Genomic DNA, 558,455 nt, shown 5'->3' with positions numbered 1-558,455 from the left:
TGGCATTAGCCATTAAAGACCATGAGTCCCTCTTTTTTGCAAGTAAATAAAAGGAAGAATGAGAAAGAGGCAAAATGTCTTTTAACCTAGAAAAGAAAATGGAATTTTTCTTTTTAGTACTGAACATCAAAAATAACAACAAAAAAACCCCAAGCTTATCAGCTGTATTCTTATTTTAGACCCAAATTTCAAAAATAAGAAGAAAGAAGTAGCACTGATTAATAAATCCTGCACAGCAGTTACTAAGTCTTATAGTTTCTGTATCTACATCTTCCACATCAGTCCTATTTTTCCACTCATGTGGCTATTGTCATGGTCATTCAAGATCTCTCTCTCTCTTGCCTAACTCCTGAGACAGCTTAATTGGATTCCTACCTTCCTCTGCCAATTAATTGTCCACACACCTGCCAAAAGAACAAGCCTAACTCTGTTACTCCCATGCTCAAGTGCCCAGAATAAAACACTCCTCAGATTAGCCTTTGGCTCCCTATACCATCTGACTGCAGTTTAGTTCTTCAGATACATTTTTAAAATTAAATCTTAGTATTTCAATCAATGGACATCTGCTTCCTCTTTCTATCCCTATTCTTTTATCAGAAAAACAAAATCCATGTTATGAATGTGTAGAGTCAAATGAGAAAAACTTCTACATTGGTCAAGTTAAAAAAAAAAAAAAGCCTCAATCTCTACTGAATACCTCTCTGTCAGGAGCCTAGTATCATATTTCATTATGAGTCAATCTTCTCTAGATACTAGAATCATTGTAGATCATTACATAGATAAGAATTCCTAAGTCTTTTGTCTTTACAACATATTGTTACTCTATAACTTGTTCTACTGGTTCTGCTCATTTCACTATGTATCAATTCATACTAGTCTTCCCAAGATTCTCTGGTCTTCCCTTTCACAATTTCTTATGGCACAATTGTATTCAATTGTATACCATCAATTATTTGACTATTTCCCAGTTTCTAATTCTTTGTCATTGCAAAGTGTGTGTGTGTGTGTGTGTGTGTGTGTGTGTGTGTGTGTGTGCCCTTTTCCTGGATAGGCACAGGTCACTGAATCTGGAGACAGGAACACCTGAGTTCAAATTCCCCTCACATGCTTATCAAGACAGAACTTGGTCAAGTCACTTAACATCTGTCTGCCTCGGTTTTCTCATCTGTAAAATAGGGATAACAGCACCTACCTCTAAGGATTATTAAGAGGAAAATAAAATTGTATTTATACAATGCTTTGTAAACTTTAAAGCATTATGTAATGCTAGCTATTATTACTATTCTATTTCTTCTTTGATCTTTTTGGGGTATAGATATAGTATCACTGGGTAAATTTAACAACTTTTAGAGCACAGTTCCAACTTTGCCTTCCAGAATGACTTGGACTGGTTCTCAGTTCCACCATCTCAATGTCACTGACTCCTACATCCATCCTTTTGCTTTCTCTTGTGACCACCACTGCCATTATTAACCACCAGCCTAAACCCTACCCAGTCCTAGGTTTTCATCTCAGCTAAGAAAGCTCTATAGTAGGTTTGTTGTATCAGGATGGGGCAGAGGCAATGAAGAACTAGAGAGACAGGGGAAATGGAAAGTCCCTTTATTAAATTCTCATCTTGATTCTTCACCAGCTCTTCTAGATCTACCACAATAGGAGGCCAGAATCAAAGGGCAAATAGTAAGAAAATTCCAAGCTAAGACAAACCCCTCTCTTATTGGCAATAAAAATAATCTATTTTATTACAATTACATGGATTTGAAACAGAAAATGGTCATTGGGTGAAAATATAAGGAGACAATTTAATACAAATATCTATTTTTAAAATCTTTTAAGAAATCTCTGTGCTTCCAGAATAACGCCTCAAGAAAAACATTTCCATGTGGTTTATAATATCACAATATTTTGCTTTCTAAGGTTTTATATGGGAAAGACTTTATAAGGCATTTGGTGATGTCCATCCCTCTTGTTTACTGATGAGAAAAGTGATGCCCAGAGAGGCTAGAACTTCTAACATAGGACATACATAAATGGAAAAGTCAGGATTCTAAGGCAGGCCTTCAGATTCAAAATCCAAACCTATTTTCATAAGTTGGAAAGAGATGTAAAGAAACTCATTGTGTCAAGATAAAAAGAAATATGACATTGTTGAGTTCCATGTAGTTGCAGACATTTTTGAAAGTATTTTTTCCTTTTGATTCTTCAGCTTTTAAACCTGATCTCATCTGAGAATTAATAAAAGAAAAAAGATTGGTAAACCCTGGGCTCAGTGAATCTTGGGGAAATGATCAGGTTTCCTTGAGGAATTAAGGATTAGGTAGATGACTTTAAGAGAAAAAAAATAGAAGAATCTTTATGAATAGTATTTTAAAGATTTAAGGGAATTCTTGTCCAGATTTAATCACTGATAGTTATTGCCTTAGTCAAACTAAGACCTGTTAAAGATTTTAGCTTTAAAAAAAATTAAGTTCTCCAATCATATCCAGGGCCATCTCAGCAATCCTGATCAATATGTGGCCATTAGACCCAGATGGCTCTAGAGGAGAAAGTGAGGCAAGAGATAACAGTTCTACCTCACTTAAATCCAATTCACTTGTGCATCATGGAATCGCCTCCCTGATGTCCCAGTCCTCTTTGAAAACAAAGGACAAACAACAAGAAGGATTGACACTATTCTGTATCTCCTAGATATATTTCTTCTAACTATAGATGTCTTTATGGCCCAATGACAGTCAGCAATAGTTGCTTGGAGGTACAGAACTTCACATCTCCCATGTCAAAAATTCGGAGAGGGGAAAATATTTCTGGTGATTCAGAATGAACCTCTGGACAGTTTCTTATGGATATTTTGTGATAAATGGTGATGAGATTCTAGAGTATTATTACTATATATGATACTATGCTTCAAATATGTTATAATTATGAATTTTGTGATTTGCCTTAGGAATCTATTCGCCACTTAAAAGAACAGTTTTTTTTCAGGTAAATACATTGTTAAGCTCCAGGCAACTAATTTACAAGTTCTCATTGTGATTTATGAGGACTTCTTGCATTTGTAAATCTGTATAGCACTTTGTGAAATAAGTGAAATATACTCTATGTGACCTATGTCAAATCACTTCATTTCTCTGTTGGAAATAATGCAATCTTTACTTGCTAACTGGGGCAGCTTTGTATGCAGCAGCATCCTTTGTATGCAGCAGCATCCTCAGGCTTATATATATGTATGTTTATATGTTGATTTCTGAGTTGCTCAAAAAAAACTCACAAACCTTGATTTTTACAAACATTTTTCTTCACAAGAGGCTTTATTAATAAAAAACAAGAAAAAATATTGTCTGATCCCAAGCAAAAATCAGAAGAAATATGCCTATTTTAAACCATTTACCTTTTAGTCAGTGGAGGCTAAACTGAATCATTTTAAATGAAAAAAGGAATAAAAATGAATGGAAAAAAGCATTTATAAAGTGTGTTGTACCAAGCATTGTGCTAAGCACTGGGGATAAAGAGAGAAAATCAAGTTAGTCCTGTATTTAAGAACATTGATTTTAAACATCGTTTCTATCAGTTGCTTCAGTTCCACTTTCCTTAGTAGTAAATAATGAGTTGACCCCTTGAGCCTGACTGGTTCTGCAAACAGCAATCCTGGGGCTCCACCTACTGGTGGTATTCATGAAAGCCTTCATTAGACATAGGGACAGATTTGTTCTGTCTGACAGATACTGAAGTGTTCTCCGTTTCATTTGACAGATGAAGAATCGAGAGGCAAACAGGGCTAAATGTCTTGCCCAGGGTCACCTTGCTATTAAATATCTGAAGACAAATTTGAACTCAGGAAGATGATTCTTTCTGGTGCTCTATCCACTGCATCACCTAGCTGTTCACCCTTTGGATCATGGAGTTAGAGCTTGGAGGCATCTCAGGTGCAATTTATTACAGCGTCCTCCAAGCTCTCTAAGTATCCTTTTTTAATATCCCCCTCATGTTGGATGGCAGAGGAGGTGGATGGGACTTACAAACCTACCTTCCCACTCTAAGCTAAAATCATGTGAAAGACAGTGTGCACTCACTAGTCCCACAGGGCAGTAAAGAACCCAAGAGAAGAGCCTCCTGGATAAGCAGGAGAGCTGAAGACAGAGAATAGAAGCTATAGAAGGAGGAAACCACAGCTGGGAGATCCTTAGGTTCTAGGCTCATCGAGAGAAGATTGTACAAAAAGTATATGGGATAGATGCTGTGTTGTTAACACCTCCCACCCCCTCCACTCTTCTCCCCACTACCCACACATAGAGAACTGTGTTATTTTGCCAGAGTAATTTCTTTTCTGGGGCACTTGGATCTAAAGAAGAAAATCATTGATTTAAAAAAAAAATCATTTCCTAAGGGAGTTCTCTTGGAGCAATGTTAGTTACCCAACTGGAAGAAGTATTGGTAATTCACTGGTTTTGGAGCCCTTTCTCGCCCATTACTTGCAGGGTGGTTTGAAATGAAAACCACTTCTCCAAAGCATAAAATTTAAGAGAGATACTGGAGAGTCATGCCAGAAAGGGTAAAAGTTGGGTGACTGTTTAGAAAGAGGCTTGCAAGAGTGGAGGCAAGTAAGTGTGACTGAAAGGTCTGAGAACCCTGCCAACCAAGACAAGGCAACACTTCCACCATAGCTAGACTAGGGGAGCCAATATAAGACATGGAGTCTCTGTGCCAGGGCCTCAGTCTAGATGAGGAGACAGGACATATGCATAAAAGGATAAACACAGGGAAATTTAAGCTGAGTGCCAAATGAATCATTCAGGTGGTAAGGAGCTCAAAGAGAGATTGCTGGAGTCTGGGATGGTGGGAGGAGGACCTCACAGAGAGGAGATTTAGACAAATGGCAGGGATGGAAGGGCCATTGGGTAAATGAGTAAGGGAGGCTAAAGTGTTCTTGATGTAAGCAGGATGCAAGAAGGAAACCAGTTTGGCCAAAGGAGAGAGTTTTTATTGTTTTGAAAATAAAGCTGATGAGACTGAGAGTTGTTAGAGAGAATATTAGAAGAAAAAATATGACAAGAGTCCACTTATGTGGAAAAATGAAAAAGAGGAGTGAAGAATGACTTTAAACTTTTAAGTCATAATGATATGAGAGAGAGAGAGAGAAAGAGATATGGGGACAGAGAGAGGAAGACAGAGCAACAGAGACAGAAAGAGGCAGAGAAAGACAGAGACAGAGAAAGAGAAAGAGGCACACAAAGAGAGAGACAGAGACAGAGAGATAGAGAAAGAGAGAGACAGAGAGACACAGAGAGACACAGGAGGAGAGAAACAGAGACAGAGAGAGACAGACAGGGAGAGACAGAGACAAGAGACAGATACACACATACACAGAAAGAGGGACACAGAGAGAAAAACAGAGACAGAGAGAGAAAAGAGACAGAGATAGAAAGAGAGAGACAGGAGGAGAGAGACAGAGACAGGGAGACATAAAAAGAAAAACAGAGAGAGACAGAAAGAGGCAGACAGAAACAGAGACAAAGAGAGACAGAGGCACACAAAGAGAGAGACAGAGACAGAGAGAGAAGAGAGACAGAGACACAGAGAGATAGACAGAGAAAGAAAGACAGAGAGACACACAGATAGAAATAGGAGGAAAGAGACAGAGACAGAAAGACAGAGACAGGGAGAGACAGAGAGACAGATACACACACATACATAGAAAGAAGAACAGAGAGACAGAGACAGAGAGAGAAAAGAGAAACAGAGACAGAAAGAGACAGAGACAGAGAGATAGACAGAGACAGAGAGGCATAAAAAGAAAGATAGAAAGAGGCAGACAGAGACAGAGACAGGCACACAGAGAGAAAGAAAGACAGAGACAGAGAGAAGAGAGACAGAGAAAGACAGAGAGAAAGACAGAGAAAAGAGACAGAGAGATAGGAGGAGAGAGACAGAGACAGGGAGAGAAAGAGAGATAGGGAGAGACAGAGAGACAGATACACACACATACACAGAAAGAGGGACAGAGAGAGAGATAAAGAAAGAGAGACAAAGAGACACAGAGAGAGAGAAAGTCAGATGTACAGAGACAGAAAGAGACAAAGTATATGCACATGCATGTTTGTGCATGTGTGTGTGCGTGCGCATGTGTGCGTGTGTGTGTATGTGTGGAGTGGGGGGAATGTGGAGTTTTAATAGGAGATCAGCTTAGAAGAGAACCCATTGAAACAAGTCAATAGAAATGCTCAAATTAAATGAAAATTAGACATTCTAAATCAGTCACTTGGAAAAATTCAGTAACAAACATTTTTAAAGTAGAAAGTTTATTTTTGTCCCATAAAGTATACTCATAGAATAGCTATAAAAAAAAGATAACCTTAAAGTACATGTTATTTTCAAAGCTGAGTTTTAAAAAAATCACATTATGCACTTAATAAAAATGTTTTTAGGTATTTACAAAAACACAAGATAATTCAAGTATGTAATTTTCACATAGACATCATGGGAAGAGCTTTGGTTGCAAATATTTATACAAACCAGGTTATAATTAATCAATTTTCCTTAACTTTCTTTTCTCCTTTTTTGTCTTTTAAAAAAACCAACAAAATTTCCCTTTAAAATAAGAACAAATGGGGCAGCTAGATGGTACAGTGGATTGAGCACCCACCCTGAAGTCAGGAGGACGTGAGTTCAAATCTGGTCTCAGACACTTAACACTTCTTAGCTGTGTGACTCTGGGCAAGTCACTTAACCCCAATTGCCTCAGCAAAAACAAAAATAAGAACAAACCCTGTCTGAACATCTAGAGAACATCCCAATATGGCAGCCGCTGATGATTCATTTCACTTTAGTGATTCTACCAGCCTCCTTTTGGCAACATGCAGCTCGCATAAAGATTTGAGAGCGAAGTCAGGAAGACTTAGTTGATTTTCTAAGAATCCTTATTTTGAGTTTGAGGAAGGGGCTGGCCTGGACTGATGTGACTGCTGCCAGATGACCTCTTTTGGTAAGTTGGACATAGGTTTAGAGATTCCATCTTCAATATTTTGATACATCTAAATACAAGAAGGAGGAAGAACATTATGACTTGGACCAACGTGTGAACAGGAAGATGACTACAGCTTTTACTGATAAGACTCCACATTGCTTGTTTTTCATTCAAAGAAAACACATCAATCACTTCTGTTTTGTTTTTGTCCAAATCTATGACTTCATCTACAAGGAAGGGGAACTTCCAGGGTATGGAAACTCCCTCCTTCCTTTACAAAGGCAACTATGCATCTATGATTATAGTCTTGAGCAATGGCTGGGATATTAAAAGGTCAAGAGATTTGCTCCCAGGACACAAAGTTAGTATGCATTAGTCAGGATTAAATCCCAAATTTTCATGGTTCCAAGAAAAGTCTTCTATCTACTATGTCTCATGATCTCTTTTAAAATGCATAGCATGTTATATTACATGGAAAATAATTTTAGCATGAAATTGAGATAGGATTAAATTCTTTATTCTAAACTTGGCTCTACCAATAAGTTGATATAACAATAAACTTTTGCAGTACTACAGAGTGGGAATGACAACAAATGGAGGTAATTCCTCTCCTTTGGTGAAGTTTATTTTATAATTAACAGGAGTAAAGAGATGGAAGAGAGAGGACTTTTCTGAAAATTTTCTATGGGATCCAAAAATTATTCTGGTTCTACGTATAAGTTTCTGAGTAGACTTGGGAAAATTCCTGAATCTTCATTTTTCCTTCTTTAAGATGTTAATTAAAATTACCTAATGTTCAATTTAATTCAGTTCTACAAGTCAGGAATCATGCTAGGTGCTAGGAATAGAAAGATGAAAATGAAAGTCTTTTTATTTCATGGAACTTTCATTGTACTGAGGAGGGAACAGGTAGGGGAAGATGGGAAATATACACAGAGAGGAAAATGCAAAATACACACAAAGTAATTTAAGGTAAAAGGGAAAACATTAACAACTATGGGAAAGAAAATGGCACTAAAGGAGGGACCTAAATTTCAAAACATGAAAGTGAGGAAGGGAGAAGGAATAAGCATTTATAAAGTACCAGCTATGTGTCAGTACTGTCAAGCATTTTATAAAAGAGCATGGCACTAAAGCATGGAGGTGGTGATAAAATGTTCCCAGTCATTTTCAGATATATTACCACAGGCACAGTTAAACACATGATATAATTCATATTATAGTCTTTGCCTGGGGCAGATGCAGTGCTTCTCCTTTCAGATTCCTTATCTATTACCTTGGATTGATCTTTAACAAATTCACGTTAAAGCAAATGAAAGAAAGAGATTTTAAAATGCAAAATTTCTTCAAACTCTCTGATTCAATCACTGGCAAGGATCCTTTGTTTCAATATATGCCAAAGTGGGTCAACTCTGAGAAAAAAAATTATTCTTCAACTACAACTTGGTGAAAAGAAGATAGAAATCCAAATAGATTTAAGAAAATCCCAATAAATTTTAGATGGAAAATGCCATCTGCAATCAGAAAAGAACTATGGAGATTGAATGTAAATCAACACATGCTATATTTACTTCTTTTTTCTGTTTTTTTTTTCCTCTCATGATTTTTCCCTTTTTTTCTAATTTTTCTCTCCCAACATAATTCATAAAAAAAAGTGTATTTTAAAAAGTTAATATATTTGTATAATCAGAAAAAATAAATCAATTAATAAAGGGGAAAAAAAAAGAAGAAATCCAAACAAAAACTTGATCTCCAGGGTGCAGGGCTCATTAAGACATAGTTTTATTTGAACGGACAACAGAAACATTATTACAAGGAAAATTTTCTTCTATCACCAGGCAAGAGGGTAGAACCTAAATGGTTCCAAATTTTAAGAATTTAACTTTTGACATAATGACTTAGTCTAACCAGATTAGAATAAAGGGATAAGGATAGAGATTGGGATTTATCTCCATCTAGAACTGTGGTTTCATTATACAGGGAAATACTGGATAAAGAAACCCCTTCCTCAAATGTAAGTTGGTATCTTCTCTTCAATTTATAGTTATAGAGAGTTGCTTAATGCACTAAGTAACTTGTCAAGGGTCATACAACTAGAGAATCATAAATACGACACTTAGGTATTCCTGACTCCAAAATCAACTTTCTATGCACCATGATGTTTCTCTTTTGGAATAAAGGACTAAGAAAAAACAGCAAAAAAGTAGCTGATTTTTCAGTCAGTAAGAACTGAACTTTAATTCATATGACATGATTATGACTCCGTATTAGCTACTGATGATTAAATTATTAGCTAACTTTTTAGGAAAAATTGCTATTTTCATAAAAGTATCCATGACTAGATCTTGTGTACATTGGTGACAGTGAATTTCCTTCCCTTTTCACCTACATCAAAAAAAGGAGAAAACTCAAGTCAGACAGAATTCCCTTTGCATTACGTACCGCAACTTCTGCATTTGCCAGTTGACATCCCAGAGAAGAAGTCAGATGTGGGAAGGATGGCCTTTTCCTGGAGTCAAAAGACCAGCAGGACTGCATTATAAAGTAGCTGCAGGAACAATGGAACAAGGAGAAGGACCAAGATGAGTAAAACAATATGAAGTCAAATTTGTTAATTTCTATTTCGTGAACTGTCATTTGGCTATATGGAGAGCTAATTTCAAGCTAAATTCTTCTGTGAAAACTTATAACTGTAACAGGGAAGACAAAAAGACTTGGGGAAAGAATAGAGATGTATTTAAAGGAAAGATAAATGTTTGTCTGGTACAGAGATCTTGAATGTTGATTGATGCAGAGTTTGATCACCCCTAGGGAAGTAAGCCTATTATAATTGACGTTGTCCAGGACCATCAAGTCATGTGGGTCCTACAGGGTTAGAATAAAAGAGATAAAGAGATTTGGCCCTCTTGCAAGAGAGGCATCATAAACTTAGAAAAGGGAAGGACATCAGAAACCCTCTAGTCCAACCCCCTAATGTTATAGGTGAATAAACCGGTCCAGAGAAGTTTAATAATTTTCCCATGGTCACACAGATACTAAGCATCAACCATGAGATTTGAATAGAAATCTTCTAAATCTAGAGATCATTTTTCTTCTTCTATACTAGGACCTCACAGAAAAATTAAAATTAAAAATATGTTTTTGATATGCTGTATTTCAGTTATATCTGACTATGACAAAGATACTGGAGTGTTTGGCATTCCATTCTCCAACTCATTTTACTGATGGAGAAACTGAGGCAAATAAGGTTAAGTGATGTGCCTGGGGTTACAGTTAGTAAATGTTTGAGACTGGATTTGAACCCAAGTTTTCCTGACTCCAGGTCCTGGGTTCTAACCATCGTACCACCTAAAGTATGATTATATGTTATGCTGAAATCATTTTCTAAGGAACCCAAGTGTAAAGATAGGTTTTTCTTTTTCATGAGAAATCATTTTTTATCTGTTGCACTTTCTCAGCATTTTACTTTTCCTGGCCCTCTGAGGGGAAACGAATGCTTGTTTGAAATGAAATCTGATATCCTTTAAATCTCAACTTAAGCTTCCACTTACATTTCTTCTGTAGCATAAAATGGTTGGTCCATTTTAAATCCACTTTGAATGAGCTTATAGAAATTATTGTCAACTGGAATGCCAGGGTAAGGATTCACACCTGAGAAAAACATCATGGAAATAAAATCAGCATTCAAATGGAGCATAATTAAAATCAAACAAGATCCTCCTCTCCCCTTTCTAGCTCTTCTGTTGGAATGGGCTCCTTGAGTGGGAGGCATACAAGATATAAGAAACCTAAAACTGGAATGCAGGGAGATAAGCCTCCTATGAGAAAGATCATAGATCTAGAACTGTAGGGAAGCCATTTGCACCAACTCTTTAACATTACCGGCAGGTTAAGTGACTTAACCTAAGATCACATAGTAAGAGTCAGTTGTGGGATTCTGAACTAAGGTCCTCTGAAACCAGTGCTAAGAACCTCAGAGGTGTCAAATTCACCCTTTGGGATCTAAACAGATTTAAATGTAACTGGGAAATGTTTAACAAAATAAATAAAAATATAATATAACATTTTATTGTTGTTCAATTATTTAGGTTGCTTCTGACTTATTGTGATCCCATTTAGGATTTTCTTGGCAAAAATACAGGAGGAGTTTGCCATTTCCTTCTCTAGCTCATTTTACAGATGAGAACTCTGAGATAAAGAGGGCTAAATGACTTCTTCAGAGTCACAGTTTGTCAGTGTCTGAAGAAGATTTGAACACGGGAGGATACATCTTCTTGATTCTAGATTGGGTACTCTATCCACTGCACCATACAGCTGTTCCACAATATAACCTAGATAATGTTGATTTGTGATTCTCTAATGCAGTGATCTTTTCTATCTGAATGTGATACTATTGATACTTTCACCTATAGCCAACCTCCTTATTTAATAGGTGAGAAAACAGAGACCAATGGAGAATACTGCCCAAAGCCATAACCAAGGTAATAAGGGGCAAAGTCAGAATCTGAAATCTGACCTTTTGATTACAAGTGCATAATTTTTTCCAAAAATATCTCTCAAAAGCTGTTTTTATTTTAGTCTTTGGGTTGCCAGAGCTTTGAACATTTTTAGCATGGATTAAAACATACCAAGAGAAAATATTTCCCAAAGCAATATTCCAAAGGACCAGACATCACTCTTAATTGTATATATGCCTTCAAATAGGCTTTCAGGAGCCATCCATTTCACAGGTAAACGAGCCTGTAGAAAACCAAAGAGGAGATCAAAAAGTAACTTTGACATTAATTTTTTTTTCTATTTAACAATATTGTTTTAATAAATTCAAATTTGTTTTGATAATTCCACTCTTTAAAAATACATGCTTCAGAATAAGAAAGAATTAAATGACTAGAACCAAGAGAACATTGTATATAGTAACAGTAATATTGTTCAAAGAATAACCATGAATTTTTTTTTCTCAGTATTCTACGTACTCAAATTAACTATAAAGGACCTATGAACAAAGATGCTATCCACTTTCAAAGAAAGACTGATAAACAGAACTATATATAATATGGTTTTAACATACATGTATACATACACACAATATAAAAATATGTGTAAATCTATAAAATAAATAATTTTTAAATGTATATTTAAGCTCTTTTTGTGGTAGCAAAGAATAAGAAATTGAAGGGATGCCCATAAATTGGCAAGTGGCTGAAGGAGTTGTGGTATGTAGTTGTGATAGAATACTATTGTGCTGTAGGAAATGATGAGCAAGATGCTTTCAGAAAAATCTCAAAAGACTTAAATGAAGTGATGCAGAATGAACCAAGGGAACATTCTAGACAATAACAGTAATATTACTCAATGATAGCTGTGAATGATTTAGCTATTCTCAGCAATACAATGGTTCAAAACAATTTTAAAAGACTTAGGATAAAAAAAAATGCTATCTACTTCTAGAGAAAGAAGTGATGGAGTTTGGATGTAGATTGAAGTATACTTTATTTTACTTTATTTTTCTTGGTTTGATTTCTTGGTTTTCTAAATGACGTTTTTTGGTCTGTGTTTTCTTTTACAATATAGCTAATGTGGAAAATACATTTTTGCATGACTACACACACACATATATATGATATATATGTATATATATAGATATATGTATGTATCTATATATATACATATATATATCATAGTGCTTGCTTTCTCAAGGAATAGGGAGAGGGGAAGTGATAGAATTTGGAGCTCAAATTTTTAAAAGATGAATGTTAAAAATTATTTTTACATGTAAATGAAGAAAAAAAGAAAAAGTTTCCCTCAAAAATTGCATGCCTACTTTATAGTCTAGAATTTAGGGTTACAATCTAGAAAATTAACTTTCTCCCTTTTATATTAATAGTAGGATCAGTACTCTTGAAAAACACATTTATTTTCAAATAAATATAAAAGCACAAAGGTGCATAAAAGGTGCTAGCTTGTCAGTAGACAATTGCACGTCAGCCAATCAACCCATCAGGAGTAAGCGAATATTTCTGAAAGTAGTATTACTGAAATAGTTTGCCACTGAACTTCTGGAAACACTGATCATCCTGGAAATGCTGCCATACATAGAACTGTGGTAAGAGTGGCATGTGTCATAATTTCCAGAACTGACAACATGTGGGCTTCTGTGGCTTTATTGACATCAAATATGATGAAAAAGGACTTTTGAGCCACATTAAGAGAGTTAAGTCAGGTAACCAGATGAGGAAGATATCTGTTAAGGAGGAAGTCACAAGATCTTAGATCCTAAATAAAGACTTCTTTTTTTTAATCTCTCCTTTTAGGCAGAAGGGGCAGAAGAATACTCTTTCCACTGCAATATGTGCTCCCTTTATGGCTTGTATGACTTACTAAAAATATTCAAATCTTTCAAAATTAACTCAGTTTTGAAAGTTAGGTAAATGGATTTTCTGACTGGGTTATTCTAATTGCTTGATCAAAACCAGAAGAGTGATTTGTGTTTTGTGGGTAAGATATTTATTCACTTTAATGACAATTTATCAGTTAGTGAGATCAGAATGATTGAATTGTATTTGGCTTATAAATATAAATAGTACTGACTTTATTCATAGTGGGATCAGGGACCTATACAGGACTGGTGAAGATAACTGAGTCTAGTGGGAAGAAGAATTATCCCTATAGCTAGGAGATTTTTTTGAAGTTGTATGGAGTTCTCATATATTGGATCCTCTTTTCACTCAATAAAAAGAAAAATTCAGGAATAGCAGTCATACAATATACAATATTCTTTATAATTTCTAATTTGTCACAAAGCTCCTATTGGATTTAACAAGTATCTAATTCATTTTTTAAAATGCCTACTATGTGCAAAGTATTATAGTAGGCACTGGAGTTACAAAGACAAAAGTGAAACTATCCTGCTCTTAAAGCCCTTAAAGAGCTACAGTGGATAGGTACATAGACAAGCAATGCAAATTGATTTGGGAAGGGAAAATTCTAAGAACTGGGTACTTGGAGAAGACAGGACAAATCCTAGCTAAACTGATATTCAGAGAATGACAAAAAAAGGCAAATGCTGAGTTCAAGGAAGAGTTTTCTTGCTGTTCAGTTGTGTCTGACTTTTCATGATCTCATGCACCATAGCATACTAATATTGTCCATGGGATTTCCTTGGGGAAGCAATTGGAGTAGTTTGCCATTTCTTTCTTCATTGGATTAAGGTAACTGAAGATTAAGTGATAGGCTCAAGATCATAGAACTCATAAATGTCTGAGATAGGATGTAAACTCAGATCTTCCTGATTCTAGCTTAGCACTATTCACTGTGCCATCTAACTACCTCCCCCCCAAAATAGTAGATTAATGATTAAGAGTAGTAAAACATGAGACTGGAACAGTAGTTTGAAGAAATAGATAATTGAAGGCTACAAACTGAGGAGAGTTTATGTATTATCCTTTGGACAATAGGGAGCCACAGAAGATTTTTGAACAGTGGAGTGACATTGCCAGGCCTGCCTTTTCAAAGATTGTTTTGGCCTCTGTGTGGAGAAGAGATTTGAGAGAGGAGAGAGTATTAGCAGGGTGACAGAAGAAAATTGTCATAGTCCAGGTAAGGGGTGATGAAGATCTGAATTTGGTCATGGAAGCAGGGAAGAGATAGATATAAATGATATTAATAAGATAGAATCAACAACAGCAGTGTTTCTATTGGGCTTATATCCCAAAGAAATACTAAAGAAGGGAAAGGGACCTGTATGTGCCAAAATGTTTGTAGCAGCCCTATTTGTAGTGGCTAGAAACTGGAAAATGAATGGATGCCCATCAATTGGAGAATGGCTGGGCAAATTGTGGTATATGAATGTTATGGAATATTATTGTTCTGTAAGAAATGACCAGCAGGATGAATACAGAGAGGACTGGCGAAACTTACAATGAACTGATGCTAAGTGAAATGAGCAGAACCAGGAGATCATTATACACTTCGACAACGATATTGTATGAGGACATATTTTGATGGAAGTGGATTTCTTTGACAAAGAGACCTAACTAAGTTTCAATTGATAATTGACGGACAAAAGCAGCTACACCCAAAGAACTAACGCTGGGAAACGAATGTGAACTATCTGCATTTTTATTTTTCTTCCCGGGTTATTTATACCTTCTGAAACCAATTCTCCCTATGCAACAAGAGAACTGTTCGGTTCTGCAAACATATATTGTATCTAGGATATACTGTAACATATCCAATATATAAAGGACTGCTTGCCATCTAGGGGAGGGGGTGGAGGGAGGGAGGGAAAAAAAAATCGGAAAAGAAACGAGTGCAAGGGATAATGTTGTCAATATAAGGTAATCATTAAATAAAAATTAAAAAAAAAAGATAGAATCAACAAAATTTGGCAACTGTTTGTAGATGGAGTTGGAAGTTCAAGCCTCTGGAATATTCTAGTATCTTTCATATCTATCAGAAAAAATAGAATAATTTTATAATTGATTACATTTGGGGGAAAAATAGAAAAAGAGACTTGATGAAAAGCATTAACACAATGTCTGCCACAGAATAAGCACTTTAAGTATTTTTTCATTCATTCCTTTATCAGTAATGATATACATTATTTGTAAGATAATTGGATATTAATTATGTCTACTCATTTTATAATTAAAAGAACTGATGTGTATACCAGTAAATATGATTTTTCAAAGAAATGCCCCCGAAATGTTAGAAAAGGAACTTCAAAATGTGTTTTAGATTAGAATTCAGTTAGAATCAGCCTATTTCTGGCTATCCAATAAGATAGGAATTGTTTTGGTGCTTTTTTTGTTTGTGTAATTTCAAAGCCAAAAAGATTTCTTGGCACAGAAATCAAAGCTGTTATTAGACATATGTTTGCATGTTACTAGAGGGGAAGGGGAAAAGAGCTCATTTCTAAATAGTAAGGTTCATTGTCTTATCAATCAAAGGTAGTTGTAATAAAACACATTCATTTACTAAATGGTAAACATCCTGAGGACAGAAAGCATCATTTTTCTCCTTATCTCTTCAGTATCTTGTACTCAGCAAGTACCTAATATATTTTTGCTTAATTGAATGAAATTGAACAATGACATAAGAATAAAAATGAATAAAAACATCAGCCTCACATTGCCCCTGACAACATAGTTGGAGTCATTCATTATATCTCTGGCCAATCCAAAGTCACATATCTTCACCATTTTTCCATGAGTTACAAGTACATTCCTAGCTGCAAGGTCTCTATGAACACACTAGGAAAAAAAAAACAAAATAAACGTGATTTACTATTAGAACAAACTTTCTAGGACAAGCAAACTTCATACCCTTTGACCCAGTAACAGCACTACTAGGTCTGTATCCCAAAGAGATAATATAAGAGGGAAAAGGAAAAACATGTGCAAAAAAATTTTTATAGTAGTTATTTTCATGGTCGCAAAATATTGGTAATTGAGGGGATGCCTATCAATTGAGGAATGTCTGAAACTATGGTATATGGATGTTATGGGATACTATTGTGCAAGAAGAAATAAAAACAGACAGATTTCAGAAAAACCTGGAAAGACTTTTAGGACTGATGCAAAATGAAATGTGCAGAACCAGAAAAATATTGTATACAGTAAAGGCAACATTATGTGTGATCAACTATCACTGACTCAGCTCTTCTCAGCAATTCAATGATCTAAGAAAAATACAAGAACTCATGAAGGAAAATGCTATCCATAACCAGGTAAAGAACTGATAAACTTTGAATGCACATAGAAGCATTTTTTTTAATTAATGCCATTCTTTCTCCTGTTTTTTCCTTTCATAACTATGACTAATATGGAAATGTGTTTTACATGATAGCACATGTATAAACTATATCAAACTGCCTATCATCTTTAGATAAGGGAAGAGAAGAGGAAAGAGAGAAAAAGTTGGAACTCAAAATCTTGTAAAAATGATAGCTAAGATTTTTCTTGACATGTAACTGAAGGGGAAAAAATTCTATTTAAAAAAAGAACAAATTTCTTTTAGGTTCAAGACTAATATTAAATACGATGATATCATACAACTCATTAATTTTCCAATTCTGCACATGATTCAGCACCTTTTCACTCTAAGAAGGTACCTGAGAAGTGGCAACATTAGGGACAGCAAAGGAATGGAGTGGTGGAAGAAGCAGAAATATGAAGGTGCCAGGAAAGACAGATATATTTTGTGAGAAAAATGAACATAAATTTGGAGTTGAATTCTTAAGGGGAATGGGTATGGATATCAGCACACTAAAGAGAAAGTATAATTAAGTTATCTGGTAAAAATGGGGAGGGGAGATTAATTAGGAAAACAGATTCAGGCAAAAGTTAAGATAGAATACACAATATGAGAGCAGAGGAACAAAGGCGTTTAAGAAAGTAACAGTGATATATGACATTAATGTAATGCTTTAAAGCCTGCAAAACACCTTTACTCATTTGAACCTCATAACAACTTTAGGAAGCAGGTGCTATTATACACATTTTGCAGGTGAGGACACTGAGGTTCAGAGAGGTTAAGTGATTTATCTATGGTAACGCCATTCTTAAGAGTAAGATGCATGATTGTATTCAAACCCTAGCCAAGTTCAGGATTCAGCCCACTAGTATAATGTGATCATAGATCTAGCCCTGGAAAAAACCATAAAGCTATCTAGATCTAGCCCTGGAAAAAACCATAAAGCTATCTAGATCTAGCCCTGGAAAAAACCATAAAGCTATCTAATTCATTTTATATGAGGGGAAACTGAGGTCCAATAAGATAAAATGGCATGCCCATAGATAGGTCATGTCAGAGGCAGGATTTGAACCCAAGTTCTCATGAGGCCTTTCACTACAAAGGTCTAGGATCTACTTTAAACAAATATGTAGTGCTGTAATCAGAGAAATAAGTTCTGTTATCAAATGGGCTTATTTCAGATTTTAACAAATAAAGATGTGAACAAAGGACAGACAAACTAACAATCCTGAATGATTTTCATGTCCCCTAACTAAGGCATGGAGCGGGGTCAAGCAGTCTCTAGAGACATGTTCCTGATAGTATTGTAGATGTGCTGACAGACTGGAAGATGAAGAATGAGGTGACAGAATAGATTGAGATAAGGAGAGAGTCTGGACAGCAGGGGGCAGGCATCAGACCACTGAATCTGAATCCTGGCTTTGCCATTTATTTATTACTGTGTGACTTAGGTTAACTTGTTTAAGCTCCATAGGTCTCAATTTCCTTATCTGTAAACAAGAATTGGAATAGAAGGTCTCTAAAGACCCTTCCCACTCTAAATTTATGATGTGTTGTTTTGGAGACAGGGTAAAGCAAAAATGAAAAAAAGTCCATTGCCATGATGTGAAAGGAAAATAAATAAAGGTTAAATGACATCTACATTTTTCAATTTAGATAATTTAAACACTAGAAATGTTATCCAAACAATATAAGAAGAGAAGAAAGTGAGAAGGGAAGAAGGGAAGAAAGGGACGAAAAGGGAATGAAAAGGGGAGAAAAGAAAAAGGGAGGGGAAAAAGAAGGGAAAGGGTGAAATAAAAGAAAAAAGGAAGATAATGAAAGTAAAGTTGGTGAGAAGAGTGATTTAAGTCAAATTATGAGCATAACAAATATATTAATGAATAGCTTGTTTTTTTCAAAAAAGGAGGAAGGATAGGGAAGAACATTTTTTAGAAGAATATAAAAATTGTCTTTACATGTAACTGGGGAAAATAAAATATCAAATCATCAAAAAAAAAATACTAATGTGGAAGACATTACTAAAGGGAGATATAAAGACTGAGAAGATGCAAAATTGGTACAGCTAAGTGGTCCAGTGCATAGAACATTGGTCATGGAGTCAGAATGATCTGAGTTCTCTAATTAGAAAGAGGGGGAGAGAGAGAGAGAGAGAGAGAGAGAGAGAGAGAGAGAGAGAGAGAGCATAAAATGAAGGATCAAAGGAGGAAAATCAGTTTAAAGTTTGAAGATGCAGGAACTTTGACCTTTTGGATTCCACAAAGTTCCAATAAACACTTATTGAATGAAGGGACAGAATTCTCTACGACTCCTGAGGTGGTTTTGGATGTATCACTGAATTTTATGATTTGGGTCCCCTGATCCAATTCCTAAAGCTAGTGGTCTTCTAAAAGAATTTCATTTCTAATTCTAAGACAACGCATAGAATTAAGGCAGGTTTGGTTTTGTTTTTGTTGGGGGAGAGGGGGTTTGAGGTGCAGGTGAATAGAGAAAGAGACAGAAATAGAGATTTCCAAGTTAAATCTCAAGAAAGAAGCATTAAAGCAAATTTCTATATTATCACTTTTTCCTTTGCAAATTTTTCAGAAGGAACATACCGATTTTAATTCAAGAAATTCCATTCCTTTGGCAACTTGATAAGAGAAACAGAGAAGATCCTCAAATGTAAGCACATTGAAGTCCTCTTCTTCAACAAGTCTTTTTTGGTTTTCATATTCAATTTCTTCTATAAAATACAAATAGACCTCATTTTTACAGAAAACACCCAAAAAATTACCTGCCAGAGAACATTTGGCAGCTTATCAAAGGCACAATTAGATAGTTTTCACCTAGGCCTGGGAGAAAACTTTTAAGTAGGCCTGTTGCGTTTCCTACTGCTCTGCCTTTTTTTTTTTTTCCTTTTGGCAATTCAATATGATTTTACAAATTTATACTAATAGTCACATTGCATTAAAAGGTAACTAAAAGGATCTGGCAAGTCTATGTTAATTATAACAAACCACTTTAATGGCATAGTAAAGATAGTTCATATTTAGTGAGACTTTTATGATTTGCAAATTATTTCTCACACAATTTATGCTGGGAAGAAGATGAAGAAAAAACATGATTATTTCCATTTAATATATATGGAAATCAAGGTTCTGAAAAGCCACTTGATTTCAAGGATCACACAGATAGAATGAAATATCTTGGGCAGGATTTGCACCCAACTCTTCTGACATCACTCCTCACACCGATCTGCCTCCTGAAAACTGACCTAATTAAACTAATTAATTCATTTAAAAGATGAAGTTTCTTCTCTGAAATTTTCTCCTACTCGTCTCTTTTTTTAAATTTGAAGTTAGGAGTAGAAGTAAAATATACCTAAAGATGTGTAACAGTCTGTCATCATTTTCACTAAATATATTTAAGAAATAACCTATGTTTAGCTTGCAAGTAAATTAAAACACACATGTAGACATGACTGCTCACTAGATATCTAACATCCATAGGAAGCAAAATCAATGCAAATAGAAAAGGATGCTTCCTTACACAAGCAAAATATGACATGACATGGATGATGATAACTCTAACATATGCTAGAATGACACTTTCTTTCCTTGCTTCTTTAAGAAGTATGTTGGTTGATCTGTTACTCCAAAGTCTTAGACATAGTTTTAAAATGAAGCAAAGGACAACTTTGGAAATAATGTTGTTTCTGATTAGTCACTTTAATCAGCTGAAAATAAAATTTTAAGCATAATAATAATAATATCCGATGGATAAAACAATTTACAAAATTTACTGAGCAAGTTTGACACAATCTTTATATGTATATATACATATATAATAAACATATGTAATATATATATATGTACACATATACTTTTCCATTTTAACTATAAAATATATGGCTGTTAATAAAAGTTTTGTGTGAAGCTAGCTGTTATAATAGAAGAGGACAATAAATAAGGTATCTCAATTTGTAGCAGTTTTAAAAACTGCTCTATCCCATTGTCTCATTTGATCTTCAAAAGAATATTGTGTGGCATTATCCCTACTTTGTAGATGAAAGGCTCAGAGATATTAAGAAGCTTATCCAACACTACACTACTGGCAGGACTACATCTAGAATACAATTTTTCTGATTTCAGCTTCATTTTCTTCTATCATTTCATGCTACCTCTCCAGACATGTAATAGCATTTCCACATTGACGGTGGCCAGCTTTTAGCTCTTGGACCTATTTCCTTTTTCAGTTTCAATTTATTAGGAGAAAATATTTTCATTACTCAGCATTGGCTAGTCCTCATGGGGTTTTCCATAATGCTTTACCTTCAGAATAAAATGAATTCCCATTGAATCCAGAGGTCAGATCAAAGTCTTGGCTTATGTGAAGTCCTCCTAAACCAGGCATTCTATTAAACAAAGAACAAAACATATTCCATTATTTAAATTCTCTTTTTGAACCAATGTAAATTGTAATTAAATGCTATAGATGATGTTGTTTGTCCTTTGCTCTGGAAGAGGACCATGACATCAGGGAGGGGATGCCATGAATATTGTGAATTGGATTTAAGTGAGGGAGGGCTGGGCAAGGTCACCTGCCTCACTTTCCCTCCAGAGCCATCTGATCCAACATAACCCAAAGAATACCTGACCTTTGAAATGAAAAGCAAAATACTTGTTTATCCTCTTTTTATGATTTAAAGCATTTAGATGATTCCTGAGTTCAACATTTCTTGCTGAACCAGAAGAAATTTTGCTCATAGTTATAAGTTTTGAGCTCTTGAAAGGCTAGTCTTCTATATAGTGAAGAAGTAGAAGAGAACCAACAGGTTAATTTTTTTTCTCATTTTGAATTTGGTCTTAAGAGTTTATAACACTTTCCCAATAATATAAGAAGTAATTATAATTTCCCCATGCATATAGATATCATATTTTTACATTAGGGATTAACTTAATGCTCAATGCTCAAATGGATCCTTTTTTATAATTTTGATGTCTTTTTCCAAAAGAAAAGAGTAGAGGGAAAGCTGTAATCTAATAATTGTTAACACAGTAGTATTCAATAAGTGATTATGTATGTATTTTGTTGTTGTTGTTGTTTATTGTATTAACTTTTTGTGACCCCATCTGGAGTTTTCTCAGCAAAGACACTATAGTCGTTTGCCATTTTCTTCTCCAGCTCATTTTACAGATGAAGAATTGAGGCAAACAGGATTATATACCTTGCCCAGAATCACATAGCTAGTAACTGTCTAAGGCTAGATTTGCACTCAGGAAGATAAATATTCCTAACTTGAGGCCTAGCAGTCCAGCCATTTTAATACCTAGCTTCCCTGATATATAAATTACATGTGCAATATAATTGTGTATAATAAAGGATTATTAAGGGCTTGTAAAATTAAAAGGGACCTGAGAAATGCCATAGAGGGGTGGCACTCATTATCATCATATAAGAATAATAAGCTTTTTGTAGTGTATGAGGAAGAGGATAATTTCTGAAAAATCTGAGAAGACTTGTATGAATTGATGAAAAGTGAAGTGAACAGACTAGGAGAACAATCTATACAGTATCAGCAATTGTAAAGATAATCAACTCTGAAAGAATAAGTTAACTTTGATCAACATAACGAAGCACCACAATTCCAAATGATTCAGAAAAACTAATTTTTTCTTTTCTTTTTTTTTGAGAAGGGGAAGGTTGTGGCTACTGAAAAAATTTTTTTTGCATGACTATATATATTTGTAATAGGTTTATTGTTCTTGCCTTCACATTACATGGGAGTGAGGGAAGAAAAGGGAAGGAGAGGAAGAGAATTTGGAACTGAAAAAGAATTAAAAAGTCTCTACTCTTAAAAAAAAAAAAAAACTTTCCCACTGATATGCATATAATCATGACTATAGAATTCTAATAAAGAATTAATAAAGCATAACTGAAAGGGGACCTCAGAAAGGTGCTTTGGAGGAGGATCAGAACTGTGATTGATTTCATTCCTAGGGGAAATTTCCCAGCAAGGAAACTCCCTCTAAGAACACAGGCTAGAACTGCCTCTCAGAACTTATGTTAGAGAATTGACTGGGATTGGGATGGGGTACATGGGACTAAAAAATTAAGTGAATGGTTCAAAATCATACAGCTAGTATGTTCTAAAACCTACGGCTTCCTGGGAACAAGGTTGATTCTCCTTTCCAATACACTGCAATAACTTAAGCATCAGAAAATGCTTAAATAACAAGATTGTATTTTCTATATATTTTGGAAAATATCTACTAGAATCATTCAATAGCTTTTGTTCATGTCAGAACATGGGTTCTCTCTCTCCTACCCTCAGGTTGATAGAGAATATGGAAGGTTAGTCATCCTTACATCATCTTTATTTTATAAGATGATAAGATGTGTGTGATATGTTGTTTCTGTAAACTTCTAGAGATACAAGTAAGCTTCTTTTTCCTATCATTTTGCAATAAATATATCTTTTTATATAAAGTCCAATCTGTGTGTGAAAAACTAATTCTTATAACAACCTCAATACCTAAGAATATGTTACATACTTTGGAATTCAAATCAATACTTTCTGACTACAACCTAAGTAATAATTAGAAGACACTGCTGTAAGGATTAGAATGCTTTTAGGGACATACTTTAGGTACTAGAAGAATCTGTTACAGATATTACATTAAACAGCAGAAAAATATCATTATCCTAAATTTTTTTAATAAAAGAAAAAGGAGAAAAAAAGGCCAAAAAAAAAAGGCTTTTCAAAAATTGCTCAGCAAACTCATCATTGAGCACAATCTTGGACTTTTAATCCACCAAGTAGGTACAGAGATGGAAACATGGCTCTTTGACATTTATTTTACATTGCAATGTGTTAGTGATTTTCTATTGTGCTTTTTTAAAACTACCACTTATCTTTTACCTGGAACTTGAATGGAAAGTGGGATAAAAGCTAAAATTGTGCTGTTTGAAGACTTCTGTCCATGTCCTGTGAAATTTTTCTCTTTTACTTCTTAGATAATTTAGAAGATCCCCATAGCAACAGTATTCAAATATCAAATAAATTGGTCCTGAAATATCAATAACAACAACAGTAATAATAGTTAATGTTTATATATTATCTCAGTTAAAATGGTTACAATTTTAATCATAAATACATAAACATATAAGTGTGTATATAAGAAAACATACAACAATAGGTTAGAATAATAAAGATTTTTTTGGGGGGTCTAGGCCACTGATTTCATCAGTATAGGGACTTCCTGTTGTGGAAACTCCCTTTATCTATGCAAATCAATAAGAGCTTTATAACTTAAAGTCTTAAGAGAGTTTCCTGGAGGTACTAAGAGCTTAACCCAGGATTCTGGGTTAAGATTTGAACTCTGGCATTGCTGACTCCAAGGTCTTCCTCAGACTCTTCAAGAATAGTCCCATGTATTTGAATTCACATTATCCAAAGTAATAATCATGCAAAATGTGGTGATTGGTTCTGGGCCAGTGGAAATATGCAGCAAGAATGCAAATGATATGACCACATCAGGAGATTCATTATTCACACTGATTGCTACCTCTGAATTACGATGACAAAGGGTTTATATCCCTTCTGTCACAGGAAGATAAGTTGCTTAGCTCTTCTTCAACTTTACTGAGCCCCATAGTTCATAGTCCAATTCCTTCCGAGGTTCCATTTTAGCCCTTATTATCTTTGCAACAATAAATCTGAGTTTCATTTTTGTGTTAAGGAATGTGTTAGACACACCATAGGAACTTATTAAATATTGTTTATTGGTTGTTTAAAAAAAGACTTTTTTTCTCTTTGGGAATTCCCACTTTCTTTGTGGAGGAGGAATAGATGTCTTTCCATGCTTTGGGTATGCAGTACTGAGATTGGACAGGATATGGGCACATATGTCTTGGATATTCCCAAGGAAGAATGAACCAGACTGTAAATGCATATTGACTTAAAAATCCACAAATTAACATTATGTTTTATTGTATTTTTATTTGCTTTGTTAAATATTTTTCAATTGTGTTTGCATCTGGTTTAGGCCTCACTTAGGATCTTTGCTGATTGCAGGGACTAAGAGTTTGATACCTCAGCTCTAGACAATTTCAACTGAAAAAATTTTCAGCTTCTGCTCTGGCTACACTTTCTATGAATTATTTATTAGTAGTGTCTACTGTGTTCCAAGTACTATGCTAAGTGCTTTACAGATATTATCTCAATTGAAATTCTCTAGAGCTGAGGTGTCAAACTCTTAGTCCTGTGCTTGGTTTAAATGGCTTAGGGTTATGTGATGATGTCCATATAAAAGCATATCTGTTCAGTTATCTATTTCTATAACACACTGCCTCTTGTCTGAACCTTTAGCCTTTTGTTTCTTTTTGTTTTCCTAGTGCTTAGCACAGTGCCATACACATAATGAGCACTAAATCTAAAAAAGTGTTGGAAGGTCCTACATACCATCTTTTTCAATAGGACCTTCCTAAGTCAATCCCTTAATGCTCTTGATAGAATGGGAATAGATGATCATTACCTGACAGTGTGCAAGCGCCTAATAGGTTCACAATATTCTCGTGGCTTCCAATGTGAGTCATCATCTTGAGTTCTGACATGAGAGCATCTTTTTCTGAGCGGTCAGACTTTTCTGTTAATGGAAGAATATACATACATCTCTAAACTAAAACAACATTAATCTTTAAACTAAAATAACTTTAAAAATACTAAAAATTATATTTCCTTTCCTGATTTAAGAAAGGTTCATTTAAATTATCTAAGTACAAGATTATGAGAACAAAAGGTTGGAAGGTGAATTATTTGAAATCAAAAAATAAAAAGTAGATATTAATTTTTTTAAAGAACTAAAACCTACATGACCTTCTTGTCTGTTAGATCTATAGTTTGGGAGTTGGAAGCAATAGCTTCTGATACCCCTTCCAGGTCCAGATCTATGATACTATAATAGCTGTCCCTACCAGCTTCAAATGTCTCAAGTGAAGTTAGCAACTGGAATGAATTTTATAGGGATCTATGGATTTTAATGAAACATTCCTATAACAAATGAGTTCCCTATTTTACAATAAGGCTCAAAGGCCTCTAGTCACATAGCTGAACTGGTCCTTCTTGCCTCCCAGTAGAACTGCAATTCAATAAGGAGAGGAGCATATTATCCTGGTTTTAGGCCAGCTAAACACCAATTATAAAGAGTTTGCTACATTCCACCCTTCTCATTGAGAAGAGTATAAAAATGTTGTCCTTCTAAGGAAGAAGTGCCTCTAACTATCTTCCTTCTTGGGAACTCAGGAAGTTGAGTTTCCCAGATTCCTGACACTGTTCACTATACCACCTAGATGCCCCTCTAAATCTCATGTTAATTGTTTTTGTGCAGATCACATGTCTATAGCAAGAAGGGACTTCAGATGTCATCCAGTCCAGCCCCCTTATTTTATAGAAATGGAAACTGAGGCCCAGAGAGGTGATAATTTGCCCAGAGTCCCAGAGGTACAAACTGTCTCAGCCAGGATTTGTACTTTGGTCCCATGATACTCTATTCAGTGCTCTGTCTACCATCTCTTCTTTAAAGCAGATATTAGTATTAAGACTTCTTTCTAATCTCTTCACTAGACAGAATCATGTCTTTGTGTTCCCTTCCTATGTTTAACTTTGCAACACTAGTATAACAATGTTGTTATTACTATCGACAATTTTGTAACACTTAAAAATTTTCAAGGTTGTTTATGTATGTTATACATAATAACCCATATCAAGTCATTATTACAGGGATTAATATCCTTTTACAGATGAGGAGACTGAGACTCTGAGAAGTTGAATTTTTACGACTCCCCTCTCCAACTTATATTTAAAACTAAAAGGGACTTTTTGTTTTAGACTGACTCTCCTTCTCTCACCAGGCTAAAAGTACAGAGCTCCTCACAAGGCCGACCTCCACTCTTGATTGGTACAAGAGTTTTCACGTGTTCTGTTTCAAATCTAGGCCAGTTTGCTACTCCTTTCCAAAAGCTTATAATTTAGATGCCCAGCTATGTGCGGACAACTGACTGGCTTAGCCCACTGTAGCTTAGAACTCTCCAGATCAAGAATGCCACCAGTCTCAGCTTCTCTGGTAGTAGACACTATAGACATAAGCCATGTCTAGTTGTAAGAGTCATTCAGAGACTGTCTTGTCCAATCTCCTTGGCTATCAGAATTAAAACTTAAGCATATGCATTATTCTTGTTCTGGGGCTCCGTGATTGTGACTTTCTCAAGACTGACTTTTATGACAGTAACAGAAGAGGTAGCATCTACTTGCAGCAAGTATATTCCCACCTAGTTTCATGGCAAATATAGATTCTCATGAATACCAAAAAAATCACAATGGTAGCTTATATTTTCTAAGGACCACAAAGCATTTCACATTAATAACATTAATGTTTAAGGTTTGCAAAGTAGTTTGTAGTTTGGGAGTTGGAAGCAATGGCTTCCGCAAATATCACCTCATTTTATCATTATAACAACCCAGGCTTGTAAGTACTATTATTATCTTCATTTTATCACTGTGGACACTAAGGGAAACAACTTGACTAGGGTCACACATATAGTAAGTGTCTGAGACTGGACTGTGCCACCTAGAACCCATCACTTCTCTTTATCATGACCCAAGTACAATAAATAATTTAGGGACCTAACTTAAAATGCAAAAGTCTCTTTGGTGAGGACATTCAGCTTTACTGTACCTTTCAGCATTTTGACAGCAACTTGGATCGAGACTCCAGTTTCACTAATTCCGTAAGCTGTAGCATTCATCACTTTTCCAAAGGCGCCTGAGCCTAGGACCTGTCCTGAAGGGCAAACATGGGTACATATCTGTTTTAGTTTGGGGTCAGGAGAGCAATTCCATTGTGCTATTTAATTGCAGTCTACATATCTTACCAAATTCTAGGTTTTCTCTTGGAAATTCCCACTTAAGGTCATATTCAAATTCTCTGAAATCAACATAGAAGTATTCATTATCTGATGAGCCCATCACTTGTACCATCTGCAGTTGACTTTCATACCTATATTGCTTCAAATAAGGAAAATGGAACCCATTAAGAATAATGCAGAATGTTGCAAAAGTAGGGAACAAATTTTTTTTGTTTTTTACCTTCTTGGTTTTTACCTTTCTGTACTTGTGAAAAATGAGTGTGAGTAAAACAGCAATGAAGGGCAGACAAAATCCAATAGTGGTATAGAAGGAAATCTTGTCTTGGATATTAGGAAGAGATCCTGAAACAAAATAATGTTACTAAACAATGATTTTTGTTGTTGTTTTGTTTCTACACTTTAATCAGTGACTTAGATGAAGGCACAATTATTAAATTTTCAGCTGACAGAATGCTGGGAGGGATAGCTCCAATCATTGGATGGCAGAAATGAGATCCAAAGAGATTATGACAAGGCAGAATGAGAGGCTAAAACTAATCAAATGAAATTTAGGCATAGGACTGGATTTGTGATTTTCATTGGTTTATAGAAAACTTCTAGATGAAGAAATTCCCTCTATCAGTGCAGATCATCACCTGAATTGCTGTCTTCTGCCTGGAGCCCTGATGATTTTAAATGACTTGCTGTATGTCACATGTGTCAAAGGCTGGACTTGAACTCTGATGATGCTGGTTTTGAAGCTACTCTTAAGCCACTATACCAAGCTTCCTTTCAAGAGGAGATTGAATAGGAACAAATGTAAGATTAGGCATTTGGACCAAAACAAAGAATAACTGCCTAAGTATAGGATATGGGAAAACCAAGATTCAATAGCAGATTTCATGGAAAAAGTCCTGGGTGGGGAGGTAGAGTGGATGCTATATGTTCAATATGAATCCACCAGTACCAACCAAAAAAATCTAATGAAATCCAAGGCTATATTATTTAAAGAAATAATATGTTCAGAATGAGGGATGTGAGAAGCCATTCACCATAATCAGGTGAATTATTTTCAGTTCTTTGGGCTGCAATTTAGGAGAAATGTTGACAAGAAAATATACCACAGAATAATCAGAATATGAAGCTATGATATGAGTTTGAAGAAACAGGGAATATTCAGGCTAAAGCAAATAACATTTGGGGATTGGGTATCATTACTGTTCTCAAAATTCAGAAAGATTGTCCTGTGAAAGAAGGATTAGATATGTTTGGTTTAGTAGGTAGAATCAGGGCCAATGCATAAAAAGTATAGAGAAGTATATATATCACATCAACATAAAAAAGAATTTTCCAACAATTAGGGGATGGTGAGTATGGAATAGGTTCCTTTATGAGCTAGTGAGATCTCTTATGAGGCAGAATAGATTGGATAAATTGGAATACAATTCTAAAGGGAATTGGTACTTTAAGGATTGATCTTCCAGCCATAAGATTTTATGTTGCACAAATCTTCTGTTTATTATTATAACAACAGTGTATATTAAAATATCATCTACTATTTTAATAACTATGACCAATCTCTCACCTCCATAAACAAATATTTCAAAGCAACAAAATTCAACAAATATCACAAGCAGCTAGGTAATGCTGTAACTAGAGTATTGGGTCTGGAATTAGAAAGACCTAAATTCAAATCAGGCCCCAGATACTTACTAGTTATCTGATCCTAGGTAAGTCATTTAACCTCTTTCATCTCAATTTCCTCAATTGTAAAATGGGGATAATAATAGCACCTAGCTACTCTGTGGTGAGGATCAAATAAGATAATATTTGTAATGCACTTATTACAGTGCTTGGTAGTAGTAGGCATTATATAAATATTTATTTCTTCCTTACTGATTACTTAAGACTATGAGGCATTCTCTTGTAAATAGTCACAAACCACATAGATTACAAGCCTACATATTCAGAATAACAAATCAAGCACCCTTCAGATTTGAGGTGTTAGGTGTGAATGAGAGATTCATAATTTTCATTTCAGAAGGCAAAAACTGAGATTGATAGGTAAAAGATTTCGTGTGGCAGATTTCAACATAATATAAGGAAGAACTTTCTCGTAATCAAAGCAGTCTAAAAATGAAAAACAGATTCTTTCAAGGGATGAAAATATTCAATTAGGCTAGATGATCCCTTTTAAGAAACATTGTAGTGAACATTCCTGCATAGGTTAAGGGGTTGAATTAGGTGATCTCTGAAGTCCCTTTTAACCATACAGTTCTGTGAAAAAGACAGAAACCTATTTTCTCACTGACACCATAATCTTATGTATGGAAATAGAATTATGTATGTGTGTGTGTGTGTGTGTGTGTGTGTGTGTGTATACACACACACACACACACACACACATATATTCTCTATAAGAAAATAATTTATTTACATATATACTAAGCAATTTAGAGAAGTTTTAGTAAGATCTTTTATTATATGGATATCAAAAGTGTACAGAGTTAAATGAAGAAATTATGTTTTGGGCAATCAGCCACATTAAATATTATTGCAAGTTAATAAGCCCCAAGTTTGCTGAAGTTAAATGGGTGGGTGGGTGGGGGAAGGAGGCATCTAAAACACATCAGAAAACAGCAGGCAAGCAAGAATGTTAACAAGAATGAAAAATAGAACTGGGTTGCCAAAGTGCTGAGTTTAGATCTGGAAAATGTCATTTTTCAATTGCTGTTATTTTTTGTTAGCATTATGGCAATTTCTAGGAACTGTTTTGTTCCCTGAAGGCAGAGATGGCATGTTTATCAGATTTTCAGTGGCAATATATTGAATGGCAAAATAGAGATTCAAAAATGTTATGACATACTAAAATAAAATGCAATTTAGACATAAGAACTAGACCTGAGTTTTTATTGGTTTATAGAGAATTCCGGCAAGAAGATTCCTTTTGTTTATAGTATTTTAGATCTCTTCCAAGAAATTCCAAAGCACTTGATGTTACTGGGAATTTGTGTTTGACTCACAAAACCTCTTCATACATTGAATTTATTTCCCTTTGTAAAGTCCCTTTAATTCTGAACCAACATGGGTAGACAAGCTGAGCTGTAGGGAGTTCCTGTAGCTTTTGCATCATAATGGAAATGGCATAGTACCTGGGGAGTTGAAAAGCTTTGAGTCACAGGAGGAGCCCAGTGAATTGTTGGCACAGCATTCAACTAGGAGTCCTTTGAACTGCTCACTCAGATTCAGGGTGCTGCTCGATGTCCACTGTCCAAACACTTTTCTTTTGGCTCTCTTATTCCAAATCCCTTCCGTGATTTCTGTGCAACTGAAAAGAAATGGTACCCACAGGAAATTAGGCCATTGCCATGGGTGTCAGGTGCAATGCAGCATTAGATTTCAGTTCAAAATCTCTGCAAAACAATAATATCAAGTACTTTGAAATATGTTAGTGAATTTTATTAAATTTCCCCCCTATCTTGTCATGTAAACTCTTTTAAAATTTCATTCTTTGTGCAGGGTGGGGAATGAAGGAGGGAGACAGCTTGGTACTATGTAACAAAAAAAAATTGCTCCCTGGAATTTATCTATCTCAAGGAAAAAAAGCCATGGCGCCTGCTCTCTTATTCAGTGTTATGATCAATCATGATCCTAGGGAATAGATGACAAAACAAGTTTTCCTCTTCACAGTTAAAAAGTTGGGTGACTGTAGGTGTGGAATGTTGCCTATCTCATTAGGCAACAACTGAGTTTTGCTCAGTTTTTCTTGTTCTTTATAAGGAAGGATTCTACTGATTAGTAAGGGGAGGGATGCATAGGAGAAGGCCTATGGTGCAAATAAAAGACATTAATAAGATTTTGGGAAGAAAATACAAATTAATAGATGATAGCTTCTGCAGTATCAATTGATTCCTCCTTTAGTGTCTTAATCCTTTAAAAGCTTTATATTAAAAAAAAGAGAGAGAGAGAATAGCATAAGAAAGATTGTGTAGTAACTCTGATTCTAGCTGGGTAAGCTTTAACTTTGTTTCACAAACTTCCACTGAAATTAAAATCTATAAAGATTAAATGTCTCTCCCAAGGTCACATAATAAAGAGTGGTAAAAATCACATATCCACCTTTGATATAGTGTTCTTTTGACTATACTATACTGACCTTTTTCTCTTTTTTTTTTTGAATAATTAATTTTTTGTTACATTTTAAGTACCAAGCTGTCTCCCTCCTTCCTTCCCCACCCTGCACAAAGAATGAAATTTTAAAAGAGTTTACATGACAAGATAGGGGAGAAATTAAATAAAATTCACTAACATATTTCAAAGTACCTTAATATTGTGAAATAGTTTTTCAGCATTATCTTTTCACTATTAATTTATTTTCTATGTATATATATTATTTTTCACATATATACAAATATGTATGTACACACACACACACACACACACACATGTGTGTGTGTTGTAAAACCATACTATGCATGTTTCTATTTATTAGTTCTTTCTTTGGAAGTGGATAGCATCTTCCCTCATAGGTTCTTTATATTTGAGCATTTGTAATACTTAGAATAACTCAGTCATTCAGTTATTTTTCAAACAATATTGTTGTTGCCGTATACAATGTTCTCTTGATTCTGCTCATTTCACTCTTCATTATTTCATGCAAGTCTTTCCATGTTTTTCTAAAATCAACCAGCTCATCATTTCTTACAGGGCAATATTATTCCATCACAATCATATACCACAGCTTGCTTAGCCAATCCCCAATTAATGGTATCCCTAGACCACCTGCTTTCAAAGATAACAATAGAATGTTAAGTCCTTGAGGTTGGACCTGTTTAACTTTGGATTCCCAGACCCTAGTCCAGTGCCTAGTACATGTATGAAGATTCTTAATAAATGCTTTTGATCATTTGAGTATTGATCACATGAACAATGTAGATTGCAGGTGCAAACAATTCTGCCATCATAACAGGAGAAAATATCTTCATTTACTTGTCTTTGCACTTTTTCCAGGTCCAAGATGGTAAAGGGTAGCCATCAGAGTAACAAGAAGTCTGATTTATTGATATATCCATTTTTACTTGAGGTTTCCCTGTAAAAAACAATGAACATGAAAAAAAAAAGTCGGTATAATATTATACATCTAGATTGGGTTCTAAAAGACATAAGGGTACAGGTGATCTTGGGAGGCACAGCTGCCTTCTCCAGAAGGGAAGGGCACCTTGAATATTCTGCCATTACTCCTGGGAAAGCTTGGACTTCCTCTGCCTCTCTTCCACTCCTGAGTCATAGCAAGCCTTTTGCTTTACACTGCTTTGTTCTGCTGGGAGCTGCTGTGAAAATCTTTGTTTCAATTTCTCATAGCTTCAAATCAGTTTCAGGAGCTATATGAGCTTCAAAAGGTACACACTTTAGTATTCTTTTCTTTTCAAAAGCCAAAGGAATGGGAACAAATAGCAACATGAAGACTGTATTGAAACAGTTTCACCTTTAATCAACACTAGCACTGGAATATTAGGGACACTGTAATGAGTTGTCATATTCAGAAAGCACATGGAATGAATCTTTTAAAGATTTTACATGACAAGATAGGGGAGAAATTTAATAAAATTCACTAACATATTTTCAAAGCACCTTGGTATTTCAAAATAGCTTTTTAGCATTATCTTTTCACCGTTATTTTTGTTTTTTAAATTACAAAGTATTAATGTGTTTAAATTTTCTGCATTTTCAACTTACTTTTTACATAAAGTGTAAATGTTTTTGTGAACTGAGCATCCCCATTTTCTGCATGGAAGGTATATACTCCTGGCTGGTGCTTATGGTCACAAAACTCTGATGTGCTGCTAGAAAAAAAGAAGTGTAGACAAGGTTAGCGAGATAATTATGTGAAATGCTGAAGAAAAAATGATTGCCAATTATTATGTGTAGGCTATATCTAATTCAGGCCAGTCTTAAGCTATAGGAGCAACATTAGAATGAAATGAGATACTTATTGCCCATCCAAAAATTAACAACTTAGTCATATCCTTTAAAGGCTATATATTTTTTTTGGTGGGGGAGGGAGGACATAGCATAAAGAAATGAGAAGTAGCTGTGATAGTATCTATGTGGGTTTTAACTTTTTGTTTCACAGAAACTTCCATTGAAACCAAGGCTTCTCCCAAGGTCACATAGTAGAGTGGCTAGTTCTCTTAACACAGTAAGTATATGTCTGGGTCTTTAGTGGGAAACTTCATGCTTGACATTTTCCCCTCATAGTTACTGGGGCAGTGACAGGCATTCCTTGAATATGCCAAGGAAATCTTAAGAGCTAAAATGCCTCTGCTCATCTCTCATGGGAACTCAGAATTGTGGGAATGACTCCAAGAGATTTGAGGATTATATAAACTCCATGAGGAATCTGCTTCCAGTTCAGTCCTATTTGCAATGGAGAGTTTTCTTAGGGGAATAGAATGGCTCATGCTCTTTCTTTTCTGATTCTTGGCTGTTCCTCTGAGATTAAAATGCAGCCTTACCACAAAGAAATTCAGAATCTGTAGAGTGTTGAAATACCATAGAAGCATAAGGGTGGGGGTTAATTAAGTCAATCAAATAATCCCACTTTAAATTTTTTTTAAAAAAGTAATAAGGTACCCTAAGCAGGTACCTAGCCACATCATAATCACTCAAAAAATAGGTTTCAAGCTAAGCATGAAGAAAACTCTCAATCATCTGGAGAAATGATTGGGAAGGAAAAAAGTACTTCAAACTTAGTTGCTGATTCCCACCTCCCTTCCTTCAATTGAGAAGAACCTTATGAACTTCAGAGATCTGGAGCATTTCCCCTGGGTGTACTAGTGGCATCTCTAGATCGACTGATGGTAGTGTCTGCACTGGGAACCAGAGATAGAGACAAAATGAAGATTCATAGGTTTACAAAAAGCCCAGCAGTAAAGCTACACCACAAATACGGGAGAATTCATGAGTAATACTCCACCAATGGGAGAAAAAGATTTCTAGCAACCAAAAGTTGTTCTCCTTAACTACATGTGCTCCTTAAACCTAAGCCCACTTTTCTCTAGATTCCATATGTATTTGTGACACAAAGTATCTTAGACTTTAGGGAAGACAAAAAAAAATTTTTTTAATCAACTGTTTCTTCTATACCACCTTAGTAAATGCTTCTTTCTAAAATTGTCTGGCTGACCAATGGATATCAATCAGCAATGATAATGAAGCACACCAGTGGAGATTTTTGAGCCAATAGTATTAAAGAAGGATCTCACCATTCCTCAGTGGTACTCCTCGAACCCTGATGAGGTAGAGGCACCCATCCTTACTCTGGGAAACCTGATTCATCAGAGTGAGTGTAAACCAGGATAAAGACCCTCTGAGTCTAAATCTGTTACAAGCACAAGTAGAGCTTTGGTGAATAGCTCTTCAGCATTGCTACAAAGGTAAAAATAAAAATGTTTACTAAGAAAATAAAACAAGGCAAACTAGAAGGTGCAATGGATAGTGCTGGGCTTAGTTAGGAAGATTTGTTCTGAGTTCAAATATAACTAGCTGTGTGACCCTGAGCATATCATTTAACTCTGCCTTAGTTTCCTCATTTGTAAAATGAACTGGAGAAGGAAATGGCAATCCACTCTAGTATCTCTAAAGAAAATTCCAACTGGGGCAGCTAGATGGCACAGTGCATACAGCATTGCAGAAGGACCTGAGTTCAAATATAGCCTCAAAGACTTAACACTTATTAGCTGTGTGTCTTTAGGCCTTGCAAAAAGAAAGAAAGAAAACTCGAAGTGGGATTATGAAGAGTTGGACGTGATTGAAAATGATTGATTATCAAAAAAAATTTAAAAATAAAACAAGCAATAAAAAGAACAGATATAAAACATTTTCTAAGCTCAAAGAAATCAAACACAAAAATGGATTTCTATCACTACAATATTTATGAGATATGGCTTAGTAGATAAGGGACCAGCCTCAATATCAGGATACTAACTATAACCCTGAGGCTTATACTTAGGCCTAAGTATAAGCCCACACCTAATACCTCAATGGCTTAGCCAATTCTTTTTTTTTTTTTTTTTTTTATTTTGGAGGCAACTGACCCTTGCCCAGGGTCACACAGTTTGTAAGTGTCTGAGGTCGGAGCTCCCTACATTAGTAAATCACACACAAAGACAAAAATATCTATCTATCTATCATCTATTTATCCATTCATTTACCTATCTATCTGGCATTATTAGCCTTCATGCTTCGATATTAAACAAATTTATGATCCACACACCAGGTTTCCCTATGCTAGGCAGATTAAGGGCAGAATTATTTAAATATAAGTGGTGGTGATTATACCAAATTTAGAGACTTCTGGAAATCATTAGGTTGGCTAAATCGTAATCTTAAAAAAAACAATTTTTATAGCAGCTCAGGTCTTCCAAATGTTTGTAGATCAAATATTAGTCATTTGGGTGGGGGAGTTGGTAAAGAGAGATAGCAAAGTCTTGGTCTTTGATGGTCTTGATTGGGAAAAAAAATTACCCTATGTTTTACACAGATCCTTAGGAGGTAATGCTGCCTCATTGCTGCAGCACAGATTGGGACAAGACCTTCTTCCAAAGGTCTTTTCCTTTGGCTACAACTCCAAAAATCAACTTCTAGTTTGGATTTTCCTTTCAGGAATTTGGTCTATGTTGCTGGGGCCAAATTTACAACGATTCTCTTCCATGCCATTATAAGGTACCCTATTCTCTTGCCCCACCCTTTTCTTTGCAAGGGAGTTCTGTCTGGATAGTATTTACACCATATTAAAACTACTATCCCAGCCTTAGGGGTGTGCAATATGACATGTAATTCTGCATCAAGGAAACTTTTCTTCCTCTTTTCCCTGGTTAGAAAAACGATCTAACAAACCTCTGTACATAGTGAAATCACACAGGGCACTTTACTGTTTTGTTCCCTCTCAGTCCCCAAACAATCCTTCTACCTTTTATCATGACTGAGCATAACACAAAATGACTCTTGGCTTCCCAAACCTCCCTGGGATTTTCAAGGGGACTAACCAATTAGGTTTTTGGTATTTTCAAAGCCTCAGTTTTCCCCTGGGTTCTTTCCTAAAACTGGCCATCTGGCAGTAAGCATGAGATCAAGAAATTCGAGTTGAAGGTGAAAGAATATCTTTGTGACTAAGAAAATGTATTCTTGTTTTAGCTAAGAAAGGGTTTTATCCTTTCTATGATCAAAACACAGGTCATTTTCACTTTCCCTTTGGTGACTTAGAGAATTGCTAAGAGAGGTTGGGAGTGTTTTGGGTAGCTCACAAGGTAATTTTAGCATAAAACAATGAATAACTTATTCAAAGAGCAAGGAATTATCAAAGTCCCATCAGAATTGAGAGAATAATAGAGAAGGCAATGAGGAAGCTGAGACCTTCTGAAATAGGAGAACTAAGAGCTGACAAGTTTGTAGGCAGTTTTACACAGAACCAAAAGACATATGATCAGGAAGCCAGGGAGTGATTTTATCTCTATCAGCCTCCTGATCCAGAGAGGCTAATTGAATGTAGTTGGCTCAGGTCTATCCTGAGCTATTTAAGTTTCTCTTTTGAATTAGACAGAGCTAGTAAGGTGTGGATGATACTTTCCTCTGACCTCATGTTATATTTTGCTCAACAGATGCAAGCATTCTTTACTCCATTCCTAAGGAAGGAATTTGCAGAACTACAATTGAAAATTGGTTAGCCAAATATGTCATGCACTATGAAAAGATACCATACTTAATTCTTAATGGTCAAAGAGGTGGGGGTTTGTGTCTGTTGTTCTTTTCTCCCACCTCAGAAAAGCTCCTGGTTTGGAAATCCCAAACCTCTTGGTTTCATCATTTGATGAATCAATTATTTATGTTGAAAAGCCACTTTAGGAATTCTTTATCAATTGTGACATAATAAAATGAAGTGAGGAAATTACAAGGAAGGATAAAAGTGGTCTCTTAAATTTTGATGAATGGAAATTTTTCCACTTAAGTTTATATTCTGTACCAGCATATAATAGTACAAAAACATGCTATTCTGAAAATTAAGGTCATTTTCAAGATAAAGTTTTAGACTAGATTAATTCTGGCTTGTCTTTCAAGGTTTAATGCACATTTTTCCCCTTCACATACTCTTATGTTCTACCTGAACTGGCCTACTGACTATTCCCTAACTTGGCATTCTATCTCCTGCCTCCAAGCCTTTTTTAGAATTTAATTTTTTTTTGCATTAAAATTAAGTAGTGATATTGGACTATAGCTCTCTTTCTCTGCTCTCTGTTTTAAGCATTAAATATACTTATCTCATAAAAAGAGTTTGGTTGAGTGGCTTTATATCATCTACATTTCTCAATATATTCCACTTCTCTTCCCCTCACATGGATACCTTGTAATGAACTTATGGGTGAACATGCATAAAAAAAGGGCAGGTATGGATAGGTCATAATCTGTATCATTAGAAAAAACTTCCAAATCCTCACAACTTATATTAGAAAATTCCATATGGTTTTGTTACCAAAAAAAAAAAAAAAAAAAAAAAAACCGAAGAGGATATAAGTAATTACTAACCCATAAGCCTATTTTTTTTTTTTATTAAATCTTCCTGAAAATGAATTACATACATAGCAAGGGTAACCTTGATAATAATATGAAAAAGGAACCAGCAGATTTTCACAAGTAATTTTCTATAGTAGACTATATTTTCACAGTGACACAAATGAAAAGGGCAGAGAATATAAGATCTCAATGTATTTAATGATTTTAAATTAATTTTAATTAATTTTTTTTTTTTTACTCATTTGAACAAAATAAAGCTTTAAAGGCTCTCCTTCTTCTGGGCATATCTTAAGATCATATGAGATTCCTTAACAAATGAGATTCTTCTCTTATAAGAGAAAACTTTATCTAGTGGTTTTCTGATTATCAATGTTAAGTGACATAAAACAAGGAAACAAGTTCAACAAAGATGTTTGCCACTATCATGGAGGTTGAACAAGTCAAAGAGAAAGATTTTTTAATCATTAGGGAGATCCTCCAGATGTTCTTCTCTGCAGATGATATTAGGCTAATTACATCAAGCCCTTGACAATAGTCTATTTAGTGATATTCCAACAATTGTGCAAGTGTTGGTACTATCATTATCCCATTTTTAAAGATAAGGAAAATGAAGTAAAGAAAGATAGGTCACTTGCCTAGAGTCACACAACTACTAAGTGTCTCAGGCAGAATTTGAACTCCAGACTTCCTGACTTCAAATCTTTCTCCTATGCCAACTATTGGTTTATATATGTATCTGGACAGACATTGCAGCTGGACAATAGATTTGTGTCCAGAATTGAATAAGAAGAAGAGTTAAATAGATTAAGTTAGAAAACCAATCAGTTTCAAGGAGTCACCTGAAATGAAAACCAATCTTTTTTCGTATCAGTATTCTCCTGGTGACAGACCATCACAATCAATAAAGAATTAAAATTAAGAGTAACACACAAGAGGAAGAATAAAGAGACATGGAATGGCCATAGTACATTACTTGACAATCCAGACATGATTTAACACATAAGAAGTAGCATAAACAACCCTCAAATGAATCCCTGATCTTATCATGGTGGATGAGATTCCTGTAATGTTTCCAGCTGCAACAGCTACAAAAACAGCTACATTACCATCCTTGCCTATCCTATGTGACTTTTGTCCATATTATCCACTAAGTTTATCATGTTTGCCTACAATGTGCTCATTAACCTCTTTTGATTTACCCTGACATTTAGAAGACACTAGTGTAGAACATTCATTCCTATCCCTCATTCTCATCATGTGACTAGCCCATATTTTTTTTCTATCACATATTTCCTTTATGAAACCCTTCCTTCAGTTTGTTGTTCCTTATTTGTAACATGTTACAGCCTATTCAGACTTACTACTATGTTACCGTTGTTCCCTGAGTTTTAATACTCACTTTTAAGTTTTCAGAAACTATAATGCTCCATGACACATAGAAATGATAAAATATTAGAATTAAAAAGATGGACTTCTGTTTAGGGAAAAGTTTTAAGTCATTAAAAGAGACATGCAATTTTCTAAAGGCAATACAGCCTTGCTTAATACCCTTTTTCTGTTTAATACTGAGCTCAACTCATTGACTATTTACAATGACTATTGTAGCTACAGATTCTAAAGGATGAGTTCTATACAGTGTCCATCTAACTGTGTATGTCATAATATGGACATCAGGCATTTCCAAACATTTGATTTTTCTCTTATAAACTGTGAAAGTAAACTTTTTGGACAGTTATGGCTCTCATCTAGGAGGTTCTATAATGTACTGGAACTTGATGCAAACTCTATAAATCATCTATAGGTAGATGATTTATAGATCATCATTTCCATGAAGAATCCCTATGTGCTAGATCTCTTGCCTGATATTAGCAAATATCTTTGATACTTCTTTCTGTTGAGCTTCAATTGATGTGAAAGATCAAGAAAGGCATCAAGGAAAGTTATCTGTGGTGTTCCATCTTTTAAGGACTCCTGCAGTTCTAATATATGCATGAGGGATATCTTGTTGGAAGAAAGTCTTTAAGATGGCATTTTCCTCTATCAAATCAAAAAATTTTACTTGGACCCAGAAATATATAATAAGAAAACGTACAATATGTGGGCTGTAGTGAAAGTGAAGGATGGCTAGTCTAAGTGTGTCACTTGATGGATTATATGTCAGATAGATTTTGAAAAATAGATGTTTATGAAGCATTTAAAGGTAGAAATTGTTAAAGACCATGCCTAAGTGAAGAGGTAGGTCAATTCTCCAAAAGCCTTTACAGCTGTGAATCAACACTTGAAGGAGTTGCAAAGCAGTCTTTACTAATATAGATGTTCCTTGTGAATTGGGAATGAAATAAATTGGAGGCAAGGGGGAGGAGGAGAGAGGTCAGAGAATGCAACTGCCTCTCAGTCTCCTTGTATCATCTTGTATCATTATCATCATCGTCGTCATCATCCTCTCACAAAAAGAGATCCATTCTACAGGTCTGAGTTAGATCTCCAGCAGCCACTGGCAGGTGGCTCCTGTTTCACAACAAGAAATGATAAAAAAAATGCCTCAAATTAAAAAGGTGTGAATTACACTCTGAACTGCTGGAAGAAGTACCCATACTGACAAGGTCACAATATTGACATAATGTGGTATTAAGCATACTATTAGTAAAACTATGCCCATTTCTAGTATCCACAATTTAAGAAGGGCATGGTTCAACATTTTAAAATAAAAGCTGTTAGGAAAGTCTGAAGAAGCAAAAACAATGGAGAAACAATATAATTTAAACATAGTAGATGGTAACCAGAGAAAGGGGTTTAATTCATAATAATTTTACAAAGAAATTATGGTTCAACATTTTAAAATAAAAGCTGTTAGGAAAGTCTGAAGAAGCAAAGACAATGGGGAAACAATATATATTTTAACATAGTAGGTGGTGACCAGAGAAAAGGGTTTAATTCATAACAATTTTGCAAAGAAAATATGTAGACTTTTTGGTTCAAACACTTGGAATCAAAAATGAGAAATAATTAGCATTAAAAAAAAATTTAAATAAGCTTTCTTTTCTAACCTAACAAGACATTTGTGGTGTTCTCATGCCTTGCCCTCACGTTCCAGTTTCAAAGCCTTTACCTAAATTGTTCCTCATGTTTAAACCAACCTTCCTCTTCTGGCCTAGTGTTATGAGTATAGTGTTTTCCCCTGTCTTAGTGATTCTCAGCCTTACTCAATTTTTTGCAATATGCAGAAAATGTCTCATTTTTTATAAGCAATAATGTAAATGTATAACTGAGAATATTATAAAAATGGGTTGGGAAAACCTAAAGTTTTAATCAGAAAGAAAGGACAGAGAGAATGTCCACTCAGAGAGAATGAATGGAATTAAGTAGAGGAAATGAGCTGAAAAAAAGATCTATAGGGCTAAAGAGTGTGGTCTAGTGGCTCAGCACTTGGGAGAGGAAGGCTAAAAGATTATTCTACTTGAGCCTAGGCAAGGAGATTAGGAATCCAGACACAAAAAAAACTCAAATGCTTACTTGGTGTTCAGGAGAGCTAAAAAAGAACTAACTCTGATTTAAATATAGAAATAATATGAAGACAAGAAGGGAAAGTAGACTTCTCAAGATGCCAGAGAACAAAGACCTGAGCAGGTGCCAGGCAACAGAAAGCAAGCAAAAATAAGTTTAGAAACTGGACAAATGGTTCCAAAGTCAGGAGAATCCCTAACCTAAATGAGGCTATGGATCCTTCCTACTTTGTTTATAAGTACACAGTTTATAGCTTAAAATACCATACAGTATAAGTTATTTTCTATACTCTAAGTGAATGGCTGGGTAGGATATAGCTAATCATTCACCACTGAAGGGATACAGAAAAGAAAAGGCATGAGGACTGAGATCAGTTGCTGCTGTGGATGGCACCAGAGTTACAAGAGGTTATGATGAAGGAACCTCTTCTTGGGCTTCTCCTAGTATTTTATCACCCCTATCATAATACATCTCTTTCCTTCTTCAACTAGTAGTTCAATGCTTACTTCTTCCAGAAAACCCTTCTGTATTAACTCCAAAGTTTTCTCTGACCCACTTCTACTCCCTAATACATCTTTAACATATTTCTTTAATTACACATCATTCATTACATGCTTTTACCCTCATCAATTCTCTGAAGTTCTGTGATCACCAGAACTAGACTGGTGTCTATTTATGTCTGTTTCATGCCCTTAATATACAGGTTTTTACCCATCAGCATTCAATTGATATGTTTGTCAGCTTTAAGGTTTTGATATAATTTACTATCAATGAAAAGAAAGAGTATTGGCTCTAAATTCATAAGAATTGGGTTCAAATCCTACTTTTGATGTTTATTACCTATATGATAAAGTGTCATAGTGGATAGAGTACCAGGCCTGGCAACAGGAAGATTCATATTCCTGAGTTAAAATATGACCTCAAACACTTACTATGTGACTTGGCTATGCCACTTAACCCTGTTCTTTCCTCATCTATAAAATGAGCTGAAAAAAGAAATGGAAAAACATTCCACTATCTTTGCCAAGAAAACACCAAATGGGGTCATGAAAAATTGAAAATGATTAAAAAAAAATGACTGAACCTATATGACTTCTTAGGTAAGTGACTTTAGAATCTTGGACCTTAGTTTTCTCATCTGTAAAAGAAAATGATCAGACTAGATGGCCTCTGAATTCTCTTCCAGATCTAAATCTACAATGCCTTTGAAATGAATATCATTTAAGGAACAGTAAAATTTGAGGGCTAATCAAGACTCAAGTTATATTGGTTGAGAAATGATTAAATTGTAATATTATTCTAAATAGTTTTAAGTCACTAGTCAGAGACAAACTTAACTAATTTTGGGGTTCCTGATAAAATGTGCAGACTTAAATTTTATAAACTAGCAGAATCCAAATCTTTGAAACACCATGCATCCCACATTGATTCAACAAGCATTTATTTGACTAGAAAGAGAATATTAGGACTTCTGGAACGTTGCAATTTAGTCAAGTGTAAGCAGAGTGATTTTTCAAAGGAAGGTCAGGCTCAATTAACTTCAGTGTGGTATTTTGAGGAAATAACTAGTAAAACTAGAGAAGTGAATCTGTGAAGGTAAGGAAGCTGTAGGAAACTTGGGTATAGTTAAATAGTAATGGAATATTTAACTATCAAAATACTAATGGAAATTTTAAAGATGATTTATTACTGAGTTCAATCAGATTAGAAAGGCCTATACTGAGTAATGGAGAAACAAAGCCTCTAATAACAGAACTAATAACATACCAGAATTAAGATTTTTGCATATCACCAGAATCTTAGGAAGCTATAATGAAATTACATCTCTATGACTTACTCTCTAGTGACAATGAATATCATCTAGCTGAAGAGGCTTCCCTCTTTAGCCTATGTTGAGCTCCATACAAAGCTATGAGCTAATTCTTAAATTCTAGAAATTAGGAAATCTTCTACTGTTTAAAAATTTCCACTGACTAAAGTTTAAGTTTAAAAGAGCCTTAGAGATCATGTGATTCAACTCCTTACTAGAAAATTGGCCTAGAGAAATGACTTGTCCAAGATCACACCACTCTAGACTGCATTCCCTCCATGGGAAATCCTGATTTCCTTCAAAATTTAGTTCAAGCAATACCTTCTATGTGAAATCCTTTTTAAACCCAATTTCCCCAATATTAGTTCTCTCTGTCCTGAAATACCTTATATTTATCTAGCATACATTTATATATGTACACATTTTCTCTCCAGAATGTAATCTCCTTGAGGGAAGAGACTTTCTGTCTTTGTACTCTAGCACCTATCACAGAGCCTGACACTTAATAAATAAACACTTAATAAATGTCTGTTGATTGACTGATATAAGTAGAAACAAGCCTCAGATTCAAGTCTCTTGACTCACATTCCTCTAAGTCACATTGTCTTCCTTTTCTGGATTGCATGAGAAATAGAGCTTGAGAATAGTATTTTTAATATTATTTCTGGTGAAGATTCTTTGCACAGTTCTTGATTACATTTCAGGGAAGATGAAGAGGGAAGTATGAAGATCAGCTGCCTATTGCTCGTGGTTATAAATACCATACCTAAATAGAGATCCCTTCCTCAAGATACGATACATTTCTTCTGTTGCTCTGGACAACTATTATGGTAATTTTCAAAATTTACTTCATAATTTAATTGAAAACTGGAGAACTACAAAATATATGGAATGATGATATTGCTACACTAATTTCATGTGGTTTTCTTTTTTCCAAACAAAGAAAAAAGCAAGCTATCCAGAGCATGTTAAAAGAAAATCAAGGTTGGACACAATATAAGATATTTAAGAAGCAGGAGAAGACAGAGAAAACTTAGTGATAGCTTTGAAAAATGTCATGACATCCCCTACATTTTACATGTTTAGAAAACTAAATTTCTGAGAGATAAATAGGTTTCCCAGTGACAAGTAAAAAACATTAACATTATATGTCCTCTTGCAATGAATGAAAAATTAATTGATGAAAATGACATTTTATTATAGAATTATTTCAAGTAGTTCTTTACCACTGTCAGCCCATACAAAGGTAAGCATGAAGGATGTTGAGTTGTGTGAAGGATCATAGGTCCCAGACCTATCTAGAACATCTAGCCTAATCCTTTCATTTACAGAAAAGGTCAGGGGAGGTGTAGTGATACATCATGCTTGTAGCAAGAGTCAGCCCTTGGTCTTCTGCACAGGGATCAACTGATCTGACCCATGTTCAAAGAAAAGAAGAGATAGTGTTCTCATTGTGTTCTATATGCACACATACACACATAGAGGCCAATCAATTCAACTTGTCATAAAAAGGGTTGCCAACCTATGGTCCATGTGGCAAAGAGAGTCTTCCCACTAATTATTACAACTATACCTGCTGCTAAAAAGAGCTATGATTCCTACTCCATGGAATCAGCCCTCTAATACTTCTCCCTTGTAAGTGTTTCTTAGTCCCCTAGGCAATAGGAGGGAGACCTTTTAAAAAAATCTTTTTAAAATCCTCTTTTTAACTGATGCCTTTTGTATTCTCATTTCTGAAAACGTCCCTCCTTTCAACCCAGTGAGCTTTTTCTTGTAAGATTTAAAAACAGAGATGAAAAAACAAAACAGGCAAGCAAAAGCAAACCAACATAGCACAAGTCTAATGGCATATGTGATATTCTATACCCTTATTTCCTTAGATCTCTAATGCAGAGAAGGAGGTCATATAACTTTCAAAGGAAGAACTCCTTTCTTCTGCTTTAGAAAACAATGCTTATGGTCAGGGTGTAATTCCCATTTGAATTGTTAGCATCACAGGGCTCACTTAGCACATACTGCATGCCTTGCAGTCTTGCAAATGAATTTTTGTCCTAGAGAGCCTAGAGGAGAGACAATGGAAAGATTAACATAAATCTATCACCACTATGATCAAAAAGGTACACCAGAAACATACTTTATGAAAAGTGAGTCAGCATCACTTCTATAAATGAAGGAAAGCATGTCCAACATTTTAAACAGAACCAGTTTCAAAGGGCTCAAGTTCACCCTAGATCTGCACTGACATGTCATTTGCACAAAAGTAAAAGCATAAATACCATTCATTCAACATGTCATCTTATACCATAAAAACCATAGCTAGTACTTATGAAATGTTGGTAACATAGCTAGTAAGCGAAAGTGTAAGGGAGAAGGAGGAATCAAATATCCCTATGCTAAGTAAGAGTCAGAATAGAGCTGCAGACTCAACTTTAAAAAGAACCCAGCTTCTGCATTTCCTCTTATTTCTGAATAATTTGAAAACTTTTGTTTTATGGTTTGAAACTTATTTTAACACACCTAAATGTAATGTTCCTCACTTATATTTTCCTGTTTTAGGAGTTTTACTTCCTCAGTTCTCTGAAAATGTTCTAGAGGAGAAGTGCTACACAGAAATCTCAAAACCCTCATAATACTGAGTTGCATGCAACCTCCCAAGGAATATTATACTGCCTGTTGTCCCTTTATTCATATTAATACATAAAGAGAAATAAGGATGTTGGTAATGGGAGTTTAAAAAGATGCATGGTATAAAGAAAAAACAAACACAAGTTTGAGTCTGAGACCAGTACAAGTTTGAGAAGAATCATAAAATGTTTGAGTTTAAAAGAGAAATCATAGCAAACACCCCTCAAATAAGATATAGAAATGTTGTGATTAAGAATATGAAAAAGAAATGAACCCAAACTAAGGATCTTCATTTGCCTTAATAGAGTGTCTTATGCTATTTGAATTGCTTACAGGACTGTAATGGGCTTTTTATTATCCATTTTAGATGTTTTAACTTTCTGTCTTCAATTTCTAATAAATTAAAAAAAACAAAACTTGTAGCACTGAATTCACTTTGATATACAAGCTACAAGCCTTCCTAAAATCATCAAGAAAACAGAATAGCAAGTGAGTCATGGAGCCCATTCTAATAGCAATTGTCTCACCTGAAACCATCCTTGAGATTACTTTGTTTACAAGGAACTGACTCTTGGGAAAAGGTCCATGTGCACATGACTTGTGGATATGCTTTAAGCTGTATTGAGAAGCAAAATTCTTCATGTTCATCAATCTCATAATCTTCATTTAAGTTGGAAGCATTTATAAATCCCTTTTCTGTTAAAAAATAAAATAAAAGCACATGCATTTAATTTGTATGATTTTTTTCAATAGCAAGGTCAGTTCCAATGGTCTTGTGATGGAGAGAGCCATCTGCAGCCAGAGAAAGAGGATTGTTGGGGACTGAGTGTGGATTACAACATAGTAGTTTCACTTTTTTGTTGCTGTTTGCTTGCATTTTGTTTTGTTTTTTTTTCATTTTTTCTTTTTTATCTGATTTTTCTTGTGCAGAATGATAATTGTGGAAATATGTATAGAAGAATCGCATATGTTTCAACATATATTGAATTAGTTGCCATCTAGGGGAGGGAGTGGGGGAAGGGAAGGAGAAAAAAAATTTAGAACACAAGGTTTTGCAAGGATGAATGTTGAAAACTATCTATGAATATGTTTTGAAAATAAAAAAAAAACTTTATAGAGAAAAAATTGTATGGTTAAGAAAACTACACAAAAATATGTGGCGACCAGTAAATTCATGTTTTTTGTTCATAATTTGAGAGCAAAAAAATTCCTAGGAGGGCAGTTTGTGGGTCATATCAGCTAATCCAATGCAGTACATATTTTTCTAACATGTCTTATTCCTGATCCACAATTCTAAATCTATACTCTAAACATGCTGTCTCCCTCCATTTCCCTAGATTTAATTTACTGTTTATCTGTATCAGTTGAACAATAGAATATAAGCTCCTTGAGGGAAGGGGCTGTTTCTTTTTTGTTTTTGTACTCCCAGAGGCTGATAAACACACAAGGCACATATTAAGTGTGGGTTGAATTGAAGAGCCAAGGAGAGGGCAAATCTAATCAGCAGTTTTAAGAAATTCTTTTTTTTTTTTTTTTTTTTTTTAAGCTCTTACTTATTAGCAATTAAGAAACATATATTTGTTTACATTTTCATTATAGTTCAAGGTTGTACTCTAACCTGACATATTTCAAAGTGAAACAAAGACACTTCACAAACACCACAAAACCAATTTGGCAAGAAGTAGAAGAATCATTTCAATTTACTTGTGCTTTCCTTGCTCTGAATCACTTCTTACTGTTTTCTTTTTCCTATCTTTCTTGGTACTCTGGGTAATGCTCATCCTTCTCCTCAACAATTCTTTTCAATATTCTCACCCAGACTATCCTAATTTGGGATAACCAGGGGAGTGCCAAAGAAAAGTTCTAGTTTTAACAAATTAATGTCTAACTCTGGTCCTAACCTAGTTAAGTAGGGGTCTGTAGCCAGTTCAACTAATCCATCTGCTACTTCTGTTTCTGTGACCCTCATATTAAGTTTGTAGACCCACTCAAAAGACTACAGACTGGTGAATAAGAATATAATCTAATGCTGTAGTAGAAACTTGGCTTACCTAAGACAGTAACCAAAGTTGATTGACTGGGATGTTTTGATGAAGCACAAGTATAATACCCAGCATCGCTTCTTCCTACTGATTCCATAAAAACAAATAAAATCCGAATCATACTTCTGTTGGCTGAATAGGCACTCATCTGAAAATGGCTGCCCTAGATTTGAATCAAACAAGTTTGACATTTATTGTTTTACATTCAAGATGAAAAGGACATTGCACTTATTTTGTCATAATATGAGCTTGATTTATTACCTCTTTTAAAGTCCTGTTTTCTAATTTCCAAGCAAGCCTGAATTCATAATTTTTATAAACAGCTTTGCATCTTATCAACAAGGGTTCTCCCTCTTTGATGAATAATTGTGGTAGAGTTGTTTCAGGGTTTTGATTTAAATCTGGGAAATGAAAATATCAGATGTAAGCAAGGGAAGAAAAAAAGATATCTCCTTACACACCATATCTGGACTTTTTTGAAGGACAATCTGACATCGTCTCAACCATCTCTTATACTCCTTTTTTTAAAAAAATCTAGACATATGATTTCACTGGGAATTCCCAGTGTGGAAACTGCCTTAACCAATTCAGATGACACCTGGCCATCTGCCACCCATTGTTTTAGAGATGTCCCTAGTACACTGAGAGGTTAAGTTTCTTGCCTAGAATCACAGAGTGAGTATATGTCAGGAATAAGATTTGAATTCAGGTTTTCTTGACTCTGAAACCATGGCTCTTTATTCAGTGAGCCATGCTGCTACCTCTTAACAAGAAATAATTAGTTATCCCCTAGACTAACGTATAAGCATCCCCGTTATGATGGGAAATATTTACAATATTTCTACTATGTTCTTTATCATTTTCATGGGTTGCCTTAGACAAAAAATTCACATTCTGATCATCTTTCTGGTGAAAAGCTTTTCTTTGCTTAGCAAGGTTGATCCTTGGTCAACCCAATTCCATGAAACAATGTTTTAATCCCAGCATTTATTTTTCAGAAGGTAAAGATAACTATTGGAATTCTGAAGCTAAATGAGAGCATAAACAATTTCATGTTAATCTTAACCTATATTATTTTCTAAGCAATGGTCATGTCCAGTAATAATCAATTCAGCACACTGTACATGAAAATGTTACCTAGTGTAAAAAGCCTTGTGCATTTCTCGCCCAAGTCATTTCTTGCACAGCACCATATGTCTGTTCCAAATAATTCATGATTTCTAATGACAGCTTGACTTCCTCTTTTGCAGCTGCAATTAAAAAAACAAATAACATTTGACTGAATCTATACAAAACTATAAAAATGTTTAAAAAATCAACTGAGTATTTAAGCAAAGGAAAAGGATAAATATTTACTCCCTGATATGAAAGACTATAATTAAGAACATCAAAGGATTATAGATTTTCAGCTTTGGAAGAGATTTCAGAAGTCACCAGGTCCAGCCAATACCTAAACAGGAATTTTTTTCCACAATGTCTACGATCAGCAATCATCCAGTCTCTGCTTTAATGCTCACATACATAAGGGATATATTTTTTAAAACAGCAAGAAGGAACTGGAAATTGAGTGGATACCCATCACTTGGGATGGATAAGTTATGGTATATAAAATTGTTTTCCAAAAAAATGATGAGCAGACTGATTTTAGAAAAGCTTAGAAAGACTTTCATGAACTGATGCTGAGTGAAATGGGCAGAATTAAGAGAACACTATACACAGAAACAACAAGATTATGTGATGATCAACTGTGGTGGACTTGATTCTTCTCAAGAATGCAATGATTCAAGGCATTTCCAAGAGAGTTGGGTTGGAAAATGCCATTCACATTCAGAGAGAGAACTATGGAGCAGTCTCCATAGTTGAAGGATAGTAGTTGAATGTGAGTTGAAGGATAGTATTTTCACCTTTGTTTGTTTTTTTGCTTTTTCTTTCTTGTGGTTTTTTTTTCTTTTTGGTCTGATTTTTCTTGTATAATATGATTAATATGAAAATATGTTTAAAAGGATTGCTTATGTTTAACCTACATCAGATTGCTTGCTGTCTTGGGGAGGAAGGAGGTAAGCCAAAGAGAGAAAAAAATTTAGAACACAAAGTTTTACAAAAATGAATGCTGAAGTTAGGTGATTCAGGCTAATTACAATAGACTTGTGATGGAGAGAGCTAGCTGCATCCAGAAAGAGTACTCTCGGGACTGAATTTGGATCACAATATAGGTTTGTTAAAAATCTTTTTCGTTATTTGTTTGTTTTTTCCCCATTTTTTTTCTTTTTCATCTGATTTTTCTTGTGCAGCATGATAAGTGTGAAGATATGTAGAGAAATATGTACATTCTTTAACACATATTCTGTCTGGGGAAGGGTGGGGAAAAGGAGGGAGAAAAATTCAGAAAAAAAGGTTTTGCAAGGGTGAATGTTTAAAACTATCTTTGTATGTATTTGGAAAAATAAAATACTATTTGAAAAAATAGAATTCCCTTCTACATGAAGGCTTTTCTGATCTCCTTAAACTGCTATCACCCTTTTATTGTGTACTATTTCTCTAAACTACTATCACCTAACTACTTTAGACTTAATTACCTTGCAGTTCTTCTACATATTCTTATATATTTATGTGTGTATATATAAAACATATATGCTATCTCCCTTTATTAAAACATAAGCTTCTTGAGAGCAAGGATCATTATGCTTATTGTATTTGTAACCCCAACAATTAATATAATGTCTGGCATATTGTAGGCTTTTAATAATTGATGGTTTATCAGTATGGATGATTAGACTAGTAACTTTCAAATGATTGTAGGTTTCAATTTTGAGGTATTACTACACATCTCTCAGATTAGCTAAGATGACAGGAAAATATAATGATGAATGTTGGAGGAGATGTGGGAAAACTGGGACTCTAATACATTGTTGGTGGAGTTGTGAACCATTCCAACCATTCTGGAGAACAATTTGGAACTATGTCTTAAGGGCTATTAAACTGTACATATCCTTTGATCCAGCAGTGTTTCAATTCTGATGGATATGACTCTTTTCAACAGCAGTGTGAGTCAGGTCAGTTCTACTAATCTCATGAGGAAGAGAACCATCTGCACCCAGAGAGAGGACTGTGGGGACTGAGTGTGCATCACAACATAGTATTTTCACTTTTTAAATTGTTGTTTGAAAAAAAAATAAATAAAAAATAAAAAATAAAAAATAAAAAAAAATAAAAAAAATTGTTGTTTGCTTGTATTTTGTTTTCTTTCTAATTTTTTCCTTTTTTATCTGATTTTTCTTGTGTAGCATGATAATTGTGGAAATATGCATAGAAGAATTGCATGTTTAACATATATTGAATTACTTGCTGTCTAGGGAAGGGGTAGAGGGAAGGGAGGGAAAAATTTTGGAACATAAGGTTTTGCAAGGGTGAATGTTGGAAATTATCTATGCAAATGTTTTGAAAATAAAAAGCTTTAATAATTAAAAAAATGTAGGTTTCACTAAGGTGTCTTGGTGATGATCAGGACTTAAAGCAATTACATAGTCACAAATAAGAGCATTTGGAGATCTTTGTTGTTAAAGGAATCTTTCCCCTATTTGAACTCTAAGCAGGATATCCTCTATGACAATGGAAATATCTTTTTGTTTTATGCCTCATTGCATATTGATCTTTGACAAGTCTTTGGGGAAAAAGTGATCTCCATAATCACCTATGTTGTCGAATGTCGTTGGTTTTAAAATATGAAAAGAGATGTATCATTTCAGAGAAAATTATTTTAAATGGTGATAAAAATAAATTTTTGTGTCTTCATTGCAGATAGGACAGTCACCAGAAACTTTACAAGAGCAAAGCTGCCAGTGTTCTCACTTATATTCCATCTGTTCAAAATGGCACATGCCAATCTGTAACTATGACCTCACCATGAGTCACTGATGCTACTGAAAATACACAAAAGATATAGTATTCATCAAGTTGGATATCCTCTACTATAAGATGAGTCGGTGAGGAGAGGAAGACACTGATCCACAACTGATGTTCTTGAAAAAAAAGCAAGAATGATCAGGAGAGCCGGGAGTGAGGTGGGCAATAGACATAAATTGGATTGAGTAGAAATTTTTGATTTGTAAACTTCAAAGAAGTGGAAGTTGTTTACTGATTATAATAAAGGAAAAATCTGGAAATAGCAGTTCTTCACTTCCCCTGATCCCATTATTTTAATTAATGCTATTCATTGATTCATTGATAGCCTGCTGAAGATGATACTTTTTTTCCCATTCCAGCAGTAATAGTAGTAATAAGGGAAGCTATGTGTTTTCTTCTCCTAGCCCAGTGGAAACGAAGAAGGAAGAATGAACTGTAGTTCAAATGACAGCTGCCAGATGTTCATCACTGTCTTTAATAGACTGTCATTTCAGGGTTTCTCTAACCTTCCCCTGTGGCCCCTTCCCACTCCTTCCTTCATATTCTCTTTTCTTCTCCCACTCCATCAGCAGTTAGAGAGGAGAAGAAGAATAGGGGAGGTAATGGGTGTAACTGTGATAACTCTATGTAACTCTATGTTTGCTCCCTATTCTTAACCCTGAAGCAGTAATGGAGGCTCATCTCTTCCTCCAATCCTTCAACCCAGGCCTCCAGGGAAAACCTAGTGGTAGAAGTAGCAGTTGTGGTTTTTCCAGGCTCCTCCTTTATTTCTTTCCACCGCTGGTCCTGGGGGAGAATGGGGATGAATAGTGCCCATGATAGCTGCAGCAGGTGCAGAGGTAGGTCACATGCTTTCTCCGGAACTGTCCTTTATACTCAGGTCCAAGAGGAACAAATACCTCAAAGGAGGCCCTGCCCCTTTTCCTCCTCCTCCTTTCAGTTCTGAACATTGGAAGCCACTTCCTTCCTTCATGTTCCTCCATCTGAAAGCTGTCAGAGAATGTGGTGGTAGTAGTGGAGACAGTTACTGGGAAACTTACATTAGTATTTGAAAATTTTTTTCTCTACATAGTCTTTCTTTTACCTCTTGGATCCTTGACAGTTTTTGTCATCAGAGGTTAAAAGAACTGATTCTCTGTTTTGTGTCCATTCTGTCATCCCACATGGAGTTCATGTTTTGTTTTGTTTTTTTCCAAAGGCCTCATCCATAAGTCACTTGAATTTTCCACCAGCACAAACCACATTCCCTGATACTGATTTTCATTAGTTGGTATAGAACATCATTCTTAGTACCAAATATGCCTACCAATTTATTAGTATATTAAGGAATAAAAAAAATTGAGAAAAACTTCTGTTGATTACCTTCTACAATCCATCTTAGTCAAGCTCAGCTTCCCCCTATTTTTGAGTGATGACTCAGAAGTGTGAACAATAAAACCTCATCATTTCATACTTTACTGCTCCAAGAGAATATAAGTTCCTTAAGGGCAGGTGCTATGTGTCTTTTTAAAAAATTTTTTTAAAGCTTTTTATTTTCAAAACATATGCATAGATAATTTTCAACATTACAAAGATTTATGTTCAAATTTTTTTTCCCTCCCTTCTCCCCCATTCTTTCTCCTAGATGGCAAGTAATCCAATGTATGTTAAACATGTGCAATTCTTCTATACATATTTCCACAATTATCATGCTACACAAGAAAAATCAGATCAAAAAGGAAAAAAATGAAAAAAAAGCAAGTGAAAATACTGTGCTGTGACCCACATTCAGTCCCCCCCCCCATTCTATCCCTCTCTTTGGGTGCAGATGGCTCTCTCTCCATCATAAGATCATTGCCTGAATCACCTCTCAGTTGAAAAGAGCCACATCCATCAGAATTAATCATCACATAATCTTACTGTTGCTGTGTACAATGTTCTCCTGGTTCTACTCACTTCACTTACCATCAGTTCATGTAAGTCTCTCCACACCTCTCTGAAATCATCCTGCTGATCATTTCTTATAGAACAATAGTATTCCATAATATTCATATATGACAATTTATTCAGCCATTCTCCAACTGATGGGTATCCACTCAGTTTCCAGTTCCTGCTATGTGTTCTTATTTTTTGTCTCAATATCTAATATGATACTTTGCTCATCATAGGCTCTTAATAAATAGTCATTGAATTAAAATTAGCTCCCAATTTGCAATAATTAATATTGGCTAAATACAAATATCATTGACTAAATAGTAAGTTATTTCTCCATTTTTTTAAGTGTCATACTTAAGTAAGGATATTATAGCCTAAAATTCCCTCCTCTTATCAAATAAGGCATTCAAAGAATCAGCTTCTTTGTCTCAAAATTTTTTCATGTTAAATATTTCATTTGTATAATGAAAAATGTTGTAAAATAGTTCAGGGCTAATCTTGCATTTTGGATGCGGAGTATAATTTAAGTGACTCTAAGAGACCCCTATACAAGAATATTTCCCCCATCAGTTTTCCTGAAAACTATACATCAGTTACTGAAAGTGGAAATGACCATCAATTAACATATAATTATGAATTAGCTTATCATCATACCAAGCTATATGATAAGGCCTGAGAAAGTGATACAGTATATTTAAGTTTTGATGGGGCCTAGGATGATAAAAAAATATTTAGAGCATAGAACTTTGGTGAGGTGCTAGGAAGGCCTAGAATCATTATACCTTAAAGTTGAGATCATCTAGTCCAACTTTCTGTTCCATACCAGAATCTCCTTTATAATAATCCTGAAATTATAATATCCCTGAAAGATTGTCATCCACTCATCCATTCAATCCTTTAAGTAAAGGAAACCTTTCTGCCTCATAATTCAGCTCATTCCACTTATGAGTAATTTAGGAGACAATATGTTCTTCCCATATTGAGAAGTGTAGTGCAATAGAGAATTTGGAAAATCTAGGTTCAAGCCTTTGCATAAGTCAATTGGCCTCTGAGTGTACCCACTCAAACACATTATCACATGGGTGAATAGAATTCCTCACCAACAGCTTCCTGAATTGATGAAATCACATCTTCAGTTATAAAATTATACTGAATACACACATCTCTCTATATTTTCTATCTTTGAGGCCCAGTTTTAACCTTCAGAGCTGCATAGAGCTTTGGTGAGGTGCCAAGAAAGACCATAGAGAACAAAAAAGACAAAACTATAGAAGGGCAAGTGGATTCCAATATTAAAAAGGGAGGAATAGAATGAAATCTAAAAACTAAAAACCAAAGAGGTTGGCTTTGAAACCTAGAAAAATTCTAGACTATATTATTAAAGGATTAGTTAGTGAGTGAATATAAGAGGAAACAGTGATCACAAAAAGGCAGCCTGAATTCATTAAAAAGAGACCACACCAGATAACCTTATTTTACGTTTGGCCAAATGTGAGAGACCAAGACATCAGAGGATTACGATAAATAGAATTTTTCTAGATTTTAGTAAAGCATTTGTTTTTGTGGGAAAACATAAAAATGTATTCTATAGAACGCATGTTTCTTTATAGGATAGTTAGGGGAATTCAAATCTAATTAAATTACTAAATCCCTAGAATACTCATTAATGATGTGATGTTAGCTTAGAAGAAAGTTTGTCCTCATTCTATTTAACATATCAGAAACTTGAATGAAAACACAGATAATAAACATCAAATTTGCAAATGACACAAAGCCAGGAGGAATGAACAACATGATGGATAAGAGTCAGGCTCCATAAAGATCTTACCAGATTAGGATGTAAATCTGAATCAAGGAAGATTAAATTTAACAGAAGTAAATATAAAGTCTTACACTCGGATCAAAAAATGAGTTTCTTAAGTGCAATATAGGAAAGGCATGTCTAGACAACATGTTCCTATAAAAAAGATTTGTAAGTTTTAATGGATTGCAAATCAAATATGAGTCCACAATAATATGATAAAAACAGAAAATCAAAAAACCCTAAAATAGTCTTTTTTTTAATATAGCTTTTTATTTACAAGTTATATGCATGGGTAATTTTACAGCATTGACAATTGCCAACCCTTTTGTTCCAATTTTTCCCCTCCTTCCCTATCTTCTCCCCCCGATGGCAGGTTGACCAATACATCTAACAATCTTTAGATGTCTTTAAAAAATCATATTGCCAAAAACATAGGAAGTAATAGCTTGGTCAAGCTACATTTAAAATACTGAGATCAGTGAACAGCATCATATATTTTTAAGGAAGTCATTGACAAAATGAAATGAATCTCAAGTAGACTTAGAAGAGTGGGGGATTACAAACTGTACCATTAAAGACTCAGCCTAAGGAATTGGGAATGTTTATTCTATAGAAAAGGAGACTTAGGAGTATGGGAGCTGTGTGGAAGGGCTGTTATATGGGAAAGGAATTAATTTTTTTTTCCCCCTTGGTCACAGAAGACAGAACTCAGAGCAATAGGTAGAAGGTAGAGAGAACAGGATTATCTTTGAATTCAGGAGAAGTTTTCTAAATATTGGAGCTATCCATAAGTGGACTGAGCTACCTCAGGAGTTATGATACTGTTTCTTGCCACAACTCTTCAAAAAAAGGTTGGATAAACATTCACTAGGGATGTTGGTAAACAGGAAATGGGCTTCAGTACAGGTTTGGAGTAGGTGACTGTTGAAGACTTTTCAAACTCATATATATATATTTTTTTTTATATAGCTTTTTATTTACAAGATATATGCATGGGTAATTTTCAGCATTAACAACTGCAAAACCTTTTGTTCCAATTTTTCCTCTCCTTCCCCCCATCCCCTCCCCCAGATGGCAGGTTGACCAATACATATTAAATATGTTAAAGTATAAGTTAAATACAATATGTGTATATATGTTCATACAGTTATTTTTCTGTACAAAAAGAATTAGAATTTGAAATAGTGTACAACTAACCTGTGAAGGAAATCAAGAATGCAGGCAGACAAAAATATAGGGATGGGGAATTCTATGTAGTGGTTCATAGTCATCTCCCAGAGTTCTTTCACTGGATGTAGCTGGTTCAGTTCATTACAGCTCTATTGGAACTGATTTGGTTCATCTCATTGTTGAAGAGGGCCACGTCCATCAGAATTGATCATCATATAGTATTGTTGTTAAAGTATATAATGATCTCCTGGCTCTGCTTGTTTCACTCAGCATCAGTTCGTGTAAGTCTCTCCAGGCCTTTCTGAAATCATCCTGATGGTCATTTCTTACAGAACAGTAATATTCCATAATATTCATATATTACAATTTATTCAGCCATTCTCCAATTGATGGGCATTCACTCAGTTTCCAGTTTCTGGCCACTACAAAGAGGGCTGCCACAAACATTCTTGCACATATAGGTCCCTTTCCCTTCTTTAAAATCTCTTTGGGAAATAAGCCCAGTAGTAACATTGCTGGATCAAAGGGTATGCTCACAAACTCATGTTCTTAAATCTGTGATTTTAAATTTTTTATATTTAAAGACAATAATTATATACTTCTTTAAATAAAAACAATGACTGATGCATGTGGTATAGTAGTAGAATGCTGAATTTGAAGTCAAGAAGACCTGAGTTATAAATTGGGAAAACATTTTTACAATTATAGGTTCTAATAAAGGCCTCATTTCCAAAATATATAGAAAATTGATTCTAATTTATAAGAAATCCTGCCATTCTCCAATTGATAAATGGTCAAAAGATATGAACTGATACTAAGTGAAGTAAGCCAAGAAAATATTGTACATAGCAACAAGAAGATTATATGATGATCAACTCTGATGGATGTGGCTCTTTTCAACAATGAGGTTATTCAGACCAATTCCAATAGACTTGGGATGGAGAGAACCATCTGAATACAGAAAGAGGACTATGAGGATTGAATGTGATCACAACATAGTATTTTCACCTTTGTGTTGTTGTTTGCTTGCTTTTTTTTTCTTTCTCATTCCCTTTTTGATCTAATTTTTCTCGTGCAGCATAATGAATATGGAAATATGTATAGAAGAATTGCACACATTTTAACATATATTGGATTACTTGCTGTCTAGGGCAGGAGGTGGAGGGAAGGGAGGGAGAAAAATTTGGAACACAAGATTTTGTAAGGATAAATGCTGAAAAATGCAAAAAAATGAAAATAAAAAGGTAAAAAAAAAAGAATTGCACATGTTTAACCTATATTGGATTACTTGCTCTCTAGTGAGAGGGAGTGGGGGGAAGGGAGGGAGAAAAATTTGGAACACAAGGTTTTGTAAGAGTGGATGTTGAACATTATCTTTACATATATTTTAAAAATAAAAAGCTATTTTAAAAAAAAGAAGACCTGAGTTCAAACAATATCTCTAAGGCGTATTAGGTGTGTGATCCTGGGCAAGTCACATTCTTTGACTATTAGTTTCCTCATTGTAAAATTAGGAAATTAGATAAAAGGGCTTCAAAGGACCTTTCCAGTTCTTAGTCTATGATCATATGACTAAGTGTAATTTTTTTTCAAGCAAACAACTGTATTTTCTTTAATCATTTCTCACATGATAAATCTAGGTAACAAAGTAATTAAGTATCTAAAATACCACAAAAGAGTGAGTATCATTCAATTCCATCTACAAATATATTAAGCACGTAATATATGAAAAGCACTGTATTAGGCACTTGGAATATAAAGATAAAAAAAATGAAATAGGCACTGCCATCAAGGAAGCCACACTTTCCTAGCAAAATATAATATGGAGAGATAAGTATAAATATAAGATATGGAGTGATGGAGGGAGGCAAGACCTAAACAGTGCTTCTGAAAATGTGGTCCAAAAACTCTCGAATGTCTCTGAAACACTTTCAGGAAGCATCTGTGATGTCAAAACTTTTCATAATAAATACTAAGATGTTTTATTTAATAATATAGTAAAATCAGCAGATGTAATCCACATAAATAAAAGCTCATCTGGAATTCTTAATAATTTTTAAGAATGTAAACGGGACTTGAGATCAAAAAGTTTGAGAATTACTTCTTTAGACAATGAAATCTTGGGATATTTGAGGAAGAAGAAAACATTTTTATGTGGGTGATCAGAGAACACTTTACTCCCTGGTTGGCTTCACTTCCACACCAGTTGCCTTGTCCCTTTGTAAGACTCTCCCCACCTTTCCAGATCTCCTTTACATTTTATATTCTCCTATTAGAAAGCATGCTCCTTGAGAGTTAAGTACTATCCTGTTTTTGTTGTTTCTGTGTCTCCAGGACTTTGCGCAGTGACATGCACATAGGAAATGCTTATTAAATGTTCTATGTGGAAGAAGTTTGAAGAAGAGTAAGGATTCTAAAATGTGGATATGAGGAAGAGTACATTTTATAAATATATGGACATAAAAGATGGAATGCTAAATTCAGTGAATAGCTAGTAATCTAGTTTCCCTGGAACATAACACATAAAGGCTAATGTGAAATAAGACCAGAAAGGTAGTATTAAAAGTCTGATATTCTTTAAAATGTTTTATAAAGAACAGAGAGGTTGGAGCCATATTACAGTAAACTTTCTATTCAAGTTGAGGATAAGATAGAACAGAATGGGATAGACAGAATTGGATAGAATAATATAGCATTTTTGAGGCAATAGAAGGGCCACTGGATTTTTTTTTGAGTAAATAGATCCCATAATCAGTGTGCCAAAATAGATTTTACTTATTATTGTATAAGTATTTTACTTATACAATAATTATGTCTATGATTTTTTTTCATGAATTTACTTTTACTTTAGTAGTCATTTATATTTTCATTTATAATAAGAGCTATATACATGAAAATAACTTTTTAAAACTACATGTCTTTTCAGACTAATTCAATAGGTTTTTCTTTACCAGCTATTTGCCTACTCAGTTTCAGGAATGCTAGTGGCAGCTGGGAGCTGTCCACAGCTGAACCTCATTAAGAACAAAGAAAATTTCAAAGGACTCAGGAAGTGATTGGATGTGATTGAGCATGAATTCCTTATACAAATTTTGTTCCATCCTAGAAGTATTGCTTGACCGTGGATCATATTTTTCTGTTTGCTCCTTGAATCTTATCCCTAATGCTCTTCTGATACATTCTGGATCCAGAGAATTTTCTGTCTCTGGGCCACTTTCTTGGAACTTTGTGCTAGATGCTTTAATAAATAGTTTTCTCTTTTTAGTCTAGTTCCTATCTTTCTCAAACAAAAACATTAACACTGTGAATAGGTTGGTTCAGATGTTCTGGTTCATGCTTCAGATCATGGTTCATGATATGCTGGCATCATACTTTTGTGTTTGTATCTTCAGTGCTTAACATGGTTCCTGGCACATAGGATGCTTACTAATTGATTCATGGGGAGTTTCAATCTATCCTAAAATAGTATATGGTCTTCCCATCTCATCCCCATCATAACTGACATTTCTTGGGTGTATTTAACATTTTATCATCAAATAAAATAGCAACAATTCAATGTATTTCCATTTGTTTATTTCAAATAATATTTTAGTTTGCTGATTTTTATTACCCTTAGAAATGTCAGCCTTTGTAGAGATAAAAAGAAAGCATCATTGACTATTATATTAACTTCAATATTTTGGACACGTCATCTTTTCATTACAGTAGTATAAACTATTTGCTTAAAAATGAATATGGTATTAAATTATTAGATTGGCTAAAACTTGTAACATTTGACTTGAACATTTAAAAAATTATAATAGAGAATGTAATCTGCGAAGTCCATAAGCATAATTATCAACATGAGTTGTAAGCATCTTACCTTTTACTCTGTGGATTGCAAAAAGACCACTCTACCACTGGATCTGGGAAGCCTTCTGATATACAGACTATTGCATCTTGATTTTCCATTCTTCTAAAGTATGGTTTTCTGAGTTTTCCTGTTAAATTAATTCAAAGTACATTTTAAAATATATGACAAGATTTTTAAAAAAGCATTATTGCTTATTTATAATTGATCATTTAAAAAGGTTTTTTAGTCCTCAGAAGTAATAAAAAATATTTAAAACTCTACATCATGTACTTTATTCCATATAATTCTTTTATCATCTTAATTAACACAGGTTGAAACCCCGAGTTTTATAGTTGTTCTTTCATCAATATCACTTCTATGGAGCTAATTGGCACTCCAAGTGTTATAAGGGAAAATGAGTGTGGGGGGAATATGGGATGAGATTATAACAGGATGGGAATTTTAGGCTTACTAAGTAAGAAAGAGAGAGAAATACCAGTAATATAAAACTCAAAATGGACATTTCCAAATAGAAAAAAAAATGTCAAGGTTCCTCCCTCCTTTCTGTACTTTCAGACTATATTTAAAAAACCATGTTGAGATAGATACCTAAAATCATAGTGTTGGCAAAGAAAGATACTAGACATATCTGTAATGTAATGAAGAGTACAAACTTAGAATCTGAAAAGCCTTTGCTCCTCTGTTTTTTAGTTGGGTTTCCACTAGTAAATTGTTTGAGATTTTGAACATCAGTTTCCTCTTCTATTAAATGGTGTTTAAAATATCTGCGTTGGCAGATTTCAGAAAAATCTGGAAAAATTTTGCATGAACTGATGCTGAGTGAAATGAACAGAACCAGGAGAACATTATATACAATAACAGCAACACTGTGTAAAGATCAACTATAATAGGCTTAGCTCTCCTCAGCAACACTTTGATCAGACAATTCCAAAAGACTCATAATAGAAAATTCTATACACACACAGAGAAAGAACTATGGAATCTGAATGCAAATCAAAGCAAATTTTCAATTTTTTTGTGGCCTTCCCCCTTTGTTCTGGTTCTTTTTTCACAACATGATTAATGTAGAAATATATTTACATGATTGGAATACATAACCTATATTACATTGCTTGCTGCCGTGGGGAGAAGGGATAGGAAAGAGAGAGAGGGAGAAAAAAAGGTTAAACTCAAAATCATAATAAAAATGAATTTTAAAAACTATCTTTACATGTAATTGGAAAAAATAAAACACTATTTACCAAAAAAAAAAAAAAAAAAAGGAAATGAAAATGTTTGCCTTGACCCAGGGAAGTTGTTAGAGTGATCAATTGAACTCATTTATATAAAGAACCTTGAAATCATAAAGCCCTTACATAACATCATTTATTATTGTTGCTATTCTTATTATTCCCTTGTATTCAGTGGCTGAGTCCTCTGAGTCCCAATCATAATCAAGAGTCCAAAGCCAAAGCAATGACCAGTAAAAGCCAGACACCATACAGATCAAGGAACACAATCAAATAGCTGACTACTGTGCTTCTTAGAGTTTCATTTCCCTTGTTCATTTGGAAGAAATGAAATTATATAGAACTATCTCCTTAATTGTTACTGTTCAGTTATTTCAGCTATGACCAACTCTTCATTACCCCATTTGGTTTGGTTTGGTTTGATTTGGTTTTTAAATACTAGAGTAGTTCATCTTTTTCTTCTTCAGTTCATTTTACTGAGGCAAATAGGGTTAAGTGACTTACTCAGGGTCACCCAGCTAGTAAATGTCTAAAACCAAATTTGAATTCATCTTTTCCTGTTTTCAGGTTTGCTGCTCTATCCACTACATCACCTAGCTGCCCTTCATTAATTGTGTAGCAATTAACCTCCTGTTCCCTCCAGAATTGGAATCTATTGTGCCAGGACGCTAGTGAAGCTATCTTTTTTTATACATTCATTTAATTTTAATAGTTCCAATAATGGGAACATGGCAGCTTTCAAGAGAACATACTTTAATTAGTAGAAGGCTATTCCTTACAAACCATTTTCCAATTGATAAATGGCCAAAGGATATGAACAGACAATTTTCAGATGAAGAAATTAAAATTATTTCTAGTCATATGAAAAAATGATCCAAATCACTACTGATCAGAGAAATGCAAATTAAGACAACTCTGAGGTACCACTACACACCTCTCAGATTGGCTAAAATGATAGGAAAAGATAACAATAAATGTTGAAGGGGAAATAGAAAAACTGGGAAACTAATACATTGTTGATGGAGTTGTGAACTGATCCAATCATGATGGAGAGCAATTTATAGCTATATTCAAAAGGCTACCAACTGTGCTTACCCTTTGATCCAGCAGTGTCTCTATAGGAGCTAAATCCCAAAGAGATCATAAAAAAGGACAGGGTACCCACATGTGCAAAAGTGTTTGTAGCAGCTCTTTTTGTGGTGGTAAGGAACTGGAAACTGATGCTCCCTAAGTTTAATCACTTAGGGAATAGCTGAATAAGTTATGGTATATGAATGCAATGGAATATTATTGTTCTATAGGAAACAGTCAGCAGGATGATTTCAGAAAGACCTGGAGAGACTTACATGAACAGATGCTAAGTGAAGTGAATAGAATCAAGGGAACAATGTACATAGCAACAACAAGATTATGTAATGATCTACTCTGATGGATCTGGCTCTTTTTAACAATGAGATGATTCAGGCCAATTTTAATAGACATGTAATGGAGAGAGCCATCTATATCCAGAAAAAGGACTATGGGGACTGAATGTGGATCACAACATAGTATTTTCACTTTTTTGTTGTTGTTCTTGCTTTTTAAAATTTCTCATTTTTTTCCCTTTTTGATATGATATTTCTCATGCAGCATAATGAATGTATAAATATATATATATATGTGTATATATATATATATATATATATATATATATATATATATATATATATATATATATAACAATTGCACATATTTAACATATATTCGATTGCTTGCTACCTAGGGGAAGAGATGGAGTGAGGGAGGAAGAAACATTTGGAACACATGGTTTTGCAAGGTTAAATGTTGAAAACACTTTGCATATATTTTGGAAATAAAAGCTATTTTTTTAAAAAGGTTATCCTTTACATTAAACCAGTGTGTTCCTCTGTAATGTCCAGTATCAATCCTAGTTCTAATCCTTTAAGACTCAATATAATTTGAAATTCTCTTCCACATGACAGCTTTTAAAACATTTAGAATCATACACATTAATTTTAAAACTGGAAAGGATATTAGAGATCATCTAGTACAACACTTTTACTTCATTCCATTCAGTCTTATTCAATTCTTATAGGATATAAGCTTCCTGAAGTCAACTCATTTCATTTTTGTCTTTATATTGACAGCATTCTGTGCAATGCTTTGTACAGAGTGGGAATTTAACAAATGCTTGCTAAATTAAACTGAAGAAGTCTTGAAAGCTTTTTAAATCTATCATCAGTGAATAAAGCAGGATTTGACCCTAACCTTCCTGATTATAAATTCACAAAAATCTGCTCACTGTTTTATCATGGAGATTCCCCAAAGTTGTCTGGAGTGCTGCACTGGCAAAAAGTTGTGCTAAGACATAAGAAGCATCTCTCATCTTTTATTCTATATGAGCAGGTGGGAAGGTAATAGAAGGTTGATGTGCAATGTCATTTAGTCTCAGAGCAACATAAGTCCACGTCTCAGCCAGGATGGGAAAGAGTCAGAGACCATACCAAATAGAAGTCCTGCCATACCAGTAGCACTCTTTGGGGAAAGCATTTGTGTGCCTACAAATGGAACCATCAATTTGAAAGACTGCTAGGCTAATGGTTGATTCTGTTCCATCCAGTAAAGTTGGAGGTAGAAAGAAGGAAGGCAAAGGTTGAGAAAAGTTCTTTTTGTCTCTGAACAGTAAGATGCATTATTGATGTTCTAAAGAGGAAAAAGACAAGTAAATTTAACACATGCCTTCCTCCAAGGGGGCAAGTCACTTTTCCTCTGGTCCTCTGATTCTTCATCTGTAAAAATAATGGGGATGGCCTAGATCCTTATTATCTCTTCCAACTCAAGTTCTAGGGTCTCAGGCCTATGTTCATAAATTTTATCAAGCTCTGAAGCATATGAAGCATAAGTGTTGAATCCTCTCAGCTAACAACTCACATAATAGCAAAGTAAGTATTAGATTGACCATTCATATGACTAACATATTATAATTGTTGTATATTGTTGACTTTTAGTAAATGACTTGAATCCTACTCAGAACTTCACAAAGGTTATTCCAAGTGGGTTCAGAGAACACAAGCCATCCAACTTTGTCAATCTTAAAAATTTGCATCCAATTCTCTAGGCAAAAGATAAGTCTTTTAGAGAATAACAAAATAAATCAAGACATTGAAGCCATTCTTTCAAAGTCTTTTGGATTTCTATTATCAAACCCAACTTACTTCTTACATTCACTGTAAATATCACTGTGTAATTCATAGCTTCACTTTGAATTGAAAGTAGGTATTTTCCAGCTTGAGTTTCTGTCATTTTCAGAATGACTATGGAGACAACTCTGAAAAACAGGAAAGAAAATTTGTTATTATGGAAAGTTTGTGAACTACAAAAAAAAGTGATGCTAAATCAGAGCTTCAGTCTGTTAGGGTAAACGTTCAATCTCTTATAGTGACCACAAAATACTCTGTGAAAGAGGAAAGACCTTGCTCTTTTCAATTCATTTTTATTTATAGGATCATTATCTTTATTCCCATCATCAGAACTGGCTCTTAGGTGGAGTATTAAGGTGTGCAGATGCTCTAGGTATATAATTTCAAGGGATTAACGAAAGCCTGCTTTAAGAGCAATTAACCTTAAATTACTCATTTTACAGATGATGAAATTAAAGTCCATAAAGAGGTGGACTTTACACAGAAACACACAGATAGTAAATGACAGAGCCAGGATTCAAACACAGGTCCTCTGACTCCAAACTAATACTTCTTTCTACTATCCAATATTGCCTTCAAAATTCAATTTTGAACAATTCATTATGTTTTAAGAGCCAACTATGTACAAGGGATCATATTTTGTGCTGGAAATGCAAAGATGATACAATACAGATTCTACTCTCAGCAACTCACAATTGAAAAATGGTAAATGGGGGAGAGGCAAAAGACAGGTGCCCAAGTTATGACTTCGAATCAGTAGGAAATAAGTGCTATGGGGAAGGCAGGCAAAATTCAATGAGATTATGTGCCCCACTTTCTAACTTCACACTCATTTCTCACTCTACCCCATTGTAATGGCCCTGCTAATCCTACTGAAACTGCTCCTCATCTAGCTTTAAAATCTCAAATCTTTTCCCTTTCTTTCATTCTGCCTATATACAATTAATTTTCAAATACTCTAATTCTACCAAACAATAGTTCACATTGGTTCTCTACTTTCTAATCCCCTCATACTGCCACCTACCTGATTTAAACCTCTATCACTCCTCAATTGGACTATTGCAATAGCCCCCTTATTAATTTCTCTGCCTTTATGCTCCCTCCTGCTCCAATCCATTCTATACACAGCTTCCAAAAATAATCTTCCTGATATTAATAGATCTGACTATGTCCTTCTATTGTTCAAAAACCCTCCAAGGCTCCTATGGCCTCTAGAATCAAGTGCCAACTCCTTACCTTGGCATTTAAGGCCTTTCACTATCTTAAAGTTTTATTTCATACTATTATCTTTAATGCTATTATACATTCCAGCCAAATTGGACTAAGCTATTCTTTAATCTTTTCTTGCCATCTCCTAGTCCCATGCATTTGTGTACTTTATGTCTGGACTGCTGCTGGCTTCATTTCTACTTATTGAAATCCTTTTCTCCCAAAGCCCAATCAAGTATCAAAACCTCTGTGAATCCTTCTCTGATTCCACCCCAACCTACACTACTACTACTACTACTACTACTACGATTACTACAACTACACACACACACACACACACACACACACACACACACTTTATCCTAGCTAAAATTGATCTCTTCCTTTTCAAATTTTTCTTGTTTGGATCTTTCTTTAGCCTTTATTACATTTTACCTTATACAATATTTATTTGTAGAAATTCAAAATCCCTCATTTCAGAGGGCAGTAACTGTGTTGTTTGTCAACTGTGTTCATAATAACTAAAGAAATACTTTATTTATAGCTGAATGAGAAATTGGAGTAGGGAGAAATCAATCAAGAGTCAGGAAGCATATATTAAGGATTTGTTATGTATGAGGCACTTTGCTAGGGGTGAGTGAAAAAATACATAATAAAATGATCTGTATTATCAAGAAATTTACATTACAATGGAGAAGAGATTGTTTTCAAGGAAAGTTTTATAAAACAGGTGGCCTTAGGTTGAACCTTGAAAGAAGAAAAGTAATTCCCAGGATCCAGGAGATTGGGAAGAGTATCAATAGCCTAGTCCAGGAAAAGCAAAAGTCCAGAGAAAGGAGACAATATGAATGAAAGATGGAGTTAGTCTATTTTGGGTGGGATACAAAGTACAAGGAGAGAAGTAGATAAAAAAGACATAAAGATAAAAAAATAAAAACTTGGGTTTACTACATTCCCTATAGCTAAAAGATATACTCTTTCTCTGATAATATAATCAACTGAGCACTCACAAAAGAATTATTAATAAATATAATACTCTTAATTGTAGAGCTTCTCATTGTTGTACAGTGGAACTACTTTTGAGTATGAGCTACAGAAATCTATCTTCTTATATGACCATTCTAGCATCCTCATTAACAAGTAATTTCATCTCTTTTCAGATGAGCTTTTGGAAAGAGAGATAATTGTGGTAATTATGATTACCTATGTAGAAGTTAAGATTTTGGATGATTTGCAAAGAACTTACATTTGAAATCAGCTCTGACACTTGTAACTTATAAGATCTTGAACAAGTTCTTTAATTCTCCTGGTTTTGGTTTGGTACTTTGTAAAATAAGGGGTTTGGTTTATGATATTTAGTATCCCTAAATCTAGACATAGTTTTCTTCTAGGGTAAGAAAATTTAGAGACATTGAACAGAATAATTGCATTTTATTATTACAAGCTACCTTACTAGTCATAAAGTTCAGGAATTTCCAGCAATTCAACTCAGGTCAATTGGTCAATTGTGAAGCCCTAATCAAGTGATTAAGGGGAAGAAGTAATCACCATAACCCCATTCCCAAAAGTTACCACTATTGGAAACAGATAAAAGTGTTTTGGATCAATTGGGATCAAAAGATCCCATTGGTTTAAAGAGCAGCTGCCTCTTCCTTTCCTCCTCCCTCCACACATATACATACATGCATACATACATACATATACGGCTCTACTTTCAGCATAGCAGAGGTAATCTTCTTTCCCACAGAGAAATCTCAAGTTTTTGAAGAGCTACAAAATAATTCTTCTCCACAAAAAAAAAAAAAAAGACAAACTAAGCACTTAGTTAAACAAACCTTTTCATTTTACAGATGAGAAAACTAGAGATCGATTTGTCCAAATTGACCTAACTTGATCTAACAGTAATGATTTGGAACTAGATACACTCAAATTCAGTTCACTGCTACCTCATGTTCAGATCTTGCCCACAATCTTGTGTCCCCTATAAACACATCCAGGGAAATAAAGGTGGCTATCTAATCATAAGACTAGGAAGCATAGTGAAATTGAATCTCATTTTATTTTTCACCAGAATTATTCCTTAGGTGTTGTGTGAACATGAAATATTTTCCTACTAAGTCCTATTAAAATTTCAAAGAAATATTTCTCTAGAGAAAAACCAGATAAAGTCCAGAATAATTTTTAACAATCAAAAGTTTTTATACACTTCTTTTCAAGGAACACTTTCCTTTGTCACAGTATAACTGCATTTAGTTCTCCCTTCAAACCTTACCAGGTGTTATTTAAATAAACTATAAAATTTACATAATCTTTGTTTTTAAAATAGACCTACATAATTAATTTGCATCTTATTGGAAAAGCTCACAAATTCTATGAAACTTGAATGTTTAACACTAGTTTATACCTCCCATTCTAATTTATTTTTATTTTCAGTTCCAATTTTTTCCTTCTCTTTCCAGGTCCCCCTCCATCCACTGAGAAAGCAAGAAATGCAATACCCATTATACATAGGATCTACTTCCAATATTTAACACAACTGCCTGACTACAAGAGCCCTACATAAATGTTTTTTTTTTCAACCTGTTAGATAATGTAAATGTTCCTAAATCCCTAAATCTAAAAAGTCAGTTTTACCCATTCCTTCAGGTGACAACTTTGTTATTAATAAGTATTTATTGACCTAATACCTAACTGATTAATAACAAAGAAGTTCTAAAGACTATAGCTCATTTGAAGTGAGGACTGGACTAGTAGGGGTCTTTAAAGTAGTTTCACTCCCACTTCCTCTGGTGACCTGCAGGCAAATGGGACCTTTAGGAGACCTTTTCTGTATCTCACAAGATACCAGATTAACAAATCAGATGACTCCTTACCCTTGCTTAAATATGTAAATGTAAACCTTTAGTCAGGCTATATGGATAATGCCAGGTTGTCACACATTGTGGCTATTATGGGCAAATGGGTAGTGATAATAGTTTCAGGAATAAGTTCAGGAGCTATAACTACTAACAGCAATAAATCATAATAATAGTTAAGATTTTGTTGTTGTTGAGTCATGTCAGTTGTGTTTGGCTCTTCATAACCCCATTTGGGTTTTCTTGGCAAAAATACTGAAGTGGTTTGTCATTTCCTTCTCTAACTCTTTTTACAGATGAGAAAACTAAGGCAAACATGGCTAAGTGCCTTAGGGTTACACAGCTATTAAATATCTAAATTCAGATTTGCAGTAAGGTATTTTTGACTACAGTTCTAGTCTAGTGTTCTATTTAATGCACCACCTAGCTGCTCCTTGTCCAAAAGAGTCACTGTCACTAGCTCCTTAATCTTAACTACAACTCTTTAGGCACAGAATAGAATTGCTAGTAACAACCATACCTTTAAAATAAGTTTTTAAAGTTTCTTGATCCCTAGATACAAAACACTAGAAATAAGTAGGGAGATATTATAGATGATAGTCATTATGAAATAACAAAGTCCTCACTTTTGTTTTACTTTTCTGTCTCTTCTCACTACTCCTTTTGTTCCTTTTTCTTTATTCCTTTTCTGATATTTGTCTGACATTTCTTAAGAATTAGCCAAGTAGTCTCACCTTTTCAAAACTAGCAGTGGTGATTATTATCTTAAGTGAATTTTAAAAGAAGTGGTTCCTAGTCTTAAGTTATTTCTTAGTAGTAAATTAAGTAAATTTGGAATTGCACTCACTCTATTTGGTCTTTGGGACATCCACATCATGCACTACACATACATAAATATCCATGTGAAATTATTATAGACTGACATTTATATTTAAAAATGATGTCACTAGTAAGTCAGTAGGGCATGTGTTTTATCATATAGTGGTGATATTCTGGGTTAAGATGTACTTCCCCAGGATGCTTTGCAGTCCTACAAGGAAAATTCTTTGTGAACCCATGAACAGATTACGAATATCTCTAAGACTAGGTCATGAACTATGAAATAAAACCTAATTCTAAAATTCTTTGATTCCACTAGTTTGTTTTTTAACAAAGTAAAATTGTGTGTGTGTGTGTGTGTGTGTGTGTGTGTGTGTAAAGGAAAAGCACTCAATTCAATCCAACTGAAGTCAATGTCAAGAATTAATGCAAGTAGTTTCTCTCAGGTAAACATTTCACCCCCCAAACACACACACACACACACACACACACACACCAAGTGAAGGAACTCTCAGTTTTCTTCTTTGCTTTTCACCATAATCTGATGAAAAGATTGTGGACATGTCAGTAAGATTTTTCAGTAACATGCCTCTAAGCAATAAGCCTTCAGATGTTAATAAAGTTCTTCATTTTAACTCAAATTTAAAAAAGTAACTATGCCACATCAATCTGAAAAGTACGTCAAAAGAGGAAAAGAAAGTGAATGTGTCCAAAGATCTGGAACAAAACTTCAAAAGCATGTGCACTGGCCTGAAAAAGTTACTGATTTAATTTACCTTGAACACTGATTGACCTTTTCTCTACATGTAATTCACAACAAAAATATATATTTATACATATATATATATATATGCACATATTAATGTGTGTATGTATGTGTGTACACACACACATTCTGCTGTCTAGGTTGCTTCCTTGTGGATGATAATAAATTTCAGAGATGGAGGCTCTTTACTTTTCTGTAATGGGCTAAAGCTTGAGTTGATGCACTGAGGTCCCAAGCAGGTGAGGTTAAATAGTAATTGGACCATACTCTATTAATACATATGCTGGGAGAAAGAATGGCTCCTGCCACATTTTGTGCAAGTCCTGATGTGTTGTATAGGAAGGACGATTTTGATGGGTGGAGGCAGAGGGGCGGAGAAAGGAGCGGAAAGACTGCTGGCTGGCTTCTTGCAAATGCACACATTGCTATCGAGATCCCACTTCACTATCCCCATCCCACTTCACCTCTGCTGGCTGGGTCCTATTGCAACTGCCCATATTGCTATCACAATCCCCCTTCACCTCAAAAAGAATAAAGATTGAAGATTTTCCCTTAACCTGAATTCCTGACTCCAGGTGATTTTAAAATACACGGTCATCACACCTTTCTCAGGCCATTAGATCACTATTGAGTATTGCACGCCTACAAAGTATTTTCTTCTCTATAGAATGATTGCTGTAATACACCAAATAGTTCCTTGTGTGTTTGGAGAGGAAGATGGAGTAGTTAGTAATAATAAGATGGATACAGATGTATTGGATCCTATCTGTCCTTCACCTCAGTGATAACTGGTCTTTAAGGAGTGGCAGCAGTAGTGGGGAGAAAAGGGGAGCAAAACTCAAAGAATTTTAGAGATAGAAGGATCTTAGGGATCATCTTGTAATTCTCATTTTACAAATGAAGAATCAGAGGACCAGAAATATGAAGGGATTTGCCCAAATTCACACAGCTAGATGGAAGCAGTCTCTTAACTCTTTCTGAGGGCTATTTTCCACTACAGCAAGTTACATTTCAATTGGAAAATAATCTCTGAAACAAATTTTGGTTTAGAGGAAGAATAAAAATGAAAAGTTTGTCATAGAGAGTCCAAATCCTTCCTGACATATTGTAAAAAACATACCACATATTGCAAAAGATTGAAATAGCAAAAGCCTTCTCCTTTGGAGTTACCTATGAATGTAACTAAAATGAAAGGTTGCAAATATTTGTCACTTAGGAACAACAATCACTTAAAAAAAAATAAGATATTCCAGTACAATCTCTGAACAAACTAGAGAGTCTTCTTTTATCAACTTTTAGTTTGTCAGCCACTACACAAATATAGGTGTTTCCAATACAGAAAACCCGAGCAGTGGTGGGGAGCTGTCCTTATGTGCAATCTGCATGTGCTGAAATAGTCAAAACTGGAAATGTGTTGTTAGTTAGCTCTAGAATATAGGACTGAAAAGGACAAAATGGTCTTTGTCCTGAGTCTCTTCATTAGTAAAATGAGAACTAAATGGCCTTCAAAGTCTTGTAACCATTTGGAGATCCAGTTTCTTGAGTTCTCGACAGACCTTAGTCAAGGCTTGTCTATTCTGTCCTTTGGATTTTGATATTACTGCACTGCTGATATGTTCTGGATAAGCATCTTGCTTTTGTGGCCCTAAGTTTCTCCTTTAGTTTCATCCAACCATCCACTTGCTTCTGGCTCCTCACTACTTCACTTGACTCACTTTCTCACTTCAGTTAGCACTGAATATGAATAGGTTCACACCACTCACTACACATATAGACAAATCTAAAGTAATGAGCAATTATTAAGCCCTGCTGGCCTGAAGTCTACTCCATGGAAAGCTCTTATCTCCAGCTCTTGGCCAGTGTGGAAAGTTTTTTATAAAGTGTATACAAGTTTAAATTTGTCTAGATCATGCACTAGTTTTCTAGAATTTAAATTTATTTATATATTACTTTTTATTCAATGAGAGGCAACAGAATAATAGGTAGACTTCTGGACTCAGCTTCAAAGAAAATAAAGAAGACCTAGGTTCAGATCTTGCTTCTGACACTAACTTTATGAATGACCATAGACATATTGCTTAATCTTTCTGAATAACAGGAAATTCTATAATACTTTTTATTAATTTATAGAGAGATCACTGTTTGGTGTAGGGACTTTCTATTACATTTCTCCCTCCAGTGAAATAGTTTCATGCAGGTATTAAAAGAAACTTTTAAAAATTACAAGTGAACTAATTTGGGGGCAAGAAAGGCTGTTCTTGTGTGATTATCTCTCTGCTTACCTGTTTTGTAAATCAAAGTGAGGTTGGCAATCGATTGAGCTATTCTTAAAGAACCGAGTACATGAAATGTTCCCTGGGATACTCAAAATCACTTGCAATGTAATGGCTGCAAAAATATCTACTTCAACTGTCTCAGATGCTTCATATACAATTCCTGGGCTTTCAGGTCTCAAGGAACATCCAAGGTCTTTCATTAGATTTGATGCCTGCATTGCAAAATAAACAAATTCATACAAATGGTAGTAGTTAAGACTATGGCCATAGCTTAAAAAACAATTGTATTAAATACTTATATTTTTCATATCACAAAACACTTAGCCTCATTGTCTAGAATATATATGCATATAATATCATATACAATATATATTATATATGTTATAATAAATATATATTTATTATATATTATAATATATAATATGTACTATAATAAAAAGCTAAAAAGTTAAAAAAGACTAACTTTTAATTGCATCTTCAAATAATTTCATAAGCATTAATCAATTATTACAATATTCAAAAAGAGTAAACAAATGGTAGTTTACTGATAAGAAACACACACCACAATGCTTAAGAATAGCATGGAAAATGGGTCAGCAAGAATTAGAAATCTATAATAATTTCTTGGATCTAATATTTGGCTGTCTCAAATGTTAGTGAGGACAATGAAAGAAGGTAAAGCAGTAGTTTCTGTCATCCACTGTGAAGTCTCACAGAATCATGAGATTCAAGGCCTAAAGAGGCTTCATAAATTCATGGATTGCTATCTCTGAATGAATCATTTCAAGTGACTTTTATTAGAGATGAGAAAATAAAAACCAGAGAGGTTAAGTGATTTGCGAATCATCAAATTTGTAAAAAGGTCAGAAGTTGAATCCATGTCTCTGGCTTCAAGTATATTATATTACATTCATTATGGTATGGAGCAAAGAAACACTTCATTTAAAAAAAAAGGTTGGATCTCTTTTTCTTGGACACAGGCTGGATGTGTATTTTGGTATCGATCTTACTGTAACATATATCTTTAGTTCTATGTTCTCATCATGTCTGTAAAATATTTTGGGGCAGATAAGTCATACAATGGATAGAATGTCACATCTGAAATCAGGAAAATTTCTTCTTCTAAGTTCAAACCTGGCCTTAGACATTTACTAGCTGTCTTATCTTGGAGAACTTACTTAACTCCATTTACCTTGGCTTCTTATAAATTGTCTAAGTTTTTTGTTTAACATTTGTTACTTGATCAACATATGTTTCTCTTTCTGCTTCTCAACAGCAATTGCTCTTTTATAGGGCTTGTATAAGGGCTAAAGTCAGTGAGGACCACAATAAGCCTGATCAGGGCAAACAAAAACAGAGCAGGCTGGTTCACTGGTAAACAAATGGCCCTGTTCTAGAAGCAAAGGCAAGAATAGAGTTATGCATTTCTACATTTTTGCCTGGTTCAAGAACTAGACAATTGAATATTTAGTCTATCAGAAATAACTGCTCAGGACATCAGGTCTCACTATTATCTGTTACTATTTGTTTTTAATCCCTAATTTTATTAGTTTAAATAACATCTTTTTTTAAAAGAACCAAGAATTTCTGAGCCCTCTACCAATTTAGATGAGTGAATTCTGAAAATGATGGTCCTAAGAGAGTAATCTAGAGCATTTAAAAGTTAAGTGATCTGCCCAAGATTAAGGAATTTGCATAGAGTCAATATGTTGCAGAGGCTGAATTTGAGCCCAGATTTTCCTGTTCTGAGGCTTGTCCTTTATATGGTTCGATTTTTTAAAGGAAAAGTTATCTTTGTAACAATTTTTTTCACTCAGTTATTTAAATATGTATATATACATGAAGCAGCTAGGTATAGAAGAAGATAGTGAGCTGGTCTGAGTGAGAAAGACCTAGATTCAAGTCCCATTTCTGACACACTGTGTGACCCTAGACAAATAATTTAGCTTTTTGCTGATTCAGGCTACTGTCTAAGACTATATGTAGTTCCATCATTTGTCTCATTTATTCATTTTTGTTCTAAAAAAGTAGAGGACCTAGGTTCGTTCTGTGGCAGGGACGGTTATCCTCACCCCCAGCAACCTAGGCTTCTGGATTCATAGAACACATTCTCCCAGCTAGATGGAAATATTTGACTGGAGAAACAGACAAACAGATTCAGATACAGAGAGATAAAGAGGGAGAGAAGACTATCTAGTACCTCTAAAATTCTGAGTTTTTAATCTTTATCTTTTCTTAGCTACTCTTCTCAATGTAAGAGAAGAGACTCAATATCAATGTTTGAATTTCCAAGTGGTCTTATAGGTCTGAATTTGCAATGTCACCAATGTATTAGTGAATTTTTTTTAATATAGTGTTTTTAGGGGGACAACTACATGACTCAGTGAATTGATTCTGGTCCTAGAGTCAGCTAAATGTTCAAATCTGGCCTCAGACACTTACTAGCTATGTGACCCCCAGATAAATTATTTAATCCTGTTTATCTTGGTTTTCTCACCTATAAAATGAGTTGGCAAACCACTTTAGTATCTTTGCCAAGAAAATCCCAAATAGGATGTTAAAAAGTTGGACACAACTAAACAGGTGTTTTGTTTTTTTTTTAATTCTACAGATTAATTGAATGTTATACTTCATAAATGAAACCAAATGTATCTCTCTCATTCATTCAAGTATTGACTACAGCATTATAGGATTAATTTGAAGGTCAAGAAACATTTATTAACCTTATTAGGTGCCAGGCACTGCGCCCTAACTCCTATCAATATAAATAAAACCAAAATACTGTCCTTGTCCTCAAGGAGAAAAGATGCAAATAATCACATATATAAAAGATATATACAAGGTAGAAGGAAATCACCAAGTGAGCTCAGGGAAAGTCCTCTAGAAAATGTAATATTTGAGCTGAAACTGGAAAGAACCCAAGAAAGAGAAGAAGCTGAAATGAGGGAGGAGAACATTCTAGGGTTGGAGAAACTTTAGTCAGTAAAAAAAGATATGGAAAAGAGAGAAGCAACAAAAACTATTCCAGCTAGACTGCAATCTTAGAGCAGGTAGTAATAAGAAGACTGGGAATGTAGAAATGGGCAAAGTTGTGTAGGCCTTTAAATGTTCAACAGACTTTGTATTTGAGCCTGAGGGAATAAATGTCACTGTAGTTTACTAATTAGAGGACAGAGTCAGATCTAGGATTTAGGAAAATCAATTGACAACTAAATGGAGGATAGATTAGGGTGAGGTGAGACTTGAAGCAAAGAGCCTGATTAAAAACCTCTTTCAACAATCCAGCAAGAGGTCTTGAGGGCTTGTTCTAGTGTGAGTAAAGAGAACATAGATGAGAAACATGATAGTAAAAACAAAAAGAGTTGACCACAGATTGCATTATGTGAAGTAAGTGCAAACTGAGGAGTTGAGGATGACATCAAGTTCTTCAGTCTAGGCAACTGGAAGGATATTGATACCCTCTAGCTTAATAGGAAAGCTGAGCAGAAAAAGGATAATTAGCCCTGTTTTGGATCTGCTGAATTTCAAGTGCCTATAGAACTTCATATTCTAGAACTGATTTTGTTCATTTTACAGATGAGGATTAGATAGGTTAAATAATTGATACAAGGTATCACAGGTAATAATTGTCAGAGATGGGATTTGAACCCAAGTCCTCTATATCCAGAGGTAGTTCTCTTTCCACAGTGCCATGATGACATACTTAACAACTAATATGCAAAGGTATTAGGTCTAGGTACAGATCAAATCCATACAGCTTTTGGAGCTGAACAAAACCTAAGCAGAGTCTCTGGAATAATGTCTTCTATTGTCTGATTAAAAAAAAAAAACTATTAATATTATTTTACCATAAATGTTGTTGATGATATCCTTATTGAGGAATCATTAATCTTGTGATCAATTAACCCACATTTTATCACAGGTAGGTCTTGGTTTGCAGTAGATCCAAATGCCATTGCTGAAATAATAACTGCAAAACAAAATCAAAACAATTTAAAATTGTTAAAAACACTTAAAACTTCAAAGCATTAAAATTAATAACTATGGCATACAAAAACTGAAAACACTACCAAATTATTTTTGAGAAATATATAGTATTGATACTTAAACATAAAAGAGTAAAGCAAAAAGAACTATAGACCAATATTACTAATGATTATTGACATACACTAAAGGAACCTAGATAGAAATTTTTTTCATGAAAGGCATGTTAACTAACTTATAGAAACAGATTACTTGGTGATCATAACAGCAAAATAAAAGACATTTTTACTATTAAGTTGACTAGTTCCTCAATTTAGAATATTAAATAGTTCCACTAGTAACCAATGAACATCATTGTGGGTCCCTTTCCAAATTCTTGTATTTATTCTGTATGTTTTTATGCCCTATATAGGACACAAAATATAGAACTACATGGTTTTGCCTGTTAGAATGTAAGTTCCTTGAGAGCAGATTAATTTTTTTTTTGTCTTTACATATCATAAGTACCAAATAATACTTGTTGATTGATTGGTTATGAAGACCAGGATGAGTAACACATTTGGCTAAAGTATAAGAAAGAGATAAGAAGAGAGATTGATACAAGTTCCAAATTTCTGTTGTTAATGATATTTAATTTGTTCAGGATGAATGCTGGAAATATTTTTTCTCCCTAATTTATTCTGGACCCACTAAGTCTTATAAAACAGTTGAAAATTTTCCAAAAGCTATTGATATTTGCAGATACTTAAGATAGTGATCAGACTCCAACATTTATGAAAATTTCATGCATTCCATCACTGAGTACATGAAATCAAGAGAACTTTTTAGCCAGAGAGGGTTATTTAATTGATTATTTGCTAAAGATTTGATGGAAGCTGATGGGGGTGGAGGAGGGAAGAGGACCAGAGGGGGAGGGGAGTCTCTCCTAGGTCTATAGTTGAAAAGTTATGTCTTTTTTTCAGATGTATCTTTTGTGTTGGAATCTTATAGCCACTTGGTATTTTGGATTGAAGAGAAATCAAAGCATTATCTACCTAGCAATCAAACTAGATACTAAAAAAATATGCTTAGTAAGTAAAACTAGTCTTCAGTATCCTATAGCCTCTCCAAACTGCTAGGCTTTCCTGCACTCAGATAAAGGCATAAACGTCTAATAACAGACCTGCCTCTTCCCAGGGGAATTAATATTTAATTGGGAAGCCAAAGCTTTGATCTAAGAATTGAAGCGCTATAGGTGGAATTATAGCTATTATATATATATATATATATATATATATATAATTATAAAAGGTATTTTGAAGAAAAATAAAATGGTGCCCCTGATATCACATCAATCTACCAAAGACAAGTCTTGCTTGTACACACACACACACACACACACACACACACACAAAAATAGAAATGCAAACAATGTAAAATAATTGGTTAGACTGATCCTTCTAAAGCAAATAAAAATGATACTCTTGGACTAGATAACCTTTAGAAATACCTTCCAACTTGAACTTTTCAGGTGTCTCATTTTACAATTGAAGGAACTGAGGGTAATAGAGGTTAAATTACTTGCCAGAGTCATACAACTATGAAATATCTAAGGTTAGATTTCAACTCATTTTTACTCTGTAGAAGGAAAAGATAGCCAATTAATTTATTCAAAGAAAACCTCCTATAAAAGATTTATTCCCAAGAATTCTACATAGTCTCCAAATCTTTTAAATGCATTGGTAATTCTGAATTCAATTCTCCCTGTGCAACAAGAAAACTGTTCGGTTCTGCACACATATATTGTATCTAGGATATACTGTAACCTATTCAACATGTAAAGAACTGCTTGCCATCTGGGGGAGGGAGTGGAGGGAGGGAGGGGAAAAATCGGAACAGAAGTGAATGCAAGGGATAATGCTGTAAAAAATTACCCTGGCATGGGTTCTATCAATAAAAAGTTATTTTAAAAAATACATTGGTAAGATCACATAACTCCCTAGATCAAAGCCTTTCAGCAATTTACCAAGACCTACCCACTCAATTCTGCTACTGGGAAAAAGAACCAGAATAGCAATCAAAAGACCTATATGGGATGTTCTACCATGTATTGCCTGGATGACCTTAAGAAATCACTTTATTTTTCTTAGTTTATTCATTCATAAAATGAGGATGTAAATGATCTAAGACCCCTTCTACCTCTAATATTCTACAATTCTGTAGATAAAATATAAATTCTTTTGCTCTACATTTCAATTTGGTTACAATTTACCTTTTAGCTTTATGTACTTTCCCCCATCTCCTACTATTGAAAGTCTTCTTCAAGGTCCCAGTTCAAGATCAAACATAATATTCCTCCATGTTTACCATTTTGATTGCTCACATTCCATGCCTTGGCTCAATTAGAAATGATCCTTCCTTAAATCACAATCCATTCTGTAATGTATTTTATCATTTTTCTAAATTAAGATTTTATCAATATCTCCTTCTAGACTAGATTTTTTAAGGTCCTTGAGGACAAGGGCTACTATATTGAACCTCCACAAAAGGATCACAAAGGCTTGAATGTAATAATAGTAGTAGCAGCAGCAGCAGCAGCAGCAGCAACAACAACAGCAGTAGAAGTAGGAGGAAGAAGAGGATCAGTAGCAGTAGTAATAGTAGTAGTAGTAGCAGTAGCCGTAGCAATTACAGCAGCAGTAGCAGTAGCAGTAATAGCAGCAGCAGCAGCAGCAGTTACTTAGTCTGGACCTAATTCATTAATGTGGCTAAATCCCAGTGTGGAAGTTCTATCCATCTATTAAGATTGGTAATTCATCTCTTATTTAGTAAGGTTTTTTTTTTTTTTATAAGAAGATTTTCAGGAGTATTAAAGTATTAAGAAATTAAATTACTTTCCCATGGTTACACAATTAATATGAGTTAGAGGTAGGACTGAAATCAACACTTTCTGACAACAAACACTCCACTATATCAGGACTGAATAGAAAGATCTTCAGAACAAAACAGGCCCCTTATCCACACTACAACACAACCTCTTAATAATCACTTAACAATTGTTGAATTGAATCCAGATGTTCCAGAAGAATTAATTCATCTCATTCCCAAGAAGCAATTAATTCAGCAGATTTTTAATTGAATACAGGGTGCCCTCCCCCAACTTAACTTTGAGATCAGGGTTTATCATTATCTCTCTTCCCTAGGATCTCAATTTGAGTTAACTCCTGAGATTTGGAATAGATTAGAAAAAAGATTTTAGCAATTTACACTGTTTTCTGAGGAAAATGAGAGAAAGAAAGATTTTTTTTTTTTAAATGCAGTTCCTTAAAAGAACTCTCCATCTAAAATCTGCATTTTAAAACTGGAAAAGACTTTGGAGATAGTAGTCTAACCTCATTTTACAGATGAGGAAATTGAGGTCCAGGAAAATTAAGAGTCTTTCAGTCAGATAGTAGACAATTGAAAACCAAATTCTCAATTCCAAACCTATTCCATTACAGCTGCTTCATCTTGTTCGAGTGAAACTACTGAGATTTGGAGAAACAATAATTTAATATTTAAATTATAATTGTATACGTTTTATTTCTATGTATACAAAGCGTTTTCACTGTCTGATAATTCTTTTTAATCTTTTGGGAGGAGGAAAATTTTGGGGGGAGTCTGGGGTGAAAGAATTCTAGGAGCACGTTTTTCCCTACGGTTCGTTCCATTACCAAAATCATCAGGGAGGCATAAATGCCCCTGCGCAATTCCCGGTTGTACTCTCTCATGAAGTCCATAGCGAGACAGTTCGCTGCTATCTCACCCCGACCTCGGAGTCCGATTTCTCCCACCAGACTCCGGATGCCAAACTCCCGCGGCCACACAGTGCCCCCAGGCGGGTATGGACCCGGGAGAGATGGAAGTCTCTCAGGGGACTGACGAGGATGAGGAGGAGGGGGCGGTGTTAAACGGAATGGGACTTGAGAGGAGATGGCCGGGAATCAGAGTACTCTGCTTTGGGATGGAGGAAAGAGCAAGATGAGTGAGTTTCAGAGGAAGGAAAGGGAATGAACGAGAGGGAAAAGCAAGAAACGGAGGAAAAGTTCGAAGCGATTGGAGGGGAAAGGAGAAGGCCGGATGAGGAGGGTCAGATGAAAAGAGGAGGGGCAAGGAAGACGCCTGAAAATCGGGGAAGAAAGGAAGGCAAAGGAGAGGGGCAGAACGATTGAAAGAGAGCGCAAAATGGAGCTGGATAGAGAGTGCACATGAGAACTGGGGCGGCAGGCAAAAAGTAGGCAGGAGAAAAAGAAAGGAGACCTGGCGGCGGTGAAGCGAAGGAAGAAGAGAGAGCTAAGAAAGGAGGTTGGGAGCGTGGCTCTGGTAGGGGAGGTTCTTACCGAGAAGTCGGAGCTGGCCGCGGCCGCCTAGGAGCCAAAACATCAGCATGGCCTCCCGTGCCACAGGGGTCCCCCAGGCCAGCGGCTGCGGGCCTGGAGCCCGCAGATCCCTCCCCAGTCTGGCGCGCCAAGCGCTGCAGGTGGCTCTTAAGGCTGCGCGTCACCAACCACAAATTCCCTCGTAACTGCGGCAGAGTAAAAGAGCGGGGGAAATCCTTCTTCGGTGTGGCTCCTTGTAATGACCGCATGCAGAGGCCAGGGGCTGGGCCAGGAGGGATACTGCTGGAGTTGGAAGTTGAAAATACTTTGTTGGGGGAAGTGTCGGACCTGCCCGGCAGAGCCCCTTGTGCAAAGAAAGTGGCGCTGGCATGGGAAGCCTGTGGGCGCGGCTTTAAAGTTTGCATACATCTTACAGTATCCCAGAAGTGTCTTATAATAATTCCTTGACAGGTATTGATTATCTCCATTTTACAAATGAGGAAACGGAGGCATACAGGGAAAGGGGCTTACCAATGTCACATAGATAATGTCTAAGACAGGATTTGAAACTAAATCTTTTTGACTTCCAATCCATCACTATGCATCACACTACTCTTTCTGGTTTCTCTGTTTGGAAGCTGGTACTTAAGGTGGGCAAGGTAGAGTGAACATTTAGCCTATTACAATGGATCTAATGATGGATTTGGAGTCAGGAAAACCTAGGTCTAAAATCTTACTTTGGATACTTACTAACTGTAACTATGATCGCAACCGCCCTGAGACGCATTTTCTCCACCTTTAAAGTATCTATGTTATCCACCTCGAGGAGTTGTTGTGAGGCTAAAATGAAATAATGTATGTAAAACGCTTTTCAAAGAAAACTGAGGCTAAGGGAGTTGAAACAATTTGCACAAGATCACAGGGGCAGTAAACTTCCCATGCAAGATCTCTGACTTCAGAGCCTGTGTTCCTTCTACTGTTCTACTACCCTACCTCCGGGCTACTAGGAAGAGAAGTACTCAAGTGATACAACTAAGTATGATCAAAAAGGGAAATCTTTGCCCCTTCCCTAAAAAAAAAAAAAAAAAAAAAAAATCAAAGTCCTGATCTGCATATATTCCAAAATAAATTAGAAATCATAGTAATCTATGCTATGCTGTGGCATCAGAAAATTCATTTGAGTATTATTTTTCTAATTTGTATGAGAATTCAATACATGGTATAGCAGATAAACATATGGTATAATTCTGGTTCCTTCACTATGCAGTTGTATAAATGGGAGAAAAAAATGCATTAAGTGTTCAGTATCTACAGACCACTGATCTAAGTACTGGGTAAGACACAAAAACTTAGAAAAAATTCAATCTCTATCCACATGGAGTTTCAAGTCAAGTAGAATTAAACCTCTCTGGGTCTTAGTTTACTTAACTATAAAATTAGAGGTTCATGAAATCATAGAACCACAGACTAAGAAATGGAAGGTTATGTTAAAGACTATTAGTTCAAGCTCCTCATTTTAAATATGAGCAAACTAGTTCAAAGTAACATGTCCAAGATCACAGAAGTAATAAGTGGAAGAACTAGAATTTGAAATCAGAGCTTCTGAGTCCAAATCTAATATTCTTTCCATGAATTATAAAGTCCTTTCTGGCTCTAAAAATCCAATTTCCTACATTATTTTTTTTTCTCATACAACATTGGTGGTGTTCTAAATTGTATAACACTTTTGTTCAAATATTTAAGAAGTATAAAAATTAGACATGGGAAATCTATAAACATTATGTCAAAACATCACAAAAACATAAAATCTGAGATAGAAGAAATCTCAGAGGTCACTTAGTCCAATCTATACATAAGTAGAAATCCTTATACAACTGGTCACTTAAACTGCTGAAGACTTCCAATGATGGTAAGCTTACTACCTCACAGAAAGATCCAGACAAAGCTCAATCTACTTCTGGTTAGCTCTAAATTTTCCTTACATTGAGCTCAAATCTCCTATTCCTAGTTCTTCCATCACTCAATGTGACACCCCTTCAAATACTTGAAGACAGCTGTCATGTCCCCATAGCCTTTTCTCAGTTCCTTAAACTGATCCTTGTAGGGCATGGTTTCAAGTCCCCCTTACCCTTCTGGTTACCTTCCTCTGGACATGCTACAGATTGTCAACATCCTCTCTAAAATATAGCACACCAAACTGAACAAAACACTCCAGATTTGGTTTGATTAAGGCAGAAAACAAAAGAAATATAACTTTCCTTGTTCTAGACTTTACAATTTTGTAAATGTAACCTATGATTAAGTCACATTGTTGCCTCATTGAGCAAGTTCAACACGAAGTCAAACAGGTCTTTTGCACATGGATTGTTGAGAAGACAAATTCTCTCTTGTCTTTTTGAAGGTGGTGATAGCATTTGAGGCTCTTTTCTACTGTCTGTGTTCATATATATGTAAATTTGTAAGTATGCACATACACACATACACATTCATACTATATTCTTGTAGTAACAAAAAACTGGAAGCAAATTAAATGTTCAAGGACTGTGAAATAGATGAGGAAGTTGTTGTATATTAATGTATTATAAGAAATGATGGAAATCAGAGAAACATGGACAGAATTATGAGAGAAACAGACAGAATTAGGGGAAATGATGCAAGGGAAAAAACAAAATCAAGAGAACAATATGCATTTTTATGACAGTAACATAAATGAAAACAACACTAAAAGGAAGCTAACTTTAGATAATATGGTGATCAATATTAATTCCAAAGATTCCAATGAACTTCTCCTCCTTCCTGCTCAGTAATAGGAAGCAACACTATGGGTAGTAAATATGGCATATGATTATAGACTTGATCATTGTATCAAATAGTTTAGCTTAACTGTTTTATTATTTCTCTTTATTATAAAGGAGAACTTAATGGTTAGAGTGGATTATATCAGGAAATGATGATGATGTAAAAAACAACTAATAAAACCCTTTTAAAAATTATTATAGGTTAAATGAGAGGACATATACCTGTGATAAGCACACCTGAGGACAAAGTTCTTTCAGATACTATGGATAATAGATATGGAATATAATTACAGTCTTGATCATTACAGAGAGAAATAAAATAACTATTTTATCAAATAGTTTAGCTTACTATTTTATTGTTTTTCTTTATTATAAAGGAGAACTTAATGGAGAGAGTGAAATTAGATCAGAAAATAGTGGTGTAAAAACAAGCAATAAAACTTTTTTTTTTTTAAAGTTACTATATCTTGAATAGGATGGCACATGCCTATAACCTTTATACCTGGGGACAAAATTCATTTACTCTTCCAAGGTGTACACTGGCTCCTAAACTCAAGTGTCTTGGGAGTTCAAAATTTTGAGGAAAAAAAACTTCTTGGGAATAGAAAAGGCAAAAGCTTTTCCAAGAAAGAATAGCTTTCTAGCAGAACTTAAGGGACTAGATTCCTCCTCTACCTTGACTTTTCTCAAATGTCCTTGCTGATAGTGTGAATGACCAGCAAAAAGACCAACTCCTCCTAACTATTGGTGGAGTTGTGGACTGATCCAATCATTCTGGAGAGCAATTTGGAATTATGCCGAAAGGGATATCAAAGTGTCATTACTGGGTTTGTATCCTAAAAAGATCATAAAAAAGGGAAAAGGAGCCACATATGCAAAAATGTAGCAGTTCTTTTTGGGGAATTGGAAACTGAGTCGGATTGGAGAATGACTGAATAATCAATAAGTAATGGGATATTATTTTTCTATAAAAAATGATGAACAGGCAGGATTTAGAAAGATCTGGAAAAGTTTACATGAACTGATGCTGAGTGAAGCAGGCAGAATCAAGAAAAACATTGTACACAACAACAGTGGGATTGTACAAAGATCAACTGTGATAGACTTGACTCTTCTCAGAGGTTTATAATCCAAGGAAATCCCAATAAACTTTGGGTGGAAAACACAAAAAGCATTGAAAAAGCACTGACTTGTATATTCAGAGACAGAACTATAGACACTGAATATGGATCAATGCATACTATTTTCACTTTTGTTTTTCCTTCTGATTTTTCCCTCCCAATATGATTCATATGGAAATATGTAAAAAATAATAAATGTACATGTATAACAAAAAAAGTTTTATTAAAAAAACTGGGGAAAATAATAACATATTTGTGATGATGGAGAGATTCCTATGCCCTTCTTCTGGGCTAGGCATTGAGAGACAGAACTATAGACACTGAATATGGATCAATGCACACTATTTTCACTTTTGTTTTTTCCTTCTGATTTTTATCTTTTATTCTGATTTTTCTCTCCCAATATGATTCATATGGAAATATGTTTAAAAAATAAATGTACATGTTAACAAAAAAAAGTTTTATTTTAAAAAATGGGAAAATAATGATATTTGTGATGATGAAGAGAGCCATCTGCACTCAGGTGCATTCCTGTGCCCCTCCTTATGAGCCAGGCTTTAACAGGAGAGGGCCTTCCTTGAATTTAAATGGAATTTAAGTGAGCCTTTGGGCCCTAGTTGAATTTCCACCTTTAATCTCCAAGGTAAGTAGGTAGGGGATTGACAGGATTATTTTGTCTTTAAACGAATTTTTGTTGTCCTTAAATAGGCTTCCGCTGCAGTGGGCCCTTGTTGAATTACTTTCCTTGACAAAATTGTGATTCTATAATTACTATATTACTATATCCAATCAGAAGACTAAGCTATGATGGCAAACTCCCTCCCTCCTTCCCTTTCCTTCCCCCCCCCCCCCCCAGCCTCTCCCAGGTTATTTCTCTCTTCATTTCTTACTTATTCCTCATTTCTTTGCAGATTCATTAGGAACCACCTCTGTTATGGCAGCAAGAGCTCTAGGGACTTTGCCTGTCTTATGCTGTCTTTTTCTTTGTTATGGCTACTTTTATAAAGAACTCAGCTCTCTCAAGTTCATCAGAAACTGCCCATCTTATATCTAGTTCATTAGAAATCTAGCTATCTTATGGCATCAGGTCATTCTCTTCTTCCTCCTAGTTATAGCGGGGTTCATTGGGAATTGTTAAAGTGCATGTATAGAACTATTTGCTATCTGGGGGAAGGGGGAAAGAGAGGGAGGAGAAAAGTCTGAACAGAAGTGAGTGCAAGGGATAATGTTGTAAAAAATTACCCAGGCATGGGTTCTGTCAATAAAAAGTTATAATTATGAAAAAAAAAAAAAAAAGGAATTGTTAAAGTGCAGTAAATTCTCTAGGACTTTGGCCTGTCTTGTGGCATCCTTCCCCTTGTTAATGGTCAGTTCTGCTAGTCTTTCTCTTTGTTAATCACTAATTCTCTTTTGGAACTTAGCCCATCAGTCAATGGCATAATAATAAAATCTTTGCTGATTTGAAGATGGTCTAAGCCTACAAATCCTTTTGAGACACCTCATGACACCAACCTAGAACCCCACTATATCTGGGGGATTCAAACTCCTTATCCCCATCACTACCATCCAACTCTACTTAAATTAGAGAAGTCTGAGAGGATATGGAGAACTCTATGACCTGAGGAAGCATTTTTTTCTTCTCCAGACCAATCTGTTTTCATAGGGTTCCTAAAATAGTCTTTGTATTCTAGGGCAGGCCCTCATTATCACATGCCTTGATTACTGGTATAGCCTGCTGATGGGTCTCCCTGCCTCAATTCTCTTCTCATTCCAGTGCATCCTCCATTTAGTACCTACTGTAACTTTCCTAAAATGCAGGTCTAATCATATTTCCCTTTTCACCCACCAATAAAATCTAATGGCTTTCTATTGCATCTAAGAACAAATTTTAAAATCTTATATTTACTATTCAAAACCCTTCATAATCTAACCTCCTCCCACCTTTCCAGTCTCCTAATGTCTTACTCTCTCACACATACTCTTAGATCCAAAGACACTGGGCTTCTAACTGTTTCATAAACAAGACACTGTCTCAACTGCTGACATTCTATCTGGCTGTTCCTCATACCTGGAACATTCTCCCTCCTCCATTCCAACTATGACCTTTCTGGTTTTAAGTCCTAGCTAAAAATCCTACCTTCTATAGGAAACCTTTCCCAATCTCTCTTAATTCTAATAATTAACAAATTATTACCTATTTATCTCATACAAAGCTTGCTTTCAGTATATTTCTTTGCATGTTGTCTCCTCTATTCAATTGTAAATTCCTTAAGGACAGGGACTATCTTTTTCTTTTTCTTTCTTTCTTTTTTTTTTTTTTCTTTTTGGTATTTTCAGCAATTAAGACAGTGCCTGGAATATGGAAAATGCTTAATAAATGCTTATTAATTATTTCTTGATTTCCTTTCCTTCACAGGATGACTTGCCATACTTTCAACATAATTTTTCTGCCCAACTCTTAAACTCTGGGACTGAGGAGAGTTTGAAAAACCAGCTAACACTTTTAGGGAAAGACAGGGATAGGAGAAGCTAAAACATTACTAAATAGCATGGCCTTCTATCAGGGAGAGAAACTTTTTCTCTTTCTTCACCTTGTCCCTCCAGGCCCTCACTATGTTTAATCTGACAGTGAAGAGTGGAATGTACCATAGCTAATTAATATTCTTGGGGGGGGTGGGGGATATTAAGTTCCAAAGAAACTTGAATATTAGCCTCTAAGTTTATTCAACTTTACTTGTAATAAATCAAGCTACTGAATTTTGTTCTATTAATTCTTTGCAGCAGGTTATGATTTTTTCAGCTTGTAATTGCTTTCTTCAAATAGTAATAAATCACCTGTCTTAAACCCTATTCCTTTTTGTATACTGAGTATCTCTTTTACTTTCTCCCTTTGGGGCAAATCTTGGGCTAGAGCCAAGAGTAGAATTGTCCCTGGAGTAGAAAGAGAGACAGGGAGAAAGGTAATGAGAAAATGTTAAATCTACTTGCCTTATGGACAAGTCTGGATTCTTCAGACCTAACACCAGGTAAAACAAAATGCCTTGCTAAAGGACAGTGTGTGAAGCAAGCCCCAACCCCTAGGTCTCCCTACATCCAGGACCAACTCCAGTAATCCTGATCTATATCTGGCCACTGGGCCAAGATGGCTCTGGAGGAGAAAGTGAGGCGGGTGACCTTGCACAGCTCTCCCTCACTTAAATCCAATTCACTTGCATGTCATGATGTTATGTTCTTTGAGAACAGAGGACAAACAATAACCTCTGTGAGTAGAATCTGTCCCACTGATGACCCGGCAACCTTCTTTCTTTCATTTCTTCCTCTCTACTTTCCTCCCTCCCTTTTTTCTTTCTCTTTCCTTCTTCCTTCCTTCCCTCTTTCTTTCTTTTCTTTCTTCCCTCCTTTCTTCCTTCCCTCCTTTCCTCTCTCCTTTCTTCCTTTCTTCCTCTCTTTTCCCTTCTTCCTTCCCTTGTTCCTTCTTCTTTCTTTCCTTCTTCCCTCCCTTCTTTCATCCCTTCCCTTCCTCCTTCTCTTCCTTCCTCTCTTACTCCCTTCGTCCCTCTTTCTCTTTCTTCTTCCCTCCCTTCCTTACTTCCTCCTTCTTTTTCTTCCTTCTTTCCTCCCTCTAGCCCTCATTTTCTCCCTCCCTGCTTCCCTTCTTCCCTTCCTCCCTCTCGTCTGTCTCTGTCTTTTTCTTTCTGTCTTTGTCTCTTTCTCTCTCTCAATAATAGCTTTTTATTTTCAAGATATATACAAAGATAGTTTTCAACATTCACCCTTGCAAAAACCTTGTGTTCCAAATTTTTCTCCCTTACTTCTTCCTACCCTCTCTTCTAGACAGCAAGTAATCTAATATATGTTAAACATGTGCAGTTCTTTTATACATGTTTCTACATTTATCATGCTGCACAAGAAAAATCAGATTAAAAAGAGAAATAAAGAAAAAAAGCAAGCAAACAATAATTTAAAAGGTGAAAATACCATGTTGTGGTCCACATTCAGTTCCCATGGATCTTTCTCTGAATGCAGATGCCTCTCACCATCACAAGTCTGTTGGAATTGGCCTGAATCACCTCAATGTTAGAGTCAAGTTTATTTGAGTTGATCATCACATAATGTTGCTGTGTAAATGTTTTCTTGGTTCTACTCACTTCACTTAGCATCAGTTTATATAAGTTTCTCCAGATCTTTCTGAAATCATCTGCTGATCATTCCTTATAGTACAATAATATTCTATAGCATTCATATACTATAACTTATTCAATCATTCCCCAACTGATGAGCATCCACTCAGTTTCTAGTTCCTTGCTACTGTAAAAAGGGATATTATAAACATTTTTGCATATATTTTCTTTTCTCTTTTTTATGATCTCTTTGGGATACAGACCTTGAAGTCTCTCTCTTGCTTTCTTCATGTCAGCCCTGAATAAGTTTCAAAGAATCAGACAGATTTTGCATCTTCAAAGAAACTCAGATGGTGAAAACTCTATGGAACTATACTATTTGTACGAGTTATTAATTTATATTTTCCATGAGACTTAAGAATGGGCTTTATTTGTCATTGAACTTTCTTCAGAGGTTAAAAGAGTGTTCTTCATAGAGTAGATGTTTAAGTCACTGTGATGGTAAATGAAATATATCAGAAAAGGGAGATTCTATAAAAAGGCAATCACTTCTTACAAGAACAGGAATGGGATAATTCTTGGAATGGGAATGCAGCATGAAGAAATAAAGGAGGGAGTATCAGATGAGATGTAAAAAAAAAAAAAAGCAAGACAAGAAGAGTGAGATTGAAAAACATCCTTTTCCCTCTTTTTGCATACTGATTTCAATAAGAACCTTTTAATGGCCCTATGCAGATTCTGTTCTATTTGGATTCTTAGCAGCAAAGAATTTAGGCTGGCATACAACTGTAACTAGGTGATTATTACCTATGAAGAGCTTATTTGATAGTTATCCCTTTGCATGATCTCTTGTTTCTACTTTTTCCTAAGCCTGAAAGATATTCTTTGTGACAGAATAAAGAGCAAACAATAAAAGTGAAATCTCTTGCTAAATATAGCTTGAAAAAAAATAAATTTTGAAGGAGAAAAATTTTAAATGAAAGCTAAGAAAGGAAGGAGACAGTGAAGTCATATTGTCTTTGACTATTTTTCTCTATCTCCTTTCTGGTACAGTAAAGTCCAAGAATAACTCCAATGAATTAAGACAACTATAATTAGGGATAACTGATCATGTATTTAAGATGGATTTAGAAATGTTTATTGACTGTATTGAAGATAGAGGCTATTAGCTTATCATCTACACATGTCTCCCTCAATACTTTTCATGTAACAACAACAAATAACAAATTAAATGAATACAGATAAAAGAAGGAATAAAATTTCAAATAAAGTCAGAGATTACAAAAAGAAACCCATAGATGGTATTTATTTTGGACTGTATTTGTGATTTCATCAGTGCAAAGAACTTCCAATGTAAAAATTCTTCTCTCTCACCCTTCCTTCCCTGCCCTCCATGAAGCTTTCAAACTCTATCTGTAATTTTTGTCCCTATAATGTAGCTGTTATGGGAAGGAGGCAGATATGGAAGGAAATACAATAGAAAAGAGCACTCACTTTAGAGTAAGAAGTTCTGAGTTTCCATCTTAGTTCAATGTACCCATCCTAATTACTATTGCACCTGTGTGAGCTTTCATTTTCTGCTTGACAAATTAGTGGTCATTGAATTCCTCACACAAGCATTTGCCATTATGGGTGTGCCATAGACAATGGTCCTGCATATACTTCCAAACATTTTGCATATTTTTGTGCGCAGTATAAGATTTTACACACCACTGGCATACCCTTTAATCCTCAAGAACAGGCAATAGTAGAGAGGAGAAACAGAGACATTAAGATGCTGCTCCAAAAACAAAAGAAAGGGGGAGCCACAGGTAACCCTAGAGAACTTCTAAATCTACCCTTTATACTATTAACTTCTTGATTTTTGACAAAGATGCACTGTCTTCAGCAGACAGGTTTTATAACCCAACAGAAGGGCAGTGTCCAGTGCGAGCAGTTCCACTATCTTTAGATAATTGCCAGGTGATATGGAGAGACGCAAAAGTGATGAACAGAAGGGACCAGATAGGCTAACTACTTGAGGGAGAGGGTTTGCTTGTATTTCTACAGGTGGAGAAGGAATCAGATGGGTGCCAATGAGCCGTATTCTCCTTGTCCATTGCAGAGAGAAGGAGCAGACCCTTGACACAAAGGAGAAGATCCAAGAAATATCCAGTGGTTCTGTTGCTGATTGTGCTCACCATTGACAGAGCATGGCGGTTATGGTAGTTGACTCATAGACATCAAAAATTGTTGGACTTGAAAACCCCCAGGAATCATTGGATTCTCTGAGACATGGTAAGATTATGTAGGACTTGAAAACCCTCAGGAATCATTGGATTCTCTGAGACATGATAAGATTATGTAGGACTTGAAAACCCTCAGGAATCATTGGATTCTCTGAGACATGATAAGATTGTTGTAGGACTTGAAAACCCTCAGGAATCATTGGATTATCTGAGACATAAGATTGTTGTAGGACTTGAAAACCCTCAGGAATCATTGGATTTTCTGAGACATGATAAGATTGTTGTAGTACTTGAAAACCCTCAGGAATCATTGGATTCTCTGAGACATAAGACTTGAAAGCCCTCAGGAATCATTGGATTTTCTGAGAAATGATAAGACTGTTACAGGACTTCAAAATCTGCAGGAATCATTGGATTCCCTAACACATAAAAAGACTTTTGCAAGACTTCAAAAACTTGGGGGGATCATTGGATTCCCTGACATGTGAAGCAATGGACAAAAGATTGGTTTTGGACTATCTCTTGGCTGCTGAAGAAAGCGTATGTGTGACTGCTGTTTACATACCCTCCTTCTAGGACTTCTGGCAATCTTTTACAATATCATGTTGAATTATTTTGCTTGTTATACCGCTACTGGCATGTACAATTCATGTTTGTTACACCATATCGAGCCTGCACTGACTGAGGAGAGGGTCATCACTAATAGCCTCTGCGTTATTGCTATGTGCTTGTGTAATACCTCCCATGCTGATGGGTTTGTGCATAATAAGACCTTTCAGCCCAGAAACCCGCTAGCAACCCCACTTCCTTTTGGTGCTTTTCATCTCCCTTCCTGAGATGTCAGGGGGGTTGTGATCACCTTTTTGGTGCTTTCACCTCCTTTCCTGAGAAGTCAGGGAAGATGTGATCACCTCCCCTTGGGGGCTCTGACCTCTCTAAGGAGTCAGGGATGGCATGACCACCTGTGTTCTAAAACAAAAGAAAGCGGGAGATGTAATGGGTTGAAGCTCGAATTGATGCACTAAGGTCCCAAGCATGTGAGGCTAAATAGTAATTGGACCATACTCTATTAATATATATGCTTGGAGAAAAAATGGCTCCCGCCCACTCTTTGTGCAAGTCCTAATATGTTGTATAGAAAATGACGATTTTGACTCACATTTAACACCAAACACCAAGATAAGGTCAAAATGGGTTCATGACCTAGTTATAAAGAATGAGATTATAAATAAAGTGGAAGAGCATAGAATAGTTTACCTCTCAGACCTGTGGAAGAGGGAGGAATTTATGACCAAAGAAGAACTAGAGATCACTATTGACCACAAAATAGAAAATTTTGATTATATCAAATTGAAATTTTTTGTACAAACAAAACTAATGCAGACAAGATTAGAAGGGAAACAATAAACTGGAAAAACATTTTTACAGTTAAAGGTTCTGATAAAGGCCTCATTTGCAAAATATATAGAGAATTGACTCTAATTTCTAAGAAATCAAACCATTCTCCAATTGATAAATGGTCAAAGGATATGAACAGACAATTCTCAGATGAAGAAATTGAAACTATTTATAGACATATGAAAATATGCTCCAAATCATTATTAATCAGAGAAATGCACATTAAGACAACTCTGAGATACCACTACACACCTGTCAGATTGGCTAGAGTGACAGGGAAAGATAATGCGGAATGTTAGAGGGGATGTGGGAAAACAGGGACACTGATACATTGTTGGTGGAATTGTGAAGACATCCAGCCATTCTGGAAAGCAATTTGGAACTATGCTCAAAAAGTTATCAAACTGTGCATACCCTTTGATCCAGCAGTGTTTCTACTGACTTATACCCCAAAGAGATACTAAAGAAGGGAAAGGGACCTGTATGTGCCAAAATGTTTGTGGCAGCCCTGTTTGTAGTGGCTAGAAGCTGGAAAATGAATGGATGCCCATCAATTGGAGAATGGTTGAGTAAATTGTGATATATGAATGTTATGGAATATTATTGTTCTGTAAGGAATGGCCAGCAGTATGAATACAGAGAGGACGGCAGGACTTATATGAACTGATGCTAAGTGAAATGACCAGAACCAGGAGATCATTATATACCTCAACAACGATACTGTTTGAGGATGTATTCTGATGGAAGTGGATTTCTTCGATAAAGAGAGCTAATTCAGTTTCAATTGATCAAGGATGGACAGAAGCAGCTACACCCAAAGAAAGAACACTGGGAAATGAATATAAACTGCTTGCATTTTTGTTTTTCTTCCCAGGTTATTTATACCTTCTGAATCCAATTCTCCCTGTGCAACAAGAAAACTGTTCGGTTCTGCCCACATATATTGTATCTAGGATATACTGTAACCTATTCAACATGTAAAGGACTGCTTGCCATCTGGGGGAGGGGGTGGAGGGAGGAAGGGAGGGTAAAAATTGGAACAGAAGTGAGTGCAAGGGATAATGCTGTAAAAAATTACCCTGGCATGGGTTCTGTCAATAAAAAGTTATTTAAAAAAAAAAAAGAGAGAAGCAAATAAAAAAAAAAATGACGATTTTGGTGGGTGGAGGCAGAGGGGCGGAGAGAGAAGCTGAAGGAGACTACTGGCTGGCATCCTGTTGCAGCTGCTCACATTGCTAATCCCCCTTCACCTCAAAAAGAATAAAGATTGAAGATTTTCCCTTAACCTGAATTCCTGACTCCGTCTGATTTTAAAATACATGGTCATCACACAGATAAAAGAAGGAATAAAATTCCAAATAAAGTCAGAGATTACAAAAAGAAACCCATAGATGGTATTTATTTTGGACTGTATTTGTGATTTCATCAGTGCAAAAACTCCCAATATAAAAATTCTCCTCTCACCCTTCCTTCCCTGCCCTCCATGCAGTTTTCAAACTTCATCTGTAATTTTTGTCCCTATAATGTAGCTGTTATGGGAAGGAGGCAGATATGGAAGGAAATACAATAGAAAAGAGCACTCACTTTAGAGTAAGAAGTTCTGAGTTTCCATCTTAGTTCAAGGTACCCATCCTAATTACTATTGCACCTGTGTGAGCTTTCATTTTCTGCTTGACAAGCTATCTAAAAAGAATAAATCATTTGTTGTCAACTCATGGGAATAGAATATAAGTTTGTGGTTTATGTGATTTTGTTTTTATCTAAGTATCATATGTTGTACTAAACAGTCCTATTTTAAAAGATCAAATTATAGATAATAATTATTGTTGTAATAAGGTGATTCAAGCCAATTCCAATAGACTTGTGATGGAGAGAGACATCTGTATCCAGAAAGAGGACTGTGGGAATCACAACATAGTAGTTTCATCTTTTTCACCTTTTTTTGTTGTTGTTTGCTTGCCTTTTTTTCTTTCTCATTTTTTTCTTTTTGATCTAATTTTTCTTGTGCAGCATGATAAATATGGAAATATGTATAGAAAAATTACACGTTTAACATATATTGAATTACTTGCTATCTAGGAGAGGGAGAGGGGAAGTGAGGAGGAAAAACTTGGAAGGTGAATGTTGAAAACTATATTTGAATATATTTTGAAAATAAAAAGCTATTATTAAAAGAAATTATTGTTGTAGAGGCAGTCTTTATAGGGGTTCAAAGCCTGAGGCAGAAGTAATCTAATAACTCATGTTTCATTTCCCACTTTTGTACCCTCTTGAAAGGGGAGTCCTGATCTGGAAGACAGAAGACCCTTTTGTCCTCAGTGGAATGCCCTAGATTTAGGTATTCTTAATCCAAACTTTTTCTAGACTCAGAAGAATCTTAAGAGAAATTGGGTTCAATGTAATTATGTATGACTAAAGCAGGGATTTTTATCATGGGGTCTTCCTTTGAGGGGCTGTAGATAAATTTCAGGGGGGGTTGTGATTTATAAAACTATTTTGATAACTATGCTTCAATATTTTTCAAAAGTTTTCCTTTGCAAGTCTACATGTTATATTTTATGTATCTCAGACATCATTCAGAGAAGGGGTCTATAGGTTTGCCAAAGGTGTCCATGACACAAAAAACTATTAAGAATCTCCAATCTATGGGCTTATATCCCAAAGAAATACTAAAGAAGGGAAAGGGACCTGTATGTGCCAAAATGTTTGTAGCAGCCCTGTTTGTAGTGGCTAGAAACTGGAAAATGAATGGATGCCCATCAATTGGAGAATGGCTGGGTAAATTGTGGTATATGGATGTTATGGAATATTATTGTTCTGTAAGAAATGACCAGCAAGATGAATACAAAGAGGACTGGCGAGACTTACATGAACTGATGCTAAGTGAAATGAGCAGAACCAGGAGATTATTATACACTTCGACAACGATATTGTATGAGGACATATTTTGATGGAAGTGGATTTCTTTGACAAAGAGACCTAACTAAGTTTCAATTGATAAATGACGGACATAAGCAGCTACACCCAAAGAACGAACACTGGGAAACAAATGTGAACTATCTGCATTTTAGTTTTTCTTCCCGGGTTATTTATACCTTCTGAATCCAATTCTCCCTATGCAACAAGAGAACTTTTTGGTTCTGCAAACATATATTGTATCTAGGATATACTGTAACATATCCAACATATAAAGGACTGCTTGCCATCTAGGGGAGGGGGTGGAGGGAGGGAGGGGGAAAAAATCGGAAAAGAAACGAGTGCAAGGAATAATGTTGTCATTATAAAGTAATCATTAAATAAAAAATTAAAAAAAAAAAAAAAGAATCTCCAATCTAGATGGACACTCTAGCAGCACCTGAGCCTGTGGTAAACAATCCAATGGAAGTGAGACAAAAGTCCCAATAGTGAAATGATGTTGACCAACGAAGATTTTAGTGATGGGATGCTTTTCTCTGGAGACTATTTAAATGAATTCAAAGACCTCTTTTTGACTATATATCTTCACTACTGTGAACCTAAAAGATGTCATCTGGCCTAATTTTTTTCTTCTTCCATATTCCACAACTAATTAATCAGGGAGTATGCAATCTTGAATTCACTATTTCATGCTTGAATGATGATGATATTCTGAGGGGGAGACCTACTTCCTGCTCTCTGTTGTAATGTTTCACTTTACTGGGTTTTCATGAAAGGTTATGTATTCTCTTAACTTCATCATTTTGGCAAAAGTCATTTTGATAAAACACAGGAGCAGTGTGCCCAGGTGAGTCTATACATGGTTGTATTTAATTCTAAAGTTTACAGAAATAGTCTGTTAAGGAATGTACTGCTGTAGTTCAGAAAACTCTCTGGTCTTTTAAGACTAATCTTTCTAGCAATAAGTTGTCTCTTCTTTAAACATGCCCTCTTTTTCTGCTTAGTATTTATTCCCTTTTTTGAGTACCCCATCCCTCCTCTCCATAGGCATACACTTCCACCTCTCTTTTCAGAACTATCTATGTCTGAAAACTTCCAGATTATATATTTTCTAATTATTTAGTGTCTCCTTTCTATGACATCAATATTCAGAAACTTATCAGATGCATGTGACTGATGCCCCTCCCTCCCCTGTAAAACATCTGGTTCTTCAGTTTACTGAAGTTGCTCTGATCCCTGAGTTAGACTGAATCATGGAGTGATGGCAGCTCTAAAAGTCCCAGTCACTGAATTGGTGGAAGCTTAGTTTAACAATGCAACAAATTCTGGGAGCATCCTACTTCTGGGAGATGTTCTGCCTTCCTCTACCACATAGGAGTAGCCTTTTTCCATGGGCAACATAACCAGAATAGGCTTTGTTTAAAAAAAAAAAAAAAAAAAAAAGGAAGTACAACAGTCATTTTTCCTAAGGCCCCCTCAAAATTTCACTGCCTATCCAGAAAGAGTGAAAGCCCTGTTTACCCACAGCATGAACACTATTAATTGAACTAGTAAGGGGCAGGGGACGGGGGAAACTTCTTCCCCTTTTGCTCCATAGCCTGAGAAGTAAGCATAAAGTTTTGTTTTACTCTGTTTTATTTGTCTTTTTTAGTTTTAGACAAAGGAAGGAAAATCCTCACTGGACCTGGATTCCAGCCATGGGACCTTAAAGGCAAGAGTTGAGACTGGGTGCTGCTGTCAGGCCAGCAAGAAAGTCTTGAGAAGTCAAGGTTCTTAGGACTCAAACCCAAGGAGAACTTTGGACTAGGAACTAAGTGGAACTAAGCTAAATTGTGAAGCTAATCCTCTTCCTTTCACCAGAGATTGAGATGAAGGGATGAATTAGTTTTCTAGGTATTGAGGGAATGTTTCTCTCTTTATTCTTGCTATAATTTTGATGTAAATATACTTTCCCTAAATCCAATCTACCTGCTAAATGGTTGAATGGAATTGAGGTGCAAGGAACCCCCAAAACTGATAGAATACAATTAGTGAAGGTTTAAGCCAATGGCAGAGACTGAATATCTTCCTCAAACTCCTTAAAACATTTATCAATTATTGAATGACTTGTATTCTTATAAATTTGATTTCTGAAATATAGAGAACTGAGCTAAATTTATAAGAATACAAGCCATTCCCCAATTATTAAGTGGTCAAATAATATGAACAGGCAGTTTTAAAATGAAGAAATCAAAGCTATCTATGGTCACATAAAGTGCTCTAAATCGCTTTTGACTGGAAAAATGCACATTACAACAATTCTAAGGTATCACCTTATATTATCAGATTGGCTAATATGAAAAAAAAAGGAAAATGATAAACATGGGAGAGGATATTAGAAAATTGAGACACTAATGCACTGCTGGGGGAATTTTGAACTGATTCAACCATTCTGGAACTTGTGCAAATTGATGAAAAATGAAATAAGCAGAACCAGAAAAACATTGCCCATAGTTGTAACAAAGTTGTATGATGATTAGTTATGAATGATTTAGATCTTCTCAGCAACACAGTAATTCAAAACAAATGCAAAGGACCCATGATGAAAAATGTTATCCACATCCAGATTAAAAACTGATGGATTCTGAATGCAGATGAAAACATACTTTTAAAATTTATGTTATTTTTTTTCATGTTTTTTTTCCCATTTGATCTGTTCCTTCTTTTACAACTGTGACTTGGAAATGTTTAATATAATTGTGTGTGTGTGTGTGTGTGTGTGTGTGTATAAAACTTATATCAAATTGCCTAGTATTTTTTTTTCAAAAAGAATAACAAATTTTATTTATTTATTTTTAATAGCTTTTTATTTACAAGTTATATGTATGGGTAATTTTACAGCATTGACAATTGCCAAATCTTTTGTCCCAATTTTCCCCCTCCTTCCCCCTACCCCCTCCCCTAGATGGCAGGATGACCAGTAGATGTTAAATATATTAAAGTATAAATTAGATACACAATAAGTATACATGACCAAACTGTTATTTTGCTGTACAAAAAGAATCAGACTCTGAGATATTGTATAATTAGCCTGTGAAGGAAATCCAAAATACAGGCGGGCAAAAATATAGGGATTGGGAATTCAATGTAATGGTTCTTAGTCATTTTCCAGAGTTCTTTCGCTGGGCGTAGCTGGTTCAGTTCATTACTGCTCCATTGGGACTAATTTGGTTCATCTCGTTGCTGAGGGTGGCCAGGTCCATCAGAATTGATCATCATATAGTATTGTTGTTGAAGTATATAATCTCTCCTGGCACTGCTCGTTTCACTCAGCATCAGTTTGTGTAAGTCTCTCTAGGTCTTTCTGAAATCGTCCTGTTGGTCATTTCTTACTGAACAATAATATTCCATAATATTCATATACCACAATTTATTCAGCCATTCTCCAATTGATGGGCATCTACTCAGTTTCCAATTTTTGGCCACAAATTGTCTAGTATTTTAGGAAGAGGGGAGGAGGGGGGAATCTGGAACTCAAAAATTTGTAAAAATGAATGCTAAAAATTGTCTTGACATACAACTGAGAAAAAATAAAATACTATTAAAAAAAAATCATAGCTCCCTGGAGGAGAAATGAAATGTGATATACATCATCTTCAGACATCATTCCTGGAACACAGTCCCTCTTAATCACTATCTTTTAGAATCCATATTTGTCCTTTAATATTCTCTTTGGGTGTTACATTCTACATGAAGTCATTTCTGATCATCTAGCTTCTACTAACCTCCTATCTATTTTTATCTTCTATTATACTGTATGCATATTTATGTTATTTTTATCTGTGTGATAGAAGCTTTTTGAGGGTAGAAACTTTTTTTCTTTGTTATCTGTCCCTAGCACAGTGCTTGGAACATAGTAAGGGTTATGAAGAAATATTGATTTATTGGTAGATTTATTGCTTGATAACTGCAATCTATGGCAAAAAAATCAAAATTAGAGTGACTCAAAAGATAGTGGAGAACTGCATAATGAGCATAAAGAGACTGCAAATATATGTGAAAAGTTGTGCACAAGAAGTGTTATAAAGAATGTCAGTATATCCCTAATCTGTGATCTTTACTAGCATAAGAACTTCCTCCAACAGTATAAATTGCAACCTATATGTAACATAGTAGGTAAGTCTTAGAAAGTTGACTGAGGCTATGAGAGGTTAAAAGACTTGCCCTAGACCCCAGTTAGTAAGTCTGAATGAGAATTTAAACCTCAACTTCAGCATTCTAACCACTAATACATACTTCATCTTTAGCATAAAGGAAAACATTCAAGAAACATACAATCAGAAAAAGAGTAAAGCTAATCATGTAGAAAAGTAAGAACTAGGCAGCACAAGTATAGGTGTGTGTGTATATATAGTACCCATGAAAGTTTAAAAGACCTAGAGAAAGATGTTCAGAATATCAAGTATTGTCTTTGGAGGATTTATGACATGATATAGAAAAGGATATCTCATAATATGAGAAGGCTGTGGTCTTCAATGCTTGATCTGGAATGTTTACCATGTGATATCCATGAATGTATTAAAATATTTATATGAAATGATTCTTTAGTTATTCCCTAATCTTTGGACATCTTGGCTCTTTCCAGAGTTTTACTACTTTGAATGAATCTACTCTGAGTATTTCTATACAAATATTCTCTAATATTTTTAGGAAAACCAATGTGGTTAGACTATATTTGGAGTGTCCAGTTTTGTACATCATACTTTAGGAAGTACATGAATAATTAGAGCTGCAACTAGAAATTCTAATTCCTGGGATAATCAACAGCAATAATAACAAGTATTTGTTAAGTGCTTACAATGTGCGAGGTATTATTATAAATGCTTTATAAAGAAAGGAAAAATACTGTTCCTTCCCACAAGGAGCTAATAAGCTAATAGGGGACCCCATATTTAAGTTAATACATACATATAAGATATCTACAGAGTAGATGGAAAGTAATTTTCCATCTAGGCTCTAGCTTAGCAAGTAGCAATAAAGACCCTAGCAAGTAGCCATAAAGTTCTCAGGGGTGGCATTCCAGGGCCAGAAAACACAGCAGGAATAACCTGCAATAAAGTGAACTGTGACATGGGGCTAGGAAGGATGTTGGAGAGTGACCATTCCTTCCCAGTGCTTCATCACTAGGAAACAGCAGATACATCTCCATTTGATTTGGAGTTCTAGTTATCCAAATATGCTTGTGAAAAGAAGCATATCACCTCTTGAAGCAGTCTGTTCCTGTTTGGGGAAATTATTTCTATTTCTTGTGAAGTTCTTCCTTTTATGAGGTCTAAAACGGCTTCTCATCATCTTCCTCCAGTTTTGCCTTTTGGAGGCCAAATATAACAAGTATACTCAGAGAGGCAGCTAGTGGCTGGCATAGTGGATGGAGCAGGAGTTAGGAAGATCTGAGTTCAAATCCATCTTCAGACATTTACTAGTTGTGTGACCCTGAGCAAGTCACTTAACCCTGATTGCCCTCCAAACCAAATAAAAACATAATGCAACAACAACCACAAAAATAACAATATGCTCTCTCTTCTAAATGGTAGCCTGTCAAATACTCAAGGATAACTATTATGTCACTTCTAAGTTTTGTCTTCTCTAAAATAAACATCTTCAGTTCCCTCATCGGAATCTCAATATTGTGTGACTTCAACATCCTTATACTCTTGGTTGTCCTCCTATGGATATGCTCCAGTTTATTTAGTCAAGTAAATTTGAATGGAACTTTTTTTTTTAACAAGGTAACATAGAAATGGGGACTTTCTTCCAATGTCATCTCATTGATTCTAAGTCTGAATTGTTTTGTCTTGTTTTTTTAAAATAACTTTTTATTGATAGAACACATGCCAGGGTAATTTTTTACAGCATTATCCCTTGCATTCACTTCTGTTCCGATTTCTAAGTCTGAATTGTTAAGTACTTACTGTAATGGGCTGAGGCTTGAGTTGATGCACTGAGGTCCCAAGCACATGAGGCTAAATAGTAATTGGACCATACTCTACTAATATATAAACTTGGAGAAAGAATGGCCCCCACCCACTCTTTGTGCAAGTCCTGATGTGTTGTATAGGAAATGACGATTTTGGTGGGTGGAGGCAGGGGAGTGGAAAAGGAAGGGGAGGAGAGACTTTTGGGATTGCCATTGCCACGGTTGGCTCGGCTCGCGTCTCTCTCTCTTAGCTGGCTTCCTGTTGCAACTGCCTATATTTGCTATCGCAATCTTTCTTGCCTATATTTGCTATTGCAATCTTTATTCACCTCTTCACTTCAATAAATATTGAAGATTTTCCCCTTAACCTGAATTCCTGACTCCGGCTGATTTTAAATACGTGGTCATTACAACTTACTATGTTCTAGGCATTGTTATAAATGCTGTTATAAAAAAAGGAAAAATACTGTTCTCCTTTATTTACCTTCCCAAATGAACTTGTCCTGAGTGCCGGAATTTCCAATTATACCTGTAATATTCTAATTATTGCTTTCACATAAACTTAAAGTTAATATTGTGTAGTTCCAAAGAATTTGAGGTAGAGACATTTTTTTATTTATCAATGGAATCATAGGTGTTATTGATTTAGCATTCAGAAAGTTCTGTCAGAAAAAAAATTTAATTAGAACAATTTATAATGTTCTTAGAGTATTCTTTGGATGCTTATTATACACAGATACTGTATTAGTCTCCTGCTTACCAAAAGTTATTCTCTAAAATGTCATTGTTTAAGGTCTATTTGGAACTCTGAATGCATTTTCCCCTAGGAATAACATTAGAAATGATGACTGAATTGCTATGCTAACCTGCAAAAGTCTTTAAATATGTAATTTAATTTAAATAATACTAAAACTAACTCTAAACCCCATGTACCCTTAGGAAATTTGTGCATGATCCTAAGCTTTGTATTCTTCTGAATTCCAAGCTCTTTTGTGTCCTTTTGTGCAAAGAGGTAGGTTAAGGAGAGAAGTAGGTGATAAAGACATTAGTGAATGAGCAATAAGTACAGGTATGGGCTCTAGAAGCAAGAAAGAAGGAAGAGGCATAGGTCGACCTGAGGAAGGACTGAGGTGGTGCCCACAATCACATCGGAAAAAAAGACATTGATGAAAGGGAAGAGCTAGAGTAAATAGGGGCATTGGTTTTGGGAAAATGTTTCTAGAAATAATGTAAGGCAGCAATAGCTATCTCTATGTATGGCTCACTTGTAAGTCAGTTATTTGTAATTTGTAATTTGTAATTGGATTATTGCCTGTACTTGTTAGAAACAGGGCAAAATGCTAAAGTAGATAAAATTTACTTCCATTGTTCTTATTATCTAGAGTTTGGTTTACTATTTCATCCTTTTTCTCTTCTGGTTAGACATTTAGAATATTCATACTGCCCCTTGTATATGTGGGATCTTCTACCACTTCTCACTTCTCTATTCTTTTCTCTTCAGTAGTCTCCTTCCAATTAACTTATTAATATTGGGTCCCACTTCATACTGGGTTAGATGACATTTAACTGATCTGATCAATGGTATCCAGATTTTTCAATAGGTAATATTTTTACAATATTTAAAAAACAATAACAAAAAAATTGGGGCACTAAAGTATTGTTGATGGAGTTGTGAAATGATCTGTCCATTTGCAACTATGCCCAAACTATACCCTTTGATTCAGCACAATCACTACTGGGTTTGTACCTCAAAGAGAACATAAAAGATCTACAAATAATAAAAATGTTTATAACAGCCTTTTTTGTAGTGGCAAGGAATTGGAAATTAAGTGGATGCCCATCAGTTTGGGAATGGATGAATAAGTTATGGTATATGAGTATAATGGAATATTATTGTTCTATAAGAAATAGTGAGTAGGCTGATTTCAGAAAAGCTTGGAAAGACTTAGATGAACTGATGCTATGTTAAGTGAGCAGAACAAAGAAAACATTGTATATAACAGTTACAGCAAGATTATGTGATGATCAATTCTGATGGACTTGGCTTTTTTCTCTACTGTAGTGATTGAAGACAATTCCAACAAATTTGGGATGGAAAATGCTATCCATATATACAGAGAGAACTATGGAGACTGAATATGATTGAAGCATAATATTTTCACCTTTTTTTGTTTATTTGTTTGCTTTTTCTTTCTCTTTTTTTTCCCTTTTGGCCTACTTTTTCTTGCACAACATGATAAATATGGAAACATGTTTAATAGAATTGTATATATTTAACCTATATATTTAACCTATAGCAGACTGCTTGCTGTCTTGAGAAGGAGGGAGAAAAATTTGGAATACAACATCTTACAAAAATGAATGTCGGAAACTATCTTTCTGTGTATTTGGAAAAATAAAATGCTATTGAGGAGAAAAAACAATAGCAATCAAAAATAATATTTTAAATAGTGGGCATTTAAAAACACACCACAAAATTAGTGGACATTTTAATCACTGAGGTAGACTAATGGGAAGAATATTTTTGGGTAAAGTGGTCTTTTGATGTTCCTCTAAATCAGAGCCAGTCCCACTGTTAAAAACCACCTAAGACAAAACAAAGAAAAAAAAATTGTTATTTTGTTTTCACTCAAGGAATTTAAATTTATACTATAAAAGACAAGATAAACAAAAGATATATATGGAAATATAAATATATGTAAACAAGAAACAATTATTAAAATATGTACTCAGCTACATCTGTGATCCAATCACACTGATGTAATTATATAATGATTTAGATCATGAGTCATCTATACCTGGGCACCTTGTGCAACTCTTGTTCATCACTTCTTCATACATCCCCATACTTCATATATTCACGATAAGACATCTATCTATTATGCTGGGGAGCAGGGGAGTGGGCTTTCTCTTAACAGCTCAATACCAACGAATTACATGAACTGTCTATTGATTATGCCTTGCTCCTGACTGTAAGACCACATCTTCATCTTCTTTCACTTCTTCTTTTCACTTTTTACTTCTTTTTTTTTTTTTTTTTTGATGACCTCCTTTATATAGCCTGTACTTGTAATTCTTTCTAAAGAAGGGAGATTTGATTTCCATCCTCTCAAACCCAAATCAGCTCATATAATGAACTCATCAAGTATAGTCATAGATAGCAAGGTTTTTGACATTGTGACAGTGTATAAGCATAATTCAGAGACTCTAATTGATACAGAAGGGGCAGTAGGGTGGGCCATCAAGTGACCACAATCCCTGATGTTTTAAAATAGTTAAACCTTTAAATAGTTAAATAATTTTAGATAATAGTCAAAGGTTAGAAATTTTGCTAACTTGGGTGAACTCCAACTGTGAGCAGTCTGTGGAGGACACCATTAAGGAGAGGAGAGAATGGGAATTTTTCTTCCCATCCTCCTTAATGGTCATACATCTATCAATTGAGTTATTGCTTATAAAAAAACAAAACAAAACCAAAAAACACTTTATATAGCAGAAAGAGCAACTTTGAAGAGTATAAAGAACAATGGAGGGAACAAAGATACATTAATATTAAGAGAGATTATCATTTGAAGTCAGAAGTAACTTCCAAAAATGAGATCTCTGGCAAGAAGCAAAAGAATTGGCTATATACTCAATTAAAGGCAATTGAGAGTTGAGCAGTAAAAAGCATTGTATGAAGAGAGAAAAGACTTGGAAGACAATGAACTCAGTAGCTTTGGCTATATATGTTCCCAAAGCATGTACTTTACTACTGCTGCATTCTAAGCATATGTTCATTCTTCTCAAGGGTTCTCCGGTTTATTTGTAGGAAAGTGCATCCTAGGTTTCTGGAAGGAATGTTTTTATAGCTAATGTTGTTATTATGCCATTTAAGTAATTCGTTAAGTGTGATGACCCAGGCTAGCACCCAGGACACCCCAGAATCAGCCGGAATCAGGATAAGCAAAAGTCCTTAGTCTTTATTCTTGGTCTTTAGATGCAGGATTGAACAGGATGGAAGCAGAATCTCCGCAACCACCTCCTTCCTCATCTACCGCAAAGAGTGACTCTGACTAGTCTTACTCCACCTCCTAGTCCCTCCTACAATCCTCTCTATACACCAATCATTGAGTCAGCACAGGATAGTGGGAAGGACCATTTCCCAAGCATATGCCCAGAGAGTATTGTGCAATCAGTAATGAGCCCTAAGTGCTTGAACCAACCTCAGTGCAAGGACTCAAGGGTTTCAGCCCTCTACAATTAAGAGTTATTGACTATTGAAAAGCACATTGGTGAGTGCTCAAGAGCTATTGTGTAAGAAATAGACACCCTTAGGTATTCTAGAATCAGAGATATTATTCACCATTTCACATTCACTAGTGTGAATGTAAACTGGGAGAGTAGCCCATAGAGGGTGATACACTTTCAATATGCTGCAATCTAGTTACATACTTACCATATGCTCTTCCCTTGCCCTATGGCTAACAAGACTTTTAGAAAAATAGATATTTACAATAGTACTGATTGGAAAAGTTGAAAAGACTGATGGATTCATTGGTCACTGATTATTGGGGTGAATAGGATGACAAAATATGAGAAATTTTTCACGTGGGATAGTTTTAGCAGAGTTAAAGAAGAATAAACAAAATGTCTTAGCACAGGGAAATGAGAATGTAGGGATGGATAGGATAAATAGAGAAATAAGAAATATTTTTTTTTCATGGTATTTGGTTGAAATAAGGAATTCCCTGGAGTCTATAATAATAAATGAAGGCAGTTAAATTAGTGGTAGTGGGTTGGGGTGACAAGTTGACAGAAGGGTTTTAATTGTAAAAGATCACTGGATAACCTATTGGAACAATGCAAATTGGTATTTATCATTTATAAGTATTATATAACAGGTGATCCATCACATCTGTTAATTGTTCACAATCCCTATTTCTTATAATTCACCGAGCTGATTAATGGTACCAAGCCTTACCAATTATATGTCCCTAAAGGTAATACTTGCAGTACGCATGATCAGAGTTATTCTTGGATACTTTTTACTTCAGAGCTTGAAAGTGGGAAGTACTAAGAAATTTGATTATAAGTCTTCTCTATTTACAATCAACTTTAAATTATTCAAAGTTTATCTTGAATGTGGTTTATCTAGGTCCTTTGGTTCTTTTTGTTATTTTCTCTTTTAGCTATTTAACTATTTTTTACCCAACTTTTTAATAAAGTGCTTATGGATAGAAGAATAGGGGATAATTAAAGTGCTGAAATTGTCTTTTATTGGAATAGAAATGAAGCAGATTAGCAATTTATATAGAGTCAATAATCTTCGAGAGTTGACCACAGCCTTAAGAGATAAAATAACTTGTTCAGGATCATACCAGTTAATACTGTCAAAACATTTTAGAGATATCCTGTTTTCTAGAGCTAGAGCCAGCAAGCAGGCTGTGCCCTGAGCTTGACATAACAATAATTCTTTGTACTCTGGATGATCTCATCTTCTTCCAAAAGTATGTTGCTTTGACCAAAACCAGGTATTCACTAAGGGAGCTTACACTATTTCCCAGGGACTTGTGAGCCAGGAACAGGTGATCCATCACATCTGTTAATTGTTCACAATCCCTATTTCTTATAATTCACTGAGCTGTTACTCAGTGAACCAAATCAAATACTGTCACACTAAATCTGGTTCTGTATCTATGACACAATCAACTTGTAGATTGTTTCCACATGTACCAGAAATAACTGCATTGTTCATACATGAGATTGTTGGGAGAAGTGCTATTCAAAACTAAGAATGATTGTCATACATATTTAACATGTATAAGACTGCTTGCCATCTAAGAGAGGGAATGGAGGGAGGGAGGGGAAAAGTCGGAACAGAAGTGAGTGCAAGGGATAATGTAAAAAATTACCCTGGCATGGGTTCTGTCAATAAAAACTTATAATTATGAAAAAAATAAAATTAAAAAAAGAATGATTGTCATACTCTACCTCCCTTTTATGTATTTGAAGCATTGTTTTTGCCCCAGCAATTTAAGCCCTTCTTCTCGGGAAGAATTCCTTGGACAAGTGTTTTCCTCACTTTGAATTTGTTAAATTTCTGTTTGATCCCTGACTCTCCTTTCACTATTCTGCTCTGTAAGGCTTAGGTCATTCACAGGTTAGAGACTGGTTCTAGTCCAATCAACATTATGTATCAGTGACAGAACTTGAACTTGAGTCCAAGGCTAGCTCTGTATTCATTACTTCATGCTGTCTCTTGCTGAAATGTTTTACTTGTTAGTAATATCTTGTAAGATAGCCCTTTCTATAATATCCAACGAGCATTCATTCATTGATTGCACAAACATTTATTAGTCATTTATTGTGTGCAGATTATGGCATTAGTATTTCAAAAGAAAGAAACAAAGGGGAAAAAAAGAACTTTAGATAAGACATGACTTTCATGTTCATGGAGGTTACAGTTCAGCAGAGAATGGTACTTATAATCCAGAATGGGATAGATAGAAACAGAGATAATACAATATATAGTACTACATGAATACATTAGAACAATAGTTCCCATATAATAAAAATGACAATTCTACCTAAATTAATCTACTTATTCAGGACCATCCCAATCAAACTGCTAAGAAATTAATTCATAGAGCTAGAAAAAGTAACAAAATTCATCTGGAAGAACAAAAAGTCAAAAATTTCAAGGGAATTAATGAAAAAAATGCAAACAAAGGTGGTTTAGTTGTACCAGACCTAAATTATATTATAAAACAGTAGTCATCAAAATTATTTGGTACTGGCTAAGAAATAAGGATAGTTGATCAATGGAATAGGTTAGATTCACAAGACATAGTCGATTATTAAAGTAATTGTCAAATAGCAAATATAATCTAGTATTTGATAAACCCAAAGACTCCAGCTTCTGGGATTAAAAACTCACTATTTGACAAACATTGCTGGGGAAATTGAAAAATAATATGGCAGAAACTAGGCATTGACCAATACCTAACACTCTATACCAAGATAAGGTCAAAATAGATTCATGGTTTAGACATAAAAGGTAATACTATAAGCAAATTAGGAGAACAAGGAACAGTCTACCTCTCAGATCTGTGAAGAAGAAAAGAATTTATGGCCAAAAAAAAATGGAAAATATTATAAAATGCAAAGTGGATAATTTTGATCATATTATATTTTAAAATTTTTGTACAAACAAAACCATTGCATCCAAGATTAGAAGGGAAGCAAAAAACTGAGGAAAAAATTTACATCTAAGGGTTCTGCTAAAGATCTCATTTCTAAAATATATTGAGAAAATTATAAAAAAATTATAAGAACACAAGTCATTCTCCAATTGATAAATGCTCAAAGCATACAAACAGACAATTTTCAGATGAAGAAATTAAAGCCATTTCTAGTCATATGAAAAAAATGTTCTAAATCACTATTGATTAGAGAAATGCAATTAAGAAAAATCAGAGGTACCACTTCATGGCTCTCAGATTGGCTAAGAAGACAGGAAAAAATAATGATAAATGTTGGAGAAAATATGGGGAAATTGGGACACTAATACATTGTTAGTGGAATTGTGAAACAATCCAACCATTCTGGAAAACAATTTGGAACTATGCCCAAAGGGCTATAAAACTGTGCGTACATACCCTTTAATCCAGCAGTTTCTCTATTGGGTCTGTATCCCAAAAAGATCATAAAAAAGGGAAAAGGATCCACATGTGCAAAAATGTTTGAAGCAACCCTTTTTGTAGTAGCAAGGAACTAGAAACTGAGTGGATCCATCGATTACGGAAAAGTTGAATAAATTATTGTATGTGAATGTAATTGAATATTATTGTTCTATAAGAAACAATCAGCAGGGCGATTTCAGAAAGGCCTGGAAAGACTTAAATGAACTTATGCTAAGTGAAGTGGGTAGAACCAAGAAAACATTGTGCACAACAACAACAAGGTCATTTGGTGACCAACTGTGATGGACTTGGCTCTTTTCAACAATGAAGTGATTCAGACCAATTCCAATATACTTGTGATGGAGAGAGCCATTTGTATCCAAAGAGAGGACTATAAGGACTGAATGTGGATCACAACTTAGTATTTTCACCTTTTGTTGTTGTTGTTTGTTTGGTTGTTGTTGTTTTTTTTTTTTTTCTTTCTCATTTTTTCCTCTTTTGATCTGATTTTTCTTGTGCAGCATGATAAATGTAAAAATATGTTTAGAAGAATTGCACGTTTAATTTATATAGGATTACTTACTATCAAAGGGAGCAGAGAGGTGGACAAGGAGGGAGACACAAGATTTTGCAAGGATAAATGTTGAAAACTATCTTTGCATGTATTTTGAAAAACAAAAAGCCATTATTAAAAAAAAAAAAAAAAAGAACAATAGTTCCCAGCATTTTCAAGTATGATGACCCCTTTTAATATAAACAAACTTCTCAGATCCTAATATAGTAATACTGGAACTATTAGTCACTATTGATTGGGAAAATGCATAATAATAAATATTATATAAAATAAAATAAATAATAATAAAGTTTTGTAAACTTATAGATTGCAAGACCCCTTGCAATAAATCTGACTTTTCCAGGGACCCAGAGCCTATACATTGAGAATCCCTGCATTAGAGTTGAAAATAAAGTGATACACATATATTGTATCTAGGATATACTGTAACATGTATAAGACTGTTTGCCATCTAGGAGAGGGGGTGGAGGGAGGGAAGGGAAAAGTCGCAACAGAAGTGAGTGCAAGGAATAATATAAAAAATTACCCAAGCATATGTTATGTCAATAAAAAGTTATAAAAAAATAAAATAAAATAAAGTGATACATGAAGTCTAAGTGAATTAACTTTTATTTAAAAAGGAATAAATATCAAGAAAAGACTTTATGAAGGAACAGTATTTAGATTGGATTTTAAAGGATTTAGGAATTCATCAGACAAAGAAGTTAGAGAATGGAAGATTCTGGCATCGGAAATTACTAGTAAAGGCACAAACCTGAGAGAAGGCAAGGCATATTCAAGGAAACACAAAATAATTTTCTTTGATTGGAGCACAAAAATTATGCAGTAAATATTGCAAGGAAAGTAGGCTAATGCCAGTTTTTGGAGAACCTTGAATTTCAGACAAGAGAATTTGAACTTTGCTCATTAAATGAAATAAGTAGACATTTTGGTTTGCTGAGTAGAGGAGTGTTCTGATCAAAATTATGCAACAAATCTGATTTCATCAATTTGGGTAACACCTTCTGAAGAAGATGGCAAGGCATCAATAGCTGTCTATCTTGTATTACTCTTCTATAAATAGACAATCTTCAATCATTTGGATTGGTTTGATATTATTGCTACTGTTTTGTGTGTATATGTGTGTGTGTGTATGTGTGTGTGTGTGTGTGTGTATGTATACATATATCTATATACCACATTTTGGAATAATCATAGATCTCATTTAGAAAGCATTGTAATGATCTTTGTATAAAAAGATTATTTTGTCAGCATTAAATATGGGTTGTACATAAATGACTAATTTAAATAGACTCAGTGATTCTCCTTTTAAATATTCAAAATCCAGAAAATCCAGACTTTGTCACAAGAGAAGGAAAAGTGAAAATAATCCCATTTTCAACTTTATTTGTTCACTTAGCTGCTATTGAAACCTAAATATTATGTGAATTAGCTCTAAAATTAAATTAGGGTATATTCATGGAGAAATTACAATTATTTCTTAATTTTGTTATCCCATATACCTTTTTGTAGTTTTTACAAGGAAAAACTTGTATAAGACAAGAAGGAATTGTAAACAGAAAGAAATACATTGAACTAATTTTGCTAAGGGAAACAAATTCTGTAAGGGCAAAAAGAGTATGCTAAACAGATTAGCCTTGATAATTTGCATTCATATATGAACAAAGAATATTACTCATCCAACATTAATAGGGCATTTCCCATGAGTTGTTTGTTGTTATTTGGATTTATTTTTTTAATATTGGTCATAGAAATTGAATACCAAATCCAGAAAGATTCATCTACTCTGATACCTTATGTTATTGTTGACATCGGGGGTGATTCGTTCTCAGTTACCAAATGTCCTAAGGCTTAACCAAAGATACATATTTGTAAATCCACTAACTGGAACCGGGGGTACACTTGGGTGCCCAAAAAAATAAATGAAGTAAGCCAGCCTTGGGAAATTGGAGCCATGCCCTTAGCTCCCATTGCAGTCTACTGTCAACAATTGAATCACCTGGTCACAGGATGAATAACAAAGCCAAAGCCAATGGTCTATGAATCCTTCCAAAACAAGAACTGACAGTAAGATGAGGCCAGTATGATTTCCCTGGCTCTAATCCTATGAAGAATTCACATAGGCTATTAACACATTGATGAGTGTACTTCTTATTGTTATTGTTATTATTGATTGGGGTTGTACTAAAAAATTTTTCAGGTTTCTTCCAAATCTAGTTTTGTTAAGAAGTGTAATATCCCTAAGTTTTGTTTTGAGTGATTTTTTTTCACTGCCTGAATCATAGAAAAGTCCCTACAACTTTTTACCTTTTTTGATGATAAGGATCATGTATGCTTGTATGATACTTTGGGCAATTAGAATTCTCTAGGAATACCTATTACCAAAATAATTGATAAATTGGTACAAGAATGATAATATGGTGGTAATGATGATGATAATTGTATCACAGTGGAATAAAGGCAGCTAATTTTTTTTTCCTTTCAGCTTCAAAAGTCTTCATGAAAATTCCAAAATCATGGAAATATAACATCCTATGCCAACTATGCACATTTGTTTCAGGCATTTCATCTGTTATATAGCTGTAATAAAATAAAAAGTCAAGTTAAGCTTAAGATTGGAGTATGTTTTTTCACTTTGGGAGTTTGCAGAAGACTGGGTAGATTGGTCTTTCAGAAGTTGGTAAACAGAAGCTATTTCTGGGTCTTTGGCATTGTATTGAGGTACAATAGGGAAGTACAGAAAGTACATCTTACCAGTTACTTAAATTACTTTGCTGAAGCTAAAGCTATTTCTGTCCTTGTGGTGAGGGCAAGGGGTGGAGAAGAGAGACTAAAAGAGAATTAGTATGATCATAACAAACTTAGATTAGGTATCCAAAACAAAGTAGAGGTGTAAGGCTTATAATTTTTAGTAGGAATTAAATTCTATTCAATAAGCATTTATTAAGCACTTACTGTTACCCCAACTAGATGCTGGGAACATAAAAATAAGGGGAAAAACATTTTTGTCCTCAAGTAACTCATATTCTACTAGAGAGGAAATGACATAATATATATGAAATAAATGCAAAAGATAGACAAAGGAATTTGGGGATGAAGAGAAGAGAAGACTAATTACTGGGGGAATAAGGAAAGGCTTTGTGTATGGAAATAGAGTTGAACTTTGAAGGGAGCTAGGAGCTCTAAGATTTGGAAGTGAGGAAGGAGTGTATTCCATGCAAATTGAAGATAGCTCATACATGTAATTCATATAAGCATATAGGCAAGAAATGAATATTATATGGATAGGGAACAGGAAGTAAACCAGTTTGTTTGGAATAGAGAAAGCATGAAGACAAATAATGGGAAATCACTCCAGAAAGAAAAATGTGTCTATGTAATTACAGTCTTTAAAATCCAAGTAGAAGTATATAGAAGTATACATTTCTTCCCTAGAGCATTATTGAGTAGGGAAGTATTATGGAAAGACCCACACTCTTTGAATATAACTTTGGTAACTGTAAAGTGTAAAGGCATTAAAAAGGAAAGATACTAGAAGCAGGTAAATCCACTTAATGATTATTGAAAGAATCCAAGTAAGAGATAAATGTCAAAATTAGGATAGTGATCATGAGATTGGAGAGAGGAAGACAGATAGAAAAGATGTGATAGAAATAGAATGAGCAAAGCTCAGCAAATGATTGGTATGGAAAGGACAAAGTGAGGAATAGTAAAGACTACAGGATGACTCCAAGGTTGGAACTATAAATGATAGGAAGAATGATGATGTCTTTGGCAGAAAAGGAGAAGTTAGGAGGAGAAATAATTTTCAAGGGGGGAATAATGCCGAGATGGAAGGTGATTAATATAGTAAGCACCAAATAATTTTACCAAAAATGAACTTAACTATATCTTGACAAAGAAATACTATATTTCTCACATGGGAGTCATTTCTGAATCAAATTTGTGTATACTATAACTGAAATGAAGTCAAAGATTGAAATCAACATCAAGAATAATGAATTAATAATAAGACATTGCCTTAAATTTAAAATAGGCCCAACCTGAATTATGTAACTGTTCATAAAAAATTTGAGTTAAAAATAAAGATAATAACTCTGTTTAACTACATTTCTTAGAAAAGTATATAACTAGTGTAAAACATTTGCCATTATTAAAAAAGAGAGAGAGTTCAGAAACTATCATAACTAAGAAACACTTGATGCTCTCGCCAAGCAGAGACACAGCAGGCAAAGGCAACTGTGGTTTAGAATACAAATTCATTTAGAAACCATTACAGAGAAGAATGATGAAAGAATATGAGTAATATTACCTCATAAATTACTAAAAAAAAAAAAAGACTAAATGGAAAATGAGACTTCAAAAAACTTGATAGCACATGTCATGCCAAGAATATTTTTAAATTAAGAAGAAAATAATAAATAATATGAAATTTTTTTAAAAAGCTAAGTATTTCTACAGTGGTCTATTCTTATTATTAGTGGAAGTAAAATCATGTTTGAATTTTATTCCCTCATTTTCCAATGTGTTATGTAGGAAGTGGAAATAACAAATAAGAAGATAATATTAGGAAGATTGGTTAAAATTGATTAAAGATATCCAGGAGTTATATACGTATGAATACTACAATTTAAAAAGCATTTAGAGATTAATTTTTGAAGTTGGAAAGGTTCCAAAAGAACAATAAAGATCAGTCTTCAGAGCTCTCCCCACTTAAATCAAGCCTCTGAATAGATTCTGGAGCAACAGAATTCATAAAAAGACAAAAGTGAAATAATTTTCCAGTTTAAAATAACTAAAAAGACTTCAGGAAAGATCTGTCTCACTTGGATAAAAAGGGAGCAGAGCCCAGCACAGATGATATTTGAACAAACCAGTGAGAGGCTCTTAGTCACACCACAGATCAGCAACTGAGGCCTTTGGTCCTAGCTCAACTAGTCGGAACAGTAGGTCAGCTGAGAGGCCTCCAATTCCAATGCAGAAGGCAACTTGTCAGCCCAGGAACCCAGGTACAATAAGCTTGACTAGGTTAGGCCACCCCAGCACAAATAGATCTAGGAGAAATAATTTAAGAATTATTTGACTACCTGAAAGTCATGATTTAAAAAAAAAAAAAAAAAAGAGCCTGCACAGCATCTTTCAATAAATTATCAGGGAAAACTGACCTCATATCTTAAAACAAGAAGGTAAAATAGTCTATTCAAAGAATCTTCTGGATCAACTATGAATGAATTATCTATTTTTAGCAATACAATGAACCAAGACAATTCTGAAGGGCTTATGATAAAAAATTCTATTCATACCCAGAGAAAAATTGATGATATTTGAATACAGATTGAAACCTTAAAAATTATTATCTTTTGTTTTTATATCACTGTAATTTTCAACTTAGTATTTGCTACTCCACCAAGCAAGAAGCCATCTCCTTTACAAAAAGTAACAAGATGGTGCCTGCTTCCAGACACCCAATCTTGCAAGATCATTAGCAAAAAGGAACAAGAAAAAAAGAAAAGGAAAGGAAAAAGTATTTTAGAGAATTTAGAGAAATCACCATCAACTGAGAATGACAGTGTAAGCACAATTCTACATTCATACTCTCCTAATTCTGCAAAGAATGGAGGGAACTATATTTTCTCCAAGGTCATGCTTCTTGATAATTATAATTACACTGCATTAAGTTTCAGTTTTTGTTATTTTCATTTATTTCCATACAAATTGTTGCATGAGACCATTTTCATTCAATAAAAGTTCTTTTCACACAGACACAAAAAAGGATCCAGTGATCCCTTCCTGAAAGAGATTCTAAAATTAAAATTCCAAGGAATATTTTAGCCAAATTCCAGAATTATTAGGTTAAGGAGAAAAAACTGCAATCACTTAGAAAAAAACTCCAATATCAAGGAGTCACGGTCAGGATTAACACAAAGTTTAGCAGATTCTACATTAAAGGATCAGAGGAGTTGGAATATGATATTTGAGAAGGCAAAGGAGCTTCAATTACAATTAAGAATGAATTATCTAGCAAAACTGGGCATTGTAGTGTTCTTTTTGGTTTTCTGGAGGTCTTGGAAGCAGCCTTCATTTCAGTAGAGTAATCACCATGAGAATAGCCAGGTATTAAAGTCCAAATCCTTTATTGTCTCCTTCAAAATCGTCTCCTTGCCTAGGGCTCAGCTAGCTTTCTTGAGATCCTTCAGGAGTCTTGGTTTCAGTGAAGTGCAGGAGGCCAGGGCAGCCACCAGGAGCCTGATGGAAGATGCAATTGAATCTCTCTATCCTTCCCTCCAAGAGCTTGAGCTCCCAGTTTATATGCTCTACACTGAGTATAAACCAATCATTATATCACTAGGAAACCATTATTTGTTGTAAGATTAAATCAATCATACTGAATTTAAAGAACTATTAAGCACCATGCTAAAGTAGACCATTGTCTTTATCAATTCCACTGACTTACACCTTGTAAGAATCCTTGTTTCAAGTTCAGAGTTCTGGCCCATAACAAGGCATAATCTTTCAGGGCACCTTCAATGAAATAAGGGACTTTCAACCTTTCTTGATGAAAAGACCAGAGCTGAACAGAAAATTTGATCTCCAAATACAAGACTCAAGAGAAGCATAAAAAAAAAAGGTAAACAGAAAAAAACAAATATGTTTTTCAGCAAGATTTCACTGTTTACATCTTCACATAGGTAGGTAATAACTTTAACTTCTGGGAATAGTTTCTCTTTTAGGACAGTTAAAAGAAGTATACCTAGATAGAGCTTATGGGCATAAGTTAACTTTGTTGTGATGTTATACTATAGAAAAGTTAAGGGATGAGAAAAAAGGATAGTACGGAGAAGAGGAAAGCAAGAAGCAGAATACTATGTATTATAGCACAGAAAGAAATAAAAGATCCATTACAGTACAGGAAAAGAAAGGAGAGGATAAGCATTTTTTGAATCTTACTCTCATCTAATTTGGTTTAAAGAGGGAATAACATATGCATTCAGTTAGATATAAAAATTTATCTTACCCTATAGGGAAGTAGTATGGGATAGGGGAAAGAAAAGTGGGGTATTAATAAAAGGGAGGGCAGCTTGAAGGAGGTGGTGGTCAGAAGGAAGGCAAAATACAATGAAGGGAACTACACACATAATTGTGAATGTGAATGTGAATGGGATGACCTCTTCCATAAAATGAAAGCAGATAACAGAGTGGATTAAAACCCAGAATCCTACAATATCTTGTTTATAAGAAACACATTTGAAGCAGAGACACATATAGAGTAAATGTAAAAATGTAAAGCATAATATATTATTCTTCAGCTGAAGTAAGAAAAAAAAAAGCAGGGGTAGAAATTCTGATCTCAGACAAAGCAAAAGCAAACATAGATCTAATTAAAAGATATTAAGAAAGAACATACAATTTGTTAAAAGGCAGTCAGTTTGATAAAAGTCACCAAAGACAATGAAATAATATTAATATTAAACATATATGTGCCAAGTGGAATAGGTTCCAAATACTTAGAGAAAAAATTAAGTGAGTTACAGGAAGAAATAGCTAGCAAAATTATATTAGTAGGAGATGCCAAATTCCTCCTTTCAGAACTAGATAAATCTAACCACAAAATAAATGAAAAAGAAGTTAAGATGAATAGAAAAAGTTAGATATGATCAACCTTAAGAGAAAATTGAATAGGGATAGAAATGAATGTATCTTTTTCTCAGCAGCACATGGCACTTACAAAATAATTAACCATGTTTTGACATAAAAATTTACAGTCAAATGCAGGAAGACAGATATTAAATGCATCCTTTTTAGATCATGATGCAATAAAAATTACATGTAATAAAAGGCCATGGTAAGAAAGACTAAAAATTAATTGGAAACTAAATAATCCAATCCTAAAGAATGAGTCAAACAACATATATAAACAATCAATAATTTCATCAAGGAGATCAACTATGATAAATATAGTCTTCTCACCAATATGGTGATCTAAGACAATTCCAATAGACTTTGGATGTAAAATGTCATCTGAATCCAGAGAAAGCACCATGGAAACTGAATGTGGATCAAAACATACTATTTTCACCTTTTTTGTTATTATTCTTGTTTTCTCATGGTTTTACCTTTTGTTCTGATTTTCTCAAGAAGACTTATATGTTAATATGTTAAAATTTTTATAATCTTTATCACTTTGCTTGCTATTTTTGGTGACAAAAGAAGTAAAAGAGAAAGAGCAAAAAATTTGGAGCCCAAAATCTTAGAAAAAATGAATGTTGAAAATCATTTTTATGGAAGGCAAAGGACCCATACATGCAAAAATGTTTGTAATAGCTCTTTTTGTAGTAGCAAAGAATTGGAAAATGAGTAAATGCCCATCAATTGGGGAACAGCTGAGTAAGTTGTGGTATATGAAATTAATGAAATGTTATTGTTCTATAAAAAATGATGAACAAACTAATTTTAGAAAGACATGGAAAGATTTATGTGAACTGATGCTGAGTGAAACAAGCAAAACCAGGAATACATTCTACCCAATAACAGCAAGAATGCGTGATGATCCAACATAGCATTTCCACTCTTTCTGTTATTGTTGACTTGCTTTTTTGTTTTCCTTCTCAGGTTTATTTTTTTCTTTCTTTCTAGATCTGATTTTTCTTGTGCAGCAAGATAACTGTATAAATATATATATACATGTATTGGATTTTATATATACTTAAACATATTTAACATGTATTGGACTACCTGCCATCTAGGTAAGGAGGAGGGGAAAAGTTGGAACAGAAGATTTTGCAAGAGTCAATATTGAAAAATTACCTATGCATATGTTTTGTAAATAAAAAGCTATAATACACAAATAAGCAAACAAACAAATAAAAAAGAATGTGTGATGATCAGCATGAAAGACATGGTTCTTCTCAGTGGTTTAGTGATTCAAAGCAATCCCAATAGACTTTGGAGAGAAAATGCCATCTGCATTCAGAAAAAGAACTAAGGAGATTGAATGTCAATCAACACATGCTGTGTTCACTTCTTTTTTTCTGTCTTTTATCTCTCCCCTGGTTTTTCCCTTTTGTTCTGATTTTTCTCTTCCAACATGATTCATAAATCAATATATGTTAAAATCAATCAATCAATCAATTAATTAACTAATTTTTAAAAAGAAAAATATCTTTATTTGTAATTGGAAAAATGATATATTGTTAAAATGAAAAATATATGTATTTATACATTTTGTTTGTTTGTTTGTTGATTTTTTCTCAATTCTATTTTATTTTCCAAATATATGTAAAGATGGTTTTCAACATTCATTTTTTTAAAGATTTTTTTTCCAAAAATTTTCCCTCCTTTCTCTCTCTCCTCCCCAAGATAGCAAGCAACCTTATAGGTTAAACATGTACATCCTAAATAAAAAAAATTTTAATTAATTGAATCAAAGAGAATAACATTAATGAAACTACATGCCAAAATTTATGGGATGTAGCTAAAGCAGTTCTTATGAGAAATTTTATATCTCTAAATGCTTACATAAATAAATTGGAGAAAGAGGATATTGATGAATTGGACAATGCATTGAGTGTACAATCATCTACAAACAAAAAAATCATGCCCCAAACACTATCTTTTCTTTAGTTTTAGCTTATAGCCTTTTCAAGAACTTATCATCAGCGTGATAGCTAAATTTGATTTCATGTTTGTCCTCAATGGAGGCATTTGACAACATGGCTAAAAACATCATGCTAAACAGCATGGGAGCACATACACAGTTTTGTTTCACTGTACTGGTGACTGAGCATTGTCCATTGTTCAGAATCCTAGCAAGCATGCCATCATGAAATTGGCATATATATTGATGAATTTCTCTGGGCAACCAAATTTTGACATAATTTTCCATAAGTCCTCACAACTGACAGTATTAAAAGCCTTGCTACAAATATGGTGCTGATACCTAAAGCAAGAAGAGAACAGAGGAAGAAAATTATAAATTCATTTCTCTAATGGATATTGATGCAAAAATTTCAAATAAAATTTTAACAAAGAGATTACATCAATTTTCACAAGGATAATGCACTTTGACCAGGTAGGATTTGTACCAGAAACACAGGGTTGGTTCAATATTAGGAAAATAATTAGCATAATTGATAATATCAATAACAAAACTAACAGAGATCATATCATTATCTCAATAGATGCAGAAAAAGCCTTCAACAAAATTAGCATCCATTCCTATTAAAAACACTAGTAAGATAGGAATAAATGGAGTTTTCCTTAAAATAATAAGTAATATCTATCTAAAACAGTAGCAAGCATTACAGTAACAGGGATATGCTAGAAACATTCCCTATAGGATCAAGGATAAAACAAGGATGCCCATGATCATCACTATTATTCAATATTGCACTAGAAATGTAGCTTTAGCAGTAAGAGAAGAAAAAGAAATTTAAAAATTAGAATAGGTAATGAAGAAACAAAACTCTTTGTATTTGATATGATGGTATGCTTAGAGAATTCCAGAGAATCAACTAAAAAAGTACTTGAAACAATAACTTTAGCACAGTTTCAGAATACAAAATAAACCCACACAAATCATCAGCATTTCTATAAATTACCAACAAGGCCCAGCAGCAAGAGATGGAAAGAAAGATTCCACTGAACATAACTATAGACAATATAAAATATTTAAGAGTCTACTTGCCAAAATAAACCTAGGAACTATATTAACACAATTACAAAACACTTTTCACATAAATTAAGTCAGATCTAAACAACTGGAAAAGTTTCAGTTGTTCATGGGTAAGCCCCAATTCCATCTAAATTAACATGCTTATTCAGTGCCATACCAATCAAACTACTAAAAATTTTATAGAGATAGAAAAAAATAGCAAAATTCATCTGGAAGAACAAAAGGTCAAGAATAATAAGGGAATTCATGGGGAGAAAATGCAAAGGAAGGTGGCTTAGTCATACTAGATCTAAAACTATATTGTAAAGCAGCAATCATCAAAACTATTTGGTACTAGCTAAGAAATAGAAAGGTACATCAGTGGAATATGTTAGGTATGTAAAACACAAGTAGCAAATGACTATAGTGATCTACTATTTGATAAATTCAAAGACTCTAACTTCTGGGTTAAGAATTCACTAGTTAACAAAAACTACTGGGAAAACTAGAAATTAGTATGACAGAAACTAGGAATAGACTAATATACTATTTCAAGATAAGGTCAAAATGGGTACATGATGTAGACATACAGAGTAATATAATAAGCAAAGTATGAGAGCAAAGACTAGATTACCTATTCTATGGAGAAGGGAAGAATTTGTACCAAATAAGAAATAGAGAATATTGTTAAATGCAAAGTGGATAATTTTGATTATGTTAAATTTAAAAATTTTAGCTCACACAAAACCAATGAAATCAAGATTAAAAGAGAAGCAGAAAGCTAGGAAATATTTTTTTATAGTCAGTATTTTTGATAAAGGCCTCATTTCTAAGATATATAGAAAACTGAATTAAATTTACAAGAATATAAGCCATTTCCCAATTGATAAATGGTCAAAGGATATGAACAGATAGTTTTCAGATAAAGAAATTGAAGTTATTTGTAGCTATATGAAAATAATTTTTAAATCACTATTGATAAGAGAAATGCAAATTAAAACAACTTTGAGGTACCACTTCACACCTATCATAATGGCTAAGGTGGCAGAAGAGGGAATTGATAAATATTAGAGATGATGTGGGAAAATTGGAATACTTATGCATTGTTGATGAAATTGTGAACTGATTCAACCAATCTGGAGACAATTTACGACTATGTCCAAAGAACAATCAAGCTATGTATATCTTTTTTGATCCAGCAATACCACTGCGGCATTTGAATCCCAAAAAGATCACTAAGAAAGGGAAAAAAGACCTCCACACAAAAAAATAACAGTTCTTTTTGTGGTGACAAAGAATTGGAAATTGAAGGGATGGGCATCAATTGGGGAATGATTGAACAAACTGTGGTATATGAATATGATAGAATTCTATTGTTCTGTAAGAAATAACAAGCAAGTAGATTTCAGAAAAACCTAGAAAGACTTACATGAACAAATGTTGAGTGAAATGAACAAAACAGGAAAAAAGTGAACACAATGACAGCAACATCATGTGATGCAACATTGTGCAATGATTAACTATGAATAGACTTATGTCTTCTCAGAAATACAATGATTCAAGATAATTCCAAAAGAGTTGCAATAGAAGATGTAATACAGATCCAGAGGAAGAACTCCACTCTGAATACAGCTTGAAACTTACTATTTCATTTTTTAAAAATTTCTTGGGATTTTTACCTTTTATTCTGACTCTTCTTTCACATGTCTAATGTGGAAATATTAACATGATTGTACATGTATTGTCTATATAATATTTGCTTGCTGCTATGAAGATGAGGGGAGAAGGGAAGGAAAAGAGAACAAATTGGAACTCAAAATCTTACAAAAATGAATGTTGAAAACTATTTTTACATGTAATTGGGGAAAAAAATATAATGCAAAAAAAAAAACAAACAAAAAAAAAACATTATCTCCCACTGCCTCCAGGGATGTCTCCAGTTATCCTGATCTTTTTCTTGCTACTGAACCCATATGGTCCTAGAAAAAAAAGTGAGCACATTATTTGTTCATATTTAATCAAGATGATATCATTATCAAGAGAACCATGGGCAGATGGTCAAAGTTTATGGACTAACAGATTTGAAAAGGTGACTTGCAAAAGATATATAACCATATGAAACATTGTACCAAATAATGAATGATAAGAAAAATACAAATCACAACAATTTTAAGTTACAAATTGACAATTATAATAAAAGATGAAAATAGTCTATGTTGGAGTAACTTCAGGAACACAGGAAAATTAACATATTGTTGTTAGGACTATGAATTGGTTCATTCATTCTGGAAAGCAATTTGAAATTGTGTTTTGGTTTTTTTTTAATGACTAAAATATTCATCCTCTTTAAGCCAAAAATATGAATGCTATGTATATGCTGCAGGGAGATAGAGGTATCTAAATAATACAGTGGATGGAATGTTGGAACTGGAGTTAGGGAGACCTGAGTTTGAAGTTGGCCACAGATACTTGCTAGCTGCATGTCCCTGGCTAAATTACTTAATCTCTATATCCCTCATCTATAAAATAAGAATACCACAGGGTTGTTGTGAAGATCAAATGGAATGATCACATGACATACAGTCAGGGCCTTGACCACAGAAGCCACCTAATAAATGCTTGTTTCCTCTTTCCCCAACAAAGATTAGAGACACATATACCAAAATATTAATTATAGCATTTTTGTGACAATTAATTATTTAATCAACAGAATATGTCAAGTGCATTTTATATGCCAAGCATTGAGCTAAATCCACTATGAAAGGTTCCAAAAGGGAACTTGAGAAAAAGTGATCAGATAAAAGGAGTGGCAAGAGAAACATGTCAAAAAATATAGAAAAGCTCCCTGATACCATCATTATAAAATGGTACCACTGCACTTTTGTTGAGGTCTAGATTTGGGGTACCTAAATGAAATTAGGGTTTAGTTAAGGTCTAGTGGCAGGTTTGGGGTACAGGGAGTCAAGCAAAGCTCCCCTACAACCCCCTCGGATTTGGTGCAAGGATACAGCGGTAAATGGGGTCTAGTAACCAGGAGAGTTCCCCAAAAAAGCATTTATTGGCCCGAGAGCTAGATTAATAAAAGAGGTTTATTATTGGGTAAGCAAGGTTAAAGTATAGGTGAAGGTAGAGATAAGGAGGGCACTGGACAGAGGGTCCAGTGGACAGAGGGTCCTCACATGGCTAGCATGTTTGGAATCTCTGCAAAGAGGGAGGTCCCAGTGTCTCCCTTTTATAATGGGAGATTTAGCTCGAGGGGGTTTTGGTGTAGCTCCAAAGTTGGCTCAGATCCAGATGGGGCTGGGACAGGTCAGATCTTCTATTGGAATTCAAAGGGACCAGGATTTGTGAGTTAAAGGGCAATTTACATTATTAACTAGGAGAGGGTGGGAATCTAGAAAGGAATCTTTCCCGCATCACTTTCACCATACTTTTTATTGTTTTTTCTCTGAGTATATAACTAAACTAAGGGTGTAGATAATTTTATGAAAGCAGAAATAAGAAAATGCTGTGTAATTAGGTTTACTTGGTACTACTTAAATTTAAATATTGTCACTTGCAAGAATAAATAAGTTTAAAATTGTAAATGAATTAATATTAAAAATTTTCAATTTAACACTTTGTTAACATTGGTTGCAATAATTTAATAGTTTAGCATTAATGAAAACAATTAGATCTTTCTGTTGACAACTTAGGTTTTTTTTTCCTTTTTAAAAATTTATTTTTTTTTTTCTTTTTTTCTTCTTTTTAAATGATTTTTTGTTTTGGGAGGGGGTTTTGTTATTTTTATTTTATTTGAAAAAAACAATGAGAAAAAAAGAAAAACAGAAAAGGAATACAAAACAAAATAAAACAATACAAAAGAGAACATTGTCATATGCCCAACAGAACATCAGGGAGGATTCACAATATATAACAAATTACCAAATCAAGAAAGTATATATATATATATATTAGTAGAAGAAATTATATTCATGAATATCGATTTCTTCTTTACTTCCTTGTAAATTATTCTTTTGTTCTCTGCTGTGCATCCTTTTTATTTATTTATTTATTTCTCCCTTTTCATTCCCCCACCACTCATTCAATATTATAGATAATTTTGCTGTATATGATATTTTTGGCTGCAGGCCTAATTCTTTTCATTTTCAGTAGATATGATTCCAGGACCTGCAATCTTTTATTGTAGCTGCTGATAAGTTTTGTACAATTCTAATTGTAGCTCTGGCATATTTGAATTGTGTTTTTTTTCTTGTTTCTCACAAAATTTTCTCTTTGATCTGAGGATTTCAAAATTTGGCAACAATATTTCTATGTGTTTCCACAAAGGATTTTTTTTGAGACAGTGATTGATGGATTTTTTCTTTTTCTATTTTTACTTTCCTCTAATGTTCTATCATTTCAGAACAATTTTCTTGGATTATTTCCTGCATTATTGTGCCAAGGTTCTCTTATTGATCACAACTTTCTGGCAATCCAATTATTTTTACATTTTCTTTTCTTAATCTGTTCTCCAGATCTGTCATTTTTCTTATAAGATGTTTCACATTCTGTTCTGTTTTCTCATTCTTTATAATCTGTTTTGTTATTTCTTCATCTCTCAAAGCTTTACTGGCTTCCCCTTGCCTCATTATAATTTTCAAAGAATTATTTTCATCTTTGAGACTATCTCCTTTTCTAGTTGCTTAACTTTTTTTTCATAATCTCTTGTTTTTCTTGGACTTTTAAAAAATTTTTCCTCAGTGTCTCTAATTTCATTTTTAAATTATGTTTTGAGTTCTTCTATAAATTCTCTCTGGGCAAGGAGATATTTCCCATCACTCTTTGGGATTGAAGCTTTCATTATTATTATTATTATTATTATTATTATTATTATTATTATTATTATTTATATCTTCTGAAGATGAACCCCATTCCCATAATAAATTTCTATGGTGGGGTTCTTTTTTCTTTGCCAATTCAGGTTATCCTTGGTTATCTTCAGATCTTGTTGGGTTGCACTAGGAGGACCCCTGCTCTTCCCCAATCTTCTTGATTTTTTACCAGTCTATGTTTGCCTTGAGGCATAAATTTGTTCTATTTGTGGGGGAAATTTGGAGAGCCCAAAATTTACCAATCTACTCTGCCATTTTCCCTGGATTCTTCCGACAACTTATGTTGTATGAGTTATGCTTAAAAGCTTTAAAATCTAATGTTTCTTGTATCTGTTACACAATGTTAGATTATCTTCAAACATCTTCCTGCAAGTTTTCAAGCTATACTAAATTTATATACTTTGAAGTCTGACTCTGTGCTAACAGAACTTCATTTTAAATAGAATATGATTTTAATTTTTGATAAGCTGCTGAATTTTAAAGAAAGTTTTTTGGGTCCAAGGCAGTTCCAATAGATTTTGCATAGAAAATGCCAACTGTAGCCAGAAAAAGAATTATGGAGATTTAATGCAAATCAACACATGCTCGGTTCACTTCTTTTTTCTGTTTTTTTCCTCTCCTATGGTTTTTCCATTTTGTTCTGATTTTTTTCTCCCAACATAATTCATTAAATAATGTATATTAAAAATAAATTAATAATAATAAAAAAAAAGTTCACTTTGGGGATAAATGTTCCCCAAAGTGAGCTGAAACTCATTTCCTTATTCTAATAAATTATTTTGTGCCCTTAAAAAGAGGAAAGTTTTTTGGGGCCACCAAATATTTTGGATCATGCAGAAAATATATATTGTACTATAATTCTGTATTTACATTTATGTGATGTGACATAATAGATGTGAATGTTAACAAAGTTGTTTAAATATTTAAAAGATATAGTATATAAAGAAAATATAAAATTCTACAGAGAGGTAAAAAATGATGAGTAATTAAAGTCATTATATTTTACAATTAAGAGATTTTTGCAACCATAGAGAGAAAATGTTCAGTTATATGATAAAGTTGGAAAACAGATTGCAAGAAAAAATGAAGTAAGATCATATAGTATAGGTTTTTTTTTTTTTTAAGTTTATCTGAGTGGAAAGGGAGAGATCTAAAATGTTAGTTAAGGGGAAATGGGAATTTTTTTTTTAAGAATGAAGGAGATTAATTTATAAGATATATAGGGAACTGAATCAAATTTACAAAAATAAGAGTTGTTTCCCAATTGAAAAAAAAAATTGGGTCAGCTAAATGATGCAGTTGAAATAGCACTGGTCCTGGAGTCAGAAAGATTTGAGTTCAAATTTAGCCTCAGACACTTAACACTTGCCCAATTGTCTCATGAAAGAAAAAAAAATATTTTAAATTGTTAAAGGACAAGAATAGGAAATTTTCAAAGTAAGAAATCTATGCTATCAAGAACCATATGAAAAAAAAGAGTTATGATTCACTAATAACAAGAACAATGAAAGCTAAAGCTAAAACAACTCTTGAGTTATCACCTTACACCTATCAGATTGGCCAAAGTAACTAAAGAAAATAACAAATGTTTTAGGGGTTGTGAGAAGAGAGGTTTATTAATGTACCATCAGCAGAGTTGAGAACTAGTCTATTTATTCTGGAAAGCAATTTGGAACTTTGCCTAAAAAGCTATTAAACTGTGCATACCCTTTGACTCAACAATACATCTACTAAATTTATACCCCAAAGAGATCAAAGAAAAGGATTCGCATGTATAGCAATATGTATAGAATCATTTTTTGTGTTGGCAAAAAATTGAGGGGAAATCAAGTAGGGAATAGCCGAGCCAATTATAATATATAAATGTGATAGAATACTATTGTGTCATAAGAAATGATGAAGGGGATAGTTTCAGAAAAAACCTAGGACCCCCTTTTATTGCACACTTTTCAGGTCCCTTTTATTTATTTATTATTTTCAGGTATTCCCATGTTAGAATGTATTTTTGAAGATTGTTACTTTGTATGTATTTGCATTCCCAGCTAGAGCATAGTACTGAACAAGATAAGATGAGCTCTTTCAAGACAGTTGTGAAAATCGAATAAGGCTTCATCTATTTCAAAGTTTGAGTAGGCTTGAAGGACTTTAAGCATTAAGTGAAGGGCAGACTTAAAGTGTCTCCTCCCTGCTCTTCTCCTAAGGGCATACTTAAAGTCTCCTCCCTGCCATCCTCCTAAGGGCATATTTAAAGTCTCCTCCCTGTTATCCCCCTAAGGGCATACTTAAGCACCCTTCTTGTTATCCTCCCCATTTCCACCAAATATGGGCAACTATGTACTTATCGGTCAAGTTCAATTTCTTGGGTAGTTCCCGAGTTTAGAATGTAAGATCCTCAGCCAATAAGGATGAGGGTCAGTGGTGGGAGGGGGAATTTGCGTTAGGGATTAAAAGTGTTGACCCTGCCCCCCACGGTGCTTCCACCCTTCCATTGTCTGCTCGATGGGTGGGATTCCCGATTCTCTTGAGAACTTATAATAAACTTTGCTTTGCTTCTAGAGATCTATCCAGTCTTTTTTTTTTTTTTTTTTTTTTTTTTAATTAAAGGTTTCTGACCCACACAGTACCTAGGACATAGCAAGAGGTTGTGACTCTGTCAAAGCTTGTTATTGACATGACTTGGGCAGAAAGATAGATTTACAGATAGAAAATTTGAGTTTAATTTCCAGCTGTATTGCTAGCTGTTTTGACCTTGGACAAATCATTTTATTTATCTGAAGCTTAAGAAAATCTCTAAAACTTAGCAATTACTTTGGAAGCATCATGGGAAATCTTTCAAACATCTGTAACTTAGGAAAGCAAATGCCTTTATGTAGGAAATCTTTATCAAAAAGATCTATGCATATTCTTAAGAACTCAAAAGGAATCAGGAAGGTTTTCAAAGGTAATTTTCCACAACAAATTTCATTTTCAAAGTCACATTGTTGATTAGGAAATGTATGATCCATGTTTTGTTTGTTCTTTTTTTTTTCCTAAAAGTATTTGACTCACTAGAAGAAACTATACCATTAAAAATTTTGTGCAAATTATAGAAAAGCTTGGAAAGATTCTCATGAACTGATGCTGAGTGAAACAAACAGAACCAGGAAAACATTATACATAGCAATAAGATTGTATGATGATCAACTATGATAGACTTGACTCTTCTCAGCAATTCAGTGATCCAAGACAATTCCAATAATTGTATGCCATCCACCTCCAGAGAGAAAACTAGAGAGATTCTCTGCAGATCAGAACATACTATTTTCACCTTTTCAAAAGCTTTTTTTCCATTTTGTTCCGATTTTTCTCTCCCAACACGACTCGTGAAAATATGTAAAAATGAATTTAAATGTATAACCTAAAATTTTTTAAAAGCTTAAAAAAGTTTTTTTTCAGTTAGATGTTGTTATGCCAGAGTTCCCTTTTAATGTTGTGACCCAGTTTCTCCAATTGTCTTATTTAGTTATTCCACCTTAGGTTATAACCTTTCCCTCTTAATGTTTGAGATAAAGGTTTTATAGACATTCCTTCTTAATGTTTGACAAGATAAAGGTTTATCCATTTTACATGTCATTAGAATATCAGTAACCTCCCTCCATTAGGTTATCCCCAGCTAGGTACCTCCACTATGTCATTGTTCTTGTTATTCTATAAAAAGCTTGCTGTCTGGATGATACTCGGGGCTAGATTTTTTGAGATGACAGTCTCCTCTAGCCCTGGATCAAACATGGATCCATTGGTCCCAGTATTTCTCTCCATTTAATAAACTATTGAATTGGTCTCTAATCTCTTGTCTTGCTCAGTTTCTTCGGCATTACAATGTCTGCCCTGCATATGTTAAGAAAACATAAAATATAAGAATATAATTAATGATGTTGGCAAATGATGTCCAGTGAGTACCAGAACAAAAAAAAGATGAAGCACACTTAGGAAATGTATGCTCACCAAAGAACAAGAATTCACTACACATAGTGAGGTTCACTAATATTCTTGTTTGCAAATGGAACTGTGCTAATTCTATCAAGCCCTAGAAGATGAATTTCCTTATATTATTGTTCTGTAAGAAATGACCAGCAGGATGAATACAGAGGAACACTTCGACAACGATATTGTATGAGGATGTATTCTGATGGAAGTGGATCTCTTTGATAAAGAGAGCTAATTCAGTTTCAATTGATCAAAGATGGGCAGAAGCAGCTACACCCAAAGAAAGAACACTGGGAAATGAATATAAACTGCTTATTATATATACATATTTTATTTTATTTTATAATAACTTTATATTGACATAATCCATGCCAGGGTAATTTTTTTTTACATTATCCCTTGCACTCGCTTCTGTTCCGATTTTTCCCCTCCCTCCCTTCACCCCCTCCCCTAGATGGCAAGCAGTCCTATATATGTTAGATGAATATAAACTGCTTGCATTTTTGTTTTTCTTCCTGGGTTATTTTTACCTTCTGAATTCAATTCTCCCTGTGCAACAAGAAAACTGTTCAGTTCTGCACACGTATATTGTATCCAGGATATACTGTAACCTATTCAACATGTAAAGGACTGCTTGCCATCTGGGGGAGGGGGTGGAGGGAGGGAGGGGAAAAATCGGAACAGAAGTGAATGCAAGGGATAATGTTGTAAAAAATTACCCTGGCATGAGTTCTATCAATAAAAAGTTATTAAAAAAAAGATGAATTTCCTTAATGAGAAGTATGATTATGGAAAAGAGATTAGCCTATGACTTCACAAAAGAAAAACCAAGAAGATGAAGAATACATATTGCTCAAATTATGTTACATGATTGGATTGAATTAGCATTTAGTTGACACACTAACATGAAGTGCTGGATCTGGAGTAGGTGAAACCTGCATTTAAATTCTACCCCAGATAATGGTTTCTTAACTGTGTGGGTCAGAAACCATTTAATAAAAAAAGCTGAAGAGATCTCTAGACGCAAAGCAAAGTTTATTATACCTTCTTGTGAGAATCAGGCATCACACCCAAGGAGCAAACAAGGGAGGAAGCACTGCAAGGGGCAGGGTCAACACTTTTAATCCCTAATGCGAATTCCCCCTCCCACCACTGATCCTCATCCTTACTGGCTGAGGATCTTACATTCTAAACTTGGGAACTACCCAAGAAATTGAACTTGACCAATAAGTACACAGTTGCTCATATTTGGTTGAAATAGGGAAGATAACAAGAAGGGGACTTAAGTATGCCCTTAGGGGGATAATAGGGAGGAGACACTTTAAGTATGCCTTTGACTTAATGCTTAAAGTCCTTCAGGCCTACTCAAACTTTGAAATAGATGAAGCCTTACTCGATTTTCACAACTGTCTTGAAAGATCTCCCCTTATCTCATTCAACTGTGTGATTCTAGGCAAGTCACTTAATATCTCCTAGCAATTGAACTGGACTTTGCTATAAGAAATGCTTGAATCCTTCTCAGATCTTATGTTGGATCCTCATTAGGATTGTGTTTTGAGTTAGCCTAAATTTTATTAAATGCATAAACTTAACTACTGAGGTACATCTCAAATAATCCACCTGTCTTATCTGGAAACCGCCTGATGCAGCAATTGTAAACTTGTGTTCTGGAAACAACTTACAAGCAATGTCCTTGTTTTGATCTCTTTATAAAGTAAAACTAAAAAAAAGAAGCCATGCCTTTTTCCAGTTCTTTTCATTGCTGAATGGTTTAATAAAATGCATTTTAAAAACCTTAAAAAAAAAAATCTCCTAGAGCAGCTAGGTGGCGCAGTGGATAGAGCACCAGCCCTGAATTAGGAGGATCTGAGTTCAAATTTGGTCTCAGACACTAAACACTTCCCAGCTGTGTGATTCTGGGCAGGTCACTTAACCCCAATTCCCTCAGTTAAAAAAAAAATCTCCTAATGTTTTCCCCATCTATAAAATAAATCAGAATTGCATCAGGATTGCTTTGTTAAATGAGATAATATCTAAAGCATTTGACAAACCTTAAGGCTTTACATAAATGATAGTAAAAATAATTTTTATTGTTTAATTCTTTCAACTATTCTATGAGCATTCTTATGAATCAAAGCATAGCATTGAAAAGAAAGGAAAACACCTATTTCTACTTATGGTGAACTGACAGGCATAGATGAATGGTGGAGCCAAGACAGCAAATTAGCTAAAAGAAATATAACCCATTAAGATCTAGAAAACATACCTCAATCAATTTTTCTGTAAATCCTAGGAAAAATAATAATGACAGTATTTTTTTTTAAGTCCAGGCCAGCATTGAGATTCAGAGAGAAAGATCTACAGACACTGGAGATGAGATATAAAGAGCATTCCAGAGCAAGAAAGTATTGTAAGAATAGGTTCCAAATCCAGCACACAGGAACCTAAACCTATGGAGGACATGGGGACTGATGCCAACTAGCAGCTCTGTCATGGTTCTATCACTCATGACTGAGACATAGATCAAAGACAGACTAAGGATAGTACCGGCCCCTAGGGTTAGCATTTCAGTGTAGAGAAAGTTCAAGGGTTTTAGACTGTATATCAAATAGAAGCAAATCTGCTAGCTCAGATCCCAGGAGTAGGGCATGGTATAATTTCCAGTTTTTAGTGAAAGCTGAAGCTAGGAGCAGGACTAGTTCTGAACAACAGCAGTTTATGGAAAATCCAAACAGTAAAGCTTACAAACCTGCTGCTCAGATCCAAACACAAATCAGGAACTTGTAGAGTTCAAAATGAGGTGATAGTGATAAGATTTTGCCTTGCATCAGACCATTTGGGTTGCAATTCCCTGGCCTGTATTGTGCTTGAAATACTGACATAACAAAGAAAGTAGTAGCAAAACCAACCTCAGATATTCCTTTCTTCAGGGTATAAAGTCTGCACCTAACTTAAAGTCTGAAGTCAGGGAGTGGGCTGGAAGAATGAGCAAACAAAACAAACAAACAAAACCAACTCACCATAAAAAGCTATTATGGTGACAGAGGACATCAAGATTAAAAATCCAGAAGAGAATGACTTAAAACATCTATAAGTAAAGTGTCAAAGAAAAATACAACTTGGGAACAAATTCAATTAGGATTCCTGGAAGAGATGAAACGAGAGTTTTAGTGTTTTTATAAATGAAATTAATACATTAGGTTAAAAAAAAAATGATGAGGGGGAAAATGAGAGTTGTAGAAGAAAAAATTAGAAAGAGAATTAACAGATTGGTTTAAGAGATAAAAAACCTTACCCAAACAACAAACTCCCTGAAAATTAGAATAAATTAAACAGAAGCTAATGACTTCCTGAAACAATAAGAAATATTAAAATGGAGTAAAAAAAAAAAACTGGGGAAAATGGAACAAAAGGTATCTTGTAGCAAAAACAACTTTCTTGGAAAACACAATGAAGTAAAAAATTTAAGAATCTTTGGGCTATTTAAATACCATCATCAAAAGAAAAGCCTAGGCATTATATTTTGAGAAACATTCAAATAAAATAATCCAAATCTTTTAGAATCAGAAGCAAAGTACAAATAAAAAGAATCCAATGGTAATCTCCAGATAGAAATCCCAAAATGAAAACTCTCAAGAATATTATAGCCAAAATTCAGAGCTTCCAGGTCAAATGAAAAAATAATAATAATATAAACATCCAGAAAGAAAGAGGCTCTTCAAGTACTAAAGAGTGATTATCAGAATCATACATTATTTAGCAATCACAATTTTTAAAAGAAGAGCTGGCATTCCTTGAGGCAAAGGACATAAATTTAAGTTCAAGAATAAACAGTAAAACTGAGTATAAATCCTACAAGGGAAAAAAATGGAATTTAAAAAAATAGAACATTTCCAAAGATGAAAAGACCAAAAGTGCAAAGAACCTTTAAAGTGCAAACACAGGAGTCCAGAAAATCACAAAAAGATAAATAAGAATGGACACTCATAAGGGATTACACAAGGATAAATTGTTCACATTCCACCATGGAGAAATTATACATGTATTTTTTCTGAAATTTATCATCAGGTCTCAGATTGTTCTGTTATACCTTGGTAATTTTAGAAGAAGAAAGGAAAGGGAGGGGAAGAAGAATACAGTGGGAATGATAGAGGAAAATGCCTCATATAATTGGGATGCATAAGTAGAAGATAATATAAACAAAGAAGAGATAAAGGGAGTGACTAGCATTTGAATCTTACCCGCCTCTAAACTAGTTATAAGTCAATAGGGAAATAGGAAGGAAAGAGAAAGAAGGAGAAGACAAAATTGGAAGGAATGGAGATTAGTGAAAGGATTATTCCTAAGTAAAACATATTCTAAGGATATGCTAAAATTATTTCTAGTTCTTTTTGAAGTAACAAAGAATGAGAATATGGGTAGGGGTACTCATAAATTGGAGAATCACTGTACCAATTATAGTTTTTAAATAATAGAAAACTATTGAGCTATAAAAATTATGATGGGGATGTTTCCTCCCCCCCCAAAAAAAAAAAAAAACACCCTGGAAAGCTTTAATGAATTCATGCAAAGTGAAGGAAACACTTTAAAACAAGTTTTCCAATGATAACAATATTATAAAGACAACAACTTTGGGGGATTTTTTTGCTTTTGTTTAAGACAAACAACTTTGAAAGAATTAAGAACTCTGATCAAAATAATAACCAACCACATTTCCAGAAGACTAATAGCACTCACCTCCTGAAAAAGAGGTGAAGGTGTCAAGGTGCAAAATTAGAGAGTTAGAAAGAGAAAGAGACAGTGTAAAGGTGGAAAGGGTAGAAAAGAAAAAGGAAGAGAGAGAGAGAGAGAGAGAGAGAGAGAGAGAGAGAGAGAGAGAGAGAGAGAGATTTGGACATACATAATGAAGAAATGTGCTTTGACTATACATGTATGTAACAATTTGTAACAGGGATTTTTCCTTTGTTCTCAAAAGTGGAGTACAAAGGTAGAAGGAGAGAAGATTTATATTTTTACCAATATGTTTGTATACATGTATATATATGAGGAAAAAACTCTTCTGTTTTCTTAAAAAAGCTTACATTCTAGCATTCCTTAAAATAGAATGTTGAAGAAAATTATAATTGATTTTGTCATACCTGGTGACAAAAATAGTGACTTTAAAATAATAAAATCTACAATTAGAAGCGATCTATAGATAAGAAGTATTTATGTATATGTGTGTATGAATATATATGTCACATATAACTAGATAAAAATAAAAAATAGCATGACACTGTAGAAAAAGAGATTATTCAAGAATATAAAAACATTTCCAATTATTCCATTTTACAGCTCGAGAAGCCAAGTACATAATAGTATACTATTAGATTCAGATAAGACAGTTTGTTCAGCCATTCTCCAATTGACAAGCATCCCCTTAGTTTTCAAGTTTTTTTTTCTTATCACAAAAAGAACTGACGTAGATAGATAGATAGGAATATACATACAGTTATGATCTATAGATGGATAGATACCTATCTAGATGAGAACTGGTATCTATCTATATCTATATCTATCTATATAATAAAACCTTTTTCTCTTTCTTTGATCTCTTTAGTATATAGACCTCACAGAGGTATAGCTAAGGTATGTATTGTTTTATAACTTTTTTGTATAATTATCTGAATTGATTTCCAGAATATACTCATTCATAGTTCCAACAATAATGTATTAATGTGTTTGTTCTCCTATAGATCCATCGCCATTTGTCTTTTTTTTTGGTCATGTTTGCCAATTTGATAGATTTGCGGTAGAACCTTGAAAGTGTTGTAATTTGCATTTATCTAATTATTAGTGAGTTGGATTTTTTTTTTTAAATGACTATAGATAACCTGGGTCTTCTGCTTTGAAAACTGACTATTCGTATATTTAAACTATTTGTCAACTGGGATCTGAATTCTTTTTCTTAAATTTTGAATCAATTCACAGAGTGAAGTAGAAACAGAAAAATAACTGTTACTAAACCATTCATATTATAAAAAAATGAACAGTTTTGAAGACTTGCATGAAATGACCAGAGTAGCTAGGTGGTACAGTAGGTCTCAGAGCACTGAGCTTGAGATCAGGAAGGCTTATCTTCATGAGTTCACATTTAGCCAGCATCACAATAAAACAAATTTATGCTCCAACCACTGATCCCAAAGAGGCAAAAGTTGGTCAGTTGTGTCAAGACATATCTTCTAAAAGTAGCACCCAAAAAAAGGTGTCACATTCATTATAAGGAAAATGCTAAAATAGGAAATCAAAAGATAATTTAAACAACAGAAAAATTTGACATTGGAATATAAAATAAATCAAGACAAAGATTAATACTGATCATAGCAAACATTCTTTTTCAACAACCCAAAAGTTGTCAATAGACAGCTAATAAAGAACGAAAAAAAAAAATTAATGATATACTTTATTACCAATGGTAGAAAACCTCTATACAGAAAGTTAAAACAAGACGTGGAGTTGACTCTGTGGCTCAGATCAATAACTTCTTTTTGCAAAAGTCAGACTTAAATTGAAGAAAGTAGGAGAAACCATCAGACAGTACACGTATGACCTAAATAACATCCCTTATGAATATGAAATGAAATTAGGAATACATTTAAGGGATTAGATTTGGTAGCTAGAGTACTTGGAAAATTATTGTCATAGGTTCCAAATATTGTATAGATGGCAGAAAGAAAGAAAATGTCAAAGAATAAGAAAAGTGAGAAAGCAAAATGTCTGTCTGACAAGGCTTTACAAATACTCAGGAAAAAAAGGGAAAGGAAAAAGAAAAAAAGAAAAAGACATACCAAACTGAACGCAAAATTTTAGGGAATAGCAAGAAGAGATAAGGTTTTCTTCATTGAGCAATGCAAAGAAATAAAAGAAAACAACAGAGTGGGGAAGACAGGAGATTTCTTCAAGAAATTTAGGGATGTCAAGGGAATATTTCATGCAAAAATAGGCATGATAAAAGATGAAAAACTGGTAGGGACTTAAGACATGTAGAAGAAATTAAGAAGTGGTGCAGGAATATACAGAATTATTCAAGAAAGATCCTAACACCACCAATAACCATGATGCTGTGGTTACTGATGTAGAGCATGAAGTCAAGTGGACCTTAGAAACCACAGCTAACAATAAGAATAGTGGAGGTAACAGAATTCTGGCTGAGCTATTTAAAATTCTAAAAGATGATGCTGTTAAAGCGCTGCACTCAATGTGCCAGCAAATTTGGAAAATATAACAAAGATAACTGGATTGGAAAAGACCCACTTATGTCCCAATACTAAAAAAAGGTAATGCCAAAAAATGTTCAAATTATCAGACAATTGCATTCATTTCACATACCAGTAAGGTAAGATTCAAGAACATGTGAACCAAGAATTTCCAGAAGAATAGGCTGATTTTCAAAAACGCAGAGGAACTAAAGCCCAAATTTCAAATATTTGCTAAATTATAGAGGAAACAAGAAAGTTAAAAAAAATCTACTTTTTCACTGATTATACTTAAAGCCTTTGCTTGTGTGGATCACAACAAAATGTTCAAGTTCTTAGAAATATAGGAATATCAAATCATTTTGTTTCTATTTTTTTTTCTTTTTTATTATTATTTTTTTAAAATAACTTTTTATTGACAGAACCCATGCCAGAGTAATTTTTTACAGCATTATCCCTTGCACTCACTCTGATTTTTCCCCTCCCTCCCTCCAACCCCTTCCCCAGATGGCAAGCAGTCCTTTACATGTTAAATAGGTTACAGTATATCCTAGATACAATATACCATGTTTCCCTGATAATAAGACCTATCCTGAAAATAAGCCCTCCCTTTACTATGTAAGATTCCTCTAAAATAAGCTCTCCCCCAAAAATAAGCCCTATTGAGATTGCTACTGTAGTGAAGGTGATCCCCTGCACTACACGCTACATTACAGTACACTCTGTATGCATCGTTCCCCCCCCCCCCCCCCAAATCTGGGTGAAACGCACGCCACGCTCTGAGCTGCATCCAATCAGAGCTGCAGCAGTGAGCGTGTCATCCTGTTCTTCCCCAGTGATTTGCTTGCTGGCGCCATTGAGAGCAGTGCTGTGGAGGAGAGCTGAGGCAGGACAACATAAAAACCCGGTATGTAAGTGGGAGTGAGGGGGCATGATGGAGGATAAAAGAAGAACTCAGGGGGCATGATGGAGAATAAAAGAAGAACTCAGGGGGCATCATGGAGGATAGAAAGAGCACTCAGAGAGCATGATGGGATTAAAACATTATTGAGGGGCATGATGGAGTGAAAAGAAGGACTGATGGTCATAATTTTATTATTCTGTCTGCACGGGTCACCTGTGTTTTGGCAATTCGTTTGGATGAAAAGAAAGCCACATCTCTAATCATCAGTAAGGGCAAGAAAGATAAGATTGAACATGTATCAGGCATTTACATTCTTGAAACCGAAAAAGCCTGGTATACACAAGCCGTTATAAGAAAGTGGGTTGATTTAATGCTGCCACTTGTTATGCGAGGTAACCAAAGAGGTCTGATAATCTGGGATTCAGCCAGCACTCACCACGCTAAAGAAATGAAGAACTTCCTTGCAGAGAGAAGAATAGATCAAGTAATGATTCCTGCAGGAATGACTGCCTATCTCCAGACCCTTGATATTGCAATAAACAAGCCATTCGAGGACCATTTGCGCATAGAAGTCAATGACTACATTGAAAATAGAATGGAAAGAAATCAGCGTGGAAACTTTGTGAAGCCCTGTCTGCAAGAAGTCATGACTTGGGTGAAGAAGTCATGGGATAAAATTACTGACAGCTGTGTCGCCAAGGCACTACGAGCAGGTTACCTGGACAAGACATGTTCTTTTAAAGAGAGCTATATTGCTGGACATGACAGATTGGGTCCACTTCTTCTGAAGGAAATAGAGGCGCAAGACATCCAGGACGGAATTCAGGGTATGGACACTTATGACGATGTTGTTGAAGAAGATGACATGATCATTACTGAATAAAGGTACTTTTTTTTGTTCACATTTACCTGTTTATTAAAATTGCTGTCAATGTTCATTAAAATAAGCCCTCCCCTGAAAATAAACCCTCTGGTGTTTTTCTGTCCAAAGAAATAATAAGACAGTGTCTTATTATCGGGGAAACACGGTATGTGTGCAGAACCGAACAGTTTTCTTGTTGCACAGGGAGAATTGGATTCAGAAGGTATAAATAACCCAGGAAGAAAATTTGTTTCTAGAAGAACAGATATACAGGCCTGAAGCAACAATTAGAACTGAACATAGAACAACTGATTGGTTTAAGATTGGAAAAGGAGTACGAGGCTGCATATTGTCACCTTATTTATTTACCTTATAAGTACATCATGCAAAAATGCAAGACTGAATGAATCAAAAGCCAGAATTAAGGTTACTGAGAGAAATATCAACAATCTCAGATATGCAAATGATAACACTCTGATGGCAGAAAGTGAAAAAGAATGAAAAAGTCTCTTGTTGAGGGTGAAAGAACAGTGTAAAAGCTGGCTTGAAACTAAACATTAAAAAACAAACAACTAACTGCCCTCATTACTTCCTAGCAAATAAAGAGAGAAGTGAAGATAGTTTTATATTTTATATTCTTGGGCTCAAAAATCACTACATTGAAGTTATGAAATTAAGAAATCACTTGCTCCTGTGGCAAGTCTGAATAGCATACTAAAAAGAAGAGATATAATTTTGTTGTCAACGTTCCATATAGTCAAAGCTACAATTTTTCCAGTAACAATGTATGCTTGTAAGAGTTGAAGTATAAGGAAAACTGGGTGCCACAGAATCAACACTTTTGAAATGTGATGCTGGAGAAGATTTTTGGATAGCAAGGAGGTCATAATAGTCAATACTTAAAGAAATTAATTCAAACTATTTACTAGAAGGTCAAATACTGAAGCTGAAGTTTAAATACTCTGATCTCATAATGAGAAGATAGGACTCATTGGAAAAGACCCTAATGTTGACAAAGATTGAAAACAAAAGAAAAAGGGAATGGCAGAGGATAAGATGGATAAATAATGTCATAGAAGCATTGAATATGAGCTTAGACTGACTGTGGGAGGATAGAAGAGCCTGGCATGCTATAAAATGAGGAGTAGAAGAGTCAGCCATAGGAGCAGCTAAGTGGTACAGTGGATAGAGCACCAGCCCTGAAGTTAGGAGGACCTGAGTTCAAATCTAGTCTCAGACACTTAACACTTCCTAGTTGTGTGATCCTGGACAATTCACTTAATGCCAATTGCTTCACCAAAAAAAAAAAAAATTAATTAAAAAAAAAAGAGTCAGCCATGACTAAATGACAAAACAGCAACATATGCCCTGTACTATGCTAAAGGACACAAACATAACGAAAAATAGTCATATGCAGCATAAATATAAAATTAATACACACACACACACACACACACACACACACACACACAAAGTAGTTCAATGCAAGGTTCTTTGGGAGGAAAGGTACTAGTAATTGGATAGACCAGTAAAGACTTCATAAAGAAAGTAGTGTGCTTCTTAAAGAAAGGGAAGGACTGTTTGAGGCAGAAGTAAAGAAAGGGTGTGTGCAGAACAGATCTGGAGGTCAGTGATTCAGTAGAGAAGTCACATGGTCAGATATGATCTAAAGGAATTTTTCTTTGGTAGCCCTGTGTTGAATACACTGAAGACATAAGAAACGTAAGGCAGAGTGACCAATTCATTAAAAGATTGTTGCAGTAACTATAATAGCAGCAAGAGAGCAGAGTGTCCCATCAGTTGAAAAAAGAGACAACTTCCAGCTCATTCTCTTCCTTCAATGCCTCCAGATGGCATCCTATAACTGAGACTTCCAGTGAATAGTGGGGAAAGAGTGGATCTTCTCTGCCTCAGCATCATGATGGCCAAACTCATATGGCACCTACAGCAGGGGATCCCCCTCCCCAATTGTGCTTGGGTCCCTGGCCACCTTTTCCATTTTGTATTTCTTTTCTTAAGTAACCATACATCAAACTCAAGACAGAAATGTCCAGGTTTAGAGGTGACCTTTTAAGATCAAGAGATCTGAAAGTTCATCAGGGACATCAGGTGGAGCTGACTAGTATTCAAGAGATATTGGAGAAAATTACTAGTGATAGAAGGATGGACAAGTGCAAAAATGAGGTCAAATGTGACCATGCCTTTACAATGCATTATATTCTGATGAGGTTTAAGTGTCAGTCTCCTGAGAGATTGTAACAGTATTTATGTCCTGTTTTGTTATTGTATCCTATTTTAATTTGTTCTGTCATTGTGTACTGTCTTTTATATCCTTTAGCATTTCTTTTTCTTTTGGGAGGAAATCTGTACATATTCCATACCTAATTCATACTAAATACTTTTCTACTTCCCCATTTTGTAGAAACCTAGCCACAAGCTCAGACTTAAACTTTAAATAATTTGTTCCTAGAGTACCAGAATGGACCCAACAAGAGCCTAGCTCTTTTTAGAGGCCAAGATTTATTGGAACTAAATCTAGTGTGTCTTAGGTGCCTAGAGGCACTGGATCTGGAGTCAGGAAGACCTGAGTTCACATCTGGTCCCAGAAACTAACTAACCATGTGACCCTCAGAAAGTCACTTAGCCTTTATCTGTCTTAATTTCTCTAACTGCAAAATGGAGACAATAATAGCATCTATTGTAAAAATCAAATGAGATAATAGTTATAAAGAGCTTAACATAGAACTTGGCACATATTTGGAAGTTAATAAATCTTGTTCCTTTCTCCCCCACATAAGTCCAAAGGTGTCCCTGAGTGGATTGAATAGAGTTATTAATTTCTAGCAAAATCAGACCATCATCTTGTTAGAGAAAAAAATCAAAATTAGTGTAAAGCTAAAAGAAAGAATAAAAGTGAGAAAAAAATGTGGCACACAATGAAAATAATCTAACCAGTACTATTTAAATAAATTGTTGATGATGGAAAATGGAATATGGATACAGACATTGACTGCCATCATTTCATACAAAAGTTCAACCAGTAGAAATCCAATGACATAAAGAGGAGGACAAAAGAACCAAAAATGTATGTTAGTTCAGAAATATTGAACCGAGTTACCACGATGAGGTATGGCAGCATACAAAAGGTTAAAATATAAATTTATTTGTAAAACATTATAGAAGATTATTGGTTGGTTGGTTCTTTTGTCAAAGAAAATCAAGATGATATCCCTATGTTAGAGTCAAAATGCACTGTGTCTTAACTGTGGCAGATCAGATCAGAATGTGTGATGACCAGATATTTAAAATCAGCCGGAGTCAGGAATTCAGGTTAAGGGAAAAATCTTCAATCTTTATTGAAGTGAAGAGGTGAGGAAGGATTGCGATAGCAATATGGGCAGCTGCGACAGGAAGCCAGCTAGCAGAGGGGGATTGGAGGTGAAGGACAGTTGCCATAGCAATGCAAGACACCAGCCAGCAGTCTCTCTTTCCACTTCTCTTTCCACTCTCCTGCTTCCACCCACCAAAATCGTCATTTCCTATACAACACATCAGGACTTGCACAAAGAGTGGGCGGGGGCCATTCTTTCTCCAAGCTTATATATTAATAGAGTATGGTCCAATTACTATTTAGTCTCATGTGCTTGGGACCTCAGTGCATCAACTCGAGCCTCAACCCATTACAAGAATGCTTGATTACATGTCAAACACAAATATTTTATGTGGATTTTTAGAGTGGATTCTCTAAGTTTATACATTTGGTGGGTTTTTTTGGGTTACTTCAATCCTGTTTTGCTCACAGAGCACAGCATCTTCCCTAACTAGGGCACACCACGAGTCTAGGTGAATCTAGAGCCAGTGTCTCCCATGTCATGCAATTAATTCCAAAGTTCTTACCTCGTATCTGTTTTTTCTGACAACAATCTGAGTCCTTGCCTTGCCTTGTATGAGTTTTCCATAAAATAATCTTTCAGTCAAACGTATGTTTGGCAAGCAACATGGCCAGTCAAACAGAATTGTGCTCTCTGCAATAGAGTTGGAATTTTTGGCAGTTTAGTTCAAAAAAGGACATCAGTGTCTGATATCTTATCCTGCCAGGGGATCTTCAGAATCATCTGAACACAAATAGAAGCCAATCAATTTCTGGGTATGGCTTTGGTATATTATCCAGGTTTTATGGGCATGCAACAATGAGATCAGCACAACAGCCTCTGTAAACTTTCAGTTTGATAGTCAGTCTAATATTTCTTCTCTTCTACACTTCACTTTGCAGTCTCCCAAACACTAAGCTAGCTCTTACAGTGTATGCATCAACTTCATTCTCAATGTGTACATCTCTAGAAAGTATACTGCCAAGATAAGTGAACTTAACCACAGTATTCAAAACTTTTCTAGTTGCTGTACTGATGGTTACATGTATAGATGGTGATGCTGGTTGAGGAATTTTTGGGTGTTTTTTGATAGGTCAAAATTAGCACAAGCAACAGAGAATCCATCCATACAGATGTACTTCAGCTTCAGAGACTGCAATGAATGCACAGTCATCTTCAAGCAAAAAATTATGCACCAACACTCCCTCCACTTTAGTTTTGGCTTGTAACCTTTCCAAGTTGACTAATTTATCCTCAATGTGGTAGCTGACCTTCATGCTGTGTTTGTCCTCATTGAAGGCTTTTGACAATATGGCTGAAAATATCATGCTAATAAAACATCCGAACAAAGCATACACCTTTGTTTCACTTAAGCGGTAACTGGGAAAATGTGAGGCCGTTATCTATTATCCAAATTCCAGACAAATATGCCATCATGAAATTGATATCAATGCTGATAAACTTCTTCAAGCAATCAAATTTTGATATAATTTTCCATAAGCCCTCAAGACTGACACTATCAAAGTCTTTGGTGAGATCAACAAACATTGTGTACAAACCTCTGTTCTGCTCTTAGCATTTCTTCTAGAGTTGTTGCATAGTAAACTCCATATCGACCATTTCTAGGCCCTTTCTGAAGCCACAATGTTAATTGGATGGCCATATAACAGGTGAAGGATCAACCTAATAAGGAAAATTCTGGCAAGAATGTTGCTAGCAATGACTAAGAGAGATGCACCACACTCCCATGATTCTCATAGGATAATCTATTCTCTTATCTTTATAGATGGAAAATGGTTATCCTGGGAGACAACCTCCTCTTGCCTCCATCTTTACCTGGAAGATTTCAATCAGCTTTTATAAGAACAATGTACTCCCCAATTCATAAATCTCAGCTGAGAGAGAATCATCATTAGTTGCTTGCCACATGAAAAGAATCTAAAGGCATTCAAAACATTTTCTTCAATTGGAACTTCAACTAGGGAGGGATAGATAACCTGAGATAAATGGTCAATGGCTTCAGCATTGATTGTTGGGAACACCTTGAAAATTTTCAGTCCATTTCTCCAAGATCATATCCTTGCCAGCAATCAATGTGGCTATATCAACACTGAGTAGTTGAGATGTACCATATATTTTTGGCCCATAAGTAGCACCACAAAAGTGCTGTGGGACCAACTATGGTGCAGTGGATAGAGCACTGACCCTGAAGTCAGGATGATCTGAGTTCAAATCCAGCCTCAGACATTTAATATTTTATAGCTGTATGACTCTGGGCAAGTCACTTAACCCCAACTGCCTCAGCAAAAAAACACAAACAAAATATAAAATTGCTTTGTATTGTTAATATTAGTGTAAAATTGAATTTCATCTACTTTCTTACAGAACCAAGAATCCTACATCTCTCTAAGCTTCTCTTGTATTTTACTTTTGATGGAATTAAATGCTGCCTTCTTAGAGATGGATGAACTACTCTGCTGATAAATCCTGTGGAGTTCTCATTTTTCATTTAGTAACTTCTGAATTTCCTCATTACTTTGATCAAATAAGTATTGATGTTTACATGAGCAAATGTAGTACTATTCACCAAATCACTAAAAACTGCCTGCTCCTTTTCTGCTCAACTGTTGTCAAGTATATGTTGGTTCAACTATCCACCCAAGTTTCCAATGAATTGTTCCCACTCAGAGGAGCACTCCAATCTGTTGACATTAAGTCTTCAGGTAATCATTTTGTCTTGACTGACAATGAGACTATTTGATGGGAAAGAATAAGTCTAGGATCAGTCCAGCACGTTGTATCATACATTGGCTTCATCCATCTCACATCTTGTCTGTCTCTTTTCCTTATAATCACCTAGTCTATAAAATAGCAATATTTGCTGAGAGGGTGCAACCTTAAAGTTATATTGTATTTAAGTAAATGGAAGACAGTATTGGTGATAAAAAGGTCATAAGGGGCACAAGTCTTCAGTAGTAAATGACCATTAGTGTTGCTGTTTCCAACTTCATTCTCCCTAAGGACTCCTTGCCAAGTCTGGTAATCTGAGGTTACTCTAGTCACCAAGAACTATAAACCTGGGCATTCTTTTAGCACATTGATAATAAGGTGGCCAGGTCTTCATATAAGTTTTCTTTGGTTTCATCAGGGTACATCATGATGGAAACACAGGCACTGATGATGGTAGTGGCATGAACCACCTGCAAATGGCAATCACATTATCATGAACCTGTCACTCATACTTTTTTTTGGTAGGAATACAAATTTTGACTAGCTTGACTTTAATTGCAAACCCTGTGTCAACTTCTTGGTACACCCTATCACTGCACTCACTCCAGAAAAATGTGTATCCAGTCCCAACTTCAGTAAACTAGCTTTCATTTGCCAGTCTTGTTTCACTCAGAGCTGCCATTTAGATGTGATATCTGATATGTTCTCTCATACTTAGAGGTGTTTGTTTTTTAACTCTACTGGATTTTGTTTTGTCTGTGTGTATACATTCCATGTATGAATGGTAAATAGAGTCATCTTTGTAAAAATTTTTGTACATTTTTTGTGTGTTTTGACCACAGGGTAGTATCTCTACCTGCTGTGGTAAACATGCCAGAGTTGGATAAGCAGATAATTTTAGGGTATTCTTTCTAGCCTCTTCTTCACACTACAAGGTGAGCAGAATGGTCCTTACTCTTAAGCTCCAGAAGGAAAAAATCCCAGCATCTGCAGGAAACCTTTCCCAGTCCTCTTTAGTGATAATACCTTCCCTCTGAAATTATCTTCAATTTATCCTATACTATATGCATAGTGTTTGTCCTTTGTTGTTTGCATGTCGTCCTCCTCCCTCCCACTTGCACCCCATGAAAACAAGAACTATTTTTGCCTTTTTTTTGGTAATTCTAGTACTTAGAACAATGTTAAGCACACATTACCACTAAATAAACACTTATTCACTTAACACAGTATTGATACATAATGAAAGCATTTACATCTTCAGGTCTTTTTTAGACACTGAGTTTTCACCACTTAAATAGTCAGTACCATCTATACCTACACATTTCCATCAGGCAAGGATATGAGTATCTGATTTACTAAGATATTTTCTGTCATCTTATATACTACTCAGTTTACTTTCCTTTTGTCAAAACAATCATCATTATGGTTTCAAATAGGCCAGACTACAGCCTTATGCATACCCATCTATTAGATTCACAAGAATGGTTTCACACTGATTTGAATGCCAACCTAAACTATGATATTGCCAGAACTTAATTAGCAAGCATTTTCAAAGTTCCTGCTAGATCTTTACAGCTACCATACTACTCTCAGAGTACAAAAAGTTCCTATTGTATATCACTCTGACTGGTCTTCCATTAAATTGCCATTGGCCAAATGTTTACCACTACTTAAACTCTCCAAGTAAGCAATTTGCAATGGCAGCAATGGCTTTAAATACATCGGGCATGGGTTCTGGACTTTTCAAATAAATCTTTGACTTGAGATCAAAAAGAACTTGTATTCCTCAAGATACTGAGGTTTCTCTTGATCTTAGTGTCCAAAGTCACCATGGAAGGCTTTCCTTCTAGCAGTCACTGTAGAAATATTGGTTGAAACTGAACACTATAGGGACATAATTTCCATTTTTTTTTAAGTTGTGAGCATAATCTTAATGTATTCCAGATGTATAGTGACATAGCACTAATTTGGGCAGTCTTTTTTGATTCCTCTCAGCTCTTTTAAAGATATGTGATACTTTATTTGTTATTCATAACACTAGAATATAATTATGGTTCAGAGTTCACTGTCCAGACCTGCAGAATATTACATCCAAAATTTTCATTGTTACTGTAGTATAAGATCCTGTGAATCTATGTGAAATTGACCCAGAAAACATTACTAGGATAAGGATTATTTTTTTCATAGGTAGGGAGTAGCCTTTGTCCTGACCAAAATCTGTTTTTTTGATTATGGCCCTGTGGGTTTTACCATCTGGAAGACCAATGATGGATTATACTCTTGAATGCACTCAGAACACATATTCCCATTTTTGTCCATAATTCAAGTCAAATCAAATAAATGAGTATTTGTTAAACACCTACAATGTTTCAGGCACTGTGCTAAGAACCGAGGCTACAAAGAAAGGTTACAAAAAAGTTTTCTTCTCTTACAGAACTCACAGTTCAATGGGAGAGACAACATGTAATTATCTATATTCAACAACACATAAAATGATTACCTCATTCCCTCAAATGCTGACTTTTGTATACCAGTACCAAAACTAAATTATTTGACCTCTTAACTTGGGTTAAGCATCTCTTGGTCATTGAGGTAATTATGAAACTCAATAGCATTAAGAAAGACAGCAGTTTTGAACTGGATATCTCTAGTAAGGCCTTCTTTTTGATCTTGGTTGTCTATACCTAAACAAATTGCCCAATGATCCAAGATACTGAATTTTCATAATGTGATTATTCTTGTTCCATGTGTTTTAACTCTTCCTTTGTGACCAACAAGATCATTTCGGAGAAATTGGGGGAATATTCTCCCTACTAAGTCATCTTTAGTTGTCAGAATAAGTTTGTCATCATGAGTACACCTAAACCCTTAGGCTAGCCTATCATAGTTGACACATCCCGCATCCATTTTCCTTTGATTGCTATTTTCTGTAAATTCTCTACAATCTTTTTATAAAACTAAAATCTTCTCACTCTCCTCTAGGAAGGAAATTAGATGTTAACTCAAATTATTTCTATGCTTTTTATACCAGTGAATTAGCCATTCAGTGCCTACAAGCATTCAAGTATATTAGCAGAGGGACATCCCATATTTAAAGTACAGAGAACATCAAAGGCAGGATCCTGTGAACTCTGTTGTAAATACCTTCATTTTTCTGTACTAAGTATCTGCCATTTATATAATATTTCAGTGACATGTCCAAACATAGTTCAAAGACTTTCTCCTTAGGTAAATGAAAACTCCTTCCTGAGAACATTCATAACTGTTTTTAGATTATCTCCAGATGCACTACTTGCTTTAAGGTTTGTGCCACAACTTACACTCATGGCTCTCTTGGCACAGTTTTGAAAATAGAATGTCTAACATCTCAGCAGAAGATATCATATCTTTTATTATACATCAGTCTTTTTCATGTTTTGCTAAAAAATCTTGCCAAGAATAGGTAGTTTATAAAGCAAAATTCTAAGCACCCTCTTATTCAGGCATCTCTCTAGAGATATGGGAAGGTTCACCAGTTTCAGGCAGCTCATACAAAGCAGCAGCTGCATTGTCTCCTTTCATGAATACTTCTCTTGTTCTTTATTCTCATACAGAGTCTAAAGCAATCAACAGATCTTACAATTGTACCCTTATCACACTTCATTGACACCCTCCTAATCAATAGTCCCTTGTGAGGACAGATACTCATCTCTATGTAATAAATGGGGAGCTCTGTCATTGTTCACCTCTCCCACTCTTTATATTGTACAATGTGTAATTGTACAATACTCTGTGGGCTCATCCCTGAGTTGTTCCTTGCTCCTTGGAGACTATTGCTAGTGAGGAAAGTTCAAGTTAAAAATAAAAATAGATCACAGGCTAATTGTACACTATTTCAAAGTCCAATTCTCTTTGTACAGCAAAATAACTGTTTGGACATGTGTACTTATATTGTCTTTAATTTATACTTTAACATATTTAACATGTATGGTCAACCTGCCATCTGCAGGAGGGGGGTGAGGGGAAGGAGAGGAAAAATTGGAACAGAAGGTTTGGCAATTGTCAATGCTGTAAAATTACCCATGCATATAACTTGTAAACAAAAAGCTATAATAAACAAAATTTTAAAATAAAAATAGATAAAAATTAAACCCCTGAAATGTAACCCTAGTAGGAGAGATTTCCTTCTAACATCAAGGGCTTGGATGCACTTTAGGACCTTTTAATTTTTCTCCTACTAGTTGCTGTTCACTTATATGGACCCTAAAACTCCAGTGTTTGATAATCTCCTTAACCTAGCCACTAGCTAAAAATAAAAAGATAAAGGGACTTAATTGTCTATGCCATAGGAAAGTGGTTGAAGGAAATTAGGAAGAGAAGTCTCAGGAAAGATAGGATAACTGTTTTTCATGAAAACATGAAAGACCATGTAGAAGAAGGATAAAGCTTGTTCTGTTTGATTCCAGATGATAGAACAAGGATGGGTAGAAGACACAAAGTGAAAATTTTATGCTTGATATAGGGAAGATTTGGTAACAATTAGTTGTGCAAAAGAGGAATGGGCTGCCTTCAGAGGTTTTGGATCCATCATCAATGGGGCTACTTCAAGCAAAGATTGAATAACTATGCCTTAGATGTGTTGTAGCAGAAATTCTTGTTTGTTGTGGCTTGAACTAGATGACCAATGAGTTTCTGTGAGTCCTCTTAAAAACATTCAGGCTCACAATGCTTCAGAATAGAATGATATTATGTATATGGAAAGGATACATCTCTGAACCCCAGAAAGTTAAGAAAGTATACTTTTCATTGAATATCTTTAAAGACCTTATAACTTACAATATTGTCTCATGGGAGACTCCATCTTAGGGGAGGATGGGGAGATACAGGATTTACATTTCCATGTCAGTACTCTGGACTATATGGTAGCTCTAGGTTGAGTGAGAAAATAAATTAATCCAGGCTGCTTTGATTATTTCCACAAGGAATTAAAGAATAGGCAGAACCAGGAATGTCCAATATTGTGACTGTGACTCAAAGGGAGTCATTTTTGTTATCCTCCTTCTAGTTTTGTAGAAATAAGTAAATGCTTTGCAGAAATTTGGCTTAGGTCTCATGCTAAGTTTTGCATTGAATTATGTTCTTCTTCAAAGTTTGAGAAGGTAAAACTGCTAAATCAAACTATCCTTCCCAGTCATACAAAAGATTGGAAGGTATAAAAAAAGTAAGATCCCCAAATCACAGATATCAGAAGTGGGAAAGTTAGTTTAGATTCTTAAAATCTTCATCTGGTCTATTATTATTGCCTTCAATTGGTCTCCATGACTTCTCTTTTCCAACCTATCTTCCACAAAGAAGCCAAAGTGATATCACTTTTTATTTTAAAATTTTCATTGATTTAAAACTGTTTCTAAATTTGACAAACACTAATAAATCTGAATGTTTTTATATGCAAAGAATATGGGGGAAAGATTATATATTCAATTATTTTAAATTTCTTCCCCCAAGGCCATTGGGATTAAGTGACTTGCCCAGGATCACACAGCTAGGAAGTGTTAAGTATCTAAGGCCAGATTTGAACTCAGGTCCTACTGACTTTAGGGCTGGTGCTCTATCCACTGCAACAACTAGCTGCCCCTTGAAAGGTTTTATATAAATGAAATCAACGTAGCCAAGATGAAAAAGAAAGCAAAATATTGGCGAGGGGAAAAGAGGAGGATTTATAGACAGTTTCTCAGATAAAATGTGTCAAATTATAAGAATAAGAGTTATAATCCAATCGACAAATGGTCAAAGAATATGAACAGACAACTTTTGGATAAAGAAATTAAAGCTATATATGGTCATATGAAAAATGCTCTAAATAATTATTAATTAGAGAAATGCAAATTAAAACAACTTTGAGATGTCATTTCATAGATATCAGATTGGCTAAAATGAGAGAAAGACAATATAACAAATGTTGGAGGGGATATGCAAAAACTGGGACATTAATACACTGTTGTGGAATTTGTGAACTGTTTCAACTATTTTGGCAAGCAATCTGAAATGATGCCCAAAGAGTTATAAAAGTATGCACCCTTTGATGTGGCAATTCCACTATTATGCCTGTTTCCCAAAGTGATCGGAGAAAAAGGATCAGATATGTATCACTGTTCTCTTTGTGGTGGCAAAAAACTAGAAATTAAGGAGATGTCCATCAATTAGGAAATGGCTAAACAATTTTGGTATATGATTGAAATTATTTGAATTGAATTGAATTGAAATATTACTGTGCTATAAGAAATGATGAACAAACTGATTTTTTTCATTTAATAGTGCTTTTTTCCCATTACATAAAAAGATAGTTTTCAACATTCATTTTTTTTAAGTTTTGAGTTCCAAATTTTTCTCTTGCTCTTCCTTCCCTCTTCCCAAGACAGCAAGCAATGCAATATCAGATATACATATACAATGAGATTAAACATCTTTCCATATTAGTCTTGTTATGAAAGAAGAATTAAAACATAAAGGAAAAACCAGGAAAAAGAAAAACAAACAAAAAACCCAAATTTTTAAAAAGCAAAAATAGTATGCTTTGATTGGCACTCAGATTCCATAGTTCTTTTTCTGAATGTGGAAGACATTTTCCATCACAAGTCTTTTGGAATTGTCCTGGATTTCTGAATTGCTGAAAAGAGCTAAGTCTATCATCAGTAATCATCACACAATGTTGTTATTATGAAGTACAATGTGCTTAGTTTGCTCATTCCATTCAGTATCAATCCATATGTGTCTTAAGGTTTTTCAAGCAGACTGATTTTAGAAACACCTGAAAAGACTTAGATTAAATAAAGAAGAGTGAAATGAGCAGAACAAAAATGTTGTATATAGTATCAGCAATATTTTTCAAAGAATAACTATGAATAACTAAGTTAAATTGAACATTGCAAATGTTCAAATCAACTACAAAGAACCTATAAGGGAAGATGCTAAACACCTCCAGAGAAAGAATTGATAAATAGAAGACTGCATAGTACGGTTTTATATGCATACACACATCTATCATTTACCTATCTACTTATCTATCTACCCATCTGTCTATATATCAAATGATGACCTTCTCTAATGTGTGATGAGGAGGGGAGGAGAGAAGAAGGGAAACAATTCAGAATTTAAAATGTAATACAAAATTAAATTAATTTTTTAAAGATTATATATGAAACCACAAATCTCATAAGTTGTTTAATACATTAAAGCTAGTTCCAAAGTTATCTCACTTGTTTATGTTACACTCTGAATTCTTTTGCATGTCTTCTTTAAATTGAAACTTTTTTCTTTTTTCTTGTTTGATATAACTATCATGAGCTCCCCTCCTCATGCCCTGAAAAAAAAAATTGCCTCGTAACAAGTTATCATAGAAAAATAAAAACAAACAAACAAACAAAACCACACATTGGTCATGTCCAAAAATATATGTCTCACTATACAATTCTATTCTTCCACCTTTTTGTTAAGAGATAGGATGACGGTTTCATCATCAGTCCTTTGGATTCATGATTGGTCATTGAATTGATCAAAATTCATGTCTTTCAAAATCATTTGATTTTGCAATGTTGTTACAATTATATAAACTGTTTCCTTATTGTTGCTCATCTCACTTTATATCCCTATAAATATTCTCATTTCCCTAAATCCATTCCTTTGATAGTTTCTTCTGGTATAATACTTTTCTGTAATATTCATATATCATTTATCAATCATTACCCAATTGTTGGATACCTTTAAATTTTAGTTCTTTGCTAAAATAAAATGTGTTACTAAAAATATTTTGTTATATATGAGAACTTTCTCTCTTTGATCTCATTGAGATTTATTCATAGCAATAGGAATACTGAGTGAGAGGATATTTTAATGTTTTCATTATAGTCCCAAATTGTTTTCCAAGATGGTTGTATCAATTTATAGTTCCATTAACAATGTATTAAAGTGCCTGTTCTCCCACATTTTTTCTGATAATTGTAATTTCCTTTTTCTTTCTTTTTTTGGAGCCAATCTGATAAGTGTGAGGTCGTATTTTGTTCTTTTAATTTGCCTTTCTGCTATTATTAGTGAGTTGAGGTATTTTTTTTCACATATTTAATGGTAACTTGCTTTTATTCTTTTGAGAACTGTTTATTTATATTCTTTCACCAGTTCTTTAATGAGGTATGGTTTTTGTTTTTAACATAATTGAATTAGATACCTATATATCTTGGGGAAATTTGCTATAATGAAGCATTGCTTCTTAGTTAAGGATTTCTTTTTGTAATTTTATTTGCATTATTTTTATTTGTTCAAAAATTGTTTAACTTTATGTTACTAAAATTACTCATTTTATTTCCTTTGATCTTCTACATCCCTTGTTTGCTCAGGAAATCTTCTCCTATCTATAGTTATAAAAGATATATCCTCTGTTCCTCTGATTTCTTTATCATGTGATATTTTGTATTGAGATTATGAATGCAGTTGGAAATTATTGATGTTACAGTATGTAGATATTGTTCTAAATCTAACTTCTGCTAGACTGTTTTAGGGATAGATAAATGATAGAGTAGACAGAGCATTCAGTCTGGAATCAGGAAGACCTGAGTTCAAATTCAGATTCAGGCACTTACTAGCTATGTGACCTTAAGCAAGTTATTTAACTTCTTTTTATCTCAGTTTTCTTAGCTATAAAATTAGGATATAATAGCATCTACCTCCCAGCATTGCTTTGAGAACCAAAATGAGATAATATTAGTAAAGTTTTTGGCACAATGCCTGGCACATAGTTAGTACTATATAAATGCTAGTTATTATTTATTATACTTTTCTATTTTTGTCCAACAGTGAATCTTTACTTCAAGCATTTATGGTTTGGGGATTTATCAAACACTAGGCCAATAACTTGTTTGCTTCAGAATCATGTGTTCTTCATGTCTTTCACTGATCAATTTTCCCATTTTGAAACAAGTATGTGTTTTTAATAACTATTTTTAGTAAAGCTTGAGATTTGATACTGATAGGCCCCTTCTAATTTTTAAAATTATTTCTCTAGAGATTTATAATCCTTTTTTTCCCTCTATATAAAATTTTTTTTTGTCTCTATGAAATGACCCTTTGGTAAGCTTAATTGTTATGGTACTATATTGTCCTTGGTTTTAAATAGATACTGCTTATTATAGTAAGGAAAGGTGTGTTTATTCTTATTCTTTTAATATATTTTAATAAGTTAGTCAGTCAGTAAACAAACATTTATTTAAGCACCTCTTATGTGCAATGTACTAAGCTAAGCATGGAGGATAAAAAGGGAAAGGAAAAAAAAAACAGTACCTGTTCTCATGCACCATACCCTAATTGACTAGATAACATACAAACAATGTTTATAAACAAAATATATCAAGAGAAAAAATGCAAATAATCACAGAATAAAATATTAGTTTTTTGAAGAGTATTAGGGGTCCTTTCCAGATTAAGACTCAAGTGCAGATCAGGAAGGCAGAGTCCATACCCCTCTAGGATCACAATACCTTGGAAGGACCAAAAATTTGCAGACTCCCATTGGTAACTTTGAAAACAGAAGTATGAAAAATCCTAAAGTTTGGGATAGCATCTCCTCAACTCAGAAATGAGTAGATTCTAACTTTCACATAAAATTCAAAGATAAGGACTAGGCTACTAAAGTGAGCTAACAACAACAATAAAAGAACATCTCCATAAAAAGTATATAGTAATGGTGGTAGGGGAAATCAAGACACAAATTCAGAAAACAAATAATATGAAAACATTTCCAAAAAAAATCTCAAAGAAAACTGCAAATTGGACAGAAGCCTAACATGAATTCCTGGAAGAGTTAAAGAAATTAGAGAAATTAGAAAATTAGAAAAAGAAGTGAGTGGTGCAAGAAATTATAGAAAAAAAGAATGAACAACTCAGTGAAATAGGCACAAAAAATTGAAAAACATAAGATCTTAAAAACTATAATTTCCTAAATAGCAAAATAGGCACAGAAATTTACTGAGAAAAGAACTCCTTAAAAATCAGAATTAGACAATTGGAAAAAGAGGCACACAAACTCACTGAAGAAAATAATTCCTTAAAAACTATAATTTGCAGTGGATAGAACACTGATCTTGGAGTCATTAGGACCCAAGTTCAAATCCAGAATCAGACATTTGACATTTGCTAGCTCTGTGACCCTGGGAAAGTTACTTACCCCCAAATGTCTCACAAAAACTCAGAAGTATAATTTGGCAAATGGAAACTATTAATTCCATGACATATCATATATTAACTCCAGATTGTCTATTTCATTGGGCTTGTATTCTACAGAGTTCATGATACTCAGAATTGAAAATCAAAGGAATGACTGTCAATTGGGGAATGGCTGATTGTGATGGAATACCATTGTACTATTTAAAAAAATGACAAGAGAGGTAATTTCAGAAAAACTTGCTCAGATCTATATAAATTGATGCAGAGTAAAGTGAGCAGAATCAGGAGATGTTTATACACAGTAACAGTACAATGAAAGACTTTGTTACTCTGATCAAAACACAATTCAAGACAATTTTGAAGAATTTAGGTGAAAAATGCTATCCACCTCCAGAAAGACAATTGATGATGAATTCTGAGTACAAATTGAAGTACAATTTTTCCACTTTATTTTTCTTGCTTTTTTGAGAACATGGCTAATATACAAGTATGTTTTGGATGATGTCCTGTGTATAATTGATGTGATATTGCTTGTCTTCTCAAGGGGTAAGAGAGGGAGAAAATTGGGAACATTAAAACATTTTTAATGTTACAAACCCATATTTTTAAAAACTGAAATGATTTAAATAAAAATATAAAAGAGATTAAGAATGATAAAGGGGACATGTTGGAAAAAATACCATGGAATGGGATAACTTGTTTATGTAAAGATACTTGCTTTGGCCAAGACATTGACCACTTCTTCATGTAAGATATGTTTGATGGAGCTCATTAAAGAAGTCATCAAAGTGTTATGAGATGAGCTGAAGAGGAAAAAAGTAGATTTCAGTGCATGGCCAAAGTTTTTTTTAGTAAAATATGATATAAAACTCTCAGCGGTAGGAGTAATTATGAGAAGTTTAATGAGGGATGAAAGAGTTTGGAAAAGCTGCTGATTGGCTTGGGAAGTGAGTCATCTGGAGATGTGTAAAAGAGTTGCTTTCCACAATGTGAATCTAGTTGAGACCATGTAACATAAATTTACAGTGGACTCAGAACAATTTCAAGATTTTCTCCAGCTCTGTTCCACAGCTTGTGAGTAGGAGGAAAGGTAGTATATAGTTGAAGTAATCCAAAACTGAGGTTTGTAGGGCATGGATCCTTGAAAGTATTAAGGGGAAAAGATTTGAAAGAAGATTAATGTTTCATTAAGGGTCATAATGGGAAAGAGGACTATATAGGTAGGGTAGGGGTGATGGCCTGGGAAAGAACTAAGGGGTTGAGGGATTAAGAATAAGAGTGAGGGGGGAAAAGTTTGCATTTGAAAGGCAGAAGAAGAGAAAGAATGAAAACAGATTGTGATAAGGGACTTTCAGGATTTATGACTATGAAAATGGAATATTTGAGGGGTGATATCAAGAGCAAGGGTACCATCTCTGTGTAGCTCAGGTGGGGTAGAAGATTAGATCATAAGGAAATGAATAAGTCGAAGAACTGGGAGGGTAGGGTGTTTGAGGGCATTTCAATCTGCATGCTATTTCTCTTTCAATTTGAGAGCAGAATTTGGGAAAAAGAGAAAGATTGTAAACTGGGTACTTAACTCACTGAGGAAAGAGGATTCTCCTATAGGTCACCAGATAACACCTACCAGAATTTTGATTGAATGGTAGATATGAAGTGAAGTGGCAACAAAAATGAGTATTTTGTGTTGTTAGAAGTCTCTTTGGCATCTTTAAGTAAAATTATGTGATTTTGTTTATCAATATGATCTAGTTACAATTTTCTTGATATTGAATCAACTCTGCATTCTTAGTATATATATACATTGCTGAAACCTCTTTAGTAATATTTTATTAATCATTTGTAGATAAGTGTTCAAAAAATCTTGATCACTAATTTTTCTTTGCTGTTTTATCTTTCCCTAGACTAAATAATTTGGTAGGACTCCTTCTTTTCTCTATTTTATCAAACGGATTAATTGTTCTTTGAATATTTGATAGAATTCATTTTTAAGTCAATCTGACTTGGAGAGTTTTTGGTGAAGAGAAGAAGGTATAGTAGTATGTAATATTCGGGGTAGCTTTCTGGAGGACCTCAGGACCAGTCTTAGTGCATGAGTGCAGGAGGCAGGACAGCCACCACGAAGCTGGTCCAAGATAGATTGTCTTATCTTCCAGTCCTTGTTTGACTTTATGTACCTTATTGTAATTACATCATTACAGCATACTGATTATGTGTGAACTTAGAGAACTATTACATCACCATGCTAAGTTCTAAGTATATATGTGAACTAGAGAACATCTCATCAGTTCCACTGAGCTAATACCTTGTTTCAAATATACTTGTTTCAAGTTTACTCCTCCAAAGTTCCACCCTTTACAATGGTGATGGTTTCATTTATGACTTTTTAAGGTTTTTTTCCCCATAAGATTAGGTTGTTTGATTTTTTAAATTTCTTATTCTATTTGGGTAATCTCTATCCCATTATTTGTTGGTTTCAATAATATGATTGGTTTTGTTGGTATGTAATAGAATGAAAGAGTTTCCAATAATTTCCTGTGAATTTTTTCCTTTTTATACTGCTCATCTGATTTTCCTCTCTCTTTTCAAAATCAAATTAACAAATTATCTTATTCGTTTTAATCAAAAAAGTTCTTAGTTTTGTTTATCAACGTTTTTTGCTTTCAATTTTAACCTCATGATTTTTAAGATTGCTATTTTCATCTTTCTTTTCTTCCTTCTTCCTTCCTTTTTTGTAATTTTTCTGCTATTCTAATTTTTTTATTGAATGGCCAATTCAATGTTTTGTTTTTCCTTTCTTTTATTGATAAAAGTGTTTAGATATATATGATTTCCCCTAATGAATGCTTTGGCGACATCTAAAAAATATTAATATGGTCTCTTTTTTTCATTTTTTGGACAATTTTATGCTATTTAATCTTAACTGGACCCCAATGCAGCAAGACAATACTTGTATATCTTGGTAATTGATTCATTATCCCAGTCACAACAGCCACTATTTCAAACCGTTTCATTTTTTCTCAAGCCTCTCATAGCATTTTCTCCTGCCACTCTCTCAGATGAGAATCTTGACTCACACTTCATTGAAAAAATGGAGATCATTTACCAAGACTTCCCTTTTTTTTCCTTCATTCTCTTTGCACAGCTCTCAGAATCTTTCTCAGATCACCTCCATTACTCCTGTCTCCCATGAAGAGAGCCAAGGCAAGGAAACCCTTACACCTGTATCCTTGATCTCTTTTTCTCCCATTTTCTCTATGTCCCTGAATCTCATCCTAAAATTAAATTATATTTTGAAAAGACACTCCCCTCCCCCAATTTCTTGAATCAACCATCACAATTACCTATATCTTTCCTCTTCTTGGCTAAACTTTTTGATACCTCTATTTCCTTTCCTTTCATTTACTCATATTCCTTTATAAGTGAAAAAAACTTTGGATCTCATCTTCAACTGTAACTATTCTTCACAAAATTACCAATTATTTCTTAATTGTCAAATCTAAATGACTTTTCCCTCAATGTTTATCTTTTTTTAAGTAACTTTTTTGCATTTTGACACTATCAATCTCTCCTTCTGGGTACTTTCTTGTTTCTAGGCTATCATAATACCACTCTCCTGTTTTTCCTATCTGTCTGACTGCTCCTTATCAGTTTACTTTACTAGATCTTTCTAGTCATGCAGACTTATTTCAAAAGGCAAAAGATGATCAAATTCTGCAACCAAGAATATTTTATACTATAAGATTATATATAATACTAAAAGGGGTGGGGGAAATGACTTTTAATGAAATAGAATAATTCTGTTTTTGACCCTTTTTCTTTTCTTTTCTTTTTCTTATTTAATATTTTATTTTTCCCAATTACTTATTGTAGTGTTCTGGTTGGTTTTCTGAAGGTCTTGGGACCAGCCTTCATTTTAGCAGAGTAATCACCACAGGAATAGTCAGGGGATAAAGTCCAAAGTCGTTATTGTCTCCTTGCCTGTCTAGTTTCCTTGCCTGGGGCCCAGCTAGCTTTCTTGTAGCCTTCAGAAGGGCTTTGGTCTCAATGGAGAAATGCAGGAGGCCAGCCACCATGATGATGTGAGATGGAGTGAATCTGTCTCATTGGCCCCAAGAGCTTGAGCTCCTGCCTCTAGTCCTCTGTCTTCTCTGAGTTGGCTCTGGCTGATTTTGTCCCAGTTTATAGGCTCTATTATAATTACATTATCATAGGTGTGAAACTTGTAGAATAGGTGTCAATCTTATGGAACTATATTAAATACTAAGTACATGTACTGAACTAGAGAACTATTAATCACCATGCTAAACTAGATAACCAATGTATTATCAATTCCACTTAGCATCTTGTAAGAATCTTTGTTTCAAGTGCAAAGTTCTGGCCCATAATGTAAAAACAATTTTAGCAGACTTTTCTTTCCAATTTTGAGTTCCAAATTCTCTCCCTCTATCCCCCCTCAAATTGAGAGGGCATGCAATTGAGAAGACAAACAATTTGACATAAGTAATACATATGTAATCATGAAAAACAATTGATAAAGAAAACACACACACACACAAAATAAAATAAAGCAAGTAAAGAAAAAGTATTTTTGATCTGCATTCAGCTCTACCAATGTCTTCTCTGGTGATGAATAGAACTTTTCATCATAAGTCCTATAAAATTGTCTTGGATAATTGTTTTGTTGAGAATAGATTCATAACTGATGCTAAGTGAAATGAGAGCAGAACCAATAGATCATTATATTCCTCAACAATGATACTGTTTGAGGATGTATTCTGATGGAAGTAGATTTCTTCGACAAAGAGATCTAACTCAGTTTCAATTGATCAAGGATGGACAGAAGTAGCTACACCCAAAGAAAGGACACTGGGAAATGAATATAAACTGCTTGCATTTTTGTTTTTCTTCCCGGGGTATTTATACCTTCTAAATCCAATTCTCCCTGTGCAACAAGAGAACTGTTCGGTTCTGCACACATATATTGTTTCTAGGATATACTGTATGTAACCTATTTAACATGTATAGGACTGCTTGCCATGTGGGGTGGGGGTGGAGGGAGGCATGGGTTCTGTTAATAAAAAGTTATTTAAAAAAAAAGAGAGAGAATAGATTTAATATCAATATCAATATCAACATAATAATATCAGAATAACAGAATAATATCAACAATATTGTATGTGATCCACTATGAATAAATTCATAGTGGATCACATACAATATTGTTGATATTATATATAATGTTCTTTTGGTTCTGCTCATTTCATACTTTGTGTAAGTCTTCATGTTTTTCTTTCCTTTTTTTATTGTATTTTTTTATTTTTTTGGCAAGGCAATCAGGGTTAAATGTCTGACCCAGGATCACACAGTTAATGTCAAAAGGGATGGTCTCTATCCACTGAGCCACTAGCTATCATTTTCCATGTTTTTTTGAAAGGATTCTGCTCAACATTTCTTAAGTACAATAGTATTTCATCACAATCATATATAAATTATTCAATCATTTCCCAATTGTTGGGCATCACCTCATTTTCCAAATTTTTGCCACCATTAAAGAGCTGCTACACATAGCACATAGGTTCCTCTTCCTTTTTGTTTTTATCTCTTTGAGAGAGGAAAATCAAACATTTTTGTACTATTGACAAAGTTGTATACTGATTCCATCCTGGAGAACAATGGAACTATGCCCAAAGGGCTATAAAACTCTTTGAACAGGCAATAGTTCCAAATTATTCTCCAGAATGGAATCAGTATACAACTTCACCAATACTACATGAATGTTTTAATTTTCCTAATTCCCTCCAACAGTTATTATTTTCCTTTCCTATCCTAATCATCAATCTGACAGGGGTGAGGTAATAGCTCAGAGTTTTTAATTTGCATTTCTTTCATCAATAGTAATTTAGAGCATTTTTAAAAATGACTATATATAGCTTTGATTATTTTCTGAAAACTGCCTGTTCATATTCTTTGACCATTTATCAATTTATGAATTTTTTTATTTCTATAAAATTGACACCATTTTATGTTTGAGAATTAAGTCTCTATCAGAGAAACTCACTAATTACCAACTAAGTATTTCTTCCCATCTTTTTTTCCACCATTTATCCAACTCTTTCTCTTCTTTTACCCTGTTCATTCTCAAGTGTATTGTTTTTTTTGACTTTTATCTCTTACAAACTGCCCTCCCTTCTAGAAGTTCCTTGCCCCTGTCTCTCATCCCCTTCCCTTTCAACTTTCCTGTATGGTAAGATAGATTTCTAGACCCAATTGAGGATGTATATTATTCCCTCTTTGACTCAATTCTAATGAGAGTGAGATTCTTGTGTTCCTCTCCCTGCTTCTCTCATTTTCCCATCCACAAGAAAATCTCTTTCAAGAGTCTTTTAAATCAAATAATTTTTCTCATTCTACCTCCTTTTCCCTTCTCCTTATGCATTCTTCTTTCTCATTCCTTAATTTTATTTTTTATATCATACCATCATATTCAATTCACATTTCTGCTATCTATATGCACTCTAACTGCCCTAATAGTGAAAAAGTTTTTTTTAAGAATTATAAATATTACATCATTTTCCCATGTAGGAATATAAACAGTTTAACTTATCAAGTTCTTTGTGATTTCTCTTTCCTCTTTACCTTTTTATGCTTCTTTTGCATCTTGTATTTGAAAGTCAAATTTTCTATTCAGCATTGTTCTTTTCATCAGGAATGCTTGAAAGTCCTCTATTTCATTCAATGTTCATTCCCCACCCCTGAAAGTTTATACTTAGCTTTGATGGGTAGATGATTCTTGAATGTATTTCTAGCTCTTTTGCCCTACAGAATATCATATTCCAAGGCCTCCAATACTTTAATGTAGAAGCTGCTACTCTGTGTTATCTTGACTGTGGTTCCACAATATTTGATTTGTTTCTCTCTGGCTGCTTACAGCATTTTCTCCTTGATGTGGGGAGATGTGAAATTTGACTATAATATACCTGGGAGTTTTCATTTTGAGACTTCTTTCTGGCTATGACCAGTAAATTCTTTCAATTTCTATTTTACTTTCTAGTTCTAGAATATCAGGATAGTTTTCCTTCATTATTTCTTAAAGGATGACAACTAAGCTCCTTTAAAAAAAAAAAACATGACATTCAGGTAGTCCAATAATTTTTAAATGATTTCTCCTGGATCTATTTACCAGGGCCAATTGTTTTTCCAATGGGATATTTCACATTTTCTTCTATTTTTTTTCATTCTTTTGATTTTGTTTGATTGTTTCTTGATGCCTCATAAAGTCATTAGCTCCCAGTTGCCCAATTCTAACTTTTAAGGAATTATTTTCTTCAATGAGCTTTTGTACTTCCTTTTTTATTTGGTCAAGTCTACTTTTTAAAAAGTTCTCCAGTAAATTTTTGTATATGTTTTTCTATTTGGCCAATTCTGCTTGGATTATTCTCTTCTCTGTCTCTTTGACCATTGGTCTATTTTGTTTTTTAAGGTGTTATTTTCTTCAATATTTTTTTTACCTACTTTAAGCTGATGATTCTTTTTTTTTTTCATAAATCATAAAAGATTTTCTTGCATCAATCTCATTTCTCTCCCCAATGTTTTCTACACCTCTCTTACATAATTTTTACAATCCTTTTTAAGCTCTCCCATGGCCTGAGACCAATTCATATTTTTTATTGAGGCTTTGTATGCAGGAATTTTGACTTTGTTTTCTGAGTGTATGTTTTTGTTATTATTATTATTATAGCTTTTTATTTACAAGATATATACATGGGTAATTTTTCAGCATTGACCCTTGCGAAATCTTCTGCTCCAACTTTTCCCCTCTTTCTCTCCACCCCTTCCTCTAGATGGCAGGTAGTCCAATACATGTTAAATATATTAAAGTATATGTTAAATGCAATATATGTATACACATTTATACAGTTATTTTGCTACACAAGAAAAATCGGATTTAGAAATAAGGTAAAAATAACCTGAAAAGGAAAACAAAAATGCAAGCAGACAAAAACAGAAGAAGTATAAATGCTATGTTGTGATCCACATTCATTTCCCATAGTTCTTTCACTGGTGTAGTTGGTTCTCTTCAGTATTTGTAATGGACTGAGGCTTGAGTTGATGCACTGAGGTCCCAAGCACATGAGGCTAAATAGTAATTGGACCATACTCTATTAATATATAAGCTTGGAGAAAGAATGGCCCCCACCCACTCTTTGTGCAAGTCCTGATGTGTTGTATAGGAAATGACAATTTTGGTGGGTGGAGGCAGGGGAGTGGAAAAGGAAGGGGAAGGAGAGATTTTTGGGATTGCTATGGCGACGGGTTTGCTCAGCTCAGATCGCTCTCTGTTAGCTGGCTTCCTGTCGCAGCTGCCCCTATTGCTATAGCAATCTTTCTTGCCCATATTGCGATCGCAATCTTTATTCACCTCTTCACTTCAATAAATATTGAAGATTTTTCCCTTAACCTGAATTCCTGACTCCGGCTGATTTTAAATACGCGGTCATTACAAGTATTGAACAATTGGAATTGATTTGGTTTATCTGAGTGTAGGTTTTGATCCTCTTTGTCAGCATATTAACTTCCTACGGTCAGAATTTTTTTGTGTTTGCTCATTTTCCAACCTATTTCCTAACTTTTAACTATGTTAAAATGGGGCTCTGCTTCTGATGTGGAGAGGGCACCAAACTTCTGGGGGTTTTTGTGCAGCTGTTTTCAGAAGTAATTTTTGGGATTTATAAGTTTTTGGGTCTTCCAAGGTGGCAGGTTCTAAGAAGAGGTGTGTTTACTACTCTCCTGTACTATGCACTGGTTTGTGAGCATCCACAAGTAATCTTTTCAACCGTGGAGCTATAATGAGAGTCTCTGCTCTCCTGAAGCTGCAAGCTCTGCTGGGGTAGTGGTCCTCCTCAAACTGGAAGTAAGATCTAGGACTATGATCCAGAACCTAGTATAGGCAACACCACAGAGTCTTGCCCAAGTGGCAGGAAAGGGACCCTTATAAATCTCCTCCTATCCCCTTATTATGTATGAGCTAAGAGGTCTAGAAACAGCCACTGTTACTACTGATTCAGTTACCCTCATGTGTGCTCCTAGTTTGCTGGGACATGGGTCTGTGTTGCCATGGCCTGGACTCAACTGTTCTCCAATCTCAATTTGGTGCCACAGATCTTTTTTGTTGACCTTCTAAGTTGTCTTGGGCTGGAAAATTGTTTCACTCTGTCTTTTGTAGGTTTTTTCACTCTAGTGTTTAGAGTCCTTATTTAAAGATATTTGGAAAAGTTTAGGGGAGAGGTCAGGCAAGTGCCTGCTTTTATTCCACCATGTTGGCTCTGCCTTCCCTCTGCTCTTTTCTTCTATACTTTCTTGCTTACTGATCTCCATCAGCAACCATAGTTCAACTATAATCTCTATTCAGATGATTCCTACATTTATATATCTAGCTCGAATCTCTCTCTTAAATTCAGGTCTTAAATTACCAATTACCTTCCAATCAACCCCTCCTTTCTTTCCAACTTTCCTGACACTGCCAAGAGCACTACTATCTTCCCAATTACTCAATTTTTCAATCTAAATGACCAAACTAAACTTCCCATTTTCATTCAACCTACAAATCAAATTTTCTTTAAAAAAAAAATCATTAATCCCTCTCTCTTCTGGCATTGCAGCTGCCCTAGTATGGATCCTTATCATTTTACACCTCGACTACTGAAATAGACTTCTGGTTGGTTTCTCTGTCTCAATTCTTTCCCCAAACTAATCCATCCTCCACAAAGCTGTTAAAGTAATCTTCCTTAATGACAGGTCTGAACATGTCACCTCTACTCACCCACTCAGTGGCTCCTTATTTCAACCTGGATAGAATATAAAATTCTCTGGCTTTTCCTTCTTTGTTTTCAGTTTTTTTGTACTTACTTTCTTCCACAAATTCTACAGCTACTCTGATCTACCTTCTGTTCCCTGAACATGGCATTCCATTGTGCCTTCAAATGTAAGGTAGTTTCCCTATCTTTGCCAGCTATCTATTTTTATTGTTTGACATTATAATCCTTTTTAGAATTTATCAAAGCAAAATTCTGGTATGGTCCTCATTCAAACTCTGTGTGAATCTTGATATTTCAAGTATGTTTCATCTCAACATATTGATAGTGCTTTTAAAGCATTATGAACTCTGATCAACACAATGAACAATGATCATTTCAGAGAATGGTGATCGACTCAAAAATTCAGAATGAGATATCCTACTCATACAGTTGTAATTGTTTATTGTTATTTTCCTCCATATCATCTGCTTTTTCTTTCCTTTGGCTTCTGTCCTACTCTTTATGAAGAAGACAATGGTAAAAGAAAAGGAATGTGATTTGTAACTGAAATGATAAACTTTCATTTCATCATCATTTTTTCTCTCTTCCACTTACCTAGATCCCAGTCACTGATTCATCCTTAGCATAGTGCCTAGTACATAGTAATAAATATGTGATTGATGTGTATACTTCCTTTCCTTTTAATCTCTTTAAAATCTATTCTCTGAAATTAAAGTTTGTTTTACTTGTAACTATTTTCTTCCCCCATCTTCTTGCTATTTTGCCCACTCTCCTATTTCCCTATTCCCAATTGTTTCCCTATTGAATTTAGTATATTAACATAGAAAGACTTTTGTGTACTTGTTGGAATCCTTACTAACTGCTAAGTAATTAGAGTTGATCTAATCTTACAAGAAGTTGTTTTGGCCAGAACCTGAAACAAGGTACTAAGTAGAACTAATCAAGACAAGGCTTGTGTTCCCACCTTTACTCATTGGACTCCACAAGTATGCTAGCTTCACAAAGTACACTTTCTAACTTCAAGAGAGTTCACACTTCCCTTGAAGCTCGTTGGGCCAGAGAGCACTATGGGAGAAAACCCATAATCCCATTCTCTCAGAAGAGGCAGATAAAAAGCCAGCGATGAAGGATCTATGGCAGAATACATTTTTCCTCTTGGCTGGCTGATCGCGCTAGACTCGAGAGAAACGACTCTGCTGCAGAGAACACTTTTGAGATTTCAGTAGAGTTACGCCAGAAGCCCTCTCTCCGAGGCAAGGCAGAATATTTTCCACTTGGCTGGCTGGTGGCAGAAGTGTTCTTGAGAGGAAGACGCTACAAGTCGAGATTTCAGCGGAATGACATGAAGAGTTGGAGCTGGCTGGAGGCTGAAGAAAACTGAGGCAGAAGCTGAAGGACCAGACCTTTGGATTTGGTGACATTCGGAGAGAGCTCTTGGAACCAAGCAGAGAGATAGGCCTCTAAGCTAACCGGGCTATATTGGGACAATAAAAGATCTGAACTTTTATCACCTGGCTGTGTTTTGAGAAGAAAAAGCTCACCACATGTACTTGTGTTCAACATTCCTTTGTCTGGGTCAGAAAAGAATATGGTTCATGCGATCTACCTTTTAACATTTTTCATTTACATAATTATGAAAAATAATATCAGTCTTCTTCTTTCACATTTCTTCTCAAGTGTATTCTTTTTTGTTTCTTCTCTTTATATGATAAAAACAGAACAAAACCACTTCCAACCTTTCTGTTTGCCTTAATTACCTATGTGACTCTTGAATATATTGAAATTTTGAGGGGACATTTGTTTTGTTTCACCTTGTGAGAATGTAAGCACTTCCTCAATGTTTGGTTCCCTCTGGTTGTTCAAATAGATTTACCTTTCTAGGTTTCTACTGAATTAAGTGCTTACAATTCAAAGTTACTACTCTAGTAACTACAAAACTACAAAGTTACTATTCTAGTAACTACAAAGTTACTACCCTAGTAACTACAAAGTTATTATTTTTTTCATCAAGAAGTTTTGAAGCTACGGATTCATTAAAAGTCACTTTATTCCTACATATTATACTCAGTCTTGACCATTAGTAATTCTTAATGGTAAATTTTAATCTTTTGCCTTTGAAATGTAAGCTAACTTTTGAATATGCCCAGTTTGTCTAAGTTGGAGTATACTTATCTTTAAAAGTGTCAGAGAAAGAGCTTTATGCTATTTTTCTGTCATCTTTTTTCTAATTGCTGCTCCCATTGTAGACCCATTGTAGAGAAGAAAAAGAGACTTGCCCTTCCCCTGCTTTTACCCCATACAAAAATGGACTTGGAGGTGATTGATTTTATTCTGTATTGTTTGTTCTCAAGTTCAGGTACTGGAAGTAATTCCCACAAGACTAGAAGTTGGAGCCAGGGTTTAAAAAGACACATAAGCAGATTAAGCAGGCCATTCACTTCCTTTTGCCTGATCAGTTTATGGTGTCCACACTGGGAATAGCAGCCAGGAGCACAGCCAAAAAGATGGCAGAAGGCACAACCAATCAAGGGTGGTTTGTGGGTTGAAAGAAGCTCCAATTTAGCTAAACTAGATATGCTCAAAAGCAAGCTTAAACAATCTATTTCAAATTTCCCTTTCATTTTCTTTGCTGCGTCAATTCTTGTATGATTCTATGACCAATTGGTACTCAAATTCTTTGTTTCTTGGAGTTTTTTCTTTATATGAAGGTCCTGGATTTTGGTTACAACATAGCTGGAAGTTTTCATTTTACAATTATTTCAAGAGGTAAGGTTTTTCTATTTTTACTTTGCCATCTATTTCTAGTAAATTTGGGAAGTTTCCATATATGATTCCTTGAAGTATGTGACAAAGCTTCTCTTTGTTTTCAGGGAATCCATAGATTCTTAGATTTTATCTATTTGGCCTGTTTTCCAGATCAGTTGGTTTGGGCAGGAGGTATTTTATATTTTTTTAATCTTTTCATTTTGTTTTAATTTTTTTTTCATCTTAAGGGTCACCAAATTCTGCTTGATACATTCTAATTTTCAGGGAATCCTTTTTTTGGATAGGATACTCCACTTTCTAAAGTGTTTATATTTATCTCTTACTTTCATTTCTTCATTTTGGCTGTCATGTTTTTTTCAAAAAGTTTTTGAGACTCTTCTTATAGCTGATACTCATGTCTGGATTTATCTCTTAAATGTGTTTTGACTTACATTTCTTCATCGGGTTTGTCATCTTTTTCTGTTTGTCCTTATCTCTAACCTTGTTTATTTGAACTTTTGGGTAAAGGCTGGGGTCTTCCCATCATATTCTTTTAGATGGAATGCTCAAGTTCAATTTGATCTCTACCTTGATTTTTTGGTCTCCTTTCATTGACTCTTGACTCTCTTACTGTGTCACGGGTCAGAGAGTTAGTTGAATCCAGTGGCCCAGATCAGAGTTCTGCAGTTATCTTTTCTCTGATTAAATGTTGCGATGGGGTTTCACCTATTCTGGGCATTGTTGAGAACTTTCCACCCTCCCCTTCTTGGTTAGGGCTTTGCTATGGGTTTTTGTCTGCCTAGAGCCTCACTGTCTTAAGGCCTACGATAGGCTTTCATACCCCCATCTTAATCAGAACTCAAAAGTGATATCCCTAAAGCATGGGTCTGAACACATCATATGTTCAATAAATGATAGTGATTCCTAGTAACACTAGGATCAAATGCAAGCTTATCTGGCATGTAAGAATCCTTTACTACCTAGCTCCAAATTAGTTGTCCAGTCATATTTATAATTCTCCTCCTGATGTACAGTCTGTTTCAGCCTAACTAACCTTTTTACTCTTTTTTCACATGTATCTGATTTCTCAACTGTATACCTCTTCATAGGATCTACCATGTTCCTGGAATGCTTTCTTCTCACTGCAATCTTCTGGGGATATCTGCTTCCCTTCAAGGAGGAGTTCAAGTTCTATCAGCTATAAGAAGGCCATTGTTTATAAGCCTCAATTGTTTGACCTTCCCCCTTCATCATTGTGTATTTATTTGCATATGTCCTAATTTATTTATCTACAAACTTATAATTTGCTTAGTGAGAGAAATAATTAATTTGAACTCTATTCTAATTAGTATTAATTTGATACAAAAATATCAAACTTCTGTATATAAGACCCCAGAACTGTAAGCTACAAATTCTAAGCTCACTTGTTTACTTAAAGAAGTTAACTAAAGGCTCTCCACTTTTGTTTTTGCCTTGTGATGCTAACCAAGCCAAACATGCCAGAGATTACAATTACATGGAAAAGTCCCCCAAAATATTTTTGTACTTCCAATCTTATGTCCAACATGAGAGCCGGTGACCATCTTATGAGCACTTAAGACACTGATTGTGATAGCTTCACCCAACTTGTGACCCTACTAGTATTCATATTTTAGCCTATGTTTATGTTAACCAGTGAAATTGATGTAATGTGATTGTGAGGTTCCCTTACCTTGGGGCTTCTGTTCTAATGAGTCCTTGGTCTTCTGGCTTTGGAATCTGCCTGAAGAAATGGAGCACACCCTTAATTCAAAGCTTTATCCTCAGATCATAGAATTAACATATCTGTGATTGAAAGCCTTTAAGTGCATCTCCTAGCTTCATTCTCTTTACTGGATTCTCTTAGAATTCAATCTGCTCAGTAATGGCATCACATCATTTTTTAATAAACCTGCAAGTTCTTTTGAGATACCTCACAACACTGTTCTGGGACTTTGGGGATCCCCCTTCTTAAACTCAACAAAATTGCTGTTCTATATTTAACTATATAACCCTATACTTTTATAGGGTAAAGTACAATCCTAAACAAAGGTAGTGTCTCAGATTGTTAAGGAAGATCTTTCACTGGGGGACCATAGATCCTTTAATAAAGTACCATTGGCTCATTGCTCTGCCTCATTATCTTTTATTGTAGGAGGGCTAATTTTAATCCCCACATTAGCACAGTGCCTAGCACATAGTAGGCTTTTTTCTTTCTCCTCTTTCCCCAATAAAATTCAAGGTCCTTGTGAATACAGACTGTCTGATTTGTAAAAATGTATTTGTTGTTGCTGCTATTGTTGAGTTCTTTATAACTCCATTTGGGGTTTTCTCAGCAAAGATATTGGATTGATTTGCTATTTCCTTCTCCAGCTCATTTTACAGATGAGCAAAACTGAGACAAAATGAATAAGTAACTTCCCCAGAGTCGCACAGCTAATGTCTGAAGCCAAATTTGAACTCAGAAAGATAAATCTTCCTGACTCCAGGAATATCATGCTATTCACTGTAACACATAGCTGCCGCCCTAATTTAATAGTCAGTGATTGACTATCATTTGCAAATTTCTTAACTCCTCCCAATGCTTTCCTTCTTAGGGGGCACTAACTGGATTTTTACACTCATTCTGTATCTGGTTTCAACTCCACAAAAGATACCTCTCCCAAGATAAGTTCCTCACCTTGAAGTTCTCTCCAGCCTAGAATAATATCACCTCACTCAGTCTGCTCTTCCCCTCTGATTGGAGGGCTATAGAGTAGAGTTGTTGTTTTGGTTGTTGTTTGTCTCTCATTCTAGAAGAGGAAAACATAGCAAGGAGTCAATGTCATGACATGTAAGTGGATTGGATTTAAGTGAGGGAGAACTGTGCGAGGTCACCTGCCTCACTTTCCCCTCCAGAGCCATCTGGGGGCAGTGGCAAGATCAGACTGGAGATGACTCTGGAGGAGACCAAGTTCTCCCATTGGTTTTTTTAAGATTAGGTCTTCAATAGGTCTCAATTTTTTTCTGAGGCCCTACCTATTCAGTGATTAAGTCTAGGTAGCAAATGAGGCAAAGAATCTCCTCTTTCACTTATTTGAGGAAAAAATCTAAATTAATTAATTACTTAATCTGGGACGGGAAGACTCTCAGGGTTTCTGATCAAAGCAGAAATATCTGTTATTTACATTTAATCTGAGTCAATCAGGACCCAAACAATGACCAAATGGACTTGTTCTAGGACCTATTGATGGCTAATTAGAAACAGATTGCTTTTGGTTTAGGACCTGGTCTTTAAGAAAGATATCCAGCCAATATACTTCAAGATATCTTGGGAAGATTTAAAGGTGCAAAAGAGGGAAAAAAAATGTTTTTTAAGAGCATCTGTAGGTAAGGGTATGATATGTGGACAGAGGAAAGGAGAAAAAAAAGGAAGAGAGGGAGGAAAGGAGGGATGGAAAGGAGGGAGGAAAGAAAGAAGGGAAGGAAAGAGGAAGGGAAAGAATAGAGGAAGGAAGGGAAGGAGGAAGGAAAGAACAGAGGAAGAAAGAGAGGAAGAAGGAGGGAAGGAATGAAAGAAGGGAAGGAGGAAGAGAGGGAAGGAGAGAGGGAGAGAAGAAAAAAGAGAGGGAGGAAGGGAAGGAAAAAAGGTATAGAAGAAAACAAGAGAGGTAAGGAGGGAAAAGGGGAGAGAGGGAGGAAGTAAGTCTTCAAGTTAACCAGTACCAGTTTGTGGGTCAGCTTTACTCACAGAAGGTGTTGTTTTTCCTTGTTCTCAAAAAGGATCATTACATCAGGGAGGTGATGTCAGTCATTTCTTCTTAAACTCTTCTCAAAACCATCCTTTATAGGGGGCAAAAACTGGATTATTCAGGCTCACTCCACTCTATACCTGCAGTTTTACGTGGTTTCAACTCCATGAAATAATATTTTCCTAATCTTTTCTATGTTGTTACTGCCCCTCCCCACTAAATTGTGAACTCCTCGAGGGCAGAGACTGCTTTTCTTTTTAAAAATTGTATCTTTGGTGTTTGGTCCAGTGCCTGGCATACAGTAGGTTGTTAGAATTGGATTGGACAAGGGGTATTTTGTCAATTTTTTTTAAATGTTGAAAAGCACATCATAGACAGCTCCTAAATTCCATGTTGTTCCAAGTTAGCATCAACATGTCAGTCTTACATTCTGAAACAACATAATTATGCCACAATAGAATCATGAATGATAAGAGCTGGGAATCCAACTCATTTTACACTCATTTTGCAGAGAAGAAAACTGAGGCTCAGTGAGATTGTCGCTTCTCAAAATCACACCAGTATGAAGTTCCAGAGACGGTATTTAAACGTAGGTTCTCAAAATATTTTGTACCTCACTGGTTGTTTTACAATCATTTATCTTAGAATGATTTGAAAGTGACCCAGGCTACTCAGCTAGATGTAACCATAAAGTTCTGAGCCTGAAGTTAAGAAGACTCATCTTTCTGAGTTCAATTCTGCCCTCAGATGATATTATATGATCTGGGTAAATCATTCAACTCTACTTGACTCAGTTTCTTCATCTGTAAATGAACTAGAGAAAGAAATGGCAAACCACTCCAGTATTTCTGCCAGAAAAACCACAAATGACGGCATGAGTACTCTGGCAAATTGAAAATCACTGAACAACAACAGACTAATCATCTTTGGATACAATAGTAATTAAAAAGGAATTTTGAATCATAAATCAATCTAATGAATCTTAAGAACAGAAAGAGATAAAGAGTTTAAAAGATAAAGTCTTAAAACTTGCCTAGGAACTTGTCTAGCTACCCTTTTTGAGAGTGGAGAGTGGATAGCTGGATTCTGATTCACCAAAAACCCTTGAATTATTAAGGTAAAGAGTAGGCTAGGAGTAAGCTAGCCACATAACAAAGGGTAATGGATGGACAATCTGAGTTCTTTGATGTTATCCAAGGAATGTTTAAAAAAAAAAAACTTAGAAGGCCTCAAGTGAACTGGGTAGATAACTACTGGGGATTTATGGGAAAATGTGAACAAGAATTACAAAGAAAAAAAGAAATGAATTGATTCATAGTGGATAGAGAGAGTGTAGAAGGAGAAAGAGAATCTGAAAAAAAAATTTAAAGGAGTGGTTGAATTATAATCTGCATTGGTAGAGAGAAAACAAATAATGAAATCATGGATGTATTAATGAATTGACAAATAATTTAATGACCTTCAATAAAAACAAAAGTTAAAATATGCATCTTAAAAAGAAAATGGACTATATATGAAAATATAGACATGTACTATTTATAGTTTATTAACACATTTAAAATATTTTTATAGGACAGTATCAAAATTATTCTGTTTCTGCATACCTTCAAAAATTTTTAAGCCTTTTAAAATTTTATTATTGTGATATTGGTAGTTAATTATGTGTTTGTAGTCAAGTGTAGATGCTATTTTGTCTTGAATGAATCATTTTATTTTATTTTTTATTTTTACTTTCATTTTAAAAAATATTACTTATTAATTTTTATTTAATAATTTTATTTAAATATTAAAAATTAAAAATATTTTATCAATATTTTATTTTATTAATAATAGTTTTTATTTTCAAAAAACATGCAAACAGTTTTCAACATTCACCCTTGCAAAACTTTGTGTCCAGATTTTTCTCCCTTCCTTCTTCCCATCCCTTCCCCTAGACAGCAAGTAATCCAATATAGGTTACACATAATTCTTCTAACCATATTTCCACACATATCATGCTGCACATACAAAACAATCAGATCAACATTGTTGGTAGAGTTGTGAATGGATCCAGCCATTCTGGAGAGTAATTTGGAACTTTGCTCAAAAAGTTATCAAACTGTGCATACCCTTTGATCTAGCAGTGTTTCTATTAGGCTTATATTCCAGAGATTTTAAAGGAAGGAAAGGGACCCACATGTGCAAAAATGTTTGTGGCAGCCCTTTTATAGTGGCAAGAAACTAGAAACTGAGTGGATGCCCATCAATTGGAGAATGGCTGAATAAATAATTATATATGAATGTTATGGAATACTATTGTTCTAAGAAACGACCAGCAGGATGATTTCAGAGAGGCCTGGAGAGACTTACATAAAATGAGCAGAACCAGGAGATCATTATAGACTTCAACAACAAGACTATGTGATGATCAACTCTGATGGACGTGGCTCTCTTCAACATTGAGATGATTTGGATCAGTTCCACTTGTGCAGTGATGAGAAAAATCTATACCCAGAGAGAGAGTGGAACACAACACAGCATTCTCACTCTCTCTGCTATTATTTGCTTGCATTTTGTTTCTTTTTTTCTCTGTTTTTCTTTTTCTTCCTTCTTGATCTGATTTTTCTTGTACAACCGGATGGCTGTGTAAATATGTATAGACATATTGGATCTGGCATGTATTTCTGCATATTTGGCATGTATTGAACTTCCTGCCAGGTCGGGGAGGGAATGGGGAGAAGAAGGGAAAAATTTGTGGCAGGGAGTTATGCACGGATCAATCTTGGAAAAATCACCCATGCATATGCTTTGTGAATAAAAAGGTTTAATTTTTAAAAATCAGATCAAAAAGGGGAAAAAATGAAAAAGGAAAAAAAAAGCAAGCAAACAAGAACACACAAAAAAAGGTGAAAATACTATTTGTGATCCACATTCAAACTCCATATTCCTGTTTCTGGATGCAGATAGCTCTCTCCAACATAAGTCTGTTGGAATTGGCCTGAATCACCTCACTGTTGAAAAGAGCCATGTCCATTAGAATTCATCAGAGTGAATAATTTTACAAAAATCTTCCCATGTTTCTTAGAATACTTTGTATTTGTCATTCCAATAGTATTCCATTACATTTCCATAGGTCAATTTATTGTCATTTCTCCAATTCTTGGATAGATCAATTGTTTTGAGTTTTTTGCCTTTACAAACAATATCAAGAATTTTTTAAACAAATAACCTTTTCCCTTCCTGTCGATTAGGAAACAATTTTAGTAGTGAGATCAGTAGATCAAAACAATTATCCTCTTAATAACTACCAATTCAAGATGACATATGATGAGAAAAAACTATTTCACTGAAAAATATTTTCTTTGGGAAAAAATATTAGAATTATGGATTACATTATTTATTTTAAATATTCAAGCCTGTATTTTTAAAAAGTAGATATCATTTTAACATCAACTTGTAACAAACATTTCTTTAGCATCTTTTTGCATGAAATTATTCAAGATTCTTTAAGATTTTACAGATTGTTCAAAAGACACAATCCTTTATTACAAGTATCAGGAAATTGCATTGGAACAATACTGAACAACAAACAAAAATATGTATTGGGTCATAAGATTTACAGTTAGGATATAAATATATATGTTGTATATAGGAACTGTATATTTCTTTATAAAGTATATATTTGTGTTTTATTTGTATATGTGTACATATATGTTTATAAACTATAACCATTTTCTTCTTCAGTTGTGTCAGTTATACTTAACTTTTTATGACCCCATTTGGGGTTTTCTTGCCAAAGATCAGAGTGGTTTGCCTTTTCCTTCTTCAGCTCATTTTACAGATGAGGAGAATGAGACAAATAGGATTAAATGAGTTGCCCCGGGGTACATAGTAAGTATATAAAGCTGGATTTGAATTCAGAAAGATGTTTCTTCCTGATTTCAGCCCTAGCACTCTATTTTCTATGTCACCTAGATTCCTTATAAAAGTAATACTATAACTACAAATATAATTATACATACATGTGTACATGTATGTGTGCGAGTGTATATTGTGTGTATATATACAAATTTTTACATACCGTGTTTCCCCGATAATAAGACACTGTCTTATTAATTTTTTGGACAGAAAAACACCAGAGGGCTTATTTTTAGGGGAGGGCTTATTTTAATGAACATTGACAGCAATTTTAATAAACAGGTAAATGTGAACAAAAAAAAAGTACCTTTATTCATTAATGATCATGTCATCTTCTTCAACAACATCATCATAAGTGTCCGTACCTGAATTCCATCCTGGATGTCTTATGCCTCTATTTCCTTCAGAAGAAGTGGACCCAATCTGTCATGTCCAGCAATATAGCTCTCTTTAAATGAACATGTCTTGTCCAGGTAACCTGCTCGTAGTGCCTTGGTGACACAGCTGTCAGTAATTTTATCCCATGACTTCTTCACCCAAGTCACAATTTCTTGCAGACAGGGCTTCACGAAGTTTCCACACTGATTTCTTTCCATTCTATTTTCAGGGTAGTCATTGACTTCCATGTGCAAATGGTCCTTGAATAGCTTGTTTATTGCAATATCAAGGGTCTGGAGATAGGCAGTCATTCCTGCAGGAATCATTACTTGATCTATTCTTCTCTCTGCAAGAAGTTCTTCATTTCTTTAGCGTGGTGAGTGCTGGCTGAGTTCTTCTTTTATCCTCCATGATGCCCCCTGAATACTTCTTTTATCCTCCATCATGCCCCCTGAGTTCTTCTTTTATCCTCCACCATGCCCCCTCACTCCCGCTTACATACCAGGTTTTTATGTTATCCTGCCTCAGCTTTCCTCAGCGGCACTGCTCTCAATGGCGCCAGCAAGCAAATCACTGGGGAAGAACAGGATGACGCGCTCACTGCTGCAGCTCTGATTGGATGCAGCTCGGAGCGCGGCGTGCGTTTCACCCGGGGGGGAGAGAAAAGGGGATGGTGCATACAGAGGGTACCGTAATGTAGCGTGTAGCACAAGGGATCATCTTCACTACAGTAGCAATCTCAATAGGGCTTATTTTAGAGGAATCTTACACAGTAAGGGGAGGGCTTATTTTCGGGATAGGTCTTATTATCGGGGAAACACAGTATATGCATAAAATAAGATCACCTACACATAGAAAAGGGAGAATTATATTGGAATAATTCGATTCAACCATTTTAAAAAATAAATTTTGTTGATATTTTTTGTTTTTCTATTGCCTACATTTCTCCTTATATTCCTCTCCCCTCACTCTTCACAGCCATCTCACATAACAAAGAAATTTTTTAAAAAGAAAAAGAAAAGCTAAATAGAAAAAAAATCAGTAAAGGCAATTAATGACTCAAGAAAAATCTGAAAATATATGCAAGGTTCAATACTCATGGCTCCCATTTCTTTTTCAAATACAAATCAACTACTGAAAGCCTAACATATAAACAAAACACAAAGTGCTTTGCAAACTTTAAAATGCTATATAAATGTTTAGCTATTATTATGGTTATTAGAAAATAAAAATATTATTAAAAATATATAAAATATGAGCACCTAAAGACTTGTCTAGTGATCTAGGACACAAGTCACCTATAAGATGAAATAACATGTTTAAAGTAATCTTGAAAATTGGTTGGGGGCAACTAGATGGCTTAATGTATAGAGCATCAACCCTGAAGTCAGAAGGATCTGAGTTCAAATTTGACCTCAGACACTCAACACTTAACTAGCTGGGTAATCCTGGACAAGTCACTTAATCCCCAATTGCCTCACAAAAATGAAAAAAAAAATTAATATATGCCAGATTCAAACTACTTGGCCAAAAGAACTAAAATTGGAGGGAGGGGGAATTTAAGTTTAATAGTTAATTTTCTTGAACATGAGGTTTTAATGTTTTCAAAATATTAAGATTTTGAAATTATTTCTCCAAATTCACTTTTTCTTATCCATGTTCTAAGTAGCCATACTTAGCAAAATTTCTACCTTTTCCAAGTAAGCAATTACTGAAATGTCAAATACCTATCAGAAACATGAAAAATGGCAAGGTGAGCGCTACCTTTTATCTGCTGCTTTAGGGTTTGGCTGGAGAAAACTTAGCCTTTGTAAAAATCCTCTCTCCACACCTACTTTTCCCTTCTTTCACTCCCATTGCTATCTCGTTTATCCTACCCCAGTCTATCTGCCCCAATCTCCTCACCTCACCCTTCTTTCACTGTGCCTTCTGGAATCTTAGACCTACTATTAATAAACTCCTCATTGTGATTTTTAGATCTCTTCTACACACTTATTTTTTTAATTTTCTGGTTTTCAATGAAACCTGACTTTCTCCTGAAGATAGCCAGTCTCTTGCCATTCTCTTAAAAACTGACTCATTTTTCATACTCTGATACAAACGGCAGGAAAAATCAGAATATATTTTTTGCTTCCCACTGACTCTTCTAAGCCTTTCATCATCACTCAGCAACTTCACCTTTGAAGGTCATTCACACCCATGAACTGCATATACTTCCAATTCATTTTGCTTTCTTCTTCAATAAGCTCGATACATCCTTCTATCTTAGCCTCCTATTGATTTCATTCTTAATGATTTTAATATTTATATTGACAACCCTTTAAATTATTACTTTGGTGTCCCAGTTCACAAAACTTAATTCCAATATTTTCATCCCCACTCTTTCAGCCATCCACAAGCACAGTCTTACTTTATGATTCATTATGACTTTGTTCTACCTCTACTTGAAAATTCTCCTCTTTTAGCACAATTTCTCTACTATGGGCTCAATACTTCAAATTTTTCTTTTGTCATTTGTCATTGTCATGAACTTCACTTTAATAAGTACTTCTCTATGATATCAATCCATCAATCCTATTCTCACTTTCTTTCCTTCACAGCTTTGATTCTTTAGTTAATCAGTTCAATAAAGTACTTGCTTTACCTTTGAATTTCTTGAGTCCTATCCTTCCATTCATATCTAGCTAAGTTTTTAACACTGGTCACCACAAGGGATCCTCTTAGAGGAAATGACAAAATTTAAACAGTCTACTATAAATTCATCCTATTCAACCTCAACAATTCACTAATTACTACATGGAAATCCTTTTATTCACCTCTGACTCATCACACTCTTTACAGGGGTCCCAAATATTTTCTATGTTTAATCCCATAACTACCACCCTAAGATCCTTTCCCTCTCACTTTTGATATTACTGAGAAGTGAGCAGATCTCTCATCACCATTATCTACCCTCTTTTTATTTACTCCTCTGAGATAATATTGTAACTTTTTTAAATTACTAAAGATGATTTTCAACCTCTTCATTTGTTCTCACCTCTTTTTGGCTCTCTCATGAAGTTGATCATTTTCTCTCTCATCTTCAGTATCTTCATATATACTAACTTTTCCCTGATATTCTCAAAGATGTTCTGTCTGTATTCTTCAAAAACTTTCTCTTGACCCTCATATTCCCTGAAGCTATTAATCCCATATGACTTTTTTTCTTTATCTCCAAACATCTAGAAAGAATACTTGCTGATACCCACTCACTATTTCACGATTCAACTCATAATCACAATGAATCTCAAGAATTCAAAGGATCTTCACAAATCAAGTAAGCTAAATTGTACCTAATCAAGAATTTTCTTTTCAACATCCCTAATAAGTGATGATACAGCCTTTCACTTAAAGACTTCACATGAATGAGAAGTCCACTGAGATAAGTCTATTCTTTCAGATTTTTCTTAGGAACTTTCTCCTTACATAAAGCTTAAATCTGCCTCATTGCCAACTTTTACCCTTTGCTCCTAGTTCTGTTTGCTAGGGTGAAGAAAAAGGCTTATTATTATTATTCCACATGAAAACCTTTCAAATATTTGAAGTCAACTACCATATATCCTTTCAATAGTTTCTTGCCAAGGCTAAACATTCCCAATTTTAAATTGATCCTCATATGGCATGTTCTCAACAACTTTAATCATACTGGTTGTTCTTTACATATGTTTTCTAGTTTATTAATGTCCTTTCTGAAATGTGATTCCTAAAGTTAACTAAAACATTCCATCTATGGTTTGATCAAAATAGAGTATAGTAGAAATGACTTCTCTTCTTCTGCAGTTTAAAATCACATTAATATACTGTTGATTTACACTGAACTTGAAATCCAGTAAATCCATCAGATCTTAGATAAATTGATGTCTAGCCATGACATTTGTGAAGATGATGCTTTTGAACCCAAGTAAAAGTCTTTACATTTATCTCTATTAAAATTTGATCAGTGCAACATTCTAATCCTTAAATCTCAAATTTATTGTGACTCATGGCACAGTATTATTCTTTGCCATGATTAATCAAAACACATTATAAGAGAACTAGTAGACTTCTAAATGCAAATGTAATTGTAAGTTCCATATAATTCCCAGCACATTTAGTATACTGGCTAATATTCCATGACACAGCCTCAGATAATGATTACCTTAAATATTAAATTTTCATCCCTGGTTAACCATGCCTCCTACTTTTTATTATCTCTTAAATTGATAAATATTCCATCTATTACTTTATCCAAAATATTCACAAAGATGTTTAGCACTACAGTACCAATCACAAATATCTAAGATACTCAGCAGGAGGCCTGTCTCTAATGTGACATCAATGCATTAATGATTACTCTTTTAGTCTGGTGATTATACCAATTCCAAATCTATTGTTTATCCACACTGCTTATTCCTGTTTCTATTTATAGAGAGAGGTAGAATAAGAAACTTTTTTGGTTTTCTGAAATTTAACTATGCCATCCTTAAAGTCTGGCAGTTAAATAACCCTATTACAAGAGGGAATTAGGTTGCTATATAACATGACCTATTCTTGATAAAGCTATCAATACCATTATTTCCTTCTCTTCATAGTTGTTTTCAATGACTAAGTTACAAAGAAGATGGTGACAACATGCACTGGTAGAGAAAGTTACTGGGAACTCCCAATGTCAATGAAATCACAAGCACATTCAAGATTTCCTACTATGTATTCTATCTATCCATCTATCCATCCATTTATCCATCTTTCTCTCTCTCTCTTTCCACATATATGTATACATGTATCTATCTATTTGATGTTTTATTTTAGTAGAATATAAATTGAGAATCAAGATTGTACCATTTTTTAATCTTTGCGTCTCTCAGTTCTAGTATTGTGCCATAAAGAGTCACTAAATAAATATTTGTGGTTGAATTTAGATATGTGATGAAAATAGAATTATTATAAGTCCATTGAATAGAGGGTCAGTTTGATGAGTGAAATGAATCAGATAAAGTAGCTTTTCTATAGACTCTGAGAATTTATCAGTAATACTGTAACTTTGCTGTCTGATAACTGCAATTTGCCTTTAGAGATTAAAATTCATAGAACTGTATATGAAGAGTCCTAATTTCATATTTTGATGGAAGTGGATTTCTTTGACAAAGAGACCTGAGTTTCAATTGATAAATGATGGACAGAAGCAGCTACACCCAAAGAAAGAACACTGGGAAACGAATGTGAACTATCTGCATTTTTGTTTTTCTTCCCGGGTTATTTATACCTTCTGAATCCAATTCTCCCTGTGCAACAAGAGAACTGTTCGGTTCTGCAAACATATATTGTATCTAGGATATACTGCAACATATCTAACATATATAAAACTGCTTGCCATCTAGGGGAGGGGGTGGAGGGAGGGAGGGGAAAAATCGGAACAGAAACGAGTGCAAGGGATAATGTTGTAAAAAAATTACCCTGGCATGGATTCTGTCAATATAAAGTAATTATTAAATAAAAATTTAAAAAAAAGAGTCCTATTTTAGTGAACTTCAACTCCTATCAGAATGCTAATTATTCTTAAATCTTAAATCTTTTACCCTGTTTTTTGGTCTCATATTTTTAGCTGCTTCGAGGATTTAGATGCCCTAATTTTACTTGCTACTGAACAAATGATCTCTTCTCTTCAAAAAGCACTCTGTTTTACTTCTATTATTTTTTAATTAAATTTTATTTTACTTTCAAATGAATATCTGTCTTCTCTCCCTCTTGTTTTTTCTCTTTCTACCTCCTTTGAGAAAACAAACAAAAATCCCTTTTACAAATTGGTGTGGTCGAGCAAAACAAATTCGCATTTTGGTCATTTTCAAAATTTTGCCCTTTTGGGCAAATGTGGCTATTTTCAAGCTGTACTCTGAGCCTATCACCTCTTTTTTAGGCAGCATGTTTCATAATGGGTTATCTTTACTATTAATGACATCACCATTGGCCTTTTTTTGGCCAAGTTTGTATTTTTTAAATTATCTTGATTATCTGTAATGTCTGGGCTAACTTTCTGGAGGTCCTTTGGATGGGCAGGAAAGTCACCACGGGGATAGACAGGAATAGTCTAAAATCTTTATTGTCTCCTTCACAGTCTGTGTCTGTCACAGTCTGACCCAGTCTTGATTTTAGTGGAGGAATACGGGAAGCAAGAGAACCACCAGAAGGATGATTAAAGATGGAATGTGTCATTTCCACTTCTTCTCAGTCTTTATATATTTAGTACAATTACATCATTACAGCATACTGAATATGTGTGAACTAGAGAACCATTACATCACCATACTAAGTAATAAGTATGTATGTGAACTAGAAAAACCATCATCTCATCAATACCATTGAGTTAACACCTTGTTTCAAGTATATTTCTCCAGAGTTCCAGCCCTCTACAATTATCTTTTCTCTTTTGTAGTCCTCCTCTTGCTCTCACCCTAATCTAATAACCAGTCAGTAAAACTTTTTGATTCTTAATGTGAAATGTCTTCTGGATTTGACAAGTATTAAGTGTGATAAAATTTAAAGGGCATTACACTTGGAGTTGGATAACCTATTTTTTAAAAAAGCCTTTTATTTTCAAAACATATATATATATATATAGATAGATAGATAGATAGATAGATAATTTTTCAACATTGACCCTTAAATAGCCTTGTGTTTCAGATTTTTCCCTCCTTCCCTATTCTCTCCCCTAGATGGCAAGCAATCCAATATGTGTTATACGTGTTAAAATATGTTAAATCCAATATGTGTAAGCATTTATACAATTCTCTTGTTGCACAAGAAAAATCAGATCAAAAAGGAAAGAAAATGAGTAAGAAAATAAAATGCAAGTGAACAACATCAAAAAGATGAGAATGTTATGTTGTGAACCACACTCAGTTCCCACAGTCTTCTCTCTGGGTGTAGATGGCTCTCTTCTTCACAAGATCATTGGAACTGGTATCATCATCTCATTGTTGGAAAGAGTCACAGCCATCAGACGTATAATATTGATATAGTTGTGTACAATGATCTCTTGGTTTTGCTCATTTCATTTCTCATAAGTTCATGTAAGTCTCTCCAGGCATCTCTGAAATCATCCTCCTGATTGTTTCTTATAGAATAAATAATATTCCATTATCTTTATACATTGTAACTTATTCAGCCATTCTCCAAATGGGCATCCTCTCAGTTTCCAGTTTCTAGCCACTACAAAAAGGGCTGTCACAAATATCTGCACATTGAGTCCCTTTTCCTCTTTTAAGATCTCTTTGGGATATAAGCCCAGTAGAAAAACTGCTGTATCAAAGGGTATGCACAGTTTGATAACTTTTTGAGCATAGTTCCAAATTCCTTTCCAGTATGGTTGGATCCGTTCACAGTTCCACCAACAATGTATCAGTGTCCTAGTTTTCCCACATCCCCTCTAGCATTTATTATTATCTTTTCCTGTCATTTTAGCCAATCTCAGAGGTATGAAGTGATGCCTCAGAGTTGTCTTAATTTTCATTTCTCTGAACAATAGTGATTTAGGTCACCTTTTCATATGACTAGAAATAATTTTAATTTCTTCATCTGAAAATTGCCTCTTCCTATCCTTTGACCATTAGATAACCTAATTCTAACACTGGTTTTCCTACTTAGTTCTTTTGTCTTTTAGTAAGTCATTTAACTTTCTCAGAGCTCAGTTTTCTCTGCTGTAAAATGAGTAGGTAAAGTGGATAGTTGAAATATTCCTTTTAGCTCATAAATCTATTATAATTTCTTTCAATAAGTGGTGGCTTGTCAGGGATAATTTTGGGGGAAAAGGCAGTGATGATTGTAGACTTGTTTGAAGGCCAGAATAGTCATTATATAGATTTTAGGAGAATAGATATGGCAAATATGTAGACAGAAAGCCTTGGCAAATTGAAGGTAAGTTTGGCAACTTTTAGTAAGATTTGTTACAATCAGGCAGGGAGTTCAAGTATTTGATTACAATATCATGTAATTGGGGAGCAAGCAGTACATAAGACGGCACCAGAAGTGACACCATGCAACATTTTACCATAAAACCAATAATTTACTGGGGTCTTGATGAATGGGAAGCCGCTGTTGTTAAGACTTTAAGATTCTGTGGCTGCAGAATGAAGTATAATGTAAAATGATATGATGTGAGCAAGAGTCTCTCACAAGTAAATTGATTGGTAATAATGGGACTCCTAATTTACCTGCCTTCTGTCTAAATTGTCTGTCTTTATGCGGCACCCCACCACTTAAAAAAGATACTATATTCCCATATTCTGTGTGGTTCTCTGTGAAGTTATTATATAAGTGTCTTTTTTATTTTTCTTATCAGTTTGGGGCCTCGATTAAAGCAAATGGGATATTCATGTGAAAAAAGCCCACAATGAGACAAATGATTGAAGGTCCTGTTATCTACTTTCCTGATACTTTTGGTAGGACTCCTTCAATCCCTACTTTTTCAAATAGTTTATATAGCATTGGAGTTAATTGTTCTTTAAATGTTTGGTAGAATTCACATGTAAATCCATCTGGTCCTGGGGATTTTTTCTTAGGGAGTTGATTGATAGTTTGTTCTATTTCTTTTTCTGAGATGGGAGTGTTTAGGATATTTACTTCTTCCTCTGTTAGTTTAGGCAAGCTATATTTTTGGAGGTATTCTTCTATTTCATTTAAGTTGTCGAATTAATTGGCATAAAGTTGGGCAAAGTAACTCCTAATTATTGCTCTAATTTCCTCTTCGTTAGTGGTGAGTTCTCCCTTTTCATTTTTAAGACTAACAATTTGATTTTCCTCTTTCCTTTTTTTAATCAGATTTACTAAGGGTTTGTCTATTTTGTTGGTTTTTTCATAGAACCAACTCTTAGTTTTATTAATTAATTCAATAGTTTTTTTTTTTTTACTTTCAATTTTATTGATCAATTTTATTTTTAGAATTTCAAGTTTAGTGTTTGACTGGGGGTTTTTAATTTGTTCCTTTTCTAGCATTTTTAGTTGCAAGCCCAATTCATTGACCTTCTCTTTCTCTATTTTATACAAATAGGCATCTAGAGATATGAGATTTCCCCTTATTAATGCTTTGGCTGCATCCCATACATTTTGGTATGATGTCTCATTATTATCGTTTTCTTGGATGAAGTTATTAATTATGTCTATGATTTGCTGTTTCACCCAATCATTCTTTAGTATGAGATTATTTAGTTTCCAATTATTTTTTGGTCTACTTTCCCATGGCTTTTTATTGAATGTAATTTTCAATGCATCGTAGTCTGAAAAGGATGCATTTACTATTTCTGCCTTACTGCATTTGAGTTTGAGGTTTTTATGTCCTAATATATGGTCAATTTTTGTATAAGTTCCATGAACTGCTGAAAAGAAGGTGTACTCCTTTCTGTCCCCATAACATTTTCTCCAGAGATCTATCATATCTAATTTTTCTAGTATTCTATTTATCTCTTTGACTTCTTTCTTATTTATTTTGTGGTTTGATTTTCCTGATACTTTTTACCAATGCCTTTCTATTCTCTCAGAGCAAATGCCTCTGTCAGAAACCTTAAATTCTGACTGGGTTGTGGTGAAAATGTAACAAATATCATTAGTGACCTTGCTTCTTCAAAGGTTACATCAAAGATTATGTCAAAAGCTCTACTAGGCTTACTCATCTGGGAAGGATCATCTAAAGGCCACCCTTATTTCAAACAACTTCAATTTTATCAGGAGATAAATTTTTTGGTCTTAGAAACTCTCAAAGAGCATCAAAGAAATCACAGGATAGTATTCTACATTGCTGGAGGACTACCTAATCAACAAAAGCATGGATAAGAATAATATAAAGACTGATATTGTTGAAGGGAGAATGCAGATTTTTCCCAGTGGGAGGGAAAAGATACATTTAAGGCATTTTTTAATGTAGCCTCCACAAAATATTTACTCTAAAGACACATCATGGTGTGATGGTACCTACAGAGCCTTAAAAATTAGACAAGTAGAGCAAAGGTCTGGTAAGTTTGATCGAATTGAAAAGTTTTTAAACATGTCTTGAAATAAACTATACATCTGATGCTTTAAATATCAGACAAATTAAGTATTGACTTATCACCAGAAAGTTTGCCATTACATAATAAAAATCATGCCACAGTAATACATGAAATGGACAAGAACAGTTCCACATAGCCTCTTCTCACTTCTGTAATGGCAAGGGCAAACAAAATTGGGGGCAGAAGGTGCTAAATATCCCATGCTTAGACCCACTATAAAGGTTAACTAACAGCACTCCTATCTCACTTTATCTCACTTTTAATATCACACTTTATCTTACTACCAACATGTTATAAGAGTTCTAAAAATTTTCAACAAACATTTATTGAGTGCTTGCTATGTGCACTTAGGAAAGCAAAAATTGTTCCTAATCTAAAGGAAATTATATCCTATTGGGGATAGTACAACATTTAGGCAAATTTAAAATATAATACATGTTGAAGAAGAGGAGTTCAAAGATATCTTTGCTTTAAATGAAACTAAAAGATATAAAAGCATTGCAGTTAAATGAAAGAATGCCTTAGAGTTGTTCTCAGGAGAAGCAAACAAAAGAACTAATGGCACTGATTTAACATGGAGCCCAAACAAAAGGAAGAAAAAGCATTTCATGGGATACTTAAATTATCTCACTTTGTAGTGCTCATGATGGGCATGAGAAAGTTTATCATCATGAAAATATAAGAGATATAATTGTGCAACATAGGTTGAAGAGACAGAAAAATGCATTGAATTAGATAAGATTTCCAAACTAAGTCAACATGCACCTTAGCATTTGGTTATTTTTATGTGACAGTAGACATAGAGGAGAATAAAAAAAACTATGTTGAAAAATATGGTACAAGAACATAAAATTAAAGGACTGAGAGACTTTGCTCGAAAGATCTGTGTTTGTACATTAAAAATAATTTCTTCTAGAAGAAAGTCACAGAGTTTCAGAGTTGGCTGGGACCTCAGAGATCATTTAGTCCAACTCATCTCACCCTACTATCACATCTCTCCATCTTTTCTATAAGATTAGCAAGAAAAGACTATTTCCTCCCTCCCCCTTCATCAAGCCTTGTGAAGATCTAGGTAAATTAAAATTAAGTAACTGCCTTGATCCTTTGCTTAGAAACCATTAAAAAAAGGAAATTGAGTTAGTATCATAAGACCTCTTCAGAAAGAATCCATGCTGGCTTTCCTTTTCTAGGTGTTCATTAACCATCTTTAATGATTTATATTAGACTTTTGTCAAGAATCATAGTTAAGCTCACTGGTCTATAGCCTATAGAGTCTATTCTTTGTCCTTTATTGAAAGTTGAGGCATTTGCTCTTTTCCATTCCTTTCATTTTTCCATTTCCCTTTTCTAAAATGTTTCAAATACCACAATAATCAATGATTATAAGTGATCCAATGTTTGATAAACCCCCAAACTCCAGCTTCTGGGATAAGAACTCACTATTTCACAAAAATAGCTGGAAAAATTAGAAAATAATGTATCAGAAACTTGGCATAGACCTACATCTCACCTCCCATACAAAAATAAAATTAAAATGGGCACATGATTTAGGCATAAAGGATAATACTATAAGCAAATTATGAAAGCAAGAGATAGTTTACCTTTCAAACCTTTGGAGAAGGAAGAAATTTATGGCCAAAGAAGAACTAGAAACATTATGAAATGCAAAATGGACAACTTTGATTATATTAAATTAAAAAGGGTTTGCACAAATAAAACTAACACAGCCAAGATTAGAAAGAAAGCTGGGGGGAAAATTTTTATATCCAATACAGAGAGGCTTGGCGAGACTTACATGAACTGATGCTAAGTGAAATGAGCAGAACCAGAAGATCATTATACACTTCGACAACGATATTGTATGAGGATGTATTCTGATGGAAATGGATTTCTTTGACAAAGAGACCTAACTGAGTTTCAATTGATAAATGATGGACAGAAGCAGCTACACCCAAAGAAAGAACACTGGGAAATGAATGTAAACTATCTGCATTTTTGTTTTTCTTCCCGAGTTATTTTTACCTTCTGAATCCAATTCTCCCTGTGCAACAAGAGAACTGTTCAGTTCTGCAAACATATATTGTATCTAGGATATACTGCAACATATCTGACATATATAGGACTGCTTGCCATCTAGGGGAAGGGGTAGAGGGAGGGAGGGGAAAAATCGGAACAGAGACGAGTGCAAGGGATAATGTTGTAAAAAAATTACCCTGGCATGGATTCTGTCAATATAAAGTTATTATAAAATAAAATAAAATATTAAAAAAAAGAAAATTTTTACATCCAGTGTTTCTGAGAAAGGTATCGTTTCTAAAATATATAAAGAACTGAGTCAAATTTATAAGAATATAAGTCATTCCCCAACTAATAGTCAAAGGATATGAACAAATAATTTTCAAATGAAATTAAAGTTATCATATGAAAAATGTTCAAAATAACTATTGATTAGAGAAATGCAAATCAAAACAACTTTGAGGTACTACCTCATACCTATAAAATTGGCTAAGATCACAGGAAAAGAAAATGATAAATTTTGGAGTAGATGCAGGAAAACTAGCACACTAATGCATTTGTTGGTGGAGTAGTGAAATGACCTAACCATTCTTGGAGAGCAAATCAGAACTATGCCCAAAGGGCTATCAAATTGTGCATACCCTTTGAAACAGCAGTGCCCTTACTGGGTCTGTATCCCCCAAAAAATCATAAGAGGGAAAAGGACCTACACATGTGCAAAAATGTTTGAAGCAGCTCTTTTTGTGGTGGCAAAAAAAATTGGAAAATAAGTAGATGCTCATTGATTGGGAAATGGTTAAGTTATAGTATATGAAAGTGATGGAGTATTATTTTTCTATTAAAAAAATGATAAACAGATTGATTTTTAGAAAGGCCTGGAAAGATTTACATGAACTGATGCTGAGCAACACAAGCAGGATCAAGAAAACATTGCACATAGTAATAGCAAAATTGTGTGATGATTGACAGACTTGATTCTTCTCAGGAGTTCAGTGATACACAGCAATTCCCATAAACTTTGGAAGGCAAATGCTACTCGCATCCAGAGAGAGAACTATGGAGACTGAATGTAAATCAACACATGCTATGTTCACTTTTTTTCTTCTTTTTTTTTCTCTAGGTTTTTCCTTTTTGTTCTGATTTTTCTCTTTCAACATGATTTATAAGGAAATACAATTCATAAGGAAATATAAATATATTTTTAAAATGAATCTACATGTATAATCAAAAAAATTGTTTTTACATGTAACTGGGGAAAGTAAAAATGTTTAAAAAAAGAAAAAGAAAAAAAAGGTTATTTACCAGTTATACCTATCATTTTCTCAATACCCAAAGATATATTTTATTTGGGTTGAGTGATTTGAATTTATATTACAAAAGTTAAAAGACAGTGTATTTGTTGAGCATCAACTAAAATAATAAAATGTTAAACTGATTATACTTTGACAAAATATTATTGGAATTAGATATTGAAATAATTTCATAAACAGCTATTTTTACTCATCCAGATCATGAAGTTAAAGCATAACACAGATTAAAAGTGAATATTAAATTAGAAGAAAAATGAAGATATTATAATAATTATAGCAACTTAACCCCTATAGCAATTATAGCAAATAATAGCAATAAGCTATTGCACCCCTCCAATAGCAAACAGATGTATTGCTTTTGATTATCATTTCCTAGATAAATTGCCATAACAAAGAATTAGAAAAAGTTCATAAACTTCCTCAGCCAGAAAATTCTTTATTTAGTTCTCTCTCTCTCTCTCTCTCTCTCTCTCTCTCTCTCTCTCTCTCTCTCTCTCTCTCTCTCTCTCTCTCTTTTGCTGAGGCAATTGGAATTAAGTGAGTTGCCTAGGGTCATACAGCTAGGAAGTATTGTGTCCAAGATCAAATTTGAACTCAGGTCCTCCTGACTTCAAGGCTGGTGCTCTATCCACACTGCACCACCTAGCTGCCCCAGAAAATTCTTAATTTTGACAAAGAAAAAACAGCAACCAAGGCATCACCAGTTTAGAAAATAAATTGACTGCTTGCATTTTTGTTTTTCTTCCCGGATTATTTATACCTTCTGAATGCAATTCTCCTGCAACAAGAAAACTGTTTGGTTCTGCACACATATATTGTATCCAGGATATACTGTAACCTATTCAACATGTAAAGGATTGCTTGCCATTTGGGGGAGGGGGTGGAGAGAGGGAGGGGAAAAATCAGAACAGAAGTGAATGCAAGGGATAATGTTGTAAAAAATTACCCTGGCATGAGTTCTAAGTTATTTAAAAAAAGAAAGAAAGAAAGAAAATAAATTGATTTGCAAAATCAAGGAGGAAAGAATGAAAATTTAGAATTATCACTTCCTAAAATGGTGAAAAGTTAGAACAAAAACCTGCAGAGTTTGATGTAATAATCTGCTGAGTATTTTTCAGTGAAACTGTAACTACAAAAATACATAAAATGGAACATATTTACTAATGTTTTATAATGCTCATTCTCATCACCAATAATAATATAATGACTACATTTGAGCTCCATCTGTATTTCTTGTGCTATGGAGTAGTGATGAGGTCCTGGGTAGTCAGTAGGTAGGAATTTGGCTGGTTGGTTGGTTGGTTGTTGTCCTTTGTTCTTGAAGAGGACCAAAATGACATCACTATGTTAAGAGTCGAGTTACAGTGTGTTCAACTGCGGCTGATAGGGCAATACAGCTCAGAATGCTCTGCCACAGATCAGATATAAATAGTGCCTATGAACATTTGGGATGACTTCTCCAATTTTGAGGATTTTGCCTTTCATTTGAGCTGATTCAATTCTGCTTTGCTCATATAACACAGCCCCTCTGATGAGGGCAAGCCATACTGGGAGGTCCTGTGCCAGTATCTTTTAAAGAGATACAATCATACAATCAGTTCTAATGTTCTTGAGATTATTTTTTTTAATGTGTAATTCTTTTATATGTATTCCACAAATATGCTGCACAAGAAAAATCAAATCAAAAAAGAAAAAAATGAGAAACAAAATGCAAGCAAATAACAGCAAAAAGAATGAAAATGCTACGTTGTAGTCCACATTCAATTCCCACTGTACTCTCTCTGGGTGCAGATGGCTTTCTTTATCACAAGACCATCGGGACTGGTCTGAATCACCTTATTGTTGATGAGAGCCATGTCCATCAGAATTGATCATCGTATAATCTTGTTGTAGCCGTGTATGATCTTCTGGTTCTGTTAATTTCACTTAGTGTCAGTTCATGTAAGCCTGAGATTATTCTTGTATCACTTTTTCTTACCACCTTATGAGTGCTTGCCAAGAAGCACCCAGGCTTGATCCCCCTGTTCATGTTATTCAAGAACATAGAATAGGGATGGGATGGAGAAACAAACTGAATCCAACTTATTAGTAAAAGTTCTACTCAATAAATGTGAAATGTAACAAAATGGGAAAAGAAGACCCAGAACTGTGGTGTTCTTCTTCTTTTATATAATATATGATGGTTCTCTGTGAGCAGGTTTCTTGGGGAGGTTTTCTGGAGGCAGCCTTAGTTTCAGTTCAGAGTAATAATCACTTCAAATGCAGCCAGCTGATAAAACCCAAACATTTATTTTCTTCTTCCTTGATTCCAAGAGCTCTTGCAGCTTGTCCTTCCGAATGTCTCCAAATCCAAAGGTTTGTCCTTCAGCCTCCAGCCAGCACAAAAGTGGAAAATGGAATGAATCTGACTTCGCCTCCAAGAGTGGGCTTGTGGGCTTCTGTATCTCCCAGTGTGCTCTTTGGCCCTAAGAGCTTCTTGCTTATATGCTGTACACTGAGTATACACCAATCATTATATCACTAGGAAACCATTAAATCAATTCTAAACTAGATTTAAACATTGTCTCCTCAATTCCACTTAGTACCTTGTTTCAAGTTCTGGCCCATAACATCTCCTTGTAGGGTCAGATCAATCATACTGAACCATGCTAAATTAGATAACTATTGTCTCTATCAACTCTAATGAGTTAACACTTTGTAAGGATTTCAACAAGAATTCTGAGTGAAAATGATGCTTTTTCACTACTGAGAATGATGGTCTTCTATAAGCCATTTGTACAATTCTATACACAATTAGGAAATGCTCGATTTTTCCCTCATGTTGCCAGAAATCATACTGAATTTAACAGATGAATAAAGATGTGAAACTTGAGGGTGAGGAGAAAAAAACTTGACTGAACTTGAATCAAATGATCTAGGTTTTAATTCCCATTTATTAGCTAAAAGATCTTTGGAAAATCTCTTAATGAAGCCTATTTTCTTATCTATAATATGGGAATATAATAAACTAGCATTATCTTATAGGATTCTTTTGAAAGAAAACATTGTAAACTTTAAAATGCTATGTAAGATGCAAGTCCTTCATATAGTACTCTATCAGATGTAATATATTTTTTTCAATATAAATTTTTGTGGACTTTTTTTTTTCACATTATCAAGAGTTTTCCCAATATCCCTTTTCCTCTCTCCCAGAAGGCCATATCATATAATATACTTTTAGATAAAAGAGGTAGAGAATGACGTTAATAAAAATGATTAATATATCAAGAAAAGATGAAAATACAATCCTCAATTTTTATAGGGATAACATTCCTACAAAATGTTTTAATGTTAACATTTTGAACCCATGGGAAAATATCAGATTCCTGTGACCATCAAAAACCATTTTTTGGTAGAGAATGCTGAAAATATACTTTTTTTATATTAAAACTTTAACACATTAACAAAATATTAAGTCATTTACTTACAAATTGCTCTTTTTTCAATTCCTTCATTGTTTATTTAAGAGGTTACTTTAGTACTTTCCGAGCAGATTCATGCAAATCTTTAGGACTCTTTTGTGGATATAATGAAGCATTGATTGGTTTAATACCCAAGCAGCAGACAGTGATTGCAGACTTTCCTTTTCAGCATAAAGTTTAACTTTTTATTTTCTCACCAATTCACATCACTGACTTTGCAAGCTCTGACTTAGAGACTAAAGGGCTTGCTTTAGGCTTCAGAGCCATAATTACAACACAAAACTTGAGTTTTAAAGGCAAACAATGAAAATATGCAACAAATTTATGAAGAGCTCTTTACTAAGGTAGAGTGAATAGGATCAGTGATGTGCTTCAACAGTTTCACAAACTAGCTCACATTACATTTTTTTTTTTCTTCTCAACTCTGCATAACTAATGTGTGTGGTTGCTAAAGGAAAAGTGAAAATAAGCTTACTGTAGAAATGAAATCATGCAAATGCTTTAAGTCATGAAAGTTAAATGCTTGGCTGTATATGAAATGTTCCACTCCCATGGAACTCATAAAATGTTTTTTGTTTGTTTGTTTGTTTTAAAATAACTTTTTATTTACAAAACATATGCATGGGTAATTTTTCAATATTGACCTTTGCCAAACCTTCTGTTCCAACTTTTCCCTCCTTTCCTCCATGCCCTCCTCTAGATGGTAGGTAGTCCAATACGTGTTAAATATGTTAAAGTATATGTTAAATCCAATATATGTTTCTATTCAATAGAAACTGACTTAGATCTCTTTGTTGAAGAAATCTACTTCCATCAGAATACATCCTCATACAGTATTATTGTTGAGGTATATAATGATCTCCTGGTTCTGCTCATTTCACTTAGCATCAGTTCATGTAAGTCTCTCCAAGCCTCTCTGTATTCATCCTGCTGGTCATTTCTTACAGAATAATAATATTCCCTAACGTTCATATACCACAATTTACTCAACCATTCTCCAATTGATGGGCATCCATTCATTTTCCAGTTTTTAGCCACTACAAACAGGGCTGCCACAAACATTTTGGCACATATAGGTCCTTTTCCCTTCTTTAGTATCTCTTTGGGGTATAAGCCCAGTAGAAACACTGCTGGATCAAAGGGTATGCACAGTTTGATAACCTTTTGAGCATAGCTCCAAATTGCTCTTCAGAATGGTTGGATGTGTTTACAATTCCACCAACAATGTATCAGTGTCCCTGTTTTCCCACATCCCCTCCAACATTCCCCATTATCTTTCCCTGTCATTCTAGCCAATCTGACAGGTGTGTAGTGATATCTCAGAGTTGTCTTAATTTGCATTCCTCTGATTAATAATGATTTGGAGCATATTTTCATATGGCTATAAATAGTTTTAATTTCTTCCTCTGAGAATTGTCTGTTCATATCCTTAGACCATTTATCAATTGGAGAATGGCTTGATTTCTTATAAAGTAGAGTCAATTATCTATATATTTTGGAAATGAGGCCTTTATCAGAACCTTTGACTGTAAAAATGTTTTCCCGGGACTTCCGGTTAAGATGGCGGAGAGGAGGCTCACAGCTGCATAAGCTCCACACTTTCTCTCACTATCCACTTCTTTACAAGCCTCTGAATCAATGCTTGACTGAAAAAAACCCACATATAGTTACCAAGAGAAGCCATCCTTGAGATTCGCCAAGAAAGGTCTGTCTTTACTGGAGGGCTGGGGCGGTTTTAGATCGGGCGCAGGCGGCGGGCAGCGGCAGTGAGAGCACAGGAGCAGACAGGAGAGGGGGTGGGGAGTGATCGCAGCCATCTCTGCGGGGAGAGCTTCGCCACAGGTTTGGATACTTTGCTCCGGCAGCAAGTCAGCAGCCCAGCAGAGAAGCTAAAAACACCGGGGCTGAAGAATATAACCCCAAACAGCTGGAGTCTCTCGGGACCTGGCCGCCCCCCTCTTCCCCCCCCCCCCCACAGTGACTCAGCACGCTCTGGGATCTCAGAGCCCACGCGCACACAGTCCTGCTAGTGCCTCACTGCTGCCCCCTGCAGTCTGTAGAGGAAGCTCGATAACATACCCAACCCCTCCCCCAAAGAAAGACTCCAGTTTTTTCTGTTTTTCTTTGGTAGTTTGTCTCTGATTAATAGACAGAATGAGCAAGAAGCTGAAGAGGACTTTAACCCTTGACAGCTTCTACACAGATAGAGAGCAGACTCTAAATCCTGAGGAGACTAAAAACAGGCAGTCCCCAGGTGAATTCCCAAAGGTGGAGATCATGTGTTCCTCAGCACAGATGAACCTCATAGAAGTGATTAAAAAGGCTCTCACAAGGGAGCTAGAAGAAAAATGGGGAAAGCAGAGTGAGGCTTGGCAAAAGGAGAGGGAAGCTTGTGAAAAGGAGAGGGAGGCTTGGCAAAAGGAGAGGGAGGCTTGGGAAAAGAGCCTGGAGAAAGTTAAAGACAGAGTGGATAAAGAAGTAAAATCCTTGAAAAATAGGATTAGTGAACTGGAAACAGAAAACAGCTCTCTAAAAAACAAAATTGGCGAAATGGAAAAAAATTCCACAGAACAAAAGAACTCAATTGGACAATTAGAAAAAGATTTTAAAAAAGTGAGTGAAGAGAATACTTCACTGAAAATCAGAATTGAACAAGTGGAATTGAATGACTCGAGGAGACAAGAAGAATCAGTCAAGCAAATCCAAAAAAATCAAACAATGGAGAAAAATGTGAAATACCTTCTGGGGAAGACAACAGACCTGGAAAACAGATCCAGGAGAGACAATCTGAGAATCATTGGACTTCCAGAAAAACATGATGAAAAAAAGAGCCTGGACACTATTTTCCAGGAAATTATCAAAGAGAACTGCCCAGAAGTCATAGGAACAGAGGAAAAAATAAACATTGAAAGGATTCATCAATCACCCACTGAAAGGGATCCTAAAATCAAAACACCAAGGAATATAGTGGCCAAATGCCAGAACCCTCAGATGAAGGAAAAAATATTGCAAGCAGCTAGAAAAACCCAATTCAAGTATCAAGGAGCCACAATAAGGATCACCCAGGATCTGGCAGCATCCACATTAAAAGATCGAAGGGCCTGGAATATGATATTCCGAAAGGCTAAGGAACTTGGTATGCAACCAAAAATAACTTACCCAGCGAGAATGAGCATCTTTTTCCAGGGAAGAAGATGGACATTCAATGAAGTAAGCGAATTTCATCTATTTCTGATGAAAAAACCAGAACTTAACAAAAAGTTTGATCTACAAATATAGAACTCAAGAGAAATCTAAAAAGGTAAAGATTAATCTTGGGAACTATATTTTGACTATATAGATGTATAAAGAATACATGTATACCTTGTTCTAGAAATTGATGTGGAAAGGACATTGTATCAGAAAAAGGGTAAAGTGGGGGTAGTACATCTCATGAAGAGGCATAGGAAACCTATTATATCTGAGAGAAAGAATGGAGGGGGATGAATATAGTGGGTATCTTACTGCCTTCAGAATTGGCTTTAAGTGAAAAATCTTAAGACATATTCAATCTATGGTGAAACTTCTCCCACCTCATTGAAAAGTGAGAAGGGAAAAGTGAAAAGGGAAGGAATAAGCTAAGAGGAAGGGAATATGGGAACTGGGCGGGAAAGGGGTAAGATAGGGGAAGGAACTCTAAGGCGGGGGGAGGGATACTAAAAAGGGAGGGCTGTGAGAAGCAAGTAGTGCTCACAAGCTTAATACTGGGAAGGGGGGAAAGGGGAAAGAAGGGAGAAAAGCATAAACTGGGGTTAACAAGATGGCAAGTAATACAGAATTGGTCATTCTAACCATAAACGTGAACGGGGTAAACTCCCCCATAAAGAGGAAGCGGTTAGCAGAATGGATTAAAAGCCAGAATCCTACAATATGTTGTTTACAGGAAACACACCTGAAGCGGGGAGATACATGCAGGTTAAAGGTAAAAGGTTGGAGCAAAATCTACTATGCTTCAGGTGAAGTCAAAAAAGCAGGGGTAGCCATCCTGATCTCAGATCAAGCTAAAGCAAAAATTGACCTAATTAAAAGAGATAAGGAAGGACACTATATCTTGCTAAAGGGTAGCATGGATAATGAAGCACTATCTATATTAAACATATATGCACCAAGTGGGGTAGCATCTAAATTCTTAAAAGAGAAACTAAGAGAGCTGCAAGAAGAAATAGACAGTAAAACTATAATAGTGGGAGATCTTAACCTTGCACTCTCAGAATTAGATAAATCAAACCGCAAAATAAATAAGAAAGAAGTCAAAGAGGTAAATAGAATACTAGAAAAGTTAGATATGATAGATCTCTGGAGAAAATGTAATGGAGACAGAAAGGAATACACTTTCTTTTCAGCAGTTCATGGAACCTATACAAAAATTGACCATATATTAGGACATAAAAACCTCAAACTTAAATGCAGTAAGGCAGAAATAGTAAATGCATCCTTTTCAGACCACGATGCAATGAAAATTACATTCAACAAAAACCCAGGGGAAAGTAGACCAAAAAATAATTGGAAACTAAATAATCTCATACTAAAGAATGATTGGGTGAAACAGCAAATCATAGACATAATTAATAACTTCACCCAAGAAAACGATAATAATGAGACATCATACCAAAATGTATGGGATGCAGCCAAAGCGGTAATAAGGGGAAATTTCATATCTCTAGAGGCCTATTTGTATAAAATAGAGAAAGAGAAGGTCAATGAATTGGGTTTGCAATTAAAAATGCTAGAAAAGGAACAAATTAAAAACCCCCAGTCAAACACTAAACTTGAAATTCTAAAAATAAAAGGTGAGATCAATAAAATTGAAAGTAAAAAAACTATTGAATTGATTAATAAAACTAAGAGTTGGTTCTATGAAAAAACCAACAAAATAGACAAACCCTTAGTAAATCTGATTAAAAAAAGGAAAGAGGAAAATCAAATTGTTAGTCTTAAAAATGAAAAGGGAGAACTCACCACTAACAAAGAGGAAATTAGAGCAATAATTAGGAGTTACTTTGCCCAACTTTATGCCAATAAATTCGACAACTTAAATGAAATAGAAAAATACCTCCAAAAATATAGCTTGCCCAAACTAACAGAGGAAGAAGTAAATATCCTAAACAGTCCCATCTCAGAAAAAGAAATAGAACAAACTATCAATCAACTCCCTAAGAAAAAATCCCCAGGACCAGATGGATTTACATGTGAATTCTACCAAACATTTAAAGAACAATTAACTCCAATGTTATATAAACTATTTGAAAAAATAGGGATTGAAGGAGTCCTACCAAACTCCTTTTATGACACAGACATGGTACTGATACCTAAACCAGGTAGGCTGAAAACAGAGAAAGAAAATTATAGACCAATCTCCCTAATGAATATTGATGCTAAAATCTTAAATAAAATATTAGCAAAAAGATTACAGAAAATTGTCACCAGGATAATACACTATGACCAAGTAGGATTTATACCAGGAATGCAGGGCTGGTTCAATATTAGGAAAACTATTAGCATAATTGACTATTTCAATAACCAAACAAACAAAAACCATATGATCATCTCCATAGATGCAGAAAAAGCATTTGATAAAATCCAACATCCATTCCTAATAAAAACACTTGAGAGCATAGGAATAAATGGACTTTTCCTTAAAATAGTCAGGAGCATATATTTAAAACCATCAGTAAGCATCATATGCAATGGGGAAAAACTGGAACCTTTCCCAGTAAGATCTGGAGTGAAGCAAGGTTGCCCACTATCACCATTATTATTTAATATCGTATTAGAAACACTAGCCTCGGCAATAAGAGTCGAGAAAGATATTAAAGGAATTAGCGTAGGCAATGAGGAAACCAAACTATCACTCTTTGCAGATGATATGATGGTATACCTAGAGAACCCCAGAGATTCTACTAAAAAGCTATTGGAAACAATTCATCATTTTAGCAAAGTAGCTGGCTACAAAATAAATCCCCATAAATCCTCAGCATTTTTATACATCACCAACAAAATCCAACAGCAAGAGATACAAAGAGAAATTCCATTCAGAATAACTGTTGATACCATAAAATATTTGGGAATCTATCTACCAAAGGAAAGTCAGGAATTATATGAGCAAAATTATAAAAAAGTCTCCACACAAATAAAGTCAGACTTAAATAATTGGAAAAATATTAAGTGCTCTTGGATCGGCCGAGCGAACATAATAAAGATGACAATACTCCTTAAACTAATCTATTTATTTAGTGCTATACCAATCAGACTTCCAAGAAAATATTTTATTGATCTAGAAAAAATAACAACAAAATTCATATGGAACAATAAAAAGTCGAGAATCTCAAGGGAATTAATGAAAAAAAAAATCAAATGAAGGTGGCCTAGCTGTACCTGATCTAAAATTATATTATAAAGCAGCAGTCACCAAAACCATTTGGTATTGGCTAAGAAATAGATTAGTGGATCAGTGGAAAAGGCTAGGTTCACAAGACAGAATAGTCAACTATAGCAATCTAGTGTTTGACAAACCCAAAGCCCCTAACTTCTGGGAAAAGAATTCATTATTTGATAAAAACTGCTGGGATAACTGGAAATTAGTATGGCAGAAATTAGGCATGGACCCACACTTAACACCATATACCAAGATAAGATCAAAATGGGTCTATGACCTAGGCATAAAGAACGAGATTATAAATAAATTAGAGGAACATAGAATAGTTTATCTCTCAGACTTGTGGAGGAGAAAGAAATTTGTGACCAAAGATGAACTAGAGACCATTACTGATCACAAAATAGAAAATTTCGATTACATCAAATTAAAAAGCCTTTGTACAAATAAAACTAATGCAAACAAGATTAGAAGGGAAGCAACAAACTGGGAAAACATTTTCACAGTTAAAGGTTCTGATAAAGGCCTCATTTCCAAAATATATAGAGAACTGACTCAAATTTATAAGAAATCAAGCCATTCTCCAATTGATAAATGGTCAAAGGATATGAACAGACAATTTTCAGAGGATGAAATTGAAACTATTACCACTCATATGAAAGAGTGTTCCAAATCATTATTGATCAGAGAAATGCAAATTAAGACAACTCTGAGATACCACTACACACCTGTCAGATTGGCTAAGATGACAGGAAAAAATAATGATGAATGTTGGAGGGGATGCGGGAAAACTGGGACACTATTGCATTGTTGGTGGAGTTGTGAACGAATCCAACCATTCTGGAGAGCAATCTGGAATTATGCCCAAAAAATTATCAAATTGTGCATACCCTTTGATCCAGCAGTGTTTCTATTGGGCTTATATCCCAAAGAAATACTAAAGAAGGGAAAGGGACCTGTATGTGCCAAAATGTTTGTAGCAGCCCTGTTTGTAGTGGCTAGAAACTGGAAAATGAATGGATGCCCATCAATTGGAGAATGGCTGGGTAAATTGTGGTATATGAATGTTATGGAATATTATTGTTCTGTAAGAAATGACCAGCAGGATGAATACAGAGAGGACTGGCGAGACTTACATGAACTGATGCTAAGTGAAATGAGCAGAACCAGGAGATCATTATACACTTCGACAACGATATTGTATGAGGACATATTTTGATGGAAGGGGATTTCTTTGACAAAGAGACCTGAGTTTCAATTGATAAATGACGGACAAAAGCAGCTACACCCAAAGAAAGAACACTGGAAACGAATGTGAACTATCTGCATTTTTGTTTTTCTTCCCGGGTTATTTATACCTTCTGAATCCAATTCCCCCTATGCAACAAGAGAACTGTTCGGTTCTGCAAACATATATTGTATCTAGGATATACTGCAACATATCCAACATATAAAGGACTGCTTGCCATCTAGGGGAGGGGGTGGAGGGAGGGAGGGAAAAAAAAAATCGGAACAGAAACGGGTGTCAATGTAAAGTAATTATTAAATAAAAATTAAAAAAAAATGTTTTCCCAGTTTATTGTTTCCCTTCTAATCTTGTCTGCATTAGTTTTGTTTGTACAAAAACTTTTCAATTTGATATAATCAAAATTTTCTATTTTGTGGTCAATAGTGATCTCTAGTTCTTCTTTGGTCATAAATTCATTCCTCTTCCACAGGTCTGAGAAGTAAACTATTCTATGTTCTTCCAATTTATTTATAATCTCATTCTTTATGCCTAGGTCATGAACCCATTTAGACCTTATCTTGGTGTATGGTGTTAAGTGTGGGTCAATGCCTAATTTCTGCCATACTTATTTCCAATTTTCCCAGCAATTTTTGTCAAATAATGCATTCTTATCCCAAAAACTGGGGTCTTTGGGTTTGTCAAACACTAGAATATTAAAGTTATTGGCTGTTTTGTCCTTTGAACCTAACCTATTCCATTGATCAACTAGTCTATTTCTTAGCCAATACCAGATGGTTTTAGTAACTGCTGCTTTATAATATAATTTTAGATCTGATACAGCTAGGCCACCTTCATTTGATTTTTTAAATTAATTCCCTTGAAATTCTTGACCTTTTGTTTTGCCATATGAACTTTGTTATTTTTTCTAGGTGATCAAAATAGTTTTTTAGGAGTCTAATTGGTATAGCGCTAAATAAATAGATTAGTTTAGGTAGTATTGTCATTTTTATTATATTTGCTCGCCCAGTCCAAGAGCATTTAATATTTTTCCAGTTGGTTAGATCAGACTTAATTTGTGTGGAAAGCGTTTTGTAGTTTTGCTCATAAAGTTTCTGATTTTCCCTTGGCAGATAGATTCCTAAATATTTTTGTATATATATTTATACAGTTATCTTGCTGCACAAGAAAAGTCGGATCTAGAAAGAAAGAAAAAATCTGAGAAGGAAAACAAAAATGCAAGCAAACAATAACAGAAAGAGTGGAAATGCCATGTTGTGGTCCACACTCATTTCGCATAGTTCTCTCTTTGTGTGTAGGTGATTCTCTTCGTTACTGTACAATTGGAACTGGTTTGAATCATCTCATCGTTGAAGAGAGCTACATCCATCAGAGTTGATCATTGTATAATCTTCTTGTTGCTGTGTATAATGATCTCCTGGTTCTGCTCATTTCACTTAGCATCAATTAATGTAAGTCTCTCCAAGCCTCTCTGAAATGATCCTGCTGGTTATTTTTTACAGAATAATATTCCGTAACATCCATACAGCACAATTTATTCTGCCATTCTCCAACTGATGGGAAACCATTCAATTTCCAGTTTCTAGCCATTACAAAAAGGATTGCCATAAACATTTTTGCACATGGAACTCACATAATGTTAAAGGAATAGGATGGAAGTGACTTCTCATATCTTTTCTTCTGGAACATGTCAATTCTTTGTCATTTTTTAATACTTTAATTTAAAAAAAATTTTTTTTATGATAGTTGTTCCTTCCATTTATAATGTAGTTGTCTTTCTTCATTTCTTGGTTATGCTTAGTTATGCAAAGAAGGATGAGAGGGAGGTACATTCTTGTCCATCTTCTTTGGAGTTCAGCTTGTGTAATATAATTATCATGTTCGTTTTTTATTTCTGTTGTGTTTCTTACCATTTATGTTGTTGTAGTCTAGATAGAGAATAGAGTGCTACTCTTGGAGTCAGAAAGAACAGACCTCAGATCTGGACACAGAAACTTACTGTGTGACCCTAGACAAGTTACTTAATCCTATTTGTCTCATCAGTAAAATGAACGAGAATACAAAACCATTCCAATAATTTTGCCCCCAAAAAACAAAAAAAACCAATGAGGTCATGGACAGTCAGACACTAAAATGACTCAAATAAGAACAAAGTCATTATATGTTTTGTTTTCCAGGCTATATTTTGCTTTGCATCAGTTCCTATGCCTCCCCATGTCTTTCTTCAGGTAATTAGCACAGTAATATTTTATCCTGAATCGTTTTCAAATTTCTTATTTTCCAGCTGTGGAAGAGCAAATGAGCCAGATGTTATAATTTTAAATAACCTCACATCTGATTCCTTTAATCCATGTGAATCTAGGGATAAGTGGCACATAGGTTATATTATCATAAAGGTAGAAGTCCAGGGAATTTTGCTTATAAATTTATAAAGATACACCTATTAAAGAAGACAAATTCAAGCCTCTGCCTTGAGTGGGAAAACCACAAAAAGAAAGGGTATAGAAACCAACAAATTGTTGAATTATTGGAAATCTAAAGGTATAAAATGAATAAAGGTATAAAAGGGAAATAAAAGAATGGAAAGTTCTTGAAGAGTCAAGTGAAGACATGTCCCAATCCCTGAAAAATAACAATTCCAGTGCTAGTGTAGGATTTCCCTGCCCTTGAAATTCATCTGGTATACAAGTCTGCAGATTGGGAAAGAAATTACTAGCATATTCTGATCCAGATCATTAAGATCTGCGACTACTCTCTTAGAGAAGACAGTTCCTCTCTTCTGTGAGGAAGTATGAGGTTGTCTTTTGGCATGATAGATGATCAAGAGAAAAGATAGAAGTGTTGGATGTTTTATTAGAGTACCTGATACTGTACTATGTCAATGAACTTAAAGGAATGGCAAGAGCAAGAGTGTATAGACTCTAACTGTTCCTTGTGTGGGGGACAATAATCCTTACCCAAATTAAAATCAGAGACTTTCAAGATAAAAAGCAAAAAGGATTTATTACAATCTCCTCAGAAAGGGTAACTTCCCACGGACAGTATAGGAGTACAAAGTGCAAGCTGCAAAACATAGGATTATATATAGAATGGTGGAAACCCACCTCCTCCCTAGCCCTTCTTCCAATGGCTGGGAGTCTAGATTGATATTCTAATCTACCTAAAGACAAAGAATACTAGCCAATGACATACTCTTTTACCATATTAGGAACTTAATGCTAATGAAAAGGTGGAAGGGGGGTATAGAAGGGAAATGTATGTTTATCTAAGATAATCAAACACTTCTAGTTTGGGACTATAGAATAACTTGTTATTGCAAAATTTCAAGTTATAAATAGGGTTTAGGTAAAGACCACATTCTTATGAAAGGTCTTCACTCAATTTATCCCATTCACTAGTCTGCCATTATCCACATTGTCAAACCATCTTCATCTCCTACTTCCTGCTTGTTCTCACTGGTCCTACTTCCCATTTCTTATTTCTTTTAAACATTCCATTTGTTAATTGTTCTAAAAAAGAAATCAGTTTAAGATATTGGGGTGTGTTTGTGTTTGGGGGATTAAATGAATAAGCATTAAAGAATTGCCCTGGAACAGAAAAAGGACACATTCTTTTGGAATACTAAATACAAACCAAAATTATAAGTGGTAGTATAATTTCCCAAAAAGTATGGAAAAGAAAAAAAAAACCATGAATCTGGATTTCACATTCTGCTAAATACAACTGAGCTAAAATGACATTAAAGTTAAAAATTTAGTAATTAAAAACAGCAGTTGCTTCCCTCAGAAGCCTCGGGATTGTCAGAGGTTTCTCGGTGCTTCCCTAGGGGTTTAAAGAGATCCTTCCCTAGAGGGTAAAGACAAAGATCATGAATATAGAGAAAGTTATGCCTTTAGGGTAGAGTAGGGAACAAAGTAGTTTTGTGGCAGTGAGAGTGGAGCCCACTTAGAGGGATTAGATAAGTTTTTCAGACAAATTAAAAGGCATTTAAACTCTAGCTAAGGCTGCACTAAGAGGAGTTACTGATTAAATGGATATGCTCTTCAGAGACTGAGAGAAAATATTTAAATTAAATTGGAACTGCATTTTTGTTGATGAAGATTCATTGCTATTATTGTTTAGTTGTTTACAATTTTGTCTGACTCTTTATGACCGCATTTGGGATTTTCTTGGCAGATACTGGAGTGGCTTGCCATTTCCTTTTCTAGATTATTCTACCGATGAGGAAACTGAGGCAAAATAAGTTTAAGTGACTTGCCCATGGTGATATAACTAGTATGTATCTGAGGCCAAATTTGAAATCAAGAAGATGAGTCTTCTTAACTCCAGGTCTGGCATTTTATCTACTGCACCGTTATTAGAGAGTGCTAGAATGAATATCCCGCTAAGCATTTGGAAAATTTACAGCAACCCTATGTAACATTACTTTCTTCTGTATTTGTTTTGTGTGGCCCTATCACGCATCTGCGCTGTCAGGAGTTTACCCCAGTATCTAGCTACATTTCTTCCTTAAGAGCCAGGCTTTAAATCAAACCAATCTGTTTCTAGTTGGCCACCAAGAGGTTCTAAGGTCAAGCTCCATTTGGTCATTGTTTGAGTCCTGATTAGACTCAAACGGAATATAAATAGCAATCATTTTTGCTTGACCAGAAACCCAGAGTGTCTTTCCCTTCCGGACTTATTTAGGGCTTTTTGGGACTAGGTGAAAGAGGAGATTCTTCGTCTCATTTGCAATCTAGCTTTAATCACTGGATGCATAAGACTTCAGTCAAACTGAGACTTGTTGAAGACTTTATATTAAAAAGGCCAAGGTTTCCCGTTTCATCCTACATCATCTCCAGTCTGATCTACATCTTTCCACTGGACTTAGATGGCTCTGGAGGGGAAAGTGAGGCAGGTGACCTTGCACAGCCCTCCCCCATTTAAATGCAATTCATTTGTCTGCCATTATATAAACTCCCTGATGTCATGATTGTCTTGAAGTACAAAGGACAAACAATAATAGTATTCGGTCCATGTGAAGATTAAGGCCTTATGCTGCTCCAGAGGCAAAACACAATGCATTAAAGAGGAATCTAGTGGTCATGTCATCTAAGAACCTAAACTGATTCTCTGCAATTATGCTAAATGCCCTGTCACTGGTAAAAAGTGTCAAGCATCAAGCATTCTACATTTACCCTGGCCTATAACTAATATAATTAGGTAGGCAAAAATGCTGCTACAAAACAAAATAAGCCCTCCAAATTCCCTATGAAAACAAATAACTTTCTAATAATATGCATGTCTATTGCTTTTGAATATCACATTAGTCTGAATTTTGCACACATACACATCCAGAGAGTAAGATAACTTTAAGTAACAGGTTAATAGGAAAGATATTTGAATAGCAGCACATGCATGATCAACAGCATTGATTTGAGCAATGCTGAAATGCTCTGCCTCTCTCAGAATATGAATTGTATTATACCAAAATAGGAAGTCTGATTCATTTTTTAAATTAAAAAAATTTATTTTGAATTTGACAAACCAACAAATTTGGCCATTTTCACTGTTAGACAAATAAAAAAAAATATTGCTCTGGGCAGATTATTTTGAAGTATATATTAAATTTAAAACTATTTTTCCAACACTACTATACTTGCTTCTCTGTACTGTGTATTTCACTGACACTTTTTTCCTTTTCTAAATATTATCACTTCTCCTTTACTCTCCTACTTAACTACCTTCCCCAAAATAAATAGAAGCCCTTTTCTGGTAACAAATACATGCAATAATGCAAAAATAAATTCATAATTGGTCATGTTTAAAATGCACGCCTCGCACAGCATTTTCCCTTCTATCTATGGCAAGAGTAGAGGAGCATGAATGATCAGTTTTCTGAAGTAGAGCTTGAATTATCTATTTTCAAAGTAGTGGTTGATCATGTTGATCATAGTTCTTAAGTTTTTTACAGTTTCCGTTATGCTATTGTAGAAATGTTATATTCTTCTGGTTCTGCTCACTTCATGATATCACCATAAGTCCTTTTATATTTCTTTGAATTAATCCCTTTCATAGTTTCTTATGGAACAGTATGATTCCATTACACTCATATGCCATGAAGATGTTCCGTCATCCTTCAATTAATGGTCAACTACTTTGTTCCCTGGTCTTTGCTACAATCAAAAGTATTGCTATAAATATAATTTCTATTTTAACATGAGTCCTTTCTTTCCTTCTTTGGCTGTTGTAAATGATTAGTTATGATATTGTTGGGTCCAAGTTATGAAGTTTATTGACTTTGGGAATATAATTCCATGTTGTTTTTCAGAATGGCTGGATTGTTTCATAGTTCTAAACAATACATTAGTGTACTTATCTTCCTATAACCTTTTTTGTCATCATTGTAAATCTGATGGGTGAGAGAAGAAACCTCAGAGTTTTTGTAATTTTAATTTTTAAAAATGATTTAGACCATGTTTTCATATTGTTTTACTATTTCAAATAGCTTACCTTTCAGAATTGTGTGTTTATTTTCTTTGACCATTTAATCTATTGAGGAGTGGTTTTTGTTTGTATATATTTGAATCCATTCCCTTTATATCTTGCCTGTCAGGCTTTTTTTTTTTTTTTTTTTGAGAAAATTGCAGTACTCTTACTAGTTTATTCTTTTAACTTTGATTGCACTATGCAAATTTTTTTCATTCTCTGCAATCAAAAGTATCCATTTTCTTTGTGATTGTTTCTATCCCTTTTTGATCAAAAACTCTTCCATTCTTAAGAGTTGGGAAGTTCTTTTCTTTTCTACTCTACTATTTCTACTACTTTTCTACTTATACTATTACTTTGTAATATTTTTTTATATCCAAGTCCTCTATTTATTTGACATTTATTATTATATTTAGTGTAAAATAATGGTTTACACCCAATTTCTATGGGACTGCAAGTTAATTTTTCTCACAGCTTCTGTTGATCAATGAATAAGGATTCACTAATTTACTCTTGTATTTGTCTGTAAGTCTATCAAATACTATGCTGCTGAGTACTTCTAATTCTTACGCATCTAATCAATTCTAGTGATCAGTTCTCTACTTTTCAATTAGTACAAGGGGATTTTGAGAACTTTTGTAATATATCATGAGATCTGGTATTGCTGGATCTATTTATTTAAAAAAATTCTTTTGAGATTCTTCATCTTTTGTTCTTCAAGATAAATTTTGCCATTTCCCCTCTAGACTTATTACTCTTTGGTAGTTTGGTAGGGTATGGAATCTGTCATGTCAACACTTAGTTGAAGCTTTAGGATTATCTAAATAGATGTGATTCAATCATCTGCACAAAGATGATTTTGCTTTCTCTTTAACTATCCTTATTGCTTTTATCTCTACCCTAATTGTACAGTTAACATTTTTAGAACTATATCAAATAATTGTTGCAAAAAAAAGAATTCTTAACTTTACCTTGGTTCGCACTGGAAAGACTTCTAGCTTGTATCTATTACAGGTAATACTGGCCCCCCTGGTTTGAGGTAGTTTGTTTACAAAAAAAAAAAAAAAAGAGTATATTTTATTCATATACTTTTAAAATATATTGTTAAATGAGAAATAGGTATTGCATGTTATAAAAAACTTTTTCCTCCTCTCTTGATATGCATTTTTGTTTTCAATATAATCTATTAAGTGTATAGCTAATATCAAACTGGTATATTTACAGGTATAAATCCAATCTGCTCATGGTGAACAACTTTTTTATTATGTGGTAATCTCTTTGCTAATATTTTTATTTTTTTATTTTTAATAGTTTTTTATTTTCAAAATATATGCAAAAATAGTTTTCAATATTCACCCTTGCAAAACTTTGTATTCCAAATGTTTTTTTTCCCTGAGTTGTTTCCACCCACTCTCCTAGATAGCAAGAAATCCAATATATATTAAATATGTGCAATTCTTCTATACACATTTCCACAATCATCATATTGCATAAGAAAAATCAGATCAAAAAGAGAAAAAATGAGAAAAAACAAAAAGCAATTTGCTAATATTTTTAGAAAACATATTTAGTATTAGGATATTGACCTCTATTTCTTTTCTTTGCTGTAACTACCTCTTGTTCAGGTATTACAGTCATATTTATATTTATCTCTTGGTATTTGAAGTAGGATCCTTTCTTTTAAAATTTTCACAAGCAATTTATATAATATTGGGATTGTGCTTTGTGTTTTTGAAATGACTAAATTGTAAATCTATTTGGTCATATTATTCCTCTCCCCTCCCCACCTTTGGAAGTTCTTATATAGATTGCTTCCCCCCACCCCCTCTTTTCATCATTTAAATTCTTTTTTTTTTTTTTTTGGTTGTTGTTAATATGGGTATTTTATGCTTTTGTAAATATCCACTTCATTTATCAATTTGTTGGCATATAATTGGACATAATAGTTCTAATAATTTTCCCCCTTTCATTTGGTGTGAATTCTTTTTCATTTTGGAAATTTGGTTTCCTTCTTTATAAGATTAGCCAACAGTTTGCTAATTAATAAGAAAAACAATTAGTTCTATTTCTTGATTTTTTTTTTCATTTTCAGATTTTTTGTGTGTTTTGATTTGTTGCTTTCTACTTTAAACTCAATACCTAAATCAATTCTCAAATAAAAACTAAAAAAAGACTAAGTAGGACTAAACTAAAAAGTTCTTTTTAACTAAAAAGAACAAAACCACCTAGTTCCTGTGTTTCTTAATTGCCTCTGTAATTCTTGAAAACAGAAGGCTTATGAAGAGACAATTCCTCTAACAATGAATATAAACATTAGTTTTGTTCCATCTTTTCAGTCTGATTAGAAATCTAAGTTTCTTGAGAGAACATATTGTTTCATTTTTTTGCATTTGTATTAAAAGGAATTGGCATATAGCAGTCAATAAATTTTTCTTGATTAGTTTTTGAATATTTGTTATTCAGTATATGTGCTATTTTTGAGCTACATTAAAATTTCATATATAACTTCATTAAACCTTTAACATGCATTGACCATATACAGAATATTGTCCTGTGCTAGGCAGATTAGATGTAGCATAATAGCTATCTTCATCAAATTTACAATTCTAGTGGTGGATATATACAAAATTATAGACAATAATATATAGATGTGTTAGATATGAACAAAACAAAGTATTTTTAAAGATGCATTATTAACAGAAGGATGAAGGACTATTCATTACTAAGATGGCATGAGTTCATCTTTCAAGAATAGAAATTTTAATATGTGATGAGAAGAATGGAAGGCATTCCTAGACATGAGAAAAGAAAATAGAGATGGGAAAAAACAGGGCAGGTCTGGGCGACAAGAAGTAGTGTAATTTGTCTGGAGTATAGATTATGTGTATAACAGATGCGAATGGAAAGGTAGAGTTGGTGTCAATCTGTGAAAGGTAAAGATATCTGAAGGTTACCTGTTAATAGGAAGATACCAAAGGTTTTTTGGTTTTGTTTTGTTTTTTGTTTTTTAAATAAGGGTGTGATATTTATACACGGATACATAAAAAGTTTTGGGTAATCATTAATAATGCTAGCATATTATTAATAAAAGGGGTGATACTCTTTTATTTATTGAAGATCAATCGTGGAATCCAATCAAAGCTTGTATGACCTTGGAAGAGTGGGTATTCTTGAGGGTGGAAATCAGCTCTGATTGATAACAATGAAAGAAGGAATATTATAATGTGAGGTAGGTCTATTCTAATGAGGAGCCAGAATTAAATTTTGTCAGTTACTTCCCCTCATCCCCTCTTTTCAGTTATTTAAATTCTTTTTTTTTTTGTTGTTGTTAATGTGGATATTTTGTCAGTTACTTCTAAATCACCCCCAGCCTTGGACAATTGATCAAAGATTTTACCTCCACATAGACCTGAGAGCAAAATAGGTTTACCCCATCTGGGTGAGGTCTGACCAAGATTATTTAAAAAGTTAATCCAATCTCATCAGCAATAGCCTTCAAAGACTGAACAACCTACAGGCTTCTGAAAAAATCCTAGTCCTAATTCAATAAATTGATTTTTAATATGAGGCAGAAATAATTTCTCTCAGCACAAAGAAATTATATTTGTAGTATGAAGAATGCATTAAAAAGTATGGTGATATGAAGACCTATGTAGGGATTATTGTAATGAAGACTAGAATAATAGTAATGAGAATATAGAGCAAATGCTCATGAAAGGAATATTGTGTGGGTAGAATCAAAAGAATTTGACATCTAAATAGATATGAATGGTAAGGGAGTGGGAAGAATCAGAGATAATTCAAAGTTTAGAACACAGGAGATTAGGTGAGAGGTGTGGTCTGTCAATGATAAAAATGATAAACGAGAGAGGAGCAAGTGAATCTTCCTTTACAAGTTAGAACTGACCTACCAATTAACATTTTTTAGGTTCAGTAATACCTGATATTATGTAGTATTTTAAAGTTGAACACTTTATGAATGCTCAATTCTCATTTGGGCCTTACAACAAGGTATTCTCAATGTTCAGCACCCTATCCACTATATACTACATAGACTTAATCTACCATCAAACCCTATTATTCCATTTCAATAAACATTCTACTATATATAAGACACTGCACTCGGTAATACAGACACAAAGAAAAATGACAAGTTGAAGAACTCCTTCAAAGAGTTCATAATCTAGTAAACTATGTCCTAAAACCTTAAAACTATAAAAGGTGAGATTTAGAGGGGGAGAGATATCTAGCTGAGATGAGAAGTGAAGTGGGTAGAGAAAGATTCTTGGAGGATGCAACAGTTGGAGATTTCAATAGACAAGATTAAGGTCAGTCTTTTTTAAGCATAATCTATGAAAATGCATGCAATAAGGAAAGAATAGAATCATAAGCAAAAATAGTAGCCTAATTTGGCTGGATAGAATAAGAGGAAATAGAAGCAATGTAAAATAAGGTAGGAAAGGGAGAATGGAGCCCTAATGTAAAGAACTTTGAATCCTGAGCTAAGAAATTTTTGTTTTAACTTATTGGAAGTTATTCAATGTTTTTGATCAAGGTAGTGATTTAGTCAAGCATATTAGGAAGAGAAATTTGTCAGTAGTATTGTCAAACAGAGGAGTTTGTGTTGTATACCATAGGCAACCAAGGAATATTTTTAGCTAGGAAACTGATATGGCAAGATCTACACAGTAGGAAGTCTGTATAGGATGGAATGAGAAGGAAAAGATTGTTTCCTTCAAAGTTTAGTTCCAGTTGCTGTGTAATTGTCTAATAGTTCAATTTTTAAAAAATTATGTCTGATTTCATGACATTTGGGGTGTTTTTGGCAAATATCCTGAAGTGGCTCTGCTATTTCCTTCTCCAGCTCATTTTACCAAAGAGGAAACTGAAGCAAATAGGGTTATTTAAGCCTAGGGTCACACAGTAAATGTTGGAGGCTGGATTTGAAGTCAGGATGATGTCTTTCTAACTCCAGGTCTGGCACTCTTATGTACTTCTCAACTTAGCTATCCTTTCAGTTCTAGTACTGTTTGTCAAGAAGCCTTTTCTGCATCTCCTTTTTGTACATTATTCCCCAAGCACCATCCTTTATTCCATCATTCTATTATATATATATATTTCTGGAAACATAAGATCTAAAATTCTGAAGTTCAGGGAATCCTGTTGTCCATTTGCATCCCTAATGGCCAGCATGATTACCTACCATACTGAGGAATTTAAGACTTTTTGATTAACCAGTGAAAAAAAAATCTCATTTTATACATAAAGAAACTGTAGCCCAGATAAACCTCTTGCACAAGATCCTTTAGATAGCTAATAAGGGAGTATTTGAGTCTAGGTCCTCCTAGTGCTTTCTACAGCAACTAAGGAACCCTAGGTGAGAGATAATCAGGACCTGAACTAGGATGATAGCACCAAGAAGGGAAAAGAGAATAGGAAAAGGAAAAATAGTGGATACAGAATGCACATGATTTGGCAACTAATTGAATGTTGGGATACAGGCAAGGGAAAAGTCCAAGATCATTGAGGTCAATTTGAGTCTGAGTGGTTAAGGAAGTTAGGGGTGGAGATATTAGGAGAAAGAGGTTGAATTCAGATTTGAACATAGGTTTGAGATGTGATTTCTAGATAAGGATGTCCATCAAGCAATTTGAAATACAGACTAAAACTTAGGGGAGAGGCTGAGTCAAAGATTATATCTCCCCAGAACTGAAAAGTCAGTTGAAGATACCAGATTTTAATAGTCATTAGCATAGAAATGACACCTAAAGCCCTGGAAGCAGAAGAGATCACCTAGACAAAAGTAAAAAAGAGAAATGAAGACTAAGGACAATTTTAAGATAAATCTATGCTTAGGGAAGACTACCCAATCAATGAGATCAACAAAGATTGGGAGATCCAAAGAAAGGAGATCCAGAAAAAAAGCATCATAACAGATAGCTAAGGGGAAGAAAAGAAAATCATTGGAAGGACATGAGTTGGGAATTAAATGGTGCAGAAAAGAAAAGGTAGATAAGGTCTTGAGAAGGGTTATTATAGTTGGCCATTAAGCGATTGGTAGCTCCGGATAAGTCAGAAACAATATTTAAAAATCTGTTCAAAAATTTTCCGGGAGAAAATCTGTCTGTAGTTCTCAGAATTCACTTTTGAAAATTGGGACACTTGGTTATCTCCTGTCATTTTTCTTGTTCTCATTCCTTAAAGATTATCAAAAGTGGAATCATATATCTAAGTTCTTTTTATTAAATTCCTTACTTGTTAAATGGGAGCTTCTTTTGTTCCCTAGTGTTCCTTAAAGATTACCAACTGTGGAATCATAGCTTCAAGTTTTTTTTTAAATTAAGTTTCTCATTGGTTAAATGGTGCTTATTCAATTCCTCACCTGTTAAACTAAAACTTGCTTTCCCTAACTCATGATGAAATCTAGGCAGCTAAGTGATGCAATTCAGCTTCAGGTAGGCGGTGTGTGACCCTGGGCAAGTCATTTAACCTTTCCTTCTTAATTTAACTCTAAAGTGGAAAATTAGCATATTTTTTTCTTACAGGTTATCCTGAGGATTAAATAAGATATATGTAAAGTGCTTTGTAATGCACAGTAGTTTAAGGTCAGAAAGTTTAAAGTAGCTTTGAAACTTTGGGGGACGCCCTATATAAATGCCATTTATTGTAAAGGGATATTAATGTGAACTATTATTATTACTACCTTGAGATTTATTTGATTAGCTTGGTAAAAATGAGAAACCATTTAAAATGAAACAATCTGAAATTTCATTTTTCTCCCTAAAGGTATGCCATTTGTCTTCATGAGAAACCATACTGCAAAGTCCCTGAAAAACGAAATTGCCTATTTGTGTTATTCTTCCAAAGCTCCAGAAGCAGGTCAGGAGGGGCTGGGAAACGATCTTCCAGGGACTTTGAGGAAAGCGTGGACTGGCAGCAGCTGGGCCACGTAAGAATCGGGACTTTTCGCGAGCCGCAGACTTGGTGACAAGGCCCCGAGGACAATGACAATAATTTAGCTGGGACCCCCACTCGGCGGTCCAGTGTAGCACTCGGCTGGGGATCGGGGTCGCACAGTCCTGTGTCCGGCCCAAGTTCGGAACCAACTGAAAAATGTCAGAGCTCAGAAGCTTTCAACATCTTTCCGGCGGAGAGGGTAGAGCAGGAGGAGAAGAAATGGGGAAGTATGGGGGCAGGCCCCGGGAGAGTGAAATCATTGTTTCTTCAGAGCTGGGGCTTGGCCTCGCTCCCTGGCCCCAGTCCAAGGCTGCAGTCACAGGAAGACGGGGTATTTCTCTCCCCCCCCCTCCACCCATTTTCAATAGAAAAATGTGATCCGGCTTTAAAAAAAAAAAAGCAGCATTTAAAAGAAGGTATGAATATCCCGGAGGAGGTTCCCTAATTGGGACGGTTTCTGAAACGCTCACCAAAAGTGAAACCATCCCAGCCTCCGCTAGACCGCGGGCCTCATAAAGACCCCTACGGGCCCTTCTTTCCTTCCTTACCCGCCCTCCCCCCACAACCGTCTTTCCTCTCGTCCCCAATACCCAGAAGCCACTGCGCCCCAAAGCGCACGCGCAACCCAGGCAGCCGCCTCAGGAAGAGGAAAATGGAATAAACAACTCCGAGAAGCCGGAGCGCGAGCGACGGAGTGAAGGCAGAATTTAAAAATAAACCGCATTTCCCCCCGCCCCCCCTCCCCCCTCTACCTACCCTTCCCTTCCTCCACCTTGCCGCCGCGGCCGCCACCCTTCTTTCCCTCTCTCCCCTCCCTGCAACTCTCCGCCCGGGCCCTCGCGCTGAAACTCGTGCGCCCGCCCCGTCGTCCCGCGCGGCCCCTTTAAGAAAAGAGCGAGAGTGAGCGAGAGAGAGAATCCCAACTCTTCCCCCCCCCTTCCCTTCCCTCCTTTCTGCCCCTTCTTCTCCCCCCTCCCCTCTCCCCTGTCCCCTCCCCCCCTTCTCCCCGGGCGGCTCCGGCTCCCGCTGCGGGACAGACCCACCCGCCCGGGCTTTTCTCCGGCACGGGCTGTTTCCCCTCCTTTCCCTGTCTATGGTGGCGTCGGCGGCTCCTCGGGCGGCAGCGGAAGGCGAGGCTGCGGCGTTGCCATGATCAGCGGCAGCGGCGGCCTCCCGCCCCCCCAGCCGTCCCCCTCTTCCTCCGCCGCCTCCTCCTCCTCCTCGGTGGCGGCCGCGGCCGTAGTGGTGGCCCCGCCGGGGGTCGGCGGGGTCCCCGGCGTGGTCGGCGCGGCGGCGGCGGCGGGCGTGAAGCTCAAGTACTGTCGCTACTACGCCAAGGACAAGACGTGTTTCTACGGGGAGGAGTGTCAGTTCCTGCATGAAGACCCGACCGCCGGGGCTGCTCCGGGCCTCGGCCTCCATAGCAACAGCGTCCCCCTTGCCCTGGCCGGCGGCGGGGCTGTGGCGCCCGGGCCCGCAGGCTACCCGATCGGAGCTGGCCCAGGTGGCGGAGTAGGACCGCCGCCGGGGCCCAAAAAGCCGGACCTGGGGGGGCCTGGAGGAGTGGCTGGCGGCGGCGGAGGAGCAGCAGCGGCAGCCGGCGGAGGCGGGGGGCTGGACGGACCGCGGCTGACAAGTGAGTGCCATAGCCGGGCGGCGGGAGGGACTGGGCTGGTCAGGCCAGAGAGGCCTGGGACTGGACGGAACGGGACGGGACGGGACTATGTGAGGCCCTGCGACCGCCGGGCGCCCTGCTGTAGGGTAGCCTCTTCCTCTCCTTCCTTCCCGGGCGCGGCCTAGGCCCAGGTCCGGCTCCCTCTTTTTCCCTTTGCCCGGGGACAACCCGGGAGGTTTGGGATCCGGGAATGGGAGGGGGAGCAAGGGGGATGGGCGGCGGAGCCCTGTGTATGTGAGAGACTGGAGAATTTCCGGGGGTGTGGAAAGGGGTTGGGTTTGCAGACACTTGTGGGGTTGACGGGGAGAAAGAATAAGATGTTTTAAGGGAGAGTGAATATTGAGGTTTCACTTGGTGTAGGCGTTAGAGAAAGTTGATTTTTCGCGGGGAACGAGGTAAATACATTCTAAGGAAGTATTTGGGTTATTACATTTAGGAGAATTAATTTGTGGAGAGACTGGAATCGTTAATAAGGATGGGGATGAAGTGACATAAGTTGTAACTTTCTGGTTGGGGATTCCCCAGGTTTTATGATCTTTTTTTTTTTTTTGCTCTGGCTTGCTTTGTGAATTACTTAGTGGCCGGGGTCATTTTTTTCCTACAACTTTTTATGCCTAGATATCTGTTGCAAATATGCCACAAAGTGTCCACTTTGCACAGAGTAGATATTTTGCATTAAGTAGATATTAATTAAATGAAAGAATGAACTCTGCTGATTTGTGTTGCTTGACAATGTGGACGGTGTCAGGAAACCTTTTAATCTTTATCAACTTCGAATAATAATTACCTTCCACGAAGAAAGAAGATACAGTATTTCAAAACTATATCCGTTTTTTCCCCCCTCCAGAAAACTGCTTCTAAAATAAGGATGAATTGACATATTGGAATATGTGTTGAATTTCCATTTTTGTTTCTCTTAGTTTTACTGTTTTGAGACTGTAAACGGCTTGAGAGCGGGGACTGTTTTTGCCCTTTTTTTGTATCGTTAGTTCTTAGCACAGTGCATTGTGGGCACACATACATTGTGGGTACTGGATAAATGCTATTGACTTGCTTGTTGCCTTGTATATTTCTCAAACATGAAATGGCCATTAACATTTTTAGACAGCTGTGTCTCTAAATAATTTGCCTAAGCAATCTACCTTTGATTAGGGCAACTTTTTTTCCCTGTACATGAACTTGGCATGTCAGTTTCAGCATATCCCATTTGCTTTTGTTTTGCTAAATAATTGTCTTCTCCCAGACTTTAAATTTTAAAGACCTTCACTTTCCCTTAATTTGGTAGGTTAGGTGGAAATGAGCATTTTTTTTTTTTTCTGGCGTAGTACTTCTGGTATTTAAAATATGAGAACATTTTTAACCCTCAAGTTTTTGGAAACTAATTTGTGTTTTGTGGTATACTTTTGGCATGGCTACAGTGTATTCAAAGTGAGAACTGAAGAATTGTGAATTAATATTGATAGGTTAAAGAATGGTGAAGCTTACTGATAAAGTTTTATTATTCATAGTAAAAGAAAGGTAAAACTGGTCACCATTAAGGACATCTACAATTTTTGACTGACATTTATAATAATATATGAGATCTTTTTATGCTTTTACAGGAAGCCAACATTGGGGAAATTTAAATGGCAGCTATGTTTAGCTGGGATATCTATTGACATGTTCAGGGAGAGTGAAAGGAGTTAGTTATATGCTCCTTAATTTAAAAAAGAAAAAAAAATTTAATTTTTTAGCTGTATGGCTGGAACTGGTCACTTATTTAACATCTTAGAGCCTGTTTCTTCTTCTGCAAAATGGGAATAACAGTAGTTACTACTGTTAAGGTATTTACAACTGTAAAGTATTATATAAATGGAAGATGGATGAAAATTTAAAATTCATATCAGTTATTTAATAGCTCATACAAATTGGTGTGTTTTTTTTTCTCATACAGATTTCATGCTATTTAGCTTTCATTCTGCCTTTAACTTTGTTCTAGTTTTCTTGTATTCCCTGCCTATTCTTTTTCTGCTCCTATTAATGTTTTGGAGTGAATAAAGTCAGCTTTTAAGTGGTTGCAAGTGGTATCTTATTTCAGATCTTAAATAATCCATTTGAATCCTCCAAACATTTATTAAGTACCTGCTCTGTAGATCCTGTTAATAGGCACTGAAAATATACAAAGAAATAAAAAGGCCTCTGCCCTCAAGAAACTTATTTTATACATGGAAGATATACTATGTAAATACACTATGTAAACCGAAAGTTATAGACAAAATAGCTTGAGGGGAGAGAGAAAAAAAGAGAGAGAGAGAGAGAGAGAGAGAGAGAGAGAGAGAGACAGAGACAGAGACAGACTGAAAAGGTGTACTAGACTCAAATTTATTGTGAAGGGTTTTAATGCCAATCCTGGGAGTTTTTTGTATTATTTTAGAGACTAGGTAATCAGAGCAGAGAGTAATATCATCAGATTTGTACTTTAGGAAGATTATTTTTGTGCTTTTGAAGGATGAATTGTAGAGAGTGTTGATTAGAGGTCAATTTTGAAGCTATTGTAGTAGTCTAATCCAGCAGTTCTCAAACTTTGGTCTGGGTCCTCTGGACTTTACTTGTCTCAGTACCATGCTTTCAGAAATGCTGGCTTAACAAAAGATACTAAGGTCTTTGGTTAAGGTGGTGGCTCAGTGAGTTGAGAAAAGGGGGCATTTGCATTGTGGTAGAGGTAGAATTGACAAGACAACTCCTAATTGGTTGTGGGGATCAAGAGAAAGTAGAGAATGTCACAGGATATAAACTTGGATGATCTCAGTAGAAATGATCTGGAAAGCCTGGAGGTTATTATATTTTTTTGTGGGGGGCGGGGAATGAAGTGGATAAATAGCTCCCTTTTAAATATGTAGAAAGATAATATGGGAATCTTGTTGGAAATTTCTAGTTGGTGATCTAAGACTGGTGGTCAGGAGAAATAGTAAGTCTAAATATGTAGATTTAGAAGTCCTTGGCACAGAGTTGTTAAATGATTCCATCACCAGAAGATGAAGAGAGCTAAGAACAGACCCCTCATAGTTAGGAGTTGTGACAAGAATAATAGACTGGGAAGGAGGGAGCAGTCTGTAAAGTGCAAGGAAATCCTTGAAGGAGAGAGTAACCAGGAAGAGGGAGTGGTCAGTAGTTTAAATTGTGCTGTGAAATCTGGAAGAATGAACTAAGAAAAGGCCTTCAGAATTAACCATTTAAGAGATACTTGGTAACCTCTGAGTGCAAGCTGTTCCAGTTGAGAAGTGAATTTGGTAACTTTATGCTTGGAGGTTGAGAAAAAATTTGGAAGAGGAAGTAGAATTTGGCTTTGAAAGAAAGGGTGATAGCTTGGGGCAAGATTGAGTCATATGAAAGTTTTATAAGGTGGGGATGGGGAGCTCTAGATGTAATCTATAAAGATCTGGCCACATCGGCTTTGTATTTCTAAGTTCTTTGAAAGGAGCCTTGGCATATAAGAGATGAAGATTAAAAAGAATTAGTGGGGATGATCGTAGGGGCAACAATCCTAGATTTTACTCTAAAGTAGTGTACTACTCCCTTCTGTTTTCAAATGAGGAAACTGAGGCCCTAAGTAGTTGTGACTTTCTGAAGTTACATCGGTAGAAAACATTCAAGATGATTTTGAATGTAGGTCCTCTGACTGGCACCTGTACTCGTTAGGCTATAATGTGACGCAGAGGGTGAACCTTGGCAAGAGGAAGGGTCACCTTTTCAACAGATTTTGTAACAAAGAAAGAGAATGCGAAATAATGTAGGTTTTTGACACGTAGATTTTCAGTTTTTCCTTATTCTTTTCTGCCTTTGTCTTCAGAAATCACCCATCCTTAAGAACTAAACGAATCAAACAACCCTTGTCTTTGTCCTACTTTACCTTCATTCAGCTCTTATCCTACATCTTTCTTCTTTCACAGTCAAAATCCTAGATGATGTCTATATTTTTTGCCAATACTTTTACACCTGCCACTCTCTATGTTGAGACTCTTTGCAATCTGGCTTCCATCAATCTCTGCCACTTAAATCAAACTGCTCTGCTCTCTCCAGGGTCACTAATGATCTCTTTATTGATAAATCTTATAGCCTTTTCTTTATCATACTTTTTTTTTTTTTTGCTGAGGCAATTGGGGTTAAGTGACTTGCTTAGTCACATAGCTAGGATGTGTTACGTGTCTGAGACTAGATTTGAACTCAGTTCCTCCTGAATTCAGGGCTGGTGCTCTATTCACTGCTCCATCTAGTTATCCTTATCATACTTTTTTAAAGCTGTGATACAGTTGACTATTCCAGTCTTTTGGATATTCTCACTTCCTTGCATTTTCTTATACTATTGTTCTGTAGTCTTCTTTCTTTCTTTCTTTCTTTCAAACTTGTCTGATCAAGCCTTCTCAGTTTTTGCAGGATCATCCATGTACTGTTTTCTATGCATCTGTGTACCTCAAGAATCTGGCCTTGTTTGGGTGTGCTCTACCCATCTTGTCATTGGTTCAGTTATCAAGTTTTATGTAGATAATGATCTTTTTTTCATCTTGCCAAGTTCTGTTTCCCCATTTCTAACTGTCTGTTAGACATCTGCAATTGGATATATCATAGTTATTTCAAATTCAACATGTCCAAAACAGTACTTTATCTCTTAAACTTCCTAACTTCTCTTTTTGGTGAAGCTGTCATTCTTCCAGATAGCTAGTTTTGAAACCTAGGAGTCATCAATTACTCTTCACCTTTAACTCTCATAGCTAACCAGTTGTTAAGACTTGTCAGTATCACCTTCCCAATAAATCTTTTCTAATCACAAGACAATTACTCTGGACCAAGTCCTCATCACCTCTCACCAATACCTTCTAATGGCCTTCCTGCAATAGCCTTCTAATTGATCTCTGCCTTCTCTTTCTCTTTTTTTTGCTATCCGCTTCATGCTTGTCTTCCAGATAAATTGACTTCTTGTTTCCTGTATAAGATATTCCATCTTTTGCCTCTGACTTTTTTGTACAGGTTGTTCCATGTTCTTAGAATGTTTTCTCTATTCCTTACTCTGTCTTTTCAAATCCCTTAGTGAAAGTGCTGCCTTCTTCAGCTCACTTCTCTGCCCTTTCCTCCTTCCCTCCTTCCCTCTTTCCCTTCCTTCCTTCCTTCCTCTCTTTCCTTTCTAACTTCCTTCCTCCCTTCCTCCCCTTTAAAGTTTTAAACTTTTTTATTTTATTTTGTCTTTACATAATGAATATATTCTTTGCCTTCTCAATGAGCAATCCTTTTAATAAAGAATTAACAAAGAGGGGGAAAGCAGTTGAACAAAACCAATTAAAACATTACCAAGATTGAGTGTATATGCAGTAGTACATACACACTTATGTTATCCTCATCCCCACAGAGTTCCCTCCTCCTCTTTTTCCACTCTCCCCCACTCCAGTCAAAGAAGGGATGGAATTGCATTTTCATAACTTTTCAAGGACTAAATTTCATGGCCATAGTAATTAGAATGTTTTATTTGAAGTATTTTGTTCCTTCCATTTACATTGTTATAATCATTCTTTATATTGTTTTACTGGTTCAATTTACTTCACTCTGCATTAATTCATATATGTCAGTCTGTGCTTTCCTGCTATTAATTTTATTATTTCTTATGCTACAACTATTTCCTTAATTCATGTATAACCATTTGTTTAGGCAGTCTTCAACAGGTGGATTTTTACTTTGTTTCTAGTTCTTTGATAACACAAAAAGTGAAGTGCTGCTACAGATGTTTTGAACTATTTGGGACTTTTGTCTTTTCTCTTCCTCCCATGCTTAAAGTTGAGCATTTATATATAACTTGTTATCTTTGCCAATTTGCTAGGGGAGTGGTGAGACTTCAGAGTTATTTTGACTTGCATTTCTTTTATTAGTGATTCAGAACAATACCAGTTAATAATAAAGATTTCTTCAGAGAACTTTCATTTGGGGTATGGCTCTAGACTCTTCCTAATTCCTATAGTTTTGAAATGGCCCAGCATTCTCCATAAATCATTTTATATATAGATTTTATTTATTTTTATATATCATACTTATCTGTGAACATTGTATCTACCTAATAGAATGAAAGATTTCTAGAAGACAGTGACTGCCTAATTTTTATATTTATATCCTTTTGTGGGACATAATACAGAAAAATGAAATGTCAGGCCTCTATTTTTGGAATCAGGAAGGGAGAGAGAGAGAAAAATGTAAGAGGCTTGAGGACAGAAAATTTAGAATAACCACTGTATTGGGATAGAAAGTCTGTTTAGGGAACTGAAACTATAAACAGTTGTAAGTTCTAAAAATTTCAGTTATTTGTATAGTTTAAGATATTATTAAAAGCCAGACATCTAAATTAAAATATATATACTAGTTTAATATATTAACATTATGAGAAACTTCATTTTCTTGACCTCATATTGTATTACTATAATTACTTTAGAGAAAAGTACTTTAACTATGAAAAACGTATGGAAATGTAAGCTACTTCCATTACAAGTTTAATCTGTGCATATCAAAGTTTTTTTTTTTTTAAGTCAAAATTATATGATATTTCTTTAGCACTTGACAGTTGTAGAAATGGCTTGTAAAAGTTAAGTAGCATTTTTAAAAAAATGAAATGTCAGTATGTATGGCCTCTATTTTTGGAATCAGGAAGGGAGAGAAAAATGTAAGAGGCTTGAGGACAGAAAATTTAGAATAACCACTGTAAGTATTGGGGTAGAAAATCTGGTTATTACCTTACTAGTGGAACATTTGAGATACAAAGTTGCTGGGGTTTTGCCTAATATCATATCTATTAGATCTGAGAAGTGTTTTGATTTATCATTGAACTATATTATGTTTTTCTTCTTTCTTGGCTTTTTTGTATAAATTCCTTTCCAGTTTCAAACTTGTTAATACACAAATGTTGGGGGAGGGGAGTGAATTATTATAGCATATATTTTTGCTATTTGAAGAAATTCTATAAATTAAAAAAATATTTACTTGAGATTTTTGGCCTTTAAGATTTCTCTTGGACTGATTTGTCCTAAATTCTTACTGTTTTAAAACTTCCAAGTAATTGGACTTGGGCTAATTGAATTGTATACTTAAAATTAAATTCTTTTCAAGAAAGAAATCTCCCTACATATGATCATTGTCAACGATAAAGCTGCTATACTAAGATTCCCATGGTCTGCTTCTAGCTAGCTGAGTTTTTTTTTTTTTTTTCTTTTATGTGGTTTAAACATGCAATATTTCTTAAATGCTTAATTTGCTGGGGTTAAAGGCAGAAATAGAGAAAGAGCTTTGATTTCATTGTTATCAAGAATTCCCTGTTGAAGAAGCAATACAAATAGAGCTTTTTTCTGCAAGAGAAGAGGTTTAATCAGAAGGTTCTCAGTCATTTTGGATGTCTTTGAATGAGCCTCTTCCCAAAATAAGTTTTTTAAATGCATAAAATAAGATGCATAGGATTGCAAAGGAAGCCAAATATATTGAAATACAATTGTCAAAATATTTAGAAACAAGTTGACAGACTCCAGATTAAGAACCTTTTAAAAACTGAGAGGTAAAATGATTTGCTCAGTATCAGGACTTGGTCTTCTTGAATGCTTTGAGTTGAGTTTTATTTACTATGCCTTACTGCTCTTAAAATATATAATTATAAAATATAATCAATTATATAATAATCAAAGATTATGTTTATCACTAACTTTGGTGGAGAGTGATTTCGTATGATTCAAATACCATTTCATCCATCCTCCCAGACCTTTTTTGTATGTGTGGTTCTTGTTCCATTTTTTTAAAAAGAACTATTATGTAAGGCATGGGGTTAAATGGTGGGTATACAAAAATGAAAAAAAATTTCTACTCTCAAGAAGCTTATTAGGGGAGATATGGCATGTACACAGATAACTGCAATAACACTGTGATAAAAGACAATGTAATAGAGATAAAGGAGATACATAAACATGGTACTGAAAGAAAATTGGTGAGGAATAGGGGAGGAAAGAGAGAGAAGGAGAAATATCTTTTTTTATCTGTCTCTTTTTCTCTCAGAGCTCCCACTTCATAGAGTTCAGGCGCTTACCACCTCTTTTCCTAAACTTTTATTGTCCTTTTAATTGTTTTGCCCGAATTTCTTCTTCATTTGATTCTTAACATAAATGCAAAATGAGGCACATGTCAATCTCCTATTGAAGAAGTTCAAGTGGTTCACCTGCCTCTAGGACAGAATACAAACACATTGCATTTGAAAGCTCTTTATACTTTGGCTTCAGAGCAAGTCTTTTAAGACTTAAGAATCTCTCATTTTCTCATCTGTAAAAATGGCATAGTTATAGCACCTTACCTCACTGGGCTGTTTGTGAGGTTCTAATGAGAAACCTATAAGATCTTATTTAGATTCTACATGTTGCTCCTTCTATTAGGAACTATCTGTTCACCCGTCTTCCTCCGTTCTTTTCTTTTTCCTTTTCTCTCCTCTACATCTGTCTCAGAAGAGTCTCTTTGCCTGGGATAATGAAAGGTTCAGTACTTGTCAAAGGTTATGTAGCCAGTTAATGTCAGACAGGGCTTGAAGCTGAGCCTTCCTCACATGAAGGCCAATTCTTGGTCCATTATACCCTGCTTCCTTGCACTCATCAAGGTTTTTTTCACGAAGACAGGAAATTTCTTTCTTTCTTTCTTTCTTTCTTTTTTTTTTTTTTTTTGGTAAATTACAGCTTTTTATTTAAACAAATATATGCATAAGTAATTTCCCAGCATTGACAGTTGCAAATCCCCTTGTTCCAACCCTTTCCCTCCCTCCCCTCACTCCCTCCCCCAGACAGCAGGATGACCAACACATGCCAAATATGTCAAAGTATAAGTCAAATACAACATATGCATACATATCTAAACAGTTATTTTTCTGTATAAAAAAGAGGAAGACAGGAAATTTCTATAGCTTTTTTTTTTTTTAATAATCTGTGTTGAATTGAGTGATTATGAGTGCTAGCAGAAGAAATTTTTATCAAGGTCATTTTCTGGTTATAAAAATTATTTCTCTTCATTTATTTCTGGGATTACTCTAAAAGACAGAACTATTTTCCAAGAAACTTCTAATGTGGATTCTGATATATGGTAGAATAAATTGTAATGAAAATCCTTCAGTTGGGAAGCTTCATAAATAGATTCCTGGGGTTGTATTCAGATGTTTTGTTGATTACAGTAGTCTCTTAAAAGATTTTGTGCACATTCCCAATATATTTCTATTTATTTATAAAATTTATAATTTGTAACTATACTAATACATACATTATGAAAGAAAATATTGTTTTATCTTTCCATCTTTTAAAAATATATATTTTTTCATAATATATGTATTAGCATAGTCATTCATGTCTTTTACTTTTATAGTATGTCTTTTACTTTTTAAATTTTATTCATCATCAGCAACAACCAAAAAAAAAACCTTTTGCCTAGATCAGGACCACATATAAGGTATGTGCTGCTGCTGCTGCTGTGGAAGTAGGGAATGAAGGACAGACACAGTTTAAGGAACTAGGGCCAGCTAGGAATGACAGATGAAATGCTTGCCTACCTGGTTAGGCAAAGGAGAAAAGCAGAGGCAGGTGGTGACTGCAAACATACCCAAGAGTTAATGCCAAATGAATTGTCTTGCATATTTCTTATGTGTATGTGTTCTATTTTGGAAATCACTGGGTAAAAGATTTCTGGAATTTGATTTCTATCATTGAAATTCTGAGGCTTTTTTGAGTTTTATGAGGTTGGCTTGTCCAAGCAGAGTGATTTACCATAATTACTTTTGATTATCCTATATCACTTGGATAAATTTGTATCTTGCGACTTGGTCTCAGAAATGGAATAAATTTGATAGTTTAAAAACCTTGTCTTTATGCTTTAGCAGCTAAATAGAATAATCTAATAGAATAGTCAGAAGAATTTTTCATATGTGTATTTTTCTTTTTGTCTTAAGCCTAAATAAAGATCCCAAGTTGGTTCTCAAGAGCAGGAGTTCTTACTATCCTCAGGTCCAATCTTTGGATTGATTTCAGGGACTCTGTGAATTTGGATGGGGAAAAATTTAAAGCTTTGTTTTTCACTGAACTCTCACTGTTATTAAAAACATGATTTTGAGAAGAAATCCATGGCACATAAAAGATGATGAACTTTTTTGACTGGTATCCAGATTGAAAGACAGTACTCGGGGTGTTTAGGCAAAGTATACTAGGTACATCACTTCTTTATCCTTGTGATTTCTTATTATATCCTAAGGTAGAATTTAGCTTTCATACCTTGATTACTATTACTCTTGATTAATATCAATTTTTCAGTCCCTAAAATCTGCCAAGCTTTTTTGAGACACTTTACATTGTTGTCTGTCTCCTATTTTTTAATTGTAAAACTGTTTTTTTTTTCCACTTAAATGAAAGACTTTATCTCTTTTCAATTATATTTTCCTTTTTTTTTTTTTTTCTGAGGTAAGTGGGGTTAAGTGACTTGCCCAGGGTCACACAGCTAGGAAGTGTTAATGTCTGAGACCAGATTTGAACTTCTTGCCCCTACAAAAAGAGCTGCTACAAACATCATTGCACATGTGGTTCTTTTCCCCTTTTTTATGATCTCTGGGATACAGAGACACTGCATGGATTAAAGGGCATCACAGTTTGATAGCTTTTTGGACACAACATTTTCTTCTTAACCTAGGAACTCTCTAATTTTGCTATAGATCTCTTTCAGGGTATCTTTTCAGGAGGTAATCAGTAGATTTTTTTTTCAGTTTCTATCATCTAGATCATCAGGGCAGTTTTCCTTGACAATTTCTTGAAAGATAATGTCTAAGCTCTTTTTTTTGGGGGGGGGGGCTTTCAGATAATCCAGTAATTTTTAGTCTCTCTCTTAACTATTTTCCAGGTCTGTCTTTTACAGTGAAATATTTTATATTTTATTCTATTTTTTTCATTCTTTTGATTTCAGTGTTTGTTTCTTGATATCTCAAAGTCATTAACTTCCACTTGCATAATTGTAATTTTTGTTTTTATTTTGTTTTTTCCTGAGTCAATTGGGGTTAAGTTACTTGCTCAGGGCCACATAGTTAGGAAGTGTTAAATGTCTGAGGTGGCATTTGAACTGAGGCCCTCCTGACTTCAGGGCTGGTGCCACCTACCTGCCCCTTAGTTGTGATTTTTAAAGTATTTTCTTTAGTGAAATTTTTTATCTCTCCATTTGGCCAATTCTGTTTTTTTTTTTTTTTTAATTTTTATTTAATAATTACTTTATATTGACAGAATCCATGCCAGGGTAATTTTTTTATAACATTATCCCTTGCACTCGTTTCTGTTCCGACTTTTCCCCTCCTTCCCTCCACTCCCTCCCCTAGATGGCAAGCAGTCCTATATATGTTAGATATGTTGCAGTATATCCTAGATACAATATATGTTTGCAGAACCGAACAGTTCTCTTGTTGTACAGGGAGAATTGGATTCAGAAGGTATAAATAAGCAGGGAAGAAAAACAAAAATGCAGATAGTTCACATTCGTTTCCCAGTGTTCTTTCTTTGGGTGTAGCTGCTTTTGTCCGTCATTTATCAGTTGAAACTCAGTTTAGGTCTCTTTGTCAAAGAAATCCACTTCCATCAAAATATGTCCTCATACAATATCGTTGTCGAAGTGTATAATGATCTCCTGGTTCTGCTCATTTCACTTAGCATCAGTTCATGTAAGTCTCGCCAGTGCCTCTCTGTATTCATCTTGCTGGTCATTTCTTACAGAACAATAATATTTCATAACATCCATATACCACAATTTACCCAGCCATTCTCCAATTGATGGGCATCCATTCATTTTCCAGTTTCTAGCCACTACAAACAGGGCTGCTACAAACATTTTGGCACATACAGGTCCCTTTCCCTTCTTTAGTATTTCTTTGGGATATAAGCCCAATAGAAACACTGCTGGATCAAAGGGTGTGCACAATTTGATAACTTTTTGGACATAATTCCAGATTGCTCTCCAGAATGGTTGGATTCGTTCACAACTCCACCAACAATGCATCAGTGTCCCAGTTTTCCCGCATCCCCTCCAACATTCATCATTATTTTTTCCTGTCATCTTAGCTAATCTGACAGGTGTGTAGTGGTATCTCGGAGTTGTCTTAATTTGCATTTCGCTGATCAATAATGATACCAATTCTGTTTTTATAAATTCAGTGAATTTTGGTGGTTCTGTTGCCATTTGGCCAAAAACATTTTTCCAGAAATGCTTTTCCAGGCATTCTTTTCTGTAATATTCTCTCTAAAATGTAATTTTCTCTTATTAGAGTTTTCTTGGAGTTCTCCAAGAGCAGCCTTCATTTCAGTTCAGTAATCACCACAACTGCAGCCAGGGGTTAAAGGTCCAAATCCTTTATTGTCTCTTTCCAAGTCTTGTCTCTTTTCCTGCGGCCAGGTTAGCTTTCTTATAGTTCAGATCCTTTACTATCTCCTTCTTGGTGCTGGGCAGCTTTCTGGAGAGCCTTTCAATCTGGCCTTGATCCCAGGAGCTTTCCCACTTGCCTTCTCTGGCTTCTCAATTTCCCCTACTCCAAAGGTTTGTGCTTTAGCCTGCAGCCACCACAAAGGTGGACAATGGAATGAATCTGTCTCAGCGTCCTAAAGCTTCTAGTGGGCTTGTCCTTTCTGGCCCTGAGAGCTTCTTGTTTATATGCTGTACACTGAGTATACACCAATCATTATATCACTAGAAAACCATTATTTGTTGTAGGATTAAATCAATGCTAAACTAGATTTAACCATTGTCTCCTAGGTTCCACTTAGTATCTTGTTTCAAGTTCTGGCCCATAACATCTCCTTGTAGGATTAAATCAATCATGCTGAACCATGCTAAATTAAATAACTATTGTCTTTATCAATTCCACTGACTTTAGTACCTTGTAAGAATCCTTTGTTTCAAGTTCTGAGTTCTGGCCCATAACACTTTTCCTCATTGGATTTTTGTGTCCCTTTTGCCATTTAATCTATTCTGTTTTTTAAAGTGATATTTTTCTTTAGTATTTTTTGTGCCTGCTTTATATCAAACTGTTGAATATTTTTTTCAACATTTTCTTACATCATTCTCATTTTTCTTCTCCATTTTCCCTCTTCCTTTTTGAGCCCTTTGATTGCCTGAGATCTCTTATTTCCTTATTGAACAAGTTCATTTTTGTACACAACTGAATATGTATACATAATTCTTCCCTTTTGAAACTAATTCTCACTCATGAGAGAGCAAGCTTCAAGTATTGCCTTCACTTCTAAAACATGTTTATGTGTGACTTTTATGAGGATATTTTCCAATTCTAATTATCTTTTCTCTCTTCTAGTGCATCCTTTTTCACCCTTTTAATTTGGGGGAGCAGTTATCATTCCAACATAATTTATATTCATGTTCTTTGTAACTGCTCTAGTGATAAAATTCTTAGGAGATACATATATCATCTTCCCAACTGTTTAACTTTATTAAGAACTTATGATTACTCGTTCAAGTTTACCTTTTTATGATTCTCTTAAGTCTTGTATTTGAATGTCAGATTTTTTATTCACAGTGTTTGAATAGTTACTTTCAGGCTACTTGAAATACTTTTTATTTGATCTGGGATTCTCTTTGAACTCTGGAATTTGATTATAATATTTTGGAGGGGTTTACATTTTGGGATCTCTTTTCAGGAGGAGATAGATTCTTTCAGTTTCTCTTTTTCCCCATAGACTTATCAGGACATTTTTTTCCCCTTGATAATTTCTTGAAACATGATACTTAGGCTCTTTGTTTAATCATGACTTTTATGTAGTCTAGTAATTCTTAAATTCTTTCTCCTTGAGCTAATTTCTAGGTCAGTTATTTTTCTGATAAGAGCTTTTCATTTTTTCTAGTATTTTCTTATTCTTATGACTTTGTTTTATTGTTTTGTGGTGTCTCATGGAATCATTAACTTCTGCTTGCCCATTAAAATTTTAAGGAGGGGTAGGTAAGTAGCATAGCAGAGAGAGCATCAGCCCTGAAGTCAGGAGGACCTGAGTTCAAATCCATCCTCAGACACTTAACACTTCCTAGCTGTGTGATCTTAGGCAAGTCACTTAACCTCAATTGCCTCAGCAAAAAATAAAAGAAAAAAGGAATTTTCTTCAGTGAAATTTTTTTCTCATTTTGCATTTGGCCAGTTCTGTTTTTTTTTTTTTTTTAAGGAGTTTTCTTCAGTGAATTTTTGTGCTTCTTTTACTATTTGGCCAATTCTGTTTTTTAAGGTGCTTTTTTTTCCCCAGCATATTTTTTGGTGGCTCTCTTACTAGGCTTATTCTTTGTTCATATTTTCTCGCGTTACTTTTTTCCAAATTTTTCCACTATTACTCTTTATCTCTTTCTTTTACTTCCAAGAATTCCTGTTGGGCTTGGGTACTGTTAGTATTTTCCTTGAGGCCTTTTTTTAAATAGCTGTTTGCCCATTATTGTCTTTTTCTAAGTTTATATCTATTTGGTCTTCCCTGCCACTTTATAATGACTTTTTATGGTGAGATTCTTTTTATTGTTGTTAGCTCATTTTTTCCAGCTTATTTCTTGGCTTTGACCTTTAAAATAAAGTTGAAATCGCCTAACTTGGGGGTTCTGAAGATATTGCCCCAAGCTTTAGGCTTTTTCATGCTGTGGTTTTCTTAGTTCTGGGGATTTACAGATTTGGTGCTCCCAAGATGATGTGATTCTGGAAGGAGTTTGCTGCTGTCTTGGAAACTACTCTAATCTTTTCCCTGGAAGAACTCCTAGTCTTCTCAGACCATTTATATTTAACAATTTTTTTGACTGAATTGAAGCAGAGAGATTGGTGGGTAAATCAGAATTGATATCGAGGTTTTTCCTCATACCCATTTATTATATCACTAATGTAGAATTAATATAAAACAGCCTAATATTGAGAAAGCATTTGAATTCTGTGAAATGGCTAAATTCTTCAGTGTTAACTCTTAATATATGCCCTATATCTTTTGAAAAGTAAGAGGTGTGGCTATAAAGTATTGAAACAAATTTTCATGTGAGGTATATACTTCACTAACAACATACTAGTATGTTTCAAATTGTATCATGTTGTCCAGTCTTTATGGGAGTGTGTTATATTGTGTCAGCATAAAAAAAGGTAACTTTTCTTTGGAGCAAAGAATTTATATCAGATTTTGTGAAACATTAAATGAATCTGAAAATGAATCTTGGATTTGTGATGAAACTTGATTTCTGAAGTGACCCAAAGTAAACTTTGCAGTATCAGTACCAAACTAATAATAGTATTAACTATCAAACTCTTGTTTCATATACAAAAGTATCAAACTTTTGCATTAGAAAATCACAAAGGAAGACTATAGATTCCTTATGCTGACATCAGTGACATTGCTCTTACAAAATTCATTCCATAATACCAGTCAGTCCAGCTCACTTATGCAGAAATTCTTAATTTTTTAAAGGAGTCACTGTAAAAGAAAAAAGGTTGAATTGTGGTACAATGATTGGCATTGTGATCATGATAGTGAACCATGTAATGTGGTATCTGTGAAAGTTCATGATAACAACTATTACTTAGCTTGATTGTCCACTGTGTTTACCATGTTTGGCTTTGAATGCTTTTTGACTGTTTTTTTTTTTTTTTTAAGATTTGAAAGAGGTTTTTTTTTTTTTTTTTTTTTGTTTTGTTTTTAATTTAATGATTACTTTATATTGACAACGTTATCCCTTGCACTCGTTTCTTTTCCGATTTTTTCCCCTGCCTCCCTCCACCCCCTCCCCAGATGGCAAGCAGTCCTTTATATGTTGGATATGGTGCAGTATATCCTAGATAAAATATATGTTTGCAGAACCGAACAGTTCTCTTGTTGCATAGGGAGAATTGGATTCAGAAGGTATAAATAACCCGGGAAGAAAAACAAAAATGAATGCTTTTTGACTGTTTTCAAAAATTCAAAATACTATCAAAGGAAGATTTGCTCACCATTAAGGATTTTAAGAATGCTGTTTCTGAAGTATTTCTAAGAGAACAGTTTTCACAAAGCCATGAGCAGAAGTTAGCACCACTGGAATTAAGTACTTGGTTGTACTGGGTTACTACTGTGTGTGGGACAACACTTATCTGCATGTGTAAGTCCTGAATATATACATTTATTTAAGAAAAAACAACCTCATTATTTTATAATCATACCTCATGCTGCCATTCTAATGAAATATTTCATTTTTTTTTAGCTAGATCAAAAAAATAAAAGTCTTTTCCTGTACATGAAAACATTAAACAATTTAATTTTTTTTTTTTTAATTTCAGTTCCTGGAATAGATGGAGGTGCTTTAACTGATACTACTCTCACAGATTCCTATTTCAGCACCAGCTTTATTGGCGTCAATGGATTTGGAAGTCCTGGAGAAAACAAGTTTCCCATGATGCAGGTTAGCAAGATTTACTATAATTATTCTTTTGTTTTTTCAGTAATTTAGCTATATTTTATGTTAGTCATTATCTGACTACTAGAGAGTAGTTTTCACTTGTGCTTTTAGATCAGAGAAGAGGAATAACAACAATATGTAGTTTTTCTTTCTGCTTCCTCTATCCACCCCCCCAAAAAAAAAAAAAACAAAACACATCCTTTTTTAATAGGTTAGGTTAGATTAAACTGCATATAAGGTTGGCTTTGGAGGGGGGAAGTTTTTAAAAATCTGTAGCTTGAGGATGAACAAGCACATGCATATATGAGTCTCAATTTGTTCATCTGTTGAATGAGAATAATTATATTTTGCACAGAGAATTGTTATGTGAAACTGTATACATGTGGGGTATGGTTCTTATTTCATTTATACCCACATGTTGAGAGATGGATGTCTTTCTGGGTATTGTTTTTGCTAATGCAGATAGCATATCATCATTTCTTTATGGTATTTCACTGAATTGCCGTTATAGCAAACATGTTTTGCCCAGAGCTTTCTTTCCTTAGAAGTAGACTTTGTAAGATTTCTTTTTTTGTAGAGGCATGATTGGGAACCATCTTACTGCGTATTTCTTTTAGCTTTTGGCTTTCAACAACATGCTGAACACATTATACTTGCCTCTCTGCACTGCTCTCTCTAGCTCTTGCCACTGTGCCACACAGACTTGTCTTATAAATATTTAGGCAGAATTGGAAGGCCCCTTGTCCTGAAATACCAGTCCCTTCATAGCTCTAATAATCATTCCACTATTATAACTTCATTCCTTTGGATCTAGAGGGCTTTTTCATATCCAGGAACTAACTATTCTTTGAAATCTTAAATAAGAATGGGAACTGGAGTTATACTTTTAAGTTAAAAATTAAAGCCTTAATAAGAATTAATTGACATTGCACATCTAGGGTAAAGGGAGGTTGAAGCAGGAATGAGAACTGATTCTTTTTACCTTTCTTTGTATCCCTGGCATTTAGCACAGTGCCTAGATATAGTAGGCATTTAATAAATGGTTGTTGATTTGACTTGGCATGACAGAGGAGGAGAAAAGAAAGCTTTGAAGACAAATTTCTCCCCAAATTTTTATTTTTGTATGCTGCTTTGTTGTGTTTTTTGGAAAGAGTAATGTACATAGCTGAACCCTGGATAGTACCATAGTTTGAAAAATGGTGGTCATTTCTACAATGCTAACTGCTATTGCTCATATGATCTTTAATGTTTATCCAGTTTTGTTATATAATAAAGTACTATTGCTTTATGAAATATTTCATTTCAATTTGTCAAATATAAAGAAATGTTGATAAGTATCTATTATATATATGCTTTAAAGATGTCACATTAGATGTATTGTGTAATATTTTCAGTGTCCTGTCAGATTAATTTGATTTATCCTACATAATAGGATAAAATAGTTTCTAGGAGATAATCTGAAAGATTTGTGGAAAGACAGCAGATTTTTCTTCATAATGCTTTAATTTTCTTTTGAGATCCTCTCCTACTTCCTTACCAGTATTACCATTTGGTATAGTTTGTTTAATTTGTGAGTGAATGTTTTATTATGATACATTTATATAGTATGTGTAAATGTATGTGTACACACACACACACACACACACACACACACACACACACACATATCTTTTAAGAAAAACTGTCTTTTTTTTTATAAACTAAGAAATCATTTCTCAGCAATGTTTCTTGAATTAAATATGTCAGTTAATTATTATACCCAGCACAAAAAGTTTTTTAGGTAGTGTGCAATTATCAGAAGTAACTACAGTAAATAATCTTACATGGTAAATCTTAACTTTTCTAAAATATGGTAAATTTTAATATTAATTTGTGCCTAGGACCTGCCTACATTTATGATTGAAATGGTAGTCACAGTCTAGATGGGCTAATCTGTTCTATATATTTAGAATCTGCCAGAACTTTTTTTTTTGGGAGGGGGAGAGGTAGGAGGCAAAGAAGACAAAGAAAAGGTGATATAGTAAGATAATTTTAATCTATTCAATTAAAAATAATTTCATAAAATTATAAATTATATATTGACAGATGCATGTTTTGTAAATTATAAAAGTTTCTCTAGTTACATTGAATGCCTACCAAAATCAGAGTTAAGGTGATTTTACATACTAAAGAAATTTGTCATTTTAATATGAAAAAATAGTAACCTAATGTTTGAATCAGAAAACCAACTCTGAAATGCATACCATATTCATGCTTTGATTTTTTTGTTTGTTTGTTTCCTGTTAAAACCTTGCTAAGCATTTATGAAAATTTTAATTTGGCACTTTGAAATGGTACTTTGAAAATTTTGCAGTGGAATTTATTTAAAAAAAAAAGATTATCCAGATAAGTTCTTTTCTCCCAATTTTCTGTAGATTTAATTCTCTAGTTATATATTTTTAAGGTGCGTTCCTTAGGATTATATTCCCCATATAACTAAACTTAACAGTATGTTAGTAATGATTCTTTTAGTAATTTTAGTAATGTTAAATTATAGTTTAAGACTTAATTCAGAATTTGTTATACATAAAAGGACTATGTAATTTCTATAATGGCTATAATTCATATATTTCTATTGCATATAGAAAAAGTGTTTTCTAAACAAACGAGAAACATATAGGATCATAGATTTAGGGCTGGAAGTCACCATAGAGATTTTCTAAGTCTAACCCCTTTATTTTACAAATGAAGGAACTGAAGCCTGTAAAGATTAAGGTACTTGACTAAAAATCACACGCTTCAGAACTAGCATTTGAATCCTAATCCTCTGATTGGAGATTCACTTTATTGGAGATTCATATTTTAGATTAATTACATTCCTTTCAAAAAATAAACTTCTGATTCTGACCTCCATTGCTCCTCCTTTCCCCTATGCAATTAGTGTGGAGTAGTGGATTTTTCACTTACTATCAATAATTTAGCTCTTAAACAGTGTCATAGACTTACCCTTCTATGTGATACAAGACAGTAAGTTACTGATATCTGTTTTAACTAATCTAGTTTCTTGAACTAAAATTCTGAAATTGAAGTATACATGTATCTACCAGTTATTGGAGGAGATTGTTGGTTGAGTCCTACCTATTGGCTATTTGCCAATAGGTAGTATTTATATCTTGGAAATGTTTTAAGGTCTTTTAGCCATTTAAAAAAATTTATCACATTAATGGAAGTGGGGTATTTATAAAAAATATTTCTTTTTATATTATTTTAGATTAGGTAGATTATAATTATGTTTAATTGGGAAAAATTTGGAAACGTTTTGAAATGATGTTCCACAGTTCTTAATATGAAAATAAGTATCAGAATGAAGATGTTGCAGGTATGCTTTCTTGAATTACTTCATTTATCTAATCCAGTTAGTTTAGTTTAATGTTCGTTGGAAAGGTAATTATTTTGAGAGAAAGGGGTTGATAATTTTTCTTTATGTACATTTAAAAAAGAGATTTAGCCTTCAGAATGTTTCATGGGAGAGAGGGGTAACTCTTTAGTGCCAATTACTGTGATCTATACACATCAGAATGTGCATACACAGCATAGTGGGAAGAACAAGTAGAGACTTGCAGTCATCCACAATGCAGCAGAATATATGATGTGTTATACCTCTCTGTGGAATGAATCACTTAGTAGTGAAAAACTTTGTGGAAGATCAGAAGTGCTAGATCATTTAGAGGCAATATGTCTTGTGAAGAACTGTTGGGTACATGATGAACCATGAATAGATCTTCTCATTCTGAAAGTCTACATATGAGACTCAATAGAAGGAATTAGGGATGCATAGCCTGTAGACAAGATGACTTGGGTAACACAAAAGCTATTTTCAATTTTTAAAAGACCTTTATGTGGAAAAAAGATTAGATTTGTCCTGTTTGGCCTTGGATTTAAAAAACAAGAATTAAAAGAGGTAAATAGATTCTGAAGCTCATTTAAGCTTAAATGTCAAGAAGAGTTTCCTAACAACTGTTTTAAAGTGGATTGGGTTGAGAAGAGTGAATTCTCTCTCTTTGGAGTTGTTCAAGATAGGGACTTGTTGACAACATTTTGATTATGTTACTGTGAAGATTGTGTTCAGTACAGTTTGGAATAGATGATTTGAGTTCTCTTTCATCTTAGAAATTCTGTGAAGCTTTAATTAATACTTTGTATCCCATGGGCCCATGAATAAGTAAGCGGGAGGGTGAAAATTCATTAAGTTAGACCAGTTGCCTGGTTATTTGGAAAAAGGTGGAAAACCAAAACCAGAATTGTTTATTCAGGTATTCATTAGCTCTTTGGTTGTCTTGTGATGAACAGTGGGAAATGGAGCACTTTTGTGCAAAATTAAAAGTTCCATATATGCCTTTTATGATGAAAAATAACCTATAGTAAATATATTATTGACTGTTATTGAGTCAGTTAACTTTTTGTTACTTTCTTATATTCCAGTTCTTCAATCCTACACCCCTACCTTTATAAAGTTCTGTCTGTATTATTTTTCAGAGGATGACTAATAGCAGCAGTTCCCCAAGCCTTCTTAATGACAGTGCCAAGCCATATGCCAGCCATGGTAAGACTTGAAACTTTTTAAAGGATATTTAAGTAAAAATCAGTAAATCCTCATTCTGTGTTTTTGAATAAGTAGAAAAGGGTAAAAATTCTTGTATTAACTTTCTTCAATGTTTTCTATATTGCATAATTCAAAAACTTTAGAAAAATTGTTCTGGAATATATTCTGAAGTCAAACAATTGATAATGATTTTAACATTTCATCTTTTTTTTTCCATTTCAAATAGAAATAATCCTATTAAATATCAAATAAAACGTGCTGGTCACTAGATTATAACTTTGAAATGTTAAAATCATGGTAACATGAAATAAAATAATACCACCAGTTTTTGAGGTGATTTTATTTTAAATATAAACTTGTACTATATTTTATATTTCCCCTTTTTCCTTTTGGTGCTTATGGAGTAATCGCTTTGTATTTTGTCCTGTTACACTATTAAGGTAATAATAATAGTAGTAATTAGTAATTTAAATATGCCCTTTTTAAAAAAAAAATCATTATACAGCTAAATTATGGGGTAATTATATTTTAAAGGATTCAGTGTTCTTGGATGTGCAAATCTAAAGATTAATTTATGGATTTGTTAACTATAATGCCTATAGGACCGAGAAACACAAGTGTTAGGCCATTAGTAAATGAAGAGTAACAAATCAGAAATGAAAACATATATAGATATATGGTAAATAGGATTTGATACACATTTAATTTTATGTATCAGCTAGGTTTTTGAAAATTGTAATAAACTTTTCAGTTACCTTTTTGGTAACATTCAGTTGCAGATGATTAGAATTTTTGACTAGGAAAATTTAATGATTTTATTTGAACAGTGCTTTAAACATATGGATTTTGCTGTAAAGGGGGAGGCAGTGTGATACAGTGAGTAGAGTACTGATTCTGGAGTCATGAGAATTTGATTTTAATCCTGCCTGTGATTATTACTGCCCTCTGTGACCTTGGGTAAGTCACTTATACTCTCCAAGCCCAAGTTTCTTTATAAAATAAGGGGGTTGGAGGTCCCTTTCAGTTTTCAATGATCTGATGTTTGTCCATTTGGTTGGCTCAGTTCTTACCTTCTTGATATGGAAATGAAATTTATGATGATTGTAAAATACAGGAAAATATAGATTAACTTACATTAAAGATTCAGTAATTTCAGAAAAATGTAGCCTGGAATTAAATGGCACAATTTTTAAAATTAGCTTTGTGATTGACAGTTAATGTTTGTTTTAGCTACTAAAATCAACTTTGTTCTTTCTATACTTATTAGCATTATTTCTTCCCTTTTTTCATTCTACTTGTCGTATCATTTAGCTAAAATGACAAAACCTTTGGCTACTGTGGGTAGGATGATTTCACCCCTTTTGCAATAGATATTTCTATTTATTTATTCTTTAAAGTCAATTATATGTTTGATTTTTCTTTAAGCCTGAAATATATATGCACATTTATGTAATTGTAATGAAGTATTAGACTATATACTGATTTAATTCAATTTAAAGTTAGTACAGTATGCTAAACTATAAAGTTTAATTTGTATGATTTTGGTTGAGTGTGTCTCTTTTTCTTTTTTTTTTAAATTATGATAGACATTTGCTTTTTTGAAAAATTTAGGGATATATTATATCCCTTGCTATATTATAGCAGTCTAAGGTGATAAGGTAGAAACTTTATTGTTACTTACTTTCAGATCCTTTAGGTTCACCGGGTTCATCCTTGTTTAATGACTTTGGTGCCCTCAGCATCTCTCAGAGGAGGAAGGTAGGTTACTGTTAGATTTTGATGTAAAATGATTAAAGGATTAAAATATCTTGTAAATATCTTGAGGTTGGGACAGTTTTAATTTAAAAATAGAAGCTATTTTCTGGGATGTATTGTTGCTCCCTTTGCCTTTCCATTCACATCTTTTCTATGTGCGGGGTTTCCTGTAACCTGTGTGCATGAAATAGATAAACTATGGTATGTTCTTACAGAATTCTTTTTAATAATTTTTTTTTGCCATTTTGTTTATTTTAACATATGTTCTATTCTTCAGTTTAGTACATGATTTTGTCATACTGGTATGATTTTTCTATTAAAATGAGCATTTTAAAGTATCATCTTTTGAACATGTTTTATGACTGTTTTGCTTTGCTTGAGTTTCAGAGATGCTGTTTTTAACTTAAACTCCTGAAACCATTGAACAATTATTACACTACAAACAGAACTTAAAATTTATATATCTTTAAATAAGCCATTAAAATTTTTTGTAACAGATTTCAAATATCTAAATATAGATATAATATATGTGTATATATTATATAAATATAAATAATATAATACATTTCAAATATGCAAAGAAAGATTTTGATGTCCCAAAAGAGCACTATAAAAACACTATATTTGTTGCTAGTTATTTGGAAGTGTTAGAATTTTTTGAAAATAGAAATTAAAGATTTTACTATATTTTTCTCCATGTTGAATTTTCAGGAAAAACTTCCAATATTATTAATAAAAGAATAAATCATTTACAGTGTACTGGCTTTTTTGGTTTTGTTTTTATTAATATTTGGGATCTATAAATGGCTAGAAATATTTTTGGAAATAACTGTTTGGAAACCAGGAAAAGGATAAAAAATGCAAGATAAATTTCAGTTTCAGAAAAACAGATTTTTTGATTTACCTGGGACCAATAGTTAGAAAATCTGGATCACTCAATCTTCTGGGAGAGTCTTTTTCTCGTCTCCAAAGACACAAATCATAGGGATACCTTACTTTTCTAGAGTAGCTCTCTGGCAGTTTGGTCAATTAAAAAGCGTCAAGTACCAGAAAGTAAATGCAAAACAAATGCTGCTGAATACCTCAAATGCTTGGTTCAAAATTCATGTACTAAAACTGGAGATGTGTTATTTAAAGGAGAGCTTTGCAGTTAGAGCCTCTTTACTCTTGACCTGACACATAGTTATAATGTATAGTTATTGGTTTTCTTCACTAGCTAATAAAAGTAGAATAGAAGTGGGAGAGGGAAAGGGAAAAAAAGAAGGAAAAAAACCTTAGAAATAATCCCACAGAAAAGCATGAAAAGTAGTAGCAGAAAGCTCAACAAGAGTAGACCAAAAAAACTTTAAAAATACAACACAAGAAATAATTCAAGCACAGTCTGGGATTACTTAGTATTAATTACACATTTATTGTATCTATCTTATACCTCAGTGCAACTTGAAGCTTAATTTTTATTAGGGCACTGTATATAATATTTGATACACTTAATGACAATCTTCAGTTATCAAAAAAAATCTTTTAAATATTTTATTTTGTTTAAAATGACAGAAGTGTATAATTTAGAAAGATAACTTTCATATGAGGAATATAAAAAAAATAGATATATGAAGTAATGTGAAATAAAAACAAAATAAGAAAATCAGCAAATAAACAATTGAATCCTGGGGTCATTGGGGAAGCAGAATCAAAGGAGACTTAGAAGAGCATAATAATTGAATGACTATTATGTCTGTGTTGAAATTTATTTTTAAAATTGACATATATACATATATACTTGCTTGATTATATTGTTTAAAGTTTAGGTTAAAATTATTATTTTAAAAAATATGCTCAAATTGATCAAAATAAAGTTTGATATTAAAAGGGCCAAATCTATACATTTTTGAACTACTTAATTTTCTGATTAATTTCTTAATGACACTTGATGACTGAGATTTATTAGTGTGTAGTAGAATATGACAGTTTAAAACTGTGTGAAAAAGCTAAAAAAAGAAAAAAAATCAGCCAGAAAAGTTGGAAACATGACAGATTGTCAAGAAAAAGTAAAAAGAAATGCCATAATTGTTTTAAGGGAAAATTGCTTTTTAAAAGTTAAGAAAGACCCTGTGATACAATAGATATCTATCCTCAAAGCCAGGAGAACCACTGACACAAATATACTAACTATAGGTCCCTGGACAAGTCATGAATATCTCAGTGCTCTAGGTCAGGACTTCTTAAATTGTTTCTGTTCGTAATTCCTTTTTGCTTGTGAAATTTTCGTGATCTTGGGCATATAGGTATGTAAATAGAGATGCAAATCAAGCATTTGTTGATAATAAATCATAATTCTGCTACCTATATATTTAATTACTCCATTGGGGTTGCAAACCACAGTTTGAGAAACTGAGTCTAGATAACCCGAGAGTGTAAATAGCAGAAAGGGTGCAGACTTGTATTTATAGAGGAATTTTCTCATCTAAGAATCATAGCTCTCATGCCAGTTCCTTGATTTTAAAAATAATTTTGAGGCACAGCTCACCAAAACATCTGCAGAAAACATTCTCATTAGCTTTTTAGAATTATAATTCCTAGAGCTAATCCAACCCCTTTAGATTTCAGGTGAAGGAATTGAAAGTGAGAGGTTGAGATTTAACCAGGATCTCAGAGAAAAATCTAGCATTTGAACTCAGCATCAGAGTCTAGTATTCTTCTTCTGCCCATGCTAGCCTCTTCACTTCATGTAAAGCAAAAGAGGAAAATCAATTGATATATTTTCCTGGTCTGAGAGAGGAAAGGCTGATAATCAAAAATATAGGAAAATTTTTTCCACCTATTTTTAACAGTGAGTGGCAACTAACATTTACATAAGGGTAGGAAACCAAATTAGAATAAGGAACTTAAGAAAGTGCTATTTTAAATTAAGGTAAATTTATGATAGTTATTTTTATAAAACAGTGAAATTATAAGCTTTGAGAAAACAGAAGTCCTTAAAGTTTGGAAAAGGACAAATACAATGATGCCTATGTTGATCTCTTATTCTTTAGTCTCCAAAGACATTAGTTAGTATTCATATACCTAAAAGACTAAAAAGACTACAGTGAGATCAATCATTCACCTTAGTTTAAGGAAAGAATCTTGCCAAAACAGTTTACCATATTTGTATAATAAATACAACCAGGAAAAGTTGCTAATTTTATCAGTTCAGTATACCTATTACAGATAATTTTATTAGATTTCCAAAATTATGCAGCATTGTTTTTATACTCTGAGGAACTTGGGAACCTCCAATAAGAAAGACCATAAAAAATACAAGTGCAAATGAATGCTAAGTGAATATGAAGTAGAAAAGTATAGCAGTCCTACTTGTAGAAATTCATAGAGGACATTAGTTTGGCCCCGAGTTTTGAAGGTGAAAGATGTGGATTGATAAATGAGTCTGTAAAAAGCTTTAGTAAGTAGTGGGAACTTTAGTAGAGCCTTTTTTTTTTTTTAACCATTGGAAAATTTCCTTAATAAATTTTCAGAAAATGGTTTCTTCCTAAATCATGCTTTTAAAAACTTGCATGTTTCCAGATTTCTTGAAAAAATACTTTCACATAACTAGAGATTTCTTTAAGATCATGTCATTCAGACATATTTAATTTGATCTTTAGACTTCAGCACAACAATGCTCAAAAAATTGGGGTTTGGAGATCTAAATATAAATAGATATAGACAGATAGATATAGATAGAAAGATAGATAGATTTGAACAGTCTAAAAAAAAAAAATCCCAAACCACATTGTTAGTCTAGCTCATATTGTTAGTGCTTTAAGTACTACAAGATGAATATATGCTCCTCTCTTTCCCCCAAACTTATAATCAACTAGTATCCAGGTCTCTGGGGGGGAGAGGAGGGAGATAGCAAAAAGTGGGAGGTGGGGAGTCCTTCAGGCCATAGTGTCTGTTATAGAATTATATTCATTTAGTTGATTTAAGGAATTGAGAGTATGCTTCATTTCTAGATGTTTGTTTTTAGTTGACTTTTAATTGGGTGTGGGGGCTAAGATGGATGAAGCCAGAAAGAATTTTCAAAGACCTAACGAAAAACCTGACAACAAAAAGGAGCCTAATAAATAAAATCCCAAAAAACAAACAAAAAACCAATTTGTCAGAAATGGGAAGACATTCGAGATTAAAGTACTGCTTTTTATTATAAAAAACTATTTAGATATAGAATTAATAGAAGTCCAGGAATTCTCTATGAACCACAAACACAGTAATTTTTGAAATACTGTTACCTCAGTTAAGAATACTAAGGAAATAAAGATCGTTCGTTAAAAGTTGGCAGTGAAAAGAAAAAAGAAAAACTACAACAGAATCTAGGTTGCAACATGTTACCTTATAAAATTTTATTGCTTCCTCTATTTGCATGTGTACAGCAAAATATTTTCTTGCCCTCATTCTCTTAGTTGACATCAAAGGTATTGAGTTGATCTTTGGAAGAATTGAGAAGTCTTTAAAGTTTATTTTTGACTCTCTAATTTCTTCTTTGTATTCTTACTGTTTTTCTTCCCCTAGCCTAATGATCAAGTACCCTTCTGTTTTCTAAGTTTATTTTTCCTATCAAAACAGGAAAGTATTACATGGCAATTATGTTTACTGTTTGGTTAGTTATTCTTTTTATGATAATATTTAAGTGAATATATTACTTCAGGTAGACATAATGATATTTAAAATTTGATTTCTACCCATAGAATGGAAGATTGTATAACTGTAAAAGAAATTTTGGGAATTAGTAAATAGAATTGTTTTTATTTATTTATTAACTAAAATTTTTTTTTTTGCTGAGGCAATTGGGGTTAAATGACTTGCCCAGGGTCACACAGCTAGGAAGTGTTAAGTGTTTGAGGCCATATTTGAACTCAGGTCGTCCTGACTTCAGGGCTGGTGCTCTATCCACTGCGCCACCTAGCTGCCCCTGTAGAATTGTTTTTACCATGGGTAAGGGAGTCAAAGCCTTGATATCATATTACATTAAAATATTAAATTAATCCCTTAAGTTATACATATATTGAGGTCACTTTTGACCACAGTTATGATTTAGTTCTTTTAGACTGATTTCCCCTGGGGACAGGTGGCAGAAGGGAAAAGTGATTTTATCTTTATCTTCCTATATGGCCTCTTTTTACTTGGGCAACAAGAGGTTGAGGTTTAAATTGTTAAAGGGTTATCACTGGCAGCAGATGTAGGAAAAGGAAGATGGGAATAGGTGGATTTAGGAATATATTCAATCGTTAAAATGGGTATCCTCATGAGGCTTCCTCCCTTCAGTTTCAGTAAAGTTAGGTTTACCTCTCCTTTCTCTTAATTTTAACAGTCCCCCTTTTTTCCACTTGCTTCAAGAATCCCAGATATATTTTGTGTAAAGTTATTTTATTTAAAATTTGATAGCATTTTTTCCCTGGAATATATCCTTTTTGTACCTTCTATATTGTTTCTGCTTCCTAGTAATGAAATTTTTGGTGCAATATATTGTTGGGCCATAGTCTTTTTGTTAATAGAGATAGAATTGTCTTTAGACATTTTAGAAACTGAAAATGTTATTAGGATGTACTTTTAAACAGTTATAACATTCTGGGAAATTATATAGTTGGGAAGTAATCTTTTTTTAATCCTAGGTCAATGTCCTTTTATAGAATATTAAGTTTAAGTTTGGTCTCTTTAAAGAATAAAGAGAAAATTGAAGAGCATAAAATAAGCACTATTAAAGTGATAGAAGATAGTGCTTATTGAGAAAGTTTTCTTGTTTTTAATTTTTTTTTCTGGTTATATATGTATATTAACTTTTTAAATACACATTTCTTTATGGATCATATTGAGAGAGAAAAAAGAAAAAAGTGAACATAGCTTGTGTTGATTTAGATTCAATATTCATAGTTTTCTTTCTGTATGCATATAACATTTTCTGTTAAGGAAAGCTTTTTAAAGACTTGTAGTTAGTGTGGAGAAAAGAGAAGAAACCATAGCTTTTGGTGTTTATCAAGCAAATGCTGAATGAAGGGTTTGTTGACAGTTACTCTTCATCTTTATAGGTGATTTTAAAGGATATCAACAGAATTTTAAAAAAATATTGTCTTTATATAACATTTTAAAGTTTGCAAAGGTCCTTGCCCAAATCAAACCACACAGTCCTATGAAATGTGTGCTATAGATATTGCCTGCATTATTCAGATGAGGAAATTGATTCAGGGTAAGTGACTTGCATACCCACAGTTTATATAGTTAGTGAGTGTCAGAGATCGCATTTGAACCCAAAGCTTCCAACTTCAAGTTTAGCTTCCTATTTACTTTATCATACAACAGAGCAGTACTAATTGATCTATGGAAAATTTAATTAGTGATTTCAGCCAAATTAACACTTAAATGAACAAGCATTTATTAGGCACCAACTATCTTCTAGACACTGCTATAGTGCTAAGCACTATAGATACAAATTCCAAAGTGAATCCATGCCCTCAAGAGGTTTACATTCTAATAATATGGTAAACCTTTCTGAGATTGATTTAAGTACTGATTTTGATAGTTGTAAAATCATCATCCTTTGAAACCATTTACAAAGTTGAACACCTCAAAGTCTTGAATATTTTAAGTATTTATATACCTGAATCTATCAAGAGGTAAAAAGTGAGGAGTAGGGAAGATGCCATGGCATGGCAGAGCAATGTCTGTTATGTATAATCTGGTATCTGAAGCTCCCCTGGATAAGACTGAATTCTTGCTAGTCAATATAGTATATCCCTAGAGTAGGAGCTGGAGCTATGGTTGGCGAGGATGCAACTATAAAGTTAACCATACACAGAAAATTATGACTACAGGGCATACCTACAAAGGTTGTAATCAAAAGTAGAATTAGGCTTCTTTGTAAGACCTAATCTAAAATATGATGATTTATGCTATTCTTCCCCATCCCCAACTCACCACTGTAAGCCATTATTAAGGTGAATTATAAAGTTACTGATATAAAATTGTGATTTATTTGTAATTTAAAGAATATATCATAAAGGTATGAATTAAAATTTGATTACTTATCTGAAACTTTTTTCTTTTGGTCACTGCCTTAGGATTGAATTTTGGTTAACTTGAATTACAGAATTATTTAAAATCTTATGTTCTATTTGGTGAAACACAATATTTAAGCAGACTTGATAATGGGAGAAAACTAATTTCTCAGGAACTAAATTATAAAGTGGTATGTTGTCAATGGTTACGGATCTTGATCAAGAGTTTATAACTTTGTAAATAGACTTGTTAAAATATGGATGGATAGCTTATATTACAACAAGCCATTAAGGACCATAAAAAATTTGAGATGCACGTGTGAATTATATTTCATTGCTTTTATATATAATGGAACATATAATTCTGTTGTGTTTTAATCAATGAGTGACTTATAGCTTTTATGAATTACAAAGTAAATTAAAGATGGACTAGGAATTTGAAGAATTTCCTTGCTTTGTAGTTACCCAAATTGTAATTAAGATGAAGTTTGCTGCCAGTGTTTTCTTGTGTTTCTGTGTTGAAATTTATAGCAATTGATCATTATTAAAATCCCTATATTCGGGTTTTACAGTTTCTTGTTGGGGAAGCTGTGGTAGGAGGAGGACTGGAGATCAAAGGCCATAGTACTAGGTGGGGTTTGCATTTTCAAATGGATCCACAATTATTAAATGGGTCCACAAGTACTTCAGTGATGATAGAGCATGATCTTGAATAGGTCTATAGTATATAGTTCTCTATTCCTATTGATTCAGCCAATCCTGTTGGATTCATTAGGGAAGGTAGCATGTAAGAAATAATGGCATTGAATTAGATCAGATAATGATAAGATTGTAATGTTCTAAAATTATATTATAGGACCTAGAATTAATTCCTCTATTATTCTTAACATATTGCCTACAATTTTGCTATTTTTAAATTTTAAGTCAGTTGTCTTTTGTAATAACATGGGGTTGCTATTTCTCTAGCTAACAAAAGTTTGACTGCTAGTTTAATTTATTTGGATTGAGCATTTTGGTTTTATGAAGTGTCTAATTATGATTTATAAGTAATTCATTAAAAATTAGTCAGACATCTAAACAAATGTATTGAAAGCAAAAGAAAGTAGCTACAAATCAGTGCTTTTTAGTGTATAAATTGGATACTTCCTTTTAGTAATCTGGAATTATGTTAACCAAAATTTTTATACTTCAAAAGACTTGGGCCTCCCTCCACACCTTCAGAGGTAGTCTTCATGAGTCCTTCCTGTGGTCAGAAAAGTTCATTACTTAATGGCTAGGTCTACAGATTGTGCTCTTATTGGTTTTCTGACAATAGTCTTGAAACTTTTCTAGCTTAGTGTAGAGCTATTTGATTTCCTTTCAATATTCCAAATAAATCTTCACATACTTTTAAATTTACCTTAATAATGGTTTGTGAGAGGTAGGGATGGAGAAGTATAGCATATTTTAAAATATCATGTTGTACATGCCAGAGCTTGTACTGCTCCTGACATAATTTTTGAGAACCCAGGGTTACATCCCTACCATGATAGGGCAGTAGTTTGTTCATTAAAATATTAATTATAACATGGAAATAACTCACCTAGAAATAAAACAAGTTTCCTTCCTTTTATTAATACTATATTTTAGCTCTAGTTTTGGGTTATTTTTATTTTGGTGATTATTTTTTGGGTTTCTTTGGGTCACTAAGCATTGCATGAATATTCCAAAATGATATTCTTAGAGAAATGATACTTGTTGCCTTGATTCTATGTAAAATAGAATTTAGTCTTTACTAGAAAGCCTATGCCTAATAATCTCATTATTGTACAGTGGAATTTCATTGTAACGTTGGTTTTAAAGGAAGGGTGGAGGAGGAAGGGAAAAAGGAGAGGAATAAGCATTCAAAATGCCTCATATGTGCCAGGCACAATGTTAAGTGTTTTTGTAAATATTATCTCATTTGTTTATTTGAGGACAAGGCTAACTACTGTTATAAAGTAAATGTTCTATATCAAATTTTTATTATATTTAGATTGATCAGACATATAATTTGACCAGAAATGTATCTGAATTTGTGTTAACAGAAGTCAAATTTTGATTGTGTTCTGGTGTTTGGGGTATAGATACACTGTCAATTAGATCAAAGAATGCTTTGATATAGTTCTAGATTTTTTTCTTATGAGATCCTAATATTTAAGTTTTGCCTTACAAATTTAGATTTTCTTGGTTACTGATAGTTTTATATGTCTATGAAATTTGAACTTTTCTGATCTTCCTTTGCCATTTTGTCTCTTCTTTAGTTCCACCAATTTTATTACCATTATTATCTATATTTTAAGATAAAATTACATAAGAAGTTGGGGCCTACCAACTTAAAATACATTTTCATGAAAACTTGAAAAAGGTAATAAATAAATAGGAAAAGAAGTAACATGCATTTTGTTGAGCTCCAATCTATTTCTATGTTCCAACCAGTACAAATGGAATGAATTGTTTTCTAAGGTGATTAGAGCCAAAGCTCAGTAGGATTTATAAATATAAACAATCATTTTAAGTAATTATGGAAATTTGACTACAAAATGAGTCTTCAACTATTTAAGTAAATATATTTATGCATATACAAAACTAGCTAACTTTTTTCTCTCTTTTCTTAGGATTCAAATAAATTGAACCAGTTTGATAGCCAGGAATAATGACTTTGAGTTCATAAAATTGGATAAAGCTCATAGGCTCACAGGTCAGAGCAGGAAGGGACCTTTGAAGTCATCTAATTTAGCACTCTTATTTTACAGATGAAGAAACTTAAGACCCAGAGAAGAGAAGTAATTCAGTTATAAACTATGCATTGTTCTTAGCATTCATTTATAAAGCATTACTAATTTAGTAAATTGTCACTAATCTGGACTGATGGAAGAAAGACCAGATTTAGTGAAAAGTATTTATCTTAGAATATTTTTTAAAGAAATATAACTATATCTTCACATTTTAAAGGAAATTCTAGGCTAATTAAGTGGTTTTTAATAGCATTAATTTGATGATCAATAGATAATGTTTCTTAACTGATGATGATTTCTAACAGTTATCAAAAAAGTCCAGCCTATCCTGTAGCTTCTCTTTACTTTGTGTAAATGTGTTCTTCTAGGCTTAAAAGGGACTTTATGGGTTATCTAGTCCAACCCCCTCATTTTACAGATGAGGAAACTGAGGCCCAGAGATGTGAAGTGACCCACCCAAGGTCATAGAGGTAGAAAGCAGCCCGGGTGGGGTCTGAACCCACATCCTCTGACTCCAAATGAAAATTTCATAACAGTGGACCTGAGGCACTGCAAGCTCCGCAAGTATCCATGTATTTCTGAATAATTTAAGAAAGATTCAATTATGTTCACATTTTATTGTATTTACATTCATTGAAAATTGGTCATTCATGTTTGGTGCTCTGGATAATTTAGTTAATAAAAATATTTAATAACTGAGAATCAGAACACCCCTTTTCCATCATATCATATTTCCATGCATTAAGGGTAGTTCATTTCATTTGTTATTCAGAGTCATAGAACTTGGGAGCTGGAAAAGGTCATCTAGTCCATATTTAGATTTTTGTAGAATGGGTAGAAATAAACAAAGCATTTAAGGAAGAAATGGTTGCTATTAACTGCGGGCCTTGGTTTTTATTGTAATTGCATTATTTATTTTTAAATGGTTTTGATTAGCTTATTCTTTTAGTTAGACAAAACTTTCACCTTCATATCTCATTTATACTCCATGTTTGTTTGAGAAGTCCCATTTTTTCCAAAGGTGTAATCTTTAGCCTAATTTTTATTATAAGTTTTAATTTTCAAAATGATAAAATCTGAATTAGTTATTTAATATTACTTTGCTTATAATATTTTATATGTAGACACTGGAATCTTGCTGTAGCATATACTATAAGATGGTATAAGATGGGTCCTTTATCATTCACAGAGGGCTGGTTGGATTTGAACTTGTTAACAGAAGTACTTTGTTTCTACATTCTTGCATCAATAGTTGCATCAATAGCATGATTCCATGAATGGATTTTGAGGGATGCCTTATATTGGTCATTTTCACTATCTCTTTTATTTTAAAAATATCCTTGTTAAAATAGAGCAATTGACAAGTACAGATGCTAATTGAACTTACTCAGTGTTCCCCATTTTGATAGTTCTGTCTAGTTATATGCTAAGTAGGAAGAAATATGTTAATTATTTCTTCATATTAGCTTGATTCTTTTGTATTTATCCAGAAAGAATATAGTATGAGAAATACTTCTGGAAGTCTTTGATTTACATAATAGCAAATTAATTTCCACAGTTCTTATTTTTTAAACTCTTGGTTATTTAATGATAAAAAAATTTGAAAAAAAATTTATTTACTAGAGCTAGTCCTCACACCTTAGTTTCTGGATGGGAAATTATGTCTATTAAATATAATTTTAATGCTAAGGTTATATTTATTTTATTAGCCTTATTGCAACTAATGTTAGGAAAATGAGTGAACTGATTGTTAATTGCTTTTCATTACCTTTTTAATGTTAGGGTAATCCCAAGTTACTAATTAATATGATCAAGCATCTCAGATTTCCTCTTCAATTACAATCCAACTTGTTTATTAACATATTTTATGCCTATCACTGTACTCTAGGGACTTGAGATTCAAAGCTAGCCAGGAAAAACTCCTTACCCTCTAAGAGTTTATATTGGGGATGTAACTTAATAAAACAGATAAGTAAATAAACAATAATTTGAGGAAAAAGAAAACACTTAACAAGTAGGAAAATCAGGAAAAATCCCATTGAAGGTGCCTACTTGAATGAGCCTTAAAGAAAGAATTAATTTCTAAGTGTTGAAAGTGAGAAAGAAAGCCTTTTTCAGACATGTCTCTGTGAAGGCAGGACCTGGGAGGCCAGGTTTGGAAACAGCTAGTAGGCCAGTTTGACAGGAATCTAATACGTAAAAAAAGTATCAAATGAGATAAGCTGGGAAAGGTGGTTTGGAACCAAATTACGAAGGGCTTTGAATGCCAAGCTTAAGGAGTTTGTATTTTATCTCAAAGATATTAGGATATTGCTGAAAGTTCTTGGCCAAAGGAGGATCATAGACTTGAACTTGGGATTTTTTTTTCTGCTACTTGGAAGGGGAGTTGGTAATGGGAAAAATTTTAATAAACACACAACAGTAATAGTCTAGAATAGGTGATCAGGGCTTTAAACTAAGATAATAGTTTTGTGAAGGAAGATATTACTAAGGTAATAGTTGGAGGAGTGAAGAAAAGGAAAGAATATGAGGTAATATTGCAGAGCAAGAATTAACAGGTTTAGCATCTGATTGGATATGGTAGATAAGGGAAAATGAAGGACCTGGGAAGATTTTTGAAGTTGTGAACCTGGGTTGAACAGAAAGAGAGAGAGATGCCCCCAAGAGAAATGGAAAATTGGAGAAGTTTTGAGGGAAAAGGTGAGTTTTATTTTAGGCATGTTGAATTTGAGGTGTCTATGGAATACCCGTTTGGAGATGAGATCCTGTACCCAACTACTATGAGTATGAAAATGAAGAGAGGGAGAGATGAGATATTGTAGAGGTGAATATGACAACATTTGGCAGTTGGGTTGCACATTGTCAGGGTAAGTGAAAGTAAGGGCTCAAGAAGGAAATAACAGAAGTTATAAATCTTGCTGATGGGGAGTTATGGTAGTTCTGTTGTGGTCACATTGAGTTTCAGGTGCTTATGGAATATCCAGTTTGAAATGTCTTAAAGATACTGATTCAATTTTAGAACCCAATAGAGATGGTGACACACCTGGGAATCATCTGAATGACCAAGTGAGAAATTAGACAGAAAAGAGTTTATGACAGACTCTTGAGGCATAATCACATAATCACACTTCCTGGCACATAATAAGTACTTAATATATGCTTTTTCTGTGAATGAGATCCCACAAAGGATTGATTTGTAGGAAGAGAAACAAGAGTAAACAGTATCATAAAAAACCAGAGGGAGAGATTATCTAGGCTGAGAATGTGGTCACTATTGCCAGGTAGTACAGATAGGTCGAGAAGGATGAGTGCTTAGGGTATATTAGGTGCTTAATAATAGCTTGTTAATTGGTTTCACTTTACTTTGATACCAGCACTGGTGAGTGTGTAGAAACTTATTTTGGAATAAAAGAGTGTTTCAGATATCCCTCTGCTCTGATAGGAGGAAATTCTCTTTGTAGTTTTTTGAAACAAAAGAATTTTAGGAATAATGGGAATTTTTTTGAGTAGCTTTGAATTGTTTTTTGAGAAATCTATAGACTTCTTAAGACTTTTCTTGAGATGAAAAATAAACTTTGAAAATGTGTTGGTAATAAAGGTTAAAGTTATAGAAGTAAAAACACTACCATTTCTATTATGACTGTTTCTTAATGTTTGTGATAATTAGCAATTTAGGTTGACTTTTTTTTTTTTTAAATAAAGATTGAATAGCCTGGTTTTAGTTGTCTATAGGATCAAATACAGAATCCTCTGTTTTGACATTTAAAGCCTTTTATATCTTATTATACATGGTTCCTCTTCACATACTTTGGTCCAGTCAGACTGACCTGTTACTCTAACATGGCATTCCATTTTCTTTCTCAGTGCCTTTTTGTATAGGCTTTCTCCTATACTTGGAATGCATTTCTTCCTCACCTTCATCTCTTACAATCCCCAGTTTTTCTTCAAACCTTTAAGGTCATGTCCTAAATGACATCTTGCCAGACTCCAGTCCAAACCCCTCTACACACACATCCCCTCCAAAATGCTTGAGTCCATTCTTCATTATTTTGTATTTATTTGCCTAGTACACAGTTGTTTTTGGGACATAGTAGAGTCTTGTTGAATGGATTGAAAATATAAGATCAATAACCTGGGTTTTAGACTATTTCCTTTAGATTCCCTAAAATTTTGTTTTGTTTGATTTCTTTGAAAAATTCTTCCTTAGGCTTTACTTTTTAGGTAAATATTTTAAAATAACTAGTTTCTTCAGATTTTGAAACTTTGATGGTAGTTTTTATGTTCATTTTATTTCTTTGACTCTCTTCCCTTTAAATAAAGCTTCTGTTTGAAGTCTAATGTGAACAGATTTAAAAAAGATAACTGGACTAGTTGTAGAATTTAAATTTTATTTGACTTTACTTTTTCTTAGAACTCAGTTTCCATTAATTAGGTAGCATACTTTTTAATCTAATATGAATTAATTGAAGTTATTTGGGCTTTTAGGTGGGGGTTGAGGGTAAGGGAGGGGGAAGGTATAGTTTGGATAATTTTACAATTTCTTTCATTGGAGCCTTTTCTTCATAATACAGTGAGAATAGGTAAGTGCCAGTGGAGAAACCTTTGTGAAGCATATACTTTGAAACTGACTTTAAAACTTTTAGCATAGAAATAGAATCAGTTCCCATACTCCATACTTTTACATTAGAAGATTTTGTTTTAAAATATGACTGCTGCTTTTGTAAGTAATGTTATCCAAAACCTGCCTGATGGGTTGATGGAGTGATGTTATAATAAGGAATGGGGAGATAACTCTGTCAGGAACTTTCACATTATTTTCTTTTTCACCAATCCCCAGATATCTTCCTTCTGTTAGTTAGTTTAGATAAGTCTGAGGGATGTTAGGAGTGGCCTGGTTTCTTTCCTTCTTTTTCATAGCCAAGGAAGTACCGACTGGGGATGCTGGAGGAGAGGCTAGTTCCTGTGGGATCAAAAGCACGAAAAGCAAAGAATCCTATTGGCTGCCTGGCTGACAGGTGTAAATCAGGAGTACCCATCAATATGGTTTGGTGGAACAGAGTCACAGAAAACAATCTACAGGTAAAAGTAATTTTTACTAGACACTTTTTGAAAGTTGATATCATGGCTGCTTTTACTTTAAAAGTTTTTTGTTGTTTAATTTTGGGGAGATTATTTGGACCAGATAATTCACCAAGAAAGTAAGTTAAGTGGTCCATGCAACAATTAGCTGATTTTTTTTTTTTTTGGTAGTTTATCTAGTTTTTACTCCCTTTTTACTTTATCCCCTCTTTTTTCTATTGGATTTTATTTCAAAATATCTGGGACTGCATTATTACTAATATGCATAACCTGACAGGAAATTATAGCCTATATATAGTCAGCTAAGCCCTATTTTAAAAAATCATTATAATACTTATTTGTCTAGAATTTGAGCAAAGAGTTAAAAAAAATTGAATGGGTGAGTCGGGAGTGGGTGGTATGTGTGTTGGGGGTGTATAGTGGATGGTAGGCAGCACATTGTCCTATAAGAAAAAAAATTACAAATACATAAAATAATAGCAGGGACTTTTTCCAGAAAAAAAACTCAGGGATATATGTTAAGGTCATTATAGATTATATCCATTTTCTTTGTCATCTATATATAAGTGTGTGTGTGTGGGTGTATGTGTGTATAAAATTTATATAATGAGTATTGATTTTTATAGCTGTAGATTTTAATGCATTAAGCTCTGAAAGTATCCAGATATTTCTGAATGGGCAGTTAAGTTCACACATTTTATTATATTCTTTGTCTTTGAAACTCAGTCATTTGTCTTTAGTGTTCTAAAGAAGTTAACCAAAAATATTTAATTATTAAGAACTAGGGGGCAGCTAAGTGGTAGAACCAGGCTTTGTATTCTAACAAGAACCTGGAGTCAGGGGAATCTGAATGCAAATCTGGTTGCAGACACTTAACATTTACTAACTATGTGATCCTGGGCAAGTCACTTAGCTCCAATTGCCTTGCCAAAAAAAAAGAAGAAGGAATACCCTTTTTCTTTTATCATTCTAGATAAATTGGAAGTTTATTATTCATGGATACAAATAAGCTATTAATTAATCTTCCCCAAAATATGTTCTACACACACCCAAAATTAATTATAAGATAATAATAAGATAGTGGATATTACTTTTATCCTGAACATCAATATTTTAAAAGATTTCTACTATATTTAGTAGTAGATAATTTTGTTCTCTTCAACATTAATAACTTTCTAGCAGCTAGCTTTATAGAACATTGTCCAGAACACAGGAAATAAGGAAATTCTTATTCTATCAACATTGTGAAATTTGACTTATGTACTAGATTAAATTTTAGTCATGTTTCATTAAAAGACAATAAAATAGGAAGTGAACATTCAAATAAGTATTTGAAAGATATTGGGATTTTTTCGAATGTCTGTCAAATTTGATTGGCAACAAAAATATTTCTTACAGAATTTCCTTTGTTTTTCAATGTGTTCAGGAGAGATAATTGATATAAATTAAATTATTATATGTATACACTTCTTAAAATTAAAAAGTTGAACTCAAAATTAAAAAGGACTTCTATTTAAATTTATTTTTGTGAACTATTGAATTAAAGATATCTGAATCTTATGTGTAATATACTATTTTATTCTTTATAGCTCCTTTCCTATGAGAACCTAAAGAATTAGTTATAATTAGGCATATCATTTGTTCATCTATCCTACTACTCTCTCTGACAATGGTAGTAATAAAAATTTTGTGGGAGACAATAGTTGCTCACCATGGTTTAAGCCCTGAAGTACTTAATATAAATTCTTGCTATTTTTCATTCCTTTGCTTCCAGGTAATGTGAAAATTGTCCCTGTTTTAGCTAGAGATATTTCAATAGTTACAGAAAAGTTTAATAACTTATCTAAAAGGTCAAAACAATTCATTTGTGAAGGATTCCAAATTTCCTTATCCTGAAGAACTTCATTTCATTGATTAGTGGTTTTTTCCTATCTGCCGCTTAGATTTTTAATTAAGCTGAATCTATTTCTAATATTAATTAACTTTCATTGAGATTTACAGAAATGTCTCCTGTTCAAATGATTGTTGTTCTTTGGATTTAATCTTTTATGAATCACTAGCCCCAACCCATTTGAATTTGAAAACAAGATCAGGATACTTCTCTCAGTTTCATTAGTTGGCTTTTATTTGTTAGTCAGCAGTTGTCCCTTGTTTGTGTGTGTATGCGTGTGTGGCATGAATACATGTGTGTATCTCTCTTCACATGCATGTATTTGGTATGTGTTAATGCTCCAATTAACCTTAAAAAACAAGTTTTTATTTTGTTTAAAATGTGGGTTGCTAAAGAGAGGCAAAACTTTTTGTTTTTTAATAATGAAAATAAAGTCTGGAAGATCTTGTTCATGTCATGTGAATGGGTTGTGTGGTAGAATGGAAAATCCCAGTACTTACCTCAATTGTTGTTAGTAAGGTAACACAGTAATTAGAGCACTGAATTTTGAGTTAGGAAAATTTGAGTTCAAATCTTGCCTTGGAAGCTTAGTATTGGACCTTGAGAAAGTCATTTAACCTTTGGCTCAATTTCTTCATTTATAAAGTGGGGTAATACTAATATTTGCCTCTTGGAGTTGTGAAAATCTAATGAAATAACATGTAAAACACTTTGTAAACAAAACTGCTTTAGAAATCTTTTTCTGTCATTATTATTGTCATCATTGTCATCATCAAATAGCTATCTGTTTAGTAGATGAGCTAGATGTCTGCTTTTCCTTCTTGTTGTTTTTCCCAAATTGACTTTTGGTGGTTCTGTTGCTGAAAGGAGATGTTAAAGAGAACAGATTAAAACTAAAATTTCTTTTTTCATATTGGTTTTGGTATTCCACTACCTTTAATTGTTTGTAAATTTCTGAATTGAGAATAATAAATTTGCTTATTTGTCTTGATTTTTCCTAAATATAGAGAACTGTGAGAATTCTTCTAATGATAACTTTCTACTTTAAAATGATCAATTAAAATGGCAGTACAACAGATATCCAGGACAGAATTATGCTACTGTGTCATATTTACTGGAAATTATATATAAAACCTTCTTATGCTATTATTCTTCATGTTGGCAAATGTGAGGTTTTAGTTCTACATAATATTTTCATTTAGGTTTTAGTTTTGAAAGTAACTTGATTTTTCATACCTGTCTCATAGTACAAAAAGCTAATGTGCCACAACAGGGAAGAATGATTTTAAAATTCACGAATTAAATTTTAATTTTCTCTCTTAGGCTAATTCTAGGATGTGTGTGTGTGTGTGTGTGTGTGTCTATCTCAGTAAATAAAGATTCACTTAAATTATGTTTAAATTTCATAAGCTTCACATTTTATATGCCATAACCAGATGAAGTAGATATTTGGAAAGTTTTCATCTAATTATTAAAGAATTTTTTCTTTTTTGGTTATACTTAAGTAGATGAATATGATATATAAATGGACCATATGCAGAAATTTTTCTCACTCAAAGATAAATGTACTTATCTAAACATTCTCAAATGAGTTTTGGTTAAAGACTTTGTAATGAACTAATTCTTCTGTTTAACTCAGCACAAAAATAACAAAAACCAAGGCCTTTTTCTTCCCTGATAAGCATGTTCATATCTTTCTCATCCTTAAAAAAACAAAAAAAACAAAGCTCACTTCATCCAAGCTATCAGTTTATTTCTCATCTTTCCTTCTCAAACTCCCTGGAAAATATGGTTTGTACCCCCACTGACATTTTCTTTGCCCTCACACTTCAAAAACTCCTTTCATTCAATTTGAAATTTTCCAAAACTACCAATAAGTTCTTGATTGCCACATTTTTTCATTCTCAGACTCTTTCTAGACATTTTTCTCACTAGGTGTTTATGACACTGTCCCCTTCTAATTTTCCTATTGAACTGTTCCTTCTTTGTCTCCTTTGCTGATTTTTCAGCCTATCAACTTGTTGTCTCTGACCAGGGTCCTCTTCTTCCTCTATACTTAGGGATCTCATTAGCTTCTCTTGACTCAGTTATTATCTCTTTTCAGATGATTTCCAGTTCTATGTATACAATACTTCTCCTGAGTTTCAATCCCTTGTTACCAACAGACTTTTGAATTGAAGATTCTATAAACCCATCTCAAAATTCAGCATATCCACAAGAGAAATGTTATCTTTTCTCCCAAATCCTCCCTTCTTTCCAATTTCTCTCTTGCTATTGAGGGCACTACCATCTGCCCAATCTCAATTCAACTGCTTAATCTCATTCATCCTCACATATACATTTTATTACCAAATCTTGTCATTCCTACATCTCTTGTATATGTTATCCTCTTTCTGTTCATACAACCACTACTCTAATTTAGACATTCATCACTTTTCCTCTAAATTATTCTGATAACCTTCTATCTAGTTTCCCTTCCTCAAGTCACTTTTCTATTTTAACTAATTCTCTACTTAGCTGCCAAAAGAATTTTCCTTTCTAAAATGTATTTTAAAAAAATTTCTTTTAGTAAATCTTTATCAAGATCTCCTGTTTTTTACATCTTCATAGTTATTTCCCTTATTGTTACCAGACACCCATCTCAAATCAGAGATAGTATTTTTTAAAGACAGAAAAGAAAAAAAAAGAGGGAAAAATCAGCACAATTCTTTGAGAAAGTCTAAAAACATATGCCATATATAGTGGACCTTCATAAAGAGGTTTTCAAATCATTTTTGATTTTTTTTTAAATTTTTTATTTAATAATTACTTTATATTGACAGAATCCATGCCAGGGTAATTTTTTTTACAACATTATCCCTTGCACTCGTTTCTGTTCCGATTTTTCCCCTCCCTCCCTCCACCCCCTCCCCTAGATGGCAAGCAGTCCTATATATGTTGGATATGTTGCAGTATATCCTAGATACAATATATGTTTGCAGAACCGAACAGTTCTCTTGTTGCATAGGGAGAATTGGATTCAGAAGGTATAAATAACCCGGGAAGAAAAATAAAAATGCAGATAGTTCACATTCATTTCCCAGTGTTCTTTCTTTGGGTGTAGCTGCTTCTGTCCGTCATTTACCAATTGAAACTCAGTTAGGTCTCTTTGTCAAAGAAATCCACTTCCATCAAAATATGTCCTACAATATCGTTGTCGAAGTGTATAATGATCTCCTGGTTCTGCTCATTTCACTTAGCATCAGTTCATGTAAGTCTCGCCAGTCCTCTCTGTATTCATCCTGTTGGTCATTTCTTACAGAACAATAATATTCCATAACATTCATATACCACAATTTACCCAGCCATTCTCCAATTGATGGGCATCCATTCATTTTCCAGTTTCTAGCCACTACAAACATTTTGGCACATACAGGTCCCTTTCCCTTCTTTAATATTTCTTTGGCATATAAGCCCAATAGAAACACTGCTGGATCAAAGGGTATGCACAATTTGATAACTTTTTGGGCTTTTGTTTATTTTTTGGTTTTTGTATATGGTTATTCATCCCTAGTCATTCTTCATATTTATAATTTTGTTACATTTCCTTTTTTTGTATGTAATTATTCTTTTTTATATATTGTATATGTTATTTTCTTGGTTCCAACTACTTCCCTATGTATCAATTCATGTAGATTTTTTTCATCAACTATATTCATCACAAGCATCATTTCTTACAGATTTCATTACATTCATGTACTGCAATTTCTTTAGTCATTCTAAATTGATGAGCATCTACTTTGTTTCTAATTTGCTGTAACAAAAAGTGTTCCTAATAAATAATTTGCTGAGAGTGTGTGTGTGTGTGTGTGTGTGTGTGTGTGTGTGTGTGTGTGTATAAAGGTATATATATATATTTTTCACTTATCAATTGTATCTTTTGCTTTTTAAAAAGTATCTTTTATCATATCTATGAGAAGTATATGATCTACTTTTCTCCTTTTTTTTTTTAAATCACATCTTTAATATTTAGGTTATGTTTCATTTAGAATGTATTATGTGGCATAAGGTATTAGTCTAAACTAGTTCCTCCCAGAATGCTTTCTAGTTTCCCAGCAACTTTTACTCAAATAAGGAGTTTTTTCATAGGTAATTTATGTTTTCCATTTCCACATTATTATTTTGTTTTCTTGTTTCTGATTTTTCAACCTAAGGGATTTTTCTATTGTATAGATTTGAGCATTTCTCTAGGAAGAGGCAGCTAGATGGCACTAAAGTGCACAGTGCACTGGGTCTAGAGTCAGGAAGACCTGACTTAAAATTCAGTCTCAGACATTAGCTATGTAATCCTGGGCAAGTCAGCCTCAGGTTCCTCAGCTGTAAAGTTGTTGTGATGATTAAATAATGTAATATTTTAAAATACTTAATCACAAGTGCCTGGCATATAGCAAATGCTCAATAAATGCTTATTTTCTACCCCTTTCCCTTTTGTCTTTTCTCTTCCAGGAGTAATATAAACTGCTTTTCATTTAAAGCTTCTTATAGTCTAGTTCCTTCCTACTTTTTAAGTCTTCTCCTTTACACATTTCTGTAACACTAGTCTTCCTATGTAGTTCTTTGAACTTTACTTTCTTATTTTATAGTAGCTCTGGTTCCCTGACCCCTAAGCCTATTCCTATGTTGTCTCCTAATCCCTCTTAGTTACCCTCTTTCAAGATTTAATTTGAATCATACTTATTCTAGAAGACCTTGCTTGATTCTCTCCAGTTGATGCCCTCTCGAGCATCTTCTTTCTACTCTATATTTAACTCAATAAACATTTCTTAAATGTCTCCCATGTACCAGGCATTGAGCTAAATGTTGGGGATAACAATTAGAAAAAGAACCGTTCTTACATCAAGGGACTTGAAATCTAATCAGGGAAGCCAGTATATGAAAGGAAGCTTGAAGGAGCCTTGGCTGGGGCCATATTGTTCTTTGGAATTCAGACCAAGCAGAGCTATAAAATAGAAAGTGGAGAGTGAGCTGCAAAATCTAGAATTAGCCCTTTTTAAAGAAAAGCTTTGGGAGGAAGTTAGTGTTCTACTTTCCAGCCCTCTGATCAGAGGGGAGAGGAGGCTAAGAGAGTTGGGAAGGTGTTCAGTTAAAGTTCAGTTAACTTAACAGCATGATGAAAGATTTCAAGTAATCGGCTTATCTTAGAAGGGACATCTTGTTTTGGTGGAGTTAAGACCAAGCAGAGTTGCACATGGAGTGTGAACTATATGTACCTTAAATCTGCCATGGATTTGAAAGGAGGAATGATATTTTTCCCTTCTCTGTGTCCCCAGCACTTAGCACAATGCTTGGCACATAATAAATGCTTGTTGAGTTGCTTAGAGTATATTGTTTTTTAGTGGGCTATGGTTATCAGAACTTTTACAGGTCCATGTGACTTTTATGATGTGTACATAATGTGAGCTGATAGGTTTATGTTAAATTGACTATCATTGGACATTTCAGTATGTCCATCATTTTGCATTCTTTGACAAGTCTCTTAGACATTTTGCATTGAATTCCTAGGTTATTCTTAATTGTTCTTAAGCTGTGCTGTGGGGTTTAGAACCTGTTTGTATCACCAAAGATGAATGATTTTTACATTATTATAATAGTTATAGTTTTTAAAGAACTCCTGTTCTAGTTTTAAATGTTTGGTAAAAACCAGATAGTAGTAAATGTTAATATTTCTCTAAGATTCTTTGGTGCACTAACATATATTAGTGCATATATGCATTAACTTTAATTTTTTAAACCTAGTTAAAATGGATAATTTACCTTTTTCTTGTTTTTATCAAGTCTATAATTATTAGGCATGTTTAAAAGAGATTTTTATGAAATAGCATGTTATAACTGACAAAGAACTGTTTTAGCAATTGTATCAATATTTGAACCAAGTAACTTTATTTTTTCCTTTCTTTGTATCTTTTGGTTAGAGAACTCATTGTTGACTCCTATGTTTTCTTGCAGTCTTACTTATAGTTTTGCATTTAAATTTAGATGGCCATAGTATCATTCTTAGGATTCATATTGTTGTGGATTTTTTTTAAGTGGAAAGGGATTTTCAGAATCTAGAGAATATTTGAACTTGAAGATTGCATCAGAGATACTACTTGATATTGCACGAGGTCTAGTATTGTGATTTCTTCATTGTTTTAACCCAGAAGGAGCATCAATTATAAATCACTAAGAGAACTCCCTCTTAGGGGGAAAATGCTGACTTGTTGTTGGGTATGTTCCAGGAGAATTTTTTTCTTTGTTTATATGTATAATCATAATAATAATTTCTACATTGTGAAAGAAAAATCGGAACAAAAGGGAAAAACTGCAAGAAAGAAAAAAGCAACAGGAAGTGAAAATAGTTATGTTTCTTTCTGCATTCAGACTCCATAGTACTTTCTCTGGATGTGGACAGGATTTTCCATCTTGAGTTTTTTGGAATTGTCTTAGATCATTGTGTTGTTGAGAAGAATGACGTCGATGCATAAGTGATCCTTGCACAGTGTTGTTACCATATACAATGTTCTTCTCGTTCTACTTCCTTTACTCAGCATTAGTTCATATAAATATTTCCAGATTTTTCTGAAATCTGCCTGTTCAACATTTCTATTTTTTTTTCTTCCTAGTAGTAGTTTATTTTTCCAAACATACAAAGATGTATTTTCTTATTACATCTTGTTATTATGTACAATATTTTCTTGGTTCTGTTTATTTTATTAGCAGCAGTTATTTCATTAGCAGCAGAAAGAACTGGAAAGCAGTTCTTTCCAGATTTTTCTGAAATTAGCCTACTCATTATTTCTTATGAAACAATAATATTCTATTACATTCATATACCATATACCATAATTTATTTGGCCTTTCTCCACCTGATGACATCCACTCAATTTCCAGTTTCTTGACACTACAAAAATGGCTGCTACAAACATTTTTTGCGTGTTTGTAGTGCCTTTTTACTCTTTTATGATCTTTTTGGGATGCAGATCCAGTAGAGACATTGCTGGATCAGAGTATGCAAGTTTGATAGGCTTTTGGGCATAATTCCAAATTGCTCTCCAGAATGGTTAGATCATTTTACAGCTCCACCAACAATGCATTAGTTTTCCCGAATTTCCTACATCCCTCCAAAATGCATTATTATTTTTCCTGTCATCTTGGGCAATCTGAGAAGTAAAGTGGTACCTCAGAGTTGTCTTAATTTGTATTTCTCTAATCAGCTGTGATTTAACTGTACATTGTTTTTTATGGAGCAATAGTGTTTCACTACATTCATGTATCATAATTTGTTCAGCCATTCCCCAATTGATGGACATCCCCTCAGTTTCCAATTCTTTGCCTCCACAAAGAGAGTTGCTATAAATATTTTTGTACATGTGTATCCTTTTTCCTTTTTTTGTGATGTCTTTTGAGATACAGACCTAGTGGTATTGCTGGATCAAAGGGTATACTATAGCCCTTTATAGTTTTGTAGACCTTTAGGGATAGTTCCAAATTGCTCTCCTGCATGGTTGGGTCCATTTACAATTCCACCAATTATGTATTAATTTTCCAGTTTTCCCACATCTCCTCCAACATTTATTATTTTCCTTTTCTGTCATCTTAGCCACTCTGAGAGGTATGAAGTAATATCACAAAAATTGTTTTAATTTGCATTTTTCTAATCAATGGTGATTTAGAGCATTTTTTATGTGACTATGGATAGCTTTAATTTCTTCTTCTGAAAACTGTCTTGTTCATATCTTTTCATCATTTATAAATTGGGGGATAACTTGTTTTCTTATAAATATGACTCAGTTCTCTATATAGGTTAGAAATGAAGCCTCTATCAGAAACACTGACTATAAAAATTGTTTCCTAGCTTTTTGGAAAAAAAGACAATTGATGACATTGTCTTTTTAGTGCAAATTTTAATTTAATTAATTTAATCAAAATGATCTATTTTACATTTTATAGTGTTCTCTACTATTTGATCATAAATTATTTCCTTTTCTATTAATCTGACAAGTAGACTATTCCTTGCTCTCCTAATTTGCTTATGTTATCATAAATGGTACCCATTTCAAACTTGTCTTGATATAGGATATGAGATCTATGCCTGCTTTGTTTCTGCCATCTTAATTTCCAGTTTTCCCATTAGTTTTTGTCAAAGAAGTCTTTGGGTTTATTACACAGTCTTGCCTTGTTTCTGACTTGTTCCACTGACCTACCACTTTGTTCCTTAACCAGTGGCAAATAGTTTTGATGATTGCCATTTTTACAATATAATATTAGATCTGGTTAGATTAGATATAGATATATTAATTATAGATTAGATCTGCCACCTTCCTTTGCATTTTCCCTTGATATTCATGACCTTTTGTTCTTTCAGATGAATTTTGCTATTATTTTTTATTGCTCTGTAAAATCATTTTTTGTTTGGTATGGCACTGAATAAGCAAATTAATTTAGGTAGAACTGGCCTTTTTATTATATTACCTTGGCCTTTCCTTAAGCAATTGATATTTTTCAGTTATTTAGATCAGACTTTATTTGTGCCAAAATTATTTTGCAATTGTGTTTATGTAGTTCCTGGATTTATCTTGAAAGGAAAGCTCCCAAATATTTTATATTGTTTATATAGTTATTGTAAATGGAATTTTTCATTCTATTCCTTTCTGCTGGCCTTTGTTGGTAAGATGTAGAAATGCTGATGATTTGTGCGCGTTTAATTTATCTCCTGCAACTTTGCTAAAACTGTTAATTATTTCAAGTAGTTTTTAATTTGATTCTCTATGTATACCATCACATTATTTACAAAGGGTGATAATTTTGTGTCCTCATTGCCTATTCTAATTTCTTCAGTTTATTTTTTTCTCTTGTTGCTAAAGCTAGCATTTCTAGTATCATATTGAATAATAATCTTATTGGGAAGGCCTGACTTTTTGGTAGATATTTGTTTTCATTTGCTGTAATTTTTATTTTAGTTTGATGTGAAATTGTCTGAGATGGTGGCATCTCAGGCTATCTTTGGAAGATCATAAAGTTTAATCTAAACATTTAATTGCTCATTTTAAATTGTGGTTCAGGTAATTCCTAGTCTCTAGGAACCTCAAAGAATAAGATGTTTTTAGAAATTATTTATCATGGAGAAGAACTAGTAAGGGGAAGTCCTTTGATATCAGCTTGTCTAATCAGGGATTCCTTTGAATTTCCAAAATTTCCAGCTTATTTAGAGGCTTCTATAATGAGATTGGAATTTTGCTTATCCAGTATTAGTAGTCAAAAGCTGAAAGATTTAGCCTTTAATAGGGACTCCAGCTACTTTCCTAGCTGCTTCATTTTGTAGGTTACTAAACTGAATTCCAGATTAAGTTACTTGCCCCAAATCATATAAGTAATATGTATTAGTGTTATGATTTACTCCAGTCTTTTTAGCTCTTGATTGTGGAGCTTTTCATTGCTGAGTCACTGCCAAATTGTAGACTTCTACACATCAAATTGTACATCTCTAGATATCTGACCTTAACATTAAGGTCATATATACTCATCCTCTTTACATCTGTTGTACTAATCAATAGAATGCATTGGAAATAGGTGCTGAGTAAATATTTGTTGAATGAAATGACCTTGAATCTTTATTTACCAAGCCTATATGGAAATTACATATTAAACTACATTTATTGCACTGTTTTAAAATTTTTCAGTTAGGCCTCTTGATTCCAGTTGCAAATTAAGCAAACTGCATGCAATTTGCTGTAGCTCATAATTATTGGTGAAAATAAAATGTAAACTTTATGATATGAGTTGAATTTGTTGATTGGATAGGATATGTGGCACTATTTTATTTCAAACCTTCTTTTTTAACAGGTATGTTATCTTTAGAAAGATGCATGACCATTTTAAAAAGGAACATTCATATTATATATATCATAAATATATATTTCATAAAATTCAGAATTGTGAATTGAAGTTGAGTGAATATGTGGCTGATACATGAAATAGTTGCATTAATTATTATATATTTAGAGATTATCCTTGATTCACTGAATTGTATATATTAGAAGGTAAAGTTCTTTGTTTTAGCATTAAGGCTGTTTTCAGAGGGGCAGAGAATAATTGCAGTTGCTGTCATAAGAATTCAGTTTCACATCACTGTCTTTCAACATTTCTTCCTGGATCAGAAACTGATTAGGATCAGAGCTCAAATTCTCTTTTCTGTGACCTTGGGCAAGTCATCCACCTCCTCTGTGCCTCCATTTCCTTATTTGTAAAAGAGGAATATTAATACTTGCAAAATTTACTTTGTGTTACAAGGAGAGGGCTTGGAAAGCTATAATGTACTGTAGAAAAATGAGTTAGTGCTGCCATTGAGCTGTGGACTGGATAAATGTGGGATAAAGGTGAATGCATACTTTAGGCACTGGGCAAGAGAGTAAATTGGGAAAAAGGAAATAAAGGAACAAGACCAAAATAGTAAATGTTTTCATCTTTTTTATTTATCAATTTATCAAGAAGCATTTATTACACATTTTCTCACATTCCATCATTTATCATTATCTCTTCCTGTCATTTTAACTAATCTGAGAGGTGTGAAGTGATATTTCAAAGTTGTTTTAATTTTCATTTCTCTAATCCATAATGATTTAGACCAATTTTTCATGTGACTTAATAGATGACTGAGTTTCTTCTTATTAACTTGAGAAGTCGCACCAAGAAGAGACTTTAAACCTTTTTTAATCCTGTAGGTCTTCCTAAGTGATGAATAGCTCAGTCCTTGAAGTAACAGTGAGCAAAGAAATTACCAGCAATGCAGCATTTTATGTATTTCTCTTTGCAAATTTGTGAAAAACTTAAAAAAGATTTTCTAGTTGTAAAATGATTCTAGCTTTGTGTGGTACTCCTTTGGGGTCTGTTTCCCTCTCCTCCCCAACCTTTTAAACTATATTTAGATGGTCAAAGGATATGAACAGACAATTCTCAGATGAAGAAATTAAAACTATTTATAGCCATGTGAAAATATGCTCCAAATCATTATTAATCAGAGAAATGCAAATTAAGACAACTCTGAGATACCACTACAACACACCTGTCAGATTGGCTAGAATGACAGGGAAAGATAATGCGGAATGTTGGAGGGGATGTGGGAAAACAGGGACACTGATACATTGTTGGTGGAGTTGTGAACACATCCAGCCATTCTGAAGAGCAATTTGGAACTATGCTCAAAAAGTTATCAAACTGTGCATACCCTTTGATCCAGCAGTGTTTCTACTGGGCTTATACCCCAAAGAGATTACTAAAGAAGGGAAAGGGGCCTGTATGTGCCAAAATGTTTGTGGCGGCCCTGTTTGTAGTGGCTAGAAGCTGGAAAATGAAAGGATGTCCATCAATTGGAAAATGGTTGAGTAAATTGTGATATATGAATGTTATGGAATATTATTGTTCTGTAAGAAATGACCAGCAGGATGAATACAGAGAGGCTTGGAGAGACTTACGTGAACTGATGCTAAGTGAAATGAGCAGAACCAGGAGATCATTGTATACCTCAACAACGATACTGTATGAGCATGTATTCTGATGGAAGTGGATCTCTTCGATAAGGAGATCTAATTCAATTTCAATTGATCAAGGATGGACAGAAGCAGCTACACCCACAGAAGAAACACTGGGAACTGAATGTAAACTGTTTGCATTTTTGTTTTTCTTCTGGGTTATTTTTACCTTCTGAACCCAATTCTCTCTGTGCAACAAGAGAACTGTTCGGTTCTGCACACATATATTGTACATAGGATATACTGTAACCTATTTGACATGTAAAGGACTGCTTGCCATCTGGGGAAGGAGGTGGGGGGAGGGGAGGGAGGGGAAAAATTGGAACAGAAGTGAGTGCAAGGGATAATATTGTAAAAAAAAAATTACCCTGGCATGGATTCTGTCAATAAAAAGTTATTAAAAAAATAAAATAAACTATATTTAGAAACTTCAGATTAGAATTATAAAATTAGATGTGGATTAGAATGTTTTCTTGTGATCATATGAAAGATTTTTAGAAGTATGATAAGTTATTAGGTTTGTTTCTGTTGTAGATTTTATCAGGATTTATAAGCAAATCTTTATTTGAACAGACTAAATTTTCTTTGTATTTATCTTATTTCCAGTAATAATCACAAAGTCTTACTTTAATGCCTTTTTTTTTTTTTTTTTAAACATTAGTATTTTTCTGTTAACGAAGTATGGCTATAAATCAGAATACCACTATATCATTGGTTAGAAGAATTATCAGTTACACAAAAGGCTATGGAGAGACACCTGATAATTCTGAATAGCCTGCCATTTATTATTAATGAATAATTGCACTGGAAAAAAATAGCATAGTGGTTTCCATCACATAGTACAAATCAAGGAAAAGATGGACTGATAACATGAGAATGAATGGTACCTAATCAGTAGGTCATGTGTTCTGGGATTTGTCCAGTCCCATGGATTAGGGGTCAGAAAACTATATAGCTTGTGGGCCAAATCCAGCCCATGAGCTAAGAATTTTTACTTTTTTTTTAAATAAAATTTTAGTGGATTTAAAAGTAAAAACCATTCTTATCTCATAGGCCATACAAAGACCTGTGGTAAGTCAGATTTCATCCTGGAGCCATAGTTTGCTAACTTGATCTAGAGAAAGACCCATAGCATCCTTTATAGAATATTTACAAGAGAATGTTAACAAGAATCCCTCAGGTTGGAAAGGTATGACTGGATTGTAATTTGTATCATTAGAGAGAGAACTAACCACATGGATTGTCACAGAACCAAGTACAATAAATTACCTGGGAAAAGGAGTAATTTTGAAGTTTAAGTTTGTGATAGCACTGGTCATACATAAGTGTTTCTCTTGATACCAAAGTGACACAAGGTGACTGGCTTTCATTAGATGAAACTGGATGGAACCTTTAGTTTTTTACTAGTTGAATGTTGGATTTTCTGTCATACACATTTCATTGTTCTTGTTATGTTTTAAATTCTTTGTTTTTAAGAATGAATATTTATTCCAAGAACGTATCCAAAATCTCTTAAAGAGAGTGACTGTTAGAGATATTGAAGTGATTGTTGATATGAGATAGTTAAAATATTTACATTTAAGTCTATGGTGAAATAGAATGAATTACATCAAAGCACAAAGGAAAGTGCAATCAAAAGCAAAAAACATTGGTCCAGGAACTGGCAAAACAGGTACTTCAGAATTCTTCAGAAAAGCAGCTAGGACTCTCAAGGGGACCTGCCAGCATAAGGAGTTTTTGTTGATTCTTTCCTGTACAGTATATTACAGGCTTCTTAAAATCTAAGAACAGAAAGACCACTTTTATTTTTTTTTTTAAAGCTGCTAACCATTGCAATGAATAAAAAATACTTATTATTGGCAAGATAATATATACTGGCAATATAAAGAATAGAATTCTGAAGATTGGAAAAGAGTAGAATTTACTTGAAATCCATTTTCATTAAAAGTTAAATCCACATCACTTTTGGAAGACGTCCAGGTGAGTCTACAAGATCTAAGCATCTTCATCAGACTATAAAACATCTACCCTAAAAGATGTTTGGGGATTAAATTTTATTTTCAATGGGCCTGTAATTTTTATGCCCATTCTTAAGAGGAGAATGATAATATATTTACATGCAAAGAAGCAAAATTGTTAAGGAATTTCCAAAATTCCCAAATGGATATGTTATACAGCAACAGTTCTTGCAGCATCCTATACATCATGAAAATTTAAGAAATTTATTGTAGAGATGGTATTAAATTTATTTCAGTGGCCTGGGACATTAACTTATTTAAGCCCCATTTAAAGCCAGTGAGCTTTAGTCAAGACTGATCTGAGATAAAGGTATTTTTCATCAAAGATATGCTTAATATCTAGTATGATAAAAAAGTGTACTTTTATGATGAATTTAAAAGTATGTGTCAAAATCTTGTGAACTAAATCATGAAAATAATTGATTATAGCAAAGATAAATTTTTTAAAAAGTACAAAGTTTGTGTGAACGAATTTAATTATTTTACTCGATTACAGCTAAATTAGTGTACAATTGTAACTACAAATATGTAGTTAATACCTCTTAAAATTATGTTTATAAAGTAACCTCCTCAGTTATAAACAGGATAATTTTTATCAGCAAAAATTATCCTTTAGGATCACTGATTGAAATCTTTAAGAAACTTTCAGAATCAATTAGTCCAATTCTCTTAATTTTTATGTGGCATTTAAGGCTTAGAAAGTTATTTGTACAATTTATATAAGATTGCATAGGTACTAAATAGTAGATAGTTTGAGGCCGATTATTTAATCCCCAAATCTACCACTATTTCCATTGTACCAAGTTTAAATCCTTTGACAGCTCCATTGAACATCATGATTTCATTGATGGTAGGTAAGTTGTCTGATTGATCTTGAACCATCTTGGTTTTGAAGATAGCAAGGTGATTATAAGAAATGTGTTCATATTTTTTACAATCATATGGTGAGATTGAGTGTAATCCAGACATGGAATTAGCATTTTATGTGAACCTGGATTAGCTAGGCAGAAAAGTTTTAAATTTTCTTAGGAAAAAAAAATTTGGTTAATCATTAGCAAGTAAAAGAAGCCATATTAGGAGTCAAACATAAAAAATGTGTAAATGAATTGTAAATAGACCGAGATGTTTATCTATGGAAAAAAGAAATTAAAAAGAACTTCATTTGTTTCCTGTGAGAACCATGCTGATATTAGATAGACACATAAAGTGATGTAAAAATATTATTCTGATTTTACTTTGAGATAAAAATCTTCCTCCTGTTCTTTCCCTTATGTTTTTTTTTTTTTTTAATGCATTGTATTGGTTGGCATAGTTTATTTTTTAATTTAATTTAATTTAATTTTTTTGCTGAGGCAGTTGGAGTCAAGTGACTTGCTCAGGGTCACACAGCTAGTAAATGCTAAGTGTCTGAAGCCAGATTTTAACTCAAGTCCTCCTGACTTCAGGGCTGGTGCTCTAAGCACTATATCACCTACCTGCCCCTGGTTGGTATTGTTTAGTCCTTTAAGGTATTTTAAATTCTGGTCTTTTTAATGTTAATAGTGAGACAAATCTTAAAATATAATGCAGTTTTTTTTTAATAGAAAGATTTAAAATGTATCATGATATTAAGATCTAGGCAATTGGGAAAGAAGTTATAGACCATATTATACATGCATATTGTGTATTTTTTTGGAATTCTGTAATTGTCTTGCCCTTTATTCTCTATGGATTTTTTCCCCCTCCATGGAATAAAAAATTAGCCTTTTTTTTTCTTTTTTTACTTTATTCCCTCATGTTGTTCTTAGAAAATTTTGTCCCAGAAGTTAGTAAAAGCTCATTTGATAAAGATAGTCTGTTAAAACTTTAGTTTGCTTTAGAGTAATTAATTTAGTGTATTCGCGTTTTTTCTTCTAATTTACCTATCACTTTGTATGGAGGTATATTTTCAGCAGTTCACTATTTCTTTGTCACTTTAAAATACTTTTCAATCTTAATTTTAAGCCATATTTATAGATAAATTAAATTATCATCTTTTTTAGATGGTTAATAATAGCAATCCTTTTGCAGTTGGTACTCATTATAGTTTCTGCTGCTTAACAAGCATTTACAAGTGCTTAACTCTACATAGCAGGCAGATCCTGTAAAATACCAGCTGTGGAAACGATCTTTATCTTTCACTCCATGAAAAAAAGATATGGTCTCTGCCCTCATTAACCTTATGTATAATGTGAGAGACAACATGTAAACATCTAGAATATATACTCCTCAAATAGCAAACATAGCAGACTGTTTTGAGTGGGTTGGCAGGTTAGGTATAACAGTAGCTAGAGGTATCATTCTTCATTTAGAAAATGATATTTCACATGAATTTTTAGGGAAATCAGAGCTTCCAAGAGGAAGAGATAAGAAGGAAGTGAATTCTAGACATAAAGAACAGATGGTGCAAAGACAAGAATTTGGAGTATTATGGGTGTGGAACAGCCATTGTGCTTGGCCAGTATGGTTGAATTCCTAAAGGCAATAGAGAGCCACTAACGTTTGAGTAGAGGTGGGGTAGTGCAATCAGACATTCACCTTAAGAAAACCACTTTGGTGTAGATATTTGTAGAATTGATGGGAATGGAGAAGAGAAAGAGACTTGAAGGAGGGAGGCCAAATAGGATGCTGTAATTGTCCATGTGAGAGAAAACAAGGATCTGAATTAGAGAGGTAGCTTTATACATGAAGAGGAGGGGATGTATACAAGAGATGTGGTGATAGAAATGACAATGATCTCAGGAGACTAAGAAAAAGAGGAGGAAATCGTTCATAAAAATCCAGAGAGGGTAAACTAAGGCATAGTTAGGATGACAATATAGCAGAAAGAATCACACTTCCAGGACACTCCCATTACAAAGATGTAGAAAATACAGTAGACCAAATTCTGATCAGTAAAACCAAAAAAGAGGTCACTGTCTTTTTTTTTGGGGGGGGGGTGGAGAGAGAGAGAGGTCTGGGCTTTGGGCCTGGCTATGAATAGTCATGTACAGAACTTTTTTTGGTTTATAGACCCGAACTGGACATCAAGACAGGAAAAGATTTCAGGAATCTCGGAAATAGCATGGTGGGGTCCAAGAATGGGTGTCATCTGGTTCTTAAGTCCACTAGCCATTTCCATATGACAGATCCAGGGTAGGCTAATGAAGAAGGAATTGCACTTAGAGGTGATAGAGAGGATCAGTCATTACTAGCAGTACTGGCCCATACCTGTGTTCTAAGCAATGAATAAGTTCAGAAGGAATTAATAACCATGTGGTTTTCATCCCAGGAACTCAGAAGTGATTCAGTTCTAGTCTCCAGCTCAGGCTAAAATCGTTGGTGCAAAAACTAGAGTAGTAATTATAGGTCAAAAGGAATTTCATTCATTTTAATCTCATAGAGCTTTTCAGTGACTGTAAATAGTCTACTGAAACTTTCAACTAGAGAACAGGCTAATAGACCCAAACCTGGGTAGGTACAGTGATCAGACTTTACCCTGTATCAGACCGACCTGGGAAAACTGAAAGTTTGTGTGTGTGTGTGTAAGTTTACCTGTCCCCAGTCTGAGCTATGAAAGCAGCAAGACAAAAGATGGCATATGGTTCACCTAAATCCTAAATATCCCTTCTAAAAGTGGGGATAGCCCCATCCTAACATCAAGTCCAAAGTCAAGAAGTGTCATGTAGAGAATGAGCAAACAAAAAAAATCCCACCATAAAAAGCTATCATAACAAGAAGGAAAGCTCAAGATACTAAGATACCAAGAGAAGAGAACAACTTGAAAACATTTCCAAACAACACTAGAAAGAAAAAATGCATCTTGGGCACAAGACCAGTTAGAATTCCTTGAAGAGATAAAAGAAGAGTTTAAAAAACAAGCAAACATGATTTTTAAAAAGAAGTGAGAACTGTGGAAGAAACTATGAAAAGACAACAGTTTAGATCAAGCTTACTCAAGAAAACTTCCCTGATGGTTAATCAAAAATAGATGATGACGCATTATGCATGAGGAACAAAAGCCAGTCTGGCTTAGTCACAGGAGATAGTAAAGGGAGAAATGTTTAATGAGTTTGGAAAGATAGATTGGGAAAGAGCTTTGAAGGCCTTTAAAAACTAAACAGTTTAAATTTGATCCTAGAAACAATGGGGAGCAATTAAAATTGGGATGAAAGTGGCATTTTATTACTTTACAACATTGTGTAGGATGGACTGGAATTGTGGGAGACTTGAGGCAAGGAGAAAAAAATTAGAAGGCTTACTCTAGGGGAGAGATAAGAAGAAACTACTATTTAAGAATAAGTACTTCAAATTCATTATAGTACTGCTCTATAAACTATTTAATAAGAAAATTTATCCTTTTACCTTTCTCAGAAAAGGTAACCCTACTCTATCTAAGGCTAACCTTTTTTATCAATAGCTTTGATTCTAATATTTCCAGCATTTTCCAGAACATCTTTCTAATGATCTTGTTTAATGTAGTTTCAATTATTCTTTTACCATTTCCCATGTCTTTTAGAAAAATGGAGGGGGAAAGCTTTCTTATGACCTAATCTTTCCCCAAATTTCTTATATATTAAACCTATTGAAAAGTTATGTACCACTATAGTCTGATTTCGATCCCCACCACTGTATTGAAACTTCTCTCAAAGGTCAACAGTGACTCCCAGATTTTTATATCCAAACCTAATATCTCATAAATTGAGGTCCTGCATTTGATCATTTCTTGTTATAAACTATGTAATCCTCACCACCTTAGAACTTCACTGTATTTAAGACTACTATTTTCCTTTCTATTTATAATCTTTGAGTAGTCATGATATTTTCCTCTTTTTCATCCTTATATCTTTTCACTTACCAAGCCCTAATTTCCTTTCTGTCTTCCTAAAATAAATCTCTTTTCCATTTCCCTTTAATTGTATATTTACTGCTGTAGTTTGGACCCTTATTATCCTTTCACTGTACTGTTAATCTCTATATGTCTCTGCTTCCAGATTCTTTACACTTATCCATGTTCCACAAATTCATGTAGTGTATCCATCTGTGCAACTTCTTTAATCAAGGCTTTTAAGATCTACTTAATTGATCAAATATAAACATTTAATCCTGGAATTCTTAATTTGTTTCAATCAATCTGGAATAGATGTTCTATAAACTTGCCATCATTCCACCACCACCCCATCCCCTTTTCATGTATTCTGAGAAGTTACTTCCCATGACTGGGGAAAAAGTAATTCTTCATCTTTATTTATGTAAGGCCTTCCATAGCCTTCTCTTCCCACAAGACTCTGTACTTTTATTTGGTGATTTTATTAATTGCCACAGAGCAATATCTACATCTGAATACTAATTTCTATATCTAGCCTTATTTCTTATGACATGTAGTGGACAATTTTTGTTAGATAAATTAAGCATTCATTATTTCCAGGTCTTATTCTAAGCACTGGGGAGACAAAGAAAGGGAAAAACAATCTCTGTTTGCTAAAAAGGTAAGGTCTGGAATAGTTGGTGATTAACTTTGCTATGTGTTAGGCAATGGAGTTACAAGTAAAGGTTAAAAAAAGTGTCTATCCTCTTAGAAGTCACATTTTTATGGGGTGAAGATAGCATGTAAGTAAGTATATATGAGATATCTATAGAGGAGGTTAAAGATAATTTCTGAGTGGAAGACATTAGCAGCAGCAGCCCCAGCAGCTATCTGCCTTGCAGGCATTTTCAGAAGTTCAGCAGGTCCAAAAATGAAACTATTCTTCTTTTCCCTCCAAAAAAAGAAAAACATTTTACTTTTCCAAACTACTCTATTTTTTTTTTTTTCTTTTTGAGGGTATTGCTATCTTTTAAGTTTAAGAGTTATACTTGACTTTTTTACTTTACCCCCATGGCTCTCTCTCCCCAATTCTAGTCTTTTTATTCTTGTTAATTTTAGACTACATAGTATTTCCTACATCCATTTGCTTAACTCAGTCCAACCAGATAAGTATTTTAAGTGTCTATTATGTACAAATTTGTACCCTGGGTGCTGTGTATATAAAAACAAAACATAAAAAAACCCCTCATCTTTCTTTCTATTCTTATAACCACCCATATAATTCACGTTCTTAAAATTTGTCACATAACGTTTTAAAGGAGCCTTATGATTGGTTCACTTGCTTCCAATGCTTTTTCCCTGTAGTTGCAAAAATTACCTTCCTAAAGCATAGGTCTGACTGTATTACTACCCTACTCAAGAATTTTGTATGGTTCCCTATTAATTTTAGGAATTCGAATATACCTTTTCCAATTTCCATTCCTTGGCATAGGTTGTCCCCAACTTGGAATAAATTCTCTTTTCTCTTCTTTCTCCTAATCCTTAACTTTCTTTAAGGCTCTTCTCAAGGGGCATCTTCCAATAGAGGTTTTTCTTTGTTCTCATTATTCATTGCTTTTCCTTCCTCATATTGTTAAATTTACTTTTTTTGTCTAAATGTATCTGGTAAACTTGTTGAACACCAGGAAAAACTATTGCTCATTAACTTATGTAGTAGCTATTTGATAAATCTTACTGAATTTAATTGTACATAGTGGCCTCTTAGTAAAGATATTCTTTTCTTCAGAGTTGATTAGGATGCTATTTTTCCTGATTTAAATTTGTTTGGGATGGATTTTACAGTTCCTATCTTGTTATCAGTGTGTCTCAAGGAACATATCAGGCTGGACTATCATTCTCACTTTTGCAGAGACGAAGAGTATGTCCCTTTTTTTTTTTTTTTTTTTTTTTACACTGTGAAAATCAACATGACAATATCTGTCTCACAGGAAAAATATTACATGCTTATAAAATCATAAATCTGTTAATTTGTAGAACTGAGAGGCAGTATAGTATATTGGTAGTAGTGAGCCCTAGTTAGTAATTTAGAATATTAGCTTTGACAATGATCTGTGACCACATGAAAGTCAATTAACTTTTTCTGAGCTTTTCTCCTCATCTATGAAATGGAACTAAAGCTACTTGTGCTACTATCTTTGTAGGCCTGTTGTGGAGAAAATAAATTGTAAACTGTTGACTAATTCTACCAATATGAATTTATTCTTGCTTTTCTCAGGGTTAAGTTGTTGGCCATAACCTTTCTTCTTTTCTAGTACCTTCTCTCCCCAAAATGATTAATCTGTACTATTTTGATGTAAGATGTGATTCCTGTTGTTTTGAGTGCTTTCCTCAGGTTAGAATGTCTTAAATCTTTACTTTGTCTTTTGTATTCCAATTTCATGATATAGCTCTTTTAGATCTTGTTTGCAGTTTATTTTCCTGATTGTTGAGTAATTCTGCATCATAAAAGTATTCTGGTTTATATATACTCTACAGACGTGGAGAGTCTGTATATATTTTCTCATAGGAAAAAATTTTTTTAATTAAGAAAATGCGATCTTATACCTTGCTGCCTTACTTAGTAAAAGTAATTTCTCTTGATCTAGTAATTGTTACCTGAAATTCCTGTGACTAATGGGTTGGGAATTGCCTTTTATTACATGTAATCTTTTTTTGTGTAGAGAATAAATTCTTTCAAAATGGTTTGTTATAGGAGATATATACATATACATAATATAGTCTCTTTTATACAAGTGATTTAATTTACCTTTCCCTCTCACCTCCAGGTTGTACATGACTCTAATCCAAGAGATACAATCACCTTTAATATGGAATTTGCTGACTATACAAATTATGTTCCATGATTTTTTCCCCATAATATCATTCTTCCTAATATTTCTTTTTTAAACCTAAGCAACTTATAATTTAATGTTAGGAGAGCTTATTGGATCATGATTCTGTCCTCTTAATTTATCATGTGTTTTCTTTGTACTTAATATAACAATTTTTTGTTGTTAGATTTCTTATTAATCCTTTGTTTATACTGTTCTAGCTTCCTTGCAATTAATATTTTTTAATATTCTGATTTTTAGAAATTCCCTAAGTTTTAAAATAACTTAATTTGTCACTTAATAATTGTTTTCATGATTTACTTTACTTAGTAAAATAACCCATGCCACATTTTGCTGATCACATTGCAGCTTTGTTAAAGTTAATTTTAAGTTGAGTAATATAGTTTAAAATGAATCACTTAACATTTATGTTATTCTAGATTTTGTAGCAGTAAATTTTGCAGAAAATTAAAAAATTTTAATATGTATTAAGCAAATATTTTTATGAATGATAGTTATCAACTTTATCAAAAAAGATTTACCTAGTCCGTGATCCTGTGATGGACTGTGCAAATTGAACAAACATTTCATGCCAAATAGGTGGTTGCAAATACAAATGTATGTCTTAAAGTATAAAAAGATGAAAGGTTATACATTTGTCTCAATGTAGGCCAAAAACAAACAAACAAAAAAAAAAAAACCCTTGACTATTTAGCATCTTTTAAAATTTTTCTTAGTTCCACAAATGTGATTTTGTTTAACTTAAGGCTGGCTGATATTATGCTTATTAATTCTATAAGTAGTTATTGTACTTTTAATTTTTGTTGAGCCTTATTAAAGGGATGCTAAATATTAGTATTGCATTTTTGGCAAAAAATGTTTTCAGTTTGCTATTCCTGTACCCAGGGTCAACTCTCATTCCATGTGCTTGTTTTTAAAATATTTTTTGGTCTTCGTTGTGTGCATAATATGTCACCATAATCTTTAGAAAACATTTTACTATTTTGAAGGAAGGAGGTTTTCCAATTCTAAATAAAGGTAAATACATAGTTTATAGTAGAAAATGGTTTTTAATGGCATAATCTTGAAATTTGTTTAATTTTGAAGTAGTTCAATCTCCTATTTCTCTCTAAAATATGTTAGTAGAGCCTGATAATCATTGTAAGAGTACAGTTTGGAAATCATTTATTTCATTGGAAAGGGGAAAAAAAATTGAACTTGAGCTTTAAGTATTGCAAATAATTATTAAAATCCTCAAGTAAGACTACTAAGCTTTCTCTTAAATGATTAAAGCTTTGCAAATTATTGTTCATTGTTTATAAAACAAGTTGCTAAAACTTTTTTTCCAATGATAAGTAAAAAAGCAAAACATCTCTAAAACTGTGAAATGATGGCTTTTTTTTAAAAACAATTGTTGTCAATAAATATGAAGTGTTAACTTATTATATTTGATTTTTAAATAGACACCAAATCCTACTGCAAGTGAATTTATTCCCAAAGGAGGATCAACCTCCAGGCTGAGTAACCTGTCCCAGTCAAATATGTCTGCCTTCTCTCAAGCCTTGTTTTCTCACCCATCTGTGGGAAGTCCTGCTGCTGCTGGACTAGCACCAGGTAAGTTGAGAAACAATGTTAGTTGCAAATATGAGATTTCTAAACACTATATTTAATTACTGAAACCAAAAATTTAGGAGGAAAATGCTGTATATTTTTGATATTATAAAATTTGTGCTTCAGAATTGGAGGTGCAGGTAAAACATATACATAACACTAAAATTCAGTTGCACAGTCCAAACATTTATGTCACTTTAATGAATGAGATACCCCTTAAAGCACAAAAATCAATTTTTTTCCCTCAGTCTCCTTGTGTCTTAGAAATGCTATATTATATTGTAATTTTGGAATTTCAATTGATATTATTACATATGGCTATCTAATATCATCACAAAGCTATCTTGATATTCGAAACTAATTTTTAATATTTTTAAATAATTTTTTATGTTTTAGTTTAAATTAATACAATATTTCTTATTTTGTACTGGGTTTGAAACTGATATAAGTTCCATTCAGTTTTAATATGAACTATTTCTAAGAGGAAAAACCACTAGAATATTTAGAAAAATGGAATATTATTTCTAAGTTTCTTAGAAGGTGGTTAATAAGATTACTGTAGAACTCACTAGGTTTCCTTCCTCCTTTCCTCCTTTCCTTCCTTCTCCCTTCCTTCCTTCCCCTCTTCTCTTCCTCTCTCCCTTTTTTCCCTCTCCTCTTCTTTTTTTCCTTTCTCTCTCCTCCATTCCTTCCTTCCCCCCACCCCCCCCCCCCTCATCTTTGTCTCTGTCTCTGTTTCTATTGTCTCTTTCTGATTTTCTCTTTCTCATCTCATATCCAGGAAATTAGGAAGTAGGAAAAGAATAGATTTAAAGAAGAAAGGAATAACATTAACATTTCTTCTTAAGAAATTTTTAAAAAATATTAATTGGGCATGTAAAATATGGCCTGTTTAAAATGAATATTGACATCACTTTTCAGTAATAAGACAAACAGTGGTCCTGGGCTTAGATTTTAAAACTTTCTTCTCTCATTTTTTTTGTAGAGGGTAGAGAAATCAGATTTGGAAGTTGGGGACTGAAAAACAGTTTTCACTTTTTTGCTTCAAAGAAGTATATCTGTTATTTGTTCATTGTTTATAGTATTAATTTCTTTTGAACATTTACATAGGTGAAAATGCTGAAGGAGATGTTAGTAAGAGTATCTTTTAATTAGAAGATACATAAAGACTTTTATATTTACCTAGCTTTCTGATGTTATGAGGATATGTCAGCAAAGCCAATTAAAAAATGACATTTAAAGTTGTGTTGGAAGGTACAAAGTTGTCTTAGGCGATTCAAAACTTAACATGTTGACACTTTTCATGAATGGATAAAGATAAAGACATCAGAGACAGACCAAAATAAATAGCTAAGTACTACCTTAAATAGAGGGTACAATTTTCATAAACATGGGCAATTACAATCATTTTAAGAATTTTCCCCCATTCACATGATAATAAACTAAACTGACATTTCCCTAAAATTATTAATATAATGAATATATTCTTATACTATTTTGTATTTTTAATGCATATCACTTTGTATTTATTTGTGTACATCTTACTTTTTCCTCCTATTACATTGTAAGCTCCTTTAGGAAAGTGAAAGTTTGCCAATTATTTTTGTATTAACCTCAGTGCCTTGCACAAAAAATAAAAAGATTGAATTGAATTGAATATCAGGTTCTATTGATATATTATCTCCTTGTATTTAAATGGCTTATCTAAAAATAAGAGCAAATTTTATCCTGCTTCCCAAAGCTATACTTTCATAAATAGTTTTGTCATCAACTAAAATCTTCACTCACAAATATTATCTTTCAGGGTATGGAAACGGTGGTGATTTGAAGGTGCAAGATCAGGGCCATGCAGAAGAAGCAGTTTAGTGCATTAAAAAAAAAATTACTCTGTACTTAGTACTGATACTTGAACCAGTTTGCTAGAGATTGACATTATTTCAGTCTTCTAAATGATGATTGAATTTCAATTGTCAGAAATTTAGTCACAGCTTGTTCATTGATTCTTTCACTAAAATGTATTGAAATTGACATGTTCATTATATATCATTAAAAAATTGTGCTTACTTTTTTAGTCAACTTCATATAAGCTAAAACAATTTCTTTTCATCTGATATATTTTGTAATAGTATGGAAATGTACACTTGAATTTAACCTTTCACTTTTAGTGATATATACCAAAAATTAGAGAAGGGTAATTTTTTTTTATTATTCTTTTTTTTAAGTTTTATTGTCAAAATGGAAATGAAGGATTTTAATTTTTTCATTATTTAAAAAAAATTTTTTTGTACATGGGCTTATTTTCTGTTTTAAATGTAAAGAAGTAAAAGTTTGGCAACCTATGTGCTTTGTTTTTGAGTTAATAGCAAATTAAAGACCCTTTAAAATTGAATATATAAATAGGATATGCTACTATTATATTAGCTGTCATTTTGTTTTCTGCCTACCTTTTTTAAGAAAATAAATCATTGGACTAATTAAAGTTTAAACAGTTCTCATAAGAAACAACAGAATTATCTTATTAGTACTAGAAAAGGATAGCAGTGGAGGAATTGTTTTAAAGTCTTCTGAACAAAATTCATTTAATCAAATTACTTTTCTTTTAAAGGCACATAGCTATTGTATACATGTCGTCAGATCTTCTCATTAAGATATTTTCCTTGACTTTTTTCCCAGGGACATTTATTAATTACATGACTTTAGGCAAGTCAAGATAAGTCATGATCCTTTGGCTATTTTGTTTACTCAGTTGTAAAATCATGCAAATAATACTTATATTTACTAGCTCATAGGGCTTTTTTTTGGGGGGGGGAGGATCCAATACCATAAACATAAAAGTACTATATAAATATGAGATGTTATTTGTTCTTAAGTAAAAAGCTAGAGTTTTAAGAATAGAGGTATGACTTTCCCAAGTATATATAAACAATTGTATTCTTTTTTTTTTTTTTTTTTGTACAACAGAAAGAAGATTTCATTACTAAAGTCAGTTGACTTTCTTTTTTTAGTTAGATTTTCTTTTATGAGAATGTATACTTTATTAGTAGACTTTAGAAAGATAACTTTGTATTTTGAAGGCATCCAGCTACCTTTGTACTAACAATTACCATAAAATATTTGAAATTATTTAATAGAAAAAAAAGAGGAATTTGAATTTTATATATATATATAGAACAAGCAGCAGAAGCCTTTAAAAATGTTGTTCACCAGAATAGTAAAGACTTGGCCTTTGTTATAGGGAAGATCAAGGGGAGGTAACATTATGGTTTAAAATTTTTTAAATTGTATCTAATTCAATGAGTTTTTGTTTATCTAATGGATTATTTTATGTATTAGTCGTGAATAAATTAAAACTATAAGATAGTGTTTCTAGATTGATTCTTTGACCAGAGCTAAAATGGGGAATCTTAAGAAGTGAGAGCCTAGAGACTTGTTCATTGAATGATTAGCAGCTAGAAGATAACGATTACCTGAGTATATAGCTAAATTCCAGACATGCCTCACCTTATATTATTTTGGGTCAGAGAAACAGTCATTAGACACATGCAGTAAGTTATACTAATAATTAACAATTTGATTCCAGGGGAGTTAATTCTGCTAAAAGTTTAAATCCTACTTATTGGTTTTTTTCTCCCCAAATAATAGCTTTTTTATTTTCAAAATACATGTAAAGATAGTTGTCAACATTTACCCTTGCAAAACCAAACAATATAATACATATTAAATATGTTCAGTTCTTCTGTACATATTTCCACATTTATCATGCTACACAAGAAAAATCACATCAAAAAGGGGAAAAAATGAGGAAGAAAAAAAAGCAAACAAACAACTACAAAAAAGATGTAAATATTATGTTTTGATTCACATTCAGTCTCCATAATTTCTTTCTGGATAGAATCCACTTGATCATCACATAATCTTGTTGCGGTGTAGAATGTTCTCTTGGTTCTACTCTGTTCACTCAGCATCAGTTCATGTAAGTCTCTCCAGGCCTTTCTGAAATCATCCTGCTTAAATTGTTTCTTACAGAATAATAATATTTCATTATATTCATATACCTCAACTTATTCAGTCATTCTCCAACAGATAGGCATCCACTCAGTTTCCAGCCCCCTACCACTAGAAAAAAAGGCTGCTACAAACATTTTTGCACATGTGGGTCCTTTTCTCTCTTTTGTAATCTCTTTGGGATACAGACCCAGTAGAAACACTGTTGTTAAATCCATCTTATGTGTGTCTGGTAGTCCCCAATATTTGGAACTCAGTCTTTCATCTCTGTCTCCTGGCTTCCCTAATTTATTCAAATTGCAGCTAAAATCCTATCTTCTGCAAAAAACCTTGCCTGCTTCTCTACTAAAGCTAAAATCTTCCTCTGAGATTATCTCCAGTTTATCATTCATATTATATATATAATTTGTTTATATTTGTTTGTACATTATCTCTCCCATTATACAATCAGCTCCCTGAGAGTGGGAACTAGCTTTTTTTTTTTTTTTTTCTTTCCTTTTTTTGTACCAGTAATGTCTGACATATAATCAAGACTTAACAAATGCTGTGGACTTGATTTTGGGTAATTTGTGGTGGGGCTTTTAGGCACTGTGGTAGTTCTAGATCATTATATGCTATTGATGATATATAATGTTTTAAGTAATGTTGGCAGTATCATTTTTAGGTAGAGTATTCATGAATGTCTCATTTTCTCCATTTATTAAATGATAAGATTAGACTAGATGATTTGAATTCCCTTTCAGCTTTTGGTCTCTGACCCTTTTTATGTGATGTGAACCAGAGATGATTTAGAAAAGCATTTCACATACACACACACATACACACACCCCTATTTTTCTTTTCTTTGCAAATAATTTTGAATCAATTGATGTTTCATCGAATTGCCTGACAATTTGTAGATTTGAAATAATGCTTTGTAATCCAAAAATTGTTTACTGCATGTTGATTGATTGAATTGTAAATCAATCTTTTTCTCTTACAAGGTCATAAAAATCGATGTTCTTATAAGAATTATCTATTTTTTGTGCTGTGTTTCAAGGACCTCTCCAAGAGATTCTCTCCAAGAATCTTTACTGACTATCCCAATTGTATGTAGTACATATAGTATAACAAACATAATTTGTTGTTATTTTTTTATTGTGTGTCAGTCATGTCTCCCGTTAGACTCTTTGAGGGTATGAATGTTTTATATATCTTTGTGTTTCCTATAGCATTTGCATATATCTGAATATGTAGAAGATGTTCAATAAGTATTTGATTGACCTGGAAGTTTATGCCCTTTCTTGAATAAACAGATTTAATGGAGGTTGGTGACTTTTAATTGTGATGGATTTTTTAGGGACAGGGAATGTACTGGACCTCAGATTCCATTGATATGAAGAGCCTCCTAATAAATAGTTTCCTCTCCAAGTACAAGTTGGCACCTTTTCTCTTCAAATGTTGCAGACAATCCTGTCTTGCTGTCAGAATGTGTCAGAGGTGTGATTTAACTTCTAAAATACTATAATTTTCAAGTAAATAGTAAGCAAAATAATAAAGAAACCTTATTATTAGAAACAGACTTGAATCATTCTATATAATAATACAGCTAAGGTATTTTTTTTAAACCAAGTTTTTATATATTTTCCATTTTTTAACATCATAGTTTGCTAGACCCAGTATCCTGTTCCATCCTCCACTTAGAGAGCCATTTCATATGACAAATAGTGTTTTTTGAAGAGAGAGACAGAGAAAAGAGGGGTAGAAAATGAACAGAAATGATTAGTACCCTGAAAAAAAATCCCGAATTGTAATGTGCTTATGTAAATTGTGTGTAATGCCTCCCATATTAATGGATTTATGTATACCATGTATATCTGTTACAAAGTTCTGGCCCATATTGATGGATTTATGTGTACCTCTTCAGAAACCCATTAATCTGATTTGACTTCCTATTTCCTTTGGTGTTTTCATCTCCCTCCCTGAGGTGTCAGGAAAGGCGTGATCACCTTTTTTGGGCGTTCGCACCTCCTTGAGAAATCAGGGAAGTCACGACCATCCTATGTTCCAAAAACAAAAGAAAGGGGGAGATGTTGGAATCTTTATAAACTGCTAACTAATTAGAGTTGATCTAATCTTACAAGAAGATGTTTTGGGCAGAACCTGAAACAAGGTACTAAGTAGAACTAATTAGTACAATGCTTGTGTTTGCACCTTTACTCATTGGAGTTCACAAGTATGCCAGCTTCACAAAGTAAACTTTGTAACTTTGGGAATTCACACCTCCCTTAAAGCTCTTAGGGCCAGAGAGCACTATGGGAGAAAACCCATAATCCCATAATTGTAAAAGGTATAACATCCATGAAGGATTGGATTGGGAGTGACCTCTCATAATTTTTAAATTTATGTCATTTTTGTTTTTTGTGTTTATATAACATTAACTTATGTATGTATATGTGTATGTGTGTATATGTTTCTTGTCCTTGCCATTCATATTGTTGAAGTTATTGTGTGTAGGATTTATTTTTTTGCTCTGATGACTTCATTTTAAAAAAAATAATAACTTATTTTTCAAAATACATGCAAAGATAATTTTCAACATTCACTCTTACAAAACCTTTCTTCCAAATTTTTCTTTCCCCTTGCCCTAGACAGCAAGTAATCCAACATAGATAAAACAGGTGCAATTCTTCAAAACATATTTCCACATTTATCATGCTGCACGAGAAAAATCAGCTCAAAAAGGAAAAAATGAAAAAAACAAACAAAGAAGGATGCAAACAACAAAAAAAGGTGAAAATACAATGTTGTGATCCACACTCAGACCCTTAGGCCTGTCTCTGGATGCAGAAGGCTCTCTTCATCACCTTTGGATGACCATTGGAACTATGGTCTGAATCACCTTATTGTTGAAAAGAACCATGTCTCTTAGAATTGATCATCGTGTAATCTTCTTGTTGCTGTGTATATTGTTCTCCTGGTTCTACTCATTTCACTTAGCATCAGTTCATGTAAGTCTCCCCAGTCCTCTCTAAAATCCTGCTGATCGTCTCTTATAGAACAATAATATTCATAACATGCATATACTACAAGTTATTCAGCCATTCTCCAACTGATGGGCATCCACTCAGTTTCTAGTTCCTTGCCACTACATAAAGGGTTGCTACAAACGTTTTTGCACAAGTGGGTCCTTTTCCCTTTTCTATGATCTCTTTGGGATACAGCCCCAGTAGAGGCACTGCTGGAACAAAGGAGCAAACAAAGAAAAGGCTTGATAACCCTTTGGACATACTTCCATATTGCTCTCTAGAATAGTTGGATTAGTTCACAAACTCCACCAATAATGTATTAGTGTCCCAGTTTTCCCATATCCCCTCCAACATTTATCATTATCCTTTCTTGTTGACTTCATTCTTCATTAATTCATGTAGCTTTTCTTATGTTCTTTGTATTTATCACATACACCATTCTTATAATGCTATAATATTCCATTAAAATCATGCACTACAATTTTTTTAGGGATTTTCCAGAGAATGGTCATCTACTTTTTCATTTCTATCACAAAAAGTGCTGCTAATAGATATTTTGATATGTATGTGAATTTTCTTTTTGGCTTCTTTGGGGTAAAAGCCCAGTAATGGCGTCTCTGGGTCAAAAGATAAGATCTTTTTAATAACTTGAAAATTTCTTTTGAAAGTGGTTGTGCCATTTAACAGCTCTATCAACAATTATGTTAGTGTGCCTAGCATACCATATCCCATCTGATAGTAAGTATAGCCATTTTTTGTCATCTTTGCCAATTGGCATGATGTAAGGTAAAATGTTCAGGATTGTTTAGATTTCCCTTTCTCATTATTAGTGATTTGGAGCATTCTTTTATATACTTGTAAGTACTTCGTAATTCTTGAGTTGTTTATTCATCTCCTTTGACTATCTTTTGGGGAATGGCTATTAGTATTACATATGTATTAACTGGTTACATATCTTAGATATCAAACCCTTATCAGGGAAATTTGATACAAAGTTTTTTTTTCTCCCATTTGATCACTTCTTTTTAAAATACTATGATCTTTAATATTTAAGTCATGAATCCATTTAGGATGTGTTATATGGTGTAAGCTGGTCTAAAGTTACTTTTCTCCCAGACAGCTTTCCAATTTTTCCCAGGATTTTTTTCTTAAGTCACTTGTTTTTCTACTTTATCAAAAACTAAATTTTTGAGTTCTGTTGTTTCTGATTCTCCTGTGTCTGGTCTGTTCCATTGATCTATTTTTTTAACTGCTTTGATTTTGCTAACTAGTGCTTTATCATACAGTTTAAGGTCTGAAAGAGCTATTCATTTTTCATCCCTACCTGTTTTCTTCACTTCTCTTCATATTCTGTATCTTTTCCCCTCTGCCATATGAATTTGGTTATTATTTTATTAAAATTTCAAATTTGATTGGTATAGCATTAAAAATATAAATTAATTTTTATAGTATTGTCATATTTTTATATTGACTTGGCTTAAGCAATAAATATTCCTTCTATTTAAATTTTTCTTCATTTCTTTAAAGAAAAATTTTTAATTGAATCTTTACAAGTCTTTTATTTGCTTCAGAGGGTTGATAGCTTAGATGTTTTATAGCTATTTTAGGTTTCTTGGAATGGTTTTTATCTTTTCTATTCTTCTTGGATTTTGTTATGTAGAAAGACTGTTGATTTTTTTTTTTTCAGGTTTATTGTATAGGATGCAACTTTGCAAAAGCTGATAATTGCCTCAGTTGATAACTTCTGATTCTTTAGAATTTTCTGTGTAGATCATCAAATCATCAAGAAATGGTAGTTTTACCTCCTTTTAATTATAATGATTGGTGTTGGTTAGTTGCTTTTTGTGTTATTAAAAAAATATCCCTCCATGCCTATATTTTGTAGGGTTTTAGCATAAATATGTATATTATTTTTCAAACACATTTTGTTTGTATCAAGATATTCATCTTGGGATGTTTTAGTTTTTAATATGATCATATTTATTATTTCCCTAATGTTGAACCATTTTTGTGTCCCTAGTAAAAAATTCACTTGGTCATAATGAATAATTTTTGTGGAGAAATCGTGTAGTCCAACATGATTTAAAAAAAAAGTTTTGGGTAAAAATTAATGATATCAGCTGATAGACTTACTTCTGTTTTATTTTTTTTCTGGTTATTTGCACTGTATTTATCTCATAAAAGGATTCTGCTAAGGTGGTTTCTCAGTTTATAAGAATAATTTGTGAAGTACATACTGTTTATCCATCAGGACCTGCAGTTGTTTGTTGTTTTTTTGTTTCCTTTGGTTGTCTAGAGTGGATTATTTTTAAGTTATTTATTTATATTCTCATGTCTTTTAAAATGTGTGAGCATGAAACAATGTATGACTTTTTTGGTAATAATTTGGCTTTTCATCTACATATTTTGTGAAATCCTTGTGTAAGAATTTTGAGATTCTCTTATTTTTAAAATTGCTGTTTTTAATGATAATCAGACTACTGTTAAATGTTCACAAACTTTTTGTGGAAAGTTACTTTTCACACACCTAGATTCTTTAGATATGCTTCAAATGATAGTTATTGTGCATGGATATTGTGCATAGTTCTGATGTTTTAGAAATGAAGATTGTGGAACTGAAGCCACTACTGCTTCCTATACAATTGTTCTTCCCTCTTAGCTGCAAATTTCAGGAAACTGAGGAAACTTGTAATTTGAAGAGGTTGATTGGGATGATCTATATGGTGCCTTCTGATTGTTAAATAATATGCTTTTCTTCTCTAGGTATTGGTAATCATTGATGGGGTCTAGACTGTTTAGGCAAAAACAAAGATAAGTTAACCACTCTGCAAGAGAGCACCAGTTAGTAAGCATTTTATGAAATGTTATGTGCAAGATACTATGCTCAATGCTGGGACCAGCAGGGTTAAAATCTTCCTTAAAACTATTTTTAAAAAATGTTCCTTTGACCCTTTTGAGAATGTCAGCAATGCCTCTGTGATGGATAAGGTTTTTTTTTTTTTCCCCTCTATCTTTTCTCCTTCCCTTCCCCTCCCCCCTTACCTTTTCCCCTCCTCTCATTTTTCTTATTTCCTCTGAGCTTCCTTGAACATGGAGCCTCATAGAAAGGGACAAGTTGTATAGTAGTGACTGAAAGACCAACATACTTAACAAGGCTGTGAATCTCTTCTCCAGAGGCTTGTAGAAAATTAGAATTTTGCTGTCTATCATTTTCAACATTTTTGTTACTCTATTGAAATACTCTTGTTTTGTGATAGCGTTTTGATTACTTATTTGTGGTGTTTTTAAAAATTCTATTCAGATTTACCTTGTAACAAAATTTCAGGATATACTGAATTCTTCAGTATGTTCAAATTCAAGAAATCTTGTGTAGAATTCATTAGGCTTTATTGCTGAATGAAATTCAGTAATCTTGTATGCTAGATGCTATTGATGCTAAATAATATCATAGGCAACACAGTGATTTTGAAATTGTAGGTTTTTAGTTCCATAACGCTAACAGGTTGATGAATTCCATTTCTTTCCTTTCTAGGGATGATACTATAACTTCACTTAACAGCTCAGCTTCATATGGTTCATGTTAATGCAGTTTGGAAGTTAACACATGAGAAAATCATATTAGATTCACCTTAATGTATCTAGATTTCTCAGATACAATTTTTACTCTCCTGGAAATTAATTTTTGTTTGCTTCAAAAATTGGAAGAAACAACATCAAACCCTCTGCTTAGCATAGTAATATAGATGTTTCCTTAGAATACTTAAAATTTTTTTTTTTTAAGATTTAACTCCCAGGGGATAGAACCAGGCGCAATGGGTAGAGATTACAACAAAGAACATTTAGGCTTGATGTCAGGGGGAAAAAACAAATATCCTAGCAGTTATAGAGCTGTCTTTATTTAACTGGAATTGGTCAGCCAGGTGGTTGTGGGTACCCCTCATTGGAGTGCTTCAAGCAAAGGCTGGATGACTATTTTTCAGGTATGTTGTAGTAGGGGTTCTTTTTCAAATATGAGTTGGTTGGACTAGATGGCAGTTGAGCGTCCCTTATAATTGAAATTCTGTGATTCAGTGTTTTATCTAACATTGAGGAGAATGAAGTTTTCTACATAATTAAATTGTCTAAATAACTGAGTCATTCCTCTTTCCATACCAAGTATTAAAACATTTTTCATTTTCATTTTTTTTTTTTGCATAAGAATTATTTCTCAAATGTATGACATGTTTCTCTACTTTTATATGTGGAATAGTCTAATCAGAATTTAACTTTTGGGGGGGATAGTTCCAGGTAATCGTTACAAATATAAAATATTATAATTTGTTGTTGACAGTTTTCAAGGATCTTTTGAGTTGTGCAGCGCCTTTTCTTCCACATTATTAAGGCTCAAAGTGATATCCCTTATATTTTTGATGTGTGTGTGTGTGTGTGTGTGTGTGTGTGTGTGTGTGTGTGTTTTGGTCCTTCATTTACTGTTGATTGGCTCTTTTTACAACTTTTCAGTGTGCCTTTCACTTAATCTGTTGTTTCTGGTTTATTGTAAGGCTCAGAAAGCAAATAGATAAAATTGTTGGAATTTTTAAAAATTAGAGTAACCAAGCTTGGAGTTCCATTAGTAAGATTTATGAAATTTAGTACATTAATTTAGTGACAAGTTTCTTTACTCAGAATCTTTTTTCCCCCTTCCGTCCAGTTTTTGACTTTCACATGTTTGAGGTTACCATATAAAGAACCTTTAAAACAATGTTGTTAATATTCTAGGTTGTATTGTATTTATATTTCAAGCAAAACTATTAGATGGAATTTTCTCTTATCTGGAATTGTTATCTCTAGGAGTTTTTCAGAGTAGTTAGTACGATACTTAATAGCTTTTTGAAAATGTTCTTCTGATATTTGCTTAGCCACTAATGGCTGCTTAACTTTTTGAGTTCCATGAAATCAGAATTAATAATGAGTTAGAAATTAACTGTTGATATTTTAAGATATATTCGGTTTTAAATTTGTGAAAGCCACATAATAAAGATATAGGAAGATAATAAAATATATGTAGACTATTCACTGATTCATGACATGTTTCTTGAAGTAAATATTAAGATTAAAAATCTCAATATACCAAATGCCTTTTGGAAAGTCTTTTTTTTTTAATTTGGGAAAGCAACTTCAAAATTATAAACAGTCAGTAGGAAAAATTATCTAATCCATAAATATTCACTTTATCTTTTCAGAATATAAAAATTGTTGTCAAATTTTCTTAATATGAGATAAAAGTATAACTGAATTAAATAATGGTAATAGATAATATTTATATAGCACTTTAAGGCTTCCAATCAACTCTTTTCACAAACATTGTTGATCCTAACAACAGCTCAGTGAGGTAAGTACGACAAGCATCATTTTTTGTACTTTATATAGAAGAGGTCAACTTTTGAGACTCATAATTTAAGTAACTTGTTCATGACTACTAATATAGTGTTAGAGGAAGGGTGCAAAATCATACCTCTCTTAAAGCTTAGTCCTGTGCTTTTTCTACCATAATCTAGTGCTTTTTCTTAAAAAATACCACCATTACTATATATGTTGTAAGCAGAATCATTTTGGAAGGATAAATGACAGGCTTTTAATCTCAGTAGTATATCTTACGTATCTTACTAGACTAATACCAGTAATTCCATTATTGATTATTAAATGATGACAAACTTATTCATCTTTGTTGTTAAATAGTTGTGTTGTGTTTAACAGGGTTCTCTGTACTGAACAAGATGAGTGATGTTCACATAACTTCTGCTATAATTCAGAGCTCAATAAGAGAAAGACTACTGCTATTATGTTGTTTTTTTCCCATAAAATAGTTACTGAAGTGCAGGTCACTCTCCACAGGCTAGTAGGTAAAATACCAGAATTCCTCTGGTTTTATAGTATGTGAAAAACTCATCCAGCAATAAAAAACAGCTTTCCAGATGAGGGAATTAAGGAAAGAGTTATCTTTTGTACTTTTGGAATTAGAATTGGGATTAGCATTTTATTGCTTTGTATGAAAGGAACCTGTTCTATAGGATTAGCTTTTTTATTGCTTTGTATGAAAGGAACCTGTTCTATAGTTAAATATACAAAAACACAAAAACAGTGAAGACTAATTTCAAGGTGAAGAAAAGTATTAGCTTTAACTGAAAAATTGAGAAAGTTTTGATAGTATATGGTATTTTAAAATATTTTATTGATAAAACTCAGAAAAATTTGTTATGAGAGATCACATTTAAGTAGGGTTTTAATACTTTTTTCCCCCATAATAATTTTGTGAAATAGAAGATCTAAGTTTTGTTTATTCCCATTTTACAAATGAGAAAACTGAGGCTCAGGGCTATGATTTGCCCACAGTTAAAGATTTGCTAAATTTTCATTTGAACATCATTTGGATTCAGAACACCAGAACTGCTTCTGTTGTATAGATGGAAGTGTTAGTGATGATCCAAGAAAAATCCTTTATAAAGATTTGTGTTTTATAGAACTTGGATCTTTTTATGATTCCTGCTAGCATTCATTATATGAAATTATCTATCTTTATTATATCATGATAAATCTTAGATTCTCAGAGATTTGGGAGAAAACCATAAATAGTATAATTTTACTTGCCTTAAGAAAACTTAGATAAATGAAATATATGTTATATGTATAAATGAATTTTTGAACATTTGGATATTGTTAACACTTTATGAATGTAACACTAAAGTTCTAAAATGAAATATGTATGTCTCATTTGTGGATTTTCATTGTCCACTCTTTTTCATTTAAATAGAAATATTTTGTAGGCTTCTACTTAGTTAATAATACTTTGTGAAAGTTAGACATAAAAACTAGGCTATTGCTTTCTCTTATCTAATTTATCTTTGGATCTAAGTGTACATTGAGATATTGAATCTTGGATAGCTATAGATAAAATAGTAGAATTATAGATAGAGTATGTCTTAAAAGAGAGTGTCTTTAAAAGTTTCCTCAAGCTAAAACATGGTGAGAAGAAAATGGTCTCTGAAGTCCTAAAAAAAAGTAATTTCTTTTTTCTCATTTGATGAAATGTGTTATATAGTAATAGCTTATAATTTGACTTTATTTTGCCTCCAGGTTTAACATCTTTATATATGACAATCTGAAGCTCTCAAGTTTTGGAGTAAATACAAAGCTATGAGATAGATTTCATGGAGAATTTTATTTTGATAGGCATCAAAACAGATAATAGCTATAGATTTACTTTTGCATGTATTAAAAACTTAATGAAATTGTTTTTCTTCAGGGAAATCCATGTTTCTGGATTGAACATAAGACTGTTTATAAGTAATTGATGTAATGGTTTCTTTTTGATTATAATTTTGGGTAAAAGTTATTAATTAAAGTTTTATTAAAATTAAATAAAAAATAACTTAAAATTTGTATCCAGATGAAGAGAGACATTTTGCATATATCATATCTCTAGCAAAATTTTCAAATTAGCATTTTATGAAACTTGAAAACAACAAGTATAGAGAACAGAAAATTTTTTTTCCTTTAAATAAATCAATAGACATGTAATACAAATGAACTTTTTTTATATCATGGATTGTTTGTGGCTTCCAGTTCATTGGTGTGATTGAGAGGGTGACAGTATAGCCCTGCATAGCTAGAATCAATAGAACAAGAATAAAATTTGAAAGAGATACTTTATAGCCTGATTAAAAATCTATAGTTAATTGAACCCTAGAACATTCAAAATCAAACTACATTCTTTGTCTCCCTTTCTATAAGAAAATTATTTTAAAGCATAATCAAAGAGAAGACCCTGATTTCAGTGAATATTTAGGCTCTTAATATATTTTTCTTTTTAATCTTAGCAAAGTAGTCTTTAATCAGTATCATCATACATACTATTACTAGGTATTTCTTTGTACCATTTTGAAGTAGGTTGTCATTTTGATTCTCCACTTTTTGATATTTAAATAGGTGCTCAGAAAGGTTATGATTTGTTAGATCAATAACAATACTTGAATTTTTTTTTGATATACCTCCTTCAGTCCCATTTTCTGCTCCTAAACATTTCATAGTGTCATATTTTCCATGAGTTTTCAATGTATCTTAATATACATAGTGATATATTTGGAGATAATTTAGTCTGTAACAAAACTTTTACATGAGGACCTAGTTCACTCCATCATCAAAAAATGAAATAGTTTGTCTGTCATCAGATCCTTGCTGTCATGTTCATCCATGTTATCTCCTTAATGAGAAATTGTTTCAATCTTAAACTTTCCATCAGAGTTTAACTATCCTTGATTTTAAAATCAAAAATGAGAATTTCAGCATCTTAATAAATCAAATATTTAATATTACAAATATTTGTTAACATTACAAATTTGCTTTCAATTTTAAATTTGGCTTAAAAGTTGTTAATTATTTATTTTGATAACATTAATCAGCATATATTTTTATACATTATTGAAGAAACATTTGTAAATACAGGGAATGGAGGAATAAGATCTCTACTCTTAATTGGATACATTAAAAAATTCTATTACCATTTGCCTTGAGAAATTTTTAAGCACATGTCCAGACTTGATTTGTTTTAATGGAATTATATATTTTAAAACTAAAACTTAAGACTGTATAAATCTTTGATAATGTTTATTCATGTTCCCTTTTAAAAATTGATATGTAAAACACTGCTTAAAGTTTTTACTGTAAAACTAAAGTGTAAGACATGTAATCCTGACATTCTAGTTTTTAATATAGTTTTGGATTTTAATTTTTTATAGGAATATTTTAAAGAGTTTAATTGCTGTGTATCATCCATTGTCATTTAAAAGCTTCTAAACAAAATCCTTCTTGTTTGAATCTTAAATAATTGGCAAGAGATACAATTCAAAGTGTTATTAAAATATAGGATATATTATTCCTTCAAAGATATTAGTTACTGTTATCTAATTCGTATACTTTATACATTTTTGACCAGCATAGCATAGGCATATGCACTTGATATTGGACTTAGAATCAGCATGATCTGGGTTTGAATTCCTTCTCTCGTCTTTTCTTGCTATATGATCCTTATGCTAACTCACTTAACCTCTGTGAGCCTTCTTACTTGTAAAAGGTTACAGTAATATCACCTACTTCACCGTATGCTTGTGAGAGTCAGTCATTATATAAAGGTAACTTTTTTTTAGAGGAGATAGAAGGAAGGACTTAGTCTAAACATTTCTACAAACAGTAGTAGGCTTCAGATTTTCATTTCATTCTTTGTAAAAAAAGGAAAAGACAAAGATGTTGTCTTTGAGTTTTTTCTTTTTTAGTTACATTGGATTTCATGCTATATTGTCTATTATACAAATAATTATTTATTATTTGTATATTTGTATATTATAAACTGATGTATAGTACATCGGTGCTATTATACCTACACTGATGTAGAAATATCTTTCAAAATTAGCTACAAATGCTATGAGGTCAGGCACATACTCTTATTTTTCTTTTGATTCTTAGAACTTTATGCACATATTAGATACTTAATGTTTGTTGAAAAAGTAAGGCTATCATCCTTGGTTTCTTAAACTTCAGGATTAATCTTAATCTGTGCTACAGAAATTGAAATTTACTTAAATCTTGACCAGAGATTTATAACCTCCTTTTAAAAACCTATTACCAAGTCTCATGATCAGGCAATGACTTAATAAATTTAGGTCCTTAAAATTTTTTTTAATAACTTAAAACCTTTTTTCAGTGTCTTGGGAATAGTTGAAATGGAAAATAACATTGTGAGTAGAATATAATTTTCACGATTGAAAGACTCTGTAAGTTATCTCTGTCTTCTCTTCTTCACACTGAATAATCAAAGTTTCTTTAAATGTCTTTTTTCAGTATTGCAATTGTCCTTGTATTTTCCTACATCTCCTCCAAGTTTTACAAAATCCTTTGTTGTTGTTTTATAGCCTGAAACTTAATGTTATTTCACTCATGTTTAGTTTGATGCTAAATATAATTAAAATTAAAGTCTCAACTAGTCTCAACTCTCAAAACTCAACAAAAAAATTTTTTTTTTTATTTCTAGAAGTATTTGACTCTCTGTTTTTGAATATGTGTAAACGCTCCATTCATCTGTGCAGTACAAAACCCATCCACACTTTCTTATCCTGTATGTTTATTGGTCATTTTAGCCTATTAATCTTTCATAGAGAATCTATTCAACACAACCGAGATCATCTTTTAGGTTTTTTTAAACAATCTGGATACCAGTGTCACACTTAAGCTGTCTCTATCATCTATTCTTCTAAGTGACAGAGACACACTCTTTTTTCAATTGCAATATTTCCTGGATAATTTATCTTATTCTGCTCATTGGGTGTAAGTATATAATTTTTAGTATTCTATTTTTGACTTCTCTGTATGTTTCCATTGTCCATTGATTTTTCAAGAGTTATAGAAATCTTTGAATTATAATTTAAAAAAGCATCACCAAAATATTGGTGTTCAGAAAATGGATTTTTGTATCAAAAAGCAGTAGATTCAGCCATAAAGTTGCTGCAAATTAAATTTTATTTAATTTAAAACAAATTAAAATTTAATGATCTTAATTAACATTGACATAAAATAGGAAGAGATATACACTATCTTAAAAATACCCTGTAAATGTTCAGGTGGAAAGAAGGGGTTTCCATAAATGAAGACTTCTTTTATTTTGTTAATTATATCAAGCCTTAGAAAACTTTAGGACTTTCTTAATGACATTCATGACTTTTCAGAAGATATCAGGTTAAGTAGCCTTCATTGCCTAAATCATATTGATGAATAATACCTATTCTAAGAGTATGATATTGCTAATTAATAAACAGAACATTCATTTAATCCATAATATGCATATAATAGATGAGCATCACAGATGGACAGTTTTAACTCTAAGCCCAGAATTAAATAGGATAACTAGATGGGGTTGTATTACAATTGGTAAATTAAATAGTATTTTTAAGATTCCTGAATTCCTAAATAAGGTTTTATGTGAAATTTTAAATTTAAATACAGCTTACAAGTCCCCAGTAGTGTTAATATATTTGTGAATCATAATCTGACACAATTCAATTCAACAAGTATTTATTAAGTGTCTACTTTGTACTGGGCACTGTTTAAAGTACTGGGAAAACAAAAATTAAAAGCAGCCCTACCCTTGAGGAGCTTACATTCTTAAGGTTTTGATTAATGGATTCCTGTTGATGGCAAGTAAAGAGGTGGTCAGAGTTAACACACTTGAAATCTGTTGTAGACACATTCCCTGCTTCATAATGATAAATTTGTTTTAATTACAGCTTTTGTCATTTGATCTTCCAATTCATTCAATTAAAACTTAGCATCTGTTTTGTGCAAGGCAGTGTGCCAGATGCCATGTATCCCATATGAAAAGTAGTCAACTCTTAAGATTTTCAAAGATGTATTATCACATTTTAAATTTACTGTTACTATGTTTTACTTGAGAAAAAAAGGATTAAATCCAGACTATAACAACAGTAGGAGAGATTGTTTTATTGACTTATCAATAAAAATCGTCTAGACTGAAATACAGAGTCTTATATGTTAGTATAAGGTACTAAAATAAAGGCAATGTTATATATATGAATGTCTGCTTTAATAATAGCACTTGTGTCTCCTTCTCCTGACCTACCCTGACTTAAGGTATGTAGATTAATTTCACTAAAAGAGATTAAAAAAAAAAAACAACCCTATTGTTTACATCATTGAAGTTTTAAATAAAAAAAGACAGCTTTGGAATAATTCGTTAAGAAAGAATTTCAGGTAAACTGGACAACATCAATTCCTAGGAAATTTTCTAGAGTGCATCATTAAATTTCTAATTAGTGAATATCTAAGAGAAGGGAAATGGTGGTAACAAAGAGCTAGTGTGGTTTTATCTAGATTCAAATCTAAATAACTGCCAGATTAGCAGTATTTCCTTTTTTTGGACAGAGCTGCTAAACTGTATGTCAAGGAAATGTTGTAGATGCAGTGTATCTAAGTTTTAGCAAAGCATTAGTTTAGTTAAAAGTATCTCATAATGTTTTTGTGGAACAGGGAAGTATGGACTAGAACCAATACAGTTAAAATAAATTTGGAAGTAGTTATTTGGTCCGACCCATTGTAAGTCATTACTGGTTCAGTGTGAGCTTGGCTGATTATGTGGAGTGCCAGGGTCTTTGATTGGCCCATTGATATTTAAGTATGTATGTCAATGATTTGGATAAAGGGATAAGTGGCATTCTACATTCTTTTTCCTAAACAATAGCCTTTTCAGATTACCTATATCTGGGAGGAAAAGACAACAGTTCTTATTGGATGGCAATCAGGGTCTAAAATGATCTTGATAGGCACAGAGTCTAGAATATTGAGCTAAATCTAATAACATGAAAGTAAGTAAAGACGGATGCAAAACCTAACATTTGGTTCCCAAAAAATCAGCTTTAAAAGTCCAGGATGGGAAGGCATTGTCAGAAATATTCAAAATAAGGCATCAGACAGATTGAGCATTGAGAGAAGCATAGTTTACAGGAACAAGGAGGTTTTACTCCCTTTATACTTTGTCTTGGTTAGACCACTTCTGCAGTTATACTCAGGTACAAAAACCACAATTTAAAAGGAATGTTGAATGGGTGTGTGTCTAGAGGAGGTCAAATATAATACTGCATTATTATGCTATACTGAATATTTTTAGCATGTTTAGAAGAGAAGACTTGAGGATAGGAAGAGGAATGATATCATATTGTCATATATAAGAGAGATTAAATTCCTCAGTAGGCATATGAGGATAAATAGGCAGAAGAAGTAAGTATAGCAATGATATTAGGAAAAATTCAGTTAAAATTGTCCAAAAGTGGATAGTGTGTTTTAGAAGATAGGAAGATTTTATTAGACGTCATCAAGTAGAGGCTGGATGACTATTTGTTGAGTATGTTGTAGTAAGAGTTATATTCTGGTATGGGTTGGACTAGATGGCTACTTTAAAACATCTCCCAGTCCAAAAAATTGTGATTCTATGGTTTCTAATTTTTTAGTGTCTTGAGAATTGGGAGCCAGTTGGACATTTTTATATTTAGACTAAAACCAGTATTGAAGGAGTTTAAAACTCTTGAATTCTCAAGTCTTAGAGATCAGCCTAGACAAAGATATGGAGATAAATGAAATGTTTTCCATAGATGGCTAGTGATGAGTTTTCCAGTTAAGATTGTCAGACAATGCAAAGGAAGAAAAAATAGGAAATAAACTTAGAAATACAGGCATGGAATTCTTTTGTCAGGCTGTAAAGAGTTTGTGTGGCATTTTAAAAGCAATAAAGGTCTTTATGTAATAGTTTTGATGTGGTGAAATATGTATATATGTGTTGGCATTGTGCAGGATGGTTTGAGATTGGGATGTCTAGAAACAGTGACAGCAGTTAATAGGCATTTGCAATATTCCCATGTGAATCAGGAAGTTCAGGCCTAAGCTAATTGGTACCTATCTGAGTGGCTGGAAGCAGGGCTGATTCCAGAAATTGTAAAATCAAAGAGACGTGGTAGCTAATTAGATGTCATTGGTAAGAGTAAAAATGAAGGTTTTTTGAGATTGAAAATCTGAATGACTATAAAGATGGTTGTACCTTAATTAGAAATAAGGAAGTTAGAAGGAGGAATAGGTTTTAAGGAAAAATTCCATTTGGGGCATGTTAAGTTTAAGATTGGACATAGTGGAGATGTCCAACATGCCAAACTCAGGACTTTGGTGAATCAAAAATTATCTGAGATTCTAACAGCTACCTTTTTGTTATTGAAAGTATAATGGGAGTATCATGCTTCGTGGAATTCTTTTTCTTAGTAAGAATAATGTTTGTGCATAATAAACTTTGACAGTTAATAACATTTTTCATTTAAGTATATTTCTGTTTAATGTGCTTTCTTCAGTGACTAATGGGAAAGTAGCTGATTTGTGTGGTAGCTAACTTGTACATGAAAAGTCAGAGTTTCATGATCTTTTTTATTTTTGGTAACTGAAAGTATTTAAGTGCTGCTTACTTACTAATAGATTGTTTAGATTGAACAGCTACTGGAGATAAAGGAATGTTAGCCTTTCTTGGATACATTGAATTGTATCTCAAGCCTTTCCACGTGGGTGTTGAAAGATCTCATGAACAGTAGCTGTTCTGATTTTTGTTGGTTGTTTTCTCTAGGGAACAAGCTACCTTCTGAGTCAGCACTGGACTTGAAGATAAATCCTACAATTCATGAAACTGACTGATTCGACTAAAGGATGGATAGTTTGGGCAGCGTTGGACAGCTCTATAAGGGGTCTGTTTGTTTAACTGAGGGGATTGTTGAGTTTAGCAACTTTTTAACTCCCCGATTAGCTTTGAAAATCGGGTTTGTGAAAGAATTAGTTTTGGCATTTAACATTTATATTTTTATTGGTGTTGTTTCTATATTATCATGGAAGTTCACGGAATATCCCTTAAAACTGGAGAAACTTTACCTCTAAACCTCTTGCTAGCAAAAATGGTTAGCATGGGTTTTGCAGTATGTTTATTTTTTCCCCCCACATGGTACAAGCATAGACATGTATTTGAATATTACCTACTCTTTGAATTATAGGTTCCATTTTCTAATTGAAGGTAGTATGTGTTTGTGGCCCTAAACATTTAGGATTAAATTGATCAGAATAACTTAGTAAGAAGTACTTGGATCTAAAAATAAATGTTTTATTTACTCCTTGTGGCTAATATAATATACTTATGAAAGATAAAGACAAAAAAAAAAATCCTGTCCATAGCGGTGATATTATTATTGTACTGACAATGCTTAATTAAATCAGCTTTATCTTTAGCCTGAGGAAAATAAGCTTTAAATATATTGAAAATTTTATGGTTATGAAGTTAGTTGCTAGAATGGATTATTGAAAGCTCTTGTGGAATTTTCTTTGGAGAATTTTTGAAACTGGATGGATTCCTATTTTTTCCAGATAACATAATTAATAATAATGCCAATAATAAGAGTACAGATTATATCACCATTAGCCTTTATAGCCTTGTGATTCTATAGTAAACAACTGAAGGATTATATTTTACTGTTGTTATTTTAATTTTTGAAAAAATCATTTTTTCAATAATTATATGTAGTCAATACTTCAAAGATTCCTGGTAATTTCATTTTTATGTAATAGAGACTTCCTTCTCATGTTGAGGAGCTTGATGATATTTATGAGACTGTGGCCCAAAAAAATCATCACTTAGTAGTCAATCTTCTAATATAAGACTCCAGATTTAGCTAGACTGACCTCCAAAGATAGCTATATCTATGACCAAATTCACATCAAAATTCTTTCCAGTTTGGAAAGGCTTTTTGAAGCTTAGGATTTGTTGTGATAAACGTGAAGAGCTTAAAACGTAAGGTTTGTATTCATACCAAATTAAGGTGTCTGAGTAAGACAGCAAAAGAGCCATGTTTAAAAACCTTCAAGTAGTGCACAATATCTCTATTTTGAGGAATGAAAGGACACTAACAGGGGCATTAGTGGTGGCAATAGATTCATAGGCAAATGAATCAGCCCCTTAGCTGAACCTTTAAACAAGTTAAGGATTTTAAGAAACAGAAGTGAGGAGGGATTGCATTCCAAGAATGGGGGACAACTTGTGCAGAGACCTAGAGATAGGTTATTGATTGACAGTTTTAGGGAAAAGAAAGTAGTAGGTCACTTTTTTTTTTTACTGGAATGTAAAATGCAATCATTCTAGAAAGTTAGGCTTTAACTAAATTGTTGAGGGCTTAAAATTTCAGGCTAACGATTTTGATTTTGGTCTTAGCAATTTTGAGCCACTAAAGATTCTTAAGGAAGATAATAATGTTGATTAGATCTTTGCTTTAGGAATATCAGTTTCGCAGATGTGAAGGATGAATTTTAAAAGGGAGAGACTGGAAGAAGGGAAATCAGTTGGTAGACTCTGGAAATGGGAGAGAGATGTAAGGGCTTGGATGTGTATAAGTGGAGAAGTGTAAGAGATAATGTGAAGGAAGAATTGACAAAACTTGGCAGTTAAGTGAGAGCCTTTACCTTTGCTGGGAGAGAGGAACAATTCAGGTATGACTGAGATTATGAATCTGAATAAAGATTGGTGGTTCCTTTTGTAGAAAAAAGTGAAATAAAGAGAAAGTACCACAGTTAAAAAGGAAGATAATGAGCTTTGTTTTAAGTATGTTGAATTTGAGTTGCTTTTGAGATATCCTGTTGAAGTGAAGTTATCAAAGTTCACTTTGGGCCTCATTTACATTATAATTGATTTATATGGTTTTGTAAATATTTTATTAGTAACATGCCTTTCAAACTTTTAATGTAATTAGGAAAAGATGTGGATATAGAGCTATTAAGCTTATATGCTATACTCCATAGTAAATACTATTATGATAAACTTAGGTCAGTTGTTTTTATTGATTGACAGTGTGGTTTTTACTGGTGACTTAAATAAGTTACCACCAGCAGCAACAACAACAATAGTAATAATAATAATAATAATACCTTGAGATCATTACCAATAGTTTGGCGGCTGTTCAGATTGCTAGAGAAAATTAATTTGATCAAAGTTAAGAGAACCCTAATTTCACTCCAGTTTATCTAGAGATGGAATCATTTTTAAAATTGTGTTCATGAAAATTAAGGTTGTGCTATTGATATAGTATATTGTGGAGAGGTGGTAAGATATTTTTTCAGAATAAAGAGAAGATTTTTAAAATGTTCACATAATTTCCTATTGTCTAGTGTAATAGAAGGAAAATTCCTACAGTTCTGATTTTTTAAGCGTTTTTTTTTTTTTTTTAAAACAAAGAGCTACTTTTATTTGGGATAGATAGTGCAGATTTTATTTATGCTTCTTCATTAATTACTTCAGTATTTTAATAAAAATCAAGAAAAAATTTCCAAATATAGAGAACAGAAAAAGAGAAGAAACTGTCTTATGTATAGCTAGCTTTATTTATTTATTTGTTTCTTTTTGAATAGCTTCAAAAAAAAAGCATTTGATAAACTCATTATGTTAATAAAAAGATTTTTATGAGAAATAGCTTTGGAAATAAAAATGTTAAGACTTACTTACTGGTAGTTGAATTCAATTCAGAAATAAAAGTTTGAATCTTTTATATGTTTCTATATTATTAAGAGCATGGGACTTGGATTTAATCAGGAGATTGCTATTGATTCTGTTATTTTGAGCCATGTTACTATGAATAAGTCACTCTATTCTTTGGATTGTGAATGAGAGGAGTTAAACTTAAGTTTAAAAATTCTATGGTTACTATACCTCCATGACAGGTACTCTTAAATACTACAAAATTAATTAGGACCATATTTGTAGTTAACCGTTTTCTGGCATGTCTCTTTTTTATTCGTCTGACCCATGTGAAAGCAGCTATCTTAATTTGAACTATTGAGATAACTTCTTAATTGAACTCTCAAGTCCCCCTCTCTACTTCATATAATCCAGATCTGACCTTGTTCCTCCTTAGTCAAGAACTTTCAATGACTCTCAGTTGTCTCTACAAAAATACCTTGATTTAACATTTAAATTCCTTCCTTAGAGTCTTGCTTATCTTTTGAGTTTTGCACTGTACTCCTCTCTATATGCTTTACATCAGGGGTTCTCAAACTTTTTAAATAGCAGGCCAGTTTACTGTCCCTCAGACTGTTGGAGGGCCGCACTATATAGTAAAAACAAAAACTTTGTTTTGTGAGCCTTTCAATAAAGAAACTTCATAGCCCTGGGTGAGGGGGATAAACGTCCTCAGCTTACATTTTGGCCAACTTGTCCCACAGATTGTTCCTCTCCCCCACCTCCTTCCTTTTGTGTTTTTGCCCACACTTGATTTGAGGTATTATTTTGAAATTTTTTGTAAGGTAATGTTAGAAGAGTTTGGCTGAGTTGTTACCTCTAATTTGTCACCCTTTTTTCATCCTCTCATATATGCTTTGAGTAAAAAGCAGGTACTGTTTTAGGTTTAAATCTCCAATGTCAAGCATATAGTAGGAGCTTAAATACATGTTTTAAAAGAATTTATGGTATATTAACCCAAAATGGACTATGTAGGACAACTTATTATTTCAATTATTACAACAGGTAAGGGATCTTAGTTTAAATGAAGTTTTAAAAAGAATACCTCCCAAGAGGTACTCTCAAGAAACTGACTTATGATGGTAAGTTATTATTATAATATTCAAATGATTTATTTCTGGTTTTCTACATCATTTCCTTATTGACTCAAGCATTTGTTTAGTATGGGATAAGATTTTAATGACAGATGAATAAAATGTTTGAAGCCTTGATTGGCATTTGATGGTGTTCCAATTTGTAGAGCAGAATTAGTTTCCCTCCTAAGATTGTGCATACCACTTAAATGCATTTTTGTTAAATGCTAAAATATTCCCCATATAAGTCAACATTTAGCACTGAATTGCAACAGTTAAAACATTTTACATGTTTATAAGTTCATTCATTACTATATACTTAATTTGGAAACCATATCTAGGAGATCAGATATTTTAAGCTAATTTTATGAGTCAGTAACAGTTATTGTAATGATGATACATTTACATACAGCTATAAGGTTCATGAAGCACTTTCCTCACATTGGTCCTATGAAAGAGTTTATTAATATCTGTATTATATGAGGATATTGAGAGAGTGACTTCCTTAAAGTCAGTCCTGGGATCCAAACCCCTGAGATCTTTTATGACTTACACTTTCTGCCCACACATAACAAATATTACTCTATTACTGTAATGTTCCTGTTATTAACCTTAATAAACTTGCTTTTTAAATGACCTTTGTTATTTAACTCAGTAACAGTAGAAGAAAGTGATCTTTAATAATATTTTATCACTATTTAGGACAATCAGTTTAAATTCTTAAATATTCTATGTATTGTCTATTCCTAGTTAGCTATTCAGCTTGATGTTCTCAAAACCAACCTAAGGTGCCATGAATTCAATTAGCTATTCTCTGTAGACTGCAGCTCTAATTACTAGCTCTTGACTATTGTTGGTCATGTGATTAGAGAATAGTTGAAGCAGTATAAATCTATTTGGCCATTGTTAGAAAATAATTCAAAACCTGTTTATGTGTATATATTATGGCATTATATATTATTATAACCTCATTAAAATGGTATTTACTTAAGTGCAAAAAGTTGACATAAACAATGAAGGGACCCATCCAAAGGTGTTATGTCTTTGAAATTCTAAAAAGAGCCCATTATTAGTATATTTTGTATTTATTATTTGAAAGTCCTCTAGCATTTAGCTGGTATTTTTAAAAATAGCTTTATAATGAGATCTTGGCATAGTTATAAATGTAATAAATAGTGATAAAAATTTTTTTTTCATTTACTTTCTGAGTAATATTGTATTTGGTATATGTAAACTGCTTAAAAAGTTCAAGAACCGTTCAAGAAGTTCAGAAGAACTTAGGTTTCATTTCTGAAATTGCATATTATTGTTTATTTTACAGTATTATTTATTATTATTATACAGCATTATATTATACAGTAATGTACAATATTTCATATTCATGAAATATCTAGGCAGTAATTTGGCAAGACATATCCTTTAGAAAAGAATATCATGAGGAATCCATGTTAATATTTCTGTAGCTAAATTTTTGTGAGTAATTAAGGAGTCAGCTTAAAATAATAAGTACTTTGTCACTTTGTGGTTAGAACTTAATTAGCCCATTTAAAAAATTGCTCTGAATTGTGTATAGGCATTTATTTTTTAATAAGACCCTCTCTGTTCATTTAATTCTATTTTATCAATTAGGCAGTTTTTGAGGCATTCTATGTTATGGGAATTGTGCTAAATTTGAAACATAAATGATTTAAGATAAATTTTTTTTGGGTCCTTTTTTTGTTCTGTGTATAATTTTGTTATAGTGGATGGTTTGGAAATTTTAGATCATCTCAGGTGGGCTAGAACATCTGCATTGTACTAGATAATTTGCCAATAGTAGGCATTGACTGTAGATACTCTTTAGTTATTCTTGTCTGCTATATTTAGTATGATTAGGTATACTTTTTATGTTAACTTGTGCTCTAGCTATTGTCTTTAAAAAGATTATTTTCAAATTAATTGTGATGAAGGGAAAGACAGTTTTCTTTTCTTTTGAGTGCATTAAGCTCTCTAGTTTATGTTCAATAAATCAAACTTGATATCCTATTTTGTCCTAGTAACTGAAAGTAAAATGTTTAAAACTTCTCACCTGCTTTTTTTCAAGCCTATTTCTTAGTCACTTGAGTTTTTAACGTAGAAGTCATCCTCAAATCATTCTTCTTTGGCTCTACTTCTAGTTAGTATCATATCTTATCAGTACTGCCATCAGCATTATGTAGGCACTGCCTCTATTTTAGTAGTGTCCCCGTTGGTTTCCCTGTATCCAGTCTTCCTCCTCTATTAGTCATTTTTTTCACAGCTACCAAAATAATTTTCCTAGATCATATGTAACCCTGTTGCTCCTGCTAAAAAATCTTTGTTTACTCCCTTTTGCTACTTGTTTAAAAGAGATAATGCCTAGCATTTAAGACACCCTTTCCTACTCCCAACTTACTTTTGCAGCCTAATTTCATATTCTCTTATATCTCTATGATCCTAACAAACTGAAGCTTAACATTCTTTTTCTTATTTCTATACTTATTACCCTTATCCATACTTCTTACCCTTATCCCCTTTCCGCCTCTTAGAATCCTGATCTTTGAAAGCTTGGCCTTTGTCACTTCTTTGATGAAGCATTCTATGATCCTCAGTTTGTTAGTACTCACTCCCTTATTACTTATAGTAATTATCTTCCCAAGAGATTGATCATGAAGACTAGATCTCATTTTTGTCTTTGTGTCTTTGGCTACCTAGCTCCGTGCTTTATATACAGTAAACACTTAATGTTGCCAAATTAAAATACAGTTAGTTAAACTGTATCTTTATTTCTCTTAAACTTGTGCTTGCCTTTCCCTTTATGATGTCTGATACATTGTCATATTCACCATTACTAAGAATTTTTTGACTGTCAGAGTTTCTTTAAATTTTCATAAGCTGTGTGAAAAGCAAGTTTTTAATTTCCTCCACTTAAAAACAGAAAATTCTTAGAATTATTTCACCATTATGATCTTTGCCCTCCCTAATTATATAGTCATTGGACAAGAAAAAGTAATAGGTGCTTATGTTACTAGAAAAGTAACATAAATTGCTGTGATTTGGAAGTCTCAAGTTAGTTTGCTTCTCTTTATGAGCATAAGTGTATATAGATAAGCGTGTGTGTGTGTGTATGTGTGTGTGTGAGAGTATATAGTTATATTTTGCAACCTGTATTGTATTGAAGGGCTCTCTGAGGAACTCCAATTTTTTTTTTTTTTTTTTGAGTTAACTAAAGGTTGGCTAGTATTTCTTTTTCCTTTTAAGGCAATAGAATACTTTATCATACTCAAGAATTACAACAAAATACATTGCAATAGGAAACATTGTGAGATGGTCAATGATTAAGTACCATTCCTTGAGTCTGATGACCTGAGTTTGCTTGGGTCTCAGATTATATTACTTGTCAACTATGCAGCCTTACAAGCAAATCATTTAAACTTGTAAAGCTTGTTTTCTCGTGTGTAAGTTAGTAACAGTAATGGTAATAATCATCTCCACTTCCCAGAGATTCCATAAGTATCAAATGAAATCATTAATGCATACCGCCTGCAAACAACCTTTCATTTATCATGTTTCTTGCTTATCATGAAAAAGTCAGAATACTTGATGAAGTACAAAATATAGTTGCAAAAAAAGGAACTGATCTGAAGTAAGGTGGAACATACATGGGCATTTTTGAAAAAGATTTTTTTTCTTTAAAACATATAAAGTCATCCTTTGTTTTATTGCTTCCAGAAAGGGAGAAGTTCTCAAGTTCTCAGTGATAACAGAAATGGTTATCCAATTATTCAGAGAAAAAGACAGTTACTACATGAAAGAAATACTTGATTCAGGTTTGTTAAAGTAATAGTTATTTCATAAAACTTGTCTTTGATTTGCATTCTTTAAAGGGTTTATTTGATGTCAAATCTTTTAATAATTGCTTTCTTATGGGACAAAACTTTTTTCTTTTATTACCTATTGAGTATGACTGGTTATATTATATATATGTAAAAGATGAGATCAACCTTCCATATAAATGCACCAAATTTCATTATGCATGTCATTGTGTACACATTAAAGATTGAACTTCTTTCTAAAACATTATTATAAAACCATTTTGAATTGTTTTCCTTGGTTAGCAAAGGCACTCTCTGCTAAAACAAGACTTTTTAAAACTGGCTTCCTGTACAAAGGCAGCTTTTTTTGAATTAAGCAGCTGCCAGGAACCTGGTTTATCTGCTTTCTGGACACAAAAATATTCAAATCTCTTATAATGTCCAAATTACTGTTGGAAGAATGTTTCATATCCTGGAATTTCAATTTAAAAATCATTTATTAAATACCTGCCATGTCTTAGGCAATGTACAATATGCTAAGGATATAAAAACAAAAAGAAGTAATTAAATAGTGTCTGCACTTGAAAAAAAAGAAGTAATTAAATAGTGTCTGCACTTGAAAAAAAAGAAGTAATTAAATAATGTCTGCGCTTGAAGAATTTACGTTTTATTGCATGGAAACAATATCTGTCTAGGAAGTTCTGTTTAAAATTATACAAAGTAATTTCTGGAGAGAGCTACATACAGTCTGATTTGAAGGACAATTTGATAGAATGAGGTTCCAAAAGCTATAAGGAGAAGGGAATCAAATAAGATAGTTGTAAAGCACTTAGTATAGTACCTGATAAAGGTAGAAATGAAATGGACATGGGTTATTATGAGAGGGTGGGACATGGTGTCCAAACAATGGAGATTTCTCTTAGACAATTTACAACTTAGACTTGTAGTAAAACCATTGGAATTGTGATTGTTACAGCCTTTCCAATCAGCAGTAGTAATGATAATTTGATTATTTCCTTGAACAAGAGATATATAGGTACAGCCACAGTTTTAGAAAAGTCTTGTTTTACCAAGGAAAACAATTCAAAATACTCACTAGGTAATGAAAGAAAAAAGTTTTATTCTATAAGAAAGCAATTATTAAAGGATTTGACATCAAATAAACCCTTTAAACAATGCAAATCAAAGACAAGTTTTATGAAATAGCTATAACTCTATAATGAGTTGGTGTAGGACAAATGATGAATTCTTGGACCAATTGATAGATTCCTTGGAGTCTGTTTGAAATTAGAGGGAAGAAACACTTTTGATGAGGCTCCCTATGGAGGTTGAATATATTATCTCCCTAAGGTTAAAGGAAATTTAATCAAAGACCCTGATCCTACATCCCTGGCTGTTAGGAAGAAGAACAAACATGAACAGATGGAGACTGAGGCCTGACCTTCAAAATCCTTAACAAGTCAATTCTGTCCAGGCTTAATTGAACATTGAATTGAAGACTTAGGCAAATCATTGTCAGACTTATACTTGCTGTTTAGTTTTTTAGGCAAATGCTCATTAACATAAACACAAGACTTAACCGCTGTACACTCCTAAAATATTGTTCTGAGCCCTTTACTTTTCTTTCTCTTCTTCGTCCCCAACTGTTCTAAAGCTTTTCTTTCTCTCAGTCAGGAGTCCTTATTCTGGGACCCAACAATTTATTTGGTTTTGGAATACTCTGAATTTCATTATAAAGGGTTTCCTTTTAAGCCTGGTTTTCTTCAGGTCACCAAAGGTATTTTTGATAGAAAAAAGGCCAAGGACCCCTTCTGATTGTTGTGTTTTTAAAGGATTTTCACATAGATCATAGAGTCATAGATTTAAAGGCAGAAGGGATCTTATAGTCATCCACCCCAGTTTTCTTATATAATAGATGAAGAAACTGAGGCCTAGAGAAGCAGTGTGGTTTACCCAAGATCAAAAATCAAAATAAGGATTCAACCCAGGTCCTCTGATTCCAAATCTAGTACCTTTGGAATGGGTTGTCCCTGTTGTCTTCTTTAAAATAAAACAAAACAAAACAAGTTTTATTATCTTTCTCTTCACATTGTCTAAATTTTCCTCTATATCTCTTCTTCACCATTACTTATGAGAAGGATTTTTTTTTTTTAAGAAAAAAGAGAAAAAATTTCAGCATTCATTATATACATTTTATATACCCATGACTTCATATTTTCCATCTCTGCAAAGAATTGGTGGGTTGGCGTCTTCTCATAACTCTTCTAGGTAGACCAATCTTGTTCTCTGTAAATTTTTTTTTCCATAATATTTCACTTTCATTTGTTTAGGCTATTTTTCTGGCTCAACTTAGCCTCATAATTCACACAGGTCTTTCTATATTTTTCTGTTTTCAGCATATTGTTAAAATTTTTGCTACCGTGATATTCCATTATAATTGATGTATTTCCAATTCTCTGCTATGATAGAAAAGTGCTATTATTAATATTTTGGTATATTTGGGGCCTTTTTCCCCCCCTTGCCTTGGTCAGTGGCCTCCTTAGGGATATATGCCTAATATTGTAATCCTTGGGTATATGGACATTTTAGCTAGTTAATTTGCATTTTATCTTTTACAGTATGTTGTAAGAATAAGGGCACTATTATAGTATACAAATTAAAAGGTAACAAATTTGCTTTTCAGAATGATTGTACTAATTTACAACTCTACTAACAATGCAGTAGTGTTAACTTTCCTTCAGCAACCTCTCCAACATTGACTGTTCCTATCTTTTTTTCATCTTTGCCAGTTTATATAGTTTTCAACTATGTGGCTGTTTCCTCTTACCTGTATTTCCATGTCTATTGCAAAACTCTAGTAATTTTTCCCAAGTACATGTCTTGGTAGATGCTGTTACATGATAGACAGAGATCTTAATGATTTCAGAAGGCCAATTGGCTTCAGTATTTACTTTTTATGTGATTGAGTAAATCACTCATCTTTTCTAAGCTTCAAGCTCATGTACCAGATAGTTATTCTCTAATTAATATACAACATTGTTGTAAGACATTGTATAAAGATGGTACTATTATCTTTTTGCTTCACAATAAAAGAAAAGGGTTTGTAATATGTTATATATAAAGTGAGCGTAACTTTATCTCTTGGTCTTTTGATTCTTAAGTCCTTTTCTCATTATATATTATGTTTCATATGAAGTTAATATTTTTACATATTGTTACCACTCTTGGTCTTTTGACTTTTAAATTCTCTTCTCATTATATTGAGTTTCATATGAAGTTAATATTTTTATATTTTATTACCGCATATATTGTTACATGCTGTTGCCACTCTTTTTGTATGTAATGGCATTGATACAGTATTTGGGGGTGAATTGAAAAAATTAAGAAGCACTACTTCCTCAAAAATTTTTATTTTGGTAATGGCAGCTCCCTCCTTTCTCTTCACTTTTGACATGCTATGGCAGTCACTATACTATAAAGTCTGTTTTATCTGTACACTTTTGTTTTAAGAGGTGATTAGCATGTGGGAAAGATTTGTTTTATAGTGTGTTATCTAATTTTTAAAAATAACTGCATTTTAAAAAGGAATGTCAAAATATTCTCCGTAAAATTCTTTAAAATTATACTTTATTACCTTTTACTGAAAAGAATTTAGAATGATTAAAATTAGTTTTTCATCTATTATGTTAATCTATTTTATGAAAAACAGGTGATTTAGGTAAGGATGTGTTTTACATTTTCTTCAGGAACGTCATTCTGCTTTCTGCTGAAATTGTGAAACAGTTGTAAACCACAAATTCCATATGACGGTGTTTTAAAATATATGATCTCTGGGTATAGTTGGTGATAAACATGTCATAACAGAAGAGAGAAGATTTTCAAAGTTTTTTCCTTATTTTGTGTTGTACCTACTTTTCTTGATACCACATTTGTATTGTCATGGTACTGAGAAGTAATTATGACTAGCCTTATAGTTTGGCAAGATTTTGAGAATACTTCTTTTACCAAAAAGTAATGTGACTTTTATGAATGTTGAAACACCTATTGATATTCCAAAAATCCTTACTGCTTGACAAACTCAACTGTAGCCTTGTAAGTTTTCTATCTGAACAGTCTGTTCTCAGCTAAAAGATGTTCTCACTATTTTTATAAATAATATATTCAGTTAGCTATATTTCCCACTATTGAAATTCTTCATTAATTCAAATTGAGTTTGCGTAGCATTTATATAGCACATTTTTGGTTGGCACCATGCCCTTAAAGACTTTAGTGTACTAATAGCACTTGTTCCTGGAGAGCAAAGACAATGTCACTTTTTTCATATTTTACTATTTCATCTACTGTGTTTCAGTTGGTCAATAGTCATTTTATTAAATGCCTGCTGGGTACTAGGAATACAAAGAAAATAATGAAAGTCCCTTCCTTTAGGGAGCTTACATTCTGTAGATGTAGGTAGATGTGGCTTATTTTATTTCCCTGGTGATCATTGTTAAATGAATGTCCAGGCCATAATTTAAATACAATTTTTATTTTTTTTCCTATTTAACAGCTAATTTTCATTCTTTTTTTCTTGACTGTATGAAAAGGTATTTGACATTCATTTTTTAAAGTATTATTATTATTATTTTAATTAATTTATTTATTTTTGCTGAGGCAGTTGGGATTAAGGGACTTACCTAGGGTTACACAGCTAGGAAGTATTAAGTCATTGAGCCTAGATTTGAACTCAGGTCTTTATGACTTCAAGCTGGTGCATTATCCACTCCACTGCGCCACCTAGCTGCTCCTAGATATTTGACTTTTAAAAAATCATGTGCTTAATCATTTCAGTCATTTCAATAATCAGTTCAGTCTCTTACTCTTAGAGTAAACAGATTAAGCCTGGTGCCTAAAAAAGTGTGATTAACTACATTGAGTTGAAAATAGGTATATTTACCTTTGACACTTGTTAATATTTTAGAATATATTTTGGGATTGTGATATGCATAGCTATATTAAAAATGAAAATGATAATTGTTAAACAGAATCTTGCTATTAACAGTAGAATTTTTAAATTCTTTTGAGAAATTATTCTTATAACATTGATATATTTTATATAAATTTTGATGTAGAAGAAATTTGTGTTGTGTGCTTTCTAATGTCTTTGATGATAATTACTGCATGTTAAGGGAAACTTTGAACATATTCTCTTCATAAAATTCTTCAAAGTTATGCTTTATTATTACCTTTTCTTGAGTAGGATTTAGAATGACTAAAATGAGTTTTTCATAAATTAACGGTTATTAATCTATTTTATGAAAAACAGATGATTTAGTTAAGAAAATATTTTACATTTTCTTCAGGAATGTCACTCTCTGCTGGATCCTCGCCTCTTCATTCCCCTAAAATAACTCCACACACATCTCCTGCACCTAGAAGAAGAAGTCATACTCCAAACCCAGCAAATTACTTGGTGCCTTCTAGTGCCTCTACACCTCTTAATAATCCTGTTTCTCAGACTTCATCTACTGGCCAGGTTATCCAGAAGGAAACTGTAGGTGGAACAACATACTTCTATACTGACACAACTCCAGCACCTTTGACTGGAATGGTATGTGTATTTTGGAGAAGAAATCAATACTATTAAAACATTTCAACCTAAATTGCCCTTTAATATAAAAGTTTTCATTTTTATCACTTCAAATATAAATGAAGGGAACGATGGTTAGTTTTTAAAAGCATTAACTTCTCTTGCCTCCCTCTCCTCCTAATTTCACTCTCTTAAAGAGAGTTTTGGTTTTCTATTTTTGTTTAAATCTCTCACAATTCCTTTTTTCATCCTTTTTTCCCCCCATTTCTTTCTTGAGATTCCTTTAATTTTGGATAAATTGGTGTACCAAATTGCACCTCTTGCCTATTACAATTTCAGTTTATTTCCTTCTTATAAAAACATTTCTTCACAGTGATTATAAAAATGTTCCTGTTAGCCTTATGGTTAGGCTTTCAAATAGAAGCAATAAATCTAAGAAAATCATGTTAGAAACTTAACATGTACCTGTTAACTGAGGGGACAGCTGAAAAGTGAATGCATTAATCATTTTCTCATCAGCTGTAATGGCCAGTAGAATGAACTTATGATTGGATAGGATATCTCCTGGGTGAACCACGGCTCAGAAGAAGAGAGAAAGGCATCACAAGCCATACATGGCTTAAATTTATGATAAATAACAAAAGACCAAGAGACATGGGACAACTGAACAGTCTATCAGAGATGTAAGATATGCCAGGGTGCCTCAGTCTATGCCAAATAGACTCTGCCACTTATCTGCTTAAAAATATTTTATCTCCCCCTCCTTGCCCCAGTTTGTTAAGTGTTAATGTAGAAGTTGCAGCTGATTAAGCCACATTCTCCATTTCAGTAATAAGCTGCTATTGGTATATAAGCAAATGTTATGGTTTTCTAGACCTGCTTTTCTAAACTGTAGAGATAATAAAATTAAAGGTGTTTATTTGAAAATGTATTGGTCATAATTGTGTCTCAGAAAAATGACCAATTCACAAATTGTAACTATCTTTAATAATCTTTTAGTGCTACATTAAATTTGTTTGTTTTTAAAGACATTTTTTCTCCTAAAGTGATCATGGAATAGATAATCAAACACAAATTCATGGGTTTTCATTGGAACATACTTTAAATAGTATTTTATATTTTCTTATCTTTTTAAAGAGCCATGCCCTTAATGTTATCCAGAATAATTCCTTTTTTAAATTTTGTTTCTTGAAAAAAATAAATACATGAATTTCTTCATTAAAATTTTAATGACTCAGGATCTTAGTAAAAAAAAAAAAAAACCTTTAGATAATTTTAAAATGTAAATGTGGCCACATTATTTATCTTTAGGGGAAAAAAAGCCAACTCATTTCAAAATAAAAACTTGCAATTTTAAGGAAAGAGATATGTGTTTAATGGGATAAGGATATTTTCTTTATATTTTTATCTGAGTTCTTTAATATAGTATCTGTGTAAATTTTCTTCCTTTTCCAAATTGTTGTCTACTTTTAGAGCTTAAAAATAGCTCATTTGTGTCTCAGCTTTTCAAAGCAGCCTCATAGTCATATTTTATTGCTGTGTTATGTTATGACCAAAGGCATTATACTTAGAGATGAGGAAACTAAAACAAGAAAAAAGTGTCAGTTAATATAATAAATGATTGGGGGGGGGGGGAACTTGCAGTTATGGTAAAGGATTGGTGGGGAATTTTTTTCTTTTTGTGATCCACTGACAGTAGGGGTCTGTGGAAAAAGAATTCAACATGTAATTTATTGTTATATAGAAAAAGAATAGTTAAAAGCATTCAGCTCAGTTTTTAGAACAAATATTTACTCAATAAGATGTAATATTTATATAAAATATACTATTTGTATATTTTTGTTTATACTTCAATCCTCGATGAAATGGGATCAGTTAAAGTGAGAGTAGATAGAGGAGAGGGAAGAAAAGGCAAAAAAAGAAAATAAGAGAATAGTTTCTTAGGTGTTTCTTAAAATGGGAGTAAAGTACCTTGTTACAAACTTCTGTTCACTTGGATTTTAAAGTACATTGGCACTATGATCTTTGACCCTCAAAAAGTTGGTTAGCAATAGGATAACTTTGGATTCTGGTGTTGATAGCCAGAGCAGTATTAATTTGTACTTGGAAGTTTCTCCAAGCTTTCTTTAGCATCTGTTTTCCGTGCTTTTTTCGTAATCACTGAAAAATCTTTCAAAATTTCATAAGTATCTCTTTTCCACATGGCTCATATTTTTTTCACCAAAACTAAAATCCTTTTCTGTATCTCTAAATGTACAAATTGTTTCACATTACTTATTTTAATACTTTACAATGATATATGTGATAAAAATAAATTGATTCAATATTTAATGCTAACTTAATCTTTTTTTATATAAAGATTACACATTTATCAGAATTGTGATATATTTAAAAGAAATCTTTATATTTATTTTTTTTTACCTCTTAGGTATTTCCAAACTATCATATTTACCCTCCAACTGCACCTCATGTTGCATATATGCAACCAAAAGCAAATGCACCTTCCTTCTTCATGGCTGATGAACTCCGGCAGGTATGCTTTTGTAGTTGAGAATAGAAATTCATAAAATAACTATTAGAACTTGGGGAAGAAAGAATCAATTCTAAGAAATAATGTGATATTCTAGCAGTATTGAAGTAGTCTCAAGTGTTATAAGTATCAATATGGCAGTAAGATATACATTAAACTAAAAAAAATAAACATTTTTCCTTGATATGTATATGAAGCTTGCTCACTCTATATATAATGAATCCCTTGAAATGAGACCTTGTACTCTAACTCTCACTATTCTAAGGTGTGATTGTATAAACTATGGTAAATAATTCTGGCCCAATATGCAGTGCTAATTTGAATAATGTGACTTCTTTAGGGAATTCATTATTTGTACTATTTAGGACCTTCCTTTATGATTAAGGAAATGTATTGATAGAGGAAAATAAAGATGTTTTTGATTTTCAGTATAAAACATATTATTTAAATGCGTAACCTCTTACAGATGACAGATTGAAAGTATTTGTAGATTATCGATTAAATAATTCAAATGTAGACAGGTCTAATTAATCTTGTTGCTACTTTGGGTAGCTGAAAAGTAAGTAATTTTTGACTAATACTTATACACATAATTTTTATATTTAGTATTAACTGAACTCATCAATTTGCAGAACTTACAAATAAAAATTAAATGTTGTTGCAAGTGGATTAGTATAACTTTTTTTGAAATCAGTATTTATACAAAGGTATCATACTTAAACTTTTACACTCAACTTCTATGGGAATATGTTTTATCATATAGTTTCAGAATTGAAATTAAAGGAGCTCAGAAGCCAGTTCATTTCACAAATAAAGAAAATGTGGTGGGCTTTCTATCTCATACATACATAAAGATTCTGTTGAACCACTGAAGAGGACCAGCATTCTATTCTCAGCTAGATTTCATGACCGAGAAAATAACTCATCTTCACTGAACCCCCTATAAAATAATATGGTTGGTTTGTAATCTTTGAGGCCATTCCCGGAGCTAAATCCTATTATCTTTATAAATGATTTTGTTAAGAAAATCTATAGTACAGATTAGAACTTTTCTAAAGGCCATTTCCTTAAAGGAACACTTTAAACACTCAATCAGAAATAGAAATGGTTTTATCTGTCTCATGTTAGTCTACAAAGCTGTAAATGTTAAAATGAACTGTTTTGTTTTCTGGGATTACATAGGTAGTGTTTTGTGGGACTGAATTAATTTCAGGTTAGATTTTAACTATACAGAATCAAAAAAAGAAATAATAGGTTATGGGACTCATAACTCTACTCAGTCTAAATGCAGGCTTATCCAGTTACAGAATTCTTTACTACTTCAGAAATGTTATATTTTGTGGGTACTATATTGGACATTGTATGTAATTGGGCAATTGAATATCTGTTTGTTTTGAGATAAGAAAATGAAGTTCAATAGTCATGATCTATGTTGTAACAGGTCCTATGTTTTTTCCCTTAGGAGCTGATCAACAGGCATTTAATAACAATGGCTCAAATTGATCAAGCAGATATTCCAGGTAAAAAGCAAATTAACTTGAGAGAGGAAAAAGAGAGAGCGTGTGAGATAGTATATATTTTTTTCTTTTGAGTGTAGACTTGTGACAGCTAAATTGTTTGAGGATCTCTCCCACTAATCTATATTGTAAATACCTTTAATAAGTTGTTGGGGTTTTTGGAGGGCGAAGAGGAAAGAGGAGTTGGAAATTTATCTAGGGTTCTCAGGTTAAAATATTTGCCTATAGTTATTTACCTACTATATGTCCGAGATAGGACTTTTTTACTCCAGTGCCAGCCCTTTACTATATCACACTGCCTTTCTTTGTGTTATGTTTACTATAATTGCATTATATGCTTATGATTGCTTGTGTAATATGATACAATTTTATATAGTGTTAAACCAGTTTAAATGATTTAGTATTTTGCTTTTTCTTATTTTTTGTTTTAAAATGCATTTTGTCTATAGATGAGTCTTATTTGGGTTGTGTGGTTAAACAAAAGCTTGTTTTCCAGAGATCTGCAGGGTTCAGTGGGCAAAGTGCTCACCTTGAGTCAATAATGTTATATGACAGTAAAAAAAAGTTAATCAGATTTTAGATTGAATCCAAAAAGTCTGAGTGTGGGAATGAGGGATTGTATTAGCCTCACTTTACCTTGCCCTTGTCATCGAGCCCAGCTGATACATTCATTTATGGGTATGATATTTTAAGAAGGATGTTGATGAGTTCTTGAGCATCTAAAAAGAGCAGGGAAGATACATGGAAGCTGGAAAGAGAAATATAGGTTGGATGTCAGGGGCAAAAAAAACTTCATTAGAATTTGCTGCCTAGAAGTTGATAGTTTTTCACTCCTTAGACTTCTGTAAGCAAAAGTTGGACAGCTACAGGTTGTGTAAGACATAATCTGATTTTAGAGGACATTCTTGTATGTTAACTCTTCAGAAATGAATGGTTATAGAAACTGCATTATCCTGATTTCTTTCATTGTTACTATTTAGAATTATTTTATATGCTTTATGTGGAAGTTAATGTGTAACTATCTCAAATAATTCCATATTTAATTTTACTGAATAGATACATTTAAAATTTGTTTCTGCAGTTATTTTAAAGATGATCCTCCGAATAAAGATTTCGGTCTCAAACTAAAATAATTACCTACTCATCAAGTGATGGTGGAGATGATTGGTTGTATTGTACTGAGGAAATACACTTTTTTGTTTTCTAGTTGCTTGAATTGGAAAATTGAAAAATTCTTAGACTGGACATTGACAATTATGTATGGTAGATGAGACCACTTTGAATACATCCTCTATAAAACTTTTTAGTGAAAATTCCCGATAGGATTGTATTCCATTTAATAGTAACTAGGATTTACTTAGTGCTTAAAAGTTTGTTGAGCACTTGATATACATATATATATATACACACACATATACATATACACACACGTATATTTTTTTTTTATTTACAAAATAATCTTGAGGCTAGTACTAATAAGGTTCCCTTTTTAAAGATGGAGAAACTGATTCATCACAAAATTAGTGAGTATTTGAGGCTTTAATTAAACTCAGATCTTTCTGATTCTTAGTCTAGCCCTCTCTCCCCTGTGCCATCTAAATGTCTACTTACTTAAAGCATGATTACATGAAAGAGTCAAAAATTTTATAAATTTAGTTTTGTGACTTTACTTTTTGAAATAGTTTCAGTGCACTTTGATTATGAAGCTCTGTGGTATACTTGATAGAGCATTGCCTGAAGAAAAAAGAGGGTTTAAGTCCTGCTTCAGTTATCTATATAATGAAATGCAACTGACTTAACCTGTCAGTGCGTCAGATAACTTTCTTAGAAATCAAGGACAGGTTGCCAATCTGCAGTTGTGGTGGTTGTTTCCCATACTGAGGAAATCACATTTGAATGATAAATCAGACTTAATCGAAAGATATAGTGTGGGCATATTCTGCCTCCTTGTTTAAGCTTGTGTACGGTTTGTTTTTGGGTTTTTTTGCATAAACTATAAATGTCTCTTCAAAATGCAATATTATCTCTTCAAATCTTGCTGTTATTTTCTCAAAAGCAAAATTGAGAATATTCTGATATTTCTTTTTTCTTTCTAACTTAATTGAATTATAATCTAACTAAGATGATAGATTCATGCTAACTTAAAACATGGGATTTACTGGTTTTGGTAATTGTATGATATGGGTTCCAGAATGCTAAAAGACAAAAATGAGAATTTGATTTAAAGAACCATTTCTGAATATTTTCTGTGAGTTTTAATATAAAAGTATATTCAGATACTTCATTGATTTTCAGTATCTTTCTTGGTTTTTTTAATACTATTGAATAACTTTCCAAGTATTGAGAATCTAAAGTTATTTCCTATAAATTGCTGTAGCAGTTCCTGCAGAAGTCGACAGCTACCATAGCCTTTTCCCTTTAGAACCACTGCCACCACCCAACCGTATACAGAAATCAAGTAACTTTGGGTATATCACATCATGCTACAAAGCTGTAAACAGCAAAGATGATCTGCCATACTGCCTTCGGAGAATACATGGTAAGCAAGATCATTTATCTTTGCTGAAACATTAGTGCACGTAAGATGATTTAAACAATTCTAAATGTATTGATTGATTTAAGTTTAAAATATAGTAATGAAAAAGTTAACTTATCTTGAAAAAAAAGTCATACAATTTATTTTTCAATTTATAAGTCAAGACACTTTTGTTAGACTTATGATGTGAAAATTCCACTATCTGGTACTATAAAAGACAAATATAATTTGTTTTTATTTTGCTAGGTTTTCGACTTGTTAATACAAAATGTATGGTATTGGTTGACATGTGGAAAAAAATTCAACACTCAAATATTGTAACATTGCGTGAAGTATTTACCACTAAGGCATTTGGAGAGCATTGTGAGTAACTTGTAATTACATTTCTATTAGTGGGTTCATTGGCAAATGAAACCAAATTTAAGTAACAAATTGCCTGTTTGTGTTTTATTTTAAGCCCTTGTGTTTGCGTATGATTTCCATGCTGGAGGAGAAACGATGATGAGCAGACATTTTAATGACCCAGGTGCTGATGCCTATTTCACAAAAAGAAAGTGGGGTAAGAAAATGATAAGTGAATTCTATCTTGAAAACTACTTAATGCTCCCTGGAAGAGGTGTTATGTTTGGTTATTAGATGTGGATAAATTCAACCCTTAATCTTTCAGCTAATGGATCCTATTTCATTTTAATAAAGAATAGCTTAAAGAAATAGGGTTAGATAACAGATTATCTTAATTTTCTATGACTTATATTTGTGGGCTTAAAGAATTAATGAAGAACAGGGACAATAAACCCCCAAATTTTTAAGAAATCAAAGAGGGTGAGAGGAGTATACTAAATATTTTTTGAATATGAAAAGTAGTGTTGTATAGATAGTCATGCTTCAAAATAAATATTGTAAAGGGTCTTCAAGAAAAACTGAATTTAAATAGAGACCCATTTCTTTTTTGTTCCTTTGAGCTAGTTGTTCATTAAAAAAAAAATGGAGAAATAAAGTCACATTTTAATTTCTTCTTGTATTAGTCATTTTTAAAAAGTTGTTTCTAATTCTTTGTGACCCTTTTGGAGTTTTCTTGGCAAAGATACTGTGTGGTTTGCCATTTCTTTCTCCAGCTCATTTTATACATGAGGAATTGAAACAAAGAGGGTTAAATGACTTGCCCAGAGTCATACAGCTAGTGTTTGAGGCTGGATTTGAACTCAGGTTTTCCTGATTTCAGGCCCAGCAGTCTATACACTGCACCATTTTGCTGCCCCATTTTAATCTCATGTTGACATAAAATTTGAGAGAAATAGTTTTATTTTTCCTGTGAAGAGAATTTTTTTATTTCATTACAGGTAGGAGATGCAGAATTGATGTCAGTTGAGGTTCTCAGGAAAGGTATTTCTTCTACAGAGAGTTCTTCATTTGTGTCAACTTTCTGGTAGGAAGATGGGAGGTCTGTTTAGATCAAGGTCTGCGAAAATACTGTTCTAAAAGTGAGCATTTCTTTTAGTAGTGGGAGTGAGTGAATACAGATGCATAAGAAAAATAAAAAGTACTTTTACATAATAGATGTTCTTCCTATTGAGTCTCTGAGTTTCTTATTCTGGCTATCTTATTTTCTGATTTTTTGGCTAGTGAAAGATTTGAGCTTTTTTTGTTCCTTTAACAGATCTTTGATGAGCTCCGTTCCACTGTTCTGGTTTTATAAAGTCTTGAATTCATGATCTAGCAGATGTTTTGAAGGTTGTGGTCTTATGAAGACTACATTCAGATTGCAGAACTATCTACTTAGGGAAACAACAACACAAAACTAAAGAACTTTTAAAATGTTTCTTTGCTTCTTATTTTATTCTCTGATTTCTGACAGTTAAAACAAGAAATTTGTGGTTACATGGCTGTTTCTCATAAAATTCTTGGTCATGAAGTGTGGTCAGTTGTATAGTTTTCCATTTTGCTATGTCATTTGCAAGCACATAGAATTTTGTTGAAAGGGATGTGGTATAGGTACAGCTTTTCCTTGACAGATGAATATAGTTGTAAGAACTTGGGTTATTTTGGTAATGAACACCTGTGAAATGACTGTTAACTTCTTTAATTTATAGATTTCTTCTGGAGCTTCTGTATTTACTGTTTTTGGTATGTTAAGAATATTAAATATAATATAACATTTCCCAGGAGTAAAATATTCATATTTATCATAAATATGTCAATTTTTCTGATTACAATACTGCTTTAATAATAGCAATATTTTTCTTAATATTTAAACTGAAAACATGTTGAAGTATTATCAAATTGAATAAAATGCTTTGTATGTTCAATTACAAGGCAATGAAGTTTCTAATGCTGTTATTTCCAAATCATAGTCTTTTAGCAGAGTCCTTTTTGTATTAAATCTAGATACACAAACTTTTGGATAATAATCCACAATGTAGAATAGACATAAAATCTTGGTTAAATTTTTAAATTCACTATTATTAACCATTAATTTCCTTGAGCTCCTTTGAGATTTTACTCCCTTGATGAATAAAAACCTGAAACATTAAAGGAAATTGTGACCTTCTTCATGAATGAAATGGTATATATGTATTGAGGAACTGTATCAGGCCAGTGGTCATTTTTCTTGATGACATACTCTACTATTTTTAGGATGATTAGAAACTATGCTTCTCAGAGACAATGAAAATTGTTTTCTTAGAAGGCAATTCACTATCTCTTTTGTAGGAATGGTGTAATGTATATTTTACATAGAGAAGATCAGATGTGAATTTTATCTGTTTCTAAATTATGACTTCATAAGAGTTCATGCATTGACAGGGAGAGTTTACTCTTGACAATAGCTAATATGATTTTCATTATTCTTAGTTTTCTAATTAGCTTTTATTCTTGGGAAATCTATTGAACCCTAAACTTAAGAAGCAGGAGAAATTCTAGTTCTTTAATTTGGGGAGGAAAAAAAAAACATTTAATGGTATATTAGCTTCCTTGTGATGACTTCTCCACTTCTTCCTCAACTATACACAGAGATGATTATAATTTAAATCCTACTTGTTTTTATTTCTTTGCTCATGGATGTTGAAATTTTTATATATGACAATATTCTTTTATTATTCTTTCTGTATGTCTTACAGCTCTCTGCCTTGCTGCTCTTTCTTATAGTGACTTCCAGCTTTTCTACTTTTTCCTAAGGCCATTACACATATGCTGACTTCATTCTCTTCCCTTCTTTTCCTGTTCTGACCCCTTGGTGAACCAATTCAGCTTTACAGTATCATGTACATTCAGTTCCCTTATCTCAATATATGATCTTGCCTTGCCAAGGACCAATTCTTTGATTACCTTCACCATTTATTTCCTTTCAAATATGTGCTGCTGAACAGAGCTGGGGAAAATCACAAAACCTTGCTGAATAGGCCAAGTACAAAGTTATTTTATACAGTCTCAACTGGGCCATCACTGCAAGAAAGTACTTCTTTTACCCTTCCTTAATCGAATCTCTTATTTCATTCACGATATCAGGTATTCCAGAATTTTTCATCCCTACCAAATTGTCCCATTCTCCTACCTTCTCATCTGAGAACTTGCTTCATACTTCACTGAAAGAATTGAGATCACTTATCAAGAGCCACTTTTTTTTCCTCTCTTCCTCATTTTATGTCACTCCGATGTCTTCTTTTATTATTTCCTACTTCACTCCTAACTCAAATGAAAAGATGGCCCTTCTTTGCTAAGGCAGATCCCTTTATGTGCCTACTCCAACCCATTTTATCTATGGTCTTCAGCATTATCTGCCTCTAATATTCTACTGCTTCCCCGGTTTTTATTGTTTCTCTGCTGCTTGAGAAACAGATTGATGTCTCTCTCAACTTTAAAAAAAAAAAAAACCTCACTTGATCCAGCCATTTCCCCTGGCTACTATTCCATATCCCACCTCACTTTTCACGGCTAAATTGCTTAAGAAAAGCTCTCTATAATAGATAGCTATGTATCTCTTCTTTTACTGACTTCGGAACTCTAAGCAGTCTTTAGCTTCAAACCTCATCATTCAACTGAAACTGCTTTCAAGAAGATATTAATGATTTCTTAATTCTAATATTCTTTTCTGAGTGCTCAAACTTTTTTGTCTCTTAGTAGCCTTTGATACTGTCGATCCTCTTCTTGATACTCTTTCTTGGAAAATACTCTTTTTGGAGTATAACTAGAAAAGAGACATTGCTCTTTTTCTCCTTATACCCCCTCCCTTTGTCTTTCCCTCAAGTCTCCTTTGTGGAATCTTTATCTAAGTCATACTAGTAAACATGAGTATTCCCCAGGGACTCTCCTGGGTTCTATATACTATTTTACTTAGTGATGATCTTATCATCTCCCATTGATGTATTTATCTCTATGCAGATGATTTTCGGATCTGTTTATTCAGCCCTAACCTCTCCTGGTTTCTAGTTTAGAATCTCCATCTGCCATGTTGATCATCTCTACTTGAATGTCTTGTGGACTTCTTAAATTTAACATGTTCCTAACTTTTCCTCAAAACTCTTCTCTTTCCTAACTTTCCTACAGCTGAGAATACTACTATCCTTCCTACCTCATAATACAGGTATCTTATCTTTGGCTTTTTCATATCAATTCCTATCTTCTCATTCCATCTTCCAAAACATTCTGTTCCTATTTTCTGTCCTGTCTTTGCAACATATTTTTTTATATTCCCCTTTCTTTCTTAATGCTACTTTGGGGTTTTTCTAGAATTATAGATCTGGTAATATAATTTGCCCTTACCCACCTTCAGTAAAGTCCAGTGGCTCCCTATTACATATGCCAACAAATATAAAATGCTTAATTTGGTTTTTAAAACCCTAAACTTTACTTTCCTTCATATATTTTACCACCAATACTGGCCTTCTTTTATTTCTTCACAAATGACCTTCCATCTCCCTATTTCATACTGTACACTGACAATTGAAATGTTGTCCTCCTTATCTGTGCTTCACTGCTTCCAAACTCAACTCATACAATCCTTTTTGCAAATGGCTTTCCAACCTTTTTCATCCCCACAAATAGTGTTTTCCCCAAAAGTTTTTGGCATGTTTGTCTCCCTGATTAGAATGTAAGCTCCCTCGAGTAGTGTCTGTTTTTTATTTTCTTTGTGTTTCTAGTACTTGGAACAGTTCCTTATTAAAGTGCTTGCTAATTTGACTGAGGCACAAATCGAGTGATAAGAATCATTCCTAAAATTGAGAAATAGAGAGTATTATTTCTAAAGTTGTAGAAAAAAAGTTACTACTTTAGAAGAAATTAAAAGCTAAATTTTCTGCCCACATCATGGGCACTGCATCCTTTAAAAATTGCTATATGCCACTACAAGTCTTGGATAATAACTTTTTATGTTTCAATAGCAATATGCATTATTTGTTACAAATTTCATTTCATTTAAGATAATTGCCATTCTAAAATTTGTTGATATTTATAATATTTTCTTCAAAATATTAAAAAGGCACTGTGAGCTATAAATAAACTCCTGCTCTGAAAACATTTTGTGATTGCAAAAAATCACTTAAATATCTTTTTTTTTAATTGGTCAGGGAAAGGTTATGGAATATTATCCAGAACCACAAATATTAAGGATCATTTATTCTCATTCTTGCTTTCAGCAGCTCCATTCTGTTCTGTATGTTTGTTCAATACTATTCACCTGAATTTTTGTCAAACCCTAAAGTTTCTAGTAGAACAGTGAGCATTTTTTTCTTAGTGCTTTTGTTACCTCTGAAAGATCAGATACAGGCATAGCTTTTTAAAAAAATCATCAATAATATGATATGAACAATTTATTGCTCATTCTTGTAGAAAATCAAAGTCTATTCCCTCGATCCCAGTCCCCAGGCAATCATGTGAAGTTCCTCACAGTGAACTCTTGTTTCTTTATCTCTCCTATGCTTTCATTTGCTACTTTGCTATTGTCATCTACTCGTCTTTACTTGTCTTCTTATTTCTTTGGTGATTCTGATTAAGCATACTGAAATAGTTCATTATTTCTTCTGATTTTTCATTGATCAAGAATCTATCTTTATTATTGACTTTATTAATGGCACAGATCTCTATCCCAATTGAAAGTGAGATTTGACTATGTATTCAATCCAACATTTAATTTGCAAAAACTATGGCATAATATTCCCTGAATTTATCAATCATATAGTATAACCGACAATATTCTTAGGTGAAATAGGGAGAACTCTTCATCTTATTTAAAGTGACACTCATTCATTTGTTGAATATATCCATAGTGGGCAAGTATTTGGGAGGTTTTAAATTGTTTTTAAGTTGCATATAAATATCTTAATGCCTTTTAAATTGTAGTTTTGGAATGTTCAATTTTTTTTTTTTCTATTCACAACAATTTAAGTTCCTATACTGTGGAGAATGCTGTGCTAGATTCTGTATATTGTCTTCTCTCCCTTCCTATTTCACCCCCCCGCCGCCGTTTTTTTTTTTTTTTCTTATTTTGGGATATATTTTTAAATTTTTTGTTTGAAATAAAACTATGACATAATGTACACATGTATAAATTTTTGTTTTGTTTTGTTTTGCTTTTTAGGTCAGCATGATGGGCCATTACCAAGACAGCATGCTGGGTTATTGCCAGAATCTCTTATCTGGGCGTATGTTGTCCAGCTCAGCTCTGCTTTGAGAACTATTCATACAGCAGGTCTGGCATGTCGTGTGATGGACCCAACAAAGATTCTGATAACTGGCAAAACAAGGTACTCACGCTATTCATTTGTGTTATGTTATTTTCTACTTAGTTACCAATATTTGAGAGATTAATAATATTTAAATAGTTAGTAGTTGATAGTTTAAATCTGCTCTTTTGTGTATCTTATTCAGTTATCTATTGTGTTTTTGAATTCTTTCTTTTATTTGATGTGAGCTTGAAAGATTTAATCAGCAAAGCAAAAATAATTTTTGATACCATCTAAAAAATATAAGGGGGGGGCAGCTAGGTGGCGCAGTGGATAGAGCACCAGTCCTGAAGTCAGGAGGACCTATGTTCAAATGTAATCTCAGACACTTAACACTTCCCAGCTGTGTGACCCTGGACAAGTCACTTAATCCCAATTGCCTCAGCAAAAAGAAAAAAGAAAGAAAAAGTATCCAGAAATTTCTTTATAAAATCTTATAAATTGGCATTCAGGTGAAGACTGGGAGGGAGAAAAGAATAGTAGGATTCTTAATTCACATGCTCTATACAGATTGGAATTAAGCTTTTTATAGCATATAGTTATTTCAGGAGGCATAGTGTAGCCAATTATTTAAATTCTTTTGGTAATGAGATTTGCCATTATTGGGAAAAAATAAAAATTTTATTATAGAAATCTCAAGAAGTATAATAATATATAAATAAAAATTAATTTCTCTGTCTCTTCCCTAATTCTTTAATTCTTAAAGGTTGCGAGTAAATTGTGCTGGCATTTTTGATGTTTTAACATTTGATAACAGTCAGAATAATCCATTGGCTCTAATGGCTCAGTTTCAGGTAAGTTTAACCCTGATATGATCTTTACCATTTTTGGTTAGGTCTATTTTATTTTTATTTTTTATTTTTTAAAAAAGCAAATAATATTCAATTTGAAAATTCTATTATGCTTTTGTAAACTTTCCAAATAGCTCCAATTTGAGGCTATAAAAGTTGTGGTGATGTCTCAAGAGTGGACCTTGGGAGAATTCAGAATTTAATGAGAATGCCAGCCAAGGATTCTTCCTATTAAACAAGCAGCATATGCTTTTTGTATACAAAGCACTATGCTGAGCATTGTTTGAAATACAGAATTAGAGAAGATAATTTGTATCTGTCCTTCATGTTGTTTGCAGTCTAGCATAGGCATGTACTCAAAACACTCATTTCATTTAATTCACTCCATTTAAAAATAGAAATTAATTTTTTATGTTAAAATATGTGTAAAGCAAAATGATCAGTCAATGAATATATTGCTTCTACTATTCTTATCACAAGCCCATTTCTTATTTTCCTCAAGAAGTTTAATTGCATTCATTGAAAAAGATTGAACATTCTGTGTTATTTCTTTGGTGATTCAGTGACATCTTTCTCTCCTATCTTTTACTTTCTTCTTGAGGATTAAGGCATTTGTAACAGGAAGTAAAATTTATTATATATTTTGAAATTATTTATTGAAGAACTAACTTATTGAGGAATTCAGTTCAAAGAAACTGAATTCTTACAACTAGGATTTTTCTTTTAGTGTTTCTGTTAATATAATTTTTTTAAAAAAATGAGTTCCAGGTTTTTTTCTCTCTCTCTAGTCTTCTCCTCTCCCACCCTATTGAGAAGACAGACATTATGAATATAAGGTATTTTATGTAACCAAAATCTAATTCATTTTTAAAAATATAATTTGATGAAGACATTGATTTTTTTTAAAAGGTTAATTTTACATCAGTGAATATCCATACCAACAAGTATAATCTTGGGATATTTAGTATTTTAAAATAATTTCCTAATTAGAAAATGTGAAAGAATATAAGTATGCCAGTTTTTGAGAGAGTTCAAGTAGTAATTTTCATAATGGAAGAATACTCTTTCAAGGTGTAGTTCTATGTTAGTTTAGAGCAAATTCATCATTTTCCATAACATTTGCTGTTGCAGTACTTTATAATATATTAATTAAGTGCCTATTAATATAAAATATAGTTAAACTCTCTTAAGATATAAGATTTTCAGGTTGCAAATTACTTTTATTTCTTTAAATAAAAATTATTTTATTGAAATAACTTTGGTAGAAAATACATTAACATATAAAGAATAATGAAACATAATCATTCTCTTCCCAAGTGTGTTATATCATCTGCTTTTCTTATTTGTACATTATAAAATGTGTATGTGAGAAAAAATTGTAATTTGATTTCTGTTGGAAAGGTATTGCTTTCATTTCATTCTTCTTAAGGGAATAAAATAAAAGCTAGGGGCAGAGTGTTTTGGTTTGGGTTCCCCTCCTTCCCCCCCTCCCCCCATGTCAGTTTCTGAACCAGAATTTTCTTATTGAATCAAAGGAAATACAGAATTGTCTGGATTGAAAAGAGTCCTGACATGTACAAAACCCTGGCAATTTATTATTGTTTCCTCATCTCTCTAACTCTCACATCTATTTCACATATTCCCAGTCATCAAGCTACTGAGCTGCCTTTTTCCAGCATTGTCGCCTGGTGGGCAAGGCAGGGAACAGTTTGTATTCATTTCTTTTTCTAAGCATGTCCTTTCCTCAATGTGATTTTCTCTTCCTGCCATAAGTTTTATTTTGTTCATTCCATTTAGGGGCTTAAAAAGTGAACCTTATCCTAGTCCTTGTGATTTTAGGATCAAGAAAGAATAAAGCTAGAAATTTTAAATTAAGCATTGTAAAGAATCAGTAACATCAGCTTCTAAAAGTCCTTTTATGTACACAGAAATCACTTTTGATAATCTGCAGAGATTTTTACTTAAGTACCCAAATCAAAAGGAATGCTAACTAGTTTTTAAATTTTAATTTCATTATTTTTATTTATTTGTTAGAAGAAACATAATATTCCTTAAGTTTTAAAATAGAACTATGTGGTGTTTCAGATAATAATGTGGAAAAAATAGGCTTCTGTTTCTATTTGAGAACCTGTTGTTTAAGGGTCAATCTGTTCTGAATTCCAGACACCTTCATTTCAATTTGTAACCCATAAAACCAACAAATCTTGATTTGTTGGAAATTGTTTGTATAGGATAGTACTAATAGTCTTTTTCTCACCTCTTAACTCACTGCTCTAACATTATTGCCCACTTAGTGAATATTGACAAGGAGGTGGGGCTTTTTTGGGTTTTTTGTTTTGATTTGTTGTTTGTTTTTATTAAACCCAGCTAACTAATATTTTATTTTTCACTTGGTTTCTTTAATAGCAAGAGATTTTGAGAGACAGGGAGACAGAGAGTGAGTGGTGTATGTATGTTTGTGTTTGAGAGAGAGAGAGTAAGAGAGAGAGACCGACCTACTTGTCTTTCTTTACAACTTATAATATGAACAGATAGGAAAGAAATTGTCACAGAAGGGGGAGTGTGATTGACAGAGAAGAGGGTACATGAGAAAAGGAGTGCATTGTTTCTTCCAGTCTATTTTTCATAGTCTGTTTCAGACACGTGAATAAAGACTGACTTACAGTAAAATGGACATAAGTAGAGCCATAGATAGAATCAGAGAAAGAAATCAAGAATTGAAAACCAGGAAGAAACTGAAAATGAGTTTGGGGGGAAAACCCCCAGAATGCAACAAATGGGGGGAAAACAGATGGAGGTAAGAAGCAAAATAACTAATGGAAAATATTTAGTTGGGAAATAATTTTTTTAAAAGGAAAGTGATTAAGATATTGTATTTTAACCATGTTATTTTAAAATTAAGCAGCAAGTTGGTAAATCTTTTTGAGATGGTAAACTTCAGGCCTGGATTGGGATTTCCCAGAGTCTTTTTATTTAAAAGTGAGATTTTCTATGTTGATTCAAATGCAGGGAAATGGTAGCAAAAAATATATTTAAACCAAATAGCCACTTATTTTTAAACTTGGTCAGTCTAGTGCCTTGAGTAATGCCAGTCTTACATAAGATTATGAAGAAGGCCAAGAATGTGAATCTGCTCATAGGAGAAATAGCAAAGTGTGAAACTGTGCTTTGGACATTGTATTACTGCTTAGGGTTGAGAAGAAATGGAGTGAGTAGATGCATGCCAGCCCAACACTTGTCTTAAGTTACTTGTAAATAACCTTAATATGTATGATGCATACATTTGAATTTAAGTGCCTGTACCAATAAACACATCAGAATGTCATGAAATTACATATGACCTGTTCTCTCTTCTATACATTTTTTGAACTTATATTACTAAATGAGATGACTTTGGATTGTTTTTCCTCTTGGTTCAGTGTCCCAAAATCTAAGTGACCTAAGAGAAATTTTTATTCCCCTTCCTCTGGCACTGTTTCCTTAGTGCTGTATCTCAAATGTCAGTGTCAGGAGAAGTTGTCTTTTCATAAAGTCGTAGATTTAGAGCTCATCCTGTCCAAGCCTTTCATGTAATCAATGAAGAAATTGAGGCTGAGAAAGACTCAGTAATTTGGCCAGGATCACCCAGCTAAAGTCTGAGGTCTTGAGGAAAATGGGAGTTATGTTCTTCCTGGCCTCCTCAGACAGCTCTTTCCCATTCCACCTTCTTCTTTCCCTTCTCCTCCTCTCCCCCCTACCCTCCCATCTCCTTTTCACCCCTGGCACAATTCAAGCTCCCATTGAGCAGAGCTCTTGCACCTAACCAGAGTCGTCTATACATAGTCGCAAATATCCTTAAGTTGGTTTGTAACTGTGGCCCCTATTGATCTCTTGTGAAGCTTTTACTTTAAAAAAAAAAATAGTATTTTTTTTCTCACTTACAAAATTGGGGGAAATTACATCTTAGTATTCTCTTTTTTTCCTCTTAAATTGACTTCTTTTTAAACTTATGGTGTCTCATTGAAAATACCACACGGCAAAGTTGTGGCATATAGTGTCAAAATTTCTTTTAGGTAATATCTTGAAGTCATTAATATGATTTTTAAAATATGTGTTTGAGTAGTTATACCTGTCAGTAGTTTGGATTCCAGTTATCCTCTGTGGATTTAGTAGGTTGACTACTTAGCTATGTTATTAGGCTGCAGCAAGAGAGGCAAAATGTTTTATAGTGGATAGAAAGCAGGTGTTTGACTCAACAGCACTTGTCCAAATCCTATCAATGATACTGACTGGAAGTGGGTTCCTGGACAAGTCACTTAACCTGTCATATACTAGAAAACTTTCTAAAAACCTAAATCTCAGATTTTAAGGAGCATGCCAGTCTGCATTAGTAAAGGGGGAGTTCCTCAAATGATTCCATTCACCCTTGCATTTGTTTCAATTGTTAAAAATGAGGTTTACTTGGAGTGAGCACTCTGATCCCTTAAAGATACAGGGTGCTTATCTCCAAACCACTTCCTTCTATAAACATTCTATTAAATTAAAGCCCCAGAGTATTAAAGAGTAAAGATAATCTAGGACAGGTTGTTACAGGATAAAGTAGTTCATCCTTTAGAAAAAAAGGCCAGGTGGGTTATCAGTAAGGTTTATATAATCCTAAGAGAGATCAGGCTCTAAACTGACATTGCCAGTATCGTGTTCTTCAATAGGAGCTTCTCTTCAGATAAATGGACAAATTCCCCAGACTCAGTAGAGCTGTATAAAATTTCATATTTCAAATGATGGTAATCATGTGTAAGTTACAGCTATCTATGAATCAGTTTCCAATCGGCTTTATGAAAACTAAAGAAATCAGTAATTCAATAGTTTGACTTTGAATGCTCTTGATTTGCTTTTTGTAAATGACTAAAGTACCATTGCTCTTTCCTGGAAGGCAAAGTAATATCATTGCATTAAACCTCTATCTCTATGAGATTAAAGTTAAAAGTTATGTTCATTCTTTCATGTCAGCAAGCAGATCTGATGTCATTAGGAAAAGTTGTGTTGGCTTTGGCTTGCAACTCTTTGGCAGGAATACAGCGGGAAAATTTGCAGAAAGCAATGGAACTGGTGACAATCAACTATTCCTCTGATCTGAAGAATCTCATTTTGTAAGTTTTAAATACAATGAGCTAAAAAGACTATCATAGATTCTATAGAATATGACTAAAATGTAGGCTTAAGAATGAATCCAGACATCTTTTCCATTTACTGTTTTAATAGTGAAACAACCTATATGTTGTTTGAAAAATAACTCACAAATTTTTAAGCAAAGCTGCATTTTAATTTTTCATTGTTAACTATATATTCTCCTTGAAATAAATCCAGAAACCTCATCTAATGAGTTATTGATAATTAGAATAAAACTGTAAAAGCATAGTGTTTTTTTCCTGAAATTATTACTATTCACAAGAAACTAATTTATTTTAGGTAGCTAATTTTACAACATAATTATTTGCTCCAATAAATACCACAATATAGATAGATATGTTGGGTTTTTATTTTTAAATTGAATAAATTTTTTTTTTAATAAGTTGGTTCGAAAGACAACTGGGCAACCTCTAGGAAGTTGCTTCAAATTCCCATTTTTGATGGAAGTACACATAAGTGCTTATATGGCAGAAGATCATAGGCCAGGGGAATAGGCCCAGGGACAAAAGATTGTCCTGGAGAGTGGGTCTGAATTGAATTTGACAAAGATCTACCATTTCTCAAAACCATCATAGATTGTCTGTTCCAGATCCAGGTTGTTCAGGAAAATTATGAAGTTGCAGGTGGTATCCTAGCTTCTTAGTAGTGTAAGACACTACATCATTTATCAGAAAGTCTGTATTAATAAACCTTTTAAAATTTTCCTGAAGTAACTTGGAAATCCTGAAGTCCTTTTAAGTATTGGTAAGATCTTTCTTAGGGAGTGCAGTTTCAGATAAGTGAACTTCCAAGTGTATAGGTACTCATATCTCTAGTACTCTTTAAGATTTCAAAATCATTTTCCCCATAACAACCCTGAGATATAGGTTGAGTATATATTACCTCCAGTCTATAGATGTGGAAACTGAGGCTATGGCATTAAACTTGTCCCAGCTAACAGAATTCTATAGCCTTGATTGGGCCAGGATCTTTCCGTAATCATTTTGGGAGTTGTGGAGCACAAGGGGCTTCCCATATTGCACTATCATTGATAGCACTGTTGTGCAAGAGAGGGAGGTTTACTTGGTATCAAGTATCTGACTGATTCTGCTAATGTTCAGATATGAGAATTTGTCCATATCTTGTTTCATTGTTAAAATATCTTACTTTCATATGACAGTAGTGATTCCTATACTGTATTGTGACAGCCAGGGTGCTTATTAATAATAGTATGTCTTAGTGCACTGGTCTTAATTTTTCAAAGCTGTGACCCAGTTGATATAGGCAAACTGAAACTCAGTCTTTGGTTTTGAAAGTTGTCATTCAAAAGTAGTAGGAAAAAAAGCTTTTGTTTTCAATAAAAGTTCATCACAGCTTTCTCATCAGGCATTATTTTGAGGAAGAGTGTGAGAAAAGAAAGAATTTAAACCTGACCCTATCCAACTTCCCCTTCTTATTTCCATGACAGCAGGAAATTAAGAGGAAAGGTATGTTTTCTGCTTCTCCGTTGTTCTTAAAATTTTATAGGGGAAAGAAATATGACCATTAAAATTTAAGAAATAACTTCTTTCAGAAGATGAAATGTTTTCTAAAATATAGTTTATATCAGTGTGATAACAACTATTTAATTGTGATATCTTCAAATGATTCCTCTTTATATTTGATAGGTATTTGCTGACTGACCAAAACAGGTTACGAAGTGTAAATGACATCATGCCAATGATTGGTGCTCGATTCTATACTCAATTGGATGCTGCTCAAATGAGAAATGATGTCATAGAGGAAGACCTGGCTAAGGTAAAAAGAGCAAATGTCACAAATGCCAGCCATTTTCTTTGAATAGAGCAATTACTAAACTAAAAGGCATGTTACACAAATATTTTAAAGTCCATATTTCTCATATTCATTCTACATTTTAGTTAAACTAAATATATATTAATTTATTTTTTGGATTTATTGTTTGAATTTTTATTGGATTTTGAGCATTCTGTTTTCTCCATGATATTGCTGCTTACCCTATAATAATGTTCTAGCATAACCTGGAAAAAGAAGTAATTGTAATTCCACAAGCATTTCTTAAGTGTAGAACACTGTGCTAAGCCTGAGAAAAGATGCATAGTTTAGAAAAGAAATAATCCTTGTCCTAGTAGAATTTTCAGATTAACAAGGGGGTTGACATATATATATATATATATATATATAGTTTAAACTGAATTGCTGAGAAATTTGAGAGGGAAAGGTTATTGCCAATTAGAGGAAGATTTCCTGAAGAAGTGCTTTTTGAACAGGTTTTCAAAAGTAGGTAGAAAGTCAGAATAGAAAGGAGAATCAAATATGTTCAGCAAACATTTTTTTACCTCCTTTGACAGAAATCTGTGCTAGATATTGTAAGCTAGGAGAAAATGTTGTCATATTTGAAGAGAATGGTTGGAAAACAGCCTCAGAAGAAAGAAGATAGTGCCGTGTCTGCACTGTGGAATGTGCTTAAAGGGGAATCTCACAATCAATGAGCATTAAGTCTAATTTTATACTGTCAGATATGAAAGAGAATAAGGACTCAGTTCTAGAGTATGCATAGAAAACTGAATACTGAAAATATTCTACTGAATATACTGATACTGAAAAATAGTTTTAGGGCAAAGTTAAAAAAGATTTAAAAAACTTAAGGGAGAAATTTATACTTGATTCAGAGGATAATAGAGTCATTGAAATTTATTGAGCTTTATTGAAATTTATTGAGTTTAGACTTGGAAAATTACTTTAATAGTTGTATAAGGAATGGATTGGAGAGTCAAGAGACTTCAGGCTGGAAGACCAGTGGGGACTCTATTTAAGTAAGTAGTCTATATGAAAGATGATGAAAGCATGAACTTTGGTAATGCCTGTGTCAGAGAGAAGAGGAGAGATAAAAGAAATATTGTAGAAATAGAAATGACAAGAATTATTTACTCTTTGGTTATATAGAATGAGTATAATTGAACAGTCAAATATAACTCCAAACTTATAAATCTGGGTGACTGGAAGGATGGTGATAACCTTGGCAATTTGGTAAGGGAATGGATTTCTTGCGGCCTGGGGAAGGACACATTCTGTTTTTGACATGTTGAGTTTGAGATGTCTTTAGGACATCTAGTTTGAAATGAACTGAATCATGAGGTGCTTAAGATATATAATGGAAGAAAAAGGACCCTACAAAGCAAAGGTAAGGAAAGGGAATATATTGGATGGCAAAAGTACTCCTTAAAGATGGATAAAGATGGAAGATGTAGTATTGTGTATGAGAAACAGAGAAAAAGCTTTTCAGATTGCAGAATGTGAGACAGGCAATAACGTTCTTTGAGGTTAGAGAGGTGTTTTGGTTCCAGATTGTGAAGGGATTTAAAAACAGGCAATTATATTTTGTCTTAGAGACAGTAGGAAGCTGCAGTGGTAAGAACAGAAAACAGTGGTAAGAACATAGTCAGATCCCTGCTTAAGGAAAATTAATCTGGCAGCAGTATATAGGAGACACCAAATGGTAAGTGATTTGAGGCAGGCTGACCAAAGAAAACACTCTTGAAATAATTCGGGTGAGAGATGATGAGGGCTTGAATAAAAGTGGTACTTGATTGAATAAAGGGAAGGGATGTTAGAGGAAGAAGAGATGCTAAGTGTTTTGTATTTGATTGGACAAGTAGGGTGAGGGAGAGTGAAAAATCAGGAATAATGCTAAAGTTATAATCCTAGTGACTAGGAAAGATTGTTGTGCCTATGACAGAGTTAGGGAAGTGATAATGCATCCTCTTGCATGAAGGCTTCCAAGGAACATGACCCCACTAATTCCTAAGGCAGTCTATTCTACTTTTAGAGAGCTGTAATTCTTAGAAAGTTTTTCTCACAAGTCTACATTTGCCTCTTAACTTCTGCTCATTGCTCCTGGTTCTGTTTGCTAGGGACAAACAGAAGAATTCACATGATTATATCCTGAAAGATAGCCATTGTGTTTCCTTTGTGCCTTCTAGGCTGAACATCTTTATTTTCTTCATCTGGTCCTTTATATAATATGGACCCATAACTCTCCTGGTTACTCTGCCCTAAACATTGTCCTGATGTATCTGGTCATATCATCTTAGTCACCTTGCATGTCTTTGAATATGGACAGTTGTATCCTAAAATGTGATGCCAGATTAGCCCATTAGTCCATTAGTCCATTGCAAAGTATGGGAGAAATATAATTGACCTCCATTCCAGATGCTTACGTTAATGTAATTTCAGTTAACATTAGTATTTTGTTTGTTACATACTGAGCTAGCCATTCACTAAAAGCCCTGCACCCTTTGAAAATAAGTACTGCATTCTCCTTGTTGGAATGGCCACCCTGCCTGGTATCTTCTTCCTCTCATATTTGCCTCACATCCTTCTTGGCTTCCTTTAAGTCCTAGCTAAAAAAATCCTGCTTTCTACACAAAGATTTTCCTAATTGCTCCTTAATCTTAACACCTTCCTCAGTGGATTATTTCCTATTTATCTTGTCAGTAGCTTATTTGCACATAATCTCTCCCATGAGAAATGGAAGAACAAATAGTAATGGGTGAATGAGAGTGAATGAAGGTTAAGAGTATAGAACAAGAATGAGCTCATAGAAAAAACTCTAGGAACATCAACACTAAGAAGCTGGGAGGAAAATGAACCAGAGAAAAGGAATATTTAGAATAGTAAGTGGAAAAATAGGAGAGTGTAGTGCCATAACAATCTTAAAACAGGAGTTTCCAGAAGGACAAGGAATAATCATCAATTCCAGATAATGAACAAAGGCAGTGAGGATGAAACTCCTGAAAAACTGTCATTGGATTTGATAGAGGATGATGAGAAATCTTTGAGAGAGCAGCGTCAGTAAAGCCATAAAAATGGAAGCTAGACTATAAAGATTGGAGAGGAGATGATGTTAGCAACTTTTTCAAGAAATGCATTGTTAATGGAGTTGTGAACTGATCTAACCATTCTGGAGAGCACTTTGGAACTATGCTCGAAGGGCTGTAAAACTGTACATACCCTTTAACCCAGAAATCACTACTGAGTCTCCAAAAAAGATCATAAAAAGGAGAAAAGGAAGGATAAGTAGAAATAGATTTATAACAATTCTTTTTGTGGGGCAAAGAATTGGAAGTTGAGAGGAGGATGCCCATCAAATTAGGGAATAAATGAACAAGTTTGGTATGTGAATATAATCAAATATTATCTTTCTATAAGAAATGATGAGCAGGCTTATTTCAGAAAAACCTGGAAAGACTTACATGAACTGATGCTGAGTGAATTGAGCAAAACCAGGGGATTATTGAATACAGTAACAATGACAATGTTTGATAATCTGCCATTATAAACTTAGCTCTTCTCAGCAATACAGTGATCCAAGACAGTTTCAAAAGACTTCTGATGGAAAATGCCATCCATATCCAGAGAAAAAACTGTGGAGAATGAATGCAAATTGAAGCATACTATTTTCACTTTAAAAAAATTTTTTTTTTTTTTTACTTTTTCTTTCTTGTGATTTTCCCATCTTGTTCTAATTCTTCTCTCACAATATGACCAATATGGAAATACATTTAGTACAGGAATAGCCTATATTGGATTGCTTTCTTTTGAGGAGTGAGATGGAGAAATATTTGGAACTCAAATCTTTAAAAAAAAAAATGAAGGTTGAAAACTACCTATATATGTAATTAGAAAAAAATAAAATATTATTAAGTGGAGAATCTTCTCCCTTCCTTCCCTTCTCCCCCTTTCCCCCCAACAAAGAGACAATTCCTATCCTCAAAAAAAAAAAAGTGGTCATGAAATGGAGGGAAGAAATTGACATGGTAATTGGATTAAGGGAAAGAAAATCTCAGTATAACAAAAATATTGACAATCAAACAAGATGAGAATTTATAGAGCACTTTAATCTTCACACATTGCTTTACCCACACTAAGCCTGTTATAATAACTATCATTTATATAGTGCTTTAAGGTTTACATTGTGCTTTATTTAGTGTAATTTTATCTTAACAAAAACCATGGAAGATAAGATACTATTATTTATCTCCGTTTTACAGATATAGAGAGATCAAGGTTAAGTGTTGTGCCCAGATAACAAGTGTTTGTGGAAATATTTGAACAAAGGTCTTCTTTATTCCAAGTCTAGCATTCTAACTATTGTGCCCCCTAGCTTCATATGAGTTATGGTTGGTAGAGCTATTATTTTTATTTTGCAAACAAGTAACCTCTGAGCTTCAGAGAGGTTAAGTGACCTACCCTGGCTATACTGTTAGTAAATTTTGGAAGTACTGACATACCAGAAATTAAAATGATAGAGAATTATTCATTTGACATTGGCAGGGCCAAGTCTTAATGACTCTAAAAGCAGTGCTCTTTTTATAGTGCCACACAGATGGGAAAGAGCCATTGTAGTTGGAGAGAATGAAGATACATGAGAAAGGTGGAGATTTGAAATTAAAAAGAATTAACTTTAATTGAGTAGATATAATTTGTTTTTTTTTTTTCTAAAAGAAAGAGGATAGGTGATTTTGAGAAAGTTTGTACTGTTCTTTGTTGGACATGTGATTGAGGATTGAGGAGAGATGAAAAGTTTTGTACCAAAGAGAAGAGTTAGCTAGGAAATCAGTAATAGAATTGATAAGAAATAATGACTCAAATTATGCAAAAAGTTTTAGCAAGTGAAATTAAGTTTCTCCACAAGTGCTCAGTATTACAGAAACATGACTGGAAGAAGGAAAATTGTGGGGTTTGTCCAGATTCTATATTCTACAGTATAGATGATGTATTTGATTTGATAGGACAAGAATAAGTCTTAAGGGATGAGTGAATCTTGTTAAATGAAATACCAGTTCAAATCCAGTCAACAAGTATTAACCACTTACTATATTCAGAGAACCCTTTTAGGTACTTGAGAGGCCAGGTTCTTAAGTGGAACCAGGGTAGGGAAATAGAAAATAGGAAGGAGAGGCTAAAGAGGAGCAAAGGCAGCACTACATTGGTGATCACAGTTTAGTGTGAGATGGAAAAAGTGAGAAGGTTGGGATGGTCTTTACTGTAGGAGAGTATAATGTCAAAGTTTAGGATGCAGGAACTGATGGTGATTCTTGGGGGACAGCAAAGTTTTGAAGGCATGATTGTTTCAGTATATAGCTGAAGCAGTTGATACAGGAAAGGAGGTAAGAGAAGTTAGGAATTGTGATCGTCAACGTGAACATTTGAATGGATGGGCTGAAAGGAAGGATTGTTTGAGATAAGTATTAGGCATTGAGTAAGTTGAGAGAGTTTCTTAGATACTGATAGATTGGCCAAGGTGTTGAATTTATTTTTTTCTTGATTATGCACATTTTGTTCTTTTATTTCTTCCCAGTGGGGAGAGGCAAAATAATAGGTCAGAAAAGAAATAAATGCTTATTGATTAAAAAAAAAATTAACTTAAAAGGCAGATTATATGGAAATCACTGAGACCTATTAGGCAGTAGAATTGGAAACAAGGAGTATATTACTATTGCTGCTACTGCTTATACTATTATTGTTACTATCTCTACTTTAAAAACATAGTAATAGCTATCCATTTAATAGCACTTCAGGGTTTTCAAAGGGCTTCCCATGATATCCTGCTTTATCTTTACCACAACCCAGAAAGTGGGTGCTATTATTTCCTTCATACAGATGAGGAAACAGAGACAGAAATTAAGTATTTGCTTAAAATCACACAGTAAATGTTCAGCATCAGATTTGAACCCACATCTTCCTGATTCAAGATCTGTTGCTATATCTCCTTCACCACCAAGATGCCAATCTCTCCCATATAGATTTTTTGAGTTCTTGGGAGTAGGAATACCTGTGAATAAATAGAATTGTGAAATTTGTGCTATCTTTCTTATAAAACTAGATTTCCATTAAAGTGTTGAGATGGAAAGAATGCTGAAGGAAAGATTTGTGACTGTAAAGAAATTTGAAAATTCAGCATGGATTCCACAGAACCAAATGGAATAGACATAATAGGATGCGTGAACCATTTTGGAATAGGCCTTGTGAGGCATGATGTTACTCTAAACAAGATTGAAAACTTAGCCAGAGATAGTAGGGAGCAAACAATAGAATAATAAAAGATAGATTAATATATGTTGACAAAATTTGTAGAGTTAATTGGTCCTAAATTTCAGAAAAGAGTTTTGGAAATTTTAGTTTTAAATTATTTTTAAACAAATCAATATAAAACCTTCTATATACATATATATGTGTGTGGTTTGTTTTTTTTTTCCCCCTGAATATGCATCTTCAGATCTTAATCTGAAGGTTAGAAATTGTAGACTTTTCCCACAGGAGCAGTAAAAAGCATTCAATAATTGCTTTTTGTGTGCAAGACACAGCTCTTAATATTGAATATACAAAGACAAGTAAAAACAGTTTCTGCTTTGAAAGGTCTCACAAGCCAGGTACATACAGAGATATGAACAGGGTAAAATGAAGGTAATCTCAGAGAGTTGATACTAGCAATGGGTGGGTGTGGAAACCAGGAATAGAACAGATTACTATAGAGTATTTTTCTGTTTTGTAGCTTTTATATTCAAAAACTTACATTAACATGCTTTTTTATTTTACAGGAGGTTCAGAATGGAAGATTATTTAGGCTTCTAGCAAAATTGGGAACCATCAATGAGAGACCAGAGTAAGGATTTACAGTACATTAATATTCTTTCTTTCATGTTTGTGTTGCATTTTTTTCTTTTTTTGAGAATTGAAAAAGGAATCTGTATTATCTGTGCCTTTCTGAAATGTTAAGAAAAAATGAAATAATCATAAAGCATTTTTCTGAGCATTGTAAATAGTATTGGATTGGGAACATTACTTAAGAAATAACCCACATAAAGGCACATGAATATGTAAATTTTATATATTCTTGAAAAAGACACTTGTAGTCCCTGAATTTAGATCTTTTATTTGAGAAAAAACATAGTAGTTAAAAGTATTACTACAATAAGCATCGTAGAACATGACTCTTCACATGACTTTCTTTTTAACCATATTTAGGAAGTGTTTGCACTAGCCAAATAAATTTTAGAAAAAATTTAAAGGGATTAATCTAGGAAAATTGATTCCATCATTGTTTTTATGAAATACCTTTTCCAGAGTTACCATTGATATTTTGTAATTGATTTAAGCCACACTGCTACATACTTAAAAATTGATTTAAGGGATACCAGAACAATGATCTTTAGTTTTGATTTTCTGTTTAGTCTACAAGTCTAATTTTATATCTTCAGGGGCATGTGTGGAAGTTAATGTGATTACATTAGGCTTCTTGAAAAATAAAAAAATGACTTACCTGGGTCACATCGGGGAAGGGTATCATAAATGTATCATAAATAATCAAGAGAAGTCTAATTTATAGTCGTTCAACATATATTGCATTAAATTGGCAGCTACCTACTTGGCAGTGGATGATGGGTAAATATTTTTGCTAATGACGAATCCTCCAAATGTGTGATAATCCACCTTCTGTTCTTCAAACCCAATAAGCTCCGTTACGAATTTTTAGTAGAATATTGAAGGTACAACTCTGTTCATCCCTAATTAATGAAATTTATTATGTCAAAAAAGTATGACCTATTCTGGTATAATTTTCAAGTTTATCATAAGAGAAGACATAATCGTTTTCATTTCTTCTCTCTTTTTCATATATTTTGTCAATGACTTAGTTCTTTTGTATTAAAAGCATATAGCATAAGATTTGTTGGGAGTCACAAAGAGCCAGTGGAAAGGTTTGAAGGAAATAAAAACCACTGAGAATTTTTATCAGTTTTACTAATGGTTCTTTGGCCATATTTAGCTGACAGTTTGCTTTAATTCCTTTCCATACTGCCAGGGAAAATCTGAGTATCAATTTATCTTTGTTGGTTTTTTTTTTTTTTTTAGTCCCCCCTTGGTGTAGTATATTGAAGAGCAAAGAAGCCCATGTGCTTTTGTTCCATTCCAATTTTTTACCCATTTCTTTTTTGCTTATCTCCCACTGAAGTGGGACACCTTTTTGGCTTCTCTTAAGAGTTTTCCTCCTTTGATCCCCTGTCAGCTGCAGTGGAGTACTAAAAGCACATTGCCTTTCCCCATTATATCAAGACTACTAACATGTTCTCTTTTTTTCCCAGTAGATTTGAATGAACTGAGGTGGATTATCAAACTAATTCTCTGCCCAAATTAAATATTCTTATTTGTTTTTGTTTCTTCCCAGTCTATCTTTTGAGCGAAAAGTTCAGCATAACTAGTATATAATTCAGTCTTTCTCAAAGACACCTAGTTTTATTTATAACAAGATTTAAGGATAAATGGTAGAATTTTATCTCTTTGCTTTCAAAGAATCCTTATAATGTGGGAACATGAAGATGTTAAGGGAAAATCTAAAGATAGTAATTTCAGGTCTACTGATTTAATTAAGCCACTTTACAGAGGCTTTTAGCAGAATTAAAACACATTTGAATATTTTCTAAAAGAACCTGTATTGAACAATGACACTGAAGATGAGGAGCATCACCAAATGCTTTACCATAGTCTTTTTTGAAAATATGAATTATTCAAGTGTCAGTGAGTAATAATTGATTTGCAAAGACATAACTAACAAATTCTGTATGTGTGTGTGTGTTTTTTTTTGTTTGTTTGTTTGTTTTGTTTTTGCTGAGGCAAGTGTGTTAGGTGTCTGACACTAGATTTGAACTCTGGTCCTCCTGACTTTAGGACTGGTGCTTTATTCACTGTGCTACCTAGCTGCCCCACAAAGTGTACTTTAAAGAATGTCAGAATACATTAAAAAAAAAAGTGACACCTACCATTTTCTATTTTACAAAAAAATGTAAAATGAGAAAAATTCTTCGGAATTTTATAAGTAGATTTCTCTTGTAATAAGCCAGATAAACATCCATATCATAAAATTAATTTGTGCTTTGTATATAATTTTTATTCCTAATATAAAAAATCAATCCTCTTTCAGGTTTCAGAAAGATCCCACTTGGTCAGAAACTGGAGATAGGTATCTACTGAAACTGTTCAGAGATCATCTTTTCCATCAGGTGACAGAAGCAGGTGCCCCATGGATTGACCTCAGTCACATTATTTCTTGTCTTAACAAGGTAACCTATATCTAGTTTAAAATCGTGATGCTCCCTTCCACTTGTTAATTTTGATGTTAGGTTTTGTAAAAAGATTTTTAAATAAGCAAAATAGGAATCTGTCATTACTGTAGTTTTTAAAGAAATATAATAAGGAGGTTGTGCTTCATTTCATTTAGTTACCTTGTGGAATGGAGTATTCAGGACCACACTAAGTCATTTCAAATTGATTTAAAGAAATCTCTTTTTGCATCAAATATCAAATATTATGGAGGCTTTTGCATTGCATGAAATTTAGTATTTTGAGGCTTTTTATCCTTTTTGAGTGTTGTCATAATTTTAAAGTTTGTTTGTTTTTTTTTAAATCAAGAGCCAGGTCACTATCCTTGGAATTAGCAATGCCAGGTTTCCCTCCAGTCCATGCTGGCTGAATGATCTTAGGCAAGTCATTTTTTAATGTTTCCAGGTCCCAGGCAGTTCTGAAACTATCAGTTCCTAAGCAGTTGCTGATAGGCATTGTTATAAGGAGTTTCATTACTATTTATTTCCCTGTAACAGACAAATCACAGGCTGAAACCATAAAACAATTAAAATCTATTATCTTTAATATCATAGGGTCTTTCATGTAATAAAATGTAATTTCAAAATTGGTCATCATTTGAACAGCTACTTTTAGTACCTTTAATACAAGGTACTAAAAAGGATGGAAACGATACAGTACTATTTCCCAGAAACTTTGGAGATTAGTTTGTCTCTTATTATGTAGAAATTCAGAATACAAGCACATAAGCTGTAAATGATCAGGTACAATCATAAAGAAATGAGTATGGGAATGGTTTAGGATGAAGCAAGTGATTGGAGTCATGAATGGAATGGCATGTCAGGAAAAAGTTCATTGGAAGAAATAAGGTTTGTAATTTTGAAAGTGCATGATTTGGCAAAAGGTAGGTGGAGAGGAATTTTATAGTTAGAGGGTAAAATGCATCATAAAATCTTTATCTTTGAACAGGTGAAAGTAAAAACCCACCCATGATATCAGTATGCTAGTATCTCTAAATCAGGAGGAGGCACATAGAGTGTAAAGTCTTTGTTTTGAGTGGAGAGCAAAGTTTTCAATCTAACTGTTTCTATTATTGTTCCATTATAGCTTATTGAGGATAGTTTACTGGACATTGGGATGGGGATTGTGCATTAGCATTGGGACCTCATGATTATCCCAATATGGCAATTGTTATGAGACTTTTTCTTCTGAATTTTCCAGGAAAGAAATTAAGGAGGCTGGTGGTTCACTGGTTGTTTTTTAAAACAAATTTTAATTTCCTGTTTTAGCTTGATGCTGGTGTACCTGAAAAAATAAGCCTAATTTCCAGGGATGAGAAGAGTGTCCTTGTAGTGACATATAGCGACTTGAAACGCTGCTTTGAGAACACTTTTCAAGAACTAATCGCAGCTGCCAACGGCCAGTTGTAGTATTTGCTAAAAGCATGCGGGACATTGCCGAGGAACTTGACCAGTAGCAGATTGCACTACCGCTGAGTTGTTGTCATCACCATCGATGTCTCGTTTCACATTTTGAAGCAAACAGGAGGTGAGCAGAGCTGCTCACACTTGAGTCAGGTACACAGTTATGTGAAGGGAGAATGTTTCCTTTATCCTAGAACGATGGCTGCCACCGGATGCTTTATCTGTGAAGAATTTATTTTAGAGGGGAGGAACAACAGCAGGTGCATGATGTTCCTGCTTTTATTTTTTCCACTTGTATATGCACTAATTTTAATTTTTTAAGACTTTTCTGATCTCTGAACTTTTGCCACATTGTATACTTATTAAGGGAAACTATTTGCAAGAACAGTTTTGGGCAACATTTTTGTCACTGAGGATATTGCAGAATTTGCTCATTTTGATATGATTTGCCCAGAATTACATAAAGGACCAGGTAAATAATTTCATAGAAATTCCCTTCTTTTAAAGTACAATATAGTGCATAATCCTTGTAGGAGTGTTGTATGCAAGCTCTATATGCCATCCGCTGTTAGTTGTCCAACCAGAAGATGGAGATTTTTTAAAAAGAACACACAAAGCAAAGTATCATTGAATTGATGGATTCGAATTCCCCTATCAGTTGATTTAAGTACTTTCTGAGCAGTGATAAACTAATGTTATTTGAAACAATTGGATGAACATCAGTAATTAAGGAGCATTGTTAGGTGTTTGCTCCAAATACAGCCAGCGCCTTTTAAAAAATTGTACGTCTGTTTCCCTGCTAGTCAGATGTATTTACATTTATGCAATTTTTTTAATAGAGAAAAATTTTTTTAAAGAAATTGTGTTTTTAAAAAAAAAAAAAAAAAAGAAAAGGCCTGAAGTTCAGGAGTGTATTACTTTAGGTTATTTACAATATACTTTTTTTTTGTATAAAATTCTGTTCTTTGAACCACAGCTTTATTATGGTACTTTACACTGGATACAGATACAAAGACACTGTTAAGAAGATTAACTAAACACAGCAGTAGTCTGGCATCAAGAGCTTTTTGAAGTTTTTCAGCCTGAATTTGGAGGGATAATGATCTGCTGTGCCTTTGCAGTCACTGCTTAGCCCAAAGTAATATTACTTTTGATAATAACTCACCATGTGGAATATTCCTGAATAAGTCATTCAAAAGTTTGGAATTTTCCTCCTCTTAACTTTCTTAATATTTGGACATGCAGTTGCCGCCAAACATGGGTATTCATGGAATTTATAGTAAAAGATAAAACACCTATACTTTGATACTGAAGACTGCCAAATACATAGGAATTTTCTTTCTTAATGCAGTAGTGAAGACTATGTATCCTTTCCCAGCACTGAATGTTTTAATAGCACTGGGTGCTCACCATGTAACTATGAAGAAAATGTGGAAACTCAAAAGGTCAGGACAGACTCTAAGTACTTGCAACTGATGTTACTGACTTCAATTTTAATAATTCTGCATATTTGTAGTTTTCAGAGAAGTTTTTAATATTTCTCTGTCCATTTTTATAAGCTTTAAAAATGATTCTCTGCCTTGAGATATGCATCAAGAAAAAGCATCTCTCTTCATCTGAAAGCTTTGAAGACTAGAGAAGCGCTTTACACATTTGAAGAAATGTGGTTGAAACCACATTTGGTAGCATCAGTTGTTGAGTTTTAAAAAAAAAAATCAATTATTGTTGCATTTGATCTGAATGGATTTTAAAAAGAACATAATGTTCACTATTAAAAGGATAATTAGCAATTGCCACAATATTGTTCTTTTTTTAATGTAAAAGGAACAGGAATTTGCAGACGTTAACATGCAAAAGTCTTTTATCATTAGCTCGTGTATTTGAGGAAGAGCAGCTGTCTTTTTATATATGTTTTTGACAAATCATATTGTAATTCTTTTGTACAAAAAAGAAGTACTTGTATTCTAGAAGAAATATGAAATGCTTAATTTATAAGCGGGCTGGAGATTTCTTCCAATATTGTTTTCTTTGAAAATGAAAGGGGATCATCTATTTAGTTTTTGGGTTTGGAAACCTTTAAAATTTTAATTTGCGGACCAATGTTTTGTGAAAGCAAAGGAAAGGCAGGGGTAAAATAGGGCTTGAATTTTCATTCTATATAGACCAGCAAACTTCCCTCTGCAAAGGCAAGTCCAAATCGCAAACTCAAGTGTATTTGCAGTAAAAATGCCAGTTTGCTTCAGCCCCCAGTCACCTCAGGACTTGGTTTAAAAAAATAAAAGGTAGACAGCTGATATGTTTTCATAAGTAAATATTGTCAGCCAGAAAACAGTTGGTGTCAGGTAATGCATTTTTTAAGCTCTGTTTTATATTTATTTTTTCATTTAGTCCATTCTTGGGAATGATTTTAACAAGAACTGTCAGAAGTTCTGCTTAGGTGTTTTTTGGGGGAGCCTTCTTTTCCATTGTGTAATTCCATTTAAGAGGTTGTCTAAAAGTTCATCTGTTTCATTCATAGGAAGATTTCAATGTCTAAAACACAGTTACATGTTAAGGACATAATCCTTCCACTCCTTCCTGTTTTGACAGATAAAAGCACAGAAAGGGCAACCTTAGAAATCATGTGATGTTGGTCATTTAAATTTTTGTACCTGTTTTAAATTCTGTTACATACATACTACATTGTAAATATTTATGAGGGGTACCTCTTTTTTGGTTTTGACCTTTTTTCAGTGATTCAGATATCTAAAGCTTCCCTAAAAAGCACCAGTATGTTAAGTTCTAATGTCATGATCCCAATATGTGTTACTCATCTTTAATCCTGTTTTCAGTCTTCATGTGTACAGCAGTATTTTTAATAAAGAATTACAAAAAAACAAAAACAAACCAAAAAAAAAAAACTTGTCTTCCTTCTTCTGTCCATTTATATAGTGTTTGCCATGATAGTAAATATTAAAGTTTGTGCTTCTCTTATACATTTTTTGGAAAATTTTTAGTTCTCGAACTTATACAACTGCAGATAAATAAAATAACTGGATTTATAAAGTTACTTATTTCAATTAAAATATTTAGTTCTATGCTTTCTAAGTAATACCTAGTTTCTTTACATAGTTTAGGTGAATAATAGGAAGATGTATTTATTGTCACTTCCGTACTCATTTATGTACCAAAAACTTAACTGTAGTAACTGTAGTTCGCTTTCATTGTTTCTATGGCTTGTAATAATACAGTTGGTAATAATTTTTTTCCTTTCTCTAATGACTTGTTTAAGGTTATTGAATTCCTAAAAATTACAAGGGTCTCAAATTTAATTTCAGATATACCACTCTTCTTTGAAAAATTTTGCCTTTTTTTCCATTAGAATGCAGGAATCAAATGTCTGAGGATACATTTGATTCTATAGTCCCTTCTAGTTCTGATTTCCTGGTAACAGTCCCCTTATAATTTAGAGTAATTGCATTCTTTTAAAAATAGAATAAAGTTTTATTGAATATTTTAACAGGTATTTTTTTAAAATAGGTATTTTCTTGAATAAAATTCATTATTAATGGACATTACTCTGAATTTTTTCTATAGTATTTACAAGTTTTGTAGTGTCCAATAATGTTGTCTTTATAATTTTTTTTAATCACTGAAAAGATATTTGCATGTACTGTACATATCCTGGGAACTGTTAGTAAAGATTGCAGTAAGCAGATGTATTTTTTGAGAATTTATAAATGAAATTGAATTCTCACTTAGGGAAGGCCTTGAGTTTAAAAAGAGAGAAAGAAGGAATTGTGAAGGCTATTTGGTGGATTTTAGAGATATGAAAGACCAAAGATTAAATTTGAGGAGAAGAAATTTGGGAGGACAGAAGATGTTAAACTTGGATTCATAATAAAGGAAGAGAAAGGTTTAGAAGGGCGTCTTAAGGAGAAGGAACAGCTGAAGGAAAAATTCCAAGAAGACTCAGTCAAAACAGAATGTAGAGATGAATGAAAGAAGGGAAAGAAAGTTGGGTAAGATTATCAAAGTTTGACAAGATGCTAACCTCCCACCTACCACTAGAATTCTTCTGGAGAGTTACTTGCAAGAAAGGCAAGGAGTGAACAGCTCTATTTCTGTAAGTATGGAAAAAGGGAGATTTGCACTTTTAGATTTCAATATTAATATTTAGGTCATGACCAAGTGACTTCTTTCCATGTATATAGTTATCAGGGAGAATGCTAGGACCCTCAAAAAAGAAAAGTGGAAGAAATATTTCAATGTGAAGAAATTATTAGAAAAGACAGGAGGATACTGACTTGAGTGTTGAAGTATAATGGAAAGCAGGACCATTGAACACTTGGAGTGAAGAAATCAATATGAATGGGACCAGGTGAATAATTCTTAAAAAAAAAAAAAAAAAAACCTGTGAAATAGAATGAGTCAGATCTTAGGCCTAAGTTTCAGGAAGTCACATGATCCTATTCTCAGAGGGCTGTAAGGCAGAAAGGGTCAGACCCTAGGCCTAAGTTTTAGGAAGTTACATGTTCCACAGGAAGTAGATAATATCACTGACTATTGGTCAATGATTACTTCCTTTTCAGGCCATCCAGTGAACCCAAGTCTTTTTTCTATGTAATTCATTCCCTGTTTCCACCCTGGGACCACGTACCCTGCTAGGCTGCTCAGCTGCTGTGCTTGGACTTCTCATTATTATTTATTATTATTATTATTTATTTGGACCAAATAAATGCTTTCTGTATCTGAAGGTGCCTCTTGAGTTTGAGTAAGGGGGTCTAGCACCATCCCACAGAGTTGATGAGGGCTTGTCCAGGATCTGTGACTTCCCAGACAGATGGAGTTCTGATGCAAGGCAGGCATCAGGTTGGGTCTTCTCTGACCATCCTTGAGATCAAACTCAGTCTCCCTCACTGTGAAATATGGGCCTAAAGAGAGACCTCCAAATGCAAGCGGAAGCAGAAGTCTCCCAAGGAGAAGCTGCTCTCCGCCCCCTCCCCGAGGGTGAGTGGACTTACAGGTAACTTGTGCATCATAATCCAGAGGTAAGAGCACTGCCTGGGCCCTTGGCTGTTCTTAGGCTGAAGGGGACCCTGGGAGCATCAAGGCTTGGTGAGCCAAGGAAAGGGCCAGAAGGAAGCCCTGATAAAACAGCCACAAAGCGGGGGTGCTCTGGATGATTGCTGGATGGGAGCCACCCCTCTAGGCTGAGGCTTTGTGTCCATGAAATTGGAGAAGTAACCCTGAATAAGAAAATAATGATCTAGAAATCCAACCTAAAAGAATAAAAGGCTCTATGTAGAGATATATTGTGCTTAATAAGTACTGCTATTATATTTACCTAGAGTTCTGCAAATTGAATCAAAAAGGCTTTAAAGCTGGAAAGAAAAGAAGAGGGAAGAAATTGCTTATTTACATTCCACCAGAATATAGAGAACTACAATACAGAGAAAAGGATTTTCAGTTGGATATTCATTATTCTCATAAAACAAAATTAAAGCACTGAATAATAAATCTAATGGCCTCAAATGTCTATGCATAGATATGGGTAACAAAGATGAACTAAAAATCCTAAGGCAAGGAGACAAATTTTATCTCAGGTATCCCTAAGATTTGGTGTGATAAGATCTTTAAAGCAGAAATATTTAAAAGACCAAATCTTAAATCATTTCTGTCATGTCAGATGTCTTAGAATCATGCCCTAGGAAGACATCAGACTTTTGACTTCACAAATAGCTGCCTCAATAATGCTAATGATGGGAGGAGCTCCGAAAGTCTCCCTCTGACTTTGAGGCAATGCTTGCACGAAGCTCCTAGAACTCTCCGAGCTCTCCCCTGAGATCCGCCCCAGGGAATCAAGATAAGTGGTTTCATTCTGTATATCTAGGTGGGACTAGTTGAGTCCAGGACCACTCCTACTTAGCGGGAGATCAAGATTTCCACCTTTGTTGAGTTGGAGCTTAGTCCAGGGACACTCATTCAAATTTCTACTCCTTCCTTGGCATAGCTGCCTGCGAGGGATTCTCTGCCCACTGAAAAGACATTCTCTTTTCAGTGTTAACCTCTCTCTGTTTCTCTCACACATTTCCCTAACCGGACCAAACTCTTCTTTCCCTTTCTGCCCCTTCCCCCAATACGGAGCTGCATAAGCTCAGGTCTCCAGGTTTTTAAAATGCAAAACTGCTTCAGATAAAACCCGGCCTCACTCCCCCACCTAATTTTAGTTACAAGCCAAATCTCAATTCTACAATTTTAGATTTCTTTTTGGCTGTCCATACAAATCTTTTTCTCTTTCCTCTGCAAATCAGAAAAGGCTTGTGGACTAGGCTGTTTGCTGCCCGGTTTTAAAAGCAGTTAACTGCTCTTCTATTTTTTTTTCCCTTAAATTCCCAAACTCTTAAATCTTCTGTTAACAGTCAGTGCAAAGAGATTACAATTTGCATATCCCTTTAATGGGCTTTGATTTGAGCTCCTTTAAAACTGCTTTTAAACTACTTCACATACACACACAATTCATTTATCAACACTAGCATTATACTTTGGTCACATTTAAAAACATAAAATTATCAAATATGAAGCAATTAAATCCAATAAAGTTAACACTCCTATAGCATTTGTTTTATGCTAAGCCACTTTTGCAATCTCAAAATGACTAATTGCCAAATTCCCCAATCATTGCTCTCAAAAAATAGCTAATTTTATTTCTGTAGCTCCCAGCTTGGCCAGAGTGGGGTACACAGGAAAAAGTCAGGATCTTTGTCCCCTTTTAAGGCGGGAGTCAAGAGTGTTAAGAGATCTTTCCCAGTGTTCTGTGGCACAGATTTTTTTTCTTGTGGGCTGCACGCTAAAATTTTCCCAGGTAACAAAATCTAGCTCCCCAAACAGACATGACACAGACATTCTGCACAAAGATGCACAAAATTCCATGGAAGAGGACTGCCACTTCCCACACAAAACAACAATATCTCATCAAGTGCACTCTCTGGTGGTATTTCATTTTTTGCTCTGAAGATTTGGGTTTGGACTGCTCCTTGCCTTTTCCCTTCTCCAATTTCATGGACACAAAGCCTCAGCCTAGAGGGGTGGCTCCCATCCAGCAATCATCCAGAGCACCCCCGCTTTGTGGCTGTTTTATCAGGGCTTCCTTCTGGCTTACTAGGCACTGTCCCTTTCCTTGGCTCACCAAGCCTTGATGCTCCCAGGGTCCCCTTCAGCCTAAGAACAGCCAAGGGCCCAGGCAGTGCTCTTACCTCTGGATTATGACGCACAAGTTACCTGTAAGTCCACTCACCCTGGGGGGGGAGGGGGGGCAGCTTCTCCTTGGGAACCTTCTGCTTCTGCTTGCATTTGGACGTCTCTCTTTAGGCCCATATTTCACAATGAGGGAGACTCCACCCTTGGAGCAGTTAAGTGGTTTCATTACAATCAGCCCAGGACCACTCCCTACTTAGCTCAAACTTAAGTGGTCTCATTTAGCCGGAGATCCAGACCAGATATTTCTATTGATTAGCTGGCTGCAGCCCTCTATTGAACTGAAAATTAGTCCAGGACCACTCCTACTTAGCTGGAACTTAAGTGGTCTCATTCAACTGGAAATCTAGGCCTCGGGACAGTGACAACATTGAAGTAATTTCATTCAATTGAAACTTCAGTCTCAGATTTCCTATTAAGGGGCAATTTGGGGCTCATTTCTTTGCAAAGGACTAAAAGCAGGAATCATGCCATATAAAGGGACCTCTCTCTCCTTGGCACAGCTGCCTACCAGGACCCCTGCCCGCTGTGAAGAGACATTCTCTTCTCAGTGATAAACCTTTTGTTTATCTCTCTACCAGGATTTCTCTGCTAGGACCTCTGCCAGGACTTTGTCACTTGGAAATCAGTCTTCCTAACAAAAGCTGGCTTCTATAGTGCCAACAATAAACCTCCTTTTTGCCAGTCTAATCTTTCGGGTTTGTGAATTCTTTCACATTGAATCTGCGCCTACTACAAAGGGGATCCCACAACTCTCTGCACTACCACTGACCGCATCATTTGGTTCCCTAACTGCTTCATTCGGTTCTCTGACTAGGAATTGAATCATACACACACACACACACACACACACACAAGAATGAAATTTCTAGAGCTATTTCAGTTTTGTCCTTGTGTCCTTAGTTTAATATTTGTTGGATTGAAGTGAAGCGACATGCCCAGGGGTACCCAGCTGGACATATCAAAGCTCTAACTCAAATTTAGATCTTCCAACTCCCAAAGTAGCTGATTGCCCACCGTAACGTACTGAAGAAATGTACAAATGTGTTACTAGGGCAAGTGCCCTCAGATTTTATTTTTATGCAATTTGATTGCAGTTACATTGATTAGTTTTGATATATTTAAATATAATTTAATCTCTTTATTTTACCCATTAAACCACAGGAAGGGGAAGGAAGAAAACCAGAATTTCAAAAACATTCTTTTCAAAGTTTTAAGGAGCTAGGACACTGACAAGGAATAAAAAAAAAAAAAAAAAAAAGGTTTCATTGGGAAATCTTTTTGTAGAAAACTTTTAAGTGTTCTCCAACATCTAAAATCAGTTTATAAATCTATCCTTCTGTTGTATAAATCAGTTATCCTATCTAGAAAATGTAAGTGATTTCACATAGTGAAGTGAAACAGACAGTGATACCATTTCATCAATGGAAATGATATTAAAAAGAAGAAACATTGCTATCTGCTTTACTATTGTATAAGGATTACAAGACCTTTCCATCTGACTTGCAGCTGAAATCTTTCATGTGTGTTGTTTCCTCCATTAGAATATAAGGTGAAAAGCAGGGACTGCCTGACTTTTCAAATTATTTCATTAGCATTTCACACAAAGTAAGCACTGAATAAATGCTTCATTCCCTTATTCATATCGTGGCAAGTTGTAGTCTTAGTGTTTATATTCTTAGACTTACAACTGCCATTTCCCCATTTGGATGATGTAGTAATCCATGGGAGTGATCTTGGTATAATGGGAAAGGAATATGAATTTATTAAATGCCTTGTTGTGCAGTTGTTCAATGATGTCATGCTCTTTGTGACTCTGTGGACCACAATTTTTCAATAATGTCCATGGGGTTTTCTTGGTAAAGATACTTAAATGGTTTGCCATATCCTTCTACAGTAGATTAAGGCAAACAGACTTACCTAAGGTGATAGAGATAGTTAGGATCTGAGGCTGGATTTGAATGCAGGTTTTTCTGACGCCAGACCCAGTTCTCTGTTCACCAAGATACCGACCTGTATTTCCTATGTGCCTACTACACATGCCAAGTACTGCTCTAAGGATGTTACAACAACCCCCCTGAGAGGTAAGTGCTATTATTATCCCCATTTTACATTTGAGAAAACTCAGGCAGAGAAATCAAATGACCTGAACAGTCTCAGTAAATGAAAAACATTTGAACTCAGGTTTTCTGATGTCGAGACCCAGGGTTCTATCCACTGTACCACCTAGCTAGAAAGATCACTGGAGACCTGTCATCCAAACTTTAGCTCTGCTCCTTATTCCCTGTGTCATTTCCTATGGGCAATGCTTTTCTCATCTATGAAATGAAGGAATGGTAGGAGATGATCTCTCTAGTCCTTCGTATCCTATTTTTTCCAGTTCTCCATCTTCTGTCTTTTCTTTCTCATTGATGTTCCTTAACCATACCTTTAATGTTGTAGGAATAATGGAATATTTTTCTAATGTTTTACCTCCGGTGTTGCTTCCTTAAAGTGTCACTAACAGAGGGTTGCAGGAAGACAATTTGGTAAGCCATTGTGCATGTTGGTTAGTTATATATGGCATTCTCCCTCTACCTACAATCCCAAAATGTGAAATTCAAAAAAAAAAAAAAGAAAAAAAAAGAAACAAATAAGTCTTATACTTGCCATATGCAAGTTGGCCTTTTTTTCCTGAAGTTTGGCAGAAATTCTCGAGTGAGATTTTCTTTCCATATTTCTATAAATAAGATCATGTTTATGAAACGGAAAACAATTTAAGATCATAAAATCCTATATCAAGAGCTAGGAGAGATCTCAAAAGTTCAAACTCTTCATTGTACATATAAGGAACCAAGACCCAGATAATTTAAGTAATTTACCCTGGATCCGGAAGGCAATAAGTTGCGGAAGTGGCATTTGAATGCAGGTTCACTGATTGTCAATTTACTGCACATTCCACTGTATCATATTGTCTCTGCAAAAAGTTGTAAGTCTTTCTGTTATAAGTCAGGACATTTTTGTTTCATTTAAATCTAATGCATTGCATTTTCCATTCAACTCTTCATTTAGATTAGTTTTTCTTCTTGTAAAAATTTATCTTGAAATATATGTTTGTCAAGGTTGCCCACTATCACCATTACTATTCAGTATTGTATTAGAAATGCTAGCTTCGGCAATAAGAGATGAAAAAGAAATGAAAGGAATTAGAGTAGGTAATGAGGAAAGCAAATTATCACTCTTTGCAGATGATATGATGGTAGAGTCAGGTAGATGGTAAAGAACCCCAGAGATTCTACTAAAAAGCAGAAATAACCTACAACTTCAGCAAAGTTGCAGGATACAAAATAAATCCACATAAATTGGCATTTTTATACAATACTAATGAAATCCAACAGTTAGAGTTACAAAAAGAAATTCCATTTCAAGTAACTGCCAATAATATAAAATATTTGGGAATCTATCTGCCAAGTTGAAAAGTCAGGAATGATATGAGCAAAACTACAAAATATTTTATACACAAATAAAGTCAGAGCTAAACAATTGGAAAAATATTAAATGCTCTTGGATAAATCAAGCGAATGTAATAAAGATGACAATACTCCCTAAACTAATCTATTTATTTAGTGCTATACTAATTAGACTCCCAAGAAACTATTTTAATGACCTAGAAAAAATAACAACAAAATTCATCTGGAAGAACAAAAGGTCAAGAATTTCAAGGGAACTAATGAAAAAAAATCAAATGAAGGTGACCTAGCTGTACCAGATCTAAAACTATATTATAAAGTAGCGATTACTAAAACCATCTGGTATTGGCTAAGAAACAGACAAAATAGTCAATAATAATAGCAATCTAGTGTTTGACAAACCCAAATATCCCAGCTTTTGGGATAAGAATTCACTGTTTGACAAAAACTGCTGGGAAAATTGGAAATTAGTATGGCAGAAACTAGGCATTGACCCACACTTAACACCATACATCAAGAGAAGGTCTAAATAATAAGGTCAAAATAAGGGTTCATGATCTAGGCATAAAGAATGAGATTTTAAGTAAATTAGAAGAACATAGGATAGTTACCTCTCAGACCTGTGGAGGAGGAAGGAATTTGTGACCAAAGAAGAACTAGAGATCATTATTGATCACAAAGTAGAAAATTTTGATTATATTAAGTTTTGTACAAACAAAACTAATGCAGACAAGATTAGAAGGAAAGCAATAAACTGGGAAAACATTTTTGCAGTCAAAGGTTCTGATAAAAGCCTCATTTCCAAAATATATAGAGGATTGACTCTATAAGAAATCAAGCCATTCTCCAATTGATAAATGGTCAAAGGATACAAATCACTATTGATCAGAGAAATGCAAATTGTGACAACTCTGAGATGCCACTATACACCTGTCAGATTGGCTAGGATAACAGGAAAAGATAATGCTGAATGTTGGAGGGGATGTGGATACTGTGGATACAGGGACACTGATACATTGTTGGTGGAGTTGTGAACGAAACCAACCATTGTGGAGAGCAATTTGGAATTATGCTCAAAAAGTTATCAAACTGTGCATATCCTCCTTGGTCTTTAGGGGGAGAAGCAGGCAAACTGCCAGGAGTTTTGCCAAAGATTTCTTCTCAATTCTGGACTCCAGAATCTCCACCTTTCTCCCTCCTCTTCCTCCTGCCACTAAGTGAGTCTCTGGCCTCTGTCACCCCACCCTCCAATCCTTGCCTACGATTATCTTAACACCAAACATGCATGGAGCTAGCATCAACCATGAGAAGAGCCATTCATCCAAACACATGCTAATAGAATCATTGTCTTATCTCGAATAGGTAATTAGCCTTAAGTGCTCCGTTGTCTGATTCAAGTGGACCTCTTCAGAGTTTCAGCCCTTTACAGAATGTTCAAAAATGTTTGTGGCAGCCCTCTTTGTAATGGCCAGAAACTGGAAAATGAATGGATGCCCATCAATTGGAGAATGGCTGAATAAATTGTGGTATATGAATGTTATGGAATATTATTGTTTTGTAAGAAATGACCAGCAGGATGATTTCAGAAAGGCCTGGAGAGACATGAACTGATGCTGAATGAAGTGAACAGAACCAGGAGATCATTATATACTTCAACAACAATACTATATGATGATCAGTTCTGATGGACGTGGCCCTCTTCAACAATGAGATGAATCAAATCAGTTCCAATTGTTGAATAATGAAGAGAACCAGCTGTAACTAGAGAGAGAACTATGGGAAATGAGTGTGGACCACTACATAGCATTTATACTCCTGTTATTGTCTGCTTGCATTTTTGTTTTCCTTCTCAGGTTATTTTTACCTTCTTTCCCAATCCAATTTTTTGTATCTAACTTATACTTTAACATATATTATATGTATTGGTCAACCTGCCATCTGGGGGAAGGGGTCAGGGGGAGGAGGGGAAAAATTGGAACAGGAGGTTTTGCAAGGGTCAGTGCTGAAAAATCACCCATGCATATGCTTTGTAAATAAAAAAGAAATGTATGTTTTTCTGGGAAATTTGCTCCTTTTGCTTTAGTTTTTATTTTTAGTTTTTAATTTACAATTGCAATGTCCTAAGTTTTTTAGAAAAGGCCTTTTTAAAAAGATGTGTTATTTATATATTTCCACTGCTTCACTTTTGAATTAATCATCAAGCATTAAGTGTTTTGGAGAGTTAATTTATTATTTGAAGATATTTAAAATACATTTTGTTAAATGACTAGCAATACAAGACATGATCAAAACTCATTCATATCTGCAGCATACATCCTGTTTATATAAAAGTAACTTAAAAATTCCAGTTTCCTTAAATATTTGTGCACAAAAGCATATACATATAAATATATATATATATATATATACACACACACACACATACACACACATATAGTTTCTACCCACTTGATGAAAGATGTATTAGAAAGATTAGGCTTCTGGTTCAATATTCTTATGGACTGAGAAACCAGGCATAACTCTAATGCTTCATCAGTGCCAAAGCATTGCTTTGAATGTGTAATTAACAATTTTTCCTGAGTACAAAATGATAAGATGTTCTCCACTCTACTTGCAGCATTCCATCTTCTCATTAATTATGAAATTAACTTTAAAATTTTAATTCCAAAATGATGCTGCCTGACTTTGGAGCTTCTGGGTCTGACAACTTAATTGTAAGCTTTTCTACAGCATTGTTTTTGTCTGATTTGGAAAATTAAAAAATTGGCTTGGGTTTTTATCTTTTTTTTTTTTTTTTTTAATTCCAGTTTTATTTCCTGATGTTTTTGGCTTTCTAGTCAGCTATGATAGGAGGGAAGTGTGAACATGGGAAGAATCTTCCCACAGATACTGACCTTATACTTTCCCCCCCCTATTCATTTCTCCTCTGTTAAATTGAGATCATCAGGACCCACTCACTACTCACTTTTAGACTTCCATTTTCCTTGCTGGGAAGCCCCCATTTAGATGGTACTTTGTTCTTTCTTTTTCCTTGCAAATGGAACTCTGGGACAAAATGAGAACTCTGGAAAGAGTATATCAAATAGGAAAGCATAAATTTCTCTCTCATTCAATTTATACATTTGAGGACAATGACATGTAGTGTGTCCTAAGAGAGTGACAATTTCCATAATTCTGGTTGGTCTGTCTGCTTTTGGCTAGAGATCCCAGTACGTGTCTTTTTATGGACATCTTCAAGCCTGACCAAACTCTAGCTTTAAAATTTCCTTTATGAGTTTCAGCTCAAGCCAGGCCTTTCTAAATCTCCAGATCCTAAAAAGAAATCATTTTTGACATCCTGACTAGCATCTTTCATCCCTCACTGCTTAGGCCCAATGACTTAAGGCAAGGGATAGAAATGAAAGTGGTGGCTGATTAGCCAATATCACCCAGTTCTAATAGCTTGCATAGAAGACATAAAACTTTACAAGGATTTTAAAGTACTTAATAGATATTCTCTAGTTCATTATCCCTCCCCCCCCTCTCCCCCTCCCCCCCAGAATTCTGTCTAGGAGGGAAGGAATCCCAATCAGATTAGTTATTCAGCTGAAATAGAGATTTCAGTATCTTTCTTGTTGCCTGATCATATGGTAGGAGATGAATTAGTCTAATTGGTTTCAGAGGTGGACTTTTTTTCTCTCCCACTCCCCAGCTTTTATTTTGTCAATTTGAAAATCTTGCCCTTACGGTCTCTCTTTAAAAACTACATCTTCTCTCTAAACTTCCTTTTATGAATCACTATACAAAATCTGATACAAAAGTTACATAAATAGTTTATTTAGCGCCTGTACATAAATCCTACTAATGAAAATGACATTCATTATCATAAGACCCTGAGCCCAACATCCAGCATTTATTAGACCCAACAGTCATTAGACCAAACTAATGACCCTAAGCTTCATGTGAACCATGAATGGAAGCAGGAGTCATCCTGGCACAGTGTGTCCAGAACTCTGTGCATAGAAAAGATAGATCAATGAGATTTGTTAAGGCTAGCAGGATAGGACATGATCGATGGTACAGTGCTACGAATTATCACAATGAAAATTTCTTGGTATGAGAATGTTTTACACAATAATATTTCCAAGGAATGTCTTTTTTCTTCCCTTCCTCTCCTGGAATTCAGGGGAAATTTCTTTTCTCTTACTCCATCATTCTTTCTTCCTTCATTTTTATATGCTCCAAATCTAAGATATATTAGGTTAGGAAGAGGCATGAAACCTCTTTATGAAGTAGGTGCTATGCTATTTTCCTAATCCCTACCACAGAGAAATGTCTCTCTCTTCTTCTTTTTTTTTTTTTTTTTTTTTTTGGCTTTTCCTTTCTTTTGTCTACTCTTCTCTCCTATATCCCATTCCTATATTTTGAGTCTATTTGTTGTTTCCATGATAAACATTTAGCTTGCTGTTGTCCCTCAGAGCTTAAAAAAAATTCTGTTATTGGTTTCAATGCTGCTGGGTCTCCAGACAAAAGGGTGTCCTAAAACCCAGAGATCTTTAGAATAAAAACCAAAGATAGTTATTGCTCTCCTAGAAAATAGGAAAATAGACTTCAGAATTGATCCAACGCTTTCATTTAATAGGTCAGGAAATCAAAATCTAAGTAATTTTCCCAAATTAAGCTGAAATATGGGTCCAGATCCCTGGCTCCAAGTCAGTGCTCTTTATATCATGCTACCTTTTTGATTTCTTTCACTGATCAATATTCTTTCTTGATTTTCCAAATGAACCAGGTGTGAGACTCCCCAGGGGCCTAAGAGGATAGGGTTATGCTGTTGGGCCCAGAAATAATTTAGATCCTTTACTAAATATCTAGAGGCTTTAGTGAGAATGCCTCTGTTAATGCTTATGTTTATTTATTTTTTGTTAGTCTGGAAAAGTACTCTTAAAAAAATTAAAATGGCTCTTGTGAAAAGGAAAGGGGTTAAAACATAAGTGTATTACACTGGAGAAAGCTAATTTATATCAGATATAAGTATGCACTTGTTTCCTGCAATATTTCTTTATACTAAAGTTTTATACTGGAGGGTTGGAGTACAAGACCACTGAATTGTAGTCTGGAGGAGGAGAGCAGCATGAGATCTTCCTTTCCAGGTCAGAGTTGTCATATGTAAATCTGCGATTGATTTCATTGACATGACCACAGCTGGAATGGCAGAAATTAGGCCTGGTCATATCAGAAAGCCCCGATTCCTTGCTTTTGCTGGTCACTTTTAAGCTACAAAGAAAAAAAAATTAAAAAGTTTGTTTTGTTCTACTGTTTTCCTGAAAATGAACATGTCACTTATGTTAATGTGCTAAGCAGTACATGCACTCACTTCTCCTTTAACTTGGCTCTATTTCTTTCTTAAGCTCACATACCCATTCTGTGATAAGCTGACAAGAAGAACTGGCTAGGTGGATAAATCAGGGAAAATTCACAAATCACTGGCGGGAAAATAATTTAAAGGTAATATATATACTTTTTGTCAGTAGGTCAATAATAATTGTTTCATGTTGAAGGGATGGCATGATTTTGCCACTATTTTGATAATACATATTTTCAGCAATGGAAAGGTCCTAAAAGACTGAGCCTAACCCATACCTTAAAATTCTCTTCTATATCACACCCAAGTGGTTATTCGTCCCTCCTTTTGTCTTTGAAACATGTTTCCCCCTCAACCCAGGAACTTTCGGGAGTATGAGAAAATAACTTTTCCCCATTGAAGAGTTAAGAATGATTTTTGTGCATGTTTTTATTTTTTATTTTTTATCATGCTTTATTAGCATGATCCAATTATTTTATTTTGGTCCATGAGAAGATTCTATACTAGACAGAGGCTCAAGCCTGAAACACATTTCCCTTCCCTGACATTAAACTTTCCCTACTGTGAAGGGAAACATTGTGGAAAATAAAAATTAATGAGACTTCATATTATTATGTTTTCCTGGGGCATTTCCTTTCCTGTAAGTATAGCATTAGCAAGTTAGGTTTATACATAACCATATAATAAAGGAATAATTTCTCAGAAATTGGAGAAAACAACTTCTGTGTTCAGCTTAACATATTACATGTAACCAAATAACTAATTTGGAAAACTTAATTTTTCACCTCTTCTCGAATCTTAATTGAAATACTCTTGTTGATACTTCCACCTGAAGTAATAAATAAATTACATTTAGTGTGTCAGTCTTTATTATATCCTGATTGGCAGAGGACAAATGTTCTGATTAAATTTTTAGAATCAATATAGTAGATATTATAGGCTGGATTGTTCCCTTAGACAAGCAAGTGTAATAATCTAGTAGGTTCAGGCAGCTATTCATCTTAAAAATGTTTCAACAACAGAAAAAAGTCATAGGAGACTTGGATGCCTTTTATCCCTACCCCTTCATTGCAAAGTTACTGTCTGTCTCTCTCCTTATCTTCCATGACTCATAATAGTCATATTAATGTTTAGCTTTTAAGTGGAGTCAAATATATTAAATTAAGCTTGGAAACATTCTGGTCACTACAGTTTCCTTTTAGTTTGTGACTTAGAGCTGCACGTGCTATTTAGATCAGTTTCTTGCCATTGTAGGCAAGGGTTGCACAAAAAGGCAGAAAGAAATAGACTTGACAAAAGGCCAAACCTTTCCAATATCAGCCTAACCAGGAAGGGTAAGAGTATCCACCAAGAATTGTCTTTCTTGGATCCAGTTCCCATTTGCTAGATCAGGAACACAGCTAGAGAAACTGGGGTGAAAGGGACTGATGAGAGAGCATGGATGAGAGGGCATGGTATTATGACAAAAAGTGACAGGGATGATATGATAGAGCTAGATGCTCTAACTTTGTATTCTTTGCTTAAGTCAGACAGGTGATGTCTTTTTAATGTAATGTAATGTCTAGGTCATTGTGATAATGGGGGAAAAGGCAGAAGAATCAAACATTTGGCTACCAGAAAGTGGAAGGATTAAAAAGATCTTTACTTCATAGGGATCAGTTTGGATGACCTTAATGAGCAATAGTAATCATCTCCTACACAGAAAAAAAGGATGTTCAATTATTTTCTGCTTATCAAGAGCTAATCCTGGCATAATGGAAAATGAGAGAGCATTTCCCCTTGGGAAAAATTTTCATTCAGCTTTCCATTTCTTTGGAACCAAGCAATTCTTGTCTGGTAAATTATGACCATGGGATTTAGAGCTGTAAGGGGTCTTATTTGATACTTTTACCTATAGTCCTAGGAAAAAGCTTTTTATGAAACTCAACCTAGGGTAAAATCTAGTTTTCTATACATTTTTGAGAAAGACTGAGAATAGCAGTGTTCTTCCTTATAAATAATTACTCCCCCTTGCCCCATCTCCCCATTCCCTACCCTGGATCCCACATTCCCTACCCAAACATCAAGGTGGACTTAGGTTTGCTCTCTGTCCAAGTGAAGCGCTTTAGCTCTTGGGGTGCCAACACCATGCCGCTATCTGCCTGGTAATCCTATGGGAGATAGAATAAGGTTAGATTCTGAGATCATCAAATGTACAACAACATAGTCTCAAAGATTCAGACTTGACCCATCGTGCATTGGGTGTATGTCTGAAACCATTACATGACTTCCTGCCCACCATTAACCTTCCTTATGGGTATTCATCCTCTATCCTGGCCCCCCAATTATACAGTCATGTATGAATCCATTTTTGTCACCAATATATTGAAATTGAATTCAACAAATATTTAAGAGAGAACACTGATATTTGGGGGACTCAGAGAAGGTTGCACTTCTCTGTGGGATCTGAGGAAAGAAAAGGCTGGATGAAGAAGATGGAATAAAAATAGAATACATGAATTGATAACAAATTGGATATGGGAGAGTGGTGAGGGATAAGAAAAAAGAGGAATCAAGGATGTCTCCTTGGGTTGGGTATCTGGAAAAATGTTCGTGAGAAATCACAGAAACCAATTGAAATATGAGGTATGGAAGAGACCATATTAAAGGGATATCATGAGTTCCATTTTGAACATGCCTAAAGGACACAGGGAGGAAATGTCCAGTAGACAGTTGATCATGCAAAACTGGAGCATTGGCAAAAACCAGGGCTGGACTTCTTATACAAAAGAATCAGAGCCGGACTTCTTCCACAATTTGGAATCATCTTAATAATTATGCTTTCTAAGCCCACAAAAGATGGTGCAGAAAAGAGAATGGTGTTGATTGTGTAAATGGTATAGCAATGGTGTAGATGGTGTAGAAAAAGAAGAGAAATAGTCCAGAAATGGTGGAGGAAGAATAGTATACCAAAAACAAACAAACAAACAAACAAACAGAAACCCAAACAACAACAACAACAACAACAACAACAACAACAACAAAAAAAAAAAACTGACAAAACAATGATATAGCAGGAGAACCATAAAAGCAGTTATGGAGTCTAGATAGGGATGAAATGAAAAAATTTCAGAGATCAAGGAGAATGAGAAAGGAGAAAAAAAAGATCACCATATTTAACAGGTGAAATTGGTAACCTTGCATATAATAGTTTTAGTAGCTAATTTTAAGAGTTTGGCAGTGAAATGAAGAAGAGATATAAGATAAAGATGATAGGCTAAAGGAATGGCATGGTTAAGTGAAGGACTTTTAAAGAAGTTATCCTGAAAGACAGTGAATGGGAAAACGAAACCTTGGTCTGGAATCATGTTCCATGTTCTTTTTGTGGTATGTTCTTTAAATAATAAAAATAAATGGGAGCAGCTAGATGGCATAGTGAATAGAGCACATGCCCTGAAGTCAGGAGGATCTGAGTTAAAATCCTGGCTCAGACACTTACTAGCTGTGTGACCCTGAGCAAGTCACTTACCCCTGATTGCCTCATCTCCCCCACACACATACAAAAAGAAAAAGAAAAAAATTAATGAAAAAAGACTGGTAAAAACGATAAGAAAAATAAATGTATAAAATCAGTCTCCTCCTTGCCAAGGCTAGCACTTTTACATGTATACTTGATCTCATCCCACCTTTTCCAATAGATTACTAAAGTAAGTCCACTTCTCAAATTGTCTCTCTTATCCATACAAAAAAAACCTCCAAACCTTCAGTAGGCCCTATTCTTTCCTAAAGCTATTGTCCTATGCATGTCCTTTATTTCTTAGCCAAACTTGATAAGATTAGGTACACTCACTGCCTATACTTTTTCTTCTTTGACTACCTCCACAATCTCCCCCTCATTACCCTTTGCAATATGACTTCCAACAACATCATTCAACTGAAATTGCTCTCTACAAAGTCAGCAGTGTTCTCTTAATTATAGAATCTGATAGAGAAACATGATCCTCAGCAATAGTAAAGGAGTGATTATACCAATATTATGAACTAGGAAGATTGGAATGGTGATATCTTCAACAGAGAAAGGGAGATTTTGAAGAAGGGGGAGGTTAGAAAAGGTAGAGATAAAGAGTTCTGTTTTGGACATTTTGAGTTAGAGATATTTATGTTTATAAGATAACCAGTTGGAAATGTTCAATATACAATTATTGATGTAGGACTGGAAATGAGTGGAGAGACTAAATCCAGAGTCATCTATGGAGAATTCCTTTAGATCCTCAGTACAGTTCTTATTACTGAGCAGTCTTAAACTGGTGCCAGCCAGTAGAACTGCAGGAGGCTCTCTGATGTGTGGTCGATAATCCAGATTAGAGCAATTCATCAAGGATGTGAATCTACATTACTTACCTCGAACACAGAAGTAGCCTTTGGGGAAAGCTCTTCAAAGGTTTTTACTCTCTGTGGGTGTGTGAATTTGAAAGCATTTACATATCTGTTCAAACAGCAGAAAGAAAGAAAAAAAGTCAAGTCTGGGAAAAGGTATGCAAGCTTTGGTTGGCTAGGAAACTGTAGAGGGACTGGGTGGTACCCAATATAAATAGATATCAGTGGGGACTGATATACTCTTCCCACAGGTTGAAATTTTAATAACTTTCTTCTGGGAACCCTGATACTATCACTGCTACTTCCAGTAGAGTCCATTAAAATCCTGATGTATCAAGCCAAAAATTGCCAAAAGACCCCTTGCCTCCAGAAATGCCTTGTCAGTCACTCTCCAGGGATCCTTCACAGTGAATAAGCCCACAAACTCTTGAGGGCCTTTCTGAGCAAGATCACCACCCAGAGAGGATAATAGTCACCTCCTTTGCAGTGGTGGATAATAGTCACTTCCTCTGCAGAAGGAAGGGAATGCCGGAGAGAGAACTTTGGAGTTGAGTCCCTGCCCCATGATCTGTATGATCTCAATCAAGTTAGCATACTATTTTGCCTTTTATTTTCCTTCTCTGTAAAATGGGGATAATACCTGCATCACAGGATTGCTGAAAGGATAAAGTAGGACAACATTTTTAAGGTGCTTTGTAATCACAAGTGCTGGACCTGGAATTAGACCCAGGTTCAGATTACTTTGAAATTCTTTGTGTGACCATTTTTTCATCTTTAAAATGGGGATACTAATTTCTAAACTTTTGTTTCACGGGGTTGCAGTGAAACTCAAATGAGATGATATATATAAAATACCTTGCAAACATCCAAGAATTATATGAATGTTATTATAATGAGTTATTATTGAATATTTATCATTTCCAAGCATGGAGAGAACTTAGAGATCAGCAAGTCTAATCCCTTTTATTTTACAGAACTACATCACAAAGAGATAAATTGATTTGCCCAGAAATTATGTGGGTTGGTGTCCAGCCATTTGTACTCCCATGCTACTCTTTTGTGACCAGTAGCCCTTGGCTTTGTGACAATTCATGAGAATGGAACAATCCTTGAGGCAAATTCATACAATAGCATCAAATGAGCTAGTTGTCCAAGAGTGAGTAATTCAGTGGTTAGGAGAAGATGAGATTATGCACCTTGGGGGAAGTATAAAAAGTTTTTGTGGTTCCATTCTTGCCATGGATATCTTTGCACATTTTTAAGCCTCTGTTAAATGACTCACTCACTTTTTAAAATTTTAAATATTTGAAGGGTTATGATGAAGAAGAACCTCTACACCTGTTCTTTTTGACTCCAGAAGGAAGAACTGGTATCAATAGATAGGAGAGATAAGGAGGCAGGTTTCAGCTCAGTGTAAGGAAGCACTTCCTTTCTAAATGGAATGGGTTGTACCCAAAAATTAATTTGATCACTAATACTTCAAGTATTCCAAAGCATTATCCTCAATTTAACCCCAAGATAGGTGGCACAAATATTATTGTCTCCATTTTCAAAATCGTAGGATTTGGAACTAGAGGGGAAGTTGAGTCCCCATTGCTCATTTGAGGAAACGGGCATAGGATGGCTAAAATGACTTGTCAGAATTGCTAGAGTTCATGGGAAGATTTAAACCCAATTCTTCCTGACTCCAAGTCTAGCAATATAAATCCACTCTACGATCCTGCCTCTCATTTTATAAATGAAAAAACTGAGGCTTTGAAAGTTTAAATGATTTGTCCATGATCCCAAAGCTAATAAGTGTTAGAAAAGGAATTCAATCAAACTCAAGTTTTCTGACTCTACAGAAACTCAATGTTGAAAGGAGTCTCAGAGACCATCTGGTTTAACCATATCTGAACAAGAATCCCCTCCACAAGATCCCCATAGTTAAGTCATTATTATCGAGTCTTTGCTTGAAGATGTCTAATGAGGACAGATTATTTCCTCTAGAAGCAATCTATTCCCTCTTGGATTGCTCTGTGAGCATTTTTTTCTTATTTTCAGCTGAAATCTGATTCTCCAGAACTCTATCTCTTATTTTTAGTTCTGCTTTCTGGGGCCAAGGAAAACAAGTATATCTGTATTCCACAAAACAGCTGTTATGGAAGTAGGTTCAAGCTAAAAGCTATTAGAATTTTTCCCTCCCTGGCATGTGTCATCCAAGCTCTGGAATATGCCCAGTACTTAACTCTAGGGTAGAAAAAACACTGCAGGACAAACTCAACTTGGACTAAGCTGAGCTTGAGCCAGATTCTCTTTTGCTTTTTAAAAATAGTATAGATACTACTTAAACCCCAAACCCTCCTAAGGAAACTAAATCCAGATGTCCTATTATTCTGTGCTGGATTCCTCACCATCACAGGAAATTTTAAAGCAGAGGATGGATGACCACTTGGAGATGCTAAAGAGAGGAGCTTATGCTTAGGCTGGACTTGGTTGATTTTTGAGGTCCCTTCATATGTAAGGCACAATGATTATAGAAAGCTTTTCTAAATATATGTGCTTGCTATGCAATTTCTGTCTATTCCTGTTACATTCAATGCAGTTGTCTATTGCAGAATTCTCCTTAATACTCTAGTCTGAGAAGTTTGCTTCTGAAAAACTTTGCAAACTGTGTCCTGGTGGGAAGAAAAGAAACTATGAGGATTCTAAGCTTTTAGCATTCTTGACTGAAAGTCTGTAATGTTTTTCCTACTTACAAATCTTTCTTAAAGTGAAGGATTCTTTGTTCTCTGGGAACATAAATCACCTATTTTATATGACTACATAGTGTTGACCCCAATAGAATGTAAACTCTTTGGGAGAAGGAACTATTCATTTTTGTCTTTGTATTTCCATTGCTTAGCATAGTTAATTGATGCAAAGTAAATATTTACTACATTTTTTAACTGAATTGAATTGAATTGCCTTTGGTCTTACCTGACATCATCAGAACTTCCTGAATTGAATTTTGGAGTTGAATTATCTTCTTTGAAATAGGATTCAGAGAAGGCAGAGGTGGAATAAGAAAACCCATTATTTCCTGTCAGTATATTATTCAGGGGGATATAGTCTTTACCATCCTAAAATATCAGAAACAGAAGATGTAATGGCACATATCTTTTTAAAGGTATTTCATCCCTTGTAATTTGATACAGATTTGGCTCTACCTTTTGCACATTTGCTTGAAGTAAGTCTCCTAGTTTTTCCACCAATTCAGAAAATCTTGGTCTCTCTTTGGGATCTTTATGCCAGCAATCCAACATAATTTGATAGCTGTTAAAATGAAATACAAAGGAAAACAAATGAAATTCAGTTAATACTCTCTTTTGAGTTGGAAGTTTATATGGTGCCACTATAGCAATAAGGATTCGGTATTGTCATTATAGTATTTTAGAGGAAGTAGTGATTTCCAACCTTTTGGATTTGCCCAAAACTAGCATGTGGGAGGATATTTATTTCATTGAAAGTACTCTAATTGAAATTTAAACAAACTGACACCTGATGTGTGACCCAAATTCTTCATATGATAAGATAAATGCTTCTTTCTATTAAATTATTGAAAAATAATGCATGATGAGACCACATACAAATAATAAATGAGGCTCTAGGTAAGTGAAGGATCTAGGCTTCCAAATGACAGCTTTATAGTCAGGCCCACTGTTCTTTCTGCTTCCAAATGGGACTTCATAAATATTCGGAAAGGTTATTTGAATTAAATTCTCTTGACAATCATATCGCATAATAAAAACTTTATATTTCATCAACCAAGTTTGTAAGAAAAAAATAATTTATGACAATGAACTATTATAGAATTACTTTAAATTTTAAAAAGTGATACACATTAGTAAAATGGAAAGAAATAGAATATAAGGGTACAAATCAGACACCTTTTCAAACTTGTGTTGTTATCAATTCCTTTGTAGTCAAACCTTGGTTTTTCCTACTTTGTTTTCAAGAGAAAACTTCCTCCCAATTATGATACTCTGGACATTGAAGTGTTTTGAGATTTTTATTTGCCTGTCTAGTGCTTGAAATTAAAATGAGCCTTTTCTTTTACTCTGATCTATAGCTGTTCTAACAAGAGAATAAGAGAATCTTTAGCTTCTTTTTGCTGCTTACAAAAAGGTCTTACACTGCCTTTCCCTCTCCTCTGAGCCTCCCTAATTTTTTTCCTTCCAAAGTCAGAAACAGAATAATTTAGCTTTGCACCTGCTATATTTCAAAAGAACAGTGTAGCTGTCCTTTTGCAAATTGTAGGTTTCCTTCCTTGTGCCCCGCTTTTCTGACCCTTTGAATTCATTTTAAATATTTAAGGTTATTCAGTCACTTTACTTAGGAATCATATTCACTCAAATTTTATAGCCTGCTTTTGACAGGAATAACTTATGTGAATTTGCTTTTTTATTTTCGTAAGGGTCCTAAACTTTTTTCTCCTAAAACAATTTAAAAATATTCAAACAAAACAATATATAGTAATTTAAACAGAGATTATATAAGTAATACCAAACATTTCTGACCACTTCTTATCTGCAGCAACTCTAGAAGCAATTGCCATCTTGGTCCATAACAATCCTACTCTTAATCACTGCCATCTTTTCATCTGGCTGCCTGAGCAGTCATGGTAGCTGTCTACCTGACAGAGCTTCCTGGCTCTTCTCTTTAGGGAGTTGTTTTCTTTTTCCATTTTATCAATTCTATTTTTCAAGGTGTTAGCTTCTTTTTTCATTTCACCAAATCTATTTTTTAAGGAGTGGTTTTCTTCAAACAATTTCTGTGTTTCCTTTTTCAAAGCTTTCATTTCCTTTCCCCATTTTTCTTCTAACTCTCTTTTAAGCTCTTTTTTGAATTCTTTAAGAGAGTCTTTTAAATTGGAGACCAACTCATATCACCCCTTGAGGCTTCATCTGAAGTCAGTTTCCTTTTAGTGTCCTCAGAGTTTGAGATCTTTTCTTCCCTGTCTCCATAATAGTTATCTATGGTCAGAGCTCTTTTTATTCATTTTTAAAGGTTGAGGTTTGATCTTGGAGCAAAGAGAAGATTGTACCAAGCTTCTTCTACGGGGTGACAAGGGCTTCACCCTGTCCTGAACCCAATGTTGCTGGCTTCCTTCACATGCTGGTTGGACATACCCAAGTCCTGATTATTATGCTGGAGTTCAGGGGCTCACTATTTGACTTCTGTAGTTGCAATGGAGATCTCACAGCTAGTCTCCTGATTAACTAGCTTCTGAACCAAGACACAGTTGCCAATGCTGCTGTATTTTAGCTAAGAGCCTTCTAGTAGATTTCCCCTGGACATGTGGAGGTCTCTCTGCCTTGGGCCTCCTGTAGAAAACAGACCTTTTCTAAAGTTTTTCCAAAAAATCTTCTGTTGGAAATGTGTTAACATTTGTTACAACATCAACTTTGATATTGATTCTGAGGGAAGCCAGGAAGAATTCAGACAAAAACCTGGCTACCCTCTGACACTTTGGCTCTGCCCCCTCCTGGCTCTTTTCTTTGGGGAAAAACTTGAAGCTGGAGGAGGAAACTTAGGGACACTTAGGATGAATAGGAGGTCTCTGGGCTATTATCTTTGCAATGGTCTAGCTATACTATTAGTTAAAATTAGCTTTTGTAAATTGCCCTGGAACACTAACAACTATTGGCAAACCCTATCAGGTTGGAAAGGCTTCCAGTATGGCCCCAGTATTAGACTGAATTTGTTCTTCAAGGTCCAACTTAGCTAATAATGGAGAAGCACATTATTATTAGACTGTAATCAAATAACAATTTTTGTATTGTTTTTTGTCATGACAACTAATAAAACAAATTAAAAATTAAAATGATCCTTGGTCGTATGCAACCTCTTTCTGCATCTGAAGTGATGATAGTAAAGAAGTGAAAAAAGGAACAGAGGGAATTACATATTTATAGACCATCAATAAACTTCAGCTTAAATACTGATACTTTAAAATTCAGTTCCAAGATCAATGAATAATGAATAGACACATTCCTGGAGTTGCTGAATTATATCAATCCTTACATTCTTGCTGTAAATGAAACTAGAAAAAAGAAGGAAGATACAACAAAATGGAAGGATGGCTAATGATTATTCCTTACCAAGACAAAGAAAAGAATTGGCAGAGTAATTTCTTTCTATGTCCAAAAGCTATAAGAAACATTATTTCATTATCATATTGCAATACTAATGATAAGTAAGTGCAAAAAAAAAAAAAACTGTCATGGAAATAATTGTAGCTTACACACTAGTATTTGTTGCTAAGAATGAAGTAGTGGAGAAATTCTTTGAAAAATTTATTAAAATTCTCTATATCAAATTCACATAATTTCTGATATTTGATTTCAATATAAATTAGAGAAGAGCTAAGGATAGAAAAAAATTATGGGAAAATATAGCTAGGAGAAATAAATGAGAGAAATCAAAGACTTGTTTATATGGAAGCCTCATCATTTAAAAACATTTTCTTTGAAAATGAATTGGAAGGTGCTGGATGTGGTCAACACTAAATAGCATCAGAAAGAATGAAAAAGACCACATTTTAGCAAACAGGAAGAGACTTATTGATGTAGGTGTTATCCATGAGTCAACAGCTTGTATAGTAAGACCATTAACCAACTTCTTGGAACTAAGATCAGAATTTACAATAAAAAAGAAATAAAAAGAATGAAAAAATACAGTATGTAGTTTTAATATTTTAATCTGAATTATTTTTAAGTTACTGAAAATTTTAAAATGGGAAGTAAATAACAGAAAGGATATCAACACTAACTATAATAATTTCATCCAAAAGTTAAACTAATACAAATTATCTGCCACAAAAAAAGACTTAAAAGAACACAGACATATCTTAGTCAGCAAATATTTGACTTGCCAAAGGGAGAGTGACGGCTTCCAAAGGCAACGTTAGCTTAGAATAAATATCTGTTGTATCTTACAAAGAAGTATGATGAATGTTGATGAGCAAAATTGGTTCTTAAACATATAAATGCTGGAGATGACACAATTGTGAAGGAATTGAGGAACTAAACTATAAGAGATTCAAAGGAAGAGATGATAATAAAAACACAGGGAAACAATCTCAGACCTTATTTTTATCAAAAAAGTGACCAATAAAATATCAGTAATTACTGACTTTCATACCAACTCTTTTATCCTCATAAAACCTTTTTTTTTCTTTTGCTGAGGCAACTAGGGTTAAGTGACTTCCTCAGGGTCACACAGCTGGTAAGTATCAAGTGTCTGAGGATAGATTTGAACCCAGGTCCTCCTGACTTCAGGGCTGTTACCCTATGCACTGCACCACCTAGCTGCCCCATCCTCACAAAATCTTTCTGAGACTTATCTGTATAAGAGTTGAAGGCACCCTAGATGAGAATATTACTAAGGAATAAGCAAGTTTTCATAAATAATATTCAACAATAAAGTACATCTTTTTGACAACCAAATAAATTATGACCAGAACATATGATCCTTTTGTGCTTGTTATTTTTTGATTACAAAAAAAAAAATAATTTGACTTTGTAGAATAAAATGCCCCCTTATAGGCTCTTTTACAGTAAGGTTTCTCCCATCTATTCATTAAAGTCATTCAGGAGTTCTTGGAAACTATAAGAACAAAAATAGTTTTGTTCCATGAGCTTCTGATAATAAACATCAACTGAGACATAAAAAAAGCAGATTTATGCTCACTAAAGGTAATTTGCCACCATGATGGACACTTCATTCACTGTAGAGTCCAAGCTGCAGGGCAGTTTCCTGTGAATAGTTAGTAGTCCAGATGATTCCATTTATGGATGATTTGGGAGGTTGAGTGTACCAGATCCTAAGACACTGCAAAAACTCCTGGAAGAGATCTATAGTCCCACAAAAAAAAAAAAAAACTTTATTGCACTTGGTGATCTCATCAGCTCCACTGGATTTAATTATGAAAAAAAATGAAAGAAGGAAGGAAGGAAAGAACAGGAAAGGAAAGAGAGAAATAAGAAGAAAGGAAGGAAAGAAGGAAAAATAGAAAGGAAGGAAAAGCATGAGGAAGAATCTACATGATGTGTAGATATGGAGAGGTTGTGTTCTATACAGATGGAAGGACTACCCACTGTTGAAAGAGTGCCCAGTGTTCATATTTGGTTGGCATTAGTTGTTTCATTGGAGAACAAGGCAACAGCAGAAGCTCTTTAGCTGAAAAAATTTTAGAGGAAGCTTGAAACTACACAGCCAGCCATGAAGCCACACACATGTCATTGGAATATCTGAGGGTGGCAAATGGATAGAACTTTCAGCTGACCATTTTGCAGTTTTTCTCCATGCCCATCTCCTGCAGCCTAACCTACTTGCTAGCTCCCTTTACCTGCTAACCTCTTGGTTTGGACTCTGCTTTGGCTTTGTGCATTGCTTATGGCCTCTGGCTTTTTGGCTTTGTGATTACTTGGCTTTCTCCCTTATTGAGTTTACCTGCTACTTTCCCAAGAATGGACTTGCTGTGGCCTCTTTCCCCCAAACTTTTTAATTTGGGAACATTTCATTTCCATAAATGGCAGTTTCCCCTAAAAGGGCTGTGCAGGATTAGAAAGGGGACTGACTTGTTTCTTATTCAGCTCTGACTTTTTGCTTGCCCTTGAATGGAGAGGGGGCATTCTGCTGTCTCCCGCATGAGATGTCTGAGACTAGCTTTTAGACCTGCAAGTTCCACAACTCCTCTGTAGACAGAATGCTCCTCTTCCCTGACACCTCCAGGGTCTTTCTCCTACACAGGGCGGATTATGCATATATAATAAGACTTATGTTCTAGGAAATGAGAGTTGAAGACAACATTATGGATACAGTTTTCATATAGTCAGTCTACATAATCAGGCAGATGTTACTTTTCCAAAGTGATTTTAATAATAAAAATAATAATATTAGCTAGTAATTTATATAGTGCCTACTATATGCCAGCTTTTAACTGATTTACAATTATCTTATTTTCTCTTTACAACTCTGGGAGGTCGGTCCTATTATGATCCTCATTCAAGAAATTAAGGAAGAAAGGGTAAGTGTCTTGCTCAGGGTCACATATCTAGTGTTTGAGGTGAGATTTGAATGCAAGCCTTTTTGATTCCAGGCTCTCTCTCTGTCTCTCAGCCTCTCTCTGTCTCTCTCTCTCTCTAATTATATATATGTAATACTCCAAAAATTGGTGGTTAAAAAAAATTGTTGGTACAGTTTTTAAGAGCTTAAAATTAAGACTTTTGGATCATCCTATACATATATATGATTAAAAAAAAACCCAAACCTATGATTTATTTCATTGGTAGAGGGAATGCATCATGAAGATTGCCCTCTACCAAAGCACACTGGTACCTGTCCTGTAACTCAATTTAACAGAGTTGCCTGGAGCATTGGGAGTTTATTTGACTTGCCCAGATTCACAGCAGTATGAGTCAGAAGAAAAACTCTGACCAAATCGCCCTGATAGCAAGGCCAGCTCTCTGGGTTCTGTAATATGAGAAAGAATACTTCTTGGATTCCAAGGTCTTTCTCTGCCTGAGGGTCTTATGTTGATCCTCAGCTACCCTCATCATGATGCTGATCATAATATTAAGGGAGCCCTAAACCTGTGGTAGGCATCTTGGAGGCTGTCAGAATGAGGAAATCAAACATATAATTAAAATATAGATAAAGCGATTGGGTAACATTTTTTTCCCCCAAGTAGAAACGAGAAGGTGAGAAGGGTCATACCTTTCTTCCTTGGGCTCTTTGGAAAAAACTGGCCTTGATTTAAGCTTCTGGGCATCAGTATCCAAGTGGGTTTTTTTTTTTAGAAACCCAGTGAAAAAGACCACCTACAATTCCTTACTGTTTTTTCTCTGATTCTTAGTCACTCCTTTTGCCTGAAATTCAGATTCAATTCAACCCAGCAAACACCAAAGTAAAAAAAAAAAAAAATCAAAACATTCATTGCTTATTCACTTATTGAACAACCATCTGATTAAACAGACACTGGGCAGGGAACCAGAGATTCTGCCTTATAAAATTTTACATCACTAAGTAAATAGCTTTAAAAAAAAGTAAAGAGATGACATCAGTCACCATCATCCCTTTGGTCCTTCACAAATAAAGCCAGGACCTGGGGCAAGGGGCATAGAGCTTGAGGAGGAAACTTCTTTTCTAAAGCGTCCGCCTTAGAATTCCAGGACATATCATTCTGGGTCCAGTTCAGGTCAGAGAGGCCCCGTCCTGGGAAACTGCTCTCCACCCAGGTTTTTCTAAGGTTGGATTAGACACGGAGGAAACCACTTCAACAACTTCCAAAAGAGTTGAAGCAATGACAAAGTCTAAATGTTGCATTTCTAAGCAAAGGTTTCAGAACAGGTCCCCTATGCCTCACTGATTTTGAAATAAATTGATCTCTAGAGGAAAGGATCTTTTCCCTCCTTCTTCATAGGTCTCCTGAGAGGATGCTTGGGTGCCTTTAATAAATGATTTTTGAATGAGTAATTAATTGGATAATATTTGATTTGAAAGAGTGAAAGTAATTTAAAATAAAGTATTTTAAATTCCTCAGGTCCTACACTTTACTCCTCTCTCCCAACATAACTTCAGTGTCATTGCAGACCAGAATATATAGAAGGTTTGGAAACACTGTCTTTGCAAAAAGACCCAATTTTTAAATTTTTGTATAGCTTCTTAATGAAACTGCTACTGGTAATACTCTAGCTACTTTTAGATTAATGTAAAAGATGAAAGAAAAGCCTTCTGTGATTTAAGGAATGTATAGACCCTCAGAAAAATTTCTTCTGTGGGGTTCAAATTGCTTCTATCCAACAAACACTTAATAAGAGCTTACAGTGTATAAGGCATCATGTGCTGGGTCTTGGGAATGTCTGGGGAGAAATAACAACTTGGTCTCAAAGAGCTTCTAGCTGAATTGGGTGGGGGAGTATGGGAAGGACAAGTATACAAATTAATCTATGATATAAGGGAGAGGGAGAGAGAAATGTGTGAAAGAGAAGTAAAAGTAAAATAAAAGTGATGAGAGATTGCTTTCCTAAGGGGGGGAGGGGAATCAAAGAAGTATTTAAGGAGGAAGGGATACCTGAGTTGGGCCTTGAAAGAAAGGGGGGGGAGAAGCATAATCCAGTTCACTGGGAATTTGGACATGCCAAAAAGAATTGTATAAAATTCAGTATGGATTAAAGTCAGGATAAATAATTTAAACTTTGGTAGGCAATGGGAAGCTATTGAAGATTTTTAGCAAAGGAATTAAATGCAGTAGTAAGATTCCTCAGGAAGTTTGTCTGAGGGATGGATTCAAAAATCAAATGTGGATTTGGCCCTGTAATAGTCCCCATGTACCAAGATTTTAAACAGGAGCCCCAAAGTGTTTGATACCTTCTTCATTCAGTATCAGGAAGAAGATGTTTGGAAAATGCCTGACCTCCTAAAAGACCCCCAATCCTTGGGGCGAAGATGAAAGCTCTCGGAGAACAGGGTTTCTGACATGTTTGTATTTGCACTCAATAAATATTTGTGAAATAAAAAAAATGAAAATGAACTCTCCCTTTATTAAAAAAAACAAAAAAAGATCCACCCAGGTCTCCTGTATTCATTTTTCACTTTATCACCAATCCTTGGAATCCTGATGTTCCCAGTCTCCTTCCATAATGAATCCAATCTAGGCTGCTGACAAAACAAATCCTCTTCTTCCCACTCTCAATCTGTTTTCATTGCTGTGGCTTTGGGGAGCTGTGTTCCTTTCTCTCCCTGTCTGGCTTCCTATCCTAAGGCTGACCCAGCCTTGTCCCAAAGAAATGATAAAGGAGAGAGACAATGACCTTGTACTCTTTTCCATCAGTCCTATTGGCTTTCTCCCCAGAGACGTTTGAAGGGCACCCCATGGTGGAGGGTGGAGGCATGGATAGGAAAGTGCTGACAGCTGGCTCAGGAAAGGTGGTGCTGCAGGGAGGTCCAGGTCTCTGTAAGCAGGTCAGTGTTTCTGCAACTGTCATCACATTCTTGCCCTGGCCTCAAGTTGCAAAAAACCTGAGATTTCTAAAGGAGAATGGAATATCTGGAAGAAGTATACAACTCTCCAAAGCCACAACAAGGCTTTCCTGTGGGAGCTGAAGCATCCCTAGGATCATATAGCCACATAGCATAAAAAAATGCATGTAGTTCAGCCAGGATCACACTGAAATGTCCATCAAAAGTGGCAATAAATCCTATTCTTCAGTAGCAGTTTACCTTCATATAAAGTGCTTTATATGTAATATCTCATTTTTAGCCCTTAAAGAAACAGGTATGTCAAATTAATATAAGAAGCACTCCCCACTGTGGTTTGAACTTAATTAAAATATAATTGGGAAATACTTACCAAAATAAATGTAAGTACAATAAAAAGAGAAAATGTCAATATATGTTTTTCTAAGTCAATATTCAGCTGTCAGAATCCTTATGAATGGCTTAGTGGCCACCTTTCTGAGTTTGACATCCTTGTGTCACAGTACCTAGTACATATATGTTTAATTGTTTATTAACTGATTGATAAATGAGCCAGAGCAATTGAGTTGAATCTAATAGGATAAAATTCAACAAGGAAAAAATGTAAAATCATTTACTTGGGCACAGAAATGCCAGCCAGTACAGTCGTGGGTAGACAATGATTGTTCATAAAGGTTCTGCAGGTCCTGGTGGATTGTAAATTCAATAGGGTTAGCTAGCTTGAGGTCACAGCCAGAAAAGCTAATATAATCTTAGGGTACTTCAAAAAGGGCATCTCTTTTAGGAACAGGAAGGTGATAGACTTGGATTCTGTTTTAGGTTTCACGATTTAAGAATGTTAAGAAGGTTGAAGGGCAGAAGAGAATCCAGAAGGCAACTTGGTTAGTGAAGGGCCTGAAGTTTATGCCATATGAAGATCAGGTGAAAAGACCTGAGCATTCTATGAAAAGAAGACTTGGAGGAAGAGGGGACATTATAACCTGCCTCAGATATATAAAGCAGGGATGCGACTTGTTCTGCTTGAGTATAGAGAACCAGAAGTAAGAAATAGTGGTTAGGAGGAAGTAAATTTAGGCTTGATGTTGACAAAAACTTCCTCATAATTAGAACTATCCCCAAGTGAAACAAGCTGCTTTGGCAAGTTCTTTTTTGAAGCTCTTCAGCTTGTGAGAATGGTAAAGTGGGAATTATTTCATATATTGGTTAGACTTAAAAGGCCCTTGAAGTTCTTTCCTACTCCCAGATTTTGTGATTTTATAATTGAGATTTAGGTTATGTTATCACTCAAATTTTATAAATAGATAAATTAAAAGAAGTTAAATGTACCAGAAAGGTATCTTGCTCTGATCACTCTGCTTGTTAGGACTCTAACCCATGTGTTCTGCCTCAAACTCTAGGTTCTCTGGGTTACATTGAACAACTCTTCTTTGTTAGCTAATTTCATATGAAGGAACTTCTTTTTCTCTAACCTATATCCTTTCTACTCCATTTGTATTTGTATCCTAAGTCAGTTCTATCTTGTTCTATCTTTAGTGGGAATAGGAACAAATTTTTCTTCTGGTCCTTTGAATCTGTGGGTTTATTCATTCACTTTGATTAAAACATTATTTCCAGAAGGCCAAAGTCTTCAACCCCATCCTTCAGTGACTCAACTAGCTTTGGTTTCTTAGTCCTAGATCATTCTCCCCCTACCTAGTTGTCTCTCAAGTCAAATAAGAAGGGCAAACAATTGGAAGGGTTGGAGTGAATCAATGGAAATGCATTTTAGCTATCTGAGCAGTCATAATTCCTGATTTAACTGGGAGTAGAGGGCAGAGATAATACTTAGGGTCCACAATTAAGTCTTGATGCTAAAAACAAAATACTTCCCCTATCTTTACGAGATTGCATGAATTTGAAAATTTCAATTCAGATATAAAAATGACCATTCAAATCTCACATTTCAGAAGTAGCATATTCTGGAGCTCTCATTCTTGTGCCTTCCTTCAAACGACTGCAGAAATCTTCATCAATTTGCACTCCTGGGTATGGAGAAGCACCTAAAGATAGAATATAACGATAGAGGAGTCATGTCATGGGACTTGAGAAGGTCCTTTCCTTCCTTCCTTCCTTCCTTCCTTCCTTCCTTCCTTCCTTCCTTCCTTCCTTCCTTCCTTCCTTCCTTCCTTCCTTCCTTCCTTCCTTCCTTCTTCCTTCCTTTTCTTCCTTCCTTCCTTCCTTCTTCCTTCCTTCCTTCCTTCCTTCCTTCCTTCTTCCTTCCTTCCTTCCTTCCTTCCTTCCTTCTTCCTTCCTTCCTTCCTTCCTTCCTTCCTTCCTTCCTTTCTCTCCCCCTTCCTTCTTTTCTTCCTCCTCCCTCCCTTCCTTCCTTCCTATCTCTGTCCCTTTCTTTCTCCCCCTTCTCTGTCTCTCTCTCTGTCTGTCTCTGTTTCTGTCTTTCTGTTTCTGTCTCTGTCTCTCTCTCTCCACTTCTCCCTTCCCCCTTCCTCCTCCCTCCCCCCCCCCCCCCCCCCCATGATGTTATTTACAAAATTCATGTGTCTTGAGAAGGAGGAATTGTTTGCAGTCAGAATTCAGTATTCCTCAATAAATGAAGTCATTGTCTCAAAATAAATATTTGTCAGTGAAACACATAATTGTTTCACTTGCTTCTTAATGGATGGGCACTGGGGCAAAATGTGCTGGATTTTGAATCCATTCAATTTAACTAGCCAGCCATCTAGCATTAATTAAATGCCTGTTATGTGTCAGGCATTATGCTAAGTAAGAGCTGAGTTCAAATCTTTTTGTTCAGTCACTTCTGATTCTTTATGATCTCTTTTGGAGTTTTCTTGATGAAAATACTAAAGTGATTTGCCATCTCCTTTTTCAGTTCATTTTACAGGTAAGGAAACTGAGGACAACAGGGTTAAGTAGGTCTCACAGCTAATAGGTGTTTGAGGCCAGATTTGAATTAAAATTCTACTCACTGTACCACCTAGCTGTCCAGAAAATCCTCACTCTGCTACTTACTAGTTATGTAACTTGGGAAAGTGATTTAACTTCTTTTTCTCCTCTTTGGTTTCTTTCTATATAAAAGGAGAAAGATAGACTAGATGACCTCTGAGGACCCTTCCCAACTATAGATTGCTGGTTAAATTCTATAATTAGGGTTTCATTATTTTCTGATTTACCATACAACTCTTTTGAAATGCAAATGGAGTATGGTGTGTGTGTGTGTGTGTGTGTGTATTGGAGGGAAGAGGCACAACTAGGAGAGAAGCATCCTGAAAACACAGGTGTCTTCAAAGGGGGCAGAAAGGGAGTCAAGGAAGAGGTATCATTTTGCCCAAGGCCAGCCCTTCTTGCTATGTTGTGTTGGATGGAGTGCATTGTCAAGGTCTGTCTTCTCAGCATCCATGGCTGCGGGCTACCCCCACAATACTGGCAGGTCTTTTGGCAATGGCTTCCATTGGACTCCTCAGCTGCAGCTCGTCCCCTGTCTGCCTTAACATTTATTTGTCTGGCTTTTCCACTGATTAGTGTAAGTAGGAAGCAGCTGGGAGTAGTACATTGCTGGCACTAGGGCCATTAGAGCTGGCTAGCAGCTTTCAAAGAATGGAAGGAATAGGTGCCTGTCATCGAAAGCAGGGGAATGATTTTCACATGTTAACAGGAAATAAGAGATGTTACTGGGAGACTTTTATTTGCTGTGAAAAGCAAACTCTTGGCAAAGCCCAAAAGAATCTTGAACTGAATCTTGAGCTGGCTATTGAACACTGACATGTGTCTGTATTTCAACTCATATATGTGTGTGCAGATATACATAATATCTGTGTATATACATAAATACAATTGTGAAAACATTTACCAGACGCTCAATTTCTTTATCAGACTGCCCTTAGCCCAGAAGGTCTATAGGCAATAAAAGAAACAAAATCAATATTTTGTATTACCCAGCCTAAATTAAAAAAAAAAAAATTATAGATGAGGAAATGGAAGCCCTGGAAGGTAAAGGAATTTGTCCAAGATCGAACAGCTTGAGGAAAACATCAGAAACAAGACTGAAAACCACATCCTTTGACTCCACATCCATGCCCTTTCTACTCAACCATATCCTCTGACTCTACAGCCATGTTCTATGTACTCAACTGTGACTCTTGCCTCTAGACAGGCCTGTGGTAGGGTGAAGGATAATCTCAGGAGCACCTCCTCCTCTCAATAATACCTTCCTCTTCACCCTCCACAGTATTGCTTTGGATCAGCCAAGCTTTCCATGCATTTATTTATTACCAGTGCTTCTAGTGGATTACATAGATTCAGGCTCACAATAAGTGACCGTAAGATGTTAAACAGTATCAATTTGTAAATACTTGGCAGTTACTTTGTAGGTCTACATGTAAACAGAGGAAAGGAGGGTACAGACGTGTGATATCTGTTAATTCCTTATCATTTCAAACTTACCTAAAGAGAATATTTCCCATAGCAGCACCCCATAAGACCACACATCACTTTTAGTGCTATAAATTTTGTCAAAGATGGATTCAGGAGCCATCCACTTAAGAGGAAGCCGGGTCTACAAAAAGGAAAAAAAAATATTTAGCAGAAACATATTGAAACAAGGTATATTTAAAGAGTAATTATTTGTTCATCTTAATCATAATTATTGAACTACTTATCATTTTAGGGACTAGTTAAGATGCCCTATAAATACTATATCACTTAGAAGATATATAGTATCTTAAAATAGATACATGGCTGGATATCCATTAACATGGTTTAAATACAATGTTATCTGAGGGCATTAGAATGAGTTACAGAATCCTTAGAGGCTCAGTTTAACAATGAGAAATTTCTGTCTTACAAAAACTTTGTATACTTTGTGTCTAGAAGAGAATGATTTGAATTTGGGCAGAGGGAACTCAGAAATTAGGGATTTTCAGGAGTTACTCTTGAAATTTTCAATCAATTCAATACAACAAGTATTTATTAAATTCCTTTAATGGATGGGAGTGTTATGCAGAGGAAAGGGAAGGGAACTAAAATGTAGGTCTGGAAATAGGGAAAGATATAAGAAAAAGGATAAATAAGAGCAGAATAGAGAAGAAGAGATATTGGAAGGAGTGAAAAGATTGAGAGGGAAATTTTCAAAAGAAGATTGAGATGAATTTGAAAAGTAGCCAAACTATCAGATCACTGTATGGGTTTTCATTTTCTTTGAAGGATTCAAAAAGGAATGGACATTGCCAAAAGAAAGGTAGGATGGGATAGTGGAACAATAGGAAGACTGAGGGAAAGACAGGACAATAAAAGAAAGAAAAGAGAATATTTCTGTTAGAAGGGTTTTTTTTTTTTTCAATTCTTTTTCATTGGGGGCAGGGAAAATGGGAGGAGAGGTTTTATTAATTGAACAGTTTTACTCATACACACACACACACACACACACACACACACACACACACACTGAAAGCCAGAAAAGAAATAAACATATAGAGATAGTGTTCATTAATTTATTTATATATAGATAGAGGGAGTTTAGAAAACAGTGTAAGAAAAGGTGATTTGCCTAGGTGGAATAGATAAGCCATCTTATGGAAGAACAAGGGAAACGCTGGAAAGGGCAGAGAAATGGGAGGTAACCATTTTTATCCCTGATGTAAAAAGAATTATACCTTCCCCCACCCTTTCCTGAAACTTAAAAACCTGCTGAATGAATCATTTGAGTTTGAGGGAATGAGACCAGTGTGTTCTCTGGAGCTGAGGTAAACAGAACTCCCATGGGGTAGAGTATAAAAGGATTAGAGGTATAATCTTTACAGCAACTGACAAAATTTTGGGAGAACTTGGCAAAACATTGGGGATAAGAATGACTAGCAATCTGTCCTAGAGATAGATATCAATTTGGGAGATATCTGTGAGGCAGTCAGCCTTTTTGAACCCCAAGTTAAAGAATACTAAAATTTCCCAAGTATACAGCACATTTCATCTTTGCAGAAAGCATATAACAATTTCAGAAACCTCAGCTTAAAGGGGGTTAAATATTTGTGAAAGGGCTGGTTAATGCTTGAAAATTATCACTGTAAGCGAATGAGTCAAATAAACATGATACTGACTTACATCTCCTTTTCTCACATAATCAGGATTCTTGTAAATATCTCTAGCGAGTCCAAAGTCACAAATCTTCACTACATTGTTTTCAGATAAAAGGATGTTTCGGGCTGCCAGATCACGGTGAATGCACTATAATAAAAGTTGCACAATCAAAATGTATTTCCCACAAATTTCCTGAGAGTTCTTAGTGTCATTTAAAAAAATAATTGAAGTCTCCATTTCACATGTTGTGAAGGAAATCACTATAAGTGTACACTGAGTTACTATAAACACAAAGATCTCTACAAATAGAGGTCTCCAAAGGCCAAAAAGTCAAACTCTGTCCTGAGGTTGGCCAGGGTCTTTGCTTTGTTCAGGATGATCTTATTTAATGTCTTACTCAAAGCTTTTTATCAGATTTAGTCAGATTCTTATCTAATTATATGATTGTTGTTATTGTTTGTCTTTCATTCTCAAAGAGGATCATGACACTAGAAAGGTGAAGCTATGACTTGGAAGTGAATTAGATTTAAGTGAGGGAGGGGTGTGCAAAGTCATCATGGAAGATACCTATAGGATCTCAAAGAAATATGGAAGGTCAATGCCAGGCTGGTGATATCTGCTAAGAAAGTGGTCAAAGGATTATTATTGGAGCTATGTGGAGAATAATAGCTAGCCTTTATATAATGTGTTAAGATTTACAAAGTATACATATTTACAGATATATGAACATAAGCATACATATTTATAAATATATAGCTATTTATGCAGCATATGTATAAATTACTTCCATATATAAATAATATGTGTACATATATGTATGTATGTGTATATAACTTGATTCTCACAAGTCTATCTGTGAAGTAATTCCTATTATTATCCTTATTTTACAAATAAGGAAATGGAGGTATAAATTATTTCCATATATAAATAATATGTATATAAATGTATGTATGTCTATATAATTTGGTTCTCACAACCCTATCTGTGAGATAATTGCTATTATTATCCCTATTTTACAAATAAGGAAATGGAGGTTTACAGAGATTAAGATACTTGCCTAGGATTTGTGATTAGTTGTGGTTTAAACATTTTTTGGTCATATCTGAATTTTCATGACCCCATTTGGAGTTTTCTCGGCAAAGATACTGGAGTGTTTTACCATTTCCTTCTTCAGCTCATTTTACAGGGAAGCAAACTGAGGCAAACAGGGTTAAGTGACTTGCCCAGGATCTCACTGCTAGTGGGTGTCTGAGGTTGAATTTAAACGCCGGTCTTCCTGGCTCCAGATTCAGTATTCATTATGCACTGTGTCATTTAAGACTCAGGAGAATGACCATCTTTCCCTGGTACTAAAGTCCTAAAGGCCTTTTCTTTGACACATTATTGTGAATTACTTTCAGTTTTCCCAAATTTCAAGCTCTAACTAAACAAGAGTGAGTTCAGTGTTTTTGCAGTGTTTCATATTTTCTCAATAAGCCAGTACAAAGAATCTATATGAAAATTATCACACTTATGAATAAATATAAGTAGTACACAGAGAAATACTTTTATTTTCCACTTAATGTCTTTCTCTAGGACTCTTCCATAACATACAGGTGAAGACTATGCCAGTAGGGGGCACTCTCTGGCAGCTCCTGTACAAAGCTGGACTGTCTCCTTGCCTGGTGGTGATCAGGACTTATCTACCTGTCATTCAACAACCAGCCTGACTCTATTTAGACAGATTCATCAGATCGGTCACAAAGTGACAAATTTTTCAGCCATAACCATTCACAAAGACATTAAAAAAAAGTGCTACTAGATGCATTAGTAAGGAGAATTGCAATGCTGATAAAACCATGAGTCCTTAAAGTATGGAGGTCTATAAATATATAAATATTATTCATCTCATATAAATATCCCACAGAATTGGCAACATTTGTGTGTGCCTATCTGTGGCAAAACAAAGACAAGAATGTGCATGCATTTTGTGTGTCCCTATAGGGATGTGTGTGGGAATGGTTGTAGAGTGTCTGTATTTGGTAAAGAAGGAAAATAGCAACAAGTGAGGCTGACCTTTCTAGAAGATAAAAACTCCATGCCTCTGGCCACTTGAAAACTGTATGAAATGAGATCTTCCATGGTGATGGGTTGCTTGTAGAAATCATCAGAATCTGGAAAACATTAGCCTCGGACCTTGTTTATAATGGCCCTTGCTATTCCACCAAATCCCAGCTTATTAGAACAGTGTTAGCAAAACATAAGAGAAACCGGCCAGCTGATCTGAATTCACTTTTGAGAGCATTTGGTTTCAACATGTGGATCAGAGATATTTCCATGTCTCCTTCTAGTTTTACTCCGACACACACAGAGGGTTGATTCCCAAAGAGGCTCCAGGCTAGACAATTGCACATTTTCCCTGTCAGAATTAGTAACCTTGCAAATAATCTTTATTCAAATCTTATCTCCTCCGGACATTACCCTATGAGTCTCCCACGGATGTTTATTAGGGTGATAAATTAGGAAAAAAATTATAGATGCACAGTTGTTGTAAAAATATCACAGAGTATTGGAACAGGAAGGAATTAATACCTACCCTCCTCTTCCTCCTCAACATCACTCAGACTTTTATCTTCCTGAAATCCGGAGCTTGCAAAGCTCTCGCTGCTGGTGACACTGTCCAGTCTTTGTTTCTTGCCATGCTCAAGTTCAGATTCCTTTTCCTTCTTGGGCTCAGTCTGTAAGGCTGCATCCTTGAAAGAGACCCAGAGAAAGGGAGAGGATGAGATTGCTGAGTGTGAGCATTAGGATGGAATGAGAAATCAGACTGATAAGTAGATTCCTAGATTCCCTCAAAATCATGTCACCCCAGGAAAATGCTAACACTCTGGCAATGAGAGGCAATGGGCAAAGCTGTCTAATAAATCCCTTCAGTGCAATACATACCAATCTAATCTTGATTGCGTCTGTAGCAGGTAAGAGAAATGATGGGAAATAATGGCACTTAAGATGAAATATTCATCTTTACTGCACCTGAGTCTTTAGCTTGTAACCACCAAATGCAATGGCATATGAGTAATGGATGCTGAACCTCTTTAAAACTGTTTCCTTTTATTTTATTTTTCAATAAACAATTCAGTTCAATTAATTTTTCTCCTTTCCCTCTCCACTGAAATTTTGAAAAAAGCAAACCATGTAACAAAAAATATTAACACATTACCCACACCCAAAATGTTTGTATTATTCTGCATCCTAAGTCTATCACTTCTCTGTCAGGAGATGGGTAGTATATTTCATCATGAGTCTTCTGGAATCATTGTTGATCAGCCCATTGATGAGAATACTTAAGCCTTTTGAAGCTGTTTGTCTTTACAATGTTTCTTGTACAATTTGATCTGCTTCTATTCACTTCACAATCAGTTCATGCAAATTTTTCTAGGTTCACTTGAACACATATCTTTTGTAATTATTAATGGCACAATAGTATACTATTCTAATTATATACCAGATATTCTCCAAGGTGATGGGAACCTCCTTATTTCTTTGTCACCACAAAAAGAGCTATTATAAATATTTGTTTGTATGTATAGGTCATTTTCCTTTTTGGTTGATCTCTTTGGGACAGTAGAAATTTCACTGGACCAAATAATTTAGTCATTGAATCCTTTTTTTTTTTTTTTTAAACGGGGAAATTGAAGTCATCATGATTTTTTATGATGACTCTTAAAGCAAGAAAGGATCACAGAGATCACCATCTAAGCTGATTCATTTTATTGATAAAAATGGAGACCTAAAGTGGTGAAGCATTTTGCTTAGTTCCATAGCTATTTAATGGTACTTGCTGATAGAAGGCCCCAGGTGTTTATACCCAAGAAATACCAGTGACATTCTGCTGTCTCTTTGCAAGCAAAACTCAATTTATCTTAGCAGGATATTAATCATTGAATTGATTTTTAATGTAATAAAATGCTTTTCATACAGACTGAGAGTCTGCTACTATATTCCCTTAAGTTCTTTCATCTTTAAATCCTGTGATCTTTAGTTGTTTAATCTTCTGGTCTTTCTTTATAAAAATGAGGGAATTATATCAGGTTGTGTTTAAATCCCTTTGCAGGTCTAATATTTGATGATTTCATAATCCATTAGAAAGGATAAATGGACTATAAGTGCTCATAGAAAGTCAGAAGAAGTGATGTTTCCTTCCAATAGAAGATAAGGTCCATGAGGAAAGAGGCTGTTTTTCCTTCTTCTTTATATCTCAAGAGTTCAATATAGTATCTGGCATATAATATGTACTTAATAAATGCTTGTTGATTTGTTGGCTTTGATAATTAATCTAGTGATTGATAATATTAACACATTATTTCCATACGGCTTTGCAAATATAAGAAACAAATGGTTAGTATTATGGTCTACAGAAGCAGGAATTTAAGTGCTGAAAGTTTCAGTAATGGCCTGTTTCCATCAGCAAATCCATGACAGAGGTAAGTTCAGAATCTTTTGCCTTTTGATCTTGAACTTTGCCTGCCTTTAGATTCCAAGAAATGGAATGTTCCTTCCACCAGAGGGCACAGTGGGAACAGGGAGAGGATACAGGGAGAAGGCAGAAGTGAGAACTGTACTGGACAGGAGAATAGACTCAGCCTTGATAGAGTTGCTGTTCAACTGGAAGAATAAAAACCACTTTCCAGGACTGTATAGGAAAGGAGGAAACCAGTCCTGTGCACACATATTACAATCCTGGAGGGTCCAGACCTAAGGGCTCCCTAGTGTTCTGGGTCAGCCAGAGAGAAGAATGGAGACTTTCCTCCTTTTACATAAAGTAAAGTTTGATTTGGCTTCTGTTCAGTCAGAGAGAGATTTTTTACAGACTCCTCCCCAGGAAAGAAAGGATAAGAGAGTCAAGAAAACAACATGCAGTAGAAAAACTCCCAAGTAGTTATTTTCAAGTTTCATTTTGCTGAAATTCTGCTCTCTATGCGAGCCTCTAGCCCTCTGATGAAAATCACACAGTACGGTGTGAGATTTGGGAAACACTCCTCATATGTATATATATGTCCAAACTCCCCCGGAAGCTATAATATTATATCTAATACTAAATATTAAACATAAATTCTGGTGGCTAACAAGAATCAGGAACAGCATAAGTTATCTGTCCAAATGAGACAAGTTACTGACTGGCTAAAAATAATATTCTAGGAGTTAGGGAAATTAATTTTCATGAAGAACAAACCCATTCTAGTAGGAACTGTCTTCTTTTGTATCTCCAGTATTCAACACAGTCCCTGGATGACCACTGGTTCTTGCCGATTCATTGAGATTAGGCTTTTGATGATGCTTTCTCATTACTCTCTGTCTTAATGCCTTCATCTTTTAGCTCATGAAATACAACCACAGGCTTTCCACAAAAACACTCCGCTCCAACAAGCCACATGGGGAGGCCAGTCATTAAATATAGCTGATGAAGGAAACAGAATCTCCAAAACAAAGGACGCACGAATCCAAAAGTTCCATCCTGCCCCGTCTCTAGAGTGTTCTCTTGGCTCAGTCCTTCCTAAAGTCAGTCCAAATTTTCACGGCTGGAGAGAATATGTAGTGCTGGGTTGAGAGTGAGATATTGTTTGATCCTAAAGGTCCCAGTGGTACCACACCTCACTTGCCCACTCCCTGGACAGTGCCTTTTTATATATTCTTCTACCAAGTCCAGTAAGAAAATGGCTGCCAGATTAGAACTGCTACCCTGTCAACAACTTGAGGACCTTGGATACTGACTGAACCTGCTCATCAAAGGAGTCAGTGGGCTTGATTCATCTGGTATGTACAAACTTACAAAAATAACAAGAGGAACCAACACTGAGCTTCTGCCATTTTACATACAATGTAGATGAGTAATATTGAGGTGAACCCATCAAATCTTTCAGTTTAATTGATTCCATCAGCATGTGAGCAAATACACCAAATACATACTGTTTACCAGTTAATATTAGAGAGACAATGAGGTTTCTAATGCTGAACTAAAAAAGCACAGCATTAGTATGACAGATTGTGTTGACAATGTTTTGTTAAATTCTTTCTTCCCCAGTATCTGATTTTCCAAGACTGCTCAGTTTTCTTGAGGTCCCAGGCAAACCTACTATAATAATAGGTAAGACCTATTGAGTAAATCTGGTCTAAGAGTTAACTTATAATTCTGTCATTGACTATGGGTAAGTGACTTAGCCAATATAAACATTACTTTTTTCCATCTGAAAATGAAAGCAGTTATGCTTATCATCTTTCTCAAGAAGGGAGTGTTGTATATTATCACATTTCTAATATTAAAATGATTTACATTAAGTTGAAAGAAAAAGATTAGGATAATTCACATCTCATCTCCCAGATGTTGTGAAATTAATTGTAATATTATTTATTATTTATAAAGAACGTGACCAAATGACAACAAATTAGGGAGGGTTCAAATATGAAGAAGCTTTAAAAGTTGAGATTGAGTTTTGAATTTTCCCAGTAATGGGAAGTTTATGTGTTTCTCCTTTCGAATGTTCTCACTTTTTAGTTTAATGCTCTAGAAGTAGATCAACTAAATGATGACTTTAAAAAATATACCCACTAAATATTATATAAGAATTGCACATGTTTAATATATATTGGATTACTTGCTATCTAAGGGAGAGGGTGGGGGGAAGGAGGGAAAAATTTTGGAACACAAGTTCTTGCAAATTATGAAAATATGCAAATTATCCATGCATATGTTTTGGTAATAAAAACCTTTAATAAAAAAAGATACCCACCTTAAGTATATACTTAAACAAAATTAAGTTATTTATTTATTTACCTTATTGAGAAAGAAGAAATCTCTTTTGCTCTTGAGATAGTTGGATAAATTTCCATATTTGCAATATTCAACTATCACCATGAGAGGACCTGACACCAAAAAAAGAAAAAAAAAGGTATTTTCAACATCTTAAAGTCAAGTACTCAAATGACAGACTTGATTTTCAAGCCAAACCATCTTTAGCAATGTATTGGCAAATGCCCCAGAGGGCCTCTGAATCTAGGAGTGCTATGGACAGGATGACCTCAATTTAAGTTTAAAAAGAAAACAGATATGAGACTATTTATTTAAAAAAAAAGAAGAAGAGAAAAAAAGAAAAAAGAAACCCTAAATTTCTCATTCCAACATTTCAGTGTTCTTCAGCTGACCAATCTCACTTTGACTTTTTTGATGCAGAGTATAACTGGGCAGACTCACAAATATATTCAGTCATGCAAAGTAGAGATGTTAGCCTTTTAGTGAAAGTTATGGATCCCCTTTTTTTTGAATGTTTTTTAAAATACATTTAATAAAATACAAAGGATTATAAAGGAAACCAATTATATTAAGCTACAATATAAAAAAATTTTTTATAAAAACATCATGGACCTCAGGTTAAGAATCTCATTGTATATAGAATTAAAAATAGACCCAGACAATAGCATTTTAACCAGTAAGGGTATTTAAAGATACACTCACTCAAATGAGTAATAGAAAGCTTAGGCAAAGCTTTGCAAGCATTTCTAACAACCTTCAGCCTGTGTTTTCACTATTCACAATCTTGCCTATGATTAGTCCTGCCTGTTACTTTTTTTATTTTTTTACCAGATCAGATTTGATAAGTGGAAAAGCTATCCTTGAGGAAAGTGGCCTGATCTCATGTACCTTGAGACATGGATAATAGCAAGTCACATCCATGATTTGATCTCCCTGCTCCCACAGAGAAATATGAGAACATATCTAGAAAAGGGGAAAATAGTATATGGAGGCTTCAGTGGATGCTGAAGGGAAAAATCAGAGAATCAGCCCTACTTTTCCACAGGTTCACTGGAGTCTAGGTTGGGAGTCCCTTTTCCAAGCTAGGAAATACCTTTCTGTTATATAATGGGCCAAAGGACTAATATAGTCATGTGAATGCCTCTTTTCTAGGGATGAACATAATTCTTTCAACATAGTAATAATATGAGGGCTGGGAGAAGGTGAAATGATTGAGAACAGGATGACAGCAACCAAGGCTTCATCTTGAGTCCTCAGAAACCTCCTTGAAAATGAACTAAATCTCAGACCCCGTGTGTTTGATTCAGCAAATTGTCAAATACTAGCTTATATTTGTCTAGTGCTTCACAGCTTCTGAAAGATTTCATGATTATTATCTCATTTGAGTATTATAATAAGGTTCACAGCTGCAAGTAACTTTCCTTTTTTTTAAAGATGAGGAAACTGAAGCTCAGGGAATTTCAGTGACTTGTATAAAGTCATACAACAAATAAAAAGCAAAGTCAGAATCCAATCACAGAACATCTGACTTTAGGTCCAGTGTCTTATCCTCAATAATGTGCTACTTCCCTAAATAACAGTTCATTTTATCACGTTAACTTAATATCACTCCAGATGACTCTAGGAGAGAAACACCTGCCTCCTAATGAACAAGAAAAGGAGCACCATTCTCTTAAGGCTGCTGCAATGGTCCTCATCTGCAGAGCAATTTATCCTCCAATGAGATGAAAAAGGAGAGCTTGAAATTCCTGGTCATAAGAGTCAGCTCATTTCCCTCTATTTACCTCCATGCTTGGTGCAGGCTCCCAGCAGGTTCACCACATTCAGATGATGTCCAATGTGGGTCAGGATCTTAAGCTCAGTCATCAACGCTTTGTATTCACTGGCTGTGGCCCCCTCTATTTGGAAAAAAGCATGGGAGAGTCAAAACAATTGGACAATAAAGGCTCCTGCCTTTGGAAAAGTTCTTGCCCTCAGTTTTCAAAGCTCAAAAATTGGCTACTGCCTCACTAACTTCCCTACATTAAGCAGAATCATTAAGCCTCCTCTGTTTTCTTTTTTTTTCCTTTTTCTCCCCACACAACATCCTTTTGATTACAGTAAGGTCCAGAACAGTGGTAGGGTTAGTCATTGAACATTTCCTCTCAATGTACCCGGCTGTAGTCAGCAATGTGTTGACTCAATCCTAGGATAATGTACAATGTATCTCCTTCCAAATGCTTCTGACTGACCTAGAGAGAGGGAGCAAGAAAATTAATTCTCTTCTTCCCACCCTTCCTATCCCATCTCTGTCTCTCTGTTTCCCTCCCTCTTCTCTTTCTTTTCTCCTCTCTATTTTTATTTCTTAACTACTACTTCTTCTCCCTACCATGAAGATAAAAGGAAAAAAGTCCATGAAAGTTTGACTGTGAGTTCTTGGGTAGTTATGAGATGTCTGATTGACCATTTCTGGGAATTTCATAAAACATTTTTTTCCTCAACATTCATTTTTTGTAAGGCAATTGTAGTTAGATGACTTGCTCAGGGTCATACAGCTAGTAAGTGTTAAGTGCCTAAGGCTGAATTTGAACTCAGAACCTCCTGACTTCAGGGCCAGTGTTCTATCTATTGTACCAGCTAGCTGTCCCCATAAAGCATTTTTTTTCTCATCATAGCTTTTACTTCCCTGTGGATTCATGGAGTTATCTCAATTTCTGAATATAACTTCATGCCCAAAGTTAAGCAATTTAGACTCATAGGCTCATAGATTTAAAGTTGGAAGAGATCTATCTCATTGGTTATTTAGTCCCATATTCTCTCTCTTTTTAAAAAGATAAAACTAAGTCCCAGAGGTTTAAGTGATTTACCCATGATAATAGAAATAGCATTTCTTGTTTTTTTTTTTTTTAATAACTTTTTATTGATAGAACCCATGCCAGGATAATTTTTTACAGCATTATCCCTTGCATTCACTTCTATTCCAGTTTTTCCCCTTCCCCCCTTGTACCCCCTCCCCCAGATGGCAAGCAGTCCTTTACATGTTGAATAGGTTACAGTATATCCTAGATACAATGTATGTGTGCAGAACCGAACAGTTTTCTTGTTGCACAGGGAGGACTGAATTCAGAAGATATAAATAACCCGGGAAGAAAAACAAAAATGCAAGCAGTTTATATTCATTTCCCAGTGTTCTTTTTTTTTTGGGTGTAGCTGCTATAGAAATAGCATTTCAAGAACCAATATTTGAATCCAGGTCCTCTGATAATATAATAAATAGTAAAAGTTTTAGGTGGGCTTAGAATCCCAATAATTTTTACCCTTATACATTTATCACTATAATTGCCATTTAAATATGACCCCCACTTTATAAACGCTTATTAACTAAATCCTCAGAATATCCCAGAACATCAAAAGGATGCTGTATGTGGAGAAAAGAAAACACAGAGGATACTCAGTGATTCTGCATAATGGAGGAAAGTTAGTGAAACAGTATCGCAGAATATCATAAAAATGGTAATTATTTCTCCCATTTCAGTAAGAGAAAGCAAAAACCAGAGAGATTATCCTATCTGTTCAAGCTTCGACGATAAAAGAAGAGCTGAGAAAGGAAAAGAAACTAGATGGCTTCTAACTTGGGGTGACATTCTGTCCTGTGCCTGTCACCTCAGATAGAGTGACTTAAGATAAATCCGAATAAAACAAGATTTTTAGGATTTTTATTAGAGGCTGGTTTTAAAATATCTTTGAATATATGTTCATAATGGGAAAGGAGCAATAGGATGAGGGCTCTTACAAATGAGTGACATCCACTTTCTATCTATTTTTTGATTCAGTTATTTTCAGTCATGTCCAATTCTTCATGACCCCATTTCAGGTTTTCTTGGCAAAGACACTGGAGTGGCTTGACATTTCCTTAGCCAGTTCATTTTACAGATGAGGAACAGAGGCAAACAGAATTATGAGACTTGCCTAGGCCTATTATACATATTATTTTAATTTCTCTGGGTCTTTAAAAAAATAGGAATTGAAAATGTTTCATCTTAGAAATACATAAGGTTCCCCCAAAGGCCTTTTATATAAATGTTAGCCTAGTACCAGTTTTTCATGTATGTGTGTAAACTTTATTTTTTTATATCTCATTTTTAGATTTGTATTTTTAAGGATAGTTAATTTTTTAAAAGTTAAGTTCATTTAAGTTTTACTTTCTTTAGTTTGATAAATAAAAATATTATCCTTATGATTACACATCTAATAAATATGTAAATGCTTTAAAAGCATTCCTTTTTCCAGTTCCCTATACACACTCCCCACCCCAGTGATAATTGATTTTTAGATACATGACCTGCTCCCAATATAGCATAATGAAGAGTATCATGGCAAAGTCCTAGAATCCCAAATTCTCAGAGACCTCATGATCACTGTATAAATTATTTCCTCCTCTCTCTTGTATATTGTCTGAGTTTCTTCAGAAGAAAGTCTAGAATTCTATGAGTGCTAGGCCTGAATACTCTAGAGCAGGCTAAATTATTGGCAGGGAGGAAATGAGTAACTTGTGGCCAAGGAATGAGGACCATCTCATAAAAAGCAAGGAAGAAGTAGATGGCTTCATCAGTCCAGAGAAATTTTCATGATGTTAGCCTAGGAGGTAGTTTCCAGGAGGATCCTTTTTTTTTTTGTCTAAAAAAAGTACCCCAAACCATTTTTATCCCATAAACCACCAGAAAAATTCCCAGTTAACATTCGTTAGCTTATATCTGAGTAAATATTACTGATAGGCTGCTGAACACTCTGTCTCTGACCCACCATCCAAGACAATATCATCGGGGACTATATAAAACTGTCTCAGAACCTCCTCAGGCTGTCCCATGATCCCTGCTCTTGGGGAGGCTATTTAGGGCCTCAATTGAGCTCAGTAGTTCTGAGCTAGCAAGGATTAAGCCACTTTGGTGTCTATACTAAGTTCTACTCCAATGTGGTGAGCCCTCAAGAAAGATGACATGGGGAGGGACCAAATTGACTCTGATGGGAAACAGCAGGTCAAAGCTTCCATGAAGAAGCAGAGTGATATCAGGTCTCTGAGTAGAGAGATTCAGCTTGAAAACAAAGGAATGAATGAATGAACTAATGAACAAATAAATAGATAAACAAACAAAGAAATAAGAATCTACCCAGGAAAGAAATATATCAAACCCAAGACTTCTTAAATCACAATATCAATGTGAGAAAGAATCTTGGGAGCGTCATCTTCCTCAAATATTTCCCCCACCTATATCATGTGACACAACTTTGTGAGCTTCTCTTGAAAATATCCTGGAGATTCCTAAAGCTTTAAAAACAGCCCTTGTAAGGTTTTGTTTATTTGTTTTATTTTGTTTGAATAGTACTGTTTCCTTTTATCCTGGGGTCTTAAAGAAAGCTTGCTTGAGAATGGAAATAATGTGAAAATCCTGATGAGAAAGAGGAAATGAAACGTTTTCTGTTCTTAAATGAACACGAGAGCTTTTAGGAGCTTTCATTTCTACGCTCAATCTGTCAGGCACAAAGGGTTGTAAATCATTCTGAGATCCGTTTTATCTCCCAAGACTTTACAAAGCAGCAATTATCTTTCAACACTAGTAAATTATTGAAGACTTTTTGCCAAATGAAAGAACATGTCTTACATTTGAATATAGAATACTTTATAGATTTTTTCAACTCCATTTTTCTCACATACCTTCCTTAGCTTCACTTTATGATTAAGCCAAACTTCAACTAAACTCCTGGAATTTATGATGTGTAGAATAGCTGCTAAATTTCCATTACAACACCATGACAGTTCATTCCAAATATCACAACCCTGACTTATAATGGGCTGGAATCTTCAGTGTTTCATTATCTTTGACGTAAGAGAGGGAAAGGCCCTTTGAGACTTTAAACTCTATTTCCCGAGCATCTGGTGTTGGATTATTTTGTGGACAAATCCAGTATAGTATAAGAGATGATAAGGAATGGGATTTTGAGAAACTGAAGAAAACATAAGGAAAAGTATACTACACTTGAGAAATAAACAACAGATCTTAGCCAGCCTTGACCAACACCTAGGGAACACTATCTGGAGACAGAGTAATGGCTTTATCTCCAGAACCCACATACATGCATGCATGCACGCACACATACACGCACATACCTTTCAGCATTTTCACAGCCACTGTCCGGCACGTGGGCGATTTCTTAATGCCAAATGCAGCTGCTTGGACCACTTTTCCAAAAGCTCCACGTCCAAGTGATTTTCCTGCAATGAAAACAAACTACTGAACTGTGTGACAAGTCAACAGAGTGAAGTCCATTTACCAGAAAAGTGCCTCTTCCTAGATCCATCCAGAACTACAGAAATTATCTTCTACTTCCCTGCATATCACTGTGATAGAATGGGTTTGAGTGGAACCTAGTGGAGTGGTCCCAAAGGATAGGGTATAAGTTAGCACATTTCTGGCTGTCCCTTCCTTTCTTAGTCTGTTCTATATTCACATGGCTTCTAACAAATCCCCAACCTTCATTAAAGATTTATGGGTGAAAAAGGATCCTTAGAAGTGATCTGTTATAGGAAAGTTCCATTTAAGTTCCTTTTTTGACAAACATTTCCATAAATTTTACAGTCTCTTTTGATAAACTAATTCTATTATTTAATAATCCCCAAAACTAGAAGGTCCTTCCTTGTATCTATCTAATTTAATTTGCTCCTGCTGAAGCTAATGTATTCTTTCCTTACTAAAGAGGAAGGAATAAGTAATAAGGTAGTCATGATCTTCATTTAAGAAGGCTCCACAGACTGGAGAATTAAAATTAAGTTACTATTCAATTTTCTCTTCTTTGAATTAAATATTCCTAGGCTCTCTAACCTTTTTTCATATGGTTGTATAAACTTAGGATTCTAAATGTGAATCTATTAAAAACTTAGGTTCCAAATGTGCGTCCATTAAAACTTGGTTCTTAATGGGGAATCACATAAGATATCTCTATCAATAAACACACTAAGATGGCAGCTTTTCTACATGACAACTTCAAGGAGTCCCTAGTATTCAAGGAAAGCAAGGTGCAGATCATGCTGGATGATGCATTGTCCCAAGAGTCCAAGCTTCCTAGGAATGTACTCATAGAAACCATTTCTTCTCTTTGCATTAGTCCTCTTTTGCCCCCATCCCACCATCAGGAAACAAATAAGAGAATTCAGAAGAAATATGTGCTCTGAAGTATGGAAAGATGAGTGAAAATTACAACAGTCTCCATTTGAACAAGTTGTGCCTTTTGAGTTCTCTTGGGAGTTCACGTCACTCCTTTGGAAATGGCTACATTCTCAGAATGAATCCTGGCAAGACAGTATTAATTGGCTACCCAGACTCTCCCATCAGCCTCCCCTAATAGTCTGCCTCCATCCTGCTTTAGCTAATTAACCTTCCTTCCTTCCTCACACTCCTGTCCCTTCCTTCAAAGAAAATAAGTTTTTCTAAGTTTCTGTTTGAAGTTAATTTTTTCTTCTCTTTTGTTATGTTAGAAACTTTCTTGCTTTCAATGTATCTCACATCCCTTCTCCTTTATTTGGCATCTTCAGCTGCAAATTATCTAAGGCAGAAATCATTATGGGAGTACATTTTATTCCCCCAAGTGAAAAATACCAAGTGAGAGGTTAAAATGCCAGTCAAACATAATAGATTTCTGATTGATGTCCCTTTCTTCCTTACTATTGAGGTTTTATAAATATGAAAACGAGCAGTGCTTTCAGAATATGAAACATACAGAGGAATGCATTGCACTTTTCCTTATGCATGTAAAAATGTTCAAAGATGGGTCAGAAGAAGATCAAAATGCCTTTAATCTTAAAAAAAATGGACTTGTATTAGACTCTAGAAATACTAGATGAGGAAGAGCATGAAACAGTGGGAAAACAATTTCTCATTGTTCATTGAACTGAGGATTTTCTTTGTTGTTAGGTTGTTGTTCCCTTACCAATTCCCACTCTGATATCTTTTTGTTGCAAAGATTGACTTCACTGCTATAACCTCTGTGGTAGATCTTAGCACAGAATTGGAAAGGATTCCATTCAGGGCATTGGAGAGAATGCCAGATTAGGAGTCAGGATAAATCATGTTCAAATCTTGTCTCAAATATATTTACGTGGCCATGATGGGTCATTTAACCTCTTAGCTTCTATTTTCTCAACTGTAAAATGTAGATCACAACAGTACGTATTTATGACGTTGTGAGAATCAACACACATATATTTATATGTATATAAATAGATGTGTATATGTGTATGTATATATGTATGAATATATATGCACATAAATATACGTATACATACAAATACATATATAAGTATATATACTGTGTATATAAATATATGTGTATATATACACACTTATATTTACTTATTATTTTTTATATTCATAATATATGTGTATGTGTGCCTTTCAAACCTTAAAGCATTCTATATGTGATAGTCACTAATAATGGGACTGAAGAAAAAGTATGTGTCTGTTGTCTAGGGACCTGCCTTACTAGGCTTTAAGAAAGTCCATTAGTAGAAGATGATCACCAGGGCCTGATGACATTTTCAACTATAGCAGCTCATAAAGAATGCCATGTCTTCTTTATTCTGCTTCCATAACAGTCCTTGCAGCTTTCCCCTCACCATTCTTATGATTGCCATTTCAGTTCAGACTATCATCATCAGCTCCTCTTTTGGCCATTGATGATTTGATTATAGTAATGGCCTCCTAATCAGTCTCTCTGCCCCTAGTCTCTACACTCTCTGAATCATCCTCTACAGTTATCTGATTATTATTAAAGGATGGATAGATATGACCACTAGGCTTGGAATCAGGAAGACATCTTTATGAGTTCAGTTCTGGCCTCAGACACTTACTACCTGCATGACCCTAAGCAAGTCACCTAACTCTCTATTTGCTTCAGTTTCCTTATCTGTAAAATGATCTAGAGGAGAAAATGGCAAAGCACTCCAGTATCCTTGCCAAAAAAAAAAAAATTCCTTACACCAAAAACCCAAATTGGGGCATGAAGAATTGGACACCACTGAGAAATGACTGTACAACTACAAGCAACAACAATGTGCTTGATAAATCCTTGTTGAATGAATAGAGAAATCATGGAGGTGTTCAATTTGCTGTGGGGGAAGGTACATTCATACAGATGAAATAAATCATAATATCTTCAAAGTATCAATATAAAATGTTCTTGTTATGGTGGGGGCATAGCTCTGTTCAAAGGCAAAAAAACTCTTCTTCCTAGAATTCTGCTTTCCTCTCTGTACATGCAGAGGAGCATGTACAAGGCATGGTATAAAGTTGGGAAATATCAAAAGTATCCATCTCAATCTTTGGCCCTTTACCCCCAGACTCCTTGGGGTTCTTCTTTCCACACTTATAGCCACTATGCATTCTCTTTTCAGTTATTACAATGTACTCAATTTAAACAAGTGTTTGGAGACTTAGCTTCTATCAGAATAACCCAGTTCCCACAATAGAATTAGTCAGTTGACTCATTTTAGCCTCCTCAATTGTTCATTTGGAAAGCAGACTGCCGCCTCATAAAACAGCATGAAGCTATGATATTCCCTTGAATAAGTTGATGCACTGGCACTCTTCCCAAAGATCTAAATTCCCTCTTTTTGTGAAGAGCCAGTCATGCTGGAATTGAATTCTCTTGATCCTTTGCTTCTCTTCCCCGGAAATTGCCCTTAATTTTTTTGCCTGGAATGCCACCAGTTTGCTTAGGAATGTGCTGGATCATTATATACAATGCCAGGATGTTGGAATCTCCTCCCAGACTTTCCCTGACTTGCTGGGGCTCACAGGACGCTGAAGGGGCTGCTCACTACAATTTCCCCATCCTGCCCCTTTCCAGACTGTGCCCCAACTCAGTGTTAACACATAAACCACACAGATCCAGGAATAGTTAGCTCACTTGACAAATTCCAGACACCCTGAGTTGTCTTCTATTTTGGACTATTCCTGCTTGAAATGCTTTTTTAATAGAAGGAAGTTGTTAAACATTTTCCTCATTTTCATCTGTGATAAATTTTTTGTGACTTAAATTCCCTAATAGGTCTCAATGGAGAATTATTAACAAAACTGTTTAAAGCATATTTTCATGAATTCCAGAGATTTCATTGCTAGCAGCAAATAATATAGAGATTCAGGTTTCAAGTCTATCCCTCTTGCGCAGAGCTCCTAACCTGAGAATTAAAAAAATATTGTGACATCTATGTGTCAATATAATTGATACCCTCTGAAATTCTGTGTATTTTATATTTTGAATTTTAAAACATGATTCTGAGAATTGTTTCCAGAGATTTTATCAGACTGCCAAAAGAGTTCACACAAAAAGGAAATTAAGGTCCCCTGCTCTTAACTGGAGTTGTAAATTCCAAATACTATTATTCTCATAACAATAATAATCACTAGAACCTTGGCATAAAAATGTTGAGTAGCATCTGATCACAGAAAGCATGGAGCAGGCTGCAGAGCCACCAGATTTCTCAATACTTCAAGCCCTGGCATATTACACAGTATACTCCATCAGGTATCAAAGCACCTTGGTTCAAATTGAGACTCTGATAATCACTATCTGTGTGGGCAAATCTTGTTGAGCAAATCTTGGGGCCTCAATATCCTTACATGGGGGGTGCAATTAGATGGTGCAATGGACAGAGTGCTGGGCCTGAAATGAGGAAGATTCATTTTCTTACATTCAAATCTGGTATCAGACTACTAGCTATGTGATCTTAATTCTGTTTGCCTCAGTTTCCTCATCTCTAAAAATGACTTTGCAGAAGGAAAACACAAATTCCTCCAGCATCTTTGCCAAGAGGACCCTAAACAGGATAACAAAAAGGCAGAGAAATATAAAAAATGATCAAATAACAACAAAATCCTTATATGTAATATATAATCTTGGGGTTTTTTTCCCTCCAACTAGACCAAGGTTACATGATTTAAAAAAAAAAAAAGACTCGGGGTCTTCTTGGTCTTGTGTTAATTATGGAATCACTTCTCTGTTCCTCCTCTCTGAATATCAGGAGAAAGTTCCCAGACTTAAGATATAGTGAGACGTCATCCACCTGAAGCATGTCCCAGAGTCTCATGCTGACATCAATCAAACTCTGACATCTGGCAATTCCAACAGGGAAAAGGGTGATGAGAAAGTTTCCCTGCACAGTGAACCTGGTGGCCTACTATTCCACCAGGATCACTCAAGGAATTCTGGTAGAATTATAAACATCTCCTTTAAGGAGATTACTATCCAGAGCCAAAAAAAGAAGGGTTTTGTGATAGATAAGCACATATATCTTATATTGAAAGAAATCATATTTAATTGTGACTAATAATGTTGGAATATAACTGAGTATAAGAATGGCTCATGATTGTGGGAAAATCATCCCTTGTTCATTGCCAAGGTCATGGAGGGGCTGGGCTAAGTGCCATGTCACTTAGACTTGCATAAGGAACTCATCCAGTGTGCCACCTGCCTCTAACTTCTCCAAATTTAGTCCTTTCCTCATCTGTCAGCAGCTTTTTCTATCCTTCTGCTTGTTCTCTGCTTCTCACTAATTTCCAGTTTTCTTCCCATGCCAAACAGAACATAAACTCAGGGTCAGTTTTTGATCAGGCAAGGAGTATTGCAAGCTGAGGAGTTTGGATTCCAACAAGCAAAGGTTTAATTCCTCCCTCTTTCTTTCCTCTCACTTCTTTCCACTACTAATAAAACTTCTCACAACCAGTGAAACCCACAGGTACTCTTCAAATGGAGAAATCTTTTTCCTTTCTGTCAATGTATGACAAGCTCCAAGAATGTAAGATCCACAATGTGTTTTCCTAGTTCTATCAACTAATGATTCTGGCATTCATGCAGGAGCAAGTGGAAAACTTTCAGAGGCCACTACAAAATATTTTGGGCAGGAGTAATTAAGGCTCCAATTGTTTTCTTGCATTTCAGGCTGTCCAGACTGGGGTTTAATTTGCACTATGACGTCTGAACAGGAGGTACTGGTAAGCCAAAAGAAAGCACATTCACTACATGTTTACAGCATCTAAATTCCCTGGAAAACAACAGCCCATCCCTAATCAGAAACTAAACTTAAATGACCCCTCCCATTCGCCCAGGACATTAGTCTCTCTTTGGTTTGTGTATTGCTAAAACTCAAGGAAATTCAAGGTGATTTGCACATCACAATGGAGAAATTTCCAATTTCATATCTATTATTGGAGAGAAGGATTTTTTCAAATGAAATGTGAAGTTTCATCTCTACCTTCCAGTAAAAGTGTTCTCTAAAGTATGCTACTGATGAGTTGTAATTCTGTGTTCCTGTCTCTGTCAGTCTCTGTCTCAACTGTGTGTCTGTGTGTGCCTGTTTCTATCAGTCTCTGTTCTCTATCTCTGTATTGTTCTCTCTATGTCATCTCTCTCATTTATCGTTATCTCTCTCTGTCTCTTCTCTGTCTCTTTCTCCTTCCTCTTTGCTCTCTCTGTTTCTTCTTTCTTCTATGTCAATCTTTCACTGTCTCTGTCTCCTCTTTCCTTGTGTCTGTTTTTTATGTCTCTTCTCTATCTCTCATATTTCTCTATTTCTTCTCTCTTTTTTTCCTCTCTCTCTCTCATACATACATGCTTCCTTTAACCCCCATACCCAATATGAGATACATTCTGAGTATATGTCATTTAATAGCTATATTACCCAGCTTAAGTCTTTCTCGGGCAAACTCCCACTTGCTGGCATCATAGGGTAGACGGTCACATTGCTCATCAAGAGGAACTTCATCTGGATCCATTATAATTGATAGGTAATCTGTTTTTATTTCAGAAGAAGTCTGGAAAATAGAGGACATGTCCAAATCATCACCAAGAAAAAAGATGTCATTAAAAGAAAAGGACTGTGAATATCCACTAGAAAACAATGCCTGGCAACATTTGTTGGTTTGGGTCACTCAGTTTGGACTTAATTGAATGTGACTGGCTACAGAAAGCACTTCTTCATACATACATGTAAGTTCATACTACACCACGTGGCAATCCCTAATAAAGAGTCCCTTCTTTAGCCCCGTCATATTTCTACAGACATCCTACATTTTGGGTACACAATGCAGGAAGATTCTTCAATGATATCCATATGCATGCTTTCTGCAAATAATTACCATGTGAGGGACTCTTAAAAAAAAAAGGAAAGAAAAGCATTTTCACAAAAGTAATTCCAAACAATGGCTAAAAATAGCTTCATAGAATAATTATGTACAGCGAGAATATATAGAACAGATGGGGCTTCATTGTTGATGTTTGTTTCTTTTCTGTATTCACAAGAAAGGTCAAATGTGTAGTAAGAGAATTGTTGTAAAGGTTCAAAATCTGATTCAATAATCAGCATAGTTTTCATGCAGAAATCACAATAATTTTCTGGCATAGCTATCAGGGAAGCTGAGAAACAGAAAATCTCTCTTTTGTGAGCAATGCAAGCTAATTTTTTATATGTAAATGAAATTTGAATTTTGTCAAATCAACAAGCATTTATTAAGCTCTAACTATATGCTAGGCACTGACTGTTCTCAAGGAGCTTTCATTTCACTGATGGCCATGATAGGTCTATCTATGGTTTTTTACAGAATGAATATAAAATAAATATAAGGCAATTAGGGAGGGCTTTAGAAGTTGGGGAATCAGAAATGGCTTTATACCAAAAGTATACATACAAAAGGTGTGTGAGTTGCATCTTGAAAGAAGGGAGACATTTTACAAAGTAGAGGTAAAGAGGGAATGGATTTTAGGTATGGCAGACAGCCAATAAAAAGGTATAAAGAAACACTTCTGCAGTCAGGAGGCCCTGAATTCAAATCTGACCTTGAACACTTGCTAGCCGTGTGACTCTGGACAAGTCATATAATTCTAATTGCCTCTTTTTTTTTTTTTTTTTTAGAAGGCACAGAGACAGAAGAATTCCACATATGAGAAAAAGAGACAAAGGCCAATTTGGCTCGATCATAGAGTTCAGAAAGTTGCAGAAAAGATGTATAATGAGGTTGGAGCCAGGTTGTGAAGGGCTTTAAAAGCCAAGCAACAGGTTGACATTTTATCTCAGAGTAAATTGGGAACCACTAGAATTTATTGAGTAGGAAAGTGATACAGTCAAGTCTACACTTAAGAAAGATCACTTTGCAGCTGTAGGGAACATGGACTAAAAGAGATGGGGTAAAGACTCAAGGCCAGGATACCAATTATGAATCTGTTGCAATATTTGAAAAGAGATGAATGGGCTTAAAGTAAGGTAACTATGTGTGAAAAATATTTTAGAGGTAGAAATGGCAAGATTTGACAAGCTAGTATAATACCAACACAAACACATATCCACATGCCCATTCAGAACACCAGATTATCTCTTGATGGTATATAGAAAGACCAAGGAAAATGTTTTTTTTTTCATGTTTTTGTTTTATCTTATTGCACAAATTCTAGAAAATGAATCTTATTTTTAATTATATATACCTTTGCATTCTGTCTCATTATAAGTCTTTCTCCAAGTGGTATATTCTCTATGACTACTGACCTTGAGAACCAATGACTATACCTTCATGGATGAACTTTTCCATTGGCCAAAAAGGAAACATCTCTGCCCATATTGGGTATAATTTGATGGTTGTTATCCAGAAATCATGTAAACTTTATTTTTATTATTTTTTAAATAAATTTTGTTTCAACAAATATTGGGAGCCTTTTCTTTACTGTTTTCTTAAACAGTGCCAGAATCCTGGTAAAGAAAAGTATTGCAGAAATAAAATCTCACACCCATCCACATTCTTCCATCCATACTCACCCTGCCTTGGGCTTTCACAGCTCACCTCATCCATCACTTGCAATCATTTCCCTTCTCACAAAAGTTATCGTTAATATGGGTGACAAATAGCTTAAGGCAAAGAAGTTTTTTCATTTTTTTCATTGGAGAAAGATATGGAACATGTGCCACAAAATGCATTTTCCATCAATGTTGGTCTGGGAGAGCACAACCTTCCAGATATGTGTGTCCCAATGTTAGAGAGTGTGAATTCATTTACAGAGGTGCCGTATTTTTTATGTCAAAACAACTGGAACAACCTCTCTGGCTAAATTTTTCAATGTCAAAATATAACTAACAACTTTGAGTAGGATTTTCCAACCCACACTGAAGAACTAAGGATATCATGGGTCTTAAGAGCAAACATCCTGGGTTTCCTTTAGGAATCATCCTCAATTATATTCCCTTCCTAACCCCATCCAATAAGTTGTAAGGTTTGTCAAATATGCTTCCTTGACATTTCTTGTTCTTTGTTTTGTTTTCTTCGTGGACAAAACTACTTCCCTTGTCCTAGCTCGCATTCTTCTTGGTCATTCATTGGTTTCCTTAGTTCTAGTCCCTTTCTTCACCCTCCACCTAGTAGGATGTACACTCCTTGAAGGATATCTTGGCAGGCCTTACTCATAGTAAGCACTTAGCAATGTTTGTTTAATGAATAAAGTTAGAGATCACCCTCTAACATAAGAAGGTAACCAAGAGTTTTCTCCCCTTTGTAACTTTGTTGTTGCTCAGTCATGTTCAGCACTTCATGATTCTGTGAAGTACAGCACGACAATATTGTCTATGAGATTTTCTTGGTAAGGATACTGGGTGATTTGCCATTTCCTTCTCCAGTGGCAAACAGTTTAATTGACTCATTTATTTTGCTAATAAATGTCTGAGGTCAGATTTGAACTCCAATCTTCTTGCCTCCAGGCCCAGTGCTCTATCCACTGAGATATCTAGCTATCTTTAAAAAAAAAAAAGCATGCTGGGTGTGCCCTTTTCCCTCCCCCCCAGAGAATCTGTTTTAAATATTTACTAGCACCACATGGATTTAATGTTTTTGTTTTTTGGCGGTGTTCATATTAAGTCATTCTGATGTGTTGGACTCTTTGTGACCCTATTTGAGGTTTTCTTGGCAAAGATAATAGAGTGGTTTGCCATGTCCTCCAGGAAATTTTACAGATGAGGGAACTGAGGCAAACTGGTTTGACTTGCCCGGGGTCACACAACTAGTAAGTGTCTGAGACTAGGTTTGAATTCTGGTCTTCTTTGAATCCAGGCTAGCTGCCTTTTTAATGTCTTTAGAAAGGACATTATTGTATCTGAAGTACTGGAATGAAAGAATTCTTTTCTTTGTGATCCATAAATACCTAAAGTAAATCAGAGGAAACACTGAAAATATTCAATTTTTTTCACTTAATAATCTTCTAAATATTTGATATGTCCCTACAAGGTAAGGTGGTTTCCAAATTTGGAAATCTTAAAGCATTATTTTACTTTCTGATTTTAGGATACTGGGGCAGTTTTCCTTGATGATTCCGTGAGAGATGTTGTCCAAACTGTTGTTTTCATTATGGCTTTCATGTAGTTCAATAATTCTTAGGCTGTCTTTTTTGGATCTATTTTTCCAGATGAGTTGTTTTTCTAATAAGGTATTTTACATTTTAACATCTATTTTTTCACTTTTGGGGTTTCGTTTGACTGATTCTTGATGTCTCATTAGGTCATTCACTTCCATTTGTCCAATTCTAATTTTTAGTAAATTATTTTGTTCAATTAGCTTTTTTTTTTTTTAAATCTCCTTTTATATTTGGCCAATTGTACTTTTAGGGGAGTTGTTTTGTTCAGTGGATCTTTTTTTTTTTTCAATTCTGTTTATTAAGGAGTTGTTTTCTTTTTTCATTTCACCAAATTTATTTTTTAAGGAGTTGTTTTCAATTTCTGTACTTCACTTTCCAAGATGTTGGCTTTTTCCTCCCTCCCTCAACTTTCATAACAAATTTGGGAATCTTAAAGAGAGCCACTAAAATATAGTGTAATTTGAGGCTTATATTTATCATTATCCCAGCTAAAGGGTTTTTTTTGTTTGTTTGTTTGTTTGTTTGTTTTTTTTGGTCACAGAAAAATATCAGTTCTTAGTCAATAAGAACAAATTATGGTTGTAATCTCTTTTGATGGATGAGACTGCTGAATAATAACCATTTGGCTTTTTAACCAATTACTGAGGTCTTTACATTTTGGTGACTATAATCTTGGTAAAACTTTTGTAGGTTTCTTTTTAATCTCAGATCAAACACTAAAGCGTGTCTTAATTCAGATAAGTGAACCTAAGCATGGAAGGAGAGCTTTTAAGTATAGCATCACAGAATCAAGGAGTTAATTTTTTTGGGAGGGATAGAATAACCCATGGAAGATCAATGAATTTTGTTAGAATGAAGTGGGAAAAAAAAGACATTTTAGGCAAAGATCACATCATGACCAAGGACCAATGTGAATAAACAAGACATATTCATGAGATGTATGAATGAAAAGTATTATCAAGGAAGCTTTAATTTATGGGGTTGGAAAATTAGAATTGGAAGCCTAAATGGGGACTAAATTATTTATGTCTTTGAAAGTCAGATTAAGGAATCTGAATTGTGTTATGATATAGGCAATGGAGAACCATTCAAATTGTCTAACTTGGCCTTATTTTCCACAAGTGGAATGACACAATTCACACGTAGCATAGAATCTCTTAGGATTCTTAGAATTTTAGGATTAAATAGTCAGAAGCTGGAAGGGATCTTAAGGCCCCTCTCATTTTATAGCTGTTGATAAAGTGCCTCTGAGACTCTTTGCTTACAGTCACACAGGGAGTAAGTAGTAGAGACAGAATATAAACCTAGTTCCTGTGACTACAAAACAAATTCTCTTTCTATTGTACCATTTAACTGCTTTGAATTATAGTTATTTCTGCACACATCTTAGTTCTCTTATTAGATTACAAGCTCTCCTAGAGTCAGGACACTGTGCTATTCCGTACAAAAGATACTCCATCTCTGAACTCCAGACATTTTCATTGACTGTCCCCCATGCCAGGAACTCTCTCCTCCTCATTCTGACCTCTGGTTTCTTTCAAGTCTTAATTATAGTTTCATCTTTTGCATGAAGCCTTTGACCATATTCTTCATCTTACTGCCTTCTCTCTGAGGTTGTTACCAATATATTCTCTCCATATATCTTGGTGGCATGTTGTCTCTCTCTTAGACAGTTAACTCCTTAAGAGCAAAGACCATTGGGAGTTGTTCATTTTGTTATTTTTTGCCTCTTTTTATGTTCTCAGCACTGGTACACAGTAGGAATTTGATAAATGCTTATTGACCTGACATAGTGCATAATACATTAGCCTGTACATAATAAGAACTTATAGTCATTGAATTTATATAGATGAAGGAATGGATCTAATTTCAGGGGACACAAAGGCAAAAATGAAATAGATCCTGCTCTCCAGGATCTTATCTGTGAAAAAGAAAATGAAGATATACAAGTGAAAAAAGATGCCTCCTTATTATAAAGTTATCTAAAAGTTCCTTTCTCTTTGTCATGTGGTTCTATAAATCTGGAGGAAATTCAGGATTTTGTGGGGTTTTTTAAACTTAACTTTTTTTTTCAGCCAGAAAAGAAGGTTAGAAAACATTAAAATCTCTAGCTGTTGTTTGTTTTTGAGAAATTATCAGGGCAAAAAAAAATCTCTTCTGCCCCTCTAAAAGATTTATCCCTTTGTGGTTTTCATCTGATAAAGGATATGTTTGTAGCTAGAACAAAAGTAATAGTCAACATTTATATGGTGCTTCCTATATGCCAGGCACAGTATAAAGTTCTTACAATTTTTACCTCATTTGATTCTCATAATGACCCTGCAAGGTAGATGTTATTATTATCCCAATTTGACAGTCAAAAAAACTAAGGCAAACTGAAGTTGACTTGCCCAGGGTCAGAGGGCTAGCGTGTAAGGCTGAATTTGAACTCAGGTCTTCCTGATTCCAAGCCCAGTGCACTATCCACTGCGCCACTTAGTTAGGACCAATATTTTTTGAATGTCTGGGTAAAGTAGGAAGGTGATTTAGAATTAGAATTCCCACATCATGGCCCTCTCCAGGTCAGGGTTTATGAGTGGGAACACAGGACTCATGGGAACTGTTCTTACCCTTTTCAGTTTTCGGATAAAGAGAGTCAATAAGAGCCAGAACAGTGTTGCAGCCACACACGTACATGTCAGAGTTATCAGCTCCAGGTTGGATTTATCTGAAGTTCCTGGAAAGAAAAACATGTTGGGGGTCATTAAAGTTTTTTTTTTTTTTTAATCACATCTGCTGAAATTATCTTTCAAAATCAAATGTCGGGGCAGTTTGGTGACTCTGGGGAGAAAGCATCCATGGTGGAGTCAGACCCCAGGTTGAGCCTTAGACACACTAGCTGTGTGATCCTGGGCAAGTCACTTAACCCCAAGTGCCTCACAAAACAAAACAAAAACAAGACACCCTCTCCTCCCCTTAAAAAAACACAAATAAACATCAAATATTCTTGGCCTCTCACTGTGCCCCATGCTCCAAGGACCACTCCTCTGAGGCTGCATCTCTCTCAGATAAGAAATAAGTGTAGAAATACTTCTATTATAATATTCTATTATTTTAAGTTAACTTATAAATAAATTAAAATAGTCCACAGAAGTTATGATGGGTTAAAAAACTTTCTGATCCCAGAGACAACTAATTAAAAATCAATGGAGAAATTAAAAATGGAAAAAATTAGACAGGAACAAAACCCCATTAAAGTATCAAATCTGGAAAATATTAGTTTTCCCTTATGGCCCTCAGAGAAAATTCTAAAGAAAATGGGGGAAAATTACTTAAAAGGGTTCCTTTGGGGCTCACAAAATTCTTCAAAGCAGAAAATTTTTTTAAAAAATTAAATAAAGCCAAAGGACTTTTTTTTGTACTAACCAAGGAGAACTGTGTGTAATCCAAGTTCCCCTCTCTCCATTCTCCTGATCTGACCTTAGTATTAAGATTCTAATGGGTTTGTTTTGGGGTGAGAAGATGAGGTTGGCTCACTCCCAGTGGCTTAATTTCCCATAAGAGTTTTAGAGATCAAAAGCTCAGCACTGACACTTTTAGACAAGAAAGAAAGAGTCCCAAGTGTCCAAGTGGTGCCTCTGAGAGGAGGAGAAGACAATTTGGAATGTTTCAAGGAATTCTCTGGTAGACTAGAACAGTGACTGCCATATCGAGCTGCCCAAGGTACAAATTTCCCTGGAACTCACAAAATTTTTTTTCTTCTCTCTTAATCCTACTTAAAAGGGGACAAATGACTCATGCTGAGTTGCTAATTCACTCAGGCCAGGATTACATGCATATTAAGTTCTTTTATTCTTTAAACTTAAATTTTTGTTTTCACAATTATGAGAACTTAGGTTACTGACCAAACCACAGAAAGCAATTTCACCTAGTATACAATCTCTCCCCCACTAAGGTTTCTCCTAACACACAAATCAAGCAAAGGACATTAGCAAACTCCAATAATACCACCTGGAATCATTCCACTGGATAAGAATTTTAATCATTTTAATCATATCCAACTCTTTGTGATCCCCATTTAGGGTTTTCTTGGCAAAGATACTGGAGTGGTTTTACCATTTCCTTCCCCAGCTCTTTTTACAGAAGAGGAAACTGAGGCAAACAGGGTTAAGTGACTTTTCCAAGGTCACACAGCTAATGTGATCTGAGGTTAGATTTGAATTCAGGTCTTTCTGACTCTAAACTCAGTGCTCTATCTACTGTATTATCTAGCTCTTGACTGACATCTATAAATTAAAAGAATTTATGAAATGATCTCTGTTCACACTAGATTTTGATAACTAAGAAGAAAATGTAGTGGAAACTGACTTCATTGATTTAGAATCATAGAATTTAGGATTAGGAAGGATCTTAGAGATCCTTTATGTCAATTCCTTCATTTTACAGATGAGTCTTTCTGACACCTAAAGAGCAGAAGTTATTTTCCCAAGATCATTACATTTATAAGGAGCCAAGTCAGAATTTGAATCCACCCCTGATGATAAATCTAGTACTCTTCATGCTGCCTCAAGTCAAATCATGTGAGACACTTCTCACAACATGAATATAGAAGCCTTCTCTAAAAATACAATGAAATGATCTTCTCCCTCAAAAACATTCATATGATAAATGTACTCTGAGTTCTAAGTTAATACAAGCTGGAGCTTCCTCCTACACAATACAAAGTCCTTTACTGACTTGTAGTATTTATACACACACACATCCTTGTTTATGCTGCAAATGGGTTCCACGTGGCTTAATGGGGATAGGCTCCACAAAGCATGGTGGCCCTGGGAGGGTGGAAATACTGATAATATCTGGATACACAGGATTGTCTATAGACAAACCCCTCCAGACACTCTTTCTATGGAATGCCCTGGGAGCAGTCCACTCGGATTGTGGGAACTCTCTTATTGCATTCCCCAGGATGGGAATCTGACCTCAAAAGTCTAATTCCATAGTCCTTACTCAGGCAAAATTCCTTTTAGTAGGACTAAATCAGGCCTTAAAAAAGTGTGTGTGTGTGTGTGTGTGTGTGTGTGTGTGTGTGTGTGTAGTTTGAGTATGTAATTTTAAAGTAATCAAAGAACAAAACTCCAAAGAAAAATGATTTAAGATTTGGATTCTTTAAAGAATTCAAATGCCATGGATATGGAAACTTTAAAAGTGAGAAGGGAGAAGGGATTATTGATATAAGTACTATACATTTGTATATTTACTCTCTATTTCTCTCTCCACTTCCCTTTCTCTTTCTGTCTCTGTTCAGTCATTTCAGATTCTGCATGACCCCACTTGGGGTTTTCTTGGCAAAGATCCTAGAGTACTTTGCCATTTATTTTTTCCAGCTCATTTTACAGAGCAGGAAACTGAGTCAAAGAGGGTTAAGTGATTTGCCTAGGGTCACACAACTAGTAAATGTTTGAGGTAGGATTTGAACTCTGGAAAATGAGTCTTTCTTACTCCAGACCTGTAATTCTATACATTGAACCACCTGGCTGTTATCTACAACTGTCTCTATAAAGCCATTACCAGAAAGAAAGGAAACAAGCATTTATAAAGTTCCTATTATATGCCAGACACTGTACTAAGCACTAAGCAAATATTATTCTATTTGAACCTCACAACTGTAGGAAGTAGGCTTATTATTATTATTATTATTATCTTCATATCATTATTATTATTATCATTATTATCCTGATTTTACAATTGAGAAAACTGAGGCAGATTATGTGACGGGTCAGGGACACATAAATAAATGTATGAGATCAGATTTGAGCTCACTCCAGATCTAGCATTCTATCCAGTGCTGCGTTGTTGCCTTTAGGCAAAACTGGGGATACTTATTTTTTTTTTTTTAATATTTACTGATTCAGAAGGAAATGAATTATCCCCTTAAATCCCCAATACCACTTTCTGTAATTATGTGAATACTAATAACTCACAGTTATATATAATTTTTAATTTACAAGAATCTCTGGATATTTTTTCTTAAAGGATGAACATGCACTTACTGTCCAGACTAACCCTAAGCTTGATCAGTCAGTGAGAGCTGATGAGGTCACTGTGTGAAATAGCCCAGCTGCACATGGTATGGGAAAGGCAAGAGGAAATGGGGGTGGGATGCATCAATAATTAAGAATGATTTATCATGTGGTCACAGAGATATTGGTACCATATGAGAGGCATGAAAGGCTAGTCAGTACAGTATGATGTTGTTTTTATTTGGGGGTAATGAGAAGGCCATGATGAATTAAAACTCTATAGATTTCCTCTATGGCACTGAAGACAAACAACTCTGAAAGACTTGGGAACTGTGATGAATGCAGAGCCTAGCTGAGGAGGAAGTAGGCTGCCCACGTCCTGACCGAGAGGTGATGGACTCAAGATGCAGATGGAAACAAACATTTGGGGACATGGACAATGCAGTGGGATTTTTTCATTCACTTCCTTTTTCTAAGCAGTGCCAGAGCCCTGGCAAAGAAAACTGTTGCAGGTGTATGGATCCAGACCCTCTAAACCTTCTTGCCCTGGGCAGCATGAGAATCATTTTATATTACAGATAAAGAAACAGATACAGTGCCCAGAGATGAAGGGACTAGCTTCTCTATGAATAGGTCAAAGTTATTTTTATTACACCCTTTTGTGGTATCTCATATATAGATGGTAAAATCGAGCTACTGAATTGTTACAATATAACGACTAGTCTATGGAGAAACTATACATGATTCTCTACAACAAGTAATTAGCCCTCTATGCTCCTGCCCATGTAGCATATTTGGAAAGGGAGAGAGGGAAACAGTGTTAGTGCAGCATTCCAGTAGCACCAATATCAGGGACAGAGTGTACTTGATCTGTAACTGGAGAAGCTAGATTTGAATCCTGGCTCTAATTTGATGAATCACATCTCATGTATTGAACAAGTCACTCAACCTCTCTGATGGGTCTCAGTTTCCTTATTTGTAAAATGAGAGAGTTGGACTAGCTCAGGACTTCTTAAACTTTTTCTGCTTGCAAAGACTTTTTGCCTGGGAAATTTTTATGTGATCCCGTGCATATAGGTATATAAACCAAACACAGTGATAATAAATAAAGTTATGCAACCTCACATGGGGTCACAACCCACAGCTTTTAAGAAGCTCTGGACTTAGATGACTTCTAAGGTTTCTTCTAATTTTAAATCCATGATCCTTTGAAGCCTAGAATAATGTAATTGAATTGAAACCATCACGGAGTTGAGAGGCTCAGCTCCTGTGCTTACTGATTCTTAGAAAGGTCAAGCAGCATCACAAAAAAGGGAAACCCCAGAGACAGCAGGACCAGGAACAATTTTCACTAAAAAAGGATAAAAAATGCCTCTACTTTTTCATTTGCATATTTCTAGGACCAGATAAGTAACTTCATTTTGGGCTGCAAAGGGCAGCAGGGTACAAACACATTTAGATTTGAATGGAATTTGAAGTTCCTTCATCCTGAGAGTGTTTAAAATAGTTGCCCCAAATGGAACTTCCTCAGGCAGAGTTCCATAGCATGTTCTCATTACGACATCATGGGGTTTTTGTTTTTTTGTTGTTTGGTTAAAGTGGAATTTTGTTGACCGGAATCTTGCTTGAGCTAAGTGAATCTCTGCCTGGAGCTAGGAAATCTTTCTGAGCTAGTCATCTTATTCGAAATGGGATTTGGCTTGTTGAAATTATGGTCCTCATTCTAGTCCCTTAAACCAAGAAGGGTACAAGACTAAACCACATTTAAAAAGCTTAGAGGCCAATTCCAAGTTGGCTTAGATTTTATGGCAAGCAGTCATCTGACCCCAATGGAGGAAGAATTTAGCAGAACATCATGGAGTTTTGAGCTATTTCACACAGAATTCTTCCTTGATGATACTAGTTATCTTGGCTCCCTTGAGACATGGCATGATGGTCATGATTCTTCTCAAGTAATATATGATTGTTGAACAGTAATGATGTCATATTTCTATAAGAGATGTATTACAAATTTGTTCTCCCAATTTTATAGGGGAGGGGAGAAACAACTGAATAATAAAAAATCCTTTGTCCAGAATGGCCTAAGAAATATGTACAAGTCAGTATTTTAATCCAAGTCTTTTCTGATTCCAAAACCCATACTTTTTCCACAATCAATCTGTGAAAAAGATTGATCAGATCTGATGGGTACTGGGCAGATCTCTTGACACCTAATTATTTCCCTTCCCTGTTGCTAGAATTCTTAGCATTACCAGTTCTTTGGCTAGAATATGATCTTCTCCTAGCCCTTATGTAAAAGGTGAACATTTCTAGAGGATAAGTAATGGGTTATTTGGAGACTTTCTGTTTTGAGAAGAAATTGCTTTCATATCTTGGTGATGGAACCTGAATGAAAGAAAGGGGGCATAAAATGGAAGGACAATTGGAGATGCCAAAAGCACACCTGCTAGCTTCATTGTTCTGCCTAAAGCTTTTCCTGTCCTTGATTTGGGGGGATCTTTTTAGTGGCAAGTAGCATGTGTCTTCTATAATATGATAAGAAAGTGAACTCTGATGTACAATCAGTAAGAGCTTAGCGGAGTGTACTGTGCAAATCACACTCAGGAGATGACGAAAGTTTAAACTATGTGCCTTTGGGGAAGTACTTTCATGTTTTCTATAATGTTTTCTCTACTAATAGGAAAAATAATACTTCTTTATAGGGTTGTAGTGAGATTCAAAAGAGATAACAAATATAAAGAGATTTGTATAATTTAAAGTAGCATAGACATAAGTTATTATAACTACTATACTAAAATTACATCTACTACTACTAGTACTACTACTACTAGTAGTACTACTACTACTACTACTACTACTACTACTATACTACTACTACTACTACTACTACTACATCTGTTACTATTTCTCCTAAATGTTTATCAGAAGATTTTTGTCCATTTAAACTATATTCTCTTGTGGTACAATTATGCCAGTAGAAATAGTATGCTATATTGAGATTTAATGCTATATAACATGAATGAGAATGAATGAATTTATATTCTTGGTAATACACCTTCAATTTGTTTATCTTCTATTATTTGCAATAATAACTATGAAATAAAGCTTTCCCAAACCTTTTGAATATAAATATGGCACGCTCTCATTGTCATAAGCTCATTAAATGATACATTGACAATACTATGGTTATTTCAGAAGTTATTATTTTGACTACTAGTTGTAGGTGTTGCTGTTTTTTAATGTTAAGCTTTTTTTTCAGGGAGCTCTCCACAAGAGCTCAGTCCAAACCAAACAAGTCCTGTGATTATTTAAAGAAGTGACTTTGATTCCACTGTCCATTCATCCTTTTCAGATACAAAAATAACACATTGTTTTATCTATGAGTATAAGAATCCCTTTTCAAAGGAAATAAAAAGAGCAGACAGTTTCCTTCCTGACTAATTCACAAGCCTCTTTTCAAAACTGTTAAACATAGCCTCAGACATAAGTCCTTTGCCTGGCTTCATTTCCTAAGCTCTAGTGGACAAGATAGGCAATGTAAAACATTCATACTAGTCTTTTTAACAATTTATTTCCATGGCTAGTACACAAAACTGAGTCTACCAAAAGCTTGGGAAGTCAACAAAGATGAATTACCAAATTGTTAAAACTAACACTATTATGCATAAGAATCTAATTGTGAATAAAAGACTTCTAGGCAGACACTGCATCTAATCTGAAAAACATCCAGAGATGAGATTTTGCTTAATAAGTTATGATTGATGAGTAAAAGGCTAAAAAATACATTTTATCACATGCTGACTTGTCATGTAATCCATGTAATGTGAATTTTAAAAAAATCCTTTTCCCGAAATATTATATCATCCCTCAGGGAAACCAACATACATTAACAAAAGTGTAGTTAAACTTCATATAAACTATTTTCATAGTTTTGATTCATTTGACACTAATTTTTCTGATAAGCTTCAGTCTTTATCTGAATTCTCTCTGTAAAGGTTTTTGGATAAAGTCCAGAGTGCTTTGTGACATTTTAAAGAAAGACTAAAGATAAAATGAATGAATCAATCAGCAAATATTTAGCAAGTGAATCTCTGCAACTGTGGCATTATGCTTAACAATGTGCAGGATACAAATTATTAAGATGCTTGCTCTACAACAGCTTGTAATTATTTTATTATTGATGTGAGTCAACTTGATACAGTGGAAGTAACAATAGTCTAGGACTAGAAACTAGGGCAGTGAACCAGGAATAAATGCCTAGGACACAGAGCTGGAAGGAACTTTAAAGATCATTTTGACTAGCTTCATTCATTCATTCAACAAGTATTTATTAAACATCTACTATGAATCAGGCACTATGCTAGGCTTTGGGTATGAAAGAACCCTCAAAGAGCTTACATTTTACTGGGAGTTGGGGGGGAAGGGAACAAGTAAATAAATACAACATATTAAGCAATTTTTGTGAAAAAAAAGTCATTTGTAACTAGGGAGAAAGCAGAATAGGCCTCATGTAGCACTGGCTCTCTATGACCCCATTTGAGTTTTCTTAGCAAAGTAATTTGCCATTTCTTTCTCTGATTAATTTTACAGATGAGAAAACTGAGGCAAACAGGGTTAAGTGACTTGCCCAGAGTCACACAGCTACTTAAGTGTCTGAGGCCACATTTGAACTCATAAAGATGAGTCTTCTTGACACTAGGTCTGATCCTCTACGCTATAGCACTACCTAGTTGCTCCATGTGTCACTTGAACTAAGATTAAAGGAAGCTAGAGATTCTAAGTGGCAATACCAGTGAGGAAGTCTGCATTACAGGGAGACAGCATGTGTAAAAATGGAAAATAGAACATTATTTAAAGAGAGCAAGTGGGCTCATTTGGTTGTGGTATGGGTGAAGAAATATAATGGTAAATATGTCTGGAAAGGTAGACTGAAAGTTATAGGGCTATATACAATCATGGATATTTGCATTTCATTCCTTTAACAATTGGGAGCCACTGGTGCTTATTAAACTTATTAAGGAATGACCTAAGTAACCTAAATAGACCTGTTTTTTGTTTTGTTTTGTTTTGTTTTGTTCTTTTAATGGTAATCCAGGTTAAATGAATTGCTTAGGGTCATGCATCTAGTAAGTATCTGGATTTGAACTCAGGTCCTCCTGACTCCACTCATCTACTACTCCACCTAGCACTGTCACTTTTTTGGCACTGTTGTGAAGGATGCATTGGAAAAGAAAAAAATTTAAGAGAGCTATTGCAATAGTCCAGACAAGAGTTGATGAGGTAATGAAAACTCAGAATAACTAAATGAGCAGCTTAAAATCACAGAACCCTAATAGCAAAAATTTGAACCCACATCCTCTGCTTCTATTACCATTTTTTATGTGAACTAGCCATTTAATCTCTTTAAGAATAATTTTTTTCATCTGTAATAATATTTGTCTTTCTTATGTTGCATGGATGTTTTGAAGAGCAAATGAGATTATGTATAGTATTATATAAGTGGAAGGTCTTATTATCAGAATTGAGATATGATAACTGTGGCAGTAAAGGATGGCTGGTGAATGAATCATACTGATAGTTGGGAAGAAATGATGTATCCTCCAAAATTCAGCCAACTGATTAATTCTAATGACCAACCTTGGGTTAGCAGAACAGCTGATGAAACATACTTCATTCGTCTGGGGGGGGGAGGGAAGGGGTGTGAGAGGGGGGGGTTGGGGGAGAAGACAATTAGTGTAAATGTTGCCTAAACTGTTAATACAACCTATTGGTTTTGTGTAACTTTTTTTTAACTTTTTGGGGGGTCCAGCCCATTGAGGTTATGTTGACAAAAGACAATAAACTTAAATAAAAGAGTGTGTCTAATGAAAATTCTTCACCTTCTGTAATTCATATATAGGCAGTCAACAACTTTTGAATGGATTGTGTTCCCAAAGTTCATTTGCCAGGTGTTTGGAACTCAATGTACTTTCCCATAGAAACAATGCTATAAATCATGATTAGCTCATTGGACTAGCCCACAGAAATGTATTTAACTCCTAACATACCAGATGTATAGTATTAATAGAGTAATGTCTCCCTTAGCTGGAGACCATTTAACTGCAAAACTCATGAAATCACAGACTCAGAGTTGGAGGGGAACTCAGAGGTTACTTAATCTAAACCCTTACTGGAAACATGAAGATTTTTCATGATCTCTCTCAAGACCAATTTAAAATCACAAATCTTCAAGTTCTTTGAGGAGCATTTTTTGCTTTTGTTTTTGCCTTTCATTGTATCCTCAGGTTTTAACTTCATGTCTGGCACCCAACAGGTGCTTAATAAATGCTTATTGATTGATTCCCTGCTCTGTAGAGTCTCAGACTTGGAAACCATTCTTGCTCAATTGTATCCTCAGGGTTTAACTTCATGTCTGACACATAACAAGTGCTTAATAAATGCTTATTGATTGATTCCCTGCTCTATAGAGTCTCAGACTTGGAAACCATTCATCTCAATTTCTTCTCAAATAATCATGTTTATGTTTTATGTGTTTTATGTATTTGTCTATGGTACTCCCCCAATAGGATATAAAGTCCCTAAGTATTTTCTTTCCTCTTTATATCAACAGAGTCAAGTTTGCATGTAGTGGGTACTTAATAAATGTCTATTGGATTGAATTGGGTTGGATGGGATCAGAAGAGACCTTCCAGTCTAATACAACCTCTATTCTAGTGTAGCATTCTCCTCTACAGCATCCTGATGGGTGTTCACCCAGTCTTTGCTTGTATATTTCCAATGGCAGGGAGCTTATTATTTCACCACGGCTAAGATCTAGTAAAGAAGCAAAAATGTTCCATGTGTTCACAGACCAAAAGATATGTCACAATGTGCATTCATTAAAGCTCAGCTATCTTAAACATAGTTGATAACTTATTAACAAATATTGCATAGAGCAACTTCTTGGATTAATGAAACTCCCAGATAATCTGAATTGAAAGACCAAAGGCAGTAATTTCTTTTGGAGACAGGCTCTCATTTCTTTGCACAAAGAATGTTTAAGTGGGGAAGCAATTATGACTATTTGGGAAAGGAAAACAGAAACATCAAAACACGAAATCATATCTTTCTAATTGATAAAAAGTGTCAGTGCTATATCAGAGAAAAGGGATTGTGAAGTTCTTGGTCCATTAGGAAATTTTAAGAGGGTATCAGAAACCAGCTGCAATTTAGCCCTTACTACTACTTTTAACCCAAAACTAACTTTGAGTGATCTCAAGAAATGTCCTAATGTTACATTAAAGAATAACTTCCCCTTTCCCTTCCTTTCTTCCCCTTCCTCTTCTCTTTCCTCCTTTGTTCCTTCTTCCTTCCCTTCCCGTCTCTTCCTTTCTATTTCTCTCCTTCCTCTCTCCCCTTCTCTTGTCTGCTTATACAAATCCTTCCAAACCTGATTCCCCACTGAAGCATTCAGTCCTCAAAACATTCTGACCGAATTTTTACTGTTGATCCTTTAAAGTATTATTTCTGGATTGTCCTCCTTTTTGCTCTTTTATCCCCAACTTGAATGAGACAAGCAAGTTAAGCAGCAAGGAATTTCAGTTAGTCACTCATCTTCTCTGTTCTTCAGTTTCCTGTTATGGGAATTGTATGGGAATCGTAAACTCTCTTGAATGAATCTTTCCCTCTGAGTTTCAACAAAACTTTTTAACTCTACTAAGGGACTTGTTATATGTTGTCATAGTTATTTGTATGCATGAATTAATTACCCTCTCTTCTAGAGAAAGAATTCCTAGACCTAAGATCCTAGATGTTAGGGGTTATATTTGATGAGTCTTCCCCAAAGCATCTAGAACACAGTTTTGCACATAGCAGATGCTCAAAAAATGTTTATTGAATCAAATCAAATATTTATGCTGATTACATCTCCTGGTTTTTGTAAGTATAAAATTATATGAAGTATGTGTGTGTGTTGGGGGAATCTCTCTGGCTTTGTCCTTATTAGTGGTTTAATGGGAGACAGGGGTGGCAACCTACTCAAATTTTAGGACGATATAAGCCTGGAAGGATGACTGAATCACAATTCCATAAGATCCTGACAGTCTGTAACAAAAGTCTGAATCTAATAAGACAAAACTGACTAGAAACAACTCTAAATTTCTATATTATAGTTTCCAAAAGTCCACTGGGTAAGTAAATTATGAAGGAGATAAGCTTAGAAAGCAGGTAATGTGAAAAAAGATTTGAGGCTTTTAGTGAATTTTAAATTCAAAAGGATTCAATGGTATGACATGGTGACCAAAAACCATACCACAATCATAGTCTATATTAATGAAAGTCTGGAATCTCAAATTTGGTCCAGTCTCATTTTATAAAAGAGATTAACATATTCAAGTGTTCCCAGGGGAAAGTGGTCAGGATAATGAGGGTCGGACTGCTATATTATCTCACCTCCTTCCCAGACTGCCAAACAATGAACTCAAACAGTCCAGGACATTAAGCCTAGTTGAAACAGCAAGGCATCTCAAGGAAGATGCAGGAGGGCAGCATGTGATACTGATGAACTCGTAAGCCCAAGGAGCCTGGGAATAGCAGCATCCTTCAGACAATTAACCCTGCTCCCAGCCTAGATCACATAAGCCATAATGCAGGGAAGCAACCTCCTGTGGAGATATGGCCTGACAGCTTCCTCTGCAGGTGTTGTAGCCTCTGTCCCTCTGTTCCCTCCTCCCTCTGATCCCATCCCAGTAGCTACAACTACTGAAGAACTAGAAAAAAATTCTCAACACCAAAGTTCTAGGCACTCTCAATGTTTCAGCTTCAGAAAGTGCTATGGATTATCCATGGAAATCACTTTAAAGAAGATGCAGTATCATCCGCTTTGTCACTATACTATAAAAACCACAGAAATTTACATCTGATTTGTAACAGAAATCTTTAATATGATTGTTTCCCTCTATGAAAATGTGAGCTTCTTGAGATTAGAGACTGTCTTTTCTATTATATTACCAGTGCTTAATACAATATTTTGTCCATAGTAAATACTTAATAAATGCTTTTTCACTCATTCATAATTATCCTAATGAAAAAAAGACATAGGAGGAGCACAATTATGGTCTTCAAATATCTGAAAGTTTGTTATGTGGAATAAGTGTTAGAATTCATTTGCTTAGTTCTAGGTAGATATTACAGAGAAGCATATTTGGGATCAACAAAAAGGTAAATTCCTAACAATTAAGACCATCTAATTGGAAAAAAAAATTCTCCATTTCTTGAGATATTTAAGCAGAGACATTTGTTAAGGTTTTTGTATAGGAAATACTTGTTCATATATGCATTGAACTGGATGACATATGAAGTTCCTTTTGTGATTTAAGAACTGAGATTTCACTGCTACAAATATTTTTTGCTCCTAATATATAATAATCATAGGTAGAATTTATGTAATGACTACTATGTACTAGGCATTATAGTAAATGCTTTACAAATATTATCATATTTGATCTTTACAACTCTGGGGGAAGGAATAGATGCTATCATCCTCATTTTATATTCAGAAAACTAAAGCAGGAATTATGTGACTTGCCCAAGGTCATATAGCTATTTAGTGTTTGAGACTGGATTTGAACTTAGGTCTGTCTACCTAACTACCAGGATATAGCTACCTGTAAATACTAGGCAAGTTAGCTGTTTCTTGATCTCTAATGTCTTAGCAACACCACCTCTTAGCCCCATGTCAATATTGCAATGCCTGCTGCTACTTACAGAAGCTCATATCCAGGCACTCCTTGTGAAAGGGAAGATAAGTTGTTTTTCTTGTTTGGAAAGTCACAAGCTACAGGGTTCAATGGAGAGATCAGTACTTGTCAGGAAAATTTAATATTTGAAATACATAGCTCTTTAAAAAAAACCTATATTATTAGAATACTGAAACTCCAAGGTTTATTGTCAAAGGAAGTCTTATTGAAATAATTTCTGAGGATGGTGAAGATACTTATATTTAGAAGAGAAAAATTTTTCTAAGTAAACTCTTATACATACATATATAGATATATACATATATATTTAAATATGTATAGTTAGAAAACATAAAATCTTTAATATTCAATGTTCTGAAATTTCTCTTTGATCATTTTAAAAGAGGATTGTTTCCTGAAGTATGCCATCGAAAGGATCCTGACATTTAATTATAAAGTTTCACTATCTTCACATGCTACAGATATTTACATTTTTACATGTGTTATTTTGGCATTAACTGAAACTATTGCACTCTGTGATTTGCTGATTTTTGGCATTAAAGAATTGAAATTTTGAGCTAGCCCTTTTTTAGATGAGAGTCATATGAGATTCACCCAGGACAGGATTTGGGGTTTGTTTGTTTGTGGTGGTTGTATTTTGCTGTTGAGAGATATAAGGAAGAAGCATTTGAAATATTTGTCTTAAATATGGTCACATTTATTATGTGGTATTAATCTCTGATAGTAATTTACAGTTTACTTTATGCTGAAATCAAACACATGAAAATATCCACCACAGCAGGAGCAGCATCTGTTTGATTTGTGGGAACTGAAATAGGAAAATGAATGAATGAATGAATGAATGAATGAGTATGTGTGTGTGTGTGTGTATTTTCTTTTTTTTTCAATCTATACCCATCTTCCCCTCTTTCACCCACTTTCCTCACAGGTGGGAGTCTGGTGCAATCGGTATGTTTAGATCAACATAAACACATTGGGAGCCATCAGCTTCCGTTCTTTCCGGATCCATTTCCCTTGCAAAAACTTCCCTCAGATTGCTGGGTTTTCAGTCACAGAAAGGCTTAGTCAGCCAGCTTCATTACCTAAAGGCTTTCCAGACAGAGGCAGACCCCCTTGAGGAAAAGGAAGGAGGTGGGAAAAAGTACCGGGGATGGAGTGGGGGGTGGGTGAGAGGAAAGGTAGGAATTTGAGCAAACAGGGAAATTGGCGTCTGAGACATTTCTTGTTTGTTGCTTTCCCATGCTGTTGTTTACCTTGTACAGTGAGGTATGCTGAACTCTGGACAGAGCCCTTCTGGTTGGTGGCTCTGCAACGGTAGAAACCTTCATCCTCTTCTGTGACTCTTTCAATAAACAGCGTGCTGCTTCCTGGGCCCAAAATAATACCTGAGGAGTGAGAGAGATTTAGATAAATACTACTGAATGATAAACACAAACAGTGACTGACTTTTGTAACACCACCAGCTTCCTATGATTATGCATTCAGACAAGGAAATCTGAGACACAGTTAATCCAGCCCCATACTGTTATATGTTTTCTTTCTATTGTGATCTTCCTACAGCATTTTTGACATGATTGTGCCTAGAGTAGGAAAGGCAGAACTGTGCAATGTATCTCAATGTAGAGGATGAAATAAGTTAGCCTTTCATTGTAGGTCAATTCTAGAGACTGAACATCAGAAGAAAAACATTCCCTCAGCAGACAAGCCAGAGGAATTCATGTCTCACCAACTGAAGGATAGGTCTATTTAGAAATAAACACAGATCAATGCCACAGGATGGCACTGCGAAAAGAACATGAGGAATGAAGCGGTGAGGGACTCCCCATTCTAGTTCTAGTTCAATTCAAAACAACAAGCATTTATTAAATACCTGTGTAAAGCCCTAAAGATAGAAAAGCAAAAATGAAAATGTCTCCTATCCTCAAGGAACTTACATTCTATTAGAGAAAAATAATATGCACACAGGTAAGTAACAGCATAATTTACATGAATTATTTTTTAGGGGGAAGAACACTAATAATAAGGGAGATCATAAAATGCATCTCAACATTATAAGAAGATGGCTAGTTGATTCAGTGGATAAAGTGTTAGGCACTAGAATTCAAACTTGAGGACACTAACTAGCTATGTCATCCTGGCAAGTCACTTAATCCTGTTTGCCTCAGTTTTCTCATCTGTAAGATGAGCTGGAGAAGAACATGGAAAAGCACTCCAGTATCTCTGCCAAGAAAACCCCATGGACAATACTGTCATACTATGTCCACAGAGTCATGAAGAGTCAGACGAAACTAAACAACAAAACATTCCAGGAAGCAGAGGTGAGCAGAGGGAGCATTCTAGGAATGGGGGATAGCCAGTGCAAGGCAAAGAGTTCAGTAGAGTTTTATCTTAGAGTGTGAGAAAGTAACTATAATGGAATTATAGAATAGTTGCTCATACAAGAGGCACAAGAAACTTCAATCAATCAGCTAATTAATTGATCACAAAACAAATATTTATTAAAAATCTACTATGTGTTAGGTTTTGGGGATAAAAGTACAAAAAATTTAAAAATCCCTACACATAATGAGGGAGGCAATACATATACACATATGTTATAGATGGATATTATATATATATATTATTGCAATATAGCATACATTTAAAATTAAGAAATATACATATGTATACATATATGTATGTATAAGTACAAACACTATACATTTAAATTTAAGAAACCTCCATGTATACATATATGTGTATATAAACGTGATCATATATACAGCACACATTTAAAATTAAGAAATACACATGTATACACATGTGCATATATAAAGGATAACCATATATACAATATACATTTAAAATTAAGAAATACACAATGTACATACATATGTGTGTATGTATGTGTGTAATAGCAGAAGTTTAATATAATTTAGTTTATGAGGGAGGACACTGGCATATTTAATGGGGAAGGGAGAAGGGGAAAGGGAAAAGAAAATAAGGAAAGGAAGGAAGATGATCACAAGATAAAAGTCTATTTCAAATAATATCTAACACAAAAAGATCCTCTGTAAAGTCAAGTAATTTAATAGAATCAGAATACAAAAATGTCAGTAGAAACACTTTTAACTTCTTTCCTGTTACTTCCACAAAGACAAATCAAATGGGTCCCAAATAATTAAGTGAAGAGGTTCTTAAGGGATCCATGGAGGAATTTCAAGGAGTCTGTGAACTTGTCTGGGGAAAATTTTTATTTTCATTTTCATTAACTTCTAAGTGAAATTTAGAATTTCTTTTAATTATTTAAAAACACGATGCTGAAAATGAGTCCATAGGCTTTACCAGACTACAAAAGGAGCTATGATACAAAAGAGGGTGTGAATCCTGCCCTAGTAGAATATAGTGAGGAAGGAGAGAGCTTCCTACTATATGTTGTTTGAATTGTGATTAACCTGATGCTATTGGGGGATAAACTGTTCAATTCTAAACACAGTTACTTATAAAAGCATGAGACTGATATTATTTAATCACTTAATAACTAATTGTGGATCACTTAGGATGTATCTAGATTTGGAGTAGTAGAAAGCTGCTTTCTCCATCCTAGGGCTCAAGCAAACTTTCTTTCTTTGATCTTTAATAACCATCTGCATAGAAGAAAAGATGTATGTACCAAGCAAGCATAGCATCAACTTCAGGGAAGAAAGGAAATAAAAAATTGATTATATATCTATTAGGTGGCAGGTCTAAGAATAATTAATATTAGTAATAATTAATGTAATTAATCATCATTAATAATTAACAATAGCAACTAATATTTACACAGCACTTAAAATACGCCAAGCATTGTATGAAGTTCTTCATGAATATTATCTCATTTGATCCTTACAAACAGTTTGGGAGGTAAGTTACTATTATCATCATCCCCAATTTGTAGATGAGGAAACTAAAGCAAATGGAAAGTAAGGGACTTAACCAGAATCTTATAGGATAGTAAGTGTCTCAAGACAGATTTGAATTCAGATATTCCTGACTCCAGATCCAGTGCTCAATCTACTCTGCCACCTAGATGAGTACTCCTAAGGAACTAGATTTTTTGGTTTTTATTTGTATAAGGTTGTTTTTGTAGGGATATTCAACTTATTCAAGGGCTTGATAGTTTTAGAGTATTAGTGCTTTTATTAAATTGGTTGGCTGTTGTCCTTCAATCTCAAAGAGATTCAAAATGATGGTCAAAGTATAGTGTGTCCAACTGTGGCTGATCAGATTAATATGAGCTCAGAAGGCTCTCCCATTGGTTGAACACAAATAATCCATATGAACATTTAGAATGGAGATGCTCTAAATTTGCACATCTCACCTTATTAAATTAGTAGACATTGGGAAGCTTTAGACATAGATTGTCTTCATAATGGTTTGCTGCTATATAGTAAGGACACTGATCTTCTACAAATAGACTATATATTTAAGCTTATGTCCAGAACCCAGATTGCGGGTAGGATTTCTATTAAAATTAGAATGTTTTGTAATAAATCTTATTTATTCATATTCTGCAATACAGGTCAATTAATCTTTTCATTTTATGAATGAGGAATGTGTGGTGCATGGAAATCAGATGACTTGTCAGTGGAAAGAGAGTGCCCTGGAAACCAGGAGACAGGTATTCTATTTCTGCTTTCATGACTATAGGCAAGTCTTAGTAATGCAGTTTTATCTAGAATGTGTTTGGACCAGATGAACACAAATATGAGTCCATATTGAATTGGTGACTTATAGCCTGAAAGCAGCTTCATGTGATCTTTGGATACATTAATAAATGTAGAGTGTCCAGAAGAAGCAAGGAGATACTGGCAGAGTCCACAGCCCTGCCAGGGCCAAATTTGGAATGTTAGGTTCAGTTTTGATCACAACATTTTAGGAAAGGTATATCCTTGCATGAGTACATGTTATTTTCCCCAACATAATTAATGTATTCTCCCTGAAGATCAAGATTGTTTTTTGTGTTAGTCTGCATGTTCCCTATTCCTTGCACATGTCATGGGCTTGCAATAAATGCTTTTTGATCAAGTGATTTTTATTATCTGCTCAGAACATTACAGTCATCTAAGTTGTAAATTGTTACTATTGTGAACAGTCTGGAAAGGTTTTCTGATTTTCTGGATATTTTTTTTTAGTATGTGTATGTGATGCACAATCTTTGCTCTAGGCAAGTCCACTTCACCTTCCTTTTCTGGAAGCTTCTGAATCTGGTACTTTCAATACTAGAATTTTCTAGCCTTTAGCCACTTGGCTGAGACCTTCTCCTCCTCATAAAATTCTCATCCTTCATCAGTATTCCCTGAGTTGTCCTAATCCATAAAGTGAGGACAGATCCAGGAGTCCTATACATTACATCAGGAAAGTATTGTGAGTGCTAAGCCTCTTATGGTACTTCTTCCTTTTGCTATGACCAGAAGATCACTGTACTTGTGGATCTAGGGACAGCCCAGATTATAGCTTTTCCTTAACCTGCTTTGAAGTTGTTGGGTTACTGCTTTAGTCTATGGGGATGAATTCTGTACTGGTTCTTTTGGATAGATTTTTCTCTTGTTGTTCCTCTTTCCCTCACTGTGCCTATGTGCTATATTATATAGTCTTTCTTTGAATTAAAATGGGACAAATAAAGGTTTATTGTTTTAAAATGGCTGATCTAATACTTTTGAAAGTCCTCCAAATCCTTAAACTACTATAAAAGATTGGAATAGTGACATCTCTCATCATTGACCTTTACAACTCTGGTACAAAGAAATTTTTGCCATCGTTTAAATCTCAGATTAAATGTTCCCTTCTCCATGAAACCTTTCTGATCATTATAATCAGAAGTGATTGCTCCCTGCCCCGAGTATTTCATAAGACACTTGCAGTATGGTTATCCCCTATTAGATTACAAAGTCCTAGAATGCAGGAATTGTGTTTTATTCTCCTTTGTATCCATCACAGAAGGGAGCTGACCCATTGATGGGGCTAAGGGAGCAGGAAGTGGTGGCTCACAGAAAACTGCTTGTGCCTGAAGTCTACAATTCTTAAAATTCTGAGTTCAAGGGATTTTGCTTGGAGCAGATTTGATTATCCATCCTTGAGGAAAAGAGGAAAAGTGGATGAAAGCAGAGTATTATCCATGAAGAAAGTATTAGGTTCTTGTTCCTGTCTAACTGTCCAGGCAAGGGTCAATGGAATCAATCATTTGTTATAGAAGGATGATGTACATTTGAGGTGTGATAAGGTAAATATTAAGTGCTTTAAACTGTAATCTGACAAAGGTGAGTATTCCCAACATACTGTAATGCCAGAGAAACTGAGCAAGATAGCGATTAGAGAGTATTTAATAGTTTATTAAATGGAGAGATATACTGGAACCAAATGGATCCATGGTTTGTCCCAGGGCTGAATGAGACTATTGTCTTCAAGAATCCAGCAAGCAATCAGAGTTCTCAATGACATTATATATATACACACACACATACACAGACACACACACAAGTGGCTCAGATGCAGGGGGTAGACTGAGTCAGGGGTAGAGTCAGGGTGAAGCAAGTTGAGGTCCCTTTAAGAAACTATATTTCCTATTGATCTGTGATTCCTTTCAGATTCTCAGTCCCTCCTGGCTGAGGCATATCCTCTCCAGAAAAAAGTTTCTTTCTCAGATGTGAATCAAAGGAAAGGTATATCCTTGCATGAGTACATGTTATTTTCCCCAACATAATTAATGTATTCTCCCTGAAGATAAAGATTGTTTTTTGTGTTAGTCTGCATGTTCACAAATCCTGGTCAAAAGCATCCCTTTGAATTCCAATGGGAGATCTGGGCTTGTCCCAGCCCTCACTGGATCTGAGCCAACTTGGGCTCTCCCAGCCCCCACTGGTTCTGATCTGCTCCACTTGCTTTCTTCAGTTGCCCAGCCCAACCCCCACTGGTTCTGATCTGCTCGGCTTTCCCAACCCCCACCAAGACAACCAATATAATGAGTTTCTATCAACTAAAGTCTTTGCAGATAGACCTTGGCAGCTCCCTTTTCTGCCAGAACCTTCTGTCCACTGAGAACTATATTCTTAGTGCAAAATTCCATTTTCTGTAGATCTGCCCACTGGAATAATATTCTTTTCCAGTGTTATCCTTCCTTATCCTCACCTATTTCCCTAACCAGACTTTATGCCTCTCTGTCAGGATTTCTAACCTTATTTCCAATCCCTATAATAAACCTCTTTCATTAATCTAGGTTTTCAGGTCTATAAATTCCTTTACAGAGAACCTCTGTGCCACCAGAAGGGAGTCCCAAAACTCCCTACCCTTGCACCAAATCCTAAGGGGTTGCAGGGGAGCCAAACCTCTCCATTTGGTTCACTGAACCCCTAATCTGGGATAAGGTTACTAGACCTTATCACTTAACTCCCGGTCCGCCAGAAACCCTAATTTCATTTTGGTTCCCTAAACCCTAAACCCTCATCAAGGGTACTGAGAGCAGGAATGGGATTCTGACAGGGTGGAGTGAGCCTCAGGAAAGGGGGATGACATAATCAGGGGGAGACAACCCGATATGGGGAAAGGCATCTTGATAAGACAGTATCTGATATTCTAATAGCTTGGGATGGGGAGAGGCATTCTGCTATTCTAAAATATAAGATCTTTTTCCTTATCAAATATTCTGATAAAGAGGGAGGGGAACTTTTGCAGAACTGAGAAGCAGGGAAACTGAGGCAGGACTGAGTCAGGATAATTAGGGAAACTGAATCAGGACAATAAAAGAGAACTGTGGCATAACAATACAAGCTAAAAACATAATCCTGTCAAATTTAATGGATTAGCATGTTCTCTTAGAATGAATCCAGTCAAGAACGTTCTCAAGAACATTTCTGGCACTGAAACTTTAATATGACTTTTTTTTTTTTTTGCTCTTTTATTTTTGGAGTTTGAGTTGGCTCCTTCTTTTTCTTTATCTGTTTTCAGGTAATCTTTCAAGGAATTGTTTTCAAGCAATCTTGTTCAAATCATCTTGCTCTTTCAATATATCCCATTCTATTCAAAGTCTCTCTCATGTACAGCTCTCTCATGTTTCTGCATTGTTTTTATTTACCATTGTAAATTTCACATCTTTATTTGAATTTGAATCACTGCTCTTAAGACTTTTTGATATCTCCTTTTAGAATATTTTAGTTTTCATTTTAAGACCTCCTGTTCAATAATAATAGGCCTAACTCCAGCAGCCTCAGAAGGCAGTGAGTTTATCTTCATTGGAGGACTTTAAGCAGAGAAAAGATGGCAATTTGTGGGGGACATTGTAGAAGGAATTCTTGGATAAAAATGATTTCTGAAGTCTTTTACAACTCTTGAGATTCTGTGATTCTGAGTTTCCTCTTAGCTGTTGTTTTCTCTGTACTATAACCCTTTTTGATGCCTTTGTGAATAAGTAGTTTGCTCTGTGTGATTTTTTTTTATTCACTATAACTCTTAAAAGTTTGTGAAAAAAAATGCTCAGCTTGAAACGAGCATGTTAACAATCCTTATATCAAGAATGCCTTTGGAAATTTTCTATAGCACTTCAAAACAACCACAGAAATAGTAGACATTCTCCTAGGTGACTGATAGTCTTGGTCACCAGAGTAGTAAAAGAAATAACTGGAAAGCTGGTTTTTCTGAAACATCAATGTGCCTTGAGCATTGACATCAGGATCTCAGATGTGGAAGCCATCTTGTTCTGGCCCAGTGCTCTGACTCTCCCAGAGCAGTCTTAATCTCATCCAAAAGAACCCATCAACACCCCAAAAAATATAAGGGAAATGTTCCCTCGACCCACAGAGAAAAGAAGTTATTTGTTATTTCTACAATAATGATGATGCTATTTCTATTTCCATTCTTTAAATTCAAAATTTGAATACACTCAAAGTATGGAAATCAATTTCATATTTGTTTGTGAAATTCCTGCTCATAAACTCAGTCATACCACAGCCTTAGGCATTCAAAGAAATCTTGATGCTCCTGTGTTTTGCTATATGAACTTGGGAAGTCACTTCATCTCTCTGAATCTGTTTAATCATATGTAAAAATAAGAGCTGGGGTAAATTATTCCTAAAGTTGCTTATATTTCCTCCCTTCCCAAATTCTAAAACTTCCACTTTTAATGCCAGGAAAAACAGACAATGAAGCATAACTGAAACTCTTTTGAAAAAAACTGACTGTTCTAAGATATCCCACTTACTTAAAATTTTGAATTCCTATCACTGTCCTATTCAGCAAATGGATAGGGACTTCACTTATGATGCAACTCATACAGGCAGCTCTCAGATGAGAATACTCTCTCTACTAATTCAGTCTGAAATGTTTTCTGCCAATTATAGACTTAACGTGCTTCTACCACAGTATGTTTCAAAGTAGGGTTTGAAACCAGGTCTTTCTGAGTTACCTTTTTCAGTGTAAAAAACTTGCATATGTGCGTTTAATTTTAACATTGAACAGAAAGAAGTAATATTATCTCAAAGATGGAAGAGTCCCACCCCTTAAGTAGGACTGCCCTCTTTGAGATCTCTGACAAATTATGCTTTAGTTTTGGTTCAAGTATTTTCAATGGTAGGAAACTTAAGAACTGCATCTAAGTCAAAGCAATTGGAGCTTTGCCCCAGAGCACTGGAATGGATAAAAAGTAAAAAAAAAATACAAGAATGATTTTTTAAAAAAAATATGTACTTTTAGTTTTTTGACAGTATATTCTCTGCTTCCACAGCTTGGAAACTGTTTAGCAAGGCTAATTAAATCAGGAAGGTACCATATGGCCTGCTCCCTACCTGTTGGTAGCCATATACCTAATGAATTCCTTCACAACCCAGCTAACTCTGTCCTCCCAAGAGTGGTAGCCTCTCTAGTAATGGCCCTCTAGAGTCTCAGCAAAGCAGGATCCTAAATCTTTTTTAGCACTCCCTTTCCACCCAAGATTAATTAGAGGGCACTTAGTGCTGTTGTCCCAGGAACTAGTTTCTTCTCCTAAGTGCCAAAATCACTAGGCACCAAAGGAAACTTACTACTTCCCAAGACTGCCTCTTTTACTTTTGGACAGTTCTTCACTTAGAAATTCTTTCTTGTATAGAACTAAAATACTGCACTCTACAACTTTCACTTATTAATCCAAGTTCTGCAAACTGGAGTCAAGCAGAACAAATCTAAACCTATTTTAATGTGACCACTTTTAAAATATTAGAAGACAATGATCATATTCTCCCAAGCCTTTAGTTTCTCCTTTAGTTTAAATACTTTCTCCTTTAAAAAAATATATCCACCTCTTTCTTAAACACACCACCCTTTTCTTCAACAGTTTTTCAGATGCCATGGTTTGAGCTTCTCCCTATATAATCACCTCCCTCTAGTCAGAACCCAGTTTGTCAGCTGATCTACTAGAGCTGAGCAAAATAATAGAAATGTGGTCTAACCAGGGAAGAGTTTCACCAATACTTCTTTTAATGCAGTCTAAGACTGCATTAATTTTTTGGCTGTCACATCACACTGATGATTCATAGTAATCTTGCAGTCTATGAAGGCTTCTTGGCCATTTTCACATGAAGTGCTGTCTAGTCATATTTTCTCTTAGGTATTTATGCAATTTTAAAAAACTTGAATACAAGTTATCATATTTATTCTCATTAGGTTTTATCTTGCTAGATTTTGTCTAGTTCTAGAATCTTAAGAGCTTCTGGGGTTCTCATTTCTATCTTGTGCTGCATTCACTCTCAACTCTTTATTATCCATAAATTTGATAAGCAAATCTATTTATCTTCCTTCAAATCTGTGATTTTTTTTTTAAAAGCTGGAACAGAAAAGAGACTTCTGCATAGCTATGAGAGGCTACTACATGGTTTCAGGAACATAATCAAAATAGATTATGTTGGAAATTAGAAAAAGGGAAGTACTTAACAGGAATTAGAAGAGAAACTCCTTTCTGTACGATTTGGTTTATATGACAATTTTATAGAATGCCAATTTGCAAATTGTGGCAAGGGGCAAATGCTTTCATGATGTAGATCTAGTTATTAGAAGGCATACAAATGACAGGCTGCTACTTGTTGGAATTGCTCTAAAACTTAGGAAAGACAGGTACAATGTTCACACAAGCCAATGAACGTCTCATATAACCAATGAAAATAGAAAGGTGATTTTGAAGTATCTTTTTTTTAAGGGGGGAAAAAATTGGTTCCACTCCTATTGAATTGAGATTTTTGCAACATCTTTGAATCTCTTGGAAAATTAGATTTGTTGTGAAGGTAAAAAGGAAAACAATTTAATTGGGCAAAATTCAGTTTTCTGAGATTTATATAGATCATGGATACAAACTTCTGGAGCAACTCTGAACTTAGAATCAAGGGATTTCTACTTGAGTCTGATGTTGACACTTATTAGCTCTGTGACCCAAGGCAAATCATTTAACCTTCATGGGCAGAGTTATTTCCTCTGTAAATTGAGAGGGAGAGTAATACTTATACCACCTATTCCTTATGGGATCATCTTGAGGAAGGCATCCTGTAAACTTTTAAAACATTGCATAAATATGGGCCTACTATCACCACCATTATTATTCTTTCTTCAAGACCAGAGATCATAACTTTCCAGTTTTCAGGTTTGGTTTTTAGTGGTTTGCCAATCATTGTTTGTGCTCCAATTGTCTAACTGTTTGAGCAGACTGATAGAGTCACATTAAGTTAAAACTACAAAGTAGTGTTCCGGTTAATGTTTAACAACCGACTTTCTGAATAAGAAAGTCTATGTATAGCACATTTTAAAATTTAATTTGCATTAACTCCCCCCAACCCCTCATCATTTTCTTAAATCTAGAATTCAACAAACCTATAAGTCAAGTTCATACCTGGCTCTTGTACATCCCTGGTAATATTCAATGTTAAGTTGAAAAGTTAGTGTCGGCATTCTTTATTATTAATTGTTGATGTTACAACCCGAAGGAGAGCAAATATTCTGGTGTAGGCAATTCAATTGCAAAAATTCTATCACTGTCAGTTACTAACACATCAGAACAGGGATTCTTAAACTGGGATCTGTGAATAATTCCAGTGAATCCATTTATTTGGATGGTAAAAAACATACATAAATGTTTCAATATAGCCACTTTTCTTCATAATCTTATATATTTTGCTTAATGCTTTTAAAAACATGATTCTGAGAAGGGGGGGGGTATATATGGACTTTACCAGACTGCCAGAGGGATCTATGATGTAAAACCTTTATCCAGGGAGGAAAAATTTCAGGGGAGGATCAATGGAGAACTGGAAAGAGGAAAGATGAGTTAGGAGCCGCTTACCTGGCTCTTGCTGTATTTCATGGTTGTTTTTAAACCAGGTTATCTGTGGTTCTGGCACACCTTTTGCCTGACAGTCTAAAGTGGTGGAGTTGCTGATGGCCACTATCTGATCACTGAGGTTACGGAGGAGGTAAGGTGCTTCCTGATCTAGTAAATAAAGAAAGGGAGCTTTGGTTATTCATCAGGTTTCATCTGATTTTCAGATTCATGATCATCATTTTAAATATAAATTACAACTATTAAAGTGAATTGTGAAAGCATTCCACACCAAACTTTATTGATGTTCACACACTATCTTTTTGTTCTCCAGTGTCTATGGTGAACAAATTTCCTCTCCGGAGGCTAATACTATGACACTAAATTAAAAACCATGACATAAAGAGTATTAAGCAAGGCCTAATAATAGCAGGTTCTTATCATATTTTATTTCAAAGATGTTGGTACACTACAATTTCACTAATTCATTTTCTTCTCCTGAGAAGCTCTAGTTCTAGAAACCAAGGATCCAGAACTATTGTTAAGAGACATGACTTAGCAACATAGTTTAATTTAGGATTATAGTGGATTTTGGGGCAGAAGATATAATTACACATGTATCTTTATTGGAGTGTGTGTGTGTGTGTGTGTGTGTGTGTGTGTGTGTGTAAACCCCTCAAATAGCTACAATTTCAGGAAGATTTACTTTAAGAGTACTATTTTCTAGAAGAGATATTGCAGACCTAAAAACCTGATAAAATGCTAAAGGGCAAAATAAATAAATAAGCAAATTGCTATTTATGTATACAGCAAGTATTGTGATTTTTGAAGATAATGGTTCAAAATGTCTTTCCATTTAAACTTGCATCCCAGCATAATTTTCAAGGCAACAGACAAAACAGGTATTTTGTTAAGTGTGGCAGCTTTATTGATTATTTCTCCCCACTTCTCCCCTCCTCCCCCAGTGCAGGAGAGTCCAAAGGACCAATTCAAGAAGCAGAGGCACAGGTCTGTAGTTTTTTGCACTATATAATAGTACAAATATTATATTTTATATTATCCATTTTATCTCTTAAAACTTACAAATATGATACAATACAATTTATTTTTTAATAAAATGCCAAACAATATAGTACAACAAGATGAATTCTAATACATAGGATGCAATACATTACAACATTAAAAATCCCACACAAGGACAGGAGTACCCCCAATGAATACAGTCTCTCTACAAAGGCAATATTAAGTCAGTCCTGCTGATATGTATACATTCTGTTTATGCTGGTGATAGATTGGCAGCCCAAGTTTCCAAAATGTAAGAGAAACGATAGTGCCTAATGTCTTTTCCCCACCCACCCAAATTACCCTCTTCAGAATATGAAACAGAAATGAAAACATCTTTGGCAAAACTTAAAACATGCTACATCAGTGGTTTCACTCATACAGTATCAGCTTCCTCTGACACTTGCTAACTACTTTGTTTCCCCTTCTTGGTATAATGTAACAATGAAGGCAGCTCAGGAGTGTATACGATGCTGCAAGGGATGATACACTGAAATTATTTATTAATTCTGAGGCACCCTCCAGGATTCTAAAGACTTCCTAAATCCTTTTTAATTCCTTCAGGCAAACTCTGCATCACCACTACTTTATGCAATTTAGAAATTTTATGTGAAAAACACCATCACATAACTTAAAAAAAAAAAAAAAAAACATTGCCGAAGCAGTATAACATGACAAGGTTACTATCTGTTAGGATTAACACTTTCTCATAAATTTAGATTTCTGTAGCTTATTAGTCCTTTGTCCTTTTGTAAAACATGAAGTCTGAAGGCAAATTACAGTATTGACTGGGGTAGAAAGTGGTCTGATTTCCACAATCTTCTTCACACGAGGATGACTGTGTTCATTCATCTGCCAGCCCGGGAGTTTTCTCCTCTAACTGGGCCCCATAGGCAGAAATATTATTATATTCCTTCTTTTGCATTCTGGGCAACGTCTGGTATGCAGCTTTTTTCACTTGAAAACACAGCTGCACATCAAAGGTTTCCAGTTATGACACCATGCCCATGTTTTATCTTTACAAGTTTGACATGTTACAACAGTAAGACCCCAAACATGTCAATGAGGCATGCCACAATAATAAAGAATGGCCATATAATGCAGCTACCATGTCTTGGACTAGTTAGATTTTTTTAAAATTTGAATTCATACATTGACTTTTCATAGTGGGAATTAACTTTGAAGAATCAAGTTTAAGAATGAGACCTAGTCCCCTCTCATCTTAGATGTTTTCCCTGCTCCTTATCCCAGGACATCATATTCCTTATGCTTTTTCTCTTTGATATTAAAGTGGTCTAAATTCTGTGTTTATATCATTACAATTACTTCCAAGGCTACAAAGAAATCAATATAATATTTGAGTTTCTTTACACCAAGATAACTTCTTAATCAAATAAATACCTTTAGGAGGAACATAACCACTTACTCCGCCTAACCACCTCCTTCAGGTCTACCCCTCACACAAGAAAAAGCAGAATGGTAGCAAAATCAAATATGGAATTTCAAATGTGTTTCATGTTAGTGTAGTTGTGGTACAAACACATAGCAGAGTTGATTATTTCTCTGTACACATTTCTAAAAAATGTTCTTCCAAGTGAAAAACCTTTCTTGAGGCTAGTTTTATGATGGGCAAACTTTGTTACATAAATCAACCAGGAAATTATATTTTGTCAGTTCCCATTTTATAACATAACATATTATGATAGTTTTTTTAACAAGAAAGGCATATGGAAACAATGATTATTAGTTTAAACTACTTGATGGAAGTGGATAAAAATTTCCAGAAGATGGTAAGATGTGGCTGATGTTCAGTCCAAGATGAGGAGGTTCAGGAGTAACATGTTCTAGCTGGATGCCCATCACTAAAGACAGTTCTTCCAAGTCCTATATTCCTAGGAGTGTTAATGAATAGTTACTTTTGTTTATTTTTCATAATGAGGGTCCCAAATTCTGTTCTGAGGATGCATTTTCACAACTATTCTGGAGGCCAGAGGACCAAAGAAACCATGTGGGCAGCTTTGATTTTAGCAGTTTTCCATAAATACAAAGCACTTGGCCTCCACACAGACCAGGGATTAAGGAACCAGCCTCATATCCCTTCTCCATCTCTAGTATTTTCTTTGAGCTTTCTTGTCACCTTCTTCCCACCATCAAACTATTATCATTGTTTTTTTTTCTTTTTCTTTTATGAGACTCCCTGGCAAGAATCAATTACCCTGTGAACAAGAGTTATAATGGAATTCATAAAATAAAATGCCCATCCCTTATAATGCCCATCCCTTCATAATGCCCACCTCCCTTCTGGAAAGCATTCTCTCCACAACCACCACCAAAGAGGGAGAGTTTTGTATATCTTTTTTTATTTTATTTTTCCAGAGGAGGACAATGCTAAGTACTGCTGGCCAGTTTGCCACATTTCAAAAGCAAGCCCCAATTCTTTCATTTACTTTTTTTTTTTTTTTTTTGCTTGAGCAAAATTTAAGGCCCCAAGTTCTGTGGTACAAAGGCATTGTTCTCAGAAGGCTAATATACCAACTTAAAATGAACAAAAAAGCTAGGCTAGAGGGTTATAGGTAAAATTTCAAGACACAATTGATTATTCTTTCCTTTGGGCTGACAACTTCCAGGTTACTAATTGTTTTCCAAGCATATTAGGCTCCATAAAATTGGCATTCTGGGGAAATGCTATTGTTTACTCTTTCACACTTGACAAAAGCAATTCCCATGTGAAAGACAAGTTTAGCCGTGGGACAGAGCTGGTTACCTAAAGGAGGAAACCGTCTGGTGAGTTCCCAAGCACGAGAAGTTGTCATGTTGTCACCCTCTTGTTTAGCTGCTCAGCTACTTTGTTTCCCTGCGGTGGCTATTTTAGTCACTATAGCTTGTTTTGCTATGGCTCATACCAGTACATATAATGATCAATCATAAATGAAATCAACATAATAAAGCATTACCAGACCTGTGGAAAACAGGCACCTTTTTTTCTCAAGTGCAGACTTCTTTTTATTATTATAATAAGACACTAAAACCTCTCCTGAAAAAAAAAATCGACCATAACCGCCACCGCCACTACAAATGCTAAAAACACTCTAGTATTTGTGTATTTTTAAATGACCTTTAATGTTAATTCTTTAGTCTTGCCGTTTCTTAATCCCCATAAAAAATCCCATTAACACTTGCATATGGGGAGGGTGGGATTATTTTTTAATTTAGGGTAATCAATAAACCTCCAACTATATAATAACCTTTATCTCCTTGATAGACTGAAAGTAGTGGGTCTTTCTTTGAATGACATCATTTTAACATGATAAAGTCTTTTAAAAGAACACACAGGAAACAAAAGCATCAAATTGGAGGCATAATCCATTCATGGTCCAGGAACCCAGTCTAAGACAAGGAATCTGCACAAAATGGAACTGTCAACTACCTGGATGTATATTAGATGAAAACAATGGGGACCATCCATTTGCACTTAACATTGGTTCATAGTTCTAGAATCTCTGAGCTATATCAACATTTTGCAGCTTTGGGGCCTCATTTAGAAGTTATAGAAATAATGTGCTTAATGTAGAAAAGCATTTCAAATAAATAAGCATGGTAATGTGCTAATAATAAGCAGGTGATATTTACAAGACAAGATAGGATGAAAAAAATACAAAGCCAAACCAGATTGAGGTCCAGAGTCTCAAATTCAACTGTACTCATTCTGAGCTGGAAAATTAACTTATTCGTGTCCATCTTTGGCAGAAACCATCATTTGTTTAAATTATTCAGTTTATGCAGCTTTAACACTTTTTTTTAAAGAAGTTGGCATCAAAGTGGAAGCAAAAGATCAGTCCCAAGTTGTTGCTTATCAGTCAGGAGAAGACAGCAAAGAACAAAAACAACACAGAGAATGCAGGTCAGGGATCCTCCAAATCCAAACGTGCACCAAGTTGGTCAAAGAAAGCAGACCTATTAGAACTGAATTGGAAGCCCATAGGTTGGTATTTTGGTGTCTCATTATTACTGGCATCATCTCCAAACCCCTTTTGGGAGGAGCACCTCCTCAGAGCCTGAAAGGTAGCAACAGTGACAAGAAATCAAGGTGATATGAGACAACTGTTACTTTTTTTTTTTAAATGAGTCCTTTAATGTTTTACATTATTTTGTGTGGTACAATCATTCCTTGTGCTTTTAAATTTGGAGATCCGAGAGAAAACAGCCTTTTTGTTGCAGTGCTCACCTCTAATTGTAACTTCTTTCTTTTGAAGAATTTCTTCCCCGGTATAAATGTTCCTGGCTCTGCAGGCATAGGTGCCTGAATCTTCCAGGGAAACATTCTTGATAGTGAGATTGAGTATTATAGAGTACTCCATGGTGATGGCCATTTTTTGTTTACTGATGCTATGGTGCATTGTTCTATTGTTCACTGTTCGCAGCAAAATCCAAGTAATGTCTCTGTATAAGAATTTGCTGACCATGCAAGATAATTTCAAATCCTCTCCTTCAGCGGGCATTTTTTCCAAGTTAACATGAAATCCATTGGGCACATCTACAAATGAAAATGAAAAAAGATCATTTTCTAGAAGAATCAATGTTTTACTACCACGTATTTCTTGATTGTGACAAGGATCTCCTAATCTGTTCTTGTCTGAGAATTTACAGTCTCCCAAAGAAAAGAGAGTCCTTTTTTTTTCCTATTCTTTGGCAATGAATAAAATGTGGCACAGAAAGACCAAGTTGTCCAAAGTCTTATATAGTCACTGGTGAAGCAGGAAATAGAACCCAGAACTCTCAAGTCTGCATTCAAAAGCATAAGGATGACAATTTCCCCCTTGGACCAAAGGGTATCTTCAGAGTTAATTTTTCTTTTTTTTTTTTAAACTTGGGTAGAGCTCATTCTTGAGAACTTTCTCAAATATAATATTCACCCTGGCAAGGGGGAAGCTGAATTGAAGATAAGGATGTAGCTGTCTACATGGAAAGCCAACTATACTTTCAATTAATCAATAAGAATTTATTCTAAAATATAAATCATTGTTCTGGCCTTTGGGGATAGAAAAAAATTAAATGGCCAAAATGATCTTAAAAGATTACAGGCTTTAGAAGTTAATCAATTAACAAGTATTTATCAAATGCCTCCTAAAAGCTAGTACACTATAGTAGGCACCTTGGATATAGTTACAAAGAATGAAACAAGGCTTATATTCTAATAGAGGCGATAAATACATATAAAACGTGTGTGTGTGTGTGTGTGTGTGTGTGTGTGTGTATGTGTAATAGCATAAATATAAACACAAATTATAAAAAAGTTGCTAAAAAGGGCAGCTAGATGGCATAGTGGATAAAGCACAGGACCCTGAAGTCAGGAGGATCTGGCTGTAGATACTTAACACATCCTAGCTGTGTGACCCTGGGCAAGTCACTCAATCCCAATTGCCTCACCAAAAAAAAAAAAAAAAAGTTGCTAAATACAAGATTTGGGGGAAGGGCACTGGATGTTGAAGGGACCAGAATCATTAGATGACTATGGATAAATCAGTGCTTTATGTATTTTATGTTCTTTAAATGAAATCACTCTTTCACATGGCTTTTATTTGATGGACAGTCAGAATCCAAATGCTTTCTCAAGTTGTTTCCATTTGTTTATGTTGGTATAGCTAGGCAAAGAAAGGTAGTAGCTCTTATTAAGATCAATTTTTTTTGGAAAGTTATTCATTTAGGAGTTTTGGTGTGCTTGTCTCTCTCCATTGGGCACTTCTTATAGAATTAGGAAAGACCTGGATGAGATCAAATCCCACCCATTATGCCTCTTAGCTATGTGACTTTGACAAAATCACTTCAACCCCTGAGCCTCGTCTCCTATATCTAAAATTGAAGAGACATTATTTATGTTTAAATATTTAGCACTTATTTATTAATATTATATTTGTTCTGTATGTATTTTTATGGGACAGCTAGGTGGCGCAATGGATAGAGTACTGGAATTGGAATCAGGAAGACCCATTTTCATGACTTTAAATCCAGTCTCAGTCACTTACTAGTAGGGTATGTCACTTAACCCTGTTTGCCTCTGTTTCCTCATCTATAAAATGAGTTGGAGAAAAAATGGCAAACTATTCCAATATCTTTGCCAAGAAAACTCCAAATGGAGTTATGAAGAACTGGACACAACTAAAAATGACTAATAACAACACTAATGAGGAAATGAATTTTCATAAACATTGCCCAAAGTCCTACTGGCAGTAAGTGGCAGGCTCAGGGCTGGCTGTAAGTTAGGTCTTTGTTACAATTTCAGTGCTCTGTCCATCTCACAAAACCGTCAATCCCACAAGTACCAGGGTGTGCTGGAGAACAATTAGTTAATGGCTTTGGCACCACCTACTGCTTGTTACTGGGTGGCTTGTCAGAATGTGAAGAGAGAATTTGGCCCAACATTTTGCAAAGAGCTTTGAAGATGAAAAGCACTATGTAGTACTATTATTATTATTATCTTTTGCACACAAAGCTATAAAGAAACCTTTAAACCTTAAGGGGACAATGGTCCAAAATTAGATATTATATCAGCTCTTTTCCTAAATCTCAGTTTGCTTGTTTTTCTGATTTCTTAGGTTTGGACTTTATTATAAACTATCTGTCTGAAGAAATGCCAAAGTATTCATTTGAAACCTGGGAACATGTGGGTTGCTGGAGCTTATGAAGTTGTCAATGTTCACAAAGAGTGGGAACCAATGAAAGCTTTCATGCTTCTAAGAGAAGGATTGTAAAACATACCAAGAGATGATAAAGGAGACAGGAATTTTTATCTTGCAAACACTAAGATATTAGAACTAAATCTGCTGGAGCACAGTGTCATTTTATATTTGGTATATGTTGTGCAATTTCTACATAGGCATTAAGTTAGACATGGCATAGCTTTCTAATCAAATTGTTTTAAATATCTCAAACCCTAAATTTTTTATACCTCATCTCAGTGGTGAGAGTCCAAATAAAGCTAACTAACACCACTGAGATCATGTAAAAGAGTTTCTATTTACTTTAGTGATTTGAAACTTCCTGTGGAAATAGCTCCCAGGTTTCCTGATGGAAGATTTTGTTTATCTTTGCCAAGCACCACCAGGAATCTCAAAATAAAATGCATTTAGTGACATTGGGAAACCAGGGAGATAAGGTAGTGCTGTTCCTGTTTCACCCTCAGTAATTGCAAACACACCCATAGTCAAGTTGTGTGCCAGCAAAGGAGCACACACACACACACACACACACACACACACACAGGAAAAAAGAGAAGGACAAATATGTTTTGTGGTTGGCTCACTTTGTAGTAGATGCTGCTTCTGCTATTACTGAAATTCAGATGTTTTAGGTTAGCCATTGATCTCTCAGAAATAATTTTGCATAATTCTTATTATATATTTTGATGCATGGATAAGAAATAGGTTAATTTTTAAAATAACAATAGCAATGATGATGATGATGATGGCTAACATTTACATATAGGGATTTCTCATTGGTTTTGCCCTCCCACATTAATAGGCCACCAGAGAATAAGGAGTTACTATGGTAGGCAAGTTACTCAGACAGAAAGACAAACATCTAATAAAAATAGCTAACATTTATATGGAGCTTTAAGATGTCCAAAGCACTTTTTGTATATTAAATCATCTGATCCTCTAAAGGTGAAGTGGAGGCTATTAGTCTCATTTTACAGATGAGGAAAGCACAGAACTAAATCTGCTGGAGCACAGTGTCATTTTATATTTGGTATGTGTTGTGCAATTTCTACATAGGCATTAAGTTAGACATGGCATAGCTTTCTAATCAAATTGTTTTAAATATCTCAAACCCTAAATTTTTTATACCTCATCTCAATGGTGAGAGTCCAGAGTCATATAACTATTAACATTTGAGGCTGGATTTGAACTTGTCTTCTTGACTCTGCCTTCTATCTCTCAAACAAAAAACAAATTCTGAAAGTTCTAAAGTTAAAATAACATAACCACAACCTAATATCCATCCCACATCCATCCTGTTTGTGGTGTTATATGCCCCAAAGAGGGGGAGAGCTAGGAATCTCTAATTCAAAATAGTAGAGTTCCTACAGGAGTCACTGATCTTCATTTACTAATGGTAAGGATTTGGTTGTTTTGAACCACCTGTTTAACCCAAGTTCTATTTGGTTTAGTTAAACTTCAAGGGGAAAGAAAGGATTAAATTAAGTTTCAGGGGACAAAGGGATGCAGTTGTTAGATTAGAAAGGCTCAAAAAAAATAGAGAGGACAAAGAATCCCAAAGGTAAGACTTTTTTAATGGTTTAGATTGGTACAACAGGCTAATCTGCCAGAGTTCAGGGCATTTGGATGAGGTGAGGAGGCTGAATTGGTAGAGAATTCTACTGTACTGTATAGGTAGAAGACCCTAAAAACTATGGCAGAGAACATGTAAAAAATACTAATCATAAGATCAAATAATTTATATTCAAGGACTGACTTTGATATTTCCTAGTTTTGTGATAATGGAAGTCACTTAGCTTCTCTAATAAGCTTTAGTCTCCTCAGTTGTATATTACTAGAAGAAACCTTGCTAGGTTTCTATTGTGAGGAAGATGCTCTGTGCAGATGAACTATAATCAATATTTTTTCTTTGATCTGAAAAACAATCATGAATCATACTGAGGTTTTATGGAAGGAGGCAATAAAAATAAGATTTTACTAGTAAAAGAAAGTATAGCAAGAAAGGTCACTATACATTTCAGAAGATCCTTTTACCCTAGTGATTTTAAAATTCCTTTTAGTACCAGAGGTAGGAGAGTCATCAATTCTTCTCAAGAGATCTTAACCAGGCAATTCTATAAGGATTAGCATAGGAGTTGGAGATATTTAGCCTGGAAAAAGGGAGTATAAGAAGTGTTTTTGAGACTTTATTTGAATGACAATGATATAGAAGAAAGATTAGAATTGTTTTGCTTTACCCCAGAGGACAAAACTAGGGGGCATGGGTACAGATTTCAGAGAGAAAAATTGGGGTTTGATGGAAGGAAAAAATTTCATGTAGGAAGTTTTACAGAATAGAATGGGCTGCCTCAGGAGTCTTCCTCTCATACATTATCAGGTTAATTTTAGGCAGGATTGTTTTTCAAGTTGGATGAAAGGCCCCTCATCTCTCTTCTAATTTTTTGATTGATTCTGAGGTGAGACTGGAGGGAAGTGGGGAGGATTCTTCCTGAGTTTAGGTCCAGGTCAGTTTTTGCTCAGCTTGGGCTTTTCTTGAGCAAAAGAACAACTAAAAATTGGGTAGGAGAGGCTTGTCCTTTCAAGAGACCTTATAATCCAGAAGCCCATTTGAAGAGTAAGGAGAAAGTAAATTATTCTCCTCCATAAAACTACAGCTTCTTGAAGGCAGGGACTATGTCACTTATTTGTTCTATGTTCCCTGCTGTGTGGTGCCCAGCACATACCAGATTGTCTCTTCTGGCAAAGGGTCTGACAGAACCTTCAAGAAGCATTAGTGTAAACCTTCCCGGGTTTATCCATAAAAGTATTTGGAAGAAATGCTTTGTGGATGAGAAGGACCAGAAAGTAGATGTATCTCATTCATTAACCTGAGAGGCTAAACAGGGTTATAGCTTCAGCTTTGCTTTTGATTCATGGCCAAGACTCACCTGTAAATCTCACTTTCCTAATCTGTAGAATGAGAAGAGTGGATTAGATCAAGGATTATCTTTATTGGGTCCTGGACATTGGCAGACTGGCAAAATCTATGGATCCTTTTTCAGAATCATGTCTTTAAAGGTATGCAATAAAATGCACACAATTACAAGGGGAACCAGTTATAGTGAAATGATTATCAAACTATTTTTAAAAGTCCATAAACCTCAGGTTAAGACCTCTTGGAGAAGATGCTCTTTAAGGTACCTATTATAGCACTTAAGTGGTACAGTGGATAGAGCACAAGCCCTGGATTCAGAAGGACTCTCCTTCCTGAGGTCAAATCTGGCCTCAAAAACTTACTAATTGTGTGACCCTGAGCCAGTCACTTAGACCTGTTTGCTTTAGCTTCCCCATTTGTAAAGTGAGCTGGACAAGGAAATGGCAAAGTACTCCAGTATCTTTGCCAAAAAGCCCCCAATGGGATCATGAAGAGCCAGATAGGACTGAAAAGTGACTGCACAACAAGAAAATACCTTTTAATTTTTAAAGTTCAATGCTCTTCTATTCTGATATTTCCCATGAAGCAGTTTCTCAGATATTGAGTTAGCTAACAAGATGGCCTCTTGCACAATCCAACTACCTATGTATATCTGGGAATAGGATAATTGTGGAGAAATTGAAGATACTCTTTTCATAACTTACTCTGCAGAGCACATATAGTGTGAAGTTTCCAGAGAGTTGGCATTCTGCCCAGACTTCCTCAGATTTTTCTTAGGAGGGGTAGGGGGTGGAGTAGGGCAATTGTTTTTACACTCTGAGCTTCTTACATCCTTCCTGTGCCAGGAGAGTTGCACAGAGAGGGCAATTTGTAGAGCTTGGGCAATATAAAATGTGCAGAAACCATAATTTTTTCAATGAATATGAAGTATCTTATGTTCAAGAACATCCTAAAACACTCTTGATGCCCAAGAAACAAAATCATATTTCATTTTTTAAACCTCTGGATCAATCTGATTTTAAAATACTAGATCCAGATGACTATAAGTGATATTGATTCCACAACATGTGGGGAAATAGTATCAGGAGCCAAAAATCATTTATTCATAATAAATACCATTTGTATATCACTTTAAGGTTTGTACTTTCTTTACAAAAATCTTGTAAGGTAGATAGTATTATTATAGATGAGGCAATTAAGGAGTTGAGGGGTTAAGTGATTTTCTCACAATCACACATCTAAGAAATGTTGAAAACAGGATTAATTCCAAGTCCCTGTTTCTAAGCCCAGTGCTCAAACCTACTGCTTCTATTACTGGCAAAGGAACCATTACTTTCCTGATTAGAAGTCCATGCCATTGAATGACTTATTGCTATTCTATATTGGGGAAGAAAATTCTAAAAAATAATTCACTTCATTTTAGTTAAAAGAATCAGTGACACACTGATTCTTAAGGCATTTCAAAGGATATATAAAATTATGTTTCCAAAAACATAATTTCCTAGGCAGTTTCAAGGCTGATCACAGAATGAAATTTTTCAAAAAATGATCATCTTTCTCCAAGTATAACAATTTATGAATGACATGACATGGCACCGGACTTTAAAAATCCAATTTAGACTCAGAACAGAAAAAAATACCTGCAACAAAGTGAAGTGATCCTAACATAAGTTCAAAGTGGAAGTTCTAAGGTCATTTTTAATGGTGGAGTATCAAGAACTGGCTTACCTGTGACATAAAAGCTAATGTTTCTTTCCACATGTCCAACTTTATTGGAAGCCACACAGCTATAGATTCCAGAAGCTCTAGTGTCTGCCACAACCAGAGTGCTTGCAATCTGTAAAAGACATGGTCAGTTTAGCTGGCATTAGCATAAGAAATTGTTTGAATATTCCCCAAGGGCTCCTTGACCACTAACATGATTGTGTTGTTCCATTCATTCAGTAAAAAGGTAGTGTGGTGGTAATTATCAGAAGGCCATCTCCATGCAGAGCCCCAGAAATAATGGAAAAATAACAGGAAAACTGTTTCTCAAGAGACTCACAGCCTCTCCATACAGATCGAATGAGCGATTCATGCTTATTTGTCTCGTGCTACTGCAGTCATAATTACATTCTATAAAGCCTGAGGTGAGGGATTGCACGTCCCACCCTGGTCTGAGGATCACTGAAAGGAAGGGAAGCAGTGGATGTTTGTTTGGCTGACCCCTAGATCACATGCTCACTGAGGCTTTGCTTTGTTCATCAGTCTTGGTATGGGTACACCAGGTAAACCAAAGTTGTGGTGAACAATCTGCTGAACTGTTTTGTTTATAATATGCTTAAAAGGGATGATGAGTTGTCTTAAAGGGTTATATCCCATGATGAAAACAAACAAACTAGAGGGCAGGGGTTGCTAACAAAGTTAGAATTCACTACAAGATTACTATGTGGCTTTTTAGTAAATATCTCTGAATTTCTTAATCTAGAAATGTAGATTTTTAAGAAGTTATGGTTAAATTGATTTTAAAAATTGAAATGGACAATAAAATTTTTTGTGTTTTCATTTCAGTTGCTTGAGTTGATGATAGGTTTATAGAAATAAGTATGAAAAGTAAGGAAAATAATATTATACATTTGTGTATTTGGGATCACTTTCTGAAATTGTATTTTTTTTTAAAAAGGGATGTTAGTAAAAGTTCATAGTGTTTGAAGCTTAATAGGAATACCTTCTTCCAAAGAAATATTTGTAACATAAAAATATTTAGATAAACAAGTATAATTATTGGTATTTATTAAATCTAATTCAGTATCGAGAATGAATGACATACACATAAATATAAAAAGTCCAAAGCAAGATTATTTGATTTTAGAATCACTGAAAGAAATGTTCAAATTTTTCAAAAACTTTTCAAGTTAAGACTAGTTTCCCCAAATCATAGTAAATTCAAGAAACTGATAAGACTGCAATGATGGTGTGAAGCTATCAGGATATACATACATACATATACATATATGTATGTTGTTAATATAATTACAGAATTTTAGGGCCTACTGCCTTGTAGGCCAAATGCCTCAAAGTAGTTCCCCAAGCTGCTGAACCTATATAATCAGTAAGTAGTTCAAACACTGAGGAAAAGAGAATATGATTATCCACCCCCCATTTTTCTAATTACTATTAACAATAAAGATAAAAACAGTATTTTATAGTTTATTCTATAAGTTAAAGACAAAAGTGATTTATTGCTGGAATTTTCAGGGAGAGATAGATTTGGGAATGCATATATTTTTCGTTCTTAGTGAATCCTAATGTACCAAGAAACAGAATCAAGAAAAGCAGCTAGACAAAGACTACAAGAACAAGGGAAGAATGTAAAGAAGGGCTCAAATGTCTTCCTTCTTCTGATTACTTATTTTTATCAGGGCATTTTCATGAGATAGGGAACAAAAGAATCTAGAAAAATTGTTCCTATTCTCCTCTCAGTCTCTACCCTTCTCTTTTGAGTTCCTTCTCAGTTAATTAAAAAGCTAAACTGAATGAGTTTTAAAAGCTTTCCTCGTATAGTATACCAGCTAAGCAAATGGAAGGATCACTTACCTCTATCAAAGGAAAAACCCAAGAATGTACAATTAATAGGATAGCCCTATCACCTCAAAAATAAGAATAATTCAATCTGATGCAATTTACCCTTAAACATAATAAAATGTATCATATTTCATGATAATTTTAAAATTCTTTCTACACTTAATATGGGAATTTGATTACATTATGTGTATTTGCTGTGAGAGTTTTTATTTTACTTTAAAAATTGTTCATTGTAAGGAGACAGTGAGAAAAAACCTAATAAATGCTTGTAAAATTAACAATAAATAATTAACTAATAATAAGTAATTTTAAAATAATACATATTCCAATAAATGTATTGAAGTCAATATGGGAGTAAAAACTTGTTCAATCTTGTTCAACTTTTCCATGACTACACTGAGGGTTTTCTTGGCAAAGACAATAAAGTAGTTTGTCATGTCCTTTTCCAGATTATTTTACAAACAAGGAAATTGGGGCAAACAAGTTAGGTGACGTGCCCCAAGTCATATAGCTACTAAGTGTCGGAGACTGGACTTGAATTCTGGTGCTCTTAACTCAAGCTAGTGCTCTATCCACTGTGCCTACCATGACACAAAATAAAGAAGAGTTTGAAAACATATAATCAAAAATTGACCAAAACTCTTGATAACCATTTTTGAGTGGCTTTACCAAAGACAGGTCAGGATCCTAGTTTGTCAGCCAAGGAAACTGAGGTTCAGAAAGGTGAAATGAATCATAATCACATAAGGAGTCAACAAATTCTACATTTAACTTAGCATGAATAACTAGCCTCTCTTACTTGCTCCTTTACCACCTAGGGTGTTTCTCTTACTCTACTGAAGATGCTATATAACCTTCTTCAGATAATTGTAACACTGGCCATCAGCCTCCACTTTGAAAATATACAACAGTGAGACTCATCAAATGAATAAATTTCATATTATTAGGAGAAGGTTGTTAGGGGCTATAGCTTACAATTTATTTAACCAGTGGAGTATTCAGATAAAAAAATGACTGGAATTTATAATGTGGATCTCCTAACAATCTTTATTGTTTAGTATCAGCTCTTCCCTGATGAGTTATTTCATAATTAATGATGAAAATCTATAAGGATTAAAGATTGTTGCATACAGAAACAGCTGTTTTTTTCTTTTTTTATTTATGCTGCCATTTTCACTGACAAAAAAGTAAATGCGTTAATGAATATTTAATAAATAAAAATTATAATTGAAAATGCTTAAAATAAAATTCAAGCACTCTGTTTATTCAAAGAAATTCACTACTATATAACAAAATATTTCTCCATAAATTTCTTATTTCTAAAAAAATCAGAATTTTTCACAGAAGTACACATATATAGATTTCCCCCTTAAAAGTACTTTCAGGAGTTTCATAGTTACAAACAAAAATATATAGCTAGATAAAGAAAATTCAACTGTCAATGTATAATTTTATCTTGTTTGAATTGGAAAGTGACTTAATAACTGTTACAAAACTTTAGTTTCATTCTAGAATGGCCTAAAGCATGAGACTTAATGAATTAAATGGTCAATAATAATTTGATACCCAGACCCAAGTCCTGCTGATTTAAGAAATGAATAAAAATAAAATTATGGTAAGAATATAAAGCAAAACTAGTATTTTAAAGAAAAATGTAAAAAAAAAGTTTATTCCATGTAAATTTGAAATTATAATATTGCTTAAAATTTTTTACATTGTGTTCCAAAGGAACATACCACAATTTCTTGTTTTATATATTATTAGTGTTAATTCTATCACTATTTTTCATCCATAATTACATTAAAAAATCAGACACCTATTAGAAAAAAGGAAGAAGCAGAGGAGAATTATTCAAACAAAGCTAGTGCTTAAATCTGTAGTTTTTGTAATCCAACCTACATGAATCTATAGTGATTGTATTATTTGGTTAATTTAGCTGATGAATATTTCATATACAGGGTTTTGGTTGGGATTTTCAGTTCAATTCAATTTAAAGACCCAGTAGATCCATGTTTTTACAAATCAGAATATACATTTTGGGATGCCTCTATAAATTCTCAACCCATATTATGTTGGTAGCTCAAGGGTACATAAAAGTGACAAATCCTTCAGTTTATCTTTGTGAGTTATTTTTTAGATTCCTGAAACACTCATAAAAATTTTAGTCAGGAAGTGTAAAATGGAAATTAATTCATAGTCCTTCCTTCTTCTTTTTCCTCCATGTAGCTGAATTATACAATGTGGTCTTGATAGAATGGACTAGATGGGCCAGCCTCATTTCCAGTACTAGCTTAAAAATATCTATAAATAAAACAGTGATTTTAATCTTAGCCTGCTACTAATATATTTTCCTTTTTAAGTGCTCAAGAGGAATAAAAGTAGACATTCAAAGGTCAAGGAAGAATCTAAAATTAACATAGGGAGGCACATTTTTGTCAATTGATGGGAAAGTAGAACGTGAGAATTAAACTTCTGTTGTGTGTGAGAACTGAGTCACTCAAGCAGTAACTCTGTGATTAAATATTATTGCTTATGTCATATATTTATTTCATTGAAGTACTTAAGTTTTTTAAAGGTGTTTTTGAGATGGTTTCAATGGAAATGTTGTTAAACATTGTAGTTGTCACAGTTTTGATGCCTTGCAGAATTAATAATATAAAAAAAAATTTCTTTGTTCTTTTAACTATCTGAACTCAGGGTTTCTTCTTTTTCCTAATCTGTTCTAATTCTACAAACCCAATAATCTGGCAGCTCCAACAATAAAGTTCAAAACTTCACATTGGTTTTTAGCAGCTCTAACTAATGATTCACTTTTCACAAGTCTTGGCCAAATCCATTCCAAAAGGGAATTGGATTTTATTACCCTGAAAATCCTTCCTTGCTTAGTTTTTTAAAAGAAATAAAGAAAAGAAAGTCACTGAGACCTCTCAGGAATTCACTGGGATAGTTGTGTCATTCAGCTTTTGTCCAGTTACTGTGTGCTACTGGGTACCAATCTGCTTTCTCTTCCATACCATTATAGATGACTGGACTGTGGAAGGATTGATTTGTAGCTACATCATTCCTTGTAGCCTGAGTTGGAATTACTGAAGAAGGGAAAATGCACACTAATTTAAAAAAAAACAAACTGGTGCACATTGATCAGAAATGAATCTACCATTTCTAACTATAGTGAAAAATTTATATAGTTAGATTTTTTCTATGCAAATAAAATTTAACTGAATAAATAAATACTAAGATTTTTCCTAGATCACATTGATCAAAAAAGCATAGATTATAATTTAGATCTATTAGGGAATAGCTTTGTTGCTTTGGGTAATTCACTAAAAGGGGTTGGGTAGCAAAGTAGATAGAGCACTAGACCTGATGGCAAAAGGACCTGAATTTAAATGAGCCTTCAGACATTTTTTGCTAATCAAATCACTTCATCCTATTTGCCTTAGTTTCCTTATTGATAAAATGAGCTGGAGAAGGAAATGGCAAACCACTCCTGTATCTTTGCCAAGAAAACACCAACTCTCAAAGACTTGGATCTTCCTATATAACTGTACAATTCACTAAACTCTGAATCTCACCAAGGCAGCTAAGTGGCATGATAGTGCACATAGCATTTGGTCTGGAGTCAGTAAAATCTACGTTCAAATTCTGCTTCAGACACTTATTAGCAACATGATCCTGGGGTAAGCCACTTAACTTACCTACCTCAATTTCCTCAACTGTAAAATAGGGAATACAATAGTACCCACCTCCCTGGCTTATTATGAAGAGCATATGAGATAACATTTGCCTAAACATCCCAAAATGTGAATTTTGATTTGTTAAAAAAAAAAAGTGCAGTGTCTAGAACTAGAGGCTTAATAAATGCTTATCTTTTATTCTTTTTCATATCTATAAAAAGAAAGTTGTGTGATGCAACCTGTTTTATAGGACTGTTAGGAAGTAAGTATGAGGACAACCTTGAAGTAATATACATTGTATTTACTGTATATGCTATGTAGATATTACAACATTGTATTCACAGTGGATGGCAAGGCATTAAATTCAGATCTGTCTATACCTTACTAGCTGAGTAAACATGGGCAAATCACTGACTTTCTTGGATGCTTGGGAATTTTCCATGACTATTTGTGTCACTGGATACTTCTTCCTTTGGGAGAGGGAATTCCTAATCTTATGAAAATACTTATTTTTAATTTACATAAAAACACATAAATCATCTTTAGAAAGATTTTGGAAAGTCTACTTAAATACACATGTCTTCTTTAGAAAAAAACAGTTACTGAAAGAAAATTACTGCTCTCAATTTGTTTTAAAAATGAATGGCTGTCAACATATGTCAATCAAATTTGGAAGACATCAAATTATATTGTATACTGCATACCTGTATACTATCAATTAGTCAACAGTTTTTGAGCATTTATAGATAACTATCCATTGTAGACAGAAGACAATACAGACTACCTATAAGCATGAACCCTTAGTCCTTCAACCTTGCAAGGGGAAATGTAAACAAATCATTTTCTTCCTCCCTTCCCAACTTCAAACCTTACAGATTATTTCAAGATGACATATTGTTAAGACGAAAGTTCAGTGAGATGGGGAATAATTGGGAAATAATTATGATGTAAAGACAAAAGACATCAAAAAATATTTTAAAAAATAACATATTGATGTAAGCTTATAAGAATTCTAAAATAAATTCCCCATTCTCTATTCCAATAGAGCTTCTGGAATGAATCATAGCCAGTCAGTCAAGAATTACCTATTAGCATTTATGATATGCCAAGGATTGTGCTAAGCTCTGGGTTCACTGATTTAGAGCTAAGAAGATCTTTTAAAGTTGCTATACTAGAGAGCACTTTGGAGATGGCATGTCAGTAACAATTATTACTGGTATTACAAATAAAGACAAACCAAAAAAATATGCAAAAATAGGAGCAGACAATGTTTATTATAAGTGGAAAAGGACAAGTGAAACTGAACATTAGCATTCACTCTGCTCCAAAATATTTCTTGTAGAAAAGTGATATGTAACAGAGTTTGTAGTTAATAAATTTTAAAGCAAATGTCCCTTTTAATGTAATACTAAAATCAAAATATAATACTTGTTTACTCCCTTCCTTATTTTTGTGTTTTATTTAATGTTCTCATTAATACTTAATGACCATTAAGTCTTTTTTATCTTTTTTCCCCTCCCTCCCTTCCTTCCTCTTTTCTTTCTTTCCTTCCTTCCTTTTTTCCTTCCTTCTTTCCTTCCTTCATCTCTTCAAACTGCTGTCATGTCATTGGCTTTCTTAAAACTTAAAAACAATCTCATGAAACAGACTGTAGGAACAAAAGAAATTACACTACTGTTTTAAACAAGCTAAATTTGAGAAGTATCATTAGGTCCTTTGTCAACTTTAAATACAAAGAGCATAAAGAGGCTATACAAATACTTGCATGTTATAGAAATATGTGTTTCTCTCTAGTTTTTATTGTTGAGTTCTTTCAGACCTCTGTGACCACATTTGGAGTTTTTATGGCAAAGACATTGAAGTGATTTGTCATTTGGGTCATACAGTTAGTAAACATCTAAGGCCAGAGCTCAGGTCCTCCTGACGCCACAGCTAGTGCTCTTATCTTCTGAGTCACCTTTTTGCCCTTTCTATACTTGCCATAGTAAATCAAAGCATAGTTTTATAAAGTGGATCGGGATGGAATTTTGAAATTGTGATTTCACTGATATAGGAAACCAATAAAGGAGGTGAACCAAGTTGACCCTCTCTCTGTAATTTATAATCTTAAAGAGTTGGCTAGAATTCGGAGAGATTAAATAATAACAGCTGTAAAAAGAATGGCTAGGATTTTAGATAGCACCTTTAACATTCACAGAATGATTTCAGATGTTATCTTATTTGATCTTCACAAAAACCCTGTGAGACAGGTGCTATTTCCATTTTGAAGTTGAATAAACTGAGATAGCCAGAGGTTAAATGACTTGCCCAGAGCTAGTAAGTGTCTGAGGCAGGATTTGATCTCAGGTATCCTTATGATCCAAGGTAGCTAGATGATACAGATGATACAGATGATACAGATCTAGTGGACAGAATATTGGACTAGACTATGGGCAATTCCCCTAACCTCTCTCTGTTTTTTTTATCAGTAAAATGGGGATAGTACCTATCTAACAGGATTTTCATGAGGATATTATATAAGAAAACATGCTACACACTTTGTAAACTTTATAAAATATAACATAAATTCTAAATTCTATAAATATAACTATTGCTGTTGTTATCCTCATTATTATTATCATTGTCATAAGCTACTTTTCAAGCTAGCTGTCACATTAAAGGTTAAACAAGAGGCAATACTTCTTTTTTAGTTTTATCTACAATGGAACATTGACCACCATCCTTTTATAAATAGGAACTTTAAAAGGAATTATATATTTTTTCCCCTTTTAAAAATTATCATCATTTCTATTCTGGTCAAAATTGGATATTTAACTAAGTCAGGAAAAGGACTAGAGCTGAGATTTGTAAGATTTTACCTTGTTGTAAAGGAGCTTAGCCAGCCCCAGGCAATAATGGCAATGACTTGTAACACTGAGAAGAATAGGTTCATAAATCAATCATCCAGAGACAGCTCATAGCTCTCAATCCAGACAGTTCTTGCCCACAGATGGAATGAAAACATTTGGGGAACAATATTTTATGCAACTCAATTGTTTAGTTTTATCCAAATAAATTCAGTACAATCTCAATTATCTGGCCTACATTTCTTTGGAGGCCTTGTTTATATGTATTATTTTGTTGCATGAGAGGATCTCTTCATTTTTCTTTATTTGAGTAGTAAGCTTACTATTTTGGAATTATAAACATTTATGAAAATATGTCAGTTGAGAAATTTCAGCAGGTCTTTTCACCACTTCAGACAATGCCACTGCTTTATCTAAGATATGTCCCTAAACTACATTAAGTTTTTATATATTTGGATTGTGCCTAACTCTCATAAATCAGAGATTCCAAGTTATTGTTTCACAAGTAATAAAATAGGATATGGTTTTTGCATTTTACAAACAATACCTTATTCTTTCCTTCTATTATGGCCATACGTTGAGTGATAGTCTGGATTCTATTTCCAATATTGCTGTCAGCATCCAAGTTGAAAGATCTGTCACTGTCAGAGCAAAAGTCATACCTGAAAGCACAAAAAAGTTGTCATTAAAATACTGCTTTTTATAGCAGTATCAAGGTCATGATAATACTGGATGAAGACTTAGTGGTATTTTAAGTATTAGTTCTGAGAGTAAATCAGTAAGTTTAAATAACTAAGATGCAAATTTTGTGTAGACCACTTTTTCCATTCTCTGTATAGAAAAACAGTTACATTTGGACAGCTGTGTATATCTTTCATGTAAAATGAATATTCTACCAAAGATGCATTGGCTAAATCTGTAATTTCATCACAGTGAGAAGGAGTTCCAGTGTGGAATCTTATTTTTCACCAACACAGATCAGCAACTAACTTCCAATGGATTTTCTTGTGTCACTGAAAGATTCAATGATTTTCAGGTAATATAAATCAGAAGCAAAACTTTAATCCAAGTCTTACTGACCCCAAGATTGCTTTGCTATGTACCAATTCCATCCTAAGAATCGCAATAAAGGATAAATTAAATAGATAACTAGACAGCTAAAAATCCTTTACCTCAAGATGGTAACATTAAAAAAAAAAAAAAGAACCAACAGACAAAACAACTCAACAACTTTGAAGTTATGTTAAAAAAATTAAAGATCTCATTATATCTAAAAGGAATTGGCTTTATAACAGAAAACTGCATTTATTTTATGGGGCTAATTAGGTACATATGGAAACAAACACCATAGAACTTTTGTGAAATTCAGTTAAAAACGTCTGAACTTTTAGAGTATTTTAGCAAATTACTTCAGCTGAGTCTTAGTCTCATCATCTATCAGATGAAGGGATGGATGAGATGAATGTTTTAAAACTAGTATGTGTTTGATTTTTAAAAATTAATATGTATAATTAATGAAAATATGGGGGAAAAGTAGGCAGAGTTTCACATGTTACGTTCTACTAGAGATCACACCTTCATAGATAACCAACTGACAAAGCAGTATAGAAAACAGAAGATCTCACTGTGTTTATTATTATTGATGACAGGAAAGCATTTGACTCAGATAAAGCATTTGACTTTGTGTGGTGCTTAGAGTAATTGTCTGAAAAATTGTTTTAGATAGTGGTCATGTGGTACACAAGTAGAGTCCTAGAAAGAATCAGAAAAGTTTTCCTGGAGTGAAATAGGAGAAAAAAATGAACCTAAAGGACATTGTGTTAAAAATTACATAAGCAATAATGAAATGCTATGGAAACGTATAAAAGTAATGAAAAATATTCCAAACATAGCATGAAGAAAAAGCAAATAAAATATTTTTAACCATTGATTGATTAATGGAAATATGACCCAACTAAAAAGAAAAATAATTATCTTGTATATTAGTGAATGAGTAATAAAGCTGAAGGACAAAGTCAAAGTTTCAACAAAATATTTTAGTGAAAATTTTATATAATATACGTATTATATAATTATACATATTTTATATGTACACATACATATAATTATACATATACACAATAAATACATATTATATAATATACAATAACACTTTTTAATATATATTATATATCATTGTCCAAAAATAATTCTCAGACTCTGGACACAATTCTCAATTCTTCTTACATTACTAATACTTGCCAAAACTGTAATATCTCAGCAGGCTTTAATTTACTTCCTCCTAAGCAGTGATGCTATTTATTAAACACCATTCTTTTCCTCCTCTTTGGAGCATTTTTAAAAATAATTTTAAAAAATCACACATATATAAAAGTGACTTCTCCCTCCACTATTAATGCTCTCTCTCTTATCATAGTTGATATGCTTAACTTGTACTTTTAACTTCAAACTTTTTTTTTTTTTTTACATTTGATGCTTACATCTACAATGGCTTAAATTTTTTTTGTGCTTGGAATAGGAGATCTTTAATTTTTATTCTAATGTTCAGCATAATGTGGATAATGTGGTTATGGTTCAGGATGTTAATCTCACAGGACTGTCTTCAGGAAATGCAAATCTACACACTAGGGTGAAATAAGACTGGGAAGTTTCCCAGCACAAAGGATGACAGAAGGCTTGCTGTCCAAATTCATAGGCTCAACTCAGTCCTGTTTGACCTTAGATCCATTCCTTTCTTGAATTCGTTCAGCCAGTAATTTTGACATAGCCACACATTATTTCTATAAACTTTAGCAGTGGAAGATTGTAGATGGGTTTCACTCGAAAGCCCAATACTATATCAATGAGCTATAAAGACCTGTAGCTGCTATTTTCTTTGCACTTTTTATGTATTTCCATTTGAGGAACTTTTTTTTTTCTTTTTGGTAACTGGGAAGCTCAAACTTAAAAATAGAATCTCATTTTGGGCATTGGCTATGAAACAGCACTTGAAAAGAGACTTGGCGGGGGAAGGGATTTGCTTGAACCTTAAGAATACATCAAGCTCTTAAGGAAGTAGATTGTGCCATGTTTGAAGATGCAGAGATAATCACGGTGCTGGGAACCGTCTTGTAGAGAGGAGGAAGCTAAACAACAAGAGGAAAGCAGCATACGCTCCTGATTTCGCACAGGAAGCTCACCGTACCTCCTGCCAAAGTGAGATAAGGAAAATCCCATGGCCTATTCTGGACAAGGCCACTGTTATCAACTTTAGTTTTACACTATCCTCCATACACTCCTCAGTTCTCTCCCTTTCCTAATGAGTTTTAGACCTCCTACCTCTATTTGCATACAGCATGCCAAGTACAATAGCGTGGGGGTATTTATAACTATTGAAAGGAAAAAAATTTCCGGGGTAAGAGTGTACTACATGTCATCTATGGAGCCTGCCCTAGAGTTGAAACATGAATTCATTTCAGGCTAAAGACTGATATAAATAAATGAAAATTAAGAAACAAAGATGCCATAGCCCTTGAAGACAGGACAATGTAAATGATGTATTTATCAGTCTCCTCAGTCATGTAATTCAAATTTGGAGACCTCTGTGGACTATGTCATTTGATTTGATTTAACACTAAACTTTGCTTTCTGTACATAATGGAGAAATGCTATATTTCATAAACAGAACATTACTAATATACTTTTGGTAGGGAAGATATATCGGATTCATTTTTCATTACTATTAGTGGTGGGAAATATGATGAGCCAAGTAATTAAAAAAAAGACAAGTAATAATAAAATAACAAGCAAATAATCTTGCCCAGTATCCCTTTTGATGAAGTAAAAATAATGCTAGACTTAGGGGCTGATTACTTTGTTTTGATTTCTTGCTCTGATGCTTACTAGATGTATACACACCTGGGAAAGCCACTTAAATTCTCTAAGTCTGAGTTCCTCATCAGTGTTGTTACGGTGTAATCCCTAAAGCACTACAGAAATGGGGACTGTTGTTAATTTTTTTTAATTGAGAGGCAACCTGGTATAGTGGATAGAGTTCGAACCCATAGTATATTCTGAGTATACTTAATTTCTCAATGCTCTAGCCTAGAGGTGCTAGTCTCTGCTCACAATGCTCTGCTCACAATACTCCGTGAACCAAAGTAAAATGTAATTGAGAGGTATTTAACAAAATAAATAAAAACAGAGAACATTTTAAAATGAAATCAATATGCAGCCCACATAGATCCTTATATACAGAGGAGTGGCTCTCATTTCTATATGAGATGGCACTGGTTAGATAACTCTGTGACTATCAATTGTTGAGTAGGTGCCAACTTACACTGGTAAAGACTTTATCTGAGAATTTCGCATTCCAATGAAAACACCTGTCTAGACTATTCCCTATTATTATCCCAAGACATGCTGTTAGGGAGATAAGAAGTCTGTGACCCATGGGGGATTTCTTCACCACATCTATAGACATCCTTTTCCTTTAAGATTGATCTCAAGTAGCAATGGTTTCATATCTCTCACTAAAAAGGAATCATTTCAACTTCCCAGGCCACCCTGCCTGACTTCTCCCATTCATTTAATTCTGTTATAATTTTATCATAATAATTTCTGTAGTTCTTTCACCATGAAAGTTCCTTGAGCCAATCTGGAATGATCCCTTCTTAGCTTTCTTCAAATCAGCACTTCTAGGTCAACAAATAAGACCTACCAGAATCCAGTTTTCAAGAAGCAAGGAACATTCGTAACTTTTCTACTTAAGCATTTTACCACTAAATCCTCACTATTGGTTTATTTGGATTAGGGTGAAAGTAGGAATAATAAATTCTACCAAAGAAATCAGTCTTCTGAGAGCTCTACCTTATGTCCAAATGTGAACATGTGGTTTTTGTAAGTGATAATAACTCACATTTATATGGTACTTTGATGTCTGATATTTATCTTCAACAACAACCCTATGAGGTATGTAGTGAAAATACGACTGGCCATTTTAATGATGAAAAAACTGAAAATTCGAGCTATTAAGAAACATGTCCATAGACACACACTTAACAAATATCTAAGGTAAGATTCTAATCTGGTTCTTCTAACTCCAAGGCAAATGGAGAATTATGCTACTCGGCCTCACATAAATAAGACCAAATAATTCTATCTTATGTGCCAAATTTATCAGCATATACATGCTTAAGAAAAATCAACCTGCCTATTCTAGATTAGCACATTGGTAGATAAAAGAATGAAATTAGTATCTTTATAGTTAAAACAAATAATTAGCTATTCCATATAGGAGACAAGGTCAATAACTTTCTGATAATTAACTACATTTTCAAGTAAGGACATGTGCAAAGCTTTGTACTTGAGAATGATGACTAAGATATCAAAAAAAAAGAATGCCAATATGGCCAGTAAGTGGTAATTGTGAAAAGAAATTAACTACAATTTTATGGAGACCAAGGAGAATCAGAAACCAGTGCATTCTTTTTTTTTTTTTAAGCACTTAAGAAAGAGAAAATATTTTGTCTGTTTGCTTAAACCATGCCATTTATAGGTTTATATTAAATGAATTAAAATAATGAGTTGAATTTAAGTATCAAAAAATTAATCACCATTATCTCAGAATTTAAGGAAATCTATTAATTACATATACATATAATTATAGAGTAACTATATATAGAATAGGATATGCCAATATCTGAATAAGTTTTCAGAGCACAAGATTTAGGCTTGATTTAAGGAATCATTTCCCAACAATTATAGTTGCCCAAAGTCTAGCTGTCTTAACATGTAGTTTGTTTTCCAGTGTAAGGCTCCAAACAGAATCTAGATGCACACTTATCAGAGATATTTTAGGAGCAATTCCTGTCTAGATACATAATAGACTGGAAGGTCTTTCCAATTATAAAATTTTGATTCTGTGATACCTATTTATAATGCTTTGATGCAATAAATGGTTGTGAAGAAAAGGATTATTATGTTTATTTTATGATAATCTATATTTGTTGGTACAACTCTGAATATCATCTATATCTTTCATGAGAAAATCAACAGCAAAATAAAGATGTGTCCCTTGGGTTTTGAAGATCCAAGACTTGAACAGAATATCATGGTAGCATCTTATATTTTATTCTAAATGTTTATCTGTGAAAAGTGTCAAGGACTAAATCTGGGAGTTCCTCATGTTGCATCAACAATATGTGGATGATTTATAGGAGAGTAGGAAAAAGAAGAATCATATTAAATGAGAAGATAGAGAAAGATTGCAATTGTACTATTTTTTGAAGAGGAGTACCCATACTAATGAGATTATAGATTTTTAAAAGAAATTAAGGACCCTATATCATTTTATCCCAAGCAGTGTTTTTTATTCCCAAAGAATCTAAATCATCCCTAAATATAAATAAAGGTTACTTTCCTTACATATAAAATAAAGAGTTTGAATCACATGACTTCCCAGATCCATTTTGGCTCTAATTTCATGAAGCTATGGTCTAAGACTCTATGTGACATGAGATCCATCTATAATTCAAATATAATTCCAGACCAGGAGGAAAACCTTTTGTATTTTACCTAGTCATATGGTCTGACCCTAAAGACGCTAGCGTCCAACAATGCTAATGATCACTTGTTGGGCATATTAAAGTGAGAATTCATTTCAAGTATGGGTTGAATTAGAAAACTGTAGTTGTCTTTTCCATTTCTAAAATTCTGTGATTCAATGGGGAAAAAATATCCCTAAACAGTCCATTGCTATGCTTTAAAGGAATGATGTACTTTGATGAAAAAGAATTCTCTAATAATTACAAACCTGTAGATCCAAATGCTGAAGAGTATTATTCTTAATGAAAAATTTGATGCTAAAACTATAGGAGTTTCTTTCTACTTCCTGATGGACTTCATCATTTCAGTAACAACAGGACAAAAGAATCTTCCATTTGCTTCCCTCTTTTCTTTCTTTGAGATCTTACATTTTTTAAGTCTGTATTATTTCTAACAAAGTTTGGGTAAAAATACCATAGAATGAGCTTAATCTGTTTTATTCTCATCTTGAATGAATTTTACAAGAAATTTCTTTAAAGAAGGTCTAGAGAATATCTATCAAGTCCCAAGACAGAGAACAATCTCATTTTTTTCTCCTTTGGATACTGAAATCTGAGAGTCTGTTTTGAGAACTCGGCTTATCTCCTGAATGGGATTTTACAGCACGCGCTAAAGTGATTAGAATCTGTTTGTAAGAATATTGAATCATTTCAAGTCAGGAAACAAAAGGTTACAACAGTAGTAAAGATCAAATCAAGGCTGTAAAATGTCCTTTAAAAAAAAAAAAAGAAAGAACAAACTACCCATTGAAACCTTGCCAGGACGGACTATGAGTGGTTCTTAGAGCTAAAATATGTTAGCCTATTGAAGAGTCAAGATATAAACATTTCTTTGCTACTGTGGATATTGTGTCAGAATATTCAAGACAAATATATCTGAGCCCTTAGATTAATAGAATTTATTTTAAAAAAACTATCTTCCCCGCACATTCTTTAAAAACAAATAATATATATTCTGTATGGGAGATAATGGTGGGAAAGAACTGGAGAGGGTGTGGAAGTGGAGAGAAAATTTAGGGAGGGATGATGGGTTGGAATAGATCCTACTTCTTTTTCTCTAAGCAAAAGTTCTGGAACTTCAGAGTGGTCAGTACAAGAATCTGGAGCAGTGAGTTCTACCCTACAGTAAGGGAAGTCTTGTGATTCTTTGGGTCTTAAAAAACTTCAGTATGTCCTCTCTAGATGAGGCAGGGGAGTTAAGCATGTTTTGAAGGATCAACATTTTTGGTTCCCTTTTTTTGGTCAATGGTGAAGGTGACCATGGGTCCTGACCCATCTCTGTTTAGATAAGAGCCTTTCGTGTTCTTCTTGGCGTACATTCCTTCCTGCTCTAGTCAACCTTCCAGCCCATTCAGACTCTGAGTAAGATTCTGTCTTCCCCAACCCTTCCTTCCTTCCTCCTTTTTTTCCCTTTTCTGTTTGATTCTATCATAAACTTCAACAGTCCCAAGGATTTACTTTTATCTTCTCAAAATCTGAGTCATTGCCAGTGTGTCTTTCATCAAGTATGGGTAATGTTTAGACTGGAAGAGTATAGACTTGAATTTCAAAACAAAAGGACCAACACATTCTTTCCCAGTACTTTGAGGGAAAAAATCCTGGACACAGGATCAGAAGATTTGGGTTTAGATTTGGCTCTGATACCTATTAGCTGTGAAACCAAGAATAAGTCATATTGTCTCTATAAAGTTTTAGTTTCTTCAGTTGTAAAACAAAAGTGGTAATACTCACAATACTTACCTCACAGGTTCATTGTGAAGAACACATTTTGTGAAAGATAAAGCATTCTATGAACAGGAATTACTTATATTTACAATGGGAACTGGTTTTAACTGGGAAAGGTATTAATGAAAAAACAGACTTTGATTCAGGAATGATTGAAATAGGTAGGAGGTTATCAAATAATGAATCATTCCTAATTTTTAGCAGGTCTGAGATAAGTGATTGTGTTTGATTACTTCCTAAGAAAAGATATCTCAGGAGGAATAGGTAACTGTCTTTTTCTGTGAATTATCCACAATGAAGAAGTTTGCTTTCATTCAGAGGGATGTTTTATATCCATATCCAGGTCACTAGCTAACTTGCGTCACATGTTTCTGGATAATTCATTCTTTTTATCCCTTTTGAACTGTGGCTATAAATGGCTGTAAACAATCTCCCTTATTCCTTTAACACTGTTGAGAAGAATTCTTAATAAAAAACGTATTGTTATCACTGTGAGTAGAATGCTGGACTTATATCTAGGAAGACCTGAGTTTGAATTTTGCCAGATACTCTGGTCACCTCTCTCTGCCTCAATTTCCCCATCTGTTCAATGGGAATAATAAGAACATTTACCTCATGAAGTTGCTGGAATATCAAGTAAAATAGAAAATTCTTATAAACGTTAAAGTACTATTTAAATATTACGATGATTTTGATTAGGATGATGACGTTCAAGTCTTAAACTATCTCTGAAGATAAAGAAATAAATTTATTGAACAATGGTATGGTAAAAATGGAAACTTTAGTTACTGAAAAGTAGATCATGTACTCAGGGTTGGACAGTTTCCATAGAGCAGGTTGGTTAAATTCCTGTGATGGCAAATTAGTATGGCACTGTTGTTTCTTCTTTTTATTCCATGAATAGTGCATAAAGGCTTATAAGTCACTGGGAGAGTAACTGATTGCCCTTCCTCCCTCAAGGATGACGCACAATTTCACCAAAAGTATAGAAATATAACACACGATTGTATGGAAAATGTTTTTACTAAACAAGATATAATAGGACCATTATTTTCCATCTTAAGACGTTAGGCTTAACTTGCTTATGTGGCTTCCAATGCTTTCTTTTGAAACATGGTTACTGAATTAGAGTAGAACTCATTATCAGTACAAGAAGGGGAAAAATAAACAAATGAAATACACATGTAGTTAGAATTTTCAAAAGGCTTAGAAAAGCAAATGATGGAAGCTATCTTTTGATTTGTGGTGAAAGGAAGGGTAGAATCCTCTGATAGCTTCCTAGAAACTGCAGAATCTTTCTCTCCCTAGTTCTTTTTACACAGTATAAGTGTTCTAAATATTGCTCGTGGTAAGGTTTCCTAGGTTACAATGAATCCTGAGTCTTCTTGATATGATGGTAAATAGGAGATAACTGAATTCCAAGAAAATAACCTCTGTATCATGGAACATGAATGGTCTATAAGAGACAAAAAGAATGAATTATCCAGAAACATGGGATGCAAGTTAGCTAGTAACCTGGATACGGATCTAAAACCTCCCCCCTGAATGAAAGCAGACTTCTTCATTATGGACAATTCACAGAAAAAGACAGTTACCTAATTTCTTCTGAGATGTCTTTTCTTAGGAAGTAATCAGACACAATCACTTATCTCAAACCTGCTAAAAATTAGGAATGATTCATCATTTGATAACCCCCTACCTATTTCACAAACAAAGGTGACATGGTACCTCTATTAACATGACCAAAGTGGATGAAAACAAAAGGTCATCTTATAGATGTTTAAACAAACTTATTACAACAGTTTCTATTTGGCAGTGATAAAATGAGTAATTCCAATATAGAAATATACATTTATATATTGATATATACAATGATGCTGATGTAGGGGAAACAATCTTCTACCTTGATAGCAACAGATTTCTAATTGTTCAATGAGAGTGTCAAATATTAAACTTATGATTATTGCAAGTGTTTCAATTCAATTCAACAAGTGTTCACAGCCCACATGTTACATAAGAATAGAGGTACAAGACATAATTCTTGCTTACAGTTTCATTGAGAAGGTGTCATAGATTCATGGGGGAAAAAACCAGAGAACAATACAAGAAGGTAAATGATTAGCTGTCTAATATAAGCAATAAATGCCAGAGAAGTCAAACTTAAAAAAAAAATCATTGTGGCCCCAAGAAGTTAATAAGCAAGGACTTCCTGGAAGAAGTAGAAATTGAATATGCTCTTATACACCAATCTGCTCCAGTGTCTGAAAAATCCATTTTAATTACTCTGTGTGAAAATATAGTCTCTCAAAATCTCTCACTCTCTGTCAGAATGCATATATGTTATATAAAAGGGCTAACCTTTAAGTTTTAGTTGACTAGTTTAGATAGTTTAGAAAGCCACAAGGAGGTACAAGGCCTGAGGAGATAAGACAAAGATCAGGCTAGTTTTGATGGGACTTTGTAGAGAGCATAGGATGCTACAGTAGGAGAACAATGAACATTGAAATGGGAACAGTGGATATCTGGGAACAGAATAAAGTTGAAGGCTGGGTATGGGGGTTGAGTGGTGTCCATGATAAACAAACTGTGGACTAAAAAAAACAAACTTCTCCTATGTCATAATTTTACCTAGGACTTTTTTTTGATAATTGTACCTACAAAAGAGGCTCTAAGACAAGAGTTACTAACTCACTCCTCCTTTTTTTTTTTTTTTTTTTTTTTTTGTCATGGACTCCTTTGGCAGTCAGGAAAGGCCTAAGGATCCCTTCTCAGAAGAATGTCTTTTAAAAATATGGTAAAAAAAAAAGTTTAGTGAAAAAATAAAATCTTCCTATCAACATTCATGGACTCCCTGAAATCTATCTATCATGGAGAATGTTTATATACAGGCAGGTCTGACTACTGTACCGCTGCTCCAGGCACCCACAAGTTACAAGCCATGGATGATGGAATAGCATTTAAAATCCCCAGAGAGCTTATCATGAATCCCTGAGAATGAAAATGCCTCAAGAAGCTTCTCATCAATATCTCAGCAGCTATGGTCTATCATGAAACCATGGCTCCAAATGGCACCACATCACTGAAGAATGAAATTAATTCCATTCTCAATCTGGCGAGTGAGGGAATTTTGACAAGATAGCAGAAAATGCTCATTTTTCATATGCCTAAAAATTGGCAACATGGCCTACAAAGCATAGAGAATGAATGAATTATCACTTGCTTAAGAGCTTGCTATGTAATAGGCATGGTCTAACTTTTAAGAAAATCAAGTCTATAGTCAGAAAAATGAGACAAGGCTAGAAAGACAAAGTGGTACCAGACTGGGAGTAGGGGTAGGTATTGAATAGTAAGTTGAGGAGTCTAATGAGTATTCAGTAGATAACAGGAAGCCATAATTGGATTGTTTTGTACAAGGAAGGAGAATTCAGTAGTGTGGGAGAGTAAGAAGATGAAATTTAATAGGGGAAGTAATAGTGATAAAATTCAGGGAAACAATACTAGTCTGGGTCTGATATGACAATGTCATAATTACTCACTCCATTTACACCATTACATTGTGTTTGTCTGGACTGGCACCAGCGTGAGAACATCCCACCTATCACAATCACTAACAAATGGAGGAGACCCAGAGAAAAGACTTTTCAATGCTATACATTGTTCTACCTTCCTCTGCTTCCCTGCACTCACTCCATTTTTTCTATGCCTCTGGCTAAATGTTCTCTCCACTCCAAGATCATGCCAAAAATTTTTTGACAGGCTTTATTTACTTCTGGCAAATGTACATGCTGACTATCTTTCTTATTTTTCTTATCTGTAAACGCCCTCCTCAGATGATCCTAATATACCTTCCAATTCATCTAAGAATAGGAGCATCACTGGGCCCCTCAAAGTACTCCATGCACTCAATACCTCTGGTGATGTTTTACAGAACTGAGGGTTTTCTGACCTCTGGTCTAGGACATTAATTCCTGGCAATAAATTGAGAGGATGAGGCTTTACTACAGGACATCAAACACACCCACACACTGAAAAAAATTACAAGGAGAGGACTGTACTGTTAGTTGAAAATGTCAAAACAAGTCCAATTCAGTGTATTCAACCACTTTTGACTCTCTGCATTCTGGAAACTGGTTTGATTTCAGCCAAACTCATTGGGTTTGGTTTGGGTTTTATCCAACCTGTATTTTCCCCAGAGAGTTTATCTCAATAGTAATTTTGGGAAGATACCCCAAACTTTCCTCGGTTCTGAAGATAGTAGAGTCTATGTCGATTTTATTTTATTTTATTTTTTTTGCTTAATTCATTGCTCTGGGCATCCTGGACCAAAATAACTTGAATCATTGGAGAGGCCTCTAGAGTAGATTTAGTTTTCTTGAAATTTTGTATTTCAATTCAATCTGCCAAACATTTAGTTAGCATCTACTGAGGGATACAAAGATGAAGAAAACATTATCTTCATCTTCAAAAAGATTAAATCTAGTTAGGGTGATGAGAGATAACTAACAAATATGAGGAATATAACTGCTTCAAAGAGGTATAAAAATTGCTATGAGATATTGGGGGAAAAATATCCATTTCCATGTTCCATGGAGGAAGTAATTCCTACATTTGAATTTGCAAGATGGGTAGGATTTCAACATGTAGGGATAGAATAAGGAATTTTTTTAATCTGAAAGGCCTTCCATGACCAAAATGAACCTGGTTTTGAACAAGGTCAGACCAGACCCCTTTTGAAATATAAAACTAAGAAGACAATAACTAGGCCTATTTCTTATTCTTTTTTCATATTCTAAATGCACAAAACCCCACTTCCTCCTAAGATAGGACAGAGAAATTGTGTCAAAACTGCATCCTAAACACCATAGTTGTGGGGACAATAAACCTTATTAGTTGCAATATTTTTTTGTTTCATTTTGTAAATAATTTCTCTCATATAGTAATTTCCTACATTGTCTAAATATCTTCTCCCAAGCAATTAACTCACTGATTCAATACTAAAGTATTCAATCAACTCCTCCCCCTTTGAAGAAAGATAGATTTAGAGATACGCAGAATTCTAGTATCCTATTCCCCCATCTCCAATGCATCTTCCCACATTCTATGTCATTATATTCCAATGTTCCCAGTCCTGGGAAGCTCCACTATTCATGGCAGCAAGTTCACCATTCAACCCATACAAGATAGAATTTGCATGACTCAGACTTTTTTTGTTGTTTTATTTAAAGGACACAATGAAATCTTTTATAGCAATTACAGGAGACAGTTAATTCATTAGGAATAATTGTTTACCAGACTCACTCTATCAATGTGAGGAGAGCTGAAAAGCAGGAAAGTAGCAAATCACACTTGGGCACAGAAAATTGGCAAAGAGGCAGTGGCAAATAGGCTGGAGTTCTGTTCTCAGGGCTTTTATGAAATATTAATAAGGGTTCCTCTTTGGGACATTCACATTGCACTGCATGCACTTCCTCACCCAGTAATTATTTAATAGGCTGCAAGAAGTTCCTCATTAGTAAGTGAACATCCACTTTTGGCTTGGGATGAAAGACTACTGTATAAGATAGTTTTATTTGGTTGTTTGCTCAACACAAAGTCCTGGTAAAGCATTCTTTGGTGAAGTGGTCTTTAAAGTTCTCATTTGACTCAAGGTTTTATTTTGTCACAAATTAAAATTTTTTGTAGCATGCTTAGTCTGAGTCTACATTCTCATTCTCAAACACATGCTATGTACTATACAGTTAATAGCTCTGTGTTTGTATGCATGTGACCTAAGAAATATATTAGAAATGCTAAGTTAGAGGCCATATTTGTCATCTTCCTAAAAAGTTTTCTTCAATTACCTGTTTCCCTTTGACATATGATCTACTTATACACCCAGGGAATGGTAACTTTTGAGGGGAAGTTTTTAAGCAGAAGAACTTTCATCTTGCAGAGGGAAAACAGAATTGAAATTAAAACTGTTACAACAAAAAAATGAAACATCTAGGCTTACAGAAAATATTTTGATTTTTCCAGCAAATTTCAAATTAACTACAATTAACATTTGTTTTTGTCTTGTTAATTTTCCATAATCCCCTTGATGCTTATCATTATGTGTATCCCCAATGATCTATCCCAACACATTACTAATGATCTGGCTTTCCATTCTTTGTGAATTTGCTGGCATAAACAATGCAGAAATGTAATTAGACTAGCGCTGTACAGAATCTCTGGTAGTATTTGCCTTTCTTATATTTTAGTCACTAATAAGGGCAAAAAGAGATAAAGCAAACTATTATTTGTCAAAGAAAGCATTTTCCTAGATTCTACACGAAGCCTGGACCAGTGTGATAAAGTAGACAAAGCCCTAAGAATGGACTTTTAATATTTTCTACCATTTTCTATCTTTTTTAAGCACCTAACTCATGCAGTTATTTCATACTCCGAATGTGATCTTCTGGAGATCGAGTGCATCCTTGAGATTCAAAGCATGTCAATTTTGTTTTCTTAGAAAATCCACCATGTTAGCTGAAAAAAAAATCTAATAAAAAAGTTGTTAGCTAAGAATTCAACTGAATTCTTACTATCTGAATGCTTGGATTCATCATCTCATGAGCAAAAGATTAAGAAAAGCAACTAAGGAAAATTCTACAGAAGACCTGACAGGATAAATATACATACATACATACATACATACATATATATATATATATATATATATATATATATATATATATATATATATATATATATATATATATATATATTATATATATATATATATGAAAATATATAATGTATAGTAATCTCTAGTGCTAAGGAGCTAAGGTTAATAGCCACTGGCAGGATCAGGAAAGGCTCTTTAACTTCTGAGTTCATCCATGAAGAAAGTTCAAGATGCTATAAGAAAAAACAGACTAAAACCCCAAACTACCATGAAGAAAGAAAATTTCAGAACTATATGACCTGAAGACAGTGAACTTTGGAAAAGAAAGTACATTAATAAAAAGTTAACAATCTGGAGCCAACCATAGAGATGATCCATAGAGGATTCCTAATATATTCAATACACTGGCTATTGTGGGGAAGGCAGGAGAGGGTACTTTTTAAAAATGACAGCAGCAGTTCAGAAACTGATCACTAAAGGAGGATATAGCTTGATTGATTGGTCATATAAGAAGGTTCTAGCATCCCCATGATTATTAGATTAAGACTTTCTCCAATATCTTGGTAGAAAAAAGGCTCAGGAGACAGAAGCAATAGAGGAAGACACTAGAAGAGTAACTGAGAATATATTGCAGACTTTTTTGAGCATGTAATTTTCTAGTAATTAATCTGGATGAGAAGGTAATATGAAAAAAAGGTCTACCTCATTTAATCCATTTTTTCATCCCTTCACATTTTTTCTGTGAAAATGTGACTATTTTGAAAAATAAGTTTATTTTGTGCATAAATTTTTTCTCCATCAATCTGTCTCCTATCTTCAGCCACCAGGATACCTAGATCCCTAGAAATGTCCTCTCCATAGAACAGGTAAATTTCTATTGGACCACATTTGTCACAAGAAATGATGAGTTACTTAAGATACGAACCATGTCTAATCTGTAGCACCTTAGCAAGGGACTCTTGGGCAGAGCTAGTGGATGAGTGAGTGAATGACTATTTACAAGGATGACTTAGGGGTCCTTGTTCTTCTGTCCAAAAGAAGAAAAATGAATAAGCTTTTCATAGAGAACTGGGCAAAGTCAAAGGAATTGATGTGGGCCAAGACTTGGTCCTACCAAGTGGGGAGGATTCACTCATAGGCCTACCTCCAGGCCACAACCTTCTGGCCATGGTCACTTTCTTCTCAGCACTCTTTCCTAATGTTTTTCATGTGGGAAATAGAAATAAATGAATGGAAGTCAGAATAAATTGGAAAGACTCTATTCTCTGTTCCAACCAATAATTTGCCTTCTTTCTAATTGTTATTTCCATAATTTTCATTTTGTAAAAAATCTATCTATATCTATCTAGATAGATAAACATTTAAAAATTGTATTTTCCTTCAATGTACAATTTTTCTAACTCATTATATTCCTAATGTTGCTATTATGCTGACTTATGATATGCATGGCAACTTGCCCCACATTTCCCACAATTTATATTCTCAACATTTTCTGTAAAACCAGTCCTCAAGAGAAGACAGAGTTTCTTTGATGAGACACTAAAAAGCTTAGCACTTTTAAAAGAGATGTTGAGCTCCTCCTCTTTCCCCTTTTATCATCAAAACAATTTCCTTTTTGTATTGATTCACAAAAATTGTGTATTCATAAATGGATTTCATTTTTCTCATTTGATATTGACAAGAAACCTATGGGGAAGTTGGTCCACATGATATCTCTACATAGCAATTGCACTGAAATAGGATTTTAGGCAAGCCTCTTAAATCTTTAAGCAATCCCTCTTTGTCTTCCCTCTCCAATTGTTCCTTCTTTCCAGAGTTATCTTCTTTACACATAGATCTGATCATGTCAGACTTTGCTCCAAAATCTTCAGTGCCTACTGAGTCACTTTCAAAGTCACTTGTTTAGAATTCAAGGGCTTAATAAGTCTTAGCATGACATGATATTTTCAGGGTTCTCCAATATTTATCTCTCACATGCAATCCATACTCCAGCCTAATTAGCCTACTCTTTCTCCAAACACATACCATGCTTTCCTGTGTTTGGAATATGGTTCGGCTTTATGCCCTCTCTTCCTTCCCTGATCTCTTCATCTTTAAACTACAATTCAAAAGCCACATCCTATAGGAAACTTTCCTTGATTGATTTCCTTGAATTGACCTCAGCCCTTTGAATGCACTTTGTTACAGTATGTTGTAGAGGAAAGAACACTGCATTTGAAATCAGTATAGAGCCAGATTATAATCTTGCCTCCGACACTCACTAGAAGTGTGAACATAGGCAACTCATTTACCTAGAAGCTCAGTTTCCCCATCTATAAAATGGAGATAATAATGGTACATATCTCATGGGGTTATTGCATATAGCTAATGAAATAATATGTGTATATACTTTGCAAATCTAAAGATTTATAAATCTTATCATGTGTTAGTGTCATCTCCCTATAAGTTTCTTGAGGTCAGTTTCTTTTGCATGTCACCTAGAGCTGAACGTAATGCTCTGCATTTAGGAAACTATTAGTAAATAATTGCAATATATAATTATTTTCAAGCTAACAATAAAGAAGTTGCTTAACAATGCCTTTTTAGAAAATTCTATTAATGGTTTGGGATGAGAAAAAGATAAGAACTCAGTGATACATAAAGCACACATAGTTATCTAATTAATTTCTACTGTCATAATTAATAATATTTGTTCCTTTACTTCTAACTCAACATTCAGACCAATAGAAAATAAATTTTATTGTATATTGTCTCTCTTTGCTCATTTGTTCAGTGAGTTTAAAAATAAGTTCCCCCTTTTTAAAATGTCCAGTTCTAATGCCTTATAAAAACATATTAGGAAAATGAAAAACCATAATAATATTAATTCAGTCAAAAATTAATTGAATTAGATATGTTGCTTAATAAAAGAATGCAGGAATCTTTTTTTTTTTTTTTTTTTACTAATACCACTTAATATTCCACAAAGAAAATCCAGATGGGCAATATTAAGATAATTTGGAAAAGCTATTCCAATATTTATACGACTTCACAAAACTATGCAAATTAGGGTAAATCTACAAATCTTTCTGATCATAATCTCAAAAAACTTTACCATATTCAATTAATCAAGACTTTTGCCTTTCTGAAGAAGGTATCTGAGCTTCTAGTAAAAATTAATATATTCAAAATGTTAAAATATTTGCCCATCAAAATGGAACTAAAATGTAAAAAACTAAAAACTACATGAACAAAAAGAATATAAAGATATATATCTACTACTTTCCTTCATGTTATTTTAATTAATATTTTTAAAAATTAGTGGAAGAGCTCAGAAGATATTGCAAAAGGGTGAAAAATCCATTTTCAGAAGTGATGCCTCATATTGAAATGTTATGCTAAAATTTCTGTTTACAATTGAATTTAAGCATAATTTTTTTCTTAGCTCTCCAATGGATTTCCTCTCAATACTTCCAGACAGCATGGAGAGACAGCTGATGAAATTGGCTCCCCAAACTTCAGAGTAGATCATAAAAGAAAATTTGCAGAGAAAAAAAGTTATTCCCAAACACTTGAAAATGAACAAATTCCTCCTTTTGAAGTGTTTCAAGAATTCTTACTTTGATTTTTTTTTCAAATTTGTTGGACAATTTCCCCACCAAAATGGTACCATATTTATGTTTATAAAAAGAACAATTTAAAATTATATAGGAATGGTTTTCTTTACAGCAAATGATAAATGGCACATTTTGTTGCCTCTTAGGCCTTAAACCAATGAGAATATTTTGATAGCAATTTTAGTATCAATCCCAGAATCTCACCAAAACCAAGAAAGACATAGAAAAACTGTTAATGTCAGTTTTTTCTTTTGGTAGATTTGGCCAACAACATGGAGCAGTCAGTTCCCCTTGCCCAGAATTTCACATTCTATTCTTCAGATTGCTTATTCTGGAAAAATGTATGATCCTTGAACTAGAATTACCCACAAATAGTAGATAAAAATGGATTTGAAATGAATAAAATATCATACCAGCCAAACCATCCAAGGACAAGATAAAAAGACTTTAGCACAATTCCCCATCAGGAAATCCTGGCTTCTTGATGCCAAGTATTAACACACACCTCCCTCCTTAGGGATTTTTTTCCTTTTCTAATAGAGACAGTTATAGTTTATAGAAAACCAAAACAGACACAAACATGCCTCTAGAGAAAAACTGCAAATAGCAGTCTGTATTCATTACAACTCATGAAATAAATATTAGATGTCCCTTTACTGTCCCTTTCACACCCTCCCACACAGTTGCCTTTATGTGTACATATTGACTATTAGTTTAGTAACGTAACACTCTTCTCCCTCTTTACCCTTGTTCTAAATCTCAAAATCACCCCATGTTTTCACCCATCCTCTCTGTGAAGAAAAGGAAGCTATTTTCCTTGTTAAGGCTAAACCTTTTACTTGTGCTTACCTACTCCCATATCTTCTGGGAGCCTATTCTTTTTATCATTTATTTCCCCTTGTTCTCTCTGTTAGTCTCTCCCCCACTCTACAGCACTGCTATAAATATGCCTATATCTCACTTTCTTTAAAAACAACACACAAAAAAATCTTAAATTCCTTCCTTTCAGGGCTTCAGTTTTCTATTTTTCCTTCCTTTTAGTACCTGCCAACCTTCTAGAAAGAACTGTCTACACTTAGCTCCCTTCAATTCTTTATCATCTACTGTTCTATTGAAATAGCCTTCTTCAATAACACCAAAAATCTTAACCACTCTTCAGCTTTTTTCACTCACATTACATTTTTTTGAATAGTGCTGCCTTAATTGTTATAACAAAAAGATGAAACATGAATTACTTTCACATAAAAGAACAAGGCTTTTCAGTTTAGAGAATATTTGTCATTACCTTTTATATCATCCACCCAATTCTTGCCACATATACAACTCTTCATGAATTGAAGTTGGAATTTCATATCTTAGCTTCTCAAAAAAGAAATGGCTTACTTTTCTATATGATGTTCTTCTGAATCACTTCAACTATTCACAATATACTTAACAAAGAAGTTAACATCAAACAAAAAAGGCTTCTGGATGTCACTTAACTGTCCCAAAGTCTAGACATCTAACTTACTGGAGAGAGGAGACACATCCACCTTTATGCCAGTTATATATGGGCAGCAGATTAGAAGTAGAAACATTCTTACAATAGCTAAAAGTAACAAGAATGTAGACACAAGGAAACCAAAGAACTATTAGCATAAAAGTATAACAGTTTAGGACCATATGGGATGGAGATGAATGATTCTTTTATATGCCTCAGGAGCTCCTGAGGGCAACACTGTGTTACAAAGCAATGCTATTATTGATGTCCATGAAGATGACCTTGAGTCACCAAAAAAGGATTAAGGAGTATTTAGCACATATCATTTTGGACATTAGGGAAGTATGGGAAGATTCCCAACAAAAATTGTGAACATGATGGCAAAGTTTTGTTATTTTAAAAGTGTAAGTTTCAGTTATTGGGAAAATTCATTCTTGTGAAGTAGATACTCCATCCTCCGACAAATGAGTAGAAACAGCAGTGTAAGTGTAAGTGTAAGTGTAAGTAACACCCCATAGGTAAAACTTAATGAGAAACTATTGGAGCAAATCCACTGAATTTTAAGAGGGAAGAGACTGCATATACCTAAACATTGCTTTTACTGAATATCTAAATTTAAAGAAAATGTCAAACAATGAAATTACTTTTAAAATGTCAAAATGAGCAGAAAAATGGTAAACCTTTTACATGTCTTGTGCTGTAGGAACTTATAGGATGGCTTTACAATAATCATTGAAACAACATTTATCAGGTAGATAGTAGGTACAATGCATTAGATGCCCTCAAAGAACTGACAATCTGTTAGAAGAGAAAAGATGTAAACATAAAAAGACTCTGAGAAAGTATTTTTCATTCTTTAAGCTTGATAGCAAATATGTCTCATTTTCTAATTATATTTTGGGGAATTTTTATCTTTATAATCCTTTGTAAAAGCAACAACCATCACCAAAACCGTATCTCAGAATAAAGGCCAACATATAATTCTGCTCAGCTTAAACATACAAAAATGTAGTTTTTATCTTGAATTTGATTATTAACATATCTCCCCACTCTCAGGACACAGCCAAAGATAGTCCTCATAAGAAAAGGTCAAATGATGGAAAGCAGAAGGTGAAAGAGGAAAGATTTATAAATTGCATCTCATATTCCTGAATAACTGAAGAGATCACTGCAGCAGCCACATCATTTTCTGCTACATCTCCTTTCTCATCTAGCACAATAAACAAAAGGGAGTAGCTTTATCCAAACTATACTGAAACCATAAAAATTTGTTCATTTAAAAAAATTTATAGTACCTGAGGGTTCCATTTTAATACAGAAAGGAATTCCAATCCCAGGTGCTGATGAACCATTTAAAAATACGGATGTAAATAAATGTCCTTACCTCGTTTTAGAATAATTTTGGTTACAAGGATGCCAAATCCACTTAATTGTAGGTTGGGGAACACCATAAACAGTACAAGTCAGACTCTGCTGGCTACTCAGTGGGTAGAGATTAGGATCTGGGAATGATGATACAGCTTTTTCATAAATTTGGGGTTTCACTGTAAAGAATGAACAAGGTATGTCAACAACTTCTATAATCACCTTCTCCTGGGTCATAGAATAATAAAAGCTAATAATAATATCTAACATAGTGCTTTAAGATTGTAAAATGTTTTGTATATATTATTTTATTTGATACATACTGATAAATTATCTCACTTCATTCTTCACAACCACAAAATTTGTGAAGTATGTATAATTATTATGATTAACTGAAACATTCCTAGTGGTTGCAAAATTAGGGAAAACAACAAGAACAATATCCTAACAATAAAATTCTCATATTTTCTAATAATGTTATTGTAAAAGAAAGTCTGGGTAGATTCAAGCAATATTTTTTAAGTTTAATTAATAACACACATTTTTCATTTGATTTTTTTCAACTAGTTAATTAAAAACCAATAAGAAACCTACCATTTACAATGAGAGTGGTTGTTAGATTTTTGGATATTTTTGCTTGTTTTAGGCTCAGCAAGATGGTATAATCTCCTGCATCCTCTTCTGCCACATCCTTGATAATTAGTGAATAGCCATGGGCCACATATCGAGCACATTTCTCAGTAGCAGGTAACCCATTCTTTAACCTGTGATTCAGAGAACTATCATTAATAAAGTCCCAGCTTATTCTATGACTTTAGCTTTATAAACACCAAACAGTAAACTTGTTCATGAGTTTCATCATATTTATAAGTTTTGAGGCCTAGAGAGTGGACACACTGACCAAGAGAATCAGTCAACTCAAAGCTTGGTAGAAATTTTAAGGAAATTCAGGAGAGCCACTTCTGCACAACATTCTCTTGCTCACCCTCATTAGTTTTCTCTGACAAACCTGCCTGTTACTCAAAAGGCAGCACATTGAACACCAGAGATCAGGTTCAAGAAAATTGTACTTAATTATCCAGCCTTTTCTTCTTGAATTCTTACCTGAGTGAACATTTATATAGCTGTTACCCATTTCACTCTGTGATATTTAGCTGATTTCTGTTACATCATGCAAAGCATTTAACAGATGACAAAATAAAGAAAGGGACTCTTCTTTTCTCCTCATTTAGAAATAAATTCCACAAATATTTAAATGCCTACTGTGGACAAGGCATAGAGGGGAAGCATTTATGGTATTCAGAAGTGAATAAGGTGAAAACTCTATCCTCAAGTCGGTAGGAGGAACAACATACCTGAATAACCATGGTGAGAGGGCTGCTCAAGAAAAGTTTTAAAGGATAAGAGAGGTGGAGATAGATCATTGCAGCTGAGATGATAGGAAAAGTTCTGAAAGGAGGTGGTTTTGAATTTAGTTCTGAAATATGGAGAAGATTCCAATAGATGGAAATAGAGGTATGGAGCATTCCAGGTTGAGGGAATATTATGAATGAGACAGAAAAGGACACGCTTTGTTCTAGGAGCGAGGAATAATTCACTTTGAAGGCTTAAAGGGGGATGTGCAAAGCAGTCGCAGTAGGTAAGGCTAGAAAAGGTGATTAGGACAGACTGGGGACAGTCATGTATGCTAGGCTGATGAGTTCATATTTTATTTGCTGGAAATTAGAAGCTGTTAAAGATTTTTAAGCAGGGAAAAGATATCATCATAGCTATATTTTAGAAGATTAAAAAAGGCTAATCTGTGGTATATATATGGGGCTGACTTTGAATCAGAAAGGTCTGAGTTCAAATCCCAGAAATACAAATTAGATCAATGATCCTGAGCAAGACTCTCTGTGTCTGCTGCTTTCTCTATTGCTCTTTCTTCCTCCTCATCCTTTCTCTATACATTTCCTTCTCTTCTTCATCATCCTAGATGTCTCTCTCCCCATCTATCCCTCTTTTCTTCTTCCCGTCTCTCCTTTTTTTTTTTTTGTAAATGATTATTCATCTTACCATATATTTTTATTATTTACAACTAAGTTTACCACTAGCAAAGCAGTCTAGGTAGCTGAGTGAATAGAGGAGGGGACCAGATGCTGGAAGATGAGTTCAAATTTGGCTTCAGAGTTGTTATGAGAATCAAGTAAGATAATATTTGAATTGTACTTATTAGCATAGTGACTTGCATATAGTAGGCACTTAATAAATTTTTATTTCTTCCTTCTTTCTGATCTGCACATCGGTGGAGGGAGTTTACTCACCAAGAGTATTTCTACATCCATGAATACTCAGTTCAAATTTTAAAAAAAAATTATGGAGGTAGAATGTGAGGAACTGGGGGAAAGAGCCAATGTAGTTAGTAAGATACTACATAAAAGAAGATTATGAATTCAGGTGGTGACATTTTCTTTTCTCACTCAATATTAATCGATTTAGGAAAAATTTCTTTCAGAAAGCTGAAATGAAAATGAATGATGAACCAGTGAAAAGGACATTGCTTTAAGACAAATATTCACGTCTGTGGAGAAATTAGGTATCATCCTAAAATATATGTTTTTCTAAATAGGATGTGCCTTATTTGAGAGGAAAGATTCCTTTCTTAATATGTCCATATTCTGGATTATACACATGAATATATTGAGTAGAGTTTTGGGCCTCACTATGACCTAATTATAAAGTGTCTCATTTGGACCTCATTTGAGGTATTTTTCTGATTTCCATTATGTTTCATAAACTATACAGAGGCTGCTCTTTCAACCAGATCATAGCTCTAGAAAAAATTAAAAATTGACCTTCCCATTGTGAGCTCATGTAATGTTTTGTAATGTCAATGGTAATTTTAGCAGTATCTATTATTTCTATAGTTTTACAGTATACTATTTTTATTCACACAGAGATATTTTGGTTGGGTCACATATTTTGAAGATGCTTGAGGTACAATATTAGCTAACAGTAATGATAGACTATATTTTAAAAATTCCTCACTTCAAATAAGAAGGTAACATTCTAATAGTTGTATTGGAATTTTATTATATTATATTATAGTGGAAAGAGCACTGAAACAAAAGTTAGGAGACCAGAGTCCTGATCTGATTTGGAGCAAATATCATTGCTTTTTTATCTGTAAAGTAAGAGACTGGCCTGAGATGATCTCTAAGTATCTTTATGATCCACAGTGTTATGATTCCACCAAAATGTTCAGTTCTAAAATGCAATGTACATATGTCCTACAATAATCCATGATTTGGCATAATATGAAATTACTACAGCTGAATAGGCTAATAATTTATTGCCCTGGATAACTTAGAATTGAGGAATATTTGTCAGTTCATAATTACTTTATACATATTATATAGATGCAAATAAATTCTTACAACTAAATGTCAATACTGAATTAATTAAAATTTAGTAAGTTCTATTTGCAGCTGGCCAACTTCACTTAGTTGGATTATTAATTACCCCTCTTGCTAACTTAAACATAAAGCATTAATTTTTTTCAAATCACTAGTTCACCATTTAGTTACTATAGAACTATACCATTTGGATACAATGACTTAAGATACCTCCAAATTTATTAGGTAGGAAAGGATGAAGACTTGTACAACATCTACCATGTACATGGCACTGAACTAAGTGTTTTTTATAAATATGACCTCATTTGACAGAGATATGTTTGAGGTTGCTATCTAGGAGAAATTGAAAGTAAGGGAAATTTATTATTTGACCAATAGCAAAATAAATTGATTAATTTTTAAAAGATGCTAGGGAACAATATTAAACTTAACTTCACTGAAATAGAATTAAGAAAACATAATATTTGCAATTCAATATTTCCCTTTTACTTCCTTTGTAAATTGCTTAAATATAATAGGACAGCATTTTTTAAAATTTAGAAGTCTACATCGATTTTTGAAGCAAAAATGGACTGAGGAGAACAAACTTCTATTCATGTATTCCTGCTTCCCTAATTAGTAATAATCCTTTGTTAAAATGCAATAATTTGATCTAAAGATACTAGTCAAATATGATTTAACAAAATGACTTGTGATCATAAATAAATTACATTTTTATGTAAAGGTGTTGGACTGAAGTTAAAAACAAAATACCCAAACCTAACACCACTTAAGGAGTTTCTGATTATTCTGTCTTTAAGCCAAAACATAACTAACTAGTTTAAGTAGGTATTTAACTCTCCCTTGAAAATTTCCATCAATTCTACCAATGTTTGTTTTTCTTTAAAATGAGGCTATTAATTCACATTTATATAATTAAAGTTTGCAAGGCACTATATATATAGTGCCTTGCAAACTTTACATACATACATACATATACATATATATATATATATATATATATATATATGTAAAATCTCATCAGATCCTCACAGCCTATCTGTGAGGTAGGCACTATCATTACCTTCATTTAACAGATGAGGAAACAGACTCAGAAGAATTAATGTCTGTTGGGGTTGAAGCCTGATCTTCTGATCTTCCAAGTTTTAGTCTCTATCTTTGATAGGACATTCCTACTCAGGTTTCAATATTGGATTGTGCCAAATATGAAATAATTCTTTTCAGTATCCTTGTTAGAGGAAAACCTACTTTCTTCAGAATATAAACTATGCTAAAATCATACATGCAGTCCAAAGAACAATGACAAGATTTCCAAATAAACTTGTTTAGAATGAAGCTAACAGGCTCAATGCGTAGATAACAAAACAAATGATGACTGAAAAAATAAAACTAATCTTTTGACCCTATCTTATCCCATTTTCTTCATTGTCCTTCCTCTTATGCTTTCACACAGGGTCCCAGCTAACTAAAGTTGCCTCTAGTGACTTAATCTTGATTTTTTTCCCCCCTCAGGAAGTTAAATGACTGAGCTTTGTGCATTCCTCCACCTACAAATAGCTTTTAAACTGATATGAAGAATAATTGTGTTCCTACCATACAACCTCTGGTGAGGGAAATGCCTTCACTTTCATGGAAAGCCGATAGGACCGTTTGCCTGCTATCGTTTCAAGCACCTGCTGTTTTCGATGTTTCACAGTGATGAATGGTTTTTCTTTGAAAGAAGAAGTGATTGACATATTAGTAAAATTTATATTTCTTTCAAATAAACTTAGTGTCTTCTTCAAGGTGGTCGCAGAAAGCTATCTGCAAATGAAGTTGAGATTATGACTGAACTAATGAATCAGTACAAATTCTTATAGTCAATATTCACAATGACAGTGATAAATTATACATGCATCAGCCTTTATTGAACTCTCATATACATTACCTCATTTAATCTTCATAACAGAGCAGGGGAGATTGCTCATTGGGAAAACATCTGAATTTTTTTTCCTCTTTCTAGCAAAACGCAACATATTTGTTCTTTTTTTAAAAAAAAAACAACATTTAATTTTCAATGGAAAAAAACCAAGCATTTTCACAACATAGTATAATTTAAAAAAAAGATAATTTGCACATAAAACTGCAAATCTACTATTTGTACTATTTGTTCTTAATTGGAGAAGTGGTTGTTTACACAGAAGTTAAGTAAATTAAAGGCAGAAATAGTCATGGACAAAAATAAGTGAAAATCTTGAAACATTGATACCATCACAGCAAAAAAGCTAGTGGACATTTTGGGTAACAATTGAAGCAAAGAAGAAAGGAATAGTTGTTTTAGAAATCTCTGGACAACTGATAAGAAATCAAGAGAGAGAATGGAGGAGAAAGCTAAATTGAAAATTAAGAGATGGCCTTTTTATTCTTCTCTTTTCAATTTTTTCCACCCATTAGCATATGTAGAATGAGAACAAGGAATGGAATCTTTTTTTGTGGAGTCTTAATTGCATTTAACTTAAAGCTCTTCTATTTTAGGACTTGAAGAATATCATAAGAATTTTCCAAAAAAATTAAAGTTGAAATGATTTAATATTAATTCTAAGTAAAAACTCATTACTGAGTCTACAATTGCCAAGGAAATCTTTGCATAGACAATAAAGAAGAAAATTGATGTTTTCTTTTGCTTTACTTGATGATTTCACAAATAATTAAATATTTCATATGAAAATTTTGTTATGACCTAGCTGAATTTTTCATTATGTGAAATTCATAAAAGGAAAAAAAGGCTTTCTGCTCAATTCAAGGGATCACATTTTCAAGAATTTTGAATGCTATTTTCATGTGTTTTAAACTAGCAAGCTTGTATTTATTCATATCAGCATGATTTGCAACCAAAGGAAATGGATAGTAGTTCTACAGATAAGCAAAGATTCCACAGTGATTACAAGCAGGATGTGTGTTGGCCTTTCTGAAACATCTCTTACCATATACATGCACTGTAGTGTTAGCAGATTTGAAGGATGGTCCACTCTTCACCTGACAAGTATAAAGTCCTTTGTCTTTGCTTTGCACTTTGTCAATTATAAGAGTGCTGTAGAATACATTGGCTTGGGAATTTCTTGTATCAAACCGGGGAGTTACAGAAGCTCTATTATTTGCCTAGAGAGAAAACAGTGGTTTAGATGCAACAATAATACTTAATAATGTACTTAATAAACAGATACTATTTAAGTATAGTATTAATTTCAATATATTTTATTAGCTCTTTTTTTCAGGAAAACATTTAGGTGTTGAGGGAAATGAAGGACATAAGAAAGTGAATTCAGCTAAGGCTAAATCATATTATTAATAGAACTGATAATGTATGTTTTATTATTGCCTTGCTCAATGAATCTGCTAGTTTCTCCCCAACCAAATGAACCGGGTTTGAGAAGATTGCGCACCCATTTGGTAGGCTCCAATTGCCCCAGGCATTTAGCGTTAGACTCCTGAAATGAAATTACTCAGATTCTGAGAAGGGCTGTTTTCTTTTCCTTTCACAATCCCTGTTTTTAAATTTCTTTTCCATATATGTGATTTTTTAAAAAAAAGATTCCATTTTACAAAACAGAAGAGGTCATTTTCCCTATTAATGGCCTGCCACTGAAAAAATCTAGGAAAGTAGTCCATATGATTGTTTGGGCTCATTGCTTGCTCATTATCTTGTCCCCTTTCACACCTTTCAAGTTAGCTGACCCTTTCACTTTTCACTGGAACTCAATAAATATTCTTATTTCTGACAACAGAAACATAAATAGGATATTTTTTTCTCTCCCTGCTCCCTTCTTGGTTTTTCAATTAATTGCATAGAAAGCATTCAATAAAATGTTATCAATAACCCTAGCTTAAATTTCTCACTTTACTTTAAAGGAAATTGAAGCTCTCAAATGATTCATTGAAGGTCATAAAACATGTTAATAGAAGTAATGAGAACAGAACTCAGGTCCTTGGAATATATTCTTGGGAAAATTCCATTTAATTTTTTAAAACTTAGTGACTCAGATGAAGGCAGAGATGGTATACTCAACAAATTTGTGAATGGTATAAAGTTGGGAAAAATAACTCTAAGCAACAGAAATGGGATTCAAAAAGATCTTAGAGGTCTAGAAGAATGGACTAAATCTAATAAATTTAACATTATTTTAACAGAATTTAACAGAGATAAATGCAAAGTCCTACACTAGAATTCAAAGATTCAAATAAAGAAGCATAGATAAGAGATATGTTTTAGATAACAGTTCACATAAGACAAGACCTTAGTAGACTAAAAACTCAATATAAATCCACAAAGGGGCATTTCCAGTAGAAACATGAATTTGACCTTCAGTTGAATTAGTAAAGTCAAAGTGTTTATACTGGGGGAGCTTATATAGTAGCATTATTCAGGAAGAACATTGACATGCTGAGAGTACTTCCAGAGGAAGGTGATCAAGATAGTGAAGGAACTGGAAAATGGAAAATGCTGAGCCAAGAGAAAAGAAGACTTAATGGAGACATGACAATGCCCTTCAAGTATTCAAAGTGCTGTCATGAGTAAGAATGATGAAACTGGGTCTGCAGGGCCCCAGATGACAGAGCTAGGAGTAATGGGGATATATAGCAGAGGCAAGTTTCTGACTCACAAAAGGAAAAACATAACAGCCAAAGCACTCCAAAAATTGAAAGGGGTTTCTGGAATAGTGAGTTCCTTATCACTGGAGATCTTCAAAAAGAGTCTACCAAACGTCTTATTGGAAATGCTACAAAAGGGATTCCTGGTCTGATATAGATCGAAAGGATAATTTCTGAGCTCCCTTTTATGATTCCATTTCATCCAACACTAAGAAAGCACTGGCCTGAATTTCACTCCTTTCATTTGAGTGAAATGATGATATTAGAAAATAACCATTATTGTGTTCTCTCCACTTTTCTACTTTAAAGGGTGGATAAATACCTAGTTTGAAACTGCAGGGCACTTTTTACACTTTTTTGTTGCTAAGTTATTAAACTTCTTGAAAGCAGTAGCAGTAACCAGAGACTCAACCATGAATCTTTCATACAGAATGCAATCATAAGTTAACTTTGTGACTAAAAATCTGAGTGATATAAAAAATGGACATGCCTTAGATTATGATAACTAAATCTTCCTGACATGAATACATTCTGGCTGGGTAGCCAGAATCCCTGAGCTTTTTTCCTCTGTGCATTTTATTGTTATTGTTCAGTTGTTTTTCAGTCATATCTGACTCCTCATCACCCCATTTGGGGTTTTCTTGGAAAAGATACTAGAGTGATATGTCATTTCCTTCTCCAACTCAGTTTGCAGATGAAGAAACTGAGGCAAACAATTAAATGACTTGCTCAGGGTCACATAGTCAGTAAGTCCCTGAGGCCAGTTTTGAACTGATAAAAATGACTCTCCTTGACTCCAAGCTTGGTGCTCTACCTAATGCATCACTTAGCTACCCCCTTCTCTTTGTCTATCAGTTAAACTGTCAATTTTTAAAAATTTTTTTTATTTAATAATTACTTTATATTGACAGAATCCATGCCAGGGTAATTTTTTTTTTTTACAACATTATCCTTTGCACTCATTTCTGTTCCAATTTTTTTTCCCTCCCTCCCTCCACCCCCTCCCCTAGATGGCAAGCAGTCCTTTATATGTTTGATATGTTGCAGTATATCCTAGATACAATATATGTTTGCAGAACCGAACAGTTCTCTTGTTGCATAGGGAGAATTGGATTCAGAAGGTATAAATAACCCGGGAAGAAAAACAAAAATGCAGATAGTTCACATTCGTTTCCCAGTGAAACTGTCAATTTTTTAAAAAAAAATTTTTTTTAACATGAGTTTCCTACTAGTTATTATTTAATTATTTGCAAGGATTTGCCAAATCAGGGTCTAATATAGAATACAATTCAAGCTCATTCTTGCTATTTTCTAAAGGAAAGAATTTTTCTCTTGACACAACAAATGATATCTTGGATTGCTGAATTGTAATATCTTTTCTAAACATGCTTCAGTCAGGTGCCTGACTGTCTGCCAGTCTCTTAAATGAATTTGCTGACAGAGACAACCTCCTGAAAAACTTTTCTTTTTTGTTACTACAGACAGTCCCTGCTTGGCTCTTAGTGATAAATTTCTCTCTCATCTCTAAATCCTAGAGGACAGTTTCCAAAGAGGAAAGAATCTTTGTATCTAACCAGTGTCATGATATAGTAATACTAGTCTGTTCATCAAATTATGGCAAAGTTGGGGGGGAAAAACCACAAACCTCATCGGACATCAAAAGAATGTATATATGAGAATTACAATCAGAAAATGCCAAGCAAGGTAGGCATTTAAAACTTTATTGAATGATTATAACTGTTACAGAAATCAACATATTTTAGCAAGTAATGAAGATCTTACATATTTATTTTTTCCCAATTGCAAAGAAAATTTTTTTAACATTCGTTTTTTTAAATTTGAATTTCAAATTCTTTCCCTTCCTCCCATTCCTAGACCCTGGGTCCTTTAGAAAGTAAGCAATTTGATACAAATTACACATGTAGAATTATGTAAAACATATCATTTTGCTTATTTTTTAAAAAGTTTTTTGTTTACAGATTAAAAAAAATTATAAAGAAGAAGAAATAGATGAGTTATGAAGTTTACTCACTTCACCAGGATAATTCCAAATAATCTGAACTCTTGTGTTCCAGGCAGCAGTAACAGTACAATTGAGGGCAAGAGTCTGACCTTTCAGCAATTTGATTGGATATTGTGTACTTAACTGGACATCAATGATTTTGTTGTCTGCAAACATGTCACAAGAAAAGAGGATAAATTATGTCAGAATGCCACAACATGTGATGCTTAATTATCATGACCATACAACATCACTCACCTTGTCGATATGTTAGATAATTTGTGCTATATAAATGGCCATTGACTGTTGTTTCACAGCTCAAAAGTCCTATAAATCTGTATGTTGGCTTTGGTACAATAAAACCCCTTTTATTGTCCCAGATTATTGTCTTCCCATCAGGAATAAAGGTTTTCACATCAGGAACCTGAAACTGAAGCGACACACCCACAAAATTATATTGGATACTCTGATAGAATAATTGTATCAAAATATTTTTCTTAAAAAATTAAATCATGTAAAATGCTTTATTAGTTCTTCAGAATTCAATGGATGTGATACATGTACACATTGTGATTGTACACACACCATTACGTCAAAATTTCAATTGATGATTCAAAATCCTTTTGCTGATGGGGATATTTGCAATAAACTATCTTTGTAGAGCAGCTGAAAAATCAAATTTGCATTTTTTAAAAATTGGAGCTGCCAGATTATTTTTCATTCATCCTCACCATATAGGACTTTTAAAGAGGTCATGACTTATCTTCACCACTGAAGCTGAAGAACTTTTGAATTTTGCAGGTTTAGCTAAGTCCAAGTCTTAAAAGACACATAGCATTCTATTTATAAACAATGGGTCAAACATCATATCACCTTTAGATCATAACGAAAAATAGTAAGAAGAATCAACTATGCCACTTAAAGGGGAAATCAGTGGCCATAAAGTTAAGAGAAGATTTTTAAAATCAGGTTCATTAAGAATGAAATTTTCTCAAATTCTTTTTAATAGTTAATTTATAATAAGCATACATATTTGCTTTTGATCAGCTTAGTCCAAACCTCGCAATGAAAAAAAAAAAAAAAAAACTCTGACTCTCCCAACCTCACATATTTAAACTTTTTTTTCTTAATATTTAAAAACTGATTTAGTCAACAGAATTGGTTTACTTTACTCCTAAGCCAGTTGATGTGAAAAAGTTGGTGGACCACGAAGTCAGTTCCCACAATTTTGACATCTTTAGGTATTATTTTGCAGGCACCCTTCTGTTCTTAGCAATGTAATAAAGCTATTAAGAATGAATCTAAAACATAGGAAAAACCCCATTATCTACTCATACCATTGCCTGCTTTAAAAGAGAATGTACATACAATAAAAAGTGTAGTTTTTAAAAGTACAAGGTTAAAACAAAGATTTTACCTTAAGTTGTTATGAAGCAGGCTTTAAAAATCCTTAAAGCCAGATTACAAAACAGTTTTCAGTAGCCACAAACAAAAGCTACTTACTACTTTTTCTACTACTCTGTTTCACCCCCTTTTAAAACAGATCCCTTATAATATATAATAGTATATAAGCTTACAATAAGCAAATAGGGATTTGTGGTTCTATATGATGAGCTTCCCATGTCCCCTTCTGCAAAGCTAATGTCCTTCTTAATTTCCTTTCTCTGTCATGTTTATATGTATTATAAAATTGTACTTGAAATGCCACTCAAATATTTATTGAGAACTTATTCTATACAAAATATGGAAAACACAACATACAAGTCACTAGAGGTATAAAGTAGGATGTGTTAAGTGCTACAAGAAATATATAAAATACCACAACATATATTCAGAGGCTTAAATTCATATTTAAGTATGGGAATCAGGGGAACCTTCCTGAAGAAAATAACAATAAGCTGAGCCTTAAAAGTTGAGCAAGAGGTTAATAAGCACAAATATAGGGAGAAGAGTATTTCATGTAGGAAATAATAGATGCAGTAGCTCAGAGGTGTGAAAAGACAAGGCATATTTTGTGAATAACATAATTTAGCTAAAAAGAAATTTGTATATAAGCATAATCCTGGAAGATAGACACTATTATTACTATCATTTTACATATGAGGAAATTGAGGGAGACACAGGTTAAGTGACTTGCTGGGATCACACAGCTAGAAAGAGCCAAATCTGAACTCAAATGTTCTATTGCATCATCTAGCTGCTTAAGGGAATGCATAAGTCAGAACAATGTAAAGTAAGCCTAGAAAGACATATTTAGGTCTTTCCTTTTTTCCCCTCAGGAGAAGTTGATCTCTCCCTCCTCAGATTTTGTCACAGCACTTTGTCATTTTTCATCTTTGTCACTTTACACAGAGAAAGCTCATAATAAATGATGAATTGAAGAGAACATTATGAAGGTCCTTGAATATCAGGCTAGAAGGGCAGAATTTTTGTCCTGTAGAATGTGTTCCAGAGATTCATTTTATATGCCCATATATATTCCTCTTGGGGTGAGGAAAGATGGAAGCAAGCAAGAAAGGAAGAAAGGGAGGAAGGGATAAAAAAAGAGAAAGAAGGGAAGGAAAAAAGGAAGAAGGAAGGAAGAACTTGTAATATTTAATTCCTTTGCAATAGCCTCTCTATAGGATAAAACACAGCTGACACTAAATGTTAACTGGTGGGAGGGGAGGGCATAGTGTATTTATTAACACAAAGTTTCTGCTCTTTAGGAGCTTGCATGAGAGCTAGTCACTAAATGGATATTATATTCTTTGTAAAATATTTTGGGAATTTGGGGTTTCATTGGTGTGGGTCCTACCTCTATCAATGCAGATTACAATGCTCTATATTTTACTAACGGTTTCCAAGAGCTTGTATAGTTGAAAAAAATCATCACTGTGAAGATAGTAAGTCTAATTCCCAGGTGATAGTCTATCACTAATCTGCTTTTGAAAATGTTTTAGTTTAGCAAACTTGCCACAGTTTGTGCCCCATGGCATATGCTTTGAGAATTCAGCCAGGGGGTGATTCCAAGAGATTATTATTGAAATTAATATAGAGGAGATCTAAAAGAGAAGTTTTGTAGAATAAATTCCACTGCTTCCCTAATACTGAGTGGAAACGTATTGGAGGTCTGAAGAATCAAAGAAAATGGATATGGAGAAATAAATGGTTACTTCCACACTAGGAAAATATGTCAGAGCAGGACTTGAATGGAGAAAGAGGACTTTAGCCACATAAAATCTAACAGCTACTTTATATGTTAATTTAAACTTTTGGATTCATTATTTCAGTTATCCATTTTCTCATCTGCTGATTTGGTGCTGCTTGTTGTATCTGTCAATCAACTGATGTAGTGTCTTTGGAAACAACCACAAAAATCCCCTGTTGCTCCCCTTGTCACAGAACTAAAGTAACCAGAATTCCATTCCCATGTTTATAAGGTCACGTAAGAACCTGATGTTGCGAAATAGTACCTTTTTCAAAGTAACGGTGAAGTCTGGCGCTGACACTCGACAAGGAATAATCATTTCCTGTCCTTCAGTCATATGAACAGTTTCAGGCATGGTGCTGTGAGGCTCTACAAATGGACTACCTGTGTCTAAAAAGGAAATAAAAACAAAATGAATATTTTTGAAATGAATATACATATAAATTATAGCAGATGATTCTAAGCTTAGGAAATGAGAATTATTAATGTAATACCATTCCCCATTTTATACTTTTCCCCCTCATAGGTATGCAATATATATATATGAGTGTGTGTGTGTGTATACATTTCCATTCCTGCTGCAAAAATATGTCCCTTACCAAATTTAGCACTTTATTCCAACTTTGTTTCCTTGGGAGGATAGATCAATGAGGAAGGGTTAGAGCAATGCAGAAAAAGTCACAAAGTAAGGAGTTCTGTGAGTGGGGGCAGGGAAATTTCTGCATATGTTCCTTCATATAACAATGCTAAATGAGTCAGGAAATGCCATCCAGAGCGATTGTGAGAAGTCATAGGGGGTCAGGTAAAACAGGAAAGCCATTTTGTCTGAGGAAAGATGACAAGAGGCTAGGGGTGGGGGGGATGTGGAATAGCAGTGATTCTGAGGGTGAAGATTATGAATTAAATAAGAGTAGAAACTATTTAAAAAGAAGTTTTATGCATTAAATTTTACTATTTTGTTCATACTGAATAAGAAGATACTGGTGATTTGAGGGATAAGAGCAACTAGATGGGCAAAAGACAATGACATATATCTACTTTTTATTTAAGGTGATTTATCTTTCCATGGATGGCATACTTAGGCAGGGAAAGAAGAGATGACTTTAAATACTCAAAGAAACACAATTCAAACAATATGGCATAGCTAGTGCCTGCTAGGAAACAATGACAAAAGATCAACCAGCTTGTCACAGATAAGGAAAAAAATTAGAGAACATTAGTGTTGGAAGGAACCTTGTAGATAAGTTAGTCCAATGCTCTCAGTTTGCATGTGATAAACTGAGTCCAAGAGAGGCTAACTAGCCTATGCTCATAAGGCAGCAAAATTGGCTTTCTGACTCCAAATCCAGTGTTTTTCACCTCAATTCAACATGACCTTTGGGGTACTTGTTTTGGAGAAAAAATATTACAAACCTAAGAGGTAGAACCTCCCTCCCCCCATCCAAAGGAGATATGCTAAAACATATTTAAAAGTTTAAATTAACATATAAAAGAGTTTTTTAATGTTTTATATGATAGCCATGCTGCATTCAGGTCCTTCTCTGATGTTTCTTCCTAGTGAGGAAGTGATCATTGATTTCTACCCACTCATTTTCTCTAGATCTTCAGATCCTTCTATGACAAATCAGAAGAAAATTCATGTGTTTAGTGTGGATTTCAAGTGCCAGATTATGCTGTGTGGATTGTTGAAGGCATTGAGCAAAGAAAAAATCAAAGAATGCCAATATTTTCAAGTTAGAAGAGAATGTAGGAGTCCTCAGGTCCAACCCAAAGGAATTCACAAGAACCCCTCTGCAATAACACTAACAAAATCATCTCCTTGTCACTAATCTTCTAGTGACAAGGAATGTATGAGCTTCTGAAGCAACCCATTCCATTGGATAGCTCTAGTGATCAGGAAGGTTTTCCTAAGTTCAAACCTAAAGTTGAATATTTGCAACTCTGACCTATTACTCTCAGGTCTCCCATATGGAGTAAAGTAGAAGAGTTTGTTCCCTTTTCTATAAGATAGACCATAAGGTACTTAAAAGATAACTTTTCCCCCCTTCTCTCTCCCTCTACCCTACTTCAATCTTTTTAAGGCTAAGCATTCCCACTTCCTTCAAGTGACCTTCATATAGCATTAATTTCAGGCTTTCATAACTCCTTGCCTAGGAAGCAAATGCTTTCTAATTCACCTCTCTTCTCTCTATTTTGTCTACTAGTAAGCTAATAAATTGATATTTCTAAAACTAACATTGATCACGTCACTCATGTACTCAAAAAATCTTCAATGACAATATATGGTTAAAATAAACTCAGTCTGATAATTATGCTTCTACCTACATTTCTAGTGTTACTTCATATAACTCTTCTCATAATTTTTATTCCAGTCAAATAGATATACTAGCTGTTCATTGTATATATCATTCCATACCCCATCTCTATGCTTTGACATAAGTTGTCACCTTTGAAATGTACTCATCTTTGTTTCATGGAATTTCTATCTTCCTTCAAAATACACAAAGAATCAAGGTCTTTCTTGATCCCCTTCTCTCCACTCATAATTCTATCCCTTTTAAATTTCTTTGTTTTACTTTCTAAATATTTTTATTTAGTTATTTGTATATGAATTATATTCTTCCCACTCCAACTCAGTAGAATATAAACTCATCTAATAGAATCCTATTTAGACTTTTTACCTCATGTCTCATTCCACTTCAATCCATTCTTCACATAGCTACTCCAATATTTTCCTAAAGTTTAGGCATGATTATATCTTTTTCCTCACTCGATAAATCCCAATGGTTCCCTGTTTAACTTTGAAAGTGCTTCTTTGTACCTACCTTTCCAGCATTGTTAATATCTTATTACCCATCTTTTCAGACTGGCCTTTTCCTTACAAAGTACACTTCATCTCCTGTCTCTGTGCTTTTGTATTTGCTCTTCACCACTTCTGGAATGATCTTCCTTCTCACCTTCAGCTCTAAAACCCAGATCAAATTCGACCTTCTACACAAAGTCTTTCTTCATCTGTAAAATGGGTTATGATCATATGTATGCTACCTACCCACAGGTCTGCTTTTGTAAGTAAAACACTTTATATATTTTAAAGTATATAATAAATGTAATAAATGTAAACAGCTAATAGCATTATTATTTTGATGATTTCATATAAATTGCATATTTTTAGTAAAGTTTAATTTTGAGTGGTGTTCAAGAAAGACCCATAAAATGCCATAGTTAATGAAGTTGTTTGCTTATTAAGAAAGTTCTGTGGGTTTTTTTTTTTTAACACTGAAGTAGGAATCACTTATCAGCATTAAATTCCTTCTGTAAATAGATCTGCTGAGCCAGACATTCAGGCAGTGACTATTGGGATTTGATCATTCCTTTCCTTCCTACTGTGAGTCTATATTTTTGTCTCCTTTGTAAGTCCCAAGGTAAGTGGAAATGCCAGGAAATGGTTTAATTCATTTAACTAAACTGTAAATCCTTCCCTTATAATTGACTGTCTCCTTAAGTAATCATCCTCAACAAAGGACACTAGCATAAGGAGTTCCTACAGGAAACAGTAAACATTTTTGTGGCTCTTACCAAACTGAATGCCAGTCCCAAATGAAAATAAGGGGAAGGTTGTTTCAATGCCTTTTAAAATTTGTTTCCTTTTCTTTATCACTTAATGGGGCTCTTTCAAAAATAAAAATTTTTATTACATCTCACTTAGCCATACTTCAAAAAACCACATAGTACTACTATGGGATTCCCTGTAATTACAATGTCAGAACTTCAGAGATTTATATCCACTCCAGCAAAAGTCAAAAAAGATATCATTTGAAACACATCGGTTAGTGTCACAGTAAAGAGTGAGGTTATAATCTATTGCATTGTTATATGAGTTTATGACTGCATATACTACAAAAATACTCTGTGGACTTGTTAATGATACATTTCCTTTGCAATATGATTCAAAGAAAGACTAAGAAAGAACCTGCCAGCCATGCTCTAACACAAAACATTTTTTTTGGTTTGTTTTGCAAGGATCTTAGATACGGAAAAGGTCACTGCTCCTTTAATATCACCAGTGAAATCCACTTACGGCTCCCTCAGGACTCATTTATCTTTGTCATGAAATTAAAAATGACTTCCAAAACCAGCCAGCAATACAGAGCGATTTCCTGAAGCCACATCTCCTCAACATTTCAAGAGTGAGGAAGAGCTGCTCCAAAGACTACCGGTGTCCTGTTGGCTCAGACACACTGTCACCAGAGGTCCATGCCAACAAAGATCTAGGTGGGGACCATACTACCACATAACCTCTCTGAACTTTCCAAGCTAAAAGCAGGGGCAGGAAACTGGCACCAAATATTAAGATTTCTCACCCAGAAGTATCAATGCTGCCACTCACCTTTCAGCCCACGGGCAGGCTCTGAAATAGAAAAAGATCAAACACAGGTTCCTGCTCCTATGAATAGAGTTAGGATCTATTTTTTCCCCCAAGGCTATCTTTTTTAAATAAAGCTTTTTATTTTCAAAACACATGCATAGATAGTTTTCAACATTCACTCTTGCAAAACCTTGTGTTTCAATTTATTTTTCTCCCTCCCTTTCCCCCATTCCCTCTCCTAGATGGCAAGTAATCCAATATTATGTTAAACATGTAGAATTCTTCTATACATATTTCCACAACTATGCTGCACATAGAAAAGAAAAGCACAAGAAAAATAGGAAAAATCCTATTTTTAAAGGATTTTCTTCTTTCTGAATCTGCAATCATAGAGCTGTTAGGTTAAAAGTATTTAAACATAAAGGGCCCAGATACTGCCATCATTCCACATAGAATTCCTACTGACATCAGCTGGGAGTTCCGTTATTCTGCTCAAGGCGGTGGGTGGCACAAAGCATTTAGGACATTTTCCTGGTTTTGATTAAAAGGGATCCAACAATAAACATCTTATTTCCTAGCATATTTATGTTCTTATAATTTTTGTAAGCCTTTCTCCTGATTCCCTTTGATTTCATTTTCCTTTCCTCTTCTTAGCAGGCATAAGGGCAGCTAATGATTATTTTGAGGATGGGAGTTGGTTTCATCTTTAAGGGTAAGAGGTAGAAATAAACCAACACTCTCTTATTTAGGTGGACTAACTCTCAGAGGAAAAATCCTCAAAGGCTAGCCTATGAAATCCTCCCTATATAATGTCTAACACTATATTGTCTATAGCTAGATGCTGAATGAAGGATTTTAAATTAATTGAGGCAGGACTATTCTTTGAAATATGAGCTTAAAAAATATGCTACTTGCAACGGAATCATTACTATTGATTTTGAAAAATCTGTTTTGTTCCAACAAGTCTTATATAGATTATACTAGACTATAAGTATTCAGAATCATTTAGGTCATGTATGATTCTGAGATTGTGACCTTGATTGAATGTGTGGAAAAATATTTGTGCCCTTGACAGAAACAGAGATAATAGGAAGAAGAATGGATTTAGATAGGGGCAAGGAGTTTTGTTTCAACCACAGCCTAGAGAATACCCTGATGATACTGTTCAGTAAACAACTGGAAATGGAGGTCTAAAGCTCAGAAAAGAGATGGCAGTTATATGCACTGATAATTCAATCCGAAGTCACTGATTAGATAGCTAAGAAAGAGAACATGGGGAGAAAATAAAGAAGGCTATTGGGCAACCATAGACAATAACCAAACACAGAGACACTGGCATGCATGACGACAAAGCAAAGGTGAGATGAGTAGAAGAACCAGGAGCAAGTAGTGTCACGAAAACCCAGAGCCTATGAGAAGGTAGTCTTCTAAGTTCTAAATTGTAGGGAGTTGTAGGGATGTCAGAAAGGATGAAGACTAGGAAAAGTCATTGAAACAAGCAATTAAGAACTATTGCTAACCTGGCAGAGGGCAGGTTCAGTTGGTGGGACTACAAGTCAGATTGCAAAGGTGTTGAGAATTGTGAGAAGTGAAAGATGAAACAACTGTAGGATAATTTTCTAAATATTTGGCTTCAAAGGAAGAAGAAATGTAGAAGAATTGTTTACGGGGATGTTGGTGCCAAATGAAGTTATATTTTATTTTATTTTGTTTGTTTTAAGGGTGGAGAAGAACAAGGCATATTTGTAGGCAACAGGAAAGGATCAAGGGCAAAAATAGGAAGATTGGCTTTTGCAAAAAGATTCTTAAAAGAAAGATTTGAATCCTTGTAGGGACACAATACAACAACTATGGTAAACAAAATATTGTTCAGTTCTTTCAGTTATGTCATGTCTGATATGACCTCATTTAGAGTTTTTTTGGCAGAGATTCTGAAGGAGTTTGCCATTTCCTTCTCTAGCTCATTTTATAGATGAGGCAACTGAAGTAAACAGAGTTAAATATCTTTGTCCAGTGTTTCACAATTACTGACTGAGTTTGTATGTGTGTGCATATGTGTGTGTGTGTGTGTGTGTGCATACAACTATATTTGTTTATATGTGTGTATATAGTTTGCTTTCTTCATTCCTCTTTTTTCTTTCATTCTTTCTTCCTTCCTCCTTCCTTTCTCTTTTCCTTCCTTCCATAAACTAAAATAATTCTTTATTTCTCATTTCCTACCACATCAACTTCTCTGTCTGACTTTGAAAGCCTTTGTTTTCTAATCCTACCGTAACTTGTCAAATATCTACTACTTCTTAATATACACTTAATATATAATAATACGTTCCACTGAGGCTAGTCTCCTCTCTGATATTTTCACTAGTCATGTTCTATAGGTTCTTGTCCGAGTTCCCCCTTCCACTTGGAATATCCCACCTCCTCTTTAAATCCTTCCTCTTAATGCCTTTAACCAATTTTGAACACATTATTCTCTCTTTTCTCTGAATCCTACTGGTATTGGAGTCTTACTACACATTTTAGCACTTCACTACTCTCTAATATACATATAATAAAAGCTATTTTGCACTTATTTTAATATAATAAACAAAAATTGAGGAAGAGGGTTGCAAAGATATCTTTCTAAAATAATATATTTGCTTCTTAATTGGAGAAGAATTTTCTATTTGGTCAACAATATTTATAATGCAACCATAGTCTCCAAAACATTCTATATACTATACATTCTATGCACAAGGCTTCTTAAACTTTTTTCACTTGTGATTTCTTTTCATCAAAGAAATTTTTATGCTACCCTGGGTACATAGAAATATAAAATAGATATGCAAATCAAACATTTACTGATAATAAGTCATAATTTTATCATCATAACCTTTAGCTTAAGAAGCTTTGTTATATATTATATGCATGCTCCAAAGAGCTCTTAGCTCCTATTCTCAAGAACAGTAGGAAAAGTAGGACACACACAAAAATAAAGCAAAACCCAATTTTCTGCTTGCATATCCCAATCCCAATGAAGTATATGGCATATCCATGTTGCCACTGTGTTCATTGCTCACTAGTGGCTGAAGTAGAAGTGCCTCATAATTTCCTTATGGAAAAGATTGAGACATTTGGATCAGATTCTATTACAATTTGATGTGTTGGTGGTTTGTTCAGTGATTAGACCCCAAGTATTTAATGGATTAATATCAACATAGAAGCAAAGAACTGCCTTGCATGGCATGGCATGGCATGCTCTTATCTCTGTTGTGTTCAATGGATGAAAATAAAAGGAGTATGTTGATGAAATCTGTAGATTTCCTTAACTAGAGAAGCAGGATCCAAAATATTCTCAGTTGGTTGTATGGTTTAACTAAGAAAATTAAATGTAAAAAAAAGGTAAATATAAAATCTCATGTTTAAGTTTAAACAAATGAACTGTATAAGCATGGCACAGAGGAGAAACGACAAGACAGCAGTCTTTATGAAAAAGACATAGAACTTTTCATTGACTTGCAAGCTCATTGATAGTATGAGGGAGCTGCCAAAAAGACTAATGCAATCTTGAGCTGTATTTATAAAAGTATGTGCTTGGAACAAAGAAGTTAATATTTCCATTGCATTTGGGACTGGTCAGACCACATCTGAAGCATTGTGCTCCATTCTGGGCACCACAGTTTAAAATTATATCAGCAAGTTTGAACACATCAAGTAGAGAGTGATTAGCATGGGGAGGAATCTAGAACACCCAAGGCAGCATGATATAATGGAAAGAGTATTATTGACTTTTGAGTCAGAGGACCAGCAGCTGACTCCTGATTCTAACTAGTTCAGCTATGTAATCTTGGAATAAGACAATTCTCCTCTCTCAGTTTCAGTTTCTATACTGGTAACATGAGCATATTTGCATACCTACTTCACAGAATTGTTGCAAAGATCAAGTTAGAACACCAATAGGTGTTTGCAGGATGTCCCAAAAGTCTTTAAAGCAGTTTTAAGCTCTAATAATAAATATTGTGTATTAAGCAAAATTAAGTATTAAGTAAATATTAGCTTTAAATAATTGGTAGCCCAAAATTGCATAAAGATTTTTGGGATACTCTGTTTAAATACAAACTATTTATTGTGACATTGGAAGTATAGTTGACATTAAAGCTAGTCCCATGGAACAAAAGCTCTAGTAGGTCTTACTGGGTTTATGGAGTTACAGTAAAAATTCCACCTAGATAAGATGGTCATACCCTTTAATCAGAACTGAGCTTTCCCAATTGGGTGGGGTCCCAAGATTGAACCCAATTTCATTATCAGCTCTGCCCTTCAGAGGCTGCTTGACCTGGTAACTAAATGAGGAAATTAAAACAAACAAACAAACAAAAAAAAATCAGATTCCTTTCCTATTCCTTTAGTAATTGGTACTAATAATTATTTCTCTCATCTAAAACTCTTAACTCTTGAGTTAATATCCATAGTGGTGTCAACACAGAAGAATAATGACATAGTTTCAGGGATTTTAGCATATATTTAGCATAGATATCAGGAACATAACCCAGAAACTACATGACAGTGAGTGAATCTAGGAGTAGATCAAAGACATACTCCAAAAGGACACAGTAAGATGCCATTTTAAGTTTAATGAAACTCATAATCTAGAGAATAACAGCAAAAACAATAGCAGAGTGACCTGCCACATGGCCGAGTCTCATACAGTTGATATGAATAGTGTCTACCAAAAAGAATTAAGCTGATGTTGAACAAATGCTCTTGGGATCTAAAAAGCACAACATTTTAGAACTGGAGAGATTCACTGATACAATCCCAACTTTTTACAGATGGCAAACTGAGGCTTAGAGATGTCAAGAGAGCAGTAGAATTGAGATTTGAATCCAGATCTTCGAGTTTCAATTCAGTGCAGACAGAGAACAAGTTAGGAAAATGTAACAGTCAGTAAACAAAACATAATCTTTACATGTGTATAATATGGAAAGACTATATGGCCAAATACACCTACATTTGTTGAAGCAATGTTATGGTATCTTTGTTTTCATATATATGTAAAAAATAAAAATATAATATATACATGTATATGTATATAAGTACATAAATAAATCAATATAAATTCTTTTATGCAATATCTTAAATTTGTCCTTTCCTTTTTAATCAGGATATCAATATCCTATTTCAAGTCCCTATCATTGCATGTTATCATGTAGTACCTATAATGCTATATTAATATCCCATAAGTATTCACTATTATCACTACCTAACTCAAGAAGCTACAATGGATCCCAAAATTCCCATTTTCTGCTGCATCAGTTTTTCTGCCTCTGTTTAGATTTCAAATTTTTCAAAATTTAACATTCTCCCTTACTGTCCCAGTCTTATCTCTCATTTCACCCCTACATGGACCTCATCTTATAGGCAAACTACTATCCTGAACATATACTGTTTAACTATCTCCATCCCTTTTTTTATGTCTCTCATTTTGCTTGGATTATCCTTCTCCTATACTAAACTATAAAAGTCCTTCAAAGCTAAATTAAATGCAGTCTTCTCTGTGAAATCTTTACTAATCAATCTTAGTCTCACTTAAACTAACTCTTCTATTATTCATATTTCAGTGTTGTCACTTGCTATCGTTGACAGTGAATATATTACTCCACTTCTCTGGAACTCAGCTTCCTCAGCTGCAAAATGAGAAGCTTGGACTAGATATAAGATCACAGAAGCAACCACTGAAACAGTCATTTCCTTCTTTGAATCCCTTAGCACTGTGCACCACTCAGCTCTTTACCAGACCATTTTCATATTCTCTGAAGCCTTTTAGTCTTCATCAGTAAGTGTAAATGTATGTTAATGAATAATCAATAAATGTATGTTAATGAATACCTTTTGCTCTTTGTTGGTATTGATAGTGAGTAGAACCAATGATTAGCTACAATGATTACCAAATAAATAGTACAATGCCTTTTCATCTTTAAGTAAGAAGGATATTTTGTTTCCCTGCCAAATTACTTTTTGCCCAAAAGAAAGTTATGAAGTATCAAAAATTTATAACATTTTTTCTAAATTTTAAAGCATTTCTCTTTCCTTCACCTTTTTGGATAAATTTCCCCATTTATTTTTATTCATAAACACTTCAAGATATTTTTGTACTTCAGGCTTTTATAAATATTTTATACTTTTATATAAAGTATTTATAAAATAAGGGATAAAAGTAGCTATACCTTTCACATTTCCAATCTGGAATCATCTTACATGGCGAGGAGCGGGGGGGAGGGAAGGAGGGTGGGAAATAAAACACTTCATTTTCCTTCATTTAGACTCCATCTCTGTGTTCAGAATTCAAAGAGTATACCTCAATCTCCTGTAAATAACCTTTCCAAAATTCACTTTGTGTGGCTATTTCAGCCCTATGTTCCTTTCATTTAGTATCAACATTTATATGAGGTGCATTAAGTGGCATGTGATACATAATTATACTGTAAGTAACATGAATTATCGATGTTGGCTTGTCAGGTTGACACACTCAAAATTGGCAGAATGGAGCTCTGGGAGTGCCATTAAGTCCTTTTCCTCTATTAAGGGATGGTCAGAAGATCTGGCAGGGACCCCCCAAAAAATACTTACAATGAAATTCTAGGAATGAGCTATGTGAACACAAAAGTCTGAGGCAAGGACTGAAGAGATTGAGAGAAGGTAGGAAGCTTTAACTATCTCATCCCTATCCCCTCAATTAAGCAGAAAAGTGGTGAAATGACATCTTGTCAAAGGTCACAAAAAGTAACCACTGTCAGATCCATAATTTAAATCCAGGTCTTCTGACCCGAAATTTAGAGCTCTTTTTCCTCGGACAACAATGCTTCTCCTATTCTTTTGAGTCCAGTTTGACTACTATTTGGCACTTGATTGAACTTTCCATTTCTTGGTATTGTCCTGCTGGATGAGGGAAACTGATCCGGGTGCTCCCAGAAAACAGTAAAACTTCAGAGGAGTAAATATGTATTTTTTCTTTTCTGAATTTAGATTGTATACAACAAGACCAGAAAATTCTCAGTTCTTGGACTACCAGAGGTTGAATTTTACATATTCTGATTCTTTCCATCCACTACTGCCATTACAGACATGAATGTTCTCTTGCATACCTAGTTCCTTTAAACTTCTGAAGCAGAGGCCAGCCTTCTCAGAGAAGAGAAACGTATCAAATTTTTTTTTCAAACAACTTAAACTTCTTTCTCATCCACAGATAAATTCACAAATTTATTTCTCATTCAATTTAGTGGTTAGTAGAGAGTGGGTGATCTTGAACAATATCATAACTGACAATTTGGAAATTTGTTCTTACTGAAAGAGAAAAAGTAGGGAGAAAAACATTCCAGAAATCAGGAAAGAAGAGCAAAGAGTGAGGGAAATAGCTGAAATGAACAATTAGGGACAACTATGAAAAGAAGACTAACAGAAAGAAAATGAATGCTTGAAAATATGGTGGGGGGGTTTTAATGCATAAACTTTAGAAATTGACTGCAGAGAGGAAACAAGGAGGCCATTAATGGCTCATAACCTTACAGAATTAGGTAACCCAATTACAAGAAATTTATCTAACTATTGAGGCTACAAGTTTGGAGAGGTTATATGTGTGTGTGTGTGTGTGTGTGTGTGTGTGTGTGTGTGTGTGTGTTAATTTTTTTCTTCCCACAAAATGTAAACTTTTTCAGCCTGTTTTTCCTAAGGAATTTCCCATGAATAAAACCAATGTTTTCACTTCAAAGTTTCTCTTCACAAAACAATGACACTGTTGAAAATTTCTAGAGGCTTTGGGAGTCCTTTCAGTCATGCAAAGTTCTCCCTGCCCAACTGCATTAATAACATTGCATAATGCAGTGTGTCTGACAGGTCAGCCAAACAAGCCAAAACATTAACACCTCCTTTTCAGCAGTGAAAGAATAGTTTTGATCCTGTGCATATTTACATATGGTAAGTGCCCTTCAGCTCACTAAGGAGGAAAAGAATATTAAAACCACAAGGTTTCTCACAGTAAATGTGCAAATTTGCTTATTCTTTTCATTTCTACCCTTATCTATAATCATAATGCTTTAATAAATCAATCAGCAAATGAGTATTTATGGAGTAGACAATGTCCACCGCATCATAGGAAAAAATCATTCATTGTTCTGAGTTGCCTGGGGTCCAGAGAGCTACTGAGAGCTTAAGTGATCTGCCCTTGGTGATTTTGTTAGTATGTTCAAGTTCAATGAAGAACTTGAACGCAGATCTTGAAAACCGCTCTATCCACCAAGCTAAACTGACTCCCATGAGAAATATAGGGCACTGTTAATTCAACTTTCAAGTTCCATAGGAGAAAATGCATTGATTCTATAATATGATCCTATAAAAATGCTGAGTTTCTATGAGTATTACTTTGCAATGCCACATTCATATTATAAAATTCACTTAAGCTAAACTCTCTTAATTTGTATCAGGCATGCATTTAGGGAGTACCTCAGGCAGCAATTAGACAGACAGAGGGAAGAGAGAAAGAGATATACATATACATACACAGGTATGTGTATGTATAAATATATGTATATACGTGTATATGTATGTATATATACACAACAAATATATGTGTATCCTTTATATAGATGTGGGTGCATGTCATCCATTAAATCTGTGAATTTCTACAACCTCATAAAATTCATTATAGACAGTTTTTCCTAATAGCTAGGATTCTACAACTTGATAGTTCCCTTTTAAGTTTCTCATTAGGCTCTATAATAATGAATGCTCCTTGTGGAGCACATTGCCTTGCATAAAATAGAGGCACAGCAAACATTTGCTGATTGATAGGTTAATTGATTTTATGATGTCAAAAATTGAAGAGATTACAACAGATTAGGTTTCATTTGTGCTTTTCCTTAAATTAAACCTACTTTGAGAAAAGCACATCTTTGGGAAACACGTGGGTATATTTCAGAAAGCCACAAAATAGCTAAAGCTACATATGCATCCTGATAGGGAAAGGATACTTTCCATTCCCACCTAATCCTGAATAAAGGCATGCAAATGAACTCTGAGCATCCTTCCGTAGGGGGTTTCCTAGTTAAACACCCTCGGTTGGTGGTATTTTCCTATATAAAGACGAACATCTATCTACTCACTGTATAGAGTACCCACTTTTCCTTCATTTGTGACACTCTCCAACAGAGGAAAGAAGCACACAGCTTATCTGTGTGGAGCTAATGGAAAGTTGACTAAAACAAGAGATAACATAAAATTTTCCATTTCTTGAATTTGTTGTGTTCTACCCCCTGCAATGCAAACTAGAAAGTAAAAAAGAGATTGGCAAACAGACTTTTAAGAAAAGAAACAATCTTACTTATGAGAAGAAAAAATTTAAGATGTTTTAAACCATGGTCCCTTAGAGAAAAACATGAACTTGTCTGTAGTTAAAGCCAACTATTCTTAATGATTAGTGCTGACTACAAAATTTTTCCTTATTTTTCCATAGTTTCTGTTATAGTTTCAGTTCAAACAGTACCATTTCAACCTTAAGTTAAGCTAACTGTATAAATATCTAACCTGGTATGAAAATGCTTTGATACATTCACATTCATAACCTTAGAGATAAAACAATTTAAGGAAAGAGTAAGAGAATGATTACTTGAAGAGAAAGAAAATGCAAATTTCCTACATCATTACAACCCATAAGATTAATTTTCCTTGTCAAAAATATTTTACTAGAGAGGAAATAATCTAAATGCAATAGCAAATTAATCAACTAATCAAATATCCATTGAGAAGAAAATGTGCAGTGTACTGTAGGAGAAAATAAGTATACTGCCAGCAGAATCCAAACTTGTGATTTGACTAGCATTGCTTTCTATTGCTCAAATAGTACCTATGAAGCCTAGGAAACCAATTTGGAATTGTTTTCTTCAGTCAATTAGCTTACTGGGGCTTCACAATGTTTGAAAGATCAATATTATTATTAATCATTATTGATTAATAATAATAATTATTGACCCCATTTTGTGTATGTCAAAATTGAGGCTCAGAGTGGTTAAATGACTTATCCTAAGTCACATTAAGATCTCCATGACTCCCAGTTTAATATTCTATTTGCTATCTTCTAATTTTAATATCCCATTCTAATATGAACGGCTTATTAAATCTTACATTTTTAAAAATTCACTTTGAGTTTCAAAGATCTATGTTTTATGTTATGGTTTGTGAAGAAATTTTCACTTGGATGGGGGAAGGTTGTACAAGATGCTAGTCATTCATATACTGGAGCTGTTATTTTGGTTATGGAGTACATGCAATTAAAAATATTGTGATGCAAATACAAATTAAGTAGGTAAAGTATTTAAGTAACTGACATTTATGAAATACTCTAGCATTTAAAGTGTTTTATATGTCATTTTCCAAGCAGGGCAAGTGTGAAACGAGGAATTTATATTCCTTTCAGTTCTCCAATCTACAAGTTAGACTGTGGCAGAGTTGTAGGCAGGAACTAATTGTATATGTAACATAAAAATGTAGCTGGGGTTAATTGGAGTAGGGGTAGAGGAAGAACTTCTATTATTTAGGTGTGTCTAAATGAGGTAATATACTTACCTATCCTTTCTATATTTATAAGGAAGTTCTCTGAAATTTGTCTTAGAGAAAGAATTTTTCAACTTTTCCCTCATAAGGGAAGTGTGGGAAGGGCTTTCCTGCTTCAGCAACCCTGGAGAGTAGGCGTTGTAATTAGATAAGAAGAATAAGGCTGGATATAAAGTATGGTATGACTTTCCCTAATCCATGAAAGGTTCTTATACCTTTTTTTGAATCATTCATCTCCTTCTCTTGATAATGTCTTTTTTTTTTATTCTGCACCTTCTACATCTTGGCAAATACCTTTTCTTCCACACCTCTTTTCCTCTGTCAGAGACAAAGTAACTGCAGTCATCTGTAGAGCTTCTCCATCCATTTTTCTACTTTTGGATTTTAGCTTCATCATGCAAGATTTAGCAATCACAAGAAAAAAAGGCTGAGTATTTCTTCATGATGTCACATTAGGAGGCAGAGTTTCCAGTCAAAGTTGGTCACTGATGCTAGCTCCATTGAAAAAATGCACAAAATACAAGCTACTTCGCAAATAACTACCTGGCCATTAAGACAGTTTGAGCATGTCAATGTAGAAATCAGAGAGAAAAATAATTGAAGGAAAACATGAATAACTATAGTGGAAATTAAAGCAACAGTAGATAAACAGTAGCCATATTGCAATGAAAAGATTTGTGACTTCAGTTTCTAAAGGCTTGGTTTGAATCCTAGCTTTGAAGCTCACTAGTGTGTGACCATGAGTGATATATAACTTCTTTGATTTGTAATTTTGGTCTCTTAGAGAATAAATAGAGTAAAACAGAATGAGGAAGATGTTTTGTAAAACATGAAGTGCTATACAATATGAGTTGCTTTAAAACTGTTAGTTATTTTTCAATCATGTCTGACTCTTTACAGCTCCATTTGGGGTTTTCTTGGCAAAGATTTTCAAATGGCTTGCCATTTCCTTTTCCAGCTCATTTTATAGATTAGGATACTGAGGCAAACAGGGTTAAGTGACCTGCCCAAGTCCCTAGTCAGTATCTGAGGCCAGATTTGAACTCAGGAGGATGAGTCTTCCTAACTCCAGGCCCAGAACTCTGCCCTCTATACCACCTCCCTATTCTTATTATAAAATTATTGCCCCACAAACATCTTTAGGGGGCAATAAGGTACCCCAATCTCTTTTTAGCCCTTCCAAGAAAAAGCTTCTTACATAGCATCAACCATAGCAGTCTTGTTGGCTTCCATTCATTCCATTAGTCCATTTTTCTCTCTTCTGAATTCCCCAAATTTCCTTCAATGAGATCTTTTGCTTTTGAGTAGCTTCCATTCTATTCTTCCCATACCTCCATATCTTTCAAAACCCTTACAAAAATCATTTTTTCACTGAAGTTTTCCACTTTAGGCTAGCATTTTAATTAATTTCCACTCTGAATTCTCTTTTTGAAAAATGGAAAGAAAAGAGATACAAATCCAGGATAAATATGCTCATTACAAATATAATTGTCAAAGAATTGAGATAGGAACCCCATCCTACCTCAGACAGGAAGAATAAAAGGGCTGCACAAAGAAAGGAGCTTTGAAAAATGCTAACAGAACTTGTAAATAAGTGTACTAATGGTCAAAGATGGTGTGTTCCCTTGTAGTGTATCAGCAGGAATCCCATCAAAGATATAAATCCCTTTTTAGTCAAGTACCACTGACTCCTCAGTGCTTCTCCAAAGCAAGCTTATAAGGAATAAGATCCACATGGGGTAGATGGTAGTTTCTGGCTATCTTCTATGCTTGAGATCTCTAATAGAAGGTCACTAACAACTTAGTGTTCTATTCAGTATTACTTAAGGCCCTGAGTATATCAGTCACCCCCAAAAGTAAGTAACCATGAAATTATAGCAACTCAATTTCCATATTCTTTCTGGAAGACAAATTCCAAATTTGTCAATTTGTACTTCTTCAGGCTCTACAAAGTTGATATTCTAATTTGTTTGATTTTTCTCTCTGTCATGTCACATATGCCCACTGTCAATAGAACGTAATCTAAGAAAAATAGGAACAACAACAAAAAGTAGTCCTCTTTTAGCTTTCTATCTACAAAGGTATTTTTTGTGATAATTCAGTAGTTAATGCTTAACCACTCAATTTAAAAGTCAGTGACATAGAATATATTTTATGACATGCCAGAAAATTCAAGATGATTATTAAATTAAGAGCAAACAAAACCACATATTAGAGCTTCTAAAATAAAAACAGTGGCAAAGTTGTTAGGGAAAAAATTTGCATGGATAATAGACTTGCATTATATCTAAATAATCGTTTTTGGGACAAATAGAGGAATGAACATATATTGGAGGTTATTTACTCTAAGTGACAAATTTAGGCCTCAAGAAAATCAAATAAAAAGATCATTTAGCCTTTGGGAAATGTTAAAGATAGATTCCACCATTCCCTAATGCTTTAATGAGTTCTTCTTTCAATGATATCCAATAATGCAATTAATCTTATTCACATCAAATAGAAATCTTGCCATTTCTAAAGACATATGCTTAATTTGTGACCAGTTGGGATACACTTAGAAAAAGGTATTCTTACCATTAATAAATATATAGATTGTAGATTCTGTTCTCTTTTTCTTTGAAACAGGTGTGGATAAGTATCTGCAGCTATAGTAGCCCGTGTGGTTGGCCTGTGCCTTGACCAAAGTCAGGGTGCTACAGAACTGTTTACCATTCCTTCCACAGACAGATGTGGTGATGCTCAGTCTTTTGCTTTCTTTACTCACAGTCTTAGGCAAAGACCATGAATGGGCCACTTCCCCCCTGCAATCAGAGATAAGGAAACAAAAAACAATTACCTCTGGGTATTGTGGCACAGCCTCAGTTCCCAACCATTCTTTTATTTGGACCGCTATTTTGGGGTCCTCTCTAATTGTAGACATCTTCCTCTTCACACAAAAGCAATACATTTTTTAAAAACAATGCTTAAAATAAGGAGTCAAAGAGAGTTGGGGGTTGATTTCTCCTTAGTCTGTTATTTAAAAAAAAAAACAACCAAACAACTCAAAACTGACAAACCAAAACCTTTTCATTCCATAGTCCTTTACACCTCCCCTTTTCTCTCCCTTTTTACAGAGGGACTTTACAGATCCCAACTCCTGCTTTATATCAAATTAATAAACACCACCTGGTTACTCCTTCATGTTTCTAATTCTCCAGCTCAAATCCCCCCAAACCATCCTCTATTCTTTTTTTCTTTTTCTCCAATCACAGAAAAAGAGTTGAACTCTTCTTGCCAAAGCCAACACTTCTTGTATCCTTGATGCTTTTCCCTCCTATATTCCCTATGAATTTGCCCCTTTAATTATTTCCTCCCTCTCTGACCTTAGATCTTTCTTTATTGGTTCCTTCCCTGCTGCTTAGGAACATGCATGAATCACCCCTATACTCAAATAATCTTCCTTTAATCATGCTATCTCCTCAAGCTATTATCTTAAATCTCTCTGTTCCATTTCCTCATCTTCCAATCCTTAACACTTTGAAGTCTGGTTTCCATATTCAAAATTTACTGAAACTGCTATCCAAGGTCACCAATTATTTCCTAATTGCTAGATACAATGATCTCTTCTCAGATCTCCTTCTTGACCATGTCCTCTTCCTTGACATCTTTCCCTCCATGGATTTTCATGGCATAACTCTCTCCTACTTCTCCTCTTAACTGTTTCTCAGTCTCTTTGCTGGATTACCATCCATGTCTAATGTTCTATGTGCAGGTATGCAGTGGGCTCTGTTTCAATTCTCTGGCTCTTTGAGCAGTTTTCAAGATGCTGTTTTCAACATATCAAATCTTTAACTCTGTAAACTCCAATCCTACTTTACAAACTGCCCATTGATTATCTCCCTCCTCTGGTTGTCCAATGAATATCTCAAGTTCAACATGTCCAAAACAAAGGTCATAATTTTCCTCCCCAAACCAGTCCCCTCTTTCTAGCCTTTTCACTTTTTTCAGGAGTACCACTGTCCTTTTAGCCAAGCAGATTCGCAACCTTGTAGTTATTCTCAATCCTTTATTCTCTTTTATCCTTCACATTCAATCAGTTGCCTAGATGTCAATTCCATCTCTATTATCTCTTGAAGCTGTGCACTTCTCTTTCACATAACTACCATAATTGATAAAGCTATCATGATCTCCTGCCTGAATTACTGCAATAGCTTCCCGGTTAAACTTCAACCTCTATCCTCCCTCCTTGTCAGTCCATCTTTTCTATCTACAGCTGTCTAACCAAATTTTTTTTTAATTTTTAAATCTAATTAAATAAATAATTAAAAATTAAAATTATTTATTAATTCTCAATCTTTAGTTTTATAATATTTTAATTTCCATTTTTTCTTTCTCCTATTCTCCCATCCTCCTCCTCCCCATGATGGCAATCAATCTGATATAGGTTATACCTGTACAATCATATTAACCATATTTCCACAGTAGTCATTCCAAACCAATATTCTTAAAACACAAATTTGACCATGTCACTCCCCCACTGAAATAGCTTTAGTGATTCTAGGCTAAAATACAGACTGCTCATTTGACATTGTTCATTACAATGTAGTTCAAACATCTTTTTAGCCTGTATTCTTTCTTATGCATGGTACATTCTAGCCAGCCTTCTCTTCTTGTTGTTCCTCATACACAAACATTTATATCTTTATGTATGTAAATACATACATAAATATGTGTGTATGTGTATGTATAGTTTCAATATGCTTACATATAATTGTATGTATTTATACTTATCAAATGTATATATGTATATATACAAACACACAAGCATATATATATGTTTATATATATATGCACATATATATATATAAATATATTAAATGCAATGTAGTATTTACTCACTACTTTATATGTTATTTCTTCCTAAAGGATATAAATTCTTTGAGGTCAGGGGCTATTTCTTTTTCATCTTTGTATCTTTAGCACTTAGCATAGTGCTTTCCATGCACATAGTAGGCCATTTAATGCCTATTTATTCAATTGGATTGAACAGAATTAAACTGAATTGGTGTCTTAAAGCAACATTTACCTTTCTTGGATACTGGGGGGGAAAATCATTCAATATACCATTCTTTCCTAAGAGACTAATTTAAAATGGTACCAGGGAATGACTAAACACGGGTGGGGGAAGTAAAATCAGTATCGGCTTAAATCACTATCCCAAACCAACCCCATCACTTACCTGCATTTAAGATATAACGTCTGGTCTGCTTGAATGACATGTTGTGTGCCTTTTAAACTTAGTTCAGGTCCTTTCAATTTTGATCCTGAGCTGGATCCTGAGGGAAAAAATACAATTATTATTTGTATGTTGCCCCATCTTTTTCTTCTTCCAATTCTACCATCATTCTAAAGAACAAATTTTCATCTTGAATTTTCCTCATTTTTCTCTTAAAATGAGAATCCCCAGTTATGTTGCTCAAATAGCCAACAGCAATCACATTCTCCTCTTGAATTCTCTTCCCCTTTGGGTTCTTGTAATATCATACTTTTCTGAAGCTTTTCCTATTTGTATGGCCTCTCTTTCTCAGCATCTTTTGCTGTTTCTTTACCCACACCATGCCCAGGGCATATTTCTCCTTTAACTCTATATTACCTCTTGATTATCTCATCAGTTCTCATAGTTTCAGTATCAGCCTCTGAAAATTCAAGTCTCACATCACCAACTGACTCTTAGACATCTCAAATTCAATGTTCCATAGGCACCTGAAACTCATCATATTCAACACAGAACTCATTATCTTTCTCCTCTCTTAAAAATTTCCTATAGTCAAGGACAACATCATTTCTCCCAATTACAGCCTCAGTAGTATCCTCAACTCTTCAATCTTAGATTTATCCAATCTATTGACATATCTTGTCAATTTATCCTCACAATATAGTTCTCCATTTATAAAACCACCTCTGTGGTTCAGACCATTATCATCACGAGTCTAGACTTATTGCCATAATGTTTTCATTTAGTCTCCTTGTTTCCAGTATTTCATCACTACAATCTGTTCTTTACTCAGCTGCCAAAGTGACATGCTAAAAATTCAATTTGACCACGTCACATACATTCTCAACTCAATAAACTCTAGTGGTTCCCTACCAAAGTCCTGTATTTTTTCTTTAAAGTTCTTTATAAGCAGACCTCTTCTTACCTTCAAAATATTCTCATGCATCACTTCCACCCACACATTCTATGGGTCCATCTCCTCTAGTCTGGTGTCTCACATAAAACTACATTCCCGACCTCCAAGCCTTTGTACTGACTTTCCCCCCAAACTTTGAATGCTCTCTCTTCACTTTTACCTCTTCTATTCAGTGACTTCCTTCAAGACTCAGAGCTAATCTCACCTTCCATGGGAATTCTTTCTTGATCTGTTCAGTTGCTAATGTTTTCTTTTCTGAGATTACTTTTCATCTACTCCAAATATTTCTTATATATGACCTACTTTTTTACATGTTTTTCATATTAGAACATATGCGCCTTGAGGGAAAAAGTATTTCACTTTCTCTCTATATTTCTCTTTATTCCTAGCCTCTAGCATGCCTGTCACACGGTGTTTAATAAATGATTATTGGCAGACTTATTAACAAAAATAATTTGATTCATGAAACTTTAAATACTGTCCCATTTTTACAAATGAGAAAACTGAAGTTGTTTCTATTACTCATTAACTATAGATCCAGAAAATAAAGGTGGAGTGAGAAAGCACTATATATGTTGATCCCACTTTGGGAGAAGAATTTTTTTTACCTTAATACATCAACTCATACACTATGACAGATGGTAGAAGAGGAAGATAGCAAATTTAATGCTGGATTATAGGTCTATGAGACAAAAATGTGAGATTTTACCTCCTCATATTCTTCTCTTTATTTTATCTACATGCATAACAAAGTTATTAATTCTCTAAATGCCATGATACTCCTATCTACATATTATAGTGATTAAGTCTATGTGTCAAGAGAACATCTTAATGATTAAGTTTATTTTTTTATTTCTATTTTTTTGCTGAGGCAATTGGGGTTAAGTGACTTACCCAGGGTCACACAGCTAGGAATTGTTAAGTGTCTGAGGCCAGATTTGAATTCAGGTCCTCCTGACTTCAGGGCTAAGTTTATTTTTTACGATATTAAGTTATTAATTTCCATTAACATCCTACCCTAATATCTCACCATAATATGAAAATAACCTTAAATTCTCATCATCATCTCATCACAAACATCTCATCTGTTTGTGGAGTGTAACTTTTGGAAAGTACTACTAAATAATCAGTGTTGGCTATAGCACCTCCTGAAAGTTATTTAATCAGCCTTTTTTTCAATTGCTCTCCTCTACCAATACTACCCTCTAGCCAAACTGTGTTACTAGCTGTTTCCCAAACTCACCCTTCTATCTCCTATCTGCATAGTCACGCACACACAACTTCCTTCAAATGTACACCTTCCTCATATTCCTCTCACAAAAAATGCTGTCTTCTTTTGAAGTCTAACAATCACCCCCTTCCTCTGTGAAACTTTCCATAGTTCCCCTTCATTTTAATTGTTACTATTTTTTAATCTCAAATTTCCTTATATAGGGTAATGATACCCTATTAACATGTGAGTATGTATTATCCCTAATATTTTGCAAACAAGAAGCATTTAATGTTCATTCCCTTATTGATTCATGTAAAACAAAAATTATATTTTATCTTTGACTCTCCTGTGCCCAACATGAGACTTCACACAAAGGAAACACAATAAAGCTTTGCTGAATTAAACTGAAGTATTGAAAAGGGATATACCTTGGATTAGGATTTACATAACTTTTATTTAACTTAATTTTTTTCTTTGTTCACTGGCTCCCACTTCCTTATTCTAACATTATCAGGAGGTGATTTCCAAAAATAAATCTCACATGAAGTTTAATTTTCCACTCCTCTACTTTAGCAGTCTGAGTTCTCTGAATAAAAGAATAGCTTTCTTCCCTCCCCTTCCTATAAAATAGTCTGTCTGGAAACGATTGTTTTTGTTACTGTTAAGAAAGTCACCAAAACCATACTGGGCCATAATAATGATCTCGGGAATCTTAAAAAATAAAATAAATCTTTTTCACCTTACAGATGGGGAAAGTGAGACCCAGAGTCTTGCCCCAAGTCAGACAGATAGTGAACAATACATTCAACATTGGAACTCCCTGGAGTTAGAAATCTTCTGATTTCTAATCTAATTATGTTTCCTTTATATCACACTACATTATGTGTAGTTCAGTTTTCTGAGTGGCAAAAGAAAGAAAATAATTTTACTCTTCAGCCATCTATGAAGAGACCAAATATTCTATGCTTTCTATACTATTCAGTCCATTGCTTTTTGTTTCTTCACTTGCTTATTTTAAAGTTGTCTTTGCATGAATTTTTTCAATAAATGTTTATACAGTTGAAGGTTGCCTGACCATTTTTTTCCTCTTTTTAAATATTTTGTTTATTTTCAATTTTAACCTTCCACTATGCATTAAGAAGGCAAGGTTATCCATTATACATATGAGGGCATGAAAAACATATTTCTGTATTAGAAATGTTTGAGAAGAGGATAAGAAAAAAAGAAAAATATGCTTCAATATCTATTTCGATTCCATTAGTTTTCTCTATATAGGTGGATAACATATTTTTCAATATTACTGTTCCTACTTAAATTATATTCCTGGTTCTGCTCATATCACTTTGTACCAGTTCATTTAAGTCTTCTTAGGCTTTTCTAAAACTATGCCTTTCATCATTTCTCACAACACAATAATATTTTGTCACATAACTTATTCAACTATTCCCCAATTGATGAACATTCCCTCAGTTGCTAATCACAGACTTTTTTTTTTTTTAAAAAGAAACTATCCAGAAATTACTTTGAGTTTCCACTTCTCATTTCTTTTTCTTTTTCCAATTATGTATTAAGTAAATAGATGCAGTGAGTGATATCCAAGAACACTATCTGAACTTATGCTTACAACTAAACAAAATGAAAAAGGAAGAATTAATTTCCATTCTAAGGTTCTTCCAGGCTAACAGGATACTTAAATGCCTCAGTAAATCTGTGCCATTGTGGATTGGTGGATATAGTATTGAATTTCAATCCTATCTCGAATACTTATTAGTTCTGTGACCATGGGCAAATCAATTAAATTCTAAGAGCTTCAGTTTCCTCAATCTTAAAATGACTATAAAATAATACTCGCACTACCACCCTTACAAGATTGTTGTGAGAAAAATACTGAAAACTTTAAAATGTTCTCTACAAATAGGAGTTATTCTTTCCTCCACAATTGCAGATCACAAGCCATCCATGCTTTATGCTCCTGTGAGATTCTTGTCCATGTTCTTTTATACATCCTTCATAGAGAATCTACCCAGAGACCTGGACACCCTACTCTAGGTCATTTTATTTAGCTAACTATGATAGCTATGAAAAAAGTCAGTGCCTGCTGGGCTCCATTAAGACCTTAGTAACCTTCTTTAGCTAAAATTATACCAAAGCTTTCACTTCAGTGGAAAATAATGAAGCAAATTTCCAATGCAAGAAAGAGATAATCCACAAATACAAATTCTAAAACACAAGCTACATTTTTCTTAATTTGATTTTGAGTCATATGACCTGAGTTTAAGTCCTCACTATCATTAACATAGCCTGTTACCTTGGACCTCTGGATAGCTAGTATTTATAGAGTGCTATAACGTTTGGAAAGCACTTTAAATATACTATTTCACAACAACCCTGTGAATGCTATCATTATTCATATTTTACCAATGAGGAAATTGAGGCTTAGAGACATTAAGCCACTTGCTCAAGTTATACTGCTAAGTAAATGTCTGAGGTCAGACCTCCAAGTCTATCAACTATATTTACCAAATGGACATGTCACTTAACATTTCTAAGTTTTTTTTTAATCAATTGTTTACCAATGTTTTTTGTTTATGAATCATTTCAACAATAATAACAGGAAAAAACCTATTGTGAATCCCAAGATTAAGATACTATTCATAACATTCTTTTAGATTTATTCATTAAATGCTTACTATAGTGATAACGTTTGCCCTCCAAAGTACCAAATACAGAATTACATTATATAATTATAAAATATGAAATTCTATCTTATCTAAAATTATTAAAACTCTAAATATAAAATTATAAAACTTTAATTATGCTATTATTATTAATTTTTTTTGGGACATTCTGTAAGAATTAAAAGTACTACAATAAAATCTCATATGCTTTCTATTTGCAAGACTTCATATTAAATTTTTTTATCTTATAATTATTTTTGTTGAATATAAATAATATTTTATTTTAATAGTATTTTATTTATTCCTATCACTTTATAAAGAGAATTTTCAACATTCATTTTTGGAAAGATTTGGAGTCCCAAGTTTTTCTCTCTGCTTCCTTCTCTTCCCCCTTTCCCCAAGATAGCCAGCAATCTGATATAGCTTGTATATGTGCAGTAATGTAAAATATCAAATAATATTTTAAATGAAACAAGTTATAAATTAATCATAGTTACATAATACAAGTTAATATAGTAATCTTATGTAAACAATTTCATTGTTGAACTTTTTAAATGAACAAGAGTTTCTAATATTTGACAGTCTTAAACGTGGTTCCAAATCAACTTTATTTCTATATTTAGATATGAAATAAAAATAAAATGAAGACATTCTCTCATGTAAATATGTGAGAAATGATAAGAGAATTTTATGTTATTTTTTGAGACAAAAAAATTCATTAAAAAAATTTATTCACCTAATTGACAAAAGTGAATAGCTAGGTATGATATAAAATATTTTTTTCCCTACTGACTAATGACAAATATTGTATTAAATGATAAATGTATTACTTCTACATATAAACTAACCTTTGTAAGGCAATTGTTAGGTATGACATTGTTTTCTTCTGCCATACCAGCAACACTCTCACAGAAACTCTGCTGAACAACTAACCAATTCATTTGAAAATCAGTCAATACAAAAGTTAAAAAAAATTGGAAAACAAGTTAAAATGGAAAGTTTTTAAAAATTGCAGTGAGAGGCAATACAAGATTTGTTTCTGCAGAATATTTATCATGGTCTGTGATAGTTTCAAAATGGCTTATAATGTGTAGTCCTAGTAATCATGATTTTCAATCAACTTAACATTTGTACTGCAAGAATGTAGACTATGATATCTTAGTCACATGAATATACAGTTAATGGGGCACATGATTAAAGGATAATATAGAAGAGGAAAAAGCTGTAGTATGCAGAACATAAATGTGGGTATAAAATTTTTATTGCATCAGATGTTGGGAATATAATGTCAAACCCTTGTGGCATCTTGCAAACAATTTGATGACATGTTGAGAAATTATAAGAACACAATGCATTTAGAAGCAGAGTTTAATGTAATCACTGCACAAGTATCAAAATTGTTGCATACTTGATCATGATAGTTTTAAACTACTGTATAAAAAACACTTAATATTTCTAATATGTACACAGCTTGTTGTCACAGAGGAAGAATATATGTAATATAATTGGGCAGTTATTTACTATTTACTATTTACTACACCAATAGAGAATTTCCAGTTTGGATCTTTTGGATCATTGTCTCAGACCCTCAAGAATTCACAAATTACTAAATGAGAACCATTTACATAGATAATTGCCAGAGCCTCTTTACAACTCTTACATTTTATTATTCTATGATTAATTTAATGATTTATTTTAAAATATTTTAAAATTTTAAATTTTTAAAAAATATTTTAAATCATTTAAAATTATTTATTGTAAAATTAGAAACCAAGTTCAAAAACATTTATGAATAAATATGGGCCATATAGATCATTTGATTATGTGGCTTATTTTAATTATATATTGATTTATTATTTTTATTATGTATTGCATGATTATATAACTATCACATTATAATTCTTATATAATAAATTAATAATAAGCTATTAGTATTAAGATTATTAATTATATATTCATCTACCAATACAAAATGTATGGTTAGCCAGACTCAAATTGTTGGGGGTCTTTAAGTTGAAGTTAAGAAAACCATTTCTTCTTTATTGTTTAATTCTACTGGCTAAACTTAAAAAGAACATTCCCAAGGCATGTAATAGGGACAAGTATTCTATTTTCCTTTTTTAAGGGGGTAAGATATTGAAAGGGTTCATTTTCTGTTTTTCTTAAAGATTAAATAGCAGATGTCAAAGCTATACAAAGTTGAATGGTAATAGAACAACTTGAGTCTTAAAGCACTTCAAGTAGCTACTAAAACTAACCATGACGTCAACTGAAAAAATATTAATTTTTTCTGTTTCCAAAACTTTTGTCTTCATGGGAAGAAACTACAAACGTGATAATAATTGTGTGTACATGTTTGTACACACAATTTTGCTTTTCCGAAAACTTCAAAACAATTTTTTAAACAATAGAATTAAATTTTTTTTTATCACATTTTTCTTTCAGCTGGGATAGAGTGTGAAGAAAGTTCTTGCTATGCCAAGATTGAGAAATCACCCCATGCATTAAGATAGCATGAAGCTCTGACTCAGTGCTAACTAATCTCTTGTGCAGATAAGATTATTTGCAACTTTAAGACAGCAAACTTAGATTGTAAACTATATGAGATTAAACTAGGTAATTGATCTTCATTACTATCCAGCCAGTAGAGCAGAAATATTCAAGTAGCTGTCCAGCACAGGAATTCAAACTTGAAATATATATTGGTATGTTTAATATCAGAAGGATTTTCATTTTATTATATATCTTTTTACTATGCTGGAATCACTACTTTACAGCAGAAAATCAGTTTGAAAACTGGACTTAGAAGATACTTATTCCAGCCTTTCTCTGAACTTATAAAAATGGAAATTGTTCACTTGTTTTAACAAAACTATTATAAAAAGTTTCAATTTTATTATATCCAAAATATACTTCCAGTCCTAAACATATGAAAAGGATTTCAGAAACTATTGTCTAGACTTCAGACTTGTGAATTTAGAAGTCACTAACTTCTTTAAGTATTTCAAACAAGCAATTAACACTTAACCACAAAAAAATTTCAACAATTCCACTGGAGCCTTATTATTTTTAAATGACTTGATATAAACCACATATTTTAGATTATATTCAACAATGGAACCAATGATAGTATTCATAGTACATATAATAGATGGCTGTCTCAACACCACAGAGAACTTTGTATGGAAAAAGCTAAAACTTGCATAACGTATATTTATTGGGTCATTATCTTAATTCATTTTCCTTTAACTCACAAAAGTAATTTAAAGGAAATTTCTGTATAGTTTGAATATTTACCAAGAAAATTAAGACAACACAGAAATTCCTACTATCAATATTTATAAGGGGACTACATCTTCAGTGGGCCTCTCTATAAAAGGCCCCTGGCTTCTCCAAAGGGTCATAGTTTAACAGGGCATATACATTTATCATTTTGCCTGTCATCAGGTGACCTTAAAGAGTCTACCCTTACAATGACCTATATCCATGCGCAGCTTCTTTTCATGTGACAACCTCAATTAATAAGTTTGGTCAATGAGAAATCTCCTGCCAACAAAGTGTTGCTACCTTCCCCTAAAAATGTCCTACTCCCATCCAATGCCCCAGACCTCTTTACTGGAGAGATTAAAGAGAAATAACGTTCTTCACAGAGCTGTTTAATAACATGACATTCCAATTTGTCATACAATATTCCAAGTTATCAGAGTTACCTGAAAGTCAAAGAATTGGTTGATGAGAGATGCAACATACAATTTATAAAGTGTTGGATATAGAAATCTGGTAGATCTTTCAGCCAGTTATTTATATGAAGATGAGGGGGGATGCTTAAAATTAAAAATGCTTAAAGGAAGTTTTGTCTCTAGAGGGGCTATTTCTTTACTTTCTCTGTTTATTAGGAAAAATTAGTAATATTGACCACTATATTAACATTGTTAATATTGCTGAATTGAAGTGCCATTTCCCACTAAGAATCTGACTGATCAATGCCAATTGTATTACACTATTATTCAAATAGATACATGAATCATTTTCAGATTATGCTTTATGCATGTCTGTTGAACTCTGTTAAAAGAAAAACTGAAAACTAGCTGTCCAATAGAACAGAAGCAACATTTCAGTAAATATTGATCCCTAGATAGTAGCAAGGTTGCACATACAGCATTTGGAAACTATATAAATAACTTACTTAGTGTCTTTTTTTTAAAATGAACATTAATTTTTCTAGTGTATAGGCTTGATGCTTTAGTAACTAGCACAATAAAAAAAATCTTCATGATTGTTTTAAAATTAAAAATACAAGAATGGTTATTGTATAAATATTATATATATTATATGTTATCAGATAATATATAATATATGCAATATACATTACAACTATTGCCATTTATGTATTCTGAAAAGTTTTATCTTTGCTTTTCATATTTTAGTTCTCACCTAATTCTTCACCTGAAAGATTGGGTTTTTTTTAAACTAAGCTATCCCATAATGCCAAGATGAGGTTTTACTTTGTTTTTAGACAAGAAGTTGTATTAGAAATATTTAACTAAGTACCTGAGAATAATAAAATTCTTGCTTTTCATCTGTTTTTCCTCTATATTTATTAGTTTAATATACAAAAAAGAGATCTTTCTGTAGTACTTGAACCTGTCCTTTGGAAATGTCTTTAATCTAAATACTAATGGTGGTAAATTAAGAAAGACCTTACTATCTTTGCCACAAACAACATATTCAAAGCCTCTGACCTTTGGGCTTTAGGTTGCCAACCCTCAGCAATAAAGCTATCCATCACAGGGAATCCTTTCCTGAATGCTGTGTTTGCATACATTTTAAGGCTCATTAAACACTACTAGGCCATTGTGTTTTCTATTGTCAAATTAAATTTTGTTCTGAACTTAACAAGCTAAAATGAATTGATTTTCCTTGCATATGCTTTGGAGAGTAATATGCCTGCTGACCAAACAGGTCTTCTCTATACTGGATTCCTATGATTTTAATATGTTCTCTAGGCTCGCTTGAGTAATAAATATTTTAATTGAGGTGCCTTTCTAAGATTTTACAAGCATTCTTCTATTCATGTCCATTAGAGGAATGATGTTTATATCACAAATGTTATTTTCTAGAGTACTTTCTAGAGTAGAAATGTTATTTTCTAGAGTTATTTATCTAGAGATAAAATGTTACTATCTAGAGTATGATATGCTGAATTATTGTAGTCTGTCCAATTTATCATATAATGATAGATCTTTCCTGAAAAAAATATCTAAGATCATTTGAAAGCGTTGATAATCTGGAAGTATGAATACTCCCAAATAATTAAACCATGCAGGGCCCTTGGCCTGGACTTTTTACATTTCTTAATCAATTTCAATTATTCTGTTTAGGAAAAAAAATTTCAGAAATTATAGAGCACAATAGTGATTAATTAGAAATGGATTAAGATCTGATCCTAAGTATAACCATTTAAGCAGACATAACTTCCCTTTTTTTTTTAATTATAGCTTTTTATTTACAAGATATATGCATGGGTAATTTTTCAGCATTGATCCTTGCAAAACCTTCTGTTCCAACTTTTCCCCTCCTTCCCCCCATCCCCTCCCCTAGATGGCAGGTAGACCCATACATGTTAAATATGTTAAAGTATATGCTAAATACAATATACAGACATTACTTCCTAGACTCTTTCCTCTTACTTACCTTTGTGGCCACTTTTCCTTATGCTCAATCATCTCTTGTTTCTGCTTTCTACTATGTTCTTTAGTGGTCCACAATCCTTTTTTTTTTCATTTTTCATTTTGTCTTTCCTTTATCTCTTAAGAACTCTGGATTTTCTTCTATTCCTTCATTGATCTACTTATGGCTTTAAATTCTTTATTCCCCTCTTCCATACCTTTTTCAGTATAGCTTTACCTTTATGTTATTTTTTTCTTTATACCTGTCTAATAACTCTTGCCTTTCTGACATCTCTTTCATCTCTAGTTTTTAAAATAAGGAAAAAAAAACTTCATTAGTTTCTTTTCCTACTCAAACTTTTTTGATTTACAAGCTCCTTATAAAAAGTAAAGCACCATGGGCATCCATATTCACATTCAGTTGCTTTTGGGAGGGAAAAACCCAAAGCAAACAAAAACCCAACCCTTCTAAACCTCCTAAATACCTGATCCTAGTTATTTTGTGCTTTTGTATATGAAAATTAGAGGTAGAGGTGGGCAATTTAAACTTCTGATGAGGAATTAAAAAATTAAAGAAATGGTACAAAACTTTGATATGTTATCCTTTAGGGAAACTGTTCCTATCTCTTCTCTATTCACTTTCTCCCTGCCTTTATATGCTACCATCCTCTTCAATCATCTCTTTTTAGCCAAGAAGAGAATGGCTGGTTGTGAACCACAGCCAGACTTTAGCATCTTGTGAAGACTTTCATCTTGAAAGCACTCAATCCCTTTGATATAATGCTTTAAGATTCATGAAGCACTTTCCTCATCACTATCCTTTGAGGCAAGTCAGCTATTATCACCATTTTATGAGACTGAACAAGTTATGATTTGCCATAGCTGTTAATAAATGTCAGAATCAAAATTAGCCATCAATAATTCCTATCAGATTGACCTTATTTTTTTTATTTAATCACAATAAGTAAGATCCCGCACAAAAGCTCCCTTTGCCAATGTAGAGTCATAACTGTTCTATACCTAGAGTTTCAGTTGCCTGTGGCACTATAATGTTACAAAAACAAAGACAGGTTTTGAAGCCAGGTCCTCCTGACAAGACCAGCTCTCTAGGACTATGCCATGCTGCATCTCATCAGATTGACTCATCACTATTTTGTACATTTTGATGCACTAATTTTAAAATGAAGATTTTCATTAGAATTGAGGGTAGTAGAAAAGATTTAACTGCTAACGAATCAGAGGCAGTGCAGCAAAGCAAAAGCGGGGGTAAATTTAGATTTAGATTCAAAAGGGTCAGAGTTCATATCTCAAGTCTGCCACTGTGCTCCTGGGTAAATCAACTTCTCTGAGCCTCAGGCTGTACATCTGTAAAATGTGGGGGTTGTACTACATGCTCCTTTCCAGTTCAAAACACTATGACTCACAGACTAATATCTTAAAATCAAGTTAATGGTTCAACAGAACAGGAACAGGACTACTCAAAGTATAAAAGTGCCCAGTGGGAAACTCATCCTGGGATTTATTACTGCCACCCAGGTTCCTCCTGGGTATCCCACCCTTTTTGATAAGTATTGATTCTTACACAATTATTCTAGAATCATGATGGGCTGTAGTATACCTCCAGGGATCCCTGAAACTCCAGAACATTTCTAAACTCTTAAGGTTCAGCACATTCTACATTTTTTAAGGAATCAATGCGGTATAAGTAGACAGTAGATATGCCAAGCAACACAGAAATGAAAATTAAGGAAACACACTAAGATTTCGTCTAAACTAAATGCAAATTAATCAGGTATCAATTCTTGGCCAATTTATGCTAATCAGAGTAAATTTCATATCAGAAGACAAATATGACTAGAGCAGCTGATTGCCATACCAGTTAGCTATACATGGCAGACTAAAAAGTGTTAAATAATAAAGTGAAAAATTTAGGTTCAATATATTACATTTTTAATCAATGTGAAATCACATAAGAAAGCACAATATTCTAAAATAATTTAATCAAAGCTATATCTTAAGACAAACCACTCTTACTAATGTTAAACTTAAGCTGTTAAGTCACACCTAAGTTATGGATTGATTCAGTCACACCTGTAGATCATTTGAAATTGAAGAGGAAATGCATATTTAAAAAAAAACTGAAAACAAATAAAAAACACAAAAAAGCCTTTTCATCTTGAGTCCTAGAAATTTACCCCTAGAATAATTTGTAAATAAATATAGATTAATTGAACTTCAGTCTTAATATCCTTTCTAAATATTGCCATTTAAATTAAGCATATCGTGAAATTTTCACAGATTTTAAAAAAATACCCTTATATGTCAGACATTTTGCAGAAGATCTTTTTCACTTGAGGTTTTAGGGATAAATGAGACAATAAGGTAACTAAACAAAGTAATTTTCACATTCAATCAAATTGGGACTTGGTTCATAACTTAAAACTCAGATTAAGGCTGATGCAAATATTAAATACCTAAATATTTTTTCCTAATTTCTAATTAAATTAAAATTACCAATGGGTAATTTATTAAAATGTAGAAGTTTCCAAAGAATTACAAAGGACAAAAATTCTAATCTAGCATGAGCCTTTAGTTGTGAAAGAAAGTTATCCACATCTCCCAAGTAGAAACCAATAAAATTCATTATAGATGACCACGTAATCTTCTCAAATATTTCCCTCTCTTTCCAAGTGTTCATATACAGTTACAATTATTCTAATGTCAATTTAGAAAAAGAAAAACTGCAATTCCAAATAATCTCTCCCATGCCAATGGACTATCTAACTATACAAACAAGAAAATTCTATTCTCTTCATGTTTACTAGATGCAGAAGATGAAACTACTTTACAGGTGGCATACTACATATCTTCCATGGATTCTAATAAATGTGACTATATTTTAAACTTGAAAAATATCTTATTGTAAATGGCAGAAAACACAGGTGGATATTAGGTACCAATTTAGCCTTCTCTAGTTAACATATAGGCTCTCTAACATGGAATAAAAGAAAATTTTGAAGTAAACTCAGACCATGGGAAAATTGCTGCTAAGATGATGATGACGATAATGTTGATAGCTGCTGTCACTGATCGCAAAATCAAATGGAAACTATTGCTGTTCTGTACTAAAAAATAACATCTTCTTAGGCTTAGTACACTTACCTCTTTTTCAGTCTGGGAAAATTAAAGTTTTCATTCAGAATTAAAAATTCTCATTTGGTCTAAAACAGGGATTCTTAATCTTTTTCGTATAGTGGATAAATTTAACATTCAAGTAAAACTTATGGATCCCATCTCAAAATAATATTTTTAATTTATAAAATACATAGGATTATAAGGGAAGCCAATTATATTAAAAACAGTTATTAACATATATATACAGATATGTATATGTATATATATATTATATACATGTACATATATACATACACACATTCAAATATACACACTTACATATATATATAGATTTATCTAGTTATCTATCCAAAGTTAATAGAGCTTAGAATGCTTAGCGAAGAGCAGACCATTGTTCCTTCCTTCCTTGCTCTCCTCATGCACTCCATTATCTCTTCCCCATTCAAGATTTCCTTGAAACACATTTCCTCCCTTTCTCTTCCTTGGAGGTATATTTTAGTAGTCTGCTGATTCACACAGTTACCACCTGCACTCAGGGTCAGAAAAGTCTCAAAATCCTTTTTCAGCTGTCCCTGCCCCATTAAGGAGCAGCTGCACAGAACTATGGATCCTTTGGGGCTCCTAAGATCTGAAGCTCCTTAAAGAAGAGGAAACAGGATTCTGAAAAGGAACCTGGTGGAAGGAAGCCTGAGTTATTTCAAAGCCCATATGGGATGAATCCTCTGTTTAGGAGAATTACTATTAGATTTTTGTCTCACATTGTCCTTGTCACCCTATTTAGCCACCTGAATTATTTCCAAATGAGAGATGGCCATAGAGCTATGTAAATATTAAAAATGTAAATCAGGAGGGTACCTTTAACATTACCTAGCCTAATACTTATTTTGGTTATTAATATCATCTACATTTCTTAATATATTCCTCTTGCCTAATCCCGTCAGTGAAACCATCCTTTATTTGGTGTCCTTGTGCCAATCAGATATTGCAAACTAAAATATTCAAACAAATCTCTGATCACTTCATTTCAAGAATTCCTTCCAAAATGCATATTTCAACCTATCCATGCCTGCCCCTCTTGTCCAATGTACTCCCAAAAGTTTTCTACAGAGTGTCTCTCCAAAGTGCCTCATGAGGGTTTCTCCCAATATCTTGAGGGTCCCAGTACTTATTCTAGCTCTTTATTCCTCACTCTAACTACATGAAAGTCTGTCTTCTCTGTCTGACACATAATTCGTTGATAACATGCAAAATTCCTTTTCTTTAGAAATTCCTCTTTGGCTTTACGTTGTAGCCTATTGACACCTACTACATGCCTTCCCATCATTCTCTGTATGATGCTCATCTGGAAATCTTCAGAGGCAGTGTTATTCAAGATCTTGCTACCTCACAGCCAAATCAGTAAAATGTTTGAATTAAAAAATTGAGCATTGTGGAAACCTTGGAGTGAGTAATGAAGAATAAAAGAGGAAAAAAAGTTCAAGAAAACTAATAAAAACATCAATGAATCTGACCATGCAATGTTCCACTTATTGCTCCTCTGCAAAGGAAAGAGGGAAAGGGCATACTCACATTTCTCCACTGAGGTCAAGTTTGGCCATTAAAATTTCACTGCATTTAGTTTTGATTTTTTTTTTTTGTCTCTATCATTTTACAGTTGAGGCTAAGGGTTTTGTTTATCTTTTGTTTGTTTGTTTCTAGCCAAGTCACCAGTGGAGTAAGAGGCAGAGCTTGAAATTAGAATTCAGATCTATCAACTCCATATTTATTGCTCTTCCAGCTAAGCCATGCTATATCTCTGACTTAGTAGATCTTTACTAATCTCCAGTTTTTAGAAATTTGTGATGATCATTATTCTATCTGATAAACTAATTTACCCAGAGATAGGGTTGCACTTACTATGTGCAATAGTGTACTTTTTCAATTCAACCTTAGGAAATAATAGAAACCCATTATGGTTTTCCCCATTATTTCCTGGTAGCAAAGCTTTGGGAAATAGAATTATTTTATGAGCTATCCCTGTCTACTCTTACAGTCAGTTAGCACAAGCTGCCCAAGGCTTTTGCTACTGAGTCATTTTTCAATTATGTCTGACTCTTCATGACTCCATTTGGGATTTTCTTGACAATGACTTGCTATTTCCTTCTCTAGAACATTTTACAGATGAGGAAACTGAGGCAAACAGGGTTAAATGACTTGTTCAGAGTCACACAGCTAGTAAATATCTAAGGCTAGATTTGAACTCAAGAAGATGATTCTTCCTAACTCCAGGTCTAGCATTCTTATCCACTGTTCCATCTAGCTGCCTACATGGGTATATATCCTAAGGTAGAGGTATCCTAATACTGAGATTATTATTATTTTTTTATTATAGCTTTTTATTTACAAGATATATGCATGGATAATTTTTCAGCATTAATAATTGCAAAACCTTTGTTCCAATTTTTCCCCTCCTTCCCCCCACCCCTTTCCCCAGATGGCAGGTTGACCAATACATGTAAAATTTGTTAAAGTATAAGTTAAATACAATATATGTATACACGTCTATACAGTTATCTTGCTGTACAAAAAGAATTGGACTTTGAAATAGTGTACAATTAACCTGTGAAGGAAATAAAAAATGAAGGCGGAAAAAAATAGAGGGATTGGGAATTCTATGTGGTGGTTCATATTCATCTCCCATAGTTCTTTCGCTGGGTATAGCTGGTTCAATTCATTACTGCTCTATGGATTGGTTCTGAGATTATTATTTTTAAGAAACTCTTTCACTGTACCTGCTATCTTACATACTGATTTCTTGTAGAAATGCCAGTTATTTTCCTGAGTCAATTTCATTTGGATTATAAATGTCTGGTTGTATGCTGGAATCTGGAAGTTATTGGTCTTTTTAAAAATAGTTATTAATAAGATAAATTTAAACAAGAGCTGTCATTGTTCTAAGAGCAACTTATAGTCTCTCTGGGCATCAATTTTCAGCTATGTTTGGACATCTCAGATTCTTTCCTTCCAGGTTTTAGGATTCTAAGATTATGTTTTCTTTTCATGAAGAAGATGACAACTTATCTCTAAAACTTTGGTTGACAAAAAAAATCCTTCATTGAAACTACCTATTCTAAAGGTATCATGAGCAATGAAGGTATCAAAAATTACTATTAATTGAGGGCTTACCTTATTTTTGGCCTTGGAAGCTAGAGACAGTAATTTCTTCTGTGATAATCATAGCATTACCTTATGACAACTTTATGACAACTATTCAAAGGGATCATATTTTTAGAGTTGGAAGGGACCCTAAACACATCTAATCCAAACAAGCCTCTTCTGTCCTCTCTCATTTTACACACCAGGAAATTGAGGCACAGAGAGATTAAAATAGCAAATCTGGGATTTGAACCCAGGTCTCTTATCTCCAAAGCCTGAGTTCTTTCTACTATGAATGCCGTAAAAATGTTTTACCCTAAAAATAGTCATCCCCTGATCATGTTTTTCCATGTGTTAATTAACTACAAGTGAGGAATTCTTACTTCTTCAAAAAAGACATTTTTCCCAGAAGAAAAACGCCCAACAGACATGAGGGAACTTCAGCATCCACCGTGGCAACAGAGGAGTTGACTGAGAAGAAATGGCATTTGAGTTGTCAGATTTCCTAAACCCAGTGGGAAAGCCCCAGGCAGTCTTCTTGTATCCCCTCTTCCTGCTTCCAGTTGTGATGCAGGAAATCTAACCCACTATCTCTAGCAGACTCAATGGAACCATTTCCTTAATGAAACCCTACTGCAGTCCCACAAGCTGAGCCAGAGTCCTTCCTTTCAAGTCCTTCCTCAATTACCCCTATCCCTCTTATTTCCTTTCACTCTCTTAGCCTGGCATAAAATCCAGTAATTTAATCATCAGCAGCTTGCATTTTCCGAGCCACCCAAGAGTGTGTGGAATGAACAATTGTTCTGGAAAGCAGCAGACAGTGATATTCAGTGTCAAAAAATATCCAATAGTCATGAACATTTTTTCTAAGTTGAAATAAAAAATCTGATAGATTCTTGGTTATCTTTTCTTAGTGACACATACACTGAAAAACCAAAATTATAATTAGTATTTAAATAATATTGGTGTTTTCCATTAATATTATTGAATTACATTTTGAATTCCATAACTAAGTCATTTCCTATCCATTTCTATCCTTATTCCATATACAAAACTAATGTAAAAAGAAAATAAGCATATTAAGAGGAATAACTTACTTTACCACATACTATTTAAACTTTAGGATTAAATTTTTACTATTTTCAAATATAAAATGTCCAAACCAAAGTAAACAATAAAAATGGATAAAAAAATTTGGTATTTAGGCGACAGTGGTTTAGAATGCTTTTCCTTTATTGACATTGATTTAAGCTTTTTCTTAGTCCATTTTAAAAGCATTTTTCCAACATGGCATTTTCATCACTCATAATAGTGTCCCCAAAATAAATGAAGTCATGTCTTGACAGTTTCCTTAATACTGTAAGGTAGAACAAAGCACTCTCTTTTAAAAAATAAGATAAGCCATACAATGAAGGCTAAACTTGGCTTTAGAGGCTCAGTCCCCCTGAATCTCACCCAAAGAAACTCTAATTAAAAAGTTATTTTGAGATCATATATGTGAACTTTTCATATTTCACTCCCTCCTTTTCCCCAAAGTTGAAGCATATACATTTTCAGTGACTGGTGACAGTTAAAGATACCAAGCAATATCATCATGTGACATAGAATTCTACTAGTCCAAGAAAAGCAAAATATAATAGTTACTAATAGCAGGGGAAAATCTGTGACAAATACCAACAGCTCAACTCTTGAAAAATACATCCTTACCAAGAGCAAATTTATTGCTCACAGAGATATAATCTATTAGTTAAAAAAAAACTAGTTTAATTAATTAGTTTATTGAGACAGTCTCAACTGCTCAATCCTTAACTAAGATATCTTTTTAAAAATCAAATACAATGGTCAAATCAATTCTTTGCCTATAGTTTACATATGGGCATGTGCCTAAGTATTCCAGATCTCTGAGATACGTGTGTGTGTACACTCATGCTCGTGGACATGTGTGAAAAGGACAGACACAGAAAGAGACAGACATACACATATACATAAAGTCTATACTTAAAAACATGCTGCTTTTCTGTTAGAGGAAAAACTTGATTGTCATTATTTAATGTTAGAATTTGTAACAATAAAACGTTTCAGTCGCTTTTGCATGGCAATTATTTGGATGTGCACAAAAAGTGAAGCACAGAATAAGATCTGCTCACATTTTACATGGCAAGGCAGAGTAAGTATGACTTTTAGATTAATGATACATATCATAGACACATATCTCTGGAATATAGATCTCAAATGTACAACTAATAAGAAGAAGGCACTTAAATACATTTCCCAGGGCTTTCCGTTTGAGGGATGAAGTAATGACATTGTAAAATGCATTGATTAAAGCACACCTTTATGAAACACCTGTAAAGAATGTAGATTACAAGATACTGAGTTGGTACAATATGTTGTGTGCAGTTTTTGGAGTTCAATTCAAATTTTAGGGACCTCCTTTTTTGTTGCCATATAAGTATATGAGGAAAAGCAAAGGATAATTAACATACAAAACAGAGCAAAAATTACTGACTCCTACCTTAAAATTTAGTTAAGCAAAAATTAGTCCAACACTAATATTTAGTTCTCTTTCAATTTGGAAAACATAGTTCATTTACTTGAATGTTCATTATAGTTTCCCACACTGATTTCACCTAGTTTTTCAATGCTAGTATTTGACAATAAGTATCAATTAAATGCATATAGCTATACATCTGTAAACATCTTGAGGATCTTCAAAAGGTTAACTTTAAAATAAAAATATTTCTATTTTTACTTTCCAGGTATAGTAACCAAAAGGTTAGGAAATGAACCTTTAGCTAATGAAAAGAAAAAAGAAAATTTCTCATTTTTTAAAAAAATAAAAAAACCACATCATCGAAAAAGATTTGTGTACAAGGGAGCAATATACTAGAATTTTAGAGGTTTTCTATTCTTAGAGGTATTCTTATAGTCTCTCACTATGACAATCTTTTTTTTCCCCAAAATTCTTCTCAATGAATGTTTCTTTTTAAAGACCAGAAAGGGATGCAATATTTCTGACCACTTAAAGTAAAACAAGTGAAATTTAAAGGGAGATGCTGCCCAACATCTATACAAATCATAAAGATTAATTCCTGCTAAGTGATTAATTAATGAGTGCAAATAAATTTGATGCCTACATAGCAGACAACTTTTAAAAAATGTTGCTAGGAGCAGAAAACAAAACATTCAATTTATTACAGTTATTTTGGGATTTCCCCTAATCTTTATGGCACTTTTAGACTTTACAAACCATTCCTGACTGAATTTAATAGTTTAACCAGTCTAATTGGAGTTATTACTTGTTACTCAGAACTGACAGTCTAATTGGTTTTCCCACTGAGAAAATTCAATTGTTATCGCCTTCTAGCTGGGTCTAAGATTAATGAATATTTTCCCATGCTATATTGCTATACTGATATCCCTCCCTATGAAGCTTCATATTGATTTTTAGCATTTCTTCCTGCCAAGCAAAGGAGTATTTAAGACCGTTACCTTTCACAAACAAAACAAACAAACAAACAAACAAACCAATGAATCCCTTCACCTTTTAGATGTTGGAAAGGGAGAAGTAAAGCACAAATGCTCCAAACCAGTCAATCCTTTCTTGAGTATCTGGGTCTTTTCAATTATTGCATTAATTTTCCTTTACATTCTTGATCCCAAGGTGTCCAATCACCTGACTTCTTTAATTTCCTAGTAGTAATGGTTTTGGAGACACATTTCATCTCAAAGAGGAAGTTGTCCATCTAATTTCTAAGAAGGTATCTATTCCTTTGTTGATTTCTATTCATTCCCTCGGCCACTAAAATCTTACTTATTAAATCTTATAATTAAAATCTTATTCCTTTTGCCAAACAGACACTATGAGAGGTGACCCTGGAATTCTTGAAAGCTGTGAAAGCTGTGAAAGTTGAAGTTAGTTATATTTTAGAATATAAGTAGTAGAATATGAATTCATCTAAGCTAGAGAAGATTGAGTTTGGAAGGTCCTTCAGCTTACTTCAGTTAGGATAATGTCAGCAGCAGCAGATTGTCTACCAAGTGAAAATTGTATTTTTCCCTTATGAATAACAACTTGCTAAAGTATTACCGAATGCATTAGTAGGGGGAGTACCCACACCGGTGAAACTGATAATCTCTGAAATATTAAAGCAAGGTCATATATAACCCAGTTTAGTGAAAATCTCAGTCTGGGACTGTCCCACTAAAGGTTAATCAATTTTGCAAGGGACTTTTCGTTTTTAACTACAATGAGAATTGAATTGCCTTCGTAGATAGCAGTTGGGAAAGAACTGGCCCGTCCGCCTGAGCCAAGATAACAGATTGGGGTCTCCAAACGCTGGGGTCTGTTTCCAGACATTCCCACTCAGCCGTTGTTCAATGATGACACGACTAATAGTTTCGGTAAAAGTTCCTGAGGTTTGTCAGAGTCTGTTAACAGACACCACAGGGACCTTTTGCCTTCTCTGACCCAATTCTAAGAATGGGATCTTGGGGGAGTTTGGATACTCTGGAACACCACTTGGGTCTCCTCCTGTAATATGACTCTGGCAAACTGTTGAAGTTAGTTCCTATCTTTCTTTCCTCTTCTAGTCCAGATCTATACGTTGTACAAACTTCCAACACAATCTAATCTAGCTCAGAGAAATTTTCTAGATTAGTTCTACTGAGTCCAGATATAGCCCGAAACCCAGTACTATGTGCAATCCCAAGTCTAAACCCAGAGTGAGCTCGCTATCCTTGGTTTGGACATCTAGCCGGTGCGCTCCCCTTAGGGCTGAGAAAAGTCAAGTGGAGAACAGAGGGAGGAGGAGCAGGGACTCCGGGATTTGAAGCGGTATAAGACTGGCCACTGAATTTAGCTACTCAGCTCTAGAGCTGGATCCAACCCGGAGCCAACCAAACCTTGATTCACGATTTACACCAACTCCCAGCTCGACAGACAACTGGGAGCGAAGATCAAGGAGCAAGTTCAGTAGTTTTGAGATGAAAGCGTCCCCTGCGTCACTGCCCAATCTGTCTGCCGTTCTGTTCTCTCGCGGCCTCTCAGACTTCACACCTGCCGCCCCTGTACGTCCCATCTACCCCACCACTTTCCAGTCTTTTCTTGGAAGCGGTTTGGAACTCCACTAGTCTTCCTCATTCCAGTTCCTTTCCCCCGGGGCTCTATGTACCCTCCCTTTCTCCATCCTCCGGACCCTCTGTCAGTATGGCCCTTGGCACGCCAGACGGCGGCCGGCCGAAAACTCTTACCTGTGAGAAGCAGACAGCCCAGTAGGACGGAAAGCGCGGCCCCGGTGACCACCCAGCTGAACATGGTAAGGGACGCGGCGAGGTGGATAGATGACTATCGCTTCTTTTCCCAGAGGCGCCAAAAAATAATGCCTGATAGGGCCCCCTGCGCTCTGGTTCAACTCCTCCAGTGCCTCCGGTTCCTGGTCCCCAAGGTTTCTCTGTCGCGCTAGGCAGCGCGGCTGCTCGGGCCCGGAAAAAGCGTAACCATTCAATTTTTAATCCTCAAACCCGCGCCTGCCTCCAGTCTGCTGGTGAGTGCCGGGGAGCCCACTGCTGCCGTCCCCAGGACGCCGTGCTGCTCTCCTCAGCTACTGCCGCCGCGGCAGTCTTTGCTGCTGCTGCTGCCTCCGCCGCCGCCAAGGAGGAAAAGAGGGAGTGTCCGACGGGTGCGCTCCTTTTAGCCTCCTGCGGACATCAATTCCGAGCCGAGCAGCGGGAGGGGGCGATTTATAACCTTTCCTCCATTCGATCTCCCTCCTCCCTTGGGCACCTCCTTCCCGTGACGTCAAGGGGTCCCCCACCCCCCCTTTTATCCGCCTCCAGGACACCCCCACCCACCCACCTCTTTCTTCCTCTTGGGACCTGCAGCGGCGCACCCACTTCCCGGCTTTTCTGCTGCTCGCTGAGGTCTTGGAGAGGAAAGCAGACTTGAGGACAGGAGAAAAGGGGAGAGGAAGGAGGGTTGAGTATTTAGTGGCTGCGGTCCCAACACTCAGCCAGCCCACGGAGCCAGGTCTTTCCTTCCCCCGCCCTCCGTACCCATCTCATCCCGTCTGGTCCAGTCCGGTCGCACCCGGAGCAGGGGATTTCATACAGCCTCCCTCTATCTCCAACTTACTAGGAACAGTGCTGACAAGTTGCAAAGAGGAGATGGCAAAGATGAAGCCCGATTCACACTTAGTTTCTTCGAACCCCCCTTTCTCCTTTATACTTTTCTTGCTCCTTCCCCTTTCCTGTGTTCGGAAAATCCAAACTGCCTTATTCCCAGCCTTCAGGTCCCAGCAGTGACTGTTAACCTCCTTCCACCTTTTCTCTCAAATCTATAACGCTTGGGTATCCTTGGCACATTTTAATTGAAATAATTGGCCTTCTTCCCACTCTCACCCTCTCCCCCCCACTCTTTCCTCCTCCATCCAAATTAAAGTTTTTCTGAAGTATCATTTCCTATTGCACGGTGACATGCTCTGTAGGCATGAAACCAGGATCGAGAACTGGCTGCCAATACTTTGACTGGGATTGGACAACCTTTAGGAAAAGACAAACATGTTAATTGCAAGCAGTTGGGGCACTTTCTATGGGAGCGGGCATGGGCCAAGAAGACAGTGACAACGACTGGGTCTCCTCAAAACCACAAAGGTGTGTACTGAACCCAGCACCACTTCTTTCAAAAAAGCCAAAATGCCACAATCATTGTAATTAGTAAAGGGCTATCTTCAGACGCCAGTAAGAACCAAGTGGCTCGATCTTTATCAAATGTCTTGATTAAGGACAGATTCTCCTAGGTCTTTCCTTGCATGATGAGTTCCTTTGTTATTCTTATAATTCAATTCTGTTGGAATTCATGGGTCAAACTAAGTTTAAGACACTAGGTCATTTGCAATGACACCAGTTCCAAAATGTTCCCAAATTATGCATCTGTGATTCCCAAAGCCGCAAGCATTTTGAACACTTGTTTCTCCAAACCTTATGGAAATACTCTTCAGCTTAAAAAAAAAAAAAAAAAAGCTCATTTAACTTTTCTAGTTAAGGAGGACTATGATAAATGGGAATATAATGGTTCTAATAAAGCAGCAAATCTCTGCCCCCTGAACACAGCTGGATTGCTCCCAGAAGACCAGTACAAAGTCACTATGACAGTCAGTGATATAAAGTCACTGAGAAAGATGTCAGAGGAACAGGACTTAGAAATTATCACCACATGAAATTTAAATCTGCTTTGCAGAAAACTACTTGCCTACCTAGGGTTCACCATTTTCTTGTGGGACAGAGAGAAAGGAGAGGAGGGGAAGTTAGGAATTGCCATACTTCTGGATGATTTTCTGCTTCTTTCCACGCTTAAGAATTTTCTTCTGAGTGCTTTCTTTTCATTTTTCCTTACTCTTTTTACTTTCCTTCTACTTTTTCCCCCTTAAAATCTGTCTCTTGGTCACTACCCCTTACATATATTTTGTATATACACGTGTCTATGTCTCACAACTTATCAATAATTTATTAGCCAGTTGTAATACATTTTCCTATTGAACCAACAAAGGAAAAAAGAGCTCTAATCCACTGCCAAAAATGAATCTTCTTTTAGGTTATTTGGAAAGCCAGCACAAGTGTTTGCCAGTTGGATTAACTATCAGATGTGATAAATTGATCTAAGACTTCAGTAAAAGTACTCCCTTTTGGTAACCCTTACATAGGAGTCAAAATGTACAAAGGAACAGTTTGAAAGCTTTGCTAAGACTCAGATAGCCATGCATTCTATTGCAGTATATAGCTATATAAATTTCACAATTATGTATATATATATATTTGAAAACGTGATAGGTTAAGAAGAGGCCTTAGAGATGACCAATTCCAACTTCACTATTTTTAGCAGCTGAAGACACTGCTACATAGAGAAATTTGATGACTTAGCCAAAAAAATCCAGGCATTAAGGAGCAGGGCCTTCAATTCCACAACGGTTTCCCCTCACTACACCAAATGTAGATTTTTAATCACAAACAGCACAATTGACCTATCTTAAGGTACTTAGGTAACTGGCAATAATTTCAGGTGAACTTAAAATACTAATAACTACTGAAAAAATTTTGTTGGTGATTTCATTGCAATTTATATATAAGATATCAAAGCATACTAGCACCTCTTTCATACATGAATTATCATTGGCTAAAATTTGAGATATACTTTAACAATTTTGTAATTTAACTCCTCATTTTACAAATGAGGAAACCAAAAACCAGAGAAAACAGTTGATTTGCCTGAAGGTATACAGATAGTTGGGGAAGTTGAGTGGTACAGTGGATAAAGTGGTAGGCCCAGAATCAGGAGGACTTGAGTTCAAATTTAGCCTCAGAAGCTATGTGACCTTGGGCAAGTCACTTAATTCTGTTTGCCTCGGTTTCTCATCTGTAAAATGAACTGAAGAAGGAAATGGCAAACCATTCCAGCACCTTTGCCAAGAAAACCCCAAATGGAGTCAGGCTGAATTGAGCACAACATGACATAGTTATTTAGTGGGAGAGGAAGAATTGGAACCCAGGTCCTCTGTTATCAAATCCAACAAGTTTTTTCATTTGTTTATGCTGTCTTCATGATGAACTTGAATGATAAAAAGTAATAGTTCTATTTCTGTCAATATATAACTAAATAGTTTATTTTCTGCTTGTAGTTAGCAAAACCTATGTTTTTCTTGTAAACTATAAAAAATTCTCTCTTGAGGATTCCTTCTAATTTCCATTTGGAAATTCATGATTGTTAACACTAATAGCATAAATGTCCAGTCTTGGCTTAGTGACAAGATTGCCAGATTAGATTAAGGGGCTGAATGAAGTAAATTCAGAATCAAATATTGTTATTATTGAATCATTCAATTCAACATTCATTAAGCACCTGCTAAGTATGCTCCCAAAGTTAACCATTTGTTAAGCTAAAGGGGAGCCAAGGAAAGCAATAAGGAAGAAGAGGCTGAAAATTAGAAAAAGAGTAGGGATTTTTGATGTCCCACAGGACATAGAAGGGATTGAAATCTTGCACAAATGGAGAGGTTATTCTTGGCAATGTGGAGGGCACCATTATTCTCTGAGGCAAGAGGGAAAGAGGAAAGGATGGAAGAAGACAGTTATTTTGAGAAGAAGAGGAGAGATGAGGGAACTCTTGGAAAGTTATCTCAGTCTTCTCAAATAATCTGGGAGGTCATCTGCTGATACAAAAGGGCCTGCAGATAGAGTTTGAAGGGCTGAAGAAAGAAGAACAGCTCTGAGTGACTTTGGAACAGCCACTGGGGAAGGAAATGAGTGATAGGTGGTCAAGAAGAGATGAATAAAAGGATTTCCGTGAGTGCCCAGTTGAGGTTAGATAATGTAAATATGCAGTAATCAGGTCAAGATTCTTGCTTTAGTTCGTATTTATATTTAATCTCATAAACAAGAGCTAACTGCGGCAGCAAATGCTTTAGAGTTTTCCCCTCAAACTAATCCAACACACTATGGAAGGATGTAATTAGTAGTAATTAACAGTATTAGCAAACATTTTGCCTAGCCTTTTAAGAGTTCAGATTGCTTCTGAAAAAAAAAAGTACAAATCAAATATAGATCATTGTGTGAAAGTCATTAAATAAATACCAACCAAAAACTGTTTTCCAAGTGTTCTTAACCCTTTTTTGGGTCATTAACCCCTTTGGCAATCTGATGAAACATATAAATCCCTTTGCAGGAAAGTACTTTTAAATATACAAAATAAAATACATGGAATTATAGAGGAATTCAATTATATTGAAATACAGTTATCAAAATAAAGTGAAGTAGGAAGAGATTGAATTGAGTTATAGCTGGAAAATTATGTAGTGTTTTCAATAACCCTAACCTACTACTTTCTTTAAAAACAAAAAAGTATTCTCCTTAACAATGGTATTTTCCTAGCAGTGTTATAAATTGTGTAATGCCATAATTTATAAAGAATCTAAGTTACAAATAAGTCAAAAGAGGGAGCAATGAAAAGACATGTGATGGACAAAAGCATACTGAAGACTGGAAAAGATTTTTTAAAAAAATTTCATCTTTTAAGCTAAGGATGAATGGACAAGTCATTAATTTAAATATCTGCCAATATCCTAAACTATAATTATTTGCATCATTGAATGACCCAAAGCTATAAGACATGATGCCCCAAAGCTGTAAGACATGATGAAACATGATTTTAAAGTCAGAAGAGACCTTTGAAATTATTTAATCATAGAATTATAATATTATATGATTTTAGCAGTAGAAGGAATCTTTTAGATAATTTGGTCATAATATCCTGGGATTTTAGAACCTAAAGGGTTCTAATCTGGCATCTTGATTTTACAGATAAAGAAATGGAGGCCCTAGAAAAGTAAAATGAATTGCCCAAAGCAAGTGACAGAGCCAGGATGATTACCTAGATTTTATTCCATGATAAGAATGATGGAAAGTACCTGGAATATAATAAGTATTTAATAAATGCTTATTGACTGGTTATATAATCTAACTATATCTCAATCATTTATTTTATTATATCTCATATAATATTCTTATCAATTAGAGAAAACCAATTGGCCTTTCAGGTCCTTTACAATTTGGACATAATTTATCTTTATTAACCTTCCATTTCATTATTCACTATCACAACCAATATTTCAGCCAGTCTGGTCTACTTACTAGTCCCAAAATATATGTAGTTCATTCCTATTTTCACATAAATCTTTTCTCATATAATATTCTTCCCTATCCTCACCTAGACCTCCTCCCCCACTTAGAATCACGAAACTAGAGTGGACTTAAGGGATCTTGGAATGTCCTCCAGACCCTTTATTTTATAAAGGAAGAAGAGAGATGAATTAACTTGCCCACAGAGATACAGCTAGGTAGTGGACTTTAGCCTGGGAACATGGTTTCCTGACTTCTAGCACCAGTACTCACTTCTTCCACTACACCATTCTGCTGCTCATGATTGATGAATTTCACTAGCTTTGACATTTGAAAGCCTCATTAGTGACAGTCTGAGTGTTGTGGCCAGCTTTGTTCTTCACATTTTAAAGAGATATGGAATAATTGGAGAGAGTCCAGAGAAGAAGGACTAAAATGATTAAAGAGGTGAAAAATGGATTCTCTGAGGGGGGAGAAAATGTTAGATAATTAGCTTAAAGAAAACAAGCTGGATTCTGTCAGGAAAAGTTTTGGATATGAAACAGAAAGTACACATAATCTTACACTTGTGTAAAATTGTAATGCATTCCCATATGGAAAAGTATTTTTTCTGGTCAACAACCTTAACAAAGACTTAAGAATGTAGAAAAGATTCAATGAAGATAAAATAAGCAAGGGACTGAAGCAACTTCCAAATAATGAAAAACAATAAAAAAGATAAGTACACTCGTCTAGACAAAAAACAAACAAATAACTCAACACCTATAACTAAAGCCTATATAATCCTCAAGGGTATGGATTTCTTGAATAGACTCTCTCTCTCTCTCTCTCTCTCTCTCTCTCTCTCTCTCTCTCTCTCTCTCTCTCTGACTTTGGGACATAGAAGTGAAAAGATAGAATTTAGGGTCACTTCTAGAGGATTTTAGGGTCTCTGTTGGTTCACAATATTTCTGTCCATTTTATGTAGGGTGAAACAATGTTATAATATGTTTAAAGCTATGTTAGAAATGAAATATTCAAATGAACATCAAAAGTAAAATTGAAGAAAAGATGCTCCCAAATAGCAGTTTAAGGATAGTATGTGGGAGAATCCATTACAAAACTTTGAGGAAAAACAAACCTTGATCTTTCTGTAATCTTGCTGTCACAGACTTTAATACTACATGTTTTTGTAGTTATGGTTGTGTAGTTATTTTTCAGTCATATCTGTGTCTTCATGATCCCATTTGAGCTTTCTTGGCAAAGATACTGAAGTGATTTCTTTCTTCAGCTCATTTCACAGACATTGAAACTGTGGCAATCAAAGCTATGGGATTTGCCCAGGGGTTACCTAACTAGTAACTACATACAAACCCATATAAGCACATATACAGAAAGTCCCAGGTCTTCTTCAGCACTAACTTTCTCCCCTTCTTTCCTGCTACCTCCTGGTAGCACTATCCATTGCCCTAAATTGAGAGGAGTGTGTGTGTGTGTGTGTGTGTGTGTGTGTGTGTGTGTGTGTGTGTGTATGCTTCCCCAGAAGCCAACAATCCTTAAATTCTTGATAGGAGGGACACTCATCCCACTAACTTATACCCTGAGGACATTGCCCATGACCAAAAGAAAAGTAGTTTATATTCTATATAAAATTCCCTTTTTTTAAAATAACTTTTTATTGATAGAACCCATGCCAGGGTAATTTTTTACAGCATTATCCCTTGCACTCACTTCTGTTCCTTTTTTCCCTCCCTCCCTCCACCCCCTCCCCCAGATAGCAAGCAGTCCTTTACATGTTGAATAGGTTACAGTATATCCTAGATACAATATATGTATGCAGAACCAAACAGTTTTCTTGTTGCACAGGGAGAATTGGATTCAGAAGGTATAAATAACCCAGGAAGAAAAACAAAAAATGCAAACAGTTTATATTCATTTCCCAGTGTTCTTTCTTTGGGTGTAGCTGCTTCTGCCCATCCTTGATCAATTGAAACTGAATTAGCTCTCTTTATCAAAGAGATCCACTTCCATCAGAATACATCCTCAAACAGTATCGTTGTTGAGGTATATAATGATCTCCTGGTTCTGCGCATTTCATTTAGTATCAGTTTATGTAAGTCTCACCAGTCTTCTCTGTATTCATCCTGCTGGTCATTCCTTACAGAACAATGATATTCCATAACGTTCGTATATCACAATTTACTCAACCATTCTCCAATTGATGGGCATCCATTCAGTTTCCAGCTTCTAGCCACTACAAACAGGGCTGCCACAAACATTTTGGCACATATAAGTCCCTTTTCCTTCTTTAGTATCTCTTTGAGGTATAAGCCTAGTAGAAACACTGCTGGATCAAAGGGTATGCACAGTTTGATAACTTTTTGAGCATAGTTCCAAATTGCTCTCCAGAATGTCTGGGTGTGTTCACAATTCCACCAACAATATATCAGTGTCTCTGTTTTCCCACACCCCCTCCAACATTCCGCATTATCTTTCCCTGTCATTCTAGCCAATGTGACAGGTGTGTTGTAGTGGTATCTCAGAGTTGTCTTAATTTGCATTTCTTTGATTAATAATGATTTGGAGCATATTTTCATATGTCTATAAATAGTTTCAATTTCTTCGTCTGAGAATTGTCTGTTCATATCATTTGACCAATTATCAATTGGAGAATGGTTTGATTTCTTTTAAATGAGAGTCAGTTCTCTATATATTTTGGAAATGAGGCCTTTATCAGAACCTTTGATTGTAAAAATGTTTTCCCAGTTTATTGTTTCCCTTCTAATCTTGTCTGCATTTATTTTGTTTGTATAAAAACTTTTCAATTTGATATAATCAAAATTTTCTATTTTGTGGTCAATAGTGATCTCTAATTCTTCTTTGGTCATAAATTCCTTATATAAAATTCCTAAAGCTATATGAAATTCCTCTCACAGTTGGCAAATTAAGCATGTAAATATATACACACATATATGCACATGGTATAGCTATATTGCCTGACACATAGTAGGTTCTTTATAAATAATTATTTGATAAATAAGTTCAAAAAGAATTTAAGTAAATTTGTGAATGATTAATCCATAATAGATCAGTGAAAAAATTAGGAATACTCTTGGTATATCTTTAATCACCTGAATTCAATAGCATAAAATATCTCTAGATACATGCTAATCCCTCTAACAGTTTATTCTTAAAAGGGATCTCTTCTTAGCATACTTCCAAATATTTTCCTTGTTATTGCTTAGTCATTTCAAACTCTTCATACTCCCATTTGAGTTGGGTTTTCTTAGAAATAGTTTATCATTTCCTTCTCTAGCTTATTTTACAGATGAGGAAATTGAGGCAAATAGGGTTAAATGAATTACACAGCTAATAAGTCTATGAGGCCAGATTTAAACTCTGGAAGATAAGTCTTCTTGCCTTTAGGTCTAGTAGTCTAGACACTTAGCTACTTTAAAAACTACACATTGATAATGATCACTATTCTTGGGACCTTTTCAACAAATTATGAACCTACCAAATTATAGAGAGTAGTAATACTATTGGGAAGAGAATAATAGTAGAGATACCTAGTCATTCATAGAAGACCAAATCCAAGAAAGAGAGCAGTAGATTGATCTATACACATGCACAGATTTTGGCTGACATGCAAAGTAATTAGACAAGAATTAGTGCAGAATTGACCTCAAAAGTATCACTGAGTATAAGTAAAAGACTCTGACTAGTAAGAGTAAAAGTAAAGGGGAACAGTATTATACTTTAAGAAAATATACTTGTGTCCAGAAATAGAGGAACCAAAGGGGAGAAGTATAGTAGAAAGCATTTGTGTAAAGTCAATTGGGACTAAAAAATGTGTGATATTGTTATCAAAGTCTATTATATTACAACAAAATAAGAGAAAATGATGAAAAAGAAACAGATCACAAGTCTGAGACTGAAGTATGATGGGGAACTTCAATTACCTAGACATCTGCTGCAGCTGTCACTTTGCCAAAAGCAGAGCAGGTAATATAACCTTGGCTGGACTTCAAGAGGTGGGGGAAATGACAAGGGGAAATTCTATTCTGGACCTAATTCCACCAAACAAGAAGTAATTGGTTGCTGAAGTGGAAATGGTAAGAGCATTGGGAAAATAATTATTCCACCTTAGCATTTGTGATAGAAAAAGAAAATTTTATCTGGGTACTACCTGTCATGCAGTCTAGAGCTGGAGAAAGCAGATTTTTAAAGGGTTCAGGGAAAGGCTAGAATAGGATGCTATGGATTAAAATATTATAGAAAAAAAATCAATCTAAGAGGTTGAAGAATGAGATTTTGACGACAAAGAGTATTCTTACACGAAGAAAAAAAGGATTCTAGTGTGGATGCACAAGGAACTAACTCATCATCCAACTTAGATTTTTAAAAAACAAGGTGGTAACATGGATGAATCACTGGTTTTGGAATTAGGAAGACTCATCCTCATGAATTTACATCCAGCTTCAGTCACTTAATAGCTGTATGTCCTTGAGTAATTCACTTAACTCTGTTTATGCCAATTTCCTCATCTGTGAAAAGAAGTGGAAAAGGAAATGGTAAAATGGCAACCATTCCAGTATCTTTGCTGAGAAAACCACAAATAGAATCACAAATAATGGAGCGCAATTGGAACAACTCAACAATAGCTGAAGATGGAATGATTGCAATTAATGAAGCATGAATGCAAAATCCTGTCATGGTGTTATAACACTATCAAAAAGTGCAAATGCTCAGAATGATCTATAGTCAGTAAATAATAATGAAGAGAACAAAAAAGAACTTTAAAAGTTATGAGGCAAAAGAGAGAGACTTTAAAAAGAATCATTGCTAGCTTGTGCTAGCATCACTAGTTGTGTGACTCTGGGCAAATTATTTGATCCTGTTGCCTCAGTTTCCTCATCTGTAAAATGAGCTGGAAAAGGAAATGGCAAACTACTTCAGTGTCTCTGCCAAGAAAACCCTAAATGGGGTCACCAAGAATTAGATATGACTGAAATGACTGAACAATAAAGAATGTCTGGCAGGAAGTGATTGTGCCACTGTTCTCATTTCTGCTGTGATTCTTTCTACTCCATTATGTTCAATTCAGTTTAGTTCAATAAACCTTCATTAAACTCCTACTGTGTCCTAGCATTGTTCTAGCCATTAGGGATATAAAAACAAATACGGAAAATAGTGCTTGCCTTAAGTAATTTACACCTCACTATAATATAAAAGTAGAGAGATAAATGAATTCAAAATAATTTGAGGTCAGAGCTTTGCAATTTTGAGGAGGAAAGAAAAATTTTAATCTGTGGTTAATGCCCTTGTGGATCATTTTGGATTTTTGGGGTCAAGTTTTTAAAAAATTGAAGAGGATTCCTTTGTATACAAGTAACAACACAGATTTCTTTTCTAACATAGATCTAAAGATTATGGGTAAAGACAGGAATGTGTTGGGTTTTCTACTGTTATTTTGCATAATTTTATTATTATAAAAAGTGCCATTTGGGGCAATGATGTACTCTAAGAACTTAGGAAAGCAATTCAAATGTGGTAAAGTAGGGAAGGTACATGCATAAATTACAAATTATTAGTAATAATACAGATTAAAAACAAATAATAAGTGGTTGTAGTAATAGTCTATAAATATAATAATGGAAATGAATTCAAAAAGATTTCTTTGCTGATCTAAAAATTCAACTTGAAGTTTTTCCCTTTTATTCATTTGAGGGTTTGTCTATCCCCCACCTTTTTTTTGGAATTGAGACAATCTAATCCTAATTTTTTTCAATTTCCCTTAAAGAAAGTTTTCAAGACTTTAAAGTCAAGTTCAAGACTATAAAGTCAAAAATTGTGAAATATTTTTTTATGATAAAACTCAAGGGATGATATTTAGGATCACATTTGGATGAAAAAGTAGAAATATTTGAAGCCAAACCAGAGTATTCTGAAAATCATGGACCATTTTGTTCAATTTTAGAAGTCCATGCATTTTGCAATGACTCTCTCTCTCTCTCTCTCTCTCTCTCTCTCTTTCTCTTTCTCTCTCCATACATGGGTGTGTGCATGTGTGCACATGTATATGAAATATGTATACACATATATATGTATTATGTATATCCCATATTATACATAAGGAAAATTTATTTCCAATGGGGAAATAATATAGATTCATTTCTTAGTTGTCTTTCTTTTGTACTCAGATTGTAGACTTCTACTACTTTCAATCCAGTCAATCATCCTTCTTTTCCTTATGGCCATTAAAAAATGAATTTTTCCCCTTCTTTATTTGACTTTATTTTAAACGTAGGGAGAATTCTGAGAATCTTTGATTGCATATGCTTAATTATTATTACATTACTTAATGTTTCATAGAAGGTAATTGAGAATCAACTAAACAAGACACCCATGTGGCCCTTGAAAGAGGTAGAATACATGATTCTCTGGGAAAGTCACTTCACCTTGTTCCAAAAAGAGTTAGAAAAAAACCACTATGTTAAAAGTGATGTGGTAGGACTCCCCATTCCAATTAGCATATTGTGAGATCAAAAGCTGAGACCTTCTCCTTGTTAGCAATGAAGAAATATAGGAAAATAAGGGATGACTCTTTGTGGGAGAGATATAGAGGCTAAAGTCTGGCTAATTTCCTGCCTGAAGACTCAAGTTATTTTTAAGGAGTACTTCTTGTCTGAGAATCATTGCCACAGTGAGATAATCATGAAGTAACAGGGAAAAGATCATTAAGAAACAGAGATTATCAGGACTTAAAAGGAGATTGCAAAAAATAAAATATCGGGGGTAGGCTGATGTTGAGCAGCACAGGTGGACAATGGCAACCCATGGATTCATGGATCGGAGTCTTTCAGGTAAGATCATAGAGCATCTTCTTTCATGGTTCCCAGAATGTGAAAACTCTTGATACCAAATTATTTGTCACTTTTGCAAAGGGATAATTCTGGCATCTTTTGAATTTAGGATTAGAATTTGGAATTTAAACTTGTTTAAGAATTTTTAGTTTCTGTAGTAATATCTAACAAAATTTTCTTTTTGTAAGTCAATCATAAGGTTTAAAAGTGGGGAACTAGTGCCAGTAAAGGTGTGAAGAGGAAAGAAGGTACTTTTTTAGGGATAACTGTCCTACAAAGATCAGTTGAAAATAATAGAATCATAGATTTAGAGCTTGAAAGTTATGAACAAAGAATACATGAAGGAGTATGAAATATAACTAAAAGTTTATCTTTATGTGTCAAGTTGAGAAGTTTGTTATTGTAGAAGCAAGATGATATTTGAATAGAGAAGCAACTTGTTACTTTTATGATTAATACTTTAGAAAAAGAAAACTAGAAATAGGGAGATCTCTTATGAAAATATTGCAATAGTCTGAGCAAGAAATTCTGAACTAGGAGTATGTATTAATGAAGAAAAGGGAATGGATGCAAAATATTCAAGATTTGGCAATTGGTAGAAAATAGGGGGCAAGGAAGAGAGTCATGGATGACTTTTAATTTGTACCTGGGTGGTTGAAAGACAGTTCTCAACAGAAATAAGGATTTGGGGGAGAAGGAAAGGAGTTAGGATTAGTTTATTCCACTTGACCAAAGAAAGCAGAATTAAGAAGAATGAGTGTGTGAGATGCAAAGAGGTACATATGGGCTTGATGATACAAAAATGTAATGAGCTGCCTTGAGAGTATGTCATTCGTCACAAAGTCTTCAAGCAAAGATTGTGATCTTTTGTCTCCAAGTTTGTAAAGGGAATTCTTGTTCAGTTAAAGATAGGAGCAATTGGACTATGAATGCTCTTCTAAGCTGTGATTTCAAGATTCTCTGAAAGATGGTTCCAAGTTTCTGGATAAGAGTTCAAGCCAAATGAATTCTGAAAAAAAAATGCCTGGAAAATGAAATGAAAAAAATAAACTAAATCTTCATATCATAGGAGTGAATTTGATTTGAATTCTCTCTTCCTGATCTCAAGGTCATCTAAGCAAATTTCATAAAGCACTTTGTCAACATTTCTCCTTTCTTCATTGTATGATACTTATTTGTATACATATTTTTCAAGCCTCTTGAAAGAAAAGAATGTGATTTTTATCTTAGAATCACAATAAAGATATTGCTTAGGGCAGCTAGGTTACACAATGGATAGAGCACTGAACATGGGATCAGGAAGACTCATCTTCATGAGTTCAAATCTAGCCTTACATACTTAGTTACTTACTAGCTATGTGACCCTGGGCAAGTTACTCAGTCTTTTTTGCCTAAGTTACTCATCTGTAAAAATGAGAAGGAAATGGTATAGTATTCCAATGTCTTTGCCAAGAAAATCCCAAATAGGGGTCACAAAAAATGGGGCACGACTGAACAACAACATAAGAGTAGTGCTTATTGAATTGACTATGTTAATCTTGCTTCTGGGAGAATCTTGGTTTTCAGACAAGGCTGTAGCCTAATCATTCCTGTCTATTTGATGTTATCATGCCCAAACCACATACATATTGCCTAGAAGAAGATAAGCAGCCCTCTTAATAATATTTGAGTACTTGAGCCCTCCAAAGTCAAATTGCATAGGACAATAAGCCTCATAGTGATATTTTCAAATTTTGTTTTAATTCCTGCTTTCTAATCCATGAATTTTTTTCAAACCTTGAAATTACAAAACTACATAGATTTAATTCATTTAGTCATGTGTAAAAGATAAAAAGATTAACCCTACCTATTAAAAAGCTCTTAGAAGCTTATTTATTTTTTACTGTAAGATACATATGTGGTAGCCTCCAAGAGTTAAGCTACCATGTACTATCAGCACAAAGACTAGTTGAAATCCAAGCATTATAAATTCATTAGCTGTTGGAGAGGATAAAACTCCTGAGGTGAAAGGAGAATGCTGTGAAATCCTTCTAGAGAAAGGTTATCAAAGCAGCTGAGCAGTAAAATAAGCCCCAGTCTGGTTTAGTTTAAATTCTGGTTAATCCTTTTGTGAGGAGATTGTGGGAAACAACCTGCTCATGTTGGCAGCAGTAGAGAGAGGTGAAAATACCAACAGAGAACAGACTCAGCCTTCAGGATTCTGAATTGCTGGACAGAAACAGCTATTTCTATTGAAGAAAACAGAGGATTAAAATTGTCTTTCTTTTTCTCCCCACTCTTTTTAACTATGTCTTTTTGGCAAAGTAGCTATTGATTTCCAGCTTAATTTTTAAATAGTTGTGGGAGTAAGGTAGTGTGGAGTTACTAAATTTACCCCAACCAAGCTGGGCAGGAATAGTAAAAGGGCCCTACAAGGTACAGCACCCTGGTCTCATGTATGATTTTAGCTAAATTCTTTCTTCTATACCACATTGATTCTCAAACAAATGAATGAATCAGGAAGCATTAAATGAGGTGGAGATCAGAGAAACACTGAAGACACCATATATTCTAGCCCCTTCTTTCACAGATGAGTAAACTGAATCATGTTAAATGATTTGCCAGAAGTCATCAAGGAGTAAATAGTAGGCATGGGATTTGAACTATGACCCTCTAACTCTAAATGCATTACTTTTCCCATTATACTATGTGGAGACAGGTTTTTCAAGCAAAGTAACATTTCTGTGTAGTTAATCTTGAGAGAAACCATTGAATGATATATAAAAGCTAGTCTTGTATTCTGGCCTGGCTTTTAAGTTCTGTCTCTGACACAAATTAGCCCTGTGAGCATGGGCAAGTCACTTAATAATTCCATGCTCCAAGTGACTCTTTAATACTCAGTTGCTTATTTGCAATGTTAGAGATATTTCCATACCAGGAATTCCATACACTGATAAAATTGTAGTCTGGATCCAAAGAAAACCCCAAACCTTTCTCCGTCCCCAAAACTGCAACAAACCTCAAACTAACTGTAATGGATTTAGTTGATTTGCAATTTCTCTTAAAATTATCAATATATTTTGATGTTACATCCCCTTTAATTCTGAATACATTTCTCTTCCTTCCCTTACTCAGCAAACTTTTACTTAAAACAAAGATTAATATAGAAGGGGGGAAGAGTTGAGCAAAAGTATACAAGCCTTCAACTGACTGACAATAAATGAAATTTTCTACATCCATAGTCCCCCTCCATTGCTTAGAAGATAGGAATGTGAATTTTCTCAAATTATGCATAATTTAATTGATATAGGTGCTCACTACCATGACATGGATCATGATCCCTCTGTAATTTAAAAAGAGTTGCCATGGCTGAAAAATTCATTACCCTGCAGTTAACCTACTATTGAGCTTCCCTAGGGTTAACTAGGCTGAACTTCAGGTGACAGATGTGCAATTTATCCCTTTCACATTTAGAGGTTCTCCCAGAGCTTACAAACTCCTTTGACATAACCTTGAAGAACCCAGGATCTCCAGGGCAAAGAAATAAGATCTTAGTAGAGGTCCTTGGTAGGTGCAATAATTTGTTTGAAATCTAAGCTAATATATGTGCCGTGTGCTGACATTAAAGTTAAGACCATGATGAAATATATCAGTGTCTTCTGACCTGTTGCACTTTCCATATGTGGTAGGCTTAGAATATAACTGGGGCAAATGACAATGGTGTGAAACCCAATGCAGTAAGGTGAAACATTGCTTTTTGCTGTAGAAGACTTTAAAATAGCTAAAATGGGCATTTCTCTACCAATTTAGGATAAAGTCACATAGGATTATGGAGCTTAAGTCAGAAGAAGCTTAGGACAACTAAGTATCACATACAGGGTTTGAACCTATGTTTTATATCACCTGCCAGTCAATCTTTATTGAATTTCTTCTTCCCGTACATGAGGGGGGTCTTTAGCATACATTCTAGTGCTAATACTTTGAACTCATCAATTCCCCAAGTAAATTGGACTGGCGGAGAAGAAGGGTATTAGTTATTTTCTTCTTTTCTGCTCTGTTCAATTCAGCAAGTATTTTAAAATGTCTTCTTATTGTAGTATATTGGCCACTGAGAAGAGACCTTTTTAGAAGCTCCCAAAAAACTTGTTTTTTACACTATTTGAAAGTCCAGTTTGTTTCTGATTTCTAGCTCTAATACTATCTTATTTCCCTGAGGGATAGGCTGTGATTCTGCTGACAGTGGCTGTGGACCACTGTGGACTTGCCTCCTAATCTGTAGAATGAGGACATTTAACTAGATTTGGCTGTGTGACTCCTTTATTTCCAGATGCATGCACCTATGATCTCTCCCTTCACTTCTTTATACTTAAAGCTGTGTGGTGATTGATTCTCCCGATGGATGGAAGAGTGAGTTAGATACCTGGGGATTGCTCATCTTTTAATTTCAGGAATAGTTTCCAGGAGGCGCTTAAAGTAGAGCGGGAAGGAACCAGCCCAACAGGGGAAAGGATGCCCTTGAGATGCTGCTGCGCCTGCCACCGCGCCTTCCTTTCCCCGGGAGTTTGGGTTTCCCGGGGTGTGTGCGGATTCTCAATAAAAAAAGGGAAAAGCACGATCCAAGTTAATTTTCCAGCGCCGAAAGGAAATGCTGTTTCCTGTATTGTACAAAACTGGTGCCAACAAGACTGACACAGGAGCCCATTGTCCAGCTAACAATGAGGTGATGGGGGAAGGAGGCCTGAGAAAACAGACTTCTGCGGCCGCCGTGAGCTTTTGATCTTTCCCCAAAAAGAGTGTGAGATATGGGGGTGGGTTAAGAAAAGGGTAGCCAGAGCCCCAGTGAACCAGGGGACATCACTTTTGCCCGGTCCCTTTCTCACATGACTTGCGAAGGCTATTCAACCCATTCTCTCCCAGCTTTGGCTGCTCCAAACAAGACCCTCCTGTCCCAAACTCTGCAATTTTTAAAAAATGAAGATAAATCAAAAATTTTACGGTTAACTAATCCAAATGGCGTATTCAATTATAATTAGTCACCAAGTCCTTTGCGGAACTGGCAACCCCGGCTGCTAGAGCCTGGTAATTTGATGGGTTGGTGCTGGTTTGTTCAGTCTTTAACGCTCGGGCAATCCCTAGGGCCGCCGGGGAGGGGGGGAAGAGGGGGAAGGAGGTGATTCCAAGAGGTTCCCTCGAGAGCGCCCGGGCCCCGCGAGCCTGACCCGCTGCTGACACTGGCTGAGGGAGCGCCCCGCGCGTCGCTCCGGGGACGCGCCCTGCAGTAGTGGCGCCGGGCACAAGGGTCGGGGGGCGGCTAGGCGTTTCCCTTTCCCCTTCCCCCAACCCCAAGGGGAGAGCTGAGTTCAGCTCGTCACGCTCCGAGGTTATTTCCGAAGAGCGGGGCGGGGGGCTACTCAGCCTGGACGCAGCGCTGAGCTGGGCTGGGCTGGACTGGACTGAACTGGACTGGAGTGGACGTTGTGAGTCATATTTCACCTGAGCCCGCCCGGGTCAGCTCGCTTGCCTGCCCGCCAGGACGTACGAAGCTTAAGTCTTCAGAGGACGCGGGTTCACGCCGAAGCCCCCAAAGTCACCTCCCCCGCCCTTTATCTTCCTCACGTAGTCCCTAGTGTGGGTACGTGAAGTGCCGGAGAAGAGGCGAGAGCAGGAGCTGGGTGATAAACAATCTCACAGGATACACAGCACTCTGCACTGTCACAAGTCTCTTGCAGGAAAAGATAAATAACATCTGAGGAGCCGCGGTGCAGCTTCCCTAAGCCTGAACAAGAACTTCGGGATGGGGGAGGGGAAGAGGAGGAGGGAGAGGGAGATAGAACGGAATAAATAAGCAAATAGAACCAAAAACGGAGTCTGCGGTTGCATTGGCTAGTGTGAAAAAGCAGATTTGGCTGCTCTTTTCTTTGTTCCAAGTGAATGAAGATCTCTTAAACAAAATAGACGTCAACCCCCAAATGAGTTCCTTAAAATTCTACTAATCCTTGAAATTGTCTGCGCCTCTACAAGAAAACAAGAGCTTTCTGGGCACTGTAGGAATCCCTGGCTGGATTGGAGTTAAAATGATACAGATTCACCAGAGAAGAAAGTCCGAGGGAACAGTTTCCTGAGGAAACAACAACTCGGTTTCAAAGACTGATTCCTTGGTATAATAGCTGCCGGCAGTTTGACCAGTATATCTGTGGTTTCATCTTAATTTTTTGATTTGAATGAAATTAAATCTTAAGTACATTAAAAAAAAATACTATTGGGAGGCGGTGTGCAAAGGAGAAAAAAAAAATGAAGTCCCCAATTCTCCCAGTTTATATTCACTTTATTACACGTGCGAAAGGCTTCAGCTGTCCTTCCTGGGTATTCGATTGTTTTTCAAATTTAGTGCAACAACCTCCTGTCTCAGGTCTGTCCCTAATTTCTCATTTTGAACGCCTCTACCTATTTTTCTAAGGTAATGTTACCCTCCTTTTTTTTTTTTTTCAAAACCTGCCATTTGTGCAAGTTCAAAGAGTTTTACAATTATAAGACTAGTTTCCCTAACCATTTCAATCCTTGTATTTAGCAGCCAGAGATTCTTCAAATGAATGGTCTTTTATATACATACATACATACATACTACATACACACACGTATATGCGCATCTATCCTTGGCTCAAAGCCCATTTGATGAATAAGACACTCCTCATTGGTAGGGACGCATAACTCATGTACAAATACAAAAAATTGTTCCCTACATGAAAAAGGGGAAAAGGAGAGAAAGCAATAGACAAGACATACTGGTCTAAATTAGATCTCTTAAAGGACATTCTTTGCAATCTGCTGGAGACAGAAGAGATCTTGTGGTTCTCTAAGTTGACATCCAAATTGGAGTGATTATATGGTAATCATTTTCCATCTCCAACCCCAAAGGCTTTCTAGATTTCTTATTTTCTATAAGTAGAATTCCATCTCTAATGTGTATTATGAATGCTTCTTCACTTTTAAAGGATTGCAGAGGAGGTTTGGTGGACAAGAAAAGTTACTTCTATTTCCATAATCTTGGAATTTTTAAGCATTTAAGCATGCATTTTATTTTTCTGTGAAGAAGCATTTATATTCTCTCACTCCTTTCCCCAATTTAAAAGGAAAAAGCAAAGCAGAAATGTGAAATAAATATGCATAATCGATACAAATTTCCTCATTGATCATACTCCAAAATGTGTGTCTTATTCTGCCTCTTGAATACATTGCCCCTCTCTTTGAAGATGGGCTGCATATTTAGATCATCATCAGTCCTAGGAATCATGGCTGTTTCAATGCATTAATCAAAAATTTTTAAGTCATTCAAAGTTGTTTGTTTTTACAGTATTGTTATATAACTTTTTTCTCTGATTCATTCACATAAATCTTTCCAGTTTTCCTGAACCCATCCTCTCCATCATTTCTTAGAGAAGCCTCAGCAATTGAGGTTAAATGACTGGACAGGGTCATACAGCTCGTAAATGTCAAGTCTCTAAGTCTGGATTTGAATTCAGGTCCTCCTGACTCTAGTATGCTATCCATTGCTTGCCATCATTTCTTACAGCCTAATAATAATTGCTTTTATATCTTTTTCATTGGTTACAAATGCATCTTTTTTATTTTTGATACTTCTAATTTGGTTTTCTTCTTTAAAAAAAAAAACCAAATTAACCAATGGTTTATCTATTGTTTTCCCCAAATAACTCACTTCTACTTTTACTTTTTAGTTGTTTTTTATTTTCAATTTTGTAAATCTCTCCTTTGATTTTCAAGATTTCTATTTTGGTGTTTAATTTGAGACCTAATAATTTCAAAGTTGGAATTAAAATTTGAGACTGTTATTTTTTAAAAAACTTACCTGAGTTGGCCAAAGATTTTCATAGCAAAATCATAAATAATGACAAAAACCTGGTAGCAAACTAAATATCCAAGAACAGGGGATCATAAAATAAGTTGTGATATGTTAATGTATTAGAATCTATAATATCAACATATATGTCAATATTTATATAGTCCTTTAAGATTTCGAAGGTTTCCTTATAATAACTTTTGAAGTAAAGTGCTATCTATCATTATCCTAATTTTTACAGATGGGAAAAAATATTTACTGTGTTTAAATTACTTTCCTAGGATCACACAAACAGTACATAGCTGGTGGAGGGTTTGAAATTAGGGCTTTCCTAACTCCAAGTGAGGCTATTTCCATTAAGCCATACTTCTCTATATAAAGCACTCTCCCTAGCACAATCCTGTGGGTTTGATAGCTTTGTATATTGACTTTGAAAATTCCTGTGACCAAAAAAATTCACCGTCCTGTGACTAGTCTAATGACGAGCTTCTCTAAACTTAAGCTCCAAACTTAATTCTCAGACAAAATATATAATCTGTCAATAGGTCTTGACTTGAATAAAGCCTTTGGAACTGGATTTAGACTTGCTAAAACTTGTGTTTCATGGACATAGACTTAAAAATCCAATGTCACCTTTATACCAGAATGAGGGATAGTAAAAGACTTTGGTCGAGGATATTATAGATATAATTTATGAATGCTTGGAAAATAAACATATAAATTGGTTCAAGATGCATTTAATGTACAGATTTTACGTATATAGGCATATGTAGAAAATGTTCAATTTTCACATATAATGTTCAGTTGAATACTATATACATATATCATAATGTTCAGTTTTCCTTTATTTGACACTTTCAGCTGATTTCAGCTGAAATCTCTGTGTGTCATCCAGAGGCATCAAAGATGGCATAGTAGATGGAAGATCAGATCCAGAGTCAGGAAGAATCCAGTTCAAATCTAAACCCAGACACTTACAAATTGAATGACCCCAAGCAAATTACTGTACATCTTTTTGCTTCACTTTATTGACTGTAAAATGGGGATGATATAGCATCTATCTCCTAGGATTATAAAGATCAAATGAAATAACATTTGTAAAGCTTTTATTATACAGTGCCTGGTACATGTATGCTGTATATAAATGTTAGCTATTAGCTATCTTTGCCTATTAGAATGAGTTCTTCTGTAGCTAATGCTTAGCATGGTGCTTTTTGCATAAGTGCTTTATAAATATTTCCCCCCCCCCCAGTTATTCATTCATTCATTCATTTGTTCATCTATTCATTCACTCATTGTGTATTTTTTGTTTTTTGTTTTTTTCACTGATGTAGGTCAAAGCTCCTTCATGTTTAGTAGACGTTGTCATGAATTGCCATAGACCTCAAAATTTCATCACTGATGACCAAAATTTTGATGATAAGCTAGATTTGGTAGATATTCAGTTCATTGCTAGACCCATATTTAAGCCTGTTCCAACTTGGTAAAACCATCTGGTATTTGTTTTCTTGTGGAATAGCTTTTGAGAACCATGAATAGCTTCAATGCCATGATGGGGTTTCAGAGTAGGGCACAGTGGATAGAATGAGAGGAATATGGAAGACAATATTAAATCGTGTCTCAGATACCACATTTATCCACTTGGACAAGTCCCTTCACCTCTGTTTTTCTCAGTTTCTTCATCTATAAAAATGGGAATAATGACAGCACTTACCTCCTAAGGATGTTGTAAGGATAAAACGGAAAAAAATTTGTAAGTTGTCAGGCACAGTGCCTGACACATAATAAACACTATATAAATGTTAGCTATTATTATTATCACAAAGGGTTTTTTTTATTTTTCCCAGTTACATATAAAAAACAACATTTTTGTTATACATGTACATTTTTTTTTACATATTTCCTTGGAATAGAAAAATCAGAACAAAGGGGGAAAAGCACAAGAGAAAAAAAAGAGAGAAAAAGAAGTAAGTGAATATAACATTATTTGATTTATATTTAATCCCCATAATTCTCTCTCTCGATGCAGATGGCGTTTTCCATCCAAAGTTTATTGGGATTGTCTTAGATCATTGAATCACTGAAAAGAAACAAGTCTGTCATAGTTGATCATCACACAATCTTGCTGTTACTATCACAAAGTTTTTCATACAATTAGTATTTAGGATATTCTTCATTGTATTTAGAACAAAAATAAACCTTAATGACTGAGCAGTCTAATATCATTTTATAGATGAGAAAACAGGCTCAGAATGATCCAGTAAGTTAGCCAAGATGATACAAGCTAGAAGTAGCAAAACCAGGCCCTCTGATGTCAACCCCCAGGCTCCCTATGTTGTCATCTTACTTCACTCAATCTTTTGTTACATTTCTGATATAAGTAGGCATCAGCTGTTTCACAGGAAGTGCAAAACTTAGAATTAAACATAAGATGATTAGGAAACAAGGTTTCACATTCTCAGCTTTATAATTTGGGGTTTTCCACCTTGAGAATGTTGCTTTAAATAATGGTAACTCAGTCTTCAGTTTCAGAATTCAGAAGCAAGTTGTGGTTGGAACCACAGTATGACTGAAAAATGGAACGAGGTCAGAAACTACTTTTAGAAAATGTGAGTCAGAGTTAGTTTGGGATGGGTATCATTAGAAATGTTATTCTCACTTTTAGTTGTCATTCATTAAGTCAATAGGCATTTATCTTAAACTAACTATGTGTCAGTCACTGTGCTAAGTGCTGAAAATACAAAAAAATTTTTAAAAAAATACATTCCCTTCCCTTAAGAATCTCACATTATAGTTGGAAAAATGACAGAAATAACTAAAAATATACAAGATATAGACAAATGAAATGGAAAGTAATCTCAGAAGAGAATGTACTTAAAGCTTGGAGGACTAGGAAAAGTCTTGGTAAAAGGTACCCTCCATTCCCCATCCCTTACCACAAAGTAAAATTCTCCAAATGTAGTGGATAGTGAGAAATAGCAGATTTTCCAATTTTTTTTTCTAGAAAGTTTAAGGAATTCAGGAAAGAGTCCAGGATATTGAATGAAGCCTTCATGGCAAATTTATGGAGGATACAGTTGTACAGGATGGACAGACGTGGATAAGTTGTAATTTTCATTCTTGGAGAATTCCAAATGTGTGAGATCATTGAATCATTTGAATATTGGAGAGGAGGAGTTAAAAAATGAAGAGTGTTATAGAATTTAAGCTTAATCAGTGTATAAAAGTTAGTATGAAATAAGAGCATAATATTATTTTATTACATATGCTCACAAATATGGCTATTTGAGTAGTCCTTGGAGTACTTGAAAGATTGTAAGGGTAGCTCTCCCTTTTACCCCCAACTGAATCGAGTTGACTTAACAAGCATTCATTAAGTTCTTACTATGTGGTAGGCACTGTGCTAAGTATTAGGGATACAAAAGAAAGGGAGAAAAATCAGTACTTCGCTCAGAGTTCACATTGTTTTTCAAAGTTAGGAGAAGTAGAAAGAACCCCCTGACATTTTTGTGAAGAGGGGATCACAGTGGTAAGTTATACTGCTTAAAAGCCTTCAGGGACTTCTAATTGTCTTTTTAATAAAATCTATTAGTCTTCAATAGACATATTTAAAGCTTTCTACAGTTTGACCTAGTATCTACCTTTTTCTCCTCTCCCACTTTCACCTCCTTGAACATGAAAAATAAAAAAAATTAAAAAACATTTGTAACAGATATCCATAGTTAAGCAGACTCCCACACTATGTCCAAACATACGTCTCATACATTCTTCATCATTAGTGCTCTGGAATCATAACTGATCATTGTATTGATCAGAGTTCTTGAGTCTTCCAAACTTTTTTAGTTTTTAAAATGTTAGTGTCATTGTATTTCGCGCCCCCCCCCCCCCCCCCAGTTTTCCTCACTTCATTCAAGAATTCCTAGTTTTCTCTGAAATTGTCCCTTTGGTCATTTCTTATGTCACAATAGTATTTCATTTACATTTATATTTTTTCAAACATTTTTCAGACATTCTTTAGTTGATAGAGACCTTTTTAGTTTTCAGTTCTTTGCCACCAAAAAAGAACTGTTATAATTATATTTGTCTATATGATCCCTTTCCTCATTCTTTGATCTTTGAGTTATAGGTAGTAGAACTAGATTAATAAATATAGTTGAAGTTCCAAAATTGACTTACAAAATGGCTCCATCATTTCATAGCTCTACTAAGAGTACACTAATGTACCTGTTTTTTCACAGCCCCTCCAACAATTATCATTTTCCTTTTTTCGACATTTTTGTCAATTAGCGGGTTATGAAGTAGAATTTCAGCATTGCTTTAATTTCTCTCTTTAATGGACTCTTGGAACATTTTTCCATGCCTACTGATAGTTTGGATTGAAAACTCTCTGTAGGCTAAAAGACTCTTAAAGATCCCACCTATATTTCTAGTCTTATGTCATTCCATTTCTTTTCATACACTCATCATTCCCATCAAGTAACATACTAGCTATTTCTCAGATAGGATATTTCATCCCCCACTTTCTTGGCTGGATCAAGATATCTCACTTCACCCTACCCCAACCCTAAGAATGTACTTTTTTTTCATTGTCTTCTCTCAAAACCCAGCTCAGGTGCTACTTCCTACATAAGGCCTTTCTAATTTATCTTTTATGCCCCTTCCAAAATGCTTTTATTAAAGTGAAAGGCTGACTATGTAAATTCCTCATTTGGCAATTAAGGTATCCTTTCACACTATCCCAGACCTACCTTTTTAGTTTTATCATTCTTCTTCATGCATATGGTCTAGCCAACCTGGTTTCTTACTGTTATTTTATAAACAAAATTCTTATTTCCTAACACTATACCATTGTTCTGGCTATTCATCCCTAGTAGGGCTTAAAATGTACTCACTCCTTAGTGACTTTTAGAATGCTTGGCTTCCTCCAAGGCTTAACTCAAAAAATCAAATGAAGGTGGCCTAGCTGTACCAGATCTAAAACTACGTTATAAAGCATCAGTCATCAAAACCATTTGGTATTGGCTAAGAAATAGAGAAGTTGATCAATAGAATAGGTTAGGTTCCCAGAACAAAATAGTCAATTATTATAGCAATCTAATATTTGACAAACCCAAAGGCCACAGCTTTTGGGATAAGAATTCACTATTTGACAAAAACTACTGGGAAAATTGGAAACTAGTATAGCAGAAAGTAGGCATAGACCCACATCTAACACCATATACCAAGGTAAGGTCAAAATGGGTTCATGATTTAGACATAAAAAATGATATTATAAACAAATTAGAAGAACATAGGATAGTTTACCTCTCAGATTTGTGGAGGAAGAAGGAATTTGTGACCAAAGAAGAACTAGAGATCATTATTGATCACAAAATGAATAATTTTGATTATATTAAATTAAAAAGGTTTTGTGCAAACAAAACTAATGCAGACTAGATTAGAAGGGAAGCAATATGCTGGGGAAACATTTTTACATCCAAAGATTCTGATAAAGGCCTCATTTCTAAATATATAGAGAATTCTGATGGACGTGGCCATCTCCAGCAATGAGATGAACCAAATCAGTTCCAATAGAGCAGTAATGAATTGAACCAGCTATATCCAGTGAAAGAATTCTGGGAGATGACTATGAACCATTACATAAAATTCCCAATCCCTCTATTTTTGTCCACCTGCATTTTTTGTTTCCTTCACATGCTAATAGTATACTATTTCAAAGTCCGATTCTTTTTGTACAGCAAAATAACTGTTAGGACATGTATGTTTATATTGTATTTAATTTATACTTTAACATATTTAACATGTATTGGTCAACCTGCCATCGGGGGGGAGGGGAAGGGGAAAAGAGAGGGAAAATTGGAACAAAAGGTTTTGCAATTGTCAATGCTGTAAAATTACCCATGCATATAACTTGTAAATAAAAAGCTATAATAAAAAAATAAAAAAAATAAAATATATAGAGAATTGATTCAAATTTGTAATAGTTCAAGCCATTCTTCAATTGATAAATGGTCAAAGGATATGAACAATTTTCAGATGAAGAAATTGAAACTATTTGTAGTCATATGAAAAGATGCTCCAAATCACTATTGATCAGAGAAATGCAAATTAAGACAACTTTGAGATACCACTTCACACCTGTCAGATTGGCTAAGATGACAGGAAAAGATAATGATGAATGTTGGAAAGGATGTGGGAAAACTGGGACAGTGATATATTGTTGGTGGAACTGTGAACAGATCCAACCATCCTGGAGAGCAATTTGGAATTATGCTCAAAAAAGTTATCAAACTGTGCATACTCTTTGATCCAGCAGTATTTCTACTGGGATTATATCCCAAAGAGATCTTAAAGGAGGGAAAAGGACACCCAGTACAAAAATGTTTGTGGCATCTCTCTTTGTTGTGACAAGAAACCAGAAATTGAGTATATGCTTATCAATTAGAGAATGGCTGAATAAATTATGGTATATGAATGTTATGGAATATTATTGTTCTGTAAGAAACAACCAGCAGGATGATTACAGAAAGGCCTGAAGAGACTTAAATGAACTGATGCTAAGTGAAATGAGGAGAACCAGGAGATCATTATACACAGCAACAATAAGACTATACAACAATCAGTTCTGATGGACATGGCTCTTTTCAACATTGAGATGATTCAAACCAGTTCCATCTGTTCAGTGATGAAGACAGCCATCTTTACCCAGAGAGATAACCATGGAAACAGAGTGTGGAATGCAACATAGCATTCTTACTCTCTTTGTTATTTGTTTGCATTTTGTTTTCTTTCTCAGTTTTTTTTCTTCCTTCTTGATCTGATTTTTCTTGTGTAGCAAGATAACTCTACAAATATGCATACATTAAAAAAACAAAAGTTTAACTCAAGTGCCATTTTTTACATGAGGCTATTTTTGATCTCATCAGTTGCCAGTATTTTCCCTTGCCCCAAATTACCACCAGGGATGATATTTCTCAATCTTTTCCTATACATCTCTCTATATACATCTTGGATAGAAATTGCACGGGTTGGTAGAAAAGGATTAATGAGAGTTGTTCTAGAGGTAGATAATACTTACCAAAT

General features: G+C 34.4%; 3 protein-coding genes across 5 annotated transcripts; 1 reads left to right on the top strand and 2 right to left on the bottom strand.

The window, feature by feature from the left end:
* Positions 1-6,279: 6,279 nt before the first annotated feature.
* Positions 6,280-77,112, bottom strand: FLT3 (fms related receptor tyrosine kinase 3). The gene is given in 25 exon segments (XM_051986529.1): positions 6,280-6,985; positions 6,987-7,028; positions 9,404-9,509; positions 10,513-10,612; positions 11,590-11,701; positions 16,090-16,212; positions 19,312-19,439; positions 21,028-21,110; positions 23,619-23,766; positions 25,234-25,344; positions 27,433-27,537; positions 27,629-27,761; positions 27,858-27,964; positions 30,754-30,929; positions 32,591-32,690; positions 33,338-33,444; positions 46,637-46,805; positions 48,161-48,314; positions 48,413-48,552; positions 49,289-49,401; positions 60,805-60,922; positions 65,240-65,350; positions 69,215-69,219; positions 73,156-73,361; positions 76,998-77,112. Coding segments are annotated over 25 exon segments (2,886 nt in total). The 5' UTR covers positions 77,106-77,112; the 3' UTR covers positions 6,280-6,904.
* Positions 77,113-214,595: 137,483 nt separating this feature from the next.
* Positions 214,596-344,895, top strand: PAN3 (poly(A) specific ribonuclease subunit PAN3). 3 transcript variants are annotated; one of them, XM_051986528.1, is made up of 19 exons: positions 214,596-215,178; positions 231,539-231,660; positions 236,173-236,239; positions 237,927-237,997; positions 252,693-252,854; positions 277,447-277,597; positions 311,957-312,204; positions 314,612-314,716; positions 316,176-316,233; positions 318,608-318,769; positions 319,013-319,129; positions 319,224-319,325; positions 325,338-325,503; positions 326,189-326,276; positions 331,263-331,402; positions 333,089-333,218; positions 340,043-340,107; positions 342,421-342,559; positions 343,868-344,895. In XM_051986528.1, exons 1-19 carry the CDS (start codon positions 214,692-214,694, stop codon positions 344,006-344,008), a joined length of 2,721 nt encoding a protein of 906 aa, XP_051842488.1. In that variant the 5' UTR covers positions 214,596-214,691; the 3' UTR covers positions 344,009-344,895. The 3 variants fall into 3 exon arrangements, with proteins under 3 accessions (XP_051842488.1, XP_051842487.1, XP_051842485.1); XM_051986527.1 differs by lacking the exon at positions 252,693-252,854 and having other exon boundaries at positions 318,611-318,769; XM_051986525.1 differs by lacking the exon at positions 252,693-252,854 and having other exon boundaries at positions 214,598-215,178.
* A 12,001-nt stretch (positions 344,896-356,896) lies between these two features.
* On the bottom strand, positions 356,897-531,740 carry FLT1 (fms related receptor tyrosine kinase 1). The gene is made up of 30 exons (XM_051986524.1): positions 531,279-531,740; positions 509,244-509,340; positions 506,600-506,826; positions 489,341-489,465; positions 486,144-486,315; positions 485,916-486,052; positions 482,218-482,392; positions 480,848-480,965; positions 476,454-476,623; positions 475,879-476,038; positions 455,011-455,125; positions 446,105-446,213; positions 438,972-439,280; positions 433,709-433,855; positions 422,652-422,783; positions 408,272-408,378; positions 401,956-402,088; positions 395,392-395,496; positions 391,031-391,144; positions 389,271-389,359; positions 385,035-385,191; positions 384,515-384,612; positions 382,484-382,606; positions 380,831-380,942; positions 378,330-378,429; positions 367,576-367,681; positions 367,346-367,488; positions 364,412-364,496; positions 362,087-362,181; positions 356,897-359,943 (listed from the first exon to the last, which is right to left on the bottom strand). Exons 1-30 carry the CDS (start codon positions 531,340-531,342, stop codon positions 359,742-359,744), a joined length of 4,026 nt encoding a protein of 1,341 aa, XP_051842484.1. The 5' UTR covers positions 531,343-531,740; the 3' UTR covers positions 356,897-359,741.
* Between the last annotated feature and the right edge of the window lie 26,715 nt (positions 531,741-558,455).

The sequence above is a fragment of the Antechinus flavipes genome, chromosome 3 (genome assembly GCF_016432865.1).
Source record: "Antechinus flavipes isolate AdamAnt ecotype Samford, QLD, Australia chromosome 3, AdamAnt_v2, whole genome shotgun sequence".
Taxonomy (NCBI): Eukaryota; Metazoa; Chordata; class Mammalia; order Dasyuromorphia; family Dasyuridae; genus Antechinus; species Antechinus flavipes.
The sequence above is the reverse complement of the archived record's forward strand: the minus strand, read 5'-3'. Positions and strand labels throughout refer to the sequence as shown.

Bases quoted from the DNA above. Each gene is read 5' to 3' on its own strand.
- PAN3 (XM_051986528.1), top strand. From the start codon at position 214,692: ATGATCAGCGGCAGCGGCGGCCTCCCGCCCCCCCAGCCGTCCCCCTCT. The intron at 277,598-311,956 runs GTAAGTTGAGAA...CATTTTCTTCAG, and splicing joins TGCTGCTGGACTAGCACCAG to GAATGTCACTCTCTGCTGGA. The intron at 316,234-318,607 runs GTAAAAAGCAAA...AAATTGCTGTAG, and splicing joins TGATCAAGCAGATATTCCAG to CAGTTCCTGCAGAAGTCGAC.
- FLT1 (XM_051986524.1), bottom strand. From the start codon at position 531,342: ATGTTCAGCTGGGTGGTCACCGGGGCCGCGCTTTCCGTCCTACTGGGC. The intron at 486,316-489,340 runs GTACTATTTCGC...GTGTCGCTTCAG, and splicing joins TCACCGTTACTTTGAAAAAG to TTTCAGGTTCCTGATGTGAA. The intron at 480,966-482,217 runs GTAAGAGATGTT...CTTCTTTCAAAG, and splicing joins CACTACAGTGCATGTATATG to AAAAACCATTCATCACTGTG.